This window comes from Scyliorhinus torazame, chromosome 17 (assembly GCF_047496885.1).
Source record: "Scyliorhinus torazame isolate Kashiwa2021f chromosome 17, sScyTor2.1, whole genome shotgun sequence".
In the NCBI taxonomy this organism is placed as follows: domain Eukaryota; kingdom Metazoa; phylum Chordata; class Chondrichthyes; order Carcharhiniformes; family Scyliorhinidae; genus Scyliorhinus; species Scyliorhinus torazame.
The window spans coordinates 115,467,772-115,970,313 of NC_092723.1; the positions used below are offsets into that span (position 1 = coordinate 115,467,772).

At 47.1% G+C, this 502,542-nt stretch overlaps 2 protein-coding genes, 2 long non-coding RNA genes and 1 other non-coding gene across 5 annotated transcripts; 3 read left to right on the forward strand and 2 right to left on the reverse strand.

Annotated features, from left to right (window-relative positions):
* Window positions 1-87,630: 87,630 nt before the first annotated feature.
* On the reverse strand, window positions 87,631-90,116 carry LOC140393567 (uncharacterized). The gene is made up of 2 exons (XR_011935667.1): window positions 89,590-90,116; window positions 87,631-87,959 (listed from the first exon to the last, which is right to left on the reverse strand). It is a non-coding gene; the product is annotated as an uncharacterized lncRNA (long non-coding RNA).
* A 41,252-nt stretch (window positions 90,117-131,368) lies between these two features.
* On the forward strand, window positions 131,369-165,913 carry fscn1a (fascin actin-bundling protein 1a). Its single transcript, XM_072480927.1, is given in 7 exon segments — window positions 131,369-131,575; window positions 131,578-131,846; window positions 131,848-132,379; window positions 154,432-154,588; window positions 157,791-157,912; window positions 162,644-162,811; window positions 163,481-165,913. Coding segments are annotated over 7 exon segments (1,467 nt in total). The 5' UTR covers window positions 131,369-131,559; the 3' UTR covers window positions 163,684-165,913.
* Window positions 165,914-226,020: 60,107 nt separating this feature from the next.
* rnf216 (ring finger protein 216) lies at window positions 226,021-453,596 on the reverse strand. Its single transcript, XM_072480929.1, has 16 exons — window positions 453,489-453,596; window positions 449,200-449,324; window positions 442,756-443,388; window positions 434,194-434,270; window positions 431,710-431,800; window positions 431,168-431,332; window positions 422,332-422,446; window positions 421,299-421,438; window positions 410,376-410,426; window positions 407,888-408,025; window positions 406,523-406,671; window positions 401,177-401,255; window positions 304,413-304,510; window positions 288,652-288,874; window positions 247,088-247,157; window positions 226,021-226,721 (listed from the first exon to the last, which is right to left on the reverse strand). The coding sequence occupies exons 1-16, from the start codon at window positions 453,553-453,555 to the stop codon at window positions 226,246-226,248; spliced, it is 2,697 nt and encodes an 898-aa protein (XP_072337030.1). The 5' UTR covers window positions 453,556-453,596; the 3' UTR covers window positions 226,021-226,245.
* Window positions 328,847-328,927, forward strand: trnas-uga (transfer RNA serine (anticodon UGA)). Its single transcript has one exon. It is a non-coding gene; the product is annotated as a tRNA-Ser (tRNA).
* Window positions 453,597-477,576: 23,980 nt separating the features above from the next.
* On the forward strand, window positions 477,577-487,176 carry LOC140393568 (uncharacterized). Its single transcript, XR_011935668.1, has 2 exons — window positions 477,577-478,061; window positions 486,636-487,176. It is a non-coding gene; the product is annotated as an uncharacterized lncRNA (long non-coding RNA).
* Window positions 487,177-502,542: the final 15,366 nt, after the last annotated feature.

Here is a 502,542-nt window from a genome sequence, read left to right on the forward strand (position 1 = left end):
TTAGCACTTGTCCCCACAAACAGGGACAAGGTGGAATACCACTGACGGAGTGGGGGTCTCTCAGGCGGTCAGAGGCCCCTGGGTGTTTATCTGGGTAGGGTGGCACCTTGGCACTGCTAGGGTGCCCAGATATCACTGGCAGGGTGCAGGACTGGTAGTGCCCAGTTGACATTTTGCCCATGCTGGGGATGAGGCCTAGGGGTGTCCTGTCCGTATGCAATGGAGTGCAGCCTCCGCAGGATCTTCCCTGCTGAGGCTGCCTGATACTCTGGCAGTGCCACCAGGGCACCTGGGCACTGCCAGCCTGGCACTGCCAGGGTGCCCAAGTGTTACTGCCAAGGTGTTAGGCTGGCGATGCCCAGGTGGCATTTTGCCCATGCCCGGGATTGGGCCTGGGGGTGCCCTGCCCATATGAAGTGGGGTGCAGGGGACTCGAGGACCCCCAACAGGTGAGTGGGGGGGGGGGGCAGAGATCGTGTTGGGGAGTGAAGAGATCGGAGCATCTTTTTTAAAGTGGCATCCCGATCTCTTCCTGTACTGACGTTCAGGACTCCTCAGTGCAGGAAATGCGACTGAGTGCGGCCTCAACGAGGCCTTCCCTGGTCAGGCCCGAAAAAAGAGGCCGATAGATAGTGGTGCCTTTCCTGGCGCTAGAACGGACTCAGTGTTTGTTTTTTTGGTTAGATCGTGCCCTGTGATTTGTTTGCATAACTATTAGAATGTTTAATTTTTTTCCGTAGTGTTTTGAAAGATTTTGCATATGTTGAACAGTTTCACTTTATCAGTTGTGGAGAACTGCGACTGTTTCCTTATTTCTTGTTATTTTTGGCATCCTATTTTCCTGTCAGTGTTGGCTGCGGAATAGGAAAGAGACTGGGACAAAATCAATTTGAACATGATAGAACCTGAGTTTCCCCACCTTGTGAAGTCTCAATCATTTTATCCATCAGAGTTCTCAGAAAATCGAAAGTTGGCTTTCATCTCAGCCTCTCTGATCCATGCTACCTCCACTCCTGTCAAGAGCTTGTTGAGGTCACTGTTTCCAGATCAAAGTAGTTCAGTGCCTTGCACTCTACCTTTGGGAATTGGGGAAGGTTAACCCTTTGAAGTCGGAGTTCTTCCAGCAAAGCAGTGATATCAACAAGTAACAGCTTGCAGTGTGCCACTTTGCGTTTTCACCTGCTCTGGAATGGTAGCATTGTACAGGATGTAGCAGCTAATCACTGCCTAATCATCTCAAAAACCTTTTAGTTCATGTCACTGCTGAAATTCCGAGTTGCAAGTTCTGTTTCAAATACGGAGGCAATCTAGCATTGGCAAAGGATCGGTGTAGGTCAAGGCATCTTAGTGATTGGCCTTACTATCCTGTAATAGAAACTATTCAGCCCATCTAAATTCATTCAACAGCCCCTTGTATTAACATAGCACCTTTTGAGGTTGTAAAACACCTCCAGGTACTTCACAGAAACAATGGGTGTGATTCTCCCGATTGTGCTCCTGCCAACGGGAAAACCAGAGAGATTCCCACTAGCACAAGGAGCAAACCCAACGTGTGATTCAATGGAACTTCGAACTTCTTTTCCCCAGGGTTTTCCATGCCATTCAATGGCACATCGGGGTTCTTGCTGAACCTGAGAGGGGCAGGACACAATCTCTCTGACAGGTCCCTCTCCTCTGAGATCGGAGCTCCATTTTTAAAGGGTGCCCTAATCTCAGAATGCTGCTGCAGCTGTTATATTACTTGTTTGTAATATGTTATTACTTTTTGCTTCATTTCCAGAATGATCTGATGGTTATATGTCAAAGAAACTACCAATCTTCAATTCAAAGCAAAATAGGTTGAGTGAATAACGAATTAAATACTTCTGTAAGAGTTTGTTCACTCTTACAGAACTATCACTGGTGTTAAAGTAAATCAGAAGAAGTATTAACTATGTTTAACTACAGATATTAACTATGCTATATCTCTCTCTAACTGCTGTCCTGGTTCAAAGAGACCCAAGATCTTTAGAGTTCACTTATTTATACATAATAATAACCTTTTATTGTCACAAGTATGAAGTTACTGTGAAAAGTCGCCACATTCTGTCGCCTGTTCGGGTAAGCTGGTACGGGAATTGAACCCGCGCTGTGGGCATTGTCTTGCCTCACAAACCAGCTGTCTAGCCCACTGAGCTAAACCAGCCTCTCTAGTGCAGCCATCTAGTGGTTGTCTTACACTATAATATAGTTGTTAACACTTTATATACCAGCAGATATACATATCACTACAGCAGCCACCCCTCAGATCGCTGGCAAGGGCCCACCCCCTGATGGCCCCGCCAACCTGGCGGTTTGCAATCAAGAGGGGTGACAAGGGGGTGAGTACCCACCTTACAATTGCCTGCAGGGTGCTGAGGGGTGTACTTCATGGCAGGTGGGGGTCGGGGGGGTTTGTGCTGGGCTGGAGGGGCTCAGCTCAGGGGTCTTTCCTGTGATTGGACAATTTGGCTGGTCTCCAGCTTTTAACCCCTTTTAAAGTCTGTCAGTATCTCAAAACTAACATTCTCTGACAATAAAGTGAAAGTCTTCACATCTGCAGACTTAAACCCTTTAAACTGTCTGTCAGCAGTTCAAGTTCAAAGATCTGTGAGATGAAAGCAAAAGTATTACCTTTAATGTGGTTGAAGCCTTTGAAGTGATTTTACCAATCGCTTTAAATCAATGCCCCTAGTCACTGCTCTCTCTGTTAAAGTAAACAGGTCCTTCCCATCCACTCTATCCAGATGCCTCACAATTTTGTACATTTCAATCAAATCTCCCCTCTGTTCTGAGGAGTCCAACCCCAGCCTATCCAATCTTTCCTCATAGCTGCAATTTTCCAGTCCTCTCTACCCTCCCTAATGTAATTACACCCTTTCTGTAATGAAGGGACCAGAATTGCACACAGTACTCAAATTGTGGCCTAACTAATAGTTAATATAGTTCCAGCACAGGAAGGCCTTCTTAATCAATGCATCCTGCTACCTTCAGGATCTGTGGACATTTACTCCAAGCTCTCTCACTTTCACTACATCTCTCAGTATCCTCTCATTTATTTGTCCTTTGCCTTTTTTGACCTCCTCAAATGCATCACTTCACACTTCTCTGGGTTGAATTCCATTGATGACTTTTCTGCCCACCGCACCAGTCCACTGATATCTTCCTGCTGTCTGCCGCTATCTAATACACAGCGAATTTTTGTGCCATTTGCCAACGTTTTGATCATGCCCCCTACATTTACGTCACAAATCATTAAAATTTCCACTAAAATCAGAGGGACGAGTATGGAGCCCTGTAGAACCCCACTGGAAACAGCCATCCAGTTGCAAAAACACCCATCAACAATTACCCTTTGTTTTCTGCCACTAAGCCAGTTTGTGTGAGCTCATGTGTGCTCATTAAAAGGTCAGCCTGCCAGAATTAAGTTCTCCCTCCAAATTAATTTCTCACTGGCAGGAAACTTAGATGGTTCACATATACGACTGCATAAGGTTGACTTCTCCCATGACTTTGAAATGAGTAGTCGTTGCTTTAGCCATATTGGGGCCTGTTCACAAATGTCAGCCTCAGGGCGACATGGTAGCGCAGTGGTTAGCACTGCTGCATCACAGCACCAACGACCCGGGTTTGACCCTGGCCCCGGGGTCACTGTCTGTGTGGAGTTTGCACATTCTCCCCGTGTCTGCGTGGGCCTCACCCTCACAACCCAAAGATGTGCAGGGTAGGTGGATTGCCCCTTTAATTGGAAGAAAAAAAAATGTCAGCCTCTGGGTTGAGATCAGATGTTGGCAGGCCAAGGTGCACAAAGGCTGGACAAAGGAGCCAATACCAGTGGGGGTGAACAGAAGAATGGAGTGGAGGCTGGGTATGGGAGGCAAGACTATTGGGATGGATGGGTGGGGGTGTTGCTCATGGAAATGGACAAAATAGGGTGGCCCAGATAATGGTAGGGATCAGGATGGGAATGGGGATGGTTATGGGTAAGCTCACAGGGAAGAGAAGGCAGGTGGAGGGTGATGGTTATACGTGCAAAACTAATGGATTGAGGTTGAAGGGGGTCAGAGGTGGGTCAAAGGTGATGGGGAATGTTTTTGGGGAGGGTAGAAAGTGATCGAGCGAGGCTAAAATGTGACACATCATTGTTGTATTCCTTTTTTAAAATAGATTTGGAGTACCAATTCAATTTTCTTTCCAATTATGGGGCAATTTAGCGTGGCCAATTCACCTAGCCTGCACATCTTTGGGTTGTGGGGGTGAGACCCACGCAGACACGGGGAGAATGTGCAAACTCCACACGGACTGTGACCCGGGGCCGGGATCGAATCCAGGTCCTCAGCGCTGTGAGGCAGCAGTGCTAACCACTGCTCCGCCCCAAGTTCATCTAGCCAAGTCAATGACAGAAGCCCAACAATGGGTTTCTATAGCTGTCGGGAAAGGATAGATCAGCTATGGTTCTCAGTGCTGATTATTATTATACTGAAAGATATATCAGCGTGATATCAGGTAAACGCGTGATTGAGTCTTCAATCAAATACCCTGATACCACTCACTGCCTAGACTCAGACTAAAGGGTTAATGACAGGGCAGCAAAGAATTGCCAATGATCATGAACTTTACACCAGTCTGTATTAGATGAAATGTAAGAGTTGTTTGGTTAAAATCGGGCCCAAGATCAGATGCAATACCTGTTCTTGTCAGCTTGGATTCAGTTTGTCTCATTTGTGGAGACCAAATTTTAATTTTAATTGTTTTTTCAAGCAAGCAGTGACAGGGTTTAAGGGCTTTCTCTGTCCACCCTGTGCATTGGCTTTTTAACTTTAAAATGGAGTAAAAATATATTTTAAAAAAGATTTATTGTAGGATGGGAGGGGGAAGAGACCTTTTTTTAAAGGAGTCGGATTTTCACAAACAAACATTTGGAAAACCTTTTTTCATTGCAATATGTATATATGTGATAAATTTGATTGGGACCTGATACAATTGTCATAAAAACAAGGTGTGCCTTTTGTTTCTTGGCCCACCACAAACATTGAAGAATAAAGGTTTGCAAAAGATAAGCCAGGATTCCCCCCCACCCCCAGGCGGGTTTTCCGATGGTGGATGCAGCTTGCCAGTGGCCATCAGCAGGGGCTTCCAGTCCCTCCAAAATCAATGGCCAATGCTGCTAGGTTTGTAGATGATAGAAAGATATTTAGAGGAACATGTAATGTTGAGGAAGCGGGCAGGTTGCAGAAGGACTTGGACAGGCTAGGAGCGCGGGAAGAGAAGTGGCAGATGAAACAATGTTGAAAAATGTGAGGTTGTGCATTTTGGCAGGAAGAATAGAAGCTTAGGGCATGATCCTCCAGCCACGCTGCGCCGGAAAATCAGCGACCATGGCACAACGTGGCCGGTGAAAGCCAGGAGACTCTGCTCCCGGGATATACCCGGCTAGCAATGCCTCGCGTGATTCAACACAATCTCTCAAGACGTTGCAAGGGGAATCCAATGGGCAGGATCGGTTTTTGCCAAAACTGCATATTAGAGCAAGGCAGTAAGCCTTACTCTAATGTACAGATTCCCAAGGTACCTGAGGCTATGGGATTCAATCCCTTTGTCTTGGGGACCTCAGGTGAGCACCGTTTGGTACTGGTCCCCACCAGATGGAACGGCAGATGTGGGTGTCTCCAAGGGCAGGTTGGGCCCTGGCACTGCTGGTGCCATCTGGGTGCCAGCCTGGCACTGCCAAGGTGCCCAGGTGGCACTGTCAAGTTGGCACTGCCAAGCTGGCATTTTTTGCACATGCGCGATTGGGGCAGGGTTGCCCGGTGTGGGTGTTTGGGGGTGCGTGGGGAGCCGGTGGACATCCAGGTTAGAGGCCGTGCATGTGCACGGCGGAGGCCTTCAGCGGCCCCACTGGGCTCCATGGCGGACTCAGACTGCCGGAGTTGGACCTTAAACATAGTGCCCCCAATTAGCCACGCGCCAGAACCGGACCGCCCACCCAGAAATTGCCCGGGCCCGTATAATGCCCCCCCCCGCCCTCCAATCGACACGCCGCCGAGTCCGCAGCTGCCACGCTAGCATCCCGACCGGCAGGACCATGTTAGATCCATCCTGTTGGGACTTCGGCCTGTCGGGGATGGAGAATGGCGGGACAGGCCTCCAGCAATGGCCGCATAGGCTTTAGCAGTAGTGATAGTTTAGTTTGTAGTATTTGTGCATGATTATATTTAACTGTGTGTGTAAATAAATATGCATTTGACTTTGAACTAACTAACTGGTGTATCGAGTCTTTGATCAGTATTCGGTTTGAACCTTGTGGCGGTATTGAAAGATACCTGGCGACTCTAGAGCAAAACGTAATTAGAATTAAGGAAGGCGACCATATTGGCCGCCATCTTCAGAGCCAAATAAAGGTTAACACAAATTAGCAACAGGGGTGAAACCCACGCAAACACGGGGAGAATGTGAAAACTCCACACGGTCAGTGACCCAGAGCCGGGATCGAAACTGGGACCTCGGCAGCGTGAGGCAACAGGGCTAACCCACTGCGCCACCGTGCTGCCCCGGGAAAGTGGAGCTGAGGATTTTATCAGAATCATCATGATCATTGAATGGCAGAGCAGACTCAATGGGCCGAATGGCCTTCTTCTGCTCCTCCGTCTTATGGTCTTTCTGCATATAGAAGTAACTCAACTTCTCTTTATAGGCACACTAAGAATTATCCAAACAAAATCCCTCTGTTTTGTTCTGGTTCACCCAAATCTGTGCCTCCAATGCAGGAACGTTGGGCTGGCTTCTCCGCACTCCGACGTTGAAATCACGGCCGGCGCCGTTTCCCCGATTCTCTGGGCCCCGAAAAGCAGCGCCGCGTATCCTATGGGCCGTTTCTCAATCATTCCTATCGATTTCCTCCAATAAAGGGGTGGGTGCCCTGATGGCTGGGCGTGTCCTAGGTGGCCTTTGGCCTGCTTTGTTCTGGTCTCCTCTGGCACCGGGGTGTCTGCCTTAATATCGTTTACTTAAATGTTACTCTTTTGTCCCCGGAGAAGGCCCGTTAGTATGCTAATGGGTTTGTAGTTTTGGTCTTGTCTGGGAGCTGCGGCTCTAATCAACAGACTAACCCTGAAACTGCTTGTTTTCTCAGTGTTGTCCATTTTCCCTGCAATCAAAATGTCCATTTTGTAATCGGGAAGCGGCCATCCCAGATGGCTACACCCCCACAACCGAAAGATGTGCAGGGTAGGTGGATTGAACACGCTAAATTGCCTCTTAATTGGAAAAAACGAATTGGCCACTCTAAATTTTTTTTTTAAACTCCACTTTCCCAACTTTTCTCTATAATCCTTAATTCTCTTACTGATTAAAAATGCGTCTATCTCAGCCTTGAACATACTTTCTTTTTAAATTTAGAAGAGCCAATTATTTTTCTTTTTCCAATGAAGGGGCAATTTAGCGTGACCAATCCACCTAATCAACACATTTTTGGGTTGTGGGGGTGAAACCCATGTAGATACGGGGAGAATATGCAAACTCCACACGGACAGTGACCCAGAGCCAGGATCGAACCTGGGACCTCGGCGCCATGAGGCAGCAGTGCTATCCACTGCACCACCGTGCTGCCCTCCCTTGAACATACTTAATGACCCAGCCTCCACAGGAAGAATACCACAGATTCACTACCCTCTGAGAGAGGAAATTCCTCCACATCTCTGTCTTAAATGGGTGACCCCTTACACTCATATTATGCCCTCTGGTCATAGACTCTCCCACAAGGGGAAACAACCTCTCAGCATCTACCCTGTCAAGAAACCTGAGAATCCAATGGGCATGATCAAACAGCCTCGTCGCGCCGACCTTGGTGACATGACAAGGCCATTAAATCTCACCAGAGGCCTCTTGAGACATTTGCGATGCTCTGAACTCTGAACGCCTCACGCGATCCAGTTTACATATTTATGTGAGCCATTAGGTTCATTTACATATGTTGCCGCCCGATTCTCCTGATACCCTGGAGCGAGCACCCGCATGACTTCTCCATGGTTTAGCATTGGTCCACACAAATGTGGACCAGGTGTAACGGCACCTGAGGGGGTCTTCCAGGCCATCTGAGGCCCCGCGGGGGGTGATCAGGGTCTGGGCAGGGTGTAGCCTGGCTCTCCCGCTGCCACCCAGGTACTGCCGGGGTGTGTGGGTGGCACTGTCAGTGTCATTGCCATGGTGTCAAGCTGGCAGTGCCATGATGCCCACATTGCCCATGTCAGGGATTCGGCCCCTGCCCTTAAGACGTGGGATATGGGGGGCTCGAGCACCCTCTATAAGCTAAATTGGGGCAGTGGGTGGGGCTGGATCCAGAGGCCACGGTGTGGTGTTTGAAGGAGGTTGAGAGTTCTGGGCAGCATTTAAAAATGGTGCTCTGATCTCTTCCTGCACTGACATGCTGAGCTCGAACGACCGCTACACATGCCCAAAACGGGACTCTGGTTTTTGCAAGTTAAATTGTGCTCTATATGTCTCAATAAGGCCGCCTCTTGTTCTTCTAAACTCCAGTGAGTACAGGCCCAATGTCCTTGACCTCTCCTCAGAAGAAAATCCCCCACACACGGGATTAACCGAGTGAACTTTCTCTGGACTGCCATCTTTTATCACATGAACACCATTCCAGGTGAGTTTCACTGTTTTGCCAGTGAAAAATCTAGCAATACCCAATGACAACTTCTGATTGGCATGAACATACTGTAACAGCAGAATCAATGCCACCTGGCAGATGCACTCTGCAATGATCCACTGCCAAAGCTAAACAACCAGTTTTACATCTGTTTCAATTATATATCTGTCTGCAGTGAGCCCCTTGAGCCCAGCTGGTGTCCCATTATTCCAGGATTGGACGGAATGTTCCTGTTTAAAATTTTTAAAATAATATTTCATTCATTTTTTCCAATTAAGGGGCAATTTAGCATGGCCAATGCACCTACCCTGCACATCTTTGGGTTGTGGGGGCGAAACCCACGCAAACATGGGAAGAATGTGCAAACTCCACGCAGACAGTGACCCAGATGCTAACCATTGCACCACCATGCTGCCCAGAATGTTCCTGTTTCTGATCCCTTGCCGGGATATCAGGCGAGAAGAGGATTCCCAAAATCGAATATCGTGCCATAACTCGCTATCTGGGACCAAGTATGAAGAATGTTCACTCGCTTCCACATATGAAGGATGTCCACGCCCTGTCTGGGGCCGTGCTTGAAGAAAACCCAGAGTGTATCTGAAGACCATGAAATCATCTCCCAACATATGTCAATGTGGGCAGGAGAGAACATTGGAGGAGGGGGTTGGGTTCTGTTTGCTGGTGTCTATGCTCCAAGCGTTCAGCTGTGGATCCTTTTTAATGGTAGGCCACCTTTCAAACCGAGTGTGGGGCACATAAAAGAGTTGGTTGATTTAAAATACTCTGACATTTTTCTTTAAATACCAAATGGTAGAAATGTTAGTAAACAAATAATAAATACTAGCTGACAGGACGGCACAACATCTCAGGACCCAGGATAGCTTTAGGGTCAATGCAGATGATAATAAAATTGGTGGGTTGGGAAATAGTGAGGTGAATAGCCTTTGATTATAGGAGGGTATAGACAAGCTGGTCAAGGGCTGATCAATGGCAAATGGAATTCAGTCTGGCTAAGTGTGAGGTGATGCACTTAGGAAGGACAAACAAGGCAAGGGAATAATACATGATGAAAGGCAGGACCCTGGGAGGATCAGAGGGATCTTGGTGTGCATGTAGACTGGTCCCTTAAGGTAGTAAGGCAGGTAGATACAGTGGTTAAGAAGACACATGGTATACTTGCCTATATTAACCAAGGCATAGAGTTTAAGAGCAGGGATGTTATGCTGGAACTGTATAAAAGATTGGTTAGGCCACAAGTTCTGGAATCCACATTACAGTACTAATGTGATCACGCTGGAAAGGGTGAAGAGATTTTCCCCTTGGTGAAAAGATCAATGGCTAGAGAGCATAGATTTAAGGTAAGGGTCAGGAGGTTCAGAGGGGATCTGAGGAGAAACGTTTTCACCCAGAGGGTGGTGGGAATTTGGAACTCGCTGCCTGAAAGAGGTGGATGCAGAGACCCTCAGAACACTTGAGAAGTATTTAGATCTGCAGTTGCGATGCCAAGGCCTATGGGCCAAGTGCTCAGAAATGGTATTAAAATAGTTAGGGCGTTGCTTTTGACTGGTGCAGATGTGATGGGCTGAGGGGTCTTTTCTATGTTTTAAAATTATAACTTACTCACTCAGTAGAAAGTACTGGGATGGACAGAAGTTGAGAGACAGGCTAGTCCCTGAGCGAGACACGCAGCCTCCAGCTTCCACAAGCTGATTCCCGAAGTGGAGTATGCATACTGTTGGGAGCATCGCTGATGTCTCTTAACTGTGTAATGGCAGATTTTCACCTTTCTGTAGTCTAGAGGTTGCTGGTAGTCAGGCTTACCTGTCACCACTCACCTTCCCGCTACTTGCTCTTCCAATCACAGATTGCTTCTCTTTCCCTGCTTGCTACTTAAAGGCTTACTATTGAGATGCAGGAAGGTGAATAGTAGCGCACAAGCCTAAGAACCTAGTGTGGTGATGGTTCAAGGAAACAGCTGCTGGCCAAAGCACTGTCCGAGTGGGAGAGGCAGCTGCTTAGCCCGCAGACTGTTAGGCGAACATGGTCTGCCTGGCTGAGGCCATCACCCTACTGGAGCCATCTCACAAAGGAAGTACTATGGTAGGAAGTTTGGGAAGAGGAGGGGGCGAATGAGTGAGTGCGTGAGTGAATGATTTGAGGTGGTTTGGGAGAAGGACTGTTGTGAGAGTGAGGGGAGGGGGTTTGGGAAAATTGGCTACTAAATGAGTGAGTGGGGAGAGGGGCTTTGGGAAGGGGGCTGCTGTATGACTGTGAGTTGGAGCACGGCGTTTAAAAGGGGGGACTGATGGATGCTAAGTTAAACATAATTAATATAGATAAATGTTTATCGTAATGTGTAAATATAATGATTTACAAATTGTGTTGGCATTAAAGGGGTAGTGTTGCTAACTTTTGGTTGGCTCTTAATTCGCAATGTGCTCTGTTTGTTTAACCTTTGCTCTAGAGTCGCCAGGTATCTTTATGATACCGCCACGAGGTTCAAATTCAAGTAATGATCAATAACTCAACACACCAATTAGTAAGATTCAAATCAAAACACATTTATTATACACAGTAAATCACTACTCATGCATAAACTCTACTTTCTAGGCTATTCCTATCACTAAAAGGCCTATACTTAGCTTCGGACTGGCCCACCAGGTCAGGGGAACAAATGGCCTTTTGTTCAGGTCCTGAGTCTGCAGGATTCAAAAGCTGGTATGGACTGGTAGCTAGGAGCGCCTATCTCGTAGCGAGCGTTGGCTTGAGACTTACTTGGTTGGCGGCAGCTAGGCAGTTCACTGTCAAGGGTTGGTTCAAGTTGCTGAGTGACCCTGTCAAAGAAGGACGATTTGAACTTGGGGGCTTTACATTATAGTCCCCAGGGGCTTTCCGCCCTTCAGGGCGGACCCCGTACCTGGTTCCAAGTGATTGGACTGCGTTCCGATCACTTGGATCGATTTCTCCAATGCTGGAGCGGCTCCCTGATCGTTGGGCGGTCCCTAAATGTCCGTTGGCCTTTCTTTGTCTTGGCTCCTGCTGGCGCTGAGGAGTCGGGCTTGGCTTTATTCACCTTAACTGTTGCCATTGTGCCTGGGAATCGCACATTACTATGCAGATGGCTGCTGGTTTCAGTGCTGTCTGGTTCCTTACAGGTTTCAATACACATGATTTCTGTATTTGCTAGTCTTTGCCTGTGTTGGCTGAATTTCCCTTCAGCCTTTGCGGTTCTCCATATTAAGTCAGGAAGTGGCCAACTCAGGTGGCTACAGTAGTTAAAAAATAACTCTGTCTACAATGGTGTACAAAGTTGGTAAATCTGAATAGAGGGTCATCACCAAGAAACAAAAGCTTGGGAACTACTGACTTAAAAGAACAGGACTTGTGTCATGCCTTGAACAATTTCAGGATGGGTTCATCACCCAAATGTCACAATGGGACAGTCCCCAGACATGAGCAACAGATTGGGATGGAAATGTAGAGCTAGTAAACTTTCCAGGATTTCAGACAGGAGCTTTCATGGAACGAGAGAGTAGTACAGAACAGAACAGAAGGAGGCCATTTTGACTCTTTTTTTTGTGAAGAGCAATCCAGTTAGTCCTCTGCCACAAGCTTTCCCCTTTTCCCTGCGTTTTTTTTCTCTTTCAGGTATTTATCCCATTCCCTTTTGAAGGATAATAATGAATCGTTGTCCATTGCCCTATCTAACCCATACCTAACCACTCATTGTATTTTTTAAAAACGCCATCCCCTGTCAGGCAAGGAGGGTCTTGCGATCATAGGGGACCTGTCCAGGGGGAGGAGCGTAATTTCCCCCGATTATTTTTGTGGGATTATTCCAGAGGAACGCACCTGCAATAATACAAACGTACCTTGGCTCAGTGCCTTCTCATTCACCAACACAAGCAATTGGGGTCTGCACAGTGCATACTCTGACCCTTACTGGTCTAAAATGCTGGTTGTCAGGCACATCGGCAGCATTGAAGGAGTGCTGAGGCCACTTGCCCTATTTTATGGCAACTTTGGCCTTTAAGCATCAGGAAATAAACGTTCAACTTGGCCCCAATCTCAACAAAATATACATTTGTGCGTGTCTGTACAAATGTTCCAAAGAGGGGTTAAGAGGTGTGGCTGGGAAACAGTGCTGAAGTAATAATTAGTGCTGGGTTTAATTACAGCTATTTGTTTTTACAAAAGGTGTGTCTTCCGAGCATCTGACAGCTTCACCCTCCTTGGCCAATCCTCTCTCCTGTCATTTCTGAGATCATCTCTGTATCCTGACCTGATGCTGACCTCTCTATACTCTACATTGTGAATGTATCCTGTGATATGGCTTTGCCATAATCTAACTAACATTTGCGTTTTTTGTGAATTCAAGGTAAAATTGAAGATAATTGGTTTAAGAACCAGTGGTGACATGAGTGAAAACAATTTGTGTTGTGAGTTATGATCAGGAAGGCATTGCCTGAAATAGTGATGGAAGCAGATTTAATAATAACTTTCCAAAGGATATTGGATAACCACTTGAAGGGGATAAACTTGCAGGGAAATTGAGGAAGGACAAAGGTGGGGAACTAAATTGGACATTTCGAGCTGCCCAGCTGCCCGGCTCGCAACACCTCGCGAGATACAACACGATCTCGCGAGACATTGCGATGTAAATCCCGCCCATTGTGGATGGATCACTTTCTGGCAAATCTGCACATTAGAGTGAGACAGCTAGTTTCACTCTAATGTGCAGAGTTCCAAGGTAATTGAGGCTTTGGGATTCACCCCCTCCTCTTGGCACTGCCAAGGTGCCCAGGTGACACTGACAGTTGGCATTGGCACTGCCAGGGTGCCAAGCTGGCATTATTTACACACGTTCGGGCTGGGGTTTCCTACGTGGATGTTGTAGGGGTGCGGGGACACTCCCATAGTGCAGTTGGGTGGGTGGGGGGGTCAGGGGTTGCTTCTGCGGCCTTGGAGACCAATCTCTCGCTACACATTGTATAAAATGGGGCTATGTGCGGCCTCAGCTCCGCATTTCCCACTGAAGCTCTTTATACAACACGAGTCGCGTTGTGTAACCATGTGCTTCTTGGTGCAGCGAGCACTGGGAAACACGAAGCTATGGCACTTTGTTCCCAATTAGTTGAATCAAGCCCCTCTTTTCAAGATCAGCATGATTGGGCGAACAGCCTCCTTCTGTGCTGTAGGGCAGAATGTTCGCATTTTTTTTTTAAAGTGTCAGTCCCGGTGAGAAAACCGGGGAAAATCCCACCGGCACTGACTGTGGGGAAACTCACTGTATATTCAGCCTCTTTAACAGAATTTATTTCTCTGATTTGCTCGCCCCAGGAAAAGGTAATCTCTGCAATCAGTGGGAGGCTCTTTTTAAACACCTCCCCAGCACTTGTTCCGAGTCCAATCGGAGGGGTGCTTGTCAGGAAGACAGCACCACGATTCGCGGAGGGACCTCTGAGCAAACTCCTGGATGGTGTTGAGCAGAGGGCTGACATCCTCTGCCCTCAATTAGACAGTGGTCCAGCAAACAAGGTTACCAATCTCGCCTGGGAGGCAGTGACCGTGATAGTGAGTGTCAGCTCGCTCCATAAGAGAACGGGGCTACAGTGCCAGGAGAAGATGACTGACCTCCGTGCAGCCTCCTCGTGTCTCCCTCTGCATCCCTTCACACACACAGCACACCTCCACGGTGACCTCTCACCCAGTCACTCTCACTGTGTCCCAACACTTCTGATGCCACTCTTTTTCTAAACCCCTCCCCACCCCCATGGTCCCCCCAGTAGATAATCTGCTCCTCACATCCCCGCTCTCACTCACATCTCACACATTTCTTTTTAAAATTTAGGGTACCCTAATTTATTTTTTCCATTTAAGGGTCAATTTAGTGTGGCCAATCCACCTACCCTGAACATCTTTGGGTTGTGGGGGCGAAACCCACGCAAACACGGGGAGAATGTGCAAACTCCACACGGACAGCGATCCAGAGCTGGCATCAAACCTGGGACCTCAGCGCCGTGAGGCAGCAGTGCTAACCACTGCGCCACCGTGCTGCCCTCTCACTTCCCACACATGCCAGACTACATCACGATCTGACCTGGCAGGTCTCCCACCCACACTCTCCCCATCTGTCTCACTGCAGGACAAACCTGAGCACAACCGGCGTGAGTGGGCACAGACTGCCGGAGTCATGCCTGAGCTGAGAACCCGAATGCTTGAGCTGGATGGCGAGGAGCAGGACCAGACCTGTTCAGAGGCCGAGGTGAGGACAGCTGACAAAAGTGAGAACTTTCACACATGTCGCCACAGTGCAATCCTAGCCTGAGTTAACTTTCTCCCATCAGTCTGCCTCAGTGATGTACTAATGTCGTCTCCCTTCCCTTGCAGGTCAATCAGTCGACCAGCCCGGACCATCCTCGCTCCCTCTGGAAACCACAGACCTGAGCAGTTCCGAGGGAGATATCTCAGAGACAAGCATTGAAGAGGCACTACGGCTGTCACTCTCCACCAGCACAGATACTCACATCTCGGTGGGAATAACTAGTAGGCAACCTTCTGGGTCACCCACGGGTAAGAACCTCGCCGATGAAGATCACAGCAGGCGGAGGAAGGAACACCCCAGGAATTCGGCACTCAGAGAGATGCCGGAGTTCAGGACTCTACTGAGATCCAGGCCGATAACTATATCTGGGTCCGGTCATCCCAGAGCTATAAAGGCAGCATCGTGAGCATCAGGAAAGGATGGCACAGTCCTTCTCGGACTGCAAGACTGACTGGAGGAGTCCCATTCTCTTCTGTCCCTGGGAATCCACTTAACACACCATTTTCTGTGAGTGACACATCTCCAACCCTGAAGATCAAGCAGGGCAACACAGCAATACCCATGCTGCCCGAAAGGACCGGGCCCCGCAGGGGACTCCCACCAAGGTCATCTCAGGCAACATGGCATGGAAGTCAGCAGGCCACCTCATCCTCAGTTCTGGATCCTGGAGATATACCTAGATGTAGCGGGTGGGAGAAAGAGTAAGAAACTTTAGCACCTAGTGGGCACGGGTGAACCGAGGAACTAGTAGAGAAGTCACCATTTTAATAGCGCACTTGAATTAAAAATCACCCCATTCAGCAGCAGTCTGCATTCAGCTCTTTGCCAGGCAGGAGTCAGACATGTCCCAGATGATTAACAGAGCATTGCTCTGTCCTCACTGAAAGTCATCATCATTCTCCTGCAGCACATTCTCCCCAGTCTGCGTAGGTCTCACTCCACAACCTAAAAAGGTGTGCAGGGTAGATGGATTGGCCACGCTAAATTACCCCTTATTTGGGAAAAAAAGAATTGGGTACTCAAAAAAACCCCATTCTCCTGCAGCATCAATCGCCACCATCCCGATGACCTCCTGCAGGCACCACAGTAGTGAGAAAAAGTGAGACCCCATGTGGGGAGAGATCTTCACACCCTAGCCTGGGTCACTTAATCCGCAGCCCATGAGGATATTTTAAATTTAGTGACAACTCGGGCAGCACGGTGGCGCAGTGGTAGCACTGCAGCCTCACGGCGCCGAGGTCCCAGGTTCGATCCCGGTTCTGGGTCACTGTCCGTGTGGAGTTTGCACATTCTCCCCATGTATGCGTGGGTTTCGCCCCACAACCCAAAGATGTGCAGGGTAGGTGGATTGTCCACGCTAAATTGCCCCTTAATTGGAAAAAATGAATTGGGTGCTCTAAATTTTTATTTTTAAAAATTTAATGACAACTCAAGAATACAAAGGAATTGGCAACATGCAACAAAAACAGTCACGAAAATCAGTAATATGCTAAAAGCATATTCACCAGCTCCCAAGCCAGCACACACACACAACCACCCCCGTCCCTAACAGGAGCCCCACATTGACAGAGAGGCGCCCAATGAGCAGCACAGACCACGGGACAAGGACACACCGATACGGGGACTGAAGTGCCTCGACCCTTGAAAGCCTCAGCAAACTGCGTGACTCCCCAATGGGGCAGTTAGGGGCATTCAATGGAACTGTGTTCTGGTCCAATGTGGTTACCCAGTGTGGTAGTCAGTATTAGAGGTACTCTGTAATGCCGGAAGACCATTGGGTAGAAGGTACTCTGTTCTCATTGGTTAAGCCTCTCTGCTGGCTCCGCCCAGCAAGGCAGGGTATAAGAGCCCGTGTCACCCCAGCAGCTGGCTTCTGTACCTGTGCTGCTGGAGGAAACATCTAGTGTAATAAAGCCTTCAATTGTCTCCAATCTCGCTTCTGGAGTTATTGATCGAGCATCACTCAGGTTACCCAGTCAGGCGGTGGCTGATGACACCGGTGCAGTGGCCACAAACACCCGCTGAGACTCGCTACAATGAGACTCATGCATCATGCAGCACTGGTTGAACAGACAATTTGACTGCTCAAGACGCGGTTCCGGTGTTTGGAATGGTCAGGGGTGTCCTCCAATACAGCCTCAGAAGGTGTCGCGCATCGTAGTGGTCTGCTGTGCTCTGCACAGCCTGGTACTGCAGCGGGGAGAGCAACAGGAGATAGAGGAGCACCACATCTCCTCAGATGAGGAAGATGTCGAGGAAGGCAGCGAGGCGAAACCCACAAAGGATGAGGAGGAGGAAGGACCTTGAGTGATGACCAGGGCCCGCATAGGGCGCAGGGCTAGGAATTCCCTCATAGCCTCTCGGTTAGGTGATGACAAAGACTAATATTAATAATAATCGCTTATTGTCACAAGTAGGCTTCAATGAAGTTACTGTGAAAAGCCCCTAGTCGCCACATTCCAGCACCTGTTCGGGGAGACCGGTACGGGAATTGAACCCGCGCGCCTGGTCTTGTTCCACATTACAAGCTAGCTATTTAGTCCAGGTTCTTGTCTTTCTCCAGCTATTGCATGTCGGCACCCGATCAACATTCAGTGAGGGCTGAAATCCCGGTGGGGGGGCTCGCTAATAAACTGTTAATGTATTCAAATTAGGTTCTCATCACTCCACTGGCGAGGGAACTGGAAAATCGGAAAACGCGATCTCGCTGGTGAGAATTACATTTCCCGATTCTTGCCGTATTTTGCGCTCACATCGCCTTTCTCGCTGAAGGTTAATGTGGGCTGAAAATCACCCCTGTGGACTTGAACAATATGGCTGACAACTGGCTGAATCAAAGAACAAAGAACAAAGAACAAAGAAAAGTACAGCGCAGGAACAGGCCCTTCGGCCCTCCAAGCCCGTGCCGACCGTGCTGCCCGACTAAACTACAATCTTCTACACTTCCTGGGTCCATATCCCTCTATTCCCATCCTATTCATGTATTTGTCAAGATGCCCCTTAAATGTCACTATCGTCCCTGCTTCCACCACCTCCTCCGGCAGCAAGTTCCAGGCTCCCACTACCCTCTGTGTAAAAAACTTGCCTCGTACATGTCCTCTAAATCTTGCCCCTCGCACCTTAAACCTATGCCCCCTAGTAATTGACCCCTCTACCCTGGGGAAAAGCCTCTGACTATCCACTCTGTCTATGCCCCTCATAATTTTGTAGACCTCTATCAGGTCGCCCCTCAACCTCCGTCGTTCCATTGAGAACAAACCGAGTTTATTCAACTGCTCCTCATAGCTAATGCCCTCCATACCAGGCAACATTCTGGTAAATCTCTTCTGCACCCTCTCTAAAGCCTCCACATCCTTCTGGTAGTGTGGCGACCAGAATTGAACACTATACTCCAAGTGTGGCCTAACTAAGATCTCTATACAGCTGCAACATGACTTGCCAATTCTTATACTCAATGCCCCGGCCAATGAAGGCAAGCATGCCGTATGCCTTCTTGACTACCTTCTCCACCTGTGTTGCCCCTTTCAGTGACCTGTGGACCTGTACACCTTGATCTCTCTGACTTTCAATACTCCTGAGTGTTCTACCATTCACTGTATATTCCCTACCTGCAATAGACCTTCCAAAATGCATTACCTCGCATTTGTCCGGATTAAACTCCATCTGCCATCTCTCCGCCCAAGTCTCCAAACAATCTAAATCCTGCTGTATCCTCTGACAGTCCTCATCGCTATCCGCAATTCCACCAACCTTTGTGTCGTCTGCAAACTTACTAATCAGACCAGTTACATTTTCCTCCAAATCATTTATATATACTACAAACAGCAAAGGTCCCAGCACTGATCCCTGCGGAACACCACTAGTCACAGCCCTCCAATTAGAAAAGGATCCTTCCATTGCTACTCTCTGCCTTCTATGACCTAGCCAGTTCTGTATCCACCTTGCCAGCTCACCCCTGATCCCGTGTGAATTCACCTTTTGTACTAGTCTACCATGAGGGACCTTGTCAAAAGCCTTACTGAATTCCATATAGATAACATCCACTGCCCTACCTGCATCAATCATCTTTGTGACCTCTTCGAAAAACTCTATCAAGTTAGTGTGACATGACCTCCCCTTCACAAAACCATGCTGCCTCTCACTAATAGATCCATTTGCTTCCAAATGGGAGTAGATCCTGTCTCGAAGAATTCTCTCCAGTAATTCCCCTACCACTGACGTAAGGCTCACCGGCCTGTAGTTCCCTGGATTATCCTTGCTACCCTTCTTAAACAGAGGAACAACATTGGCTATTCTCCAGTCCACCGGGACATCACCTGAAGACAGTGAGTATCCAAAGATTTCTGTCAAGGCCACAGCAATTTCCTCTCTAGCCTCCTTCAGTATTCTGGGGTAGATCCCATCAGGCCCTGGGGACTTATCTACCTTAATATTTTTCAAGACGCCCAACACCTCGTCTTTTTGGATCTCAATGTGACCCAGGCTATCTACACACCCTTCTTCAGACTCAACATCTACCAATTCCTTCTCTTTGGTGAATACTGATGCAAAGTATTCATTTAGTACCTCGCCCATTTCCTCTGGCTCCACACATAGATTCCCTTGCCTATCCTTCAGTGGGCCAACCCTTTCCCTGGCTACCCTCTTGCTTTTTATGTACGTGTAAAAAGCCCTGGGGATTTTCCTTAACCCTATTTGCCAATGACTTTTTGTGACCCCTTCTAGTCCTCCTGACTCCTTGCTTCAGTTCCTTCCTACTTTCCTTATATTCCACACAGGCTTTGTCTGTTCCCAGCCTTCTAGCCCTGACAAATGCCTCCTTTTTCTTTTTGACGAGGCCTACAATATCTCTCGTTATCCAAGGATCCCAAAAATTGCCTTATTTATCCTTCTTCCTCACAGGAACATGCCGGTCCTGAATTCCTTTCAACTGACACTTGAAAGCCTCCCACATGTCAGATGTTGATTTACCCTCAAACATCCGCCCCCAATCTAGGTTATTCAGTTCCCAATATTATAATATTGTTATAATTAGCCTTCCCCCAATTTAGCACATTCAGCCTAGGACCACTCTTATCCTTGTCCACCAGCACTTTAAAACTTACTGAATTGTGGTCACTGTTCCCGAAATGCTCCCCTACTGAAACTTCTATAACCTGGCAGGGCTCATTCCCCAATACCAGGTCCAGTACAGCCCCTTCCCTAGTTGGACTGTCTACATATTGTTTTAAGAAGCCCTCCTGGATGTTCCTTACAAACTCTGCCCCGTCTAAGCCCCTGGCACTAAGTGAGTCCCAGTCAATATTGGGGAAGTTGAAGTCTCCCATCACAACAACCCTGTTGTTTTTACTCTTTTCCAAAATCTGTCTACCTATCTGCTCCTCTATCTCCCACTGGCTGTTGGGAGGCCTGTAGTAAACCCCCAACATTGTGACTGCACCCTTCTTATTCCTGATCTCTACCCATAAAGCCTCACTTCCCTCTGAGGTGTCCTCCCATAGTACAGCTGTGATATTCTCCCTAACCAGTAGCTCAACTCTGCCACCCCTTTTACATCCCCCTCTATCCCACCTGAAACATCTAAATCCTGGAACGTTTAGCTGCCAATCCTGCCCTTGCCTCAACCAGGTCTCTGTAATGGCAACGACATCATAGTTCCAAGTACTAATCCAAGCTCTAAGTTCATCTGCCTTACCCGTAATACTTCTTGCACTAAAACATATGCACTTCAGGCCACCAGACCCGCTGTGTTCAGCAACTTCACCCTGTCTGCTCTGCCTCAGATCCATACTGGCCCTGTTCCCTTGTTCTCCCTCAATGCTCTCACCTTTTGACCTATTGCTCCCATGCCCACCCCCCTGCCATACTAGTTTAAACCTTCCCGTGTGACACTAGCAAACCTCGCGGCCAGGATATTTATGCCTCTCCAGTTTAGATGCAACCCGTCCTTATATAGGTTACACCTGCCCCGGAAGAGGTCCCAGTGGTCCAGATAACGGAAACCCTCCCTCCTACACCAGCTGTTTAGCCACATGTTTAGCTGCTCTCTCTTCCTATTTCTAGTCTCACTGGCACGTGGCACAGGGAGTAATCCCGAGATTACAACCCTAGAGGTCCTGTCTTTTAACTTTCTGCCTAGCTCCCTGAACTCCTGCTGCAGAACCTCATCCCCCTTCCTGCCTATGTCGTTAGTACGAATATGTACAACAACCTCTGCCTGCTTGCCCTCCCCCTTCAGGATGCCCTCTACCTGTTCGGAGACATCCTGGACCCTGGAACCAGGGAGGCAACATACCATCCTGGAGTCTCTTTCACGTCCGCAGAAGCGCCTATCTGTGCCCCTGACTATAGAGTCCCCTATGACTATTGCTCTTCTGCGCTTTGACCCTCCCTTCTGAACATCAGAGCCAGCCGTGGCGCCACTGCTCTGGCTGCTGCTGTTTTCCCCTGATAGGGTATCCCCCCCCAACAGTATCCAATGGGGTATACCTGTTCGAGAGGGGGACAACCACAGGGGATTCCTGCACTGACTGCCTGCCCTTTCTGGTGGTCACCCATTTCTCTGCCTGCACCTTGGGTGTGACCACATTTATATAACTGCTATCTATGACGCTTTCTGCCACCTGCATGCACCTAAGTGCATCTAACTGCCGCTCGAACCGAACCATGTGGTCTGTGAGGAGCTCCAGTTGGGTGCACTTTCTGCAGATGAAGCCATCCGGGACGCTGGAAGCCTCCCGTACCTGCCACATCTCACATAAAGCACATAAAAATCATATAAAGCACTGCAGCTTGCTCTGATCTGCCAAAACTGTTCGCTTTTCAAGGGTCACCCTGCAAAGCAAAGATAGCTGTCTTTTTCTTCTATTACAACTGATCATCCCAAATCCGTTTGTTCCGTCTCCTCCACCCTGTTACAAATGTGACAAGCACATGTACAGATTTTAATTCATTACACTCCTGTGAAGCACCTTGGGACATTTTATTGCTTTAAAAGTGTTATAAAATTATAAGTTGTTGCTGCCGTAGAGGTAATTCCGTAACCTGGAAAGAGAGAACTTAAATACGTACACTACCTTTTGATCTCAGGAATTTCCCCAGTGATGCACGATCAATTAAACTCAAAGACGAGGTTGTAACATAACTGAAGGCTTTAATAGACTAGATCTGTTCCCCAGCAGCTTCGGTACAGAACGAGGGCTGCTGGGACGTCACCGGTTCTTATACCCCGCCTGTCAGGGTGGAGCTACACACCAAACAGCCAATGGTAAACTCCTAGGTTTACCCAATGGTCTACAGCCTCTCGGGTACTGCAATACCTGATAATACCACACCCAGGTTCCTTGCAGCCTAAGAGTTCTTTTTCAGTGAAGTAATTGTTACTTTGTCAGCAAATTTGACAACCAGTGTGCACACAAGAGTCAACAAAAAAGCAGAGATAAGTGAGCAGAGGTTTTGATTTAGTAATTTTGATTGAGGGATAAATATTGGCCAGGGCACTGGGAAATCTCCCTTGTTCTTCTTTGAATAGTGCCTTGAGATCTTCACACCATTGAGCAAGCAGTCGAGGCCTCATTTTAATGAGCCAGACACCTGGAGACAGGCCCTTTCAAAATGGAGCTCCATTTCATTGGTATGTCTACTGATTCCATCTTGAGGTCATTGCCACTCCTTTAAACCCAGGTGAAGGCATGGAAAATTGTCTTGACAAAGCACGAAAACAAGCTTTTCCATGGACTTTCCGTTATTTATATTACAGAGCAAGAAGCGAAATAAGATCCAGCGGGGTCTTTAGGGCAAGCTGGGAAAACTCACACTTCCCTTTGTTGCTGGCAGTGACCTGGCGTTAACCCAGCTTGTGTGTTCTCAAAACTACAGTGAGCTAGAAGTTCAAAATGGACCTTCACAGTATTGCAATGAGCATTATGCACACTGGACAATTTTAGACAGCTGCCATAGAGAGATGTGTTCTCACAGCTATCTGCAAGCACAGACATCAACCACGGAGACTGACCCAGAAACCTGTTTATTTTAGTCTTTTGTATATTCCAGCTAGCGTAGCTTATAAAAAATTAAATTCTCTTGTGCCACTTGTCTTCTATTGGCTTTTAGCTTTGGAATCAACATACATATTGTCCTTTTGGGGTTTATAATGATTTCATTCATCTTTTCATTTAAATATGATGCTTGTAGAGGTGAAGGAGCTACAGTTATGTCAGGTTAACTGACCCTTAAGGTCAAACATGTTGGTGTAGGTCTCCTGTGCTTTAAGGAGATATAAGTAATAAAATAATTGAAACAGTCTGATTTCAACACAAAAAAATAGAACTAACTAACTGATTTAATTTGAGCTGGGACACATGTAAATGACGAAGATTTTGTTCAAAGTGTCTCCCTATTGCAGTGAATTTTTGTATCTGAAGAGCACAATGGTTTCAGCCAGCTGCAACCTTCCATTGCCTGAGGTCACTCACGTGAATCTGAATGACCTTGTGTGCATTATGCAGAAACCTCTTAATTACCCCTCTCTTCATCACCCCCTCCCCACTCCCCACCCCTACACCGCATCCCCACTCCTTCAGCCTGCTCTTCCTGATGTGCATTTCTGAAAGGGACAAATTGGCTGAATTCTTCCCCCCTCTATCTAACCTTGAGGAAAGGTATGGCTGTATTCTCAGTGTTTTCACTTTACAGCAGAAAGATTCCCTTTTCCTGCCTGGTTACGTGCAGCGGGTTGGTGATACATTTGCAAGTGACCTAAACAGATTGGGAATGCATCAGATTCCCAGTCAATCACTCCGTTTAAATCCAGCACCGACAGACATCCTGCCGCAAGGAACTTCACAAAGAATTTTCACAAAGGCTGACAAAGAGTACAAAAAGTACTTTGAGGATCAGGATGTCAAACCTCCTCACTTAAGATGTTCTTGAAATGAAAGAAAAGGCAGACTGTGCATTCAACCCCCACCCTCAGAGGGAGAAAAATAACCCTAGGGGCAAACCACATACAAAATTAACAATGGTCTGTCAGGTTAACAGCTTTCTCCTCCCTCCCCCTCCCCCACTCTCCCATGGCAGTGAGTCATATTACCAAGTAGTGTGTTGGACACTGACAACTCTCACCAGGGGAAGAGCAGGTCCAGATGCAACAGCTCACAAAGCAGCGTTTTTCAATTTTATATCGCAGGAGTGTTGTGAAGACCAGTTACGTTAGAATGTGGAACTGGCCACCACAGGGGCAGCTTGATAAATGCACGAGAGAGAAAGTGATAGAAATATATACTGATGGGGTGAGGTGAAGGAGGCCGGGAGTAAGTCTGCGTGTAGCATAAACACCAGAACAGGCCAGCTACTGTGCGGTGAACTGCGTAAAATCAGTAGAAAATAAAGTCAGACATTTAGGGCGGGATTCTCCGGACGGCGATGCCAGAATCGCGTTCGAGCAGTGAAACCCCGTTTGCGCCAAAATTGGGGGCAGCACCCCTTTTGCAATGCTTCACCCCCTCAAGAACTCCGTCGGGACGGCCTCAGGGCGTCACCTGAGGCACTCCCCCGATGCTCCGACAGCATGGAATACGTATCCTTTTTTTTGTGAACCCGGCGTGGCGTCTACGGACTGAGTCCAGCGCCGCCACAGTTGGGGGGGGGGGAGCCATTCCACGGGCAGGATGGGCTTTGGCAGGGCCTGGGGGCACTGGTAGGGGGTGGCAAGAGGGGTTACTGGGGGACAGAATGTGGCAGGCCGGGTCCACGCACAGCTGGCACCATGTTGCAAGGCGTGGCCACTGCAGGCCACCGCCGTGCACATGCGCGGCCACGGACCTGGCAATTCTCTGGCCGTACCTGCAGGTAAAACCGAGGCCTTGACACTGATTGGCTGCTTGTCCCCCACCAGACGCAGGATCGGTGCAGCTTTTGCGCCTTTTTTCTGGTGTAAAATGCCGCTGCTCCCACACCCTTAATGCTTCAAACTCCATCCATAATCAATATAAACTATTTCCATCCCCATGGAATGAGAGAACTTTTACCAAACACTGTTGCTGAGCATGAACTTTGGGTGACACAAAGAACATAGAACAGATACCTGGCAAATCAAAGTTTTCCCATGATACAGATCCAGGAAAAACATACATAATCCTAGTCCAGAAATAACATTTCCCTAAATTCTTTATGTTTTGTTATCCGATACAGTCTATAGTTTGAGATCTTGTGATAGAATAATCTTCCAACAAATTGACTCAAAAAGTGATGTGTTGATATTTTATGCACCCCATTTTGCTGTTGAACAAAGGCTGCACATTGGAATGAATGTGCGTCCATCCAAATCTTTATTGAATCCCACAACTGCCCTCACCGAAGCGTGAGCCCGAACAAATCATCACACAGGCACCGAGATATCTCTGAAGAACTACCCTCCCCCTCCCAGTTCATGACACACAAAAGAATTGCTTTGCAGCCAATTCAAAGGCAGGAACTTTACTCTCTTGCTAACGATATTTAAATTTTTTAATACGCCTCATCAGTGTTTTTCAGAGGGATGTCACCACCTGATTTCCTTAACAATCCAACCGATTGGACTTCCCGAATAGAAGGCTCTTGCAATTCAAAACTTTAACCATATGGCTCAGTTCTCTCTTTGATCTCCTCTCACTGATTATCTTCCCCTTCACTGGGAGGCAGTAGTTTATGTGAGGGATACCAGTACCCATTCAATCCTTTGCCTGCCCCCACCCCCTCCATTTCACCGCCCTACTTTATTTGAGAGCCTAAAAAGCAAACACAAGGCCCCTGAAACAGCAGAGGATGTTTACTTTCGCTCTTTATTGTCAACAGGAGGTGAAGCTCCTGCAAAGAAATTTCCCAGCAAACTGCAATTTATTCAGCCCACTCAGTTTGTGTTCCATTTATACAGTGGAGCCTAGGGCGGCACGGTTAGCACTACTGCCTCACGGCGCCGAGGACTCGGTTTGATCCCGGCCTCCCAGCACTGTCCCTATGGAGTTTGCACATTCTCGGTTTCAGAGATTTAAGCCCTGATGCCGGGACTGAATCGGTGGTGTTCCACAACCACGGGATCGGTGCCGGTCCTGTGCAATTCAGGATCCGTTAATGAGCTACCACTAGTGCCGCATGGAACTAGAGCAATTGCAATAAAAAACGGTGTCCGATTCACCGAGGTCGGGATTGGCACTTGAGAGGCTGACAAGCTGCAGCTGCATATACGCACTCCACTCCCCACACACACTCATTCCAGCCAACAAGGTGGCAGCCCGAAGGGCAACAGGTTCGCAGATGTGGAGTTCGAGACACCTGCAGGATGTGGCGGAGGAGAAGAGAGGTACACTGTTCCCTGGGGTGGGAAGGAGACTGCCACCTGTACACCGTCCCTGGGAGCAGGACACTGCCAGGACAGGACACTGCCAGGACAGGTGTAGTAAGAAGTTGCACAACTTCCTCAGGGAGGCCGGGGTGAGTAATCAACACAGTGTCCCTGGTACCAACCCCCCTTCCACACACCTGTAACCCCCCCTCTCCACCTGGTGGGTGACTGAACTCCACCCGCTGGCCGGCTGCTCGTACATGCCAGCACCCATTCTGCCCATCATGGCTGGGTGCCCTGTTCACAAAGGTTACCAGCTGCCCATCCCCTCTGCTGTCCACGTTCAACTGCCTAACACTGTGCATTTTCTGCCTCCCCTCACCGCCCCCCCACCCCCCACCACTCCCCTCCACAGGAGAAGGTGGCACATCACCGCAGGGAGAGGGTGAAGACGGGAAGGGGCCTGCCGGACCTGCGGCCCCTCACCGTCGCGGAGCGGCAGGCACTGGATTTGGTTAGTGAGCGGGGAGAGGGCAGTCACTGAGGTGGAAGACGGCATCGAGGAACTAACTGAGGCCCCGTTGAGTTGCGGTGTCCCTATGGCACATGTGCCAGGCCAGAAGCCCCACCCCACCCCCACACGACCCCACCTACCCCACCTCACACACCACTCCTAATCACTTGGGGACGAGGCGGCTTTTCTGATGTCCCCCGCCATGGCCACAACGCCAGGACACATCCGGCGAGAAGGCGGCAACGGGCAGCAACTGTGCTAACCACTATGCTACCGTGCCGCCCACGTGTGATGGAATGGGCAACTTGCATGCAGGGGATCGCCCCGGTGGATGGTGGAAAGTGCTATGGTGGGCAGGAGTCAGACATTGCAAAGTGGGTCCCACTATCCTGCATCCCATGGATTAAACCAGCTGTTACTGTTAATCCAGGGCCCGCACCCCCGTAGTGAGGCAGGTAGGAATCACGGAGGGGGTTGCAGGTACAGTGGGGGGGGGGGGCGGATGTTCATGCTGCCATTGGCCAGGCCTGCTAGTCGGTGAACCTGGAGGTGATTAGAGTGCCCCCTGCGTGCCGGCCTTGCCCTGCCCATCCTGGCTTTTGCCCGCATCCTCCGCGTCAGACGAGGCCTGGCGTTCGTCCCCTTCATCCAGCATGTCGACCCCTGCCACGTAATGTTGTGGAGGAGGCAGCAGGCCACCACGATGTGGGAGGCTCTCCTAGCACTATACTAGAGGGCCACTCCAGAGCAGTCCAGGCACCTGAATTGCATTTGGAGGATGCCGATGGACCGCTCAATCACTTTTATTTTTCATTTTTAAAATAAATTTAAGAGTACCCAATTCATTTTTTCTAATTAAGGGGCAACTTGGTGTGGCCCTGGGACACTATGGGTGTGGAGTTTGCACATTCTTTTTTAAAAAAAATATTTTATTGAAAATTTTTGGTCAACCAACACAGTACATTGTGCATCCTTTACACAATATTATAACAACACAAATAACAATGACCTATTTTATAAACAAAAAATGAATAAATAATAAATAATAAAAATGAAAACTAACCCTAATTGGCAACTGCCTTATCACAAGTAACACTCTCCAAAAATATAATTTAACAGTCCAATATATAATTATCTGTAGCAACGACCTATACATATTATACAGTATATATTAACAACCCTGAGAGTCCTTCTGGTTCCTCCTCCCCCCCCCTCCCCCCCCCCAACGATCCTGGGCTGCTGCTGCTGCCTTCTTTTTTCCATTCCATCTATCTTTCTGCGAGGTATTCGACGAACGGTTGCCACCGCCTGGTGAACCCTTGAGCCGACCCCCTTAGAACGAACTTAATCCGCTCTAGCTTTATAAACCCTGCCATGTCATTTATCCAGGTCTCCACCCCCGGGGGCTTGGCTTCTTTCCACATTAGCAATATCCTGCGCCGGGCTACTAGGGACGCAAAGGCCAAAACATTGGCCTCTCTCGCCTCCTGCACTCCCAGCTCTTGTGCAACCCCAAATATAGCCAACCCCCAGCTTGGTTCGACCCGGACCCCCACTACTTTTGAAAGCACCTTTGTCACCCCCATCCAAAACCCCTGTAGTGCCGGGCATGACCAAAACATATGGGTATGATTCGCTGGGCTTCTCGAGCACCTCGCACACCTATCCTCCACCCCAAAAAATTTACTGAGCCGTGCTCCAGTCATATATGCCCTGTGTAATACCTTAAACTGAATCAGGCTTAGCCTGGCACACGAGGACGACGAGTTTACCCTGCTTAGGGCATCTGCCCACAGCCCCTCCTCGATCTCCTCCCCCAGCTCTTCTTCCCATTTCCCTTTTAGTTCATCTACCATAGTCTCCCCTTCGTCCCTCATTTCCCTATATATATCTGACACCTTACCACCCCCCACCCATGTCTTTGAGATCACTCTGTCCTGCACCTCTTGTGTCGGCAAAAGCCCTCAGTTGCATATACCTGAATGCATTCCCTTGGGGCAACCCATATTTCTCGGTCAGCGCTCCCAGACTCGCGAACTTCCCATCCACAAACAGATCTTTCAGTTGCGTTATTCCTGCTCTTTGCCACATTCCATATCCCCCATCCATTCCCCCCGGGGCAAACCTATGGTTGTTTCTTATCGGGGACCCCCCCAAGGCTCCAGTCTTTCCCCTATGCCGTCTCCACTGTCCCCAAATCTTCAGTGTAGCCACCACCACCGGGCTTGTGGTGTGGTTCCTCGGTGAGAACGGCAATGGGGCTGTCACCATAGCCTGTAGGCTAGTCCCCCTACAGGACGCCCTCTCTAATCTCTTCCACGCCGCTCCCTCCTCCTCTCCCATCCACTTACTCACCATTGAAATATTAGCGGCCCAATAATACTCACTTAGGCTCGGTAGTGCCAGCCCCCCCCTATCCCTGCTACGCTGTAAGAATCCCTTCCTCACTCTCGGGGTCTTCCCGGCCCACACAAAACCCATGATGCTCTTTTCAATCCTTTTTAAAAAAGCCTTCGTGATCACCACCGGGAGGCACTGAAACACAAAGAGGAATCTCGGGAGGACCACCATCTTAACCGCCTGCACCCTCCCTGCCAGTGACAGGGATACCATATCCCATCTCTTGAAATCCTCCTCCATTTGTTCCACCAACCGCGTTAAATTTAACCTATGCAATGTGCCCCAATTCTTGGCTATCTGGATCCCCAGGTAACGAAAGTCCTTTGTTACCTTCCTCAACGGTAGGTCCTCTATTTCTCTACTCTGCTCCCCTGGATGCACCACAAACAACTCACTTTTCCCCGTGTTCAATTTATACCCTGAAAAATCCCCAAACTCCCCAAGTATCCACATTATTTCTGGCATCCCCTCCGCCGGGTCTGCCACATATAGTAACAAATCGTCCGCATACAAAGATACCCGGTGTTCTTCTCCTCCTCTAAGTACTCCCCTCCACTTCTTGGAACCCCTCAACGCTATCGCCAGGGGCTCAATCGCCAGTGCAAACAATAATGGGGACAGAGGGCATCCCTGCCTTGTCCCTCTATGGAGCCGAAAATATGCAGATCCCCGACCATTCGTGACCACGCTCGCCATCGGGGCCCTATACAACAGCTGCACCCATCTAACATACCCCTCTATAAAACCAAATCTCCTCAACACCTCCCACAAATAATCCCACTCCACTCTATCAAATGCTTTCTCGGCATCCATCGCCACTACTATCTCCGTTTCCCCCTCTGGTGGGGGCATCATCATTACCCCTAACAGCCTCCGTATATTCGTGTTCAGCTGTCTCCCCTTCACAAACCCAGTTTGGTCCTCGTGGACCACCCCCGGGACACATTCCTCTATTCTCATTGCCATTACCTTGGCCAGGATCTTGGCAGCTACATTTAGGAGGGAAATAGGTCTATAGGACCCGCATTGTAGCGGGTCCTTTTCCTTCTTTAAGAGAAGCGATATCGTTGCTTCAGACATAGTCGGGGGCAGTTGTCCCCTTTCCTTTGCCTCATTAAAGGTCCTCGTCAATACCGGGGCGAGCAAGTCCACATATTTTCTATAGAATTCGACTGGGAATCCATCCGGTCCCGGGGCCTTTCCCGCCTGCATGCTCCTAATTCCTTTCACCACTTCTTCTACCTCGATCTGTGCTCCCAGTCCCACCCTTTCCTGCTCTTCCACCTTGGGAAATTCCAGCCGATCCAAGAAGCCCATCATTCTCTCCCTCCCATCCGGGGGTTGAGCTTCATATAATTTTTTATAAAATGTCTTGAACACTCCATTCACTCTCTCCGCTCCCCGCTCCATCTCTCCTTCCTCATCCCTCACTCCCCCTATTTCCCTCGCTGCTCCCCTTTTCCTCAATTGGTGTGCCAGCAACCTGCTCGCCTTCTCCCCATATTCATACTGTACACCCTGTGCCTTCCTCCATTGTGCCTCTGCAGTGCCCGTAGTCAGCAAGTCAAATTCTACATGTAGCCTTTGCCTTTCCCTGTACAATCCCTCCTCCGGTGCTTCCGCATATTGTCTGTCCACCCTCAAAGGTTCTTGCAGCAACCGCTCCCGTTCCTTACTCTCCTGCTTCCCTTTATGTGCCCTTATTGATATCAGCTCCCCTCTAACCACCGCCTTCAGCGCCTCCCAGACCACTCCCACCTGGACCTCCCCATTATCATTGAGTTCCAAGTACTTTTCATCTGCCATTAGTCCCATGTCCATTCTCCAGGGTGAGCGCCCTCCTGTTTCCTCCCCTATCTCCAAGCCTACCCAGTGTGGAGCGTGATCCGAAATGGCTATAGCCGTATACTCCGTTCCCCTCACCTTCAGGATCAACACCCTTCCCAGCACAAAAAAGTCTATTCGCGAGTAGACTTTATGGACATAGGAGAAAAACGAGAACTCCTTACTCCTAGGTCTGCTAAATCTCCACGGGTCTACACCTCCCATCTGCTCCATAAAATCTTTAAGTACCTTGGCTGCTGCCGGCCTCCTTCCAGTCCTGGACTTCGACCTATCCAGCCCTGGTTCCAACACCGTATTAAAATCTCCCCCATTATCAGCTTCCCATCTCTAGGTCCGGAATGCGTCCTAGCATCCGCCTCATAAAATTGGCATCATCCCAGTTCGGGGCATATACGTTTACCAAAACCACCGTCTCCCCCTGTAGTTTGCCACTCACCATCACGTATCTGCCCCCGTTATCCGCCACTATAGTCTTTGCCTCGAACATTACCCGTTTCCCCACTAATATAGCCACCCCCCTGTTTTTGGCATCTAGCCCCGAATGGAACACCTGCCCCACCCATCCTTTGCGTAGCCTAACCTGGTCTATCAGTTTCAGGTGCGTTTCCTGTAACATAACCACATCTGCCTTTATTTCTTAAGGTGTGCGAGTACCCGTGCCCTCTTTATCGGCCCGTTCAGCCCTCTCACGTTCCACGTGATCAGCCGGGTTGGGGGGCTTCCTACCCCCCCCCCTTGTCGATTAGCCATCCCCTTTTTCCAGCTCCTCACCCGGTTCACACGCAGCTGTATCTCCCCCAGGCGGTGCCCCCCCGCCCATCCCCTCCCATACCAGCTCCCCCCTCTCCCCAGCAGCAGCAACCCAGTAATTCCCCCCTCCTACCCCCCCCCCCGCTAGATCCCCCGCTAGCGTAATTACTCCCCCCATGTTGCTCCCAGAAGTCAGCAAACTCTGGCCGACCTCGGCTTCCCCCCGTGACCTCGGCTCGCACCGTGCGACGCCCCCTCCTTCCTGCTTCTCTATTCCCGCCATGATTATCATAGCGCGGGAACCAAGCCCGCGCTTCTCCCTTGGCCCCGCCCCCAATGGTCAACGCCCCATCTCCTCCACCTCCCCTCCTCCCCCATCACCACCTGTGGAAGAGAGAAAAGTTACCACATCGCAGGATTAGTACATAAAACTCCTCTTTCCCCCCTTTTTAACCCCCCTCTTCGCCCCCCACATTCGCCCCACCACTTTGTTCAAACGTTCTTTTTAATAACCCGCTCATTCCAGTTTTTCTTCCACAATAAAAGTCCACGCTTCATCCGCCGTCTCAAAGTAGTGGTGCCTCCCTCGATATGTGACCCACAGTCTTGCCGGTTGCAGCATTCCAAATTTTATCTTCTTTTTATGAAGCACCGCCTTGGCCCGATTAAAGCTCGCCCTCCTTCTCGCCACCTCCGCACTCCAGTCTTGATAAACGCGGATCACCGCGTTCTCCCATTTACTGCTCCGAGTTTTCTTTGCCCATCTAAGGACCATTTCTCTATCCTTAAAACGGAGGAATCTCACCACTATGGCTCTGGGAATTTCTCCTGCTCTCGGTCCTCGCGCCATCACTCGGTATGCTCCCTCCACCTCCAACGGACCCGCCGGGGCCTCCGCTCCCATTAACGAGTGCAGCATCGTGCTCACATATGCCCCGACGTCCGCTCCCTCCGCACCTTCAGGAAGACCAAGAATCCTCAGGTTGTTCCTCCTTGCGTTGTTCTCCAGTGCCTCCAACCTTTCCACACATCGTTTCTGATGTGCCTCATGCATCTCCGTCTTCACCACCAGGCCCTGTATGTCGTCCTCATTCTCGGCTGCCTTTGCCTTCACGACCCGAAGCTCCCGCTCCTGGGTCTTTTGTTCCTCCTTTAGCCCTTCGATCGCCTGTAGTATCGGGGCCAACAGCTCTTTCTTCATTTCCTTTTTGAGCTCTTCCACACAGCATTTCAAGAACTCTTGTTGTTCAGGGCCCCATGTTAAACTGCCACCTTCCGACGCCATCTTGGTTTTTGCTTGCCTTCCTTGCCGCTATTCTAAAGGATCCACTACAATCCGGCCACTTTCTCCTCCTTTTTTCATCCGTATCCAGGGGGGATTCCCTTCTGGTTTACCGCACAGTGTTTTTAGCCGTCAAAATTGCCGTTGGGGCTCCTATCAAGAGCCCAAAAGTCCGTTTCACCGGGAGCTGCCGAAACGTGCGACTCAGCTGGTCATCGCCGCACCCGGAAGTCAGTTTGCACATTCTCCCGGTGTTTGCGTGGGTTTCATCCCCACAACCCAAAGATGTGCAGGGTAGGTGGATTGGCCACGCTAATTTGCCCCTTAAATGGGAATAGAAAAATTCATTTAAAAATACAAAAAGCAGAACCAGCATGGCTTCATGAAGGGGAAATCATACCGGACAAATTTAATAGAATTCTTTGAGGCTAGGATGGCTCGGTGGCACAGTAGTTAGCACTGCTGCCTCACAGCACTGAGGACCCGGATTTGATCCCAGCCCCAGGTCACTGTCCGTGTGGAGTTTGCACATTCTTCCCGTGTCTGCGTGGTCTCACCCCCACAATCCAAAGATGTGCAGGGTAGGTGGATTGGCCACGCTAAATTGCCCCTTAATTGGAAAAAAAGAATTGGGTACTCCAAATTAAGAAAAAAAGATTTCTTTGAGGTGGAAATGAGCAGGATAGATGAAGGGAAACAGTAGATGTAATCTACTTAGATTTCCAAAAAGCGTTTGTTAAGGTATCACCCAAAAGACTACTTAATAAGATAAGAGCCCATGGTGTTGTGGGCAGTACATCAGCCTGGATAGAGGACTGGTTAACTGATAGAAGGCAGGAATTGGGATAAGAGGGGCGCTTTAAGGCTGGCAACCTGCAACTAGTGGAGTGCCACAGGAATCCGTGCTGGGGCCACAATTATTTACAATATGTATTAATGACTTGGACGAAGGAAGCAAATGTACTATTGGCAAGTTTGCGAATGACACAAAAATAGGTGGGAATTGGTGAGGATAACACAAAGAGTCTACAGAGGAATATCGGCAGGTTAAGTGAGTGGGTAAAATCTTGGCAGATAGAATATAATGTCGGAAAATGTGAAGTTGAACTTTGGCAGGAAGAATAAAATAGCTGAACATTATTTAAACGGAGAAAGACTGCAGCACACAGGGGTTTGGGAGCCCTCATGCATAAATCATAAAAAGCTAGCATGCAAGTTTAGCAGGTAATTGGGAAGACAAATAGAATGTTGGCCTTTCGTTCAAAGGGAATGGATCATGAAAATAGGGAAGTCTTGCTAAAACTATACAAGGCACCAGTTAGACCACACCTGGAATATTGTGAACAGTTCTGGGCCCCTTATCAAAGGAAAGATATACTGGATTTGGAGGCAGTCCAGAGATGGAGGGATTTTCTTCTGAGGAGAGGTTGAGTAGGTTGGGCCTGTACTCATTGGAGTTTAGAAGAATGAGAGGCGACCTTATTGAGACAAATAGGGTGGGATTCTTCAGAAACCGGCGGGGCGGGCATCTCAGGCGGGAAGGAGTGGCGTGAACCACTCCGGCGTTCGGTCGCCCCGAAGGTGCGAAATCCTCTGCACCTTCAGGGGCTAGGCCGGCGGCGGAGTGGTTTGCGCCGCGTCGGCTGCCGCCGAAGGGGCTTGGAGCCACGGCAACCGGCGCCAAAGGGCCTCTGCTGGCCAGCGCGTGTTCACGCATGCGCGGGAGCGCCAGCGTGTGCTGGCGTCATCCCAGCGCATGCGCGGGGGGGGTTCATCTCCGCTCCGACCATCAGCCAGCGCGGAGGAATAGACTGCCCCCATGGCACAGGCCCGCCCGTGGATCAGTGGGTTCCTATTGCGGGCCAGACCACCATGGGAGCACCCCCCAGGGCCAGATCCCCCTGCGTCCCCCGAGGACCCGGAGGCCGCCCGCGGAGCCAGGTCCCGCTGGCAAATACCTGTCGTAACATACGCCAGTGGGACCAGTCGAACATGGGTGGCCACTCGGCCCATTGTGGGCAGGAGAATCGTCGGGGGGGGACGCTACCAGCGGCCGCCGACCGGCACGGCGCGATTCCTGCCCCAGCCAAATCCCCGGCGCCGGAAAATTCGGCAGCCAGCAGGGGTGGGATTCACGCCCCCCCCCCCAACCCTTCCATCCCCCCGCGGCGATTCTCCGACCCGGCGGGGGATCGGAGAATCACGCCCATAGGATACTCAGGGAGGTTGACAGGGTAGATGCTGAGAGGTTGTTTCCTCTTGTGGGAGAGCCTAGGACCAGAGGGCATAATCTCAGAGTCAGGGGTCACCCATTTAAGACAGAGATGAGGAGGCATTTCTTCTCTCAGGTGGTGGTGAATCTGTGGAATTCTTTACTGCAGAGAGCTGTAGAGGCTGGGTCATTAGGTATTTTCAAGCTTGAGATAGACAGATTTTTAATCAGTAGGGGAATCATAGGTTATGGGGATAAGGCGGGAAAGTGGAGTTGAGGATTATCACCTTAGATCAGCCACGATCTCATTGAATAGCGGAGCAGACTCCATCTACCGAATGGCCTACCTCTGCTCCTACATCATATTGCCGTGACCTGTTTTTTATTTAACGAATTGTATGGCAATATTAGTCACAATAGTATCTTATTCTGTTAATGTAACCCTAGAAGGTTCTTGGTTCTGGTGTTACATTCCAATTTCAGCAGATAATCAAAGCCACACAACGATGCAATACCGAGGGGGTGCTGTCCTGCCTGAGTTGCAATTCTTCAGAGGAAACAAGAAATTAAGGACCACATACCTGTTCTGATTATTCAGATGGGCATTACATTGCAGTGGCATCACTCAAAGAAAAGCACTGAGTTCTCCCTTACCAGTGTTCCTCACCCAACTTACACCATTTAAACACAGATCAACTGATCACTCAAGTCCTTGCCCTGGTGGATTCCTGTGTTGCACAAAACAGCTGCTGTCTTAACTGACACAACTTAAAAAAGTTGGTATCAGTAAAAGTGACCATGAAGAAAGAAAAGAAAGACTTGCATTTTTATAGAGGCTTTCATTACGTCCGGGTATCCCAATCCATTTTACAGCAAATGAAGTACTTTGAAGTCTAGCCACTATTGCAATGCAGGAAACACAGCAGGCAAATTTCACATAGAGCTCCCACAAACAATAATAAAATAAATGTCCATATCATCTGTTTTTGTGATGTTGCTTGGCCTATGAATATTGCAAAAGGCACTAGGGAAGTCCCTGCTTTTATTCAGGTAGTCTCATGGGATCCTTTATGCCCACCTGAGAGGACATATGGGCCCTCAGTTTAATAGCTTGTCTGAAAAACAACACCATCGACAATGCTCCTTCAGTATTGCATGGAAGCATCAGCCTGCATATTGTTTGGATACTCTCAGGAGTGCGACTTGAACTCATGATCTTCTGAGTTAAATGTAGCCAGATTGTCATTAAAACACAGAGATTGGAGGAGACTCCATGGAGGTGTGAAAACGGAGGCTGGGACCCGGTTATGGGATCTCTGACCAGATTCCCGGTGTGTGTTAAGGGCACAGGCTGGTGCAGGATGTGAGCCCACACCCTTCACTCCTGACTTAGCAGCTGCATAGCTTGGGAAGGCATGTCCTAGTCCTCCACGTTTTTCATGGATTCAGATCAACTTTCAAAAGACCCATGGTTCACAGTACTTCACAATTGTTGTGACTCATAGTCTGTATGAGGGATCCCTTCGAAAGGTCTTATCCATGCCTCATGCCAAGCTATGCCCTGCACTCAACCCCCATGGTCCCTTACACCCTCTATGTAAGTTATGCCCCCCACAAATTCCCTCTGGCCCCTCATACTCTCCATGCTCTCCAACACCCCCATGACCCCGCATGCTCTCCATGCCAACCTACGGTACTACCATGCCCATCCACCCACTATACACCCTGTACAGAACCAATGAACCCCAGAGTAAGAATGCATAATGAGGCTTTGCTGAAAGCCCAGTCATCCATTAGACTGTTGAAACATCTATGCCCCAGAGAAAACATTGCTTGATTCACAGCTCTGGCTCTCTGATCTATGGGTTGGAATTCTCTGTCCCGCCCGCAGTGCACCCCCACCTGCAGGTTTCCCAGAGCCATGGGGTGCCTTCAATCGGAAATCCCATTGACAAGCGGTGGGAGTAGAGAATCTCACCACCAGCGAATGGCGCACTGCCATGAAACATGTGACTGGGGGAACCGGAGAATCCCGTCTGTTTTTTTTTCTAAATTTAGAGTAGCCGATTATTTTTATTTTTCCAATTAAGGGGCAATTTAGCATGGTCAATCCATCTAACCAGCACCTCTTTCGGTTGTGGGATGAAACCCATGCAGACATGGGGAGAATGTGAAAACTTCACACGGACAGAGACCCAAGGCCAGGATTCAAACCCGGGTCCTCAGCGCCGCAGTCCCAGTGCTAACCACTGCGAATCCCGTCCATGTTGTCAATTGCAAAATGTTTATTTGCACAAGATAAAGATATTTCAAGTGCTTGCAATTTCTGCTGTTGATGCTTTAAAGGATTTGGATGATTGACACTTGTATAGGGCTGTAGCGAGAAGTGTTTTTTTAAAGAAATAGGAAGGTATTTTTTAAAGCTTTTTCACCTATCTTATTGTTCTGGTCAGAAGCATTTTGGACAAACTCTGAATCACAAATTGCGCTGCTTACAGGTTATTTTCCCTGATTTTCAGTTTGGAAAGATTTGCATGCACATTAGAACCTCTCTCACCAATGTTTTGAAGCATTTTAGGTGACAATGAGTTGCTTAGAAATGCAGATATTGTTGCTCTTATTAGCCTTAATTTATTACCTCTAATTCTGTCACCTTTGCTCACGAGTCGCCAGGTATCTTTCTGATACCGCCACGTGGTTCAAGCTCAAGTTATGATTAATAATGCAACACACCGCTTAGTAAGAATTAAATCAACGGTCATTTATTATATACAGCAATTAATACTTATACAATAATGCTACTTCTAGACTAATACCTATAACTAACAGGCCAATACTTAACTTTAGGAATGGCCCACCAGGTCAGGGAAACGAATGGTTCATCGAATTGGGTCTGGCCTGCGGGATTCAAAAGGCTGATACAGGTCGATGGCTAGGAGTCTCTATCGGGTAGTGATCACTGGAGTCAAACTTACAGTTTCTGGTCGATGTTCTTGCGAAGGTTGCGAGCAGGAAGAGAAGGGTTGATCTGAACTTGGCCCCTTACTCTAATAGTTCCCAGGGGCTTCCCGCCTCTCGGGGCGGACCTTGACCCTGGTTCCAAGTGATTGGACTTGGTCCTAATCACTCGGTTCGATATGCTCCAATAATGGGGCATTCCTTGATTGGGGGGGGAGGGGGGGGGTGGTGGTGGTTGCCCACCTTTCTTTGTGTTAGCCTCTCTTGGTGCCGAGAGGTCTGGAGTAGCTTTACAAATGCTAATGTATAGCAATTGTTCCTGGGGATGGCTGTTCACTATGCAGATGGCTGGATTGTTGTGATGTTAATGGCTGCATGATTTGATCAGTCTGGCTTCCCCCAGAGGCGAATACACTGTTTTCCCTGCAGCCTTCCGTTTGAGTCCTGTTGGCTGATTTTCCCATCAGCCTCTGCCGTTCGCCATTTTGGATCGAGGTTTGATCAATTTAATCGGGACGCAGCCATTTTACGTGGCTACAATATTTCTTCAGAAAAATCATCTTGGATGAAAGCCCAGAGATCCATTGGATTGTTGATGCAGTTGCATCCGGGGGAAACATTTCTGACTGACAGCCCTTGCTCTCTGACCTCTTCCGTGAATTGCACAGCTAAGTGATCACCTCTCAACTGTCCTGTGAAGTAACCTCGCAGGCACTCGATTTTAACACCGTTCATGAAGATGGCCTGCCGCCATATTCTCAGGGCAACTGGGAATGGGCAATAAATGCCAGCATTGTCAGCGACTTCCTGAAGATGAATTTTTAAAGAACTATCTGCATTTCTAAGCAATTCATTGTCGACAAAATGTTTTGGAACATTGGTGCGAGAAATCCTAAAATGCATGCAAATCTTTCCATAATGCAAACCAGGGAACACAACCTGCATGCAGTGAAATTTCTGATTCCGAGTTTATCAAAAATGCCCCTGATCTTTCCTGTCACAGTCTGAACCCTGAGATTATACTCTGGATTTATCCTTCATCCCCATCCGCCCAATGTTCTCTTTATTATTCAACAGACACAGTTTAGTCTCCTCATTATGCAACCTGTGATTAATAGCTGCACACACTCCCCTTGGCATTCAGCGTTACATATTAATCTTTTGCTACTCAGTGGCAGAAATATAGGAGTGCTACTTGTTGAATAATGTATAAATCTTATTAATGGGCAGCTTGATTTATTCATTATTCATTCATATCAGAACCTGAGATTACTCCTTATTGGTCTTTCATATTCAGCAAGTATACTCTCAAAGGACTTAAAAATAATGGAGGATTTTGTCTCTGATCAAGATGATATTTTCATTTTAATCTAGGCTGGCAGCTCTTCTTCCACTTCGTAAATGCAGCATGTATCTGGGAAATGTCATTGCTGACTATGTGTGCAGCAAGAATCTAAAAGGGGCAAGGTGCAATGAGGCATGTTTGGCAGATGCAAGTTTTGAATTGAGCGAAGCATGTGGAATGATGTTCCCCCACCCCGTTGTAGCCACCTGGGTTGGCCACTTCCCGACTTAAAATGGAGAACCGCAAAGGCTGAAGGGAAATTCAGCCAGCACAGGCAAAGACTAGCAGAAGCAGACATCCAAGCGGTGAAAACGCACCAGAACCCCACGTGGGTTAACGAAGGCAGGAACAGCCCCCCACAAAAGCCACAGGAGTGTTACAACTGTGGACAGTTAGGACACTTTGCACGAGAATGCAATGCCCCACGAAAGCCACAGAGAGCCCAGCAGGCAGGCACTCTGAATAAGAATAGCTCAGAGCCCATACACAGTGTGAACACCCGTTCAGACCAGACGGACCTGAACGGAACGGACTGACGGTGTTCGGGCTCCCCCAGTTGGGTCTGCGACACCCTTTGGGATAGGTCCGGCCGACCAGTATTTGCAGCAAAGATACGGGGACAGCCCATCGAATTTCTCTGGGACACAGGAGGGTCCCGCACCACAATCAATTCCTCCACCATATTCCAGAAAGACACGTGGCCCACTACAGCCACCATCACCCTCAGCGGCTTCACAGGCCACTCACAGCAGGGACACATCACAGCCCCTGTACCCATTCAGATTGGCAATATGATGACAAAGCACCCCATAGTTTTAGTCGATTTACCCCAGACAGCAGAACACATTTTGGGAATTGACTTTATGAACTCCCACCACCTTTCATTTTATCCGGTAAACCAATGTGTTTGGAGAATGGCAAAATCCGCAAAAGCCCCCGCAACGCTCACAATAGGTGAATACGCAAACAAGATTAGCGCAGTCGATGAATTTTGGTTTGACCCGACCACAATTAGCACAGACAAGCAGGTTAGGGCAGTTCTGCAGAAGCACAGGACAGCATTCGCGACCCACAAACACGACTGTGGCCGGATGACTGGTTCCGTTCAAATAACAGGACCTGACCCTAGACCCCAAAAGCAAAACAGATTTCCCCAAGAGGCAGAGGGAGAAATCGCAAAAGTGATCGACAGCTTATTAGAGCAGAGCATACTCAGATCAGTAGCCTCCACTAATAATGCCCCGATTTGGCCAGTGAGAAAGCCCGATGGATCATGGCGACTGACCATCGATTACCGGGAACTCAACAAAGTCACCCCCGCAGCAGCCCCCACGGTAGCCACAAGTCCCGAGACCATGCTCAAACAGGGACTCAACTCACAATACTTTACGGTTTTGGACATCAGTAATGGATTCTGGTCCATTCCATTGGTGAAAGCATGCCAGTACAAATTTGCCTTCACTTTTAAAAATCAGCAGTACACGTGGACATGCCTTCCACAAGGATTCCACAACTTCCCCTCCATTTTCCACCGACAGCTGCCAAATGGATTATCAAAATTTTCTCACCCCGAATATCTGGTCCAGTATGTGGATGACCTATTACTGCAGACAGACACCAAGGCAGAGCACATCGAGCTTCTGGCCGAACTCCTGGAACTCCTACAGAAGATTGATTGTAAAGTAAACCCCAAAAAGGCCCAGTTTTTGGAAAACAAAGTGATATATTTGGGTACGATTATCACGCATGGTAAACGCGAGATCGAGCACAAAAGAATTGACTCGATTGCCAAATTGCCCCTTCCCCAGAATGTTTCAGCCCTCCCGTCATTTTTAGGAGTGGTTGGCTGCTGCCGAAACCATATTGACGGTTTCGCCAGCACGGCAGCACCCCTCGCCGAACTCCTAAAGAAAGGAGTGCCTTGGGAATGGCTTCCGCAGCATACCGATGCTGTGGATGCTTTGAAAAGAGCCCTCATTGCAGCCCCCACACTACAGGTTCCAGACCTGCTTTCCCCCTATGCTATAGAGATAGCTAGCACAGTGATGCACAATCAATTTTTATTAAAGATGAGGCAGTAACATAACTGAAGGCTTTAATAGCCTAGAACTGTTCCCCAGCAGCTTTGGTACAGAATGAGGGCTGCTGGGATGGCACCGGTTCTTATACCCCGCCTGTCAGGGTGGAGCTACATACCAAACAGCCAATGTTACACTCCTAGGTTTACCCAATGGTCTACAGCCTCTCGGGTACTGCAATATCTGATAATACCACATTCACCCCCTGTAAAAAAAGAGTCCGGCGGGGGTGGTGGCCAGTGGTTACAATTGCATTTAACATGGTATGATCAGATATGGAGGTACCGTGATACCTCCTTACAGGGTTGTCGAGAATATTTACAAGCGTGGGAGATATATTCAGTCAGTGTTCATTTACAGTTACAGTGAAGCAATCAGTCGGTCGGGTGGCCTGGTCATCCTCCTGGGTCGTCTGAGCCTCGGTGGTGATTCTGGTGGGGGTCCGGGCGTCTGCGACTCCTGGCGCGTGGCTTCGGCCCCCATGGCAGCTTCGTCACCCCCTAGACGGTGCTGGTGGGGCAAACGGTTGACACAAGAGGGGGGCGCCTATAGGGGGCGTCGGTGGGTGGGAGGGCCTAGGCAGGAGCGGCGGGAGGACTGACCCTCCTGTGAGGTGCTGTGGGGGGGGGGGTAATGGTTCGGGTGCGCGTGGGGTTCCGTCGGGCGCCAAGTCCCGAAGGGAATCTGTATCTTGCCGGCCGTCAGGGAACGCCACATAGGCGTACTGGGTGTTAGCGTGCAGCAGGTGGACCCTCTCGACCAATGGGTCTGACTTGTGCGCCCGCACGTGCCTCCGGAGCAGGATGGGTCCGGGTGTCGCTAGCCAGGTTGGGAGCGAGGTCCCCGAGGAGGACTTCCTGGGGAAGACAAGGAGACGTCATGAGGTGTCTGGTTGGCAGTTGTACAGAGCAGTGACCGGATGGCATGGAGGGCCTCCGGGAGGACTTCTTGCCAGCGGGAGACTGGGAGATTCCTGGATCGTAGGGCCAGTAGAACGGTCTTCCAGACCGTTCCATTCTCCCTCTCCACCTGACCATTTCCCCGGGGGTTGTAACCGGTCGTCCTGCTTGAGGCAATGCCCCTGTTGAGCAGGAATTGACGCAGTTCGTCGCTCATAAAGGGGGACCCCCTATCACTGTGAATGTATGCGGGGAAACCGAACAGTGTAAAAATACCCTGGAGGGCCTTGATGCCGGTGGTTGCGGTCATGTCTGGGCAGGGGATGGCGAATGGAACCGGGAGTACTCGTCAATCACGTTCAGGAAGTACGTGTTGCGGTCGGTGGAGGGGAGGGGGCCTTTGAAGTCCATGCTGAGGCGCTCAAAGGGACGAGAAGCCTTTATCAGGTGCATCCTCCCTGGCCGGTTGAAGTGCGGTTTGCACTCCGCACAGATTTGGCAGTCCCTGGTGGCTGTCCTGACCTCCTCGATGGAGTAGGGCAGGTTGCGGGTCTTAATGAAGTGGAAAAAACGAGTGACCCCCGGGTGGCAGAGGTCCTCGTGGAGGGCTCGGAGGCGGTCCACTTGTGCAGTGGCACAAGTGCCGTGGGACAGGGCATCAGGAGGCTCGTTTAGCTTCCCGGGACGATACAAGATCACGTAGTTGTAGGTGGAGAGTTCTATCCTCCACCGCAAGATCTTGTCGTTTTTTATCTTGCCCCGCTGTGCATTATCGAACATGAACGCCACCGACCGTTGGTCAGCGAGGAGAGTGAATCTCCTGCCGGCCAGGTAATGCTCCAGTGTTGCACAGCTTCTACTATGGTTTGGGCCTCTTTTTCGACCGAGGAATGGCGAATTTCGGAAGCATGGAGGGTACGGGAGAAGAAAGCCACAGGCCTGCCCGTTTGGTTGAGGGTGGCGATCAGAGCTACGTCGGACGCATCGCTCTCGACCTGGAAGGGGAGGGATTCGTCGATGGCACGCATCGTGGCCTTTGCAATGTCTGCTTTGATGCGGCTGAAGGCCTGGCGGGCCTCCGTCGACAGGGGGAAGGTTGTGGACTGTATTAGGGGTCGGGCTTTGTCTGCGTAGTTAGGGAACCACTGGGCGTAATAACTGAAAAACCCGAGGCAGCGCTTCAGGGCCTTGGGGCAGTGAGGGAGGGGGAACTCCATAAGTGGGCGCATGCGTTCAGGGTCGGGCCTATAACTCCATTTCGCACTACGTAGCATAGAATGGCTAGACGGTCAGTGCTAAATATGCATTTATCCTTATTGTACGTTAGGTTAAGAATCTTTGCGGTCTGGAGGAATTTTCGGAGGTTGGTGTCGTGGTCCTGCTGGTCGTGGCCGCAGATGGTGACGTTATCAAGATACGGGAACGTTGCGCGTAAGCCGTACCGGTCAACCATTCGGTCCATCTCGCGTTGGAAGACCGAGACCCTGTTTGTGACACCAAAGGCAACCCTTAAAAAATGATAGAGCCTCCCATCTGCTTCGAAGGCAGTGTATTTGCGGTCACTAGTACGGAGGGGTAGCTGATGGTAGGCGGACTTTAGATCCACCGTGGAGAAGACCTTATATTGCGCGATCCTGTTTACCAGGTAGGATATGCGGGGGAGAGGGTACGCATCCAGCTGCGTGAACCTGTTGATGGTCTGACTGTAGTCAATGACCATCCTATGTTTCTCCCCGGTCTTTACCACCACTACTTGAGCTCTCCAGGGACTGTTGCTAGCTTCAATGACCCCTTCCCTCAGTAGCCTTTGGACCTCTGACCTGATGAAGGTCCGGTCCTGGCCACTGTACCATCTGCACCTGGTGGCGACGGGTTTGCAATCCGGGGTGAGGTTCGCAAACAGGGAAGGCGGGTCGACCTTAAGGGTCGCGAGGCCGCAGACAGTAAGGGGTGTATAGGGCCGCCGAATTTGAAGGTCAGGCTTTGCAAGTTACATTGGAAGTCCAACCCCAGGAGTGTAGCCGCGCAGAGGTGCGGCAGGACATAAAGGCGGAACTTGTTGAATTTCCTGCCTTGGACAGTGAGGTTTGCTAGACAGAACCCCTTTATCTCCACCGAGTGTGACCCGGAGGCCAGGGAGATCCTTTGGTTTATAGGGTGGGTAACAAGTGAACAGCGCCTTATCGTGTCGGGGTGTATAAAGCTTTCCGTGCACCCCAGCGGCGGGGGTGGACAAAATGGCGGCGCCCATCCGTCCAGCATGGTGTCCGAGGGGCAAGATGGCCGCACCCGTGGGTCGCATGTGTCCCCAGGATAGGGGGGTGGTGGTGACTGCTGGCTGCCTCGGGCCCAAAGGGAAGGTTGCCGCGGCGGTCCGGAGTCGCTGGAGACCGTGTTGATCACCACCATTATAATGTGTATTCAGTTGCGCGCAAACGCGAACCCCTGACCCCAATCACCCCGGCCGTTAATGATTCACTTCCCCATAGCACCCAGAGCCCAGTAACAGGCAACACCACACCATCATGGTGCGATAAGCTCATAACATGGTACTCCCTTTCCTACGTAGTCGAATCCCTATTAGTGTTGCCGATACTCTGCAGCATCGTGCAGACTATCCACATGAGAAAATGGAGAAGGAGAGCCTACCGCGCTCGCACCCCGGTATACAGAATAAAATCCCCTATGTTCAGTTGTCCCCAGGACCCCGAACCCCTCGATCTATAATAAAGGGCATTCATTTGCGTTCTTCTGTAAATAAAGAAACGGAAAGATTGTACAACCCTGTGCTTGACTGCCAAGCTAGGAAAAATGTAAATGCTGCTATTATTTTGTATTGTTTAGGAAGTTAATATGACTGAATGTTTAGTGAGTGTAGTTTATTGAGGACAGTTAGAGGTACCGTTTTTTAAATTTTGTAATGCATGTCCCTGTCTGACATAGCGCCACTTAGAAATTGTTAGTTAAAATTTTTCTTGCATAGTTATGGTCAGTGTAGAGGCCATGGAAGAGTGCTCGCTGGGTCAGGGAATGAAGACAACGCAGTTATGTGAACCTTCACACTTCGCGTTAGGGATCACAAGGAAGGCGTGTAGCCACCTGGGTTGGCCACTTCCCGACTTAAAATGGAGAACCGCAAAGGCTGAAGGGAAATTCAGCCAGCACAGGCAAAGACTAGCAAATACAGAAATCATGTGTATTGAAACCTGTAAGGAACCAGACAGCACTGAAACCAGCAGCCATCTGCATAGTAATGTAGCAGCCATCTACATAGTAACGAGCAATTCCAAGGCACAATTGCAACAGTTAAGGTGAATAAAGCCAATCCAGACTCCTCAGCGCCAGCAGGAGCCAAGACAAAGGAAGGCCAACGGACATTTAGGGACCGCCCAGCGATCAGGAAACAACTCCAGTATTGGAGAAATCGATCCAAGTGGAACGCAGTCCAATCACTTGGAACCAGGTACCGGTTCCGCCCCGAGGGGCGGGAAGCCCATGGGGACTATAAAATAAAGCCCCCAAGTTCAAATCGTCCTTCTTGACAGGGTCACTCAGCAACGTGAAGCAACCCCTGAGAGTGAACTGTCCAGCGGCCGCCAACCAAGTAAGTCTCCAGTCAACGCTCGCTCCGAGATAGGTGCTCCTAGCTACCAGTCCATACCAGCTTTTGAATCCTGCAGACTCAGGACCTGAACAAAAGGCCACTTGTTCCCCTGACCTGGTGGCCAGTCCGAAGCTAAGTATAGGCCTGTTAGTGATCGGAATAGTCTAGAAAGTAGAGTTTATGCATGAGTAGTGATTTACTGTGTATAATAAATGTGTTTTGATTTGAATCTTACTAATCGGTGTGTTGAGTTATTGATCATTACTTGAACTTGAACCTCGTGGCGGTATCATAAAGATACCTGGCGACTCTAGAGCAAAGGTTAAACAAACAGAGCACATTACGAATTAAGAGCCAACCAAAAGTTAGCAACACCGTCCCCACCGTCCCTCCAGGATAATGCTATTTTCAGCCCCATTTTTGATCATTTCCTGAATTGAATACAGCACCAGCTCCAGTGAGTCAATGGGTGAAATTCAATGTAAAAGTTTCGAAGTTCATTTGTGGCAGGATATTCAGGGAGATTCCCGCCGGCTCTGCTGCCGAGTTCCCCACCGCTATCAAACGACACTCAGGGCTCGATTCAGCTATTTGGGAACCAAGTCCCATAGCGAGTGTGTTTATCCGCGTGTTTCCTGGTGCTCGCAGCACTGAGAAACACAAGGCTATACAACATGACTCGTGTTGTATATGTGGCCTCAGCGGGGTGGGGGGGGGGGGCGGCCAAGCCACACATATCCCCGTTTTGTACACTGGGGACACATTGACCTCCAGGACCCCCACCCGCCATCCTCCCAATCTTCCAGGGGCCCTTACTTACCTGCTATGTACCCCTCCCCTGACCCTTCAAACCCCCCTCCACCCTCCTTTCATGAGCATGGTCCCCCTTGAGCCCTGACCCTTGGCAATGCATCCCTGGCACCGAGGCACCCTCGCACTGCCACCCTGGCAGTGCTCCTGGAAGCCTGGCAGTGCCACCTGGGCACTTTACCAGTGCCAGGGTGGCAGTGCCAAGGTGTCAGCTGGGCAGTGCCAAGGCGCCCGCATTCCAGAGGAGGGCCAGGGTCCAACTCTGCCCTGTCCCTGGCCGCACAAGGGTCTCCGATGTCCCAGGAAACTCCCCAGGGGCCATTCCGTCTGGTCCACGTTTGAGTGGGCCAGTGCTGAACGGCGCCTGTCTGCAGCCTTGCTGGGGAGCCTGGTAAATCCCGGGATGCTTATTTAGGATCACACCATTTGATCACACCCCTTCCTGACCTGATTCCGATGTCCCGCGGGACGTGTGTAGTCCTGCGAGGAGTGAAGGCTGCGGGGAAGCACACGACAGGCCTCTCCCAGTATCTACTGGCTTTGTTGCGTGAGAGCTGTCGTGCACACACTCTGGGAAGAATGCACACAAGTGCATGATCTACATGTGGTGGTCGCACACGAGCTGGATATTGAAGGAGTGGAACTCCTTCCTGTTAATGTAGAGCACTCTCAGCTGGCCTGGTGAACGTAAGGCGACATGTGTGCGGCCTAGCAGCCCCTAGCCCTGGGCATCCTGGCGATGCCGGGGAATCCTGCTGCCCAGACATCATTTTGGGCTTGGTCCATGCCAATGTTTTCATAGTTTTCTGCCCGGGCAAACAGAGCATCCGTGTCCTGTCGGAAGCACCTGTGGATTGTAGCCTGCGAGATGCCACACAGGTCCCCGCTTAAGCCATGGAAGGATCCCGAGGGCTAAAAGGGTGCCTTCCAGTATTCACTGGACCATGTCCATGGTGGTCTGCTGTGTCCTTAACAACCTGGCAATCAGAAGTGTGCAACCCTTGCCCCCAGGCCTCTACCAAGCACCTCAAGAGAAGGAAGGAAGGAAGCATCCTGGACATCATCACTCTGGAAGGGCTGTCCATGTGCATCTCATCATACTCCAGTTCCCCTGAAAAAAAACCCAGGTCACCATTGCTCCACAATTCCTCATCTTTTCATTCCTCTATTACGAACCACCACCGACATACCTCCCCCGCCCCAAGCCGGACTCCTGAAATAAAAGACATCACAAACGATACAATACTACCAATGATATAGACAATGCTGAACTATTCACCCTTGTGCTTTCACTCAATGTCTGTCTTGAAGGTGTCTCTTCCTGGCTTCCTTCCCTTACACAGTGCTATCCCAATGATATTGTAGAATGGCAGGTGGAAGGCTGCTGAATTTCAGTGGGGGAGACTGCAGATAACCTTGCAGGACGCCCTCTAACATTTCTGGGCCTTAAAGGCCCAGCCTCAGACTTAGCAGCACAAACCTGCATGATACAAAACCGGGTTTGCATTGCAACAAGCATCCATCTTATAACCTCCACCTGAGCTTGCGCAGAGAGTGAGAAAGCACAAAGAGGTGGTTTGGTTAGTAGGAGTGGCATTTGAAGATGCATTCACTAACCTTGACTACTCATATGAGGTCTTTGAACTTTTCCCGGCACCTATCCAGGTCCTCAGGCCCAGGATTCAGGCATTGACATTTGTAGCTATCTGCCCCCATGCATGTTGGAGGGCGTACTGGCCTCCTGCAGAAAGAGGGCCTCTCTTTTTCCACCACCTGCACCAATGTCTCCTGAACTGCACCTGAGAATTTAGGAACCCTCCCTCTGGCCTGCTGCAGCATTAGTCCAGTTTTCTCCTCCCCAAACACTCTTTCCCATTAACTTCCAACAACCTGCTGCAGCCAGAATACACCCTCCCTTTAAGAGGTGCAGGCTTGCTTTTTTGGTGTCAGCATCGCATGAACCTGGGCCTCCTGCTGAGTTTAGTGTGAGGCTATACACCACAATCAAGGAGGCGAACTGTCTGCATCACTTTCATCAGGTGTGGGAGATCACAATCCCCTTAGGTGTCAGTCATGGATCAGAGAATAGCACCCCCACATCTAAGTCAAAAGGCTATGAGTTCAAGTCTCAATCTTGGACTTGAGTATAAAAATCAAGGCTGACACTCCAATATACCACTGAGGGAGTGCTACATTTCCGGAGGTACTGACTTTCAGATGAGGTGTTAAACTCAGGCCCCATATACTCTTTCAGGTGAATGTAAAAGATCCCATGGTATTATTTTGAAAAAGAGGTGTTCCCTCAATCTCCATCACTGAAACACATCATATGCTCATCCTCAGATTATTGTTTGCGGAATCATGGTGTGCACAAATTGGGTGGCATGTTTCCTCCATTAACAGGGAAGACACCTCAAAAGTTACATCACTGGCTCTGAAGCATGTTTTTAAAATTATACATTTAGAGTACCCAATTCTTTTTTTCCCAATTAAGGGGCAATTTGTGTGGCCAATTCACCTATCCTGCACATCTTTGGGTTGTGGAGGGTGTGACCCATACAAACACGGGAGAATGTGTAAACTCCACATGGACAGTGACCTGGGGCCAGGATCGAACCCGGGTCCTGTGCGCCCTGAGGCAGCAGTGCTAACCACTGCACCAACATGCCGCCCTGGCTGTGAAGCATTTTGGGACATGATGAGATTGTGGCACGTCTATACATCTATATCATATATATTGTGATAATATAGAATAATAATATATATAAAATGAAAGGCTTCCTCTTTTCCTTGCCACCACTGGGATGAATTTTTAGCCCAATATTTGCAGTCACCTTGGAATCATGAGTTAACAAAACATTATTCAGGATATTACCTTCCCAGCAGTAGAAAGCGAGCTGGCTATCTGGCAGCTTTAATGTTGTACAGTATCTGGTGCCCTTTTGGACGTGTCCCAACAAAGCAATTTCTCCCATGTGCTTCTGTACTGCCATCAACCACCAAGGTCAGATGCATTAGACATCCAGTTATGCTGCAGTTACCTCCAGCAGTTAGAGAAGCTAAAAAAAACCTTGATTGTTTTTCAGTAAATTCCTTTGTGCCCAGTACCTCAATTGTTTTTGGAAAACTTTTCTAGAACAACTCTACCTCTTAGGTTTTGCTGTTCCTTTCTTCAAAAGCCTCTTAAGAACTTGTCACTCTTGCCATCAAGATGGCACGGTAGCATAGTGGTTAGCACTGTTGCTTCACAGCTCCAGGGTCCCAGGTTCGATTCCCGGCTTGGGTCATTGTCTGTGCGGAGTCTGCACATTCGCCATATGACTGCATGGGTTTCCTCCAGGTGCTCCGGTTTCCTCCCACAGTCCAAAGATGTGCAGGTTATATGGATTGGCCATGCTAAATTGCCCTTAGTGTCCAAAAAGGTTAGGTGGAGTTGCTAGGTTATGGCGATGGGGTGGAGGTGTGGGCTTAAGTGGGGAGCTCTTCCCAGGGGCCGGTACAGACTCGATGGGCCGGATGGCTTCCTTATGCACTGTAAATTCTATGATTCTCCACCTTTAAGTTCCCGTGTCTTCCTTGTAAAGATCCCTGAGGCTTTCCCTGTGCACCAGAATCACTAAAACAAAGCACGTTGAGTTTGGACTCTCTGTAATTTCTCCAAGACATAACATCATCAGCACTTAATCTCCTGTGCAGCAGAAGGCCATTTGTGACCAGAAGGTTATCGGTTCAGTCTTGGGCCAATTCATCAGTGTGTGCAGCAGCGAGGAGCCACCTTGACGTCCACTGTGCTTGGTGGGAGTAGGGGAGGAGGAGGGAAATCAGTTCTCTACTGCTGATCACCGTTCTTTAAGCCTGTGAGTGTACGTGAGCAGTACACCACAACACAATCAAGTTTCCTGATGTCTCCCCATTGGGGCCCAGCTGCCTGGGCTCACAGTGAAGAAGGGACACTTTGGGGCAGGGATGCAGACCCCTGTCATCATACCCCAGCACTGGCACCTTCAGGAAAGCAGGGAAGGGAGAGACTTAAAAATGTTCCAAAAAGAGAAGTAAGCAGATGGGAACAAGCGATGGAAAAGAATGATCTTGCCTTTTAATATCATCTTTCATTTTTTTAAAAATAAACTTAAAGTGCCCAATTTTGGTTCAAATTAAGGGACAATTTAGCGTGGCCAATCCACCTACCCTGCACATTTTTGGGTTGTGAGATCCATGCAGACACGGGGAGAATGTGCAAACCCCACACAGTCAGTGATCCGGGGCCAGGATCGAACCCGGGTCCTCGGTGCTGTGAGGCACCCGTGCTAACCATTGTGTCCCCGTGCTGCCCCAAAAGCAACTTTCATGACCTCACAAGCTACCAAAGAGCTTCACAGCCAATGACACGCTTTTGAAGTAATAGGTATAATGTAGGAAGTGTGGCAGCCAATGTGTGCACAGCAAGATCCCAAAACCAGAAAACTGATAGTAATTAGGTAATTTTCTTTTACATTGTTCGCTAAGGAATAAATATTAACCAGGACACTGGAGCGATATCCCTTGCTCTTCTTCAAAATAGTGCCGTGGGATATTGTATGTTCATCTGAGGGAGCAGACAGGCCTCGGTTTATTAATTCTTTCATAGGTGGGTCCTCCAGCAATGTGGTACTACACAGGGTAAGTCCTCTCCCAAGCCAATATCCCCAGTATCGAGGCACTGGTCACACTCGACCAGCTGTATTGGGTGGGCCACATTGCCCACACGCCTGACACAAGACTCCCGAAACAAGTGCTCTACTTCGGGTTCCGCAATAGCAAGCATCATTAGCTGGGCAGAGGAAACGCTACAAGGAAACTCTGAAAGACTCTGTCAGTAAATGCGACATCCCCATCGAGAAGTGGGAATCACTTGCCTCACAACACACAAACTGGAGAAGGAGCACACCGCTGAACCCACCTCCCTGGAGTGGAAGCAAGTCATCCTGGATGCTGAGGGACTGTCCATGAAGACTACACTGGGACTGTGTATGTGCTCATGTCTCTGGAATGGGAATCCATGACATTATGCCGAGTGACAAAATTACACCAACTGAGGCACAGCTGACTCGGCTAATGTCAATGTCAATTCTTGTAGCCGTGTCTCTTCTCTGGAGAGACTGATAGTGGACACACGCCTCAAAGTTAAATTTAACTGCTTTGGTCAGGACATCTGTCAAATCAGCAATGGCAGACAGCCAGAAATAAATTGATGTCTGTAATGTAATTGATTTCTGGACTGTGTGTCCTTTTGGGATGTGGGGAATAATACTTCTAACATGACTTATCCCAGTCCTTTCCTCCGATTGCAGAATAACCACCTCCATCCTTCAATGCTGACATCAGGGGCAGGGGTTTCCTGGGACCTCGGTGCCGTGAGGCAGCAGGGCTAACCCACTGCGCCACCATCCTGCCCTTAAATAACCTTCATTGTCACAAGTAGCCTGAACACTGCAATGAAGTTACTGTGAAAAGCCCCTGGTCGCCACATTCCGGCACCTGTTCGGGTACACAGAGGGAGAATTCAGAATTCTCAGCTGGTACGGGAATTGAACCCGCGCTGCTGGCCTCGTTCTGCATCACAAACCAGTTGTCTAGCCCACTGAGCTAAAGCAGCAGGACTGGGGCAGGAGTTTCCTGAACATTTTTGAACTCGACGTCAGGGTGGAGTGTCAGAAGCCCACATTGTCCGGGATTTTGTAAACAGCATGCCAGTCCCGATTGCCGCACCATGGTTCTCACTTTATTCATGCATTATCATCATTTGTTGAAACTAGCTTTGTCAGAGAGACAATGTATGGTATGCTTCATGATTAATGCATTGATGGTTACAGCAGAGTTAGGGACATTTCCTTGATTATGGAAGAAGCAGTGAGCGGAATCTTCCGTTCTCAGCGGGTGTCTCGCTCACTGCCTGAAGTAGTGGGGAGGCACCTGTGTTGAGTAGGAAGGGCCACCGTATCTTCTGCCCATCTGGCAGTTAAGTGGACAGCTGTGGGTTTTCTACAGACAGGGGAGCCCGGAAGACGACTTTTTGCCCGTCAAGACCTGCTGGCCAATTAAAGGCCAACAGTTTTTTGCATTCAGCAGCGCCCCAGAGGAGGCCATTGCTGCGTCGTCTGGAGTCCCAGGAATGAAATGAAATGAAAAATCACTTATTGTCACAAGTAGGCTTCAATGAAGTTACTGTGAAAAGCCCCCAGTCGCCACATTCCGGCGCCTGTTCGGGGAGGATGGTACGGGAATTGAACCGTGCTGCTGGCCTGCCTTGGTCTGCTTTAAAAGCCAGCGATTTAGCCCAGTGTGCTAAACCAGCCCCGGAACGACCTTGGAAAAAGGTAAGTGCTATTGGAGGAGAGGAGTTATACTGTGCAGGGGTTAAAGGGAGAGGGGTCCAAGGGTGTCTGCAACAAGGACAGGAGGGGTGGCTGCGCAGCCAACGCCCCGCCCCATGTCCTCGATCATGCTCATATTAGTGCAGATTGGGTGACCCACCTTTGCCCAGCCAACATGCAGTAAACAGCTGTACCAGTCATGCAGGCCGTATGTAGGCAAGCCAGCCTGGATTTGGGAAAATTGTAGCAGAGGCGGGAAAAGACCCTTGAGTGCTCACTTAAGAGCCTCAGTTGTCAGTGGGGTGGGAAAGTCAACTATGTGCCAAGAACTTACTTTAAGTGAAGCGGGAAGGAGTCGGGTATTGGTCTCAAAGCTAACCCACCAAATTCTCAAGCCCACCTGCCTCCTTCCTCACCTTGTGCAGGGGCAGAGGATGCCAGCTGGTGTCTGTGTTTTTACGTTCATTCTTTATTGAACATTCATGTTAGTGCACCATGTTTAAGCCACCATTGTGAGGGACATGTCTGAACTTGCAGGAACTGGCCCTCCCTTCTCAACATTGTTAAGGGATGCATTGTCTGAGAGAAATCTTGCAGCAGTAATTAAAATATTGTGGATGAACTCAAAGCCCTGCCAGGACTCTGCCAGCTGACATGGGCACACACTTGGACAGTACCGACACCTGACTATCTCCACATGCAATACCCTAACCTGGCCCTCACTAAACCTAGGACACCATGTCCTTCCCACTTCACTCCCGCATGCCCCGATCCTCCCTCAACCCTTTACTGGATCCCTCTTCCACTCCTCCATGTGCCCACCTGTGGTAAACCACTGTAGTATATAATATGTGTATTGGGGTAAACCACTGCCCGATGGCTCCGCCTGCCCTCAGGCTCGGTATAAAGGGGGCTGGTCTCCACCTCTGACCCAGTCCGGGATCAGAGACCAGGAGGCTTTCTGTTTAGTTTATTAAAGTCTCAGTTACGTTCACTACTCGTCTTGTGTTCATTGATGGCACATCAATTTAATAAACTAAACTTCTAAGATGAATTCATCGCTCAAGGCTGATCGCCTGGAGCTGGACCCACAGGCAGCCGACGCCACTGCAACATTCGAGCACTGGCTAAGCTGCTTCGAAGCGTACCTCGGATCCTCCACCGAAGACTTCACCGACCTCCAAAAGCAGCAGATACTCAACGCACGGGTGAGCCCGCAAGTTTTCCTTCTCATCAGGGACGCCCCTCGTATACGGAGGCGATAATGCTGCTGAAGGGACAATATGTAAAGTCTGTAAACGAGGTGTATGCTAGGCACCTTCTTGCCACGATGCGACAACGCCCTGGGGAATCACTAGCCGAATTCCTGCGTGCCTTGCGGGTACTCGGCCGGAACTGTGCTTGCCAGGTGGTATCGGCTACCCAACTCACGGAGCTGCTGATCAGGGACACCTATGTCGCAGGCATGAAATCGAACTACATCCGCCAGCGATTACTAGAAGGGGATACACTCGGCCTCCCAGAGACAGTGCAGCTCTCAAACTCGCTGGAGGTGGCCTTCCAGAACATGGAGGCCTACACCTCCGACCACGCGGCACCCTCGTGGACCTCGTGGGCACCGCCATCATCTGACTCGAGTGCGGTGCAAGCCTGTCCCGTGCAGCAGCCCGCCAACGTCGGAAGCCTGAAATGCTACTTTTGCAGCCAGGGTAAGCATCCTAGACAACGATGCCCTGCACGGATCGCGGCTTGTAACAGGTGTGGGAGGAAGGGCCACTTTGCGAAATGCCTGCCAGGCCTGATCTTTCCCTAAAACTCCTAGACCCAGCAGCGCTGCCTGCTGCCTGACGGGGCCGTCCCCAACTGCCACGCCACCAGCCTTGTGCGACCTGTGGGCGCCGCCATCTTTGATTTCACCCGCCATGCACGAACCATGGGGGCCCCCATCTTTGACGCCATCTTGTACTCCACCCGCCACGCACGACCCATGGGGGCCGCCACCTTTGACGCTATCTCCGATGCCACCTGCCACGCATGACCCATGGGGGCTGCCATTTTGGAACCACTCCGCAGCCTCCAAGGACCCCTGCTCACCCGGTCGTACGCTGGCCGCCGCTACCTCCGAACCGGCCTACCCATCACCTCCCGAAGCTCGCCTCCATCACGCTCGCCCAGTCTCAGCCTCATCACCTCACAAAATCTACGATGACCGTCTGGATCAACGGGCACGAGACGGCCTGCCTTTTCGACTCCGGGAGCACAGGCAGCTTCATACACCCAGATACGGTAAGGCGCTGCTCCCTCCCAATTTTACCCGCGACCCAGAAAATCTCCCTGGCTTCCGGATCCCATGCAGTAGAAAACCGGGGATACTGTATCGCGACCCTTACTGTACAAGTTGTAGAGCACACTAACTTTAAGCTCTACGTCATTCCCCATCCCTGCGCTGCCCTATTACTGGGGCTCGACTTCCAGTGCCACCTCCAAAGCCTTACTTTAAAGTTTGGTGGACCCCTGCCCCCTCTCACCATCTGTAACCTCGCAACTCTTAAGGTTGCCCCACCCTCGCTCTTCGCTAACGTCAACCCGGACTGTAAGCCCGTCGCTACTAGGAGCAGACGGTACAGTGCCCGGGACAGGGCCTTTATCAGGTCGGAGGTCCAGCGACTCCTACGAGAGGGGATCATTGAGGCTAGTACCAGCCCCTGGAGAGCCCAAGTGGTGGTCGTCAAGACTGGGGAGAAGCACCGGATGGTCATTGACTACAGTCAGACCATCAACCAGTACACGCAGCTCGATGGGTATCCCCTCCCCCGCATATCTGACATGGTCAACCAGATTGCGCAGTATCGAGTCTTCTCCATTGTTGACTTGAAGTCCGCGTACCACCAACTCCCTATCCGCCCGGAGGACCGCCAATACACTGCCTTCGAGGCAGATAGACGTCTCTACCACTTGCTCAGGGATCCCTTCGGCATCACCAATGGGGTCTCGGTCTTCCAACAAGAAATGGACCGAATGGTTGACCAGTACATGCTGCGGGCCACGTACCCGTACTTAGATAATGATACCATCTGAGGCCATGACCAGCAGGACCATGACGAAAACCTCCGGCACTTTCTCCACACCGCTAAACTCCTGAACCTCACCTACAATAAGGAAAAATGCATTTTCCGCAAAACCCGCCTTGCCATTCTTGGCTACATTGTGGAAAACGGAGTCCAAGGGCCCGACCCCGACCACATGCGCCCCCTCCTGGAACTCCCCCTCCCCCACTGCTCCAAGGCCCTGAAGAGATGCCTGGGGTTCTTCTCTTACTATGCCCAGTGGGTCTCCAATTATGCAGACAAGGCCCGTCCACTTATTAAATCCACCATTTTTCCCCTGACGGCTGAGGCCCACCTGGCCTTGAATCGCATCAAGGCAGACATTGCCAAAGCCGCGATGCACGCTGTGGACGAGTCCATTCTTTTCAGGTGGAGAGCGATGCTTCGGACTTTGCTCTGGCCGCTACCCTCAACCAGGCGGGCAGGCCCGTGGCTTTCTTCTCCCGTACCCTCCATGCCTCCGAAATTCGACACTCCTCTGTTGAAAAGGAAGCCCAAGCCATTGTGGAAGCTGTGCGACATTGGAGGCATTACCTGGCCGGCCGGCGATTCACTCTCCTCACTGACCAATGGTCGGTGGCCTTCATGTTCAATAACACACAGCGGGGCAAGATCAAGAATGACAAGATTCTGAGGTGGAGGATCGAGCTCTCCACCTACAACTACGAGATCTTGTATCGACCGGGGAAGCTCAATGAGCCCCCAGACGCCCTATCCCGCGGTACATGTGCCAGCGCACAAGTAGACCGACTTCAGGCCATCCACAATGACCTCTGTCACCCGGGGGTCACCCGTTTTCTTCACTTTATCAAGGCTCGCAACCTGCCTTACTCCATCGAGGAGGTCAGGACCGTGACCAGGGACTGCCAGGTCTGCGCGGAGTGCAAACTGCACTTCTATTGGCCCGACAGAACGCATCTGGTAAAGGCCTCCCGCCACTTTGAGCGCCTCAGCATCGACTTCAAAGGGCCCCTCCCCATCACTGTCCGTAACGTGTACTTTCTCAACATTGTTGACGAATGCTCAAGATTCCCCTTTGCCATTCCATGCCCTGACATGACCTCTGCCACCATCATCAAGGCCCTGCACGGTCTTTTCACCTTGTTCTGGTTCCCCATCTACATCCATAGCGATCCAGGATCCTCCTTCATGAGCGATGAGTTGCGTCAGTTCCTGCTTAGCAAGGGCATCGCCTCCAGCAGGACGACCAGCTACAACCCCCGGGGAAACGGACAGGTGGAGAGGGAGAATGCGACGGTCTGGAAGGCCGTCCTCCTGGCCCTAGGGTCTAGAAGTCTCCCAGTCTCCCGCTGGCAGTAGGTCCTCTCCGATGCGCTCCGCTCCATCTGGTCGCTCCTGTGCACTGCCACCAACGAGACCCCCCACGACCGTATGTTTGCCTTCCCCGGGAAGTCCCAGGGCCCGTCCTCCTCCGGAAGCATGCGAGGAGTCATAAAGCAGATCCCTCATCGAGAAGGTCCTGCTCCTCCATGCCAATCCACAATATGCCTACGTTGCACATCATGACGGGTGACAGGACACAGTCTCCCTCTGGGATTTGGCCTGCAGGTTCCCCAGCGACCATCACCATCACCCCCAACCCTACACCATCTCCCTCCACCACTACCCAGCTACTTCAAGATCTGGCACCTGCAGGCCCACCGGCGACCATCACTACCACCCCCGCCCACATACCGCCCCCTCTCCACCGACTCAACTACTGGGTGAAGAAGAGGACAACACGCTCCCGGATGCGCAGGTCTCGACACCGGTGCCCACACCACAGCCGGGACTGAGGCGATCATGGCGGAAGGTCAAGGCCCTCGACAGACTTGATCTTTAAGCCCACTTCATCCCCATTGGACTCTTTTTTTTTAACAGGGGGTGAATGTGGTAAACCACTGTAGTATATAATATGTGTATTGTGGTAAACTGCTACTGTGTTACATGTAATGTGGTAAATCACTGCCTGATGGCTCCGCCTCCCTTCGGGCTCGGTATAAAGGGGCTGGTCTACGCCTCTGACCCAGTTCGGGAACAGAGGCCAGCAGGCTTTCTGTTTAGTTTATTAAAGCCTCAGTTACGTTCACTACTTGTCTTGTGTTCATTGATGGCACATCAGCAACCCCATTCCACAAACTCTCCTCACCACTGACTCACACTTGATAGTCTCGAGCCTCCATGAAATCTGCCAATCTCCTGCTCCTCGCCCTAGGGGCTTTTCACTGTAACTTCATTGAAGCCTACTTGTGACAATAAGCGATTATTATTATTGTGCCATTGCTAAACAAAGGCAAACCGCTGACTTTACACAGAACAGCACAAAGACAATTGGTGTGTGCCACCTTTAAGGGTTGTGAATTGGGTGCTACAAGATTCTCGTCTGCCGCTAACTTTATCTTCAGGATAGGGCGTATTTTTTAGAAGTATTACAATAATAAATATTCATGGCATGAAATGTAATACTTTTTTAAAAACTTTTTCCAATTAAGGGGTAATTTAGCGTGGCCAATCCACCTACCCTGCACATCTTTGGATTGCGGGGGTGAGACCTACGCAGACACAGGGAGAATGTGCAAACTCCACACGGACAGAGACCCGGGATCGAACCTGGGTTCTCGGCGCCGTGAGGCAGCTGCTACTGCGCCGCTGTGCCGCCCCACTGAAAACATATTTCAAGGAAGAACGTGGCAAAGGCTGACACAATGCCCAAACATGCCAAAAACATGCTGCTGCCCTTATCTCTGTATGTCAACCTGTCATCAGCAAATCAAAATGTCACATCCTGCTGAATTAAGTCACCCCGCACCCCTCTCTTCCTTCTCTTGTGGCCGACAGAAAATAGCTCCCAGTGTGTGGGAAACCTTGCTCGTTGTGATTTTTCCCAGAGTAGCCAATTAACGGCCAGAGGGTGAGCTTCCAGTTCAATTAAGGGTGGGCTCTCAAAGTTGGAGGGCCGGGGCAGCATGGTGGCGCAGTGGATTAGCCTTGCACCCTCACGGCGCCGAGGTCCCAGGTTCGATCCCGGCTCTGGGTCACTGTCCGTGTGGAGTTTGCACATTCTCCCCGTGTTTGCGTGGGTTTCGCCCCCACAACCCAAAGATGTAGATTGGCCACGCTAAATTGCCCCTTAACTGGAAAAAATGAATTGGGTACTCTAAATTTTTTTTTTTTTAATAAAAATAAAACAGTTGAAAGGCCAACCCAGAGGCCTTCCATTTTGAAAGGATCAGGAGACTGTTTTGGAAGGTACGTAAGAGAGAGAGCGATTCATTAGTAGGGTGTTGAATGAATATTTCACATCTGTCTTCACCCAAGAGAATGAGAAGGTAGATATGCATCTCAGGGAGAGACTGTGAGGTTCTTGAGCAAATTGTCATAGGGACCGTAAGGGTTTGGAAGTGTTGGCAGGTATAAAAGTGGGCAAATCTCCAGGGCCAGATGAATTGTGTCCCAGGATGCTGTGGGAGGCGAGGGAGCAGATTGCAGGGGCTCTGACCCAAATTTTTAATTCCTCTCTGACCATGGGGAAGGTGCCAGAGGACTGGTGAATAGCTAATGTGGTCCCACTATTTAAGAAATGTTGTAGAGATAAACCAGGGAACTACAGACAATTGAGTCTCATATCGGTGGTAGGGAAACTACTGGAGAAAATTCTGAAGAAGAGAATCTATCTCCACTTGGAGAGGCAAGGTTTGATCAGGAATAGACAGCATGGCTTTGTCAGAGAGAGGTCATGGCCTGGATTCTCACTGTTGGGGACAAAGTCCCCATGCCCGTCGGGAAACGGGCGAGAATCACTCCGGACTTTATCCTCGAAAGTCCTGGATGAATCTCCATTTTCCAGGGGGCTAGCAGGGTCCTGGCGTGCGTCCTGCAGCTCTGTCCAGGCCGCGCAGCCGCACACGTGCATGGCGGCCACAAGCGGATCCGCGCATGCACGCGGCGGCCCACTTCAGCGTGGGTGCTGCCGACGTGGCTGAGCCACACAGCGGCCTGCACAGAGTAAGGTAGGTCCCCCCCCAGATCGCGATGGCCCACCAATCGGTGGCCCCCGATCGCAGGCCTGGCCACCGCTGAGGCCCCCCCCCGAATCAGATTTCCCCCACCCCTCACCAGGACCGCCACTGCGGCCACAGGTCTGAGCTCCTGCCGGGTGGTACCAGATGTAAACCACGCCGGCGGGAATTCGGTCGGTCGCCACCCACGGAGAATCACCGCGGGGGCCTATTTCAGTGGCCCCCGACCGGCGCCACGGCAACCGCACGGGCGCGATTGGTGCCGATTCTCCGGTCGCCGAAGAATCGGCGGCCTGGCGTCGGAGCGGCTTGGCGGGAATTTTCCATGCCCCAGGCGATTCTCTGACCCGGCGTGGGCTCAGAGAATCCTGGCCCATGTCTATCAAATTTGCTTGAATCTGTTGAGCATGTGACCAGGTAGTGACCAGATGAGGGGAGTGCAGTTGATGTAGTTTACATAGCTTTCAACAAAGCCTTTGACAAGGTCCCAAATGGGATACTTATAAAGAAGGCAAATGCACGTGGGATACTGGGTAACTTCATGAGGTAGATTCAAAATTGGCTTAGCTGTAGGAGGCAGAGGGTGATGACAGATGGCAGCTTTAGTGACTGGAAGCCAGTGACCAGTGGCATACCACAGGAATCTGTGCAGGGTCACCTATTGTTTGACATTTATATAAATGACATAGATGACTTTGTGGGGGGTAGGATCAGTAAAGTTGCGGATGACACAAAGATTGGCCGGGTGGTTCACAGTGAGGTTGAGTGTCTTGGTTTACAGGAAGATATAAACGGGATGGTCAAATGGGCAGAAAAGTGGCAGATGGAATTTAACCCTGAAAAGTGTGAAATGATACACTTTGGAAGGAGTAATTTGACAAGGAAGTATTCAATGAATGGCCTGACACTGGGAGGATCTGTGGTACAAAGAGGCCTTGACGTGTTTGTCCATGGATCTCTGAAGGCAGAAGGGCAGGTTAATAGGGTGGTGAAAAAGGCTTATGGGACACTTGTCTTTATCAATCGAGGCAAAAGCAGAGAGGTCATGTTGGAGTTGTATTGAACTTTGGTGAGGCCACAGCAGGAGTACTGTGTGAAATTCTGGGCGCCACATGATAGGAAGGATGTGATTGCACGGGAGGGGGTGCAGAGGAGATTCACCCGGATGTTGCCTGGGATGGAACATTTAAGTTATGAAGAGAGTTGGATAAGCTTGGGTTGTTTTCACTTGAGCAGAGAAGACTGAGCGGTGACCTGATTGAGGTGTACAAGATTATGAGAGGCATGGACAGGATGAATAGGGAGCAGCTACTCCCCTTAGTATTTTCTTCTTTTTAAAAAAATTTAGAGTATCCAATTATTTTTTTTCCAATTAAGGGGCAATTTAGCGTGGCCAATCCACCTACCCTACACATCTTTGGGTTGTGGGGGCGAAACCCATGCAGACACGGGGAGAATGTGCAAACTCCACACGGACAGTGACCCAGAGCCGGGATTGAACCTGGGACCTCGGCGCCGTGAGGTAGCATTACTAACCCACTGCGCCACCATGCTGCCCGAATACCCTTAGTTGAAGGGTCAGGTACGAATGGACACAAGCTCAAGGTAAGGGGCAGGAGGTTTAAGAGGGATTTCAGAAAAAACCTTTTTACCCAGAGAGTGGTGACGGTCTGGAATGCAAGGCCTGGGATGATGTTAGAGGCAGGTTGCCTCACATCCTTTAAAAAGTACATGGGTGAGCACTTGGCACGTCTTAACACTCAAGGCTATGGGCCAAGTGCAGGTAAATGGATTAGGTAGGCAGGTCAGGTGTTTTTCGTGCGTCGGTGCAGACTCAATGGGACGAACTCGAGGGCGGCACGGTAGCACAGTGGGTAGCACTGTTGCTTCGCAGCACCAGGGAGCCGGGTTCAATTCCCAGCTTGGGTCACTGTCTGTGCGGAGTTCATCCCGTGCCTGCGTGCGTTTCCTCCGGGTGCTCCAGTTTCCTGCCACAAGTCCTGAAAGACGTGCTTGTTAAGTGAATTGGACATTCTGAATTCTCCCTCTGTGTACCCGAACAGGCGCCGGAGTGTGGTGACTCGTGGCTTTTCACAGTAACTTCATTGCAGTGTTAATGTAAGCCTACTTGTGAAAAGAAAGATTATTATTATTAGAAGGGGCTCTTCTGCACTGTGATTCTGTAATTCTGAAAATGGGGGTGACAACTTTCCAACTTTAAAAAAATTTAAAAAGCCAGGGCACCACTGTGGGGAGAGAGGGGTGAGCGTGGGGTGGTTCTACAGGGCAGTCTGTGAAATTAAATGAAAATCGCTTATTGTCACAAGTAGGCTTCAAATGAAGTTACTGTGAAAAGCCCCTAGTCGCCACATTCCGGCGCCTGTTCGGGGAGGCTGTTATGGGAATCGAACCGTGCTGCTGGCCTGCCTTGGTCTGCTTTCAAAGCCAGCAATTTAGCCCTGTGCAAAACATGCTGTTTTACCTAAAAGTACCTCCATCCCAATGTGCTATGGGAGGCCGTCTCCAGGTGGTAAACTGCAGTTTACTGGGAAATCTCAGACAAAATCTGTTAATTAGCCTAAATAGGCCTTTAATCACTCAGATTAACTTCCCTCCACATGCTGGATAATCCTGCCTCTGGGAGGAATGGCATCTGGAACCAACATGCCGACCAGCAGCATCAAATGACCGCGCCATCCCTGCTCCATGTTCAGGGTGAAAATCCTGCCACAGGTCTCAGGTAATCATTGGGTCTTGGAAAATCATTAACTAAGTGAGTTGCACGATGTAGGAGAGGAGTAAATATTGCATGACAACTGTTATGACTCTTTAAACAAATGTGTCCAATTAAAGGGCAATTTAGCATGGCCAATCCACCTTTCCTGCACATCTTTGGGTTGTGGAGGCAAAACCCACGCAGACACGGGGAGAATGGGCAAACTCCACACGGACAGTGACCCAGAGCCGGATCGAACCTGGGTCCCCGGCGACATGAGGCAGCAGTGCTGACCACTGCGCCACAGTGCTGCCCCAACTGTATGGCTCTTAATAACATTCTCCATCTCCAAAAAAAGAGTAATCTTACAACCATGCATGCATGAACATGTAGCTTGAACAGCAGGCTCTCCAGGGGCGCTCAGTCACACAACTCTCACAGGAAAGCAAAACAAAATCCTACTAAAGGTTTAGTGTGGAGGTTACTCATTATGTTTATGTTCTCTAAATATTGTTCTATACTGGGAACATGTTAAAATAGATTTTTGTTTGAGAAGAAATCATCATTTTAAAAAAGATTTAGAGTACCCAATTCCTTTTTTCCAATTAAGGGGCAATTTAGCGTGGCCAATCCACCTACCCTGCACATCTTTGGGTTGTGGGGGTGAAACCCACGCAAACACGGGGAGAATGTGCAAACTCCACACAGACAGTGACCCAGAGCCGGGATCGAACCTGGGATCTCAGTGCCGTGAGGCAGCAGTGCTGCCAGAAGAAATCATCTCTGACCATAGAATGGTACAACACAGAAGAAGGCCATTCAGTCCAACATGTCAGTGCTGGCTCTTGGAAAGAGCTCTGTCCAATTAGTCCCACTGCCGTGCTCTTATCCCATTAGCCAGCAACCTCTTTCCTTTATCCAATAACCTTTTAAAAGTTTCGGTAATCTGCCATCACCACCGTTTCAGGAGGTGCATTCCAGATCATAAGAACAGGCTGTGGACAATCTCCTCATCGCCTGTCTGATTCTTTTGCCAATCACTTAAAAATGGAACACTTGAGTCATTCTACCAGTGGAAACAGTTTTCACTCACTCTATCAAACCCCTTGTAATTTTGAACACCTCCATCCAATAACCTCCTCTGCTCTAAGGAAAACACTCCCAGCTTCTCTAGTCTCTCCGCATGATTGACATCCTACACATCTGGTTCCATTCCAGTAAATCTGTTCTGTGCCCTCCCCAAGGCTTTGACCTACTCCCTAAAGTGTGGTGCCCAGAATTGAACACAGTAAGTACTCCAGTAGAAGTCGAACTCATGATTTTGTAAAGGTTTAACATGATTCTTTGCTTTCATACTCTGTCTCTATTTATTAAGCCACATATCCCTTTTTAATAATGGTCTTATCAACCTGGCACAACGTGCACTGTCATTTTTTAAGCTAAATTTTTATTTCCGATTTCTTCAGGCAGCACTTGGAGAGAAGAAAAAAAAAACTTGTATTTCTTGTGTCTTTCACAATCTCAGGATGTCCCCAAGTGCTGCACGGTTCATTAATTAACTTTGTTTTACTTTTTTTTAAGTGTAGTCATCGGTCGAAGGCAGGAAAATTCAACCGGCAGTCAACAAGGTCCTGTAAACAGCACTGAAATAATTGGTCATGTGTTTGTCGAGGTGTAAATAATGGCCAGGATGCTGGGAGATAATCTCCTGTTTTTTTAAAAGAAAATATTTTATTGAGGCATTTATAATTTTAACAATTTTAAACACCAAATTTCAGCAAAAACAAAAACACAACAATGTAACCAGCAAACCCCCTGGGCACAAACCCCAGCCAACATGGCTTACACAAACAATGTCACCTTCCCCAATGTGATGAACGGTTACTGCCTTATCATCATGTAAGGTGATGTCCCCTTTAAGACCAGGCTTGGAACCCTGGGGACTCCGCCTCTGGCTCCGCCCATCTGGGAGCCATACATAAAGGCCTGCCTCATGGTCTGTATAGCAGTCAGCTCTCGTCCAAATCTGTAGCATAGTTATTAGCCTAATAAAGCCTTCTTTACAGTTTAATCTCTAAGCTTCGTTATTGAGGGTACCTCACCCAACCACCCCTCCGTTGGTTCTCCTATCCTTTCGTGTCTCTCCCCTGACTCCCCTTTCTCCCCCATTCCCCCTCCACCCCCTGCTGACAGCTTAATTTTCCTCGAAGAATCCGATGAATGGCTGCCACCTCCAAGCAAACCCCTGCAACGAACCCCTCCAGGTGAATTAAATTCTTTTGAGACTGAGAAACCCCGCCATGTCGCTAACCCACACCCCCGACTTCGGGGGGATCTGTGTCCCTCCACCCTCGTAAGATCCGTCTCCGGGCCACAGGGAGGCAAAGGCCAGGACTTCGGCCTCACTCACCTGCTGGGTTCCCGGGTCTTCCGACACATCGAAGATCGCCACCTCTGGATCGGAACCACCCTCACTTTTAAGACCTCTGACATGTCAGCGCAGTGGTTAGCACTCCTGCCTCACGGCGCCGAGGTCCCAGGTTCCATCCTGGCTCTGGGTCACTGTCCGTGTGGAGTTTGCACATTATCCCCGTGTTTGCGTGGGTTTCGCCCCCACAACAGGGTAGGGGGATTGGCCATGCTAAATTGCCCCTTAATTGGAAAAAATGAATTGGGTACACTAAATTTATGTATAAAAAAAGAAAACCCCTGCCAGAAACCCCTCAGCCTTGGACACGCCCAAAACATATGGACATGGTTCACAGGAACCCCCGCACACCGCCAACACCTATCCTCCACCTCTTCAAAGAACCTGCTCATCCGGGCCACAGTCATGTGTGCCCTGTGGACCACTTAATCAGGCTGAGCCTGGCGCACGACGAGGACACATTAACTCTCCTCAGGGCCTCCTCCCATATCCCGGCCTCAATCTCCCCACCCAGCTCTTCTTCCCACTTTCTCTTCACCTCTCCTATTGCGGCTCCCTCCCACGCCATCAGCTCCTTATAGATCTCTGAGACCTTCCCCTCTCCTACTCCTATTCTCGACACCACCTTATCCTGTAGCCTCTGGAGCGACAGGTGCAGGAAGGTCGAAATCTGCCTCCGCACAAAATCCCTCACCTGCAGATACCGGAACCTATTCCCCTCTGGCAACTCAACCTCCTCCTCCAGCTCCTCCAAGCTCGGGAAACCCTCATCAATAAAGACAACATCAAATCTTTTGATTCCTGCCCGCTGCCACCTCCGAAACCCCCAGTCCAGTCCCCCCGGAGCTAACCGGTAGTTATCACATATCGATGCCCACACCGACCCCCCCCTCTAACCCCCTGTGCTGCCTCCACTGTCCCCACGCCCTTAGGGCTGCCACTACCACCGGGCTTGTGGAGAACCGAGCCGACGAGAACGGCAGAGGTACCGTTAACAATGCCCCCAAACCCATGTCCTTACATGAGGCAGCCTCCACCCGTTCCCAAACCGACCCCTCCCCTACTACCCACTTGCTGACCATCGCAATATTCGCCACCCAATAATAGTGAATAAAGTTCGGGAGGGTCACTAAGCCACCCCTCGTGCCCCCCCTCCCCTCCCACCGCCCCCCCCCCCCCCCCCGCCCCCCCTCACCAGCAGCACCTTTTTCACCCGCGGGGGTTTTACCCGCCCAAACTAATCCCGAGATCTCTCCATTCATCTTTTTGAAGAATGCCTTGGGAATAAAAATTGGGAGGCTCTGGAAAACAAACAGATACTTTGGGGACCATCATTTTTACTGGCTGTATCCGCCCCACCACAACGGGAGCGCGTCCCACCCCCGAAGGTGCCCCCTCATCTGTACTACCAACCGACCCAAATTCAGTTTATGTAGCTGCTCCCACTCCCACAGCACCTGGATAAACACTGCAGTCTGGACAGATTTTGCCTCTTTTTCACCCCCCCCCTTCCCCCCCCTCCCCATCACCCCCCCCCCCCCCCCCCACACCCCTGCGACAAATAGCTCCTCAAACACGGTCACAAACATGGCCCACCTTTTCTCAAACACCCCTACTGAACCCCTTAACTCATACTTTGGGGGCGATTCTCCGAGCCCTGCGCCGGACCGGAGAATCGCCGCAACCGCGCCACGACGCCCCGATGCCGGCACGCGATTCTCCGAGGTGCGGAGAATTAGCGCCATTTGCGCCGGCACGGTTGACGCGGCACCGGCCGCAGACCGCTGGAATCGGCGGGGCCGCCGATTCTCCGGCCCGGATGGGCCGAGCGGCCGCGCGGATACGACAGAGTCCCGCCGGCGCCGTTCATCCCTGGTCGCTGCCAGCGGGAACTCTGCGCGAACAGCCGGGGGGGGGGGGGGGGTGGCCTGTGGGGGTGGGAGGGGGCTCCGTCCTCGGGGGGGGCCTCCGATGGGGTCTAGCCCGCAATCGGGGCCCACCAGTCGGTGGGCCGGCCTCGCCCCCACCGGGCCTACTTTCCTGCGCGGTCGGCCCCTGAACACCGATGCCATGTTGAGTCGGGGCCGGCGTGCTGAAGAAGTCCCCTGCGCATGCGCAGGTTGGCGCGGCGCCCATTTGGCACCGGGAAGGGAGGCTGGCGTGAACCGCTCCAGCGCCGTGCTGGCCCCCTATGGGGGCCAGAATCGGTCAGCCCTGTGCCCATTTCGCGCAGTCATGAAATGCGACGGCGTTCACAATGGCGCGAACACTTGAGCTCCATTTGGGAGAATCGCCCCCTTTATCTCTCTAACCACAGGAAGTCGTACAGGTCACCCAACCATGCTGCTACCCCCGGTGGCGATGCCAACCGCCACTCCAGAAAATTTCCCGCCGTGCAATCAGAGAGGTGAAGGCCGCAACATCGGCCTTCCTCCTCTCCATGAGCTCCGGCTTCTCTGAAACCCCAAATATCGCCACCAAAGGGTCCGGGTCCACTCCCTCCTTCACTATCCTGGCTAAGACCGCGAACACTCCCGCCCAGAATCTTCCCAATTTTTCACAAGCCCAAAACATGTGCGCATGATTCGCTGGCCCCCGCCCACTCCTCTCACACTCATCTGCTACCCCCTGAAAGAACCCACTCATTCTCGCCCGAGTCATATACACCCGATGCACCACCTTAAACTGTATCCGGCTCATCCTTGGAGAAAAGGTGGTCCCGTTTACCCTACGCAGTGCCTCACTCCAAACTCCCCAATTGACCTCTATTCCCAACTCCGCTTCCTATTTCTCCTTGATCTTCACCACCCACTCGCCTCCCTGCTCCCGCAGCCACTTATATATATATCCCCAATTCTTCCTCCCCCTTCCACATCTGGAAGCAGCAGTCGCTCCAGCAGGGTGACGGCACCCACTTATTGACCAAAATTGCCACCCACCTCATTTTAAAACCCAACCCTGAATGAAACACTTGCCCAACCCATCCCTTCCTCAGCCTCATCTGGTCCCCCACCTTCAGGTGCTCATCTTGTAGCATGGCCACATCCACCTTCAATCGCTTTAAGTGCGCAAACACACGGGTCCTCTTGATTGGTCCATTCAATCCTCGCACGTTCCACGTGACCAGTCTGGTCGGGGGGCATTCTGCCACCCCCCCTTCGCCGATCAATCGTAGCCTCTCTTGGGCCAGCCTCCGGCCCGTGTCCCTCACCTCCCCAGGCCCACCCTCAGGCGCCCACCATCATCGATCTTCCTCCCCTTACACTTTAAATACCCTTCCCCTGTCAGCAGTACGTTCCCCCCCCCACCCCCAGAGTACCCAGCAACAAACACTGCCCCATCCCCCACTGACCTTCCACTCACCTCCCCATTGCGCTTCCGTGAGCTAGCTCGCCCAGCTAGCCTGGCAGCCCCCGACCATGGCGCCTAGCATCTTACCCCCCCCCCCCCCCGCCGCAGATTCCCCTCTCCCTCGCTCGAATATTAGCGCAAATAAACCAAAAACAACCCTTCCCTAAGCCCAAACAAAGAGACCAACCCCCCCCCATCCCTTAACAAAGGACAAAGAATAAACCTGAAGCTGAAAAAGAAAGAAATGGCCCCAAACATAAGTTAACCGCAACAGCACAGTATCTCCACCAAAGTCCAAAGTCCACCTTCTCCTGCCAGTCCATTGTCTTTGACAAATTCTGCCGCCTCATCCGCCGAGCCAAAGTACAAATCCCAGCCTTCATAGGTCACCCACAGACGTGCCAGGTACAGTAGCCCAAACATCCCCTCCTTATTTTAGAGAGCTGCTTTGACCTTGTTGAAACTCGCCCTACTCTTGGCCAACTCTGCACCCAGGTCCTGGTACACTCGAATTTCACTGCCCTCCCAGGTGTAGCGCCTCGTCTGCCTGGCCCACCTCGTAATTCGCAGCTTGTCCAGGAACCAGTGTAGCCGCACCACCATCGCCCTCGGCAGCTCGTTCCCTTGGGGCCTCCTCATTAGTGCCCTGTGCGCTCGATCCACCTCCAATAGCCGTGCAACGCACCCTCGCTGAGCAGCTTTTCCAGCATCCTCCCCACATACACGCCAGCATCGGCTCCTTCACTCCCCTAGGCAGACCCACGATTCTTATATTCTGCGGCGTGACCGATTCTCTAGTCAGTCCACGACCTTCTCCTAAAGCCGCTTCTGCTGGTCCCGCATCAGCCACATCTCCGCTGCCATTGACACAAACTGCTCCTCGTGTTCCCCCACCACCTCCTCCATCTTCTGGATTGCCTGACCCTGGGCCGCCAGTTTCGTTTCCACACGATCGATCACCGCCCTGATCGAATCCACCGCCCGCGCCAGGTCCTCCAGACTCTACTTCCGTTCTGGGTGAACCTCTCATTTAAGAAGCTCACCAGTTGTTCCACCAACCACTGAGCCAGCAGGGCCGCTCCCTGCCCCTCCACCATCTCCACGTTTGTCACTGGCGCCGCACCAGTTCCAGCTGACTGATTCCCTCTTTTTCGACTGGTTCTGGCCCTCAGCTCCATACACCAGAGAGTCAATCTCTTCCCCTCACTCTCCTGCACCTATATTCCGCCTCACATCCACCTGTTAACCGGGGAAAAGGTCTGAATAAAAACGCCACAAGCGGGAGCCACCAAATGTGAGACCACTCACTCCATGGTCGCCTCCGGAAGTCTCCTGAGGACCCAGGTTCGATCCTGGTCCCGGGTCACTGTCCGCGTGGAGTTTGTACATTCTCTCTCTGTCTCCATGGTTCTCATCCCTACAACCCAAAGATGTGTTGGGTAGGTAAATTGCCCCTTAATGGGAAAAAAGTAGAATTGGGCACTTTAAATTAAAAGAAAGTGACAATGTTTACATGTGTCATGGTACTTGGATTTGGCAGCACAAAGGCGCAGTGGCTAGCACTGCTGCCTCAGCGCGCCGAGGTCCCAGGTTCGATCCCAGCTCTGCGTCACTGTCCGTGTGGAGTTTGCACATTCTCACCATGTTTGCTTGGGTTTCGCCCCCACAGCCCAAAGATGTGCAAAGTAGGTGGATTGGCCGCGTTAAATTGCCCCTTAATTGGAAAAAAGTTGGGTACTCTAAAAAAAATGTTTTAATGGTACTTGGATTCATTTATAAGAGAAAAATCTGCACCCATTGGCATTGTAAGATAAATACTCAAAGTTCCAAACCTCACATCACTCGATGGCTATTAAGGACCTTTGTAAATAGGACAGAATGATATAAGTCAAGGGTGATGAATTCACTCACCAATCATTGTATGCTTGTTTGACCTTCTAAAAATAGTTATTCTGCTGGTTAGAGCTTGAGTTGTTTGAACTGTGTCCAGGGCCAATGTGAATACCCAAAAAGCAAGACAAAACGATCAAACCTCCAGGAATACATCCACAGAGGGTTGGCACCCATGTGGAGTGGGAATTTGATCATTAGCAACTCCGTATCCTTTTGTTCTCTTTCACCTTTTCACTTTTAAGAGTGTTAAGACATTAAACTTCAGGATATAGACAAAATCTAAGCCTACATATTTAAACAGGCCTGGGAGAAGATTAGTTCATGAATACAAACACTTTGCCTTGCTTTTCGGTGTAGATGTAGGGAACTACTCCCTCCCCATTTTTGTGGAGGTGAGACCCACGCAGATACTGTCATAATATACACCAGTATATCATGGTGCAGACACACACTGATGGACACACAGTGGGACCAATCAACACACACAACACCGCAGCCAATCACCAGTGAGAGCACACACACTATAAACACAGGGGGCATCAGAGTTCCCGCTCATTCAAGTAGCTAGCTAGGAGGACAGAGCTTACAGCCTGCAACACAGACATTCACCATGTGCTGAGTGCATCAACTGGTTAGGACAAGGCAAAGGTCTTTAGTTAAAGCTGGTATCGTATTTACCCACAGTTCAAGTATGTTTAAATAGTTAACCTTTTAATAAAATAGTGTTGCACTACTTCAAGTGTTGGTGGCCTGTATGTGATCCAGAACACCCAACACATCAGATACGAGGAGAATGTGCAAACTCCACATGGACAGTGACCCGGGGCTGGGATCGAACCCGGGTCCTCAGCGTCGTGAGGCAGCAGCGCTAACCACTGCACCTTCATATTACCCCTAATTACTCCCTCCCTAACAGCACAGTGGATGTACCTACACCACAGGAGCTGCAGTGGTTCAAGAAGGCAGCTCACCACCACCTTCCAAGGGGCAATTTGGATGGGCCGTACATTTGCAGGCCAAGCCAGCGACACCCACATCCTGTTACAGGATTTTAACAAACATGCTAGCTGGGGGATGGGTGCGCTTGCCACTTGCAGTTTAAAATTGCAGTGGGTCAGATCAAGGGAAGGAGAGATGTGGATAGGCTCCCGCTCTTTGATTCAACTGCCCCCCTCCCCCACTGGTTTCCACAGTGTGTGTTCGTGTTTGATATTTTACAATTTGTGACAGTCTTATCGCCAAAAAGCATATGAATGAATGCACTGTTTCAACGCATTACAATCTGCAATCCAATTCAATGCCTAGACTTGAAGAATGGGAGAATTCCAGTGCATGCATTTTCTCAGGCAAAAAAGCAGAACAGAAAAGCGTACTTGACTTCACAAGCATTTAATGAGGCTGTACCCTTACATGGGCCCAGCTCACTGCCCTGACCCTAATTAAAGATGACACTGAATTAGATAAACGTTCTCATCAATGTGACAGGTCTGAATATGCGACAAAAATATCGATACAGAGTTGAGGATGGGCAAGCCAACGGCAAAACCAATTGACCCCTGCTCAATCTTTTGGCCTCGATACACAAACTGTTGAACTGAGGCAAAATGTTCATAGGTGGACTGGCCATTTAATAATCATCTTTATTAGTGTCACAAGTAGCATTGCAATGAAGTTACTGTGAAAATCCCCCAGTCCCCATATTCCGGCGCCTGTTCAGGTACACCGAGGGAGAATTCAGAATGGCCACTTCACCTGACAAGCACGTCTTTCAGGACTTGTGGGAGGAAACCGGAGCACCCGGAGGAAACCCACACAAATACAGAGAGAACACTCAGACTCCGCACAGACAGTGACCCAAGCCCGGAATCAAACCTGGGACCCTAGAGCTGTGAAGCAACAGTGCTGCCCTCGATGCTGCCGTGATACTGGATCCCAATCAACGGATAAAGGATTCCCCACTTTTTCCCACAAGAATACCAAAGAATCGGATAAGTTCCGCATGAAAGGTGTTTAAACTAGATAAGAGCAAATAGGATGGGGAGCAACAATTTAGCTTATATAGTGGATTGGTTAAAGAACAAAAAGCAGAGAGTAGGAATAAACAGATGATTTTCAGGTTGGCAGGCTGTTACCCCTGGGCTCCCAGCCTCCAGGGACCTCAGTTATTTACAATCTACATTGATGGCTTAGATGAAGGGACTGGGTGTAGTGCATCAAAGATTGTTGATGAAACAAAGCTTGGTGGGAAAGTAAGTAGGATGCAAAAAGGCTGCAAAGGGATATTGACAGGTTAAGTGATTGGAGAAGGAGGGTGGCATATTGGCGTATTTCACGTAGGTAGGAAAAATAAAAAAATCAGAATATTTTTTAAATGGTGAAAAACCCGGGCCGCACGGCACGCAGTGGTTAGCACCGATGCCTCATGGCGCCGAGGACCCAGGTTCAATCCCGGCCCCGGGACACTGTCCGTGTGGAGTTTGCACATCCTCCCCGTGTCTCACACCCACAACCCAAAAGATGTGCAGGGTAGGTGGATTGGCCACGCTAAATTGCCCCTTAATTGGAAAAAGAAGAATTGGGTGCTGTAAATTTAAATGTTGGCCATGAAAGGGATTTGGAGTTCTTTATGCACAAAACACACAGGCGGAATTTACCGGCTCTTCACGCCGACGTGATATTCCGGTGCTAATTGCCTTCCCTTGGGTTTCATAGTGATGAGAGGAAATCCCACTGACAACGGCAGGACCAGAGAATCCCGCTGGCGTGCTGCCTCTGCCGCCGAAATACACACAGCGGGGTTGGTCAGTAAATCCCCGCCCACAGAGTTGGCATGCTGGCACAGCAAGCAATTAGGGAGGTAAATGGCACATTGACTCTTGTTACAAGAGATTTGGCAATACATGGAATTTTCTTTTTAATTCATTCACGGCGGCAGGATTCTCTCAGCCTAGGGCCGGCCGGAGAATCCCCGCGATAGGCCCGAATCGCGCCACGCCACCCCGACGCCGGCACGCGATTCTCCGCAGAGCAGGATGGGCCGAGCGGCCGTTGGAAAAAAGCCAAGTCCCGGCGGCGGAGTCCACACCTGCTCTCAGCCGGTGGGAACTCAGCGTCGAAGGGTCGGGCGGCGGCCTGTCGGGGGATGGGGGGGGGGGCGCGGGGGGAGGTCCGATGTAGCCTGGCCCGCGATCGGGGCCCACCGATCAGCGGGCCGGCCTCTCTTGCTGGTGGCCTCCTTTCAACCCCACCGGCCCCCGTAGTTCTGCGCCATGTTGCGTTAGGGGCTGTCGCTTTGAAAGAAGCCACTGCGCATGTGCGCGTTGGCACCGGTGCCACTGCGCATGCGCGGACCCCGCGGCGCCCAGTTACCGCCGTGTTGGCCCCCTGTAGGGGCCAGAATTGCTGATCCTGAGGCCGTGTTGATGCCGGCGAGAAACGCGACGGCGTTTCCGACGGCGCCAACACTTAACCTCAGGATCAGAGACCCCGCCCGGGATGTGGGTGTCGCTGACTGGGCACACATGTATTATCCATCCCTGAGGGCATTTAAAAGTCAACCACATTGCTGTGGTTCTGGAGTCACCATGTAGACCAGACCAGGCAAGGACGACAGATTTCCTTCCCTAAAGGACCTAAAGTGAACCAGGTGGATTTTAACGCCAATCAACAATGATCATCATTAAACTTTTAATTTCAGATTTTTATTGATTCAAATTTCACCATGGTGTGATTCAAACTCAGGTTCCCAGCGCATTACCCTCGATCTCCAGATTACTAGTCCAGTGACAGTACCGCTACACCACCACCTTGCCTGCAATTGTGGAGTATTGTGCTCAGTTTTGGTCGCTCTATGTAAAGCAGGATATACTTTATTGATTCATTCAAGGGATGTGGGTGTCGCTGGCTGGGACAACATTTTTAATTACCCTTGAGAGGGTGGTGGTGAGCTGCCTTCTTGAGTCACTGCATTGCATGTGGTATAGGTACACCCACAGTGCTGGTAGGGAGGGAGTTCAGGATTTTGACCCAGTGACAGTGAAGGAATGATGATGTGTTTCCAAGTCAGAATGGTGAGTGCCTTGGAGGGAACCTCTAGATGGTGGTGTTCTCAGGTCTTGACTTCTAGATGGTAGTGGTCGTGGATTTGGAAGGTGCTGTCTAAGGAGCCTTAGTGAGTTCCTATAGTGCATCTTGTAAATGGTACACACGGCTGCCATTGCTCATTGGTGGTGGAGGGAGTGAGTGTTTGTGGATGGAGTGAATCTATAAGTAGGGTGCTCTTTCCAAGGCTGGTGCAGACTCGATTTGGCGAAAGGCCTCTCCTTCTGCATTGTAAATTCTATGATTCTATGATAACATGGGGTCAAGTTGGATAAGGAATTCTTCATTTAGGACTCAGTAAGGAGAAATTTCTTCACTTAAAGGGTTGTGAATCTTTGGAATTGTCTACCCCAGAGATTGCTCAATCATCGGGAATATTCAAGGCTGAGATTGGGAGGATTTTGGACTCTAAGCAAATCAAGGGATATGGGAATCAGGCAGGAAAGTGGAGTTGTGGTTGAAGATCAGCAATGCTATTAAATGGCGTAGCAGACTTGAGGGGCTTACTCAATGTCCTTTCTCTTATGTTTTTATGTTCTAATCCTGTCACCTTTTTGGAGGAGCCAGTCTACCCCTAGAAATGGCCATTTACCAGAGGTGAGGTTGGAACTTCCCATTCTGTTGGGTTGTGAGGATAGAGGACACTGTTCGGTCTAACTTCTACTTGAAACATACTGGCTGCTTGTTGCACTGTGTGGTCCCTTTAAAGATTGTCACTAGGTTGGGCATGCGTACATCTTAAAGGGAACACTGATAGGAAGATATTATGCTTAAACTCTGGAATTCCCTCCCGAAACCTCTCCACTTCTCTCCCCTCTTTCCAGACATTCCTTAAAATCTACATCTTCGCTCCAAGCCTTTGGTCACCTGTGCTGATATCTCCTTAGTGGCCTCAGTAACAACTTTTATCTGATATGCTGTTGTGAAAGCATCTTGGGATATTTTACAATGTGTTTGGAGTTATGTAAGTGCACATGAAGCTGATGTGGGCAGGCTGTGCAATGGGGAAAAACTGAGGAGAAAGACAGTGCAGTTTTATAATCCCTCTATCATTGAATGCTCTCTGCAGCTTGCAAGTTTTAGATTAGTACCAGTTTTAACTGATAAAAATCCACTTTATCTGGAAAAAATGATCCCTTTTTATCAGATGAGTAAATATCTGGTGGTGAATGGGCTTAAAAGGCCTTGTGACCACAGGATGCCTTAACCATTGATGTCAGAGCTCTGCTGTGACTAGAAACCCCAGGGAAATTAACCTAAAACTCAAAGGAAGCATTGAAAAAAAAGTTACAATTGATTAGTAATTTTAATGATTTAATTACAAATCTGAAACTGACCAAAATTCACGGCGCCGAGGACCCCGGTTCGGTCCCGGCCCCGGATCACTGTCCGTGTGGAGTTTGTACATTCTCCCCGTGTCTACGAGGGTTTCGCCCCCACAACCCAAAGCTGTGCAGGATAGGTGGATTGGGCACGCTAAATTGCCCTTTAATTTGAACATTTAAAATAAAAATCCCAGTTCACTGAAAATGACCAAAAGAATCATCCAGACTCAAAATGTTAGCTCCCTTCTCTCTCCACAGATGCTGAATTTGTCCAGTATTTTCTGTTTTTGCTGTGATAGAATACACTGAGGTTTTTTTTTAACCATCAAGTACATGATAGCAAACAAAATTCAGAAGCAAACTTGAAAATGTTCACGCAACAATTTCTGGAGCTAGGGTGGATGGTTGAAAGGAGCAACATGTGTGGGAAGAACTGAAATTTGAGGATTCAGGAAACTGAACTCCCACAGACGTACGCTGTTTGGTCATTTTTGGAAATCCTGATACTTTCGGAGCGTTGAGCCTATGTGATGGGTGCTTGTATTGTAATCTAACATGAATGAGGGAAATGCGGCCTACAACATATTTCTCTCATCCATGTCCATGCCACTGTTATTTTATAAATTTAGAGTACCCAATTATTTTTTTCCAATTAAGGGGCAATTTAGCGTGGCCAATCCACCTAACCTGCACATCTTTTGGGTTGTGGGGGAGAAATCCACGCAGACACGGGGAGAATGTGCAAACTCTACACGGACAGTGACCCAGAGGTCCATGCCACTGTTGGACAGCAGGGAATTCTTGGCATTCAGCTTTAATAGGGCCATGAGAAATCTGTGCATTCAAAGGCCAATTCCAGGGATGTAATCAATGGCCACATTGCCAAAACCGGCTTGATTAGGAACAAGGCAGTATAAATGTTTTTGTTCATCCCACCCGATTCCATCAGCACTGAGACAAATTATGAAGGCTGGTCTAGCTCAGTGGGCTAGACAGCTGGGGCAGGATTCTCCCTTTTGGGGACTAAGTCCCCATGCCCGCCGGAAAATGGGCTAGAATCACTCCAGACTTTTTCCTAGAAAGTCCGGGGTGATTCTCCGTTCTCCATGGGGCTAGCACAGCCCCAGCATGCGTCCCACAGCTCTGGCTACCGGTGGGGCCTGCTGCCCAGGCTGCGCATGCGCGTGACTTCCGCAAGCAGGTCTGCGAATGCGCGCAGCTTCCCACTTCGGCACGGGTGACGCTGACATGGTGAATGGAGATGATGGGTCACGCGGAGGAAGGTAGGTTCTCCTCCGATCGCGATGGCCCGCCGATCGGTGGCCACCGATCGCGGGCCACCCACCGCTGAGGCTCCCCCCCCCCCCAGAGTCCGGTTTCCCCCCGCTCCCCCCAGGACCACCACCATGGCCGCGAGTCCGAGCTCCTGCCGAGTGGTATCAGATTAGAACCACGCCGGCGGGACTCATCGGAGTTCGGCCCATCGAGCCGCCACGAAGGGATTTTTCAGTGGCCACCGACCGACGCCGCGTGGACCGCGCTGCACGGCTGGCGGGCAATTCTCCGGTGTGCAGAGAATCGCATCCCGGCGTCGGAGCGGCATGGTGGGATTCTCGCGCCGCCCCTGCGATTCTCCGACCCGGTGCGGGCTCGGAGAATCCCGGCCCTGGTTTGTGATGCAGAACAAGGCCAGTATCGGGGGTTCAATTCCCGTACCAGCTGAGAATTCAGAAATCCGAACAGGCACCGGGATGTGGCGACTAGGGGCTTTTCACAGTAACTTATTGCAGTGTTAATGTAAGCCTTCTTGTGACAATAAAAATAAAGTGTTAGAGCACAAAGCAGCACTGGTCTCTGAGAGAACATAGTGGTATTGTCACTGGACTAGTAATCCAGAGACCCAGGGTATTGGGGTTCAAATCTCACCATGGCCGATGGTGAATATAAATTCAATTAAAATCTGGAACTAAAAGTCTAATGATGACCATGAAACCATTGTCAATTGTCATAAAAACCAATCTGGTTTACTGATGCCCTTCAGGGAAGGAGATGTGCCGTGCTTACCTGGTCTGGCCTACATGTGACTGCAGACCCACAGCAATGTGGTTGACTCTTAAATTCCCTCTGAAATGACTGAGCAAACCACTCACTTCAAGGGCAATTAGAGTTGGGCAGTATATGGCGGCCAGTCAGTGATGCCCACATCCCGGGAAAGAATTCTTAAAAGGCCACATTCCAGACTCCAAAATGTTTTAAATAGCTTCATTCTGAGTTTTCCAACATAGTCAAGAACTCCAGGTGTGGATGGCAAGGAATTTTCAGTGCTGTTCTTTTTAAGAAAAGAAAAACTTGCATTAATATAGCGCCATTATAAATGCAATGATGTGTACTCCAGTGTAGCAGTCTAGCTTTTGTGTTCAAGCCTCCAGAATGCTGCACTGATCGTCGACTAGTTCCAGGCCTTCAATTCATCAGAAAGCCTCAATCCCCCAGTCCATGCCACTCTCAAGTTACTCACAATCTGACCACATATAGCCACTTCTATCCTCAGAGCTGTCAACCATTCCAACCAGTTCACATACTCATCCAAGCCACTATGCCCATTGCAGTAGAGCACAGTCTCTGGACTATTGAAGTAATAAGTGCCTTATTGTCCTTCCATGAATGCTGAATGAATAATAGTGAAGTTTAGGCAATTGATGAAATCAGCCATTGGTCATTGGTGATTACGTAACACTATGTAACGGGCCTGAGAATTTGTGCAAACTCTTGCACCCTGCAGTACGCTGTTGGATGTGTGGGACAGACTCCACTGCGCCTCTGGTGAAGTAATGCAGATGGAGTGGCAGCAACTCAAAGAAATGTCCCTGCTATAGTCAATACTATTTCTTGCACAATTGTGTTATTTATCTTCTCTCCATCCCTTATAGCGAATTCCCCAGGGATTCCCCATGTCAGCCACTGCAACTCACCGAATGAGCTGCGGAAACCCAGAATAACAACCACCTGCATTTATGTAGCATCTTTGATAGAGGGAAATGTACAAGTTACTTCCCAAAAAGTAATCAGACGGTAATCAATGCTATACTAAAGAGCACTTAATTAAGACCAAAGGTTCGATCAAAATGGTGGGTTTCAGACAGGGTCTTAAAGAGGAGAGGTTTCGGAGGAGAATTTGTGAGCTTAGGGTTTAGATAGCTGAAGGTACGGCCACCAAAAGTGGGTTGAAGAAAGTAGAGGATGCACAAGAGGTCAGACTGAAAGGAACACAGAGTTCACAGCAAGTTGTAAAGCTGGAGAAGATTACAGAGATGGAGGAGGCAAGACCATGTGACTGCAGGCCCACATGAAGGAATTTCTTTCTTTATTTTATAAATTTAGAGTACCCAATTAATTTTTTCCAATTAAAGGGCAATTTAGCGTGGTCAATCCACCTACCCTGCACATCTTTGGGTTGTGGGGGCGAAACCCACACAAACACGGGGAGAATGTGCAAACTCCACACGGACAGGGACCCAGAGCCAGGATCGAACCTGGGACCTCAGTGCCGTGAGGCAGCAGGGCGAACCCACTGCACCACCGTGCTGCTCCACCATGAAGGAATTTAAACGCAATGGTGAGAACTTTATATTATGTGTGAAGGGAACACAAACTGATTTTTATTATTCATTGACTTGGAAAATATTGCCAAAATGTTTGATTTTAAACAGGTAAGAGAACTGTGAGGCTAGGAGACAAGTTTCCAAAAAGAATTTTAACTATTGGTCTGTGAACTTCAGTGGAAAGAGGATCGGGCATGGTGAAAAATGGGCTTCTGATTCATTACAAGCCTGCTTTGGGCTGTTGACATGGATGTATTCTACCCCCAGAGAGTCATGCAGTGCAGACGAAGGCCATTCAGCCTGGTGTGCCGGTACCAGCTCTTTTAGAAGAGCTATCCAATTGGCCCCACTCCCCTGCACCTTCCCCATAGCCCGACACATTTTCCATTGTAATTCCTATAAAACTCCCTTTGGAAAATTACTTTTGACCCTGCTTTCACCATCCTTCCAGGCAGTGCATTTCAGATCATAACTAATCAGAGTAAAAGCAAAGTTCTCCTCGTGATCCTCCCTGCTCTCCCCATAACCCTGCTCCCCCACAACACCACTTTAGTCTTTTTGCCAATTTTTTGAAATTGGAATCCTCTGATCGGAATTCTCTGTCAGTGGAATCAGCTTCTCCTTACTTACTTCAGAAAACCCCTTACGATTTTGAACAACACTATTAAATCTGCCTTTAACCTCTCTGTTCTAAGGAGAACAACTTCAGTTGCTCTAGTTTGCCCACATCACTGTCTTTCACCCCTGCTACTTATTACAATCACTGGAGACACAAAGGAGCCAAACAGAAAGGTTTATTCAACAAGTAAGTGCAAACCGCCGGGAGTACGTCTCGTCCCAGCCGGGTCTATCCGAAGATGCTGATTCCCATCCTGGCCAGCTGTTATCGTTGGTTTTATCGAGCCCCGCTGTTAGGCCTCCGCCCCTCAGCGGGGGAGCACGAGCTGTGTGGAGAGATAAATTGGGTCGTCCCCAGGGGTCCCGGAGGGGTTATTGCACTACCATTCCCGGTGAATCTCCTTTGCACTCTCCCGAAGGCCTTGATATCTTTCCAAATTGGACAAAGCAGCTGGGGACTACTTTACTGAGAGCCGGATATGACTGCCAGATCAGAAGTGGCAATCTGAGCCAGCTAGGATGGCTGAGTGCATGAGCCTGGGGCACAGCTGTATAAACTGTTAACACTCATCTTGTTTTCTTTCTTTCCAAGATCAAAACAAGTTTCATGTGTGGTATGAGGTGATTTTGCAAGTTGTCACAAACCAAAACATGATAAATATTAAGGGCAGAATTTGGTGTCAGGCAGGCACAGTGAATCTGGAGGGAGCCACAACGTCTGAGACCCTCCGGCACAAAATTATTTATTTATTTCTTCTATAAATTTAGATTACCCAATTATCTTTTTCCAATTAAGGGGCAATTTAGCGTGGCCAATCCACCTACCCTGCACATCTTTGGGTTGTGGGGGTGAAACCCACGCAAATACGGAGAGAATGTGCAAACTCCAAACAGACAGTGACCCAGGGCCGGGATTCGAAACCGGGTCCTCAGTGCTATAGGCAGCAGTACTAACCACTGTGCCACCATGCTGCCCAGTTCCGGCACAAAATTATGTTGCAATTCCTCCAATGATGGGTTAATGGCAGCTATCCCGCTGGCAGCTGGTGCAAACATCATTTGCATGTCATAAATGCTCATTAATACAGCTGCCCACTGGTGTCTCATATTTCCAGTCTTGCATCATGCCAGCAGGAAATTATGTTGATGTTAAATTGGATTGATAAAGGCAGGCATGCACAAGATGGCCCTCAGTTCCCCCGATACTTCAAGGTGAATGCAGTACTCCCACAGTGCTGTGCTGCTTCTGATGCGCTAAACAGCACTCTGCCAGGGCAGACCAGTTCCTGCCTCCATCTCCACGCCAAACTGGTCTCCATGGACAACACTGTGTTGCTGGACACTCCTCTGTCAATTTAGTAATGCGCCTGGCATTAGGGAGTACAGAGGACTCTTTCCCCGCCAATGCCACTCACCAGTGTCTATCTGGACAGCACCGTGCTGCTGGACCCATTCTTCAACCGTAATAAAAGTCCGAACATGGACCAGGGGTGGAGTGTGAGGGGATGGGGTTGGGGGTCTCTGGTGGCCTGACAAAGACAAGGGGGGCAAACTGGAAGGAGGGCTGTGCAAGGAATGGGGGTGAGGCAAAGGGTGAATGTTCACAATGGCAGACAGAGGGGCAAGGAGATGGGTGAAGAAGGCAGAGGGGAGACTGAGGGGGGAGGGGGAAGCTGGACCCGACATGGCTGCATGAAAAGCTCACAAAAAAGGGAGTCAAAGTGCTACCACATCATTTACTGGACGGGGATGCACAAAGGCTCCTGATGCAGTGGATAGAGGTCCAAGTGGAATATGGGCACCTCGTAAGTGATGGGGTCGGGCAGGGAGGATGGTTGAATCAAGGAACAGATTTCTTCTTGAGGTTGCTAGCCTTTTTCTTCTTGGTTGCTAATGTCCTGCACGGTCTGGTGAAGACAGGTGGGCTGGAGAAAGTGATATGAGTGACCTGGGCTGGTATTTAAATATGGCCTTCGAACCTGCCAGCTTAGGGCAGGCGAGCTGGCCAGGAGGCGGCAGAGTAGTGCTGGGAGGCGGCAGCATAGTGGTATTGTCACTGGACTTGTAATCCAGAGACCCAGAGTAATGCTCTGGGGTCCCGGGTTCGAAACCCATCATGGCAAATGGTGAAATTTGAATTCATTAAAAATCTGGCATTAACCACTTGTTTGCATTGACGATTGAGCCTTTGCCGTTTGCGCTGAGGGGCTCGGGATTTTGGAGGGGGTTAGTGGAACAGGGTTTGCAGTATAAGGTGTCTCTGTACACAGATAACTTACTGCTGTATATCATGGACCCAGACCCGTCAGCGATGGGATTGCTAGGGAAATTTGGGGTGTTTTCGGGGTATGAATTGAATTTAGGGAGAGTGAGTGCCTTCGGGCGGAGGGTGGGAGTGGAGGGGTTACCATTTAGCATGACAACAACTCCTCATTTTAGGTGCTTGGGGGTGTAGGTAGCGCGGGACTGGGCGGGATTCCGTAAGCTAAAATTCACGATTCTGGTAGGGAAGGTGAAGGAGAATCTGGGGAGATGGGATAATCTCCCTTTGTTGTTAGCTGGCCGGGCACTGGCAGACAAAACAAATATTTTGCCACTGTTTCAGTTCTTGTTCCAGTGACTATTGGTCGTTTTGCCAAAGGCATTTTTTCAAGGGGTGGATAAGCTCATCTCGTCATTTGTGTGAGCAGGGAAGGTGGCGAGGATAAGAAACGCAGTGCTTCAAAGGGGGTGGCAGTCAGGGGGCTTGGCTCTATTGAATCTGTTACATTAAAAAAAAAATTTAGAGTACTCAATTCATTTTTTCCAATTAAGGGGCAATTTAGTGTGGCCTATCCACCTAGCCTGCACATCTTTGGGTTGTGGGGACGAAACTCATGCAAACACGGGGAGAATGTGCAAACTCCACATGGACAGTGACCCAGAGCCGGGATCGAACCTGGGACCTCGGCGCGTGAGGCCGCAGTGCTAACCCACTGCACCGCCGTGCTGCCCTTTGAATCTGTTACACTAATACTGGGCGGTGAATGTGAAGAAAATGTGGGGCTGGAGGAAGGAGTCAGAAGCTTTGTGGGTGCGGATGGAGGCGGGGTCCTGTAAGGGGTCAGGGCTGCAGGCCGCTAGCCTCAGGGAGATATTCTGGGAATCCAGTAGTGGTAACCACACTGAGGACCTGTGGGCAATTTCGACAGCACTTCGAGTTGAGGACATCATCGAGGGTGATGCCGATAAGAGGAAATCATGGGTTTGAGCCGGGCAGGATGGATGGGAGGTTCCGGGGATTGGAGTAGAAAGGGGTGAAAGAGATGAAGGATTTGTTTCTGGATGGGAGATTCGCTACTCTGGAGGGGTTGGGGGTTGAAGTGTGGCCTGCAGCATGAGGAAGGTTTTAGATATATGCAGGTGCAGAATTTCACAAGAAAAACCTTTCCGCATTTCCCGGTGCCACCGCCCTCCTCGCTGCTGGAAGAGGTGCTGTCAGTGTGGGGGGGGAGGGGGATTGGAGAGTGCGGTCGTCTCAGCGATCTATGGTAGAATTATGGAGAAGGACCAGGAGTCTATGGAAGGGGTTAAGGCCAACTGGAAGGAACAGTTGGGAATGGGGCTGGAGGAAGGATTATGGTGCAAAGTGCTGCAAAGGGTCGATGCCTTGACTTCGTGTGTTAATGATGGCGTATAGGGCGCACTTAACAAAGGCAAGAATGGGCCGGCTGTTTGAGGGGATAGAGGATATTTGTGAGCGGTGAGGGAGGGGCCCAGTCAACCAGGTCCATATTTCTGGTCCTGCCCGAAGTTGGTGAGATATTTGGGCCGATTTGTAGCACCATGTCTGAGGTTCTGCATATGGAATTGAAACCGGATCCCCTTGAGGCTAGATTTGGGGTGTTGGACCTGCCGGAGTTGCCGTCGGGAGCGGGGGCAGATGTCTTAGCCTTTGCCTTGCTGATTGCTCGTCGGTGGATCCTGTTGGGTGGAGGTCAGCTTACCCCCTAGTGCCTCTGTGTTGTTGGGGGACCTTTTGGAGTTTTTGGCCCTGGAAAAGGTCAACTTTGCCCTGAGAGGGGCAGACGAGGGGTTCCACCAGAGATGGGAGTTGTTAATTTTGCACTTTTGAGACCTGGTTGCTGCCAAGCGGTGGGGGAACATTGGGTACTGTTTGCGTTAAAATGTTAAAAATGTACTTTCGAGGCCCTATAATTGGAATGAGTACACTTTAAATCCTTTAACGAGGATCCATTGGAGGACAAGTCTGGTGCCAGCAGCCGCGGTAATTCCAGCTCCAATAGCGTATATTAAAGCTGCTGCAGTTAAAAAGCTCGTTGTTGGATCTTGGGATTGAGCTGGCAGTCCGCCACGAGGCGAGCTACCGCCTGACCCTGCCCCTGCCTCTCGGTGCTGCCTTGATGCTCTTAGCTGAGTGTCCTGGGGATCCAAAGCGTTTACTTTGAAAATATTAGAGTGTTCAAAGCAGGCCGGTCGCCTGAATACTCCAGCTAGGAATAATGGAATAGGACCCCGGTTCTATTTTGATTTTCGGAACTGAGGCCATGATTAAGAGGGACGGCCGGGGGCAATCGTATTGTGCCGCTAGAGGTGAAATTCTTGGACCGGCACAAGGCGAACAAAAGCAAAATCATTTGCCAAGAATGTTTTCATTAATCAAGAACAAAAGTCAGATACCGTCGTAGTTCTGACCATAAATGATGCCGAATAGCAGTCCGGCGGCGTTATTCTCATGACCCGTCGAGCAGCTTCCGGAAAAGGAAAACAAAAATATTTTTTAAAAATAAATAAAGTGTTAGGGCAGCACGGTGGCGCAGTGGATTAGGCTTGCTGCCTCACGGTGCCGAGGTCCCAGGTTCGATCCCGGCTCTGGGTTACTGTCCGTGTGGAGTTTGCACATTCTCCCCGTGTTTGTGTGGGTTTCGCCCCCACAACCCAAAGATGTGCACGGTAGGTAGATTGCTAACCCACTGTGCCACCATGCTGCCCTACTAAGGGCAATTTATCATGGCCAATCCACGTAACCTGCACGTCTTTGGACTGTGGGAAGAAACCGGAGCACCCGAAGGAAACCCACGCAGACATGGGGAGAATGTGCAGACTCCACACAGATGTGCAGATAAACTTGCCAAGAAAATTGAGGAAGCCTAAAAATCTGAGAACAGCTGCGGGGTCGGAGAATCCCCGGGGTGGGCACGAGAATAGCGCCACTCCTCCCCGACGCCGGGTTGCCGGATCACCGATTCTCCAGCGCCAATTTTTGTGCGCCCGCGGGATCGCCGCCGCGCCGGTCGGGGGCCGTTGAAAGGGGGCCCCCCTTTCGGGGGGCCGTTGAATCCAGGGGCGATTCGACGGGCCGAGTCCCGCCGGCGTGGGTCACGTATGGTCCCACACTCTGGGACCTGGAAGTTCTGTCTGCGGGGGCCGTCCTGGAGGGGGGGTGGGTGGAGCCGACTCCAGGGGGGGGGGCCCCAAGGTGGCCTGGCCCGCGATCGGGGCCTACCGATCGGCGGGAGGGCTCGTTCCGTGGGGCCTTATGTTCCTCCGCTCCGGGCCCCTATAGGGATCCGCCATATTGCCCGGGGGCCAGCGCGGAGACAGGAACCTACGCGCATGCGCGAACTCGCGCCGGCCGTGCTACGCCGGCTGGAGCTGCGGAGACTACTCCGGCGTCAACCTAGCCCCCTAGGAAGGGACCTGATAATCACCGGAGTGGTTGGCATCACTTTTCATGCTGGCATTGGAGAATCCCACGGGTTTGGAGAATTCCGGCCCATATATCCCAAGAACTTCAGTGAAGACTGTGCAAGGTACACTTCGCTTGATTTAGTTTGAGTCCAAACTTGGTGGTGCGTTCGAATACTTGTTCGAAACGTTTAATGTGTCCTTCCCTGGTTGTGGACCAAATGATGATGTTGTCAATGTACACCCTCACACCTTCAATTCCTTCTGTCATTTGCTCCTTGATCATGTGGAATATCTCAGCTGCTGATATGATACCAAACGGCATACAGTTCAGGCCATGGACATGTCCCCTGAGCTGTGTCCCATTCCCTGAGTGTTCGAATGTTGACTGCTGCGTGTGTGGTGTTGCCTCCCAGTGTTCAGGCATTACAATCTGATTGGAATGCTAGGCAACGAGTCGCACATGCTACATGGCCCGCCCACCTACGGGAATCCACTATGGTTGTGTGAAGTGTTCACTTAACCATGATTGCCAATTTCCTATTAGCTGCATGGCCACAGGCCTTGGCAGTCGATGGGGGTTATGGGTAGCCGGTGAGGCAGGCGGACAGGGGCAATGATTGCCCCGGAACAGGTACACACGATCCAGGGGTTGGCATGGTGGTGCTACGCACAGTTGCCCCCTCAGGACCTCCCCCCCACCCTCCCATGATGGCCTACCCTTGGGGACGGTCCCCCACCCCCAGCAGCGGGACCCCCACCCATTGTCGAGTACTGGGGTAGCAGGCCCAGCGCCCCCGGGCTCTTTGCCTGTGAGCAAAGATGGCTACTCACCTCCTCGGCTGCCCACAGAAGCCCTTCCGCCAGGTTCACATTTTTAAAAAGGAGTACTAATCAGTGCCACCGTGACCACTTGCTGGGGAGGCCGTTGAATGATGGGAGGCCTTTGGATATGGGGAGGCTCTCGTTAATTGTATGGAAATCGGGCTCAAATGGTAATAATTGGTTTCTCGCCACACCACGGCGAGATCCCGATTTTGCCTACGCGAGCAGGCCGGTTGCATCGCAAACTGTTTGGCACCTGGCACGGTTCTCGTTTTCGGTCTCTCCCCCTATTCACCGGCCTCGTTTCACTCGAGCGACAGTGTAACGAGCCTATTGTCTCAGTCGGGTTTTTCTTTCCAGTGTTCCTTTGGCTCTGTTTCTTCATTTGCTCCATAATTTACATTCCATTACTCAGCCTCGCTTTGAAGGTTAATTATTGGGTTGTAAAGTCTTTGCAAATTTTAGCCGAACTGTAATTCTCTCCAAAGGACTTTACATTTAGTTGAAGTTGTTTGCTGTAATTTAAAGATGGGGCAGTGTTCAACAGTTAGCCAATTCATAGCGAAATTTTAAAACACACAAAAAGAGTGATTATTTTTCCAACCTTCGTCTTTAGCTGAACCAGGAAACACATTTTGACATTTAGTGTATGCCCAGCTCATGCTTACAGGGGCATTTCCAATAGCAGGAAAGGCCTACAGATCCTCAGACTGTTGGTAGAATGGCGGCAAAACGCAGGCATAAAAGGCTTAATGAAATTTAGACGGGCTGCAGAATTCCCAGGTCTCCAGAAGCATTCTGGCAGCAAACTTCCATTGAGGTCTGGGGCAGGCTCAACACCTGTCTGCTCCAAACGTTCTCAAAGGATGTGGACTGACAGGAGGACACATCTTCCCTGGCGTGATGCAAGATTGAAATGCCTGATGAGAAAACGGAGAGCAGCGTTTTAGAACATAGAACATAGAAAAATACAGCACAGAACAGGCCCTTCGGCCCACGATGTTGTGCCGAAACTTTGTCCTAGATTAATCATAGATTATCATTGAATCTACAGTGCAGAAGGAGGCCACCTGGCCCACCGAGTCCGCACGGCCCCCGGAAAGAGCACCCCACCCAAAGCCAGCACCTCCACCCAACACTAAGGGCAATTTTGGACACTGAGGGCAATTTATCATGGCCAATCCACCTAACCTGCACATCTTTGGACTGTGGGAGGAAACCGGAGCACCCGGAGGAAACCCACGCAGACACGGGGAGGATGTGCAGATTCCGCACAGACAGTGACCCAAGCCGGAATCGAACCTGGGACCCTGGAGCTGTGAAGCAAGTGTGCTATCCACAATGCTACCGTGCTGCCCTTAAGAACAAATAAATCTACACTATATCATTTTACCGTAATCCATGTACCTATCCAATAGCTGCTTGAAGGTCCCTAATGTTTCCAACTCAACTACTTCCACAGGCAGTGCATTCCATGCCCCCAATACTCTCTGGGTAAAGAACCTACCTCTGACATCCCCCCTATATCTTCCCCCATTCACCTTAAATTTATGTCCCCTTGTAATAGTTTGTTCCACCCGGGGAAAAAGTTTTAAATGAGCATTCATGAGATGCAAAAGAATGCAAATTGCATTCACACCTCCAGCCAGCGGGATGACCGACGCACCATTAACCTGCCATTCGGAGAATTGTAATGGCATTTTGCGCCGGCATGCTTCCGACTTTTTGGCTCCCGTTACATTCTCCGCTGGCCACAAACACTGTCATGGGCAGAATATGGAAAACGCCACTGTAAGTGTGCTACAGGCCAAGATGTCTGAAGAAACTTCACATTTGACAAGACTACATGGGGGATAGTGGGTGGGGTGGGGTGGGGGGGAGGGGGGGTGGAGAGAAAAAAGTGGGCTGGACTGCTATTGAGGGGGATTTTGCACCTTTTTTCAGTGGGTTGAGAATCGAAGAGGGAATACCAAATGGCTTTTACGCCGGTGGGATTTTCCTGCCCAACTGACCCCGCCCTGCCAGTGACGTAATAGGGTTGCTGCCATGCAATGATGAGAACCCCATTCGAGTTCATTTAAATATAATTAGTGAGCTTCCCCCACGTGCAAAACTTCCCGCCCCCGGCAGTGTGACTTCAAGCTGCTGAGATTCCTGACCGGATCTTACAAATGGGGAACTGGCAAACAAAACGTGCCAGGGACGCACAGATAAGTTAAGCCCCTGGGGAAACTTAACTGTGCATTATGGGACAGACCTCTAGGATTTGTTTTGCCTAAGTGTGAAGAAATGTGGCAGGAAAAGCCAGCTGTGGAGCGACGGGCTACACCCCACCTTTCCCACCTGAGTTGGCGCTTATTCCAAAAATGAGAAAATGCCCCCCCCCCCCCCATTGTAGTTGAGCCGCCCGTGAACTGAGCTGCCAGTGCAAGTGAATCTACACCCGAAATTTTGGACAATATCGACTTTGAGGTATTGAACAACAGTTCAATTTCAACCTTCCAGTTGAGAAAATAATAAAACAGATCCAGTGGTGGATTTATACCCCACCTGCTTTTTCTCTCCATTAGAATCAGCATTCCATCTGGTCCCATGGGATTTCCACCTGGCACGTTCAGATAAAATTACCTCCAACAGTTCATACCGGTGCCAAAGAAGAACCAGGCAACGTGCCTCAACGAGTACCATCCGGTGGCCTTGACATCTATCATTATGAAGTGTTTTAAGAGATTGGTTATGAGACACATCAACTCCATTTATCCAGACTGACTTGATCCACTGCAATTTGCATACGCCACAACCGGTCCACAGCAGATGCTATTTCTCTGGCCCTACACTCATCCCTGGAGCATCTCAACAACAAGAGCTCCTACATCAGACTCCTATTCCTTGACTACAGTTCCGTCTTCAACACCATAATCCCAGCCAAGCTCATATCCAAATTCCAAAACCTAGGACTTGACTCCTCCCTCGACTTCCTGACACTTAGACCATAATCAGTAAGAAAAAACAATAACACCTCCCCCACGACAGTCCCTAATATTGGGGCCCCGACAGGCTGCGTACTTAGCCACCTACTGTACTCCTTATACACACACAACTGTGTGGCAAAACCCGGCTCCAACTCCATCTGCAAGTTTTCTGATGACACGACTGTAGTGGGTCGGATCTCGAACAACAATGAGTCAGAATACTGGAGGGAGATAGAGAACCTAGTGGAGTGGTGTAAGGAGAACAATCTATCCCTCAATGCCAGCAAAACTAAGTTGCTGGTCATTGACTTCAGGAAGCAAGGTATTGCACACACCCCCGTCACCTGGTGCCAAGGTGGAGATGAATGACAGCTTCAAATTCCTAGGTGTGCACATCTCCAACAATCTGTCCTGGTCCACCCACGTCGACTCTACCACCAAGAATTCACAACAGCGCCTATACTTCCTCAGGAAACTAAGGAAATTCGGCATGTCCACATTGACTCTTACCAATCTTTGCAGATGCACTTTAGCAAGCATCCTATCTGGCTGCATCACAGCCTGGTATGGCAACTGCTCGGCCCAAGACCGTAAGAAACTACAGAGAGTCGTGAACACAGCCCAGTCCATCAAGCGAACCTGCCTCCCATTCATTGATTTTGCCTACGCTTCCTGCTGCCTTGGGAAAGCGGGCAGCATAATCAAGGACCCCTCCCACCTGAGTTATTCTCTCTTCCAACCTCTACCATCGGGCAGAATATACAAAATTCTAAGAATGCGCACTAACAGATTCAAAAACAGCTTCTTCCCCGCTGTTATCAGACTCCTGAATGACCCTCTTATGGGCTGAACTGATCTCTCTACGCATCTTCTCTACTGTTATAGCACTGTACTCCGTATGCTCACCCAATGCCTGTGCCTATGTATTTACATTGTGTATTTATCATATGTCCGATGTTTTTCATTTATGGAAAGATCTGCCTGGACTGTTTACAGGACAATACTTTTCATTGTATCTCGGTACACGTGACAATAAATCTAAATCTAAATCCTATATTCGAACTGCACTAGGAATACATTGCAATGTAGCAAATGGTTCGTGCTTAAAGAAGAGTATATGCCATTGCGGAAGAGGAGCAGTTGAAAGGTCATGGCATGGGAGTTGAAATGGTCGTTGCAAGAAGAAATGTGGGGGGCGATTCTCCAAAATGGAGACTAAGTGTTCACGCCGTCGTGTTTCACGATGGCGCGAAAAGGGCGTGGGGACGACCGATTCTGTCCCCCACAGGGGGCCAGCACGGCACTGGAGCGGTTCACGCCGCTCCAGCCTCCCTCCCCGACGCCAAATGGGCGCCGTGCCAACCCACGCTTGCGCAGTTGGGCCGCGCCAACCCGTGCTTGCGCGGCAGACTTCTTCAACGCTCCGGCCCCGACGCAACATGGTGCAGGGGTTCTGGGGCCAGAAGCGGAACAAAGTAGGCCCCGGGGGGGGAGAGGCCGGCCCACCGATCAGTGAGCCCCGATCGCGTGCCAGACCCCATCGGAGCCCCCCCCCTCCCCCCCCCCCCGGGTGAAGGAGCGCTTCTTTCCGCCCCCCGACCTTTCGCGCAGAGTTCCCGCCAGCAGCGACCGGGGTGAACGGCGCTGGCGGGACTCTGCCGTTTCTGCACGGCCGCTCAGCCCATTCGGGCCGGCGAATCACGCGCCGGCGTCGGGGCGGCGTGGTTGCTGCGATTCTCCGGCCCGGTGTGGGGCTCGGAGAATCGCGCCCGTGATTTGCAAGGCTCTGACTGAATAATTCTTCCCTTGTAAGAAACTATTCATCAGCAGTGCTGTTGGCGTGGAAACCATTCCCTTTTGGGTCTTCTCTCAACACTTCTGAATTGTCCTTCCAATTAGCAGATCCATGGCCGGCCCTTGTGGCCAGACAGGAACCTTACTTTAACAGTGAATGGAATGTCGCCACCCTCAGAACTAACATCGCCCTCTTTTAAATCCTGATTTTAATGATCCTGCAATTCTGGCAGGGCTCTCCAACTCGCCTGCTTAACTTTGGTGACAGATGGATGGAATTCCTGGGATATGGCTGATCATTCAGTATCTGGCAGCCATTCTGGCCTCCCACTGAAGTTACCATAAGACCATAAGACATAGGAGCGGAAGTAAGGCCATTCGGCCCTTCGGGTCCACTCCACCATTCAATCATGGCTGATTTCAACTCCATTTCCCCACTCTCTCTCCATAGCCCTTAATTCCTCGAGAAATCAAGAATTTATCAACTTCTGTCTTAAAGACACTCAACGTCCCCGCCTCCACCGCCCTCTGTGGCAATGAATTCCACAGACCCACCACTCTCTGGCTGAAGAAATTTTTCCTCATCTCTGTTCTAAAGTGACTCCCTTTTATTCTAAGGCTGTGCCCCCGGGTCCTAGTCTCCCCTGCTAATGGAAACAACTTCCCTACGTCCACCCTATTCTAAGCCATTCATTATGTTGTAAGTTTCTATTAGATCTCCCCTCAACTTCCTAAACTCCAATGAATATAATCCCAGGATCCTCAGACGTTCATCGTATGTTAGGCCTACCATTCCTGGGATCATCCGTGTGAATCTCCGCTGGACCCGCTCCAGTGCCAGTATGTCCTTCCTGAGGTGTGGGGCCCATAATTGCTCACAGTATTCTAACTAATGCTTTATAAAGCTTCAGAAGTACATCCCTGCTTTTATATTCCAAGCCTCTTGAGCTGAATGACAACATTGCATTTGCTTTCTTAATTACGGACTCAACCTGCAAGTTTACCTTTAGAGAATCCTGGACTAGGACTCCCAAGTCCCTTTGCACTTCAGCATTATGAATTTTGTCACCGTTTAGAAAATAGTCCATGCCTCTATTCTTTTTTCCAAAGTGCAAGACCTCGCACTTGCCCACGTTGAATTTCATCAGCCATTTCTTGGACCACTCTCCGAAACTGTCTAAATCTTTCTGGAGCCTCCCCACCTCCTCCATACTATCTGCCCCTCCACCTATCTTTGTATCATCGGCAAACTTAGCCAGAATGCCCCCAGTCCCGTCATCTAGATCGTTAATATATAAAGAGAACAGCTGTGGCCCCAACACTGAACCCTGCGGGACACCACTCGTCACCGGTTGCCATTCCGAAAAAGAACCTTTTATCCCAACTCTCTGCCTTCTGCCTGACAGCCAATCGTCAATCCATGTTAGTACCTTGCCTCGAATACCATGGGCCCTTATTTTACTCAGCAGTCTCCCATGAGGCACCTTATCAAAGGCCTTTTGGAAGTCAAGATAGATAACATCCATTGGCTCTCCTTGGTCTAACCTATTTGTTATCTCTTCAAAGAACTCTAACAGGTTTGTCAGGCATGACCTCCCCTTACTAAATCCATGCTGACTTGTCCTAATCCGACCCTGCACTTCCAAGAATTTAGAAATCTCATCCCTAACAATGGATTCTAGAATCTTGCCAACAACCAAGGTTAGGCTAATTGGCCTATAATTTTCCATCTTTTTCCTTGTTCCCTTCTTGAACAGGGGGGTTACAACAGCAATTTTCCAATCCTCTGGGACTTTCCCTAACTCCAGTGACTTTTGAAAGATCATAACTAACGCCTCCACTATTTCTTCAGCTATCTCCTTTAGAACTCTAGGATGTAGCCCATCTGGGCCCGGAGATTTATCAATTTTTAGACCTCTTAGTTTCTCTAGCACTTTCTCGTTTGTGATGGCTACCATATTCAACTCTGCCCCCTGACTCTCCTGAATTGTTGGGATATTACTCATGTCTTCTACTGTGAAGACTGACGCAAAGTACTTATTTAGTTCCTCAGCTATTTCCTTGTCTTCCATTACTAGATTACCAGCGTCATTTTGGAGTGGCCCAATGTCTACTTTTGCCTCCCGTTTGTTATTAATGTATTTAAAGAAACTTTTACTATCATTCCTAATGTTACTGGCTGGCCTACCTTCATAATTGATCCTCTCTTTCCTTATTTCTCTCTTTGTTATCCTCTGTTTGTTTTTGTAGCCTTCCCAATCTTCTGACTTCCCACGACTCTTTGCCACATTATAGGCTTTCTCTTTTGCTTTGATGCATTCCCTAACTTCCTTTGTCAGCCATGGCTGCCTAATCCCCCCTCTGATAACCTTTATTTTCTTTGGGATGAACCTCTGTACTGTGTCCTCAATTACTCCCAAAAACTCCTGCCATTGCTGTTCTACTGTCTTTCCCACCAGGCTCTGCTCCCAGTCGATTTTCGTCAGTTCCTCCCTCATGCCCCTGTGGTTACCTTTATTTAACTGTAACACCTTTACATCTGATTCTACCTTCTTTCTTTCAAATTGGAGATTGAATTCTACCATATTATGGTCACTGCCTCCGAAGTGTTCCCTTACTTTAAGATCTTTAATCAAGTCTGGCTCATAACATAACACTAAGTCCAGAATGGCCTGTTCCCTCGTGGGCTCCATCACAAGCTGTTCCAAAAAGCCCTCCTATAAACATTCAATGAATTCCCTTTCCTTGGGTCCACTGGCAGCATTATTTACCCAGTCCACCTGCATATTGAAGTCCCCCATGATCACTGTGACCTTGCCTTTCTGACATGCACTTTCTATTTCGTGGTGCATTTTGTGCCCCTGGTCCTGACCACTGTTAGGAGGCCTGTACATAACTCCCATTATGGTTTTTTTGCCTTTGTGGTTCCTCAACTCTACCGATACAGACTCCACATCATCTGACCCTCTGTCGTTTAGTGCTATTGATTTAATTTCATTCCTAATTAACAAGGCAACCCCGCCCCCTCTGCCCACCTCTCTGTCTTTTCGATAGGTTGTGAATCCCTGGATGTTTAAATGCCAGTCCTGAACCCCCTGCAACCACGTCTCTGTGATGCCTACCACATCATACCTGCCAGTCACAATCTGGGCCACAAGCTCATCTACCTTGTTCCGTACACTGCGCGCATTCAAATATAGCACCTTTAATTCTCTGTTGACCGTCCCTTTTTGTTTTCTTAGTGTGGTGGACCTTGGTTTACTGAGCCTTTCCATACACTGTGTCATATTTTGTGGGATGGGGACTATCGTAACCTCTCCTGAGTTCTGTCTTTTCGTGCTTTTTTGTATTCCTAAGCAGCTACGCTTCCCACTGATTACTTCACCACTTGGTTCCCTGACTTTCCCTTCCCCCCCAATCTCTAGTTTAAAGTCCTATTGACCACCCTATTTACTCTTTTCGCCAGAACACTGGTCCCAGCTCGGTTCAGGTGGAGACCATCCCAACGGTATAGGGCCTCCCTGTCCCAAAACTGATGCCAGTGTCCCATGAAAAGGAACCACTCTTTCCCACACCACTCTTTCAGCCACGTGTTAACTTACCTTATTCTTGCCTCCCTATACCAATTTGCACGTGGCTCGGGCAGTAATCCGGAGATTATGACCCTTGAGGACCTGTTTTTTAATTTGAATCCTAGCTCTTTATAATCTCTAAACAAGTCCTCTTTTCTAGACTTGCCTATGTTGTTGGTACCGACATGGACCACAACAACTGGATCCTCCCCCTCCCTCTCCAATATCCTTTCAAGCCGGTTAGAGATGTCCCGCACCCTAGCACCGGGCAGGCAACATACCATGTGGGACTCTTTACCCTGCTTACAAAGGATACTATCTATCCCCCTGATAATAGAATCCCCTACAACTACAACTTGCCTATTTACTCCCTCCCCTTGAATGGCCTGCTGAACCATGGTGCCTTGGTCAGCTGACTCATCCTTCCTGCAGCCCTGTTCGCCATCCACACAGGGAGCAAGTGCCTCATACCTGTTGGACAGGGTCAAGGGCTGAGGCTCCTGAGTTCCTGACTGCTGGTTCCCTTTACCTGCCTGACTTGCAGTCACACCCTGCTGTCCCTGGCCACTGGCAAGATTTAAACTACTTACTCTGACAGGTGTGACTGCCTCCTGAAACACAGTGTCCAGGTAAGTCTCCCCCTCCCGGATGTGCCTCAGTGTTTGAAGCTCAGACTCCAGCTCATCAACTCTGAGCCGGAGCTCTTCGAGCAGCCAACACTTACTGCAGATGTGGTTGCTGCAGCTCGCAATGGGATCTGCCAGCTCCCACATCAAGCAGCTCAAGCACATCACCTGACCAGCCATCACTAATTAATTAATTAGTTTAATTTAAGTTTACGAGTTTAGCTGTGTTTTTTTTTTTAATTTTGGGCAGAGTTGCTATCAACCAATCAGATCACAGCTTCCCTCTGACGTCACTTTTGAAGAAAAAAAACTGGAAAACAGGAAGCTACCGTTAGGTTTTTATACTCACAGAGACTGCTCCTCCTCCTCCGAACGGCTCCCGACATTAGGCCCGAAGAAAGAGAGAGAACAAAACAGTCGGGAAAAAGTACCTTCTCCCACTCTTCACCGAATTACCTCACTGCACCAAATTACCAAATTCTCACTCTGTCTGTGTCTCACTCACTCAGGCTGTGTCTCCTTGACCAGCGCAATGCTACAGTGGAAGAGTGTGAAAAACTCCAATGCCCACGATAGGTTGCTCCAAAGGAAAAGCACCAAGCTGTCTGAAAATATATTGCGGGCTTTTGAGTTATTTGCAGCAAAGAAGCAATGTTCACAATGTAATCAGATTAAATTCGCAATACAGTAAGCAACTTTCGGCAGCACGTTAAGTGTTTTCTGAGCCCATCATTGCTAAAGTTTCTGAAATTCATCCTACGTGATAAGCCTGGGATATCCTGGGACGTTTAGTGTAAGCAGAGGTGCTATGTGTTATTCCAAATAAATTCACCCAAATGTTCTTTACAGCAAAATATTGACTCTGGGCTAAAGAAGGAGCTATTCGGACAGGTGACCAAAAGTGTGGCCAAAAAGGCAGTTTCGAAGGACCGAGGAAGATGGCAAAGGTGAGGGAGGGAAGTTCTAATGGCACAGGCCTTTTTTCTGTTATATTTCTAACCCTTTCCAGTAGCCATAAAATATCATCAACCTGAAACATTCATTCAGCTTCTCTCTGCACTGTTCCTGCCGCTTGGTCTACTCAGTATTTCCAACATTTTTGGTTTTAAATTATGTTACAGCCTTTGATGATGGAGTGGAAGGCGAATGCGGCCAGGAGTGGTGGGGTGGGGGGGCGGCTGTAGATGTACAAGAGGCAGGAATCGGAGAAAGGAAGAGTTTCGTCGGGTTGTACAGCTGGAAAACATTACAGATATGCATGATGCCATAAAGGAATACAAACACCTGCGGGGCTGAGGACCTGGGTTCGAATCCCAGCCCTGGGTCACTGTCCGTGTGGAGTTTGTACATTCTCCCCATGTCTGCATGGGTTTCACCCGCACAACCCAAAGATGTGCAGGTTAGGTGGATTGGCCACGCTAAATTACCCCTTAATTGGAAAAAATTAAATTTGGGTACTCTTAAAAAAAAAATTTTAAGTAAAAAAAATAAAGGAATACAAACACAAGGGTGAGAATTTTAAGCAACCATTGGGGAGCCACAATATACTTTTAACTTAGAACCTTTTTCCCTGGAGCATAGGGGTGATCTTATAGAGGTCTATAAAATAATGAGGGGCATAGATAAGGTAGATAGTCAACATCTTTTCCCAAAGGTAGGGGAGTCTAAAACTAGAGGGCATAGGTTTAAGGTGAGAGGGGAGAGATTCAGAAGGGCCCAGAGGGGCAATTTCTTCACTCAGAGGGTAGTGAGTGTCTGGAATGTGCTGCCAGAGGTAGTAGTAGAGGCGGGTACAATTGTGTCTTTTAAAAAGCATTTAGATAGTTACATGGGTAAGATGGGTATAGAGGGTTATGGGCCAAGTGCGGGCAACTGGGACTAGCTTAATGGTAAAAACTGGGCGGCATGAGCTGGTTGGGCCGAAGGGCCTGTTTCCATGCTGTAAACTTCTATGATTCTATGATTCTAACCCTAGATTTCCTACAGTGCAGAAGGAGGCCATTCGGCCCATCGAGTCTGCACCAACCCTCTGAAAGGGCACCCAACCTAGGCCCATTCCCCTATCCCTGTAACCCCACCTAACCTACACCTCTTTTACACTAATAGGCTATATAGCATGACCAATCCACCTAACCTGCACATCTTTGGACTTTGGGAGGAAACCGGAGCACCCGGAGGAAACCCACACAGACACAGGAAGAACGTGCAAACTCCACACAGTCACCTAAGGCCGGAATTGAACCTGGGTCCCTGGAGCTGTGAGGCAGCAGTGCTAACCACTCTGCCAGCGTGCCACCCCTATCAACCTGTAAAATCCTTCCAAAATGCCGCCACTCCATGCGTGATACGGAGTAGCGACCTTCAATCTACAAGACCCTGACGACAGGCTAGCGACGTGTTCCAGGAAAAACGAGCTAAGAAAAGTTGAAAGTCTGCTTCACTGCACTGGGTAGAGAATCAACAGTCTCATATTAAGAGAAATCCCTCTCAGTATCTCTTCAAGGATGGGGAGCGACAAAGAAGGACATGAAATGATAGCCTTGAGCACTGGTATTTGTGATCTGGAGACACATAGAACACTGTAGCATTTATTTTAAGCACTTTATAAAACAGCAGTCAGACAGAAGATAAATCCCAGTCATAACATTAAGTACAACTGTAGTAAGTTGAAACAACTGTTTATTTTCACATTTTAGGACTAAGGTATTATGTTCCGAGAATTTTACTCTGTGACATTAGGTAATTAACTAATGATTAATAATAAGTTGCAGAACAAAATGCTACAAGGTAATTTTAGGTCACTGAAGTATACCCTAGCTATAAAATCATCAGCATAACAGGTGATTTAAAAGAGAGAAAACACTGGACATAGTGCATAGTATTCTCACAGGAAATTCTCATATTTAATTTCAACATTGATGTGATCCCAGAGAATGGCAGGAAAGCAGCAAATTCTGCAAGCATGTTTTCAGGATGTCCACACAAAGCAGGCAAATAAGAGGGTGAAGAGAGTCAAATTTGATCTAGAGAAAAAAGAAAAGATCATAAACAGTGCAGAAGGAGGCAATTCGGCCCATCGAGTCTGCACCAGACCTTGGAAAGAGCACCTACTTAAGCCCACTCCTCCACCCTTTCCCCATAACCTAGTAACCCCACCTAACCCTTTGGACACTAAGGGACAATTTAGCATGGCCAATCCACCAAACCTGCACATCTTTGAACTGTGGGAGGAAGCTGGAGCACCCGGAGGAAACCCACGCAGACACGGAGAGAAAGTGCAAACAGACAGTCACCTGAGTCCGGAAATGAACCCGGGTCCCTGGAGCTGTGAGGTAGCAGTGCTAACCACTGTGCCGCCCGTGGTAGATTTATTTTATTTTATTTTTTAAATTTAGAGTAGCCAATTATTTTTCTTTTCCACTTAAGGGGCAATTTAGCGTGGCCAATCCACCGAACCAGCACATCTTTGGGTTATGGGGGTGAAACCCACGCAGACATGGGGAGAATGTGCAAACTCCACATGGACAGTGACCCAGGGCCAGGATTCGAACCAGAGTCCTCAGCACCGCAATCCCAGTGCTAACCACTGCACCAAAGCTGCCCCCCCACCCCGTGGGAGATTTATGAGGAGAAGCAATGTTCATCTCCAAGGTCAGTGGTAACCTACTGAAACAAAATTGTTGACAGCCTCTGCAAAAGCTGTTGTTATCTGTGAAATATATTTCAGTCCATGTGTAGGTATTTAGAGTGAAGTTACCTGGCAGGACCCAGTCACTGGTTTAAAATTGCCGAAGCAAGAAACTGAGTCTGTTACCAAGTATTAGTGCAACATTCCAACCTCCATTCCATGGATTTCAGAGTGGGGATGGTTCAAAGTAAGTTTACAGAGAATATAGTGATGCTGTCTGGCATTCTAAAGCACACCCTGGAAACCACCGTTGCAGTATGTTTGGATGGGGACATGGGAAAAAGGATTAGAGGACACTGCCGCTGTTACTGCCACTTGTAGTGCGAGTTTGATGATAGACATTACAGAGAGAGGGTTCTTGCAGCAGACAGCACGGCTACATCCTGGATTCAGGTTGTCAGGTGATGTGCTGACCACTCACTCTCCCTGCACCCATACCCAAAACACGTAAGTAACAAAGGTTTCCCAATTGGGAAACTCATTGTCCCAGTGTCACCGACATACTGAAACAAAATGGCATAATGCTTCTTGACCAACTGTGTGAAAACTGTTGGGGGTGGTTGGGCGGGGAGGGAGGGAGGAGGGGGGGGGGAGGGGGGGGGGGCGCAGGTGGTACCAAAGGGGGGGGGGGGGGAAATCACAACTGAGCTCACAACATTGCTACAAATCTTACATTAAATGCACACCTGAACTGCAACCATGCCCAACTATTTTATCCAGACAGGTTTGTGGTGAAGCATTGTGCCAATGAGAATGCCACACAGAAACACTTCATGGAGGGCTAACTGGCATAATCAGGGTCTAATCGAACACAATTAATTACAACTGATTCCAACTGAGGCCCATTTCTTGCACCAGTCCAAAACCTGACCAGAAACCCAAAGGAAGTGCTAAATCGGGTGCTTACTGATCTGAAGGTCTATTTTAGTGAGCTGTACACACAAACCGTTGTATGGGTTTACTATTCCAACTGTCAATCTGCCCAGCTCCACTTCCGCTCTGAACTCACATATAGTTCGACCTTAACAAAGCTTATGACGTTATGAACTTTCCACACAAGGAGTAGGTTGATTTGATCTTAGTTTCAGATTAGTTCGGCACAACATCGTGGGCCGAAGGGCCTGTACTGTGCTGTACAGTTCTATATTCTATGTTCTAAGTGTCCCTTGTTACCTGTATATGCACAACAAACTCCAGCTTTGGTCTCCAGAGCATTTTCAACTCACTGGTTCCATGTCAGCAGTTTTGCATGCAATCTGAAATGCAATTGCTGGAAAGACAGCAAAATAACAGGAAACAAATGATTAAGAATGCACATCAATCAGAGCAATTGCTCAATCACTAACATTTACATGTGCTGCTAACCATAAGAATCTTCTGCATTATTCTTGTGTTGGTTATATTGAGGCCTGACTGTGTCATGTTGTGAATCATAGAATTTACAGTGCAGAAGGAGGCCATTCGGCCCATCGAGTCTGCACCAGCTCTTCAAAAGAGCACCCTACCCTATCCCCATAACCAAGTAACCCCACCCAACACTAAGGGCAATTTTGGACACTAAGGGCAAATTAGCATGGCCAATCCACCTAACCTGCACATCTTTGGACTGTAGGTAATACTAATAAGGAAGTGAAGTGTGAGTCATGGACTAGTTGGTTTTAATAGCAGCAGTAGGTAGGAAATGCACAAGTGTTTTACAAGACGCTATTGAGATACTTTCAAAAACCGTAGAGCCCATAAGGACGGTCAACATAATCTAAGACTCTGCTGGAATTCTTTGACAAACAGCAGACAAAGTATATCAATGACTTGGATTTTCAAAATAGCTCCTTTCTTGCATGAATGAATTGAAAACAAATTAATAATGCTCCATACTGAAATGGATGAAGATCTCTCCACTTAAAGCCTCTGCCATTAATTAGCTGCTAATGAATAAATATGATTTGGAGATGCCGGCGTTGGACTGGGGTGAGCACAGTAAGAAGTCTTACAACACCAGGTTACAGTCCAACAGGTTTGTTTCGATGTCACTAGCTTTCGGAGTGCTGCTCCTTCCTCAGGTGAATGAAGAGGTATGTTCCAGAAACATATATATAGACAGATTAAAAGATGCCAGACAATGCTTGGAATGCGAGCATTAGCAGGTGATTAAATCTTTACAGATCCAGAGATGGGGAAACCCCAGGTTAAAGAGGTGTGAATTGTATCAAGCCAGGACAGTTGGTAGGATTTCGCAGGCCAGATGGTGGGGGATGAATGTAATGCGACATGAATCCCAGTTCCCGGTTGAGGCCGCACTCATGTGTGTGGAACTTGGCTATAAGCTTCTGCTCAGCGATTCTGCGTTGTTGCGCGTCCGCCTTGGAGAACGCTTACCCGGAGATCAGAGGCTGAATGCCCTTGACTGCTGAAGTGTTCCCCGACTGGAAGGAAACATTCCTGCCTGGTGATTGTTGCGCGATGTCCGTTCATTCATTGTCGCAGCATCTGCATGGTCTCGCTAATGTACCACGCTTCGGGACATCCTTTCCTGCAGCGTATGAGGTAGACAACGTTGGCCGAGTCGCACGAGTATGTACCGCGTACCTGGTGGGTGGTGTTCTCACGTGTAATGGTGGTATCCATATTGATGATATGGCACGTCTTGCAGAGATTGCCATGGCAGGGTTGTGTGGTGTCGTGGTCACTGTTCTGAAGGCTGAGTAGTTTGCTGCAAACAATGGTTTGTTTGAGGTTGCGCGGTTGTTTGAAGGCAAGTAGTGGGGGTGTGGGGATGACCTTGGCAAGTTCCGCACACATGAGTGCGGCCTCAACCGGGACCTGGGATTCATGTCGCATTACATTCATCCCTCACCATCTGGCCTGCGAAATCCTTGCCAACTGTCCTGGCTTGACACAATTCACACCTCTTTAACCTGAGGTTACCCCATCTCTGGATTTGTAAGGATTGAATAAATATGACTAATGCAAGCACCAATCCAGATCAACATCTCGCCAGCACTGAGCAACTGACTGGATTCATTATTAATCATGTTCATAACAACTCTCATTACTCTTTTAATGCACTCTGCAATGTGGGCACTGAGCCAATCCCAGGTGCTCCATTTTTGATGGGATAGCAGATAAGAGATAATAGTTTCCAGTTTACATATTTTTAGAGATGTCCATGGAACTAATAGCTAAGCTCTTCCCCCCAGAACCCCTTCCAACCACCTTGTCCAGTTTTCTCTACTACCTCATACTGGCTACGGTTTAGCTCAGTTGGCTAGACAGCTGGTTTTGTGATGCAAAGCGAGGCCAGCAGTGCGGGTTATTCATGAAGGCCCCGCCTTACAAGTTTGGGAGAACTGATAACGGCACCTCTTCCGTTCTCACCGGCCCGATACTCCACAAGCCCGGTGGTGGTGGCGGCTCTGAGAATCTGGGAGCAGTGGAGGAGATATAAGAGAGTGGAGGGAGCAGTGGTTTGGACCCCGATTTATAATAACCATCGGTTTGTACCGGGTAGGCTGGATGGTGGGTTCCGATGATAGCAAAGGGCAGGAATTAGGAGGATGGGGGATCTATTTATTGACGGGAGCTTCCCAAGCTTGAAAGCCTTGGAGGATAAATTTGAATTGCCAGCAGGGAATGGGTTTAGGTATCTGCAGGTACGAGACTTCTTGAGAAGGCAGGTTCCGGCCTTCCCACTGCTGCCGTCACGGGGGATACAGGACAGAGTGATCTCCAGTACCTGGGTGGGAGAGGGGAAGGTATCAGATATCTACCAGGAACTTTTGGAATCGGAGGAAACTCCGGTGGAGGAGCTCAAGGGCAAGTGGGAAGACGAGCTAGGGGGAGAGATAGAGGCGGGTCTGTGGGTGGATATCCTAAGCAGGGTTAATACATCCTCATCATGTGCCAGGCTTAGCCTGATACAGTTCAAGGTAGTCCACCGGGCACACATGACGGTGGCCTGGACGAGCAAGTTTTTCGGGGTAGAGGACAGGTGTGTGAGGTACGCGGGAAGCCCAGCAAATCATGTCCACATATTTTGGGCTTGCCCGAAGCTTAGAGGGTTTGGGCAGGGTTTCGCTAAGGCAATGTCCAACGTACTCAACACAGGTGTTGCCGAGTCCAGAGGTGGCGATCCTTGGAGTGTCGGAAGAGCCTGGGAGTACAGGGGGCGAAAGAGGCCGACGTACTGGCCTTTGCCTCCCCGATAGCCCGGATCGGATCTTATTAATGTGGAGGGACTCAAAGCCCCCGGGTGCAGAGACCGGGGTTAGTGACATGGCTGGGTTTCTCAGTCTCGAGAAAATAAAGTTCGCCTTAAGAGGGTCAATGATAGGGTTCTCCCGGAGGTGACTTTCGTCGACTTTCTCGGGGAAAATTAAAATGTCAGCAGGAGCAGAATGCCAAAGGGCAGGGGGGGCGAGTGCAGACTTGTTTTATGGTTGGGGTGTGTGAAGATTGTGATGTGGTGGAAATGTTTATTGTACCATGTTTATGTCATCTCATTGCTATTATTATAAAAATTGCAAATACCCTCATAAAAATTTTTTTTTTTTCAAATGAAGGCCGTGCCTTCTCAACCTTTCCCTCGTCTGAGGTGTGGTGATCCTCAGTTTAAATCGCCACCAGTCAGCTCTCCCCCTCAAAGGGAAAAGCAGCCTATGGTCACCTGGGACTATGGTGACTTTACCTTTGTAATACTGGCTACAATTCTATTGGTACTGGCAGCTCTCCAGTGTCTGTTGGTCATGTGGTGCCTCATCTTATGTGAATCTAGATACTGACTTCTGGTAGGTTATTGAATCAGTGGGAGCATCACAGTTAAACTCAATTCTCCCTTTTCCAACGGGGATCTCTAAATAGCATTCAGGAATGGAAATTCTGACTGATTTCTCAATACCTCAGATCAGAGGTGCTAACATTAATTGTAGTCATTTAAAAAAAAAAATTTAGAGTACCCAATTCATTTTTTCCAAATAAGGGGCAATTAAACGTGGTCAATCCACTGAGCCTGCACATCTTTGGGTTGTGGGGGCGAAACCCACGCAAACATGGGGAGAATGTGCAAACTCCACATGGACAGTGATCCAGAGCTGGCATGAAACCTGGGACCTCGGTGCCGTGAGGCAGCAGTGCTACTCACTGCGCCACAGTATTGCCCCCAGATGCCACCCTTCTGATGGGAGAGCACAAGACTCATCCAGTGAGGAGAGCCACAGTAGACCCCATGGGAGACACAGGATAGGGACCACAGAGTCTCTCGCTAACAATGGTTGCAGCAGCCACATACTCTGTTGACAAGGATGGGTGGCGAGGATAGAAGCCACCTACATAACAGGCCGGGTGCCAGTCAACGATCGGGATAGTGAGGCAGTGAGGACTACCTTATCTCGAAGGGGACAGAGGGCGGCATAGCAGGACAACTCAGGGTGACCATGTAACCTGGTGGCAGGTAGCATCCTAATCAGACTGTGATGCCCAGACACTGTGCCTGAACACTGTGGGAGGCAATACCACGGGTGCAGCAGCCAACTTCCAAACACCCAGGGGCTGGGCCCCAGCACCGGGACATTTTGGCGACCAGAGATTGGGTGTGTGCAGCGGGGATGGGAGCAGCCCCCGGTCCAGGTAACGCTTTGTGCAGGTGTCTGGAGTACAGGGTGTGAGGCCCAGTGAGCAGGGCTGGGGGTGAATGGGCAGGGTGGGCTGGATAGCAGGGAATGTACGGGGGCGTGGGGGAGCAATGGGGCAGGATGGCACCACTGCTTGTCAGTCTCTCACCCTCTCCAATTCCTGACAGATATTACACAGAATGGATGTTATCTTAGACGCCACGGAAGTTCCTCTCATGGTGCTGCTGACCGGATGGCCAGACGCTGGGGGAGGTGGCAGCAGCAGCATTGACAGAAGCTCGAGGCGGCGGCCCATGCAGGGCCCCGTTCCTCATAGGGGTCAAGGTCTCTGATGCCTGGACACCTGATGCCCATCTGTGCCCTCTCCCATCTGCTGTGGGCCAACTACTCCTGCGGCGACACAGAGGGGGCATTGTGAGCCGCATACGTCGTTCATCAGAATGTAGAGTTTGGTGGGGGTGGGGGGAGATGGGACTTTTGAGGGGAGAATGGGGGGGGGGGGGAGTATGTGGGGTGCAATAGGGAGTAGTGGGGGGTGGGGATAGTGGGGAGTATGGGGGAAATGAGGAGTATGGCGGGCAGCGTAGGGGGCACTGTTGGACATGGGTAGGCTGGGGCACGGAACCCTGCTGGGCGAGGGCTGGTGCCAGGGGCATGCTTGTGGGGACGGGGGGCCGGGGGAGATCGTTAACCTTTTTAAAAACATTTTTTTTCCAATTAAGGGCAATTTATTGTGGCCAATCCATCTACCCTGCACATCTTTGGGTTGTGTGGGTGACACCCACGCAGACACGGGAAGAATGTGCAAACTCCACACGGACAGTGACCCAGGGCCAGGAACAAACCTGGGTCTTCGATGCTGTGAGGCAGCAGTGCTAACCACTGCACCACCACGCCACCCATGTCATTGACCTTCATACAGAAGTGGCTGCCAGTCCTCCTGGTGATGCTCCCAGAGATGACAATCACTGCCATTTCCTCCCAGGCGGCACGACCCTCGGTGGAACAGGGCATCCTGTCTGGCCTCAACCTGTCCACATTGGCATCCCTGAAACGTGGGGCTGGTCTTCTCGGTAGCATGGCAGCGGGCTGTGTGGGGTTGACTGACATGGAACGGTGCAAGTGCTGCTCTCCCTTGTTAGCGGGGAGCTGTCGCGTGCGTCCCGCCGAATCTGCCAGCAGGACCATCATTTGCGATGTGAAGTCGGTGGGACCTCGTTAAGTAATCCAAGTTTCATAGCAGTGATGGCCTCGCCATCGAGTGCCGAGAAGCTTGTGACAGGTCCGGCTCGCTACCACACTTAGAAACATTTCCATTAAATCGCGGTGTAGCCATCTGGGATGGCCACTTCGAGAATTCAAAATGGACACTCACAAAGAATGTAGGGCAATGTGGACAATGCTAGACAACAAGCAGGCACAGTGCCTGAATGTATATTTGGGAAGCAGTTACCAGACGGAATCAAAACTCTGGGTCGATTAGTATATTGATGGCCCATCTCTGAGAAACAAAGGACTAACACTCAGGTAGTTGATACTGTTACAGACATCCCGGCGCCAGAAAGACACAAACAAAGCAAGGCCAACGGCCACCTAAAACACGCCCAGCCATCAGGGCACCCATCCCTTTTATTGGTTAAGATCGATAACAATGATCGAGAAGCTGGGACCAAGTTTCAGGCCCGCCTAAAAGCGCGCAAAGCCCCTCCAAGTAGAAGAAGGAACCCCCACGAGAGATTCGCTCTCTTGGATTTGGCTCTCAGGCAGAGAGACCCATCCACCAGCTGCACCAGAAGCAAGTACGTCCAAGGTCAACGCTCGCTACCAGACAGACGACCTTAGCTGTTCTCCTGTATCTCTTCGAACCCAACAGCCTCAGATCCGAACAACGGCCATTGTTCCTCTGACTAAGTGGGCACCTGAAGTTAAGTATAGGCATTAGCGTTAGAGATAGTTTAGTTTGTAGTACTGTTGTGCATGAGTAGATCTTACTGTGTGTGTAAATAAATAGTATTGACTTTGAACTAACTAACTGGTGTATTGGTTCTTTGATCGGTATTCGGGTTGAACCTTGTGGCGGTATCAAGAGATACCTGGCGACTCTGAAAGTAGAAACATAATTAGGATTAAGAAAGGCGACCATGTTGACCGCCATATTTATAACCAGATAAACAGAGCAACAACGCCCTCTGTGTCTCTCTCCCCCCCCCCCCACAGAGACCTGGCCACTGCTGCCGCTGTTGATGCATGGCGGCGTGAACACCAGGGCCAGCCCAACAGACCCTGCACAACAGGAGCCTGCCCCAGAACAACAGGGACCAGCAGGTGAGGCTCAAGTGCCAGCTGTCCTGAAGGCCGCGGAGGAGGTGCGAAGGAGGTGCCACATCAGACCACATGTATACCATTGATGCCTCAACTTCAAGGAGCTGCCAGACCACGTGTGCCACCACCAACTCCGGCTCAGGAGGGAAACCCTACACCACCTGACTCCGCGGAGGTATGGAGGAGGACACCTGCTTCCGGTGGCCAATAAGCCAACACCCAAGCAGTAACCAGGTCTCCCTGAACATTCACCCTCTGGCTCATTCTAAAGCTCGAGCGGGGACATGTGTGGGATCTTACAGTTGTCTGCACACAGGTGCATCCGTACTGTTACAGGTGCCCTATGTGCCCTACGTGTCCGGGCATTTACATACATTCAACCTGGACCAGGTCCTCCAGGATGCCCAGTCAGCAGGATTTGCCATCATTGCTGGCATGCACCAGGTCTAGGAGGTGATCCTAGGACGGCACACATGTCGCCCTCCAAGCACCGGTTAGAGATCGGGGTGCCCTTCATCAAAAGAAGAAGGTGTTATCAGCAGCTGCACATCACGCACATCTGCACCCGATACCCAAGCAGCGAACATGACGCATATTTCCTGGCACACTCTGAGGTTCCCGGCACCTTCTTTTAAAAAAAACTTCAGAGTGGCCAATTATTTGTTTCCAATTAAGGGGCAGTTTTTATTTTTTTTTAAATTTAGAGTACCCAATTCATTTTTTTTTCCAATTAAGAGGCAATTTAGTGTGGCCAATCCACCTACCTTGCACATCTTTGGGTTGTGGGGGTGAGACCCATACAGACACGGGGAGAATATGTAAAACTCCACACGGACAGTCACCCGGGGCCGGGATCGAACCCAGGTCCTCAGCAGTATGAGGCAGCAGTACTCGCCATTGCACCACCGTACCACCCTTCCTGGCATCTTTTTTTAAATTTAAAATTTAAAAATATATAAATTTAGAATACCCAATTCATTTTTTCCAATAAAGGGGCAATTTAGCGTGGCCAATCGACATAGCCTTGGTTTGGGGGGCGAAACCCACGCAAACACGGGGAGAATGTGCAAACTCCACATGGAGAGTGACCCAGAGCCGGGATCGGACCTGGGACCTTGGCGCCGTGAGGCAGCAGGGCTAACCCACTGCGCCACCGTACTGCTCTCTTCCTGGCATCTTTGAGGCACACCCTTGGGTGAAGTGTTTGCTAGTGGGCAACAAGGCTTACTTGCTGAGGTCATGACTAATTACGCCTCAGTGGATCCCCAGACCAAGACGGAGAACCGTTATAACAACGCTCACGCAGTAACCAGGGGCATCATCGAGCGGTGCATCGGCTTCTGAAGATGTGCTTCCGATGCCTGGACCACTCTGGTGGGGCACTCCTATATAGCCTCCAGAGAGTCTCGAGAATCGTGTATGCCTTCTGCGTACTTCATAACATCGCACAGCAGAGGGGTGACATACTGGAGGAGGAGGAAGAACGGCAGGTCTATTTAAAAAAAATTAATATATTTTATTCAAATTTTTTCCGGTCAGGCAAAACAATACAAAGGTTTACCTTTTTACAACAATAAAACAATATATATAACCGTGACCATTTTAACAAGTAAATAAATAATATATAAACTAAATGGCAACTGCCATAACAAAAATAATAACTCTCCAGAGATAAAATCATACAATCCAATATACATAACCAAGTACAAATATCTATACAAAAACACCCCTGAGGACCTGCCCTCCCCCCCCCCCCGTCCCCCCCCGTCCCCCCTGGGTTGCTGCTGTTGCCTTCCCATTTCCTTTATCGTTCTGCGAGGTAGTCAATGAACGGTTGCCACCGCCTGGTGAACCCTTGAGCCGAACCCCTTAGTGCGAACTTTATCCGTTCTAGTTTTATAAACCCTGCCATGTCATTTATCCAGGTCTCCACGCCCGGGGGTTTGGCTTCCTTCCACATAAGCAATATCCTTCACCAGGCTACTAGGGATGCAAAGGCCAAGACATCAGCCTCTTTCGCCTCCGCACACCCGGCTCTTCTGCAACCCCAAATATAGCCAACCCCCAGCCTGGCTCGACCCGGACCCCCACCACCTTCGAAAGCACCTTTGCCACCCCCACCCAGAACCTCTGCAGTGCCGGGCATGACCAAAACATGTGGGTGTGGTTTGCTGGGCTTCTCGAGCATCTCCCACACCTATCCTCTACCCCGAACAATTTACTGAGCCTTGCTCCGGTCATATGCGCCCTGTTCAAAACCTTGAATTGTATCAGGCTTAGCCTGGCGCACGAGGACGACGAGTTTACCCTACATAGGGTATCAGCCCACAGCCCCTCCTCAATCTCTTCCCCCAGCTCTTCTTCCCATTTCCCCTTCAGCTCATCCACCATGATCTCCCCCTCGTCCCTCATATATCCGTATATCTGTATATATCCGACACCCTACCATCCCCCACCCATGTCGCTGAGATCACTCTGTCTTGAATCTCCTGTGTCGGGAGCTGCGAGAATTCCCTCACCTGTTGCCTTGCAAATGCCCTCAGTTGCATGTACCGAAATGCATTCCCTTGGGGCAACCCATATTTTTCCGTCAGCACTCCCAGACTCGCAAACGTCCCGTCTACGAACAGATCTCTCAGTTGCACAACCCCAGCTCTCTGCCATGCTCCAAATCCCCCATCCATTCTCCCCGGGACAAGCCTATGATTATTTCTTATCGGGGACCGCACCGAGGCTCCTGTCCTTACCCTATGTCGTCCCCACTGCCCCCAAATTTTTAGCGTTGCCACCACCACTGGACTTGTGGTGTATTTCTTCGGGGAGAACGGCAACGGCGCCGTCACCAGTGCTTGTAAGCTGGTTCCTTTGCAGGACGCCATCTCCAATCTCTTCCACGCCGCTCCCTCCCCTTCTCCCATCCACTTACACACCATTGAGATATTGGCGGCCCAGTAGTATTCACTTAGGCTCGGTAGTGCCAGCCCCTCCCCCTATCCCTGCTACGCTGCAAGAACCCCCGCCTCACTCTCGGAGTCTTCCCGGCCCACACAAAACTCATGACACTTTTCTCAATTTTCTTGAAAAAAGCCTTCGTGACCATCACCGGAAGGCACTGAAACACAAAAAGGAATCTCGAGAGGACTACCATTTTGACCGCCTGCACCCTACCCACCAGTGACAGGGGCACCATGTCCCATCTCTTAAAATCCTCCTCCATTTGTTCCACCAATCTTGTTAAATTAAGCCTATGTAAGGTTCCCCAACTCCTGGCTATCTGAATCTCTAAGTACCTGAAATCTCTTATTACTTTCCTCAGCGGTAAATCATCTATTCCCCTGCTCTGCTCCCCCGGATGCACCACAACAACTCACTCTTCCCCATATTCAATTTGTACCCCGAAAATTCCCCAAACTCCCTGAGTGTCTGCATTATTTCAGGCATCCCCTCCACTGGGTCTGCAACACACAGCAATAAATCATCTGCATACAAAGATACCCGGTGTTCTTCTCCTCCCCTGAGTACTCCCCTCCACTTCCTGGAGCCCCTCAGTGCTATGGCCAGGGGCTCAATCGCCAATGCAAACAGTAACGGAGACAGGGGAAACCCCTGCCTCGTCCCTCTATGAAGACGGAAGTAGTCAGACCTCTGCCTGTTCGTGATCACACTCGCCACCGGGGCCCAGTACAGCAGCTGTACCCATCCAATAAACACTTCTCCAAAACCAAATCTCCTCAGCACCTCCCACAGATAATCCCACTCCACTCTGTCGAATGCTCTCTCGGCGTCCATTGCCACCACTATCTCCGCCTCCCCCTCTGGTGGGGGCATCATCATTACCCCTAGCAACCTCCGTATGTTCGTGTTCAGCTGTCTCCCCTTAACGAACCCAGTTTGATCCTCGTGGACCACCCCCAGGACACAGTCCTGTATCCTCATCGCCATCACCTTGGCCAGGAGCTTAGCATCTACATTTAAAAGGGAAATGGGCCTGTAGGACCCACACTGCAGCGGGTCTTTATCCTTCTTCAAAAGGAGCGATATCGTCGCCTCCGACATAGTCGGGGGCAACTGCCCCCTTTCCCTGGCCTCATTAAAGATTCTCGTCAAAAGCGGGGCCAGTAGGTCCATATATTTCCTATAAAATTCCACCGGGAATCCGTCCGGTCCCGGGGCCTTCCCCGCTTGCATGCTCCCAATCCCTTTTACCATCTCCTCCATCTCAATCTGTGCTCCCAGTCCCGCCCTCTCCTGCTCCTCCACCTTCGGGAATTCCAGCTGATCCAGGAAACACCTCATTCCCTCCTTCCCTTCCGGGGGCTGAGCCTTATATAACCTCTCATAGAATGCCTTGAACACCCCGCTCACTCTCTCCGCTCCCCGTTCCACCTCTCCCTCCTCATCTCTCACCCCACCTATCTCCCTCGCTGCTCCCCTCTTCCTCAATTGGTGGGCCAGTAGCCGACTCGCCTTCTCTCCATACTCATATTGTACACCCTGTGCCCTCCTCCACTGTGCCTCTGCCTTACCCGTGGTCAGCAGGTCAAACTCCACATGTAACCTTTGTCTTTCCCTGTACAGTCCCTCCTCCGGTGCCTCTGCATATTGCCTGTCCACCCTCAAAAGTTCTTTCAACAATCGCTCCCTTTCTTTACCCTCTTGCTTCCCTTTATGTGCCCTTATGGATATCAGTTCCCCTCTGACCACCGCCTTCAACGCCTCCCAGACCACTCCCACCTGAACCTCCCCATTGTCATTAAGCTCCAAGTACCTTTCAATACACACCCTCACCCTTAAACATACCCCCTCATCCGCCAATAAACCCATATCCATTCTCCAGAGTGGGTGCTGTTCTTTTTCCTCTCCTACCTCCAGGTCTACCCAATTTGGAGCGTGGTCCGAAATGGCAATGGCGGTATATTCCGTCCCTGTCACCTTCGGAATCAGTGCCCTTCCCAGCACAAAAAAGTCTATCCGTGAGTATACTTTGTGAACATGGGAGAAAAATGAAAACTCCTTACTCCTAGGCCTACTAAATCTCCAGGGGTCTACCCCTCCCATCTGCTCCATGAAGTCCTTGAGCACCCTGGCCGCTGCCGGCCTCCTCCCGGTCCTGGACCTCGACTGGTCCAGCCCTGGATCAAGCACCGTATTGAAGTCTCCCCCCATTACCAACTTTCCCGCCTCCAGGTCCGGGATACGTCCCAACATACGCCTCATAAAATTTGCATCATCCCAGTTCGGGGCGTATACGTTCACCAGAACCACTGCCACTCACCATCACATATCTACCCCCACTATCCGCCACTATGGTCTTTGCCTCAAACAGTACCCGTTTCCCCACTAAGATAGCCACCCCCCTATTCTTCGCATCTAAACCCGAATGAAACACCTGTCCCACCCATCATTTACGTAGTCTGACCTGGTCTATCAGTTTCAGATGCGTCTCCTGCAACATAACCACATCTGCTTTTAATTTCTTTAGGTGTGCGAGTACCCGTGCCCTTTTAACCGGCCCATTCAGCCCTCTCACATTCCACGTGATCAGCCGGGTTGGGGGGCTCTTTACCCCCCCCCCCCCTTGTCGATTAGCCATCCCCTTTTTTAACCCAGCTCCTCACCCGGTTCCCACGTACCCGTATATCCCCCCAACGGTGCCCTCCCGCCTCGACCACCCCATCCCATAACAGCTCCCCCTTCTCCTTAGCAGCAGCAACCCAGTTAACCCCACCGCCCCGCCGCTAGATCCCCCTCTAGCGTAGTTGCACCCCCCATGTTGCTCCCAGAGGTCAGCAAACCCTGGCTGACCTCGGCTTCCCCCCTTATCCTCGGCTCCCACTGTGCGAGGCCCCCTCCTTCCTGTGTCTCTGTTCCCGCCATAATTACCATAGCGCGGGAACAAAGCCCGCGTTTCCCAGTCGGCCCCGCCCCTAATGGCCGGCGCCCACAGTTCCTCATGCTTCCCCCCCCCCCCCCCCCCCCCCAACATGGGGAAGAGAGAAAAGTTACAGGATCACAAAATTAACAAATTGAAAAATCATCCCCCCCCCCCCCGTCCCCTGTAATCACACCACCACTTTGTCCCAAAAGCTCTTTCTCTCGCCAGACTATTCCAGCTTCTCGTCCACAATGAATGTCCACGCCTCTTCTGCCGTCTCAAAGTAGTGGTGCTTCCCTTGGTGTGTGACCCACAATCTCGCCGGTTGCAACATTCCAAACTGGACCTTCTTTTTGTGAAGCACCGCCTTAGCCCGATTTAAACTTGCCCTCCTTCTCGCCACCTCCGCACTCCAATCTTGGTATACGCGGATCACCGCGTTCTCCCACTTACAGCTCCGAGTTTTCTTCGCCCATCTGAGAACCGTCTCTCTGTCATTGTAGCGGAGAAACCTCACCACTATAGCTCGAGGTATTTCTCCAGCCTTTGGTCTTCGCGCCAGAACTTGATAAGCTCCCTCCACCTCCAAAGGGCCCGTCGGGGCCTCCGATCCCATTAGCGAGTGAAGCATCTGGAAGGCAGTCCTGCTGAACCTGCGGTCTAAAAATCTCCCGGTCTCCCGCTGGCAGGAGGTCCTCCCCGACGCTCCCCACTCCATTCGATCGCTCCTCTGCACCGCCACTAATGAGACCCCTCACAAACGTGTGTTTGCCTTCCCCAGGAAGTCCACCTCCGGGGTCTCGCTGCCAACATGGCTGACAGTTCCTCCAGAAGCATGTACGGAGCCATAAATCGGACCCCTTGGTCGAGAAAGTCCACCTCCTTCATGCAAACCCGCAGTACACCTACGTGGCACACCCCGACGGGCGCTAAGACACAGTCTCCCTCCCGGACCTGGCACCCGCTGAGTCCCCGCTCATGACCCCCGACATGACACCGCACCCCCCTCCCCCCCCCCCCCCCCCCCCATTGTTGCCTCATTCACCCCTGCGCCACCCACCCTCCCTCCAGCGAACCTCACCGCAGCCCCCGCCCCAGCGGGATCCGTCCTCCCACTGGATTCACTCAGGGGTGACGAAGACGAGGACAACACGCTCCCAGAGTCGCAGGTGACCATGCCGGCGCCCACATCACCACCAGGACTGAGAGCTTGGTCAAAGCAGCGCATTTTAAGGATTGATTTAAAGGAGCAGAAAGAAGTGGAGAGGTTTGGGGTGGGAATTTCAGAGTGTAGCGTCTGTAGTGCTGAAGGCAGGGTCAGCAATGGTGGAGCTATGGAAATTGGGATTGTTCATGAATTGAAGGAGTTGGTGCAGTGATCGCAGAGGATTGTAGGGCTGAAGGAGATTACAGAGAGATGGAGAGGTAACAGGTATTGAGGGATTTGAACACAATGGGCTAGATTTTCACGAAGTCAGGGATATTGGGCTGAGACCCGCTACGGAGATTCTAGACCCCATTCCTGGATTTTCTGATTATGAATATTTCCTATTAAGCGCGCAGGCTGGTTTGGGTCCTGAGCCTGTACCCTGGCTCCATTGCAGGGATAGGCATTTCCTAGCTTGTACAATCTTCATGGAGTCATCGTTCACGGCATCTCAGAGCTGTGTGAACCATAATCTATATGAGCAGTCCCTATGAAAGGTAAGTTGAACAGATCCTCCTCAAGCTCCCATGCCAAGGGATGCACCCTACCTATCCCCTTTGGTTGGACATGGCTCATGAAGCTGGTCACTTTGGCTACCTGCTTCTGTTCCACAGACCAATGTGCTCGCTGGAGAAGGAATAGTGCCTGCAGGCATTTGAGACTTTCTTGACCAGTGAACACCTCAGGGTGTGTAATGAGCATTGATAATAACATTAACATTTAAGTTTATAAATGTTCTTTTCTATGACTTAGTTTCTTAAATATCATGTCCCTCTAACTAAAATAAGGGCGCTTCTGTTTGATAACAATGAGGCAATCCAGTGTCTCATGATTGGAACTATGATGTTGTTGCTATTACAGAGACTTGATTGAGGGAAGAACAGGATTGGCAGCTAAATGTTCCAGGATTTAGATGCTTCAGGCGGGATAGAGGGGAGTGTAAAAGGGGTGGGGGAGTTGCATTACTGGTTAAGGAGAATATCACAGCTATACTACTGGAGGACACATCGGAATACTCATGCAGTGAGGCAATATGCGTACAGCTCAGGAATAAGAAGGGTGCAATCATAATGTTGGGGGTTTACTACAGGCCTCCCAACAGCCATCGGGAGGTTAGAGGAGCAAATATGTAGACAGCTTTTGGAAAGATGTAAAAGCCACAGAATTGTTGTGGTGGATGATTTTAACTTCCCCTATATTGACTGGGACTCACTTAGTGCTAGGGGCTTGGATGGGGAAGAATTTGTAAGGAGCAGCCAGGAGGGTTTCTTGAAACAATATGTAAATAGTTCAACGAGGGAAGGTGCCCTATTGGACCTGGTATTGGGGAATGAGTCCGGCCAGGTGGTTGAAGTTTCAGTAGGGAAGCATTTCGGGAACAGTGACCATAATTCTGTAAGTTTTAAGGTACTTGTGGATAAGAGTAGTCCCCGGGTGAAGGTGCTAAATTAAGGCAAGGTTAATCTTAACAATATTGGGCAGGAACTGAAGAATTTAGATTGGGGGCGGCTGTCCGAGGGTAAATCAACATCTTTTTTAAAAAAATAATATTTATTGAGGTTTTCATAAAATATCAACAACAAAATGAAAAAGGAACCCAATAGAATTAAATACAGAACAAAGTAAAACAACCCCCGTGCCCCCTTCCCCCCTGTACATAAATAATAAATTAACACCCTGACTTAACACAAAGCAAACATAGCAAATATATACACCCCCTCAGATCCCCAGGGTAAATAAACAAAAATAAAATAGACCCCCCCCCCCCCCCCCCGGCCCCAGGTTGCTGCTGCTGACCATTGTCTACCGTTCTGCCAGGAAGTCCAAGAACGGTTGCCACTGCCTGAAGAACCCTTGTACCGATCCCCTTAAGGCGAATTTCACCCTCTCCAATTTAATAAACCCCACCATATCGTTGATCCAGGATTCCACGCTTGGGGGCCTCGCACCTTTCCACTGGAGAAGACTCCTTCGCCGGGCTACCAAGGACGCAAAGGCCAGAATACCAGCCTCTTTCGCCTCCTGCAACCACAAATATTGCGAGCCCCCAGCCCGGTTTGACCCTGGATCCTACCACCCCCGACACCGTCCTCGCTACGCCCTTCCAAAATTCCTCCAGCGCTGGGCATGCCCAGAACATATGGGTGTGATTTGCTGGGCTCCCTGAGCACCTAACACACCTGTCCTCACTCCCAAAGAACCGGCTCATCCTTGTCCCTGTCATGTGTGCCCTGTGCAGCACCTTAAACTGTATGAGGCTGAGCCTCGCACACGAAGAGGAAGAGTTCACCCTCCCAAGGGCATCTGCCCATGTCCCCTCCTTGATCTCCTCTCCCAACTCCTTCTCCCACATACCTTTCAACTCCACCACCGAGGCCTCCTCCTCCTCCTGCATCACCTGGTCAGTTGCCGAGATCTTCCCCTCTCCAACCCCCCCCCCCCCCCCCCCCCCCCCCCCGAGAGCACCCTGTCCTGTACTGTGCGTGGCAGCAGCCGCAGGAATTCCACCACCTGCCGCCTGACAAACGCCCTTACCTGTAAGTACCTGAAGGTGTTCCCCGGGGGGGGAGCCCATACTTCTCCTCCAGCTCACCCAGGCTCGCGAACTTCCCATCCACAAACAGGTCCCCCAACCTTCTTATCCCTGCCCTGTGCCACCCCGAAAACCCTCCGTCTATTTTCCCTGGGACAAACCGGTGGTTCCTCCGTATTGGGATCCACGCTGAGGTCCCCACTTCCCCCCTGTGCCGCCTCCACTGCCCCCAGGGCTACTGGTGTACCTCATTGGAGGGAGCAGCAGCGGCGCCGTTGCAAGCGCCTCCAGACTCGTACCCTCACAAGACGCCGTCTCCACCCTCTTCCATGCAGCCCCCTCCCCCTCCATCACCCACTTGCTCACCATCGCCACATTGGCGGCCCAGTAGTAGCCATAGAGGTTGGGCAGTGCCAGCCCCCCCACCCCTACTCCGCTCCAGGAACACCCTTCTCAGCCTCGGAGTCCCTCGCGCCCACGTTATGCTCCTGATGACCCGCCTAAAGAAGACCTTCGGGATAAGAATGGGGATGCACTGGAACAGGAACAAAAACCTTGGGAGCACCGTCATCTTAACTGACTGCACCCTACCCGCCAGGGACAGCGGCAATGCGTCCCACCTCTTGAACTCCTCCTCCATTTGCTCCACTAGCCTTGTGAAATTAAGTCTATGGAGGGCCCCCCAGCTCATGGCCACCTGGACCCCCAAATATCTGAAGCTCCACTCCGCTCTTTTTAGTGGGAGCTCGCCAATCCCCCTCTCCTGGTCCCCTGGGTGAACCACGAACAACTCGCTCTTCCCCATGTTGAGCTTGTACCCTGAGAAATCCCCAAACTCCCTGAGGATCCTCATTACCTCTGGCATTCCCCCCACCGGGTCCGTCACATATAGGAGCAAGTCGTCCGCATAGAGCGACACCCTATGCTCCTCCCCACCCCGCACCAACCCCCTCCAGTTCCTCGACTCCCTCAGTGCCATAGCCAGGGATTCAATCGCCAGTCCAAGGAGCAGGGGGGACAGGGGACACCCCTGCCACGTTGCTCGATGCAACCGAAAGTACTCAGACCTCCTCTTGTTCGTGGCCACACTCGCCATCGGGACCTCGTACAACAGCTTAACCCACCTGACAAACCCCTCCCAAAACCCGAACCTCTTCAGCACCTCCCACAAGTACCCCCACTCTACCCTATCGAAGGCCTTCTCAGCGTCCATCGCCACCACTATCTCCGCCTCCCCCTCCCTCGCCGGCATCATAATAACGTTCAGGAGCCTCCGCACATTCGCGTTCAACTGCCTCCCCTTCACGAACCCCGTCTGTTCCTCGTGGAATATCTGCGGCACACAATCCTCAATCCTCGTGGCTAAGACCTTCGCCAGCACCTTGGCATCTACGTTTAACAACAAAATCAGTCTGTAAGACCCACACTGCAGGGGATCCTTGTCCCACTTCAGGATCAAGGAGATCAGTGCCCGGGACATCGTCGGGGACAAAGCCCCCCCTCCCTTGCCTCATTGAAGGTCCTAACTAGCAACAGGCCCATCAGGTCCACATATATTTTGTAGAATTCGACCGGGAAACCGTCCGGCCCCGGTGCCTACCCCGCCTGCATGCTCCCTATCCCTTTGGCCAGCTCCTCCAGCCCAATCGGGGCCCCCAATCCCCCCACCAGTCCCTCCTCCACCTTCGGAAACCTCAATTGGTCCAGAAAGCAGCCCATCCCTCCCTCCTCCAGTGGGGGCTCGGACCGATACAGTTATTCATAAAAGTCCCTGAAGACCCCATTGATGCCAACCCCATTCCGCACCACACTCCCTCCCCTGTCCTTAATTCCCCTGATCTCCCTAGCTGTGTCCCGCTTCCGAAGCTGATGCGCCAGCATCCGACTTGCCTTTTCCCATACTCATAAATCGCCCCCTGGGCCTTCCTCCACTGTGACTCCGCCTTCCTGGTGGTCAACAGGTCGAATTCGGCCGGGAGGCTACGCCTCTCCCTCAACAGTCCCTCCTCCGGCACCTCCGCATACCTCCTGTCTACCCTCACCTTCTCCCCCGCCAGCCTCTCCCTCTCCCTCTGCTCTCTCCGCTCCTTGTGGGCCCTAATGGAGATCAGCTCTCCCCTAACCACCGCCTTCAGCGCATCCCATACCATCCCCACTCAGACCTCTTCGTTATCGTTGGCCTCCAGGTATCTCTCTATGCTTCCTCGGACGCGCTCACTCACTTCCTCGTCCGCCAACAGCCCCACCTCCAAGCGCCACAATGGGCGCTGGTCCCTCTCCTCCCCCAGCTCTAGGTCTACCCAATGCGGGGCGTGATCTGAAATGGGTATCGCCGAGTACTCGGTATCCTCTTCTCTCGCTATCAACGCCCGAATCATAATAAAAAAGTCGATTCGGGAATAAGCCTTATGAACGTGCGAGAAGAATGAAAATTCTCTAGCCCCCGGCCTTGCAAATCTCCAAGGGTCCACCCCTCCCATCTGGTCCATAAATCCCCTCAGCACTCTAGCCGCCGCCGGCTTCCTACCCGTCCTAGACCTGGAGCAATCCAGTGCAGGATCCAACACAGTGTTAAAGTCTCCCCCCATTATCAGGCCCCCCACTTCCAAGTCCAGGATCCGACCCAACATGCGACGCATAAAACCCGCATCGTCCCAGTTCGGGGTATACACATTGACCAGTACCACCCTCTCTCCCTGCAGCTTACCACGAACCATTACGTACCTACCGCCATTGTCTGCCACAATGCTCGACGCCTCGAACGACACCCTCTTTCCCACCAATATCGCCACCCCCCCGATTTTTGGCATCCAGCCCTGAATGAAACACCTGACCTACCCACCCCTTCCTCAAACTTACTTGGTCTGCCACCTTCAGGTGTGTCTCCTGGAGCATGACCACATCCGCCTTCAGCCCCTTCAGGTGCGCGAACACCCGGGCCCGCTTGACCAGCCCGTTCAGTCCCCTTACATTCCAGGTTATCAGCCGGATCAGGGGGCTACCCGCCCCCCTCCCCCACCGACTAGCCATAACCCCTCCTCGGCCAGCCACGCGCCCGCACCCCACGCCCGGCCCATTCCCCACGGCAGCAGACCCCCGTCCCAACCCCCTCTACTCGCTCCAGCTCCCCCTTGACCATACCAGCAGCAACCCGGTTTCCCTCCCCCCCCCCCCCAACTAGGACCCCTCCTAGCTGCTTTGCTCCCCCCATTGCACTCCCACAAGTCAGCTGACGCCTGCTGCCCCCGGCCACTCTCGCCTCTCCTTCGACTCCTCCCATTGTGGGACATACCCTCCTCCTCCATTACCCATCAGCAGACTCTCCGCCTCCCCCTTCCATCCTAAGCGCGGGAAACAACCCTCGCTTCCCCGCCCCGGCACCGCCCCCTCCAGCCTTCAGCGCGGGAAAAAGCTCACGCTTTCCACCTGCCCAGCCCTGCCACCTCTGTCGCCGCTCATTTTACAGGCCCAGTCCCCTCACCCCCACCTCGGAATCACCCTCCCCGCGGGGCCCCATCCCCCCTACCGGCCATCCACCCCTACTCCATTTACTTACCCCCCTCCAAGAGCCCACCCGACAGACCCAACCAAAACAGTGCCCAACTCACCCTAACCACCCACACTGAACCAAAAAGAAACAAGAGCAAAGAACCCCTCCTCAAAATGTAACACAGCAACCACAATCCCCGACTATCCCCGCGCCCGACCCCCCCATTCCGACCCTCAGTTTGTGTCCAACTTCTCGGCCTGAACAAAGGCCCACGCCTCCTCCGGGGACTCAAAATAATGGTGCCGGTCCTTGTAGGTGACCCACAGTCGCGCCGGCTGCAGCATGCCAAACTTCACCCCCTTCCTGTGCAGCACCGCCTTCACCCGGTTGTACCCGGCCCTCTTCTTCGCCACCTCCGCGCTCCAGTCCTGATATATTCGAACCTCCGCGTTCTCCCACCTGCTGGTCCTCTTTTTCTTGGCCCACCTGAGCACGCACTCCCGATCAGCGAACCGATGAAACCACACCAGCACCGCCCACGGCGGCTCGTTAGCCTTGGGCCTCCTCGCCAGCACTCAATGGGCCACTTCCAGCTCCAGGGGCCCCTGGAAGGACCCCGCTCCCATCAGCGAGTTCAACATGGTGACCACAGAGGCCCCCACATCCGACACCTCCAGCCCCTCCGGGAGGCCCAGGATCCGCAAATTCTTCCGCCTCGGCCGATTCTCCATCTCCTCGAACCGTTCCTGCCATTTCTTGTGGAGCGCCTCGTGCGCCTCCACCTTTACCGCAAGGCCTAAGATCTCGTCCTCATTGTCGGAGATCTTTTGTCGGACCTCGTGGATCGCCACCCCCTGGGCCGTCTGGGTCTCCAGCAGCTTGTCGATAGAAGCCTTCGTCGGCTCCAGCAGGTCCGCTTTGATCTCCCTGAAGCAGCGCTGGATACCCTCCTGCTGCTCCTGCGCCCACTGCATCCATGCTGCCTGGTCCCCGCCCGCCGCCATCTTGCTCTTCTTCCCTCGCACTTCCTTTGGGTTCACCACCACTTTTTTAGTCGCCCCGCTCCTGGTCCAAGCCATACACTGTCGGGGGAATATTGCAATCTTCTTCCCACACTGGGAAATGTCGAAGAAATGCCGTTGGGGCCCTGAAAAGAGCCCAAAGGTCCGTTCCAAGCGGGAGCTGCCGAATGTGCGACTTAGCTCCACATAGCCGCAACCGGAAGTCAGTAAATCAACATCTAACATGAGGGAGTCTTTCAAACGTCAGTTGATTAGAATTCAGGACCGGCATGTCTTGTGAGGATGAAGGATAAGTATGGCAAGTTTCAGGAACCTTGGATAACAAGGGATATTTGAGCCGAGTCAGAAAGAAAAAGGAAGCATTTGTAAGGTCTAGAAGACTGAGATCAGATAAAGCCCATGAAGAATATAAGGAAAGAAGGAAACAAACTTAAACAAGGAGTCAGGAGGGCTAAACGGGATCATGAAAAATCCTTGGTTAATAGGATTAAGGAGAATCCCAAGGCATTTTATACATATATAAAGAGCAAGAGGGTAGCCAGGTAAAGAGTTGGTCCACTGAAGGACAGAGGAGGGAATCTATGCGTGGAGCCAGAGGAAATGTGCGAGGAACTAAATGAGTAATTTGCATCAGTATTCGCCAAAGAAAAGGACTTGGTGGATGATGAGTCCAGGAAGGGTGTGTAGGTAGTCTGGGTCATGTCAATATCAAAAAGGAGGTGTTGGGCATCTTACAAAGCACCAAGGTAGATAAGACCCCAGGGAATGATGGGATCTATCCCAGAATACTGAGGGAGGCAAGGGAGGAAATTGCTGGGGCCTTGACAGAAATCTTTGTATCCTCATTGGCTCATGTGAGGTCCCAGTGGACTGGAGAATAGCCAATGTTGTTCCTTTGTTTTAGAAGGGTATCAGGGATAATCCAGGAAATTATAGGCTGTTGAGCTTTACGTCAGTGGTCGGGAAATTATTGGAGAGGATTCTTAGGGACAGGGTTTATTCACATTTGGAAACAAATGAACTTATTAGCGAGAGGCAGCATGGTTTTGTGAAGGGGAGGTCATGTCTCACTAACTTGATTGAGTTTTTTGAGGAAGTGACGAAGATGATTCTTGAAGGAACAGCAGTGGATGTTGTCTACATGGACTTCAGTAACGTTTTTGACAAGGCCCCTCATGCAGACTGGTATAAAAGGGAAGTCACATGGGATCAGAGGTGAGCTGGCAAGAGGGATACAGAACTGGCTCGGTCATGGAAGACAGAGGGTAGCAGTGGAAGGGTGTTTTTCTGAATGGAAGGCTGTGACTAGTGGTGTTCCACAGGGATCAGTGCTGGAACCTTTGTTGTTCATAGTATATATAAATGATTTGGAAGAAAATGTAGCTGGTTTGATTAGTAAGTTTGCGGACGACACAAAGGTTGTGATGAGGATTGTCAAAGGATACAGCAGGATATAGATCATTTGGAGACTTGGGTGGCAAAATGGCAAATGGAGTTTAATCCAGATAAATGTGAGGTACTGCGTTTTGGAAGGTGGGAATTATACGTAAATGGCAGAACCCTTACGAATAGTCATAGAATTTACAGTGCAGAAGGAGGCCATTCGGCCCATCGAGTCTGCACCGGCTCTTGGAAAGAGCACCCTACCCAAGCCCACACCACCCTATCCCCATAACCCAGCAACCCCACTCAACCAACACTAAGGGCAATTTTGGACACTAAGGGCAATTTAGCATGGCCAATCCACCTAACCTGCACATCTTTGGACTGTGGGAGGAAACCGGAGCACCCGGAGGAAACCCACGCACACACGGGGAGAACGTGCAGACTCCGCACAGACAGTGACCCAGCCGGGAATCGAACCTGGGACCCTGGAGCTGTGAAGCAATTGCGCTAACCACTATGCTACCGTGCTGCCCTTTTGACAGGTAGAGAGATCTGGGCATACAGGTCCGCAGATCACTGAAAGTGGCAACGCAGGTTGAGGGACGACCTGGTATGGACAGAGTGGATGGTCAGACACTTTTTCCCAGGGTGGAAACGTCAATTAGTAGGGAACATGGGTTTAAGGTGCGAAGGGCAAAGTTTAGAGATGTACGAGGCACGGTTTTTACACAGAGGGTGCTGATTGCCTGGAACGGAGGTGTGGAAGCAGGTACGATAGCGACGTTTAAGGGGCATCTTGACAAATACATGAATAGGATGGGAATAGAGGAATATGGACCCCAGATTGCAGAAGGTTTTTGTTTAGACAGGCATCATGGTCGGTGCAGGCTTGGAGGGCCAAAGGACCGGTTCCTGTGCTGTACTGCTGTTTGTATTCAAGATAGGGTAGACTGGAGAGAAAAAACTATTCCCGCTGGTTGGGGAATCTATGACTGCGAGGCATGGTCTAAAAATGAATAATAATAATAATCTTTATTGCCACAAGTAGGCTTACATTAATACTGAAATGAAGTTACTGTGAAAAGCCCCTAGTCGCCACGTTCCGGTACCTGTTGGGATATACAGAGGGAGAATTCAGAATTTCCAAGTTACCTAGAAATAGCATGTCTTTCAGGACTTATGGGAGGAAACCGGAATACATGGAGGAAACCCACACAGACACGGAGAGAACGTGCAGACTCCGCAGAGACATTGACCCAAGCCGGGAATCGGAACTGGGACCCTGGCGCTGTGAAGCAACAGTACTTTTAAAAAATATATATATTTATTCAAATTTTCCAACAAATTTTCAACAAACACGCCCCCCCCAACAAGAAAAAAAGAAACAAAAACACAACAATCAGAAATTATATATTGGATTTCCCCCATATACAATAACCCCCCATATAACATTTTAAAAGCACAAAGAGGGAAAAAAAAAACCTTCACCCAAACGCCACCCCAAAAGAAACCCCCGCTCCCCACCCACCCCTGGGCTGCTGCTGCTGCTGACCTCCTCCTAACGCTCCGCGAGATAGTCTAGGAACGGTTGCCACCGCCTGGAGAACCTTTGCACAGACCCTCGCAAGGCAAACTTTATCCTCTCCAGCTTGATGAACCCTGCCATGTCATTGATCCAAGCTTCCACACTAAGGGGCTTCACATCTTTCCATAGTAGCAAAATCCTCCGCTGGGCTACCAGGGACGCAAAGGCCAGGATACCGGCCTCTTTCGCCTCCTGCACTCCCGGCTCGTCCGATACCCCAAATAATGCCAATCCCAGCTCGGCTTGACCCGGGTGTTCACCACCTTGGAAATAATCCTCGCAAAACCCCTCCAAAACCCATCCAGCGCCGGGCACGACCAGAACATATGGACGTGATTTGCCGGGCTCCCCGAGCACCTCCCACATATGTTCTCCACCCCAAAGAACCTACTCAACCTCGCTCCTGTCATAGGCGCTCTGTGAGTAACTTTGAACTGTATTAGGCTGAGCCTGGCGCAAGAGGAGGAAGAATTAACCCTACTCAGGGCATCAGCCCACAGACCCTCATCTATCTCTTCCCCAAGCTCCTCCTCCTACTTGCCCTTTAGCTCCTCCACCGAGGCCTCCTCCTTTTCCTTCAGCTCCTGGTAAATCGCCAAAACATTGCTTTCTCCAACCCATACACCCAAAATCACCCTGTCCTGAATACCACGTGCCGGAAGCAGCGGGAATTCCCTCACCTGCCACTTCACAAACGCGCTCACTTGCATGTACCTGAAAGCGTTTCCCGGGGGTAGCCCAAACTTCTCCTCCAGCGCCCCTAGGCTCGCAAATGTCCCATCGATGAACAGGTCCACCATTCTTCTAATCCCTGCCCAATGCCAGCTCCGAAACCCCCCATCCATCCTTCCTGGGACAAACCGATGGTTCTCCTGAATCGGGGACCAAACCGAGGCTCCCACCTCGCCCCTGTGTCGCCTCCAGATCTTCAGCGTCGTCTCGACCACAGGACTCGTGGTGTACCTTGTCGGCGAGAGAGGCAGCGGTGCCGTCACCAGCGCCCTCAGGCTCGTGCCCACACAGGACGCCATCTCTAGCCTCTTTCACGCCGCCCCCTCTCCCTCCATTATCCACTTATGGATCATCGCCACATTGGCAGCCCAATAATAGCCACACAAATTCAGCAGCGCCAGCCCCCCCCCCCTGTCCCTGCTACGCTCCAGAAACACTCTCTTCACCCTCGGGGTCTTATTCGCCCACACAAATCCCATGATGCTCCTGCTTACCCGTTTGAAAAAGGCCTTGGGGATCAAAATGTGAAGGCACTGGAACACAAAGAGGAACCTCGGGAGGACCGTCATTTTGACCGACTGCACCCTACCCGCCAGGGAGAGTGGCAGCATAGCCCATCTTTTAAAATCCTCCTCCATCTGCTCTACCAACTGCGTCAAATTGAGCTTGTGCAGGGCCCCCCACATCCTAGCTACTTGGATCCCTAGGTACCGAAAGCTCCTTTCCACCCTCTTCAGCAGTAGCTCGTCTATCCCCTTTCCCTGTTCCCCTGATTGCACCACAAAGAGCTCACTCTTCCCTACATTGAGTTTATACCCCGAAAAGTCCCCAAACTCCCTAAGGATCCGCATGACCTCCGCCATCCCCTCCACTGGATCTGCAACATACAACAACAGGTCATCGGCATACAACGACACCCGGTGTTCCTCCCCCCCCCGGACCAATCCCCTCCATGTCCTGGACTCCCTCAGTGCTATGGCCAGCAGCTCAATTGCCAGTGCAAACAACAAGGTGTATAAGGGGCACCCCTGCCTCATCCCCCGGTACAGACGAGAGTACTCCGACCTCCGCCGGTTCGTAGCCACACTCGCCACCGGGGCTCTAAATAGCAGCCTGACCCATCTGATGAACCCCTCCCCGAACCCAAACCTCTGCAACACTTTCCAAACGTACTCCCACTCCACCCGATCAAAGGCATTCTCCGCGTCCATAGCTGCCACTACCTCCACTTCCCCCTCCACCGAGGGCATCATAATCACATTGCGGAGCCTCCGCACATTTGTATTTAGCTGCCTACCCTTCACAAATCCCGTCTGGGCCTCATGAATCACCCTCGGGACACAGTCCTCAATTCTCGTAGCCAGCACCTTCACCAGCAACTTAGCGTCAACATTGAGGAGCGAGAGATCGGTCGAGACCCACATTGCAATGGACCCTTGTCCCGCTTCAGGATCAAAGAAATCAGCACCCTAGACATTGTTGGAGGCAAGGTCCTCCCTCCCTCGCCTTATTAAAAGTCCTCACTAGCAACGGGCCCAGCAGGTTCACGTATTTCTTGTAGAATTCAACCGGGAACCCATCTGGCCCCGGGGCCTTCCCTGCCTGCATGCTCCCCAATCCTTTAACCAGCTCCTCCAGCCTAATCGGCACCCCTAAACCAGCCACCTCCTCCTCCTCCACCCTCAGGAACCTCAGCTGATCCAGGAATCGTCGCATCCCCTCCTCCCCCGCTTGGGCTCAGACCTGTACAGATCCCCATAGGAGTCCCTAAATACCTCGTTTATTCTCATCGCACTCCGCACCGTATTCCCCCCTCTATCCTTTACTCCACCAATCTCCCTCGCTGCCTCCCTCTTAGGAAGCTGATGTGCCAGCATCCGACTCGCCTTCTCCCCATACTCATACGCCGCCACCTGCTCTTTCCTCCACTGTGCCTCTGGTTTCCCCCGTGGTCAACAGGTCGAATTCTGTCTGGAGGTTCCGTCGCTCCCTAAGTAGCCCCTCCTCGGGGGTTCTGCATACCTCCTGTCCGCCCTTAAAATCTCCCCCACCAACCTCTCCCTCTCCCTCCCCTCTCTCTTCTCCCTGTGGGCCCTAATGGAGATTAGCTCTCCCCTGACCACCACCTTCAACGCCTCCCAAACTACCCCCATCTGCACCTCCCCGTTGTCGTTGGCCTCCAAGTATCTTTCAATACACCCCCGCACCCGCCTGCACACCTCCTCATCCGCCAACAGTCCCACATCGAGGCACCACAGCGGGCGCTGGTCCCTCTCCTCCCCCAACTCCAGCTCCACCCAATGCGGGGCGTGGTCCGAGATGGCTATGGCCGTATATTCCGTTTCCTCCACTTTTGGGATTAGCGCCCTACTCAAAATGAAAAAGTCTATTCGGGAGTAGGCTCTATGGATGTGGGAAAAGAAGGAAAATTCCCTGGCCTGCGGCCTGGCAAACCTCCATGGATCCACTCCCCCCATCTGGTCCATAAACCCCCTGAGCACCTTGGCCGCAGCTGGCCTCTTACACCCGTCCTGGACCTAGAACGGTCACCATGCATTTCATAAATCCGGCCTCATGCCAATTCGGGGCATATACGTTAACCAGTACCACCCGCACCCCCTGCAACCTACCACTCACCATCACATATCGACCTCCATTATCCACTACAATATTCAGTGCCTCGAACGACATCAACTTCCCCACCAGTATTGCAACCCCTCTGTTCTTCGCATCCAGCCCTGAATGAAAGACCTGCCCTACCATCCCTTTCTCAGCCAAACCTGATCTGCCACCTTCAGATGTGTCTCCTGGAGCATAATAACGTCTGCCTTCAGTCCCTTTAAGTGTGCGACACCCGGGCCCTCTTGACCGGCCCGTTCAGGCCCCTCACATTCCAAGTTATCAGCCGGATCGGGGGGCTACTCCCCCCCCTACTCCCCCCCCTACCCCCCCCCCCCCCCCCCCCCCCCGGCCGACTAGCCATCTCCTTTTCTAGGCCAGCCACGTGCCCGCACCTCCCGCACCCTCCAGTCCCCCAGGCAGCAGACTCCCGCCCCAACTACCTCTCCTACTTCCAGCTCCCCTTTGGCCAATGCAGCAGCAACCCAGTTCCCTCCCCTCCCCCCCCGCTAGGTCCTCATCTAGCCATTTTGCTCCCCCCAATCACCCCCATAAGTCAGCTGACTCCTGCTGACCCCGGCCTCTCCCGCCATTCCATCGACCCCCCAGTGTGAGAATCCCCCCCACCCCTTGGCAGTCAGTGTGCGCTCCTCTCCAGCACCGCCCTTCCCCCCCATCACCGCCCCCATCCTTCCCTAACGCGCGAGAAATGCCCGCACTTTCCTGAGCCGGCCCTGCCCCCTCTGGCGCAGCTCCTTTTTGCGGCCTTACCCCAACTCCCCATCCCCGGGCCTCCGGGCCTCCACCCCCCCTCTTCCTCTGAGGGGCCCTGCCCCTCCAACACCGACGCCCACATTCTCCCACATCAAATCCATTCACCCATCTCCACCCAGCACCAAAACAAAAAGAACATTCCCCAAACACAGTAAACATCCCCCCACGACAAACCCTCATTTTGAGTCCAACTTTTCAGTCTGGATAAAGTTCCATGCCTCATCAGGCGTTTCAAAATAGTGGTGCCGATCTTGGAATGTGACCCACAATCGCGCTGGCTGCAGCATCCCGAACTTCACCCCCTTCCGATGGAGCACCGCCTTAGCCCGGTTAAAACCAGCCCTCTTCTTAGCCACCTCCGCACGCCAGTCCTGGTAGATTCGGATTTTCCGTATTCTCCCACCTGCTGCTCCGCTCTTTTTTTGGCCCAGCTCAGGACACACTCTCTGTCCATAAGGCGGTGGAACCTCACCACTACAGCCCTTGGCGGTTCATTGGCTTTGGGTCTCCTTGCCAGGACCCGATGAGCCCCATCCAGCTCCAGGGGCCTCGGGAAAGCTCCCGCGACAATCAGCGAATTGAGCATCGTGCTCATATTTGCCCTGGCATCGGGCCCCTCCACTCCTCCAGGGAGACCCAGAATCCGAAGATTCTTCCTCCTCGACCTATTCTCCAAGTCCTAAAATTTTTCCGCCCACCTCTTGTGCAGCGCCTCGTGCGCCTCCACCTTCAGGCCCAAGCTCTCGTCCTCGTTCTCCGAGGCTTTTTGCCACACCTCCCGGATCGCCGCCCCTTGGGCCTTCTGGGTCTCCACAAGCTTCTCAATCGTCGCCGTCATTGGCACCAGCATTTCTGTCCTCAGCTCCTCGAAGCAGCGTTTAAGAAACTCCTGCTGCTCCTGCGACCACTGCGCCCACGCTGCTTGGTTTCCATCTTGCTTTTCCTCCCTCGCATTTTTCGTTGCACCAGGATCACTTTTTTAACCGCTCCACTCCTGGTCCAATCCATATATTGTCGGGGGGACCTTGCTGTCACCTTCCCACACTGGAAGCCGTCGAACAATTGCCGTTGGGCCCCCCCTGAAGAGCCCAAAAGTCTGTTCCCGGCAGGAGCTGCCGAATGTGCGACCTACCTAGGCCACAACCGGAACCCCCGTGAAGCAACATTACTAACCACTGTGCTACCATGCCGCCCAGGTAGGAACTTAAATTCAGTTCCAATGTAAAATTCTGAAACAGCAAAGGATGGCAGAAGTTTGGAACTCCCTTCTGCAAACAGCAATTGATCAGCTGTAAATAATTTTAAATCTGATTGATTGATTTTTGTTCGGCAAAGGTATTCAGGGATAAGGGGCAAAAGCCCAAGGTATATGGAGTCATACAAGGGCGGCATGGTGGCACAGTGGTTAGCACTGCTGCTTTACAGCACCAGGGACACGGGTTCGATTCCGGCCTTGAGTGACTGTGTGGAATATGCACTTTCTAAATTTTCTTTTTTTTTTTTAAAGAGTACCCAAATACTTTTTTTTCCAATTAAGGGGAAATTTAGCGTGGTCAATGCTGCACATCTTTAGGTTGTGGTGCTGAGACCCATGCAGACATCGGGAGAGTTTGCATTTTCTCCCCTTGTATGCGTGGGCTTCCTCAAGTGCTCTGGTTTCCTCCCAGTCAAAAGAGGTCCAGGTTAGCTGGATTGGCTATGCTAAATTTTCCCTTGATGAGGTTAGGTTACTGGATAGGGCAGGGTGGATGGGTGAGTGGATATGGTTAGGGTGCTCTTTTGGAGGATTGGTGCAGATCCAGTGGGCCGAATGGCCCCCTTCTGCACTGTAGGAATTCTATGAGTTTGATCAGCCACGATCTCACGTTAGGTGGATTGGCCACGCTAAATTGCCCCTTAGTGTCCAAAGATGTGCAGGCTAGATGGTGTCATGGGGATAGGACAGGCCTAAGTAGGGAGCTCCTTCAGAGAGGCGCTGCAGGCTTGATGGAACGAATGGCCTCCTTCTGCACTGTAGGGATTTTTATGGAATGTCGGAACAGGATTGACCATGCTTAGTTGGTCTTAGTATCCAAAAAGGTTAGGTGGGATTACTGGGTTAAAGGGATACGGTGGAGGTGTGGATCTTGTTGGGCGCTCTTTCTAAGGGCTGGCGCAGACTCGCTGGGCCGACTGGCCTCCTTCTGCACAGTAAATTCTATGATTTCTAGGATCAAGGGGTTAAATGGTCAATTCCTTATTCAATGATCCGATGTTCATTCCTTGGAGAGAAAAAAAGCGACTGTGAAAATACAGCTGATGTTATTTGTCCATCGGTCACACATAGTGAAGAGCTGTCAAGCTTGTGTGGATTTTAGATTTTTTAAAAACCAGGATAAAACCATCAACGACAAGAAAAAGCATAGCAGTAGTCAGGAGTGAGTAGTGAGTGAGTAGAAAGCAGCCTGGCTCAGCCTCTGCTGAAAGGCGGTGCTAACTCTCCTGACGTCAGACCCTGTATAAAATATACCGCGGTGGCTGAGCTTCAGCCTTGCTGGAGGAGGCTGAGCTCATACACACGTACTGGGGGTCTCCAGTCAAACAAAGGGGCTCGATACAAACCGTGCAACAACAAAAATAAATTCCACAAGGACACAACACAAAATCAAGCTCAGATTCAAGGGAGGGGTTGACGAAGCAGTGGAGAGCCTGCAGCCATGCCAGCTAACGACCCAGCAACAGTCTGCAGATCCAGTTTGGACTCATCAACTGCGGGAAGAAGTATCTGACGGCCGAAGCCTTTGGCTTCAAGATCAACGCCTCGGCGGCCACCATGAAGAAGAAGCAGATTTGGACGCTGGAGCAGAATGGCGAAGACTCCAATGTGGTCTTCTTCAAGAGCCACCTGGGCCGGTACCTGGCCGCCGACAAGGATGGCAAGGTGTGGTGTGAGAGTGAGCAGCCGGCCGCAGACTGCAGGTTCCTCATCGTTGCCCACGACGACGGGCCGCTGGTCTCTGCAGTCCGAGCCCCACAAGCGCTACTTTGGCGGCACCGAGGACCGGCTGACCTGCTTCGCCCAGACCATCTCGGTGGCCGAGAAGTGGAGTGTCCACATCGCCATGCACCCGCAGGCCAACCTCTTCAGTGTGACCAGGAAGCGGTACGCTCACCTGAGCGCCAAGGACGAGCTGGCCATCGACCGGGACACTCCCTGGGGAGTGGATTCCCTCATCACCCTGGTCTTCCAGGATCAGAAATACAGTCTGCAGTGCAGCGACAACCGCTTCCTCCGCAATGACGGGCTGCTGGTGGAGAAACCCGAGAGGGGTACCGGCTACACCCTGGAGTTCAGGTCGGGCAAGGTGGCTTTCAGGGACTGTGAAGGCAAATACCTGGCACCCTCCGGCCCCACTGGCACCATGAAGGCTGGCAAAAGCACCAAGGTGGGCAAGGATGAACTCTTTGTCCTGGAGCAAAGCCATCCACAGGTGGTCCTCAAGGCTGCAAATGGCAGGCATGTTTCTATCCGGCAAGGTAAGGGTTAATGATCGATCATAAGCTCCCCCCCGCCCCCCAATTAGCCACGCTTTCCCTTATCTATTCCAATATCCATTAACCATCCCTATTGTGAAAAAGGAACACATTGCAAAAAAACTTCTGCATTCTTATTTCCCCCCCCCCAAAAAATGGACGTGTGGTCACCTTTTCCATTGATTTGATTCCCTCATTAATTTGCTGGAGAATTAATTTGTCAGGCATGAGAAGAATTTCTCCAACATGGCTTCTATTTTAATTCCATTGTTTCCTGGAGGATTTTTTTTCTGTGGGGGCGGGGGGGGGGGGGGGGGCGGGGGGGGGGGGGGAGGCGCGCCCCTAGATAAATACCTCACAGATCCATCAATCCTTTCCTATCTCTCTGGTAACGGTATATAATTACTTTGGGCGGTAAGTCAAAGGTTAACGAGCAGGACCAAGTTTCATTCTGTGGCCCTTCCAATTCGCAAATGCTCTTTGATTAACACGAGATCCGTGTGGGCAGCAATATAACTGGGAGGAATGGAGAGGCATCATGAATGCAACAGATTTCCAGAATGTCCTTTATGGGAAATAGGGGGAATGTTTCTTTTTCGACCTGGGACTCTAGAAAATAAGTTTTTTTTTTTTTTTTTTTTTGTGTTGCCTCTCATTGTCTGCAATAACTGTTTTGCACAGCTGTTCACAGTTCCTTCGTTTACAGGAATAGTATAATCGTTCCATTGTGCAATGAACAATCCAAACATTTCCTTACAGTCCTCTGCCAGCAACGCTGATCACTCCTCTCCCAGCCAACACTCAGGTTTGAAGTGGGGAATTGGTGTATGCAACAGAGGATGTATCCAACCATTATCCTTTAATCAATCCGGCTGCTGCAAAAATAAACCTCTTCTGGATGCAGTTGCTAATGAAATTTAGCCGTGAGGTGTTTTCCCCCCCCTCCCCTTAAAGCTGAAAATGAGTTGTTGAAAATCCTCGTCTAGCGCTTTATTTTATGAATAGCTTCCTTTATCTCAATGAGGCGTTAAATAACAAAACTGGCTTCAGACACAACAAAGGAAATGTTCTTTAGTCTACTGAGAGCGTTTTCAGATGCTCAACAAAATGGGGTTCCAGCGGGAGGCGAGTCGGAGCTGCTGGTTTAATGCAGACTCGACCGATCAGGTCTTGAAACGAGCTGCTGTTATGGAATGAAATACATATATTTAAAATCCTTTAGCCCTGCAAAAATGCTTCAACGTGACCTCACCCGTGACTGCAGAACAAAACCAGATGTGTGTTATTTGAGCTCTTAAAGGGAGGACTTTGCTGCAACCTTGGGGTCTGCCGACAGAAATATAATTTGGGCGCCTCGTCTGCCACAGAGGCAGAAAGCAATGTGCAACACTTCACTACTGCACCCAGACTGCGTAGCATTAAAATTAACCCTTTTTTGTGTGGTCGCTATGCAAGTCGGTATCCCTATTTTTAAAAAGTAGGTTTTAATTTTATTCGTGTGACCACTTGAGGATCATCCTGGTCTCATGGAGGATTGTTGCAACTTCATTTTTCTTGTCGTTTTGCACTAATGTATTTTTTGAAGAATCCGGAGGACCACAAGTGTTTTAGTGATTGGAATAATAGGTAATAATTAACACTGAGGGCCAATTTCTCATTTTGGGCTCTAGCAAGTGTCAAAGTGTGATTGCTGGTGCTTTAATTCAAATTGCAGAACCTGCATTTTATCCAGCACATTTTTAATATGGTGAAATGTTCCAACATGTTTCACCTCGGACGTTATCAAACTAAACTGCAGGCGACGAGACCAGTGACAAAATTTGGGCAGAGGTAGGTTTTAAGAAGCATTTTAAGGGTGAGAGGAGGAAGAGGTGATTTTGATTTGATTTATTATTGTCACATGTATTGGTATACAGTGAAAAGTATTGTTTCTTGCATGCTGTGCAATGCATACTGTACATAAGGAAGGAGAGACTGCAGAATTTAATGTTACAGTTATAGCAAGGTGTAGAGAAAAGATCAACTTAATACGAGGTAGGTCATTCAAAAGTAGAGAAGAAGCTGTTCTTGAGTCGATGTGGTATAAGGGGAGAATTCCAGAGTTTTGAGCCCAAGCAACTGGTTGCCAATGATGGAATGATGAAAATGGGAGATATGTGAAAGATGAGAATGGGAGGAAACTGGAGATCAGGCTTGTAGGGCTGGTGGAGGTCAGAGATGGGAGAGGGGTGAGTCTGGGGGGGGATTTGAAAACAATACCATCTATTACTTCTTAAGAAGGACATTGAATCTACACCTGTTCCATGTGCTGGTCTGCTTGTCACTACACAGTGACCCTGTCACTTAATAGATTGAATTGATCTGTCAGTAGAACATCCCCCAGCTTGCACTGTGTTCAGTATATTTGCTTCATTTTAGCAAACAAAACGAAATGAGTTCCTTGGAGAGAAATTACTAATGTTGCACCCAGTGCAGAATTTGGGCGTCTGGTAGGCCTGAATTTGTGCATTTTTCATTTTCCTCATCCTCCCTTTTTTTTCTTGGACTAAAATGGGATGATTTTTGTGTACCAGTGAAGAAGCCCACAGCTGCTCTCTCCTACTCTTATTCCCAGCTGTCACTTGTCCATTGTAATTGTCCCCTCCCTTCACGTGCTTTTGCTAATTGCCTTTTGCAAAACATTTTTGTAAGTGGGAGGGGAAAAGAGTTGCACACTCCATGTCTGAGCATTTTTAAAGAAAATATCTCCCATTGGTTCTCAAGTAGTGAAGTAAAGGAAAGCTATTTAGCTGGATTGGAGCCCAAAATACTTATTCACTGCACGTGTAGAATTGGGGTTTGGCCAATTTGGATTGTTTGGCCTACAAAACATTTTTGTGTGTCTATATAAATTTGGACAAAACCTCTAATAGATGCTGTCCAACAGGTGTGTGTCAATGTTCTTCTTGTTAACTTTGCTGATATTTGGGAATTGTAGTAACCTCTCATGCATCCTCCACCTTTTATTGGGTTACATTGGGGAAAAGTGTAAAGAGCTGATGCACTGAATTATCTGTTTCATTATGGAGCTTGACCATGGCACACTGGCTGCAGCATATTCTAGTGATAGGAAAAGCTGCAGCAACGCACCAAGTCTTTTGACAGCACTTTCTAAACTCCTGACCTCCACCTGGAAGGATAAGGGAGGGGAGCATGGAACGCCATTGCCTCTGAAATTCTCAGCCGACGCTGAAGTGAGCATGTATTGCTTTTCATTCACTGTTGCTGTGTCACAATCGTGGAACACTATCCAACAGCACCATAGGAGCACCTTTCACCGTGCGGACTACTGCTGTGATTCAGAAGGGCACCCCTACCATCACCTTGTCAAGGGCAATTGAGGATGGGCAATAAATGCTGACGATTCAATCTTGGGGTATGAACATTAATACTTAAAATGTTACCTGTGATTTGGCAGAAGCAAATGGGAAATTAATGTTGGTGTCCTGGGACTCAACATGCGGTGGTCGCTGCTGCTGGAAGTGCATGTATGTCTGGGGAGGGCAAGATAAAATTTGACTACAATACTTTACATAGCTGAATAACCTGCCTAGATGTTTGCATGAACAGTAAATGACTTCGTCAAGGTACTGACGAGTGCGAAGCACTGATGGCACTGTATGCAGTCAGGAAACATTTATCTTGCCAAAAAAAAAATCAGAATTTTGGGGTATTATATGACTACCTGTCTCAATTTAATACCAAATGGGTCCAATGTGTTTCCCTGCCCGTTCAGCCTTGGGGACTGTCAGCCTGCATATAGGTGTTGGGAGGGGGAGCAGCACAAAGCCAAGGCCAGGTCTGCGAATGCTTAGTGGAACTTGGAGGAGCACGTCTTCCAGCTACACACATCTATTTTTAATGGTTTTAAAAAAGAATCTGCTCCCTGGACTCCAATGCACATGGGTGGAGTGTTTGTTCCAAGTCCACCCATGTGTCCCTCAGGATTGCAGTCAGAGCCCTAATAATGTCACGAAGGCTCCAATTTTCATGGTGAAAGAGGCAGACTGGTTGTTTCTGGCAGGTGTGTTGGAAAGTTGCAGTTGGCCAATTTGTCAAGATTAATGGGGCAGCGAGGTTACTAACCCTATTTGTAAGCCCTCGCCCAAGTCCAAAATCCATTCAGGTTTGAGAGATAAATGAGTTCTAGATTTTGTACAATTCCAAGTTTGCTTAGCTAATTTGGTTTAAAATCACCTGACTTGATCCATTATTTGATTTTTTTTTTCATATTGGTGGAGTATGCAGACAGTAAGTGTATGTGCCCACTGCTGATCCTCTTCCTCCAGGTACCATGCCCAGAGGGTGTTTGCAAACCATGGCCTCCCATTGATTACATTTGGCAAAATACTGCCGCGGTTTGCCTTTGTCTTCTGTTGGATGGCTGACCAGGAGACTCTCCCGCTCTTCACCTGTCATCGGGCATTTTGGAAGGATTTACAGGCTGATGGAGACCCATTGCTAATACTAAACTTTATTGCCTATTCATAAAAAGTAATTTGCTTGATGGCACCACAAATCCAATGAACTACCAACTAGCTTCGAGCCCCACATTGAGGCTTATAAATAGCAGCAAATTGAATTTAATCTATCATCCATAAATGTAATGGATATGATTTAGTTCAGGCTGACTACAACAATAGATATTTTTTGGCAGGAAGTAATATGTGCCTGGCAGAAAATGTAAAGTATTTGTTTCAGGAGAAGAATCTTTTTTTTTTTTTTTTTTAGACCCAGGTCTGCCATTCAATAAGGTTCTTATTGTAACCTCCCCCTACCGTGATAACCTTTCACCCCTTGCTTATCAAGAAGCTATCTCCCTTTGCTTGAAAAATATTCAAAGACTCTGCTTCCATTGCCTTTTGAAGAAGGAAGTTCAAGACTCACTACCCTCAGGAAAAAAAATTCTCATCTGTCTTAAATGGGTGACTCTTTATTTTTAAACAGAGACCCCCTACTTTTAGATTTTCCCACAAGAGGAAACATTTTCTCCACATCCACCCTGTCAAGACTCCTCAGGATTTTATATGTTTCTTTTCTTTAAAATTAACGTATCCAATTTCCCCCCCCCCCCCCCCCCCCCCCCAAATTTAGGGACAATTTAGTGTGGCCAATTCACCTATCCTGTGCATCTTTGGTTTGTGGGTGAGACTTGCGTAAGCGCAGGGAGACTATGCAAACTCCACATGGACAGTGACTCGGGGCTGGGATCGAATCCAGGTCCTCAATGACTGGGCAGCAGTGCTCACCACTGCACCATGATGCCGTCCACTGGATTTTACCTTTTTTTCAATCAATTCGCCTCTTACTCTTCTAAGCTCCAACAGATGCACCCCAGTTTGTTCACCCTTTCCTCATAAGAGAACCCGCCCACTCTTGATACTGGTCCAGTAAACCCCTCTGAACCGTGAAACCAATACTGTGTACACTTCAGATGTGGCTTCACAAATGCCCTGTACAACTGAAGCATAAACTCATGACTTTTGTATTCCATTCTCCTTGCAATCAACAATAACATTCTATTAACTTTCTTTATTACCTGCACACTAGCCTTTGCACTAGGGCACCCAGATCCCTCAGCACCTCCTTGAGTTGTGCAACCTCTCGCCATTGAAATAGTATGCTTTATTATTCTTCCTGCAATACAGAACAATTTCACATTTTCCCACATTAATGCAATTTGCTAGATCTTTGCCCTTAACGTATCTGTTTCTTTGCAACCTAATTATGTCCTCTTAATACCTTACTTTCTCATCCATCTTTGTGTCATAAGCAGATTTAGCAACCGTACCTTTGGTCCCTTCATCCAAATCATTAATATAAATTGTGAAAAGCTGAGGCTCCAGCACTGATCCCTGTGACACACCACTCGTCAACATCCTGCCAACCTGAAAAAGACCCCCATTTCTGCCTACTCTCTGGCTTGCTAACAGGAAACCATCTTCTACACATGCAAATGTTACCCCCTACACAGGGCAGCACGTTGGCGCAGTGGATAGCACTGCTGCCTCACGCCACCGAGGTCCCAGGTTCGATCCAGGCTCTGGGTCACTGTCCGTGTGGAGTTTGCACATTCTCCCGTGTTTGCGTGGGTTTCGCCCCACAACCCAAAGATGTGCAGGATAGGTGGATTGGCCACGTTAAATTGCCCCTTAATTGGTAAAAAAAAAAAAAATTGGGTAGTCCAAATTTTTAAAAAAATGTTACCCCCTACACATTTGAGGATTTTTTGGCAATAACCTTTTGTCGCCTTCTGTAAATCAGTACAGTATATTCACAGATTCCTTTTATCCAAAAGTAATGCGACTCCTTCAAAGAACTCCAGTAAATTGGCTAAACATTTCACAAAACTGAATGCCTTGAATTTAGGTACCCTGCTATAACATCTTTATAATAACATCTGTCACAGTGACTATGTTGATGCCAACCTAAGTGGCCAATAGGTTCTTGTTTTCTGCATCCCTTCCTTTTTGAATAAAGGAATTACATTCATTATTTTCCAATCTAACTAGCCTTCCCCTAGGTAATTTTGGCAAATTAAACCAATGTATCGGCTATCTCATTGGCCACTTTTGAGACCCTAGGATGATGTCCATCCAGACCTAGGCACTTGCCAGTCACAGGTCCAACATTTACTTAGTGCCACTTCCCTGGTGATTTTAATTTTCCTGATTCCCTCCATGCCTTCCATTTCCCGATTTCCTCCCAACCTTCCATTCCCACCCTTCCATTTCCTGATTTTACAGCTATTTCTAGGCTGTTACTTGTATCCTCGAGTGCCAAATACCTGTTTCAATTTATCTGCCATCTCCTTATTTTTCCATTATTAATTTCCCAGACTTGCTTACCTCAGGATCCAGAATGCTTTGCAGTACCTGGAAAAGGATCACTTCAGTTTGAACCTCGAACAATTATTTCTGGAAGGTTGAGTGCCAGCCATTTCCAACTGAAAATGTCATAACCAGGCAAAAGGATAGTCAAAATTTGGTTTCAAGACTGAAAGCAATGGATTTTGCTTGTGTGGATATTGAAGAATGTGGAGATGGCATCCTGAGCTGCCATTTTATTAGATCATGGCTGAACCAAATTGAGGGGTTGAAGGTCTCGCTCTAGTCCCACCAATGTCCTCCATGTCCTATTGGTGGTCGGGTCGTGGTTTTGTGCTGGTGTACATATCGGAACTCAATCAGAATTCCTATTCTCTGGAATTTTTCCTGGGAGTGGGAATTGAGTTAATCCACAAGTAGGGGTTTCAGTGGACCCCACTTGAGCAGTGCAAATGATTAAATACATTTGTATGTAATGATGTGGCATAAAATTTGTAAAAATAAGTCATGAGGGTATTATATCTGGCGTGGGGGGAGGGGGAAGAAAGGTATGAGAAATGTGGAATGGTGTCACTCGGTCTTGTGCTGTACTCCATTGAAATTTTCCAGTTAACTGTTTTACATTTGTGGTTTTCCTTTGTAGGATCAATCAAATGTAATTTCTACCAAGTCTACAAGGAGCAGTCTAAAAGTGGTTATAGCATCATAGAAGTGTAGAAGGGGGCCTTTTGGCCCATCAAGTCTGCACTGCCTCTCGAAAGAGCACTTTCTAGGCCCTATCCCCCACCTAACGTTTGGGTACGAAGGGGCAATTTATCATGGCCAACCCACCTAACCTGCACATCTTAGGACTGTGGGAGGAAACCGGAGCACCCGGAGGAAACCCACGCAGACACAATGTGCAAGCTCCACACAGTCACCCGAGGTTGGAATCGAACATGGGTCCCTGGTGTTGTGAGGTAACAGTGCTAACCACTGTGCCCCACCCACCCCCCAATGTTTGATGTGATCCAATTCTCGAAAGTGCATAATAAGTAACGCCCATGAATTGTAGAAACCCTCCATCCTTCCCCTCAGTTCAAATTTAACCTTTTCAAGCGTCATGAATTCCAGCAGGTCCCCCCCCCCCCCCCCCCCCCCCCCCCCCCCCCCCCCCGCCAGGGCACAGGGTGGAGAGGTTGATCTCCACCCTAACAGGATCCACCTTTTGACGATCAACGAGGTGAAGGCTACAACATCTGCCTCCGCGCCCGTTTCCAACCCCGGCTGGTCCGACACCCCGAATATGGCCTCCCGAGGGCCCGGGTCCAGTTTCACGTGCGCCACTTTAGAGATTACCCTAAATACCTACCAGTGATCCTCTAGCTTTGGACAGGACCAAAACATATGAACGTGGTTTGCAGGGCCTCCCCCACAACATTCACACACATCTACCCCCTCAAAGAGCCAGCTCCTCCTCGCCTTTGTAAGGTGCGCTCGATACACCACCTTCAGCTGTATCAGCCCCGACCTCCAGCTGTATCAGCCCCGACCTCGCACATGAGGTGGAGGCGTTCACCCTCCGGAGCACCTCCCACCATAACACCACCTCCATACCCTCTCCCAACTCTTCCTCCCACTTTGCCTTGATCCCTTCTAGCGGCGCCTTCTCCTTCTCCAAAATAGTCCCGTAAACTGCCAATACTAACCCCTTCTCCAGTCCCCCTGTCGTCAGCAGCACCTCCAGCAATGTGGAAGCCGGCTCTACTGGGAAGCTCTGAACCTCCTTTCTGGCAAAGTCTCGAACCTGCATGTATCTAAATGTTTCTCCCTGCTCCAGCCCATACTTCGTTCCCAGTTCCTTCAATTCCGCAAACCAAACCCAAGAAACAAATCTTTTAATGTCCTAATTCCTTTCTCTTCCGATCTCCGAAAATTTCCATCCCACTTCTCTGGCTCAAATCTATGGTTCCCCAGGCAGCACGGTGGCGCAGTGGGTTAGCACTGCGGCCTCAGCACCGAGGTCCCAGGTTCAATCCCGGCTCTGGGTCACTGTCCTGTGGGGTTTGCACATTCTCCCCGTGTTTGCGTGGGTTTCGCCCCCACAACCCAAAAAGATGTGCAAGCTAGGTGGATTGGCCACGCTAAATTGCCCCTTAATTGTTGGAAAAAAATGAATTGGGTACTCTAAATTTATATTTTTAAAAATCTATGGTTCTCCCGAATCAGCATTTCCCTTGACCCTGCCCCCAACCAGAAGTGCTGTCGAAACTGCCGCCAAATTCTCAACGAAGCTATTGCTACTGGACTCCGAGTATTTTCTCGGGCTCCTTTACTGGGCCCCCTCTTGCCATCAGGTGTGCTCGAAAAATTGTGTCCCACCAATCAGGTGGTTCCTCCAAGCAGGTCTTTACTGAGCCAGGTTTTCGCAGGCATTGCCATCCATCTATGTTGCATTTCAGGGTGTCTTTGAAGGGCTTCCTTTGTCCTCCTCTTGTTCAGAGGCCTTCTTTGAGCTGGGCGAAGAAGATTTGCTTTGGGAGTCAGGACTCTAACAAACTAAGCGGAGTCCGTTTCGGATGCTTATGGCCTCTATGCTGGTGCTCTTGGTTCCTTCAAGGATGCTGATGTTAGTACACCTGTGCTCCTGGCTGGTGCGGAGAATCTGTGTTGATGGTACCTCTCCAGGGCTTTGCGGTGGCATCTGTACATAGTCCCAAGTTTCTGAGCCGTATAGGAGTTGGAAGGATGACTGCCTTGTACACGAGGATCTTGGTGTCAGCATGAATGTTGCAGTCGTCAAAGACTCGCCTTGGGTGCCCAAAGGAGGCGCTCGTGAACTGGATACAATGTTGGATCTCTGCATCGATGTTCGCCTTAGCTGAGAGGTGGCTCCCCAGGTAGGGGAAGTGTTCCACGTTTGGTAGGGTTTCCCCATTGATCTTGATGGAGGGAGTGACCGATCTTGCCCTGGGATGGGTTGGTAAATGACTTGAACCACCTTGAGGTGAGGCTGAGACGGATTCTTCGATATGCTTCAATAAAGGTGTCCAGCATAGCTTGGCAATTCTCTTCTGAGAGGTGGAGATGGCGATGTCACCCGCGTACTGGTGTTCCACATGATTTGTCAGTGTCGATTTCTTCTGGATTTCAACTTATGAAAGTCTTCTGTCTGTCCTGTAGACTATGTACACTCCACTGGGAGGTTTGTTCTTGACCAGGTGAAGGATGGTGGCGATGACCCATCCCTGCTTGACTCCAGTCTTGATCTCAAAGGTTTCTATCTTATTTCTGTTGATGAGGTCACCGATATCTTGTCATAGAGGAGCCAGGGGATGTTGATGAATTTCTTTTGGACAGCTAGGGTCTTCCATACCACTTCTGGGTTGACTGAGTCACAAGCCTTGGTCAGATTTAGGTGGAAGTTGCTCCTGGCATTTTTCTCAAAAGTGGAAATCATGTCTGCTGACTGGCTTTCAAGAAGGATTTCTTTTAGACTCTGGGAGAAGGCAGCTAGCAAGGATTCATGCGATGATCTTCCCGTTGATGGCGAACAGGGAGATTCCTCGGTAGTTCCCACTGTCTGCTTTTGTCTCCTTTCTTGAAGCTGGTTGCAATAACTGCATCCCTGAGGTCAATGAGAATTTCTTCCCTATCCCAGATTATCAGGAACAGCTGCTGGAGATGACTGGTGATCTCTTCCCAAGTTTGAAAATCTCCAATGAGACAGCACAGTGCGCAGTGATTAGCACTGCTGCCGTATGGTGCCGAGAACCCAGGTTTGATCCCGGCTCTGGATCACTGTCGGTGTGGAGTTTGCACATTCTCCCCATGTCTGCGTGGGTCTCACCCCCACAATCCAAAGATGTGCAGGGTAGATGGATTGGCCGTGCTAAATTGCCCCTTAATTGGAAAAAATGATTTGGGTATTCTAAATTTAAAAGAAAAAGAAGAAAATCTCCATTGGAATTCCATCTACTCCTGTGGCTTTTCCATTCTTTGGTTTTAACAGTACACTTCTAAAAGTAAGCTGACTTTCCCTGGCTGCATGAATCATATGCTACAAAATGACACCTGCTTTAAAGCTCCCTAGAAAGATGTAGCTACATTTGCCTTGTCTCTTAATTTACTTAAAGGGGCAATGAATGTAGTGTAGCTGTTAATCTATACCATCAATATCCCACAATTAGATGATTGATTAGTTTTTTTTTTTCTTTTTGGTGACAATTAACTAAACGTAATGCAACCCAGAACACATTATTCCTCGTTGAATAATATGGCAGGATCTTTAACTTTCACCTGAGGAAGCCTCCAATTAATATCTTCCTAACATTTGCATCTCCTGCCACACAGAATTTCCTCTGCACCAGACTGAAATGTTAATTTGGACTATGTGCTTCATGGGGCCCGAGCTTTTAACCGCTGCCATTATGAAAGAGTACTGTACCTGTTGCAGGTTTTCTCTCCCGATGCACAGTTTCCTAGCCAAAACCAGTCGGGAGACTTTAAAGTTACCTCTGTTCTTGAATTGGACAAAGAGGTGTGTCCTATCTTCCATACAGCAGCTACTCTCTGAGAAGGGAGGAACCCAGCTTTTGGTTCTCACCCAAATATTTAGCACTCACTCCCCCAACCTTTGTCAACTCATCAGATATAGACTTTCCATTTGTGGTGTTGCACCAAGTTATTGTACCTCTTTTGATCCTTAACTTATACTTTACAGCTAACAGTTGTTGCTCAAAGTTTTACACCCACAGTGCAAATGCATCCTCAATTCAGCTGAGAAATGTATTTGTGGTTTGTGTTATGCCATACCTTGGCCTCGAAGATCTTGTACTGAAGGGTATCTAGGTTAATGCATTGTTTAGCTTGTCTGAAGTTTCAGCATGAAGTAACCCCTATTTAGTCTTATCTATAAAAGCAATTGTTCAGACCTTTTGCGATGTGCTGGTTTGTAAGTACTGTAATGTATTTTGAATGTCAGAATAAAAATTGCATGTACATACTCATCCAGCTCCATTTTCAATAATTTGTGAATCCACAATAGTGCTGGCAACTTATTCCAGACACTAATTTTTTGATTAACTGTATTGTCTAGTACCTGAAAGTAGTTCTATGCTTTGGCCCAATTGAACAACCTAGTTGTGATTGCGTTTGACCTTTCAGCCCATATTTAAAAAAAAAAAAAATTAAAACCCAAGGGGCGGGATTCTCCGACTCCCCGCCGGGCCGGAGAATTGCCGGAGGGTGGCGTGAATCCCGCCCCGGCGCCTACTGCCAGATAATCGGCAGGGGCAGGAATCGTGTCGTTCCGGTCGGGGCCGTTGGCAGTGCCCCCCCCCCCCCGGCGATTCTCCGCTCCATGATGGGCCGACTGGCTGCCCGTTTCCGGTCAGTCCTGCCGGTGTAAATCAAACCAGGTCCTTATCGGAGGGACCTGGCTCTGCAGGTGGCCTGCGGAGTCCTCGGGGAGGGGTGGGTATCTGGCCCTGGGGGGTGCCCCCACGGTGGCCTGGCCCGCATTCGGGGCCCACCGATCTGCGGGCAGGCCTGTGCTGTGGGGGCACTCTTTCCCTCCGCGCCGGACGCTGTAACGGTCCGCCATGGCCGGTGCGGAGAAGAACACCCCTGTGCACGCGCTGGGATCACGACAGAACGCGCATGTGCCAACTTGCGCCGGCCGGCGCCGCCACCGTCCTAGACCCTGAAGGTGCAGAGGATTCAGCATTCCGGGCGGCCCAACGCCAGAGTGGTTCACGCCACTCCTCGGCGCCAGTATGGCCCGCCCCGCCAGATAGCGGAGAATCCCGGCCAAGGTCTTTGAACCTGTCCTAGAAACTAACACCTCCCTTTTAACTAGGTATCAGTCTAATCATCATCGATAATAAAAGCAAATTACTGCGGATGCTGGAATCTGAAACAAAACAACAGAAAATATTGAACGATCTCAGCAGATCTGACCGCATCTGTGGAGAGAAAAGGGAGCTAATGTCTCGAGTCTGGATGACTTTGTCAAAGCTAGAGAGAACTGGAAATAGGGTCAGATTTATACTGTTGTGGAGGTGCCGTTCAGTGGGGCTGGATCCAGGGCCAGAGATAGGTGGAGATTGACCAAGATGTCGTGGACAGAAAGGCGAAGGAACGTAAATGGGGGTGATCAAGGCTAAGAAGGGTATTGATAGTGGCACATTAAAAGATCAGAATGTGTTAATGTCAGAACAACGGTTAGCAGCGTGTCAACAGGCAACAAGGAACAGTTGGCCCAAGTGGAGTGGGGAGGAGGGGGACAGTGGTGAGGGAAAAACAGATCTAATGGAAGAAATTAAAATGAATTGATATAAATAAAAATTGGGTGAAGGTGAAGGAGAGAGTTCACAGTCTGAAGTTGTTGAACACAATGTTAAGTTTGGAAGGCAATGTGGTTTTGTCCCTTGGGCTTCACTGGAGAATTGCAGCAAGCCAAGGACAGAAATGTGGACATGAGAGCAGGACGGTGTGTTTAAATGGAAAGTGTCAGGAAGGTCTGGGTCCTGCTTGCGGACAGACCAAAGATGTTGTGCAAAGCGGTCACCCAGTGTGTTTAGTCTCTCCAATGAAGAGTAGACCGCATTGGGAGCAGCAAATACAATAGACTAGATTGAAGGAGGTGCACATGAAACGCTGCCTCACTTGAAAAAAATGTTTAAACCCTGGGATGATGAGCAGAGGGGAGGTAAAGGGGCAGATGTGGCACCTCCTGCAATTGCATGGGACCGTGCCGGAGGAAGAGGGTGAGGTGTTGGGAGTGATGGAGGAATGGACTAGGATTTCCCAGAAGGAACAATAGGGAATGCTGATAGGGGAGGGGAGATGTGTTTGGTGGTGGCATCATGCTCGAGTTGGCGGAACTGGCTGAGGATGATTCTTTGAATTTGGAGGATGATGGGGTGAAAAGTGAGGACCAGGGGGACCCTCTTCTGGTTTTGGGAGTTAGGGGAAGGTGTAAGAGCAGAGGTGCGGGAGATGGATCAGACATGTTTGAGAGCCCTGTCAACTAGAGTGGGTGGGAAACCACAATTGAGGAAGAATGAAGACCTGGCAGCAATTTTGGAAAGTAGCATCATCGAAACAGGTGTGACGGAGGTGATAAACTGGGAGATTGGGATGGAGTCCTTGCGGGATGTGGGGTGTGAAGAGCTGTAGTTGAGGGTAACTGTTGGAGGGGACGGTGCGGTAGCACAGTGGTTAGCACTGCTGCCTCATGGCGCTGAGGACCCGGGTTCGATCCAGGCCCCCGTCACTGTCTGTGTGGAGTTTGCACATTCTCCCTGTGTCTGCATGGATCAAGGGCAGCACGGTGGTGCAGTGGGTTAGCACTGTGGCCTCAAGGCGCCGAGGTCCCAGGTTCGATCCCGGCTCTGGGTCACTGTCCGTGTGGAGTTTGCACATTCTCAGTGTTTGCGTGGGTTTCGCCCCCACAACCCAAAAATGTGCAGGGTAGGTGGATTGGCCATGCTAAATTGCCCCTTAATTGGAACAAATGATTGGGCACTCTAAATTTATAAAAAAGTGTCTGCATGGATCTCACCCCCACAACCCAAAGATGTGCAGGTTAGGTGAATTGGTCATGCTAAATTGCCCCTTAATTCGAAAAAATAATTGGGTAATTTAATTTTGTTTTAATAAAAAGAGTTAGCTGTGGGAGTTGGTGTGCTTGTAATGAATACTAGTGGACAGTCTATCCCCAGAAATTAAAGAGGTCAAGGAAGAAAAATGTCTTGAGATGGACCATGTGAAGGTGATAAGAGGGTTGGAAATTGGAAGCTAAATTAATACGTTTTTCCAGATCCAAATGGAACATGTGCGGCAATCTAATTATCCTGCTTTGAAACATTTTTCTTGTTCTATAATCACTGACCACGAGGGGACCAAAACTAGTCATACTACTCTCTACATGTGGCCTCACTTGAGGTTTATTAAGAAGATGGTATTTCTTGTATTCGGTTGTCCTGAATTTTCAATTCCTGATTTGCTTTCCTGATGGCCTTTCAGCACTGCTCATGGATCTTCAATGAATGATGCACTATGAACCACAACAGTCCTTTTGCTCAGCAGCTGGGGACAAAAGATGCTCCCTGTCTGGTGTGTTCATGCATGGGATTGCATCATGAATAAATCTGTATCCTTTCAACCTGAAGGAAGCAGTACAAGTCATCTAGACACCACATAATGTGCATTCAAATATCTTTTCAGCAGCTTAATGATCAAATTCCCCAAGTGGACAAAGACTGATTTTACTGAAATCAGATGCTGGAGATCTGCTGTGTGTTCGGGATGCCCTCTTGATCTAAATTGGCTTTTTTTTTATTAGTGGGAGACCTGGTCCAACAAGTACAGTTTTTCTTGACACTTATTTTTTGATATGTTTTGGTGCTGTCTCACGCATACACACTTGAGATGCATGCCACCTTATTCAAAGTATGGACAGCAGCCTGATTATATTTTTCCTTTGACCAGCAAATCTATTTGCTTGATTTTTGTTTCATCTTTGCTTTCATTGTGCTCTTTTTTTTTTTTTAGTCAATCCACTGGCCAACTGAAGGCCTATTCATACGTGGATGTGAATGTTCTTTGTACATCAAAGCCTATTTGTATTTCAGCTGCCAGTGAACTCTTCCTGAGAGCGGAAAGGAACACGTTGGTTATGCTGTAGTATTGAATTTATGTCTTGTGTAAATTTTTCTCGTGTTACAATATGCATGTGTTAGGTGATTTTCTTGTGCTCTGAGGTCATCGGGTGCACTTTGCGTTCAACACTCTCTACCCCTACCCCAGTGGATGATATCCAAGAGTTGCGTTGCAACTCTCATGACCTGACTTTTGACCTTTCGTTGTCATGACAACCATTTCCTGGCTTGAAGTACATTATCATAGCAACTGGGCTGAGTAACTGTAACTGACTTCCATACTGGCAATTGAGGGGAGGGGGAGGAGGCAGTGGAACTGGAACTGATTCAATGGGAAGTTAATGCCATTTGAGTCCGTGATGGGCTGTGCAACAGCATCTGTTTGTAATAGGTAAACCATCAGTAATGGCAGTTTCAAAAGAAAATTGATGTACAAGTTGAAAGGAACACTGAAATCCACTCTCCAAGTAGAAACACGAGTTCCTAGGCAATCATCTAGAATTGTGTATATTTTTCCCAACTTGTCCGGTGTTTTTTCTGCTGTGAGTCACTGGTTTGAGAGAATTGATTTGAGTCCCATTTTTGAATCTACAGCAAAAGATCAATTTATTTAAAAATGCGATACTTTTCGGCAATACCGGCTAACCGGTATGATTGTCCATCTATGTTACTCGCCATGAGTCCTGTGAGTCCTTGCATGGTGAGCCTGATCCTAGAGCCGTGTCTCTCACCACACACTTGGCAGGTGCTTCCAGAAGGCGGGATTGGTCCTTGGATTCGTGATCACTGGAATTCCTTTCTCGGGTTCTTTTTCCAGACCTCCTTTGCCATCAGGTGTTCTTGACGAATTGTCCCTTCAATCAGGATGTTCCTCCTAGTAGGTCCCTTCCAAGCACGGATCTCCCAGGCGTTCACGCCTGTGTTGCATTTCTTTTTTTAAAATAAATTTGGAGTACCCAATTCATTTTTTCCAATTAAGGGGCAATTTAGCATGGCCAGTCCACCTAGCTTGCACATTTTTGTGTTGTGGGGGTGAAACCTATGCAAACACTGGGAGAATGTGCAAACTCCACATGGACAATGACCCAGAGCCGGGATCGAACCTGGGACCTCGGTGCCATGAGGCCGCAGTGCTAAACCACTGCGCCACCGTGCTGCCCAGTCTGTGTTGCATTTCTTGAAGTAAACCTTCAGGGTGTCTTTGAAGCATTTCCTTTGTCTTTGTCCTCCTTGTTCAGGAGCCTTCCTGGAGCTGGGTGAAGAAGATTTGCTTTGGCAATCGGGACTTTGGCTGGCCCAGTGGAGTTGGTTTTGGATGATCATGGCCTCGATGCTGGTTCTCTCGGCTCCTTCAAGGACACTGATGTTAGTACACTTGTCCTCCCAGCTGATATGGAGAATCTGTCTTCGTGTTGATGATGTTCAGGGTCTTGAGGTGGTGTCTGCGTAGTTCAGGTTTAGTTTCTGAGCCATGTAGAAGAGCTGGGAGAACGACTTCCTTGTACACGAGGATCTTGGTATCAGCACGGATGTAATGGTCATTGAAGACTCGCGTCCTTGGGTGTCTGAAGGCGACGCTGATGGATTGGACATATTGGATCTCTGCATCAATGTCTGCCTTAGATGAAAGGTGGCTACCCAGGTTGGGGAATGGTTCCACGTTTGGTAGGGTTTCTCTGTTGATCTTGATGGAAGGAGAGACCGGACCTGCCCTGGGGTGGGTTGGTAAAGCACTTGAGTCTTGTTGAGGCTGAAACCAATTCTTTGCTTTGCTTCCACGAAGGCATCAAGCATAGCTTGGAGATTCTCTTCTGAGAGTGGAGATGGCGATGTCATCTGCAGACTGAAGTTCCATGAGTGATGTCAGTGTAATTATCTTTTGGATTACAGCCATTGAAAAGTTTTCCATCCATCCTGTAGACTATGTCCACTCCACTTGGCAGCTTGCTTTTGACAAGGTGAAGGACGTTGGCGATTAAGATGGGGAAAACGGTGGGGGCGATGACACTTCCCTGCATGACTCCAGTCTTAGACCTCAAAAGGTTTCTATCTTATTTTTTATTTTATTTTTAATTTTTAGAGTGCCCAATTAATTTTTTCCAATTAAGGGGCAATTTAACACGGCCAATCCGCCCACCCTGCACATCTTTGGGTTGTAAGGGCGAAACCCACGCAAACACTGGGAGAATGTGCAAACTCCACACGGGGCAGTGACCCAGAGCTGGGATCGAACCTGGGACCGCTGTGCCACCTTGCTGCCCTGTTTCGATCTTATTTTACTTAGAATTCAAAAATGTTTTGAAATTTATTTTTTGTGGTTCATTCAATCACTTTCATCCTGTAGGCCCTGTATTGTTTAGAAATATTCACTGCCTGTAGACTTTGAACAACAGCGACTGAAATGGTTTGCTCTTACGGCTATGCCCTTTTTTTAGTTTTACCCAGATGTTTTGCCGCTATAATATTGCTGCACCTTGAGGCACATTGGGCAGAATGAGAAGTACACCTGTAAAGCACTTGGAAACATGTGAGGATCACCGTATATACATGCAGATTTGTTCTCGGTTGTCTCACCAAACCTTGAGGCACTGCAGTTAAATGCACTATTAACCGCAGGCCATCATCTTTTACCATTAAAAGAAATACATGGCAGCACCGTGGTACAGTGGTTAGCACTGCTGCCCCATGGTGCCAAGGTCCCAGGTTCGATCCTGGCTCTGGGTCACTTTCCATGTGGAGTTTGCTCATTCTCCGCGTGTTTGTGTGGGTTTTGCCCCCACAACCCAAAGATGTGCAAGTTAGGTGGATTGGCCACACTAAATTGCCCCTTAATTGGAAAAAATGAATTGGGCATTCTAAATTTATTTTTAAAAAAGGATTGAGGGAATAATGCTGGCCATCTGAATGCTCCCTCCTCCTTGGTTGCAAAATTTAATGTTCAGCTAAACTAGTGAAACTGGTGGACGATGTGTCCTCCAAAAGGATGGAGCAATGATGCATCAAGCCAGGTTACATGTCAAAGTTCTTGTGTGGTTCTGAAAGCTCGTCACATTCTAGCTTTGGGCTTCAGTGTTGTTAAATAGAGCCTAGCAGCTTTAATAGTAATGCTGCTCTTTGCTAACACACTAACCACAATGCTCTGGGTAGGCAGTCCCAAAATTAAAACTGAGACTAACTGAGAAATAGCAACCTGCCATTTTACACAAGACCTGGGTGGGGGAGAAGTGGGCGACTCCGAGACGAGCTTTATGGGTGGGTTTAAATTTTTTTTAAAGTTTGCTTTGTAGACCCAGGAAAAGCTGGAGTGCTCCTGGGTTCTTTACATACAATTTGTACTTAACTATGGGCAATAACTGCTGCCCTGTCAGCAACACTCTTTTGTACTGGCTGGGCTACAATCTCCTCACTACTTGCCATGGCTCATATTATAAAGCAAATTTCTTTGAACTGACCCAAGTTGTGAGTGGCCTGTTTATTTTGAAGCGCGGTACTTTTTCCAGGTTAATTTGTGGCTGTGAACATGGGCATTTTTCAAGGGAATATTGTTCCCAAGATTGGTTAGAATCCCTATAGTGCAGAAGGAGGCCATTCGGTCCATCAACACCCTACCTAGGCCCAATCCCTCACCCTATTCCTGCAATCTCACCCTAAGGGGCAATTTAGCATGGCCAATCCACCTGACCTGCACCGCTTTGGACTGTGGCAGGTAACCAGAGAACCTGCAAGAAACCCATGCAGACATTGGGAAAAGGTGCAAACTTCAAACAGACAGTCACCCAAGGTTGAAATTGAACTTGGGTCCCTGTCACTGTGAGGCAACAGTGCTAACCACAATGCTGCTGGTTAAATTGACGAGATGAATCACAGACCAAGAAAGTTACATTCAAAAGTTGAACCATGTGGATTTAGTAGGTGTAAATCAAAGTTGCGATGATGTAGCGACCCGGGGAAGATGTGCTACAAAGTAATTTTGCATCGAAGTTTATGGGATCATTGATGAAGGCTGTTCTGTTTGTGTGACTACTGGTGCTCATCCAGTTCAGGAGGAAAGGCCATCTTGAACAAGGCACTAATGTCCGTAACTCTCGCACAACAACTTTCCGACAATGAGATGCGATGGACTGGGGGGGAAATTGGAAAAACTAAATAATTCAAAAGCACTAGCCTTCACCTTTTGCACTTCCACACAATGTTGGCGTTAGTATAAATAGTTTATTGGCTGATGCCCAAAATAAGTACTTGCCTGTTTTTAAACACTATTCTAATTGTACTTGACTCTAAAGCTACTAGTATAGCTGCTTTCTCTGAAGAGTGCTCCACTGAGGGTGGCACAGTGGTTAGCACAGCTGCCTCATGGCACCGAGGACATGGGTTTGATTCCATGTGGAGGATGCACATTCTCCTCGTGTCTGCATGGGTCTCACCCCCACAACCCAAAAAGATGTGCAGGGTAGGTGGATTGACCACACTAAATTGCCCTTTAATTGGGGAAGAAAAGAATTGGGTATTCTCAATTTATTTTAAAAAAGAGTGCTCCACCCAAATCTCATTTCAACTGTTCTTCAAAATTACTGTAGCCATTTTAAAATTTCCTTCCAAATTCATTGGATGTGGGAGAGTTGGAGCAGACGGAAGAAAATAATTTTGAAGTGGCCTATCCTGGCTGCCACTGAATATTTTTGGAAATTTTATTTTCAAGAGCAAGGCATAACTTTAAAATTTTTAAGTGGCAGAATGGTGAGTTTTTTTTCAGTTCTCACAAATTTCTTGCAATTTTTCTAAATATTTTCAAAGCTATGCTAAATGCTATGCCATTCTTTCTTCCTCCTCCTTTCTACCCCCCCACCCCAGTATTATTAAACTGGTAGATTCCAACTGGCTGATCTGCCCTATAATCTGGTTTTGTGGCAAGAGAGGAATGTTTTATCAATGGAATTCAAGAAGCTACTGGCCAATCCTCCCTGGCTTCCAGTTAACTCTCTGAATTTTATTTCTGTATTTTTCCACAGCTAACCATTCATCCATGGGCCTATCCTCTCGGTAACCACACTGATCTCCTCTAACATGGTGCTGTGATTGAGCTGATGAATCATTTCTCTTCCTACTCTACATTCAAAAGTGTAAACGTGTGTTACATCTTTTGTCTTCTAAAGCACTAATCTTTTGGGGGCACTCGATGTTAAATGAAATGTTGAGTTGTCTTGCTGGCTAATGTCATCCTTTTTCTGCACTACAAAGAAGTGACTTGTTTCTTAATGTTAGGGGAGAAGATTAGAACTTTGCATCCTCCAAAAAAAGGCTGATTCTATTTTTGGTCTTTGATTAAATGTATTATTGTTAGTCCAAACATATATTACATGGGACTGAACGATTTGTTGCCCTTAGAATTGCTATCATTTGTCTGTCCAAATCTTCTATTTTAGTACCACTATTTTGGTTTTGTGGTTACATTCTTCTTTATTTAAAAAAAATTGATCTTTGGCCCTTTTATTATTCGAAGGCGTGAGGGTAAAAATTTATATTCTTGACAACCATTTTCTCTGTTCAATTAACTATCTTGATCTTGAGCCTAGTGGATTCAGATTCTTTGAAATAGAAATTTGTCTCAAGGTGCTAAATAACACGGTGGATAGGATAGCACCCAGGGCACATTTCTACCTCCTTTTTTTTTGTGTTCCCAATGTTAATTGAGTGCTTTTCATTCCCTCCCCCCCCCCCCCCAATTAAGGGGCAATTTAGCATGGCCAATCCACCTACCCTGCACATTTTTGGGTTATGGGGGACGAAACCCACTCAGACACGGGGAGAATGTGCAAACTACACGTGGACAGTGATCCTGGGGTCCTCGGTGCCGTGAGACAGCAGTGCTATTCAGTACTTTTCGTATTGAACCTGACGTTTGCTTTGCCCAAAGGCAGGTCCATAGAATCCCTGCAGTACAGAAGGAAGCCACTTGGCCCACCGAACCTTTGAAAAAGTACCTAGGCCCACTACCCCGCCTACCTTGGTAACCCTGCACATTGATCATGGCCAACCCACCTAAGCTGACTGGGAGGAAACCAGAGCACCTGGAAGAAACCCACGCAGATGTGGGAGAATATGCAAACTCCAGAGACAGTCGTCCAAGGCTGAATTGAACCTGGGTCCCAGGCACTGTGTCCGCAGTGCTAACCACTGTGCCAGGTGCTGCCCTTAGCTTGTTGTCTGCTGATGCTTCATCCTTGGCCATTACTGTGGCAGTTTTTTGACAGTGGTTGTTTGCTATTGTCTTCCGTTCTCCAGGTATCCAGTCTTCCTCGGCTTGAATGAGAATCTCGACCTCACTGTTGGCATTATTCTGAAATACTTATCAGCCAACTGAGCTAACCAGCCCCAATTGTAGGGGTTGTTTTACTCCATGTTGGGAGATGGTTGTGTGTGTATCTGGTTTCAGTCTGACTACTGTAAAACCGGTTTGATTTGATCTGTTTGCTTGGAGGTGGAGAGTGATTCCTATCAGTTTTGACCCTCCCTTGAACCCTGATATACAATTTGTTCTTGAAAGGTATGGACCTGTCTGCAAACCAGGATGAAGAAAGTGACCAGGAAACTTTCCAATTAGAAATCAACAAAGAAACCAAAAAGTGTGCTTTCCGAACCTGCACTGGAAAATACTGGACGCTGACATCTAATGGAGGAGTGCAGTCTACTGCCTCGACAAAGTAAGTGGATACAAATACAGTAATAAGCCTCGAGCTGCAGGGCTTATAATTCAGCAGAAACCCAGTATGCAGTCACCAACTGTCCATTGAGTCACATTCAATGACATTTTGCTTAATTTATGAATCCACAAACATTTAGTACTTGGGCCTCAAAACATACATCCAGCTTTACTATGAAAAGCTGTCTCTTGGACCACTTTCTGTGCTTGTCTTTGATCAAAATCATGAGCTCTAAATGTTTAAATCTGGGTGGAAATTTTTTAAAAAGTATTTCTAAATGTAAATATAAGTTGTGCGCTATTTGAGAAGACTTGTAGTCGAGTTACTTGTGATTTTGCTACAACCTTTCTATATCCTGACCAACAGTCAAGCACCTTCGTTTGAAGTACTTCCTCCCTTTTTAAGTCTGCATGATATTGAAGAAATAAAATGTGGTGGGAACATAATCTTCTATTGAACCACAGTAATGAGCAGATATGCTCCAGTTTCATTTGGAAATGAATATGGTTGAGTTTATAATGATCCGGTTATAAGAATTTGATAACTACCGATTTTGTTTAAGTCCTGGTGGGGAAAGGTTTAGAACTTGCACAATATAAAATTAGTTTAAATCTTCTTGATAATCTTAAAATCGTTTTAAAATCGGGCCTAAACTGGAATTTTCGAAACTGCCAAGACTTTAACTTTGACTAGCAATATCAACTCTGACTTCAAATCCTGTAAATTAAGATTGGCTTTTTCCTCCCTAATGCAGCTGGTATCTGTAGTAGATTATGTAGCGTAGATTGAGGCATTTAAAACAACCCCATTTTCTGTGCTAAAAAGCATGCTTTCTATGCAAGTCGACCCTCCATCTTTCAGCTATGAAAGTAGTCAATCTCAATTTCTCACCCTGGAATTGCATATTTTATTTGGCTAATGCAAAGTTGGCACATGGGACCAAGCAGGTGATACAGGCTGTGTTGCAAAGTTGATGCACAGGACCTTAAGACACGACCATGTAGAGAAGACCATGTGTGGCATGGTGAGTGCCAAACAGAAATGGGTCCTTCAGCAAAACTAATGATGTTCGTAGCTACTTTCAAGCTACAAGTTGTAACATTTGCTCATTCTAAGTAACTGCTGCAATGTGAGAATGCTGGGCGAGATTCTTCGACCCCCGCCGGGGATATTCGGCGGGGGCGGGAATCGCGCCGCGCCGGTTGGCAGGCCCCCCTGCGCGATTCTCCGGGCTGGATGGACCGAAGTCCCGCCGCTAAAATGCCTGTCCCGCCGGCGTAGATTAAACCACCTACCTTACCGGCGGGACAAGGCGACGCGGGCGGGCTCCGGGGTCCTGGGGGGGGGGGCGTGGGGCAATCTGGCCCCGGGGGGTGCCCCCACGGTGGCCTGGCCTGCGATCGGGGCTCACCGATCTGCGGGCGGGCCTGTGCCGTGGGGGCACTCTTTTCCTTCCGCCTTTGCCACGGTCTCCACCATGGCGGAGGCGGAAGAGACTCCCTCCACTGCGCATGCCCGGGAATGCCAGCCGCTGACGCTCCCGCGCATGCGCCGCCCGGAGATGTCATTTCCGCGCCAGCTGGCGGGGCACCAAAGGCCTTTTCCGCCAGCTGGCGGGGCGGAAATTCATCCGGCGCCGACCTAGCCCCTTAAGGTTGGGGCTCGGCCCCCAAAGATGCGGAGAGTTCCGCACCTTTGGGGCGGCGGATGCCCGACTGATTTGCGCCGTTTTGGGCGCCAGCCGGCGGACATCGCGCCGTTTCCGGAGAATTTCGCCCGCTGTGTTAATGGTGTGCCGCCGGCCCGATCTTGAGAAGCATGTATCAGAATGGTTACATTGACATGTAGTGGGCCAATTCAAACATCAGGTTTAGCAAAGATTTCAGAGCAATAGCTTGGATGGTGTAACTGTTTCATAGAATAAAATGTTTTAGCGTTGCAGCAGAACCAGATTGCTCAGTGATTACCGTAAGATCTCCAGTGGAATTTTCTCAAGCGTTGTCTCCAGCAGGAAAAGTGGAGGGCATCCTGCCGTCTGCCTTATCTGCTTTTCCTGCAGTGTATTCAAACACCTAGAAGGAAAGTGGAAAGGGAGAGTCCCACAAAATGCTGGTGGGGCAAACTCTGAATGACTCTGCCCTACCAGCAACCTTGGCTGCTGATCAAATAAAACTTTTTTTTTTTAAAAAGGAGCCCCACAACCCCGACACTGCCAGGGCATAACGCCTCTCTCTTGACAGCTTTTAAAAAAAATTTTTTTTTTAAGTACAGTACCCAATTATTTTTTTCTCCAATTAAGGGTCAATTTAGCGTGGCCAATCCACCTACCCTGCACATCTTTGGGTTGTGGGGATGAAACCCACGCAGACACTGGGAGAATGTGCAAACTCTACATGGACAGTAATCCAGGGCCAGAATTCGAACCCAGGTCCTCGGCGCCGCAGTCCCAGTGCTAACCACCGCCACATGCCGCCCTTAACAGTTTTAAAACACTTTGTACAATTGTCCATTCAATAAATCATGCCACATTAATATGAATTACAAATGTTATTTTGTCTGTTTCAAAATGGTGGCCACTATACCAGCAGTGTACATTTTATACTTGGTCTTGAGGTCAGCCCGCAGTTTTTGGAAAGATCTTTGAAGCTTCAGTGTGTGTGTGTGTCTGCCCCCTAAATTTGGCATTGTAGTTGTTTATGCATCTTCAAACTCAATTGAAAATAAGGCAAGGATTAAAATTCCAAAAGCTTGGTCTCCAACAGTGTGTGTGGCTGTTCCTTTTGTTTAGAATGGGCTGAATCAGGTAGACTGAGGCAAAGGTCTACCACTGGCTGGTTATGGGTTAAGTTTAAAATGTTTAGGAGCAGCACAGTGGTTAGCCCTGCTGCCTCACAGCACTGAGGTCCCAGGTTCGATCCTGGCTCTGGGTCACTGTCTGTGTGGAGTTTGCACATTCTCCCCGTGTTTGCGTGGGTTTTTGCCCCCCCAATCCAAAGATGTGTAGGTTGGGTGGATTGGCCACGCTAAATTGCCCCTTAATTGGAAAAAGTTAATTGGGTACTCTGAATTTATTGTTTAAAAAAGTTTAGACACTTAATTTAATTTTTAAATGAGGACTTTGATCTCTGCAAAGCATCAAAACAAATGAAATTCAGTGTATTTTTGTTTCAAGCTACAAGAAATTTTTCATTTTATTTCACAGAAATGGCAACTGCTACTTTGAAATTGAATGGCGTGGGCAGAGGATTGTTCTGAAGGCTGCCAATGGAAAATATGTGGCAGCTAAAAGGAATGGGCAGCTGTGTGCTAGCGTAGAAACACCAGGTAAGTCCAGGCTTCCAAAGTAGGTAGGCATTTCTGTTGCTTCTAACTTCTTTACACCTTCCCTCCTTGCACCCAGCATTGGATGTGTTTGCAAACTGTCCTAAATGAGGCAGTGTTTACGTGGTGCCATGGAGAGATGGACATTGGTGTGCAGTCCATAGTCTCCTTGCTTTATGGGTTTACCTATTTAAGGAGAAATGGAGGAAACTTTGCCTTTTTACACACCTTGTTTTTCCACTGCTGATTTATTGACCTGTTGCTAACTTCTGCTCAGTTGCTTTAGTGTCTCACTGAACTTTGCTTCTCCAGCCCAGCAACTTTTATCTTTGATTCTTGATTTCCTTTTCTACTCTTGCATTTAATCTCGTACACTTGTTTTGTTTTTGTTTTTTGCACCAATTCATTTTCCAAGAGAAATCAAACAATGATTGTTTCTTTTCCCCCTGTCCCCTGCCCCCCACCACCAACACTACCCCCTAACTGTGGCATATTGTGCTAGGAGGTTGCCCTGGTTTCATTCTGAAGCTTTCCACATAGGACCTTTATTCCAGTAAATTCTGGAATGGTTTAAAATTGCTAATATTATTGACCCATCTTGGCCTGTACGCAATCAAAAAATAATTGTCTGACTGCACCACAAAAGATAAATTTACACTTACTAGTACTGTTAAAAGTACAACATCACCAACCTCCACCCCCACGCCCCCTACCGCCTCTCCCTTACCTCTACTGGAAATCATTTAACTGGAAAGGGGATCAGAGGTTATGGGGAGAAGACCGGAGAATGGGGATGAGAAAAATAATAGCCATGATTGAATGGCGGAGCAGACTCGATGGGCCGAGAGGCCTAATTCTGCTTCTATGTCCTATGGTATAATACATTTCTTCCTCCTTTCTTCTAATTCTTATAAAGTTATCAAGTCTGCCATTCTCCGATCTAACCTGCCTTCCTGGGGTCATCAATAACGTTTAAATTCTTTCTATCGCTCCAAACGTTGTCTCATCATAAGGTCACACATGATGTTCTGATTCAAATGAATGCTGCCCCTATGTTCTAGCATTGCCTGTTCAAGCTTGCTGTAAAGGCCGTTTCTACTGCACTACTATGTCGACCATCCAAATGTTCTTCTCCTTAACCTGACAAGTGCATAGCATAAGAAGAATGAACTCCTGAGGAAGTTTAAAATTAGTTGGGCTCCATTATTGTCAGAACTCCAAATATAACCGTTTGCTTTTAGCTGCTTGTCTTTTCTTTTGTAAAGCATTACAGAGTTACATAAAAACTCTTGCTCAAAATAGTGGCACGCAATTGAATTCATTCATTCTTAAAAATCAGAATAAACACAAGCTGTGTTGTTCTCATTATGTGGAGATGCCGGCGTTGGACTGGGGTGAGCACAGTACGAAGTCTTACAACACCAGGTTAAAGTCCAACAGGTTTGTTTCGATGTCACTAGCTTTCGGAGCGCTGCTCCTTCCTCAGGTGAATGAAGAGGTCTGTTCCAGAAACACATATATAGACAAATTCAAAGATGCCAAACAATGCTAGGAATGCGACCATTAGCAGGTGATTAAATCTTTACAGATCCAGAGATGGGGTAACCCCAGGTTAAAGAGGTGTGAATTACATCAAGCCAGGACAGTTGGTAGGATTTCGCAGGCCAGATGGTGGGGGATGAATGTAATGCAACATGAATCCCAGGTCCCGGTTGAGGCCGCACTCATGTGTGCGGAACTTGGCTATAAGTTTCTGCTCGGCGATTCTGCGTTGTCGCGGGTCCTGAAGGCCGCCTTGGAGAACGCTTACCCGGAGATCAGAGACTGAATGCCCTTGACTGCTGAAGTGTTCCCCGACTGGAAGGGAACATTCCTGCCTGGTGATTGTTGCGCGATGTCCGTTCATTCGTTGTCGTAGCGTCTGCATGGTCTCGCCAATGTACCACGCTTCGGGACATCCTTTCCTGCAGCGTATGAGGTAGACAACGTTGGCCGAGTCGCACGAGTATGTACCGCGTACCTGGTGGGTGGTGTTCTCACGTGTAATAGTGGTATCCATGTCGATGATCTGGCACGTCTTGCAGAGATTGCCATGACCGGGTTGTGTGGTGTCATGGTCACTGTTCTGAAGACTGGGTAGTTTGCTGCAAACAATGGTTCGTTTGAGGTTGCGCGGTTGTTTGAAGGCAAGTAGTGCGGGTGTGGGGATGACCTTGGCAAGATGTTCATCGTCATCAATGACGTGTTGAAGGCTGTGAAGAAGATGACGTAGTTTCTCCGCTCCGGGGAGGTACTGGACGACGAAGGGTATTCTGTCGGTTGTGTCCCATGTTTGTCTTCTGAGGAGGTTGGTGCGGTTTTTCGCTGTGGCGCGTTGGAACTGTCAATCGATGAGTCGAGCGCCATATCCCGTTCGTACGAGGGCATCTTTCAACGTCTGTAGATGTCTGTTACGCTCCTCCTCGTCTGAGCAGATCCTGTGTATACGGAGCGCTTGGCCATAGGGGATGGCTTCTTTAATGTGTTTAGGGTGGAAGCTGGAGAAGTGGAGCATCATGAGGTTATCCGTGGGTTTGCGGTAAAGCGAGTGCTGAGGTGACCGTCCTTGATGGAGACGAGTGTGTCCAAGAATGCAACTGATTTTGGAGAGTAGTCCATGGTGAGTCTGATGGTTGGATGGAACTTATTAATGTCATCGTGTAGTCGTTTCAGTGATTCTTCGCCGTGGGTCCAAAGGAAAAAAATGTCATCAATGTATCTGGTGTATAACGTCGGTTGAAGGTCCTGTGCGGTGAGTAGGTCCTGTTCAAACTTGTGCATGAAGATGTTGGCGTTTGGGGTGCGAATTTGGTCCCCATGGCTGTTCCGTGCGTCTGGATGAAGAACTTGTTGTCGAAGGTGAAGACGTTGTGATCCAGAATGAAGCGGATGAGTTGCAGAATTGCGTCTGGAGATTGGCAGTTGTCGGTGTTGAGTACGGAGGCTGTTGCAGCAATGCCGTCGTCATGGGGGATGCTGGTGTAGAGTGCCGAGATGTCCATTGTGACGAGGAATGTTCCTGGTTCAACTGGTCCATGGTGACGATGAACATCTTGCCAAGTTTATCCCCACACCCCCACTACTTGCCTTCAAACAACCGCGCAACCTCAAACAAACCAATGTTTGCAGCAAACTACCCAGTCTTCAGAAGAGTGACCACGACACCACACAACCCTGTCATGGCAATCTCTGCAAGACGTGCCAGATCATCGACATGGATACCACTATTACACGTGAGAACACCACCCACCAGGTACGCGGTACATACTCGTGCGACTCGGCCAACGTTGTCTACCTCATACGCTGCAGGAAAGGATGTCCCGAAGCGTGGTACATTGGCGAGACCATGCAGACGCTACGACAACGAATGAACGGACATCACGCAACAATCACCAGGCAGGGATGGTCCCTTCCAGTCGGGGAACACTTCAGCAGTCAAGGGCATTCAGCCTCTGATCTCCGGGTAAGCGTTCTCCAAGGCGGCCTTCAGGACCCGCGACAACGCAGAATCGCCGAGCAGAAACTTATAGCCAAGTTCCGCACACATGAGTGCGGCCTCAACCGGGACCTGGAATTCATGTCGCATTACATTCATCCCCCACCATCTGGCCTGCGAAATCCTACCAACTGTCCTGGCTTGATACAATTCACACCTCTTTAACCTGGGGTTACCCCATCTCTGGATCTGTAAAGATTTAATCACCTGCTAATGGTCGCATTCCTAGCATTGTTTGGCATCTTTGAATTTGTCTATATATGTGTTTCTGGAACAGACCTCTTCATTCACCTGAGGAAGGAGCAGCGCTCCGAAAGCTAGTGACATCAAAACAAACCTGTTGGACTTTAACCTGGTGTTGTAAGACTTCGTATTGTTCTCATTAGCCAGCAGATTTTTACGAGCATGTTCCTTTCCTGACCCAGAAGTTATGAAGTCTCTTTCTAACCTTCCATGAATTGGTGATTGGTGTTCCATTATATTTGTTGCTAAAGTAGGAAGCTGTTAGTTGTTTGGTCCTTTTGCAAATCACAAAGCAGTATAGGGTTATGAAATTCTTGGGTTTAATATTGGCAAAGAGAGATTGTTACAGATAAACCAATGTTTCTGTATTGACAAGGAGTGTTGTAACTCCCCAGGGAATTTGATGTTTTTCACTTGCCTCCACATCTTTGTAAATCAAGACAGTTGATCATATTTGACCAGGATAGCAGAGGGGCTACTTTTCATCGAGCAATTCCTACTAATTTGCGCACTGGTACTAGGTGCCATTTGCTGGCAACAAGTAACTTATTATTTTTTTTAAATGATACGATGGCTATGACAGGTTTTTTGCATCTGCCAAACTTACTTTTCTTCTCGAGTCATATGTTTATCCTGAATAACTGTTTTAGTTAAAATACTTTCTCCAGTGCAGATGAACTGGAAGTTTGTTTCCTCAACCTTCTGGTGGAGACTTCCATATCATTTTGAAGTGATTCTATAATTCTGCGTAACTGAATCCAGTTAGATTATTCCATCCCCTGATTGTTCTAAACTACAGGACTAAGATTCCTTATTGTTTTCTCTTCCACATGTTTCTTTCCCTGAATATGTTGACTCCTTACGGGGGTGCTTTTCCAAAAGGGTAGATGCTCTCTGATACCTTTTCACTGAAGTGACCACCCTGAAATATTCACCTGTTCCTCTTTTTGTTCCAGCGGAGACTGAAGAATTCTTAATGAAACTCATTAACAGGCCTATTATAGCCCTTCGGGGAGAGCATGGCTTTATTGGGTGCCGGAAGGTAACTGGAACCTTGGACGCAAACAGATCCTCATATGATGTCTTCCAGCTAGAGCTTAATGATGGTGCTTACAGACTGAAAGGTAAATGATCCGGTTGGTGCGTGTTCCTGCAGAATATGGCTCCTTGAATACTGGGATATCACTCTGTTTTTTATGTTTAAGTCTGGATAGTATATGTAGGTGGACTTTGCCACGAAGGGCATCACAGGTGACTCCACTCCTGTTCTTCGTTGACAGCCACACTTGTGCACGTTACGGCGGCACAGGGACCAGTTGTACACTATCTCCTCGTTCTCCTTCCTCACAAAGGTGGTAGGTCAGACCTGTGCCAAATCAGGCTGTGCTTTAGCTAGTGGGTATCAGAGGTGTGAGGGAAACAAATTGAAGCTATTTTGAACCTGTTTACTATTCAGTCACCTGAGCTACCTTTTCAACTTAAACCAGTTCACTGATATTCCCTGAGTGTAGAAATGAAACACTTGTCTTCCTGCTGTTTACCTGGATTAGTTATTTTTTATTAATATTAAGCGCCAAGGGCTAAACCTAAAGCTCAAATATAGCATGTGATTGCTACCCACAACGTGCTACAATAATTACAGAATCTTTGAATCAGGAGATGGATGCAGGTGTGAGACTAACTGAGACTAACTTGAATGGTGTATACGTTTTGTATATTCAATTTAGCTTTGATACAATTTGCTCTTCTGAGTCAGGACTGGTTCTCATGATGTCTTTGTATTTCCTTTACAGATTCTACTGGGAAATACTGGATGGTTGGAAGTGACTCCTCTGTCACCAGCAGCAGTGATCAACCTGTGGATTTCCTGTTTGAATTCTGTGATTACAACAAAGTTGCAATTAAAATCGATGGGAAATATTTGAAGGGGGATCATGCTGGTGTGCTGAAGGCATCTGCTGATGGCATTGACTCCTCAACTCTCTGGGAGTATTAAATGCACTTTATATATAAATGTGGCTTTCCGGCGTTATTTTTTATTTTTTTTGCAGTAGTCCTACCATGGGTTGCAATGCCTGCCTGCATTTCACAACATATCGCAACAATTTTTTAAGCAGATTTTCTATATTCATCATGACAGTAGTTGCTATTGAAGGATGTGATATCTCTAGGTCTGTGTAGGCTGTCTAATTCAATTCTACCACGTGACATTCCCATTAGCATTCCTTTTTTTTGTGTGTTGGTGTATTTTTTTGGGATATCTAACTTTGGCATGGCCAAAGTTTTATAGTTACGACCTGCTTCATGTGCCACTGGCCATGGATTGCAGCTGCTGCACTAACTGCTGCTTTGATATTGCCAGCCATGTTCACAAGTGCTTTGGTCTTGCCGGGCTGGGAGTTTGATGGCCACTTGCCTCCCCTTGTGAAGGGAGAGAGGGTGCAACTGATGAGGGGGGAAGCTCTTTGTGCTGACTCAATACTGGATCTCAATGGCCACTGTGAAAGCCCATCCTCTTCAATAAGGCAGTTTAGTTCATGAGGACTTGAGCACAAACTGTACACTCATCCTCTCCAGGGATTGAGCAATTTTCCTGCCTGTGGCATGTAAAGCTAACTGCATTCTTACAGGGAACAATTCAACCCAGTCACCAGAACTCCTTAGTTTCCGTTGTAACTGAAGATGATGCTGTCTGAGTTATATCCATTGGTTCTAGGTATCTTCAGAAAAAGAACAAAAGCTGGCACAAGAGAATGGTATAGGGATCTGTAGAACATTTTAATAATGTTATCTCCCCAAATAACTATGGATGTGGAATGACCAAAGCTGGCCTTGTGTGTACATTCCTATTGTTTATCCAATCTGTAGTTCAGCAAGTTGCTTTCATTATGCGGTGATGTTCTCTGGAAAGTGCATTCCATGTGTATGTGACTTTCTATCTCACTGGAAGCACAAGACTAGTGCCTCCAGTAACTGATTTTTATTTCAGCCATATGTTTGTTCTTTAAAAGTTGGAAGAGACACCCATCAAATAAGTTCCATATATTCCTCAACAGTTAATGCCTCACAATCGCAAATCAAATGTTTCTTAGCTGCTCAGATTGGGCAAAACACTGGACACAGCCATCTAGCCTATAACTGGAGGTGGTGATGTGGTCTTGTTAGCTCATCCCCAATGATCTAATGGCTACTGGATTTTTTTTTTTTTTTGTAATGGGGTTATTTCTGGAATGTTTAAAGCCTTAACTCTCCTAGAACTGGAAAATCGGGAGCCCTGCCTCGTCTTAACTAAATTATGATGTGCCAATATAGCAGACTAAACTGGAAATCCTAACAATCCAAATCAGGTGGATCCTCTGGAAAAACTGGAGCAGTCATTTGAAAAATGCCCATCTTTGGTCAGAATTACTTTCTTGGCGAACTGATCTGAGATGGATCCAAGATCTGACCAAGTTCATTTTGAATTATCAAATCAATTGTAATCCAGTTCTGGATCATACATATTGGTTTATTTAAAAAAAAAAAAAAAAAGAATTGGAACTTTTAAGGCAGGTTTTTAAAAAAAAAAAGAAGCTTCATGGTACTGAGTGAAAAATGGACAGGCATTTAGTTATAAACTACTACTTTTAGTGGTCCATGGTAGGATCTCAATACAGTTCTGCAATCACTGAGCAATGTACTTTATGGAAAATGCATGTGGTCTTGTAACTTGTTGTGGAGGAAAATAATTGCCAAAACCCACATCTTATTCATGTGGAACCTCTTGAGTATTGTCCTAGGAGCAGATTCAATTGGGATGAGGAAACTTCTGAGGCTAACATTCGCCTTCCAGTGTATGGTAGCCTTATCTAAAATTTACTGAATTTTAGTGCATGGTCCAAAAAGTAATGAGATTTATTTTTTTTAAGTGTTGGTTACACCATGCTGTGCAGACAATTCAGGAATTGCTTGATCCAAAATTCTGCTTCTGTGTCAAGACACCTTCAGATGTTCTAAAAGGTCAGGAAAACGTTCCGCCCTCATTTATCAGGACAATGAAAATGGTGCCAGCTTAAAGGTTTCACCTCTCAAATGTTGAATCATTCCACCCAAATGTATCTTGTAGAAGTAACACTGTATTCCACTTTATTTTGAACTTCTCTCTTTTTGTACATGCCATTTGTGTAACTTGAGGAATGTCATGTCAAATAAAACAAATGTTGCATATGCCAAAAAAAAATCCACAACTGTGTTCATCACCAGTGAGTGATTTCTGAATTGTCAGTTTAATCCTTTTGCCAAGGAGCAACAGAATTTTACAGCGCAGAAACTGGTCAATTGGCAGTTGAACATGAACATGAGGAATTTTTCGAGTCGGTCAGACTAAATTAGTCCGTGAGTCGCTCGGCTGACAAAATGTCCTTCTGAAAACGAGTGTAGAGTGCTCTTTCAGCCGGTTGGTGCAGATCTGATGGGCCGAACGGTGACCTGCACTGTAGGGACTCTGGAAATTGAATAAATATTTGGCTGGGCTGGGAAGAAAAGTCCTTGTATCCATGTCAAAAGGGTTTGCAGTCGACTAACAGAATTGCTCTTCAAAAGAGCTGGCACAAAGGGCAGCACGGTGGCGCAGTGAGCAACACTGCTGTCTCACAGCACCTAGGTCCCAGGTTCGATCCCGGCCCTGGGTCACTTGTGCATGTGGAGTTTGCACACTCTCTCCATGTTTGCGTGGGTTTCGCCCCCATAACCCAAAGATGTGCAGATTAGGTGGATTGACCATGCTAAATTGCCCCTGAATTGGAAAAAATGAATTGGGTACTCCAAAAGCAAAGCTGGCACAGATTCAGTGGGCAGAATGGCCTCCTATGCTGCACTATTCTTTGCCTGTGGGTTAATATTAGGCTTATGGATATATATATATATAATAACTAATGTAAGTGGCAATATCAATTGCAAGATTCATGGAAATACTCTTAATATGTTAATTGTTTTACTCATGCTCTCATTCAAACCTGTTGGTCCTCTAGTTTATTGTTCAGCCTTCACTAAAATTAGACTGGATGAAAACCATTGCACTGCAGACTCAATAGTCCACCTGAAACAGCCCACTACAGTCAAAACATGATGAGATCGTATTCCATGAAAGGAATTTACTTTTCTATCTTTTTCAATTATTTTCCATAACCTACATGAAGGTGTATTAATCCGGGTGTTCAGATAATCATTGAAATCTACAGCACAGAAAAGGCCCTTTGGCCCATTGTGTCTGCACCAGTCGAAAATAACCACCTTATTCTAATCCCATTTTCCAGCACTTGGCCCTTGTATGTCTTGGCACCACAAGTGCACCTTTAAATGCTTATGAATAGAGCCAATTAACATCACTGGAGATCAATCTACTGGAATGTTAGACCTGGAGCCAGAGTCCGACTGGGATTCTAGCTTTGCAAAAGAAGTACCACTTCCTGTTGTGTACAAGAGACTTCACAGCAATGAATTCCTCTGAGTAATATGGTCAAGTTGTACAGCAGAATATTGGATTTCACTATCGAGATAAAGGGAAGCTTGTTTAGCAAGGTAAAGGTTATGGGTGCCATTCTTCTGTGACCTCAACTGCAGAAGCATTCAGTGTAAATGTGTCCATAAATTTAGCTCTGCGGTTCTGGAGCTGGTCACCCATACAAGATGGGGGTGTATCTTGGCTTCACTGAGATGTGTTACTTGCACATACCAGCTCTACCCACAATATCAATACTTTGCATTTCTATGGCACCCTTAATACAAGAAAATGTTCCAAAGTATTTCACGCCAACATTATCATTGAATAACATTCAACACCATGCCACCTAAGCAAATATTAGGACAGGTTGGTCCACAAGGTGGATGGAGCATCTTAAAGGGAAGAGAGTGACAAGAGAAGGAATGATAGATCTGAGGACCCAGGCAGCTGAAGACACGGTTGCCAGGGGTGAAGCAATGAAACTTAGGTGTGCAGGAGCCCAGAATTGAAGAACCGCAGTTTTTGGAGAATTGGCGGAGGTGACAGAGACATAGATGAATTTGAAAACAAGGATGAGTGTTTTAAACCAATAATGCATTATCACACCTGGCAGTTCCAGAGTCGATTGAACTTGTGGCTTAATTAGTAGCACTTACTCTATTGCCTCTAAACGAGGTCTGTTTGTATCTTACATCACAGTTAATGTCTGTACTTCTTTGGAAACTGTACGGAGACCATATACTATTACATTTCCAAATTGTGGGCCCCTCATGTGTGAGAAAGAACAACAACAAAAAAAACCTGTGACTGGTTTTCAGGCATCTAATTTCCTCTTTTTGTTTATACAGTAAATCTATCCTCTCAACACAAAGACAGGAATGTGCAAGTTATTAAACTACACTTGAAAAACTGTTCCTTACAGAGTGCCAACCTACAATACTGGGAGCCCTGTCTGTCGCTCCTTTGTTCTGTGTTTCAGAGTCGTGTCCACAGTAAAGCTAACCAGTCAATCAGCTAATCGTTTGAAAACTTGTTTGCTTTTTTGTCTAATCTAGCATGTATCACCACATGTAATCAAGGTTTATAAGGATTACACTGGTCCAAAAATGTGCAGAGTAGGTGGATTGGCCACACTAAATTGCTGCTTAATTCGAAAAGATAATTGGGTAACCTAAATTTTAAAAAAATTACATCCCCCCCCCCCCCTGCCCCAAGCGCGTTCAAGATGCGTGAAGAGGAAGGATAGTTTAGAGATAGGCAGGGCAGCATGGTGGCGCAGTGGTTAGCACTGCTGCCTCATGGCGACAAGGTACCAGCTTCAACCCCGGCTCTGGGTCACTGTCCATGTGGAGTTTGCACATTCTGCCCGTGTCTGCGTGGGTTTCGCTCCCACAACCCAAAGATGCACAGGGCAGGTGGACTGGCCACGCTAAATTGCCCCTTAATTGGGAAAAAATGAATTGGGTATTCTAAATGTATTTAAAAAAAGAGGCAGTGGTTTATGAGTCTCAAAGGGACTGGGTGTCGATTTCCAGGACTTGAGATGATGATACCTGATTTGCACAGACCAGGGTGTATCACATTAAGACATCTAGTTCAGTCGGGTTCAGTCACATCTGGCATCAGGGCAGCTCAAATTCTGCACCTTTTATGGAGCATAGGAATAAGTTTGACATTAAACGTCGACACCAAAGCCATTAATTTCCATGAGGGATAACCCCCATCATTTTGTGAATCATCTGCAAGACAATGTGGAAAATTCCTACAGGAATTCTGCACGGTGGGTGCCTCCGTGCCGTTCCCATCTGTGATGATTAGGTTTTATTTTTCTTCAAATGTTTGCAGCATTGTGCTGCTCCGCAACAGTCACGGAGCCTTCAGGTCTCTGGAATTCTCTTCCAAAAACCCTCTGGCCTGACGCATCTCCAGCCTCTTCGACCCTCTGTTCATTCAACGACAACAGCAACTTGCATTTAAATAGTGTTTTTAACACTAAAATATTCCAAGGTGCTCCACTGGAGCATTCGCAATCAGAAATTTGACATCCCACAATAGGAGATATTCGAGCAGATGGCCAAAAGCAGGGTCAATGAGGTAGGAAAAGAGATGGAGGTGGCTCAGTGCTTAACACATTTTGCCTATGAGTCAGAAGGTTGTGCTTCAAATCTTAAACATTAGCATTGACTGACAGCCGGGTGCAGAGCTGAGGGGGTGCCTCATTGAAGGAGGAAGCACTGTCTGCCCTCTGAGGGGAACATAACCTCTCATGGCACTATCCAAAGAATAGTAGGGGAGATCACTCCAGTCCAGCGGCAAATATCTAACCCTTAACAGAATTTTTTTTAATGATCTCATTCATAACAATCTTCTCTTAGGGGCATTTTGCTACATTCTAGATGCTATATAAATGCAGTTTCTTTTGGTTATTAAAATGTTTTCAGAATCATAATGTGGATATTCTGTTTCTACCACACATGGTATGAAACTAGAACTATACTGGCAGGATTAGGATGGGGGAGGGGCAGTGACTTTATGCTAAAATCCTGCGTCCCACCCATGATCACAGTCCCCGACTTTCAGACCCTTTTGGTAAAATTCCTATTTGTCAAATTATGGGGTGGCTTCTCTCGGAGCAACAATTTTCAATGAAATAAATTGCTGTGGATAAACTGGTTCGTTTTGGGTTTGTCATAATCTAAAGAAGATGACTGAGGCAGTGAGGTTGAATGGCACAGACGTGGCATTTATCTGCAGTAGCTGTTTCCTTGGTAACATGATGAAAGAATGCAGCTTGTGCAGGGAGCTCGCTTTTCTGCTCCTCCAATTCATGTGGGTGGGATCCTGTGAGGATGGATCAGATTTTATATGGAGCCCAATGTAACGTAGCACTGACAAATTTGTTGCTTTTTCTGTCTCTGTCAGTGAACTGCAACGGCCGGTGACATGTTCCCCAGTGTCCAGGTATATCACATGAGAACCGTCCAATAATTATAACGTTTCAAGATTCTGTGGTCTCCTTGTGTAATCTCTCTCGCCGCCCTACATCAATTGCAAAGGGATTAGATCTGAGTCAGAGGTTGCGGGTTCCAGAGACTTTTTAATATATGGGGATGTGGGAGAGGAGTTGCTAAGTTATGATTGATTGCCCATGCCCTTGAGTTGCTTCAGAGGGCAATTAACCACATTGCTGTGGTTGGAGTCACATTTCATTAAATGGGTTTCATGGTCATCATTGAGATTTTTATTGAATGCAAATTCCATGATCTGCCATGGTGGGATTCGAAGCCAGGCCCTCCGTTCATTACACTGGGTCTCTGGATTAATAGTCCAATGTCAATACCACTGTGCCGCCGCCTCCCTTCTGTGGATGGCAAAACCAGAAAATACTGGACAATCACAGCAGGTCTGACAGCATCTGTGGAGAGAGAGAAGGGACCTAACGTTTCGAGTCTGGATGACTCTTTGTCAAAGCTGGAGAGAGCTGCAATTGGGGTCAGATTTATACTGTTGTGGGGGGTATGGAACAGTGGGTCTGGATGGGCCAACGATAAATGGAGATTGACAAAGATGTTCTGGACAGAAAGACAAAAGGTATGGAAATGATTAAAGCTTAGTGGCACATGAAGAGATTAGAATGTGTGAATATGTGCCACTATCGGCACCTTTTTAAGTGATGCAGTTGGAGGAACAAATTCCAGCGGAATAACCTGGCATTCTTAGTCTAAAGGTTTTCCACAAAAGTTAACAGCTTATGATCGGTATAGACTGTAGTCTCTCTGTACCCATTTCAGACAGATATCTCAAAGGCTTAAATCTTCCAGTCCAGCCCGCCCACAGGAATCATCGCGGGAAGGACGGATACTTTGACAGACCAGCAAAAAGTCCATTGACCACTACGGCGCTGAGGACCCGGGTTCGAAGTCCGGCCCTGGGTCACTGTCCGTGTGAAGTTTGCACATTCTCCCCGTGTCTGCGTAGGTTTCACCCCCACAACCCAAAGATATGCAGATTAGGTGGATTGGCCATGCTAAATTGCTCTTTAATTGGAAAAAAATAATAATTGGATATTGCAGGTTAGGTGGATTGCCTATCCTAAATTGCCCCTTAGTGTGTCCAAAGGATGTGCAGGTTAGGTGGAGTTATAGGATTAGCCATGATGTGGAGATGCCGGCGTTGGACTGGGGTGAGCACAATACAAAGTCTTACAACACCAGGTTAAAGTCCAACAGGTGTGTTTCGATGTCACTAGCTTTCGGAGCGCTGCTCCTTCCTCAGGTGAATGAAGAGGTATGTTCCAGAAACACATATATAGGCAAATTCAAAGATGCCAAACAATGCTTGGAATGCGACCATTAGCAGGTGATTAAATCTTTACAGACCCAGAGATGGGGTAACCCCAGGTTAAAGGGGTGTGAATTGCATCAAGCCCGGACAGTTGGTAGGATTTCGCAGGCCAGATGGTGGGGGATGAATGTAATGCGACATGAATCCCAGGTCCCGGTTGAGGCCGCACTCATGTGTGCAGAACTTGGCTATAAGTTTCTGCTCGGCGATTCTGCGTTGTCGCGCGTCCTGAAGGCCGCCTTGGAGAACGCTTACCCCGAGATCAGAGGCTGAATGCCCTTGACTGCTGAAGTGTTCCCCGACTGGAAGGGAACATTCCTGCCTGTTGATTGTTGCGCGATGTCCATTCATTCGTTGTCGCAGCGTCTGCATGGTCTCGCCAATGTACCACGCTTCGGGACATCCTTTCCTGCAGCGTATGAGGTAGACAACGTTGGCCGAGTCGCACGAGTACGTACCGCGTACCTGGTGGGTGGTGTTCTCACGTGTAATAGTGGTATCCATGTCGATGATCTGGCACGTCTTGTAGAGATTGCCATGGCAGGGTTGTGTGGTGTCGTGGTCACTGTTCTGAAGACTGGGTAGTGTGCTGCAAACAATGGTTTGTTTGAGGTTGCGCGGTTGTTTGAAGGCAAGTAGTGGGGATGTGGGGATGACCTTGGCAAGATGTTCATCGTCATCAATGACGTGTTGAAGGCTGTGAAGAAGATGACGTAGTTTCTCCACTCCGGGGAAGTACTGGATGACGAAGGGTATTCTGTCGGTTGTGTCCCATGTTTGTCTTCTGAGGAGGGAGGTGCGGTTTTTCGCTGTGGCGCGTTGGAACTGTCGATCGATGAGTCGAGTGCCATATCCTGTTCGTACGAGGGCATCTTTCAACGTCTGTAGATTTCTGTTACGCTCCTCCTCGTCAGGGCAGATCCTGTGTATGTCCATAGGGGATGGCTTCTTTAATGTGTTTAGGTTGGAAGCTGGAGAAGTGGAGCATCGTGAGGTTATCCGTGGGTTTGCGGTAAAGCAAAGTGCTAAGGTGACCGTCCTTGATGGAGACGAGTGTGTCCAAGAATGCAACTGATTTTGGAGAGTAGTCCATGGTGAGTCTGATGGTTGGATGGAACTTATTAATGTCATTGTGTAGTCGTTTCAGTGATTCTTCGCCGTGGGTCCAAAGAAAAAAAATGTCATCGATGTACTGGTGTATAACGTCGGTTGAAGGTCCTGTGCGGTGAGTAGGTCCTGTTCAAACTTGTGCATGAAGATGTTGGCGTATTGGGGTGCGAATCTGGTCCCCATGGCTGTTCCGTGCGTCTGGATGAAGAACTTATTGTCGAAGCTGAAGACATTGTGATCCAGAATGAAGCGGATGAGTTGCAGAATTGCGTCTGGAATTGGCAGTTGTCGGTGTTGAGTACTGAGGCTGTCTGTTACAACGTCTTCACCTGCGACAACAAGTTCTTCATCCAGACGCACAACCGCGCAACCTCAAACAAACCATTGTTTGCAGCACACTACCCAGTCTTCAGAACAGTGACCACGACACCACACAACCCTGCCATGGCAATCTCTACAAGACGTGCCAGATCATCGACATGGATACCACTATTACATGTGAGAACACCACCCACCAGGTACGCGGTACATACTCGTGTGACTTGGCCAACGTTGTCTACCTCATACGCTGCAGGAAAGGATGTCCCGAAGCGTGGTATATTGGCGAGACCATGCAGACACTGCGACAACGAATGAACGGACATCACGCAACAATCACCAGGCAGGAATGTTCCCTTCCAGTCGGGGAACACTTCAGCAGTCAAGGGCATTCAGCCTCTGATCTCGGGGTAAGCGTTCTCCAAGGCGGCCTTCAGGACGTGCGACAACGCAGAATCGCCGAGCAGAAACTTATAGCCAAGTTCCGCACACATGAGTGCGGCCTCAACCGGGACCTGGGATTCATGTCGCATTACATTCATCCCCCACCATCTGGCCTGCGAAATCCTACCAACTGTCCTGGCTTGACACAATTCACACCTCTTTAACCTGGGGTTACCCCATCTCTGGATCTGTAAAGATTTAATCACCTGCTAATGGTCGCATTCCAAGCATTGTTTGGCATCTTTGAATTTGTCTATATATATGTTTCTGGAACCCACCTCTTCATTCACCTGAGGAAGGAGCAGCGCTCCGAAAGCTAGTGACATCGAAACAAACCTGTTGGACTTTAACCTGGTGTTGTAAGACTTCGTATTGTAGGATTAGGGCAGGGGAGTGGGCCTAGATAGAGTGCTCATTCATGGGCCAAATATTCCTGCACTGTAGGGATTCTATGGTTCTGTAGTTTGAAGTGTTTGAGGGCTAGTAATAAACTGAGGGTTTCCTTCTCTACTGTGCAGTACTATTTCTGATTCATGTTGAGATTTTTTAGAGGTGTACCCAATTGATCTCCCTATTCCAGATGTGTCCTCCTGTAAGAGAACTGCCCCTACCTGCGCTACCACTCCCATCAATGGCCACTTCAAATATTTGGTTAAAGTCCAGGCTGCAAGCACAGGCTCGTCTATTATAATGGCTTGAAAGCTGACTGACATTTCTCAGTTAGTGCTACCTGTTGTATTGCGAGGCAATGTTAAAACACAACTGAGATGTTTGCGTGGGTTTCGCCCCCACAACCCAAAGATGTGCAGGCTAGGTGGATTGGCCATGCTAAATTGCCCGTTAATTGGAAAAAATGAATTGGGTACTCTAAATTTATTTTTAAAAACACAACTGAGATTTATTGAACGAAGAAGGACTATACACATGCCTTGCTTCCATAACTCCTGAGCTAACTCTGACACAACAGCTAGATCAACACCTAAACACCTACAGCGGGATTCTCCCACCCCCCGCCGGGTCAGAGAATCCCCAGGGGGCGGCACAAATCCTGCTCTGGCACCCCGACGACGGCTGCCATATTCTCCGGCACCAGTTTTCGGGCCCCGCTTGCAATTCTCCGGGCCCCAAAGGGCCGAGCGGCTGTCCGTTTTTGGCCAGTCCCGCCAGCGTGGGTTACATATGGTCCCACACGGCGGGACCTGGCAGGTCAGTCGGCTGGGGCGATCCTCGGGGGGGGGGGGGGGGGGGGGCGCGAGGGGATCCGACCCCAGGGGGGGGCCCCATGGTGGCCTGGCCCGCGATCGGGGCCCACTGATCTGCGGGCGGGCCAGTGCCATGGGGGCACTCCTTCCTTCTGTGGGGGTACGCCCTGCGCATGCGCCAGAATACGCTAGCTGGTCTGCGCATGCGCGGAACCACGCCGATGGTTCCGCGTATGCGCGAGATCACGTCGGCCCTTCGGCGCATGCGCGAACTCGCACAGTCCCTTCGGCGCCGGCTTTCACGGCGCCAGCCCCTCCGGCGTCACCTAGCCCCTGGAAGTGCGGAGAATTCCACATTTTCGGGGGTTGTTGACGCTGGAGTGGTTCGCGCCGGTTTTCCCGCCGGCATAGTGACTTAGTCCCCGGAAAGGAGAATCCCACCCCTAATGTTCACGCGCTCTGTCCCCATAGGATCAGGGCCCATCACGTGGCTCACGGAAAATTGCCCTTTGAAGGAGACTCTATCGTCAGCGCAAACAGGAGAGAAGACATAGGGCACCCCTGCCTTGTTCCCCTATACAACTGGAGGTATTCCGAGTTCAGATCGTTCATACGGCCACTCACCTTGTGCTCCCTATAAAGCAACTTAACCCTCGACGCAAAATTGGGCCCTACCCCAAACCATTCCAACAACGCAAACAATTAACTCCACTCCACCATATCCGCATCCAGCGCCACAATAGCCTCCTTCTCCCCCCTTTCCCACAGGGAGAGCACCATGTTTAACAAATGCCACACATTCGAGGACAACCCTTTACAAACCCTGTCTGGTCCTCACCACCCACCTCCAATCTGAGCGCCAGCACTCCTCCAATCTTGGCATCCCCATTTAGAAGGGATATTGGCCGGTACGACCTGCACTCTACCGGGTCCTTATCTTTGTTCAATAGAAGTGAAATGGATGCCTGCCTCATTGTCTCCCGGCGAGCTGCCTTTGCCAACGCATTTCAAACATTTCCATCAACAACGGTACCAGCCAGTCTGCAAACATTTTATAAAAGCCACCCAGAACCCATCTGGCCCCAATGCCTTGCCTGTCTGTGTTATATTATGTGATCATAATATGTCGTTCCTCTTTGCTTTACTTCCAGAATGGTCTGATGGTTAGATTTCAATGAAACTACCAATCTTCAATTCAAAGCAAAATAGATTTAATGACTAACGAATTAAATACTAATGAGTTTGCCCACTCTTACAGAACTATAACTGATGATAAAGTAAATCAGAATAAGTATGAACCATATTTAACTACACGTGCTAACTATGCTAGATCTCGCTAACAGTCTGCTGTTTAGTCACTCCTGGTTCGAAGAGACCCAAGATCCTCTGAGTTCAGTTTATATACCTGAATCCAGTGCTGCCATCTAGTGGTTGTGTAACACTAGGATGCAGTTGTTAACCCTCTACATACACGCAGATATACAGATCACTACAGTCTGCAATTTCCCTGTGGAAATCCAAACCTCCTCAATCCTCAGTGGCTCCTCCAAGCCTTCCCTGTCCTCCTGCTCCACCATAGGTCACTCCAATCCCTCCAGAAACCCCACAATATCAAACTCATCCCCCAGGGGCTCTGACCTGTACTGCCCTTGATAAAACTCCCCAAACGCCCTATTGACCTTCTCCAGAGCAGATTTTACATAATATGATTTTTAAATGCCATGAGAATTGTAAGATGCTGCAATCCCAGACAGGCTGGAAAGGCAACATGAAGACCTATACTTTTCATTATCCTTGACTGAATGATGAATAGGCCTTTATTCAAGATTTCTCAATTACAAATGACAGACAGTTATGTTAACTAATTATTGTTCAGCACCTAGGCTAACTCAAGATGGGAGATATAGCTTAAGAGAAGCCATTGTCTTAAAGTTCAGACAATGTGTGTAATTAGCTAAAGACCAATGGGCAAATTCTTAATTCATTATTGACAAATTATAGACCAGGGTGGCACGGTTAGCAGTGGTTAGCACTGCTGCCTCACGGCGCCAAGGACCCGGGGTCGATCTGGCCCCGGGACATTGTCTGTGTGGAGTTTGCACATTCTCCCTGTGTCAGCATGAGCCCCACCCCCACAATCCAAACATGTTCGGGTAGTTAATTGGCCACGCTAAATTGTCCCTTGACTGGGAAAAAAAGAATTGGGTACTCTAAATTTAGGTGAACTAAGGTGGGCTTTCAACATCTTCAAGGTATAAAAAAAAGGGGGCTCGAGAGCCATAAGGGGGTGTTGTTTTAATATGTTATCCATGTTTTCGGAGCCTTCACTTCACAGCCTGGTCTGAGAAGGGTGCTTACTGTTAATTACTGCTAATGTACACTTTACTTATTATCTTTTTTGACTTGTTACCTTTTTAATGGTTAACAAACTTTCTAAATTCACTGTTTAAAGTGTTCTTTCTTGTCATGTGGTTGAGTCTGTAGAACCTGATGTGATTTACAGTAGGGGAGTTGTGGCAAACAAGTGAACTCTACCATAAATCTTAGCTGTTCCATCAATGACATAAGTGTAGTCAAACATTAGGTTTTAAGGAACAAGAGAGATGGAGAGTATTAGGTCCTAAGCTTAGCGTCCAGGCAGCTGAAGGCTGGGCTCCAGTGATGGAACAATTAAAATCAGCGATGCTCAAGAGATCGAAAGTGGAGGAGCCCAGATACCTGGGAGGGGAGTGCAGTGGGAGGTATTGCTGAGATAGACAAGGGTGTGGCCACGAAAGGAGTTTAAAATCACGGCAGTATCACCTAAATTCCACAGAACATGGAATTGCAGCCTACCTCAGAAGTCTTTCTGCCAAAAATGCAATAAGCTTGATTAATGATCAACTTTATAGTGGAGACAATGGGTGAATGGCTGAAGGATATGTCATAATATACACCAGTATATCATGGTGCAGACACATACACTGATGGACACACAGTGGGACCAATCAACACACACAACACCGCAGCCAATCACCAGTTAGAGCACACGCACTATAAAGACAGGGGGCATCAGAGTTCCCGCTCATTCGAGCTGCAGCTTCCCAGTAGGACAGAGCTCACAGCCTGCAGCACAGACATTCACCATGTGCTGAGTGCATCGACTGGTTAGGACAAGGCAAAGGTCTTTAGTTAAAGCTAGTATCGTGTTAGCCCACAGTGAGAGTATGTTAAATTGTTAATGACTCAATAAATTAGTGTTGCACTATTTCAAGTGTTGGTGACCTGTATGTGTTCCATGGATCCAGAGCGCCCAACAAAACATGATACCAGGAGTTGAGGGATATTAGCACTTCTTAGACCTACCTGCAAGTGATCTGCCTTCCGCCAGCATTCCGTCATCCTGCAACATGGACAACATCTGCCCGCCGCCGCCGCTCCGCATCGCCGGCAACCTAGGGGCCAACTGGAAGATATTCAAACAGCGCTTCCAGCTCTTCTTATGCCTTCTTATGGCAGAAGTGGTATCGTGACAAAAAACAGGGTGTCCCCGAAGCAAAGACACCAGCCACTGTCGGTATACAGCATCGATCCAGACAATGAGTGGTGTGCCACCCTGACGGTCAACTGGTCCCAAATACGATTCCGCCTGGACACTGGTGCCTCCGCCAATCTCCTTGCGCAGTCTGACTTCCAAAGCCTTCGTGTCAAACCAGCCATCCTTCAATCAGCCTGCCAGCTATTGGATTACAATGGCAATGCCATTGATGCCAGCGGCTCGTGCCAACTTGAAGTGATGCACAGGTCACGCAAAGCCATCCTTCCTTTTGAAATCGTGGGCTCCTCGAAAGCCTCCCTGCTTGGCACGCAGGCATGCAAGCTGTTGAACCTACTTCAGAGAGTTCACTCTCTCTCTCCTGATGACACGTCTGCCTTTCACGACACCGACTTCAGGGCGCAACTCGACACCATCATCAACCAGTACCACGGTGCCTTCAAAGGCATGGGCACGCTCCCGTACACCTACAAGATCTTATTGAAACAGAATGCCATGCCTGTGGTGCACACACCTCGCAGGGTCCCAGCACCCCTCAAGGACCGCCTCAAGCAGCAGCTGCAGGACCTCCAGAACCAAGGAGTGATTTCCAAAGTCACGGAACCGACCGACTGGGTCAGTTCCATGGTATGTGTAAAAAAGCCTTCTGGCGAATTGAGAATTTGCATTGATCCCAAGGATTTAAATCGCAATATCATGAGGGAGCATTATCCAATTCCCAAGCGCGAAGAGCTCACATGCGAGGTGGCTCGCGCCAAGCTCTTCACCAAACTCGACGCCTCAAAAGGATTCTGGCAAATCCAGCTTGACAAATCCAGCAGGAAACTGTGTACATTCAATACCACCTTTGGCAGATATTGTTACAACAGGATGCCGTTTGAGATCATATCTGCATCAGAAGTGTTCCATAGGATTATGGAACAAATGATGGAAGACATTAAAGGTGTTCGCGTCTATGTCAACGACATAATCATTTGGTCCACCACCCCGCAGGAGCATGTCAGTCGCCTCCAGCGCATATTCAAACATATACGTGAGCAGGGCCTTCGCCTCAACAGGGCCAAATGCTCTTTTGGTCAGACGGAACTCAAGTTCCTCGGGGACCACATCTCCCAGTTGGGTGTGCGGCCGGATGCGGACAAGTGGCTGCTATCACAGCCATGAAAACTGCGGAGGACAAGAAGGCAGTCCTCCGATTTCTGGGCATGGTCAACTTTTTAGGGAAGTTCATCCCTAACCTCGCCTCTCATACCACGGCTCTCAGGAACCTGGTCAGGAAGACGACAGACTTCCAATGGCTCCCTGCCCATGAGCGCAAATGGAGAGAACTCAAAATCAAACTCACCATGGCCCTGGTCTTAGCTTTCTTTGATCCAGCAAAAGAGACCAAAATTTCATCCGATGCCAGCCAATCCGGCATTGGGGCAGTGCTCCTGCAACACGATGAGGCCTCATCATGGTCCCCCATTGCATATGTGTCACGCGCCATGACCCCCACGGAGCAGCGCTACGCGCAGATAGAAAAGGAGTGCCTGGGCCTTCTGACCGTTGTGAGTAAGTTTCACGATTATGTGTACGGACTTCCTCAATTCACTCTCGAGACCGACCATCGCCCGTTGGTCAATATAATACAGAAAGACTTGAACGACATGACGCCTCGCCTCCAGCGTATTCTTCTCAAGCTCCGGCGATATGACTTCCAGCTGGTATACACCCCAGGCAAGGACCTCATCATTGCTGACGCTCTCTCCAGGGCAGTCAACACTCCATGTGACCCAGCGGGATTCATCTGCCAGGTTGACGCCCATGTGGCCTTCGTGGCCTCTAATCTACCTGCCACGGATGAAGGCTTCGTCCAAATTCGCCGCGAGATGGCGGCTGACCCTTTGCTGCAGCGTGTCATGCGCCACCTAACGGACGGGTGGCTCAAGGGCCAATGGCCTCAGTTCTATAATGTCAGAGATGATCTGGCGGTAGTACACGGGGTTCTTCTAAAACAGGACCGCATTGTCATCCCGCATAGCATGTGCCAGCTCATCCTGGAACAGCTACACGAGGGCCATCTTGGCGTGGAAAAGTGCCGCTGACTGGCCCGCGAGGCAGTGTACTGGCCCGGCATTAATGAGGACATAGCCAACACAGTGCTCAACTGCCCCACTTGTCAGCGCTTCCAGCCGGCCCCACCACGTGAGACCCTGCAGCCCCATGAGTTGGTCACATCACCATGGACCAAGGAGGGCATCGACCTGTTCCACGCGCTGCGTAGAGACTATGTCCTGATCGTGGACTACTTTTCAAATTACCCAGAGGTGATACGGTTGCACGATATCACATCGTCTGCAGTCACCCGTGCCTGTAAGGACACCTTTGCTCGACACGGCATCCTGCTCACGGTTGTGTCGGACAATGGCCCCTGCTTCGCAAGCCAGGAATGGTCCAACTTTGCCAGGAGGTACAACTTTGTGCATGTGACATCCAGTCCCCTGTACCCCCAATCTAACGGCAAAGCGGAGAAGGGAGTACTTATAGTCAAACGGCTCCTCTGCAAGGCTGCTGATGCTGGGTCCGATTTCTACCTCGCCTTGCTGGCCTATCGCTCCGCCCCACTGTCCACTGGCCTGTCGCCAGCCCAATTGCTCATGGGTCGTACCCTGAGGACGGCGGATGCAGCTGTCTCGTGCACAGCACAAGGCGGCTCCTGACTCCCGTGCAGCTGATCTCCCTGCTCTGGCTCTGATGACAACGTCCGCATCCATCTTCCGGATGATGGTCTGCAACCGCTGTTGTCCTTCGGCAGGTGGCCCCCCGCTCGTTCCTGGTTCGTCTACCGGATGGCTCCATTCTACGCCGCAATAGACGTGCCCTTCGTCTCGTTACGCACTCGCTACGTGATCCTCCACTGTCGCCTCGCCCTCCTGCTGACCCGGCCATGAACTATGCAGAGATCCCGGTCACTCTGCATTCTCCTCACTCTGACGCAGACCCGCCTGCTCCTCAGCCGGCGGCTCCCGACCCACCTTTGAGGCGGTCAACCAGAATTTGTCGCCCACCTCAGAGACTTAATTTGTGAACTTTGTGGACTTATAGACTTTCTGAATTGTTCTGTTCTTCCGCTTGATCGTTTACATGGTTTGTATATAGTGTTCATCACATTATTCTTGTTGCATACTGTTTTTCTGCACCAGGCACCTTCCCATGTAAATAGCTTATTTCTCATGTACATAGTCCTGTAAATATGTCTTTCGCACACACGTAGTTAGGGACATTCTCACCATGCACTATTTATTGCCACACATGTACATTCTTTTATAAAAGGGGGGATGTCATAATATACACCAGTATATCATGGTGCAGACACACACGCTGATGGACACACAGTGGGACCAATCAACACACACAACACCGCAGCCAATCACCAGTTAGAGCACATGCACTATAAAGACAGGGGGCATCAGAGTTCCCGCTCATTCGAGCTGCAGCTTCCCAGTAGGACAGAGCTCACAGCCTGCAGCACAGACATTCACCATGTGCTGAGTGCGTCGACTGGTTAGGACAAGGCAAAGGTCTTTAGTTAAAGCTAGTATCGTGTTAACCCACAGTGAGAGTATGTTAAACTGTTAATGACTCAATAAAATAGTGTTGCACTATTTCAAGTGTTGGTGACCTGTATGTGTTCCACGGATCCAGAGCGCCCAACACAGCAGGAGAGGGAACCTTTTTCTCTCTCAGCAGCTGATACAGAGGCATTTACACTTATTAAAGGTTCCCCATCCAGCACTGTTCGCTCAACCCGCTATTTGAAAGGATTTGTGTGATAGGCCAAACTAATTTAGACATCCAGAGCTGCCAAGTGTAAACAGCATTCACAAACTCTTTCTCTTCTTACTAAAGAGATTGTTGATCCTGATACAATGGAGTTTATAATAAGAAGGTTTGACTTCCAAATCAGTACATTTGCAAATACCCTAAAATCTTCCCAGTCCTAAAACCCGTGACCCCTCTAATCCTGGCCTCTTACACATCCACGATTTTCATTGTTCCGCCATTCGTGACTTTGCCTTCCCTTCACAAGGCCCCTAAACACTGGAATTCCCCTCCTATAGCTCTGGAAAGAATGAAAGGTTGCACATTTCCATAGGGCTGTTTACAACTTCAGAACTTCCTACAGTTGTTTACAGACAATTAAGTATGTTTATGGTACATTCACTTATGTGATGTTTTAATGCCAGACACAGAACAGCCAATTTGCATACACAACATTCCAACAAACGGCAATGTGGTACTGAACAGGTGAGCTGTTTTCTATCATAATAATCTTTATTAGTGTCACAAGTGGGCTTACATTAACACTTGTTATGGGCCAGGGTTTAGAGAACCCCAAAGTGTATCATGGAGTTCACCTGACCCACAACTTTTACTAGATTGTGGTATGGGGAGCGCACGGCCCACTCTACAGGTGTGGTACAGCAGAACTGGAAAAATATTTTTTAAACCAAAATAATATTTATTTTATGAACTCAAGTTAACCTTTTTAAAACATACAGTGAACATCTCAGCAACCATTAATTCAAATACAACCCCCAAAGAATACAACACTAAGTAATCCTTTAAGCTTTCATTTTAACATCCATAAGACATAAAAAACCTTTTACCAGAAGCACATCAGGTTAAAGTCATTACTGTTATTAGTTTTAAATCACCAGGATCGATTTACAGTCTTTAGATTACAGAGAGAGATTCATACACCTTCTGGCTGTGACTGCAGCTATCCAGCTCTGAAAACTAAACTAAAACACACCTTGCAGCAAACAGTCTAAAGCGAAAGTAAAAAGCTGACAGACAGCCCAGCTCCACCCACTCTCTGACATCACTGCAGTAATAAACACCCATTTCTTAAAGGTACTCTCACTACAGATATTTATGTACACACCCATTTATAAACACCCATTTATTAAAGGTACTCTCAACATGACACACTGCAATGAGGTTACTGTGAAAATCCCCTAGTTGCCACACTCTGGCGCCTGTTTGGGTACACTGAGGGAGAATTCAGAATGTCCAATTCACGTAACAGTACATTTTCTGGGACTTGTGGGAGGAAACCAGAGCACCTGGTGGAAACCCTGCAGACACAGGGAGAACGTGCAGACTCCGCACAGACAGTGACCCAAGCCGTGAATCGAACCTGGGACCCTGGAGCTGTGAAGCAACAGTGCTAACCAATGTGCTACCATGCCACCCTCGTGGTGATGATTGAGGGATAAATATTAACCCACACACTGAGGATAACCTGGTTGTTTTTTTTTCACCCAATGGGCCAGACAGGGCCTTGTTTTCGTGTCTCATCTGAAAAACACCTTGAACAGTGCAGGGCCCCCTCGGCACTGTACTGGAAATCTCTGTGCTCGTCACTGGAGTGAGGCTTTCCCCAACCACATGCTCAAACAGACGGGTGAGAGCAGTATCACTTGAACCACTGATGGCATTATCCCTCTCCTTTCCTTTAAAGCCACTACGTAAAACCTGAAATAAAAACAGAAAATGCTGGAAATACTCAGCGGGACCTGCAGCATTGGAGGCAAGAGTTTAGATTTCCTGCCTCTTTGTCCTGTATCCTTCTGTGCTTCAGTGTCAAATCGCGTTTGATCACTTTCCTGACGGTTTGGGATGCTCTAATTCATTAAAAGTGTTATATAGCCTCACGGCACCGATGTCCCAGGTTCGATCCAGACTCTGGGTCACTGTCCGTGTGGAGTTTGCACATTCTCCCCGTGTTTGCTTGGGTTTTAACCCCACAACCCAAAGATGTGCAGGGTAGTGGATTGGCCACACTAAATTACCCCTTAATTGGAAAAAATTAATTGAGTACTCTAAACTTTTTTAAAAAGTGTTATATCGATGGCACCAGGAAGCAGTGGCAGAGTGGTATTGTCACTGGGCTATAGTAATCCAGTGACCCAGGGCAATGCTCTGGGGACCTGGGTTCAATTCCCACCAAGTCAGAGGGTGAAATTTCAATTCAATAAAAATCTGGATTGATGTCCATGACGACATTGTTGTTAAAAACCCATCTCTAAGGGGCGGTGCAGTGGTTAGCACTGCTGCCTCACGGCGCCAAAGACCTGGGTTCGATCCCGGCCCCAGGTCAATGTCTGTGTGGAGTTTGCACATTCTCCCCATGTCTGCGAGGGTCTCATCCCCACAACCCAAAGATGTGCATCATATGTAGATTGGCCGCACTAAATTGCCCCTAATTGGAACAAAATGAATTGGGTACTCTAAATTTATTTTTTAGAACCACCTCGTTCCTTAAGGTCCCTTCAGAGAAGGAAATCTGCAGTCCTCACTTGGTCTGGCCTACATGTGACTCTAGATCCACAGCGATGTGGTTAACTCTTAATTGCCCTTTGAAATAGCCTAGCAAGTCACTGATGTCAAGGGAAATTAGGGATGGGCAATAAATGTTGGATCAGCCAGTGACACCCACATCTCACGAATAAATAACGAAAAAAAGTAACCTGTTTTTGTACCTCCAATCTTTTAATGGTGTCTATCTCTTTCTTGCTTTGCCTCCCTGACTGTCTTTATGTTTGTTTCCCTCCATATGCCTACCTCTGAGCTCTAATTAAGATGTATTTTTCTCGTTAAATGCTCTCACCTCCCTCACTTTAGCTTCCTACTCAATCAGTCACATTGGATCACTTGCGCAAATCTGTCATGTTGCTTGGTTACCTGCGGAGCCAATGAGAAAAAAAGAGATACACAGCCAATGAAAACAGCTTGAGGTAGGAGGTGCCAGAATTTATCTTTGAAGGATAAAGAAATAAAAGAAGTTGGGCTGTGGCAGACAGGATAGAAAAAGGAGAGGGGAATAAGGAAATAAGGAGTTTGCACGTTCTCCCCATGTACGAGTGGGTTTCCTCTGGGTGCTCCAGTTTCCTCCCACAGTCCAAAGATGTGCAGGTTAGGTGGGTTTTGTAGTGATCTCTGTATATGTATATACATGAAGGGTTAATGTGTAGTCAGTATAATCAGAAGATCACTAGAGGGCAACACTAACAGGGAGTATAAATACAAGCTCAACCTGTTTTCCCGCTCTCTTCGGGTGTGTTGTGATTAGAGAACAGAAGTGTATAGTTCGCTCAGTGTGCAAAGTATAATATTCATAGTTAATCTAATTCTATCTGGTTTAAATTAACTACTAATAAAAATATTGAAGAACCAAACTCACAAGTTAATTGATTAGTTACTCAATAAATTATGTATTATCACTGGACGACTTCGAGCATTCATCATCAAAGTTAAGTACACCTTGGCATAAATAAATGAGTAACACATATTACTCCAAGTAATATAACATGGTACGAGGAAACTAGCTTTAAGAAAGATTACTAGTAAGATTAGGCAAGAAAAAGAGAAAAATTCAACTGTGGAAGACTTTGCAGCAATCAGATCCTCGCAAACCAATCCACTCGATGGACCACGTTCAAGCTCCACGGCAGCTGAAAACTACCGGTAATTTAAATTCAAATTGGGGCAGCACGGTGGCGCAGTGGGTTAACCCTGCTGCTTCCCGGCCCTGGGTCATTGTCCGTGTGGAGTTTGCATATTCTCCCCGTGTTTTCGTGGGTTTTGCCCCCACAACCCAAAGATGTGCAGGCTAGGTGGATTGGCCATGCTAAATTGGCCCTTAATTGGAAAAAATTAAGTGGGAAGTCTAAATTTATAAAAAGAAAAAAAGAAGAAAAAAAATTTAAATTCAAACTGGAAACTCTTTAAGCAGCAGTTCCAACTTTATTTGGAAGCACATGATTTAAATATTGCCTCTGAAGGCAGAAGAATAACACTGCTACTGTCAATGGTAGGTCAGCAAGCCAGAGAGATATATAATTTGTTTATATTTTCTGGAGGGGAGGGAAAATGCAAATTTAGTGAGATAATCGCGACCTTTTTAAAATAAATTTAGAATACCCAATTCATTTTTTCCAATTAATGGACAATTTAGCGTGGCCAATCCACCCAGCGTGCACATTTTTGAGTTGTGGGGGCGAAACCCACGCACTTAACACAGAGTTGACCACCACAGCACAAACTGTCATCTTATGGATCAGAAAGCTGTCACATTGTTATTAAAGGAAACCTCCCATGGAATTTTATTATATGTATGAGATATTGATGTTTTGACAGATTTCACTGCCAGCTCTGCTCAATGTGGGGTTATCCCAGCTTCAAGCACTGAGTTACATTTCATTGATGATGTACAGTCTAAACAGACAATATATTGTCTAAAAGCAGAAAGTCAAATTAAAGCTCAGCACATCTTCATTTAATAACTTGCCCAAAAGATCCAAACACAGAAAGACGCAAGACATCCAGGTCAGGACTGGAGTGATCAACTGTCATATACTACCGATCCTCTGAATTGCCAACGCTGATTCATGACACCAAATTATAAATATATATTGTCATGCGAGAGTGCCTTTAAGAACTGGATGTTTAAGCAATGTACCTTTAAGAAAACAGTGATGTCATAGAGTGGGTGGAGCTCAGCTCAGGTCAGCCATTTTGCAGTTTTTGCAGTTTGGTTTTGCAGTTTGAAAAGTGCCTGGCTGGTTTTGCTGAGAGCAGTTTAAAAGTAGAAAGCCAGTTTGAGACAGCAGCTTGAGGAGTTCTGATTTGCTGTGATCTGCTTAGAAGGGAGAAAACCAGGTTTGAGAAAGCAGCGTGGGTGTGTCTGTGGGTTTCCAGAGAGCTGCATGAAGAAAGCAAGGTGCTGGAGCTGAAGTCACCCAAGCTAATATATCTCTGCCATTCTACAGAATCTACATATATATATCCTTTATTATTTAATTATTATTATTTAAATGATAAAATATTAAAACATGCTGCTGTGCAGAGAGACCTGGGTGTGCTAGTGCATGAGTCGCAAAAAGTTGGTTTTCAGGTGCAACAGGTGATTAAGAAGGCAAATGGAATTTTGTCCTTCATTGCTAGAGGGATGGAGTTTAAGACTAGGGAGGTTCTGCTGCAATTGTATAAGGTGTTAGTGAGGCCACACCTGGAGTATTGTGTTCAGTTTTGGTCTCCTTACTTGAGAAATGACGTACTGGCACTGGAGGGTGTGCAGAGGATATTCACTAGGTTAATCCCAGAGCTGAAGGGGTTGGATTACGAGGAGAGGTTGAGTAAACTGGGACTGTACTCGTTGGAATTTAGAAGGATGAGGGGGGATCTTATAGAAACATATAAGATTATGAAGGGAATAGATAAGATAGATGCGGGCAGGTTGTTTCCACTGGCGGGTGAAAGCAGAACTAGGGGGCATAGCCTCAAAATAAGGGGAAGTAGATTTAGGACTGAGTTTAGGAGGAACTTCTTCACCCAAAGGGTTGTGAATCTATGGAATTCCTTGCCCAGTGAAGCAGTAGAGGCTCCTTCATTCAATGTTTTTAAGATAAAGATAGATAGTTTTTTGAAGAATAAAGGGATTAAGGGTTATGGTGTTCGGGCCAGAAAGTGGAGCTGAGTCCACAAAAGATCAGCCATGATCTCATTGAATGGTGGAGATGGCTCGAGGGGTCAGATGGCCTACTCCTGCTCCTAGTTCTTATGTTCTTATGTTCTTTAACCTGATGTGATACTGTTTAAAGGTGTTAAGACTCTTGGAAGTTTGAAGGAATAGTTTAAGGAGTTATTTACTGTTGCAATATTTTCTGAGTTATATTTGAAGTAAGGGGTGATAAGAGATCCAATGTTTATTTAAGATGTTGAGTTGAGTTCATGGAATAAACAGTGTTTTGTGTTTAAAAACCCATGTGTCCATAATTGTAATTCCACTCCTAGGGAACAAGCCATGTGCTAGGAAAAGCAACAAATCCATTAAAGGGAGAGGTTGGTTGAACTCCATGATACATTTTGGGGTTCTGAAAACGCCTCGCCCATAACAATTGGGTGCTCGAGGGGGATAAAAGTCTATCTATTGGATTGGCTTTTGTGAAGTTAAAGACAGTGAAGGATTGTTGCATTACCGGTGTGGTATTTTAGTTTAAGTGGGGAGAGTGTTGTCAACAATGGCTCTTTCAGAGCCTCAGAAGTTTTTGGGGGTGGAGAATGTCCCACGTAGTACTTTACGGGCAGAAACGAAACGCAGGCTGTTAGATTTGGCAAGAATATTGCAGTTAACATTCCCTGACAAAATGCGAAATGATGAGGTAATTATGGCAGTGGTTAAGCATTTAAAGTTGCCTGAGATAGAGTTTGACTCATTGGAAATGGCAAAAATTCAGTTGCAAATTAAACAAATGGAACATGAGAAAGAATTAAAGTGGCTGGCATATGAGAGTGAGAAAGAGGAAAAAGAAAGATAAAGAGAGGGAGTTTGAACTTCAGAAAATGGCCATGAAACATGACAATCAGTTAAAATTGGCAGACGTAAAGGGACACGTACAGTTGGAGGGGATGGATGAGGATAATGAGACAGAGCGTCATAGCCGAAGACGTGGTGAGGATCTATTTAAATATGTCCAAGCATTGCCAAAGTTTGACGAGTAGGAGGTAGAAGCCTTTTTCATTTCATTTGAGAAGGTAGCTAAACAAATGAAATGGCCACAGGACATGTGGGTGTTATTGATTCAAACAAAGCTGGTAGGTAGGGCTAGTGAAGTGTTTGCATCACTACCAGAGGAGGTATCTGGAACGTATGGGGAGGTGAAGAAATCCATCTTAAGTGCATATGAGCTAGTGCCTGAAGCTTACAGACAAAGGTTTCGAAATTTAAGGAAAGAATTTGGTCAAACATACATGGAGTTTGAAAGGCTCAAACAGAGTAATTTTGATAGGTGGATAAGGGCTTTGAAAATAGACCAAACGTATGAAGCTCTCAGAGAAATTTTACTTTTGGAGGAGTTTAAAAATTCAATTCCTGATGTAGTGAGAACTCATGTGGAAGAACAGAGGGTTAAATCTGCGAGATTAGCAGCAGAAATGGCAGATGATTATGAATTAGTTCATAAATCAAAGATTGGTTTCCGACATCAGTTTCAGCCGGTGAGGGATAGAAACTGGGGACATGAGAAATACTCAAGTGGTAAATGTGAAGGTGATCAGATGGGAGACAATAAAGAGATTGTACCTAAGATTAAAAAAGAAATCCAGAAGAGTGGAAAAGAAATGAATAGTTTCAGATGTTTTCACTGCAATAAACTAAGTCATGTAAAGTCACAGTGTTGGTGGTTGACGAAAAGCACTGGGAAGGCTGATGTGGTAAAACAGGATAAGACAGTGGGTTTTGTTAGAGTGGTAAAGGAAAGCCCAAGGGAAGCGAAGGAGGTGCAAATGATTGTACAGCCTCTTCAAGAAGTAATTGTTAAGAAGGTGCCAGATGTCTTTAAAGAATTTACTTGTGTGGGTAAAGTTTACTCATGTGTATCAGGAGGAGCAGGTAAAGAAGTTACAATTTTAAGAGATACAGGGGCTAGTCAATCTTTAATGGTAAGAGATGAGGAATTATGTAGTTTGGGAAGAATGTTGCCAGAAAAGGTGGTGATATGTGGAATTCAGGGTGAGAGGAGTAGCGTTATATAAGGTAAGGTTGGAAAGTCCTTACCTTAGAGGAAGAGTGGTGAAGTGGTAGTAGGAGTAATAGATAAACTATCTTGTCCAGGAATACAGTTTATCTTGGGTAATGATTTAGCTGGATCGCAGGTGGGAGTGATGCCTACTGTGGGTGATAAGCCACTGGAAAATCAGACAACTGAGGTGTTGAAGGACGAATATCCTGGGATTTTTCCGGATTGTGTAGTAACAAGGTCGCAAAGTCACAGGTTAAGACAAGAGGAGAAATCAAAGAGTGAAGATGACGTTGAAGAGCAATTATCAGAAACGATTTTTGATCAGATGGTTGAAAACGAACAAGAACAGGTGGAGGATAAGGAGAATATTTTTAGTTCAGGAAAATTGCCGGAGTTACAACAGAAAGATGTAGAAATAAAACAAATATATCAGAAAGCATATACGGAAGAGGAATCTGAGAGTATACCAGAGTGTTATTACCGTAAAAATGATGTCTTGATGGGAAAATGGAGATCTGTAAATATGCAGGAGGATGAAAAGTGGGCAGAAGTTCATCAAGTACTATTGCCGGTAGGGTATAGAAAGGAGGTGTTGCGAGTTGCACATGAGGTACCAGTGGGAGGTCATTTGGGAATAAGGAAAACTCAAGCTAAAATCCAGAAACATTTTTATTGGCCTGGATTACATAAACATGTAGTTAAATTTTGTCAATCATGTCACACATGTCAAGTGATAGAGAAACTTCAAGCAGTGATAAAACCAGCACCCTTAATACCCATTCCAGCATTTGAGGAACCTTTTACAAGGGTCCTAATTGATTGTGTAGGACCGCTTCCTAAAACAAAAAGTGGGAATCAATATCTTTTGACTGTAATGGATGTGTCGACTAGGTTTCCAGAGGCCATTCCAGTACGTAATATTACAGCTAAAAGGATTGTGGAGGAGTTACTTCAATTCTTTACTAGTTATGGACTACCCACAGAAATTCAATCGGATCAAGGATCAAATTTTACTTCAAAGTTATTCAAAGAAGTTATGGCTAGCTTAGGAATAAAACAATTTAAATCAACTGTGTACCATCCAGAATCGCAGGGAGCGTTAGAAAGGTGGCATCAGACATTAAAGACAATGTTGAGGGCGTATTGTCAAGATTATCCAGAGGATTGGGATAAAGGAATCCCATTCGTATTGTTTTAAATTAGGGATGTACCTAATGAGTCTACCAAATTGTGATGAAACGGGTAGCGGACAAGAGATCCAAAGTTCGTAGTTTTGCCAGTGGGGATAAAGTTTTAGTGTTGTTACCAGTGGTAGGGGAGCCTTTAAAAGCTAGGTTTTGTGGACCGTATCAGATTGAAAGGAAATTAAGTGAGGTGAATTATGCGGTAAAAACACCAGATAGAAGGAAGACTCGCCGAGTGTGTCATGTGAATATGCTTAAAAGGTACTTTGAAAGGGAAGGAGAGTTAAAGGAGGTTTTAATGATTCTAACTCAAAGTGACGAACCAAATCCAGATGACTGTGAATTTGACATATCTCAAATTAAATTGGAAAATTAGGATGTTCTTAAAAATTGGGATGAATTGTTAAGTTACCTTCCAGAGGGACTTCCGGGTGCGGCGATGACCAGCTGAGTCGCACGTTTCGGCAGCTCCCTGTGAAACGGACTTTTGGGCTCTTGATAGGAGCCCCAACGGCAATTTTAACGGCTGAAAACACCGTGCGGTAAACCAGAAGGGTGTTCCCCCTGGACACGGATGGAAAAAGGAGAGGAAAGTGGCCGGATTGCAGCGGATCCTTTGGAACAACGGCAAGGAAGGCAAGCAGAAACCAAGATGGCGTCGGAAGGTGGCAGTTTCATATGGGGCCCTGAACAACAAGAGTTTTTGAAACGCTGCGTGGAGGAGATAAAAAAGGAAATGAAGAAAGAGTTGTTGGCCCCGATATTACAGGCGATTGAAGGGCTGAAAGAGGAACAAAAGACCCAGGAGCAGGAGCTTCGGGTCGTGAAGGCGAAAGCAGCAGAGAATGAAAACGACATACAGGGCCTGGTGGTGAAGTCGGAGATACAGGAGGCACACCAGAAACGATCTGTGGAGAGGTTGGAGGCACTGGAAAATAACGCAAGGAGGAACAACTTGAGGATTCTTGGCCTTCCTGAAGGTGTGGAGGGGGCGGACGTCGGGGCATATGTGAGCACGATGCTGCACTCGTTAATGGGAGTGGAGGCCCCGACGGGTCCGTTGGAGGTGGAGGGAGCATACCGAGTTATGGTGCGAGGACCGAGAGCAGGAGAAGCTCCCAGAGCCATAGTGGTGAGATTTCTCCGTTTTAAGGATAGAGAAATGGTCCTTAGATGGGCGAAGAAAACTCGGTGTAGTAAATGGGAGAACGCGGTGATCCGCGTCTATCAAGATTGGAGTGCGGAGGTGGCGAGAAGGAGGGCGAGCTTTAATCGGGCCAAAGCGGTACTTCACAAAAAAAAGATAAAGTTTGGAATGCTGCAACCGGCAAGACTGTGGGTCACATATCAAGGGAGGCACCACTACTTTGAGACGGCGGATGAAGCGTGGACTTTTATTGTAGAAGAAAAATTGGAATGATTGGACTACGAAAATGAACGTTTGGACAAAGTGGTGGGACGAGTGGGGGGGGGGGGGCGAAGAGGGATTGTATGATTAATCCTGCGGTATGGTAACTTTTCTTTCTCCCACAGGTGGTGATGGGGGGAGGTGGGGAGGGAGAGGAGATGGGGCGTTGGCCATGGGAGGCGGGGCCGAGGGAGAGGCGCGGGCTTGGTTCCCGCGCTATGATAATTATGGCGGGAATAGAGAAGCAGGAAGGAGGGGGCGCCGCACGGGGCGAGCCGTGATCACGGGGGGAAGCCGAGGTCAGCCAGAGTTTGCTGACTTCTGGGAGCAACATGGGGGGAGTAATTACACTAGCGGGGGTCTAGCGGGGGGGGGGGGAGGGGGGAATTACTGGGTTGCTGCTGCTGGGGAAAGGGGGGAGTGGGTGCGGGAAAGGATGGGCGGGGGGGCACCGTCTGGGAGAAATACAGCCGCGTGGGAACTGGGCGAGAAGCTGGAAAAAGATGATGGCTAACCGGCAAGGGGGGGGGGGGGGGTGGGAAGCCCCCTAACTCGGCTGATCACGTGGAACGTGAGGGGGCTTAACGGGCCGATAAAGAGGGCACGAGTACTCGCACACCTTAAGAAACTTAAAGCAGATGTGGTCATGTTACAGGAAACGCACCTGAAACTGATAGATCAGGTTAGGTTGCGCAAAGGATGGGTAGGGCAGGTGTTCCATTCGGGGCTGGATGCGAAAAACAGGGGGGTGGCTATATTAGTGGGGAAGCGGGTAATGTTCGAGGCAAAGACTATAGTGGCGGATAACGGGGGCAGATACGTGATGGTGAGTGGCAAATTACAGGGAGAGATGGTGGTGTTGGTAAACGTGTATGCCCCGAATTGGGACGATGCCAATTTTATGAGGCGAATGCTAGGACGCATCCCAGACCTAGAGACCGGAAAGCTGATAATGGGGGGAGACTTTAACACGGTGTTGGAACCAAGGCTGGATAGGTCGAAGTCCAGGACTGGTAGGAGGCCGGCAGCAGCCAAGGTGCTTAAGGATTTTATGGAGCAGATGGGAGGGGTGGACCCGTGGAGATTCAGTAGACCTAGGAGTAAGGAGTTCTCGTTTTTCTCCTATGTCCATAAAGTCTATTCACGCATAGACTTTTTTGTGTTGGGTAGGGCATTGATCCCGAGGGTGAGGGGAACGGAATATACGGCTATAGCCATTTCGGATCATGCCCCACACTGGGTAGACTTGGAGATAGGGGAGGAAACAAGAGGGCGTCCACCCTGGAGAATGGATATGGGACTAATGGCGGATGAGGGGGTGTGCTTAAGGGTGAGGGGATGCATTGAAAAGTACTTGGAACTCAATGACAATGGGGAGGTTCAGGTGGGAGTGGTCTGGGAGGCGTTGAAGGCGGTGGTTAGGGGGGAGCTGATATCAATAAGGACACATAAAGGGAAGCAGGAGAGTAAGGAACGGGAGCGGTTGTTGCAAGAACTTTTGAGGGTGGACAGACAGTATGCGGAAGCACCGGAGGAGGGACTGTATAGGGAAAGGCAAAGGCTGCATGTGGAATTTGACTTGCTGACCACAGGCACTGCAGAGGCACAATGGAGGAAGGCGCAGGGTGTACAGTATGAATATGGAGAGAAGGCGAGCAGATTGCTGGCACACCAATTGAGGAAAAGGGGAGCAGCGAGGGAAATAGGGGGGGTGAGAGACGAAGATGGAGAGACGGAGCGGGGAGCGGAGAGAGTGAATGAAGTGTTTAAGACATTTTATAAAAAATTGTATGAAGCTCAACCCCCGGATGGGAGGGAGAGAATGATGGAGTTTTTGGATCGGCTGGAAATTCCCAAGGTGGAAGAGCAGGAAAGGATGGGATTGGGAGCACAGATCACGGTAGAAGAAGTGGTGAAAGGAATTAGGAACATGCAGACGGGAAAGGCCCCGGGACCGGACGGATTCCCAGTTGAATTTTACAGAAAATATTTGGACTTGCTCGCCCCGCTACTGACGAGGACCTTCAACGAGGCAAAGGAAAGGGGACAACTGCCCCCGACTATGTCAGAAGCAACGATATCGCTTCTTTTAAAGAAGGAAAAGGATCCGCTACAATGCGGGTCCTACAGACCAATCTCCCTCCTCAATGTAGATGCCAAGGTCTTGGCCAAGGTAATGGCAATGAGAATAGAGGAATGTGTCCCGGGGGTGGTTCATGAGGACCAAACTGGGTTTGTGAAGGGGAGACAGCTGAACACGAACATACGGAGGTTGTTAGGGGTAATGATGATGGCCCCACCAGAGGGTGAAACGGAGATAGTAGTGGCGATGGATGCCGAGAAAGCATTTGATAGAGTGGAGTGGGATTATCTGTGGGAGGTGTTGAGGAGGTTTGGGTTCGGAGAGGGGTGTGTTAGATGGGTGCAGCTGTTGTATAGGGCCCCAGTGGCGAGTGTGGTCACGAATGGACGGGGATCGGCATATTTTCGGCTCCATAGAGGGACAAGGCAGGGATGTCCTCTGTCCCCATTACTGTTTGCACTGGCGATTGAGCCCCTGGCGATAGCGCTGAGAGGTTCCAAGGGATGGAGGGGAATACTTAGGGGAGGAGAAGAACACCGGGTATCTTTATATGCGGATGATCTGCTACTATATGTGGCGGATCCAGCGGAGGGGATGCTAGAAATAATGCGGATACTTGGGGAGTTTGGGGATTTTTCAGGGTATAAATTGAACATGGGAAAGAGTGAGCTGTTTGTGGTGCATCCAGGGGAGCAGAGTAGAGAAATAGAAGACCTACCGTTGAGGAAGGTAACAAGAGACTTTCGTTACCTGGGGATCCAGATAGCTAAGAATTGGGGCACATTGCACAGGCTAAATTTGACGCGGTTGGTGGAACAGATGGAGGAAGATTTCAAGAGATGGGACATGGTAGCATTGTCAATGGCAGGGAGGGTGCAGGCAGTTAAGATGGTGGTCCTCCCGAGATTCCTTTTTGTGTTTCAGTGTCTCCCGGTGGTGATCACGAAGGCTTTTTTCAAAAGGATAGAAAAGAGTATTATGGGTTTTGTTTGGGCCGGGAAGACTCCGAGAGTGAGGAAGGGATTCTTACAGCGTAGTAGGGATAGGGGGGGGCTGGCACTACCGAGCCTAAGTGAGTATTATTGGGCCGCTAATATTTCAATGGTGAGTAAGTGGATGGGAGAGGAGGAAGGAGCGGCGTGGAAGAGATTAGAGAGGGCGTCCTGTAGGGGGACCAGCCTGCAGGCTATGGTGACAGCCCCATTGCCGTTCTCACCAAGGAACTATACCACGAGTCCGGTGGTGGGTGGTGGTAGCTACACTGAAGATTTGGGGACAGTGGAGACGACATAGGGGAAAGACCGGAGCACTGGGGGGGTCCCCGATAAGAAACAACCATAGGTTTGCCCCGGGGGGAATGGATGGGGGATATGGAATGTGGCAAAGAGCAGGTATAACGCAATTGAAAGATCTATTTGTGGATGGGAAGTTTGCGAGTCTGGGAGCGCTGACCGAGAAATATGGGTTGCCCCAAGGGAATGCATTCAGGTACATGCAATTGAGGGCTTTTGCGAGGCAGCAGGTGAGGGAATTCCCGCAGCTCCCGACACAAGAGGTGCAGGACAGAGTCATCTCAAAGAAATGGGTGGGGGACGGTAAGGTGTCGGATATATATAGGGAAATGAGAGACGAAGGGGAGACTATGATGGACGAACTAAAAGGGAAATGGGAAGAAGAGCTAGGGGAGGAGATTGAGGAGGGGATGTGGGCAGATGCCCTAAACAGGGTAAACTCGTCGTCCTCGTGCGCCAGGCTAAGCCTGATTCAGTTTAAGGTATTACACAGGGCACATATGACTGGAACACGGCTCAGTAAATTTTTTGGGGTGGAGGATAGGTGTGCGAGGTGCTCGAGAAGCCCAGCGAATCATACCCATATGTTTTGGTCATGCCCGGCACTACAGGGGTTTTGGATGGGGGTGACAAAGGTGCTTTCGAAAGTAGTAGGAGTCCGGGTCGAACCAAGCTGGGGGTTGGCTATATTTGGGGTTGCACAAGAGCCGGGAGTGCAGGAGGCGAAAGAGGCCGATGTTTTGGCCTTTGCGTCCCTAGTAGCCCGGCGCAGAATATTGCTAATGTGGAAAGAAGCCAAGCCCCCGGGGGTGGAGACCTGGATAAATGATATGGCGGGGTTCATAAAGTTAGAGCGGATTAAGTTCGTCCTAAGGGGGTCGGCTCAAGGGTTTACTAGGCGGTGGCAACCGTTCGTCGAATATCTTGCGGAAAGATAGATAGGGGAGAACAAAGAAGGCAGCAGCAGCAGCCCAGGACTTGGGGGGTGGGGGGTGGGGGGGGTGTGTGGCCTGAGACAAGGCAGTTGCCAATTAGGGCTAGTTTTTATTTTTTGTTATTTAATATTTATTTATTTGTTGTTGTTTTCTTTTGTTCTTGTTTAAATAAAAAAGGTCATTATTATCTGTATTGTTATAATGTTGTGTAAAGGATGCACAATGTACTGTGTTGGTTGACCAAAAATTTTCAATAAAATATTATTTTAAAAAAAAAGTTACCTTCCAGAGGAAAAACGAACTGACCTGAAAGAGTTATTGATATCACATGGGCAAGTTTGTAGAGATAAATTGGGAAGTACTAAAATGGCTATACATGATGTAGATGTGGGAAATGCTGTTCCTATCAAATAACATCCATTTGAAATCCTTTGAAATTGGCACAGGTTAACAGAGAGATTGAGAGTATGCTGAAGAATGGCATAATTGAAGTGGTTTGCAGCCAATGGAGGTCACCCATAGTGATGGTACCTAAACCAGACAGTAGTGGACTCGCCAACACCAAGGGTATTCACATGCTCATTTGGATAGACATATGGACGTTAAGGGAATGGTGTAGATGGGCTGTAGAGTGGTTTCACAGGTCGGCGCAACATCGAGGGCAGAAGGGCCTGTACTGCACTGTAATGTTCTATGTTCTATGTTCAGACGGTACCCAACGGTTGTGTGTAGACTATCGAAAGGTGAATGCAGTTACAAGAACGGACTCTTTTCCTGTCCCACCATTGAAGGATTCATGGAGAAAGTGGGACAATCTGCTTTTATTTCCAACTTCCGGACATGGAAAGAACATTTAAAACATCGTATGGAGTTCTTCGATCGACTTCAGGAGGCGGGTTTGGTGATGAACCTAGCCGAAAGTGAATTTGGAGAAGCCCGAATCACTTTCCTTGAGTATTTTCCGATACACTCAAGACGAAGGGAGGCAATGCGATCTCTTAACGTGAATGAATTTGACCGAACAGCTGTGCAAAGGTTTTGTGGCGTGATCACTCCACTGATGGAATTGCTAAAGAAACCTAAAAAATTTCAATGGACAGCGGACTTTCAACAGGCATTTGACTGCCTGAAAGCTGTGATCTCCAATGCTCCTGTACTGGAGAATTGCAAGGGACTCTGTGGTCAGATTGAACTAAAGTATCCGATTCTAAAGAGAAATGCCGAGGAGTAGAGGAATGGATGGATCGTGCAGAGACTTTGTTCAAAGAGACTGTCAATCAAGAAGGATTTTGGTTGGAGGAAGAAGAACAAAGAAAAATGGACTATATTATTATACCTGTTTGTGTGTGTTGTTTTCTTTAAATGAAAATGTATATTTACTGTGTGCATTTCTTATTGGATGGTTCAAAAGTGAAAAATGAAACCATCTTGAATTTGATGGTTTATTTTTTTTCTTGGGGGGGGGGGGGAGAACTGGACGTTTGAGCAATGTACCTTTAAGAAAACAGTGATGTCATAGAGTGGGTGGAGCTCAGCTCAGGTCAGCCATTTTGCAGTTTCTGCAGTTTGGTTTTGCAGTTTGAAAAGTGCCTGGCTGGTTTTGCTGAGAGCAGTTTAAAAGTAGAAAGCCAGTTTGAGACAGCAGCTTGAGGAGTTCTGGTTTGCTGTGATCTGCTTTGAAGGGAGAAAGCCAGGTTTGAGAAAGCAGCGTGGGTGTGTCTGTGGGTTTCCAGAGAGCTGCATGAAGAAAGCAAGGTGCTGGAGCTGAAGTCACCCAAGCTAATATATCTCTGCCATTCTACAAAAAAAATATATATCCTTTAACCTGATGTGATACTGTTTAAAGGCGTTAAGTCTCTTGGAAGTTTGAAGGAACAGTTTAAGGAGTTATTTACTGTTACAATATTTTCTGAGTTATCTTTGAAGTAAGGGGTGTTAAGAAATGTTTATTTAAGATATTGGGTTGAGTTCATGGAATAAACAGTGTTTTGTGTTTTGAAACCCACGTGTCCATAATTGTAATTCCACTCCTAGGGAACAAGCCGTGTGCTCGGAAAAGCAACAAATCCATTAAAGGGAGAGGTTGGTTGAACACCATGATACATTTTGGTGTTCTGAAAGGCCTCGCCCATAACAATATGTGCAGAATTAATTTTTAACTTTTTTTCAAAATAAATTTAGAGTACCCAATTCAATTTTTCCAATTATGGGGCAATTTAGCGTGGCCAATCCACCTACTCTGCACATCTTTGGGTTGTGGGGGCGAAACCCCCGCAAACACAGGGAGAATGTGCAAACTCCACATGGACAGTGACCCAGAGCCGCGATCGAACCTGGGACCGAGGTGCTGTGAGGCAGCAGCACTAACCACTGCGCCACCATGCTGCCCTTAGGTTCAGAATTCATAACCATCATCACATCTGTATGGTGTTCTTTGAGGATAGAGGAAGACAGAAAATAGGTACCTACATATAGGAGCAAAGAGGAATGAAAGGAGAGAGACATCCCATAGTGACAGGAAGAGATAATGGAAACAGGGCATTGGAGGGATACAAGATAGCCAGGAGGGAACTGAAGAAAGGGATTAGGAGAGCTAAGAGAGGGCATGAACAATCTTTGGCGGGTAGGATCAAGGAAAACCCCAAGGCCTTTTACACATATGTGAGAAATATGAGAATGACTAGAGCGAGGGTAGGTCCAATCAAGGACAGTAGCGGGAGATTGTGTATTGAGTCTGAAGAGATAGGAGAGGTCTTGAATGAGTACTTTTCTTCTGTATTTACAAATGAGAGGGGCGATATTGTTGGAGAGGACAGTGTGAAACAGATTGGTAAGCTCGAGGAAATACTTGTTAGGAAGGAAGATGTGTTGGGCATTTTGAAAAACTTGAGGATAGACAAGTCCCCCGGGCCTGACGGGATATATTCAAGGATTCTATGGGAAGCAAGAGATGAAATTGCAGAGCCGTTGGCAATTATCTTTTCATCCTCACTGTCAACAGGGGTGGTACCAGGGGATTGGAGAGTGGCGAATGTCGTGCCCCTGTTCAAAAAAGGAACTAGGGATAACCCTGGGAACTACAGGCCAGTTAGTCTTACTTCGGTGGTAGGCAAAGTAATGGAAAGGGTACTGAAGGATAGGATTTCTGAGCATCTGGAAAGACACTGCTTGATTAGGGATAGTCAGCACGGATTTGTGAGGGGTAGGTCTTGCCTAACAAATCTTATTGAATTCTTTGAGGAGGTGACCAAGCATGTGGATGAAGGTAAAGCAGTGGATGTAGTGTACATGGATTTTAGTAAGGCATTTGATAAAGTTCCCCATGGTAGGCTTATGCAGAAAGTAAGGAGGCATGGGATAGTGGGAAATTTGGCCAGTTGGATAACAAACTGGCTAACCGATAGAAGTCAGAGAGTGGTGGTGGATGGCAAATATTCAGCCTGGATCCCAGTTACCAGTGGCGTACCGCAGGGATCAGTTCTGGGTCCTCTGCTGTTTGTGATTTTCATTAATGACTTGGATGAGGGAGTTGAAGGGTGGGTCAGTAAATTTGCAGACGATACAAAGATTGGTGGAGTTGTGGATAGTAAGGAGGGCTGTTGTCGGCTGCAAAGAGACATAGATAGGATGCAGAGCTGGGCTGAGAAGTGGCAGATGGAGTTTAACCCTGAAAAGTGTGAGGTTGTCCATTTTGGAAGGACAAATATGAATGCGGAATACAGGGTTAACGGTAGAGTTCTTGGCAATGTGGAGGAGCAGAGAGATCTTGGGGTCTATGTTCATACATCTTTGAAAGTTGCCACTCAAGTGGATAGAGCTGTGAAGAAGGCCTATGGTGTGCTCGCGTTCATTAACAGAGGGATTGAATTTAAGAGCCGTGAGGTGATGATGCAGCTGTACAAAACTTTGGTAAGGCCACATTTGGAGTACTGTGTACAGTTCTGGTCGCCTCATTTTAGGAAGGATGTGGAAGCTCTGGAAAAGGTGCAAAGAAGATTTACCAGGATGTTGCCTGGAATGGAGAGTAGGTCTTACGAGGAAAGGTTGAGGGTGCTAGGCCTTTTCTCATTAGAGCGGAGAAGGATGAGGGGCGACTTGATAGAGGTTTATAAGATGATCAGGGGAATAGATAGAGTAGACAGTCAGAGACTTTTTCCCCGGGTGAAACACACCATTACAAGGGGACATAAATTTAAGGTGAAAGGTGGAAGATATAGGAGGGATATCAGAGGTAGGTTCTTTACCCAGAGAGTAGTGGGGGCATGGAATGCACTGCCTGTGGAAGTAGTTGAGTCGGAAACATTAGGGACCTTCAAGCAGCTATTGGATAGGTACATGGATTACGGTAAAATGATATAGTGTAGATTTATTTGTTCTTAAGGGCAGCACGGTAGCATTGTGCATAGCACAATTGCTTCACAGCTCCATGGTCCCAGGTTCGATTCCGGATTGGGTCATTGTCTGTGCGGAGTCTGCACGTCCTCCCCGTGTCTGCGTGGGTTTCCTCCGGGTGCTCCGGTTTCCTCCCACAGTCCAAAGATGTGCGGGTTAGGTGAATTGGCCAATGATAAATTGCCCTTAATGTCCAAATTGCCCTTGGTGTTGGGTGGAGGTGTTGAGTTTGGGTAGGGTGCTCTTTTCAAGAGCCGGTGCAGACTCAAAGGGCCGAATGGCCTCCTTCTGCACTGTAAATTCAATGATAATCTATGATTAATCTAGGACAAAGGTTCGGCACAACATCGTGGGCCGAAGGGCCTGTTCTGTGCTGTATTTTCTATGTTCTATGTTCTATGTAAACCTCGCCTCACCCCTTTGTGATTCAGTGATTATATTCACCGAGACATCAACTACACTGTGATAAATGTAGATGCATTCTATCTTTGTAAAACAGGGAATTGTTTTTCAGGATCACCTTTGGCCTCCGTGATTCCCTGTGTTAAAACATCACGCTCCATTGCTGGGCCAAGCTTCAGAGAATAAATGAAACAAAAGTATTCCCTGATAGACAGTCTGCAACTGGCCTCTGCTCCATTGTCTTTGGTCTTTGCCTTCAATCTCAAAAGCAGTTTATGGCTGTGGTGTGGTTAGAAGTAAGTTGCTCATTTTTTGTCAATGTTTTGCTTACATTCAGAGGCTTTATGAATACTTTTTGTTTAAAATTTAGAGTGCACAATTCATTTTTTCCAATTAAAGGGCAATTTTAGTGTGACCAATTCACCTACCCTGCACATCTTTTGGGTTGTGGGGGCAAAACCCAAGCAGACACGGGAAGAATAAGCAAACTCCACACGGACAGTGACCCAGAGCCAGGATCGAACCTGGGACCTCGGCGCCATGAGGCAACAGGGCTAACCCACTGCGCCACCGTACTGCCCAGGCTTTCTGAATGCTGATGTAAGAGCCACACACAGAGACTTATATCCCAGAGGAAATTGCAGAATTTTCTTGGGACATGCAAGAAAACCCAAGGGGGCTTAGAAAAGAAAATGGGAGATTGACTGGGAATTCAGGATCTTGTCAATGCTCAAGGCGTAATTAACCCTGATTAGTACGGTAAGAGATTCAATGAGGTTTTTATATTTAATGAGCTAGCACAATGTCATCATTACTTTGCTGCAATTATCAGAACAGCTGCTCTTACTTAACCTTTGAACTCTCCGATGCGATTAAAAACTAGGGCTGCACATAAGTTACAATATAGAATCAAGAGATCACAGGGCATTGGATTAAGATTTGTAACTTCCCCAACAGTCAACTCTGCACTGTCAGACTGTATTCAGCACTTCAGTTTACATCATGTTTAAAATAAAACAATTAAACGCAGATAACTCATTATGAAATCTTAATTCTTCAAAGAGAACTGCTTTTAATTTTGGCGGATGTTTTTGAACAATATACAAGTTAAAGAAAAAGAATGTTATGGAGCATGACACCGAAAGGGCGGTATGTGTTTAAAAGTCCATCGTGATTTACTGCAGATGTAAATGTGACCTCCCAGTAAGCGGAGTGAAACTTGTAACCACAGTCTGATACTTCACATTTTTTCCGAGTTATACAGCTTTGGGACAAATGTGCCGTCGCTCCTGAATCCAACCAGTATATAAAGTGCACAACAGTAAATCAACTAACTTTGGATTGAGCCTTTTGAGAGCTTCATCCCTTTAGTTTCTCCCAAGGCTGCAGTAATGAAAGAAGACTCAAAGAATCCCTACAGTGCTGAAGGAAGCCATTCGGCCCATCGAGTCCAGCCCTCCAAAAGAGCACCCTAACTAGACCCACTCCCCTGTCCTACTCCCATAATCCCATCTAACCTGCACATCTTTGGACTGAAGGAGGAGACCCGAGCACGTGGAAGAACCCCACGCAGCCAGGGTAGAATGTGTAAACTCCACACAGTCACCCAAGGCTGGAATTGAATCCGGGTCTCTGGCGCTGTGAGGCAACAGTGCTAACCACTGTGCCACCCCGATAAATGTTGCAATTTATGCCTTTACCTTCAAACAAATTGATTCAGCACAAACCTGGTGAGAGGACTTGGGTTGATAGAAACATGGGTAGCTGGATCATTCAGCTCCTCACACCTACTCTACCAATTAGATTGTGGTTGATATGTATCTTCACTCCATTTACCCACATTGGGTCTATAACCCGCCATATCCTTGCCAAACAAACCTCCGACAATCTCAGCGATGAAAGTTTCAGTGGACTTTCCGCTCAGCCTCAACAGCTTGTCAAAGAGAGATTTCCAGATATCCATTACTCTCTGCGTGAAGAAATATTTCCTGACATTACTTCTGTGTGGCCAGCCCTCATTTTGAATTTATTCCTCTATGTTCTGGACTCCTACACACCAAAGGAAACCGTCCCTCTCTAACAATTCTGCCAAGTCCTTTAATCATTGTAAACATCTCAATTGGATCACCACTTAATCTTCTGTACCCAGGGGAATGCAAGCCTAGTCTATGCAACTTGGCTTCATAATTTAACCCTCTTAGCCCCGCTATCATTCTTGCGAATCTGTCCCGCAAACCCGCCACGGCCAAGATATGTTTCTTGAGGTGCTGTGCCCTGCAGGGGTAAGTGGAAACATATTCAATATTAACTTTCAAAAGGAAATTGGATCTATAGCTGAAAAGTATAGCATTTGCAGGACCATTGGGAAAGAGCTGGTGAGTAGGACTAATTGGATAGTTCTTTCAAAAAACCAGTTGCAGCACGATGGGCAGAATGGTCTCATTCTGGGCTGTATCCTATGTTAATAAATATAGTTCCTCCCAAGTTCAAAAGTAAAATGACTTCTGAAATGTAAATTTTGTGATTTTGGTTGAGTAGTTCGTACTCTATTGGGAGAGCTGGAAACTGCGTCAAACACTTATACGCTCTGCTGTAGTTGGATTGGGAAGCTGAAAGCTGAAAGCTTATAAAGTGTTCCTTGGTAAAGAAAGTTAATTCAGCAGTAACCCATTACTCATCAGGGAACGGCTTACACGGGCTTGTTTCGATTGATAGACTATGTTTGTATTCCACAAAACAAAAGAGGTTGAAATATTTTAATTGGCTCTTGATGCATGCTTTTTAAAACCTCCCTCTTCGACCAAACTTTTAGTTACCTATCTCAATGATTTTTTATTTTATTCTCTCATGGGATGTCAGCTTTGCTGGCCCCGTTGGCCACCCCTAATTGCGCTTCTGTTTAAAAAAAATTTTAGAGTACCCAATTCATTTTTCCCAATTAAGGGGCGATTTGGCGTGGCCAATCCACCTACCCTGCACATCTTTAAAAAAATTTTTTTCGAGTACCCAATTCATTTTTTTACAATTAAGGGGCAATTTAGCGTGGCCAATCCACCTACCTGCACATTTTTGGGTTGTGGGAGCGAAACTCAGGCAAGAATGGGGAGAATGTACAAACTCCATACGGACAGTGACCCAGAGCCTGTATCGAACCTGGGACCTTGGTGCTGTGAGGCAGCTGTGCTAACCCTAATTGCTCTTCTTGAACCACTGCAGTCCATGTGGTGTAGGAACACCCAGCATGGGGTTTTCAACCCTTTAGGATTGGCCCGGAATCCTGTTGAATTGCAGATCGATTTCTAGGACACTATTCTGTGCAACCTTGGAGAAAAATCATCAGGACATTAAAAATGATTGGTTTTGTTTGTCATTTTCTTTGAATATTTCTCTTTAGCAGGTATAAAAAAATAGAAAATTGGAAAATAGTCTGTACGGCAGTTAGTCAAGCATCATCCAATTGGATGACGAGTCTTTTTACTTTCCAGTTGGCCTAGGAAGGCCGTGCCTCACAAGGATGGATTTGTTGGCCGACTAATGGTATGTGGCAAGTCATGTGATTAAATCTCCAGGAATACATAAGAACATAAGAACTAGAAGCAGGAGTCGGCCATCTGGCCCCTCGAGCCTGCTTTACCATTCAATGAGATCATGGCTGATCTTTTGTGGACTCAGCTCCACTTTCCGGCCCAAACACCATAACCCTTAATCCCTTTATTCTTCAAAAGACTATCTATCTTTATCTTAAAAACATTGAATGAAGGAGCCTCTACTGCTTCACTGGGCAAGGATTTCCATAGATTCACAACCCTTTGGGTGAAGAAGTTCCTCCTAAACTCAGTCCTAAATCTACTTCCCCTTATTTTGAGGCTATGCCCCCTAGTTCTGCTTTCACCTGCCAGTGGAAACAACCTGCCCGCATCTATCCTATCTATTCCCTTCATAATTTTATATGTTTGTATAAGATCCCCCCTCATCCTTCTAAATTCCAACGAGTACAGTCCCAGTCTACTCAACCTCTCCTCATAATCCAACCCCTTCAGCTCTGGGATTAACCTAGTGAATCTCCTCTGCACACCCTCCAGTGCCAGTACGTCCTTTCTCAAGTAAGGAGATCAAAACTGAACACAATACTCCAGGCGTGGCCTCACTAACACCTTATACAATTGCAGCATAACCTCCCTAGTCTTAAACTCCATCCCTCTAGCAATGAAGGACAAAATTCCATTTGCCTAATTAATCACCTGTTGCACCTGTAAACCAACTTTTTGTGACTCATGCACTAGCACCCCCAGGTCTCTCTGCACAGCAGCATGTTTTAATATTTTATCATTTAAATAATAATCCCTTTTGCTGTTATTCCTACCAAAATGGATAACCTCACATTTGTCAACATTGTATTCCATCTGCCAGACCCTAGCCCATTCACTTAGCCTATCCAAATCCCTCAGCGAGACTTCCAGTATCCTCTGCACTTTTTGCTTTACCACTCATCTTAGAGTCGACTGCAAACTTGGACACATTGCCCTTGGTCCCCAACTCCAAATCATCTATGTAAATTGTGAACAATTGTGGGCCCAACACTGATCCCTGAGGGACACCACTAGCTACTGATTGCCAACCAGAGAAACACCCATTAATCCCCACTCTTTGCTTTCTATTAATTAACCAATCATCTATCAATGCTACTACTTTCCCCTTAATGCCATGCATCTTTATCTTATGCAGCAACCTTTTGTGTGGCACCTTGTCAAAGACTTTCTGGAAATCCAGATATACCACATCCATTGGCTCCCCGTTATCTACCGCACTGGTAATGTCCTGAAAAAATTCCACTAAATTTGTTAGGCACGGCCTGCCCTTTATGAACCCATGCTGCGTCTGCCCAATGGGACAATTTCCATCCAGATGCCTTGCTATTTCTTCCTTGATAATAGATTCCAGCATCTTCCCTACTACCGAAGTTAAGCTTACTGGCCTATAATTACCCGCTTTCTGCCTCCCTCCTTTTTTAAACAGTGGTGTCACGTTTGCTAATTTCCAATCCGCTGGGACCACCCCAGAGTCTAGTGAATTTTGGTAAATTATCACTAGTGCATTTGCAATTTCCCTAGCCATCTCTTTTAGCACTCTGGGATGCATTCCATCAGGGCCAGGAGACGTGTCTACCTTTAGCCCCATTAGCTTGCCCATCACTACCTCCTTAGTGATAAAAATCCTCTCAAGGTCCTCACCTGTCATAGCCTAATTTCCATCAGTCACTGGCATGTTATTTGTGTCTTCCACTGTGAAGACCAACCCAAAAAACCTGTTCAGTTCCTCAGCCATTTCCTCATCTCCCATTATTAAATCTCCCTTCTCATCCTCTAAAGGACCAATATTTACCTTAGCCACTCTTTTTTATTTTATATATTTGTGGAAACTTTTACTATCTGTTTTTATATTCTGAGCAAGTTTACTCTCATAATCTATCTTACTCTTCTTTATCGCTTTTTTAGTAGCTTTCTGTTGCCCCCTAAAGATTTCCCAGTCCTCTAGTCTCCCACTAATCTTTGCTACTTTGTATGCTTTTTCCTTCAATTTGATACTCTTCCTTATTTCCTTAGATATCCACGGTCGATTTTCCCTCTTTCGACCATCCTTCCTTTTTGTTGGTATAAACCTTTGCTGAGCACTGTGAAAAATCGCTTGGAAGGTTCTCCACTGTTCCTCAACTGTTTCACCATAAAGTATTTGCTCCCAGTCTACCTTAGCTAGTTCTTCTCTCAGCCCATTGTAATCTCCTTTGTTTAAGCACAAAACACTAGTGTTTGATTTTACCTTCTCACATGTAACCATAGTTGTCAACGCTAACACTCAGAGTGCTGTGAGGAGTTCCAGGTCTTGGACCCAGCAATAGTGAAGGAACGCCAATAAAGTTCCAAGTCAGGATAGTGTGTGGCTTGGAGGGAAGGATGTGCTGGCCGTGGAAAGGGTCCAGAGGAGGTTCACAAGAATGATCCCTGGAATGAACAGCTTGTCGTATGATGAACGGGTGAGAACTCTGGGTCTGTACTCGTTGCCAGTTTAGAAGGATGAGGGGGTTTCTTATTGAAATTTACAGGGTACTGCGAGGCATAGATGGAGTGGACGTGGAGAGAATATTTCCACTAGTAGGAAAAACTAGAACCAGAGGGCACAATCTCAGACTAAAAGGACAATCCTTCAAAACAGAGATGAGGAGGTATTTCTTCAGCCAGAGGGTGGTGAATCTGTGGGACTCTTTGCCACAAAAGGCTGTGGAGGCCAAATCACTGAGTGTCTCTAAGGCACAGATAGCTAGGTTCTTGATTAATAAGGGGATCAAGGGTTATGGGGAAAAGGCAGGAGAATGGGGATGAGAAAAATATCAGCCATGATTGAATGGTAGAGCAGACTCGATGGGCTGAGTGGCCTAATTTTGCTCCTATGGCGTATGATCTTATGGTTTAATGTGGCTCAGGATCAAATTTTGTTTGATAACACTCCTGTGAAGCACCTTGGGACATTATACTTTCTAAAGGTGCTATATAAATGCAAATTTTGTTGGAGATACTGAACTAAAGTAAATGCAATAACATTTTCAGCAAAAGTGGGGAAATGTCATATGATAAAATATCTTGCAATCAAATGTCACATGATCAATCATTAAAAAAAAAATTTAGAATACCCTATTCATTTTTTCTAATTAAGGGGCAATTTAGCATGGCCAATCCACCTAGCCTGCACATCTTTGGGTTGTGGGGGCGAAACCTATGCAAACATGGGGAAAATGTGCAAACTCCACATGGACAGTGACCCAGAGCCGGGATCGAACCTGGGACCTCGGCGCCGCGAGGCTGTAGGGCTAACCACATGATCAATCACACCATGAGCACATGCCATGTGATCAGTCCTCGACAAATACATCCAACCTATGTCGACACTCTATATTTAAGCCACACGCTATGACCAAATGTACACTTGTGATATATTTGGAAATTGAGTTGCTTTTCAAGGATTCTTGAATTCCCTGCTCCATCTCCACTCCCTGGTGCCTTGACGTTTTTATAGTGGTTCATGTTACATCTTCACAACTTCTGCAATAGATTGACCCCAAACTGCTGAAACTTGAGCTTTGCAATGGATCCTGTGATTTTCGACCTTCTTCTGCTCTGACTCGACAGCTGCCCTGACTCAACTTTGCTTTACTGCTTGGACAAGGTCTGGGCACAAGATGTCTAGTCCCAAGCATTCTCAAGCGAATAAGTCATGTCTTCTTTCCATTGGAGTATATCATTCATAAACACAAAGGCCCTTTCCCAGATTCAGCTTGATCCCGCTGATTCTCTACATAATGAACAGGATGAGAATTTAATCGGGTGGGATTCTCCTGTCCCACAGCCGTGTGTTTTTCAGCGGCCGCCATTCCCTGACAGCAGGATTCTTTCTTCCCATCGCTTGCCAATAGGATTTCCCATTGAAGCCACCCCACACCCACGGGAAACCCAAGGGCGGCTTGCACTGCCAGTGAGAAAAGAGAATCTCAATGCCCAGAGAATTCCGGCCAATATCCTTTATTCTTCTTTTTAAAAGCACACTGACATTTGGAAATCAATGGTGGATATTTTGAAAGGGGCAATGATAGAAGGAAAGACCTTGAATTTATGTACAACCTCATCATTTCTCTCTGACTTCCAATCTGTTGTTTCAAAGCCCAGTGACTGTTGTCGTGTGGGGAACTGTGACAACCATTTTGTACGTTCACAGTGCCATAGACAACAATAATCCTGAGACCAGCAGCTGATCACCTTTTGGTGATGTTGGTTCCATATTTGGCAGAACACACTCAATAGTTTGGACAGTGAGATCTTTAGCGCCCCTCATCTGAATGTTGGAACAGACAAGACTGAGCCTCAACAGCTCAATCAATGTTAGTGTCACTGGAGAGTAAGGTCCCGATCTAACTATGGATGGCATGGTTAGCACTGCTGCCTCAGAGGACAGCACGGTGGCGCAGTGGTAGCACTGCAGTCTCACGGCGCCGAGGTCCCAGGTTCGATCCCGGCTCTGGGTCACTGTCTGTGTGGAGTTTGCACATTCTCCCCGTGTTTGAGTGGGTTTCGCCCCCACAACCCAAAGATGTGCAAGGTAGGTGGATTGAACACGCTAAATTGCCCTTTAATTGGAAAAAATGAATTGGGTGCTCTAAATTTATAGAAAGAGAAAAAAAAAAAGCACTGCTGCCTCACAGCACCAGGGATCCGGGTTCAATTCTGGCCTTAGGTGACTGTCTGTGGAGTTTGCACATTATCACCATGTCTGTGTGAGTTTCCTCCGGGTGCTCCAGTTTCCTCCCACAGTCCAAAGATGAGCAGGTTAGGTGGGGTTACGAGGATAGGGCAGGGGAGTAGGCCTAGGAAGGGTGCTCTTTAAGAGGATTGGTGCAGACTCAATGGACCAAATGACGTCCTTCTGTATTGTTGGGATTCTATGATAAAGACAAGTTATGCAAAGCTCCTCTGTCAGGTTATCTTACACTACTTTGAGTTTGTAATAAGTGTAAGATATTGCCAATCAAACTCCGATGCACCTACATGTGCTCAGGAAAGATGTGAAATTTAAGTGTAGATAATTTTTTAAACGTCAGGGTAACAGAGGCTCCCACCTGCACTGTCCTCACATACCTTTCTCACAGATCTCAGGGTGTTCAAGGGTGATACAGACAGGACATTATACTTGCAGCGTGCCAGCTGTAGTTTGCACCAAGCAGGTACCTGCTCTCGGATCAGTAATTGGAATTACTGCAGCCTTCGACTGCCTGTGTTTGGACTGGATAGAGTCCAGTTTTGGAGTGGCATTTCCAAATATTTCTGAGATGGGCAGTTTGCTAAAATGGAAGTCCAGTTTTTCATTATTATGTCTGTGCTTTACTTATAAAATTCTCTTGAATTCCACACCCTTTAGAACATTGCAAAGAGTATTAACTGCTGTTCTTTCAGGGGATTGGTGCAGCTTCGATGGGCCGAATGGCCTCCTTAAGCACTGTAGGCGTTCTATGGATATGAATTCTGTGAAGAGCACAGTTGCGACAAGGAGTCCCAGCAGCTCTATTTGTAAATCTAAGATCTTACACTGAAATCGCCATCCCACATACAGTAGCAGCATTTTGCTTAAGTTTTTTATTTTTAAAAATAAATTTAGAGTACCCAATTCATTTTTTCCAATTAAGGAGCAATTTAGTGTGGCCAATCCACCTACCCTGCACATCTTTGGGTTGTGGGGGCGAAACCCACGCAAACACAAGGAGAATGTGTAAACTCCACTCGGACAGTGACCCAGAGCCGGGATCGAACCTGGGACCTCAGCGCCGTGAGGCAGCAGTGCTAACTACTGCGCCACCGTACTGCCCCATTTTGCATAAGTTTAATGAATTTCAGGAAGGACAAACCAGCACTACCACTGATTCAGTTACTAGATAACTGTGCCAGATTCTAGGCAGTGAGAGCTAGACCGAGTGGAGCCTATTACAATGGGATCTCATTAACTGTTAGATGGCCTTCAATTTCCTTACCTCGTCAACTGTTCTCTATTTATCAGTTACACGCTTTGACAATTCATTCGGAGGAAGTCACACCTAATTGCAGGAAAACAGAAACAAATGGGGAGTTCATCTTTGCCAGACACTTTAAGCGTTAACAAGTTAAAGAAGTGTCTGAAATGGGTTCTTTAACCGGAGGGCTGGTTTTGTCTGTGTTGACATCTTCTTGGTAGAGTTGAGGTGAGCACTAGGAACGGCTGCCCTGAGGTTTGTTAAACAGCAGATTGCCACTTAAAATGCCTGCTGGTGCCCATTATAGGGGCTGATTGGCATTTTGGTGACTGACACTTCAATTACCCCCCTCTGCCAACAGCAACTAACTGTTTGAGGGTAAACACAGCATTGATGTCAAGCTCTGCCAAAAGGGATATTGTACGAAGTCTTACAACACCAGGTTAAAGTCCAACAGGTTTGTTTCGATGTCACTAGCTTTCGGAACGCTGCTCCTTCCTCAGGTGAAGGAGGCTCCTTCCTTCACCTGAGGAAGGAGCTGCGCTCCGAAAGCTAGTGACATCGAAACAAACCTGTTGGACTTTAACCTGGTGTTGTAAGACTTCGTACTGTGCTCACCCCAGTCCAACGCCGGCATCTCCACAAAAGGGATATTGATCACTTAAAGGGGTACTCCACTTCATCGTCGTTGCTGCTGGAGTTGTGAAGAGGGCCTCAAAACACATCGGAAGACTTTATGAGGCACTTTATCAAAACATCAGCAACATTCAAGCAACATTTATTATGAATATAGCACATTACTAGGATTCTCTCCCCCCCCCCCCTTTGGCCTGGATGAGGAATCTCAGGGGGACGCAGAGCCAAGTAGCGCAGAACCAGCTGCTGCAAGAAGAAGGCACCGCTGTGTGAGGAGCGAGAGGTGGTGTCCTCCTCGCCATTGCAGGTACATCCTGCGTCCTCGGTACCTCCTCCGCCAGTTCAATATCCAAGACCCTGTGAACCTGTTACCTTGAACCCTGAGCCATCCTGCGACATGCCACTGTGCCATCCTGCGACATGCCACTGTGCCATCCTGCGACATGCCACTGTGCCATCCTGCGACATGCCACTGTGCCATCCTGCGACATGCCACTGTGCCATCCTGTGACATGCCACTGTGCCATCCTGCGACATGCCACTGTGCCATCCTGCGACATGCCACTGTGCCATCCTGCGACATGCCACTGTGCCATCCTGCGACATGCCACTGTGCCAGCCAGAGTACTTCACCCCACCACTGGAAATGGTGTCAGAGGCTCCACAAAAAATGTGACCAATCAGCACTTGCCTGATAAACCTGCAGATCAGAAACTTCAGACACATTTGTACCAAAATCCAGACTTTCAAACAGGTTAATCTTGTTAGCGCTACAGCCATTTTGCATTTCTTTTCATACTTTGGCCAAGATTAATTCCCCCAATTCTTTGAATAAAGAAATAGCAGGTTAAAACTAGACAGGGTGGGGTGGCGTGGTGGCACAGTGTTTAGCACTGTTGACTCACGGCACCGAGGACCCGGGTTCAATCCCAGCCCCGGGTCACTGTCCGTGTGGAATTTGCACATTCTCCCCGTGTCTGCGTGGGTTTCACCCCACAACCCAAAGATGTGGGTGGATTGGCCACGCTATATTAGCCCTTAATTGGAATTTTTAAAAAAACTAGACGGGGTTGAACCAGTGAGTTTCAACTGTTTCAGGCATATTTATAATGCACTGAACCCGAAGGAAAAAGCTATAGTGTAAGATCGTGAGCAGAGAAAAACACAGCATATTTTCAAACAAGACTGCAAACTGCGCTGTTACTTGTTGTTTGGATACTGTGCGTGTGATTGGTTGTGTTGATTGTTACAATAACTAGGGATAGCACGGTGGTGCAGTGGTTAGCATTGCTGCCTCACGGCGCTGAGGTCCCAGGTTCGATCTCGGCTCTGGGTCACTGTCTGTGTGAAGTTTGCACATTCTCCTCGTGTCTGCATGGATTTTGCCCCCACAACCCAAAGATGTGCAGGTTAGATGGATTGGCCACGCTAAATTGCCCCTTAATTGGAAAAATGAATTAGGTACTCTAAATTTATTTTTTAATATTGCTACAATCAAGATGTATCATGACCTAATTGGGATTTCTGATAGGATAACTAGGAGCCAAGCACATCCAGCATGAAGGAAATCTGACAACACAATACTGCATGCGGCACTGACATAACTCACCAGCTCCTTGGCTGACTCTGATAGTGTTGCATACTTAGAGATCAGAATCCCAAATTAATTCCTAGCTTTTAATGGATTTCTGAATCTTTACTAATCAGAAGTGAACTCTAGAACTAGGGCTCACTGTTCAGGAGTAAAGGGTTGTCCATTTAAGGCACAGATGAGCAAAAATATTTTCTCTCAGGGTCATAAGTCTCTGGAACTTTGTTTCTCAAAAGGCAGTGGAAGCAGAATGTTTGAATATTTTTTAAGGCAGATAGGTTTTGGATAAGCAAATGTGTGGGGGTGGTTGAAAAGTTATCAGGGGCAGGCAAGAATGTGGGATTGAGGTTACAATCAGTTCAGCCATGTTTTTATTGAATGGCTGGACAGGCTTGAAGGGCCGAGTGGCCTACTCCTGCTCCTAATTTGTAAGCTTGTATTAAAATAATTATGGAATGAGATCAGTCAGTAGCACTAAAACTTGATTATGTCTGCACCAATGCTGAGAGAGGTTTTATTAAAATTATAGAGGCTAAAATAGGCAGTTTGGAAAGGAGATGGAGTTGAGGGTAAAAGTGGAATTTTCCTGTTATGGCAATACTAAACTGGGGAAATTTCTAGCTGATTTGCCATCAGCAGGTTCGACAGCACAGTGCAAGTTTTGGAGTTAAGGGCTATCGGAGAGAATTAAAGTTGGATTAAGTTAGTTTGATTTACTGGTAGCGCTCTCAATTCTGAGTCAGAATATTGTGGATAGAGTTCCAGTCCTGAACCCATCCATACCATAGACTGACATTTAAATACAGTATTGAGGGAGTGCAATGCCTGCTGGATGATGCATTAAACATGTTTTGCCTCTTCAGGCTGATGTAAATGACCTCATGACTCAGTTAATAATAATAATCTTTATTATTGTAAATAGGCTTACATTAACACTGCAATGAAGTTACTGTGAAAAGCCCCTAGTCGCCACACTCCGGCGCCTGTTCGGGTGCGTGGAGGGAGAATCAGAATGTCCTAATTGCCTAACAGCACGTCTTTCGGAACTTGTGGGAGGAAACCAGAGCACCCGGAGGAAACCCACACAGACATGGAGAGAAAGTGCAGAATCCGAACAGTGACCCAAACCGGGATCGAACCAGGAACCCTGGCGCTGTGAAGCAACAGTGCTAACCACTGTGCTACCATATAGCAAATCGGAAGTTCCTCCAGTGTCCTGGCCAGCATTCGTCCCTCAACCAACATCATCAAACTGTACCTTTAAGAAATTGGTGTTTATAAATGGGTGTGCATATAAATATCTGTAGTGAGAGTACCTTTAAGAAATGGGTGTTTACTACTGCAGTGATGTCAGAGAGTGGGTGGAGCTGGGCTGTCTGTCAGCTTTTTACTTTCGTTTTAGACTGTTTGCTGCAAGGTGTGTTTTAGTTTAGTTTTCAGAGCTGGATAGCTGCAGTCACAGCCAGAAGGTGTATGAATCTCTCTCTGTAATCTAAAGACTGTAAATCGATCCTGGTGAATTAAAACTAATAACAGTAATGACTTTAACCTGATGTGCTTCTGGTAAAAGGTGTTTTATGTCTTATGGATGTTAAAATGAAAGCTTAAAGGATTACTTAGTGTCGTATTCTTTGGGGGTTGTATTTGAATTGATGGTTGCTAAGATGTTCACTGTATGTTTTAAAAAGGTTAACTTGAGTTCATAGAATAAACATTGTTTTGCTTTAAAAAATACTTTTCCATTTCTGCTGTACCACACCTGTAGAGTGGGCCGTGTGCTCCCCATACCACAATCTCGTAAACGTTGTGGGTCAGGTGAACTCCATGATATACTTTGGGGTTCTCTAAACCCTGGCCCATAACAGTAACTTGTAAAAAGAAAATTAGCATTCACAATTTTCTGCAAAGAACAAATTTCTCCACCTCGAAACAGTAAGATTGGCTGACATGCAATGCTACGGAAATGTGAAATGTGAACGCCAGTCTTTCTTTCTTTAAATTTGAAGCTGATTCTTGAAGATTTCACATCCATGTTTTCAAGGAGAAACATGTAGTTGAGGAATGGAAATGGTAGAAGAATGAATCTTCGGGTTCATCAAACTGACTGCACTCAGGAGAAACCATTCCACACCATCCCAATGCTATATCCAGGTGAGCAGAAATGAAGCCATGAAAGGGCATCATCACTCCTGGAAGATAGGGGCAGCACGGTGGCGCAGTGGTTAGCATTGCTGCCTCATGGCGCCGAGGTCACAAATTCGATCCCGGCTCTGGGATACTGTCCATGTGGAGTTTGCACATTCTCTTTTTTTCAAAATTTAGAGTACCCAATTCATTTTTTCCAATTAAGGGGCAATTTAGCATGTTCAATCCATCTATCTTGCACATCTTTGTGTTGTGGGGGCGAAACCCACGCATGGACATTGACCTGGGGCCAGGATCGAACCCGGGTCCTCGGTGCCATGAGGCTGCAGTGCTAACCACTACACCACCGTGCCGCCCTATAGAATTTTTAATACTGAGAGAAGAAATTGAATTCACAGAGTAGCTTTTAAACCTCAACCTGTCCCTAAGTTCTTTACACCTACTGAAGTAAATGTAGTAAACACAGTTTGCAGCCAACACCCACAAACAAAAAATGAGATAATAATAAAATAATTTGTTTCTCTCATCTTACTTGAAGGGTACATTCTGGCTCAGGCACCAGAGGAAACTCTCTCATGAGCAGCACCATATGATCTTTCACATTAGCAAGACGGACAACTGGGCCTTGATTTAAAAAAATATATAAATTTAGAGTACCCAATTCATTTTTCCAATTAAGGGGCAATTTATCGAGGCCAATCCACCTACCCTGCATATCTTTGGGTTGTGGGGGGCAAACACGGGGAGAATGTGCAAACTCCACACGGACAGTGACCCAGAGCCGGGATGGAACCTGGGACCTCAGCGCCGTGAGGCAGCAATGCTAGACAGTGCGCCAGCGTGCTGCCCCGACTGGGCCTTGATAACACCTCATCTGAAAGACAGCATCTATGACAATGTTGCACTTCCTCTGCATAGTAATGGATCGTCAGCCTTGGTTTTATGGTCAAGTCACCAGAGTGGGAACCTCCTGACTCAGAGGCAAGTCCAAACTGGGTGTCCTGTTATCATCATTGTGGGTCTTGGAGGGGTTATCCATGATCTGGACTTACAAATGCTGCTGGAGGCAGGGCTGTTGGTAAACTCGACCTTATCTTATACCTCCTTCTGCACTGTAAATTCTATGATCCTATTATGTACAGTAAAGGCTTAGCAGGAGGCTCCACATGGAACTATCCCACCACGTGCTCTGTTGTCATGTGATCTTTTGCCATGGATGATGTAGACCATATGTTTACTTATTTAAAAAGGTGACACTGTCAACTAACTGAGAGGAAACATACATGGCAACAGCAATAGCAACAATTTGTAGAAAAACTTTTAATGAGTTAGACCCACTCACTTCCCAAAGCTCTTCTCAAACAAACTTTGAAACAATTAGCCACAAAGAAATTTTAAGACAGGTAACCTGAACTTTGAATTGATTTAAATTTATTTTCCCGTGTACCGAGGTACAGTGAAAAGTATTGTTCTGCGTAGTCCAGGCAGATCGTTCCATGCATGAAAAACATAGGACATACAATAAAATACACAATGTAAATACATGGACATTGGGTGAACCATACGGAGTGTAGCACTACTCAGAAGAGAAGATGCGCAGAGAGATCAGTTTAATCCAGAAGAGGTTCATTCGGGAGTTTGGTAACAGTGGGAAGAAGCTGTTTTTGAATCTGTTAGTGTGTGTTCTCAGACTTTTGTATTTCCTGCCCAATGGAAGAGGTTGGAAGAGAGAATAACCTGGGTGGGAGGGATTGAGGACTCTGAGTCTGTACTCGTTGGAGTTTTTAAAAATAAATTTAGAGTACCCAATTATTATTTTTTTCCAATTAAGGGGCAATTTAGCGTGGCCAATCCACCTAACCTGCACATCTTTTGGGTTGTGGGGGTGAAACCCATGCAGACACGGGGAGAATGTGCAAACTCCACATGGACAGTGACCCAGGGCCGGGATTCGAACCCGGGTCCTCAGCGGCGTCGTCCCACTGCTATCCACTGCGCCACCGTGCTGCCCTCTCGTTGGAGTTTAGAAGGATGAAGGGGGATCTTATTGAAACTTATAGGATACTGAAAGGCCTTGATAAATTGGACGGGAGAGGATGTTTCCACTAGTAGGAAAAACTAGAACAAGAGGGCACAACCTCAGACTGAAGGTACTATCCTTTAAAACAGAGGTAAGGAGGAATTTCTTCAGCCAGAGGGTGGTGAATCTGTGGAACTCTTTGCCTCAGAAGGCTGTGGAAGCCATATCACTGAGTGTCTTTAAGTCAGTGAGAGGCTCTTGATTAATAAGAGGATCAGGGGTTATGGGGAGAAGGGGGATGAGAAATACATCAGCCATGATTGAATGGCGGAGCAGACTTGATGGGCTGAGTTGGCCTAATACTGCTCCTATGTCTTATGGTCTTTGATTATGCTGCCCGCATTCCCAAGGCAACAGGAGGTGTAGACAAAGTCAATAATGGGGGGCGGGTGCGCGTGAAGGACTGGGCTGTGCTCACGACTCTCTGTAGTTTCTTATGGTCTTGGGCCAAGCAGTTGCCATACCAGGCTGCGATGCAGCCAGATAGGATGCATCTGTAAAAGTTGAGAAAGAGAAAGCGAGAGGTGAGAGCGAGAGAGAGAGAGAGAGATCTTAGGGCCGAGGCTACTGGATGCGACCCATCAATGGTGGGGCAAAGGAAACTGGGGATGTACAAGAAGTGAAAATTGGAGAAGTGCAGAAATCTCAGTGTCATTGGTCTGACGGAGGTTACAGAGAGTAGGAGAGGGGAGGCGTTGGAGGGACTTGAAAACTAAGAATTTGAAAATCAAGGTGTTGTCAGACTAGGAGCTGATGTGTGTCACCAAGCATGGGTATTTTCTACAGGATGACAGGTGACTGAAGAGGGTATTGTAAAATAACACTGATACGCTGATCTGAAAGGGGTGGGAGGGGGGTGGTGAAATGCAGAAGATAATTGACAAAACAGTGACAAAGTGAAACATCTTGTAATTTCTCATTTCTGCTTGGCTTCAGGATGAATACAAGGACTATTTAGAATTAGGTCTTGTCATCAATTATCTACAAAATACATCTCTTTAATGGCGATATAACTTCCAATTGCTGGCACTGGTGCTCAGCAGGGAAACAGGTCTTAATAACAATTCACTCTCCAGTGACAACTTACGCAGAGCAGAGTTGAGCTCTAATGAAATTAGTATTTAATTTTCATTTATGCGACCTGTGTAAATCTGGATTTAATTCCCAATGCTGGGGACAGTTCTGAATATTAAATAACAATCAAATAGATAATTAAAGCAACTTTAAATTGATTAATTTAGTGTATTATCTTCCATTTCCTCCCTGTTGAGCTCCTCCTGTACCTTTTCAGCGATTTGTCTGTTATTTTAAAAAAAAATATTAGAGTACCCAATTCATTTTTTCCAATTAAGGGGCAATTTAGCGTGTTCAATCCACCTACCTTGCACATCGTTGGGTTGTGGGGGCGAAACCCACCCAAACACGGGGAGAATGTGCAAACTCCACACGGACAGTGACTCAGAGCCGGGATCGAACCTGGGACCTCGGCGCCGTGAGGCTGCAGTGCTAACCACTGCGCCACCCTGATTTGTCTGCTGTAACACCTTTTGATTACCTCAGTGGAATGGATTTGACTGCAAAGCACGTTGGAATCCCAAGGTCACTAAAGGTGCTATATAAAATGCAAGTCCTTTTCTTTTTGTTTATTAGGCAACTTGTAGGTCATTGAACCCATTACTTTGACTGGAGAAACTCTTGTTCTTTGCTCCCCTTTGATTGAATCCAAGAAGTAAATCTATCTTCTTTTTGCTGAAGCTGCGATCTCTGTCTCCCTCCAGCATTTCCCCTTGTAATGCCTGGTGAAGGCATGTCATATTCATAACTTTAAATTCGGACTGCACTCAGTATATGCTTTAAACAAGACTGTTAAGATGGCCACCGAGGGCCAGGTGACTTTGGCAATTTCTACACAACGTCAATTTTTTAGAAAGCTCTTATTTGAATGCCGACGGGTAGAGTGCTGCCCCTTGAATAGACTCACCAAGATTAATACTTCCTGTGGAATGTACACACAGGCTATTGTTTGTGGATTTACAAAAAACACACGTCCAGACTCCATGTTTCTGGATTTAAGCCTGAATAATGAGAGCTGGGCAGAACCTAATTAATCCTGAGCAAGTCTGAAGAACTCATCCATTGCCCCATTGTGTAGCCATGGTTTCAGACTTTCAGATCATTCTGAATTTCATGGACAATAGAAGTTGATCATGTGAACAAAACTATCTTCAGGTAAGTAATTGTATTTATTTCTAGACCCAGAAACAAATGCAGCAAGACTACACCAACACCAGCTGCAACACATCAGAGTAGAAACAAAACAGTAGATCATCGCCTCTTTATGTTGTAAAATAAAGTTAGAGTATCCAATTCTCTTGTTTCAATTAAGGGACAATTCAGTGTGGCCTATCCACCTACGCTGCACATCTTTTGGGTTGTGAGACACACGTGGACACGGGGAGAATGTACAAACTCCACATGGACAGTGACCCAGGTCCAGGATCAAACCTGGATCCTCAGGGGCAGCACGGTGGCGCAGTGGGTTAGCCCTGCTGCCTCACGGTGCTGAGGTCCCAGGTTCGATCCCGGATCTGGGTCACTGTCCGTGTGGAGTTTGCACATTCTCCCCATGTTTGCGTGGGTTTCCTCCCCACAACCCAAAGATGTGCAGGATAGCCGGATTCCCCACGCTAAATTGACCCTTAATTGGAAAAAAATAATTGGGTACTCTAAATTTATTTTTTAAAAACTGGGTCCTCAGTGCCGTGAGACAGCAGTCCTAACCACTGCGCCACCATGCTGCCCCCCCCCTACCATCACCTCGTTAAACCTGGAGACTGTTACATCAAAAGAATAACCCAGTCTGATTCATGTTCCAAGTCTACCTGAAATGAAACCAGTTCACTTGCTAAGAAGAAACTACAAGCAGCAAAGTTTCTACCTGCTCAACGTGTATCTCTGCAAGGGAATCTTATAATAATCCTGGAGGTACGAATATGGTTATGAAATCTACCTAAACTACCCCTTTGGGGGCAGCACGGTGGCGCACTGGTTAGCCTGCTGTCTCACGGCACCGAAGTCCCAGGTTCGATCCCGGCTCTGGGTCACTGTCTGTGTGGAGTTTGCATGTTTGTGTGGGTTTTGCACCCACAACCCAAAGATGTGCAGGGTAGGTGGATTGGCTATGCTAAATTGCCCCTTAATTGGAAAAAAATGAATTAGGCACGCTAAATTTATAAAAAAAAGACTATCCCTTGGGAGTGAAAACACCACCTTCATCAGGCCCGTAATGACTATGAGTCAAACAGGTGAACAACCAACTATTCTTTTGTTCACACTTGCAGTGCATTATTCTCTTGAACTGTACCTATCTTCCGTGTGAGTGCCATAACATTAGACTTTTGGAATGAATGCATGAATAAATAATCCTTTATACTTAAACCCACAAATGCTTGCTACTGTTATTTAAATTGACCACATATTCTGGGGGCTAAGAAACACACACTTCCTCTCCATAACTGCACTGCTAACAGACTATAAAGGAGAGAAGGGTTTGAGTTTTCTCCTAATTTTGCCTGTAAGAATCTTGTCTTCAGGGTTCATTTCCAATTTTTAAAATTTCTTCTATAACCTATTGTCAGTTTGAATGTACCTTTTTGGAACATTTGCATATAAGTTTGGTCTAAAAAGCGAGAATGCAACCAGTCTGTAACACAGTATATAAAATGTTATCGTGATTTAGCACTAAGATGTGGAATAAAGAGATTGGATTCAATACCGAACAATGTGTAGCTCTGTATCATGTGTGTTTACAAACTTCTGATGTAAAGCTGTCAAATTGGATTAATTTTATTACCAATTTCCGGTTCATATCTCAGAAACTAAATTCTCTATGCCTCAATTGCTCCGTTTTATAGTCAGTGTAGAATATTGGGTTGTGTGGTATAATACACAAGACTCAGAATACAAACATATAGGTCCAGTTCCCTGCATCTACTGCAATGGAATGAGAGCTCACCCAAAACAATGCTGCAATGGCATGGTATTGTCACTAGACTAGTATAGTAATACAGCGTAATTGCCCTGGGAAGGGGTTTGAATCCCGCCACGGCAAACGTTGAAATTTGAATTCCATAAAAGGCCGTGAAACCATTGTCAATTGTTGTAAAGGCCCATTGACTTCACCAATGTCCTTAAGGCAAGAAAATCTGCTGTCTTTACCTGGTCTGCCCTACATGTGATTCCAGATCTACAGAAATGTGGCTCACTCTGAAATGCGGCTAACTCTGAAATGTTACCTGAAGAGCAAGTAGGGATGGGCACTAAATGCTGGCTCAGCCGGGAATGCTCACATCCTATGAAAAAATATTTTTTCAAAATTCTAACCTGCATCAAATCCCAATCGCCTATCACCCCTGTCCCTGCTGAGCTAACTTGGCTGATGATCCACTATCTGCTGGCTCCACGGTCGTACTGGACTAAGGAAACCAATGTGGAGGGATGTGACTGCTGGAATCAGTGCTCATACTCCTGTTCAGCAGCAGCACCAAATGTGAAAGCAACTAGTAGAGTGATCTCACCAGTAAGAACATCTATAGGTGCAGAAGCAGATTAATTTGCACTCTGTGGTTGAACAAGCTTGTTTAAAAAGACCTCAAATGACAAAATCAAACCATTTATTTGATATAACAGCGAGGAGCCATAATCTAATATTGGGCTTTCAATGAAGGAAATAAACCACTTGCTCTTTACTCATGCACTTTATCATGGCGCCTGAACCATTCGATTACATCATTGCTGCATGAAGATGGATCTAATGGAAGCAGAGAAAATAAAGGAAATACAGGGAAAAGAATGGAAAAATATAACTGCAAACACTTAAAAATTTTTTTTTTTTTTTTTTTTTTTTTTTTTAAAGCGTACCCAATTCATTTTTTCCAATTAAGGGGCAATTTAGCATGGCCAATCCACCTAACCTGCACATCTTTGGGTTACGTGGGTGAAACCCACGCAGACATGGGGAGAATGTGAAAACTCCACACGGACAGTGACCCAGGGCTGGGATTCGAACCCGGGTCCTCAGCGCCGCAGTCCCAGTGCTAACCACTGCCCCACATCAATCTGCTATGTTAATTCCTCCTGAGATGGGTGAATGTAACCAGACTGAGCATATAGTCAGGCCAAGGGTAGAGCTCTTGGAAAGTGCCAAGAAAGTAGTGAGGCAATTTTTACTGTTTAACATTTAAAGTATTCCACTTGAATCAGTGCCATTCATCGTAAGGCACTAATTTCAGGGGCAAGATTTGGTTTTATAGGTGGCAGAAATTCCCTGGTACTTGAAACAGCGGGTTTCAGCTATAATGGCATTGGACAAATCATAGCTAATCTTGATTTTACTGAATGTCTATATGCACACACTAATTATTTATATGGCAGCTTTAATGTAATTAACAAGGCGCTTCACAGATAATCAAAGACACCAAGGCATATAACGGGATTAGGTCAGATTATCAAAGGTTTGGTCAAACAGGTAGGCCATGAACTGTGACCATGGGATAGTAATCAAGAGTGCAAATTTTGAATAATATGCTTTACCTTAACCGAGAAGCATTTAAGCGGATTATACTCCTACTATCACCGCAGCCAGGATAAGTGATTCAGCAGAGACAGGGGAGATTCATTTGACTCATTGGGATAACTGGTCAAGCTTTTTAAGAATCTCATTCAGTGTGTTTTGCTGAGAATCCCAGAGCGAAGCCACCAAATCCTAATTCCACAACACTAAAACGGAAGGTTGGATGTTAATAATTACCAGGGGCAATTAGGGATGGGCAATAAATGCCTCATCAGTGACACCCACATCCCATGTAAAAAGTAAGCAAGAATCTGCTGATTTTTGCAGATTTCAAAATGTTATACTTTTAAAAGATAATATTGCATGTAGCGAACCAGATAATTTTTAGTGAAGTGATTTTTTATTACAATGTAAAAAAAAAAAAATCCCTTTTTTTAGGTTTCAAGATTCTCGTGGATAAACCTGCGTCAGCATTTTCAGCTTCAAGATGCTGACAGTCATAATATAAACCACATCATCCACCCTAATAATAAAAGAACAGCAAGTCAGAGGGGGTCCAGGACTCCATCATAGAATCCCTATTGTGCAGGAGGCCATTCGGCCCCGACCTGGGCCCACTCCCCTGCCCTATCCCTGTAACTCCACCTAACCTTTAGACACTAAGGGTCAATTTAGCATGACCAATCCACCTAACCTGCACATCTTTGGACTGTGGGAGGAAACCGGAGCACCTGGAGGAAACCCACACATACACGGGAAGAATGTGTAAACTCCATCCAGCCACCCTAAGGTCAGAATTGAATCGGGGTCCCTAGCGCTGTGAGGCAGCAGTGCTAACCACTGTGCTGCTATCATGAAAGACCTCCATCTCAATCATACACTTCTTTCCCATGAGAAATTATTAAATTTTTTTTTTTTTTTTAAAGTACCCAATTAATGTTTTTCAATTAAGGGGCAATTTAGCATAGCCAATCCACCTACCTTGCACATCTTTGGGTTGTGGGGGCAAAACCACACAAACACGGGGAGAATGTGCAAACTCCAATGAGAAATTATTTTGACTTTTAGTAATGGCTGCTGTGAAATAACTCTAGCTTACTGAAGATCAGAACGTTTTATAATGGAAAGCCGGAAAACCTGCATGACAACTCTGCACCAATGAACCCTCAGAGTTGTGAATTTAGGACAGAAGTGTGGATCTGGGATTTTGCAGTGACTCAGGTACGTTTACTGTATGATGTGGTACTAATCATAGGAGGGATCCAAGCTTGATCCTGCTACAAAATTGTACCCAATTTCAGTGGTTTCGGGAACACTATCGAGCTGGGTGATGAGTGGAGGAAAAATGAACATGGGTTCTCTCTCCTGTTCATTAATGAATGCAGGGAGGTGCACATTTGTAAATACTGGGCAAGAGGAATATATTTGACTGCCATGACTTCCTACTCCATCCTGTTCCAATGATGCATTGAACAGAGAACCTGCCGCTCCTCTCAGACACTAGAAATCCCATGGGATTATGAAAAGAGAAGGCTTAACCATGAAATTCTAGGGAATTCAACCTTAATTTGTACAATGTCTCCTTGTAAGTTAACCATTGGAGACCATGTATAATTCTGGTAAATCTATGCAAAAGCTGCAAAAACCAATATCAGCTCTTGAGGTGCTCAGTATTCCAGGTTTGCTCTAACCAGGGATTTAGATTGGCAAAGCATGACATCTACCCGCTGTATTTTTCTGATGTTTGTTGAGCATCAATTAGTCAGGGTTCACCAATGTATACGAGGAACAGAGGAATTAGGAACATAGGAATTAGGAGCAGAAAAAGGCAATTCAGCCCTTCGAACCTGCTCCGCCATTCAATCAGATCATGGCTGGTCTCTTCCTGGTCTCAAATCCACCTCCACACCTGTTGCCTGTTGTCACTTTAACCCATTTTTAAATCAAAAATATAACTATCTCTTTCTTGAAAACCATTTAATGACTCAGATTCCACCGCACTATGGGGCAGTGAGTTCCACAAATTTACCACCCTCTGCGAGAAGTAGTTCCTCCTCATCTCAGTGACCTCTTGTTCTAGATTGCCCTACAAGGGGGAACATTTGGTCTACATTTACTTTATCAATCCCATTTTGTATTTTAAACACCTCAATCAGATCCCCTCTATCCTTCTAAACTCCAGCGACTATAAACCCAAATGGTGACATAAACCTTACCCATTGTGGCCTTCTGAAAACGACTATCCCAGCACAAAGTGGAGATGGGATCTTTCTGCTTTGTATGGATCTTAGAGAAGCTGTACTTACCCACTGAGCCATCAAGAGAGGTCACACTATTCAATTTTGTATACATCCAATTGTAGGATTTATGGAAGCGATGCTTTAGACACATGTTTGCAGGGAGCTTTCCAAAATTCATTCATGGGATAGGAGCTTCACTTGTAAGGTTTGTGTTTGTTGCCCATCCTATTTGCCCTAGAGAGGACTTTCTGGATCAGTGGACCATTTCAGAGGACAGTTAAGGGTCAACCACATTGCTGTGGGCCTGGAGCCACACATAGGTCGGACTGGATTCACAACTGAACCAAAGGGCTTTCTTTTGTGAATCTGGTGGTTTGACAGTCACCATTATTGCAGCCAGCTTTCCATTCTAGCTTAATTAATAAAATGTAAACTCCACCAGCTACCACGGTGGTATTTAAACTCATTTCTGCGGAGAATAGTTGGGACTTTTGGAGTATTAATGTAGCAACATTGCCGTTATGTTCTCTTTGAATGATTGTTTTCGGACATGCTGTATGTGTAATTCAGGTGAATGTGAGATTTGCATCCTCTCCAGCTTCCAGTAACAGCCCTGCCTGAGCTGTTACAGACAGTAGCTATAAATAGCCATACCACCAGTCTCAATGTAGACATTGGTTTGTTGCTCTTCCACTTTGCCAAGTACCAGGTACTAAGCTCTCATTAGGAACTGCTTCAGTGAGTAGCACATGATCAAAAAACTCTTTGCTGGGGAATTGGAAGTAAACAGCAGGCCTTGGAATCAAATTGAGGACCATTCGTTTGTAAAGAAAACATTTTATTCTTTGTTAATATTTATCCAAGTAAAATTTTGTTCTTTTAAAAAAAAACAAAATCTTTGCCGTTTGCAAGTGGAAAAAAAAAGTGTGGTTTATTTGATCAGTATTTACAGTAAATCTATCTGTGGCCTTTCATTTAACATTCACCAAACAACAAACACCAAAGGTCTCTTTGGCTCAAAATAAAGTCTACAGGGACAATGCTGGTCATCGAAGGTTATGCTGCTCTGGTCTCGGTACAAAGTTGAACATCATATGTTCCTGTGGTGGCTGGTAAACTGGCGGCACATTTGGGTGTCCATGGGGACCGTCATGGTGATGGTGCGGTGGATGATGATGGTGCGGAGGCTCAGGAGGAGGATGATGATGGTGGCGGTGATGATAATGATGTTGATGGCGATGGCGGCGGTGGTAGGGCTGTGGACCAAAGTGCATGGGGTACTCGTGCTCAAAATTAATGTGCTGTAAAGCATCAAAGTTGAAATGAAAATACGGAGGAGGGGGAAAGGGGACCTGCAGATGAGGGGGCACAGGTGGGATTTGGGGGAATTCAGGAATCATTGGCGCTGGTCGAGGAAGGTCATTGCGGTTGAAATTCACTCCAGGATGACCTCCTTCTTCAATTCTTGCATTCTTGGGAGGAGGATCCTCTGGAGGAGGCCCAATTCTTTTCGCAGCTTGCTCTAAAGTAAGTAGATCAAAGTAGAAAGTTGTTACTGCATTAAAAAGCGGGCATTCACAAGCAACAAACGCACTGTCAGAGTTCGCGTTTTCACGCGAGACATTATCTCAGGTTTAGTATCTCCTGCAATCTAAAGTGCATCTGGTTATGTCCATCATCTAGATAAACAGTACAGTGATCCAGACATTGCATTAAAGAAAGAGTGAGCTTGCATTCATATGCACCTTTCATGACCTCAAGACAACCCAAAGTGCTTTGTGGTGACTGAGTGCCTGCAAAGATATTTTGAAGGGAGAAGGGGAAGTTGTGCTTCATCTAGGAACCAATGTCACAGGAGGGAAAGAGGGTGAGGTACTGCAGTCGGTTTCAGGAGCTAGGAAGGAAGCAGGGCCTCAAATACCATAATCTCGGAGTTATTCGCAGTGTCACGCGGGTGAATGTATGAATAGTGGAATAAGTTAATGTGTAGTTGGAGAAATGGTGCAGAAGGACAAGCTTCAGATTCCTCAGGCATTAGAAGCATTTATGGCGTAGAAGGAATCTGTTCAAGATGAACAGCCCTCCACAGAGCAGGGTCATGACAGAAGAGAAACAAGGTGAGCAGAGAGGCAAATAATACTGGAGAAAAGAACAGTTCAGAATCTGACGGGGGAAAATGTAAGGCAGGTTAAGATGAGCTTGGATTGTGTATGTGTAAATACATGAAGCATGGTAAATAAAGTTGAATTGCAGGCAGAAGTGGCCACAGGGAATTGATATCGTGGCAACAACAGAGATCTGGCTCAAATAGCGAGAGGATTGGGAACTTAATATTCCTGGCTATAAGATATTCAGGAAAGATATGGAAGGGGAAAAAAAAAAAAGAGATGAGTGGCAATATTAGTCAAAATAATGTTATTGGATTGAAAAGGAATGATCCAATTGATGGACCAAAGGCTATTAGAATTATGTAATAGAAGAACTATTCTGCTATTGGCTATCCAGTAACACAAGGCAATTGGAGCATATTTACAGGCAAGTTATGGAAAGGTGCAAAAGGTTCAGAGGGGTGAGAATGGTGAACTATCTTAACATAAAATAGGATAGTAACAGTGACAAACAGGCAAAAGATCTTTATCAGTGCATTGCTAGCACAGCGAGGAAGGAGCTAGTTCTGAGAAATGAAGTGTTCAAGTGGACCAGGAAAGAATGTGCAAACTCCACAAAAAGAATTGGGTACTTTAAATTAAAAAAAAAAAAAATCACACACCCTCAAGAGAATAAATTCCGCATCTTTGTCTTCAATGGGAGATACCCTATTCTGAAACCTCATCCCCTTTCCAATAAGATCATTATTCCATTTGCCTTCCTAATTACTCAATGTACCTGCATGGTAAACCTTTTGTGATCCACATACAAGGACATCCAGATCCCTTGGTAGCACAACATTCTGGTGTCTCTCTCCAGTTAAATAACATCTTGCTTTTATATTCTTCCTACCAGAATCACAGACAGAATCACAGAATCATACAGTGCAGGAGAGTCCCTTCGGCCCATCGAGTCTGCACCGATGTATGAAGGGCCCTGACCTGCCCACCTAACCCCACTTGCCAGCACTTGGCCCATAGCCTTGAATTATATGATGTGCCAAGCACTCATCCAGGTACTTTTTAAAGGATGTGAGGCACCCCGCCTCTACCACCCATGGCAGTGCATTCCAGACCGTCACCACTCTGGGTAAAAATATTTTTCCTCAAATCCCCTCTCCCTCACTTTGAACTTGTGCCCCCTCATAACTGACCCTTCAACTAAGGGGAACAGCTGCTCCCTATTCACCCTGTTCATTTCCCTCATAATCTTGTACACCTCAATCAGGTCAGCTGCTCCAGAGAAAACAACCCAAGCCTATCCAACTCTCCTTATAACTCAAAAGTTCCATCCCAGGCAACATTCTGGTGAATCGCCTCTGCACCCCCTCCATTGCAATCACATCCTTCCTCCAGTGTGGCGACTGGAATGGCACACAGTACTCCAGCTGTGGCCTCACCAAAGTTCTATACAACTCCATCATGACCTCCTATATGCCTTTTTCACCACCTTATTAACCTGACCTTGTCTACCAAAGTGACCAAACTCAATTTGTCTAAAATTATACTCCATCAGGGGGTGGCAAGTTGGCGCAGTGGCTAGCACTGTTGCCTCACGGTGCCGAGGACCCGGGTTCACTCCCGGCCCCGGGTCATTCTCCGTGTGGAGTTTGCACATTCTCCCGGTGTCTGCTTGGGTCCCACCCCCACGACTCAAAGATGTGCAGGGTAGGTGAATTGGCCACGGTAAATTGCCCCTTTTTAAAAATAAATATATTTATTCAAATTTTCAACGATTTTCAACAAAACACTCCAACCAGAAATACAAAAAAAGAATAAAGCACAAAACAAGCAAAAATTATACATGAGATTTCCAACAAACTACAATAACCCCCATTTAACAAACAAACACGCCAGTAAGGAAAAACACCCCACTCTAACCCAAACAAAACAGAGAAACCAAATGCCCGCCCCCCCCCCCCCCCCCCCCCCCCCGGTTGCTGCTGTTGACCTCCACCTAACATTCCGCGAGAAAGTCTAGGAACGGTTGCCACCGCATGGAGAACCCCTGCACAGACCCAAGGCAAACTTTATCCTTTCCAGCTTGATGAACCCTGCCATATCGTTAATCCAAGCTTCCATGCTTGGGGGCTTCGCATTTCTCCACATTAGTAGGATCCTTCGCCGGGCTACCAGGGACGTAAAGGCCAGAACACCGGCCTCTTTCGGCTCCTGCACTCCCGGCTCGTCCGATACCCCAAATAATGCTATCCCCCAGCTCGGCTTGACCCGGGTGTTCACCACTTTGGACATAGTCCTCGCAAAGCCCCTCCAGAACCCCTCCAGCGTCGGGCATGTCCCGAACATGTGGGCGTGATTTGCTGGGCTCCCTGAGCACCTCACACACCTGTCCTCCACCCCAAAAAACCTACTCAACCTCGCCCCTGTCATATGCGCCCTATGGACAACTTTGAATTGTATTAGGCTGAGCCTGGCGCAGGAGGAGGAAGAATTAACCCTACTCAGGGCATCAGCCCACAGATCTTCATCCAGCTCCTCCCCCAGCTCATCTTCCCACTTACCCTTTAACTCCTCCACCGAGGCCTCCTCTGCCTCCTGCAGCTCCTGATAGATCGCCGAGACCTTGCCTTCTCCAACCCATAGACCCGAAATCACCCTGTCCTGAATCCTTCATGCTGGGAGCAGTGGAAACTCCCTCACATGCCGTCTCACAAACGCCCTCACTTGCATGTACCTAAAAGCATTCCCGTGAGGTAACCCAAATTTCTCCTCTAGCGCCCCTAGGCTCGCAAAAGTCCCATCGATGAATAGGTTCCCCATTCTTTTAATCCCAGCCCGATGCCTGCTCAGAAACCCCCCATCCATCCTACCCGGAACTAACCTGTGGTTCTCTCGTATCGGGGACCAGACCGAGGCCCCCACCTCGCCCCTATGCCGCCTCCACTGCCCCCAGATCTTCAGAGTCGCCGGCACCACCGGACTCGTGGCATACCTTGTCGGCGGAAGTGGCAACGGTGCCATCACCAGCGCTCCCAGACTCGTACCCACACAAGACGCCACCGCTAGCCTCTTCCACGCCACTCCGCTAAATTGCCTCTTAATTGGAAAAATAATTGGGTACTGTAAATATATTTAAAAGAAATTGCCCTTGATCAGCTCCGACATTTCCGATACCCCAAATATCCCTTCATCGGGATTGGTCCGGCCTCTGCCCCCACATTCTGGACAGCACGGTAGCACATTGGTTTGCACTGTTGTTTCACAGCTCCACGGTCCCAGGTTTGATTCCCAGCTTGGGTCACTGTCTGTGCGGAATCTGCATGTTCTCCCCGTGTCTGCGGTGGTTTTCCTCCAGGTGCTCCGGTTTCCTCCCACAGTCCAAAGATGTGCAGGTTAGGTGGATTGGCCATGCTAAATTGCCCTTTGTCTCCAAAATTGCCCGTAGTGTTGGGTGGAGTTGTGGGCTTGGGTAGGGTGTTCTTTCCAAGCGCTGGTGCAGACTCGATGGGGCGAATGGCCTCCTTCTGCACTGTAAATTCTATGACCTATGAACTCAAACGTCACCATCTCGAGTGTTTAAAAACTCCAATAGATCCCTCCGCCAGGGCACAGGGTGGAGAAGCTAACCTCCACCCCAACAGGATCTGCCTTCGGGCAATCAGCGAGACGAAGGTTAAAACATCTGCCTTCCCACCCGCTTCTAACCCCGGCCGATCCAATACCCCGAATACGGCCTCCAGAGGACCCGGCTCAAACCTCACATGTACCACCTTCGAAATTACCCTGAACACCTCCCCTCCAACTTTGGACAGGACCAAAACATATGAACATGCTTTGCAGCTCCCCCCCCACCTCAACGTTCACAAATATCCTCTACCCCCTCAGAGTCAGCTCATTCTCGCCTTTGTGAGGTGCGCCCTTTACACCACCTTCAGCTGTATCAGCCCCAACTTTGCACACAAAGTTGAGGCATTCACCCTGCGGAGCACTTCACACCACAACCCCATCTCCATGCCGTCTCCAAACTCTTCCTCCCAGTTTGTCCTAATCCCCTCCAGCAGTGCCTTCTCTTCTCCCAGAATCACCCCATAAATCACTAACACCATCCCTTTCTCCATTCCCCCTGCAGTTAGCACCTCCTCCAACAGTGTGGGGGCCGGCGCCACCGGAAAGCTCTGTATCTCCTTCTTAGCGAAATCTTGGACCTGCATATACCTAAACATTTTCCCCTGCCCCAACCCATATTTCGCCCCCAGTTCCTCCAATCCTGCAAACCAGCCCCCTAGAAACAAATCTTTTAATGCCCTGACTCCCTTCTCCTTCCATCTCCGAAAACTCCCATCCCACTTCCCTGGCTCAAATCTGTGATTCCCCCGAATCACCATTTCCCTTGACCCCGTCCCCAGCCTAAAGTTCTGGCGCAACTGCCTCCAGATTTTCAATGTCGCTATTACTACCGGACTCCGAGTATTTCCCCAGGGCCATTGGGAGAGGCGCTGTTGCCAACGCTCTCAGCTCCGACCCCCTGCACAGACTCTCCTCCACTCTAGCTCACTGAGAGTCCCCGCCCTCTAATCCAGCTCCTAACCTTCTCCGCATTCGCCGCCCAGTAGTAATACACTAAGTTTGGGAGATCCAAACCCCCCGACTGCCGTCCTCTCTGCAACAGCACCTTCCTAATCCTAGTCCACCTTCCTCCACCCCCTCATATAAACGAGGCAATCATCTTTTCAACCTCCTTGAAAAATGCTGTTGGCCGGAAGATCACCAGGCACTGAAAAATAAACAAGAATCGCGGCAACACATTCATTTTAATTTCCTGTACCTGACCTGCCAGCAACAGAGGGAGACCATCCCACCTTGTCGGGTCCGCTTTCACCCTCCCCACCAGACTAGTAATGTCATACCTGCGGAGCCTCCCCCCCCCCCATAATCCAGTGCCACCTGTACCCCCAGATATCTACAGTGAGTCCTTGCCCTACGGAATGGTAGCCCTCCCACCCCTGGCCGAGACACCACAAAATATTCACATTTATCTAAATTTAGTTTATATCCCGAGAAAGACGCAAACACTCGAAGCAGCTTCATTATGATTCCCATCGTTACATACAAAAGTAAGTCGTCCGCTACAAAGATAGCCTATTCTCCACCCCCCCCGCGCACTATCCCTTTCCACACCTCCGATCACCTCAACGCGATAGCCAACGGCTGAATCACAAGCGTGACTACAGGGGGGACATGGGACATCCCTGCCTGGTCCCACGATGCAGAGCAAAATATCCCGAATTCATGGTATTCGTGCGGACACTCGCCCTCGACTCCCTATGCAGCAGCCTTACCCAATCTGCAAATCGTGGTCCAATCCCAAACCGCTCCGGAACTGCCATCAAATACCCCCACTCTACTCTGTCAAATGCCTTCTCGGCGTCCGACGCCACAGCCACCTCGGTCTCCCTCCCCTCCACTGGCGCCATAATCACATTCAATACCCACCTAATGTTCGAAAAGAGCTGACTCACCTTCACAAACCCCATCTCATCTTCCCCAATCAGCGTCGGGAGGCACACCTCCAACCTACCCACCAATACCTTCGCCAACACCTTTGCGTCCACATTCAAAAGTGATATGGGCCTATACGACCCACATTCTGTCGGATCCTTATCCTTCTTGCGCAACAGGGAGATCGATGCCTGCCCCAAAGTCTTTGGCAACACCCCCGTCTCTATCACCTTCTCAAACATCCCCACCAGCAGCGGCGCCAACTTATCTTTGAATTTCTTGTAATACTCCACTGGAAACCCATCTGGTCCTGTTACCCGTACCTGACTGCATCCTCCCAATCACATCTTTTATCTCCTGCTCCGCTATCGCCCCTCCAATATGGCCCTGTCCCCCTCCCCCAACCTCGGGTATTCCAAACCATTCAGGATTTCTTGCATTTCCCGATCCTCCCCAGGTGGCTCCGACCCATACAATCTCGGAAAAGTCCTCAAACACCCTATTAATCTGATCTACAGCCACCACCAACTTCCTTGTCCTATCCCACACCTGAACAATAATAAAGATTATTATAGAATCTACAAGGCAGAAGGAGGCCATTCGGCCCATCGAGTCTGCACTGGCCCTTGGAAAGAGCACCCTACTTAAGCCCATGCCATCACCCTAATCCCGTAACCCAGTAACCCCACCTAACCTTTTTGGATACCAAGGGCAATTTATTGTGGACAATCCACCGAACTTGCACATCTTTGGACTGTGGGAGGAAACCGGAGCACCCGGATCAAACCCACGCAGACACTGAGAGAACGTGCAGACTCTGCACAGACAGTGACCCAAGCCGGGAATCGAACCTGGGACCCTGGTGCTGTGAAGCAACTGTGCTAACCACTATGTTACCGTGCTGCCCCCTTATCCTTTTTTAAAATAAATTTAGAGTACCCTATTAGAATCATAGAAGTTTACAGCATGGAAACAGGCCCTTCGGCCCAACCAGTCCATGCCGCCCAGTTTTTACCATTAAGCTAGTCCCAGTTGCCCACACTTGGCCCATAACCCTCTATACCCATCTTACCCATGTAACTATCTAAATGCTTTTTAAAAGACACAATTGTACCCGCCTCTGCTACTACCTCTGGCAGCCCATTCCAGACACTCACTACCCTCTGAGTGAAGAAATTGCCCCTCTGGGCCCTTCTGAATCTCTCCCCTCTCACCTTAAACCTATGCCCTCTAGTTTTAGACTCCCCTGCCTTTGGGAAAAGATGTTGACTATCTACATTATCTATGCCCCTCATTATTTTATAGACCTCTATAAGATCACCCCTAAGCCTCCTACGCTCCAGGGAAAAAAAGTCCCAGTCTATCCAGCCTCTCAAACCATCAAGTCCCGGTAACATCCTAGTAAATCTTTTCTGCACTCTTTCTAGTTTAATAATATCCTTTCTATAATAGGGTGACCAGAACTGCACACAGTATTCCAAGTGTGGCCGTACCAATGTCTTGTACAACTTCAACAAGACGTCCCAACTCCTGTATTCAATGTTCTGACCAATGAAACCAAGCATGCCGAATGCCTTCTTCACCACCCTGTCCACCTGCGACTCCACCTTCAAGGAGCTATGAACCTGTACTCCTAGATCTCTTTGTTCTATAACTCTCCCCAACGCCATACCATTAACTGAGTAGGTCCTGCCCTGATTCGATCTGTCAAAATGCATCACCTCACATTTATCGAAATTAAATCCCATCTGCCATTCGTCGGCCCACTGGCCTAATTGATCAAGATCCCGTTGCAATCCTAGATAACCTTCTTCACTATCCACTGTGCCACCAATCTTGGTGTCATCTGCAAACTTACTAACCATGCCTCCTAAATTCTCATCCAAATCATTAATATAAATCAGCACCGATCCCTGAGGCACACCACTGGTCACAGGCCTCCAGTTTGAAAAACAACCCTCTACAACCACCCTCTGTCTTCTGTCGTCCAGCCAATTTTGAATCCAATTGGCAACCTCACCCTGGATCCCGTGAGCTTTAACCTTCTGCAACAACCTACCATGCGGTACCCTGTCAAAGGCTTTGCTAAAGTCCATGTAGACAACGTCTACTGCACTGCCCTCATCTACCTTCTTGGTCACCCCCTCAAAAAACTCAATCAAATGTGTGAGACATGATTTTCCACGCACAAGCCATGCTGACTGCCCCGAATCAGTCCTTGCCTCTCTAAATGCTTGTAGATCCTGTCTCTCAGAATACCTTCTAGCAACTTACCTACTACAGACGTTAGGCTCACCGGTCTGTAGTTCCCAGGCTTTTCCCTGCTGCCCTTCTTAAACAAGGGCACAACATTCGCTACTCTCCAATCTTCAGGCACCTCACCTGTGGCTGCCGATGATTCAAATATCTCTGTTAGGGGACCCACAATTTCCTCCCTAGCCTCCCACAACATCCTGGGATACATTTCATCAGGTCCCGGGGATTTATCTACCTTGATGCGCTTTAAGACTTCCAGCACCTCCTCCTCTGTAATATGCACACTTCTCAAGACATCACTATTTATTTCCCTTAGTTTTCGAACATCCATGCCTTTCTCCACCGTGAATACCGATGAGAAATATTCATTCAGGATCTCACCCAACTCTTGTGGCTCTGCACATAGATGTCCTTGTTGATCCTTAATAGGCCCTACTCTGTCCCTAGGTACTCTTTTTCCCTTTCCAATTATTTTTCTTTTTCAATTAAGGGGAAATTTAGTGTGGCCAATCCACCTAATCTGCACATCTTTGGGTTGTGGGGATGAAACCCACGCAGACACGGGGAGAATGTGCAAACTCCACACGGATAGTGACCCAGGGCCAGGATTCGAACCCGGATCCTCAGCGCCGCAGTCCCAGTTCTAACCCCCGCCCCCTTATCTTTAACAGTGTCCCAAACACCCCCTCCTCTCAGTATCTCTCCAACTTCTCACAGCCCCAGAATATATGCACATGGTTTGCTGGTCCTCACCCACACTTCTCACACTCGTCTACCACCCCCTGGAAGAACCCACTCATCCTCGCTCGAGTCATGTGCACAGTGTACCACCTTAAACTGAATCAAACCCATCCTTGTACACGAGGAGGTCGTATTCACCCTGCGCATCACCTCACTCTACACTCCCCAACCCATCTCCCCCCAACCTCCCCCCCCACCCCCAAACCCCACCTCCCACTTCTCCTTAATCCTCACAACCAGCACTCCCCCCTTGCTCCCCAGTATATGTCCCCAATCCTACACTCTCCTTCCACGTCCGGGTGCAGCAACAGCTCCAATAAGGTATATTTTGGCAGCTTGGGAAACCCTCTTCATACCTTCCGGGCAAAGTCCCTCACTTGCAAATACCTTCCCTTCGGAAGCTCTACCCTCCCCCACAACTCTTCTAGACTTATGTCCTGCTACTACTTCCTTAATAACTCCAGCACGTTATCATTGACAGATGTCGGGCTAACTGCAGAGTTCAAGAAGGCAGCTCACCAGTTCCTTCTCAAGGCAATTAAGGATAGGCAATAAATGCTGATCTAACCAGCGATACCCACATCCCATGAATACATTTTTAAAACAGGTCCATAATTTCTTGCTCTCAGCCACCCTCCTTTCTTGAATGTGGGTATTAAATTTGCGGTTTTCCAATCTTATGGGACCTTTCCAGACCTAGGGATTTTGTAAAAGTTTAGCCACTATCACTGCAAACACATTCTTTTAGACTCTCGGAAATAGGCCATCAGGTCCAGGGGACTTGGCAAGCTTTAGTTCCATTAGTTTTACTATTATTTTTTCTCTAGTGACATTGATTGTTTAAAAAAAAAAAATTAAGACACGGGGTACTCGGCGATCACAATCTGGGACCATGCTCCACACTGGGTTGACCTGCAGTAACCAGCATCCGCACTGGAGGTTAGATGTGGGACTTTTGACTGACGAAGGGGTGTGCGAGCGGCTGAGGAAATGTATTCAGAACTACCTGCAGGTCAACGACACAGGGGAAATTTCAGCAGCGGTGGTCTGGGAAGCACTGAAGGCGGTGGTCAGAGGGGAGCTGATCTCGATACGGGCCCAAAGGGAGAAGGTGGACAGGGCAGAGACGGACCGACTGGTTAAGGAGATACTACAGATCGATAGGTGGTATGTGGAGACCCCAGAGGCAGGGCTTTTAAGGGAATGGCAGAGGTTACAGGCGGAGTTCGGCTTGTTAACCACAGGGAGAGCGGTGGAGCAGCTGAGAAAGATGAGGGGGGCGATCTATGAGTATGGAGAGAAGGTCAGCAGAATGCTTGCACAGCAGCTTAGAAAGAAGGAGGCAGCCAGGGAGATAGGGAAAGTAAATGACGGAGATGGGAGCCTGGTTGGAGATTCAGCAGGGGTGAATAAGGCAATTAGGGATTTCTACAGTAGACTGTGTAGGTCGGAACTCCCTACGGTGGTGGAGGGGATGAGGCACTTCTTGGTGGGTGGGCTGAATTTCCCAAAGGTGGACGGGGAGCTGGTAGAAGGGCTGGGGGCCTCAATCGGGTTGGAAGAGGTAGTGGAGGGTCTGAAGGCCATGCAGGCGGGTAAAGCCCCAGGGCCGGACGGGTACCGTGGAGTTTTATAAAAGGTTCTCTGGGATATTGGGGCCGGTGTTGATGAGGATGTTCAATGAGGCAAGGGAAAGAGGGGTGCTACCCCCGACGATGTCACAGGCCACGATTTAGCTGATTCTGAAGCGGGACAAGAACCCGGAGCTGTGTGGGTCCTACAGGCCAATATCCCTGTTGAATGTGGACGCCAAACCGCTGGCCAAAATTTTGTCCTCCAGGATTGAGGATTGTGTTCCGGACGTTATTGGGGAGGACCAGACGGGGTTTGTTAAGGGTAAGCAGTTGGTGACCAATGTAAGAAGGTTGTTAAATGTGATCATGATGCCCTCGGAAGGTAGGGAGGTGGAGGTAGTGATCTCAATGGATGCAGAAAAGGCTTTTGATCGGGTAGAATGGGATTATCTGTGGGAAGTACTGGGACGGTTCGGATGTGGGCGGGGCTTTAATGACTGGGTCAGGTTACTGTATCAGGCTCCTGTGGCAAATGTACAGACGAATAGGACAACATCAGACTATTTTAGACTGCACCGGGGGACGAGTCAGGGATGCCCCCTCTCCCCAATTGCTCTGAGAGTCTCAAGGGGCAGGAAGGGGCTGATCCGGGGGGGGGGGGGGGTGTTTCGGGGTACAAGGGAAAAGTGAGATGTTTGCGGTCCAGGCGAGGGGACAGGAGAGGCGATTGGGGGGAGCTGCCGTTTAGATTAGTAGGGGGAAGCTTTAGGTACCTTGGCATTCAAGTGGCGCGGGAATGGGACCGGCTGCATAAATTAAATCTGGCCCAGCTAGTAGACCAAATGAAGGATGATTTTTGGAGATGGGACGCACCCCCGTTGTCATTAGCTGGGAGGGTGCAGACGGTGAAGATGACGGTCCTCCAGAGATTCCTGTTTGTGTTTCAACGTCTCCCCACATTTATTCCGCGGTTCTTTTTTAAACGGGTCAACAAGGTTATCTCTGGCTTTGTTTGGACGGGCAAGAACCCGCGGGTAAGGAAGGTAATGCTTGAGTGGAGTCGGGGAGAGGGCGGGCTGGCGCTGCCAAATTTTAGTAACTATTACTGGGTGGCGAATATAGCCATGATCAGGAAGTGGTGGGGGAGGGGGGGGGGCATGGAGGCGGCTTCATGCAAGGGCACCAGTTTGGGGGCGTTGGTAACTGCGCCTCTGCCGTTCCCGCCGGCACGGTACTCCACCAGTCCAGTGGTGGTGGTGGCCCTGAGAGTCTGGGGGCAATGGAGGAGACATGTGGGAGCAGAGGGAGCATCGGTCTGGTCCCCAATCTGTAATAATCACCGGTTTGCCCCGGGGATGGGGGGTTCCGGATATGGTGGAGAGCAGGGATTGAGAGGATGGGGGATATGGTTATAGAGGGGTGCTTGCCGAGCATGTGGGTGCTGGAGGAGAAGTTTGGGTTGGCGAGGGGAAACAAATTCAGGTATCTGCAGGTGCGGGACTTCCTATGTAAACAGGTGCCAACCTTCCCGCTCCTACCGCTAAGGGGGATTCAGGACAGGGTAGTTTTCAGAGAGTGGGTAGGAGAAGGGAGCGTCTCTGACATTTACAAGGAACTTATGGGGTCAGAGGAGACGCAGACCGAGGAGCTGAAGCGCAAGTGGGAGGAGGAGCTGGGAGGAGAGATAGAGGATGGTCTATGGCCGGACGCGTTTAGTAGAGTCAACACGTCCACAACATGTGCCAGGCTCAGCCTGATACAATTCAAGGTCGTTCATTGGGCTCACATGACAGTGGCCCGGATGAGCAGATTCTTTGGGGTGGAAGACAGGTGCGCAAGATGTGCGGGAGGACCAGCGAACCATGTCCACATGTTCTGGACATGTCCGAAGCTTAGAGGATTTTGGCAGGTGTTTGCAGATGTCATGTCCACGGTGTTAAAAACAAGGGTGGCGCTGAGTCCAGAGGTGGCGATTTTCAGAGTGTCGGAAGACCCGGGAATCCAGAAGGAGAAAGAGGCAGACGTTCTGGCCTTTGCTTCCCTGGTAGCCCAGAGACGGGTACTATTAGCTTGGAGGGACTCAAAGCCCCCGAAGTTGGAGACCTGGCTATCGGACATGGCTAGCTTTCTCTGCTTGGAGAAAATCAAGTTCGCCTTGAGAGGGTCACTGTTAGGGTTCGCCCGGAGGTGGCAACCGTTCGTCGACTTATTTGCGGAAAATTAATTGTCAGCAGAAGGGGGGGGGGGGGGCAGGGGTTAGTTTAGCTTAGAGTAGGGGGTTAATGTACATTGTTTATTGTGTTGTTGTTATAATACCAAAAAATACCTCAATAAAATGTTCGTTAAAAAAAAAAATTAGAGTACCCAATTCATTTTTTCCAGTTAAGGGGCAATTTAGATTAACCAATCCACCTACCCTGCACATCTTTGGGTTGTGGGGCGAAACCCATGCAAACACGGGGAGAATGTGCAAACTCCACGGGCAATTACCCAGAGCCGGGATCGAACCTGGGACCTTGGTGCCGTGAGGCAGCATTGCTAACCACTGTGCCACCGTGCTGCCCGTGATATTAATTGTTTTAAGTTCCGCCCTCTCTTTTAATTTTCTACTCTTCTTGAAATGCTTTTATTGTCTTCCATCATTAAGACAGATACAAAATACTTGTTCAAAATCCCAACCATTTCCTTGTTCCATTAGTCTTATAAAACATTGGTTAAGCCTCAGCTCAAGTATTGTGCTCAATTCTTGGCACCATGCTTTAGGGATGACATTGAGCACTTGGAACAGGCGCAGAAGGGATTTGCTCGATTAGCATCAGGGAAGAGGATCTTCAATTATGTGGAGAGACTGAGCATCTGGGATTGTTCTCCTATGGGCAGAGAAGGTTAAGAGGAGATTTGATAGAGGTGTGCAAACACAGGAATGGTTAATTGCGTTAATGCTTCCATTTGCAGAAAGATCATTGATCAGAGAAAGCAGCTATATAAATTTTTTTTAAAAAGAGTTGCCAATTATTTTGTTGGATCGAACCTGGGTCCTCAGTGCCGTGAGGTAGCAATGCTAACCACTGTACCACCCAGAGAAAGCAGATTTAAGGTGATTGACAAAAGAACCTGAGGTGACGGGAGAATTTAAAAAAAAAACACAGCAAGTTATGATGATCTGGAATGACTGCCTGAAAGGATGGTGTAAGTAGATTCAATGATAACTGAAGGGGGGGTTCAATGATGATACCTCTTGAAACTGAATGGTTAGCATGCCACTAGAGTAGTTTAACATAAGTTACTTTATTAAAGATTGAGATGAATTATAGGACTGAGTAATCATTATTAACCATTAAACCATGTATTTTTAGGACATAGCAGTAATAAGTAATCAAATGGGATTTAGGATAGCTAACTTGGCTGGAAGGACATCACTTCTGATATCTTGTCTTTGTGAAACAAATGCAGGAAGCTGGTTTTGCTGCCCTGCTTTTCACAGACAATGACTGCACAGCAAATTACTAGTGAGCATAGCTGTCAGGATGAGGATCAATCATGCGATAACTTGCAATTCTATTGGGTGAAGTTTAAACACTGCTTGCAATTCTATTGGATAAGTTTAACGTAGCAGCTTCAGGGATTGAATTGCGTCCAACTGGGGTGGGCTATTGATTTTTGAACGTTGTATAAGTACTGTGTTCTGGGTCTTTGTTTGGCAGGTATCCAGTTTGTTCTCAGTGTACACGTAACAATCTTGATTAAATAGCCATCTTGTCCAGGTTGTCGTGTTTTTTCCTCTCTGTACTGAGCTGAGCCACAGGGAATAACCCCACTTGGAAGCTGACTCAATACACAGATCTTGAAACCGCTCCTACATCAATAACCTTTAAAAGAAGCAAAACATTTATAGGACTATGGCAAAATAAAAGGCAATTGGGACTAATTAGATAGCTCTTTCAGAGAGCTGGCAGACAGGATAGACCGAATGACCTCCTTCTGTTCTACAGGATTCCATGAGTCTAATTATTTTTGAAATATTGCACATACTGAAGTACAGTTGCATTATAGAAAACATGACTGCCAATTAGACTTCCTTAATCGCCATGTTGTGGTCAGATGACGTGGTTTTAGGTTTTGGTCGAGGGATAAATATTGGCCAGGGCACGAGAAGTCCCCTGCTCTTAGAACATAGAACATGGAACAGTGCAGCAAAGTACTGGCCCTTCGGCCCACGATGTTGTGCCGACCATTTATCCTAATCTAAGATCAACCTAACCTACACCTTTTCAATTTACTGCTGTCCATGTGCCTGTCCAAGAGTCACTTAAATGTCCCTAATGACTCTGATTCCACTACCTCTGCTGGCAGTGCATTCCACACACCCACCACTCTCTGTGTAAAGAACCTACCTCTGACATCTCCCCGATACCTTCCTCCAATCACCTTAAAACTATGTCCCCTCGTGACAGCCATTTCCGCCCTGGGGAAAAGTCTCTGGCTATCACTCTATTCATGCCTCTCATCACCGTGTACACCTCTATCAAGTCACCTCTCTTCCTTCTTTGCTCCAGTGAGAACAGCCCTAGCTCCCTCAACCTTTCTTCATAAGACATGCTCTCCAGTTCAGGCAGCATCCTGGTAAATCTCTGCACCCTCTCCAAAGCAACCACATCCTTCCTATAATGAAGCAATCAGAATTGGACACAATATTCCAAGTGTGGTTGAACCAGGGTTTTAGAAAGCTGCAGCAAAACCTCGTGGCTCTTAAACGCAATCCCCCTGTTAATGAAAGCCAACACACCATACGCCTTCTTAACAACCCTATCAACCTGGGTGGCAACTTTGAGGGATCCATGTACGTGGACTCCAAGATCCCTCTGTTTCTCCACACTTCCAAGAATCCTGCCTTTAACCCTGTATTCAGCATTCAAATTCGACCTTCCAAAATGAATCAATTTTATGCCAAGGAACCTTTACGGTCTACCTGAGTGAGTAGATGGGGCCTTGGTTTAGTGTCTCATCTGAAAGATGGTACCTGTGACAGTGTAGCACTTCTCAGTACTGCATTGAAGTGTCAGTTTCGATTACGTGCTCAGATTCCTGGAGTGGGGCTTGAATGCACAATCTTGGACTTGGAAGTGAGACTAAACTCTTTTTCTTTACAGATGAACTAAATAGGTTAAGATGCAGGGTTTTAACCAGTAATAAACACAAAGTGCTGGAAAACTCAACAGGTCTGGCAGTATCTGTACTGAGAAAAACAGAGTGAACGTGGAGTCCATATGACTGGTCTTCAGAACTGAAGAGAGGTAGAAATGTGATAATTTTATGCTGTTCAAAAAGGCAGACGGAGGATCAGGTGGAGCAAAAGGGAAGGCCATGGATAGATTATCGGGCGGGGGATTAAATAACAAAGATGTCCTGGAACAAAAGGGAACAGAAATGGTAGGAGTAAAAAAACAAAGCAGGGGCAGCATGTTGCGCAGTGGTTAGCACTGTGACTGCAGGGCTGAGGACCCGGGTTCGAATCCTGGTCCTGGGTCACTGTGTGGAGTTTGCACATTCTCCCCATGTCTGCGTGGGTTTCAGGCCCACAACCCAAAGATGTGCAGGTTAGGTGGATTGGCCCCCACTAAACTGCCCCTTAATTGGAAAAAATAATAATTAGGTACTCTAAATTTATGTAAAAAACAAAGCATTGGTAGTAGGTGTTGAATAAAGGTAATCTCTCAAGGCAAATATATGAAAACAAGGTACAAACTGACACTTGGTTGGAGTGGGGTGGTGGGGGGGGGAAAGAGAGGCGATAGGGGAAAAAACAAAAGTTCAAAAAGGAGGACAGCGTTCAGGGTCTGAGGTTGTTGAACTCTGAAGGCTGTAAAGTGCCCAATGGAAAAAGTAGGTGCTGTTCCTTCAGTTTCTTTTGAGCCTCACTGGAACATTGCAGCAGGCCGAGGGGAGAAATGTGAACCCGAGAGCAAGATGGTGAACTGAAATGGCAACCGGAAGGTTGGGGTCATGCTTGCAGACTGAGAGAAGGTGTTCCACAAAGTGGTTACCCAGTCTGATGTTAGAAGGAGATCGTATTGTGAACAAATACAGTATACTATATCGAAAGAAGTACAAGTAAATTGCTGGGGTCGAGGACAGCGAGGAGGAAGGAGGTCAAGGGCAGGTGTTGCACCTCCTGCAATGACATGGAATGATGCCGAGGGAAGGGGATGAGATGTTGGAGCAGGTAAGAGGAGTGAACCATGACAGTGAACAGTCCCTTTGGGAAGCTGACAGCAGAGAGATGCGGAAGATGGTGTTGGCATCATGCTGGCGTTGGCAGAAATGGCAGAGGCTGTTGGGGTGGAAAGTGCGGACAAGGAGAACCCTAGTGTGGTTCTCGGGAGAAGGAGAAGGGGGTGAGTGCAGAAGTGAGGGAAAAGGATCGGACATGATCGAGGGTGATGTTAACCACAGTGGGAGGGTTGGGGAGGCGAACATTGATGGAGGAAAGAGAAAGATATATCAGAAGCAATATTGTGGAGGGTAGCATCATCAGAACAGATGTGACAGAGATGGAAAAACCTGGGAGAATGGAATGGAATCCTTACTGGAAGCAGGGTGCGAGGAGGTGCAGTCGAGGTAGCTGTGGGATTCGGAGGACTTGTGTTGAATATTAATAGACAGTCAAACCCCAGAAGTGGAGATAGAGAAGCTGAGGAGGGCAAAGGAAATTTTGGAGGTGGACCACATGAAGGTGAGATAAGGTGGAACAGTAATTAACAGTAAATAACTGAACACCAAATATAAATTTACCCACACTCCCTAGTATAAAACAACAAATATGCAACTCACTCTCCCTCTTATCAAGGTTCTTAAAACAGAAGCCCACAAACCAACTTTACTGTTTCTGGCTGGTTTAGGTCTTTAAACACAAAGATTACTGGCCACCCGCTGTGCAATTATCACATATTCAGCCAGCATCAGTCTGCTTCTCCAAGATAAAAGTTCTTGCCTTTTAATTATTCAGTAAAAATGGTTCGCACTCTTGTAGAGTGGCACAGTGGTTAGCACTGCTGCCTCAAAACGCCAGAGGATCGACTTCAATTCTGACCTCGGGTGACTGTGTGGAGTTTGTACATTCCCCAGTGTCTGCGTGGGTTTCCTCTGGGTGCTCCGGTTTCCTCCCACAATCGAAAGATGTATGGGTTAGGTGGATCGGCCATGAAAAACTGCTCCCAAGTGTCCAAAGATTAGCTGGGGTAGGGGGTTACAGAGATAGGCAGGAAATTGGTGCGCTTTCAGAGGGTCGCTGCAGACTCGACGGGCCAAATGACCTCCTCCTGTACTGTAGGGATTCTATGATTCTAAGAGAACTCCAGCTAGTCATGGTATGCCCCTCCCTCCCACGCTCACTGCCCAAATTGAGGATCTAGCCCAGGATGTATTACCAGGGAGCCGGCTTCCTTCCTATCACCAGCCCTTTCATTTGGTGTAAATGGAATTTGTGCAAAAAATGTTGCAACTGATTCCTGTAAGACAGTGACCCGTAAGGCGGCATGGTGATGCAGTGGTCAGCACTGCTGCCTCACGGCGCCGAGGACCCGGGTTCTATCCTGGCCCCAGGTCACTGTCCATGTGGAGTTTATATAGTCCACATGGATTTCACCCACACAACCCAAAGATGTGCAGGATAGGTGGATTGGCCATGCAAAACTGGCCCTTAATTGGAAAAAAAAAGAATTGGGCACTTTAACTTTATAAAAATTTCAAAAAAGATAGTGGCCCATAACGCCCACAGAATGCCACTCTTACCAGACTTACCCACCAAGGGATTCTGAAGCCCACAATCGCCCAACTTTCCACACTCAGGCTGGGCTGCACCAACATGGAGTTACTCGGGTGCAGAAACTTAAGTCACTTCTCCTTTTTGGGGGAGGTTAAAAGGGATCATTTATCCGGGGTGGGAGAGTGATCTGAGTCAGACACGTTGGTTAGGGAGGGGGTCAGTTAGTTTGGGAGGGTGTTGCTGGCTAGGCCAGCATTTACTGCCCATCCTAGTTGCCCTTCAGAAGGTTGTGAGCTGCCTTTTGAACCATTGCACTCCCCAAGGTGTACGTACATTCATAGTGCTGTTAGGGAGGGAATTTCAGGATGTTGAAGGAATGGCTGACATACTTTCAAGTCAGGGTGGTGAGTGACTTGGAGGGGAACCTCCAGGTGGTGTTCCCAGGTATCTGCTGCCCTGGTCTTTCTCGATGTTGGTGGTCGTGGGTTTGGAAGGTGCTGCATAAGGAACTTTGGCGAGTTCCTGCAATGCATCTTGTAGGCGGTACACACGGCTGCTAATGTTGGTCAGTAGTGGAGGGAGAGAGTGTTTGTGGAAGGAGGAACAATCAAGCGGATTGCTTTGTCCTGGTTGATGTCAAGCATCTTGAGTGATGTTGGAGCTGCACTCACCCATAATTCATTTATTTTTTAAATTTAGAGTACCTGATTCTATTTTTTTTTGTTGAAATAAGGGGCAATTTGGAGTGGCCAATTCACTGACCCTGCACATCTTTGGGATGTGGGGGTGAGACCCACGCAAACACAGGGAGTGTGTGCAAACTCCTCATGGACAGTGACCTGGGGCCGGGATTGAACCCGCGTCCTCAGCACTGTGATGCACTCATCCAGACAACTGGAGAATATCTCATTACACTCCTGACTTCCATTGAATCGCTACAGTTCAGAAGGAGGCCATTCGGCCTGTTGGGTCTTCACTGACCCTGCAAAAGAGCATTCAATTTGGATTGCTAATACAGCCGATGTGATCATGCAAAGTGAGCTCACTTGTTAAAGATACAACTTTTAGGGTAAAGTGTGCCACTTCTTTACTTGACATGAAGCTGTTAAAAACACAACTTTTTTTTTTAGCCCTACATTTTCTTCAGATTCCCTGGATGCAGTCGTCTTGTTTAAAGGGATTTTGTTGAAATGGTATATTGATGGAAAGGTTAAATCTGTTGAAACTTTAAGGAAGGGTATGGTGATTAACTTAACTATAATTTGGAGAGTTTATCAGCAATCATGAAACCGGTGGCATTTCATGTTCAGATACTTTGCTTGGTCAGTAAATCAAAAGTCTCTGTTTCTCAAAAGCCAGACAACCTGAGAGAGACTGGTCCCGAAGGAGGGCTAACCTCAAACTGTAGAACCCCTTACAATGCAGGAGGTGGCCATTCGGCCCATTGGGTCTGCATCCGCCTTCTGAAAGAGCGCCCCACCTAGGCCCAATCCCCCACCCTATCCCTGTAACTTCAATAGGGGCAATTTAGCATGGTCAATCCACCTAACATGCACACCTTTGGACTGTGGGAGGAAACCGGAGCACCCGGAGGAAACCTACACAGACACAGGAAGAATGTCTAAACTCCACACAAACAGTCACCCAAGGCCAGAATTGAACCCAGGTCTCTGGCGCTGTGAGGCAGCAGTGGTAACCATTGTGCCCCCATATACGCTTCAAACATCTACAAATCTGCTGTATTGCTACTGTAATATAAAATTTAACCAAGAATAAATACAATCCCCCAAAAAACAGCATGAGGGGAAAAGAATAAACGGTTATGCTGATGGTGAGAAATGGGAGGGTGCTTGTGTGGGGCATGAGCAATCGCAGCAGTTGGATCAAGTGGTCTGTTTCAGCTAGAAAATTTCTGGAAATGTAACTATTTAATCAGGTGACTTACCTCCAATTCTTTTCTTTTGTTCATTTTCAGCTTCATTTTGAATCTCTCTGATGAGTCTCTCGTCATCTTCCTGTCAGAAAATTGAGGTCATTATTGATGGTGACAGTATCAAGACATTGATAACACATTCAAGATTATTGGAGCAATTTCCCGGATTGAATAGACAAACAATGAGGAGATGAGCCAGCCAGGCCAAAGGTCAAAATACCTGCCACGGGGGCGGCACGTGGCACAGTGCTTAGCATTGCTGCCTACGGCGCTGAGGACCCGGGTTCGAATCCCGGACCTGGGCCACTGTCCGTGTGGAGTTTGCACATTCTCCCCGTTTCTGCGTGGGTTTCACCCCCACAACCCAATGATGTGCAGGCTAGGTGGATTGGCCACGCTAAATTGCCCCTTAATTGGAAAAAAATTAATTGGGTACTCTACATTTAAAAAAAAAAAAATACCTGCCAGCTCAAAACTTCACATCGGTTTTTCTCAGAGCTACAGTGCTAGTTTCTGTCACTTACAATGCTAAAGGCGTCATTGTGGGTACAACCAGCCAGCTAGCACCAGGAGACTGTGAATTTCTCAGACATCACAACCGGTTCTCACTGGAAGGGGTCAGCTAAAACAGATGCCTTGAGATTTGCAGTAAATTAGATGGAAAGATAAGATCGATGGAAAAGAAGAATAACTTTGCACTTATACAGAGCACTGCACCAGATCTGGATGCCCCAAAGAATGTTACTATGAAGTACTTTTGAAATACAATCACTATTACAATATAGGGAACAGGACAGCAAATTTGTACACAACAGGATCCATAAATAGCAAATGATCAGAGGTGTGTCTCATTGTCATAGGTGCCAGCTTTCAGATGAGATGTTAGACCAATGCCTGGTCTACTATTTTAAGGTCGAACAAAAGATCCGATGGCAGACAGAAGAACAGCAGGGGAGCTCTCCCAGTCTCCTGTGCAACATTTATCCTCCAACCAGGTACAAAAAATGGATTATCTCGCTGCTGTTAGTTGGAACTTGTCATGCACAAATTGGCTGTCTTGTTTCCCTGCATTATAATAATGACTCCACTTCTAAAGTACTTCATTGGGTGTAAAGCACTTTGTGCTTTCTTGAGGTGCCAATAAATGCAAAAGTGCTTTTTCGTTGACTTATGGAATCAGAGAATATTACAATATCATCTCATAATGGAACAGATTGTAAAATAAGAGCATAAAAATACAACCTAGCTCTGTGGAAATATTTCATAAAAGAATGTTTCTGTTTCACTATTAAATCCTGTTAAATATATAGCACTTATCAGCTGCATGTTTATTTCCCTTAAAGTGGAAATGGCACAATCTTGATAACGTTGGATGGCCTCCAAAATGTACAGCCAGTTAAACACAAGATATTGATATGAAACAAGAAGTGTCTGAGAATGCCAACTGTGTTTAATAATATTCCTGGCATTTTTAAAGACATGTTATCCCAGGGAAAGTAAAAGAAAATGTGTTGTGCAGGAAACTGTACTTAAAAAAATAATAATTTAGAGTACCCAATTATTTTTCCAATTAAAGGGGAATTTAGGGTGGCCAATTCACCGACCCTGCACATTTGTTTTTGGGGTGTGGGGGCGAGACACGGGGAGAATGTGAAAACTCCACACGGACAGTGACCCGGGGCCAAGCTCAAACCCGGGTCCTTGGCGCCGTGAGGCAGCAGTGCTTTTTAAAAACATCTATTTTATTACAAACATGTATCAAAACAGGCTACAACAAATAAACACCCCGGGGAACATATTTCCCAGTAATCAACTATACAGTCTGTACAATTCACCCCCTACCCCCCCATGACGAACAGCTCCTCAAACACGGTCACAAATATCCCCCACCTTTTCTCAAACCCTCTGCAGAGCCCTTTAACTCATACTTTATCTTCTTCAACCGCAGGAAGTTGTACAGGTCAGCCAACCAAGCCGCTACCCCCAGTGGCGATGCCGATCGCCACCCCAGTAAAATCTGCCGCCGTGCAATCAGGAGGCGAAGGCCACGACATCGGCCTTCTTCCTTTCCATAAGCACCAGCTTCTCTGAAGCCCCAAATATCGCCACCAAAGGGTCCGGGTGCAACTCCTCCTCCACTATCCTATTTTTAAAGAGGTTTCACAGAGCCTTAAATCAGACAGTGTGTGACCCCGGGCCACATTGGGTGATATGAGTGAAGGGGGCAGAGAGAGGGGCGGTCGGAGCGAGGGAGGGGCGGTCGGAGCGAGGGAGGGGCGGTCGGAGCGAGGGAGGGGCGGTCGGAGCGAGGGAGGGGCGGTCGGAGCGAGGGAGGGGCGGTCGGAGCGAGGGAGGGGCGGTCGGAGCGAGGGAGGGGCGGTCGGAGCGAGGGAGAGGCGGTCGGAGCGAGGGAGGGGCGGTCGGAGCGAGGGAGGGGCGGTCGGAGCGAGGGAGAGGCGGTCGGAGCGAGGGAGAGGCGGTCGGAGCGAGGGAGAGGCGGTCGGAGCGAGGGAGAGGCGGTCGGAGCGAGGGAGAGGCGGTCGGAGCGAGGGAGAGGCGGTCGGAGCGAGGGAGAGGCGGTCGGAGCGAGGGAGAGGCGGTCGGAGCGAGGGAGAGGCGGTCGGAGCGAGGGAGAGGCGGTCGGAGCGAGGGAGAGGCGGTCGGAGCGAGGGAGAGGCGGTCGGGGAGAGGGAGAGGCGGTCGGGGAGAGGGAGAGGCGGTCGGGGAGAGGGAGAGGCGGTCGGGGAGAGGGAGAGGCGGTCGGGGAGAGGGAGAGGCGGTCGGAGCGAGGGAGAGGCGGTCGGAGCGAGGGAGAGGCGGTCGGAGCGAGGGAGAGGCGGTCGGAGCGAGGGAGAGGCGGTCGGAGCGAGGGAGAGGCGGTCGGAGCGAGGGAGAGGCGGTCGGAGCGAGGGAGAGGCGGTCGGAGCGAGGGAGAGGCGGTCGGAGCGAGGGAGAGGCGGTCGGAGCGAGGGAGAGGCGGTCGGAGCGAGGGAGAGGCGGTCGGAGCGAGGGAGAGGCGGTCGGAGCGAGGGAGAGGCGGTCGGAGCGAGGGAGAGGCGGTCGGAGCGAGGGAGAGGCGGTCGGAGCGAGGGAGAGGCGGTCGGAGCGAGGGAGAGGCGGTCGGAGCGAGGGAGAGGCGGTCGGAGCGAGGGAGAGGCGGTCGGAGCGAGGGAGAGGCGGTCGGAGCGAGGGAGAGGCGGTCGGAGCGAGGGAGAGGCGGTCGGAGCGAGGGAGAGGCGGTCGGAGCGAGGGAGAGGCGGTCGGAGCGAGGGAGAGGCGGTCGGAGCGAGGGAGAGGCGGTCGGAGCGAGGGAGAGGCGGTCGGAGCGAGGGAGAGGCGGTCGGAGCGAGGGAGAGGCGGTCGGAGCGAGGGAGAGGCGGTCGGAGCGAGGGAGAGGCGGTCGGAGCGAGGGAGAGGCGGTCGGAGCGAGGGAGAGGCGGTCGGAGCGAGGGAGAGGCGGTCGGAGCGAGGGAGAGGCGGTCGGAGCGAGGGAGAGGCGGTCGGAGCGAGGGAGAGGCGGTCGGAGCGAGGGAGAGGCGGTCGGAGCGAGGGAGAGGCGGTCGGGGAGAGGGAGAGGCGGGGAGAGGGAGAGGCGGGGAGGGAGAGGCGGGGCATCCTCCACTATCCTGGCTCAGACCGCGAACACTCCCGCCCAAAATCTTCCCAATTCTTCACAACCCCAAAACATGTGCACGTGATTCGCTGTCCCCCTCCCACATCTCTCACACTCATCTGCTACCCACTGAAAGAACCCACTCATTCTCGCCTGAATCATATGCACCCTGTGCACCACCTTAAACTGTATCAGGCTCAACCTTGCACAAGGGGAGGTCCTGTTTGCCCTACGCAGTGCCTCACTCCATGCTCCCCAATTGATCTCCACTCCCTACTCCCCATCCCATTTCTCCTTGATCTTTATCTCCCGCTCGCCTCCCTGCTCCCCCAGCCACTTGTCTACATCCCCAGTTCTTCCCTCCCCGTCCACATCCGGAAGCAGCAGTCGCTCCAGCAGGTGTATCCCAGCAACCTAGGGAACCCCCTCCAGACCTTTCGCGCAAAGTCCCTAACCTGCAGATACCTGAACACACACCCTCTCTGCAGCTCTACCCTGTTCCTCCAGACTGGTGAACCCTTCCTCCAAATGCAGATCCCTCACCTTGACCAGCCTCAAGTGAGGCAGCAGTGCTAACCACTTCCCCACCGTGCTGCTCAGAAAATTGTACTTTTCGCGATCTTGGAATCAACGGTCATCATTCTCTTTGGTACCATCGTTCTTTTTCACAGAAGTAGCAGCCAGGACACCATTTATTTTTCTGTCAATGGTCATTGATCTGTTGGTTCTGAGGGTCTGAGGAAGTCCAGATAAAACGGAGTTCGCACTGTGACAGGATTGGGTAAATCTGGCATGTTTTTCAAAATAAATTTAGATTTGCACATTCTCTCCGTGTTTGCGTGGGTTTCGCCCCCACAACCCAAAGATGTGCAAGGTAGGCAGATTGAACACGCTAAATTGCCCCTTAATTGGAAAAAAATGAATTGGGTACACTAAATTTATAAAAACATAAATAAATTTAGAGTACCCAATTATTTTTTTCCAATTAAGGGGCATTTTAGCGTGGCCAATCCACTTAACCTGCACATCTTCAGGCTGTGGGGTTGAGACTCACGCAGATACGGGGAGAATGTGCAAACTCCACACGGACAGTGACCCGGGGCCAGGATCATACCAGTGTCCTCAGCGCCATAGGCAGCAGTGCCACCCCAAATTTGGCATGTTTACTTTGTGGCTGAGGTAGTTACATGTGAACCCTGAGGACGTGGGTAATCCAAAATCTAGAACAGAAAACACTGGAAATACTCCGGTCACGCAGCATCTATGGATAGGATAGAGTGTGCTTCAGGTCAATGATTTTACGTAATTCTGATGAAAGGTCATTCACCTGAACATGCATCTCCTTCTCTCCTCACAGATTTTGACTAACCTACTGAGTGTCATTTTCAGTTTGTAGTCCAAAATTAGTATGCATATTCTGACTTTATTTTAATTGGGAAAAAAATCTGCAGAACGCACCCTCGAATAATGCACCATTTCCCTTCAATGGATTACCATGAGTCGACTGCTTTTGTTCAGTAATGATTAGTGCTCTAAAAAAAAAGAGACCATTCAGAGGACTCGGGAGTTACTAATTCCTAACTGTTTCCACTATTTAAACAGTCAACAGTTAATAAGGTGAATTATAGCTACAAGGAAATTTGTCAGCTCAATTTGTAATTTTGTGACAGGTACAACAATTGACAAACTGGTAGCTTGAGAACAGAGGAAATTAATGGTGAAATTCTGTGCCACAGAACCACTATAGTAAAAGAAACATTTGCTGCTGAAAGATATATTTAACAGGAAGAAAAACCAAAGAAAACTTAGAAAATCCAGTAAGGAGAAAGAGGAGGGAGAGAGATATGGACTAAATCTTTTTTATAAATTTAGAGTACCAAATTCATTTTCCCAATTAAGGGGCAATTTAGCGTGGCCAATCCACCTACCCTGCACATCTTTGGATTGTGGGGGCGAAACCCACGCAAACACGGGGGGAATGAGCAAACTCCACACGGACAGTGACCCAGTGCCAGGATCGAACCTGGGACCTCGGTGCCGTGAGGCAGCAGGGCTAACCCTCTGTGCCACCGTGCTGCCCTGATATGGACTAAATCAAGGAATATATTTAAACAGGAAAAATAACTTCACTGGTGCAAAGACGGGCATTGATGCACAAGAGGTATGTTACAAAAAATTGAATGTTCCAAGCAAATGTGGACTTGTTAGAAATGTTAGCTGGATCCTTGCAGCAGTTGACTGTTGGAATTCTGGTTTGCATTGCCAGTTAACACCCAGCTCTATCGCTCCACCTCCTCTTTCAACACCTCTACTGACTGAGTTATCAGACGGCTTGCCTGAACATTCAGCCTTGGATGAGTCACAATTTCCAGTCAAACAGTGGAAAGAGCAAAGCTACCATCTTCAGGCATTGTCACAAACTACCTTGGCACTGATTCTGTCCGCCATCCCCAGCAGCCACCTGTTGCAGGTTGAACCAGCCTGTTCGCAAGCTAATCTGACCCTTAGACGAGCTTTTAAACCCATACCTCTTTACCACATGTGCCCCCTTATTGAACTTGCAACGCAGAAACAGATTTTCAGGTCCAACTAGCCTAGAGTAGTGCTTTTGTGTCCCACATGAGCCTCCTCGCACCTGACCAGCCGCCCTCAGCACCTACTCCTACCCTTGCCTAAGGCTATTCACTGTTGAAAATGTCGCCCAGGATAGAGGCCATTTCATCACTCATCTGATTTCTCTCCTCTCTCTTGATATGCTGTGGTAAAATTCTGCTGCTCCCTCCTGCTTTTTCAGAAGGAGATGTCTGAAGGACGAGAGGAGCAGAATAATGACTCAATAATTCAAACAGAACCTCCTGTTACTATTGCTGGGGAGACACCTACTAAATGTTAGGACAAAAGATAACATTAATATGCAACAGTCAATCATGAGCCCCAGCATACTAAGAAGCAGAGGCTGATAATACTCCCTTTAAATTTTCCTTTCCATCACAGTGGTTGCACCGTGTCTCTGCATGTAGGGAATTACAGGGCACAACTTTAAGGCACACGAATGTGCAAAATGTTTGCTAAGGGAAGAAACGGAAACTAAGAAATCGACTTGTTTTTGAAGCATTGTTATTGAAACTGAAATCAGCTCTTGAGTAGCAGGTTTGTGGAGGTGACAAGGCCATTACTGTCGCAGCAGCTCACTGTCGTGTGAACAGGACATTTGGGTGCAGACGTCCATGTCAACAGCACCAGATTGCAATCAGGCAGCAAATGTTGCAGCTGCCCCCAGCCAGTGTTTCAGACATTATGTGTTGACACTTTTAAGAGCTGATGATCACTTCCTCAGAGATGGGATACTGGGACATTAAAACAGTGCACACCACTTCATGGATTATCTACTCCAATAGGGAATTCAGAAAAAAAACATTTACCCAGAGAATAGCGAGAATGTCGAATGCGCTACCACAGGATATGGTTGAAGTGAACAGTATATAGAAGTATTTAAGGGGAGGATAGACAAGCATATCAGAGAGATCGGAGATTTAGGCTCGGGTAGTGCATAAACACCAGCATGGACTGGTTGGGCCAAATGGCCTGTTACTGTGCTCCATTTAACTTGAGGATATAATTATCAGCACAGTTAGCCCCAGGACAATACACTCAATCAAACTTGCCACTGTCCTTGAGTTGACATATTTAAAACAAATGCCTCGACTAACATTACTGGGATTGCACTTTCAAAATTAGCAATTTACTTCCATTTTCACACAACTATTGTTGGAAAGTTTAATTTTGATAATTAATCACAATTAGTTTGTAATTTAGTTATGGCCTTAGTCAAATCAAGGTATGTCAACCTAATATAAATTTCAACTGAAGTCTGATCACATGACTTTGTCTGAGCATCACACTCACAATTGACAAGGGAGAAAAAACATATGGCCCTTCAGTCAGTGATGCAAGACGTCAAGGTTGAACAATTACTGGTGTGGAACCATCCACCTCCCTAGCAATTAAATTATCAGCTGTGTTCTCTAAATTAAACGACCCATTGTACAAAGAAAAACAAGTGTTAAAACATTCAGCCTTGTGCACTAAATTAGTGCAGGTCAACTTACAATGTTTAAAATAAATCACTTTCTTTCACAATATGTAACCATTTTTGACTTTGTAAATTTAAAAATAAGTTATGCAATTAGCTTTCGTAACTCTATACTTTTTAAATTTTAATACATTAGTGGAGTGTTGTTTTATATTTAGTACACCAATCACTTTCAAGCATTGACTGACATGTATTTTTGACAAGACTTTTGGTGGGATTTTCAATGCCCCGCTGCGCCATGTTTTGTGGTAACTGCTGTCAATGGAATTTCCCATTGTTTGCATCTCCCCTGCTGGGAACCCACCTTCGGCAAGACAAGATTATGGCAGCGCGGTGGCTAGCTCTGCTGCCTCTCAGCACCAGGAACCCGGGTTCAATTCCGGTCTCGGTGACAGTCTGTGTGGTGTTTGCACTTTCTCCCAGTGTCTGCGTGGGTTCCTTCTGGGTGCTCTGGTTTCCTCCCAGTCTAAAGATGTGCAGGTTAGGTGGATTGGCTATGCTAAATTGCCTTTTAGTGTCCAAAAAGATGTTTGGGTGAAGTACTCTTTCAGAGAGTCAATGCTGACTCGACAGGCCGAATGGTTTCCGCCTGCACTGTAGGGATTCTATGATCCCGCTGGCGGGAACTGGAAAATTCCAGCCTTGGTGTATTTTCTGTAACTTAAAGTTTTGTAAAACTATTTTTTTTTTTTATTTTTTTAATTGACTTATACCAAGCATTGACAGATACAACAAAACATACTGTTATGACAAAGCAGTTCTCTCAGCTTTAACACATTGAGAAGTACCTGTTTTAATGAAGCTCTACAGGACATACTGTTACCTATAAATCAATTAGAGACCTGGACTGATTAATCTATGTTCCCTGATGTCACAGTACTGTCTTATCTCAAATAAAGCAGACATCAAAATCATTCACACTTATTATGTTCTACACATACCCCTTTTACTTATAGGTACCAGGGCAGCACGGTGGCCCAGTGGTTAGCACTGCTGCCTCAGTGTGCCGAGGACCTGTATTCAATCCCAGCCCCGGGTCACTGTGTGGAGTTTGCACATTCTCCCCATATCTGCATGGGTCTCACCATCACAACCCAAAACAATGTGCAGGGTAGGTGGATTGTCCATGCTAAATTGTAAAAAAAAATAATTGGGTACATTTATATTTTTAAAAAATTCAGTACTACCCACTTTGTAATCTTCTTCATTGGTTATACGCAAAGTTATATGCAACTTTTCCCACCCCATCCTTTGTTTTAAAACTAAAGTAACTGTGATCACAATGAGAAAGACATCACCCAGTAAAATAGCCTCTACAGTCACTGATGGGGATCTCATTTAATACCAATTAAACAAAGTCTGAGACAATGAGCTCAAGATATCAATCCTGGGCCATGATGGCATATTTTTCCTCTCCTGTACAAATGGGCAAGGAAAATATCATTAAACGTTCTTTTATCTTAGCAAGAAGTCATACGAATAACAGAAACAAACTTCAATGAGGGGAGTGGGTCCCACAAGCAATTGATACCTTAGAGGGCTTCAGGGGACAATGAGAAATTAAATTAACAGATGATCATCTCCCCCAGGAAACCAATCGCAGATTGATCAAAAAACCCTTAAGCCAATTAGAAAATAGCCTTGCATCATGTACGTCAATCAGATAATTATGTGGGTTGTGGCTTGGAAAGTTAGTGAGCAGCAACTTTCACTGAGCAAGTCGCAAAGCAAGTTTGAAACTGAAGAGCAAGGATTACAGGAAGAGAACAGGGTCTGAATGTCAACCTGCACCCAAGACTGAACCAGAAAGCAAGTGCTACAGCATGCTAATCAAGTCCTGCCCTGCTTCTGATCATCTACAATTTATTAAATTTATTAAAATTTAACTGAGCTTGGTGCTGTTTCCAGTTGTCCATGTGTCAAATGAACACATTTAGAAATTAAGTTCAAATCGTAGCTAGAACCTAACACTGTATCCAACAAAAATAAAAGTTATAAATGGCTAAAGTTAAAAAAAAATGGAATGGACATGGCGTCGCTGGCTGGGCCAACATTTATTGCCCATTCCTAATTGCCCTTGAGGGAACATTAAAAGTCAACTTTCTGCAGTCACATGTAGGCCAGATCAGGTAAGGAAGGTAGGTTTCCTTCCCTAAATGACATTAGTGAACCAGATGGGTAAAATGCCCTTGGGTTGTGGATGATGTGGCAAAGATTAATTTTAATGCTCATGTTGAATTGCGCAGTGGTAGTGGACCCTCTCCTTGAAGTACTGCTGCTCCAGTGATGGTGGTACTCCCACAGTATTGTTTGGAAAGGGTTTTCAGAATACTTACTGTCCAAGTGACAAGATGGTAATGTCTGTCCAAATCGGGATGGCAAGGCGGCACGGTGGTTAGCACTGCTGCCTCACAGCACTGAGGACCTGGGTTTGATCCCAGCCCTGGGTGGGTCACTGTCCGTGTGGATTTTGCACATTCTCACCATGTCTGCGTGGGTCCCACCCCCACAACCGAAAGATGTGCTGGGTAGATTGCCCCTTAATTGGAAATAAAATGAATTGGGTACTTCAAATTAAAAAACAAAATCAGGATGGCAAATACTCATGAGGAGGTGATCATACAAAATTAGGTTTTATATTTTTTTTCCAAATTAAGGGGCAAGTTAGCGTGACCAATCCACCTACCCGACTCATCTTTGGTTATGGGTGAGACCTACACAGACACGGGATGTGAAAATGCCACATGGACAGTGACCTGGAGCCGGGAGCGAACCCAGGTCCATGGCGCCGTGAGGCAGCATGCTAACCACTGCACCACCATACCACCCTATCATATGTAATCATTTAAAAAAATAAAATAAAGTTAGAGTACTCAATTCATCTTTTTCTAATTAAGGGGCAATTTAGCGTGCACATTTTTGGATTGAGAGGGTGAAACCCACGCAAACATGGAATGTGCAAATTCCACACCGACAGTGACCCAGAGCCGGGATCGAACCTGGGATCTTGGCGCCGTGAGGCCACAGTGCTAACCCACTGCGCCACCATGCTCCCCCTATGTAATCATAACAATGAAACTACAGCTATGAACTATGACTGCCAGAGGATACACGTTCTGGATTATACCGAAATGCTGGGAGAAACTCAGCAGGACAGGCACCATCTGTGGAGAGAGAATCATAGTTAACGTTTCAAGTCCTGTATTGGAGTCCAGACGGTAACTGTTTCTCTCTCCACAGATGCTGCCAGACCTGCTGAGTTTTTCCAGCACGGCTTTCATTTCAGATCTCCAGCATGCGCAATATTTTTGCTTTTATTTCAGGAATGTACCAGCGAGTGCATTAAAAAAAAGTTCCACACGTGGTAAAAACAAAAAACTTTGAACTTCTAAATCAGTGGAGTGAGATGCAGTTGAGTGATAGCCTTGTAACAAACTTGCTTCCTCCCAAATTACTTAATTAAATCAGGTCACATTTATAATTCTAGAAGTTAAATTAAATCCTGGACTGCAGAAACATTACAGGGTTATTTAGGAGCTTTTTACATTACTGACCTGTGAAGAATATAAACTCGAAATAAAAATATTGGGCCTTTGAACAGAAGCCAGCACTTGGATTGCAACTTTCCGAAATGTTCCACAGTTAAATACTCTTCTAAGCTGAAATTAGAGTCAGTTCAATGAGAAACTGGAATACTGAAGATTAAAGGCTGCTGATCACTTGGGGTGCATTGATATTGGGTACCAGGCATCCAAAATATGTCAAAAGTTGCAGACTATCAACCTCTATGCACACACTGAATACATTATTAAAAGTGCTACTCAGATTAATGAATGATGTGCTACCTTTGATGGTAAATAAGGTTTGGAACAAATTTATTTTGAGGTCTCACAAGCGGTGTAATTTGGGTAGTGCCCAAGGCCTACAGGCTTTTTTGGTTCAACTTAGATGGAGAAGTAACCATTATAGATTCTGCTTCAGATGTGGTGGCACAATAATTGGTGATACTTTTTCCAAAAGGATTTTTGTCGTATTATTATACATCTTATTTAAATCCATTGCTGATGTCATCAGTAAATACGGTGACATCATTAGTTATTACCTGTGCATATTCGTATTTAACTGTTGTTAATTTCAATTCTACACTTACTGTTATTTCGATGTTTAGCTAGTTGCTCAGTTTTTGAGTCCATACTGTTTTTTAAAATTTGTTATTTTTATATATTAAAGAAGATTGACTCCCACCACATCTTTTCGATTACCGTTTTGTGGCCAAGTTACCACAGGACTATTGCAAAACTGTTCTTAAGAGCATCTGATAGAGAATATATTCTTGAATTCACCTCTTGTCCTACAGATGCCAGGGTTTTTTTGCAGTGTAGTTTTCAGTGGCGAAGGAGCCCATCTGACACACTGGCTGGGATTTTCCTATCCCGTCTGCCAGGGGACGGGAAATTCCTGCCCAAAGTCAACAGACCTTTGGCTGGTCTGTCAGGTTTTCGGTCTTGTCTGCGACAATTCCCGCTGCAGGCAGGACTGGAAAATCTGCCCACTATTTCTGGGCCAGCTCTTTGTGAAAACAACCCAAAACACTGGCAGTGTTCTCTCCCCATCTTCTTGTATCTTCTGCTTCAAATGTTCAAGCAGTTTATGCTCCCTGACCACTCACTCAGCTGGAACCAAACCATTCAAAAAAACTGGCACTCTTTTCAACCTGTATCTAAGCTCCAGGCACCACATCCAATTTGTCACATCTGCCTGCCTCACAGCTCCTCCCGCCCTGAAACCTTTTGTGACAAAAGTATATCCGTGGAAGATTTAGTCTGGCATTGAACTTTTTTTTATAGCTCAGTCATGACACCTAAAGGTGTGGAATCCAAGTTTATTCACAGAAATCAATACCTTATTGCAACAATCAGGCAGTTTGCATGAGGAAGGAGCCATGCCACTCCATTCAAATAAAAATATGCTGTGTGATTTGTTCAAGTCTATATTTGATTGGCAGCTTTTTGAATTTAAGATTATTTAAAATCTACTTGGCCCAAGTTACTCTTATATCAGGGTATCAGCAGCCTATAGTTTTAAAATTAGGAATTTTATCTGGAATCTTTGAAGGCGGTCGGACTGAAACTTACAAGAGAATAGGAGAAACTAGACAACGTGCACAGTAAGGAAGGGACTTTAAAAGGAATTAAATAATTTCGTTATAGTTTTAGCAATACAGATGCAAACCATTTATTATAGACTGCTGAACAAACAGCTAACAAACTGCAAGTTACTGCAAATACCATATATCATGGCGTACAAGTTGATCTTTGGGGCTTCAAGAACTCTTACAAAATTGGGAGTCAACCTGTACGCAGAGCGTAAAATGTGAACCATCAATTTTAGTGTAGGTGGTTGCTATTTAGAAATGTTAAAAAAACAAACACTGGCAATTCAATGAAATAACTACATGGAGAGTCTGCAAAGGAGTTAATCAAGTTTATCCCGAGTCGCTTTGGATGTGGCAAAATTGTCAGGATCCCACTCTGGATCAGATTTGGAGCTTTTGCTTTCAGAATCATCAATAACAAATCATCTTCTCCATCTACTAATATTCTGCTTTTTTTGAACCTGATGACAATTTTGCATTAACAGCATTCATGATTTGATTTTTCTTTTAAAATAATTTGATTCAACATTTTCAATTTTATACATAACAAGAGTAATAACAAACAACCCAAAACCTTGCCACCCCCACCCCCAAGTCTCCCAAACAAAAAGACCCCCAACAAAAAAAGCCCCCCTCCCAAGTAACCAATGGTGACTTGCTCTTTAAAGTACAGAATAAATGTCTACCATCCGGTAGAACCCCTCAATTGCCTCCACTCATGGAGCACTTGACTTCCTCGAGGTATAAAAACTCCATAAGATCCCCCAGCCATACTGAGACACTGGGTGGAGAGGCTGATCTCCACCCCATCAGCACCCACCTTCGAGCAATCAGCGAGGCAAAGGCCAGAACATCCACCCCTCCCCGCTGCAGCTCCAGCAGATCTGCCACCCCAAATATGGCCCCCATAGGACAGGGCTGCAGTTCAATTTGCAGAATTGCCGACATGGTGCTAAAGAAGGAGACCCAGAACCTCTCAAGTTTCGGACACAACCAGAACATGTGCACATGGTTAGTCGGACCCCGCATTCCATTATCTGATGAAACCACATGAAACATCAAGTGAGGCAACATGCACATTTCCACTCTTGTGAAGGATATTTTCTCCATCAACCATCCACATATTCCAATTAGCATAAGCATATTTGAATGGCTTGTTAGAGGCACATCCAAATTCATGGACTTTTCATTCCTGTTGTCAATGTGACTTAATAGTTTTGTGTTTCTGACACTGTTTGATGAATTGCTAGAAACTGGCAATTTTGGCACTGAAGCCTTTTGGTAGTCTCGGAGTGATCTTGGTCTTCTGCCGTAACATTAGACATTTTCATTATTAAGAGGCTACACAAACTAGATATTGCTCTATATAAATACTGTATTGCATTTCTGGTGACCGTGTAATGATTCTGATAACTTTTGAGGACCCATTCCAATACATGCTTCTCAAGATCAGGCCAGTGGCTGGTCCTGTTCTCATTGTGCACTTGGTCTTAGGCATCTTCTTCATGGCAGATTCCTCTTTCTTCCACTCTCTCACCGTTTTTTAAAGGAACATTAAATTCCCACACTTATTAGGTGAGTTAGCAGATGTTATGACTTTTAGCTTGAAACCGGCTTCGTATTTCATTCTTTCTGCAGGACCCATTTTAATTGTCAGGTGGGGTATGCTCATTTTGTTCAAACGCGGTTGAGTTTCTTAAACTCCTAATCATCATCTTGGCAACATGGTCTATATCGCCTGATTGAATGGGAGTATAACTCTAAACAAATATTTTTCAGCTGATAAACGGAGATTCCTAATGCGAGTATAGACTTAAACATAGGCCTAGCTGAAAAAACTTACACGGTGAGTGTAGGCCTAAAACATGCATTTTGGCACCGAAAAAAGTGGGTTGTCCTATCTGCTGGGCCTATTTCTACACTGCGATCTATGTTACATCATCCTTCTGCTAAAAATGGATGCCTTTCTGTGTTTGGCACTTGATATGTGCTGATGGTATTCCGCCACCTTTTAGAGGTTTTATGCCTGAAGAAAAGAATGATAAAATTAAAGGATTTAATGCTCCTAAACCTTTTCATGTATGGGGCGAAACTTGAAGGCTGGAATCATGAAGATGTAAAGAAATAACTATCCATTAGCACAATTCCTTGTACATGTGCTGTGTGTGAAGTTGGACAGGAGTCCATTCAGATTTCCCCCGCCCCCAAGTGTCTGCATGCCAGACCTCTCCAGCTCTGGGGCTTTGCTCCTTCCTTAATTGGGTACACTATATGAGAGGTAGCTGCACATAATGGTTGTAAAAGGAATACAGTCGAATTATGAGCATAAAAACTGGGATTTTGGTGAGAATGCAGAAATTTCTGTTAAATATTGGATGAATTTTGAATTTAACTTGGAACTTAATAAACATTATCTGAGTGGCCCAACAAAGAGTGCAGTGTAAGCAGCCAGTGGTATTCAGAATTTGCTGAGAGTGGAAATTTAGTCTTGGCGAAAAGGAGCTGATACGTTTTTCAAAATTCTTTCATAGGACATGGGTGTCACAGGCAATGCTGGCAGTTGTTGCCCATCCTTAATTGCCCTTTAACGGAGTGGTTTGCGTGGCCATTTCAGAGGGCAGTTAAAAATCAACCGACATTGCGTGGGTCTGGATCATATGTAGGCCAGGCCAGGCAAGGATGGCAGATTTCATTCCCTAAAGGACATTTAGTGAACCAGGTGGATTTTTACAACATTCAATTATAGTTTCATGGTCACCAATACGGAGACTCGCTTTCAATTCCAGATTTATTAATTATTTGAATTTAAATTCCACTAGCAGTCATGGTGGGATTTGAATTTGAGTTCCCAGAACATTAGGCTGGGCACCTCAACTACTAGTCCAGTGACATTTTTGCCTGCAGTACTTGTAGTAGTTCGTGTAAGCTAAAGGCAGTAAGTATTTAAAATCTTTTGCCCAGTATTCTAGAGCTTGGTGCAAATTAGTAAAAGAAAAAGATATACAAACTGCTAAATGGATATAAATAATCTAAACTAAGATACGACAAAGTAGATTGTCTGCACTACAGTTTGTGGGTGTTTGTGGACAGTAGGACTGTCCCCAATGAACATATCTGCAGCAGATGCCTCCATGTCAAATCTCTGCAGCAATTATTAATTGTAAAACTGAGTGATAGATTTTTGTTAACCAAATGTATGAAGGGGTATGGGGCAAAGGCAGGTACATGGTTTGAGGTCTGAGAACAGCCATGATCTCACTGGATGTCAGAAGGACTAAATGACCAACTCCTGTTCTGAGTGGAGTTCAAAGTGTGATATAATGTTAAAACTTTCAGGTTTGTGTGGATCAATTACCAGGTTATATTCTCCATTTATGAAGGGAAGCATTAGGGAGTTGTGCAGTTCATTCAGAGTATTTATATTTGACACAAATTAGTAGCTTCGATTTTTGACTGGGTCTGCCCAATTTACACACATAAATTAGAAAAGACCAACTGAAAAACTGGGTAACAAAATCTGGCATTACATTACATTCCTCCTTTTGAAGTGCAGGGGCATAAGATCATGGGCAGTACAATGCATTTCAGAAAAAGCACAGGGTTGGTTGATTGAAATATGTAAATGAGCTCCCCTGCATGCAATTCACCAAGATTAATGTGTAGGATTGCCATTCATAATTACATCTGTGTCAAGTGGATGTGCTGCGTTGCTAGGTAATGGTACAGTTGCATTGAGAAAGTACTTTTGAAAATCTATGTTCCAAGGATGATTTATTGACAGTTTCTTGCTTTTGGGCACTTGGTTTCTCATGAGTTCTTATGCCAGTTGCACATTTTTTTATTATTACAGTTAACAATTAAGTTTCTCGATCTGATCTTTGTAAAGGATGTGGGGACAGGTTATTGCCTTTAGTGTGTGTGTGTGTGTGTGTGTGTGTGTGTGTGTGTGTGAGGGGGGGGGGGGGGAGGTGGAGAGAGAGAGAGAGAGAGAGAGAGAGAGAGAGAGAGAGGAGGAGAGAGAGAGAGAGAGAGAGAGAGAGAGAGAGTAACCCCAAGGATCCAGGTTAATGTCCTGGGGACATGGGTTCAAATCCCACATGGCAGATAGTGGAATTTAAAATAGTTAACAAATCTGGAATGAAAACAGGGCAATGGCAAACTGTCAGTGATTGTTGTAAAAATAAATACACATGATTCTTTAATAAAAAACACTGTGCTCATCACCAGTATTCTCATTTACATAACTACAGTGTACATTACTTTAGAGAGAACTGGCATTTGTAATGGTGCAAATTAGTAAAAGAAAAAGATATACAAACTGCTAAATGTTTTACAATTAATAATTGCTGCAGAGATTTGACATGGAGGCATCTGCTGCAGATATGTTCATTGGGGACAGTCCTACTGTCCACAAACACCCACAAACTGTAGTCCAGACAAATGATCCCAATGAAAGCAAAAGCAATAAGCTGAATGGCATGAAGACACAAGAATGCTTGGCTAACTTATTCTGGGCGCACCTTTTAAATGCACTAATCATGGTACGTCAGAATCTCTGCAAGCAGCACATTAGAGAATCCCTACTGTGCAGGATACCATTCGGGCCATCGAGTCTGCACTGGCCCTCGGAAGGAGCACCCTGCACTTCGGCCCACGCCTCCACCCTATCCACACAACCAAGTAACCCCAACTAACCTTTTGGACATGAAGGGACAATTTAGCATAGCCAATCTACCAACCCTGCACATCTTTGGTCTGTGGGAGGAAACTGGAGCACACGGAGGAAACCCAAGCAGACAAGGGGAGAAAGTGCAAATGCCATACAGTCACCCGACCCCGGAAATGAAGCCGGATCCCTGGAGCTGTGAGGCAGCAGTTCTAACCACTGTAAAGAACCAATGGATAACGGTCTTCACAGGGCCTGGTTAAGTAGACAGCTAGATACAGATATGTGCCACCTGTTACTAAACTTACAGCCATCACGGAACGAGGATACCTCATAATAGTACTGTCCAGTTCAGGCTGAAACCTACTACCATCTCTTTCCAGGCATGCTACACTGATGAACTATGATGATTGTGGTATCACAGCTGCCCTCTTGTGTAGCAACCTCAACGAGTATCACATTTCCTTCAGCAGCCATATGGGAAGTCAGCTGATGGATATTTAAATGAATCTCACACCTTCATTTTGCATTTCTTTCACTTCATTTTTTTTGCCTTCAGCAAGGCTGAAGGACACTGCACCAAGACTAACATTAGATTGAGCCTTACTTCGTCATACAAAGATTAATGTCCCCAGACTTGACAGATTTTCATATACCTCATGTGAAATTTACCCAAAATGTTATCTTCCACCATCATCAGCCACTGTGATCATTGCAGGTGTATAAATCCAAGCCAGAGGACAGCATGGTGGCGCAGTGGTTAGCACTGCTGCCTCATGGCACCGAGATTCCAGGTTCAATCCCGGCTCTGGGTCACTGTCCGTGTGGGGTTTGCACAATCTCCCCGTGTTTGCGTGGGTTTCGCCCCCACAACCCAAAGACGTGCAGAGTAGGGGGATTGGCCACGCTAAATTGCCCCTCAATTGGAAAAAATGAATTGGGCAATCTAAATTTAAATAAATCCGAGCCTGGAGCTATGCAAAAAAACAATAACTCATTGTGGAGCAAAGGTGGGTATAACACACTTCACTTTGATCTGGTGTAACCTTCACTTCAGACTGAAAAATCTATCTGAAAGCTGCCCCTGCAAACTAATAAAGTTGTAGAAATTATTCAGGAGGCGGACAAAAACATAATAGGAACAAACTTGCAGATGTATAGGGAAATAGAATTTGTTTGTCGGTGTTTTAGCCTACAAAGCGTTTTTGACTCTTTTAATATGAGGTGCTTTAGACCATAAAACATAGGAGCAGAATTAGGACACTTATGCAATTGAGTCGGCTCCGCCATTCCACCATGGCTGACATGTTTCTTATCCCCATTCTCCTGCCTTCTCCCCATAATCCCTGATGTCCTTATTAATCGAGAACCTATCTATCTCTGTCTCAAAGACGTTCAGTGACTTGGCCTCCAAAGCCTCTGTGGCAATGAGTTCCACAGGTTCACCACCCTCTGACTGAAGAAATTCCTCCTCATTTCTGTTTTAAAGGATCGCCCCTTCAGTCCGAGGCTGTGCCCTCGGGTTCTAGTTTCTCTTGCTAGTGGTCATATCCTCTCCTCTATCGAGGGCTCTCAGTATTCTGTAAGTTTCAATGAGATCCCCCTCATCCTTCTAAACCTCATCGAGTACAGACTCAGAGTCTTCAACCGCTCCACATATAACAAGTCCTTAATTCCGGGGCTCATTCTTGTGAACCTCCTCTGGACCCTCTCCATGGCCAGCGCATTCTTCCTTAGTATGGGGCGCAAAACTGCTCACAATATTCCAAATGGGATCTGACCAGACCCGCACACAGCCTCAACAGTATATCACTGCTCTTGTATTCTAGCCTTCCAGACATGAATGCTAACATTGCATTTGTCTTCCTAACTGTCAACCGAAGAGAATCCTGAACATGACTCTTAAGTCCCTTTCCGAAGCCTTTTCCCATTTAGAAAATAGTCTATGCCTCTATTCCTCCTACAAAAGTGCATAACCTCACACTTTTCCACATTGTATTCCATCGGCCACTTCTTTGCCCACTCTCCTAGCCTGTCTAGGTCCTTCTGCAGCTTCCCTGCTTCCTCAACACAACCTGTCTCTCTACATATCTTTTTACCATTTGCAAACTTAGTAACAATGCCCTCAGTTCCTTCTTACAAAATAATGTATATTGTGAATAGCTGTGGTCGAGTGTCAAGATGGCGCAGTGGTTAGCACTGCTAAATCACGGCATCGAGGACCCGGGTTCGATCCTGGCCCCAGGTCACTGTCCGTGTGGAGTTTGCACATTCTCCCCGTGTCCGAGTAGGTCTCACCGCCATAACCCAAACATATGCAGGATAGGTGGAATGGCTACGAATTGGAAAAGAAATGACTTGGGTACTTTAAATTTTAAAAAAAAAAGTGAATAGCTGTGGTCTCAACACTGACCCTTGAAGACCACTAGTCACTGGCTGCCATCCTGAAAAGAGCCCCTTTATCCCACTCTGCCGTCTGCCAGTCAACCAATTCTCTATCCATGTTAATACCTTGCCCCTAACACCATGGGCTCTTATCGAATTTAGCAGTTCCTGTATGGCATTGTGTCAAAGGTCTACTGGAAATCCAAATAGATCATGTCCACTGGTTTTCCTTTGTCTAACTTCCTCGTTACCTCCTCAAAGAAATCTAACAGATTTGTCAGGCATGACCTCCCCCCTTGAAGAACCCATGCTGACTCAGTCCTATTTTACCATACACTTCTAAGTACTCCGCAATCACATCCATAATAATAGATTCTAAAATCTTACCAACAACCGAAGTCAGGCTAACCAGTCGATAATTTCCTGTCTTCTGCCTCCCTCCCTTCTTAAACAGGGGTGTTATTTTAGCCATTTTCCAATCCTCTGGGACTCTCCTTGCCTCCAGTGATTCCTGAAAGATCACCACCAATGCCTCCACAATCTCCTCAGCTATTTCTTTCAGAACCCTAGGGTGAAGTCCATCTGGTCCAGGTGATTTATCCACCTTCAGACCTTTCAGTTTCTCCAGCACCTTCACCTTAGTGATGGCCACTTCACTCACCTCTGCCCCTAGATTCTCCTGAAGTTCTGGTATGCCACTGGTGTCTTCCACTGTGAAGACTGATGCAACGTATCTATTCAGTTCCTCTGCCAATTTTTGTTTCCTATTACTACTTCTCCGTCCTCATTTTCCAGCGGCCCAATGTCTATTTTTGCCTCTCTTACCTTTTATATATTGAAAAAAACTCTTGCAATCTTGTTATATATTACTAGCTATGTTGCACTCATATTTCATCTTCTCCCTATAATGCTTTTTTAGTTTTCCTCTGCCTGCTTTTAAAGGCTTTTCAATCCTCTGGCTTCCCACGAACGCTCGTCACTTTGTATGCTTGTTCCTTTGCTTTTATGCTTCCCTCGTCAGGCATGGTTGTCCTGCCCTCCCCTTAGCATGTTTCCTCCTCTTTTGGATGCATTTCTGTTGTATCTCCTGAACAACCCCCAAAACTCCTGCATTTGCTGTTCAACTGTCGTCCCTGCTTGGCTCCCCTTCCAATCAACTCTGGCCAGCTCCTCCCTCATGTTTTTATTTACCTTATTTACATGTAATACTATTACATCTGATTCCAGCTTCTCCCTCTCAAACTGCAGGGTGAATTCTATCATTTTGTGGTCACTGCCCCCGAAGGGTTCCTTCACCTTATGTTCTGGTCTGCCTCACAACACATCACTGAATACAGAATTGCTTGTTCTCTAGTAGGGTCTACCACAGGCTGCTCCAAAAAAAAAACCCAACATGTAGACATTCCACAATGCCTTTTCTTGGGATTCGCTACCAACCTGATTTTCCCAGTGCACCTGCATATTGAAGTCCCCCATGATTAATCCAATATTGCAGTTCTTATCTCCTGATTTATTTTCTGCCCCACATCCTGATTATAGCTAGGGGCCTGGATGTAACACCTATCAGGGTCTTATTTAATTTGTGATTCCACACAGATTCTACGCCTTCTGACCTTATACTGCCTCTCGCTATCGATTTAAGTTCATTTTTTACTAACAATGCAACTCCGCCCCCCTCTGCCCATCCTTTCAATAGGACACACTTCCTTGCATATTAAATCCCAGCCCTGAACCCCTTGCAGCCACGTCTGTGATGCCCACAGCATTGTACCTGCAATTTCACTTTTTTGAATATGTTGGGTTAATGCCCATTATTTGGCAAATTTTTACAAGAATAAAGCACTGTGCAAATTGGAAATCTGAAATAAAAAGAGGAAATTCTGGGAATACTCTGCAGAACATTGATTTGACAAGCATGACCATGATTTTCTGGTTGCCTGTCATTTTAATTCTGGGGCTGGTTTAGCACAGGGCTAAATCGCTGGCTTTTAAAGCAGACCAAGGCAGGCCTGCAGCATGGTTCAATTCCTGTACCAGCCTCCCCAAACAGGTGCCGGAATGTGGCGACTAGGGGCTTTCCACAGTAACTTCATTTGAAGCCTACTTGCGACAATAAGCGATTTTCAATTTCATTTTCATTTCATTAATTCTCCTTGCCACTCCCACTGGCTTTCTATACTGTTCCAATGAAGCTCAGTGTAAACTGCATAAACAACACCATTTCTCGAATAGTCACTTTTAATAGCCTTTTGGATTCAACATAAAAGAATTCAAAAATTTCAAATGGTTAACCCTGCCTTTCTTTTTCTTTTGATTGGTGATTGTTGTCAGCGATTCTGCCTTTTCATTTCTGGCTGTTACATATTTTTTTTTAAATGTACCCCATTGCTATCTTTTTGCCTTTTACCCTTCCAAAGGCTTTGCCTTTTATTCTTTCATCCTCTCCCCACTTTCCCTGCGCGACTTTAAAACGGTTATATCGCAAAACGCTCTCAGTTCCCTTGAAGGGTCACCAACCTGAAAAGTTAATGGTTTCTTGCTCCACAGATGCCCGTCAGATCTGCTGAACATTTCCAGCATTTCCTTTTATTTGACATGTTTGTATCTCAATAAGCAAAATGGGAATTTGAGAGTTGTTTGCATACCCCCGAATAACTTCACTGGGCCAGTCTTTGAGAGCTGATGAAAACTGACAAATGTGGCGAGCAGGTTGCAGCCACGAGTCTCCTCCAAAATGAATTTGTTGTCATGATAGTCAAAGACACCTGACTGAAACAACAAAAATGTTTCATCGATAGCAACACAAACATAATAAATAACATACGGTTATGCAGAGGAGTCTCTCCCTCTCTTGTGAGGAATGATCAACAAAAGGTTGGGAGAAACACTTGATCTTCTGCTGCAGGATTTAACTGTTTCAGGGCAGATTTTAGGCAAATTACCCAGACAAGCAAAACAATTAGAATGATAAACCTGCATTAATTGACGGCACTGTGAGATCATGGGACACGAGTCACTCTTGCACCTGGGAACCTTAAATTGGAATTAAATTTTCTTTTTAAAAAGTGGCTATTACACAAGCTCCCAAGGCAGCTGCCTAATGGTATACGCTCTAAATGACTAGTAATTCCACATATGACACCACTGTGCATTATAACTGCTGATGTTTATTTAAAGGTGGCCTTTTGGGACATTTCTATTTACTTCAAGTTAGTAGGGCTATTCAGCATTCAGCACAACTGCGCAAGGCTATGCAACGTGTCCTCTTGTTCAAAATTAGGAGTTTCCATTCCATTACTGAAATCTTCCATTTTTGCTTGTTCGTTGGATGGAGCCAGTCCCAGTCCTGTACCTCACTCAAGAGACCAAACTTCATACTTCAGTGTTCGCAATGGATGTGACCAGGAGTCTCATTCACGGACCATAACAGCCAGTCACTGCAATTCAGTAACCCAACTGGTGCACACTGCGAGCCTACATAAGATTGGTGAACATGGCACAGATCCATGATCAAATGCAAGGTCTACACAGGCTGTACTGTAGCACCTTGATGACTACCTGAACAAAGATGCGTTATTATAACACAGACCAGTGATTCAAATTGAAACCTCCCAGTCTGTAAAGCTCAGCTACTTGCTGCTCAAACAACTGAGCCATCTCTTGAAATGGATGAGCGAGTGGGCATATGGGCAGGACGGTAACATAGTGGTTAGCACAGTTGCTTCACAGCGGCAGGGTCCCAGATTCGATTCCCGCTTGGGTCACTGTCTGTGTGGAGTCTGCACGTTCTCCCCGTGACTGCATGGGTTTCCTCCGGGTGCTCTGGTTTCTTCCCACAAGTCCCAAAAGATGTGTTCTTAGGTTATTTGGACATTCTGAAGTATTGAGTGCAGTTTTAGTGTCCTTATCTGAGGAAGGATGTTCTTGCTATGGAGGGAGTGCAGCAAAGGTTTACCAAGCTGATTCCTGGGATGGCGGGACTGTCATATGAAGAGAAACTAAGTTGGTTAGGATTATATTCTTGGAGTTCAGAAGAGTGAGGGGGTATCTCATAGAAACTTCTAAAATTCTAACAGGATTAGACCGGGTAGATTCAGAAAGAATGTTCCCAATGGTGGGGGAGTCCAGAACTAGGTATCATAGTTTGAGGATAAGATAACCCTTTTAGAACTGAGGTGAGGAGAAATTTCTTCACCCAGAGAGTGGTGAATCTGTGGAATTTACTATCACAAAATGTAGCTGAGGCCAAAACATTAGTGTAATTTCAAGAAGGAATTAGATATAGGTCTTGGGGCGAAAGGGATATGGGGGTGGGGGTGGGGGAAAGAGGAGGTGGGATCAGCGTATGAAACTTGATGGTCAGCCATGATCATAATGAATGGCGGAGCAGGCTTAGGGCTCCTCCTGCTTGTATTTTCTATGTATGTTTCCATGGATTAATTGGTTATGGAAATTTCCTAGCTTATACAGTAGCACCATATTAAAGTTGATTGGATAGCCCCAGCATAAGTTGCTTAAAAATAATTGCCACGGAAGAGACAAAGACATGTTAAGAAAAATGTTTTAAACTATAACCTGCAGAGAAATCCTTGTACACGTCAGCTTTAAAAAAAAAATTATTTACAAAGTAGTGCAAAGCTATATCAAAGTGTTACTTTCCCAGGAAAATGTGCTTCCGCAAGAGTGACATTATTCAAAATCTACTGCACAAATACACCCTGATGTTTATAGAAGAAAATAGGATTTAAAGAGAAAAGGGGGTCACAGGCACAATATTCTAACAAGACCTACTGTCCAGACTCATTGGCTCACTCAGATATGATTTCAAATTTCTCTTGCAGCATTTGACCCCAAATGGTCTTAAAGGAGCACCTGCCAAAATGTGTAAGCTTTGATTTATCTTGCTGTTTTGAGCTTCTGAATTTGGAACCTGTTCAAAAAGGCAATAGTCAATTACTAGAGCTCCTGCCTTCACCATTCCCAAATGAATGCAGATTCCATACATCAGCTCATGAGGAAGGCACCGATGTTGACTACCCAACAGTAGACTGGCAAAATGCCAAGTCACCTGCAGCGAGTGCCATTAGCAACCTGGGGCTGATGTGGCATTATCTTCATTGGGTTGTGTGTCAAAGTGAGTGAACGCTTTCAACAAAAAGATTAACACAAATTGGCCAAGAGCACGCAAGACACCAACTAGCAATAATGAGCACTGCTGACTGTAAATGTGTGTTTTAATAGTTGTGCATAGCACATTTACAGACAGCGCCAGATTTAATTCTGGTCAGTTTTTTTTTTCTGGTCAGCTTTAAATACTGACAATAATCTGTTCACAACAAATGCCAAAATACTGCCATGGAAAAATCAAAGCTGTAGTTTGCTCAGAAACCTGTCAACAAAGATTAGAGGACAATGCAGAAGGATCTGGAACACCAACATAGATTGCGATTAGTTAATTAATGCTGTCAGTCTAAACATTTTGCACTTAAGGCTTTAGAACTGAAAGAATAAAAAATCAGAAAATATATCCCAGGAAACATGGCGATAAAGTAGCTATTGCAATAGCAGCAGTTGATGCTTCACATGGAGCATAATCACTCACATAGGCCTGTTGGGATGAATGACCTGCTTCTGTTCTTTAATTTGAAGTCAATCTATACACACAAGCCTATTTTCTAGCTTTAATTAAGTGTGGCACAAGAGAAAGCCTGGGAAGTATTAACAAAATATCAGAGGGCAAAATACACACTGGAAAATTCAAATGAACGGTTTCCAATTTTCCCTCAGAAGTATAGATATATGTCTCCGATGGTAAATACTGCTGTCAATTTTCTTGTTCTTCCTGAGCTACAAAGAGCCAAATTAGCCTAACAAAAATGATTATGAATGGAAATTATGTAGATTTGGGTAAGATCAGTTTAAATATTTCTCAATGATCCTGGTAAAGGGAGGACTAAATTATGTGGGGAAGTAAGGTGCACTGAGGACCTGGAGTTTATTCAATCAAGGATTTTAAAATGCTTAGCAAAGGAATGAAGATAGGAATATATATTTCTAAAAGTAAAGTACAGTACAAAGCACATCAAAAATAAGCATTGCGGGACTTCTGGTGACATCAAGTAAGAGCAAGACGCATGAAAAGTGGCTCCCGGCAGGGTCTTTGTTATTGATCACTTTTGCCCGGTTTTTCGGGGGGCTTTGGTGTCCAAGCTAGGGCTGTAGAGTGGGTGGACTCTTTCCCAACAGTGGTATGTCAAAGTCGTTAACTAAAAAAAGCTAATACTAAGGCGACTCAGGAGGGCAGCCCATCGAAGGAAGGTGGAGGAGAAAAGATGGCTGCCACAGCCATTACACTAGACATGTTGGCCGTTGTAATGGCGCAGGAGCTGGAGAAATTCGGCAAACAGATGGGCAGGAAGTTTGAGCGGTAGGGTCTGGAGATTAAACAATCCTTTGAAGCCACTGTCGAGGAAGCTTTGGGCCCGATCCTCTGGTGAGAACCTCGAACATGGTGCGAGCACAAGGTGAGACGTTGAAGGGGGTGGAGGAAGAGGAGGCCTTGTCGTGGCATGAGGACCGGTTTGCCTCACTAGACGCAGAGTTGCTGCTCGTGGCAGATAGCAATAAAGGCCTGAAATCAAAGATGGAGGATCTGGAGAACAGATCACAGTGGCTAAACCTCAGATTGGTGGGGCTGCCGGAGGGGGTAGAGGACACAAAGCTGACCCAGTATTTTGCCGTGGTGTTCTCCCGATTGGTGGGAGGGGATGAAGTGTTTGCTCCTCCGGAGCAGTATAGAGCGCATCAGGTGCTTAGGTAAAAGCCAAGGCCGAATGACCTCCGTGGGCGGTGATAATCCGCTTCCACAGTTGGCAAAGGATGGAGAGGGTCTTGGAGTGGGCAATGAAGATTCAGAATATCGTCTGGGGCTGGAACACGGTGCAGATATACCAAGGCATTGGGATTGAGCTGGCGAAGAGGCGTGTGGCCTTCAAGAGAGCGAAGGCAATGTTTAATAATAAGGGCATGCAATTTGGTGTGGCATACCCGGCACGACTGCGGGTCACAATGGACTCAAATGACTACTCGTTGACACACCGGAGCAGGCAGAGACCTTCATTAGGGAGAAGTTGGGACCACTGTGAAGCAGAATATGTGGGCGTATGAAGGAGGGATGTTTGTAATTTGTACCAATGCTGAGTGTTCTGTTGTTATTTTTGCTCTGTTGGGGGGGGGGGGGGGGAATAAAAAAGAGGATTGTTATGTTTCACTTGGGGAGAAGAGGGAATTGTTGATTTGGCGGGGACTTGGGCACAGTGGTGGGAGAAGGGATGTGTTGGCTGTTGCCTGTGGGGATATTGGAGGGAGACCCTGGGTAGTGCCACCATGCTGGCGTGACAGCAAGGGGTGACTAGCAAACGGGAGTGGTGGTGGTGGAGGAGGCTCCAATCTGTTGGGCGGGGCACAATAGGTCTAGCTGTTTATTTATGGGGTGGAGGATGGGGGAGGATGTGGCGGCAGGCAGTTTGTGGATCTAGAAGGGGATTGGGGGAAAGGTGTACTAACAGTGACCAGGGGATTTTCTTTGTCTCACCCTAAGGGTGGGGCCGGTGGCCATCTTAAGTGGGCCTGGGACCCAGAAATTGTGGTAGGAATTTTGCACCAAGGAGCAGATGGCGGACTCGAAGGGCAGGGGTGAGATGTTGATCATCTGGAATGTGTGGGGCCTGGTGGGGCCATTGAAGAGGGCAAGGGTTTTTCCCATTTGAAGGATTTGGGGGCCGATATGGTGTTCCTGCATGATACTCACCTGCGGGTGCGGGACCAGATCAGGTTGCGGAAGGCGTGGGTCGGCCTGGTCTTTCACTCTGGGTTTGACAGCAGGGCATGGGAAGGGGGAGTGATTTGGTTATCAGGAGGGTTCGTTAGGAGGGTTCATTTTCAGGCAGAGACAGTGGAGGCTGATCAGGGGAGGTTGCTATGTGATTGTTACAGGCACGCTGGGGTGCGGGGAAAGAGGACCGTGGGGCTGATGAATGTGTATGCCCCAAATTGGAACAATGTCACATTTATGAGACGGTCGTTGGCTGCTATTCAGGAATTAGATACACAGCAAATGATTTTAGGAGGAGATTTTAATTGTGTTTTGGATCCAAAGTTGGACCGCTCGCGGCCTAGATCGCTGGTTTCTGCCCCGGAAAAAGTCAATGAGGTGTTTTGGGTATTTTATGAGGGGCTCTATAGGTCGGATCAGCCAGAGGACGAGCAGGGGATGGAGGAGGTCTTGGAGAGATTTGAGTTTCCTCTGGTGGGGGGGGGGACGAGTTGCGGGAAGAATTGGAGGCGCTGATGGGGTTGGAGGAGGTCCGCAGAGCACATGGCAAAGATGCAGATCGGGAAGGTGTTGGATCGGATGGGTTCCCAGTAGAATTGTTTAAGAAATTTGCAGATTTGCTAGCCCCTTTGGTGCAGGGGATGTTTAACGACTCATTGGCACGGGGATCTCTCCTGGAGTCGTTAGTGCAAACGCTCATCTCCCGCCTTCTGCAGAAGGACTAGGACGCCACAGGGTGTGGGTCGTAGCGCCCAGTTTCTTTACTTAAAATGGATGCAATACCTTTGGCCAAGGTCTTGGTATTGAGGTTGGAATTTTTGCCTCCTGGAGGTAGTGGGAGAAGACCAGACGGGATTTGAGCAGGGTAAAAAGTTGTCAGGTAGTGTGTGGCCGTTACTGAACATAGTTCTCACACTGGCATTGAGGCCAGACTCGGAAGTAATTGTGTCACTGGACGCAGAAAAGGCGATCGACAGTCAGATGCTCTTTCCTAGGTTAGGAGAACCAAGTAGGGAACATAGGTTTAAAGTGCATGGTGAAAAGTTTAGAACAGATGTACGAGGCAAGTTTTTTTTACACCAAGGGTGGTAAATATATGGAACGCGCTGCCTGGGGCGGTGGTGGGAGCAGGTACGATAGCGGCATTTAAGGGGCATCTAGACAAATATATGAATAGGGTGGGAATGGAAGGATACGGACTCCGTAAGTGCATACCGTTTTAGTTTAGGCAGGTACCATGGTTGGCGCAGGCTTGGAGGGCCAAAGGGCCTGTTCTAGTGCTGTATTGTTCTTTGAATGGAGCTACCCGTTCACCATGCTAGAGAAGTTTGTGATTGGTCTGGGGTTTGTGTCATGGGTTAAGCTATTACATGATGCACTGTCTGCGAGTGTGTGGATGTCCTATGTCCCCTCTTCTGTTCACGCTGGTGATTGAACCATTGGAAATCGCTTTGAGGGCCTCGGATAAGTGTGGAGGGATTGGGGGGGGGGGGGAAGAAAGAGAGCAAGAGAAGAGTAGAGCATAGGGTGTCCCTGTACGGGGATGATTTGTTGCTATATGCAAGGAATCCTGGGCCAGCTATGGAGACACTGGCAGGACACTGGAATGGCACATATATCTTCAGCTTCATATGTAGAGAATGCAATTAGCAATGCACAGCAGACTGTTGGAGTATGGTGCGCTTTGCTCCAGAGTAGTTGAGGGGGAAGTGGATAAATATTTGAAACAATGGGATGGACAATATTATCGGGAAAAGGGCAAGAGTTTGTTTCGGATTGTTCTAATAAAAAGCTGCCAAAGATATAACGGGTTGCATGGCCTCTTTCTGTGCCTGTAAACATCTCCGCTCTCTAATCATGAAGAGCAGTCACCTCTGCAAGAAATAAAGATGAGCTTTTTGTTTGTAAATTGCAATAATCCTGAAATGGACTCCAAGAATATCAGACAAAAGTCAGTGCCAGTTTCCTTTTGGATGCCAAGGCATTCATTTAACGTGCCAAGCTCTTGTGAAAGCAAAAGGTGTAAAAGTAGCAGAAACCACCAGCCAACTCAACCACAAACAAGGGCAGGGTTATATTTCACATAGGAAAATTTTAAACTGTATTTCATGAGAAACTCTCTCATATGCCCTCAATTAGATCCCTCTCGAGCAATATGTTAGCACATAATCAGTATAAGAAGCTTTTTCATGCAAGAATTGAGTAAGGTCAGCTACTGCCAAACAATAAGACCAGTCATGCAAACCCCATTATGTTTTCAATGATCTAAAGATTGAGTTTATCATTTAAAATGTATTAAACCATCTCTGGGAGGAACAATTACTTGAAATGCCAAAATTGGCGAGCTGAATTCTCTATCCCCCTTGTATATGTCAGACTTAGCGTAAAATGTATAGAAATGTAACTTCCCATTGAGAGTGGGGACATTGAAGTGCCCCCAGAACAGTAAAATATCCCCAGCCTGATTGCCAGTTTTCACAGGCAGGGTTTTGTGTGGGTGCTTGCCTCAATGTGCAGTTTTCTAATGTGTCTTTATATCAAATCTGCTTTTCTTGGTGAATAACACGTATATATTTTGTTACCTGTACTACTCGTACATTAATTGGGCTACGTTATTGTCAGCTGCAAGATCATTCCAGCAGAAACAAAGGATCCGCTGCAGCCAGAATTGGGCTCCTCAGTCTCACCAAGCCTGATGATGATCATCCCTGATTTCGAGGGACCGCCGATGATTATCTTAGTTTACATTAGTTTGGCTACATTTATGTTAGCTACAAGGTCATTACAGCAGAAAACAAAGGATCCACTGTACAGAATAGTCAATGTGATTTCTTCACAAACTGACAAATACTTAAGTATTAACAGTGCTGTACTGTTCTATGTTCTATGTGCCCCACTCAACAAACCACCCACCTCACTCCATCTCCTATTGATCCCCTCTTTTCCGCCTATATTGTCTCTGGGCCTGATTATTCTATTGCTTCCTTGGTCAGCCTTCTCAATACTTGTAACAATACTTTGAACAAATACTTGTAACAAATACTTTTTGTCGATCACCCTTTTCTTTGCTGATCCACTATGGCCCCTGACCGTCCAGGAGCTCAAAGTCTCAATGTTGTATTTAAATACTCCTGTGGCCTCTATCTCAGCTCCATAATACCTTGGACCACCGACCTCCGCACCCTGGGTTGCCTTTTTCTATGGATGCACTCATGTGGAGATGCCGGCGTTGGACTGGGGTGGGCACTCATTTGATGAAGGAGCTGCGTTCTGAAAGCTAGTGATTCCAAATAAACCTGTTGGACTTTAACCTGGTGTTGTAACACTTCTATCTATGTAAGCAAGCTGTCCTTGCTGCAAAATAGTAGAAAAAAGTCTTGACTGCCATAACAAAACCTTGGGGTCAAGCTTTTGTTACACACAAGAACCCAGGTGATTTTTTGACAAAACACCAAATTACCATCGAGTTTATAGTGAACAATCATCGCAATTACATAGAATGAGGGGGTTCCCCACGAGCAATGGTGGTACGCTTTCACGGGTACCTGGACAAGGAACGGGTGCTGCAATGGGCAAAGAGCACACAAAGCTGTACTTGGGACAATACCACCCTGCGTGTTTACCAAGATTTGAGCGCTGAGGTGGCTAGGAGGAGGGGAGGCTACAGGCAGGTGAAGGAGATACTGTATAAAAACAAGGTGAAATTCGGGCTGCTTTTTCCGACGTGACTGTGGGTTACGTATGAGGGTCAGCACCACTATTTCGAGGAACCCGGAGAGGCTATGGACTTCGTTAAGAAGCAGGGGCTGGCCCTGAGCTGAGGACGCTTGGACTCATGTCAGAACTTTTAAGTATATGTAGTGTCTCTCCCGTTTTGAAAAGTGCCTGCATGTTTGGGTCCGTTTTTGTCATTTCTTTTTTCGACCTTTTTAGGGTATTGGAAGATGGTAGAGATGTGTTTTATTTGCGTGCTTTTTGCGTGGTTTACTTGAATGTTTTCTTTTTGGGCTCTTTGATTAGTTGGTGTTTGGCTGGGGGGAAAATAATAAAGAAAACTGTTAAAAGGGTTGGGTTAAAATGGATGCTTCAGGGGAACTTTGTGCAATCTTTTTCTGGGTCTGTATGGGAAGGACTGAGAGTGCCTGTTATTTCTTATCTCTTTTTTTCTTGTTTAACTTGAATTGTGCTATTGTGGGGGTTGTTTATGACTTGTATAGAGTGTTTGCTTAAGTAGGGCTGATCTGGGGAAATGGTATGGATGGGTCGGGGTGACTGGGAACAATGGGTGGGAGACGGGCTGGCGCCGAGGCTGGGAGCCCCAGGCTAGCTGAGTGCAGCTAGTCAACAGTAGCAGAGGTGGCGGGTGTGCATATAGTTAGATTAGAGCAGAGGTTAGGTGATAGGATGGTATTACAAGGGGGGGGGGGGTCGTTCTGCTGACGGGGATGGAAATTGGGCATGGCAACAGTGAGGAGGTCATGGGTGGAGCCGGTCAGGAGGCGGGCCAGATGAAGCGCGACACATGGCTGGGGGGCTGGCCAAGGAAAGAGGATGGCTGATCGGCAAGGGGGGGGGGGGGGCGAAGTGCTCCCCAACCAGGCTGATCACCTGGAATGCTAGAGGGTTAAACGGGCCAGTGAAGAGGGCGCGTGTGTTTGCGCATCTGCGGGTTCTGAAGGCGGACGTAGTCTTGCTGATGGAGACGCACCTGAAAGTGACAGACCAGGTTAGGTTAAGAAAGGGCTGGGATAGTCAGGTCTTTCATTCGGGGCTTGATTCCAAGACGAGGGGGGTTGCGATCCTGATTAATAAAAGGGTACAATTTGAGGCAGAGGGCACAGTCGTGGATGGGGGTGGCAGGTTCGTTATGGTGAGGGGTAAGCTCGAAGTGGTGAGAGTACTCCTGGTCAGTGTGTATGCTCCTAATTGGGACGATGTGGATTTTATTAGGAGGATGCTAGGGAAGATCCCCGACTTGGACTCGCGTAAGCTGATCATGGGTGGGGACTTTAATACAGTCCTGGACCCGAGCCTGGACCGGTCATGTTCAAGAACGGGCAGGTTGCCAGCGATGGCAAAGGAACGGAGAGGGTTCATGGAGCAAACGGAGGGGAGCAGATCCGTGGAGATTTAGCCAGCCGACGGCGAGGGAGTTCTCGTACTACTCCCACGTCCACAAGGTGTATTCCTGAATTGATGGACTGGGGGCCCTGGTCAGGATCGAAGAGGTATCGGGGGGCCTGAAGGTCATGCAGTCGGGTAAAGCCCCGGGGTCGGACGGGTATGGAGCTTTACAAAAAATTTGCCAAGATAGTGGGGCCGGTGCTGGTCAGGGTCTTTAACGAGGCAAGAAACAGAGGGAGTTTACCCCCGACGATGTCGCAGGCCACCATCTCGCTCATTCTGAAACGGGATAAGGACCCGGAAGCTTGTGGGTCATACAGGCCAATCTCTTTGATCGACGTAAATGCCAAGTGACTGGCCAAGATTTTGGCGACCGACTTCCGGGTGCGGCGATGACCAGCTAAGTCGCACGTTTCAGCAGCTCCCGTTGGAACGGACTTTTGGGCTCTTGATAGGAACCCCAACGGCTATTTAAACGGCCAAAAACACTGCGGTAAACCAGAAGGGAATCCCCCCGGACACGCATGGAAAAGGGAGAGGATAGCGGCCGGATTGCGGAGGATCCTCTGGAGCAGCGGCAAGGAAGGGAGCCTCAAAGCAAGATGGCGTCGGAAGGTGGCCATTTGTTATGGGGCCCGGAGCAACAAGAGTTCCTACGGCGCTGTGTAGAAGAGCTGAAGAAGGAGCTGTTGGCCCCGATATTACAGGCGATTGAAGGGCTAAAGGAGGAGCAGAGGACCCAAGAGCTGGAGCTTCGGATCGTGAAGGCAAAGACTGCTGAAAACGAAGATGAAATACAGGGCCTGGTGGTTAAGGCAGGAACGCACGAGGCACAGCACAAAAGGTGTGTGGAGAGGTTGGAAGTACTGGAGAATAATTTGAGGAGGAAGAATTTAAGAATCCTGGGTCTTCCCGAAGGCGCAGAAGGGGCGGACGTCGGGACATATGTGAGCACGATGCTTCACTCGTTAATGGGATCGGAGGCCCCGAACGGCCCTTTGGAGGTGGAGGGAGCTTATCGAGTTCTGGCGCGAAGACCAAAGGCTGGAGAAATACCTCGAGCTATAGTCGTGAGGTTTCTCCGCTACAATGACAGAGAGACGGTCCTCAGATGGGCGAAGAAAACTCAGAGCTGTAGGTGGGAGAACGCGGTGATCCGCGTATACCAGGATTGGAGTGCGGAGGTGGCGAGAAGGAGGGCAAGTTTCAATCGGGCTAAGGCGGTGCTTCACAAAAAGGTGGTCCAGTTTGGAATGTTGCAACCGGCGAGATTGTGGGTCACACACCAAGGGGAGCACCACTACTTTGAGACGGCAGAAGAGGCGTGGACATTCATTGTGGACGAGAAGCTGGAATAGTCTGGCGAGAGAAAGAGCTTTTGGGACAAAGTGGTGGGGTGATTATGTGGGGCGAGGAAGGGGAAGGGGGGGGGAGATGATTTTTCAATTTGTTAATTTTGTGATCCTGTAACTTTTCTCTCTCCCCCATGTTTGGGGGGGGGGGGGGGGGTGGTGAGGAACTGTGGGCGCCGGCCATTAGGGGCGGGGCCGAGTGGGAAACGTGGGCTTTGTTCCCGTGCTATGGTAATTATGGCGGGAACAGGGACGCAGGAAGGAGGGGGCCTCGCACAGTGGGGGCCGAGGACAAGGGGGGAAGCCGAGGTCAGCCAGAGTTCGCTGACTTCTGGGAGCAACATGGGGGGGTGCAACTACGCTAGAGGGGGATCTAGCGGAGGGGGGGGGTTAACTGGGTTGCGGCTGCTAAGGAGAAGGGGGAGCTGTTATGGGATGGGGTGGTCGAGGCGGGAGGGCACTGTCGGGGGGGATATACGGGTACGTGGGAACCGGGTGAGGAGCTGGGTTAAAAAAGGGGATGGCTAGTCGACAAGGGGGGGGTAAAGAGTCCCCCAACCCGGCTGATCACGTGGAACGTGAGAGGGCTGAACGGGCCGATTAAAAGGGCACGGGTACTCGCACATCTAAAGAAATTAAAGGCAGATGTGGTTATGTTGCAGGAGACGCATCTGAAACTGATAGACCAGGTCAGACTACGTAAAGGATGGGTGGGGCAGGTGTTTCATTCGGGTTTAGATGCAAAGAACAGGGGGGTGGCTATCTTAGTGGGGAAACGGGTACTGTTTGAGGCAAAGACCATAGCGGCGGATAGTGGGGGTAGATATGTGATGGTGAGTGGCAGATTGCAAGGGGAGGCGGTGGTTCTGGTGAACGTATACACCCCGAACTGGGATGATGCAAATTTTATGAGGCGTATGTTGGGACGTATCCACGGATCTGGAGGCGGGAAAGTTGGTAATGGGCGGAGACTTCAATACGGTGCTTGATCCAGGGCTGGACCGGTCGAGGTCCTGGACCGGGAGGAGGCCGGCAGCGGCCAGGGTGCTCAAGGACTTCATGGAGCAGATGGGAGGGGTAGACCCCTGGAGATTTAGTAGGCCTAGGAGTAAGGAGTTCTCATTTTTCTCCCATGTTCACAAAGTATACTCACGGATAGACTTTTTTGTCTTGGGAAGGGCACTGATTCCGAAGGTGATAGGGACGGAGTATACGGCCATAGCCATTTCGGACCACGCTCCACATTGGGTAGACCTGGAGGTAGGAGAGGAAAAAGAACAGCACCCACTCTGGAGAATGGATGTGGGTTTATTGGCGGATGAGGGGGTATGTTTAAGGGTGAGGGGGTGTATCGAAAGGTACTTGGAGCTTAATGACAATGGAGAGGTTCAGGTGGGAGTGGTCTGGGAGGCGTTGAAGGCGGTGGTCAGAGGGGAACTGATATCCATAAGGGCACATAAAGGGAAGCAAGAGGGTAAAGAAAGGGAGCGATTGTTGAAAGAACTTTTGAGGGTGGACAGGCAATATGCGGGGGCACCGGAGGAGGGACTGTACAGGGAAAGACAAAGGCTACATGTGGAATTTGACTTGCTGACCACGGGCAAGGCAGAGGCACAGTGGAGGAGGGCACAGGGTGTACAGTATGAGTATGGAGAAAAGGCGAGTCGGCTATGGCCCACCAATTGAGGACGAGGGGAGCAGCGAGGGAGATAGGTGGGGTGAGAGATGAGGAGGGAGAGATGGAACGGGGAGCGGAGAGAGTGAACGGGGTGTTCAAGGCATTTTATGAGAGGTTATATCAGGCTCAGCCTCCGGAAGGGAAGGAGGGAATGATGTGTTTCCTGGATCAGCTGGAATTCCCGAAGGTGGAGGAGCAGGAGAGGGCGGGACTGGGAGCACAGATTGAGATGGAGGAGGTGGTAAAAGGGATTGGGAGTATGCAGGCGGGGAAGGCCCCGGGACCGGACGGATTCCCGGTGGAATTTTATAGGAAATGCCTCCACCAGAGGGGGAGGCGGAGATAGTGGTGGCGATGGACGCCGAGAAGGCATTCGACAGAGTGGAGTGGGATTATCTGTGGGAGGTGCTGAGGAGATTTGGTTTTGGTGAAGGGTTTATTGGATGGGTACAGCTGCTGTATAGGGCCCCGGTGGCGAGTGTGGTCACGAACAGGCAGAGGTCTGACTACTTCCGTCTTCATAGAGGGGTGAGGCAGAGGTGTCCCCCGTCTCTGTTACTGTTTGCATTGGCGATTGAGCCCCTGGCCATAGCACTGAGGGGCTCCAGGAAGTGGAGGGGAGTACTCAGGGGAGGAGAAGAACACCGGGTATCTTTGTATGCAGATGATTTATTGCTGTATGTTGCGGACCCAGTGGAGGGGATGCCTGAGATAATGCAGACACTCAGGGAGTTTGGGGAATTTCCGGGGTACAAATTGAATATGGGGAAGAGTGAGTTGTTTGTGGTGCATCCGGGGGAGCAGAGCAGGGGAATAGATGATTTACCGCTGAGGAATTTCTCATTTTCGAGATTTCCGGTACTTAGGGATTCAGATAGCCAGGAGTTGGGGAATCTTACATAGGCTTAATTTAACAAGACTGGTGGAACAGATGGAGGAGGATTTTAAGAGATGGGACATGGTGCCCCTGTCACTGGTGGGTAGGGTGCAGGTGGTCAAAATGGTAGTCCTCCCGATATTCCTTTTTGTGTTTCAGTGCCTTCCGAGAGTGAGGAGGGGGTTCTTGCAGCGTAGCAGGGATAGGGGGGGGGGGGGGGGGGGGGGGGGGCTGGCACTACCAAGCCTAAGTGAATACTACTGGGCCAATATCTCAATGGTGTGTAAGTGGATGGGAGAAGGGGAGGGAGCGGCGTGGAAGAGATTGGAGATGGCGTCCTGCAAAGGAACCAGCCTACAAGCACTGGTGACGGCGCCGTTGCCGTTCTCCCCGAAGAAATACACCACAAGTCCAGTGGTGGTGGCAACGCTAAAAATTTGGGGGCAGTGGAGATGACATAGGGGAAGGACAGGAGCCTCGGTGCGGTCCCCGATAAGAAATAATCATAGGTTTGTCCAGGGGAGAATAGATGGGGGATTTGGAGCATGGCAGAGAGCTGGGGTTGTGCAACTGAGAGATCTGTTCGTCGACGGGACGTTTGCGAGTCTGGGAGCGCTGACGGAAAAATATGGGTTGCCCCAAGGGAATGCATTTTGGTACATGCAACTGAGGGCTTTTGCGAGGCAACAGGTGAGGGAATTCCCGCAGCTCCCGATGCAGGAGATTCAAGACAGAGTGATCTCAGGGACATGGGTGGGGGATGGTAGGGTGTCGGATATATACAGGGAAATGAGGGACGAGGGGGAGATCATGGTGGATGAGCTGAAGGGGAAATGGGAAGAAGAGCTGGGGGAAGAGATTGAGGAGGGGCTGTGGGCTGATGCCCTACGTAGGGTAAACTAGTCGTCCTCGTGCGCCAGGCTAAGCCTGATACAATTCAAGGTTTTGCACAGGGCGCATATGACCGGAGCAAGGCTCAGTAAATTGTTCGGGGTAGAGGATAGGTGTGGGAGATGCTCGAGAAGCCCAGCAAACCACACCCACATGTTTTGGTCATGCCCGGCACTGCAGGGGTTCTGGGTGGGGGTGGCAAAGGTGCTTTCGAAGGTGGTGGGGGTCCGGGTTCGGCCAGGCTGGGGGTTGGCTATATTCGGGGTTGCAGAAGAGCCGGGAGTGCAGGAGGCGAAAGAGGCCGATGCCTTGGCCTTTGCGTCCCTAGTAGCCCGGCGAAGGATATTGCCTATGTGGAAGGAAGCCAAACCCCCGGGCGTGGAGACCTGGATAAATGACATGGCAGGGTTTATAAAACTAGAACGGATAAAGTTCGCACTAAGGGGTTCGGCTCAAGGGTTCACCAGGCGGTGGCAACCGTTCATTGACTACCTCGCAGAACGATAAAGGAAATGGGAAGGTAACAGCAGCAACCCAGGGGGGAGGGCTCAGGCGGGTCCTCAGGGGTGTTGTTGTGTAGATATTTGTACTAGGTTATGTATATTGGATTGTTTGATTTTATTTTTGGAGAGTTATTATTTTTGTTATGGCAGTTGCCATTTAGTTTATATATTATTTATTTATTAAAACGGCCACTGTTATTTATATTGTTTTATTGTTGTAAAAAGGAAAACCTTTGTATTGTTTTGTTTGGCCGAAAAATTTGAATAAAATATATTTTTAAAAAAAGATTCTGGCGACCAGAATTGAGGACTGTGTCCCGGATGTAGTTGGGGAGGACCAAACCGGGTTTGTAAAGGGGAGGCAGCTGGTGGCCAACCTAAGAAGGCTGCTCAACGTGATTATGATGCCCCCGGAGAGTAGGGAGGTAGCCATGGATGCTGAAAAGACTTTTGACCGGGTCGAGTGGGATTATCTGTAGGAGGTACTAGGATGGTTCGGGTTCATCGACTAGGTTAGGCTATTGTATCAGGTCCCAGAGGCGAGTGTAAGGACGAACAGGACGAGATCGGACTACTTTAGACTGCACCGTGGGACAAGACAGGGCTGCCCTCTCTCCCCACTGCTGTTTACGATGGCCATAGAGCCGCTGGCAATTGCACTGGGAGCTTTTAGGGGGGGGGAGGGGGGGCGGAGAGGAGGAGGAGGAGAGAGGGTTATACGCAGACGGTCTGCTGTTATATGTATCGGAGCAGGGTGGGGACGGACGGTATTACGGCAACCCTGAGGGAATTTGGCCAGTTCTCTGGATACAAACTGAACATGGCAAAGAGCGAGTTGTTTGTAATTCAGGCGAGGGGGCAGGAGATTAGGCTGAAGGGGTTGCCATTCAGGCTAGTGGAGGAGAGTTTCCGATATTTGGGGATTCAGGTGGCACGGGACTGGGGCAAGTTGCATAAGCTCAACCTGTCCCGACTGGTGGAACAGGTGAGGGAGGTGGTCCGGAGGTGGGATGCGCTCCCGTTGTCATTGGCGGGGAGGGTGCAGGCTGTTAAGATGACGATTCTCCCGCGGTTCTTGTTTGTTTTTCAGTGTCTCCCCATCTTTATCCCGCGGTCCTTCTTTAACAGGCTGAATAAAATTATTCTGGGATTTGTGCGGGCAGTCCCCGCGGGTGAAGAGGGTGATGCTTGAAAGGAACAGAGGAGAAGGGGGGCTGGCATTGCCGAACTTCAGCAACTATTACTGGGCGGCGAACATAGCGATGATAAGGAAATGGATGATGGGTGCGGGGTTGGTTTGGGAGCGGATGAAGGCTGCTTCGTGCAGGGGCACTAGCTTAGCAGCCCTGGTCACGGGGCCTCTGCCGCTTCCGCCGACACGGTACTCAACCAGCCCGATAGTAGTGGCGGTTCTTCGGATCTGGGGTCAGTGGAGGAGGCATGCAGGGGAGGTAAGAGCGTCGGTGTGGACCCCAATCTGTGGCAACCACCGATTTGCCCCAGGGAACATGGACGGGGGGGTATCGACTGTGGAGGAGGGCGGGGATTGTGAGGATGAGGGATCTGTTCTGGAAGGGAGCTTTCCAAGCATGAGGGCGCTGGAGGAGAAGTTTGGGCTGGCGAGAGGGAACAATTTTAGATACTTACAGGTGCGGGATTTTGTACGCAGACTGGTGCCGTCCTTCCTACGTCTCCTGCCGAAGGGGAGGCAGGACAGGGCAGTTTCTAGGGGAGAGGTGGGAGAGGGTAGAGTCTCGGACGTCTATAAGGAGTTAATGGAAGCTGAGGATACGCAGATCGGGGACCTGAAGCTTAAGTGGGAAGAGGAGCTCGGGCGGGGTAGATGGAGGACGGTGTCTGGGCAGAAGCCCTGAGCAGAGTAAACATGACCGCAACATGCGCCAGGCTCAGCCTGATCCAGTTTAAGGTTGTGCACCGGGCCCACATGACGGTGGCCCGGATGAGCAAATTCTTCGGGCTGGAGGGCAAGTGTGCTAGATGCGCCGGAGGGCCGGCTAACCATGTACACATGTTCTGGTCGTGCCCTAAACTCAGGGGGTATTGGCTGGGATTTGCAGATGCCATGCCCCGGGTATTGAAAACTGGGGTGGTAATGAGCCCTGAGGTGACAATCTTTGTGGTTTCGGAGGATCCGCGAGACCAGGAAGAGAGAGAGGCCGACGTTCTGGCCTTTGCTTCCCTGGTAGCCCGGCAACGAATACGGTTTGCATGGAGGGACTCAAAGCCCCAGAGGGCTGTGGTATGGCTATCGGACATGGTGAGCTTTCTTGGACTAGAGAAAGTCAAGTTCGCCTTGAGAGGTTCGCCCGACGGTGGCAGCCATTTATTGACTTCTTCGCAGAGGAGTAAGCGTCAGCAGAGGAGGGGGAGGGGCTAGGGTTGAGTAGAGTAGAGTAGGGGGATATTGAGGCAGGTCTGTGCGTGAACTGAGCGGTGGTTTGCACTATGTTTAGTTTGTGTCTTGACTTTTTTTTTGTACTGTACAATGTCACTTTTTCTATATGCCTAAAATACCTCAATAAAATTGTTTGTTTTAAAAAAAAACGAAAGCACTGAAGTCAACGTGAGGGGGTAGCTGCCCAGATCTCCCAGAAGACAACATGGTAGCTGGTCAGATTTCCCAGAAGACAGTGTGTACAAGGCCAGACCCAGAGAACCAGTTGCTGTCAGCCTCAGAGAGTATCCCAAGAGCCAGATGGCACTGCGTGGTAAAATTATTAGAATTCTATAGAAATATGGAAATCTATAAGGACTGTGGCCGAGCAGAAAATGGAATGTTAGTTAAGAGCTTTTGGAACAGTTTTAAAACAGTTAGCTGTGTGACGCCATTCTTGTGTTGCAGTGTAATCTTTAATTAAAAAATAATAAATGTTTACTCTAATATAAAATCAGCAAATTTGGTCAGAGGCACCATTTCCTGATTTCAGGACACCTCCTCATAATATACAAATTTCAAAAAAACATTTTGGCAGTGATTTTAAGTTTCCCTTTGGGATTTGGGCAGCTTGCCAGTTACCATTAGCCGTGCCTTACACATCCATTCCCCGTAACGAGAATGGCATCACATTAATTAACATAGCTAATTGAACTTATACTTTGAAATTATTTTCTCACAGGCACTTAAGTTAATTTTAAGCAATTCCACCAGAACATGATTTTAGAACGCGCTGTCAGTGTCTTGATGGATTGTCATTGCAATTAAACGTATATTGAATTTTTTCCATGTGAACTATTTTCTGTAACCCTTTCAATACAACTGGTATTTTCTCTTTCTGTACAATTGGTTCATCTCTGGAGAAGCTAAAAACAAGGCTTGTTTGTCAGTGATACATTAGAATTTTGCATTGAAATTAGCAATATTGTTTGAAATGCACAACACCGTACCTTAGGATCTGTCCATAATGAACACCTCTTGCATAAACGACAAGGCGCTCCTGGTGACCGTGGGTGTTGGCAGAAGTGGTCGTATCCATTTATTGGAGCCCGGCAGAGGTAGCAAATCTGTGCTCCACAACGACAGGACATCCTATTGCACCCTTCTGATTTTATGAGGCCCATTGTACATTTGTGACATTTCCTGATCGCTGCTGCTGTCATTTTCTCCTCACTGCAACACAAGATCACAATGGGTGAAAAATATAGATTTGCAAATTTTTTAATTTTAATAAACAATTTTATTGAGGTATTTTGGCATAGAAAACAATGACATTGTATAATACTGCACAAAAAACCCCGCAAATAACGCATAGTACAAACCACAACTCCTCGCAAGGACCTAAACCACTCCCCACTCTACTCTATCCTAGCAACCCCCCCACCCCTGCTGACGGTTAATTCTCCACGAAGAAGTCAATGAATGGCTGCCACCTCCGGGCGAATCTCGATAGTGGAGCTTGTAGCCACCTGGGTTGCTCACTTCCCGACTTAAAATGGAGAACCGCAAAGACTAAAGGGAAATTCAGCCAACACAGGCAAAAACGAGCAAGTGCAGAAATCGTGTGTATTGGAACTTGCAAAAATCAGACAACACTGAAACCAGCAGCCATCTGCATAGTAATGAGCAATTCCCAGGCACAATTGATACACTTCAGGTGAATAAGGCCAAGCCAGACTCCTCGGCGCCAGTAGGAGCCAAGACAAAGGAAGGCCAACGGACATTTAGGGATCGCACAGCGATCAGGGAACAACTCCAGTATTGGAGAAATCGATCCAAGTGATCGGAATGCAGTCCAATCACTTGGAACCAGGTACGGGGTCCGCCCCAAAGGGACTATAAAGTAAAGCCCCCAAGTTCAAATCGGTCTTCTCACTCAACAACGCGAATCAACTCGAGAGTGAACTGCCCAGCTGCCGCACCAACCAAGTGAGTCTCCAGTCAACGCTCGCTACGAGATAGGCGCTCCTAGCTACAGGTCCACACCAGCTTTTGAATCCTGCAGACTCAGGACCTGAACGAAAGGTCATTTGTTCCCCTGACCTGGTGGGCCAATTCCAAAGCCAAGTATAAGCCTTATAGTGATAGAGAATAGTCTAGAAAGTAGAGTTTATGCATGAGTAGTGATTTACTGTGTACAATAAATGTTTTTTCATTTGAATCTTACTAATTGGTGTGTTGAGTTATTGATCAGTATTTGAACTTGAACCTCGTGGCGGTATCATAAAAATACCTGGCGACTCTAGAGCAAAGGTTATAAAACAGAGCCAATTGAATCAACCAAAAGTTAGCAACCACCTCTCAAGGCGAACTTAACTTTCTCTAGACCGAGAAAGCTCACCATGTCCGATAACCATACTTCGGTCTTCGGGGGCCTCGAGTCCCTCCATGCCAACAGTATTCGTCACCGGGCTACCAGGGAAGCAAAGGCCAAGACTTTGGCCTCCTTCTCCTCCTGGACTCCCGGGTCCTCCGACACCCCAAAGATTGCCACCTCAGGACTCATTACCACCCCAGTTTTCAAAACCCGGGACATGATGTCCGCGAATCCCTGCCAGTACCCCGAGTACCTGCCTCACCCGACTGAAGGCCCACCCTAATAGAATGAAACTGGAAGACGTCCATCTGAAACAAAGACTTTTATCCTTTTACACTTCATACTATTTTTTCTTTCCATCCCTCTTTCCCCTCTGTCTTGTGTGTGCCTATAGAGGTTGGGGCGAGTTAAAGAGGGGTGTTAGGAATTAGATAATAGTTAAACAGTTGTTCTGCTGCCTATTTAATTATAGTTGTTATTAATTAAAATTATGTTTACATTTTCAAACTTGGTGACTGTAGTTATTGGGCAGCCAAAGACCAAAGACCAAATTTTCTGGGAATTAATAGTTAATTTCAATTGTGTGCGACTCCAGGTCAAGAATTATAGCCCAGGATGCCATGACAACTTGACTAACTGAAGGGTTTTGAGGTGACTGGAGGTCATGCAAGATTCTACAGAACTGCAAGACCTTCTATCAAGTCCAATGTTATGCTGACAATGCACTTCACATTCTGGTTACCATATTATTTTCTTAATGGGCTGGGATGTTAAGTGAACAAGATTCTCAAATAGACATTCAAACCAAAAGACATAATCCTTAATTTGTGATCAATTAAAGTGATGTCAGTAGCGGCAGCACTTTGATCTCAGCAACCTTAATCTAGGGAGGCTGACTGGAGTACATGGGTCTCACCAGTGAAGAAGGACCACTTGCATGAGACATGAGCTAGCTGCCAGCGTCTATGGAATTATTCCTCAGGTACAGTCAGTGATTCAAATGAAAAAGTGGGGAAAAGGGAGAAGATTAAAACTGACTGCAACCCTGATTTGCAAGTTGAAAAATTACTATGACACATTGTAAATTTATTTTTCATGTGTATTTCCACAAAAAGACAAAGTCTTTCACGTTTTTGAACAAATATCCTGTTGTGGAAATCACCATGCTGTGGTAATTGTGTATTTTTAGAGTGAACTAGGAAAGTTCAATTAAATTAGTCTAGATAAAGTCCCTAAATAACAAGCAATTGAGTAATGCATTTCTATTTTCATTCTGGGGTTGCACTACACCAGTCTGGAATTGTGCTGAGAAACATTTTCATTTTTTCCAATAAAGATTTTCCTAGCTGTGAGATTGCCAAGACTATGCTAAGGATACATTTTATTGGTGTGCTTTCTCTAGAATCCTTCCAGTTCAGAGGAGGCCATTCGGCCCATCGTGTCTCCACCGTTCCTCTGAAAGAACACCCTACCTACGCCCTATCCCAGTCACCCTACATCTTTGGACACTAAGGAGCAATCTTGCATGGCCAATCCACCCAAGCTGCACATCTTTGAAATGTGGGGAGCAAACAGGATATCAACAGTCACAGGGAGAACGTGCAAACTCCACACAGTCACCCTAGGCGGGAATTGAACCTGGGTCCCTGGCGCTGAGGCAGCAGTGCTACCGTGTCGCTTTGAGATGCCATTGCCCTAGTACTTGTTCTGTGAAGAGCAACTGTTTAGATCCGTCCACAATTTCTCATTGGTGCATTCATGAGTGGAATCGTTTTCTTACAACAAAGGTTTAAATGATTCAATTTTGTTGCATGATGTGAAGGCTATATATCTATGATGGAAAATGTTAACCGGTTTGTATAAAAGCCATTGCGAGGGTCATCCTTTCTACACAACGTACGTCTCTCATTGACACACACTGCATCTTCTGGTTGTGGCTCTTCCTGCTTCTATGTAGCAGGATGCATAGCTGGCCTAAAAGGAAACCGCACCTGACGGACACAGAGTTTAGTCTTTAGCGTCCCCAGGAAAACGGCAAATGCATTCGCCATTTCCTAAATTCCTATCGCATCTGCGCAGCTAGGAAACAATATTTTCAGATGGCCGTGAACAATTCTAAACTAAGTAACAATGAATTTCCTACCTCAGTAAGTCTTTAGTGCCTGAACATAAAGTACAAGTTTGCAATGCTAACATGTACTGCAGTTCAATTTAGCGCACTCATAATATGTAAATGGTAAATATTAAGCTTCAATTTTAAAAATAAGGCTATAGAGCTACTTTTGATAAGTGTCAACTCAGCATTCTGCTCTTTCTTTCCTGCCCCACAAAGTCAAGACTTGCTTTGTGATATTTGCCTTCACCACACCATCTTTAACTCACACTGGGCTAAATCGCTGGCTTTGAAAGCAGACCAAGGCAGGCCAGCAGCACGGTTCAATTCCCGTAACAGCCTCCCCGAACAGGAGCTGGAATGTGGCGAATAGAGGCTTTTCACAGTAACTTCATTGAAGCCTACTTGTGACAATAAGCGATTTTCATTTCATTTCAACTGCTCTTTGGCCTGATAGTGCAAACGTGTGTTCCCCTGAAATTCCAAACTCCAGTTGGGCTTCTTCAATTTGTCTCAAGCAGACAAGTTTAAAAAAAAAATTGTAATTCTCATTGGCATGCGACTGTGTAATTAACAGCTCCCTCCCCACCTTCAGAGAAGTAGTTGAGAATTTTGCACCTTTTCCTTATTGCTCTGCACTGAGTAAGCTGATCAAAGGCAGATACTTCGGATTCTGATCTGGGAAACGCAAGGACATTGGATGCGGGCTGGAGGAGATGAGGGGAAGGTATTTTTGTGGTATTCTCCTCTGATAGTTTTATCCTGTTGTTCATCGTAGAAAGTCATGATCAAGATTAAAGCACGGACAAGGTACCGAAGGGCTGTTCTTGTGAACATGTCTCCATATGAAATATCAGGAGAGAAGGGGGATTAAAAACAGAGGAAATTTTACTTTGCTAACTTTGTTACCTTTTTTTAAAATATAAATTTCGAGCACCCAATACATTTTTTTCAAATTAAGGGGCCATTTAGCCTGCCCAATCCATTTACCCTGCACAACTTTGGGTTGTGGGGGTGAAACCCACGCAAACATGGGGAGAATGTGGAAACTCCACACGGACAGTGACCCAGAGCCGAGATCGAACCTGGGACCTCGGCGCTGTGAGGCAGCAGTGCTAACCACTGCATCACCATAGTGCCCCAGCTGGTGTTACCGTTGATAGTTATGAGGCAACGTTTCATAAATAGGAGAGATGGGATTTTCACAGTAACTTCATTGCAGTGCTAATGTAAGCCTACTTGTGACACTAATAAAGATTATTATTATTACGTGGGGACAAAGTGGAAATTTTCAACAGAAAAAATGGTTTCCTGAAATAATCAACCCCTCTGGGATCGACGTCCAGCACAAATAGGAAATGTCGAGTAGGTCAGTGGGCACTCTTGATGAATTGTTTTTCAGACTTGTATTTTTTTTAAACCTCGCCTATGAATTATACCGACAAATGAATTTTGCACATGCATCATCAAAATTGGGCTCCAATAGTGCTTAATTATATCACATCACATATTTATTCCACTGTCTCAGTTGCAATGCTGCTTGTCCAACATCCACTCCTGACAGAACCAAAATATCCTCCAACTGAATAGAGGCAGAAGACATCGCCTGTGCGCCTGCTAGAAACATGGTCCCTTTCCAACAGTGTACTTTCCCCACCTTGGCCACACTCTCAGGCTGAACCAGAACTTCTCACAGCTCAGTGCATTGACCAAGCTGAGCCTCTGACTCCATCACAAAGACCATTCACTTCTACTCTGTATAATTACCCTGCCGACCCAGTTTGCTGCTGAAACTGACATTTATTCTTTGTTAATTTGGCTGGCCAGCCATTTCCTAGATTCCACTAAGTTGACTTCATCGAAAACTTTGCTGTCCATATCTTAACTCACACCAAGTCCCAGTCGATCATCACTCCTGCACTTGGTGAATGACACTGGCGCCTGGTCCCCCGACAGCTCACATGCTTGTTTAAATCCCTTTATAGTCTCACCCTACCAACCCTCAGAACTCTGCATCCGCCCTATCCTGGGACCTTGCATAACCGCCACTTCCATCGCCTCACCACTGATGTCCATTTTGCTCCAAAGCTCTGGAAATCCCATCGTTAACCTTTTAGCCTTTTAAGATGCTCCTTAAAACTTACCTCAATCTATTGACCACCTGTGCCAATGTCTCCTTCTTACGCTCAGTGTTTAATTTAAGTTTGATTACACACCTGTGAACCACCTTGGGACATTTTATTTCATTAAAAAGTGCTATTGAAATATGTTTGTTGTTGTTCGACAGCAGGGTCTGCAGATTTTTGCTATTTCTGAAATTCTGAGTCACAGATTTTACAGCCCATCGTGTCCGTGTCAGGCATCAAGCATCTTTCTAGAACTTGGCCCATTGCCTTGTATTCTGTGGCATTTCAAGTGCTCACCTAAATTCTTCTCAAATGTTATGAGGGTTCCCGCCTCTACCACCCTTTCAGGCAGCTGGGTGAAAACGTTTTCCTCAAATCTCCTGCCCCGTACTGTAAATTTATGCCCCTGGTTATTGACCCCGCTGCTAAGGGAAAAGGTTTCTTCCTATCCATTGATGTGACGGTCTAAACTATGAAGTGTGCTAACAATACAATAGGAGGAAGGAAACAATGGTTCATTTGTTATGGGCCAGGGTTTAGAGAACACCAAAGTATCACGGAGTTCACCTGACCCACAACTTTTAGTAGATTTCGGTTATGGGGAGCACAAGGGCCCACTCTACAGGTGTGATGCAACAGAGATCTAAAGCACTTTTAAAACAAAACAATGTTTATTCTATGAATCCAGTTAACATTTTATAAACACACAGTAAAAATCTTAGCAACTATCAACTCAAATACTCCCCCCAAAGAATACAGTACTCTATAAGTAACCCTTTGCGTAGGTGAAGGAGACACGGCCTGAGTGAGTGAGACACAGCCAGAGTGGGAATTGGAACTTGGTAATTTGGGCAGTGTGGTAATTCAGCACAGAGTGGGAGGAGGTGCTGTTTCCCTTTTTGTTGTTTCCTTCGTTTGGCTTTGTAACTGGTAATCAGCAGGGAGAGATCCAGAGTGCATTCCGGGAAGCAGAGAGAAAACCAGGGAGCACCCTGAGAAGGTAGGTGATATAAAACCTTACCCCCAGGTTCTAGCGGCCTTCATTTATGGGAGCGAGAGAGAGAGAGAGCCGGGGGGCAGCTTGGGAACAGGTAAGTGATAGATATTCTGAGTGATCCAACTGGGGAGGGGAGGGGGGGGGGGGGGCAGAAAGGTGACGTCACAGGAAAGCTGTGACCTGATTGGCTGATAGGGAATGTGCACTAAATTAAAAAATTGTTAAACTAATTAAACATAATGAATTAATTAATCATAATTTAGAGGGGTATCTAAGCCAGAGATCGGAGAGTACTGTATTTAGCTTTTACATTTATAATAGAAATCTAGTGCTAGGAAACATATAGTTAACGTTAATTTTAAAAAAATTGTTTTTAAATTTAATTTACTAATTACTTAACGCAATGTCAATTAGAGGGCTGCAGTGCTCTGACTGAGAGATGTGGCAGGTCCGGGAGGCTTCCAGCGTCCCGGATGGCTTCCTCTGCAGAAAGTTCACCCAACTGGAGTTCCTCACAGACCGTATGGTTCGGTTGGAGCAGCAGTTGGATGCTCTTAGGAGCATGCAGGTGGCGGAAAGCGTCATAGATAGCAGGTATATAAATGTAGTCACACCCAAGGTGCAGGCAGAGAAATGGGTGACCACCAGAAAGGGCAGGCAGTCAGTGCAGGAATCCCCTGTGGTTGTCCCCCTCTCGAACAGGTATACCCCTTTGGTTACTGTCGGGGGGGATAGCCTATCAGGGGAAAACAGCAGCAGCCAGAGCAGTGGCACCACGGCTGGCTCTGATGTTCAGAAGGGAGGGTCAAAGCGCAGAAGGGCAGTAGTAATAGGGGACTCTATAGTCAGGGGCACAGATAGGCGCTTCTGTGGACGTGAAAGAGACTCCAGGATGGTATGTTGCCTCCCTGGTGCCAGGGTCCAGGATGTCTCAGAACGGGTAGCGGGCATCCTGAAGGTGGAAGGCAAACAGGAAGAGGTTGTGGTACATATTGGTACTAACGACATAGGCAGGAAGGGGGATGAGGTCCTGCAGAGAGAGTTCAGGGAGCTAGGCAGAAAGTTTTTTTGTTTTTTTAAATAAATGATTTTTATTGGATTTTTGCAGAGTATATTTTGTCGTTATGTACACAGGATATGATATATCTATAAATATGTAAGTAGGCATCCGTTTGTGCCGACGAGGCAATTCCGGAGAGCAATCCTCGAGTGGGCCTGGTGGCGGTGTTGCCCCTCGCTTCTCCCGATCGGATTTCACCGCCGTTGTCTTCTCGTGCACGCTGCCGCTTCAGCCGGCCCCCCCGTCCTCCACCTGTATTCTCCTTTTTCTCTGTTCCTGTGGATGTCAGGTTGGTTAACGTTTCCCTACGCCCCCCACCACCCCCACATACACAAAAAAAAACTCCCTGGCTCTCCTCTATTGTTCCCAGTCTCTTCTCTCTCTCCCCCCCCTCCCGCGGTTCGCCTTTCCTTTCCTCCTCCTCCTAGTCTCCCCCCCTCCCACCCCCCTCTCCCTGCGGTTCGCCTTTCCTTCCTCTTAGACTGAGTTGTTCCCCCCCTCTTCCGTTCTATCTCCCCCTCTCATGCTTTGGCTGCGCTACGCAGAAAGTTAAAAGACAGGACCTCAAGGGTTATAATCTCGGGATTACTCCCTTTGCTACGTGCCAGTGAGGCTAGAAATAGGAAGATAGAGCAGCTAAACACGTGGCTGAACAGCTGGTGTAGGAGGGTGGGTTTCAGTTATCTGGACCACTGGGAGCTCTTCCGGGGCAGGTGTGACCTGTATAAGGACGGGTTGCATCTAAAATGGAGAGGCATAAATAACCTGGCCGTGAGGTTTGCCAGTGTCACACGGGAGGGTTTAAACTGGTATGGCAGGGGGGTGGGCACTGGAGCAATAGGTCAGAAGGTGAAAAAATTGAGGGAGAACTAGGAAATAGGGCCACTATGGCTCTGAGGGAGAGCAGACAGGGAGATGTTGCTGAAAACAGCGGGACTGGTGGCCTGAAGTGCATATGTTTTAATGCAAGAAGTATAACAGGTAAGGCAGATGAACTTAGAGCTTGGATTAGTACTTGGAACTATGATGTTGTTGCCATTACAGAGACCTGGTTGAGGGAAGGACAGGATTGGCAGCTAAACATTCCAGGGTTTAGATGTTTCAGGCAGGATAGAGGGGGTGGTAAAAGGGGCGGAGGAGTTGCGCTACTGGTTAGGGAGAATATCACAGCTGTACTACGGGAGGACACCTCAGAGGGCAGCGAGACTATATGGGTAGAGATCAGGAATAAGAAAGGTGCAGTCACAATGTTGGGGGTTTACTACAGGCCACCCAACAGCCAGCGGGAGATGGAGGAGCAGATAGGTAGACAGATTTTGGAAAGGTGTAAAAGCAACAGGGTTGTTGTGATGGGAGACTTTAACTTCCCCAATATTGACTGGGACTCACTTAGTGCTCGGGGCTTTGACGGGGCAGAGTTTGTATGGAGCATCCAGGAGGGCTTCTTAAAACAATATGTAGATATTCCAACTAGGGAAGGGGCTGTACTGGACCTGGTATTGGGGAATGAGCCCGGCCAGGTGGTGGAAGTTTCAGTAGGGGAACAGTGACCACAATTCAGTAAGTTTTAAAGTCCTGGTGGACAAGGATAAGAGTGGTCCTCGGGTGAATGTGCTAAATTGGGGGGGAAGGCTAATTATAACAATATTAGGCGGGAACTGAAGAACATAGATTGGGGGCGGATGTTTGAGGGTAAATCAACATCTGACATGTGGGAGGCTTTCAAATGTCAGTTGAAAGGAATTCAGGACCGGCATGTTCCTGTGAGGAAGAAGGATAAATATGGCAAATTTCACGATCCTTGCATAACGATAGATATTGTAGGCCTCGTCAAAAAAAAAAAAAAGAGGCATTTGTCAGGGCTGGAAGGCTGGGAACAGACAAAGCCTGTGTGGAATACTAGGAAAGTAGGAAGGAACTTAAGCAAGGAGTCAGGAGAGCTAAAATGGGTCACGAAAAGTCATTGACAAATAGGATTAAGGAAAATCCTAAGGCTTTTTACACGTACATAAAAAGCAAGAGGGTAGCCAGGGAAAGGGTTGGCCCACTGAAGGATAGGCAAGGGAATCTATGTGTGGAGCCAGAGGAAATGGGCGAGGTACTAAATGAATACTTTGCATCAGTATTCACCAAAGAGAAAGAATTAGTGGATGTTGAGTCTGGCGAAAGGTGTGTAGATAGCCTGGGTCACTTTGAGATCCAAAAAGACGAGGTGTTGGGTGTCTGTAAAAATATTAAGGTGGATAAAGTCCCCAGGGCCTGATGGGATCTACCCAGAATACCGAAGGAGGCAAGAGAGGAAATTGCTGAGGCCTTGACAGAAATCTTTGGATCCTCACTGTCTTCAGGTGATGTGCTGGAGGATTGGAGAATAGCCAATGTTGTTCCTTTGTTTAAGAAGGGTAGCAAGAATAATCCAGGGAACTACAGGTGAGCCTTCCATCAGTGGTAGGGAAATTACTGGAGAGAATTCTTCGAGACAGGATCTACTCCCATTTGGAAGCATTTGGTTTTGTGAAAGGGAGGTCGTGTCTCACAAACTTGATAAGAGTTTTTCTTAAAAAATTTTTTTTTTTTTTAAATTCTCCTCTTTTTTCACATTTTCTCCCACATTTACATCCATCAACAATAAACAATAATCAGCAAGATATGTCAGTCCCCATAATAACAACAATCCCATCTACCCACCAACCCCCAAACCTCAGCCCGCATGTTTACAAAAACAAATGGCAAAAAGGAATCAGGGATTACCCGTAGTCACCCTTAATCTTACACAGCTCCCCACCCCCCCGCATGTCTCCAGCTCCTCCTGTCCACTGCCTCTTGTAAAACTCCTCCTCCCAACCTCGGTTCCTTCCCCCCAGCTTTCCACCCCAGCTAGACCACTAGGACCCTGTTTTGCCAGGCTCCGATGGTCGCAGCCCCTCCCCCCACCTCACTCCCGTTCACTGGCTGGCTTAAACCGGCCAGCATGGAGGCCCCCGCCCGGGTCCCTTTCCCACATGCCCAGCCCTAGGAAAGCCCAAAGATCCCCTTTTAGCACACAAACCCCACATATCCACCTACACCCCAAAGATCTCTCATTTCGAGTGAAAGTCCCATCCCTTCACTTGTCCAAATATATACCACATTGGCTCCTTTAATCTCTACACCCGCGCGCAGTGATACAAAAAAGAAGAAAATACAGTCATGAGGTTACATCGGCACATGGCCATTCCTCAATTTGTCAGTTCTGCCACAGTCCTTCTGCTTTCGCAAACTCCTCCGCTGCTTCCGCCGTTCCAAAATAAAAGTCCCTGAGCTGGTAAGTCACCCTCAGCTTCGCTGGATATACAATGCTGCACCGCACCTTGCTAATGTACAGTGCCCTCTTCACCCGGTTGAAGGCAGCCCGCCTCCTTGCCAGCTCCACCGTAAAGTCCTGGTATACACGTATACCAGCTCCAGCCCACTGCACCACCCGCTTCTGCTTGGCCCAGCTCAGTACCTTCTCCTTCACCCTGTACCTACGGAAGCACAGAGTCACTGCCCTTGGCGGCTCACTCGCCTTTGGTATAGGCTTCCACGACCGATGAGCCTGATCCAGTTCATATCGGGAGGGATCCTCCCCCTCCACCAATAATTTTGCCAGCATCGCGGCAAAGTACTCAGTCGGCTTCGGTCCTTCAACTCCTTCGGGCAGCCCCATGATCCTCAAATTCTGTCGCCTGGATCTGTTTTCCAGGTCTTCCATTTTTCCTCGCAGATCCTTGTTAGTATCCATCACCTTCCGCATCTCTTTCCCCATCAAGGCAAGTTGATCACCGTGCTGCAATAACGTCTCCTCCACTTCCTTCAGCGCCTCCCCTTGCTCTCGCACCTCCGCCACTGCGCTCGCCACCTCCGTCCTCACCGGGGAAACCGCCTCCTCCACCAGCACACTCAAAATCGCCCTCATCTCCTTCCTCACCGTCTCCATGCATTTCGCAATCTGCGCCAACTGCTTTTCAAATTCCGCAGCCATCACCGTAATTATTTCTTCAGCCGTAAGCAGTGCGGCCTTCCCTGGTGCTCCAGCCTCCATTTTTCCTGGTGACCTTTCCACTCCCCGACGGACCTCCAGCTGTTTTTTTTCCGGCCGTTTTCTTGCTCACTCTCGACATTTTTCTTTGTTCCTTTTTTCCTCCTGTGTCTTCACTGTGCCTCCTCCGTGCCTTCTACCTTCTTCTGCTGCCTCCGCGGACCCTGGGACCGGGCTTAAAGCCCCGAAAATGCCGTTGCTGACCGGGAGCCCGCCATTGTGCGGCCACCTCCCGCCCGCCGTCACCGGAAGCCCCTTGATAGAGTTTTTCGAGGAGGTCACAAAGATGATTGATGCAGGTAGGGAAGTGGATGTTGTCTCTATGGACTTCAGTAAGGCCTTTGACAAGGTCCCTCATGGCAGACTGGTACAAAAGGTGAAGTCACATGGGATCAGAGGTGAGCTGGCAAGATGGACACAGAAATGGCTAGGTCACAGAAGGCAGGGAGTAGCAATGGAAGGGTGCTTTTCTGATTGGAGGGTTGTGACTAGTGGTGTTCCACAGGGATCAGTGCTGGGACCTTTGCTGTTCGCAGTATATAAATGCTTTGGAGGAAAATGTAACTGGTCTGATAGTAAGTTTGCGGACGACACAAAGGTTGGTGGAATTGCGGATAGCGATGAGGACTGTCAGAGGATACAGCAGGATTTAGATCGTTTGGAGACTTGGGCGGCGAAATGGCAGATGGAGTTTAATTCGGACAAATGTGAGGTGATGCATTTACAGGTAGGGAATATACAGTGAATGGTAGAACCCTCAAGAGTATTGACAGTCAGAGCGATCTTGGTGTACAAGTCCACAGATCACTGAAAGGGGCAACACAGGTGGAGAAGGTAGTCAAGAAGGCATACGGCATGCTAGCCTTCATTGGCCGGGGCATTGAGTATAAAAATTGACAAGTCATGTTGCAGCTGTATAGAACCTTAGTTAGGCCACAATTGGAGTATAGTGTTCAATTCTGGTCGTCACACTACCAGAAGGATGTGGAGGCTTTAGAGAGGGTGCAGAAGAGATTTACCAGGATGTTGCCTGGTATGGAGGGCATTAGCTATGGGGAGAGGTTGAATAAACTTGGTTTGTTCTCACTGGAACGAAGAAGGTTGAGGGGCGACCTGGTAGATGTCTATAAAATTATGAGGGGCATAGACAGAGTGGATAGTCAGAGACTTTTTCCCAGGGTAGAGGGGTCTCTTCCTTGGGCACATAGGTTTAAGGTGAGAGGGGCAAGGTTTAGAGGAGAAGTGCGAGGCAGGTTTTTTTTACACAGAGGGTAGTGGGTGCCTGGAACTCGCTGCCGGAGGAGGTGGTGGAAGCAAGGACAATAGTGACATTTAAGGGGCATCTTGACAAATACATGAATAGGATGGAAATAGAGGGATACGGACCCCGGAAGTGTAGAAGATTTTAGTTTAGGTGGGCAGCATGGTCGGCTCAGACTTGGAGAGCCGAAGGGCCTGTTCCTGTGCTGTACTTTTCTTTGTTCTTTGTTCTTAATCTTTCCTAGCAACATCCATATGTTAAACCCTTGTCAAAGAAAGACAGCAGGCTTAAATTCTCTGCAGAAACAAGTATTACTTTGAAATCCTCAAATGAACTGAACACATTCTGTAGCTTGTAGAGAGATATTATACAGCTGCTTGCTTTGCCTGCAGCTATCCAACTCTGAAAACAAAACTAAACACACTGTAGTTGCCAGCTCAAAAACGAAAGTAAAGCAGACAGACAGCCCAGCTCCACCCACACTCTTGACACTCTTGCAGCTATTTGATAAACACCCATTTCTTAAAGGTACATCCACTACAGTTATTTGATAAACACCCATTTCTTAAACGTACTCTCACAGGACACATTCTTTTTTTTAAAAAAAAATCCAATTAAGGGGCAATTTGGCATGGCCAATCCACCTACTCTGCACATCTTTGGGTTGTGCGGGTGAGACCCACGCAGACACGGGGAGAATGTGCAAACTCCACATGGACAGTGACCTGGGGCTGGGATCAAACTTGGGTCCTCGGTGCCGTGAGCAGTAGTGCTAACCACCACGACATCCACAATAGTTCATTCTTAACATTTTATCTTTGCTGCATTTTAGGCACAATTATCCCTCAAAATGACTAAGTCATTTTGGGCATGAAAATCGGTTGAATCATGCTGTTTGTTCGGCACAATCCTACCCCAATCCTCCAGCATTGGACATTTTCTTTGGAGGGGGGTGGGGGTCATGATTTTCACCAGCATGGAGAGGAGCTGGAACTAAACGCGCCAGCAGGTTGGGCCCCTCAGAGATCAGGGCGCCCTCACAGAATAACACTACAGAGCCACCGCTTCTTGCCAACATCAGGCCCTCCCTCCACACCCAATCGCCGGAATCAGAGCCACCCCTTCCCCCAAGTGAGTGACACCGCACTATGGGGTCACCAAATGCCCCAACCCTCGGGCTCCACCCAGTGAGAGTGTTAACCAGATTATATCTGCAGACGGTCTGTGAACATCGGGAACTGTTTGGCACCTGGCACAAATCTCACCCAAAGATTTTCCCTTCTTTCGTTAGAAGGTGACAAGGACCGATTTCTTGAACATGAGCACACATGGCAGGAACTTCATTGCCCCCTCTGCTTGCTTATGTTTATGTAAAGTATCACATGGCACTATTTTGAAGTGCAGCGGAGAGTTTGCTTGGTGAATATTTATCATTCAAACAATATAACTCAAAACCAAAAGATATTTCAGGCCATTATCACATTTCTCCTTATGTGATCTGTGCACAAATTGGTGGCTGTGTTATCTACAGTAATTGCAAGTCAAAAGTACTTTAGTGGCTAGAAAGTCCTTTGGGACATTGAGGTTGCAGTAGAAACCTAAATCTTTATAGACTACTTTAATCTGGAGCTCTGTGTATCCTGTATCTGAGAGATAGCTTCCGATATTGATGCTGTTAAATCAGTTTTGTATTGTCTGATATCAGATTGGTAAATATGTCAACAGGGAATAATGCTCAAATTAAGGTTAGCAGAATTGCTTCAAATTATTTGGAAATCCAATTGTTTATAATTAAACATACCAACTACCCAGTGTTTCGTAGTTGTCCATTCAGAATCAGGTATCACCCATAAGAAATGTCCCAAGGAAACATCAGAGGAACAGGAGGAGGCCAGTCAACTCCTTGAGCCTGTTCTGCCATTCAATAATATCATCGCTGATATGCAAGTCAACCCAATTTACCTGCCATTGACCCACATGATTCACTATTCTTAACATTAAAAATTTCAGTCTCGATAGTTTGTGATCTAGCAACCAGAGCCTTCTGGAGCAGACACTTCAGGTGTGGAAAGAATTTCAGTTCTGATTGGTCTAGCTCTAATTTTATTATTTGTTAAGAAATATAATTTCTTCATCTACCCGACTGAACCCTTTAATCTTTTTAAATATCTTGGTTATATCATCCCTTAATCTTCAGACCACTCCCTTCCTCCATCTTCCAAAAGGACAAAGCGCGGGGAAGGGGGCGGCCTCTGGTTCTCACCTCCTTCTGAAGAGCTGCTTTTGTTCAAGTCTATTTCTTCTCATTTCCCCTCTTGTCAAATCCATATTTCCTGTTACCCTCTCTCTCGCTCCTTTCTGCATCCTCTTTCTCACTCTGCTATCTCAGTTCGGTTTCCTTTTCTGAATTGGGCGCTCCCAATTTCAAAGAAAGACTCTCCGTCGGTCCAAAATTTATGTTTCAAAATGGAAAAGAAGAATTCACGAATGTCCTTTAGGGAAGGATTGTGCTGTCCTTACCTGGCCTGGCCTACATTTGACTCCAGATCCACAGCAATGTGGTTGACTCTCAAATACCCTCTGAAATGAAGGGCATTTAGGGATGGGCAATAAATGCTGGCCCAGCCAACGAGGTTCTGGTCCCATAAAATTATTTTTTACAAAGATCCTACCAATTCCCAGTTCTGTAATGCCATTGCACAAAAAAACAAGATATTCAATTAGGATGATGTCACCATAAAACCTTTTTTGGACTGGCCATATTGCCAACTACTTACAATGATGTTCGGAATTTGATTTCATCTTTCTCAACCACCTGATCACACGACAGTCCAGTATGATCCTTCCACAACACTTGACACTTCCTGCAACTTTCCTGGAGAGAGCAGAGGAAAAGGTTAATGAGAGACAATAAACTGCATTCACCAGAGTAAGAAAGAATAAAATAGAACACACTTCATAGAAGTATAGTGAGCTATTACAGTTTGAAATCTGCTATTCTGGGAATTCCTTTTCTCAGGGGCAGGAAGAATAGCTACAGATTAAAACCATCTTTTGTTAACACACAAGCATATACAAATAGATTGTAAAAGGAAGAAATTAAATTAGCATCTCAAAGCAAACTTGGAAATTTAGTGAACACACTTAGAATATCGGTAAGACATTTTAACAGTCATTATCCTGCTTAAAGTAATTTTATTTAATACCCCTAGTACAGGCTTGTCTAACCCTGCAGCCTGCGGCCCAGATTGTGGCCCCCACAAACACTGCCCAAAATATCAGCAAGACAGGGAACGATTCTGCAAAGTGGCTGCTCCTCCAATGACAGGCCATTCTTCTGCCGCGTTTGCTACTGAGAGGCTCATTATCCCTCTGGGGCCCACAGGGGAACAGATCACAGGTGCTACTGGAGCCTTGGAGGGAGTGGGGAGAGGTGAAGAGATTCTTTGCACGAGCGAATGAGCATGTCGCGAAGTGAGAGCACCTGGTTTACTCCCAGTCTCAGGATTCTCATTCACCCTCACACACCAACACATACACCCACTACCAGTCAGTGAGGGCGAGTATGCGAGTGAGCAAAGACTAGGAAACTCGGAGCGAGCCAGACACAAACACACACTAATGGCCATCTTTATTAATTACTCTTTTTTAGAAAATGATCAATTCAAGTTGTTTCTTTTGTTCATACCTCCATTAAAAAATATATGGGTAATGTCATGCCAAAACCTATCTTTCCGAAATTTTCTGATCAGCCCTTGAGTAAGCAAAAACGGAAATGCGCCTCCCCCATGCAAGAGGGTGGCCTGTACCACAGGTTTTGGTTGTCCACTGGTCCTTTGCTCAAGTAATCATTACTTATATACAGGTTTCAGCATGCTGCGCGCTTACAGGGGACATCACACCCACACTCCTACATTTATGTCCCACCTTGAATGTAGAAAAATGACGCAAGTTATTTCACGCAGGTCTGATCAAACAAAAAATATGCACCAAGCTAAGGTGGAGATACGAGGAAGGGCAACTTAAAGCCTGATCAAAGAGGTAAGTTTAAGGCGGGTGTTGGAGGACGTCTGGGAGGTGGAACAGGCCAAAATGGAGAAAGGCATAGGCACCACTTGTGGTGCAAGGTGAGGGAGGATTGGTCCAGAGGCTAGAGCAGGAGTGGTAGGTTTGGAATTGGGGTGTGCCTGAACCAGTCATACCCAATGCACCCACACAGCAATTGCTTTCACAATCTGAGATTAGCTAACTCAACACAGACTAGGGAACAAGACCTGTGATTATTATGGTCAATGTGTACTTACAAGACAGATTTGCTAGCACAGTGGTTAGCACTGTTGCTTCACATCACCAGGGCCCCAGGTTCGAGTTCCGGCTTGGGTCATTGTCTGTGCGGATTCTGCACGTTCTCCATGTCTGCATGGGTTTCCTCCGGGTGCTCCGGTTTCCTCCCACAAGTCCTGAAAGACGTACTATTAGGTAATTTGGACATTCTGAATTCTCCCTCAGTGTACCTGAACAGGCGTTGGAGTGTGGCGACTAGGGGATTTTCACAGTAACTTCATTGCAGTGGTAATGTAAGCCTACTTGTGACAACAATAAAGATTAATAAAACCCTTGCTGGCGACTACCTCTTTGATCAGGTGTTTGGTCATACATCTGAATATCTCCCATCTTCAGCTTGATGCCCATTTTTGCCGCATGATGATTCTAAGCACAGCGAACTGCAGCACCAATAAACTGGTTTTCTTCCACAGACAAAATTGTTTCAACTATTCAGTAAAAAAACTGACTTGTACTTTACCACAATGCAATTAACTTATTACTGCAAAGGGCAAGGTTAGTGAATTGGAAGAGAGGGAGACTGGTCAATACAAAATAAACAAATTGATTTCAGCTTCAAGTCATGCTCAGTAAATATTCAAACGCTGTTTCCTTAAAAGTACAGAAAGCATGTTTTAAAACCAGTAGTCTACTATTTGGCACATTTTTGTCCTTTTTATCTTTTTAAATAGGCATAATTCGGACTAGTTTCTGCTTCCCTTAAAAAGCAAGCCTCCAAGTAAGTGAATATGTCTGATGCCAGTGAATGGGGCTGAACAGTTGGAAATCTGGGACAATCTATATGCTTAAATGGGAAGCCAGTCTGCATGGATAGGAATACTATTTACATGGAGTGTGATTGCTGAATTTGGCGGCACAGAGAGATTTGGATGTCTTGGTACATAACTCACAGGAAGTTAATATGCAGGTACAGCAAGTGATTGGGAAGGCAAACAGAATGTTGGTTTTTATTGCAAGGGAAATTGAATTTAAAAGTAGGGAGGTTTTACTGAAGCTATATAGGGCCTTGATGAGACCACTTCTGGAGTACTCCGCACAGTTTTGGTCACCTTATTTCAAAAAGGATATAATTGTGTTAGAAGCAATTCAGAGAAGGGTCATTCAACTCATTCCTGGGATGAAGGGCTAATCTTATGACAAAAGGCTGAACAGCTGGGCCTATATCCAAACGATTTAGAAGAATGAGTGATTTAAAAAAATATATATATTTCCAATTAAGTGCAAGTTAGCGTGGCCAATCCACCTACTCTTTACATCTTTGGGTTGTGGGGCTGAGACCTATGCAGACATGGGGAGAATGTGCAAACTCCACAAGGACAGGGACCCGGGATCGAACCCTGGTCCTCGGCGGCATGAGGCAGCAGTGCTAACCACTGCGCCACTTAGCCGTCCAAAATGAGTGACGATCTCGTTGAAACATGCAAGATCCTGAGGGGACTTGATAGGGTAGATACTGAAAGGATGTTTCCTCTTGTGGAGAAACCAGAACTAGGGGATACAGTTTAAAAAAAAAAAACTGTCCATTTAAGATGGAGATGCAGAGAAATATCGTCAGTCTATGAATTCTCTTCTCTGGAAGGCAATGGTCACTGAATTTACTCTGGGTTGAGATAGATGGATTCTTGTTAGGCAAGGGGGTCAGGGAGTTATTGGTTGGGGGTGGGGGGGCAGAAAATATATTAGAGTTGAGGCCATAATCAGATCAGCCACAATCTCATCAAATGACAGAGCAGGCTCGGAGAGCCAAATGGCCGACTCCTGCTCCTCAGTTCCATGTTCCGACTGACCTATGAATGTGAAGCTGCAGTACTTTTAATGAATTTGCTTTAATGGACAGTTTTTGAAATTTATCGTAATTTTAGTGCCTTTCGGTTATACCAGAGAGGTATTTTCTGTATAGGATACTGGATATAATAAATTTAGATCATTAAATTCAAAATATTTACGGCATTCATGTTTGTTACCAGCTGCATCCGTTTGTCTGAGAATGATTTGGAGAACTTAAATTAAACCAGTCATGAATAACTATTGAATCTGTTCCTGATGGACATCTGTCACTCGCACCCCTGTTTATAGTGGGCATTCTCAGTCACTGGGCTCAGCACTATTGGATGTTCTATGCTTTATGTTGACCTCAAAAACATAACGCACAATGTATCAGCAAAACCTAGTGGGCGGGGGAGGGGAATGCGCCGAGGAAGAGAAAGACCTATTACATTGCAAACTGTAAAAATAATTTAAAGACCAATAAAAAATATTCCTGAGGCTTTGCATCTAAGCCAGTGAGCTATATTGTGCATCTAAGTCTGAGGAGACCTGCATAGGCCAATAAAGCAGTTGTGGTCTGCTGTACGGCTCACCAGGGATTCTTTAAGTAGATACATTGCAGCTCTCTATTTCAGGAATGCTCAGAGCACATAAACAAAACTTAGGTCTATTTAACTTTGCACTTCATTTGCATGGTTTTGTCCAGTTTGAGTTTGAACTGGAAGTTCAGAAAGGCTCTTCTTAACACAACTTATTGTTGGCTAAAAATCAGTGCTGAGAAATTGTTTACTACTGGAGACACATACAAATTAGTGGGAACTGCAATTGAAAGTTTTAACTATTACTTCAGTGGAGGTTCTGTGAATCTGGAGGTGGAATTTAATAATTCTCAGACTTCAACATGTAACTTCATCATTTCAATATGGAGGGATTTTTGATTGTTGCTCGGGAAGGGGGGGGGGGGGGGCACGGTTAACACTGCTGCCTCACAGCACTGAGGACCTGGGATTGATCCCGGCTCTGGGTTTTGCACATTCTCCCCGTGTCTGCGTGGGTTTCACCACCACAACCCAAAGGTGTGCAGGGTAGGTGGATTAGCCACGCTAAATTGCCCCCTAACGGGAAAACAAAATAATTGGGGACGCTAAATTTACAAAAAGAAAATTGCTGTCATTCAGGCAAGATGTTGAAACTGTCCAGGCGGATGGAAAAGATGCCATGGCACGATGTGAAGAGAAACGAGTTTTCTCAGCCAACAAGAAGTGCAGGACCAGAGATGATTAGCTGTTCAACCATTCAATTATATTTTGGCTGATCTGCATTTAACTTCATTTATCCGCCTTGTTTCTGCAACCCTTACTCCCCTTGCGTAATAAAAGTCTTGTCAATTTAAGTTCTGAAACTTTTAATTGACCTTGCCTCAGTCTTTTGGGGGCAGTGCTCCAGATTTTCACTCTTTTGTGTGAAGTACTTCCCGTCATGAGTCACAAATTGCCTCGCTTGAAATTTTAAAATTATGCGCCGCACCCCTCCCTTATTCTTGATCTGTTCACTAAGAAACAATAGCATTGCACCTTCATCCTGATTAACATTCATCCTCATTTGTTAAAACAGATTGAGTGGTCATTCATGTCATTTCCTGTTTATGGGAACCTTGTGTTTAACAACAAAGCAGCGACGATGCTTCAAAAGTAATTTGAAAGCTTTGGTAATTTGAAGATAAGCAAGGCATTATATAAATTTAAGTTATTTCTTGTGACCCACATGGCATCATGGGGTGCAGTAAAGTGGACAGTTCTGTTTCATATTATTGAGTGTTCAGAAAACCTACGATTCTCAGCACAGAAAGTGCCATAGCATGTATTGTTTGTCCAGTTAAACAGGAGGACAATGTTTTGCTTTATACCTCCCCTGAAAGACAGCAGCCTTTTACAGCATAGCAATGTGGAGATGAATACTTTGCTGTCTCATGCAGTGATATTCTTTAAAAAAATTTTTTTTTTTTTTTTTTTTTTAAAAAGAGTACCCAATAATTTATTTTTCCACTTAAGAGACAATTTAGCGTGGCCAATCCACCTAACCTGCACATCTTTGGGTTGTGGGGGTGAAACCACGCAGACACGGGGAGAATGTGCAAACTCCACACGGACAGTGACACAGGGCCAGGATTCGAACCCGGGTCCTCAGCCCCACAGTCCCAGTGCTAACCACTGCACCACAAGCCGCCCTATGAAATGATATTATGAAGCATATTTAAATCAATGCAAAAAAACTACACCCAGTTAAAATTGTGCAATGCCGTTCAGCTGGTCTCTTTGGACTTTGAGATATAAATCATGGGGGTAAATGTTTTGACTCGGGGGGGGGGGGGGGGGGGGGGGGGGTCCAGATGCCTTTCAGTGACAATTTCTGATCCTTTGTATTCCTATGTGATATTCTCTTATTCTCTACTTATTCTATATTTCACCACCCTACAGCAATTTATCAAGGGAAAATAAGTACTTAATTTGGCATTAATTAGCAGCCTTACTCAGAACAGCAGATGCCTGGTGTGAGAACTGAAAGAAATATCACACATATACAGTGTGGGGTGCTCTTCTGATGTGTGGGCCTCGCATGGGCACTCAGCCATATTATTGTCAGAGTAAAGGGAACTTTGCTGACTTGGCAGTGCCTAGTGCTGATTATGAAATGAAAAGAGATCCATTCCCTCAGATTCCCATCTTAATGAGGGACAGAAAAAAATTAAAACATATTTCTCAGTCTGTCCAGAGTTGATTAAGCCAAACAACAACGCATGACAACAAAGGGGATGGGACTGGTTAGGATCCATAAAGATTATAAATAACTCCAACTGTGTTTGCTGATTGTCTTTTTAGCCAAATTTTTAAACTCCATGTAAATAAATATTACTATGAGACCAATTGTGTCAACTAAATTCAGCTTTGGTTTCCTTTGTGTACTGGGCGGTAAAGTAACAAGCACAAAAGCCCCTGGTGATTACCCAGAAAAACCATGGTCCCAATGGGAAGATACTTCATGGATTTAATGCAACCATGATTCAGTAACTGATTACATGTGAATTTGCACTTAATAGGAACAGTTAATAGGAATTCTGTTATCTGGGTGAAGGGGTGGCAAAGTGCGATAGGTATGAGGTCAGAGATAAACTTTGATATTGCTATGTAAATAATGCAATGGTCGGTTATGTCCTCTACATTTGTCTCTGATATTAATTTGAATTTGCTGAAGGATCCAGTCGGCTGGTCTAGCTGGAATTAGACTCACTGGATCTTTGCCAAATGTTTCATCACTGAACTACAGGCTTTGTAGAACATCGAGTGTGGTAAATAGGGGCATGCACAATTACGTACATGTATGCTGCCCTCAAGCATAATCATTATGGGTTTTTATAATCCAAGTCAAAACCGTTGATATTCAAGAGCAGAGATTAACTTGGAATGATTTTGCTGTCGCCTTTTGTTGGGGTTTATTAGAGAGGGGGGAAAAAAAACTAACCAGGGTTGCCACTCCTAATCACAATCCTGTGAATGCTGCTGGAATAGTGCACACGGGATTAGGCTCCCTGGGGCAAACAGCCTGCCAGCACTTATTGTGAAAGCGTGCCAATGAATAATGGCCAACTGCTTGAGGGTTTAAAACAAAAGTATTTTTTTAGAAAAGGAAAATTTGAAAGGGGCTAAAATATCTCAACCAATAAAGTCCAAATCTTGATGAAGGATAATAATGAAGTCACATGTTCTTTGTATGAAGTGTATGCTTTCTTTTAAAAAAAATATAAATTTAGAGTACCTAGTTCATTTTTTTCCCAATTAAAAGGCATTTAGCTTGGCCAATCCACCTACCCTGCACATCTTTGGGTTGAGGGGGAGACCCATGCAGACACGGGGAGAATGTGCAAACTCCACACGGACAGTGGTCCAAGACCGGGTTAGAACCTGGGTCCTCGGTGCCGTGAGGCAGCAGTGCTAACCACTGCGCCACTCTGCTGCCCATGTGCATGCTTTCTGATAAAGATCCTCAAATAAACAATATCATACTAGCATATTAATATTTAACAAGTGAAAAACCAGACAGGCCCATCTTCTCTATGGTGTCAAATACGAACCACAGAATCTCTACAGTGCAAAACACGGCTATTTGGCTCATCAGGTCTGCACCGACCCATTGAAAGAGCACCCAACCCAGGCTCACTCCCCTTCCCTATCCTCGTAACCCCATCTAACCTGCACATCTTTGGGCACTATGGGGCAATTTAGCATGGCCAATCCACCTCACCTACACATCTTTGGACTTTGGGAGGAAACCGGAGCACCTGGAGGCAACCCACGTAACAGGGAGAGAAAGTACAAACTCTACATAGATAGTCACCCAAGGCCAGAATTGAACCTGGGGGAGGCAGCACGATGGCGGCCGTGGTTAGCATTGCTGCCTCATGGCACCGAGGTCTCAGGTTCGATCCCCGCTCTGGATCAATGTCCACGTGGAGGTTGTACATTCACCTTGTGTTTGCGTCGATTTTGCACCCAAAACCCAAAGATGCAGTGTAGATGGATTGGTCACACTAAATTGCCCCTTAATTAGCCAAAATAATTGGGTACTCTAAATTTAAAAAAAAAGAATTGAACCTGGGTCCCTGGTGCTAAGTGGCAGCAGTGCTAACCACTGTGTCACCGTGCCGCAAGAAGACTGATATTTCTGACCACTAAGGATTTGAGGTGAAACGTTTTTGAAATTTTTATATAATGCTTGCTTTTGGAAACTGGCATGATCTTCTGCCAGTGGAAAGGGACTGGAATCCCTTGTTTGAGGAAAACTATAACTCTTAGCTGGTATTGTTTTCCCCTTTTTCACCTGAATGTACAGATTCACAGCAGGCCCGTCCCCAAGGACACCAGTTGCCATTTAAAGGACAGTTGAAGGTTCGTTTAGCATACTTAATTTATTTGGGAGTAGAACAATTTTATTTTCAAATTTTGTAAACTCCACTCATGTAAAATTTTCACCGTAGCCATAAACAGCAACAATAAATTCTGCCCTCTCTGTGGTTGTAGCTTTTTACATTTTAAAATCAATTTGCCTGATCCCATCTTCCAAATGTAAACTTGGCTCAGCGTTGGCACTATCGCATTTGGGTCAGATGGTTGTGGGTTCAGGTCCCGTTCCATAATTTATTTTAAAAAGTTTTTTAAAAAAATTAAGACTACTCAATTATTTTTTTCTCCAATTAAGGGGTCATTTAGTATGGCCGATCCACCTAACCGGCACATCTTTGGGTTGTGGGGGTGAAACCCACACAGACATGGGGGGAATGTGCAAACTCCACACGGACAGTGACCCAGGGCCGGGATTCGCACCCGGGTCCTCAGCGCCGCAGTCCCAATGCTAACCGCTGCGCCACATGTCACCCGTCGGTCCACAAATTAAATACATAATCTAGCTCCATTGTTGACGGTGTCATCTTTTGAATGCGATGTTAAACCGAGGATCCTGTGACAATGAATTGAAGATCTTGAAGTTGTCGAGATCAACATTTACCCCTCATCCAAGACCTCTGATGTAGATGAACTGGTCATACATCTCAATATAATTGTGAAACTTTGCTGCATGCAAAGTGACATCTTGTTTGGCTACATTGTGTTTGCATTTCGTTGGGGCAGCAAGGTGGCGTGGCGCTGAGGACCCCCACAACCCAAATATGTGCAGGTTAAGTGGATTAGCCAAACTAAAATTGCCCCTTAATTGGGTAATCTAAATTTATGAGAAAAAAAGCATTTGCATTTCACAAGAATTATCCAGTGCTTTGGACATTGAGAATTTGAAGGTGCTTAAATTCATTTATTTCTTCCTTACCGTTAGGTTGCTATTTTCCCCTCTCTATCACTGAACCTGTAATTCCTTCTCCAGTACTTGCTGAGAATCCCTCTATTGCCTGATTTGTCACATTTCCTCATACTACCTCTTCCTATCAGAATGGCTGAACTTGTGTCTCTCAAACTATGCCAGCACGTCTGAACTTCTCTATTAAAATTATGAGGGGGAAGGGGTGGGTAGAGAGGAGGGGAAAGGAAAACAGAGAAAGAGAGGAGATACTGAGACTATTATTACAGCCAAAATAACTAAAACAGATTTAATAGAGGTTTTTAAAATCATGAAATGTTTTGATAGCATGAATAGGGAAAGACTGTATCCTCTGGATGAGCTCTTGCTAAGTTGGCATCAACGTACAATTGTCATGAAAAGTGATGAGGGGCAGGATAATGTTTTTCCACAGAATTTAATTCAGAAAAAAGGGATTTATACATTTGAAGATCAGATAAATCAAGCTATAGGGATAGATGACTAAAATGTTTTGACTTGCTTTAGCAAATGGCTTTTTTTCTCTCCATACCAATGTGACCATCAGCAAGCCATTCTGTGGTGTGACAGCACCACAACCAAATATGATTTGGCACTTATTCAACATCAACACATGCTAACAGGGGTTAGTGGACAGCAGCCTGGAGTAGGTGGATTTCTATATCCTGTCCATACTAGCTGAGGAGTAGAGGTTAATTGTAGAATTCTGTACCACTATTGCTGTCCTACTCAGCACAACCTGGGTCCTCCCTGGCCTCGCTAGTTTAGTTCCATTCTAACTGCCTGTAACTAAGTTACTGAACCATTTTCTACAAAGTGGCTTCACCCATTAGGTAACCCAATTAATTCAAACTGTTGGAAGAGGGACAATAAAGGCTTGTGAAATAATCATTTGAATAGCAGATCTCCTTGATCAGGCTGCTGGATTTAATATACATATTCTTCAGTAACCTGCTCCTTCCTGCATCAGTCCTGTGGTGCTAAACAGACAAATTGTACAACCTTTTAGTTTGCCTGGTCTTTCCTGCTATTCCATATTTTGAGCAAAATCACTAAAACAGCATGTAAACTAGATTATGCTGATAATGTTAAACCTGCTAAAAAGATTTTGCATTCACATTAATTAAAATCTGTAATACTTTGGGGGACATTGTGTAGTTAATTTAAAATAAATATGAGATCTAATAGATATCTGATGGTTCTTTCTTCTCCAACTCCAATGGAGCATCAGGAATTTGCGCATTATTTTACAGCTGCCACATCTTACTGGCACATCATGACATGCATTTCTGCAAAATTTATTACAAATCATCTAAGCAGCACTCAAAGTACGTACTTAGTGACACAGTTAGGAACCAGTGATTGCTTTCATTACCACTAAAGCTGTAACCGAAAGGATGCTATGTAAAGTACATTTCCATTAATGAATAATTCTGTTAAATGAATAAAGTCTTCAGCTAGGCCATTTGCTTAAGGATACAGTGACCACCTTGAAGAGAAATTCCTGGTTTGCTGAATTGTGCAAGCATTCAGTTTGAAAATAAACTCAATCATAATAATTAAAACCTGGAACTAAAAGGATCCAGTGCATGTCTTCTAAAAGCCGCTTGCAAAGCCACGCCTGCAAGTGCTTTTCAGTAGTGACTGAGCAAACCCTAGTGGTGAAAGATGGTTAACATTTCTGATACGCAATGTTTCAGCTCAACAACAGAGGCCGTTACCAACTCCAACATTGACATAAATGATCGCAATTTTTTTCAGTTGAACATTCAAATTGGACAAGATGGGTGGAAAGAGGGCATATTGTCTCTAATCTTTCAATGAGCACCTTTACTGAAATTAAGTGTCCAATGTGCACCACGGCAATGTTGCTGCCTGGTCATCCTGCCAGAAAGTGGTGCAGTTAAACAGAAAAATGAATTCTCCAGCTATAGCTTAAAGCCTTTACAGGTATTGCGAAATATTAATATTTATATGCTTAACAATTCATCTTAGAAAAACAATTAAACAAAACAGAAGCTTCTTCACTAAATACATTCGCTAACCTGTTTATCCAAGCTCACAAAATGCCAAAGCTCGTCATCTAAAGAGCACAACAATAAATAAAATCTAATTGTCTGGACATCCTTGCCTCCATTTTCACTCTCCTCAATGAATGAATAGAAACCATAAACAAGTCTACATTTTCACATTTTTTAAGCTATGCGTTTTATTTTCTTTCCTCTTATTCCAATTTTGTTCTCTCCTCATCTGAAAACACTGACATGGGGGCCCTCTGCCACCTTGCCCAAGTGCGATTGTTCAAGTGCCAGGCTACACAACCAGTCCTGTAAAACATTTCCACTGCATATGGTTTCACAGCTCAGCTCAATTCTGTCTTCATCAGGTGCCCACGTAAGGCATTTTCCAACAGAAGGGAGACAAAGAAGGCAGCACGGTAGCATTGTGGATAGCACAATTGCTTCACAGCTCCAGGGTCCCAGGTTCGATTCCCGGCTTGGGTCACTGTCTGTGCGGAGTCTGCACATCCTCCCTGTGTGTGGGGGGGTTTCCTCCGGGTGCTCCGGTTTCCTCCCACAGTCCAAAGATGTGCAGGTTAGGTCGATTGGCCATGCTATATTGCCCTTAGTGTTGGGTGGGGTTACTGGGTTGTGGGGATAGGGTGGAGGTGTGGACCTTGGGTAGGGTGCTCTTTCCAGGAGCCGGTGCAGACTCAATGGGCCGAATGGCCTCCTTCTGCACAGCAAATTCTATGATAATTCTATGAAAGAGCATTTTTAAAAATTCATTCAAGGGATGTGGCCAGCATTTATTGCCCATCCCCAATTGTCCTTCAGAAGGTGGCAGTGAGCTGCCTCCTTTAACTGCTGCAGTCCATGTGGTGCGGGTACACCCACAGTACTGTTCAGGAGGGGGTTCCAGGATTTTGACCGTGAATGACTGAACGGTGATAAATTTCCAAGTCAGGATGGTGTGGCTTCGTGGGGAACTTCCAGGTGGTGGTGCCCCCATTTGTCTGCTGCCCTTGTCCTTTCTGGTAATGGTCGTGGGTTTGGAAGGTGCTGTTGAAGGAGTGTTGGCGAGTTCCTGTATCTTGCAGATGGTACACACAGCTCCCACTGTGTGTCGGTGGTGGAGGGAGTGAATGTTTGTGGATGGGGTGCTTTTCAAGCGGGCTGCTTTGTCGCGGACGATGTCCCGCTTGAGTGCTTTTGAAATTGTACTCATCCAGGCAAGTGGAGAGTATTCCATCACACTCCTGACTTGTGCCTTGTAGATGATGGACAAGCTTTAGGGAGTCAGGAGATGTGATACTTGCCGCAGGATTTCTAGTCGCTGACATGATCTTGCAGCCAAAGTTTTTATATGGCTAGTCCAGTTCAGTTTCTGGCCAATGGTAACACACAGGATGGTCAATTTGGAAGAGAAACAGGCAGCACGGTGGCGCAGTGGGTTAGCCCTGATGCCTCACGGCGCCGAGGTCCCAGGTTCGATCCCGGCTCTGGGTCACTGTCCGTGTGGAGTTTGCACATTCTCCCCGTGTTTGTGTGGGTTTCGTCCCCACAACCCAAAGATGTGCAGGGTAGGTGTATTGGCCACGCTAAATTGCCCCTTAATTGGAAAAAAATGAATTGGGTACTCTAAATTTATTATTATTTTTTTTTAAATTGGAAGGGAACCGTAGATGATTTTACATCATGGATGTAACCATCCTGGACAGGTACCCGAACAAATCACATACCATCCTGATTTGGAAATATATTGCTGTTCCTTCGCCATCATTGGGTCAAACTGGAACTCCTTCCATCGGAACATAATGAGTGTACCTACACAAGGACTGCAGCAGCTCAGGACGGCGGCCCATTACAATGTCCTAAAGGGCAATTAGAGATGGGCTCTAAATGCTGGCCTTGCCAGTAACACGCTCATCCCAAGAACAAATAAAAAGTACTTGGTCACTTGTAAATCTCTGTGTCATGACCTTTTAACTGTCAGGCCAGTAACCATTCCGTTGGCATGTTCATTTTGAATTACAATGTAATATAACGTTACACCATGCAGTTATTTTGCTGTTGGCACCAGCCACACCAGTAAAATTCCACCTGGTCAATACCTGGTCAAGCTTTACATACATTAATACACTAAATAAATAACTTCGTAAACACACACAACTAGGGTACCAAATGGCAAAATATTGTGTTGTCCTTGAAAACTTTAAAAAAAATTAAATTTAGAGTACCCAATTCATTATTTCCAATTAAGGGGCAAGTTAGCATGTTCAATCCACCTACCCTGCACATCTTTGGGTTGTGGGGCGAAACCCACGCAAACACTGGGAGAATGTGCAAACTCCACATGGACAGTGACCCAGAGCCGGGATCGAACCTGGGACCTCGCCGCTGTGAGACTGCAGTGCTACCACTGCGCCACCGTGCTGCCCTTTGTCCTTGTAAACTATAGAGCCTGTGTTCAAACCCAGTCTTGCCAGATGAGACAAAGGGCTCCTTACAGTAACTACCAACGCCTCAGTCCCAGTCATTGCATTTGCAGCAATAACGAAATAGAGTTATGCTTTACTAAGCAGGTTGAAAGGTCCAGAGTTGCATTAGGACAGCAGCTTTTAAGAAATTTAAATCCACACCGTAAGAACTCCCCCTCATGATGCAAGGTGAAGAAAAGTCCACATTTAAATAAAACAGTGTCCAGGAAGTGTATCACGTGACCTGCAGTCAGGCAAACATCCTATTTCAAAGAATAGCAGCGAGTTAACAGACTTCAATAAAAATGCTAAAAACAAGTAATCAAGTCCAAATCAGTGACTGGCTTTGGATTGAGACACCCGTCAAAAATTTAAAAGTCAATTCTAGTTGTTGCAGAGGTTAAGATGTTTCTAACAGTCAAAACTGATATTTGCCACGTTAAGTAAGAAGGCAGCTAGCACAATCAACGAGCTAAGCCAGTATGGCAGCTGGGGAAAGACTGAATGTACTTTATATACAGGTGCTAAAAATAACCCACAGTATCAGCATGAGGCAGCTCCAGCCTCAGGCATGAGTTCTGTGACCTTTCACTGAGCGTTGGAACCACAATGAGTTACAGCACCAAAATTTCAAAATTTTGAAAAAATAATTTGGATTTCATATTCAGCCAGTCTGGCAAAAAAACTTGCCAGCTGATTTTATTATTAAGGAAAGGACATTACCATATGCTGTGTTGACTTAGCACCGTGTATCTGTGTGATTTGTTTTAGCTGTCTTGTGTTTTGAAACATCGTTATTTACCCAATCTCAGTCATAAAGGGAATACAAAGTTACAAACATCCATATAAGGACATGAATGCAGCAACAGGTATTAATCATAGCTAGCGAGAGACTAAGACAAAGGTGTAGTCTCGGTTGGGCACATATATTCAGGACATGGATGAGAATGCACATCAGGGACCGCCACCTAAATCTCCTTTACGATCCTCATGCAAACCAACCTTTTCGAACAAGTTCTATGCATTTAGCTGTCAAAAGTTGTAGCACATGGCCATCAAATACCTTTAACAGCTATTCCGTTACCAGCATAAATATTGCAGATAACAAAAATCTTATATTATCTCGGGATTTGTTTGGGCAGGTAAAACTCCGCAGGTGAAAAAGGTGCTGCTGGAGGGGGTGCTGGCTCTTCGAATTTTATCAATTACTATTGGGCGGCGAGTATGGAGATGGTCGGGTTGGTATGGGAGGGGGTGAAGGCGGCATCATGTAAGGACACAAGTTTGGAGGCATTATTAACGGTACCTCTGCCGTTCACACCGGCTCGGTACTCCACAAGCCTGGTAGTAGTGGCAGCCCGAAGGGTGTTGGTACAGTGGAAGTAGCACATGGGGTTAGAGGGGGCGTCGGTGTAGGCACCGATATGTGATAACCACCAGTTCGCCCGGGGTGGGGGGATCGGGGATCGGAGGCGGCAGCGGGTAGGGTTCGAGAGTTTTGGGTATCTCTTTATTGATGAGGGTTTTCCGAGCCTGGAGGAGCTGAAGGAGGAGTTTGAGTTGCCAGGGGAGAATGGGTTCCGGTATCTCCAGGTGAGGGATTTTGTGCAGAGGCAGGTTTCGACCTTCCCATACCTGCCGCCCCAGGGGCTACAGGATAAGGCGGTGTTGAGAACAGGAGTAGGAGAGGGGAAGGAGGTGGAGGGAGCCCCAATAGGAGAGGTGACGAGAAAATGGGAAGAGCAGCTGGGTGGGGAGCTGGAGGCTGGGATATGGGAGGAGGCCCGGAGGAGACTTTAAAAAAAAAAAAAAAATGTTTTAAAAAAAAATTCTCCTTTTTCACATTTTCTCCCACATTTACATCCATCAACAATAAATAATCAGCAAGATGTCAGTCCCCATAATAACAACGATCCCATCTACCCACCAACCCCCGAACCTCAACCCGCATGTTTACATAAACAAATGACAAAAAGGAATCAGGGATTACCCGTAGTCACCTTTAATCTTACACAGCTCTCTCCCCTCCCCCCCCCCCCCCCCCCCCCCCCCCACCGCAGGTCTCCAGCTCCTCCCATCCACTGCCTCTTGTAAAACTCCTCCTCCCAACCTCGGTTCCTTCCCCCCAACTTGCCAACCCAGCTAGACCACTCTGACTCTGTTCTGCCAGGCTCCGACGACCGCAGCCCCTCCCCCCGCCTCACTCCTGTTCACTGGCCGGCTTAAAACGGCCAGCGTGGAGGCCCCCGCCCGGGTCCCTTTCCCACTTGCCCGGCCCTAGGAAAGCCCAAAGATCCCCTTTTAGCACACAAACCCCGCATATCCACCTACACCCCAAAGAACTCTCATTTCGAGTGAAAGTCCCGTCCCTTCCCTTGTCCAAATATATACCACATTGGCTCCTTTAATCTCTACACCCGCACGCAGTGATACAAAAAAGAAAATACAGTCATGAGGTTACATCGGTACATGGCCATTCCTCAATTTGTCAGTTCTGCCACAGTCCTTCTGCTTTCGCAAACTCCTCCGCTGCTTCCGCTGTTCCAAAATAAAAGTCCCTGAGGTTGTAAGTCACCCTCAGCTTCGCTGGATATACAATGCTGCACCGCACCTTGCTAATGCACAGTGCCCTCTTCACCCGGTTGAAGGCAGCCCGCCTCCTTGCCAGCTCCACCGTAAAGTCCTGGTATACACATATACCAGCTCCAGCCCACTGCACCACCCGCTTCTGCTTGGTCCAGCTCAGGACCTTCTCCTTCACCCTGTACCTACGGAAGCACAGAGTCACTGCCCTTGGCGGCTCACTCGCCTTTGGTACAGGCCTCCACGACCGATGAGCCCGATCCAGTTCATATCGGGAGGGATCCTCCCCCTCCCCCAATAGTTTTGCCAGCATCGCGGCAAAATACTCAGTCGGCTTCGGTCCTTCAACTCCTTCGGGCAGCCCCACAATCCTCAAATTCTGTCGCCTGGATCTGTTTTCCAGCTCTTCCATTTTTCCTCGCAGATCCTTGTTAGTATCCATCACCTTCCGCATCTCTTTCCCCATCGAGGCAAGTTGATCACCGTGCTGCAATAACGTCTCCTCCACTTCATTCAGCACCTCCCCTTGCTCTCGCACCTCCGCCACTGCGCTCGCCACCTCCGTCCTCACCGGGGAAACCGCCTCCTCCACCAGCATACTCAAAACCTCCCTCATCTCCTTCCTCACCGTCTCCATGTATTTCGCAATCTGCGCCAACTGCTTTTCAAATTCCGCAGCCATCACCGTAGTTATTTCTTCAGCCATAAGCAGTGCGGCCTTCCCTGGTGCTCCAGCCTCCATTTTTCCTGGTGACCCCGCGGTGACCTTTCCACTCCCGGACGGACCTCCAGCTGTTTTTTTTCCGGCCGTTTTCTTGCTCACCCTCGACATTTTTCTTTGTTCTTTTTTTTCCTCCTGTGTCTTCACTGTGCCTCCTCCGTGCCTTCTCCCTGCTTCTGCTGCCTCCGCGGACCCTGGGACCGGGCTTAAAGCCACGAAAAAGCCGTTGCCGAACGGAAGCCCTCCATTGTGCGGCCGCCTCCCGCCCGCCGTCACCGGAAGTCCGGCCCTGAGGAGAGTTAATGCATCCTCGTCGTGTGCCAGGATCAGCCTGATACCGTTTAAGGTGGTCCACAGGGCACACATGACTGTGGCCCGGATGAGAAGGTTCTTTGAGGTGAAGGATAGGTATGGACCTGTGCGGGGATCCTGCAAACCATATCCATATGTTTTGGTTAATGTCCAAGACTGAGGGGTTTCTGGCAGGGATTTCCTTTTAAAAAATAAATAAATATATTTATTAAAGTTTTTAACACAATTTTTCTCCCTTACAAACAATACCCCCCTTCCCCCCCCGTAACAAAAAAAAAGAAACGAGAAATCGCGCGGAGCAAGATATATACATGGCAAAATAGTATATTTACATAGCTTTGTACACTGGCTCTCTCCCGTATGTGCCAGTTTCCCCGACTCTTCATGTTATCTCTTGCTCATCCACCCCCCCAGGCAGCTCCCCCCCCCCCCCCAACCAGGTTGCTGCTTCTGCTGACCGACCCTCCTCTAACGCTCCGCGGGATAGTCTAGGAACGGTTGCCACCGCCTGTAGAACCCCTGCGCAGACCCTCTCAAGGCGAACTTAATCCTCTCCAACTTTATGAACCCAGCCATATCGTTTATCCAGGCCTCCACGCTGGGGGGCTTCGCCTCCGTCCACATTAGCAAGATCCTTCGCCGGGCTACTAGGGACGCAAAGGCCAGAATACCGGCTTCTTTCGCCTCCTGCACTCCCGGTTCGTCCACTACTCCGAATATTGCTAGCCCCCAGCTTGGCTTGACCCGGAATTTCACCACCTGAGATATTGCTCCCGCCACTCCAGTGCCGGGAATGACCAAAACATATGGACATGGTTCGCCGGGCTCCCTGAGCACCTTCCACATCTGTCCTCTACCCCAAAGAACCTGCCCAACCTCGCCCCCGTCAGGTGAGCTCTGTGAACCACCTTAAATTGTATCAGGCTGAGCCTGGCACACGAGGAGGAATTAACCCTACCTAGGGTATCCGCCCACATACCTTCCTCGATCTCCTCCCCCAGCTCCTCCTCCCATTTACCCTTCAACTCTTCTACCAGCGCTTCCCCTTCTTGTTCATCTCCTGGTGTATTTCCGACACCTTGCCCTCCCCGACCCATGCGCCCGAGATCACCCTGTCTTGAATTTCTTGTGCCGGGAGCAACGGGAATTCCCTCACCTGTCGCCTCACAAAAGCCCTCACCTGCATATATCTAAAGGCATTTCCCGGGGGTAACTCAAACCTCTCCTCCAGTGCCCCTAGGCTCGCAAACGTTCCGTCAATGAACAGGTCCCCCATTCTTCTGTGGCAGGGATTTCCTGACGTCATGTCAGGGGTCTTACAAGTGAGGGTGATGGCAGTCCAGAGGTGGTGATCTTGGAGCCCACGGGGGTGAGAGAGGTTGACGTCCTGGCCATTGCCTCCCTGGTGGCCCGGAGACGGATCTTACTAGGATAGAAATCTCAGTTCATTTCTTAATTGCATGTGTCCAGAGCATAAAATTAGCCATACTCTAGCTTAAATTTTATGTACTGTCTTTGATGTAGTGAAAATACCCAAAGTGTTTCCCAATTGGGCACCAGAATTTTTCCAAATTAACATAAGTGTGTGCTCACTCCAAAAGGCCTTAGGAAAGCTGTGCAGGAAGCAGAATAATGTTGTGCATTCTTCACAGGCAATGGAGAAAATATTGTTCCCCGAGGCTGGGATTGTTCAGGCAGTGTTAATGAAAGTTTTCTTCTGTCCCGAGACCTGGCACAGTACAGATACAATGGGCCAAACTGCCTCTTTCTATAATCCTGTTTTGTCTTTAAGTAGAAGCTCATGTCCCATTTTGCCAGACAAATTACTAAGAAAATGGAAGGGCGGCATGGTGACGCAATAGTTAGCTCACGGCGCGGAGGACCCGGGTTCAATGGCCGTGTAGAGTTTACACATTCTCTGTGTCTGCGTGGGTCTCATCCCACAACCCAAAGGTGTGCAGGGTAGGTGGATTGGCCACAATACTTTGTCCGTTAATTGGAAAAGTAAAAAAAAAAAAGGAAAATGGAAAAGAAAGAGCACGTGCACATGCTCTTGCATGGGACATTGTTGCCAATGAGTTTCTTTTGTAGTCAAATTGAGAGTAGATAGATTCCATTAAAACCCTCCGAAAGTAGCTCGAGCAAAGCGGGACACAGTTTTGAGTTGCTTTTTGCTACCGCTGTTTTTCTTCCTTTTTAATGAAACTACCTCACATTACAACAGCGGAATTCTGCAACAGAGAAACAATCTTCATGACCAGAGTGCCATTTAAAAGCCTCTCTATGCCAATAAATCAGACACTCAGCAGTTAAAGACTCTTGTCCAAACTCTAACAAAACTAAATTTTCATTCATTTGAAAAAGCTACCACTGATGTCTTATTGGGCCAGAAATTCCATTATAAACTTTGCATTTGAAAATTGAGATAATTCAACAAAGTTGGCCTTCATCTTTTTGATTTGTACTCAGTAGACTGGATTACAATTCTGCATCACAAAGGGCCAGAATGCTAGCTGCAGGATTGCTCGTGACAAGATTTATGCCACAATTAAGGGACATCCTGGTGGGAAGAAAAGAGGTTCCACATGAAGAAAGGTGGCTTTTCAGTGGGGGGGGAGGGGGGGGTTGTTTGTCCCATTCTCTGCCTCCATCACAGCACTGAATAGAGTACTAGGGAAATGATTCAAGGAACCAAGATTAGCAATAGTCCACACTTTCAAAGTGCCATATGCTGTTCAACTAGTTTGAAAAACATGCTATTTAAAATTTTGGCAAGAAAAATAATACAGAACATACTTGTTTTATTGAAGAGAATGTAAATGCTTACAAAAGCAATTGCTGCCTTTTGCACTGGCTTTATGCCACTATCCCTGCTCACGAGTCCTGTGTAACCAGCTGCGACCACAAAGTAAACTTGCCATTACAGCAGGTGGGGTAGACGGGTGGAATTGCAATAGACAACACAAGACGACATAAGTCTTTATGGGCACGAGCCAAAACAGACAAAATCAACCTTGAAAGCAGCTTATGACCTCCCTCTGGATGTGGGAAGAAGGTCTTATCCCCAGTCTTTCTTCCCCACATTGAAAACAAAACACTGCTGTGCATGTGAATGCAGGACTGTCTGAGACAGTGCATTGTCTTCTCACACACTCATTATTTTCAGGGGGAGAGGCCAATGCGAGTGGCAGAATTTAGTTACTGTATGCCAACCCAAAAGACAGAGAGCTTTTCAGTACTAATTCTATTCCATGCTTATTAGTTTAAAAATGGCGAACAAACAAGTCTCTGCAGCTTTACTTCAGCTGGAAACCAGATGAAACAGTGTGCTAAACGCGATTTGCCAGTCAAGATACATTCTCACACGTTCCTCATGTACATATATTTTGCACAATGTTCACACAGATGTGAAATGTTATTAAGTAAAGTGCAGCAATGCAAATCTAAATATAGGATTACAGCTCTCCACAGGGACTACTCTGAAATCTCTCTCCGAAGGCTTGCAGCAATGAAGGGCCGACAAAAACAAATTACATAGACAGCAACTGCCGATGAAATATATGTCATGAGTTGCAATGCAACACAAGTCACATCAACCATTGTTAGAGCTTGCACTTTAAGAGGGGGTGTTTCCTAACCCCAGGACAGTATTCAATATCAATATTAGAACAGTAAAAAGTATACAGGTTTACACTGGCTCTGTGTTGTTGGTTCTAGCTGTACAAGACAGGTAGGGCACTGAGAAAAACCTTGTTATGTTGAGTTAGCTTTAGTCGCTGTTACACCTGACATTGGATTCCCTGTCCCAATTGTATTCAACAGCCTGCATGAGCATGTTAATGTCAAATATACAGGAACAAATTTGGCTGCGATTCCTACTGTGGTTGAAGTGTGTTGCCACTTGCAGTCAAAGAGCACCCCCCCCCACCCCCGGTATGTTCTACTTCCAGGGGACAGCAGGGGCATCAATAAGAAGTACGGTTGTGACAACCAATTCCCGGGGGCTCAAACACAGGCTGCTGCCCCCATTCCTGTACAGAGGTCCATTTGAATGATTGTATAAAGGTCCATCAATCCTCAATATTTCCATTTGTATACGCATTTTGTCGATTCCCGTTTTTCTTTCTTCTTTATTTTTATTATTGTGTTTTATCCATAACAAATGTCACTGTAAATAATTATAAAACCAATAAAAACATTTTTAAAATAAAAGTGCACACACGAGCAGTGGCCACAGAGCGTCTGGCTCCACTTGAAATTTACAGCACAGTCAAAGCCTTGATTCGAGCAGAAAAATTACTTGTTTGCAAAAGTAACTTGAGTGCACGTGTCAAGTCCCACGTGCCCACCCAAAAATACCAATTGACCAAAGGAATATTTCCGAGAATAGTTTTCCTTTGAAATGATCTGCTATTTCTGATCTATATACTATACTGTGGAGGGCCCTTCCATTACTACTCTCCCTTGACATCTCCCTGCTTTTGTTCATTCTTTCTACCCAGACAAAACAATCCTGAGAATTTTAGTGAAATAGAAATACAAAACCAATAAAAAAGAAAACTTCACACATATTTCCAAGGATTACACATATGAATGGAATGTGAAATCAGCCTCCGTTAATGCCATCCAGTAAATAGAACAAAATGGTTGGTGAAATAAACTAACATCACTGCAGTTTAGGAAATGGGAAGCAGAATGCTGGATGATTTCAAGTGGAGAATAGATTAGCCAGGAAAGTATTGAAATAGTCAGATCAGGAGGTGACAAGAGACATTCAAAGATGTGCAGGTTAGGTGATTTAGCCATGATCAATGCACGGGGTTACGGAGATAGGGCAGGGCAGTGGGCCTCAGTAGTGTGTTCTTTTGGAGGGGCGATGAAGACTCGATGGGCCAAATGGCCTCCTTTTGCACTGCAGGAATTCTATGAAGCAGAGATGAGGGTTTCAACATCAGAGGGACTGAGGTGGGGACAGAGACAGTTGATGGTGGAAAGGATATGGGATTAAAAGTTCATCTCAGGATCAAATCAGGCATGTGGGCTGGGAACAGTAAATTCAGCGTGATATTAATATATAGGTTAATCATTGTTAATTGAATGCGAAATTCAGGAGTATGTGAGAGGCATACTTTTTACTTTTAAAATACATTAGATCCTGGACAGAGAGAGAGAGAGAGAGAGAGAGAGAGAGAGAGAGAGTTACAAAGTTACAGGAAGAGCAATCACCACAGATACTGGAATTTATTTATTTTTAAAATAAATTTAGAGTACCCAATTATTTTTTTCCAATCAAGGGCAATTTAATGTGGCCAATCCACCTACCGTGTACATCTTTGGGTTGTGGGGGTGAAACCCACAGACACAGGGAGAATGTGTAAACTCCACACGTACAGTGACCTGGGGCTGGGACTGAACATGGGTTCTCGGTGCTGAGGCAGCAGTGCTAACCACTGCATCACCGTGCCACCCTCAAATACTGGAATTTAAACAAAGACAAAAGTCAAATGGATTACAGACAATTTTCCAAGATACTGTTTGTTGTCGCTATTCCAAAAAAAGCACAAGTCAATCTTTCTTCACGACAGAGAACCTCAACAGCACCATCTTGCCTGCTAAAATGTCATTCAATCATCCTGTAAATTACAAAGATCTACAATCAGCTAAACTCAGTACTCGGGAGAAATGGGCAGAATCCTGTGTGGTGCTCCAACGCTGGCTGTTGTCTATTCCATACATTATTTTAGACTGAAGCTTGCAGCGTTGGACCTTTACAAAACAACAATGCATGAATGATGGAGAAACACCGTACTTAACTTTTTCAAAAATGCTTGTGAAAATTTCTATTTTTATTCTGAGCACAGTAAAATTCAACTTTACACACTGCTTCATGGGATACAATGTTTACTCATCAAGTCCAATCTGTTTCCACCCATTTCACAAATAAAATAGTTCAGGTAGTATTGAACAACGTCACATAATTTATATGAAATGGATAAAACGGGTTTAGTCCTTCATGATATTCTGTATAGGTATAGGGCATTCCATCAAAACATGCACCTTGTTTTGTAGTTGTACGAAGCTTATTCTGCCTTCTATTCACTCTGATGCCAGACAAAACTTGCATTAACATTGTCACAAATCATGGTGAGCAAAGCATGTGTACTGGAAGGTTGTAATGCAGTACTGAGGAAACCTAATTCACACTGCGTTCATTCACTTGGTAAAGTCAAAGGATTATTCGGTTAACCCAAAACGTTTAAAACTAAATGTTCACATTAATAAAGTATCATAATTCGGACTCAGCATCGAGTTTGTACACAGATTTAATTTGCCTTTGTCGAATTGCTATTTTAAAAAAAAACCTTTGGGCTAATTTTCTCTAGCTGCACTCTTCCCTTGAAGGCATCAATACCTCGTAGAGTATGGTGCCACTGGCAACGCGCGTTCTCTCAATGCTGTTTAAGTTATCATCATTTATATACAAGGCTGGATAGCAAGCATCACTGACCTATCATAACTCACATCCAATTTAAGAGATGGGTCTGGATAGCAAATTAAGAGCGGGAACCCAGGACACCTTTTTTTCTTCCTGATCCAAGGACAAGGAGATTAACTGCAGCCCCCTCATGAACCCAGGACAGAATGAGGACTGAACCTGGAACCTTTCTTACCCAGCTCAAAGTGAATAAATATATTGAACCAGATGCTTAATTTTACACATTATCGGGTAGTATGGTGGTGCATTGGATAGCACTGTTGCCTCACTGCGCCGAGGATCCAGGTTCGATCCCGGCTCTGGGTCACTGTCCGTGTGGAGTTTGCACATTCTCCCCGTGTTTGTATGTTTGCGTGGGTTTCACCCCCACAACCCAAAGATGTGCAGGGTAGGTGGATTGGCCACGCTAAATTGCCCCTTAATTGGAAAAAATGAATTGGGTAATCTAAATTTATTTATTTTTTAAAACTTTAACATTACGATTCTGTTATGCATGCCTCTACGGGTGCATGCTGGATTGATGTGATATATTCATTTATATAAATATATTTATGCTTGCACACACACACAGCTAATCTAGAAGGCTTTAGGTCACAAGTACAATGCCAGTTTATTATGCTGAATGCTAGCTACGATGGCCGAGTGGTTAAGGCATTGGACTTGAAATCCAATGGGATTCCTCGCGCAAGTTTGAGCCCTGCTGGCAGCGACTGTGATTCATAATGCTTGCGCGGCTCCCTAAAGAAGCTGCAGACTGGAAAATTAATCGGAATTATGATGAATGCTGGGGACATGTCTGCTTCTCTAATGTTTGGCGTGATTTTTTACATTATTTTGCACTGTAGGGCTGGTGCATTGTAACACACTGGGATCACATTAGGAGTTTTTTTGCAATGTGTGGTGAATTCCTCCTTGATTCAATGTGCTTGTCTGACAGTTCAGGGTTAGTGCCAACAAAAAAAGAAGAAAACATGCACACGGCAGAGGAAAGGGAGGAGAAAAATAAACTAGAGCAACTTTGGGGGCTGAGAGCTGGAGAAACTGAGCTCAGCCTTCAGTAAAGATGCAGAGGAGCCAATATAATGCAATCATCTGTTTTTTGGGTGGAAAAACAATATGTGCATTTTTGACCATTATATAGCGCAAAGACTGGGGATAAGACCTTCAGATCTGACCTCCTTACCCATTCCACATGCCAAAAGAGGCAAGCCCTGCAGAATTATTGATAATTCATGTACTCAATGAAGAAAATAACATCCTCTCTTCCATTTGACTTTTTATTACTTTTTCAGTGTAATCATCTATGTTGAAGTAGATTAGTACATCCCAATTGAGCTCCAACAATTCTGCTCCGAAGTAATCTGGAATCTATAAGAAGCTGCTGGGTTGCTTTACTGCACAGAAATTAATAACTAAAAATGGCAAAAGTCTGTCAGATTCATCAAAGGTTAGCACTCAAAGAGTTAAAAATATTTCATTTTCTGCTGGCTAACATTTCAGCACAAATGCACACTGCCAGTGACAGCTGGTGTTCTCTGATTGGATACAGTTAATGTGCGGGGTCATGTGGCAGTGGGAGCTCAGCTGAGGAGCAAAGGTCAAACTTCCAGCTCCTGCTCCTCATAGAACCAAATAACTATAAACATGTGGAGGGTTGCTATAACAAACATTACAGCCAATAACACAAGACTGCTGGTAACCTCATTTATTGTACTCAAAGGCTACACTGATTATTGGATGAAAACCAGTACTGGCAGAAACTGCTTTTAATTCATATCATACCGAGCAAACTATCTGTATTTCTTCAGTAAAACAATGGTGATAGTATTACTTTAATATCCTACTTCACCTCTCAATAAGCCTTAAATGAGATATAAAACCTCTAATTACTTAATTTTGCTGATTGCTATTTTGTACTATAAAGTCAGTCACACGTGAACTTTAACAATTAGCGTCAGGAGACCATTTGTAACAGAAAAGCTATCAGCTAAAACAGTACTCCCGAACTTTTCCCTCACCTAACATCCACCCACGCTTTCCAGCAACATCCACCCACGCTTTCCAGCAGTGATCACTGAACAGCAATGTGTGAGAATCTCGGCTGAGGCTGGGGCTGCCAGCACTTCCAGGGTTTCCCAGGAATTAAAGAATAATCGTTAGAACTCTGCTTCAGGCAATTAGGGGAAAAAATAAATCAGCGGAGCATTAAAACAAAGGGGATTGGAATACAAGAATAAAGAAATCTTGCTACAATTGTACAGGGCTTTAGTGAGACCACACCTGGAATCATGTGCGAGATTTTGGTATACATGTCCAAGGAAAGATATACTTATCTTGGAGGCAGAAAGGTTCACTAGTTTGGTCCCTGGGATGAGAGGGTTGTCCTATGATGAGAGGCCGAGTAAATTGGGTCTATATTCCCTGGAGTTTAGAAGAATGAGAGGCAATCTCATTGAAACAAACAAGGATCTGAAGGGAAACAGAAAATGCTGGAAAAACCAAGCAGGTCTGGCATCATCTGTAGTGAGAAAATTTAGAGTATCCAATTCTTTTTTTCCACAATTAAGGGGCAAATAAATTCACCTACCCTGTACATCTTTTTCGGTTGTGGAGGTGAGACCCACGCAGACACGGGAGAATGTGCAACTCCACAGGGACAGTGACCCAGGGCTGGGATTGAACCCAGATCGAATGCGCCGTGAAGCAGCAGTGCTAACCGTTGCACCACCGCGCCAAGTGAGAAACAGAGTTAACGATTCAAATCCATAGGATTCTTATTCAGAGGTTTCTCACTTCACTGATGCTGCCAGACCTGTTGAATCTTCCCAACATTCTCTGCTTTTATTTCTGTTTTGCAGCATCTGCAGTATTTTATTTTAAGGTTATCAAGGGGCTTGACAGGATAGTGCTACAAATGCCTGGTCAGATCCCAATGACGGCTAAATACTGGTTCAGAATCACAACCTTTTAAGGGCAGCATGGTGGCGCAATGGATAGCACTGCTGCCTCAGGGCGCTGAGGTCCCAGGTTCGATCCCAGCTCTGGGTCACTGTCCGTGTGGCGTTTGCACATTCTCCCCGTGTTTGCGAGGGTTTCACCCCCACAAACCAAAAAAAAGTGCAGGGTAGGTGGATTTGCCACGCTAAATTGTCCCTTATTGGAAAACAAATTTAATTGAGCACTCAAATTTAAAAAAAAAGAACCACAGCGTTTAAATTTTTTTTAAGTCTGTGCAGAAAAATCAATTCGCTCCAGGAATGATTACATAAGAAATAAGGCGTGGTTACTTTTACAAACAAACCGTTATTATAACAAGACAAACACTATTTAAACTTCGAACCTAACAAGAACAGCTTACATACATCTGTTCGCCTAACACACAATTTCCTATTAAACAGCACGTAAAATTAACAGACAGCTCTCAACTCCACTTATGCAGGCAGGTAAAAATGATACTTGCATTTACAGAACATATTCCTGCTGTTCAAACCCCTTTCCAAAAGCCCATCTCTGTGGCAGCTTTCACAAACTCTCCTGGTGGCTTTCCAAATCCTTCTGCCTCCACCTGCTCAAATTAGGATTCTTTTATCTCTCCAAGGTCCGTCCAGCCCCCCAAAGATGGTTCTGTCCCAGCATGTCCAGACTTGAACTCCTCGCTATTTGGTCTTTTAGACAAAAGAACTGGGCTATGCTATGAATATCCAATTAACCTCCAATGTACAGACAAAAGATGCCATCAGACTCTGTAAAGGGCTAATGGCTGGCAGATCAGAGTGTCCCGGAGAACAATGGACCTAGAGTGAAACACCTCAGCTGAACAGGGGTATCCTGCTTATTCCCATTAACGAGTTCAAATCTGAATGGGACAATGCAACTCAGGCCAGGTGTAGGCGTATACCTCAGACTCCATGCTGACAGTTTTACCCTCAGTCTGTTAACCCCTAAACTGTCAACTACATCTTCGATCTCATTTCCGGATCCAATTTCCTGATATCTCCCTACAATAACAATAGACACAGGAGTTTCCATTGCTTGGGAATCTAGAACACAGGGGCAGAGTCTCAGGATAAGGGGTTGATCATTTAAGAAATTAAATGAAAATCGCTTATTGTCACAAGTAGGCTTCAAATGAAGTTATTGTGAAAAGCCCCTAGTCGCCACATTTCGGTGCCTGTTCGGGGAGGCTGGCACGGGAATTGAACCGTGCTGCTGGCCTGCCTTGGTCTGCTTTAAAAGCCAGCGATTTAGCCCTGTGTTGAGGAGAGATTTCTTCACTCAAAAGGTTGTGAATCTTTGAACTTCTCTACCCCAGTGGGTTGTAGATGCTCCATCGTTGAATACATTTAAGGCTAGAGTAGTCACAATTTTGGTCTCTCGGAAATGAAGGGATCTGTAGCAGCCGGAGAATGGGGAGATGAAGCCAAGATAAGTCATGATCATATTGATTGTCGCAGCAGGCTTGTTGGGCAGTACAGACTGCTGTTCTTTTATTCAATGTTCTTGTGTGCTTTCATTCATTTTCTTTGAATATTTTATTTTCTTAGTTATAAACTAAATGCTGCTCATGGGAAAAGGATTGTTTGATTGATGGTCAAGTGTTATCCAATAGGATAACTCGATTGTGATCCCTATCACAACTGGATGGTAATGTGACACAACAGGAGGATGGGTCTCCTCTGGTCGATCAGAATTTGCAACCCTAATGGAGGGGGACGCTGGAGGTCCATTGCAGCATCAAAACCATTGGGGCAGCTGCCGCCAAGGCGCAATGGGGAAAGACCACAGTGTAAGGTCTTACCAGCAAATGTACACCGAGGGGCGGGTAACAGTGTAAACCCCCCTCGGTCTGGGTCATTAACACTCCAATGTATAAAAGAAACATGACAATGTAAATGTTTAAGAAGGAATTGTAACGTAAAGAGCGATATGTGTGTAAGGTTATCAAAATTGAATGGAAGTCAAGGGCATGTGTAACTGATGGAAATGTACAGTCAAGACAATGCAAAATGTTCTGCAATGTTAATGTAGATTTTATAAATAAAGTGTATTTTTTGAAAAAAAAAATCAAAACCTTGTCCTCACTGCGATCAACTAAGCACAGAGAATCAATCCAAGCCAGTGTGCAGAGCTTCATACTGCAGCAGGTTCATCCTCAAAGTAACACACTTATTGTGGAGTGTTCGCCGCTGGGGGAACCGGGAACAGTGGTCAGTCAGACTCCGTTTGGAAAGTTTATTTTCATTGAGAACTCTTGAATTCCAGCGAAGCTAGCCATAGAACGACAAACATGCTAACAAACATTTATTTTGATTTGCAATTCATATATGAACAGCATTTGAGAAAAATCAGCCGTGAGCTGCTCAACATGGAAGTACCAGAGCGTATCATTTTATAAAGTACACATCTGAACAAGAAAAGGAAACAGAAGAGTACGCTTGCAATTAACAAGGCTTTTTTTGTTGTTGATCCTATACTATTCACCATTCTCTGACTACATGGGTAGGCAGATCATTTACTCCTATATATCTACTTAATTAAGCCACTGGGAAGCGAAGCACACCAGCCGATCATGATTCCTCAGACTTTCTACCTCTCACCGGCCCCAAACTCCCCACTTTCCTGTGGGAAAGGACCCATCCTTATCCCAGCTGTGATAACTGCTGAGGAATGATGGGCAAGAATTCAAATTGAACCACATGCTCCAATACTTTGGACAAATGCTAACAATTACTTCATGGCAAACACATTTTATGAAATTCTGCTAACAGGCTTGAAAATAAAGCAAAATACTGCTGTATTTCTCACGGTTATCTATTGTATTCAGCGTCATACGGCAACACCTTGAGGTAATCTTAGTGGATTGGGAAATCATGGTGCCTTCCAATAAGCAGCCGTATAACTAATCGGTTGTTGAGGTATTTCCTATTCCTGACCAATCAGATGAATCACAAACACTGTACACTGCTATCAATACTATTACTCGGTTACATGCCGTCAGTCATAAACAACAATTTATCCTGGTCAGTAATGTAGCTTTTATGCAATCTGCACCATACGAACACCCATGCTGTGAATAATGTTCCAGGTTTAAAAAAAATTCATTTACAGAATCTGGGAGTCTCTGGTTATGGCCAGCATTTATTGCCCATCCCTAGTTGCCCTTCAGAAGGTGGTGGCGGTGCATTGCCTTATTGAACCGCTGCTGTCCATGAGGTGCAGGCACACCCACTGTGCTGTTAGGGATGGGGTTTCAGGATTTTGATCCAGTAACAGTGAAGGAAAGAATATATTTCCAAGTCAGGGTGGTGAGTGACCTGGAGGGGAACCTCCAGGTGGTGGGATTCCCAGGTACCTGCTGCTCTTGTCCTCTAAATGGTAGTGATCGCGGGTTTGGAAGTTGCTGTCGAAGGAGCCTTGGCTAATGGTCTTTTGTTCGAACTGATAATTTCTCGGAGATTTCTCTCCATAGCTGCTGCCTGATTTGCTGAGCATTTCCAGCATTTTCTACTTCAGATTTCTTGCATCCCAGTATTTGCATTTTATATGGCAATTATATGACCACAAGAAAATATCTGACAAACACTACTGGACTTCCTCAAATTTTGAATGCAAGAATTTGTTTTGCATCCAAAAAGGAGCCCTTTACTCATTTGAAGAAGAAAAAAAATCCTACAAATGATTGTTGGATCTCTGTCCTACAATGGGAAGCCAGCGGGATGACAGACAATGCCAGGCAGGGAATGTGCATGTTGGCAGGAAGGCATTCAGAGCCGGCTCAAACCGCCCAGCTTCCATGACGGACACAGGCCACTGGCATTACCCAACCCAAGCAGCATGAGATTTTTTTTTATTTTGAAAAAAATTCCAATTAAGGGGCAATTTAGCGTGGCCAATCCACCTACCCTACACATCTATGGGTTGCGGGGGTGAGACCCATGCAGACACGGGGAGAATGTTCGAACTGCACATGGACAGTGACCTGGGGCCGGGATCCGAACCCAGATCCTCAGCGCCATGAGGCAGCAGTGCGAACCACTGCGCCACCATGCCGCCCGGAAGCAGCGTGAGATTAAAGGTTCAACTTTTATTTTGAGAACGATTAATTTTTAGTATTGATGCTTCTTGATACTGGAGTATCATTTTTAACTGTCTTGAACTGATATGTGCCCATTAGCTGTGGGCTGAATAGGGACTGGATTTGAATCAAGCTTATTTTTAAATCAAACAGCACCAGGAGGAGTGTGTTTTTTATTCCCTTTGATTTGAAACATCTGCATGTCCAAAGCCAACCTAGACTTGAGGTGTGCTGTAAACAGCATACCCGATGCACAATCAGACAAGAAATCAGACTGTTCGGCAGTATTTCTTTAAAATAGGTGAGGCAGATTTAGTGCTGATCAAAACTAGCTGATTGGTATGCCTTCTGGTTTAAAATGACTGATGGTCGCAACTTACATTGCTTTCTTAATCTAAGATAATGGCTACAGCATTTTACATTCTTCCCCGTGCTGCACCCTTTCAAGCCATGTTACATATATCAATTCAATACTGCTGGAGCTGAGTCATGCACTTCCTCCCTTCCACCGCAGCTCTCTCCCACCCCCCCCCCCCTCCCCCCCCACCCCCCCCAACAGCTTCAGCTCTCAGCCACTCCTCTCCTCCCATGCTTTCTCCAACCGAGTCATACCCTCAGTAAAGCAGTATTAGGCCATATAAGGAAGAAATTATTTGCTGCAATTTTGGACGGGGTGGAGTCCTGATTTTGTAACTAAAAGGCTTTTTCATTGTGCGGATCTCTGCACCGCCCTTCGCAATAGAAAAATCATGGCTCCTGTCCGTTTCTGCTACTGTTTAAGTTATGCAGCATAAATATATTGTCAATTCATAAAGGACCCATAGTGTTAAAATGGCAAAAATCAAGTGGCTATAGGTATCTGCCAATTATCGTTTATTAATATTTCCATGAACGCTGGTAATACTCGTCAAAAATTGAGCACACTCAAAGTTTAAAACGATGGAAATATCCTAGTGCTCACAAGTTAGTATGCATAAGAAAATTGTTATAATATTTAGATTACTTCAGGATTGTGTGTTTAGGTACAACTGATATCAGCAAATGCTGAGCACTCTCTAACAATTCTATTTGCCACCTCACTATCAATAAAGATATTTCTGAAGATTGTGCTTCTGAGATAGCCTGCAGAATTGAGTCATTGATAGTTAAAATAGATGCGGCACAATTGTTACTGTTTGCCGATGACTGGGTCCTTGTGTCACACTGTCACATTGGAAGCATGGCCTTCAAATAATCATGGGCTGTTTCCCAAAAGCAAGTTGACGAAAATGTGCTAGCCATCAGCACAAGGAAGACAGAGAAACTCCACCAACTGTATCCAGTGGTTAGTGTTGTTGCTTCACAGCTCCAGGGTCCCAGGTTCGATTCCCGGCTTGGGTCACTGTCTGTGCGGAGTCTGCACATTCTCCATGTCTGCGTGGGTTACCTCCCACAAGTCCCGAAAGGTGTGCTGTTAGGTAATTTGGACATTCTGAATTCTCCCTGTGTACCCGAACAGGCGCTGTAATGTGGTGCCTAGGGGGTTTTCCACAGAAACTTCATTGCAGTCTTAATGTAAGCCTACTTGTGACAATAAAGATTATTTATTATTTTATTTATCTCTGATATTTCTGGTTGTGGATTTCAGTTCTCTCAAGCTGAAGAGGTTGCTATCTGTCTGAATTGGATGTCTATTCCAACAGCATTTCTATCTTCATTACCAGAAACAGAAACCCCCCAGAAGTTCTCACTTCCTTGGTATGTAGTGACACTAGGCACTCCCAATCATTGACTATTCATTAAAAACTGCAGAAAGGAGAACTGAAATTTGCCTTGCTTCATTACAGGAATGGCTCGACTGAGTACAGAGTTGACCTAAAGACAGTGATGTGAACCCTGTTCACTAAAGTACAAGATGGAAAATGCAAAACTTGCAACCAATGTGGGTGAGAAGTTAAAATAAAGATCAACCGTGGTTGCACTGCTGCCTCACGGCGCCGAGGTCCCAGGTTCGATCCGGCTCTGGGTTACTGTCCGTGTGGAGTTTGCACATTCTCCCCGTGTTTGCGCGGGTTTCTCCCCCACAACCCAAAGATGTGCAGGCTCGGTCGATTGGCCACACTAAATTGCCCGAATTGGAAAAATGTTTTGGGTACTCTAAATTTAAAAAAAAAGATACAGATCAACCGTGTTCCAACTGAATGGTGGAACAGGCAGGCCCGAGGCACTGAATGGCCTAATTAATTCCTGACTGCCAACGAGATTAAGAAACTATTTTTCTTTACTCACTTATGACTTTCATTGAATATATCAATGTTTTAGTGTTTCTCTTCAAGTGTGAAAATACAGCGGAAGTCAAAAATTAAAATCCCCCCCGCACCCCAGGGCAGCACGGTGGCGCAGTGGGTTAGCCCTGCTGCCTCACAGCGCCGAGGTCCCAGGTACGATCCCGGCTCTGGGTCACTGTCCGTGTGGCGTTTGCACATTCTCCCCGTGTTTCCGTGGGTTTCCCCCCCACAACCCAAAGATGTGCAGGGTAGGTGAACTGGCCACGCTAAATTGCCCCTTAATTGGGGGGGGGGGGGGGGGGAATGAATTGGGTACTCTAAATTAAAATCCCTTGGATAATTCTGGTTGAAATCATCAAGTACAATTGGTAACACTGTTTTTACTTTCTATTCTAAGAATGCTGCAGACTTCACACAAAAATGGAAGACTTTCTTCTTTCAGTTCTACAATGAGCTAAGAATTTCAAGGAAATTATTTAAATTTGACTGCAACTTTATGGAATCTTGGCGAGTGATCAGCAATTTCAGTTTTTAAAATCCTCTCCAACATCACCAGACAGGGAGTCATTTTCATTTTTTTTAAAAAGTACTTTACCGATCACTTAACTCACCTCAATGTTCAGAGATCTAAACTGCTCTCACTGACAACACATTTATACCAAACATGAGAGGATTGAAGATTGACCTTGTTCACTGCCAACACTCAACTGCATTCCAGGTAGATGACAAAGTAATGCACCTTTGGATAGCTGGGTTAATGTTATAGCCTCCTCACTGACCTTCATTTACCATTAGGGCATATCTCCCCTAATCTCTGCTGTACCGATCTGAACTCTAGTCTATTCAAACACACATTTTGGCTGCCACTCCTGACCCAAATCAGTGACTTCCAATTCCTTTCATTTTCTCATAGAACCTTTTTGACATTCTCACCTTCACTTTGTCACCATCTTCCATTTATCTGTTCTCAGATACTTTGATCCACCTCATTTCTGCCTCAACCTATCACTACTCTTCTCCAAACCTTGCCGCATCTCTCAAACTCCACTTTATTTCCCTCTATTCAGGTTTCTGACCTCTCCAGCACCTAGTTAAAGTCACAAATATCATTCACTGCGGCTGCTACTAAAGTGCTCTCTACACCTTTGCAAAGGTCAACTGCACCATCCTCTTTCAAAGTTGCTTCTCCACTGTCCAGCTTGGTGAAACTTTCCTTGCTTGGTTGTACCAGTGATTTTCAAAGTGGGGATCACGACCCAGAATGGGTCGCCAAAAGGATCGCCAAATATTGTCTGACCATATTTACCGTTTTCTCTCTAGGTAAATTCTCACTGCATCAGAGTAGAAGCTGGTTCCATGGACTTCCTTGCCTCTCTGGGTCAGAGTGTAGTTGGACAGTTTACAGTCAGAGACCTGTAAAATTCTCTTTGGATGGCATATCCTGCTACGGTGTTCAGCGTCAGGATCTGTATTATTTCTTGAGTTCAGTGTGTCACTTACAAACCCTGTGCGTCTTTTATCATTCTCTCAATTAAGCTGCACATACCGTCTCCTCCAGCCCGACAAGCCCCTATGTCTACTCCTTCCACTTCCGAATTGTCTCTCCACACCTGGGCTCTTGTCCTTCAAGGGAGCTTCTTTTTTTCATCCCATCCCCGCCGCTATCCACCCTCTCTTTCCAGGTACTCATCCCCAAGCATCTGTCTCTGACGTGTTGCTACATGGACTTCATCAGCTGAATCGGTTCCTCTACAGCAAGGATTTTTGCACCTCCCTTTATCGGGGCTTGAATTGTTCGCCAAAGATGACATTAGCTGGTGACTAAACTACACCCATGTATACAGGAGTCCATAAAATGTTGCAGGTGTATGGAATGGAATGTGTCTGCACATTTTGCATATTGGTCAGCTGAGCTGTGCCCAACATTATTTTTTTTTTTGCATGCTTTCAGTTTAGTACATAATTACCCGGGAAACGTTAACTGACAGGCATCCACTGATATTCTGTCTGACTGTGTTTATCGTTCAACAGTTAGAGCTCCTGTTTCTGAAGTTGAGAGTTTGATTTCCTATCCGAGGTTGTGTTAGGTTTTGAACGTGTGAACTGTGCAATATTGAGCCTGTTTAATCTTTCCAGCGCTTGCACGCAATTTTCCAAATGCTAACAATGGGTGTGAAGAAACAAAATAATCAAATAATCCAGAGTTACACCCTTTAGCAAGGTGTCAGGGTGGCGCTGTCATTTAAGGTGAAACAGCAGCTCAATTTACAAATTTAAATTCCATACAGAATTGCCAACAATGAGTGACTTTTTAAAAAGCAATTATGGAGAATGTGGCATGGGTCGCGATAGTCGGCCATTCTGTAAACATGGGTTGCTTGAAAAAAAGTTTGAAAAACACTGGGTTATACTATTATTTATCTGAATGAAGGAAGAGCATCTCTTGCAATATATATGACCCCAACTCCCACTATCAGTTCTAAAGATGTATCCTTGCCCCCTTACTCTTCCTCATTTACATCCTGTTCCCTGGTGACATCACTTCTATATCCGTGTTGACAACATTCATCTCCAAATCTCCGTCAGCTTTCAAATCTCCCAATGCTTGTCCATAATCTCCCAATGCTTGTCCAACATCCAGTCTTGTATAACATCCAGATTCTTCCAGCTGAAGCCAGGGAAGATTGAAATCCAACCGTGTCGTTTTTCCAGCCCTTTCTCGGTCGCCATCTCCTGCTATTTCAGACTCCCCAGCCACCTGCATATCATCTACTTCTGCTTCTACCGCAACCCATTTTCCAACATTTACTTCTGAATAGAGAAAAGGGAATAGAGCCTATTTACACAGAGGAAATAATCCACTTACAACCAAACCGCCATTTTTTTGTAACTACAGTCCCAGCCACACATGAAACCTTCAAAAGGTAATGGATAGCATTAATGTGCTGAGAATCCTTTCGGCACATGGTACAAATTGTAGAATTTGAATTTGTTAATATGATTGCTTTATCTACAGTGATCCTATCTTTCATTTATATATCAGCTGCATTGGGGATCATATCTCCTTTGCAGTCTCATTTCAAAACCAGTGAATCTAACAGTTGCAACATAGCAAGGACACTGCAATTCTAAAATCGAGTTATCACCAGGCCTCCTATCAATTTATTTAGCAGATAATAAGTGGACAAACAAGAACTGCAGGAGGGACAAAAGAAGTGTGTGTTTTTACAGATATTTCTAATTTCTGTAGTTTGAGCATATCCAAATTTGACATTAAACACTACAGGCTCAAGCATTGTGGAACTAAAACGCAGTCTGCGATGGGTTACCTGATCTCAGTTGGAGCAACAGAGTGGTTCAGTTAGAATCAGCATCTTTTGGTCGAGAAGGTGGGGGAAAAAAAAAAAATCACAATGTTCCTCACTGCCCAGTGATGGTGAAACATGTGCCAATGGGATGTTTCACAATGATATGATTGAGCTTGGTTGTGATGTCCCTACGAGTCAACCAAAGTTTATTGTCTCATCACATATCAAGAGCAGAGATAGGTATTGACAAGTACCCAAGGAACTCACTCTAGGATGAGGCAACACCACCTGAAGAGGAATGGGTAATCCAATGCCCATTACAATGCGTATTTTTTAAGAATGATCTGGAGTCTGACCAGCGATGAAAGGTTATAAAATGATGCATCTCATTCTATCTATATTGGGATATAGGCCAAATTAAAAGTTACTTTGGAGTGTTGATAGCATTCTGGATCATAGTGCATCATACGCAATGATTTCAATCTTCCCCGTCTTCAGCTGGGCAGCATGGTAGCAGTGGTTAGCACAGTTGCTTCACAGTTCCAGGGTCCCATGTTCGATTCTCGGCTTGGATCAATGTCGGTGTGGAGTAGGCACGGTCTCCCCATGTGTCCGTGGGTTTCCTCCGAGTGCTCCGGTTTCCTCCCACAGTCTAAAGATGTGCAGGTTAGGTGGATTGGCCATTCTAAATTGCCCTTACTGTCCAAAAAGGTTAGGTGGGGTTACTGGGTTAAGGGGGGAGGGAGGAGGCATGGGGCTTAGGTGGGGTGCTCTTTCCAAGGGCTGGTGCAGACACGATGGGCTAAATTGCCTCCTTCTGTACTGTAAATTCTATGATACTACCAGCCTGTGTAGGTCTTACAACCACAACTCATTTGTGTAGTATCAAAGTAATCTTGCGGGGACAACATTTTAAATTCAAACCAAATATCTCAGACAAAATACAAATTAACTAAATATTAGCAACATGCAGACATAATAACATACCAACCTGTGACACTACAAAAGTTATCATTCAATGTTTCTCAGAGCCAGCATAAATCAGCAAGAGCAACTAAACTGACCCATCACTTCATCCATTTTCCCTCACATCCCGAGTAACTATATTGTTTCCTCATGTGTGTACAGCTAATAATTTAGATTTGTTCCAGGTTATAAATTGAGGAAAAGACAATCTATTCTGATTCTTCCCATGAGGATTATTCCATGCTTCTCTAGAACATATGAAACTCTGGAAATCTCCTCCATACAAGAAAGCCAAAGTTGCTCTTTTACTTGAAAGCTCCCAACACCTCAGGCGATATGACTCAAAGAAAAGGAAAGTATCATGACATATCTAATTGTGGTTGCCTTGGATTAACAGTACTCGGATACTCTGCGGTTGATGGATGCCTCAGGATACAAATGCAGATTCAGGGATTATGCTCTTTCAAGCACATGGCTTGCGAGAGAAGAGTTACCTCTTTTGGGCAAGTGCCCACTGCCAAGGATCAGAGTCAATAAATTGGAGAGAGATGACAAAAAAGTCTACAAACTAGCCTGTCAAATGATACAACTGTGCTGCCTCCTTTAAATCTGCTGTCATCACCTCGCTCATTAAAAAAAACAACCCTTGACCCCAGCGTCCTTGCAACCTACCGCCCCATTTCCAAATTTCCTTTCCTCACCAAAGTCCTTGAAAGTGTTGTCACCTCCTAAACCCGTGCCCATCTTTCCCTGAACTTCTGTTCCTGCTACAGTACGCCTCTTATCAAAGTAACAAATGACATCCTATGTGACTGCAAAAGGCCAATTATCTCTCCTTATTCTTCTAGACCTGTTTGTAGCTTTCAACATGGTTGACCACATGGTCCTCCTCTGACGCCTCTCCAAAATCATCCGTCTGGCTGGGGCTGCCTTCATCTGGTTCCATTCTTATTTATCTACTCACTGCCAGAGAGTCACCATTAATGGCTTATCTTGTCATTCTCCCAAAGTTACCACTGATGTCTTCCCAAGGAATAATCCTTGGACCTCGGGTTATTTTCAAATGAACAGGGGTACAAGACAGGGTTGCCCATTGTCTCCGCCTTTGTTTGCCTTAGCTGGCCATTGCATTTAGGTTGTTTACCAGATGATGGAGGGGGATAGAGTGTGGAAGGATGGAGTATAGGGTGTCCTTTTGTGCTATATATAATAGACCTTCAGTCCAATGTGGCAGAGATAATGGAGCTCCTCAGGAAGGTTGGCTCCTTTTTGGGGTACAAGCTAAATCTGGACAAGAACATAGAACATTACAGCGCAATACAGGCCCTTCGGCCCTCGATGTTGCGCCGACCTGTGAAACCACTCTAAAGCCATAAGACCATAAGACATAGGAGCGGAAGTAAGGCCATTTGGCCCATCGAGTCCACTCCACCATTCAATCATGGCTGATTTCAACTCCATTTACCCGCTCTCTCTCCATAGCCCTTAATTCCTCGAGAAATCAAGAATTTATCAACTTCTGCCTTAAAGACACTCAACGTCCCGGCCTCCACCGCCCTCAGTGGCAATGAATTCCACAGACCCACCACTCTCTGGCTGAAGAAATTTCTCCTCATCTCTGTTCTAAAGTGACTCTCTTTTATTCTAAGGCTGTGCCCCCAGGTCCTAGTCTCCCCTGCTAATGGAAACAACTTCCCTACGTCCACCCTATCTAAGCCATTCATTATCTTGTAAGTTTCTATTAGATCTCCCCTCAACCTCCTAAACTCCAATGAATATAATCCCAGGAGCCCATCTACACTATTCCCTTATCGTCCATATGTCTATCCAATGACCATTTGAATACCCTTAGTGTTGGCGGGTCCACTACTGTTGCAGGCAGGGCATTCCACACCCTTACTACTCTCCGAGTAAAGAACCTACCTCTGACATCTGTCCTACATCTATCTCCCCTCAATTTAAAGCTATGTCTCCTCGTGCTAGACATCACCATCCGAGGAAAAAGGCTCTCACTGTCCACCCTATCCAATCCTCTGATCATCTTGTATGCCTCAATTAAGTCACCTCTTAACCTTCTTCTCTCTAATGAAAACAGCCTCAAGTCCCTCAGCCTTTCCTCATAAGATCTTCCCTCCATACCAGGCAACATTCTGGTAAATCTCCTCTGCACCCTTTCCAATGCTTCCACATCCTTCCTATGATGCGGCGACCAGAATTGCACGCAATACTCCAAATGCGGCCGCACCAGAATTTTGTACAGCTGCAACATGACCTCATGGCTCCGAAACTCAATCCCTCTACCAATAAAAGCTAACATACCGTACGCCTTCTTAACAACCCTCTCAACCGGTGTGGCAACTTTCAGGGATCTATATACATGGACACCGAGATCTCTCTGCTCATCCACACTGCCAAGAATCTTACCATTAGCCCAGTATTCTATCTTCCTATTATTCCTTCCAAAATGAATCACCTCACACTTTTCTGCATTAAACTCCATTTTCCACCTCTCAGCCCAGCGCTGCAGCTTATCTATGTCCCTCTGTAACTTGTAACATCCTTTCGCACTATCCACAACTCCACCAACTTTAGTGTCATCTGCAAATTTACTCACCCATCCTTCTACGCCCTCCTCCAGGTCATTTATAAAAATGACAAACAGCAGTGGCCCCAAAACAGATCCTTGTGGTACACCACTAGTAACTGGACTCCAGTCTGAACACTTCCCATCAACCACCACCCTTTGTCTTCTTCCAGCTAGCCAATTTCTGATCCAAACTGCTAAATCTCCCTGAATCCCATGCTTCTGTATTTTCTGCAGTAGCCTACCGTGGGGAACCTTATCAAACGCTTTACTGAAATCCATATACGCCACATCAACTGCTTTACCCTCAGCCACCTGTTTGGTCACCTTCTCAAAGAACTCAATAAGGTTTGCGAGGCACGACCTACCCTTCACGAAACCGTGTTGACTATGTCTAATCAGGTTATTCCTTTCCAGATGATTATACACCCTATCTCTTATAAACCTTTCCAAGATTTTGCCCAAACAGAAGTAAGGCTCACTGGTCTATAGTTACCGGAGTTGTCTCTACTCCCCTTCTTGAACAAGGGGACATTTGCTATCCTCCAGTCTTCTGGCACTATTCCTGTTGACAAAGATGACTTAAAGATCAAAGCCAAAGGCTCAGCAATCTCCTCCCTAGCTTCCCAGAGGATCCTAGGATAAATCCCATCCGGCCCAGGGGACTTATCTATTTTCACCCTTTCCAGAATTGTTAACACCTCCTCCTTATGAACCTCAAGCCCTTCTAGTCTAGTAGCCGGAATCTCAGTATTCTCCTCGACAACATTGTCTTTTTCCTGTGTGAATACTGACGAAAAATATTCATTTAGCACCTCTCCTATCTCCTCGGACTCCAAGCACAACTACTGACCTTGACTGGTCCTACTCTTACCCCAGTCATTCTTTTATTCCTGACATATCTACAGAAAGCTTTAGGGTTATCCTTGAGAGTGATTTTTTATTCTGGAGAACCCCCTGGGGAGGGCAGTTGATCTCAGGAGGCTGTGGTTTCACCCAGCCAAGGCTAGCCTCGGGTATCTGGGTGACTGGGCCATTACCTAATCTGTTGTTATTACTGGGTGGTAAATATTGAGGAGGTGCGGGGGTGGTTGAAGGATTCGGAGGCAGGGGTAGTTCAACGATTTGGACTGAGTTAGGGGAGGGTAAGACTTTAGATGTCTATAGGCGGATGTTGGCGACTGAGCCCGCATCATTGGAGGAAGTAAAGAGGAACTGAGAGAGTGAGCTGGGTTTGGTGTGAAGGAGTGTGTGGAGTGAGGCTCTTTACAAGGTCAAATTCACCTCCTCATGTGCGAGGTTAAGCCTGATCCAGTTCAAGGTGGTGCACTGGGCATACCTGACCAGGGCACGCATATGAGTGGGTTCTTCTCGGGGGTGGAGGATAATTGTGAGCGGTGCTCGGGGGTGCCGCCGAACCATACGCTCATGTTTTATTCTTGGCCCAAGCTCGTTAGTTTCTGGTCTTCCTTTTTGATACAATGAAAGGGATTTTGGGTGTTCAGTTGGAGCCATGCTCGTATGTTGCCATGTTTGGAGTATCGGACTCGCCGGTGCTGCAGATGGGGACGAGGGCAGGTGTCCTAGCCTTCGCCTCGCTAAGAGCACGGATGCACATTATACTTGGGTGGAAGTCTCCGTTGCCGCCTAAGGCCTCGATTTGGTGGGGCACCTGATGGGGTTTTTGCACCCGGAGGTCAAGCATACATACCATGAGGGGGTCGGTGGAAGGGTTCTATTCGATGTGGCAGTCTTTCATCTCCTTTTTCAGAGAATTGGTTACCGTCAATTGTCGGGGGAAGGGGTTGGCTTCTTTATGGAAGGATTGGGGGGGGGGGGGGGGGAGAAAGAACTGGGTGGGTGCACTTTGGGAACAATATGGAGATGGGATTTGCCGTATTGTTGTTGTTGGTTATAATGACAATCTTGGTTGAATAAAAATATATATATTTTAAAATCGTTGTTCTGGTAGCTCCAGACTGGACTATTCCAACATACCTCTGGTGGACCTCACACTTTTTACCCTCTGTAAAATGTGGTCATCCAAATCTCTGCTACACATGTCCTAAAACACACCAACTGCCATCCATCCACTATCCCTATTTTTGCTGGGCTAGACTTGCTCCTGATTAAACAATGCCTCAATTTTAAAATTATTCTCCTCGTTTCAAATGCCTTCAAGGAGTGGCGTCCAATCTCTGTAATCTTTTCCAACTTTACAACAACACCCCCCCCCCCCCCCCCACTAGATATCTTCACTCCTCTAATTCCAGTCACAAGCATTCCCCATTTTAACTACTCCAACCTTCGCGGCCGTGCCTTCAGGAGCCTCTGCCACAACTATGGGATTGCCTTCCAAAACCCCTCTACCTTTTCCAGTAGGGAGTCCCCTTTTCTCAAGCTGTTTGTGATTCAGACCTGTTAACTTCCCCACTTCCCCCACTATTTGATGCTCATTTCCTGTTCAGCTAACAAACAATACCCCGCCACAAAGTGAGGAAATGTTCAATTATCCCACATAACCTATCCACATTATAAGTGTGGCTAAGTTTACAACATGAAGGGCAGCATGGTGGCGCAGTGGGTTAGCCCACTATATTATTAAGTGTACAGTTGTGCCACGAGATCAATGAACACTTCAGATACATGATGTGTTCATTCTTTCAAATAGATTTACTTGCACTATTTCAATTATTCCTAAAGGCTCATTTAAATTGCGAGACCAATTCCAGGGCAGCCCACCATAAAATAGGATGTGTAAAAACAGTGACATTTGTATTATTTAAAACTATCTTTCACTGAAGTGATATTTGTGAATGGTGAAAATGAGAACTTTTAAAAAAAAGTTTCTAGGGGCGGCACGGTGGCGCAGTGGTCAGCACTGCTGCTTCACGGCGCCAAGGTCCCAGGTTTGATTCCGGCTCTGGGTCACTGTCCGTGTGGAGTTTGCACATTCTCCCCGTGTTTGCATGGGTTTCGCCCCCACAATCCAACGATGTGCAGGTTAGGTGGATTGGCCACGCTAAATTGCCCCTTAATTGGAAAAAATGCATTGGGTACTCTAAATTTATTTTAAAAAAAGTTTACAACATGCCTGGTTTGAAGTTTCCAAATTTGGCAAAAACCAATATCAAAAGTGGCACACCTAAATAGTATGGCACACAAGCCAAGCATACTAAACACAATGCATTAGTGCCATTCCAATGCAGGATGGCTTGAGTCACAGTGGTCCTCAGTTTGGTAATTAGTCCCTATAATGCACTGCATGCATTGTCAATCTGTAGTTCTACAACATCTGACAGACAAACTTGCATGTGTCGTAAAACCTGTGTTTTAAAAAGACAGTGTGTCAACGAACAAGAAGAGCACACCAGTATCTGGTGCAAACACATCCCATCCTAGATTGGCATCACAAACAATATCAGTGATGACCCAGGATCTTTACTGCTATGCAACTGAATGCCTTGCCAACTGAGGTTTTTTTTAAATCCAGGCAATCCTACAGTGTAATACTAATAAGAAATGTATGGAAGCACAGGGTCACCATTGCAGCAAAAAACCTGGCACCACACACATTAATTGTCTGACCATCGGCTGCTGTGTCAATTTAAAAGCAAAATAATAATACGATTTTAATACGCAAGGTGGGCAACAGCTTCAATAGCTTATCCTTTTTAACTGTGGCATTTAAAATCTAACTTTCATTGATCTGCCAAATAATCAGAAGCTGGCTGCTGATGCGTCAGCACTCTTCCCGACATCATATGGATGCAGTTTCCATGACGATGTCGCCCAGCTGATTGAACAATCACACTTGCGGCATGAAGAGCCAGCGGGGTGGAATACACTTTTTGAAAAAAAGAGCCCAAGAACTCACATGTACAGCTCATTTTAATCCACAATCAAATCAGAATTTAGAAATTATGAAAGCAAATATGGAGAGGGTTTGGCTGGGGAGGAGTCAATTAAAGTGCTTAACTTGCATATTGCACCATCACCCAATTGTCATTCTGGGCATGTAGAGACGTCAGAAGCAGAACTCATCATGCCTTATCTAGATCTTAAATGGCACACCATGCGAAAAAAAAACCCAGCTTTAATCAGAAGAAACAAAAGCTAAAATGCTCAGAATGCATATGCAAATCGGAAGACACCCTACTGAAGCACAGGCTTACATTTTAATCCTATTGTACACCACGCGGTTAGCTCCTTGACATGCTTAGATAACAGATATAAAATTATAACAGCACTGTGTTTGTGTGTCTATTTTATATATATATATATATATATATAAAAAAGGTAATGTTTGAAAAGACCATCAAATAGAAGTAGAAAAGTTCTAATTATATTTTCACCAATTTCAAGGATATTAACTTGAACCATGTCAGGGCTATCCAGATATTTTCTTGAGCAATGGTTCCTTCACAACCCAATTTTTATTTTACATAAAAATATTTTTGCAGACCTATTTCTCCAAAGAATTAAAAACATTTTGAAGACAGAAAACCCATCTTTCCCAATTCCTGGCTTAATACAATGATTACCATCTATTTGCTGTTAATAACAATGGCAGCTGTGCAGTGGTGATGCCATGCAGTTTACATACAGATACAGCAGATGCACCCTTACCCAAGACTGAAACCTCAGAAGAGTTTAATCGAGATTTATCGTAAATGTTGCACAATAGCTCAAACTGAAAGTAGGATACTGATCACACATTAATCACAGTAACATTCAGAACAATGACGTCACAATGTTAAGCCTGCACACTGTTGTCACACAGTCTGATTAGCAAACACATTTCATTTCATTACTTTAAGCAAATCAGAAGCTAGCAAGCTATCAGATCAAACACAATTTCTGAACAAGTCAAGCCATCTTGGTTTGTTATATGTCAAATTTACTTTGACAACGAGTTAAATCACTGCACCATTACTGGGTTGATTAAGGTTAGATTTGAAGTGAACTATTGTAACTTCAAAATCATGTTGCGTCTAGTTTCTTTATATTTATTTAAAGACATTGCACAACCATCTTCAGCTGCTTCATCTGTGACCTTCCCTCCGTAATAAGGTGAGAAGTGAGGATGTTCGTTCGCTGATAATTGCACAATGTTCAGTATCATTTGCGACGACTCAGATTCTGAAGCAGTCCGTGTCGAGTCTACACTGCCGCTCCGAAAGAGCATGCTACCCAGGCCCACTTCCCCGTCCACCACGCCTTATTCCAATAACCAAGCCTGCACATCCCTGGCCACGAACGGGCAATTTGGCATTGGCCAATCCACCTAACCTGCACATCTTTGGTCTGTGGGAGGAAATCTGAGCACCCAGTGGAAACCAACGCAGACAAGGGGAGAACCTGCAAACTCCACACAGACACCCAAGGCCAGAATTGAATAGGGTCCCTGGTGCTGTGAGGCACAACAATCAGTTAATGTTGTCTATTCGAGCACAGCAGCTTTGTAGCAGAGATGTGGGTGTGACTCCAAGCCGTTCACTGTGCCAAAGTCGCCCTCTAATGGCTGCTCTTACACAAGCACAAAGCATGCAAAGCACTGCATGAGAAGCTCTTTTTAAAAATTATTTTTATAAATTTAGAGTATTCAATCATTTTTTCCCCCAATAAAGGGCAATTTAGCATGACAAATCCACAGACTCTGCACATCTTTGGGATGTGGGGGCGAAACCCATGCAAACACGGGGAGAATGTGCAAACTCCCCATGGACAGTGACCCAGAGCCGGGATCAAACCTGGGACCTTGGCGCCGTGAGGTAGCAGTGCTAACCACTGCGCCACCGTGCCGCCCCTAGAAACTTTAAAAAAAAAAATGTTTTTTAAATAAAACTTCTAATTTTCACCATTCACAAATATCACTTCAGTGAAAGATAGTTTTAAATAATACAAATGTCACTGTTTTTACACATCCTATTTTATGGTGGGCTGCCCTGGAATTGGTCTCGCAATTTAAATGAGCCTTTAGGAAAAATTGAAATAGTGCAAGTAAATCTATTTGAAAGAATGAACACATCATGTATCTGAAGTGTTCATTGATCTCGTGGCACAACTGTACACTTAATAATATATGAACATAAAGTGGGCATTTGCAATACATCAAGGCTTTGAAATTCAGTTCTTCCAGATGTGAACCCGGACAGCAAGTGCTGGTGGGTCCAAACACAGCTGAGCCTAATTCTCCAAACCACTTAAATGTCCACTTCCAAACATGGGAGTCTAAATAGTAATCAGGAGCAGGCAATTCTGATCAATCTATCCCCTTTGCTAGCCCAGGAAGCCACATGCTCCCTCATCAGCATCGAGGAAGTCAGTGAATTTACAGAGACTAAAACAGAACTGGCATCTTCATGGTCTGATATGGTTCAGTTTCACACCATGCAGTACATTTTCTTAAAATGTTACTGGTGGAGTTTTGGGAGGCCACTTTTATATGCTCTCATTATAAAGGGGCTAGTTTAGCACAGTGGGCTAAATCGCTGACTTGTAATGCAGAACACAGCCAGCAGCACGGGTTCAATTCCCGTACCAGCCTCCCCGAACAGGCGCTGGAATGTGGCGACTAGGGACTTTTCACAGTAACTTCATTGAAGCCTACTTGTGACAATAAGTGATTATTATTATTATATTGTATTCACACCAAGAGAGAGTGAGACATATTGGATGTGATGTTTATTCACTAAGCCAACAAACTCAGTGAATAAAAATAAATATCCAATGTTTGAGTCCAGAGGTGGCATACTTGGTTTGGTGGTGCCATTCACGACCGAGTCAGAAACATGGCCTAAGCCCCATTCTTCAGTTGAGATGTTAGACCAAAGCTTCAACTACTCTCAGGTGAATGTGAAAATTGCTAAAGTTGCTGTAGCACTATTGTTAATGCAACAGGGTAGCTTCCCCCCAGTGCTTTCAATAATATGTATCCATCAATTAACAATAATGAAAGCAAATTATCTGGTCATCGTCACAATGCTGTTTGTCAAGCCATACATTGTGCAAATTGTCTGCTGCATTTCCTATTTTATAATAGTGACTCTTCAAAAAAAACCTCCACTGGCTATACAGGGGTTTGAAGTAGCGAACGGTGCCATTTAAATCCAATTTAAAACAAATGCATAAGCAATACAAAAGACAGCCAGCACAGTGTATATATAGTCTTTGTGATACTGTTAACATTAAAATACAATAAACAATTCTAATCTTTTCTTCTTGACAGTTGGTAATGAATTTCCCCAAGTGAGATTTTCTCATCTTTAGAGATATCAGGTAAAACTGAACCTGGTTTTATGCTGGCCAAATATAGGGTGAAAAAGTCTATTCCCAAAATGTTATCAATTGTCTGAAAAAAGAGTCTGTCAATTATTTGATTTATAAGTGGACATGGGCTTTTAAAGTCTTTGTACAATAAAATTAATTCCAATCTTTACTTCATCCTGTTTAAGCATCATCAAACTGCAATGCATTGCAGAATTCCACCTCTGCAACTATTCATCTTGAAGAAAGACATGCATTTGTGTCTAATTGAAGTTCAAAATCAGAAGTATTTTTCTTTGAAACAATGTTTCACAGACATGTTCTGAATTAAGATCCAGGTGATGGAGAAGATGGGGAATTTAAACAAACTCCTCTTTGCCCCACTATCCAAGGGTACTGCCGTACCTGCACATGTGTTTGGAGCTGGCTGATGTGTTTGGAGCTGGCTGAGGAGAAATAAATCAGAGGAATAGTGTCACTGCTCGACAGATGACCAATCTTTTTTCATTCATTCATGGGATGTTGGTGAGGCCAGAATTTATTGTCCCATTCTGAATTCCCCTTGAGAAGATGTTGGTGAGCTGCCTTCTTGAACTGCTGCAGTATATGGGGTAGAAGGAACACCCAGTTCTTCTAGGAAAGCAGTTCCAGAATTTTGACCCAACAACTATGGAGGAGCAGCACTGTAATTCCAAATCAGGATGGTGTGCGACTTGAGAGGTAGTGGTGTTCCCATGCATCTGCTGCCTCTGTCCTTCTAAGTAGTAGAGGTCAGGAGCTTGGAGCGTTTCACAGTACAGAATCATGCCATGCGGTCCAATAGATCTATGCCAGTGTTAATGTTCCACACAAGCTTTTCGTTCTCCACATAACTTCATCTCACCTGATCAAAATAGCCTTTTATCCTCTTCTCCTTAATTTACTTACCTAGTTCTTACCTAGTTTTGTCATACATGTAAATCACCTCAACAACTCCACTGGTTTGATACCCTAACCGCTCCGAGCAAGAAGTTTCCCTTATTGCATTTATTTGTGACCATCTTATATTTTTGCCCCCTGGCTTTGTGCTCGCACTCCCACAAATAGAGATATCAATATATTTAACTGACTACGTGCTGAGGGACACACTCAAGCTTGGGGCTGCGGCCACCAAGGCGCAATGGAGAAATGCCAGTGTGTAAGGTCTTCCAGCCAATGTACACCAAGGAGCTGGTAATCATGTAAAACTCCTTGGACTGTGTGCTTAATCCCAACCATACATAACGGTATTGAAGCACCGCAAAGTGCAACATGACCGATGTAGATAGATTTAAAAGAATTGCACTCCCTGTAATTAAAATATTGAAATGTATGTAATGTTCTCATTACTGAATTGAAGCATCTCCGAGTGCATCTTGATTTCTGGAGAAAATGTGAATATCATTGCATTTTCAGTTCTGAGACAATTTGAAATGTTTTTGGGATGTTTCTTTCAGAGATTTTATGAATAAAGTATATTTTTGCTAAAAAAAAATATAAATTCCAAGTAGTTAATTAAATGAATCACCATTGAGGAGGGAAATAAGAAAACGGACAGGCGGCAGGTTAGAAATGAGAAGAAACCCCACTGATCTATGAGTTTGTCTTCTCTGAAAAAAACAATTGGGCCTTCAATGTCAGGGAAAATTCAAGAACTATGGAAAAATATCCAAAAAATCCTGGGTATACTTGTGTCAACTTTTGCCATTGCAAGATCGTTTTGTAAAACATCCTTTCAATAATAAAAGAGAAATAAACCTCAGCTGAGTCTATTTAAATCAAATCAATGTATGAAATCATCAATAATGTGGAAACTAATTATGTCGAACAGTGTGAACTATTCCATGGATTCCAGGAAGCATATCTGTTCAATTTTTAGAGCTCGTAAGTATGGTTAAAGGGAACGTTGAGTTCATCTTGTAGCGCGTGTTCAATGCCATAAACAAAATCTTGAATGAGGGGAAAATGTGGCATTCTTGACTCAAATTGTCCTCATATGTGCAATCTGGGGTGATACTTGGAAGATTCTAAGAAAATCCTTGTTCTATTGGGTGCACAGTTTTACAAAAAATGCTACTCTGAGCCCACATTAGCTTAACAATGCTGTAACAGCTTGCCAGACTGAACAAATACTGCAGGAAGTCTCGAGCCTCCTGGGTAATAAAGCATTCAGGGCACGTGTTTAAATCAGACTTGTCTCTCTTCCTGAGGTGAGGCACTGCAGTGGAAAGTGCCGAGGGGAAAAAAAAGTGTTACCATGGCACAGCTGTAGGACGCCTGCAAAAGAAACCACATCCACCTCGCAGCAACTGTCTGGCCTTATTTCACTGAATACACAAGAGGGCTGGATCCGGGCTGGAGGATCGGAGATGGAATGTCAGGGGGAACTAAAGAAAAAGCTTTCAAAAATTCTCTTCGGGGAATAAATCATGCTTGCAGCTGATTTTGCAGAATCTGCTTTAAACTGTTTTGATTTCATAGATTATCATAGAATTTACAGTGCAGAAGGAGGCCATTCAGCCCATCGAGTCTGCACCGGCTCTTGGAAAGAGCACCCTACCCAAGGTCAACATCTCCACCCTATCCTCATAACCCAGTAACCCCACCAAACACGAAGGGCAATTTTGGACACTAAGGGCAATTTAGCATGGCCAATCCACCTAACCTGCACATCTTTGGACTGTGGGAGGAAACTGGAGCACGCGGAGGAAACCCACGCACACACAGGGAGGATGTGCAGACTCCGCACAGACAGTGACCCAAGCCGGAATCGAACCTGGGACCCTGGAGCTGTGAAGCAATTGTGCTATCCACAATGCTACCGATTTACTTTTTAATAACTGCTGCTCTGGTCTTACCTGCATTTTCTTCAAACAAACTGGTGATGACTTCACCACAACCCAAAGGCAAGTTGGTTGGAAGATTCTCTCAATTTAGATTGGTTTTCCCATCAATACACCCTGTTTGCACCAGATGTAAGGCGATGGTCTTAACTGAATCCAAGGAATTTAATTTTTACAATATGCCTTTGTACATAGCAAAGTTGACATGCATTATGGTGGTGAATTACTGATTACTGTAGTTTTGGAAGGGACGAGATTGGAGCTGGGATGCCAGACAAGATAATTTGATTCTGGCTGTGGCCAAAAAGTAGCAGCAAGATAATTTACGAGGAAATCAAACGAGCCTAGTTTTCAGCATTTAGACAGGCATCTTTCTTCAACAAACTGCAGGAGGCATCTATGGGATAGGTATCAGAGAAGCAATAGATTTAAAAGCATAGCGAAGTAAAGGGCAAATTAAAAGGAATTTTCTGGTATCGGCCAATGGGACAGTCGGAATCCAAATGGGCAACTTCAGCACAAGGCATTCGATGGAGGGTTGACCCAAATCTGCATGGTGAGATTACCTGGTTGCGGTAATGCTATAATTTCCGCTATTTAGGTGGAGGATGGATAAATGAGGAAGACAACTTTTTCTCTTAAAAATTAGCAACTCAATCAAGTGCTTTGTGAAGTAACCAATTCTTATCCAATATATTTCTCTCAATTTTTTTCAGCATCAGCGATAGACATGCATAATGCTTCTGGGCACTACACTTTATAAACATAGAACATATAGTGCAGAAGGAGGCCATTCGGCCCATCGAGTCTGCACCGACCCACTTAAGTCCTTACTTCCACCCTATCCCAGGAACCCAATAATCCCTCCTAACCTTTTTGGACACTAAGGACAATTTATCATGGCCAATCCACCTAAGCTGCACATCACCCGGAGGAAACCCACGCAGACACGGGGAGAACGTGCAGACTCCGCACAGACAGTGACCCAGCGGGGAATGGAGGCATTAGAGGAAGTGCGGAAAAGATTCACGAGAATGGGATGGTAAACTTCCGTAATGCAGACAAGTTGGACAAGCTGCGACTGTTCATCTTAAAAGGAGATGGAGAGGATATTTGATCGAAATATTCAAAATTGTGGGGGTTCAGGACAGAGAATGCTCCCGTTGGTGGAAGGATAGAGAACCAGAGGACATCAATTTACAGTGATTGGTAAAATAAGTAATGACACCACAACGCAAAATTTCTTTATACAGTGAGTTGTTAGGATTTGGAATGTATTGCCTGAAAACGTGGTGGAGGTAGGTTCAATTGAGGCTTTCAAAAGGGAATTGGATTATCTGGAAAATTTGCAGGACTACAGGGAAATAGTGGCAATAGATGGGTTGCTCTTGCAGTGAGCTGGCACAAATGTGATGGGTCAAATGGCCTTTTCTGAGCTGTAACCATTCTATGATAGGGTCTTGGTGAAATCGCACCTGGAATATTGTACACAGCTTTGGCTGTCAATGTACTATTGATCCTTGTGTATGACAATCACCTTAAGGGAGTTGTTAGTTAAACATGTGACAGTGATTATCCTATAAATACAGACAGCTGGAACACTATCTGTGAGAGCTTCTTGTGGGGTAGTAGCTCTGAGAAAGTGTCTTACAATAAACCAGCTTGAATCTAAAAGGCCAAACTGGATTGATTTTTCCACTGTAGTTCTTAACAGTAACAGTGAGTAACACTACATCCTCATCCAAAGATACATATACCTGGAAGTGCAACCAAGGTTTACACGACTGTTTCTGGGATGGGAGATAATCCTGTAATAAGAAAATCTAGGTCTAGTCTTTTGGAGTTTAGAAGAATGAGAGATGATCAAATTGAAAATATAATATTCTTCAAGACTTGACAGGATAATTGTGGGGAGGACTGTTCCCCTGGATAGGGAGTCTAGAACTAGGGTCAATCTCAGAATAAGAGACTGCCTTTTATGGACCGAGATGTGGAAAGATTTCTTCACTCTCAGGCAGGCAAATCATTGGAAATCACTTTTTGTGCGATCCGTGGATATTCAGTCGTTGAATATATTCAAGACTGACAGTGATGGACTTTTGGATACAATCAGAATCAAGTGATATCAATATAGTGTGGAAAGGTAAAGTTGAGGGGAAGATGGTCACCCATGATCTTACTAAATGGCAAAGCAAGTTATTTCTTATGATGAAAAGTGATGGTTGTGGATAACAGAAGAAAGGATCAAGTTTACTTTCTGGTCCTCCAGTTGAACAGCCAGCTGATACTCATTGTCCAAGCTCATGTCTGAAGATTAGATACTTGGGTGAAGTACAAGATTAGGGACTGCTCTTGGAATTAAGTCAGCAATTCCAAAAATTTGGATGAGGGAGTTTAAATAAAAGGGTCTCCTCATATTAACACTATTTGCAACAAACATTCAACAGTAACTTTGGGCAGGCTTTTTTTTGTTGTTGCCATGGTTGGGGAGGAAGCAACTTGTGAACCCAGTAGCCTCACAACTGGATGGGAGGTCGTCGGTCTGATTTTTGTACCTTTTACACAGAATCTTCCATTGGCTTAAAGCAAGTGGAGTGTTTTTTAAAAAATTCACAGGATGCGGACATCACTGGTTAGGCCAGCATTTATTGCCCATCCCTAGTTGCCCTTCAGAAGGTGGCGGTGAGTTGCCTTCTTGAACCGCTGCAGTCCTTAAGGTGCAGGTACATCACTGTGCAGTTAGGGAGGGAGTTCCAGGATTTTGACCCAGCTAAGGTGAATGAATGGCGATATATTTCCAAGTCAGGGTGGTGAGTGACTTGGAGGGGAACCTCCAGGTGGTGAAGTTCCCAGGTATCTGCTATCCTGGTCCTTCTAGATAGTAGTGGTCGTGGGTTTGGAAGGTGCTGTTTAAGGAACCTTGGTAAGTTACTGCAGTGTATCTTGTAGATGGTACACACAGCTGCCACTGTTCGTCAGTGGTGGAGGGTTTGAATGTTTATGGAAGGGTGAGCAATCAAGCGGTCTGCTTTGTCCTGGATGGTGTCGAGCTTCTTGTTGTTGGAGCTGCACTCATCTAGGCTTGTGGAGAATATTCCATTGCACTCCTGACTTCTCTCTTGTAGGAAATGGTCATTGCCTGGCACGTGTGTGGCGTGAATATAACTTGCCAATTGCCAGCACAAGCTTTAAATATTGCAATCTTGAAAATGTAGAGTTTGGTGGATGAGATTTCAGCCTCTGGATTCTATATATTTATAAACATCTATTTTCATTGAGAAATGGTGCACATTTTTCTTTGAGGAACCTTACTCAGAAGTAATGTTATCAAATAAAATTTTCAGACTGCATCAAAACATCAGATTTGACTGATTCACACACTCTTTTTGGTTAATAAAGTAACATTCAGCTTGCTTCAAGATAACCAGACTCTGATTTGCATTATTAGCTTCTTCATGACAAAATCTGTACCTTCATTGTTTAAATGCGTTTATTACTTTGTAACACATCAATTTATCATTTTTCACCAGAAGTTGAAAACAGAAACTTCAGGTAGTGCTGCTCATTCCTACAACTGTACCAAAATAATCTTATGAATAAAATATGTTTAGAAATGCAGATCTATAATGTGTAAAGTATTTTTTTTTCTTTTTTCCAATTAAGGAGCAATTTAGCATGGCAAATCCAACTACCCTGCACAGCTATGTGAAAAATATCTCAACTCTTCTTCCTTGTGGCATCTAATTGTCTCTTTGTCTAAGAGTACAATTCGAGCATTAGCTCTCAGACTCAGTATTGTTCAAACTGCCTTGTTTATATGGCAGGACAGTTTTCCAGGGTACATTCTGGAAGGTGTGTCTACTTCCAGGTTGTACTCCTGAGAAACATCTTCAGTGCTTAAGTACCCCAAGTCACTCCCAAGACACCAACCACCACTTACCCATCAATGGTAGAGATCAATGAGAAATATAATCAAGTGTGTTCAGAAGCCTAAAACCAAATTTTCACTTTTTTGATTTTTTAAATTAACCTTCCATAGATCACTGCTCTTGTTGGGCACTATTCCATTAGTGTTGCTATTTTCTGGCAGCTCACCCAATTGACCATACTTCATGTGTTAGTCTCGATGAAGAACAATGTGATTCCACCATGGAGGGCAACACAACCAAATCCAGTTCGACAACAATATCTACTTGTATAAATATTCAACCAGTAGGTCCTTGAACAGCAATCAAGAGCAGGAACCTCTTTTTATTTTCGCGTTCGCCCCATCAATACCTTGCTCGAGATCAATGAACTCAGCACAACCCTGGGATTGAACCAGGATTCTTCCCATCCATGGGTCAACACCAATCACTGAACCACAGTCACTGGGGGTTCATTGACATTTTAATGACAACAATTGCAAACAAAGTCATCAGGGACTTTGTTTTAGCCTATTGGGGTACTCAGATGAACTGAAGTCTCGCTCTCTCATGTCAGTGGGCTGTGTCATCATCCCATTGCAAATGACTACCTACAGACTAAATAAGAAAATGCTTTTATGATCTCGATGCTCCTTCCATTCTGCATCCGATTTTGTTTGTTCCACCGCCATTGCTTTCAGTTGTCTTGGCTGTAAACTCTGAAATTCCCTCCCTCCATCTCTTTACCACTCTCTCCTTTTATTAGTCCATTGACAAAGTTTTTGGGTAACTTCCCCGACTTCTACTTCTATGGCTTGGTGACAAAAATGTCAAAATGTTCTTATATCATCATTTTTAGTATATTCCTTGAGACAGTTGGAGTTAAATATGCTCTATAAATGTAAGTAGTTTTTGCTTAATCTGATGATTCTTTTCAAGTGCACTTTGCTTCCACAGATGCTAGGTGTGCTGGCTTAACTTATTACACTCTTGTGATGTTCGAGAACCACAAACCTCTTAGTTAATTGTAATGGTTCTGTATAGTCTGCATTCCTTTTTCCACCTCAGCCAGGTAATTACAGCCCTAAACTCTTCAAGCTGACAATCTAAATTAGGGCAGTTCCCAGAAGGGCCACTTAGCAGGTTACCACGTGGAACCAGTGTTTCACCACATCCTGTTGTACATGCACCAATTGCCAATAATCATCCTCTGAGGCGGTTGTGGACAAGCCTATAGACAAGACTTTGCCCTTTTCAGGAGAGAGGGAGCAGAAGAGGAATGAGGTGACAAAATGGCCTGAAGAAATGAAACCAAATGCAAAATTTACCTTCAAAATCTAATTTTCCAATGCAAGTAGAAGATAGAAGAGACATATGCAAAATGTATCAAATTGCAGAAAATATAACCATTCTAGTAATTGATCGGAGTTGCAAATTATTATCCTCAACAGGTTAAATATCTGCATGAATTTGTATACCACTTCCTGTGGTCAATGGGCTGCTCATTACTTTTGCCATATAAAGCTTTCTTTGTCTGCTTAAGGAGAGGAAGGATATGAGTTAAACAAAATAACAAAGTAAAAAGCCTAGCTTACTTAGCATGAGTAAATGAGAAAGAATTCAATGTGCACAAAAGGCTTTACGGTTTCAGGATTACATTCCAAATTTGCAGAGATATGACTACCAGCATTTTTTGAATGTTCCATGAATAATACATTTTTGCATTGAATTTTCCGTATTAGTTTGCAGAATAGCAACACTGAAAAAGGTACGAGTTAGAAAAAGATATTTATTTAAAGGAAAGTAAATTCATTCTACAAAGTGTTGAATATTCACCAGTGCAATATTATCTTCTTGTCAGGTTTCTCTGCCCTTTGGCTCAGATCAAGTGTAGGATCAAGCATGAGATCAGGTGCAATGCCTGTTCTTGTCAGCTTGGATCTAGTAGGTCCCACTTGTGGGGACCATGAATTAGATTCAATTTTTTCTTTTTAAAAAAAATTTTAAGCACCCAATTTTGTTTTCCAATTAAGGGGCGATTTAGTGATGCCAATCCACCTACCCTGCACACCTTTGGGTTGTGGGGGTGAGACCCACACAGACATGGGGAGAATGTGCAAACTCCACACGGACTGTGACCCAGGCCCAGGATCGAACCCGGGGCCTCAGTGCCGCGAGGCAGCAGTGCTAACCACTGCATTACCGTGCCGCCCCAGAATTGGATTCAATTAGAATTTGCTTTGAAACAAGGAGATGGATTAAGAGCTTGCATTGTCCACTCTGCGAATTGGCTTTGTAGCTCTGATTTAAAAATCTTCCTGTCCTGTTTGGCTAGAAGTTTCTTTTTTCACAAAAATCCTCAGCATTCAATGCTTTTAATAATTTCCATCCACTTCAAGAGACCGAAGACCATTTTGTTTTCCTGACAGCTGTGTAAAATTTCCCAGAGTACTCTTGAAGTAATTTATCCTTATTCACAAATCTAATCATTGAACACCAAAACAAAGGCATATTTTTAAGCTACGTTCAAAAGATTTGAAGTTGCAACAATAGCATGTACTCCAGAAGAAATTGCACAGTTTCAGGGTCATAATTTTTTGCAAAGAATTTGCTTGGAATCTGCACAACCTAAAATTCTTCAAAAATTGCTATTGTGGGTCCAGGTAGTCAGCCGAATGAAATCAGTTTTTGTTCTGCTGAAACAAAACCTCTTTGTGGTGCCTCTGAAAATTCAGGTGACAGCTAGGGATGCAGTTACAATAGTGTAGGAACACAGAAAGAAATAAAAACACCATGACATAGCAGAAGATTGAAGATAGCTTTACAATTACCCAAAGAAGTTGAGTCAACTACTACTGAAAGCTTCTTGGCAGGAAAAGGCCCCTTTAACCCACAAGTGGACTGATAGTATTATGAAGCCATGAAAATGATACTCCATTGACTTCCTGATCATACCATTCATACTAAGGAACACAATTAACAGAAAGAGAACCCCAATTTCTGATTCTGATTCAAATGTGGAGCTGTAAAATCTCCCAAGACTGCAGCAGACAAAAAGGAGGCACAAAAACACTCATCACTCTGAAGTGCACTTGTCAAGAGTCCATGGTGTTAAGGGCAAGATTCTGGCATGAATAGAGGATTGGCTGACTAGCAGAAGGCAGAGAGTCGGGATAAAGGGGTCTTTTTCAGGATGGCAGCCGGTGACTAGTGGTGTGCCTCAGAGGTCTGTGCTGGGACCACAACTTTTCACAATATACATGAATGACCTGGAAGAACGAACTGAAGGCACTGTTGCTAAGTTTACAGATGATACAAAGATCTCTAGAGGGACAAGAAGTATTGAGGAATCAGGGGGGGCTGCAGAAGAACGTGGACAGGCTAGGATAGTGGGTAAAGAAGTGACAGATGGAATACAATGTGGAAATGTGTGAGGTTATGCACTTTGGGAGGAGGAACGGAGGCATACACTATTTTCTAAATAGGGAAATGCTTTGGAAATCAGAAGCACAAAGGGACTTGGGAGTCCTTGTTCACGATTCTCTTAAGGTTAACATGCAGATTCAGTTGGCAGTTGGGAAGGCAAATGCAATGTTAGCATTCATGTCTGGAAGGCTAGAATACAAGAGCAGGGATTGTGAGCAGTTTTGGGCCCTATATCAAAGGAAGGATGCGCTGGCCTTGGAGAGGGTCCAGAGGAGGTTCACAAGAATGAGCCCCAGATTGAAGGACTTGTCATATGTGGAGCGTTTGAGTACTCGATGGGATTTAAAAGGATGAGGGGGGGGGGGGGGGGGGGAATGTCATTGAAACTTACAGAATACTGAGACGCCGAGACATAGAGGATGTTTCCACTAGTAGGAGAAGCTAGAACCCGAGGGCACAGCCTCAGACTGAAGGGGTGATCCTTTAAAACAGAGATGAGGAGGAATTTCTTCAGTCAGAGGGTGGTGAATCAATGGAACTCATAGCCACAGAGGCTTTGGAGGCCAAGTTACTGAATGTCTTTGAGACAGAGATAGATAGGTTCTTGATTAATAAGGGGATCAGGGGTTATGGGGAGAAGGCAGGAGAACGGGGATGAGAAAAATATCAGCCATGATCGAATGGCGGAGCAGACTCAATGGGCCGAGTGGCCTAATTCTGCTCCTATGTCTTATGATCTTAATAATACACAAATGTGGAATAGCACTGTACTGGCCACAAATCAAACACTTTAATTATAAACATTAGCTGATTTATGTCATATTTAAACAGCATTAAGCTTACTTGATACTGCTCTATTTGCCTTGATAAATAAAATAGTTCATAATAAATGAGCAACAGAGAAGTGCAATTGATCACTGCAAAGTGCAATACGTCGAGCGAGGAACTGGGGAGAACAGTTGACTGCTGCTTGCTTAAAGCAAAATGCTTCTTACAAATTGCTGAAAGGCCTTTTATATTTGCTGTTCAATTTGGATTCCAGGAAACCTTGAGTAAACTACTAATACTTAAGTTTACAGGAAGAGCTGGGTATAACTGGGTCTGCAAGGCTGCCACTGGTCTACAGAAACAAGAGGTAAGAGCATAACTGCTCGATCACGCACTTAATATATGGAATCCAAACTAAAATACCAATGTAAAAGTAGCTGAAAAAACGTTGGATTACAAGTCTAAGTGAAGCACTGATGGACTTCATAATCAGGTGACCCTCCCTGGAGTTTGCTGGAAACTGATAATGTTTGAAAGCTTCTTCAAACAAATGGTGTTAACAGGGTATTCCACCTCAAAATTCCTGTAATTAGTCTGGTAAGGAGCATCAGAAAAGACGATACCAATGAGAAATGAGAGAGACATAATTTAAACATCTCATGAAATTTAACGTATGACTATGTGCACAGAAAATGAAAAGCAGACAGGTACATGTCTTCAGAACACTTTATTCTGTATGGCCTTACATTAGAAAGGAACAATTAAAAAAAAAAGTTTAGAGTACCAAATTATTTTATTTTTCCAATTAAGCGGCAATTTAGCATGGCCAATCCACCTAACCTGCACATCTTTGGGTTGTGGGGGTGAAACCCACGCAGACATGCGGAGAATGTGCAAACTCCACAAGGACAGTGACCCAGGGTCGGGATTCGAACCCGGGTCCTCAGCGCCGTAGTCCCAGTGCTAACCACTGCATCACATGCCGCCCTAGAAAAGAACAATTGACTGCAATAATGCGTATCTGTCGGTTGCATTCCTTAGCGCACATACATACACATATTATAATATGAGAGCGAGTGAGAGAATGTTGCATTGATACAGCACCTTTCATATCCCAAGGCATATCCATAACTGATTAAGCACTTTTGCAGTGTATTCATTACTGCAATGCAGGAAACATGGCTGCCAATTTTCACACCATGAGATAATGACCAGATTACCTGCTTAAGTGATGCTAGTTGAGAGATTTTTTATTGGTCAGTACAGCAGGGAAAACCCCCCTGTTCTTCATCAAAATACGACTGTATGATCGGTTACATCCACCAGAGCAGGCTAGTCTTCAGATTATCACTTCATCTGAAACCTGAAGTTTCTGGGACTGACTGCATCACAGACCCTTTAAAATGTGGGAGTAAGATAATGCTATTGGGATTCGGGAGCCATCTGCACCTTTGCACTCAGTGAAGCTCTGTACAAAATCGAGCCCACTGCACACTTAGAAGTCACTCCTTCATGCAAAAACAAAGTTGTGCTCAGACTTTGCTTTGCCAAAACTGGCTGGAAACAAAAGAACTGTATGATTTTGAAAGACTGCGGTAATATTTTAGTTCAACAGTATGCTTGAATTAAAGGATGGAGATAGTCATCCATTGTAGGGCCCCCAACAATAATATTTTCTTTTGTACACTGAAATAAAACCACGGTTCAAATCACAAACTATCATAGTGGTCTTCACTCACAGAGCCCAAGTTAAAGAGTAAATACAAATTTTGCTACACAAACGGAAATGTCTTTATTCAGTAACTAACACCAGCATAAATTCATTCAGCCAATCAACTTCTAAACAGCAGTTAAAAGCCTTAAATGGACTAAAATCCATTGCGAGAGTGACCTCTGTTGGTAACCTCAAGAAAGCCATACCCACATGAACAGTAGCAGTTAGCTGGAGAAAAACGTGCTTATTCTTTTCAACTGGTAGTAAAACCAGAGCAAGTTAACCTACAGCGAAGATTTTCAAACTAGGGTCACAAAAATCCTGTAGGATTCACGAAACGATCCTATGAAGTTCCTAAAGTCATTTGTTTTCCTTCGGTCTCCTCTCAGGGATTTCTGTAGTTGCTGACAATTATTTGTATTGTAATATGAAATTGGACTCCCATCTTCCTCAAGTTAAAATGCCAGGTTTCTGGGAGTGTGCCAATATTTTCATGCCCTCTTACACAATAGAAGCAGAAAATCGCTGTTTAAATGAAGCACTGGCAACCGCAGACAAGCACCTTTCATCTCTTGTAATGAAAGTCAACTGATCTTTAATCTAAGATTCCAAGCTTAACGTCACCCACTAACAACACTTCATTATGAAGGCCAGGAATTTCCTGAGGTGATCCCAGTATACTGCTGTCACGTCTGCTGCAATTAAATGGGAGCAGTTCCAAGGAAGTTACTGCACTCTATACTACCTAATAAAAATTAAAGGTGTACACAGGAGCTCCTCCAAAAGGTGCAGTGCGTAAAATGAATTTGACATACAAGACATGAAACGCTAACCCACCTGTCTTTCAGATACTGACTGACCCAGTTGTGAATAATAGCATTTTCAATTTTTACTTTGGATTTTCCATAGCTACAAATACTGAGCGCTACCATTTCAATTTCCTGTAAATAGACCAGGAAAAGTGTCATACTTGGTTTGCTAACATTCCCGTGAAACATTTTGGGATGTTTTACTTTTGTGAAAGATGCTTTATAAATGCAAGTTGATCTTGTTGCTGGCTAAGATTATAATTCATCTCGTCTTCCAGACCCCCCTTTCATCCTACTCTGACGCTAGAGCAGTAGGAGGAGAAATGGGAACTAATTTGAGATATTAACTAAATGTGATTTTACCAGCAGGAGTAAATTATTTTTGTCACTCAGGGAAACAATATTGGGGTGCAAATTTAACTCATTATAAATTACAAATTTGAAGTAATTACAAAATCTTCAGTTTTTCAACTCTCCTTCTCCTGAAGGTGACTCATGCTGTAATAAAATTTGATTCAGGATTGTCTGTAGGGCGAGTATGCTTAGGTAGAGTGGTCACTAAATCTGTAAACCCAGCTGCTAAGGCAACAGAGTGTCAACTTCATCACAGCCAGCCTGTGCGAGCCCACAACCCAAGGTTACAAACCCTCCAAGGTTGCGGAGGAGTCTCCGGAACTCAAGATTAATCCCATGGATACTGCTGTAAGCAACCCAGGACAAAAATCAAATTGCCATTGGTATTTGAATCTGTGCTATCCTATGTTGACATTGAAAACTCTGCTCAAATCTTCAAAAATGTTATGACTAAAATTCTACTTTGCTTTTCTTCTCCAACAACCTTAAAATGTATTAATATTTTTTAAATTTAGAGAAGGAATTGGGAGAAGACATGGCTTTCTGCTTAAATGCCTGTGTTATCTCTGGAGAATTTAGCATTGGACAGAATTCAAATTTTTTTTGAAGCAGTTTTAGAGTTCAAAACTATGGAAGCCAAGCTTTTCTCCTAATTTGGGATGCTGTTCTGCTTCATTGCAACACGTTGCTGCTCTGCAAACATATTAACAGTACACAATATGAAAAGTGCCTGCAGCGTATCAAACAAAAGTGATAACTTCCTTTTTAACTTCCCTGTCAAAAGCTTTCTGCTAAGCAATTTTTCTTTGGAAAGAGATATGTTGTGTTGTATCAGAAATAGATCATAAAAAATGGAACATGCAAGAATCTGCTTCCTCATTAAAGAGGAAGTGTGCGTTGCTCTGCAACTGCCCTGATAAGACCATTTCCTCTTGCTCGTACGATTTGACCATGCAGGTTGTCTCAGCTGTAACTCTGACCAAATTAGGCAACAATTCTAGATGCAAACTCCAAAGCCCATTTAACCCTTTCATAAGATGCATTCGCTATATTAGCGTGAACTTGTGTTTTCACACAGTGTTCCTCTGGAAGTCAGAGGTGAGCATTTCAACTTAGAAGGCGCAATAAGGTTTTCTGTGGACCACGCCAAATGCCTCATACTCTGCGCAAGTTATTGTACTTCGGCAGATTGATAAAATACATTTATTTTTGCATCAAAATTAAGAATACTTGACAATTACAGCCCTGGTGGTTCAAGTTAGTCATGGGTGTGCGTGTGTGTGTGTGTGTGTGTGGGGAGTGTGTGTGTGTGGGGCGTGTGTACGCACGCGCGATGGAAAAGGAGAGGATGGGTCTGGCAAGTTGGCTTCAGGAGTTTGGGAGGACAAAATTAAATGAAAGCTCCCACTCTTAATACTTTTGTAACAATTGCAGCTGATAAGTGAAAGTCGGAGTCATTGGTTGAGGTAGAATCAGGCTCAGCTGTGATCCCTTTCACAGCTTGCTGATACTTCATGAAGACTGGCCAAATAGGGAAGTTTCAGTACTGTTACTCGGCACTCATGTAACCTACTCTAGCAAAGGGGTTAAGAGGAAGATGCAAAATAACTAGTTAAAAGGAACTGCAACATTGCAAACAAGTGTTGAGCAGAACACAAAAGGAAACCCATCCTGTCATGTGAATTTCTGGTACCGACAACTTCAATCAAAAGCTTTGCACTCAAAATTTGCTGGCATTCTGCACATCCATTCATTCATAGCAAACACGATGAATCACTTTCCTTGAAACAGTGAAGCAACATTCCAGCTGCTTTATACTTCTGATGGAATCCTGAACAGCAGATAGTCGTTAGAAAATGCAACTTGCTCACTGATAAATGAATGCATGCAGATTAAACAGCTGTAAAGTTTAATCATTTTGTAACTAAATCAAAATTCAGTGGTGGATTTCACAATCAAATTTAACTTCTGGGCCATTGTAGTGCTCAACACCATCTGCACTGGAATTAGATAGATAATGACATTATTCACCCCCTCCCACCGAGACAATTCTACTTTGGTTGCTACACCATTCAGAATCCCATTCAGCTCCTAAACCTCTCAAGAATCTACAGACCCGTCAACACAATATCGAGCTATTTTAAAAATTATCCCAAGAGAAGCTACACGAGCTAAAACTTTCATCAATGGTGAGTCAGTCAATAGCCAGTTTAAAAAAATAAATTTAGAGTATCCAAACGGCAATTTAGCATGGTCGATCCACCTACCCTGCACATCTTTTGGGTTGTGGGGTGAGCCCCATGCAGACACAGGGAGAATGTGCAAACTCTACAGAGACAGTGACCCAGGGCCGTGATCGAACCTGGGACCTCGGCGCTGTGAGGCAGCAGTGCTAACCACTGCACTACCATGCCACCCAATCAATAGCCAGTTGATCATCCCAAATGGCCATACAATATGGGAATTCAATCACGTCCAATGTTCCCCTTATCAGCTGCACCAATATAATTCTCCATTAGCTAGAGCTAATTCAGAATACTACATTATGTGTTCACATCTCCACATCTCTATTGTCCGAGTCTTTGTGAAGTAACTCTGGTTTCCCATCTCCTGGACAAATGATTACTTCATCCTCAACTTCAAATCTCTTTGTCATATTGCCCCTCCCGATATCGACAATTCCTTCCATGTGCAACCACCGCTCCTTCCACTCCAGCTTATATCTTATTGCCTCTCTCTCTATTTCACTATTATCTTCCCCTCAGCCCTCATTCTCTAGCCTCTGTATCACTGCCGTGGCACTTTCTTCCCCCCCCTTCCAAAGCTTAACGCCCTTTTCCCGGGGGACAGTGCTTTTTAAAAATATATTTAGAGTACCCAATTCATTTTTTTCAATTAAGGGGCAATTTAGAATAGCCAATCCATCTACCCTGCACATCTTTGGGTTGTGGGGCAAATTCCCATGCAAACACAGGGAGAATGTGCAAACCACACATGGACAGTGACCCAGAGCCAGGATCAAACCTGGGACCTCGGTGCCATGAGGCAGCAGTGCTAACCACTGCACCACCATGCTACCCTCCAGACAGTGCTTTTGTCCCTTCATGACCTTCTTCCCATTTCTTTTTTAAAATAAATTTAGAGTATCCAATTCATTTTTTCCAATTAGTGGGCAATTTAGCACGGCCAATCCACCTACCCTGCACATTTTTGGGTTATGGGGGTGAAACCCACGCAAACACGGGGAAAATGTGCCAACTCCACACGGACAGTGACCCAGAGCCGGGATCGAACCTGGGACCTCGGCGCCGAGAGGCAGCAATGCTATCCACTGCGCCATCGTGCTGCCCATCTTCTTTCATTTCTCCCTTTAAGTCCACTAGCTAATCATCCTACCCTGATGTTTCTTTTTATGCAATCAGTTCTACAGAAATGAAAGGAAGGAACTGCTATTTCCTAACCCATGCACTTTTGTTAAAGCCCACTTTACTTGCAATTTGCTCAAAACTGCAACTAAACACGTGTTTTGTCATGTGCTTTGAGATATTTTAACAGTGCTAGGAAAATACAAACTGTTATACTGGCACTTTTGCATATGCTATTGTTCAATTTATAAATTGTGCTTTAAGAATTAAGTTTGTAGAAACAGGTCAAGTGGAGTTGAAATTCATATCCTATGTTAAAAAAACCAGGAAGGATCGATGTAAAGTACTTCCATGTGAATTCCTACAATCAGACTGTTCATTCTCAGCACCTACAAATTAACATCAGTATAAACACAAGTGCATGCTTATAAGAGCATTTTATTTCAACTGACATATGACATAATTTAAGGACTATATTTTCACAATACTTGTCACCGGAAATAATGTTTTAGACGCCATAGTTTAGAAAATGTGTTTCATTCCTAAACCTTGATGCTTACTATTTAACCACGCATGCATTAACAAATGCTGATAACATCTCTTCTGTCTTCCTGTGGTGGTGTGTTCGAACTAGTGATGTCCTTTTATGGTAGCTGTCTGAATTAAGCATCAAGGAAACAGCGAAGGTACAGCTTGTGAAGCAACAATACAGCACGCTGAGACTCAAAGCCTCCACTATCCCTTTACTTGACAAATGCACTCAACGTTGTAAACGAGTCTGCAAATTACACATATGTGGTTGTGGAGGAGGCAGGGGCCTTCAGAGCCAACCTCAAACTTGTCCTATAAGCAAGCATATACAAATGCACATGCAGTCAATTATTAAACACATGGACTGGACCTCGGACAACATTTCCTCTCCTTTACCTGGCACGGCAAAGAAAATTGTCCCCGACAAGCATGGACTGAAACAGCCTTTGGTCAAGATGCACTTCAACCACTTGAGTGCAAAATGTATACTGACAGATCAGCACAGCTTTCAGATAGAACATTAAACCAAGGTCCTGCCTGCCTCCTCAGATGGACATAGATTGTTGGCACATTGTGAAGAGCAGTAGGGGTACTCTCCCTGCTTCAACTGGCCAATATTTCCACCTCAAACACCGTCAAAACAGATTATTTGATCAGTCTTATTTTTGTTTGTGGGACTTTGTGTGTGCAAACTTAATGCCATATTTCCTTCTATGACAACAGTAAAACTGCATTTCAAATGTACATCAGAGGCTGTAAAGCCCTTTCAAATGTGAATGCTTTCTTACCCAATTCATTTTTCCAATTAAGGGGCAATTTAGCATGGTCAATCCATCTGTCATGCACATCTTTGGGTTGTGATGGCAAAACTCACGTAAACATGGGGAGAATGTGCAAATTCCACACGGACAGTGACCCAGAGCCAGGATCGAACCTGGGACCTCGGCGCCGTGAGACAGCAGTGCTAACCACTGCGCCACCATGCTGCCATAAATGCTTTCTTTCAACTGCAGATCACACGAGGGATCATCTTGACCTGAACAACTGACGACCACACCACACTTATGTACTGTCTGGGCATTATAAAACCAATGCACAAAATTACAAGTTAATTTGGATTCCAATCTTGAGATGTGGATGTAGCTGGCAAGGTCATCATTCATTTCACATTCCTAGCAATCCTCGAGAGGGTGGTGTTGGTGAGCCACCTTCTTGAACCGCTGTCGTTCATGTGGTGAAGGTGCTCCCACAAAGCTGTTTGACCCAGCGATGAAGGAGCAACAGACATGTTATGTCAAAGTCAGGGAGTTATGTGATTTGAAGAACAAAGTGGAGATGATGGTGTTTCCGTGTGCGGTTGCCGCTTCAACAGGGTAACCAGGGGTTTAGAAGGTGCTGTCAAACGAGACTTGGCCTGATGCTGCAATACATTCTGTGGATAATTCACACAGCAGCTAGTGTGCCAGTCAGTTGTAGAAGCAAAGTGATGGATGTGGTGCCAATCAAGTGAACTGCTTTGTCTCGAATGGTGCCAAGCTTCAGGGGTGACTGAACAATCAATACTAAAATCCTCGAACTTGTCATGTTGCACTAATCACCCATTTAAAACTAAATTAGATATGACCTAGACACATTTTATAAGTTAATAATTCTATAGCAGTAATGTTCAAGCTTAATGGATGACATGGCATCATGAAGTTTCAGGGGTCGCAAAGAGTTTAAATTCATGCCCCCAGTAATTTCAGATATTTCAAGTTGCTGATACCAATAGATTTTGGAGTTCTGATAACGGATTTAGGAGAGCATACAATGAACAGCACATCAAAACCATTCAGCCAAGAAAATAACCAACCTACAAAAAAGCACACAACAACAACTTCTACTTATCTATTGGCTTTGATGTAGTTAAACATCCAAAGGTGCTTCACAGTGGCAGAGTCACAAGATCTGACATTGCACCACATAAGGAAATTAGGCAGATCACCAAAAGGTTGTTGGTTGTAAGGGACAGCGCAAAAGGCAAAGAGAGAAACAGAGAAGTTTAGGGAGGGCATTTCAGAACTTCGGACCAAGGCAGACGATGGCATTATCACAGAATCAGAATCACAGAATAGTAGTCAGAAGAGGCCCTTTGGCCCATTGAGTCTGCATCGCTGCATGAAACACACCTAACCTGCCTACCCAATCCCATTTGTCAGCACTTGTCCTAGCCTTGAATGTTATGTGCCGCCAAGTGTTCATCCCGGTGCTTTTTAAAGGATGTGAGGCAACCTGCCTCTACCATCCTTCCAGGCAGTGCATTCCAGACGGTCACCACCCTCTGGGTAAAAACGTTTTAATCAAACCCCCACTAAACCACCTCCCCTTACCTTGAACTTGTGTCCCCTCATAACTGACCCTTCAATTAAGGCTCCCTATCGACCCTGTCCATGCCCCTCATAATAGATCAGATCACCCCTCAGTCTTCTCTGCTCCAGCGAAAAGAACCCAAGCCTTTCCAACCTCTCTTCGTAACTTAAATGTTCCACCCCAGGCAACATCCTGGTGAATCGCCTCTGCACCTCCTCCAATGCAATCACATCCTTCCTCGAATGTGGCGAGCAGAATTGCACATAGTATTCCAGCTGTGGCCTTACCAAAGTTCTATAAAACTCCAATTTGACCTACCAGCATTGCTGCCAATGGTGGAGCAAAAACAATTCAGCCAAAAGAGGAGTTCAGAAATGAGGGTTGTAGGGCTGGAGAAGCTTATAGAGATAGGGAGAGGATGAAAACTGGAGAAAGGTGTCATTGCTTTGAGATCTAAATCGTCAATGCCAGGCATACGTGTGACCTGAGACTTGCTATTTGATGCTGTGCCTCATCTGGAAGTGGATCCATTTTCCTGCACGAATATCTTTCACCTTCAGAAGCACACATTCCATCAATTAATTAAATTGGTTCTTAAAACGGAATGAAAAATGTGCTTTTCATGTATTCAGCATTTTTCCATAAGTAAATTGCAGGAATATTGCATCCAGCTCCCGCAAACCAAATATTTACTCACTGGCCATTTTTAATCTCAGTCCTCTGATCCAAGCAAAATCCTCCTAACACTTGTTAGGAACAAACTACTGCTTATCTCGATTAAGCTACAGCACAATGTACTTACGCTTACATTTCTTTGGATTGCCTTTAATACAAGCAATAGGTTCACTGTGATATTCTTGACCAATCTAGCATTAATCTAGTACCAGCATTGCTTTGAGTAATCAAAGCCAAATAATGGATTATTGCACACTATAATATGTCTATTCCAGATTTTGTTCACTAATCTAGCCTCCTTTTTCTTTGAAGGGGGTGACTCACGAAAACTTTAGCATTGCTGGACAAAAAAAAGACCATGGTCTAGCTCACCTTCCACTTTCCCCTGTACCTTTGGACTTGTATCCTCATGCTAGGGTAGAACTCCAAAAGTGCCAGCAACCCGTTAAAATCTCAAACAAGAGAATGCTTCATGTTGAGATCCAAAAGCAAGGGTCGGCAGCCAAAAGATCACAGACAATCCCAATACTATTTTTACCACTCCATATAGGGGCCGGTTTAGCTCAGTTGGCTAGACAGCTGGTTCATGATGCAGAGTGCTGGTTCAATTCCCATACTGGCTGAGGTTATTCATGAAGGCCTTGCCTTCTCAACCTTGCGGCTTGCCTGAGATGTGGTGATTCTCAGCTTATATCACCACCACTCAGCTCTCTCTTCAAAGGGAAGCAGCCTATGGTCACCTGGGACTATGGCGATTTTACATTCTTAGATATTCAGTTGAGCAATTCACTGGGATGGTAAACCCGCAAGCAGAGCTACTTCACCTATGGGGACTGGGTGGTGACCCACGTCCACCTTTCCAGCTGCATCTCATCCAAGGCCATGAGCGTCATGAATCCTTTGTGATCGACATTTTTGAGCGCATCACCTCCTAGACCTCACACCTCATTCACTACAACAAGCGGGGCACCTTCTTGGCCAGGGAGATGCAGAACGTTGTCCGCCTCATGCTGCTGGGGGATCTGGCTAAATACACCGTCGCTGGGGGCATGATAAAAGTGCTCACCAAGTACACCAACTCCATTTAGGTCGACCATAATGGAAGATTAAAAATATATAGAAGCTACAGCTGGGCTAATTTCCATTCCAAAAACCAACAAAAACATATTTGGCACCCTATGTCTACCGAGCTGAAGTCAACAATCTTGATGCATTAAATATCAAGTCTGGAATTTCCTTATTTGGTCTGCATTTACCCACTGACCCACAAATCTCCACTTTTCTTTAAACATGATAAACTTGGGGCGGCACGGTGGCGCAGTGGTTAGCACTGCTGCCTCACGGCTCTGAGGACCCGGGTTCGATACCGGCCCTGCGTCACTGTCCATGTGGAGTTTGTACATTCTTCCTGTGTCTGTGTGGGTTTTGCCCCCACAACTCAAAAGATGTGCTGGGTAGGTGGATTGGCCACACTAAATTGCCCTTTAATTGGAAAAAAATAAATTGGGTACTTTAAATTTATTTTTAAAAACATGATAAACTAAAACATAACAAAATGTTTCAGAGTCATGTGAATCAGTTAAAATCCAAATCTTGATCCATGGGCTTTGCTGAATTCCCTATCACACACAGGGAAAAAGTGCAGCTGTCTTGGCCTTCCGCATCTCGGGAGGAGTATCTCCCCAAGCCCGACAACCCAGTGATATCTTTGTGCTCCTTGCATTCTGGATCCTTCTGGTTTCCACCACAGTATACTCCCAATCAGTGAAGCTCACCTGCATTACTGTTTGGACTTGTCAAGCAGATAAATGTAATTTTTGACCATGTGCAAAAAAAGGATCTTGCTGTGACATACTAAAATGTTACTTTTCAGTTAAAATTTGCTTTCACAAAGTTAAATGCTCTGAACACAAGGGCTGGGTAATGTACACATGAACCAGATTGATTTGTAGAATGCAGTTTCATGGAAAATATTTAGCCCATCCATAAACCATCCTTCCAGTTTCATTGTCAGATTTGTTTAAATGGCAGCCCGACTGCCGAACCCCCAGGAAAGGGGGAGGGTTAGTGGTCAAGCTGCTGACTTCCTGCCCAGCTTGGAGAACAAAAGAGTTAAATTCTGCTGCAAGAGTCACAGATCAGGACCAGTTTCTTTTCCTTCAGATATAGTCAACCAGATTCTGAGGCAAATGGTCTGAAAGAGTGACTATTTAGCCCATTTACAGGAATAGTGTAGCATTGTTCACTTTCGAAACGATGAGCCGGTTTGTTGAACTGAAGTGCAATTTACTGTAAATGTTACTTTGTAGATTCATTTAGGAACTGTGATATAAACCAGCATGGTGATTCACATTTGGCCATATTTCATTAAATTCAAAGTTCACTTTAGACATGGGCATGTGGAAGAACTTACAGATTACAGTCTCCAGTTCCTATCGCAGAGCTTTCATTGCTATGATCTCAGGTCACCCTACCATATGTCTAGGTATTGGACACTGAAGATTAATTCCTGACCATGAGACACAGAATCCGCTATGGGACAGACTAATCTTGCCTGGACACTTTGGAGCTCACTGAAAAGTGAGTGTTAATATGGTGACTCGAGCAGTCAATTTGGAACCAAGAAACATGAACGCTGATGGTAATGTTTCTAGAAATGGAGTTTTACTCGAAAGGGTTTAATAAATTAAAATAGAATAAAATAGGAGGAATTATTTCTCCAGTTAAACAGGATTAGTGGTGATGCTTCTGATCTAAATTACATGAGTATTAATACCATCTTAAAAACAAACATTAAAAGCACCCAACATTGCAATTCCTACAAAATGAAACAATGAAATATATAAAGCTACACCAATGAATCAAAATATCAATTGTTTCCTCCATTTGAGACTTTTCTTAGTTAATTATCAATTCCTTGTTAAAATAAAAGATTTCAGCATCACACCAGCTCCTAACAAGATAACATTTTATAGTATAAACAAGATTTAAAAGTCACACTGCAGTTGAAATACTTACCAACTATGCTAAGAATATGTATTTCTGTGGATCTGTTCGGTCAATGTCTACAGTCCTTTGTCTAGTTTAGATTGTCACAATTCTAGAACAAGGGTGATTATGAAGACAAGGTTGGGATACAAGTGAAGGGAAAGTTTTTTTTCTGAAACATATTCAAAATTATTTATTCCGTGTTGGCACTCATCATGTAAAGCAATCATAAAATTGATTCTGTACAGCTTTCTACATATGCAATTGGTTAATGTCCTGGCTACACACTATGCTATGAGGAAGTGAAAATGATGGGAGACTGAAAAGGACTACTCACAACTTTATTGCTTTCTTAAAAGGAAATAATGGCGATTGGAGCTGCAGCCTGCTCCAGAAACATAGCACACGTTTTAAGAAAACATCCACCAGGGTGGGAGTTAAAACGTGCAAAGGCTCTGTGTCTTGCAGCATTGGGCAGCTCATTAGAAGCAGGGTTAGTGCTACTTGACAGAACTTTATTTTATCATTTGTACATTACATTTTATACAGCAGCACACATGCACCACAAGGACATTTCTTTTTACACTGCATATCTGGAAATGAGATTTGACAAGATCTCACAGTGGGCATGGCATTTAACGAGCAGGTTCACAGCAGGCAGCTTGCCAGAATTCAACTAATGGAGCTTACAAAACTGCACAGTGTTTTTTAAAAAAGTAATAAGGTCTTGCAGAGCATGTAAAAACACCGCACTGCCAGCACTCATCCTCTCATCAGGCGGTGAAGGCATGGAATAGTCACAACCTGCTGAGTCATTCCACCGGACCTCATTTATCTTTTTCTGGTTCGGCCTCCTCATTTTCCCCAATTCTGGGCTGCAGCGCTCACAAAAGTCTCCTCGCTAAATGTCGTAGATGACTGTGGCACTCATTCCAAAAGGAGACATGGTGTCGTGGAAGACAGTGCATATATTCACAGAGAAGCATAAATAATGGAGTCAAATTATTGTTGTAACTCAAATGTCTGTTTTCCCTATCACAGTGTCCGCACCCATTTATTTTTGCATGTACCTTTTGTGATGGAATTAAATCTGAGTTACATAGGGACCTCGTTCAAATGCAAAGTTGCCACTGTGCCAGCTTTCCGTCACTACCTCCATACTGACACTTGGTTAAGTATTTTCAGGTTAAAGGGAAGAGTTTGCAAGTGGAGAGATGAGCAGCTGAAAACACTTTTAGCTCTCTGATCCTAAGAAACATTTCTATCTCTCTCTTCCCCACCCCCCACCCCCCTCCCTCGTCTGCGAGCTTAATCCTGTCCTCATCCAGTGTCCACGCATGCAAATGGGGCGATCTAATTGAGGTATACAAGATGCTAAAAGGTACGGATAAAGTAGACGTGGAGCTAATGCTTCCTCCTGTGGAGCATTTTAAAATGAGAAGTCATAATCTTAGAATAAAAGGTAGCAAATTTAAAACCGATTTGGAGAAAAATTACTTCTCACAAAGGGTTGTGAATCTGTGGAATTCACTACCCCAGAGGGCGATGGATACAGGGACAGGGAGTAGATTTGAGGGGTTAGACAGATTTTTAATTGGTAATTAATGGGTTGAAGGGTTATGGAGAATGGGCAGGACGGTGGGGTTGAGGCTAGGGTGGGATTAGCCATGATCACATTGGGGCTGTTGGGTTCGGGAGGCTAAATTGCCTATTCCTGCTCCTAGGTCATGTGTTCTCATGAGGAGATGCTCTGGCTGATTTCGCAATCCAGCTCTTGGTCCGTAACATTGTAGGTAGCAGATGAGGAACATATCAGCCTTGATAGAATGGTGGAGCAGACTCAATGGGCCGAATGGCCTAATTCTGCTCCTATATCTTATGAACTTCTAAATGGGCAGCACGGTGGCACAGTAGTTAGCATTGCTGCCTCATGGAGCCGAGGTCTCAGGTTCGTTCCCGACTCTGGGTCACTGTCCTTGTGGAGTTTGCACATTCTCCCAGTGTTTGCGTGGGTTTCGCCCCCACAACCCAAAGATGTGCAGGGTAGGTGGATTGGCCACGCTTAATTGGAAAAAATTAATTGACTACACTAAATTTATAATTTTTTTTAAAAAATGAACTTCTATATGTTTGAGTCGGGTTTCTAGATAATTATTTGAAGTGGGAAGGCGAGCCAATTTCCCCCTGCCTATCTCGGGAGCACAAAGGCCAATGGAAGCAGTTTCACAAATATCAACCAAGAGTTTAGTGCAGGGTCACATCTGACCTTTAGCTCAACATTTTGTTTGACACAAAGAACTATGTAAACAAAATCAAATGAACAAATTAAAGGGACAGTGCCTGAAAGGGAAACTGCCTGAAACGAAAAACAAACCACAAATGAAACTTATAATGGGTCAATAAGGCACCCCAGACCCTGCAGTGCCCAATGGGCATGGAAGATCTCAAAGGTGCCTGTGGACACTGCATGCTCCCCCCTCCAGGGACACCCTGCCACGATCGCAGTCGCGGAAGAGGGGCAGACAATCGGTTCGGATAAACGCCTCGATCGCCTGCTGCCTGGACCTGTTGATGACAAGCTTTGCTAGGCCAAAGAGCAGGTTCACGAGCAGGTCCCCTTCCCTATCCGCCCTGGGTGCCTGTATATCAGGAGTGTGGGATTGAAGTGCAAACAAAGTTCAACAAAAGATTTTTTTAAATGACTAAACAGGGAGTGCAGTCTGCAGCAACCTATATAAACGTGGTCCATGGACCTCACAAAAAGGCAGGTACACTGGGAGTCCGTGAACCAGTGTAATCTACGGTAGTATGGTACTGCTGCATGCAATATAGTTCAGTTATTCACTGTTTTAACGAGTTCAATCAACTAAAGAGGCCAACTGAGCACTTCAATGGATGGTTCTTTTCAATAATGCAAAATAATTCCCAAGCCTCGTCGCTGTGCAGATAGAACATAGGAGTGAATCACATGATCTGCATCAACGGATTGCAGTGAAACATCAAGTATCCACCTGGAGAAAAATACATCATTTGTCCCATCCATGTTGCAAAACTGGAAACTTTGGTCAGACATAAAAATATCTATTATTACAGGTGGTCGAAAACAAAACAAATCATTGGACACAACTTCAATTTTGACTTAGGTTCCATGTTCCTTCAAACGTTTTCACATATGAAGGCACCCCTTAACTATTATGTCCGCCTCCCTATTATGCTGCGTGTCAAAATTTAGATAAAAAAGCAAGTCCAATTTAATTATGTGTTTTGGCCCTGCTGTCCAAACAGTACAAAGACAGACCCATCTTCACTATAGAGCAGTTATCACAAATTTGCAACAGCCACTCACACATCTCTACATATGTAGGGGTCATTAGAGAACAAGGAGGGTGAGAAATACAAACAGATTTTCCTCTTCCCCATTCTCAGTCAATCCTTGTACCTGAACAATTGTCCAAGCAGAGATTAACTTCAGGGAAACAAAAACTTAATCCACACACTTTCAATAGGAGGCACAAAACCAGAGCACTTGGAGGAAACCCACGCAGACACGGGGAGAACGTGCAGGCTCCGCAGACAGTGACCCAAGCCGGGAATCAAACCTGGGACCCAGGAGCTGGGCAGCAACTGTGCTAACCACTAAGCTTCCGTGCCGACAGGCAACAATTTCTGAGCTCCTGTCACTATACTACAGGGAAGCGTGCACTTTTATAAAAGGTCCTTTCAGAATCAATAGACCTTTCTTAATTTTGTAAATCTTAATGTGACCTAGGTTAGTGTGATCGCTTCCCTGACTGGGAATCGAACACACAGGCAGCAGAAATACTGAATGCGAACCATTAGGCCACCAGGGAACAATAGGGCCATGTGCCCCAAGTTCATCCATCCTCAGCTGCTTCATCAATGCCCTTCCTTCCATAAGATCAGAAGTGGGGATGTCGTTGATGACTGAACAATGTTCAGCAGCATTCGCAATTTCATGGATACTAAAGTAGCCCATGTCCATATCATAGAATTTTTTTCATTAAATTTACAGTGCAGAAGGAGGCCATTCGGCCCATTGTGTCTGCACTGGCTCTTGGAAAGAGCACCCTACCCAAGGTCCACACCTCCACCCATAACCCAGTAACCCCACCCAACACTAAGGGCAATTTTGGACACTAAGGGCAATTTATCATGGCCAATCCACCTAACCTGCACATCTTTGGACTGTGGGAGGAAACCGGAGCACCCGGAGGAAAACCACGCACACACGGGGAGGATGTGCAGACTCTGCACAGACAGTGACCCAAGCCGGAATCGAACCTGGGACCCTGGAGCTGTGAAGCAATTGTGCTATCCACAATGCTACCGTGCTGCCCTAAACACGAGGAAAATGTGTAAACGCGACACGGACAGTGACCCAGAGCCAGGATCGAACCTGGGACATCGGCGCCGTAAGGCAGCAGTGCTAACCACTGTGCTGCCCTATTATTATTAAGTCAAGATAATTCATCATGTAGAGTTGTCTTTCACATTGCTCTTGAATAAAAAGACGTGCGCTAAAGGCATCTTTAAAATAAGATTCTGCTCTTTAAAATGAGTAGGACCATCCTAAGGATTACACAAGTGCGACTTAGAACAAAGAAAAAAGAAAAGTACAGCACAGGAACATGCGCTTCGGCCCTCCAAGCCTGTGCCGATCATGATGTCCGAACTAAAAAAAAACTTCGGCCCTGAAAAGAATAAAGAAAAGTACAGCACAGGAACAGGCCTTTCGGCCCTCCAAATCTGTGCCGATCATGATGCCCCATCTAAAAACAAAACCTTCTGCCCTCCAAGCCTATGCGAATCATGATGCCCAAACGAAAAATAAAAACTTTCTGCCCTGAAAAGAAAACTACAGTAATCTGCAACAATAACCTTCCTAAATATGGGTTAAAAAACAATAATGTAATGGGAAGATTTTGCAATAGCTTAGGCAAGTGCTGAAATATACTGCAGATGAGCAATATTATTATTTCTATCCCCTTTACAGATATGAGCCTCCCTTTCTGGATATCAGGGTTTTATGTTGGTATTTGGAAATAAAGACTAGTATTTTCAGCAAGATTTATCAGTTATAAAGGCTGGTCGCTGATCTGGGATTCTTCGTTCTACATTTTACTATAAGAGAATTCCCACTCTGATTAACAAGACGCTTGGACGATCTTCTGTTCTGCAACTTTAAATGCAGATGTGGTAATGAGCAACTTGTAAGTTGTTTGTGCCCTTGCTGCAGCAGTGAAGCAGCCCTAATCAAAGTCACAAATGCCTCTGTGACTATGACCAGAGTGCACTGTCCCACCTTGCTCCCTCTGCAGCCTCTGACCTGGTTGACCATACCATCTGTCTTGACCCCAGCACCGTCAATGCCTTGACAGTCGGTTTGTCCAATCTTAGATGTGGTGCGATTGCTGCGGTTTAACATGCAAAAAGAAAATAAATTGTGTTCAGTCCCTGTCAAAACTCTATCTCAATGCCATTTTTAATGCATTTGGGCACACTTGAACTGTAGAAGATTGCTTGTACCCTTGGTGTCCTGTTCCATGACAGTCTGGCTTTCCATTACCTAATCCCCGTCATCGATACTGGCCCACCTCAGCCAATTTACTGAAACCATCATCCTCTAGATTTGACTTTTTCAGTGGCCTTCTGACCGGTCTCCCATCCTTCTTCTTTATTGTAAATTTCAGCTGAGTCAAAACTCTGCTGCCTGAATAATATGACCCACCAAATTTTGCTCTCCCATCAACCCTGTCCTTACCAACTTCCAATGTTCCTGGTACCTTAATGTTCAAGTATAAGATTTCCATCATGTTTTAAATTCCTTTATGGCCACATCTCTGCAAAATCCCATCCCAATCTTAAACTCTTCCCCCACTGAACACTCAATTTCTGTGACAAGTTGTGCAACCCACAAATCCTGTTATATGCCAATGTGCTTTCATCTACATCAGCCCCACATGTTGGAAGTCCCTTCTCCATCGTCCACTCCTCCTTAAACCCCACTTCTTTGACTAAGCTCCTGGTCATCACTCCCAATATCTCCTTCATTAGCTGAATTCGGATTCATTCATTTTCATCTTGCATGTCTGTTAAGTATTTTGTGACTCGTTTCCTACATTGAATGCCAAGATGTTGTATTACAATCGAGAGTCATCAATGGACAGAGGGGTGCTTTTCCAAATAAAACCGCATTTCTGCAAAGGCTTACATTTTTTGGAATCGTACAAGCTGGTTTGAATCAGCGACTTGCCATGACATCCTGATAGATCTCTTAAGTTGGTTCTGAATTTGCATGTTTGCCTCGTGGAGTTATTTATCTTAACCAATTCCTATTCAATTCCCAGATCTGTACTGATTTTCTCTCTCCCGCCCCTAAACTGGCATAGAGCAGGAGCAATTTTCTTTTTAAAATGGAGTCCACTGCATAGCATTAAGTCATGTTTCTAGTGTAACACGCGCCTACCATGAGGTGGTTTCACATTCAAAGTTCTCAGATACCATTACATGTGTACAGTTCAAAAGCATCATCTACATGATCCACCCTTCGTCTCATTCTCTGTCATTATTCATAATTTATAACAAAGAAGTATTCCAAGGAACTTCACAGCTGAATTAGAATGGAAATGAAGAATGTGCCACGAAGAAAGAAATTAGGGGATTTGCAGAAATATCAGAAGAGATAGATTTCAGTAATAGTTTTAAAGTGCAGAGAGAAGCAACAGATTGCTACTCAAAAATTGCTGGCTTCATTGAAATGGCATTCTATCAAGCTCAAACAATGAGTTAACAGTGCCAAAAGACAAGAACCTGATTTTTCAATGTACTGCAGTGAAGAGATAGAGATTTATCTTAATATAAAGAAAAGAGGCTTAGAATTGAAAAAATTGGGAAGTCATGCTAAACTTTTTTTAAAAAAAATAAACAATTTTAATGAGGTATTTTTGGCATTACAAACAGCAACAGTATAAAAAAAAATGTACAAAGAACAAAAAACATAGTGCAATCACCGATTCCCGTCCCACCAAGGCCCTCCTAATTGACCCCCTATTCTACACTACCCTAACCCCCCTCCCTTCCCACCCCCCGCCCTACTGACGATTAATTCTCCGCCAAGGCGATGAATGGTTGCCACCTCCGGGCGAACCCTAACAGTGACCCTCTCAAGGCGAACTTAATCTTCTCTAGTCCGAGAAAGCTCACCATGTCAGTCAGCCAGGCCTCCGACTTCGGGGGCTTTGACTCCCTCCAAGCTAGCAGTATCCGTCTCCGGGCTACCAGGGAAGCAAAGGCCAGAACGTCTGCCTCTTTCTCCTCCTGGATTCCCGGATCTTCCAACATCCCGAAAATCGCCACCTCTGGACTCATCGCCATCCTTGTTTTCAATACTCTGGACATGACGTCCGCAAACCCCTGCCAATATCCCCAAAGTTTTGGACACACCCAGAACATGTGGACATGGTTCGCTGTTCCTCCCGCACATTTTACACACCTGTCCTCCACCCCAAAGAATCTACTCATCCGGGCTACTGTCATGTGGGCCCGGTGGACCACCTTGAATTGGATCAAGCTGAGCCTGGCGCATGTTGCGGTCGCGTTGACTCAGCTCAACGCGTCCGCCCATAAGCCATCCTCCATCTCACCACCAAGCTCCTCCTCCCACTTACGCTTCAGCTCCACGGTCTGTGTCTCCTCCACCCCCATGAGTTCTTTGTAGATGTCCGAGATGCTCCCCTCCCCCACCCATCCCCTAGACACTACCCTATCCTGGATCCCCCTTAGTGGTAGGAGTGGGAAGAATGATAGCTGCCTGCGTAGAAAGTCCTGCACCTGTAAATATCTAAATTTGTTCCCCCATGCCAACCCAAACTTCTCCTCCAGCACCCTCAAGCTAGGGAAGCTCCCCTCTAAAAACAGGTCCCCCATCCTTTCAATTCCCACCCTTCGCCATACTCGGAACCCCCCATCCAAGCTCCCCGGGGCAAACAGGTGATTGTCACATATTGGGGACCAGACCGATGCTCTCACTGCTCCAACATACCTCCTCCACTGACCCCAGATCCTCAAGGCCGCCACCACCACGGGGCTGGTGGAATATCTCGCCGGCGGGAACGGCAGAGATGACGTTATCAACGCCCCCAGACTGGTGCCCCCACATGAAGCTGCCTCCATCCACTCCCAAACCGACCCCGCCCCCACCACCCGCTTCCTTATCATGGCTATGTTAGCCACCCAGTAATAATTACTGAAACTCGGTAGCGCAAGCCCACCCTCCCCCTGATTCCGCTCGAGCATCACCTTCTTCACTCGCGGGGACTTACCCGCCCACACAAAGCCCAGGATGATTTTATTAACCCTCTTAAAAAAGGACCGCGGGATGAAAATTGGGAGACACTGAAATACGAATAAAAATCTCGGTAGGACCATCATTTTGACCATCTGCACTCTCCCCGCCAACGACAGCAGGAGCGCATCCCATGTCCGAAACTCACCCCTCATCTGTTCAACCAACTGGGCCAAGTTCAACTTGTTCAACCGGCCCCAGTCGCGCGCCACTTGTATCCCTAAGTACCTGAAACTGTCCCCTACTAACCTAAATGGCAGCTCCCTCAGCTGACCCTCCTGACCCCTCGACTGGCATACAAACATCTCACTCTTTGTCATATTCAGTTTATACCCTGAAAACCAGCCAAATTCCCCCAAAATCACCATAATTTCTCCCATCCCTGCCCCTGGATCTGATATGAATAAGAGCAGGTCGTCCGCGTACAGTGAAACCCTATGTTCCACCGCCCCACCGCCCCCCCCCCCCAACCCCCGAACCAGCCCCTTGAAGCTCAGAGCAATTGCCAGCGGCTCTATAGCTAACGCAAGCAGCAGTGGGAAGAGGGGGCACCCCTGTCTTGTCCCCTGGTACAGTCTAAAATGGTCCGAGGTCGTCCTATTTGTCCTTACACTAGCCTCCGGGGCCTGGTACAACAGCCTGACCCAGTCGATAAACCCAAATCGTCCCAGCACCTCCCATAGATAGTCCCACTCCACCCGGTCAAACGGCTTTTCCGCATCCATTGCCACAACTACCTCAACCTCCCTACTCCCCGGGGGCATTGTAATCACATTGAGCAGCCTTCTTATATTGGCCACCACCTGCCTGCCCTTGACAAACCCGGTTTGGTCCTCCATAATCACATCCGGCACACAATCTTCAATCCTGGAGGCCAGAATTTTGGCCAGCAACTTGGTGTCCACATTAAGCAGTGAGATCGGCCTATATGACCAGCATAGCTCCGGGTTCTTGTCCCACTTGAATATCAACAAAATAGTGGCCTGTGAGGTCGTCGGGGGCAGCACCCCTCTGTCCCTTGCCTCATTGAAAACCTTGACCAGCAACGGCCCTAAAATCCCTGAGAACTTCTTATAGACCCATCCGGCCCCGGGGCCTTACCCGACTGCATTGCCTTCAAGCCCTCAACTATTTCTTCAGCCCTAATCGGGGCCCCCAGCCCATCTACCAGCTCCCTATCCACCCTTAGGAAGGTCAGTCCGTCCAAAAAGCGTCTCATCTCCTCCGGCCCCATGGGGGGTTCCGAGCAATAGAGCCTACTGTAAAAGTCCCTGAACACCCTGTTTAGCCCAGCCGAGTCCCCGACCCAGTTCCCATCCCCATCAACCACCCTTTCTATTTCCCTGGCTGCCTCCCTCTTCCTAAGCTGCTGTGCCAGCATTCTGCTGGCCTTCTCCCCAAGTTCGTAAAATGCACCCCTCGCCTTCCTAAGCTGCTCCACTGCCTTACCTGTGGACAGCACCCCAAACTCAGCCTGCAGCCTCCAACGTTCCCTTAAGAGCTCCACCCCCAGGGTCAACGCATACCTCCTGTCTATCTGTAAGATCTCCTTAACCAGTCGGTCCGCTTCTGCCCTATCCGTCCTGTTCCTATGAGCCCGGATCGAAATCAGCTCTCCTCTCACCACTGCCTTCAGCGCCTCCCAGACCACCGTTGCTGTGACTTCCCCCGTGTCATTAACCTGCAGGCAATTCTGCATGCACTTCTTCAGCCTCTTGCACACCGCCTCGTCCGGCAACAAGCCCACGTCCAACCTCCATTGCGGGCGCTGGAAGCTCTCCTCACTAACCTGCAGTTCCACCCAGCGTGGGGCATGATCCGAAATTGTGAGGGCTGGGTATCCCGATTCCACCATCCCCGCCAGTAAATCCCTGCTCAAAATGAAAAAGTCAATCCGGGAATAAACCTTGTGAACATGCGAATAAAAAAGTCATGCTAAACTTGCTGCAAACCTTGATTCGGCCACACCAAGAGTACTGTGTGCAGTTCTAATTGTCATATTATAAAACGTATTTGAGGCATTGGAGAGGGTGTAGAGAATATTTATAAGGATGATACCAGAAATGCTTGGGTATACATATCAGGAAAGGATGGGGCTTCCCTCTCAAAAAAGGCAGAGGGTGGCCCAATAGAGGGCTTCAAAATTATGAAATTTGTGATAGAGTGGATACAGAGAAAATGTTTCCCCTTGTGCGAAAGAGCATAACTGGAGGCCATCATTACAAGATAGTCACCAAGAAATCCAATAGGGAATTCAGAAGAAACTTCTTCATCCAAAGAGTGCTGAGATGTGGAACATGCTATCACATGGAGTGGTTCAAGTCAACGGTATAGTAGGGCAGCACGGCGGTGCAGTGGTTAGCCCTGCTGCCTCACGGCGCCGAGGTCCCAGGTTCGATCCCGGCTCTGGGTCACTGTCCGTGTAGAGTTTGCACATTCTCCCCGTGTTTGCGTGGGTTTCGCCCCCACAACCCAAAGATGTGCAGGGTAGGTGGATTGGCCATGCTAAATTGCCCCTTAATTGGACAAAATGAATTGGGCACTCTTTAAAAAAAAATGTTTAAAAAGATAACGGTATAGTTGCATTTAAGGGAAAGCAAGTCAAGCACGAGGGAGATGGTTACACTGGTAGAAATTAGATCGGAAAAGATGGGAGGAGGCTAGAGTGGAGCATGAACACTGGCATGGGCTATTTGGGCCAAATGGGCAGTTTCTGCACAGTATATCTTATGCAATCCTGTGAAATCAGGGAGAAATACATCTAATTTAACTACCGAGGGGAAGATGCTGCAAATGCACAATGGAATTAATCAGGCTTGTGACTGACCAGTATTTATACTGATGCGGGCTTCAGCTTGGAACAACTTAAACTTGAAATCAGTGGATTTGGCATGAGCAAACAAGAGTGACTTGTTTTGTTGAGACTCTGTTTGTTAAGATTAAGGACACAACCATATTTGGAACAGCTAGCAACAAAGTCAAAGAAAAATAATTGACTGCAATAGGAAAAGGAAAAATATTCATTCACGTGCAACTTTCATGATCTCAGGAGTCCCAAAGCACTACAAGCCAAATTAATTACTTCGGAAGTGTAGTCACTCTTGTGACGTAGACAAGTGCAGCAACCATTTTGAGCACAGCAATGTCCCAGAAACATCAATGAGATGAAAGACAAGTTAAATCTGCTTTGGTGATGTGACTTGAGGAATGATTATCGGCCAAGCCGTTGGAACATATCATTCCTCCTTGATATTCACATAAAGACCACTCGGGCCCCAGTTTAAAGTCTGATACTAATGACAGAATCTCGGACAATGCAGTATTGCCTTGGTACTGCACTGAAATCTGAGCCTAGATTGTGTGATGTTCCTGCAGAAGGGTTTGAATCAATGACTTGTAACTCAGAATTGATAGTGCTACTACAGATAAGTCAGCAGAGGGCTCGGCTCATGGTCTGCCGAAATGGGTTCCAATCCCACCATGGCAACTGGTGGAATTTAAATGCAACCAATTAATAAATCTAATTAACAAATCTGGAATTGTAAGCTAGACTCAGTAATGGTGACCGCGAAACTATCAATTGTCAGGTTCAACTGAAGTCCTTTATTAAAGGTTATCCTGCTACCCTTACCCAGTTCGACCACCCCGTGCCTCCAAGGCCTACAGTAATTTGGTGACGCTCAACTGCCTCCGAAATGGAACAGCAAACCTTTTAGTCGTGACAATTGAGGACTGGCAAAATATTCTGGCCTTGCCAGTGACATCCACATCCCATGAAACAATAAAAACAATTTAAAGACAAAAATGAAAATGGCAGCTTTGTTGATAATGGATTCTACCTAATTTATTTATATAATCTCAAGGGATTTCCTAATCAGAGGTAAAAGCTGTCAGTTGAAATTATTTAACATTTTCTCTGATTTGAAAGAACGGACCATAGTCCCAAATGTGCAAAAGCATCAAAACTGCCTTCAGTTGCATTTACCCTCGCCATCTCCAGTCCTATTTTAGTCAGTATCTACCCAGTTTTGAAAATGCAGTTAAGTTGAAACAGCATTTATTGCTTTTGATGGTGTTCTTTTCCGGAGTTTTTGAACTGGCATCCCCAAGGTCAATAGCATGTTATTCCTGCTGTATATTAATAAGCTGCACCTATCCTGTTCTTCCTTATTACTTCACGTGCAGGTTAAATCAGGAAAAAAACATACTGTGATATCAATTCCTGTGATTTATTGAGTGATTGATGATTTAATAGAGACATTCAAAAGCATGAAGAATTTTGATGGAGTAAATAAAGAGCGAGTGTTTCCAATGGTAGAGGATCTGCAACCAGCAGTCACAGATTTAAAGTAATTGGTGAAAGACTCAGATGAGAAGAAAAATGATCTTATGCTGGAGTTAATTATGGTTTGAAAGCACAACTTGAATGAGTGGTGAAGCAGATTCAGAAGTAATTTTCAAAAGTAACTTAAAGTCGAGTGAATTGCAAGGGAATGGAACAAATTGGATAGCTCTTTCAAAGAGCTGGTACAAGCAAAATGGCCTCCTGCTGCAGAGGATTCCATAATCCTATCCATGCACAATTGCACTCAGCAAGAAGAACAGAAGGTCCCAGCTGTCGATTTCTCAACATTGCCCAATGTTCCTCCGTAATTTTCCCAATCCCATCACAGGAAGCTGGGTTGAGATTTGCACTCCAGTGTTTCTTTCACCCTTTTCTCAACACAAAAGGACAGCTGAAAATGACAAAGCTTCAATACAATGCACGTTTGAAGTTAGTTAGCTGGATAGGAATGATTTGGAACCAAGAGGCTCAGAAGCGACGGTTGAAATAAATACTTTTTCCAGCCTTGGCCGAGATCTCTTCGTCCACCACCCTTCAGCTATGACAAAATTCTCCATCTGCAAACCAAGTTCAGAATGGACAATCCACCAAATTAACACCGGCTGATTCAATTAACCTTGGAATCACAAGCTCATATGAACATAGAGGGTAAGGAAAAGCAGATCAGCATCTTCAGACTTGTCAGGGCTAAATTGCACCTGTGTCCAACAGTTAGGTGGTGGTTACAGGTATAGTGTGAGAGTGTGGGCCAAATGACAGTCTTCTGCACTATAGGGATTTTATAACATAATTTCCCTTAGCAATAATTGGGGGATTGGAATTAAAGTAATTTGTAGAAACATTAGCGGGGAGCTGAAGAGAAATTCTTTCACCCAGAGGGCGATGTGGGTCTGGAACTCAAAACCCTCATTGCATTGTTACAATCTTAGCCTTAGCCACACATCTGCCAACAATTGCTACTGCGCTTCCCCAGGCCCAATCTCCCTCGCTGTACCAGGCAGCTACCCCTCTTAGGCCTTTCTGAGGCCCAGCTCTCCGCTACACCAAGCAAATGCTGCTCCTGCGCTTCTTTGAACCCCAGCTCTTAGCAACTCAGAGCAGCCAAGGACTTTTCAAGCCCCAGTCCCTCAGAAGCACAGGGTTAATGGCAGAACCTCAGGTCTCCTCTCAGTCTGCACCAGACTGACCTGTCATGTGGGCTTGTTTTTGCACTGTAAAACTCCAACCCATGGTTGTTGTTTTTGCACCCTCGCCAAATAAGTTGTCCTGGCCCCCTTTGCCACTCTCCGCTTGTGCCATAATTCCCCTGATTGCCAGGAATTCTAGTCCTGAAAACATACAGATTTCTTCACAGCATTTAAAAAGTATTTGGTCACCCTTTGAAGGGCTGCAACAGACAGGGATAAGCCGCGTTGGGAAATACGATTCGGCTGGATAGTGGTTTTGACTGTCAAAGACAAGATTGTCTCCTGCGACATATAGAATCAATGAAATCTATGAAAGATAAAGCTGGTTTAAAAGTCAACAAATCCGTACAACCAAATTCTGTTAATGATCACATTAATAAATTAATTCACCTTTTTTCCTACACACCAACCTGCTGTGCATTTCAAATATTTTCTGTATTTGAAACTTTATAACAGAGGGCCAGAAAACAGCAACGTTGACACCAGCGATGGGCTTAATGGAAATATCCTCTAAGATTTTAATGGAGACATAATCTCCTTAAAAGATTGATTAAAACCTCTGCTAAAATGGCTTATTTGCTGTTATCACTTACAGTAGTTTGTAGCACAATTATCCGTTGTGTCATTTATAAAGCAAGATTTATCTGTGCATGGTAAGCAAAATTCATTGGACATGGTGACCAGCAGAAAAATTAAAATGCACAAATGTGTGTTTGTGAAAATAGGTTGAGGGATTGCTTGTTTCAAGCTGGATCTTCCTAACTGCCTTCAGTTCCTTATTGGTAACTAATCTCAATCCTCACATCTCCCACTGCCCTCTAAAACAGACATGAGCATGTTCCCTTTCCCAGTTATTCCATAGGATCTCCGCCACCCAAGTCAGAGGGCGAAACAATTTTTGAAGTTGCAGCGCCTAAACCAGGTGCCAGTGATGGGAAACACCTGGCTAAACGCGCCCGACTTAGGACTCTTTCATTAAATCTGTTAAATCGCACCCATAATCTTTACAAATAGCAGGTGCTGTGCTCTGATGGAAATGACCTGTTCCATACCACGTACTACAATTTGAGCTTACATATGATCAACATAAAAGTCAGTTTCTGCAGCATGACGGTGCCTCAGATGAAATGAAGCTTGATCTCAGATGTGAAATATCAGCAATAGCACTGAGCTGCTGACCATGAGAATATGGGAACTAAATACCAGACATTAGCTCCAGAAAAGTCCTCACCAAAACACGTTTATTTTAGCTCCGGCTAAAATTGAGCACATTTACTGGGAGTAAGATTATAGAGGAGCAAGACTAGAACAGAGGATTAGATAGAAACACAAGTGCTGTATTTACCAGTTTGAGATCACTGTAAAGTCATTTCAAAATTCTTCACAGTGTCCATTTATCAGAATTGCTGTTCAAAAAAATACATATTTAGAGATGTTTCAGTGTCCATGGAATTTCCCAGCATGGAGCTGATTAGTGAAATGACAATAACCAAAATAATCAGCAATACTGATTAAATGTTATTACCAGTCTTTGCTGCCCCTGGAGTCTGACTTGCCGAACAAAAAGGTCCAACAGCAGAAGATGGCCAACATACCAGGCTGAGTGCTCCCCTGTCCAGGTTTAAATATGAAAAGCCAATTCTGACACAAGGCACACAACCAGAGTTTGAAAAGCAAAACTTAAGTTTTGAATGGCTCATTCAATAAGGAGGATGAGTTGCAAACTTAAATACAACGTTGCACAAGCTTGGAGGTGTTTGGTCAGCTAATCTGGATCAATCCACGGATAAAAGACTGGGGGGGTGGGGGGACTAGGCAAATCACCTCGCCTGCACTCTAGTGCTTTAATATTAAAACCAGCTTGTGCCATCACTTCTTCACAAAGATAATCACTCTCAGATAATTACAGGAAAAATTGTAAACTGCAGCATTAGGCAACACTTTTGGAGCTCACTCTTATTTGAAAAAGTAAGATTTTGATGATCCGAAATTGTGCAAATCCTCAGCTCCAGCATTGTACTCTGTGGTGGTAGAACTTTAAATATGACAACCCTGATATAACTTTATAAATTAAGGAAGCTTCATCATTACTTGCCATATTTTTTTTACAACTCTGTCACTTTATAAACGCAGTGACAGCAGCATTGAAATAAAGCCTGGAATTATTTTATGCCAGGGAACATCCTGAACATTTTTTTTAAAATTTAGAGTACCCAATTATTTTTTTTCCAATTAATGGGCAATTTAGCATGTTTAATCCACCTACCCTGCACATCTTTGGGTTGTGGGGGTGAGACCCACGCAGACACGGGGAGAATGCAAACTTCACAAGGACTGTGGACCCGGGGCCAGGATCGGACCTGGGTCCTCTGCACTGTGAGGCAGCAGTGCTAACCACAGTGCCACGGTGCCGCTCCCATCCTGAACATTCTAACAAACATAACCGCATTTAATGCAACCATGTGACACGGTAGCACAGTGGTTAGCACAGTTGCCTCACAGCTTCAGGGTCCCAGGTTAGATTCCGGCTTGGGACACTGTCTGTGTGGAATCTGCACGTTCTCCTCGTGTCTGCATGGGTTTCCCCCGGGTGCCTCTCACAGTCTAAAGACGTGTAGGTTAGGTGGATTGGCCATACTACATTGCCTTTAGTGTCCAAAGGGGTTGGGTGGGGTTGCTGGGTTACAGGTATGGGGCGGAGGTGTGGACTGAAGTGGGGTGCTCTTTCCAAGGGCTGGTTCAGACAAAATGGGCCGAATGGCCTCCAGCTGCACTGTAAATTCTATGAACCAGCGGGCATGCCACCGTTTAAAAAAAAAAGAACAGTCCTAAATATTTTCAGGGACATGCACTGAATAAACATGCCTGTAAACTATTAGCTCATTTTTGCACTTTTCTGCTTAAAGCTTAACGCCAACACTTTTGATCACACTGTGCTAATTTTAATTTCATAATCTCATTACATCTCGTAACAACTGACGTGTAAGACATTGCCCTGACAAGTCTGTAAAAATATATTCCTTAAAGAACAGGAAGCAACTGTCTTCAATATTTAAAAACAAAACCCTGCACTTCAGTTTCCGTTTGGCGCACTCATTCCACAGATTCCAAGATTTAACTTTCACTTGGCACATTTATCTAGGTCAACATAACTTCCCCTTCAATGGTTTCCATGGCTACTGCCTTATAAATTAGATGTTTGGATGTAGGCCAGGAATTAACTTTTGAGTGACTGTTTTTCCTGTTAGATGGAGTACTGCTAGCATCTATAGGAGGCCCCTAAAGGTTTTAAATCTTTCTTTAACTTCAGTCTGCGTATCAAGTAACAAGATATGCCTGCTAACATATTTGCACAAAAACAATTACATATCCAACACTAAAGGATGCTCTATTCCCAGCAGGGAACATTTCTGCAGAAATGTGGGTCGCAGGGGAAGATAAAAATCACAGCATTCTTCCACACTGTTTTAGAAGGCAAGTTCTAGGATGCAACTAAGTAATATGGAATCACAAAACTCATTCCTAATTGTCTCTGAATAATCTGAACAGCAATTCATCACAAGTCTAGTCTCCTCTTCCTTTAATTCTGCCCACAGAAAATAGATCTTCAACTGATTGATCCTCAAACGATTTCCCAACAGCTTGATTAAAGAGAAACTTATTGCGAGATTGATGCACAAGGATTGATATTTCACTACTCTTTAGTGCAATTTATGCATAGCTCACAGCTATAGAGAAAAATTGAAAAGATGCTCTCAAAATCGCAGTACCTATTGTTCGGCCATACATAAAACAGAATCCACTTTTTATATAATCACCACGTTACATCTGTTTCACGATGTGTTCGAAGTTAAACACTTGATAATTTCTCCAAAAGCGATGATTGCTTTCATAAAGGTGCAAGTGTACTATTTTGAGCACAAGTGACAAAGAGCACATTTAGGCAGAATTCAGAGTGGATTTCAGAAAATGTTAATCCTCCTGTATTATCAATCTTATTCCCAACCCCTAGAACCAGATAGTCAGGGGATTTTGCAGCTCTGGAGCCTTGTAATCCATGCACAGTCCAACAGCACCATCTAGTGGAATTCCATGAGACTTTGTCGGAACTGAAATAGCAAATGCTTGTTTGAAAAACCACAAAATAGTTGCTTATGAATGGTGCAGAACAAATCATATAAAGCAGGTTATCCAGACTAGTTCCACCCCAAACAGGAAGCTATCTTCCACTGTGTTTCCAGTATTGTGTGTTAATGTCACAAATCTTTTAATCCAATATCCCCATGTGCTGTGGAGTGTCATCTAATTGTTTCTCCTGCCTGTTGAGTTCCATATCTCACTTAGACTTGTTGAATGTTCTTGGATAGGAAGGAGTAACTAAGTGTAGCTGAACAAAGGTCAGGTTTCCTTTACCTGGGGCAGCATGTTGGTGCAGTGGCTTAGCAGTGCCCCCTCACGGCACCAACATGCTGCCCCAGAGGCCCATCCCGGCCCCAGGTAACTGTCCATGTGGAGCATGCACATTCTACCCGTGACTGCGTGGATCTCACCACCACAACCCACACAACCCAAAGCTGTACAGGGTAGGTGGATTGGCCACGTTAAATTGCCCCTTAATTGGAAAAAAAAATCCTTTACCCACAGAGATGTCACTACTGTCATGTGAGGGTACCTTTAAGATATGGATGTTTAAGCAATGTACCCTTCAGGAAACAGTGGTGTCAGAGAGTGGGTGGAGCTGAGCAGTTCAGCCTTTTTGAAGTTTCAGTTTGGAGGAAAAGAGCTTGGGGAGTGTCTGTGTTTGCAGTGAGCTGGATTTGCTGTGGTCTCTGCCATGAAAGACTATCTCTGGATCATTTGGGTGATTTAAACTCATAACAGTAAAGCCTTTAACCTGATGTGATTCTATTTAAAGGTGTTAAGTCTCTTGGAAGTTTGAAGGAACATTTTGAGGGATTATTTACTGTTGTAATATTTACGGAGTTATCTTTGAAGTAAGGGGTGTTAAGAGATCCAATGTTCATTTAAGATGTTAAGTTGAGTTCATGGAATAAACATTGTTTTGTGTTTAAAAACCCACGTGTCCATAATTGTAATCCCACACCTAGGGAACAAGCTGTGTGCTCGGAAAAGCAACAAATACATTAAAGGGGGAGGTTGGTTGAACTCCATGATATATTTTGGGGTTCTGAAAACGCCTCGCCCATAACAATTGGGGGCTTGAGGGGGATAAAAGCCGATCTATTGGATTGGCTTTTGTGAACTTAAGGACAGTGAAGGATTGTTGCTTTTCCGGTGTGGTATTTTAGTTTAAGTGGGGAGAGTGGTGTGAACAATGGCTCTTTCAGAGGCTCAGAAGTTTTTGGGGGTGGAGACTGTCACACGCAGTACTTTATGGACAGCGACGAAAAGCAGACTGTTGGGTCTGGCAAAAACATCGCAGTTAACATTATCTGACAAAATGCGAAAAGATGAGGTAATTATGGCAGTGGTTAAGCATTTAAAGTTGCCTGAGATAGAGTTTGACTCATGGGAAATGGCAAAAATTCAGTTGCAAATTAAACAAATGGAACATGAGAAAGAATTAAAGCGGCTTGAATACAAAAGAGAGAGAGCGGAAAAAGAAAGAGAAAGAGATAGAGAGGTAAAATAAAAGGAGAGAGAAGAAACAAAAAAGAGATAGAGAGGAAAGGGAAAAAGAGAGTTTGGACTTCTGAAAATGGCCCTGAAACATGAAAATCAGTTAAAATTGGCAGACGCAAAGGGACACGTGTAGTTGGAGGAGATGGATGAGGATAAGGAGACTGAGCGCCGTAGTGAAGACGTGGTGGGGATCTATTTAAATATGTCCAAGCATTGCCAAGGTTTGACGCGAAGGAGGTAGATGCCTTTTTCATTTCATTTGAGAAGGTAGCTAAACAAATGCAATGGCCACAGGACATGTGGGCATTACTGATTCAAACAAAGCTGGTAGGTAGAGCTAGTGAAGTATTTGCATCACTATCGGAGGAGGTATCTGGAACGTATGAGGAGGTGAAGAAATCCATCTTAAGTGCATATGAGCTAGTGTCTGAAACTTACAGACAAAGGTTTAGAAATTTAAGGAAAAAATTTGGTCAAACATACATGGAGTTTGAAAGGCTCAAACAGAGTAATTTTGATAGGTGGATAAGGGCTTTGAAAATAGACCAAACGTATGAAGCTCTCAGAGAAATTATACATTTGGAGGAGTTTAAAAATTCAATTCCTGATGTAGTGAGAACTCATGTGGAAGAACAGAGGGTTAAAACTACGAGATTAGCAGCGGAAATGGCAGATGATTATGAATTAGTTCAGAAATCAAAGATTGGTTTCCGACATCAGTTTCAGCCAGTGAGGGATAGAAACTGGGGACATGAGAAATACTCAAGTGGTAAAGGTAAAGGTGATCTGATGGGAGACAATAAAGAGAGTGTACCTCAGATTAAAAAAGAAATCCAGGAGGGCGGAAAATAAATGAAAAGTTTCAGATGTTTGCACTGTAATAAACTGGGCCATGTAAAGTCAGTGTTGGTGGTTGAAGGAAAGCACTGGGAAGGCTGATGTGGTAAAACAGGATAAGACAGTGGTGTTTGTTAGAGTGGTAAAGGAAAGCCCAAGGGAAGCGAAGGAGGTGCAAACGATTGTATAGCCTGTTCAAGAAGTAATTGTTAAGAAGGTGCCAGATGCCTTTAAAGAATTTACTTGTGTGGGTAAAGTTTACTCATGTGTATCAGGAGGAGCAGGTAAAGAAGTTACAATTTTAAGAGATACAGGGGCTAGTCAATCTTTAATGGTAAGAGATGAGGAATTATGTAGTTTGGGAAGAACGTTGCCAGAAAAGGTGGTGATACGTGGAATTCAGGGTGAGAGGAGTAGTGTTATATAAGGTAAGGTTGGAAAGTCCTTACCTTAGAGGAAGAGTGGTGAAGTGGTAGTAGGAGTAATAGATAAACTATCTTGTCCAGGAATACAGTTTATCTTGGGTAATGATATAGCTGGATTGCAGGTGGGAGTGATGCCTACTATGGTTGATAAGCCAGTGGAAAATCAGACAACTGAAGGGTTGAAGGACGAATATCCTGGGATTTTTCCGGATTGTGTAGTAACAAGGTCGCAAAGTCACAGGTTAAGACAAAGAACAAAGAAAAGTACAGCACAGGAACAGACCCTTCTGCCCTCCAAGCCAGTGCCGACCATGCTGCCCGACTAAACTACAATCTTCTACACTTCCTGGGTCCGTATCCCTCTATTCCCATCCTAAAAGACAAGAGGAGAAATCAAAGAGTGAAGATGAAGTTGAAGTGCAATTATCAGAAACAATTTTTGATCAGTTGGTTGAAAAACAACAAGAACAGGTGGAGGATGAGGTGGATATTTTTAGTTCAGGAAAATTGGCGGAGTTACAACAGAAAGATGGAGAAATAAAACGGATATATCAGAAAGCATATACGGAAGAGGATTCTGAGAGTATACCAGAGTGCTATTACCGTAAAAATGATGTCTTGATGAGAAAATGGAGACCTGTACATATGCAGGCGGATGAAAAGTGGTCACAAGTTCATCAAGTAGTATTGCCGGTAGGGTTTAGAAAGGAGGTGTTGCGAGTTGCACACGAGGTACCAGTGGGAGGTCATTTGGGAATAAGGAAAACTCAAGCTAAAACCCAGAAACATTTTTATTGGCCTGGACTACATAAAGATGTAGTTAAATTTTGTCAATCATGTCACACATGTCAAGTGATAGGGAAACCTCAAGCAATGTTAAAAACAGCGCCCTTAATATGCATTCCAGCATTTGAGGAACCTTTTACGAGGGTCATACTTGATTGTGTAGGACCGCTTCCTAAAACAAAAAGTGGGAATCAATATCATTTGACTATAATGGATGCGTCTACTCGGTTTCCAGAGGCGATTCCAGTATGTAATATTATAGCTAAAAGGATTGTGGAGGAGTTACTTAAATTCTTTACTAGATATGGGCTACCCACAGAAATTCAATCGGATGAAGGATCAAATTTTACTTCAAAGTTATTCAAAGAAGTTATGGATAGCTTAGGAATAAAACAATTTAAATCAACTGCGTATCATCCAGAATCGCAGGGAATGTTAGAAAGGTGGCATCAGACATTAAAGACAATGTTGAGGGCGTATTGTCAAGATTATCCAGAGGATTGGGATAAAGGAACTCCATTCGTATTGTTTGCAATTAGGGATGCACCTAATGAGTCTACCAAATTTAGTCCTTTTGAACTAATTTTTGGTCATGAGGTAAGAGGACCACTTAAATTGATTAAGGAAAAATTGGTGGATGAGAAATCGTAAATTAGACTATTGGATTACGTGTCAAATTTTAGGGAACGATTAAATAGAGCAGGTGAATTGGCTAGACAACATTTGAAAGTTGCACAAAATGTGATGAAGCGGGTAGCGGATAAAAAATCCAAAGTTCGTAGTTTTGCCAGTGGGGATAAAATTTTAGTGTTGTTACCAGTGGTAGGTGAGCCTTTAAAAGCTAGGTTTTGTGGACCGTATCAGATTGAAAGGAAATTAAGTGAGGTGAATTATGTGGTAAAAACACCAGATAGAAGGAAGACTCACCGAGTGTGTCATGTGAATATGCTTAAAAAGTACTTTGAAAGGGAAGGAGAGAAAAAGGAGGTTTTAATGATTCTAACTCAAAGTGACGAACCAAATCCAGATGACTGTGAATTTGACATACCTCAAATTAAAGTGGAAAATGAGGATGTTCTTAAAAATTGGGATGAATTGTTAAGTTACCTTCCAGAGGAAAAACAAACTGACCTGAAAGAGTTATTGATATCACATGGGCAAGTTTGTAGAGATAAATTAGGAAGTACTAAAATGGCTATACATAATGTAGATGTGGGAAATGCTGTTCCTATCAAACAACATCCATATAGACTTAATCCTTTAAAATTGGCACAGGTTAACAGAGAGATTGAGAGTATGCTGAAGAATGGCATCATTGAAGTGGGTTGCAGCCAATGGAGCTCACCCATAGTGACGGTACCCAATGGTTGTGTGTAGACTATCGACAGGTAAATGCAGTTACAAGAACGGACTCTTATCCTATCCCACATTTGAAGGATTGCATTGAGAAAGTGGGACCATCTGCTCTTATTTACCACTTCCGGACATGGAAAGAACATTTAAAACATCGTATTGAGTTCTTCGATCGACTTCAGGAGGCGGGTTTGGTGATGAACCTAGCCGAAAGTGAATTTGGGGAAGCCCGAATCACTTTCCTTGCGGAGTTTCCGATACCCTCAAGACGAAGGGAAATAATGCGATTTCTTAGCAAGAGTGGATTTGATTGAACATTTGTGCAAAAGTTGAGGCGTGAGTACTCCACTGATGGACTTGCTAAAGAAATGTCAAAAATTTCAAGGGACAGCAGACTTTTAACAGGCATTTGACTGCCTGAAAGCTGTGATCACCAATGCTTCTGTATTGGAGAATTGCAAGGGGCTCTGTGGTCAGATTGAACTAAAGTATCTGATTCTAAAGAGAAATGCCGAGGAGTAGATGAATGGATGGATCGTGCAGAGACTTTGTTCAAAGAGACTGTCAATCGAGAAGGATTCTGTTGGAGGAAGAAGAACAAAGAAAAATGGACTATATTATTATACCTGTTTGCGTGTGTTGTTTTTTTAAAAAAAACGGAAAGGTATATTTACTGTGTACATTTCTTAGTGGATGGTGCAAAAGTGAAAAATGAAACCATCTTGAAGTTGATGGTTTATTTATTTTTCTTGGGGGGAGGTGTCATGTGAGAGTACCTTTAAGACATGGATGTTTAAGCAATGTACCTTTAAGAAAACAGTGATGTCAGAGAGTGGGTGGTGCTGAGCAGTTCAGCCTTTTTGACGTTTCAGTTTGGAGGAAAAGAGCTTGGGGAGTGTGTTTGCAGTGAGCTGGATCTGCTGTGGTCTTTGCCATGAAAGACTATCTCTGGATCATTTGGGTGATTTAAACTCACAATAGTAAAGCCTTTAACTTGATGTGATTCTGTTTAAAGGTATTAAGTCTCTTGGAAGTTTGAAGGAACATTTTGAGGGATTATTTACAGTTGTAATATTTTCAGAGTTATCTTTGAAGTAAGGGGTGTTAAGAGATCCAATGTTTATTTAAGATGTTAAATTGAGTTCATGGAATAAACATTGTTTTTGTTTAAAAACCCACGTGTCCATAATTGTAATCCCACACCTAGGAAACAAGCCGTGTGCTCGGAAAAGCAACAAATACATTAAAGGTTGGTTGAACTCCATGATACATTTTGGGGTTCTGAAAACGCCTCGCCCATAACACTACAAAGTGCTTTTACACATCTATCAGCAGTACACAATGTAGGACACAAAGTGCCTTCAGAGGTGAAATACAAAGTAGCATACAGAAAATATGAATTTACATGGAACGTATCTCACCAAAACCTGGCAAGCTCAATTTATCAAACTTTAAATAACTCAAACGTCACAGTCTGATCTCAGGTTCAAACTTGCACCATTCATATATCCTAATTTAATTTTAAATTTATATTACCCAGTTCCAACTGCCACAGTTCAACCAGGATCTGAATCCAACACAAATTATTAGCTGGGGGAAGAAACGTTCCTGGAATTGCACAGTTATTATTACATTTGAAGTCCCATTCTGCTTCAATACAACTTTCTGCTGGTCAAATTACGACTTTTAGTCACAGCACGTAAACACAGTCCTAATTTTATTTCTCAGAATAAAATGAGACATCCCAATATAGATACAACCGTTACCTGTTACCATGTACTTACTGTATTGTTCCCAATCACCTGTTTATTTCACCTCTAACTTGCATCTGCCCTGTCTTCCTGGCAACAGATTAATCGTCAAATACAGATACCTGAGCCTATCTTAATGCAAATCGTCCAACTGCAGTTTTAAGCTACGTACAGATTTGTTCACTGGACAATGAGGTGGCGCATCCTTTTCTCAGTTACTGAATATCTGTTTTAGCACAGTGGGCTAAACAGCTGGCTTGTAATGCAGAACAAGGCCAGCAGCGCGGGTTCCACTCCCGGACTGGCCTCCCCGAACAGGCACCGAAATGTGGTGACTAGGGGCTTTCCACAGTAACTTCATTGAAGTCTACTTGTGACAACAAGCGATTATTATATCGCACTCTCCTTTACTGATATCATTTCACAAACATCTTATATTATTCATTCACACAACACTGTGCTGATCATTTGACTATGATGTACTGCTTAGTTGAAGAAATATCAACCACTGCAGTTAAAGCACAATACGCATTTAAGTTACCATTAAAGATATGATTTTATTTCTGGTTTTATCATGACTGAAGAACTGATTAATTCTAGAAAACGGTATATTCACAGTCAACAGAATCACTGGTAGTGATGCAGTACTGATCAACAACTACTTTAATTATAGCTTTTAGTTAAGTTATGCAGTACATCAGAAGCAAAATTAGATCACTGTCATTTACGCATTTTCCCAGGCTAGGCATTAGGGAAATCTGCAGCAAAATACAATAATCCTTGAAAAAGAGGAAGGCATATACAATCGATTGCATTTTACAGACGTTATTTTTGAATTTAAAAAAATTGTTGTATCTTAATGGTGATTTTCAACATCGATACCACCATTACACATGACCACATTTGGATACTTCTCTGTACATTCACAATACGCTGTGTGGTGCCAAGCTATGTATGACTAACGCCAGATTAACAGCCTTCAAACAACCACATTTCATAGTGGCATGCTCCCAATAACACAGTTTCTTTTAAATAAGAAAGCAGGTTCTTACCTTCCGACAGCGAGGGTTGGGGCAGCTGAACATATTGATATCTTTGTCCAGCAGTGCTGGGAAGTTGCAGAATGGGCACCTGGAGGAGCGAAGCGACATAAAACAGCAATTTAAACAATACAGTGCATGTAAATACTCCTCATATATGTGCATTTAATTATCTGGTCTGCAAAGGTTTGAAAAAAAATAAATTGAGTACACCCAATTCATTTTTCCAATTTATGGGCAATTTAGCGTGGTCAATCCATCTATCCTGCACATCTTTGGGTTGTGGGGGCGAAACCCACACAAACACGGGAGAATGTGCAAACTCCACACGGACAGTGACCCAAAGCCAGGATCGAACCTGGGACCTCGGTGCCATGAGGCAGCAGTGCTAACCACTGCACCACCGTGCTGCCCCTAGTCTGCAAAGGAAATGTCTAACATAGCATTAAGCCAGACAGGTCCCAGATTCAATTCCTGATTTGTTCTGTTAGCTGATCTTCGACAGGACAGCAGTTAGGGCAATTAAATGTTTGCAGTAGCACACTAGAAAGAATCAGCCTAAGTTCAAGGAACCAGGATGTAAAGTGGTTTGGATTGAGATGAGAAATGATAATGGCAAGAAGTCACTTGTGGGAGTGGTGTACAGGCCCCCAAATTGTAATTATATGGGGCAGCGTATAAGAGAAGAAATAATGGGAGCTTGTCAGAAGGTACAACAATACAATTTGGGCAGCACGGTAGCACAAGTGATTAGCACTGTGGCTTCACAGCGCCAGGGTCCCAGGTTCGATTCCCCGCTGGGTCACTGTCTGTGCGGAGTTTGCACGTTCTCCCCGTGTCCGCGTGGGTTTCCTCCGGGTGCTCCGGTTTCCTCCCACAGTCCAAAGACGTGCAGGTTAGGTGGATTGGCCATGCTAAATTACCCGTAGTGTCCATAAGGGTTGGGAGGGGTTATTGGGTTGCGGGGATAAGGTGGAAGTGAGGGATTAATGTGGGTCGGTGCAGACTCGATGGGCCGAATGGCCTCCTTCTGCACTGTATGTTCTATGTAATCTATGTAATAATCACGGGGGTTTTAAAACTAAGCTCACACTGCAAAAATCAGATGTGTCACGACAGCCTGAACTCGTGTGCGGTCAATTCCACTATCACTTGACCCGGAGTTGCAACACGGGTGAAATTAAATTTTATTTTAAATAACTGAGGTCCTTAGTTGAGCCCAATAAATAAATAATAATAAATAATCTTTATTATTGTCACAAGTAGGCTTATATTAACACTGCAATGAAGTTATTGTGAAAATCCCCTGGTTGCCACATTCTGGTGCCTGTTCGGGTACACCAAGGGAGAAATTCGATACTTGTGGGAGGAAACTGGAGCACCCGGAAGAAACCCACGCAGACATGGGGAGAACGTGCAGACTCCGCACAGACAGTGACCCAAATCGGGAGTCGAACATGGGACCCTGGCGCTGTGAAGCAACAGTGTTAAACACTAAAGTCACCATGTTTGTAACTTGAAACACAAGTAACCTTTTATTATGCACAGTATTAAGTAAACAGATAGAAAAATGTAACAGATCATCTACGACCTCTTTCCCAACCTGCCAAACTCCCTACACATAGACAAACAACATACGGTGGTGGTGGTATGCTGACTTCCAGTCAATGTCTTTCTTGAGTTTATGCTTTCATTTTGGTACTACTTCTTTCTAGGCTTGAGATGGTTTCTCTAACAAGGCTGTCCACTTTCTCTGCAGACTGAGCATCATTTCAGGTTCACAGCAAAGGATGGTCAGGCATTGGTCTCTCAGAAAGCATCACGCAGGAACCAATCATTGACCATTGTCAGACAGACATTGTCAGACCATTGCCAACCCACCTGTTGCCAGTTAAGCAATCGAATTGATGTCTCTGGCTTCTCCCTTCCAAAGTAAAGAACCTGGGAACACAGTGTCCTGGCAAGCAGGCTGTTTTAAGGGAGTCTTCTGCTTAAAGGCACATCCAATTACAGGTCCGCGGATTAAAAATAATTAAAGAAAAAAAATGGGATCTAAGGAAATAACAAGAGGGACTCTTACAGATGGGCAACGGTAGCATAGATAAGGAGTTCACAGAATGTTTTTAAGATAGTTTCTTAGCCAATCAGAAAGCAGGCTGTACTAGACCGGGTACTGTGCAACGACAAAGGGTTATTTAAAAGAATGTTTCAGAATACACATAACAGGTACATTCGAATGAGAAAGAAAAATTCCAAGGGGAGGACCCTCCATCCGTGGTAAACTAAAAGGGTTAAACAGAATAAGCTTAAAGAAAAAGCATGTAATAATGCAAAGGCTGGTGGTCAGAAGATTGAACAGAATATAAAAGAACAACAAAGGATGCCAAAAGAATTAACCGGAGGGAAAAATTATAGTATGATAGAAAGTTAGTGTAAAGACAAATAGTAAGAATTTCTATAGATGTTTAAATAAGTTAACAAAAGTGATCATTGGTCCTATAGAGAGCAAATTTAGCGAATTAATAATGGATACTAAGGCGACGGCAGATGTATTGAACAACAATTTTGCTTCAGTCTTCACTGGATACAAGCAACATCCTAGAAATGGCTGTAAATCATGAAATAGAAGTGAGGAACGCAGGAAAATTACTGTCACCAGGGAAGTGGTATTGAGTAAATTGTTGGAGCTGTGGGCTGCCAAATCCCAGAGTCCTGATGGACTTCACCCCAAGATCTTAAAAGAAGTGGCTAGTGAGATATTAATGCACTAGTTTTAATTTTCCAAACCTCCCTACATTTGGGGCAAGCTCTATTAGATTTGAAAATAGCAAATAGAACTCCCTTATTCAAAAGGGGAGGGAGACTTAAAGCAGAATATTACATGCCACTTAGCTTAACATTTGTCATAGGGAAAATGTTAGAAGCTATTATTAAAGGTGTTATATCAGGGCACTTATAAAAATTCAAGGCAATCAGTTTTGAGAAAAGGGAAATCATGTTTAACCAATTTATTGGAGTTCTTTGATGGAGTCACATGCGATGTGGATAATGGGGATCCGGAGGGTGTATTGCATTTGGACTTCCAGAAGGCATTTGATAAGGTGCCTCATCAAAGGTTATTGTGGAAAATAAAAGCTCATGCGTAGAGGGTAATCTATTGACAAGAATAGAAGAGTGGCTAGCTAACAGGAAACAGAATTGTCATAAAAGGTATTTTTCTGGTTGACCGGGTGCAACGAGTGGTGTGCCCCAAAGTTCTGTGCTGGGGCCTCACCTTTTTACAATTTATACAAATGACGAGGATGAATATATACTGGTGGACAATGTCACTGACAGCCAGTTCATCCAATAAAATGGAAGCTGACCAACAGGTAATATTAGGAACACACTGATGCATGAAAAAATATAAAGTACAATTTATATAAAGTTGTAAATAGAGGCAACCCAGTCGCTCATGTGACTGAATATTCAAGTTCAGGTCCACAGTATTTGAGACTCAACTCTGTTTTGGCAGAACAAGCTTTGTGAGCTCTCAGTCAGACCACCAGATGGAGTAGCACATTGAAGCAATGCACTGCACTTTGCCGTAGAGATTGACAACAAGCCCAACAAACACTCTTATTCATGGTCTCCCACTTGTGCATCATAAAATGCGTCAGTCAAAACCAAGGGACAAAAGTAAAATACTTCAAAAGGGAAAAGCTAAGATATTAAATTGTGACGACCAAGACGTTCACTCAAAGAAATAGGAACATAGGAACAGGACTAGACCATTCAGCTCCTCAAGCCTGTCCTGCCATTGGCTGATCTGAGACCTAACTCCATAAACCTGCCTTGGGCCCACATCCCTTAATATCTATCTGTCTCAGATTTAAAATTAACTGATTTAACTTCAACTGCTTATTTGTGCGAGACAGTTCCAACTCGCTTACCACCCTTTGAGTGAAGAAGTTCTTCCTTACATCTCTCCTGAATAGTCTTCTTTTTTTTTTTTAATTTAGAGTACCTAATCATTTTTGTTCCAATTAAGGGACAATTTAGCGTGGCCAATCCACCTAACCAGCACATCTTTGGGTTGTGGGGGTGAAACCCACACAGACACGTGCAAATATGTAAACTCCACATGGACAGTGATCCAGGGCCGGGATTCGAACCAGGGTCCTCAGCGCCGCTCCCCTGAATGGTCTAGTCCTAATTTCTAAGACTATGCCTAGTTTGAGAATCTCCAACAAGTGGAAATAGCTTTTCTTTATCTATCCTGTCTTTCCCTGTTAATACTTTGGTTCAGATCAGGGCAGAATGTTCCCTCGAGCCTGTCGTAACATTCAATTAAGATCATGGCTGATCTTCTACCTCAACTCCACTTGTACACCTTATCCCCGTATTCCTTGATTATCTCGTGTCCAGAAATCTATTGATCCAAGTCTACAGTAACTCAACAAGGGAGCATCCATAGTTCTCCGAGGTAGAGAATTCCCAGGATCCACAATCTTGAGTGAATTTCTCAGGAGGTCAGGGTCAGATCCTTCTGAAGGAGTGGAGACCAAAACTGTACACCCCACTCCATGTGCGGTGTCACCAAAGCTCCACATAAATGTAGCAAAACCGCCTTACTCCACTCCTACTCGAGGAAAAAGTAAATTTTGCACTTTATGCAGCGTCTTAATGTACCAAAGCATTTTACAAACACAGTATTTAAAGTGAGTCATTATTGTCAGGTCAGCAAATGTGACAGTAAATTTGCATGATAAGTTCTACAAACAGCATTCCAGAGACTAGCATTCCACAATCTAGGCTAGCATTCCAGTGCAATGCTGAAGGAGTTCTGCACTGCTAAAGGTGTCCTCTTTCAGATGAGTCATTAAACCAGGGTCCCATCTGCTCTCCCAGATAGATGCAAAAAATTCCATGGCCCCATTTAAAGAGCAGGGAAGTCAATCTAGATATTCCGGCCAATATTTATCTCAACCAATATCACTAAATTCAGGTTGTCTGGTTGTGATCACGTTGGTATTCGTGGGACCTTTCTGTGCACAAACTGGTTTCTGTGTTTCTTAATCTGCAACAATGGCTACATTTTACAAGAACATCACTGCGATAAAGCAGTGTTGGACATAGAGGTTGTAAATGGTGTTACATAAATGAACAGCTTTTTTTCTTATGCCTTCAATAAAGTGAAAGCTAGCACTGTGCCGGTAAGGTACATTTTCAGATATAAAAACTGTTCAGTATAGTTACAGACAGTCATTAGTTCCAGGACACAACTCGCAACTGTGCCTAATGAGCATGATGCTAGTTCAACACTGGTCGAGATCTGTTTAATGAAGTGTAGAAGACAATGTGTGTTCAGATACCAACCGTACTAGTTCATCAGCACAGGCTGTAGCAATCGCCTCCTCTGCTTGACGTTCATAGTATTTGCATAGTATGTTCTCTGGCAATACCTTTTCCAGTTCACCATTGAGGAATGTGCAGCTACAGCAACTATCCATACAGCTCAACTGGGACTGTAAACAAAGGAAAACCAGACATAATGACATTGTAAAACACATCTAAGTCCATTGTTCGGCTACCATATGTTCAATACCAACCATTTTTGGTTATGAAAATTTGCATTTACTTGTCAACACCAATTAGACACAGAATCGAGTTGCAAAAGATCATAAATTATAATAATGTTATCTTCATTCGTAGTGCGAACCTTGTGCTACACAGAATGCCACCAAATACCACAATCCAGAAGACTATTCACTGCTTAGATCCCAATTCAGCAATATTTTCTCTCAATCTATTCTCACTTCTCCTTTATCCCTCAAAAATATTCTGCCCGACTTCATCCCTCATTCTTCACAGCACACTCCATCTCAGATTCATAACCTGGCTTGGTCTTGGCGCTCTATTTAAGGAAACTATCCTGATGAACTTCATACTGTTTTGTCAATACTACCACTTTGTGTGGAATTTCTCTGCTTCTATCCAGTCAGCACTGGCTGGGCCAAATTCTAGTATCTCAACCAACTGGCTATTGTTCACGTTTGTGTCTGGATAGTAAATACCAATTGGCACTTGAAACATTCCCTTTGCTCACCCAAATTCTAGACTAGCCAAACATTTAAACTTTGATTGTGGTTAGTGATCAGGAGTATTAGCTTGTTGTCTTTTCCTTTCTCAAACCAGGGGAGTATGGAGGAAGATGAAGTTTAGCACCCCTTCTATTGCATTCCAGCCTTTCAAATACTTTGTCATTTTTAATCTGTTCATCATTGCAATCACTGCCCTTGTGCTTCTCTCGGTTTTCAATGTACTATGCTTACATAATACTCATACAAGCCACGTTCCTTTATTGTCAAAACAGAGCTGGTGTTAGTTGTTGTGGCATAGGATCACATCCTTAATTAATTAAAAAGAGAGAATTAACCCACAGTTTGGCCTTCTGCAATATATACCGTACTTCAATTGTTAATCATACAAATGCAATACAATGGTGAGGAATTGTTTCGCACAGAATAAATCAACAGATAGCATAATTGCTTGTACCTGTTATGCAATTAACAACAAATCCTGGGACAGTTTGTACAATGAAACAGCTGGAATCAGGTAATGTCACCGAAATGTATAATATTTCAGAGATTAAGCTCTTTTTACTCCAGGTGTACACTTTGGTCTTAGGAACCTACATCTCTGGTCTTTTCAAAGGGCATTTCTTTTAAATTGAGTCTTTACCTTGCCAGCTCCGAACACAGCCTCCTGTGCATATCTCACAAGGCATTCTTTACAGAAGAGGTGACCATCACTACATTGTGTCAACTCCTCAAAGGCAAATTCTCCATAACAACAGCCACATTCAATCAGCTGTCCATCCTGTAAGCAGCAAGAATTGAATTTATTGCAGATAATTTTCAATAAATAGTATCCTTTTGACAATTTGACATTTTTTTTGTATTGTTAAACAAGTCCAAGTAATTTGAATTAAGCATCTGGAACAGAGCAGTGCCAGTGGATTTTCTAAGCATATTTTGAAAAATCTTGCCATTTATATTCAAACCATCTCAAATTCTAAATAGAGGGCAATGGCAAAGGATGTCAATTAAACAAAACAATGCTTTGTCTGATTTGCTGTCTTTGCACGGACTACATCACTCACTCTGGTTTGTGGTTAATCATACCCACGGCACAATTCTTTCAATGTACACAATCTCCATGACCTTCATGGACAAAATTACGAAAGCACTTTCATAGAGTTTAGAATCTCCATGGACTCCTTGGAAGTTGTATTAAAGATTGAACTAAAAGCAGGCATATTTGAATGAGATAGAATTACAACAATCAGTTTGAATTTGGATATTAAAATGTAGTAGTGTGACCATGATTTAAGTAGAAAAAAAGTGAAGCAATAAAACGCATCCAATTTTGTTCTGAAGAGGCTGCTTTATCTATTGATGCTGGGGACTTAAGGGGTGCAGAGATATCTGCACTATTAAAGCGATAATTGGCAAAGGTGACAGTCGGATAATTCTGAGTATCAGCTCAGAACAGAAAAGCTGCCAAACTATAGCTCTCCTCAAAGAATAATATTTCAATATTTACACCTCAAAGAATTGTCTTACAAGGAACACAGATTTTTTAAAATATGTTTTTAAGTGCCTCGGGCTAGAAATTCTGGAACATCCATTTTTTATTTGTTTTTTAAAATAAATTTAAAGTACCCAATTTTTTTTTTTCCAATAAGGGGCAATTTGGCATGGCCAATCCACCTACCCTGCACATCTTTGGATTGTGGGGGTGAGACCCACGCTGACACGGGGAGAATGTGCAAACTCCACACAGACAGTGAGGGCCAGGATCGAACCCGGGTCCTCGGTGCTGTGAGGCAGCAGTGCTAACCACTGCGCCACCATGCCACCCTAGAAATTCTGGAACATCCATATGAATATAGAAAGTTTAAGCTTCAGGCCTCAACACAATGAAGACAGTGCTGTAGGAGGAATGGAAAAGATTTTAAAATTTCTCCATGGCTAGCACAGCAACACACAAGTCCATAATGGTTGCGGTGGGAAATGTTGACTTGGAGGGGTTGAAGAGGGGGCTAATGTGGAGTATTTGTGGATCATGCACAAGTGCTTTTTGCCCACCATTTTGGAGTCTTCGGTGTCCCACTTGGCACATGAAAAAACTGGTTTCTATGCTATCCAATTTCTGGATCCTTAAATTTATATTACAAATACTTGATTTCACGGTTTCCCAATGAAATCAGGTGACATAATTCAAACATGCCTGCAATATTCTTAATCAATCAGACATATTATGCATATCATTCAGAAAGCTTTTCAAGGTAAAGGTAAATGTTATTTTAACAGGAAATTGAAAATCTACAAGGTACAAAATTTTGAAAACAAAAAAAAAGGGCCTCAAATGACACAAGCTTCATCAGCATCTGGAAAGACAAAAGACAGCTTCACATTTTGGTACAAACCTTTTATCACAAATAGGCTACAAATTCTGCACTTCCGGGGTCCGTATCCTAGCACAGTGGGCTAAACAGCTGGCTTGTAATGCAGAGCAAGGCAGCAGTGCGGGTTCAATTCCCATACCGGCCTCCCCGAACAGGCGCCAGAATGTGGCAATTAGGGCCTTTTCACAGTAACTTCACTGATGCCTACTTGTGACAATAAGCGATTATTATTGGGCTGGTTTAGCACAGTAGGCTAAACAGCTGGCTTGTAATGCAGAACAAGGCCAGCAGCGCGGGTTCATTTCCAGTCCCGGCCTCCCCGAACAGGCGCCGGAATGTGGCGACTCGGGACATTTCACAGTAACTTCATTGAAGTCTACTTGTGACAATAAACATTTATTATTAGAAGGGGAAGAACAGAATTTACATAGAAGAGAAGAAATAAGAGCATGGGTAGGCTAAAATTCAACATGTTAGCATTTAATTACAGCATTAAGATACAATCCTATGCTTGAGTGGTTCTTAACATGCCTCCTTTCAACTAGAATCCAAAGGGCAGAACAATTCACATCTGTTAAAAATCTGACAGCTGAGGAGATGCATGTGCTCCAAGATGCATAGATGGAACATTTAGATTGTTCTCAGCAAGGCCAATTTTGAAAGAAAACAAGGTAACTTATAAAAGATTTATCAAGTTGGGTGCCACACCAAAATTGGAAATTACAAAGTAATGTGCTGAGTTTGAAGTGCTGTGCTTACCTTTTGATATTGTTCTTCATTCATTTGCATAGCAAATTGGAAATCTGCATACTGCAACAGAAAAAGAATTATAAATATGACTCCAAGAGTGAATTACGAACCATCCAACCTTTTAATTCTCTTTGCCTGTTGTTCTTCCCCCACTTGACAATCTCCATTCAAGGCTCCATTTTGAGGTATGGTGGCAGAGATAACAAATACCCTCCAGCATCTGAACAATTTATTCACATGTAAATTTGGACAGTCAACACAGGAGCAGCATATCACAGCAAATCCTGTCATATGGGCAATGGAGGTCACAGATAGTAATCTGGAACGGAGTTCCCAGCCCTTTCCTAAACTTGAGACATTGAGGCTCGCTGTAGCAGCCACACCCTGCCCAGATGAAGATCAACGAATAGGTAAATCCAGACTATGGCTCAGTTACCCGGTGCCCAAACTGGTTCAGGCGTCAGGGAGCTTGCAGATTAAATATAGTTTCCCTTTATTTTCTCTCTAGTGTTCGGTTTTAAAATTATTGACTCCTCACAAATTCAAGAGTTGGTTACTGAACGATGCATTTCAAATGGACATTTTATATTCTATTTGTTCTAAATAATAATAATAATCTTTATTGTCACAATGGTTTTTGCACAGAAGCAGTCCATGTCAACCCATCAAGTTCATGCCAACTCAGCTAGCCCCACTCCCCTTCCTTCCCTGTCGCCATGCAAAACGTTTCGATTCAGATAATTAAACAATTCCCTTTTTAAAGGCACAATTAAATCTGCCTCCACTACACTCTCATCCAATGTATTCTAGATTGCAACCACTTGTGCGAGGAAGCTTTTCCTCTTGCCACCTTTGGTTCTTCTGCCATTCACATTAAACCTGTGTCTCGATCTTTGCACCAATGGGAACAATTTTTCTGTACCAGCTCTGCCTGGATCACTGTCACATCTTCTCTCAACCGTCTCTACTCCAAGGCCTTACTTTCTCCAACCTATCTATGTAACTGAAGTCCCTCACCCCATGAAGCATTCTCTTAAATCTGCTCTGCACCATCCCTGAAGCCCAGTACCTATAACTGGACACAATACTCCAGTTGAGGCCAAATATGTACACGGTGCCTATAATCCAAAACACAACTATTCACCACTGTTTCCTGTCACTTTTTTAAAAAACATTTTTATTGAGGTATTTTAGGCATATAGAAAAAGTGACATTGTACAATACAAAAAAATGAAGTCAACACACAAATTAAACATAATGCAAACCACGGCTCTGTTCACGCAAGGACATGCCTCAATACCCCCCTACTCTACTCTACCCTAGCACCCCCCAGCCCCCGCTCCCCCCGCTCCCTGCTGACGCTTACTCCTCTGCGAAGTCAATAAATGTCTGCCACCTTCGGGCGAACCCCAATAGCGAATCTCTCAAGGCAAACTTAAAAAAAAAAAAATTTAGTGCACCAATTAATTTTTTTCCAAATTAAGAGGCAATTTAGCGTTTTCAATCCACCTAGCCTGCACATCTTTGGGTCGTGGGGGTAAAACCCACACACACACAGGGAGAATGTGCAAACTCCACACGGCCAGTGATCCAGAGCCAGTATCGAACCTGGGACCTCGGCACCGTGAGGCAGCAGGGCTAACCCACTGCGCCACCGTGCTGCCATCTCAAGGCGAACTTGACTTTCTCTAGGCCAAGAAAGCTCGCCATGTCCGATGGCCATACCTCAGCCCTCAGGGGCGTTGAGTCCCTCCATGCTGACAGTATTCATCGCCGGGTTACCAGGGAAGCAAAGGCCAGCACGTCGGCCTCTCTCTCTCTTCCTGGACTACCGGGTCCTCCGAAACCCCAAAGATTGCCACCTCAGGCTCATTACCACCCCAGTTTTCAATACCCGGGACATGAGATCCGCGAGTCCCTGCCAGTACCCCGAGTTTAGGGCACGACCAGAACACGTGTACATGGTCAGCCGGCCCTTGGGCACATCGAGCACACTTGTCCTCCAGCCCAAAGCATCTGCTCATCCGGGCCACCGTTAGGTGAACCCGGTGCACGACCTTAAACTGGATCAGGCTGAGCCTGGCGCATGTTGCAGTTGTGTTTACTCTGCTCAGGATGTCTGCCCAGATACCATAAGACATAGGAGCGGAAGCAAGGCCATTCGGCCCATCGAGTCCACGCCACCATTCAACCATGGCTGATTTCAACTCTATTTTCCCGCTCTCTCTCCATAGCCCTTAATTCCTCGAGAAATCAAGAATTTATCAACTTCTGTCTTAAAGACACTCAACGTCCCGGCCTCCACCGCCCTCTGTGGCAATGAATTCCACAAACCCACCACTCTCTGGCTGAAGAAATTTCTCCTCATCTCTGTTCTAAAGTGACTCCCTTTTATTCTAAGGCTGCGCCCCCGGGTCCTAGTCTCCCCTGCTAACGGAAACAACTTCCCTAAGTCCACCCTATCTCAGCCAGTCATTATCTTGTAAGTTTCTATTAGATCTCCCCTCAACCTCCTAAACTCCAATGAATATAATCCCAGGATCCTCAGACATTCATCGTATGTTAGGCCTACCATTCCTGGGATCATCCGTGTGAATCTCCGCTGGACCCGCTCCAGTGCCAGTATGTCCTTCCTGAGGTGTGGGGCCCAAAATTGCTCACAGTATTCTAAATGGGGCCAAACTAGTGCTTTATAAAGCTTCAGAAGTACATCCCTGCTTTTATGTTCCAAGCCTCTTGAGATAAATGACAACATTGCATTTGCTTTCTTAATTACGGACTCAACCTGCAAGTTTACCTTTAGAGAATCCTGGACTAGGACTCCCAAGTCCCTTTGCACTTCAGCATTATGAATTTTGTCACCGTTTAGAAAATAGTCGCCTCTATTCTTTTTTCCAAAGTGCAAGACCTCGCACTTGCCCACGTTGAATTTCATGAGCCATTTTTTGGACCACTCTCCTAAACTGTCTAAATCTTTCTGCAGCCTCCCCACCTCCTCAATACTACCTGCCCCTCCACCTATCTTTGTATCATCGGCAAACTTAGCCAGAATGCCCCCAGTCCCGTCATCTAGATCGTTAATATATAACGAGAACAGCTGTGGCCCCAACACTGAACCATGCGGGACACCACTCGTCACCGGTTGCCATTCCGAAAAAGAACCTTTTATCCCAACTCTCTGCCTTCTGCCTGACAGCCAATCGTCAATCCATGTTAGTACCTTGCCTCGAATACCATGGGCCCTTATTTTACTCAGCAGTCTCCCTTAAGGCACCTGATCAAAGGCCTTTTGGAAGTCAAGACAGATAACATCCATTGGCTCTCCTTGGTCTAACCTATTTGTTATATCTTCAAAGAACTCTAACAGGTTTGTCAGGCATGACCTCCCCTTACTAAATCCATGCCGACTTGTCCTAATCCGATCCTGCACTTCCAAGAATTTAGAAATCTCATCCTTAACGATGGATTCTAGAATCTTGCCAAAAACCGAGGTTAGGCTAATTGGCCTATAATTTTCCATCTTTTTTCTTGTTCCCTTCTGGAACAGGGGGGTTACAACAGCGATTTTCCAATCCTCTGGGACTTTCCCTGACTCCAGTGACTTTTGAAAGATCATAACTAACGCCTCTACTATTTCTTCAGCTATCTCCTTTAGAACTCTAGGATGTAGCCCATCTGGGCCCGGAGATACCATCCTCCATCTCCCCCCCGAGCTCCTCTTCCCACTTATGCTTCAGGTCCTCGGTCTGCGTATCCTCAGCTCCCATTAGTTCCTTGTAGAAGTCTGAGACTCTACCCTCCCCCAACTCTCCCCTAGAAACTACCCTGTCCTGCCTCCCTCTCGGTGGGAGACGTGGGAAGGACGACACCAGTCTGCGTACAAAATCCCGCACCTGCAAGTATCTAAATTTGTTCCCCCTCGCCAGTCCAAACTTCTCCTCCAGCGCACTCATGCTTGGAAAGCTCCCTTCCAGAACAGATCCCTCATCCTCACAATCCCCGCCCTCCTCCACAGTCGATACCCCCCCGTCCATGTTCCCTGGGGCAAATCGGTGGTTGCCACAGATTGGGGTCCACACCGACGCTCTTACCTCCCCTGCATGCCTCCTCCACTGACCCCAGATCCGAAGAACCGCCACCACTATCGGGCTGGTGGAGTACTGTGCCGGCGGAAGCGGCAGACGCGCCGTGACCAGGGCTGCTAAGCTAGTGCCCCTGCACGAAGCAGCCTCCATCCGCTCCCAAACTGACCCCTCACCCACCATCCATTTCCTTATCATCGCTATATTGGCCGCCCAGTAATAGTTGCTGAAGTTCGGCAACGCCAGCCCCCCTTCTCCTCTGTTCCTTTCAAGCATCACCCTCTTCACCCGCAGGGACTTCCCCGCCCATACAAATCCCAGAATAATTTTATTCAGCCTCTTAAAGAAGGACCGCGGGATAAAGATGGGAAGACACTGAAAAACAAACAAGAACAGCGGGAGAATTGTCATCTTAACAGTCTGCACCCTCCCAGCCAATGACAGCGGGAGCGCATCCCACCTCCGGACCTCCTCCCTCACTCGTTCCACCAGCCGGGACATGTTGAGCTTATGCAACTTGCCCCAGTCCCGTGCTACCTGAATCCCCAAATATCGGAAACTCTCCCCCAATAGCCTGAACGGCAACTCCTTCAGCCTACTCTCCTGCTCCCTCGGCTAAATTACAAACAACTCACTCTTAGCCATGTTCGGTTTGTATCCGGAGAACCGGCCAAATTCCCTCACGGTTGCCATGATACCATCCATCCCCACCATTGGGTCCTCTACATATAACAGCAGATTGTCTGCGTATAACGAGACTCTATGTTCCACCCCCCCCCCCCCCCCCCCCCCCCCGACCAGCCCTTTCCAGCCCCTAGAAACTCTCAGTGCAATTGCCAGCGGCTCTATGACCATCGCAAACAGCAGTGGGGAGAGAGGGCAGCCCTGTCTTGTCCCACGGTGCAGTCTAAAGTAGTCCGATCTCGTCCTGTTCGTCCTTACACTCGCCTCCGGGACCTGATATAATAGCCTAACCCAGTCGATGAACCCCGCCCCGAACCCTAACCGTCCTAGTACCTCCCACAGATAATCCCACTCGACCCAGTCAAAAGCCTTTTCAGCATCCATGGCTACCACTATCCCTACCTCCCTAGGCATCATAATCACGATAAGCAGCCTTCTTAGGTTGGCCACCAGCTGCCTCCCCTTTACAAACCCTGTTTGGTCCTCCCCAACTACATCCGGTACACCGTCCTCAATTTGAGTCGCCAAGATCTTGGCCAGTAACTTGGCGTCTCCGTTGATCAAAGAGATCGGCCTGTATGACCCACAAACCTCTGGGTCCTTATCCAGTTTAAGAATAAGCGAGATGGTGGGCTGCGACATCTTCGCGGGTAAACTCCCTCTGTCTCTTGCCTCGTTAAAGACCCTGACCAGCCCCACTATCCCAGAAAATTTTTTGTAAAACTCCACCGGATACCCATCCGGCCCTGGGGCTTTACCCGACTGCATGACCTTCAGGCCCCCCAAAACCTCTTCGATCCTGACCAGGGGCCCCAGTCCATCCACCAACCACCTCCCCACTCTTGGGAAGGAATCGCCTCATTTCTAACCCCCCCCCCCCCCCCCCCCCCCCCCCCCCGGTCTCCCGGGGGGTTCCGAAGTGTACAGCTTCCTATAAAAGTCCCTAAAGACCTTGTTCAGCCCTGCCAGGTCACCCACTAGATTACCCTCCCATCCACTACCCTCCCTATTTCGCTAGGCGCTTCTCTCTTCCTTAGTTGTTGCGCAAGCATTCTACTGGCCTTCTCCCCATGCTCATAAATCGCACCTTTTATCTTTCTAAGCTGCTCTACAGCCTTGCCTGTAGTCAGCACCCCGAACTCGGCCTGCAGCCTCTGTCGTTTTCTGAGTAACTCTGGCCTCGGGGATTCCGCGTAACTCCTGTCCATCTGTAGAATTTCCTTAATCAGTCGGTCCGTCTCTGCCGTCTGTCCTGTCCCTGTACGCCCGGATTGAAATCAGCTCCCCTCTCAGAGCACCGCTGCCGAGACTTCTCCAGTGTCGTTCACCTACAGGTAATATTGCATGCATTTCCTCAGCCTCTCACACACTGCCTCGTCCGCGAGTAATCCAACTTCCAGCCTCAATGGTCGGCGCTGAAAGCTGTCTTACAAAACTGCAGGTCTACCCAGTGCGGAGCATAGTCCGATATGGCAATTGCCGAATATTCTGCCCCACCATTCCGGCCAGCAGGTCCCTTCTCACAACAAAATAGTCAATTCGGGAATACACCTTGTTGACGTGGGAGTAGTACAAGAACTCCCTCGCTGTCGGCCGGCTAAATCTCCACGGATCTGTTCCCCCCGTTTGCTCTCGGTTCCTTTGCCATCGCTGGCAACCTGCCCGTTTTTGAACACTACCGATCCAGGCTCGGGTCCAGGACTGTATTAAAGTCCCCGCCCATGATCAGCTTACGTGAGTCCAAGTCGGGGATCTTCCCCAGCATCCTCCTAATAAAATCCACATCATCCCAATTAGGGGCATACACACTGGCCAGGACTACTCTCACCCCTTCGAGCTTACCCCTCACCACAACAAACCTGCCACCCCCATCCACGACTGTGCCCTCTGCCTCAAATTGTACCCTTTTATTAATCAGGATCGCAGCCCCCCTCACCTTAGAATCAAGCCCCGAAAGAAAGACCTGATTGACCCAGCCCTTCCTTAACCAAACCTGGTCTGCCACTTTCAGGTGTGTCTCCTGCAGCAAGACTATGTCCGCCTTCAGAACCCGCAGATGCGCAAACACACGCGCCCTCTTCACTGGCCCGTTTAACCCTCTAGCATTCCAGGTGATCAGCCTGGTTGGGGGGCACTTCAGCCACCCCTCTTTGCCGATCAGCCATCCCCTTTCCTTGGCCAATCCCCCAGCCATGTGTCGCGCTTCATCTGGCCCGCCTCCTGACAGCTCCACCCATGACCCCCTCACTGTTGCCATGCCCAGTTTCCATCCCCATCAGAACAACCCCCCCCCCCCCCCCCAGCAACACCATCCTATCACCTAACCCCTGCTCTAATCTAACTATATGCACATCCCCCACCTCGGCTTCCGTTGACTAGCCCCACTCAGCTAGCCTGGGGCTCCCAGCCTCGGCGCCAGTGCGTCTCCCACCCATTGTTCCCAGTCACCCCTCCCCCGACCCACCCATACCACTTCTCCAGATCAGCCCTACTTAAGCAAACACTCTAGACAAGTCCTAAACAACCCACAACCCCCACAATAGCACAATTCAAGTTAAACAAGAAAAAAAAAATGAGGTAAGAAATAACAGGCAGGCTCAGTCCTTCCCATACATACCCAGAAAAAGATTGCACAAAGTTCCCCTGAAGCATCCATTTTAACCCAACCCTTGTAATTGTTTTCTTTATTATTTTCCCCCCAGCCAAACTCCAACTAATCAAAGAGCCCAAAAAGGAAACATTCAGGTAAACCACGCAAAAAGCACGCAAATAAAACACATCTCTACCACCTTCCAATACCCTAAAAAGGTCGAAAAAAGAAATGACAAAAACGGACCCAAACATGCAGGCACTTTTCAAAACGGGAGAGACACTACATATACTTAAAAGTTCTGACATGAGTCCAAGCGTCCTCAGCTCAGGGCCAGCCCCTGCTTCTTAACGAAGTCCATAGCCTCTCCGGGTTCCTCGAAATAGTGGTGCTGACCCTCATACGTAACCCACAGTCACGCCGGAAAAAGCAGCCCGAATTTCACCTTGTTTTTATACAGTATCTCCTTCACCTGCCTGTAGCCTCCCCTCCTCCTGGCCACCTCAGCGCTCAAATCTTGATAAACACGCAGGGTGGTATTGTCCCAAGTACAGCTTCGGGTGCTCTTTGCCCATTGCCGCACTCGTTCCTTGTCCAGGTACCTGTGAAAGCGTACCACCATTGCTCGTGGGGGACCCCCTCGTCGCGGCTGCCTCACCTGCACTGTCCACCACCGGCGGGCGCGGGAACACCTCGTTCCCCAGCAACTTCTGAAACATACCCTCCACATATGCAGCAGCGTCTAGCCCCTCTGCCTCCTCCGGGAGGCCCACGATTCTCAAGTTCTGCCGACGAGATCTGTTGTCCAAGTCCTCCGGCCTTTCCAGAAGCACTTTTTGCTGGTCCCTCAACCTCCGAATCTCCACATCCGCCACCGTTTGAAAGTCAGCCTGCTCCTCCACCGACTTCTTCAACTGCTGGAGCTTCCAGCCTGATCATCCAGCCTTTTTTCCATCCGGTCAATCTACTTCTGTAGCGGCTTTAAGTTGTCACGCTTCAGAGCCAAAAAGCCCTCCTGCATAGTCTGCAGCAGCTGCTCCATTGTGGGCTGGGCTGTCGACACCTTGCTCTGCACACCAGCCATGCTGGTCTCTCTCACAGCCTCCACTGTGCCCTTACTCGACCACTTCTTCTGCTGTTTATGGTCGCTCCGGCTTCTTAGGTCCATACAATTCTGTATGGGTCCTGTGCCTGAGTACTATTGCTCTCCAGTTCCGCGCTCAAAAGCGCAAAACGGTCGGGGGGGGGGGGAAAGGTCCAAAAGTCCGACCGAAACAGGAGCTACAAAATGTGCGACCTACTCCCTCATAGCCGCCACCGGAAGTCCTGTTTCCTGTCACTTGACCAATTTTGTAGCCGTGGTGCCATTTTATTCCATGGTCTTTAACATTGCTGTCACACCTATTCTGTGACACTTTACTAAACAACAACCCTTGCTGCTATAAAAAAAAACCATCAAGGCGATTAAATACAATTTGCTTCCAACAATCTGGGCTGATTTTCCTTAATTAATCTAGGCTCGTATAACTGACTGCTAACGTTAACCGAGATTATAGTTTCGAAAAGTTTTCCAACCAAGATTAAACTGACTCGCCTGTCGTTGCTGGGTTTATCCTTACACCTTTTTAAATTTCCTTTGCATGCATTCTATCAATCTTGGTGCCATATCAATTTTATGCACAGCCTATTTCTTTCTCTTAATTCTTAGCTGATCCAGTATCTCAACTACATCCCTTTGCACTGTGACTCAGGCAGCATCTTCTTCCCTAGTGAAGGCAGATGCAAAGTGATGATTTAGCATGTAGGCCATGCCCTCTGTCTTTATGTGTAGCTTCTCTTTTTGGTCCCTGATTAGCCTATTTCCTCTTCACTATCCTTTTACTATTTAAATGTTTGTCGAAGACTTTAGCTTGTTATCTGCCACTCGTTTCTCGTTGATCTCTCATTTCTTTTTCATTCCCTCTCAGAACGTTCTATATTATGCTGATTCTCACTTGTATTAATAACCTGATACCCATCATAAGTCTATTTTTTCTGTTTCATCTCACTATCTCATTCGTCATCCAGGGAGCTCGGTCTTTCTTCGTCCTATAAAATAATCTTTTATTGTCACAAGTAGGCATACATTAACACGGCAATGAAGTCACTGTGAAAATCCCCTGGTCGCCACATTCCGGCACCTGTTCAGGTACCTGTTCAGGTACACAGAGGGAGAATTCAGAATGTTCAAATTACCTAAACAGCATGTCTTTTGGGACTTGTGGGAGGGAACCGGAGCACTCGAGAAAACCCACGCAGACACAGGGAGAATGTGCAGACTCCACACAGATAGGGCGTGGGAATTTCCCAAGCCGGGAATCGAACCTGGGAGTCTGGAGCTGTGAAGCATCAGTGCTACGCACTGTGGAACTGTACCGCCCACCCCCAATGTTCCCCTCCTGGGAATGTACAACAAAGGTACCCGAACCTGTGCTTTAAAGGCAGCCAATTTCTCCATTGCAGTTTTGCCCGCAAATATTCAATTCCACTTTACCCACTTAAATTGGCCCGCCCCCAATTAACTATTTTTATTCTGGATTGTTCCTTGTGCTTTTCCAAATAAGTTAATCTAAACCTTATGATACCATGATCACTGTACATGTTCCCAACTGACACCTGAGCCACCTCATCTTCCATAGAACCACAGAATCCCTGCAATGCAAAAGGCAGCCATTTGGCCCATTGAGTCTGCACTGACCCTCTGAAAGAGTACTCCAAGACCACCCACCCACCCTATCCCCCTACCTTGCACACCTTTGAACACTAAAGGGCAATTTTATCATGGCTAATCCACCTAATCTACACAGCTTTGGACTGTGGGAGGAAATCGGAGCACCCGGAGGAAACCCACGCAGACACAGGTAGAAAGTAAAAACTCCTCCCAAGGCCGGAATTCAAACCTGGTCCCTGGCACTGTGAGGCAGCAGTGCTAACCAATGTGCCGCCTAGAACTAGGTCCAGCAATGCCTCCTTCCTCAGTGGGCTGGAAATATATTGGTCAAGAAAATTCTCCTGAAGCCAGTTCAGGAACTCTTGTACCTCTCAGTTTTTCACACTATTACCATCCCAGTCTATATTAATATAACTAAAGACCACATTATCACTACTCCATCATTCCTGCACATCTCTGCAAATTCCTGACAAATGTGCTCTTCTATACTTCTCTGTACTAGTTGGTAGCGTATAGAACATACTCAGTGTGATGACACCTCTATTGTTTCTCAACTCTAATCCACTCTCTCCAATCCTGCAACATTCTCCTTATTCAGTACTGGCCTATTTATCCTCAATCTTTCCTGAACATCTTGTATCCAGGTGAAGCGTCTTGTTCATCTGAGATGATCAGAAATGTTCCTCTCATCACCAATAACAAAAGGCAGGCCAAAGCCTTTCATCTAGGTAGAAGACACTGAAGGAAACAGAATTCCGCCCACAAAATATTTAAATCTGATCACTTGAGATAAACCGTCAAGGCCTGGGAATTTCCATTGGTATAATCTCCCAAGCTCACATTCTCCTTCTAAACATGTCATTCACCTCTTCCATCTCTTTCATCTTCTGATGGAAGAACTCCAGTTCTTGTCGCACTAGTGGATGAAGGCCATCCTGGTCATACGATCTCCAGTGTCGTCTTTTGTTTTCTAGAAAGCGCATCTGTCTCTCTATTTTAAAGGCACCTGAGAAAAATGCAATACACAGCTAGAATAAGAAGTTCCCAAGTTTAAACCTCCAGCAGTGCAAAAATGAAGGACATATTTTTGGTTCTATTTCTTACAGACAGGCAAAATTTTACATTTAAATGGTTTCAAATGAATGAGGCATACAAAGCAAATGTTTAAGATCATACTGAAACACTTAACTTCAGTGAAGGTACAATCTCATGGCGTAATCAGAGATATTACGGCAACACTATCTGGTTTTCATTATAATGGTGTTCTTAGAAGACTTTAAACTGTTTCCAATGAGTGGGATTAAAACAAAGTCCACAGCAGCACGAAGGTTGCCAAGCACAATAAAAGGACACATTTCCATATGTTAGCAGGCAGCTTTACCCAGACTGCTGGGCAGCTTCATCCAGACTGTTAACAAAGTGTTACCTTGGTTTTTCAACACAAGAGTCATTATGACAAACCCCGCAAGGAAGAGAAAAGATGTAAATAATCTGTGGTTATTCAAGCTGTTCAATGTCACTGCCAACGTTCCATTCTGAACAACCTTAAGAACAGGCTATATGTGAATATTATTATTTTTTGGACATGTACTGGGAGATGTGAATGCTTTAATACACATAAACATGCAACACATTCAGAATATTCGGTGTAATACATGGTGCATATTAACACCCATCCACAGTACTTGGCATGCTTGCGGCAAGGCGAGACAGATTGTTTTTCCGAATTACTCAAAGAAACTACAAATGGAATTGGAGCCTATCCCATTCACTTAACTGTAACAACGAGCACTTAAAAATTATGGCTAAATTAGATGTTACTATTTCAAGGAACATTAATCCAAACTGTCAGGACCTATAGCATGGGTGTTCCAGACAGTAGCAGCTTTCATTCCATACCTTGTTCAAATTTGAAACTTATTGAATTAGATGAGCTCATTTCTTTCCGTCTGCTCTTTTTCTGACTGGATTGTGGCGAGTTTTCCTGCCACTGCTTAATTGCATCTGATAAGGCCTACAAAACAAGCAGCAGGAACACAATAAAACAGCAGTCACAGTATACAGGTCATAGAACAAAAACAGTTGGTCTTCAGATTTGTCATTTGTAAATTAAAAAGTTAATAAACAAATTAAAGCGGAAAAGCAGGCACCCTGAAGCTCCTTACGCTATGGTTTTCGAGTATCTAATTATTTTTTCCAATTAAGAGGCAATTTAGCATGGCCAATCCACCTACCCTGCATATTTTTGGGTTTCGTAAAATAATTTCATAAAATTTATAGTGCAGAATGAGCCATTCAGCCTATCGAGTCTGCACCAGCCCTTGGAAAGTGCAACCCTACTTAAACCCATGCCTCTACCCGATCCCCGTAACCCCACCTTCCCTTTTTTTGGACACTAAGGGGCAATTTAGCATGGCCAATCCACATATCCTGCACATCTTTGGACTGTGGGAGGAAACTGGAGCACCCGGAGGAAACCCACGCAAACACAGGGAGAACGTGCAAGTTCCACACGTAGTGACCCGGGGTCGGGCTCGAACCTGTGACCTCGGCGCAGTGATGCAGCAGTGCTAACCACTGCGCCACCGTGCCGCCCCCACCGCTATGGTTAACTAGTTAAGTGCAATTTCATTTCTAAATGGAAGGAATTCATATGAGGCTTTTACCCTGCCATGGCTATTGCTGTTTCTGCATTAATGCCTTCAAAATGTTAAAACTAAGTTTACTTAATGTGCTCCTCAAATTACAAATAGTAGCATTTATCTTGTTGCCAATCACCAAAAGTATTGTTGGGAGCAACAACGATTAGTTTTGTAGTCTATTCAAATGAAAGTAAAAACTTTTTTAAAAAAACGAAGTTACATTCACAGAGATTAATGCATTATGTGAAACTGGAAGGCTGTGGCATGTCAATCATTTTGTTCGAGTGACCTCTGCTTGCTTTTATGTAGGCATTAAGAGTATTACTTGTGTAAATCAACTAGCAGAAGGATCCCAGGCTAAGAACCAAGAACATACAGTCACATGAATTATCTTCCCAGCTACAGTGAACTCAAGGTGCAAACATACCGCTTCCATCATTTAGAGAGGCTAGAACAAGTTAGGGAACAAATTTTGGGTCCAACACTACTGACACTTACTCTTCTTTCACAGTTGTCTTTTTTAAAATAAATTTAGAGTACCCAATTCTTTTTTTCCTAATTAAGGGGCAATTTAGGGTGGCTATTCCACCTAACCTGCACATCTTTTTGGGTTGTGGGGGTGAGACCCACACAGACACGGGGAGAATGTGCAAACTCCACACGAACAGTGACCCAGGGTCGGATTGATCCGGGATCCTCAGCGCTGTGAGGCAGTAGTGCCTACCACTGAACCACCATGCTGCCCCTTTCACAATTCAGTCTTCACTTCAACCTCTCGATTGTACTATTGAGAGATTAAAGGACACAATCGATATCTAGCAACAAGAATGGAGTGCTGCAACCGTTTGATGTTGCAAAACATTGCATTTTTCCGACTTCCGGGTGCGGTTATGCAGAGCTAGGTCGCATATTCGGTAGCTCCCACTTGGAACGGACTTTTGGGCTCTTTTACAGGGCCCCCACGGCATTTGTTTGACATTTCCCGGTGTGGCAAGAAGACTGCAACACTCCCCTGACAGTGTCCCCCAGGAATGTTATGTCTTTTGGCTACCAAACCCGGCAGAAACAGTAAAAGATTTGGCTGCAACAGGATAAACAGGGCCCCTTCCAGCATGCAAGCGGGGGAAGGGCAAGCTTAAAGCTGCAAACTGACCTGAGGACCTTTATCAAAAGCCTGAGGACCTTTATCAAAAGTGAATTCTAACAGCAGAGGGAACAACTGTGAAAAGATCTCACCAAGGCCACTGAAGAAGCGGGGACGAGGCTTCCGGTCGCGGCCATGGAGGAGTAGGTCACGCATTCGGCAGCTCCCGTCTGGAATGGACACTTAGACCTTTTTCAGGAGTTTCCACAGACATTTTGGGGCAGATTGGTGAAGCGAACACTGCCAAAAGGATTCCCTCTCGAGACTTTTGGGCTCTTTTCAGGGCCCCCAAGGGCACTTTTTCGACTTTCCCGGTGTGGGAAGGTGTTAATAATAGTTCCCCGTCAGTATATGGCTTTAACTAGGAGCGGGGTGACAAAAAGGTGGTGGTGGACCAGAAGAAGGGAGGGAAGAAGGACAAAATGGCGGCGGGCGGAGACCAGGCAGCGTGGAGGCAGTGGGCGGAGGAGCAACAGGAGGGTATCCAGCGCTGCCTCAAGAGAGATTAAAAAGGACCTGCTAGAGCCGATGAAGGCTTCTATTGATAAGCTGGGAGACACAGACGGCCCAGGGGGTGGCGATCCGAGAGGCTCAACAAAAGATCTCTGACAATGGGGACGAGATCTTAGTCCTGGCGGTAAAGGTGGAGGCGCACGAGGCACTCCACAAGAAATGGCAGGAGCGGTTCGAGGAGATGGAGAATCGGTCGAGGCGGAAGAATCTGCGGATTCTGGGCCTCCCGGAGGGGCTGGAGGGGCCGGACGTGGGGGCCTATGTGGTCACCATGTTAAACTCGCTGATGGGAGCGGGGTCCTTCCAGGGGCCCCTGGAGCTGGAAGGGGCCCATAGAGTGTTGGCGAGGAGGCCCAAGGCTAATGAGCCTCCGCGGGCGGTGCTGGTGCGGTTCCATCGGTTCGTCGATCGGGAGTGTGTGCTCAGGTGGGCCAAGGAGAGGAGCAGCAGGTGGGAGAACGCGGAGGTCCGGATATATCAGGACTGGAGTGCGGAGGTGGCGAAGAGGAGGGCCGGGTACAATCGAGCGAAGGCGGTGCTGCACAGGAAGGGGGTGAAGTTTGGCATGTTGCAGATGGCGCGATTGCGGGTTACCTACAAGGACCGGCACCATTATTTTGAGTCTCCGGAGGAGGCGTGGGCCTTTGTTCAGGCCGAGAAGCTGGACACAGACTGAGGGTCGGGATGGGCGATTGGGGACTGCGGTGGATATGTTATGCCTATTTTTGGTTCGGGGAGGGGGGGGCCTTTGCATTGTTTTGGGTTTCTTTTTCTTTGTGTTTTTCTCTTTCGGGTTGGGGAGGGTGGATGGGGCGGGTTGGGCACTGTTTTGGTTGGTGGCGGGGCCCAGTAGGTGGAGAGCACGGGATTTTTTTTCCCGCGCCAAAGACTGGGGGGGGGGGGGGGGGGGGGGGGAAGAGCGAGGATTGTTTCCCGCGCTTAGAACGGGGGAGAGCCTGTGAATGGGGAGCGAGAGAGGAGGGTGTGCCACACAATGGGAGGAGTCGAAGGGGAGGCGGGAGTGGCCGAGGTCAGCAGGAGTCAGCTGACTTGCGGAAGTGCAATGGGGGGAGTAAACCAGCTAGGATGGGTCCTAGCCGGGGGGGGGGGGGGGAATCGAGTTGCTGCTGCTAAGATCAAGGAGGAGCTGGAGCGAGTAGGGTGGGTCGAGACAGGGGTATGCCGCTGTGGGGAACGGGCCGGTGTGGGGTGCAGGCGCGTGGCTGGCCGAGGAGGGGGTCATGGCTAGTTGGCGGGGGAGGGGGGCGGGTAGCCCCCTGATCCGGCTGATAACCTAGAATGTAAGGGGACTGAAGGGGCCGGTTAAGCGGGCCCGCGTGTTCGCGCACCTGAAGGGGCTCAAGGCGGGTGTGGTTATGCTCCAGGAGACACACCTGAAGGTGGCAGACCAGGTAAGATTGAGGAAAGGGTGGGTAGGTCAGGTGTTTCAATCGGGGCCAGATGCCAAAAATCGAGGGGTGGCGATCTTGATGGGAAAGAAGGTGTTATTCGAGGCGTCGAGCATTGTGGCAGATAATGGCGGTAGGTACATAATGGTAAGTGGGAAGTTGCAGGGAGAGAGGGTGGTACTGGTCAATGTGTATGCTCCGAACTGGGACGATGCGGGTTTTATGCGGCGTATGTTGGGTCGGATCCTAGACTTGGAAGTGGGGGGCCTGATAATGGGGGGAAAACTTTAACACGGTGTTGGATCCTGCACTGAATCGCTCCAGGTCTAGGACGGGTAGGAAGCCGGCAGCGGCTAGAGTGTTGAGGGGATTTATGGACCAAATGGGAGGGGTGGACCCTTGGAGATTTGCAAGGCCGGGGGCTAGGGAATTTTCATTCTTCTCACATGTCCATAAGGCTTATTCTCGAATCGACTTTTTCATTTTGAGTAGGGCGCTGATAGCGAGAGTAGAGGATACCGAGTATTCGGCAATAGCCATTTCGGACCACGCCCCGCATTGGGTGGACTTGGAGATGGGGGAGGAGAGGGACCAGTGCCCGCTGTGGCGCTTGGAGGTGGGGCTGTTGGCGGACGAGGAGGTGAGCGAGCGGGTCCGAGGAAGCATAGAGAGGTACTTGGAGACCAACGACAACGGGGAGGTCCGAGTGGGGATGGTATGGGAGGCACTGAAGGCGGTGGTGAGGGGAGAGCTGATCTCCATCAGGGCCCAAAAGGAGCGGAGGGAGCGGGGGGAGAGGGAGAGGCTGGTGGGGGAGATGGTGAGGGTAGACAGGAGGTATGCGGGAGAACCTGAGGAAGGATTGTTGAGGAAGAGGCGCAGCCTCCAGGCCGAATTCGACCTGGTGACCACCAGGAAGGCGGAGGTGCAGTGGAGGAAGGCCCAGGGGGCGGTCTATGAGTATGGGGAAAAGGCAAGCCGGTGGCTGGCACATCAGCTTCGGAAGCGGGACGCAGCTAGGGCGATCGGGGGAGTTAAGGACAGGGGAGGGAGCGTGGTGCGGAGTGGGGTTGGCATCAATGGGGTCTTCAGGGACTTCTACGAGGAATTGTACCGATCCGAGCCCCCACGGGAGGAGGGAGGGATGGGCCGTTTCCTGGATCAATTGAGGTTTCCAAAGGCGGAAGAGGGACTGGTGGCGGGACTGGGGGCCCCGATTGGGCCGGAGGAGCTGATCAAAGGGATAGAAAGCATGCAGGCGGGGAAGGCACCGGGGCCAGACGGTTTCCCGGTCGAGTTCTATAAAAAATATATGGACGTGTTGGGCCCGCTGTTAGTTAGGACCTTTAATGAGGCAAGGGAGGGGGGGGCTTTACCCCAGACGATGTCCCGGGCACTGATCTCCTTGATCCTGAAGCGGGACAAGGATCCCCTGCAATGTGGGTCTTACAGACCCATTTCCTTGCTAAATGTAGATGCCAAGGCGCTGGCGAAGGTCTTAGCCACGAGGATTGAGGATTGTGTGCCGCAGATCATCCATGAAGACCAGACGGGGTTTGTGAAGGGGAGACAGTTGAACGCGAATGTGCGGAGGCTTTTGAACGTTATCATGATGCCGGCGAGGGAGGGGGAGGCGGAGATAGTGGTGGCGATGGACGCTGAGAAGGCCTTCGATAGGGTAGAGTGGGGGTACCTGTGGGAGGTGCTGAAGAGGTTCGGGTTTGGGGATGGGTTTGTCAGGTGGGTTAGGCTGTTGTATGAGGTCCCGATGGCGAGTGTGGCCACAAATAGGAGGAGGTCCGAGTACTTTCGGTTGCACCGAGGGACGAGACAGGGGTGTCCCCTGTCCCCCCTGCTCTTCGCACTGGCGATTGAACCCCTGGCTATGGCACTGAGTCGAGGAACTGGAGGGGGCTGGTGCGGGGTGGAGAGGAGCATAGGGTGTCGCTTTATGCGGACGACCTGCTGCTGTATGTGTCGGACCCGGTGGGAGGAATGGCAGAGGTAATGAGGATGCTCAGGGAATTCGGGGACTTTTCGGGGTGCAAGCTCAATATGGGGAAGAGCGAGCTGTTTGTAGTTCAGCCAGGGGACCAGGAGAGGGGGATTGGCGAGCTCCCACTAAAAAGGGTGGAGAGGAGTTTCAGATATTTGGGGGTCCAGGTGGCCATGAGCTGGGGGGCCCTCCATAGACTTAATTTCACGAGGCTGGTGGAGCAAATGGAGGAGGAGTTCAAGAGGTGGGACGCGTTGCCGCTGTCCCTGGCGGGTAGGGTGCAGTCAACCAAAATGACGGTGCTCCCAAGGTTTTTGTTCCTGTTCCAGTGCCTCCCCGTGTTTATCCCGAAGGCTTTTTTCAGGCGGGTTAACAGGAGTATAATGGGGTTTGTGTGGGCGCGAGGGGCTCCGAGGGTGAGAAGGGTGTTCCGGGAGCGGAGTAGAGATAGGGGGGGGCTGGCGCTGCCCAACCTCTGTGGGTACTACTGGGCCGCCAATGCGACAATGGTGCGCAAGTGGGTGATGGAGGGGGAGGGGGCTGCATGGAAGAGGCTGGAGACGGCGTCCTGTGTGGGTACGAGTCTGGGGGCGCTGGCAATGGCGCCGCTGCCGCTCCCTCTAAGGAGGTATACCACGAGCCCGGTGGTGGTGGCGGCCCTCAAAATTTGGGGGCAGTGGAAGTGGCATATGGGGGAAGTTAGGGCCTCGGCGTGGACCCCATTACGGGGGAACCACCGGTTCGCCCCAGGAAGAACAGGTGGAGGGTTTTCGGGGTGGCACAGGGCAGGCATACGAAGGTTGGGGGACCTGTTTGTGGACGGGAAGTTCGCGAGCTTGGGTGAGCTGGAGGAGAAGTACGGGCTCCCCCCGGGGAACACCTTCAGGTACTTACAGGTAAGGGCGTTTGCCAGACGGCAGGTGGTGGAATTCCCACGGCTACTGCCACACACAGTACAGGACAGGGTGCTCTCGGGGGGGGGGGGGGGGAAAGGTCTCGGAAACTTACCAGGTGATGCAGGAGGAGGAGGAGGCCTCGGTGGAGGAGTTGAAAGGTAAGTGGGAGGAGGAGTTGGGAGAGGAGATCGAAGAGGGGACGTGGGCAGATGCCCTAGGGAGGGTGAACTCTTCCTCTTCATGCGCGAGGCTCAGCCTCATACTGTTTAAGGTGCTGCACAGGGCACACATGACCGGGACAAGGATGAGCAGGTTCTTTGGGGGTGAGGACAGGTGTGTTAGGTCCTCAGGGAGCCCAGCAAATCACACCCATATGTTCTGGGCATACCCAGCGCTGGAGGAATTTTGGAAGGGCGTAGCGAGGACGGTGTCGAGGGTGGTAGGATACAGGGTCAAACCGGGCTGGGGGCTCGCAATATTTGGGGTGGCGGAGGAGCCGGGAGTGCAGGAGGCGAAAGAGGCCGGAATACTGGCCTTTGCGTCCCTGGTCACCCGGCGAAGGATTCTCCTTCAGTGGAAAGATACGAGGCCCCCAAGCATGGAATCCTGGATCAGCGATATGGCAGGGTTCATTAAATTGGAGAGGGTGAAATTCGCGTTGAGAGGGTCGGTACAAGGGTTCTTTAGGCGGTGGCAACCGTTCTTAGACTTTCTGGCAGAACGATAGACATTGGTCAATGGCAGCAGCAGCTCGGGGGGTGGGGGTTTACTTTATTTTTGTTTATGTTATTTACACTGGAAGGGTCTGAGGGGGTGTATACACCTGTTGTCTTAAGTCGGGGTGTTAATGTAAATTTATTATTTAGGTACGGGGGGGGGGGGGGCCCGTACCTAAAGCAGGGGGGTTGGGGGGTTGCTTTTTAGATTGTGTTTTGTACTTAACCCTGTTGGGTTCTTTTTTCTTTCTCATTTTGTTATTGATATTTTATGAAAAACTCTAATAAAATTTTTTTTTAAAAAAAAAAAACATTGCATTTTTCCTCACTCAATTTTGTTGCTTGCTCTCCACTTCCAGAAGTGTTAACAATTTGCACACCCATCGTGCCTTCATGTAATAAAACGTCTCAAGATATTTCATAAGAGCCAGTGAACAAAAATTGATATTGAGCCAGATAAACATACACGATGACAGGTGAACAAAAAATTGAAGAAGTGGATTTTAAGAAGTGGTTTAAAGGAGAGAAGTAGGTTGGCAGCGAGGTCAAGGAAGGGATTTACATGTTTACAGCATAGGCTACTGAAGACATGGTTGCTGTGGTGCAGATGTTTTTCCGGCACAGACCACTGGATAATAATAAAGAGCAGGAAACAAAGCCCAATGTTTTCTTAACCCAGCCCAAGACAATGAAACCGATCGTACTTCTTCTCTGTCGACCCAGCTGGGATCAATACTCAAGAGTACAGATCTAGAGATATTGTTCCTGAAACCTTGGTCTGCAAGGCCCATCTACGAACTGGATTAGCACACGCCCATGACAGAAGCTCAAAACCAGCCAAACTTCCCAGCAGCATGCATCAAAATTAATTCTTCATGGTCTTTTGTCTGCCATTATTTCACCTGTTTTAGGTGATAGTCGGGCAACACCCAACTAACAAGAGTGGAAATGGGTAGTCCACTCCATTTTCACATGTCTTGTGCACACACCATGTGCTTGAGTGACTTGTACACCATGAAACTTTAAAAATTAATAAAACATGAATCATTTTTCTGCTGTGTATTTTCCTAATGCATTAAATAAACCAATTTGGCAGATAAAATCAACTTCAACAAGTTGTTATCATGAACCTCCAACTGCGTACCTAACGTCATCATTTCTGATCATTGGCTTTAGAATACTTAGCAGAAACTTTCCAACAACCGAACTTCATCTGCTTCACACATTGATATCGGACCAGGTAAATTGCAGGACACGACGGTGTAAATTATAAGTGTTTGCGTATCTGTAATACTGTCATCTGAATGTCAGGAGTTGATCCTTTACTTGCAAATGTATTGAAGAAATAATCAACAAATAAAATAAATAAACTTAAAAGGAGAAAATAAAAACCAGGAAAAAGCACCTGGCAGTACAAACCTTGCGGGTGATTGCATAGTGTCCCTTGAGCTCGTGTAAAGCCCATTTGATGTCTTGACTGTTTAACATTTTGAAATCTGCCATGAGGAGGTCAGAAGTCTGAAGAAAACATTGCTGGTTTACAGGAGCAAGCTTTGAAAAGTCAAAAAAATCCAGTTTGGGTTTCTGTTCAATAGAAAACATACACATGCACAAATTCATTAGTGCATAAGAATTGTTCAGAAAAGTATCTTGTAACTCGAGGAAAACTGGCACAAACACACTAATGGTATTTAGAATTTTGGAATTACTTTCTTCCTCGCCACTCAAAACCATTAATAGTGGTATGCAATTCTAAACTGCAATAGCTTTCCTTAACCTGACACATTCTCTCCCGGCTATTCCCATAATCAGAACAGTTTAGGCTAGGCACTCTGTGTCAAATCCCTCTATACCGTGGCAGGAGATAAACTTGCTGTAGAGCACAAGTTAAACCCAATTTCCCTCAAGCATTTACAATAAAAGAACATTCCATATGGAATGGCAGGAATAAACCAAGTTACCTCTTCATTACTTTCCAGCAAACTGCTGCTGTGTGTGAAAATTAAATTTTTCTTCGGATAATCAGGATTTTCCAGGAGGTGGTTGCACAAGCTGAAAACAAGGGCGGAATACATGTTAGTACAAAATTTTATTCTTATTAACTCCCAAGCAGCCTCCTATCCATGTTGAACAGTGGCACAGAATCATCCATCAGTACTCTTTGCTTAGTCACTGTATATGAGAAGCAAGGGGAGGGGCCAAAATATATTCATGATAAATATATGTCAGATATTTTCTTTCACGACAGAACTTAAAATCCTTCCCTCAACAACTCACTTCACCAACCCTCCAACTTATAGGAAAATGCAATGGTAGTCTATAAAAATAATTCCCCTGAAATCCCTGTGCTCAGCAGGAAGGGGCTTCCCCTGGGATTGCCAGAACAGCTCTGACGAGCGTGGCACTCCTGCTATGCTATTTTGCTGCACTCTTGCAGTTGAGGAAAATGTTATGGCGCTGAAAATACCTGGAACCCCCATTGCTCTCCAACTTGAGGCAGAAGGGCAACGAAAAACACAATAAGTTCCAGGTACATCATTCCTATTTTTTGGTTACAGATGTGAGTCTCTTAAAACATGTTCTGACTCCATTGTGGCATTGAAAGGGATTGTTCTCTGAAAATAAATTACACATAAAAGTTTTTTCTGAACTGCAATTGGACCCCGAAACAGAAGAAGCATCAGAGCCCATGATTTCTCTACCGGGCCCTCATCCTATGATTCTGTCATGCACTTCTTAGTAAATAGCATTGGTTAAAGCTTGGGTGAAAAAGGGAACTACCTGTATAAAACATCAAGAAAAGGGATATTTTTGAAAAGCTAATACTGGAGTACTGCATTAAATTCTGGGCACTGCACTTTAAGCAGGGTGTCAAGACCTTACGAAAATTGAAGAGATTTGTTAGAATGGAACCAGAGATTAAAGGCTTCAGTTATATCAAGAGACTGAAAAAGCTGGGGTTGTTCTCCTTTGAGCAGAAAAGGTTAAGAGGAGATTTGATAGTGATGTTCAAAATCGTGAAGGATTCTGATAAAATAGATAAGGAAAAGCAGTTCACAGTCACAGCAGAGGTTGCAACCAGAGGACATTCAGGTGGCAGGCAAAAGAACAAGTGACAACATGAGGATTTGTTTTTTCTTCTTAAGCAGCATGTTGTTGTGATCTGGGATGCATTTCCTCAAGTGGTGACTGAAGCATATTCTTTCAAATTTGCTGATGACACCACCGTAGTGGTACGGATTTCAAACAATGACGAGACAGAGTACAGGAATGAGATAGAGAATCTGGTGAACTGGTGCAACGACAATAAGCTCTCCCTCAACGTAAACAAAACGAAGGAGATTGTCATCGACTTCAGGAAGCCTAGAGGAGAACACGCCCCTGTCTACATCAATGGGAACGAAGTAGAAAGGGTCGACAGCTTCAAGTTTTTAGGTGCCCAGATCACCAACAGCCTGTCCTGGTCCCCCCATGCCAACAGTATAGTTAAGAAAGCCCACCAACGCCTCTACTTTCTCAGAAGACTAAGGAAATTCGGCATGTCAGCTACGACTCTCACCAACTTTTACAGAAGCATCATTGAAAGCATTCTTTCTGGTTGTATCACAGCCTGATATTGAGCCTCCTGTGCCCAAGACCGCAGGGAACTACAAAAGGTCATGAATGTAGCCCTGTCCATTACGCAAACCAGCCTCCCATCCATTGACTCTATAATTCCCGCTGTCTCAGAAAGGCAGCCAGCATAATTAAGGACCCCACCGCACCCCGGACATACTCTCTTCCACCTTCTTCCGTCAGGAAAAAGATACAAAAGTTTGAGGTCACGTACCAACCGACTCAAGAACAGCTTCTTCCCTGCTGCCATCAGACTTTTGAATGGACCTACCTCGTATTAAGTTTATCTTTTCTCTACACCCTAGCTATGACTGTAACATTACATTCTGTAGTCTCTCCTTCCTTCCCTACGTACGGTATGTGTTGTCTGCATAGCATGCAAGAAACAATACTTTTCACTGTATACTAATACATGTGACAATAATAAATCAAATCAAAAGGGAATTAGATAGGTAAATACTTGAAGGGGAAAAAATTGCAGGGTTATGATGGAAGAGTCAGGAAGTGAGACTAATTGTCTAGCTCCTACAAACAAGCGGTACATGAGCAATGTGCCAAATAGCCTCCTTCTGCACTGTATTACTCTAGGATTGCAAGAATTCAATCTCATCAGATATAGTCCTAATCAGTGTTTTGAGAAAACTCTTTCAGAGGTGACATTGTTTGGGAGAACCAACAACAGAAATGTCACACAGAGCGATAGAACGTTCATGAAATGTTTTAAATTATTGGTTATACTTTTGGGACCCCACTAACCACCATTTTCCATTGGTCACAAAGCCACATCACATTTTCTGTTCATTTCCAGATAATTGCAACAATATACTTACACATTTAAATCCCAGATTTCATTTGTCGTAATCAGCTCTTCAACAAACTGTTCTTCTATATCAGGAAACAGATTTACCTGTAAGAAAAGTCAAGCTAAATTAAAATTGCATGTTAGATAAACAAAATCTGGGTTAGCTGATTACTTACGTGAAGAAATTACCATCCACAAAACTAAACTGAATTTTTATTGCTCATTTGAACCAAACAGATGCAACGCTCTGTAATTCCAATGCCATGGAAATTCAAATTCTTGATGAAGATTATTCTCATAAAGTTAGGAGGGGGGGCAGACATTTTTTCATCACTAGTCACCCCTTGTAGCTTCTAAGATGGTCTATTTATTATGGACCACAGGCAGGATTTAATTAGATATTTTTACAGTCCCTTTGCTACAATAAACCCTACAATATATATTACGATCCCAGACCAAACCCCAACAGTCGTAGTTAATCTCTCCCTAAAGTTTGACATACAGTCTAACAACATAGTCTCTGAAAGCTGATTCACCAACTTCTCTTTGATCAATTTAAATGGTCCTTTTAGCTCCTGACCAAAAATCAGTTTGAATGGACGGAATTTGGCTGATTCATTAGGTGCATCCCTAATTGCAATTAGTGCAAATGAAACTCCTTTATCCCAATGCTCTGGATAATCCTGACTATACATCTTCAACGTGGTCTTTAAAATTTGATGCCACCTTCCTAACACCCCTTGTGATTCTGGATGATACGCAGTTGAATTAAATTGCTTTATTCCTAAACTACCCACAACTTCCTTGAATAACTTTGACATAAAATTGGATCCCCTTTTGATTTAATTTCTTTTGGTAGTTCAGCTCGAGTAAAAACATTTGGTTAACTCCTCTACAACCCTCTGAGCTATAATTTCTTAATGGAATGGCCTCCGGAAATCTAGTGGACACATCCATTATGGTCAACAGATACAGATTCCCACTTTTTGTTTTAGGCAGGATCTCACACAATCAGTTAGGACCCTAGTTAAAAAGTTTCTCAAATACTGTAATGAGTATTACCGGTGCTGGTTTGAATACTGCTCGAGGTTTTCCTATTCCCTGACATCTACGGCAAAATTCAACTACATCCTTATGCAATCCATGGCAATAAAATTTGTTTTGTATTTTTGCTCAAGTTTTCCTTGCTCCCAAACGACCCCCTACTGGAACCTCATGCACTACCCCCAAAACCTCCAGTCTATAACCCACCGGTAATACCACTTAAATGAACCTCTGCACTTTCTCACCTGCTTGAATATGTAATGGTCTCCATTTTCTCATTAATACATTAATAATGAAGTAATACTATGGTATACTCTGATTATATTTCCATATATGCTTTCTGATACAGCGGCTTTATCTCTGAATCTTCCTGCTGTCATTAAACCAATTTTCTTGAACTAAAGATATCCGCTACCTCCACCATCTGCTCTTGTTCTTTATCGACCATCTGATCAAACATGGTTTTTGACAACTGAACATCGGCCTCCCTATCGGTACTCCTAGGACTCCTTGATGCCACAATCAGTCAAATGCTACCTTTCCTGACAAGGGCAGTCACTTTCACCTCAGAATTCAGTTTGTTGTCCATGTTTGAATTAAGGCTGTACGGAGGTCAGGAGCAGAGTGGCTCTGGCGGATCCCAAACTGAGCATCAGTGATCAGGTTACTGTTGAGTTAATGCTGCTTGAGGGCACTGTTGACAACACCTTCCATCAATTTGCTAAAGATCGAGAGTAGAGCAATGGGGTCATAGTTGGCCAGATTGGATTTATCCAGCTTTTTGTGGACAGGACATAACAGGGGAATTTTCCGCATTTTCAGGTAGATGGAAATGTTGTAGCTGCACTGGAACAGCTTGGCTAGAGGCACAACTAGTTCTGGAGCATAGATTGTTTGTGCTCTCGCTGGAATATTGTCACGGCCCACAGCCTTTTCAGTATCCAGTGCCTTTGGATGAGATTGGATTTTGTTTATTGTCACGTGTACCAAGGTCCAGTGAAAAGTATTTTTCTGCAAGCAGTTGAACAGATCATTAAGTACATGAAAAGAATAGAAAATACATAATAGGGCAACACAAGGTACACAATGTAACTACATAAACACTGGCATCGGGTGAAGCTTACAGGGGTGTAGTGTTAATGAGGTCAGTCCATAAGAGGGTCGGTTAGGAGTCTGGTAACAGCGGGGAAGCAGCTGTTTTTGAATCTGTTCATGCGTGTGCGTGTTCTCAGACTTTTGTATCTCCTGCCCGGTGGAAGAAGTTGGAAGACTGAGTAAGCCGGGTGGGAGGGGTCTTTGATTATGCTGCTCACAGTAACAGGGCTTTTCACAGTAACTTCATTTGAAGCCTACTTGTGACAACAGAGAACAACAAAGAACAAAGAAATGTACAGCACAGGAACAGGCCCTTCGGCCCTCCAAGCCCGTGCCGACCATACTGCCCGACTAAACTACAATCTTCTACACTTCCTGGGTCCGTATCCTTCTATTCCCATCCTATTCATATATTTGTCAAGATGCCCCTTAAATGTCCCTATCGTCCCTGCCTCCACTACCTCCTCCGGTAGTGAGTTCCAGGCACCCACTACCCTCTGCGTAAAAAACTTGCCTCGTACATCTACTCTAAACTTTGCCCCTCTCACCTTAAACCTATGCCCCCTAGTAATTGACCCCTCTACCCTGGGGAAAAGCCTCTGACTATCCACTCTGTCTATGCCCCTCATAATTTTGTATACCTCTATCAGGTCGCCCCTCAACCTCCTTCGTTCCAGTGAGAACAAACCGAGTTTATTCAATCGCTCCTCATAGCTTATGCCCTCCATACCAGGCAACATTCTGGTAAATCTCTTCTGCACCCTCTCTAAAGCCTCCACATCCTTCTGGTAGTGTGGCGACCAGAATTGAACACTATACTCCAAGTGTGGCCTAACTAAGGTTCTATACAGCTGCAACATGACTTGCCAATTCTTATACTCAATGCCCCGGCCAATGAAGGCAAGCATGCCGTATGCCTTCTTGACTACCTTCTCCACCTGTGTAGCCCCTTTCAGTGATCTGTGGACCTGTACTCCTAGATCTCTTTGACTTTCAATACTCTTGAGGGTTCTACCATTCACTGTATATTCCCTACCTGCATTAGCCCTTCCAAAATGCATTACCTCACATTTGTCCAGGTTAAACTCCATCTGCCATCTCTCCGCCCAAGTCTCCAGACAATCTAAATCCTGCTGTATCCTCAGACAGTCCTCATCGCTATCCGCAATTCCACCAACCTTTGTGTCGTCTGCAAACTTACTAATCAGACCAGTTACATTTTCCTCCAAATCATTTATATATACTACAAAGAGCAAAGGTCCCAGCACTGATCCCTGTGGAACACCACTGGTCACAGCCCTCCAATTAGAAAAGCATCCCTCCATTGCTACCCTCTGCCTTCTATGGCCTAGCCAGTTCTGTATCCACCTTGCCAGTTCACCCCTGATCCCGTGTGACTTCACCTTTTGTACTAGTCTACCATGAGGGACCTTGTCAAAGGCCTTACTGAAGTCCATATAGACAACATCTACTGCCCTACCTGCATCAATCATCTTAGTGACCTCCTCGAAATACTCGATCAAGTTAGTGAGACACGACCTCCCCTTCACAAAACCGTGCTGCCTCTCACTAATACGTCCATTTGCTTCCAAATGGGAGTAGATCCTGTCTCGAAGAATTCTCTCCAGTAATTTCCCTACCACTGAAGTAAGGCTCACCGGCCTGTAGTTCCCGGGATTATCCCTGCCACCCTTCTTAAACAGAGGAACAACATTGGCTATTCTCCAGTCCTCCGGGACATCCCCTGAAGACAGCGAGGATCCAAAGATTTCTGTCAAGGCCTCAGCAATTTCCTCTCCAGCCTCCTTCAGTATTCTGGGGTAGATCCCATCCGGCCCTGGGGACTTATCTACCTTAATATTTTTTAAGACACCCAACACCTCGTCTTTTTGGATCACAATGTGACCCAGGCTATCTACACCCCCTTCTCCAGACTCAACATCTACCAATTCCTTCTCTTTGGTGAATACTGATGCAAAGTATTCATTTAGTACCTCGCCCATTTCCTCTGGCTCCACACATAGATTCCCTTGCCTATCCTTCAGTGGGCCAACCCTTTCCCTGGCTACCCTCTTGCTTTTTATGTAAGTGTAAAAAGCCTTGGGATTTTCCTTAACCCTATTTGCCAATGACTTTTCATGACCCCTTCTAGCCCTCCTGACTCCCTGCTTAAGTGATTTTCATTTTCATATTGTGGAGGTGGTGGTGTTGTTTATTCTTAGTGATTGTGGTCTGTGGGTCAGAAAGTCGAGGATCCAGTTGCAGATTGAGAAGCCAAGTCCGAGGTTTTGGAGCTTTGATATGACCTTGGCTGGGATTATGGTGTTGAAGGCGGAGCTGTGGTCAATAAATAGGAGTGTGATATAGGAGTCCTTGTTATCGAGATGCTCTAGGGATGTGTGTAGGGCCAGGGAGATGGCGTCTGCTGTGGACTGGATGCGGCGAAATGCGAATTGCAGTGGATCAAGGCATTCTGGGAGTATGGAGAGCCATTTTGTGAAATCACATGGAGTGAATGGAATTTGCTGAAGGTTGGCAAGTGATGCTGGGGACTTCAGGGGGAAGCCGAGATGGACAATCCGCCCGGCATTTCTGGGATTGTTACAAAGGGCTCCTCCATTATTGAAAATGGGGATATTTGCAGAACATCCTCCTCCTTTTAGTCTAATCGTCCACCGCCATTCAAGACTGGATGTGCCAGGACTGCTGAGCTGAGGTCTGATTTGCTAGTTGTGGGATTGCTTAGCTTTCTCTCTATCTCACATGTTGTATATGCTGTTTGACTTGCAGGTAATCCTGTGTTGTAGCTTCACCAGGTTGACAACTCATTTTTATCTGTGCCAGGTGCTTCTCCAGATATGCCCTCCTGCACGCTTCATTGAACCAGGGCTGATACCCTGCTTGATGTTAACGGTAGCGTAGGGGATATGCTGGGCCACAAGGTTACAGATGAGGTTTTCCACTGTCAGTGTGGAGTCTGCACATTCCCCCCCATGTCTGCATGGGTCTCAGCTCCACAACCAAAAGGGCAAGTGGATTGGCCCCTTAATTGGAATTTTATTTTTTGAAAAAACAGATGAGGTTTTCTGCTGCTGATGCCACTGCCCCTCATAAATGCCCAATTTGAGTTGCTGGAGCTCATTGAAATCTATCCTACCTATTTAGCACGGTGACAGTGCCACATAACAGGATGGAGAGTATTCTCAATGTGAAGACAGGACTTTATCTCCACAAAAACTGTGCAGTCGTTATTCCTGCCAACACTGTCATGGACAGACGCATTTTAACAGGTAGATTCTGGAGGATAAGGTTAAATAGTTTTTTCCCTCGTTACTTTTGTCACCATCTGCCGCAGAGCCAGTCCAGCAGCTATGTCTTTTCAGGCTCAGCCAGCTCGGTCAGTAGTGGTGCTACCGACTAACTCTCGCTGACAGACATTGACATCCCTGGCCCAGACTACATTGTGTTCTTGCCATCCACACTGCTCCCTCCAAGAGCTGTTCAACATGGGAGGAGTACCAGTGAGGTGATGGTAGGTGGTTACCAGTAGGAGGTTTGCTTACCCATGGTTGACCCAATGCCATGAGATTTCATGGAGGCCGGAGTCAATGTTGATGACTCTCAGGGAAACTCCTTCCTGACCACTGTGCTGCCACCTCTGGCTGGTTTGTACTGATGGGATAAGACATGCCCAGAAATGGCGATGGTGGTGTCTGGGACATTGTCTATAAGGATTAATTCCATGAGTAAGACCATGTCAGGCTGTTGCTCAACTAGTCTGCGGGAACACTCTCCCAATTTTGACACAAGACCCCCCTATGTCACGAAGGAGAACTTGACTTGGTGGAAAGGGCTGGGTTTCCCGCAGGCATTTTCAGTGCCTAGGTTGATATGGGTGGCATGGTAGCACAGTGGTTAGCATTATTGCTTCACAGTGCCACGGTCCCAAGTTCAATTCCCGGCTTGGGTCACTGTTTGTGAAGAGTCTGCACGTTCTCTCCGTTGTTGTGTTATGCTTCTTCATGTAGCATAAGCTGCTTCCTTGATGTATACTCTGACAAAGGAAGGTTCAGACTTGGAGATAGGTTTAACACATTTATTGAACAGTTAACAATTCTCCTACTTGAGTTCGACTCTCCTGCTAATCTTGCTATAGTAACTCAGTCTAACTAACCAGTCTGCTCTAATCCATGCGGCGGGTGTGATGCTTCAGATCTTCCCCTGGGTCTCCTGTGGGAAGAGAAAGAGCATGTGTGCCCTGTCTTTTTATATGGGTTGCCCCCTGGTGGTTGTGTCACCTCTGGGTGTCTTGACTGCCCATTGGTTGTGTCCTATCTTACTGACCTATTGGTTGAATGTCTGTGTGTCATGATGTCTCTGGTGCTCCCTCGAGTGTTTATTTAGTCTTAATGTATTTACATTAACCCCTTGTGTATTTACAGTGATGCATATCACCATACCGTGTCTACGTGGGTTTCCTCCGGGTGCTCCAGTTTCCTCCCACAAGTCCCAAAAGATGTGCTGAGAGGTAATTTGGACAGTCTGAATTCTCCCTCAGTGTACCCAAACAGGCGCTGGAATGTGGCGACTAGGGGCTTTCCACGGTAAATTCATTGCAGTGTTAATGTAAGCCTACTTGTGACAATAAAGATTATTATTGGGTGTTCTGTCTAGTTTCATTCCTCTTAGACTTCGTAGCAATTTGATGTTACTCAGTGGGTGTGAGGCCATTTTAATGGGAATTTAAGAGTCAACCACATTGCTATGGCTTTGGAGTCAGATGTAGGCCAGACTAAGTAAGGACAGATTTTCATCCCTAAAGGATATTAGTGAACTAGATGAATTTTTACAACAATCGACAATGACTTTGTGGTGACCATTTGACGAGTTTTAAATTCCAGATTTAATGTCTACCAGCTGCTGTGGTGGAACTAGCCTGGGCCCCTAGATTACTGGTCCAGTGACATTGCCATTATGCCACCACCTCCCCCAATATATATTTTGAAGTTCATCCACTGTAAATAAATAAAATCATGCATGAACAAGAGAAAAAGAGAACATCTACCATTAACACAAATACCAAGAGTACTAAAACTTGAGAAAATATAAATATTTTAAATGTCTGTTTTGACCAAAATATTGGCAAGCAATATTTTATGAAATATTAACCTTTTGGTTCCGTGCTGCTTAACTGGATTCCCCAAAGTTATCAGTGTTGAGGATATAAAAATAGGTATTACGGTAACAGCAGGATTCAGTTGACAGTTTATTTTAAGGGGTTCCAGCTCCACATCAGTATTTCAGCTCATAATTGAGGTCAACACTTCAGTGGAAGGAGTGCCACACTGTCAAATGTAAACCTTCAGATCAGATGGAAGCAATATGGATAAGATTAAATGAATGGGCAAAACAATGGAAAACTTATTTCAAAGTATTGAAACGCGAGTTCATCCTCTTTGGACCTAAAAAGGATCGGATAGGGTACTTCAAAATGGTGGGAAGCTAGAATGGTGGGAAACAATGGAGGTACAAAGAGACTTGGGGGTCCAGGTATACTTTAGCTTTACAAAGCCCCGTTTGACCATATCTGGAATACGGAAAACAGTTCTGGGCAGCAGTGGCCTTGGAGGCAGTGCAGTGCAGATTTACGAGAACGAAACCTAGACTCCAAGGGTTAAGCTATGAGAAGAGATTGAACAAGCTTGGGCTGCATTCCCAGGAATTTAGATTTTAAGGGGTGACTTGATCGAAGTTTAAGATAGTGAAGGGAACAGTTCAAGCAGACTGGAGGAATACGGCATAGGCACGATGGGCTAAATGGCCTCTTTGTTTCATAAATTTTATTGTTCATGGTTGGGGCATCAGTCCCCAGGGTGGGGGCCTCAACTCCATTATTGATCAAAAATCTTCGGCTCCGTTAAACAATGGTCCAGCCTCCATTGCCCTATGTGGAAGACAGTTCCAAGGACTAATGACCCTTCAAGGAGAAATTCTTCCTCATCTCAGTTTAAAAATAAGGGGTCACCCACTCAAGACAGGTTCTCCTAGTTCCAGATTTCCTCACGAGTGAAAATATCCGCTTTGCATCCACCCTTTCAAGGTCCCAAAAGATCTTGTATGTTTCAATAAGATCACCTCTCATTCTTCAAAATTCAAATGAGTGCAGGCCCAAACTGCTCAAGCGTTCCTCATAAAACAACCCTTTCACCCAGGAATCAACCTTGCGAACCTTCTCTGAACTGCTTCCCAGCAAGTATATTCTTCCAATTTTAAGTAAACAAAACTGTACACAGTACTCCAAGTGCAGTCTCACCCATGCCCTGTACAGTTGTATCTGCTGCATACAGTGGAAACATGTTAGGAATTGTGCAATAAGCTGGTCTGTCAAACACTGAAACAAGGTATACTAACTGATTGAACAGAGACACAATGTATGAAGATAAATACTCACCGCTTCTTTCACAAGTGACTTTAAAATCTCTTTGCCTTCACCAGAAGCTTCCTCAAGATTTTCCAAGCCTAATAGTATATCATCTATTACATCCTCCCCTTGGTTCGCCTGCCCAACTTGATCATCAACTTGTTGAATCTCTTCTCTTACAGCCTCTTGCAAAATGTCTGGTTGAGGTAACACAGCGTTTTGCTCCCTCACAAACTTCACAGATGCTACAGATGCTTCTTTCTGTGTTGCTTCCATCACTTCTGCGACTGGAAAAAGTGGAATGGCCAGCAGTTCAATTTCATCGGCTTGGGCATCTGGAGCTTGCATGTCCTGATTGGGACCAAGAGCTACTCCAGGGTCCACCTGATTTTGTTCTTCATTCCTTTGTGCAATGTGATGCTGTTCACCTCGGGCAATATCCTGATTTCTGGTGGCTATTCGAGGATGACTTTGGTCAGGTTCTGCCTTTTCCTCTACCATATTTGACATAAGTCGATGTTGAGCCACCAAGATAGACCTCCGCTCCTCCTGAAAGTTTCCTTTACCTCCATGGTTTTCCCTCAGTATTTCCTCTTGCTGCACGTTTCGCCATCCAGATGCAGGTCGGATAATGATAGGAGGTCGAATTTGTCTAATTGGGGTCTGGAAGAGAAGTGACAGAAAACAGATAGTGAAAAATTAAGTCTGAAAAAAATGAATAGTCCAATTCCTAATCTATAAAAAGGCATTAAATGTCCTTGAGGATACTCTCATTGCACCACTGAAAAGTCAGCAGAGTTGCGGTGCAAATCCTGTCTACGCAGTTAAACAGGGTTCCCACTGAATTGCTGCCAAAGATGATGGGTGGGAGGGACTTCTGGACCATACACACCTCCTCTTCTTTCAACCCAAGAAATGTGAGCCAGATGCAAACTTGTATCAGACATCGAAAGTTATTTCACTTCATTTAAAAAAAAAATATATATATATATATATATTAAAGTTTTTTTAACACAATTTTTCTCCCTTACAAACAATAACCCCCCCCTCCTCGTAACAAAAGAAAAACGAGAAATCGCGCAGAGCAAGATATATACATTGCAAAATGATATATTTACACAGCTTTGTACACTGGCCCTCACCCGTACGTGCCAGTTTCCCCAGCCCTTCATGTTATCTCTTGCTCATCCACCCTCCCAGGCAGTCCCCCCTCCCAGGACGTTCCTCCCCCCCCCCCCCCCCCCCAAGGTTGCTGCTGCTGACCGACCTTCCTCTAACGCTCCGCGAGATAGTCGAGGAACGGTTGCCACCACCTGCAGAACCCCTGCGCAGACCCTCTCAAGGCGAACTTAATCCTCTCCAACTTTATGAACCCAGCCATATCATTTATCCAGGCCTCCAGGCTGGGGGGCTTCGCTTCCTTCCACATTAGCAAGATCCTTCGCCGGGCTACTAGGGACGCAAAGGCCAGAATGCCGGCCTCTTTCGCCTCCTGCACTCCCGGTTCGTCCACTACTCCAAATATTGCTACCCCCCAGCTTGGCTTGACCCGGACTTTCACCACCTGAGATATTGCTCCCGCCACTCCTCTCCAGAACCCCTCCAGTGCCGGGCATGACCAAAACATATGGACATGGTTCGCCGGGCTCCCTGAGCACCTTCCACATCTGTCCTCCACCCCAAAGAACCTACTCAACCTCGCCCCCGTCAAGTGCGCTCTGTGGACCACCTTAAATTGTATCAGACTGAGCCTGGCACACGAGGAGGAGGAATTAACCCTACCTAGGGCATCAGCCCACAGACCTTCCTCGATCGCCTCCCCCAGCTCCTCCTCCCATTTACCCTTCAACTCTTCTACCAGCACTTCCCCCTCTTCTTTCAACTCCTGGTGTATTTCCGACACCTTGCCCTCCCCGACCCATACACCCGAGATCACCCAATCTTGAACTTCTTGTGCCGAGAGAAACGGGAATTCCCTCACCTATCGCCTCACAAAAGCCCTCACCTGCATATATCTAAAGGCATTTCCCAGGGGTAACTCGAACTTCTCCTCCAATGCCCCTAGGCTCGCAAACGTCCCGTCGATGAACAGGTCCCCCATTCTTCCAATCCCCGCCCGATGCCAGCTCTGGAACCCCCGTCCATCTTCCCCGGGACAAACCGGTGGTTACCCCTGATCGGGGACCACACCGATGCTCCCATTGCACCCCGGTGCTGTCTCCACTGGCCCCAGATCCTGAGCATTGCCGCCACCACCGGGCTCGTGGTATACTTTGTCGGCGAGAGCGGCAGCGATGCCGTCACCAACGCCCCCAGGCTCGTTCCTTTACAGGACGCCATCTCCATCCTCTTCCATGCCGCCCCCTCTCCCTCCATAACCCACTTGCGGATCATCGCCACATTTGCTGCCCAGTAGTAGCTCCCCAGGTTTGGCAGCGCCAACCCTCCTCGGTCCCTACTGCATTCCAGGAACCCTCTCCTTACTCTCGGGGTCTTATTCGCCCACACAAACACCATAATACTCCTGCCTACTCTCTTAAAAAAGGCCTTAGTGATCACGATGGGAAGGCACTGAAACACAAACAGAAACCTCGGAAGGACCACCATTTTGACCGACTGCACTCTACCCGCCAGCGAGAGCGGTAGCATGTCCCATCTTTTGAAATCCTCCTCCATTTGCTCCACCAACCTCGTCAGATTCAGTTTATGTGGGGTCCCCCAACTCCTGGCTATCTGGATCCCCAGACACCTAAAGCTCCCCTCCGCCCTCCTCAGCGGTAGGTCCCCTATCCCTCTTTCTTGGTCCCCTGCCTGTAATACAAAGAGCTCACTCTTCCCTACATTGAGCTTATAGCCCAAAAACTCCCCAAACTCCCTTAGAGTCTGCATGACCTCCACCATCCCCTCCATTGGATCCGCCACGTACAGCAACAGGTCATCCGAATATAGCGACACCCGATGCTCTTCTTCCCCTCGGAACCCCCCCCTCCATTTATTAGACTCCCTCAATGACATGGCCAATGGTTCGATCGCCAATGCGAACAACAGGGGGGACAGGCGGCACCCCTGCCTCGTCCCTCAGTACAGTCGAAAGTACTCTGACCTCCGCCGGTTCGTCACTACACTCACCAGCGGGGCTCTGTAAAGGAGCTTAACCCAATTGATAAACCCTACCCCGAACCCAAACCTACGCAGCACCTCCCAGAGGTACTCCCACTCTACTCGGTCAAAGGCCTCCTCTACGACCATAGCTGCCACTATCTCCGCCTCTCCCTCCTCCGATGGCATCATTATCACGTTTAAGAGCCGCCGCACATTGGTGTTTAGTTGCCTGCCCTTTAAGAATCCCATCTGGTCCTCGTGGATCACCACTGGGACACAGTCCTCAATCCTCGTGTCCAGCACTTTTGCCAGCAACTTTGCATCCACATTGAGGAGCGAGATCGGCCTGTACGATCCACATTGCAGTGGGTCCTTGTCCCGCTTTAGGATCAAAGAAATTGTCGCTTCCGACATTGTCGGGGGCAGGGTCCCCTACTCTCTTGCCTCATTAAAGGTCCTCACCAGTAGCGGGGCCAACAGGTCTGTGTACTTCCTGTAGAACTCCACCGGGAATCTGTCCGGTCCCGGGGCCTTCCCCGCCTGCATGCTCCCCAAACCCTTGCTCAGCTCCTCCAACCCAATTGGTGCCCCCAAACCAGCCACCTCTTGCACCTCCACCCTCGGGAATCTCAGCTGATCTAGGAATCGTCTCATCCCCTCTTCCCCCGCTGGGGGCTGGGGTCTGTACATCTCTTCATAAAAGGCCTTAAATACCTTGTTTATTTTCGTCCGTGGTAGCGGGAGCTGCCGAATCGTGCGGCTTAGCTCCGCATAGCCGCAACCGGAAGTCGAGAGGGAATCCTTTTGGCAGTGTTCGCTTCACCAGTCTGCCCCCAAAGGTCTATGGAAACTCCTGAAAAAGGTCTGAGAGTCGGTTCCAGACGGGAGCTGCCGAATGCGCGACCTACTCCTCCATGGCCGCCACCGGAAGCCTCGTCCCCGCTTCTTCAATGGCCTTGGTAGATCTTTTCACACTTGTTCCCTCTGCTGCTAGAATTCACCTTTGATAGAGGCCGTCAAGTCACATTGCAGCTTTAAGCTTGCCCTTCCCCCGCCTGCATGCTGGAAGAGGCTTTTGTCTATTCCTGCAGCTCAAGCCAAATCTTTTACCGTTTCTGCCGGGTCTGGTAACCAAAAGACATAACATTCCTGGGGGACACTGTCAGGGGAATGCTGCAGTCTTCTTCCCACACCGGGAAATGTCAAACAAATGCCGTGGGGGCCCTGTAAAAGAGCCCAAAAGTCCGTTCCAAGTGGGAGCTACCGAATATGCGACCTAGCTCTGCATAGCCGCACCCGGAAGTCTCAGTTATTTCACTTCATGATGAATAGACAGCTGCCACTATCCGCATTTACATATTTTATTGCATTCGTTTTGAGGATTTTCCTCAGATGTAACGGCCCATCTAGTTGAGCACCATCTGCAAATCTGATGCCTTAATGGTGGGTTTGTACTTTTGCCAGGCAAAAAAGGTCTAGCACTATTGTTTCAAAATTGATCACAAGCTGAACAAATTCCACATGGGAGCTCATAGTGGAGATGAAATATGTGTGTACAAATAGCAATTTAAACTGTAAATTCGAACTTAAACAGCTTCAATATATCAAATGGCTCAAGGAACAGAAACAAAACACAAAATAAACTCTGTAGTTCGCAATTAATGACAATTTTGTTTGAATTAACAAATTAGATTATTCAATTTGTGCAACTGAATTGCATTATTTTAGGCGCACTGCATATTTCACCATATTGTCTGCTTTGACATCCCCTTTGCCATTTAATAGTTTATATATGATTGAGATTGGATTATGGGTGCTCTGAATCAGAAGGCAAATTGTTCATTAGACAACCATAATATTATTATAAAAAACAGGAATAAACAACATCTGAGGTAACAAAGAACAAGAATAGGCCATAGAGCTCTTCCATTCAATTAGATCAGCAACAAAACTCCACTTACTTGCTTTTGAACCATAATCCATGATACCCTTGTTAAACAAAAATCTATCAATCTCAATCTTGAAATTTTAACTGACTCAGCAATCAATCAGAGCTTTTTAGAAAAGAGTTCCATTTTCTACAGTACAGTGGAAAGAAGTGCTTCCTGATTTCATTGCTGAATGCCTTGGTTCTGATTTTTAGATTTTGCCCCCTTGTTCTGAATTCACACTGGAGAAAATGGATTCTTCTTAAATGTAGGAAGCATTGAACATTCTAAAATGTTATCACTGAAATATCGATCTTACAAACTGGATTAAAGTGAACTAAAGAATGAGAAAGTTCCTTTAAATAAATTTAAGAGTACCCAATTATTTATTTCTAATTAAGGGGCAATTTAGCTTGGCCAATCCACCTACCATTCACATCTTTGGGTTGTGGGGGCGGAACCGAAGTAAGCACGGGGAGAATGTGCAAACTCCACACGGACAGTGAACCAGAGCCGGGATCGAACCTGGGACCTCAGCGCCGTAAGGCAGCAACCACCGTGCTGCCCTAAGAATGAAAAAGTTTAAAGATTACACTATTCTGCTTTTTTGTACAGTATTTTGCTTCTTACATCATAAATTTTTGCCTTTGTGTGTAATTGGGGCATTAGCTATAAAATATTTAATAAAATATAAATATTACATTTCTATTTGATATCAGATGATTTTGATTATCTGGTTATTTTGGGAATTTGCTGTGTGCAATTCAGCTGTCACGTTTCTTACAACAGTGATAACACTTCAAAAATACTTTATCGGCTTTGAGTACTCGGGGATATTCTGAGATCACGAAAGTTGCTTTTTAAATGCAAGTCCATTTTGTTTTCTTAATAGGACGATGATGGGAACAAATTCAAGAGTTGCTGTGCATAACAGCCATTCCAGGTGAAAGATTGCGGTGTGTGCGAATTTAAGAAAAATTGTCCAAACCCTTTGGGAGAATGCAGTTACAGTATATATACGTGTTTCATAAGTGCACAAGGACTGCTTTTCTGCGAACCAATTCCATTTTGTTGAACATAAACGGTAATTCAGACTGAATGGGGTTAATCACCTGACATCAAATGACTAATCCAATACGGATGCATTGGTAAAGGCTTTATTCATTTACAATAGTTTGTGTAACTGTAGCACATACAAACAGAAGCATTAACATGTTTCAAAAGTAAAAGGTACAAAAATACATTCCTAACGAATGAGGCATTATTTTCTGCCATTCTCCAAAAGTGCACCCACTGACATTTCCCTTGCTGCGATCAATTGCTTAGTCTCCTCAACTGACATTGCAACTCTCAAAAGACCCATTCCTTACCACCTTCACAATGCTTCGAATGCACATCTTTGAAAATCAGTTTCCCGATATAGAAAGAGAGCAAAACATAATACCTCAATGAGTACAACATCTTGATCCTCGGTCAGTCGATTCTCAATGGCCACAACTGGTGGATCATCATCTGAGTCAGAGTCATCGGTGATGGTGATGACTGGAGTATTGCGAGAGTCTCTCCATACTGGAACAGAAATTGAAGAATTAAGACTTGGCTGCAAAAAAAGGTTTACAACATTTATTGACATTTTTCTCTACCTCTCATTAAGTGCTGCCTACAGGTAGCAAATTATATAGGTCAGGGGCCATAGCAGCTTGATGAAGAACACAGAAGACTGGAGCAGTTAGAAAAAGTGGGGAGTACAGCAGAGATGGAGTGAAACATGATGCGAGGGTAAAGTGCAAATGGAGTAGGGAACACTTCTTCAGGCTGACGCTGGGGCAAGTGGTTTTTCCACAACCGAGGACTAGGGCAGAGGCTTGAGCGGGCAAAGAGTTGGTTCTGCTTAAAAAAAAAAAACAGGGTAGCATGGTGGTGCAGTGGTTAGCACTGCTGCCTCACGGTGCCGATATCTCAGGTTCAATCCTGGCTCTGGGTCAATGTCTGTGTGGAGTTTGCACATTCTCCCCATGTTTGCGTGGGTTTCGCCCCCTCAACCCAAAGATGTGCAGAGTAGGTGGATTGGTCACGTTAAATTGCCCCTTAATTGGAAAAAATTAATTGGATACTTTTTTTTTTTTTTTTTTTTTTTAAAACATGCTTGCACAATTGCTTTTTACTATGGATACAAATATTACATAGAACATACAGTGCAGAAGGAGGCCACTCGGCCCATCGAGTCTGCACCAACCCACTTAAGCCCTCATTTCCACCCTATCACCGTAATCCAATAACCCCTCCTATCCTTTTTTGGGCACGAAGGGCAATTTAGCGTGGCAAATCCACCTAACATACACGTCTTTGGACTGTGGGAGGAAACCGGAGCACCCGGAGGAAACCCACGCAGACACGAGGAGAATGTGCAGAATCCGCACAGACAGTGACCCAGTGGGGAATCGAACTTGGGGTCCTGGTGCTGTGAAGTTACAGTGCTAGCCACTATGCTACCATGCTGCCCATTAGTTGCAGTGCTTCTTCTTTCAAAATAAAAAAGTTCACATTTTAGTTTGTTTTAATGGTTAACGACAATAAAAAGCACAACAATTTAATTGTGACTGTTCCGAATTTTACTGTCTGCCTTTTTCCCTTAATAGGGTGGATTTAAGGCCAAGTAACACACCCTAGCTTACTTTATGAATGACAGGTCTACATACCAATTACAGAAATAACTATCATATTCATCTCGCCCTCTCCACACCAAGATCTACCATTCGTCAGGACCTGCACCTTGTCGACCACATCCAGGGCAGTGCAACAACCCCTAACACTAGAAAAATCAGACCAGCCTTAACCAGAGAGACTCCACCACCAAAGAGAAGAATAGTCAAGACCCCCCACAAAGATAAGGGAAATCCACCAGAACCCATTGAACCAAACCAGTGTTTATAACAGTACGTTGCTCACCCAGGTTAAAAGAATCCCCGAGGGTGAAACGCCCAAGTTAGCCTAGGAACTTAGCCACAGAGCAGCACCATGTGCCATTGTAAAGAGGATACTCTGGGACAAGGCAGAACTATCTCAACAGAGACAAAGACACTGCCTCCCCATGGAAGACCCAACCACAATGAGGAGGACACTCAGGAAATCACTATGTAGTACCCCTTGGAAGGCACCTAATTCCATCAAGCCTACCCCAAACTGAAGGGCTCCAACAATGTAGAGGCATAGCATAGAGACTCTCACTTCAACAATTCGAACAAGGATTAACTAATCCCAGCCCAGCTTGCACCCGTACTCATTTCTTCCTACTCTACTAGCTCTAAAAAACGTCAACCCGAGAAAGAATCAGAAGGAACCCAGTCCTCTCCAGCATACGTGATCTGCCCGAGCCTTCGAAGGAGATGAGTGCGGATTCTCAAAATTCAAATTAATTTAAAAAGAGAAATTTAAACCCGACCCAGTTAGCTCTAGATGGGGTCTATCCTCAACCCTAAGTGAAGACTTAACTAATCCAACCATCCACCCATCACCCCTTCATGGCTCTACTCATCTTCATAATAAATGAGTGAAGGGGTGTCTAAAATGCACTCCCTTCTCATAACTGCAAGGATTACAGCACATTAAAAAAAAAAAGGAGCAAGACTGCACACAAGCCACATAACCGACTCAACGGGATTTTTGCTAACACAGGATAACAGCCTTGCTAGGAGAAAAGACAACAACAAGAAACCAACAGTATAATCATAATGGAGCAAATTTCAGAATTACTGGTGAACTGTAGGATAATAACCCAATCTATTTCTTTTTATAAATTTAGATTACCCAATTATTTTTTCCAATTAAGGGGCAATTTAGCATGGCCAATCCATCTACTCCGCACATTTTTGGGTTGTGGGGGCGAAACCCACGCAGACACGGGGAGAATGTGCAAACTCCACACGGACAGTGACCCAGAGCCGAGATCGAACCTGGGACCTCAGCGCCGTGCTAACCACTAGGCCACCGTGCTGCCCGAATAACCCAATCTATGTCGCTTGGGGAGGCTGAAGCTGTGACAGGATTGTTGACCAACCCTCCCAGTCTCAAAAATTCCAATTCCTTCGAACGAAGCATATTCATCTTGGCCATGCCGTCGTCCTGACACCCAGTCAACTAGGAACTTAGGCCCCTACCTGGGGAGGGAACAGGAAGGGGCCTCAACTGACCCCAGTCCTCAAAGACTGGATGCAATGTGCTCCGAGAACCTGATGCACCCAAGCCTCCAAAACAAGATTGCTAAAGTATGGCAGCCAATTTTCAAACTCAATTAGGAACTTGCCGCCCCACACCTCGCAAGAGACGGGTCTCAAACACCCCTTGTCTGGCCCCCCCACTTCACAAGTCGGTCAGGATAGATGACACACCATGGAGCAGGGTTTCCAATGAAGCGAAGGTGGGTCCCACAAGTGAAATTGCTCCATCAAATAGAAGGATTCTCTTCTGCACTCCCACCATTCTCTCAAGGTGCTTTGCAGTTCATCAAAGTGAACACCAAGGATCTGCACCACCGAGATTATCATCCAAAACATCATTCGCAGCGGCAGCCATAATCCCGATGCAAACAGCACAGCTGAGACGTGGGTCCGCTCACCAGCAAAACTGCCACTGCAATTTGGGCCACTCCCTAGCCACCTCTGACCGCCTGAATCAAATGAGCATTCGCGGTGATTCAACTCGGCTCCTCATCACCAAACTCCAACCCGGATCATCCAGGGACATAATACAAGACGCATATCCCAAAAAAAGATTTTGAAATGTGCATTAGGATAAAATAAAGGATTAAAAGATGGGCAGAGCCAGAGCTCGTGGAAGCGCAACCACTCCTGCGCTCATCACTTGACCCTCCCCCCCAAAAGGACATTTTAAAACAAACTATTTAACAATAGCGCCATTGTCATGCTTTCAGCTGAAAAGTAGAGCAACAAGTTTAAATATTAAAACAAAGAAGATGCAAGATTTGAAAGCCAATCATAAGGGACTGGCCTCCCAATTAGGGCCTCTAACTTCTTAATATTTTCATGGATATCCCATCAGCTGGGAGCCAAAGTGAAAAAACTGATTCCACTATGGAAATATTTCTTGAACCTTGGCTTCTAAGCACTCAACGTTATGTTGTTACTTTAATAATCTTCAGGGAAATATTTTGTCACTTAAATCTCCAAATGCAATCAATCATGTTACTAGAACACAAAATTTGCATGAATTCCAACATGATGGAGCTGCATATGTGATCTGTTTTACCTCAATCAATTCACACTTCTGGAGGTTAAGTGCTGATGCAAATAATCTTCGGTATGAATTTGGTAAATGCAATTGGGTATAATTTAAGTTGTGACGGTGTAACGGAAGCCTGGAACTGCCTGCCTAAAAAACTGCTCGGGCCAAGGGTCATTTTCAAAACCGATTAATAGATTTGTTAGGCAGGGATATGAAAAAGTTACAGAACTAAGGAAGGCAAATGGAAACAGATCAACCATGACCCAATTGAATGGAGAAGGGCGGAATGTTCATTGCTGAAATAGTCTCGACCAGAAATCGCACAAATACAACAAATGAAATGGTATCCACGCTACAGGAAAGTTCATTATAAATCATGTGAAAAATTGTGCAAAGGCAGCTCCTGTTTGCACATTACCTTTGCTATCATTCATTAACACAGGAAAACTAAGTAGTAAAACAGCAACATTGCTGCGATATTGCAGTACCTACCACTGTGGGAATCTCCCTGGTACATGGAAACGTTGATTACCTCCTCCTCCACTATTTGCTCAGCCATCGTCGCACAATGAACCAGAATGTAGCACTTCAAATGTTTCACATACCTGCAAAGCATTGCACATTTTAGCCACATGCACTATGATCAACAATGTGTTTTAGCATTATTTACACAAATTACTTAATTACAAAAATAGAAGGGAAACTGTGCCATTCAACTGGGCTGATGGATTTGGTTCACAAACATATTTTATGGTCTTTAACCAACAAAAATTTGGAACATTAAGACTTTGCTTTAAAAAATGGATGTTAAACTACAAATTTTTTACATATAGAAATATATTGGATGGGGTTTCACCCTGAGTGAGATGATAGTGCTCAATTAAGCATAGGTTATAGCAGGTGTGCCCAAATAGAGATTTAGTGATTCAGTATATAATTGGTATATCCACAAAGGCCTAACTCAGTCTGCAGGAGTTAACTGTGCATTAGGGTCTGAGTACAAGACTTCCTTTAACTGTAGATGTCTTCCACATAAACGAGTAACTAATTTTGGATGGTCGTCGTAATCTTCTTTTGCTGATGCACAAAGTTCTCAATTATCACAAACTTTGCAGGAGAAAATTAACTCACAGTAGCACAAAGAATGGGCCATCAGGGGAAGGAGAGGGTGCTACATCAGCAGTTCCATTGGCATTCAAGGTGTGTCTCATGCCACATTTATTTGGCACCCGGAATTCGCCACATCTAGTCAAACAAGCACCAGTGCTAAATTTGGCTCAGACCTTAGGCTGACCCAGACCTGCAATCACATGCTAACTTGCCAGCCAGTGTGGGCACAATTCCAATTTTTAACCTCCTCCTTCCGGTTTCTCCTATTTTACTTGGGGGTCACGATGCTGGTTTATCAACGTTCTCCATCTCTTCCCATCAGTCACCAATTCCCCATCTAATCCTGGGCGGAATTCTATGTTTTGGCATCGCTTGGGGGCTTCCTGACAGCGTGGGGCTGTCCCACAATGGGAAACCCCATTGACTGGCCGGCGTAACGGAGAATTCCGCCGGCAGTTCGAGGCAGTAAAGTGGCGTGGCGGGGCTGAAAATCCAGCTCCCGGTGTTTAAATTTCTCACAACCACATCTCGTCACCTGATCTTGGGTCTTCCCTTTCTTCACCTTCATGGCAGTCGCAGCTCCATCACTCTCCTCATCATGTCCACTCTCTCCACAATAATAAAATAATCTTTATTATTGTCACAAGCAGACTGACAGTAACACTGCAATGAAGTGGCTGTGAAAATCTCCTAGTCGCCACACTCCTGCACCTGATCGGGTACACAGAAGGAAAATTTGCAATGTCCAATTCACCTAACAAGCACGTCTTTGGGAAATCATATCATAGAATTTACAGTGCAGAAGGAGGCCATTCGGCCCATCGAGTCCGCACCGGCACTTACAAAGAGCACCCTACTCAAGCCCACATATCTACCCTATCCGATTAACCCAGTAACCCCCACTTAACCTTTTTGGACACGAAGAGCAATTTAGCATGGCCAACCCACACATCTTTGGACTGTGGGAGGAAACCACAGCACCCGGAGGAAACCCACGCAGACAAAGGGAGAACGTGCAGCACTCTGCACAGACAGCGACCCAGCCAGGAATCGAACCTGGGACCCTGGATCTGTGAAGCAATTGTGCTCACCACTGTGCTACCGTGCTGCCCTCTATAGAGAGAAACAGAGTTAACCTTTCAGATCAAATTCTATAGAGTTATGCAGAAGGATCATTTAGATACAAAACATTAACTCTGTTTTGCTCTCCACAGATGACGCCAGAGCTGCTGAATTTATCCAGCATTTTCTGTTTTTATTTCAGATTAACAGTATCCGCAGTATTTTGATTTTAGAATGAGACAGCAGTGTTGAGAACCGATCCTTCCAAGCCACTAGGTCCACAAAATTCAACAGGAGCAGTCCAGCAAATAAGAACTTGCGGGAGGAAACCGAGCATCTGGAGGAAACCCACGCAGATACGGGGACAATGTGCAGACTCTACACAGACAGTGACCCAAGCCGGGAATCGAACTTGGGTCCTTGCCGCTGTGAAGCAGCAGTACTAACCACTGTGCTAACGTGCCGCCAAAAGAAAATGACCATAGCATTTCAATCTCTTCTTGGCTACTTTCTTCAATGTTCCCATAATCGTCACTTCCCCCATGATGTACTGGTTTCTCATACAGTTTCTGATGCACATTCATCTCGGTATCTATTCGTGTTAGTACCCAGTTGTTGTTCCTCTCTTCTTGATGTTGCTCAAGTTTCTGCGTGATGTAACAAGACCGTCTTATGGATTCTTCCTTTCAGGAAATGGGAGGGGGAATCCGCAACCCCAAAGGATCTCTCTACAACTCCACAGTTTAGGAACCACTGTTACAGGAAGGGTAATCAGGATATAAGATGGATGACAGAGAATAATAAGGTATGGCCTTTGCCTGTTGATAATTAGATTTCCTGTGTTTTTCCATGGTACAGTCACTGCGTTACACCCACGACCCATCAGCTCCATGTAAGATATTGCTGCTTTCCCACGTTTCATCACTAGTTTGGAAAAATAAAATAATTTTTTATTACTGCCTTATGTTTTGTCATAGCTTCCGTCTCTAATGCATATTTATATCTGGCTCACATACTTGTGGTTAGGCATTCTAACATTATTTACAAATCCAGAAAATTCCAAAATGCAGAAATGCCCTGTTCCTAGCATTCTGGATGAGGGGTCACAATGCATACGCATTGCATTTCGCATGTCAATGCAACAATTCTGACAATTTGAGAAGCCATTCCGATACATGCTTTTCAAGATCAGGCCAGTGGCTGCTCCCTGGTCTGATGGCACATTTGGTCTTGGTCATCTTCTTCAGGCTGGATTCCTCTTCCTTCCAGTCTCACGCTAATTTTTCACTAATGTCAAATTCCCTTGCTGCAGCATAGTTATTGAATGAGTTGGCAAATGAAACAATGTTTAGCTTGAAACTGGCTTTGTACTTAATTCTTTCTGCAGGACCCATTTCTGTTCGTCGATCGCCATGCAGTCTGCTGTGTAGGCGCATCTTAAACTCCCGCAAACGAATCAGTCCAAAATGCCTGCCAGATCCCTTATACCAATTAATAAAGTGAGTATAACCCTAAAATACCTCTATAAGCTGATAAATGTGATAATTACTCAAAAGGTGCATTTTTTAACTGAAATATTTGGGGGTTCTATAGGTCAAGTTTAGGCATAAACATGCAATTGGGTGTGGAAAATGCTTATACGCTGGGTCAACTTAGAAGTCTCGATCTATGGTATACAGTCTCAGATCGTGAAATTGCCCCCACCACAAACGCATTGCAAAACCATTAGATGACAAGTTGTGACTTGCCTAAAGCCTGCAAATGAAAATGTTAATCAGCTGCCAGGTTTTGGTACTGGTTATACTGTAGGTCATTGTAGGTGAAAATACACGACACATATTTGCAACAAGAGAGAGAGAAAGTCCCACCCAGACACGGGGAGAATGTGCAAACTCCACACGGACAGTGGCCTGGGGCCGGGATGAAACCCGGGTCCTCGGCGCCATGAGGCAGCAGTACTTGCCACTGTGCCACCCTGAACGATAGTTTTTAAACAAAGAAATTCACTTGCCGGATGTGAGCACAATTGTAAGGCCAGCATTTAATGGCATTTCTAACTGTCCTGGAGAAGGTGGAAGCCTCCTTCCTGAACTGCTGCAGTCCATGTGATGTTGGTACACCCAACGCTGGCAGGCAAGAAGTTCCATGATTTTGAGCCAGTGGTGATGAAGGAACGGTGAAATTGCTATAGATGTCTTAGCAAGTTGCTGCAGTGTATCCTGTAGATGGTACACACTTCTGTCACTGTGTGTCAGTGTTGCAACGAGTGAACGTTTAAGGTAGTTAAAGGGACAATCAAGCGAGTCACCTTGCCCTGGTAGCCGTCAAGCTTAAAAAGTGTTGTTGGAGCTACACTCACCCAGGCAAGTGGGGAATATTCTATCAAGCACCTGACTTGCACCGTGTAAATTTCTGAAAGGCTTCTGGCGAGTACAGGGATATATTATTCACTGCAAAATACCCAACGTCTGGTCTGCTCTTTTGGCTGCAGTATATGTGTGGTTGGGCCAATGCAGTTAATGATGAGCCCCAGACGGTTGTTGGTGGGGTTGTCAAGAAGCATGCCATTGAATTCGAGAAATTCTCTCTTGTTGGAAATGGTCATTGCCTGGCACGTGTGGTGCGAATGTTACTCATCACTTGTCAGTCCAATTCTGAATATGTTCAGGTTCTGCCCATGTTTGGGCATGGACTGTTTCATTATCCGAGGAGTTGGATTGGAACTGAAAACTGCACAATCAACAAGCATCCTCATGCCCAATCTTATGATGGAAGGAAGGTAATCGATGAATTCAGTCAAAGATGATTGGACCCTAAACATCCCCCTCAGGAACTCCTGAAGCGAAGTCTCAAGCGCAAGGTGACTGGCCTCCAACAACCACCTTCTTTTCTATTAGGTATAGAATCATAGAATTTACAGTGCAGAAGGATGCCATTTGGCCCATCGAGTCTGCACCAGCTCTTTTTTGAAAGAGCACCCTACCCAAGCCCACACCCCCACCCCATCCCCATAACCCAGTAACCCCACCTAACACTAAGGGCACTTTTGGACACTAAGGGCAATTTAGCATGGCCAATCCACCTAACCTGCACATCTTTGGGCTATGGGAGGAAACCGGAGCACCCGGAGGAAACCCACGCACATACGGAGAGACCGTACAAACTCCGCACAGACGGTGACCCAAGCTGGAATCGAACCTGGGACCCTGGAGCTGTGAAGCAATTGTGCTAACCATCATGCTACCGTGTTGCCCCTTCATTGCAGCCAATGGAGGTTTCTCCAATTCCAATTGGCTACAATTTTATTAGGGCTTGTTGATGCCACATTGTCAAATGTTGTCAAAGAGGAATAATTCTCATCTCACCTCTCAAAATTTAGCTCAGGTTTGGAACCAAGTGGTCCTGAACAACAGACAGTGTTATTTACTGGCTAAATACCGCTTGTTAACACCGCTGATGGCAGCTTCCAACACTGATGATCAAGAGTAGACGAATGAGGCAGTAATTGATCATATTGCTTTTTATGAACAGGACATACTTGGGTAATTTTCTTCTTAAATTCCAATTAAGGAGCAATTTAGCATGCCAATCCATCTACCCTGCACATCTTTTGGGTTGTAGGGGCGAAAACCACACAGACAGTGACCTGGGGCCAGGGGTCAACCAGATCCTCGGCATCGTGAGGCAGCAGCAATAACCACTGCGCCACCATGCCCCGCCCACACATGGGTAATTTTCTACATGGCCAGATAGATGCCTTTGTTGCAACTGTATTGGAACAACTTGGCTAGGGTTGCACCTAGTTCTGAAGCACTTCTTCTCAACTATTGCCAGGATTCTTTCAGGGTCCTTAGTCATTGCAGTATCCAGTGCTTTCAGCCATTTATTCATGTCACATGGAGTGAATCGAAATAGCTGAAGACTGGTTTGGATGATGGCTATGGCACAGTAGTTAGCACTGCTGCCACACAGCACCAGAGACCCCAGTTCAATTCCAGCCTTGGGTGACTACTGTGTGGAGTTTGCACGTTTTCCCCGTATTTACGTGGGTTTCCTCCAGGTGCTCCAGCTTCCACCCACACACCAAAGATGTGCAGGTTAGGTGGATTTGCCATGTTAAATTCCCCTTCATGTGGGGTTACGGGGATAGGACAGAAAAGTGGGTCTGGGTAGGGTGCTCTTTCAGAAGACGGACTTGAAGACGGTGCGGACTTGAAGGGCCACATCCACAGATGCTGCCAGACCTGCTGAGTTTACTCAGCATTGTGCTTTCATGCCATTTCCACTGTTTAGCACACATTTGTCCTGTGTTCCAGCTTCACCAGATTTTTTGGCGTGCCTGGTGCTAATCCTAGCACCTACTTCTTGGTCCAGGTTTGGTCCCATGATTTGACAGTAACGGTAGAGTGGGAAATATGATGAGCCTCGAGTGTACAGATTGTGGTGGTATACAATTCTGCTGCTGATGACCCATAGCGCCTCATGGATTTCAGTTTCGAACCATAAAATCTCATCAGAATCTATTCCATTTAGCATGATATTAATGCGACACAAAGCAACATGGAGTGTCCTCAGGATGAAGGTCAGACTCTGTCTCTACAAATACTTGCCACTCTTACCAATACTATCATGGGTAGCTGCATCTGCGCAGGTAGATTGGTGTTGAGGAGGTCAAGTAAATATTTAGCTTGGGAGCGAATCACGTGGCACAGTGGTTAGCACTGCTACCTACGGCGCTGAGGACCCGGGTTCGAATCACGGCCTTGGGTCACTGTTCGTGTGGAGTTTGCATATTCTCCCCTTGTCTGCGTGGGTTTCACCCCCATAACCCAATGATGTGCAGGTTAGGTAGATCGGCCATGCTAAATTGCCCTTTAATTGGAAAAAAAAAATAATTGGGTACTCTAAATTTTTTTTTTTTTTTTTTTTAAAGTATTTTGCCTGGTGTTAATTCTCTCATCATCTGCCACACGCAAGCCCAGCAGCAACCTCCTTCGGGACTCAGCAAGTTCAGTCAGTCGTGATATGGCGGAGACACACTTTTTGAAGGACACTGGAGCCCTCCCCTCGGGGACATTGTGTCCTGGCCATCCTCTTGCTTCTTCAAAGTGGTGCCTAACGTGAAGGAATACAGATTACTCAGCTGAGGGAGGATATCATAGGTGGTAATCAGCAGGTGGTTTCCTTGCCTATGTTTGACCTACTAATGTCATGAGATTTCATGGAGTCTGGTGTCCATGTTGTGGACTCCCAGGGCAACTCTCTCCTGACTGTGTACAACTGTGCTGCCCTCCCAGGAGATTTCTCTTGCAGGCATTCTGTCCCCAGCAGCAGTTGACCTTTGGGGGTTTATCCTGGCAGTGGGACAGGACATTTTTAAAATATTCTTTTGTGGAATGTGGGCGTTGCTGACAACGATTGCAGTCATTGCCCACCCCTAATTTCCTTTGAACTGACTGGCTTGCTAGGCCATTTCAGAGTCAACCACATTGCTGTGGGTCTGGTGTTCACATGTTGGCCGGAGCAGGTAAGGACGGCAGATTTCCTTCCCCATATTGCACGATAATGATGGTGGCATCTGAGATATTGCATGTAAAGTATGGACTGCTTCTCCCAAATTAAAATAAATAAATTTAGAGTACCCTGGATGTCATTCCTATACTGTGTTGAAATCAAGGATCTTGTACTACTTTCATTATCTGACCACCACTAAAGTGTTTACTTCCTCCCAAACACCTGATGCTTTCAAAACCCAATCATCTTGCCTCTAATACTTAATTTAGCTCCAGATTATTTTTTGCAATTTCAACCTTGTAGGTGTTTATTTGGGGTTTATTGTGTGGGCCTTTCTCCTTCACATTGGTTTCTCAATTCAAACAAAACTCAATTTTAAGCCCAAACATGTTCTGTCTGAAAGCCTGCTAGCATTGAAGAGGCTGCAAGTACTACTGCCTCAGGTCTCAAATCTATAGAGGCTTCTCCAAAAACAGGAAGGGCAACTTTGATCAATGTTAGGTTAGTCAAGTTCCATGTCTAAGTGAATCCCTCAATCACAAGGAAGAAAAGCAAAAGATATGCAATCGGCCATTAGAATGCCCTAAATTTACAGCCCTGAAAACAAAGCAGGCCCAAGCTTTATTTATTTATTCATTCAAGGGATGTGGGTGTCATTAGCCAGGCCAGCATTTATTGCCCATCCGTAATTGCTCTTGAGGAGCTGGCTTCTTAAACCATTGCAGTTCCTAAGCTGTAGGTACAAGCTGTAGCTTTTAGGAAATTAGTTCAGGAGTTTGATGCAGTGACAGTGAAGGAGTGGAAATATAATTCCAAGTCAGGGAGGTGTGAGGCTTGGAGGGGAACTTGCAAGTGGTGTTGTTCCCATGCATGTTAACTTTGAACTTCTAGGTGGTAAAGGTTGGGAGTTTGAAAACAGTGCTGATAACAGAGCCTTGGTGAGGTACTGCAGTGCATCTTGTAGATCAAGGTTTTTCAAAGTGTGGGTCAAGGCTCTCAGGTGAGTGTCACAAGGGCCACGGAGCTGAGGGTCGTGGTGTTCCCATCGGCCGCTAACGCAATTTGTCCCACTGGCAGCATTCTGAAGCCTGCAGGGAAAACCCTGCCTAAAATTGGAATTCAGTCCCGATCTGACACTGGCCGTGCACTGCACTTAACTGGCACATTACAAGCGGAGAGCTGCCGACCTGGCTGTTCTTCCACGTGTATTTAAAATTCATTATAAACAAAATAATACAAAACAATTAACCCAAGTTTCAAAATCAAAGAACAAGACAAACAAGCAAAAGCACAAATTAACTTAACCCCACATAACTAAATTAAACCCCTTCACAGCAGATGGTGACAGCATTTCCAGCCTCTGACCTGCTCTTATAGCTATAATACCTATATGGCTAGTCCAGTTCTGTTTCTGCTAAATGGTAACTCCCAGAATGTTGATAATGGGGAATTCAGTGATAGTAATGCCATTCAATGTCACGAGGAGATGGTCAAGATGCTCCCTCGTTGGAGATGGTCATTGTCCAGCACATTGGCACAACTATTACTCATCACTTATCACGTCTTGCTTCACAGGGACCACAAACTACTTCAGTGTCTGAGAAGTCGCGAATGGTGCTGAGCATCGTGCAATCATCAGCGAGCATCCCCACTTCTGACCTTATGATGGAGTGAAGGTCATTGATGAAGCAGCTGAAGATGGTTGGGCCTAGGAAACTAGCCTGAGGAACTCCTGCAGTGATATCCAAGGACTGAGATAACCGACATCCAACAACCCCAATTACCACACTGAATGTGCTCAGGATGAATCCATCCAGTAGAGGGTTTCCCCCAATTTCCAGTGACTCAAGTTTTGCTGAGCTCCTCAATGCCAAACTCAGTCAAATGCTGCCTGATGTCAAGGGCAGTTATTGTCACCTCGGGGGTTCAACTCTTTTGTTCATCTTTGGGCCAAGGCTTTAATAATGAGGTCAGGAGCAGAGTGGCCTCAGCAGAACCCAAACTTAACTCCAGTTATTGCTAAACAAGTGTCAGTTCGTAGCACAGTTAATGATCCCTTCCATCACTTTACTGGTGATCGAGGATAGACTGATGGGGCAGTAACTGGCCAGGATGGATTGTCCTGCTTTTTGTGCACACAACATATTTGGGCAATTTCCCATATTGCTGGAAAGATGCCAGTATTGTAGCTCTACTGGAACAGCTTAGCTAGGGGCATAGCAAGTTCTGGAGAATAAGTCTTCAATACAATTGCAGGTATATTATCAGGGCCCATAGCCTTTGCAGTATCCAGTGCCTTCAGCTGTTTCTTGATATCACGTGGAGTGAATCGAATTGGCTGTAGAGTTACAGCTGTGATACAGGGGACCCCAGGAGGAGGTCAAGGTGGAACATCCACACGGCATTTCTGGCTGAAGATTGTAGCAAATGCTTTCACCTTATCTTTTGCACTGATGTGCAGGGTTTAGCTTTATTCAGGATGGGGATATTTGTGGAGTCTTCGCCTCCTATTAGTTGTTTAATTGTCCACCACCATTTAGGGTTGAATATGGCAAAACTGCAGAGTTTACATCCGATCAGTGTGTTGTGGGATTGCTTGGCTCTGTCCAACATGTACTGATTTGCATGCAAGTAGCCCGGTGTTGTAGCTTCATTACGTTGGCACCTCATGTTTAGGTATGCCTGGTCCCAGGGATACGAAAGTTGGGGGACCTGTTTGTGGACGGGAAGTTCGCGAGCTTGGGTGAGCTGGAGGAGAAGTATGGGCTTCCCCCGGGGAACACCTTCAGGTACTTACAGGTAAGGGCGTTTGCCAGACGGCAGGTGGTGGAATTCCCACGGCTACTGCCACACACAGTACAGGACAGGGTGCTCTCGGGGGGGTGGGTGGGGGTGGGGAAGATCTCGGAAACTTACCAGGTGATGCAGGAGGAGGAGGAGGCCTCAGTGGTGGAGTTGAAAGCTAAGTGGGAGGAGGAGTTGGGAGAGGAGATCGAAGAGGGGACGCTAGGGAGGGTGAACTCTTCCTCTTCGTCTGCGAGGCTCAGCCTCATACAGTTTAAGGTGCTGCACAGGGCACACATGACCGGGACAAGGATGAGCAGGTTCTTTGGGGGTGAGGACAGGTGTGTTCGGTGCTCAGGGAGCCCAGCAAATCACACCCATATGTTCTGGGCATGCCCAGCGCTGGAGGAATTTTGGAAGGGCGTAGCGAGGACGGTGTCAAGGGTGGTAGGAACCAGGGTCAAACCGGGCTGGGGGCTCGCAATATTTGGGGTGGCAGAGGAGCCAGGAGTGCAGGAGGCGAAAGAGGCTGGAACTCTGGCCTTTGCGTTCCTGGTAGCCCGGCGAAGGATTCTCCTTCAGTGGAAAGATACGAGGCCCCCAAGTGTGGAATCCTGGATCAGCGATATGGCAGGGTTCATTAAATTGGAGAGGGTGAAATTCGCCTTGAAGGGGTCGGTACAAGGGTTCTTTAGGCGGTGGCAACCGTTCTTAGACTTCCTGGCAGAACGATAGGCATTGGTCAATGGCAGCAGCAGCTCGGGGGGGGTTGGGTTTACTTTATTTTTGTTTGTTATTTACACTGGAAGGGTCGGAGGGGGTGTATACGCCTGTTGTCTTAAGTCAGGGTGTTAATGTTAATTTATTATTTAGGCACCGGGGGGGGGGGGGGGGGGGGTTTGGGGGGGTTGCTTTTTTAGATTGTGTTTTGTACTTAACCCTGTTGGGTTCTTTTTTCTTCTCATTTTATTATTGATATTTTATGAAAGCCTTTAATAAAAATTTTTTTTTTAAAAAAAAGGTATGCCTGGTCCCTCTCCTGACATGCCACCCTGCATTCTTCATTGAAACATGGACGAGGCCATTTAGCATTTCAAGCCTGCTCTGCCATTCATTGCGATCATGGTTGATCATCCAACTCAATAGCATAATGTTGTTTCCCCCCATTTCCTTTGATCCCCTTTGCCCCAAGTGCTATATCTAACCGCTTCTTGAAAACCTTTTGGCCTCAACTACTTGTTTCGGCACAGTGATTGGCACTGCTGCCTCACAGCTCCGGGGACCTTGGCTCAATTCCGACCTCTGGCGACGGTGTGCGGATTTTGCACTTTCTCCCCTTGTCTGCGTGGGTTTCCTCCGGGTGGCCTGGTTTCCTCCCACAGTCCAAAAATGTGCAAGTTAGGTGGATTGGCCATGCTAAATTGCCCCTCAAGTGTCAAAAAGGTTAGGTTGGGTTACTGGGTTATGGGGATAGGGTGCAGATGTGGGCTTAAGTAGGTAGCTCTTTCCAAGGCCCAGTGCAGATTCGATGGGCAGAATGGCTTTCCTCTGGGTCGTAAATTCTATGATTCTTCCTGTGGTAACTAATTCCATAGGCCAGTCTGTCTCTGGGTGAAGACATTTCTCCTCATCTCTGCCCTAAATTGTCTACCCCGTATCCTCAGACTGTGACCCCTGGTTCTGGACACCCCCACCATGCAGGGACATCCTTCCTACATCTACCCGTTTAGAATTTTATAGGTTTCTATGAGATCCCCCTCATTCTTCTGAACTCCAGCAAATATAATCTTAACCATTCATCTCTCCTCGTATGTCAGTCCCGCCATCCCAGGAATCAGTCCGGTAAACTTCGCTGCTCTCCCTCTAGAGCAAGAACCCTCAGATAAGGAGGCCAAAACTGTACACAATATTCCAGGTGTGGCCTCACTAAGGCCCTGCATAATTGCAGAAGAGACATCCCTGCTCCTAAATTCAAATTCTCTCGAAATGAAGGCCAGCATCGGTTGATGGTGGTTCAGTGACAATCAGCAGGGCCTGATGCCATAAGACCCCATGGGGCCTGAAGTCAATGTTGAAGCCTCCCAGGCTATCACTCCTATACTACTGGTTAGTCTGCTCTGCCGATGGGACAGGACATACCCCGGGATGGTGACAGTGGTGACAGAGACATTGTCTATCAGGTATGATTCCACGAGTATTCCTATTTCAGATTGTTATTTGACTAGTCTGTGGGACAGCTCTCCACAAGCCCCAGATTATCATAGAATTTACAGTGCAGAAGGAGGCCATTCGGCCCATCGAGTCTGCACCGGCTCTTGGAAAGAGCACCCTACCCAAGATCCACACCTCCACCCTATCCCCATAACCCAGTAACCCCATCCAACACTAAGGGAAATTTTGGACACTAAGGGCAATTTATCATGGCCAATCCACATAACCTGCACATCTTTGGACTGTGGGAGGAAACCGGAGCACCCGGAGGAAACCCACGCACACATGGGGAGGATGTGCAGACTCCGCACAGACAGTGACCCAAGCCAGAATCGAACCTGGGACCCTGGAGCTGTGAAGCAATTGGGCTATCCACAATGCTGCTGTTAGTTGAACATCTGCTGTTAGATGCAGCAGATGTTAGTGAGGTGGTCTTTGCAGGCTTGACAGGGCTGGGTGTGCCATTGTCATTTCCAGTGCCTCGATCAATGCCAGGTGGTCCATCCAGTTTCATTCTCTATTGACTAAATAGTCTGCTGCCGTGTTCCTGACAATGCTGCCACCCTCTGTAGACACGGATCAATGAATCTGATGACTGTTTGATAGAGCAGTGTTCCGCTGCTATTTTTGACAAAACAGCAGTCTCTCTCAGGCAAAGTGGAGCTGAAAGCACATCACATGACAACATCATGCAGTTTGTTCCAGTGTCCTTCACCAGGCACACCTATAGCTCTAAGGTTCGTGAGCAGGCTCTTAAACAAACCATGCCCACTCAAGTTATGCAGGTTTTGTCAAAAAACAAAGATGTGCAACGGTTCTGTTTATTAATTGCATCATGCATTGACCAAACTTGCTGTCCATGATGGGACTATTTCACTTTACTGATGAAGTAATCAAAGGGCAACTGGACCTATAACATCGAATTGCAGTACGAGGCCTATGTGACTAGGCTGTAAAAAAAGTCATAAAATCTGGAGTATTTTACCGTTCTGACTGACATTTAGTACCAGATGAGACAATTTATAATCCACACTAATGTTTCGTTCAGTTAACCTGTAGCCAATGCTTTTAACAAATCAAAAAATTACATTGTTTGGGAAACACTTTCGGTTGATTTGAGGACATAGTAAGTTGACATACAATTGCAAGCACCACCTTTCTATCAACTTTCTTTATCGTCCCTCTCAGCGTGCCACCTCATGCAGTTGTCTTCATTGCCAACAGTGAACTCCCTGCTTGACCATTATTCGCATGCAGTGTCATAGAAACAGAAGGAGCCCATTCAGCCCCTCAAATCTGTACCACCATTCAGCTGGGTCATGATGATATACATCTCAACCATCTTAAATGGTTCCATAACATTTAATACTCTTGTTTAACAAAAATCTGTCAATCTCAGTTTTGAAATGTTCAAGTAACCCCAGCCTTTTGAGGGACAGAATTCCAGATTTCCACTCCCCATAACGTAAAGAAGTGTTTTCTGACAGCAGCCCTTAGCAGCCAGCATTAATTGTAACCTTTACTCCAGTGTTCTGGTCTCACCCCACCAGTGGAAACAGTATCTGTCTAACCCTTTCATCCTTTATAACATCTCAATTAAATCGCCCCTTAATCTTCTTTATTCAAGAGAACATAAGCAGAGTTTATGCAACCTATTCTCATTTAACTTGTAGTCCAATGCACTATTTAAACAGCGGGTCATTACTGGCAGCTAAGTTCACCTCATTCAAACGTGCAGTTCCATCAAGGTTTGCCAGATAGGCCATCAGACTGCCAATCTGTTTCCACCTGCATGACCTGGGGCAATACAAATGGCTGCCACACCTCAAATGAGCAAATAGTCAAACTTTGAGCTCCCTAACTAAACCACAGAGTAAATGTACAATAAAATGCAGCTATCATTGGTATAAATCAGTGGGTTTCAAAGTATTCCCTCTTAATACATTGTTTTACAAGTGGAACGTTCTCAATTTCACTGCTCCATAGCATTTCATTGAAACAAGACATAACCAAAGCATGATAAATACAGTGAATTACAATTTAAACATGTTGAGCCAGAACAGCCAGGCATGACCACAGCACAACAGCAACTTGTCCTTTGTTTTTACAACCCCCGCCCCCCGAAGATTCACATGTTGATAATATGAAAAATGGACAAGTTTTGTGGCTAAAATACCCAGCTTCACAACACAAACATGGAACATGTAAGATTTGATGAAACTGTGTTTGTTTATTCACTAGATGAAAAACATTGAAACTTTTGCTTTGAGCCCTAAACTTGAAAAAAAAGTAAATGTTTAAGTCATGTCCAATCAAAAACTATTCCAAAACTTTAACTTAGTAATTTGTATTATATATAAAATTAAGCCACTAAGTGCTCAGCATTAGAGACATTACATGGATCGTCGTCTTTCAAGATTGTGCCATTACCAGAAGCATTCCTTGACAACCACTCATTTCCAAACTCTAAATTCCAATTTTCATCTTGAATATCAGAAAGGATGCACTCAAAATAAACAATGAATTGTTTCTTTTCCATATATTCCTTTCACATGTAAGGTATTCCGTCCAAAGACGCGGGCACGGGACTGGCCTAAGATAGGAGATGGCTAGTCGGCAAGGGGAGGGGGGGGGGGGGGGGGGGGGGTGTAGCCCCCCAATCCGGCTGATCACGTGGAATGTGAGAGGCCTAAATGGGCCTGTTAAGAGGGCCCGAGTGTTCACACACTTAAAGGGACTGAAGGCAGACGTGAAGGTGGCAGATCAGGTTAGGTTAAGGAAGGGATGGGGAGGACAGGTGTTCCATTCGGGGCTGGATGCGAAGAATAGAGGGGTGGCAATACTGGTGGGGAAGCGGGTGTCGTTTGAGGCCAAGAACATAGTAGCGGACAATGGAGGCCGATAAGTGATGGTGAGCAGTAGGTTGCAGGGGACGGGGGTAGTATTGGTAAATGTATACGCCCCGAACTGGGACAACGCTGGATTCATGAAACGGATGTTGGGGCGTATTCCGGACTTGGAGGTAGGGAGCTTGATAACGGGTGGGGATTTCAACACGGTGTTGGACCGGGCATTAGATTGTTCCAGATCTAGGATAGGGAAGAGGCCGGCTGCGGCCAAGGTGCTCAGGGGATTAAGATGGGGGGGGGGGTGAGAAAAAGAGGGGATGCGACGATTCTTGGACCAACTGAGGTTCGTGAGGGTGGAGGAGCAGGAGGTGGCTGGTTTGGGGGCGCCAATTGGGGTGGAGGAGCTGGTTAAAGGACTGGGGAGCATGCAGGCAGGGAAGGCCACGGGGCCGGATGGGTTCCCGGTAGAGTTCAATAGGAAGTATGTAGACCTGTTAGCCCCGTTGCTGGTAAGGACCTTCAATGAAGCAAGGGAGGGGGGGGACCCTGCCCCCAGCAATGTCGGAGGCGACGATCTCTTTGATCCTGAAGCGGGATAAGGACCCACTGCAATGTGGGTCATATAGGCCGATCTCGCTCCTCAACGTAGATGCTAAGTTGCTGGCATAAATGTTGGCTACAAGGATTGAGGACTGTGTCCCGGGGGTGATTCACGAGGACCAGACGGGATTCGCAAAGGGTAGGCAGCTAAATACCAATGTGCGAAAGCTCCTAAATGTGATAATGGTGCCATCGGTGGAGGGAGAGGCAGAGATAGTGGCAGCTATGGACGCGGAGAAGGCCTTTGACCGAGTAGAGTGGGAATATCTCTGGGAAGTGTTGCGGAGGTTTGGGTTTGGAGAGGGGTTCATCAGTTGGGTTAAACTCCTATATAGAGCCCCGGTGGCAAGTGTTATTTTCGGCTGTATCGAGGGACGAGGCAGGGGTGCCCCTTGTCCCCCTTGTTGTTTGCACTAGCAATTGAACCTTTGGCCATGGCATTAAGGGAGTCTGGGAAATGGAGGGGGGTGGTCCGAGGGGGAGAGGAGCATCGAGTGTCGCTGTATGCAGACGACCTGTTGCTGTATGTGGCGGACCCAGTGGAGGGGATGGTGGAGGTCATGTAGATCCTAAGGGAGTTTGGGGACTTCTCGGGCTATAAGCTCAATGTAGGGAAGAGCGAGCTCTTTGTGGTGCATCCCGGGGATCAGGGAAGAGGGATAGACGACCTACCGCTGAGGAGGGCGGATAGGAGCTTTCGATACTTGGGGATCCGGGTAGCTAGGAGCTGGGGGGCCCTGCACAAACTTAACTTGACGAGGCTGGTAGAGCAGATAGAGGACTTTAAACGGTGGGACATGTTGACACTCTCGCTCGCGGGCAGGGTACAGTCGATTAAAATGGTGGTCCTTCCGAGGTTTCTTTTTGTATTTCAATGCCTTCCAATTGTGATCACCAAGGCCTTTTTTAAGAGGGTAGGCAGGAGCATTATGGGTTTTGTGTGGGCGAATAAGACCCCGAGGGTAAGGAGGGGGTTTCTGGAGCGTAGTAGAGATGGAGGAGGGCTGGCATTGCCGAATCTGGGTGGCTACTACTGGGCAGTCAATGTGGCGATGATCCGTAAGTGGGTGATTGAGGGAGAGGGGGCGGCATGGAAGAGGTTGGAGATGGCGTCCTGCAAAGGAACGAGCCTGGGGGCGCTGGTGACGGCACCGCTGCCGCTCTCGCCGACAAGGTACACCACGAGCCCGGTGGTGGCGGCAACGCTAAAGATCTGGGGGCAGTGGAGACGGCACAGGGGTGCGATGGGAGCCTCGGTGTGTCCCCGATCAGAGACAACCATCGGTTTGTCCCGGGAAGGATGGACGGGGGGTTTCAGAGCTGGCAGATGGCAGGGATTAAAAGAATGGGGGACCTGTTCATTGATGGGACGTTTGCGAGCTTAGGGGCGCTGGAGGAGAAGTTTGGGCTACCCCCGGGAAACGCTTTCAGGTACATGCAAGTAAAGGCGTTTGTGAGGCGGCAGGTGAGGGAATTCCCGCTGCTCCCGGCACAGGGGATTCAAGACAGGGTGATTTCGGGCGTATGGGTCGGAGAGGGCAAGGTGTCGGCGATATACCAGGAGATGAAAGAAGAGGGGGAGGCTTTGGTAGAGGAGCTGAAGGGTAAATGGGAAGAGGAGCTGGGGGAGGAGACTGAGGAGGGGCTGTGGGCTGATGCCCTAAGTAGGGCTAATTCCTCTTCTTCGTGTGCCAGGCTTAGCCTGATACAATTTAAGGTGGTTCATAGAGCACACATGACGGGGGCGAGGCTGAGTAGATTCTTTGGGGTGGAGGACAGATGTGGGAGGTGCTCAGGAAGCCCGGCGAACCATGTCCATATGTTTTGGTCATGCCCGGCACTGGAGGGGAGTTGCAAGAACAGTATCTAAGGTGGTGAAAGTCCGGGTCAACCCAAGCTGGGGGCTAGCACTATTTGGAGTAGCGGACAAGCCAGGAGTGCAGGTGGCGAAAGAGGCCGGCATTTTGGCCTTTGCGTCCCTAGTAGCCCGGCGAAGGATCTTGTTAATGTGGAAAGTGGCGAAGCCCCCCAGCGTGGAAGCCTGGATAAATGATATGGCAGGGTTTATCAAGTTGGAGAGGATAAAGTTTGCCTTGAGAGGGTCTGCGCAGGGGTTCTACAGGCGGTGGCAACCGTTCCTAGACTATCTCGCGGAGCGTTAGATGAAGGTCGGACAGCAGCAGCAGCAACCCAGGGGGGGGGTTTCTGGGAGGCATTTGAGCAAGAAAATACATGAATGATCCGGAAAACTGATATGTACGGGAGGAATCCAATGTACAAAGTTCTGTATCATATTGACTTGCCTTATTTAAAGTAAAATGGTATTTGGTCGGAACGCATACTCAGTGACATTTGTTGGATTAAGTTAAGGTTGCCACAGAAATGTATTTTTGATTCCTAGGATGAAATTGGTTGTTATTTTCTTGAACTTGGTCTGAAAATTGAGATTGTTTCAGTCAAGTTAAACAGTTACAACAATGTTTTGTGCATTAAACAGCTACAACAATATTTTGTGCACGTTAAGTTAGTCTCAAGTCTTGGAAGTGGGGGGCCTGATAATGGGGGGGGAGACTTTAACACGGTGTTGGATCCGGCACTGGATCGCTCCAGATCTCGGACGGGTAGGAAGCCGGTGGCGGCTAGAGTGTTGAGGGGATTTATGAACCAAATGGGAGGGGTGGACCCTTGGAGATTTGCAAGGCCGGGGGCTAGGGAATTTTCATTCTTCTCTCATGTCCACAAGACTTATTCTTGAAATGACTTTTTCATTTTGAGTAGGGCGCTGATAGAGAGAGTAGAGGATACCGAGTATTCGGCAATAGCCATTTCGGACCACGCTCCGCATTGGGTGGACTTGGAGATGGGGGAGGAGAGGGACCAGCGCCCGCTGTGGCTCTTGGAGGTGGGGCTGTTGGCGGACGAGGAGGTGAACGAGCGGGTCCGAGGAAGTATAGAGAGGTACTTGGAGACCAACAACAACGGGAGGACCGAGTGGGGATGGTATGGGAGGCACTGAAGGCGGTGGTGAGGGGAGAGCTGATCTCCATTAGGGCCCACAAGGAGCGGAGGGACCGGGGGGAGAGGGAGAGGCTGGTGGGGGAGATGGTGAGGGTATACAGGAGGTATGCGGAAGAGCCTGAGGAAGGATTGTTGAGGAAGAGGCGCAGCCTCCAGGCTGAATTCGACCTGGTGACCACCAGGAAGGCGGAGGTGCAGTGGAGGAAGGCCCAGGGGGCAGCCTACGAGTATGGGGAAAAGGCAAGCCGGATGCTGGCGCATCAGCTTCGGAAGCGGGAAGCAGCTAGGGAGATCGGGGGAGTTAAGGACAGGGGTGGGAGCGTGGTGCGGAGTGGGGTTGGCATCAATGGGGTCTTCAGGAGCTTCAACGAGGAATTGTACCAATCCGAGCCCCCATTGGAGGAGAGGGAGGGATGGGCCGTTTCCTGGACCAATTGAGGTTTCCAAAAGGTGGAAGAGGGACTGGTGACGGATCTGGGGGCCCCGATTGGACTGGAGGAGCTGATCAAAGGGATAGGAAGCATGCAGGCGGGGAAGGCACCGGGGCTAGACGGTTTCCCAGTCGAGTTCTATAAAAAAATATATGGACCTGTTGGGCCCGCTGTTAGTTAGGACCTTTAATGAGGCAAGGGAGGGGGGGGCTTTATCCCCGACGATGTCCCGGGCACTGATCTCCTTGATCCTGAAGCAGGACATGGATCCCCTGCAATGTGGGTCTTACAGACCGATTTCCTTGCTAAATGTAGATGCCAAGGTGCTGGCGAATGTCTTAGCCACGAGGATCGAGGATTGTATGCCACAGATCATCCATGAAGACCAGACGGGCTTTGTGAAGGGGAGACAGTTGAACACGAATGTGCGGAGGCTGTTGAACGTTATCATGATGCCGGCGAGGGAGGGGGAGGCGGAGATAGTGGTGGCGATGGACGCTGAGAAGGCATTCGATAGGGTGGAGTGGGGGTACCTGTGGGAGGTGCTGAAGAGGTTCGGGTTTGGGGAGGGGTTTGTCAGGTGGGTTAGGCTGTTGTAGGAGATCCCGATGGCGAGTGTGGCCACAAATAGGAGGAGGTCCGAGTACTTTCGGTTGCACCGAGGGACGAAACAGGGGTGTCCCCTGTCCCCCCTGCTCTTCGCACTGGCGATTGAACCCCTGGCTATGGCACTGAGAGACTCGAGGAACTGGAGGGGGATGGTGCGGGGTGGGGAGGAGCATAAGGTGTCGCTTTATGCGGACGACCTGCTGCTGTATGTGGCGGACCCGGTGGGAGGAATGCTCGAGGTAATGAGGATCCTTAGGGAATTTGGGGACTTTTCGGGGTACAAGCTCAATATGGGGAAGAGCGAGCTGTTCGTAGTTCAGCTAGGGGACCAGGAGTGGGGGATTGGCGAGCTCCCACTAAAAAGGGCGGAGAGGCGCTTCAGATATTTGGGGGTCCAGGTGGCCAGGAGCTGGGGGGCCCTGCATAGGCTTAACTTTACAAGGCTGGTGGAGCAAATGGAGGAGGAGTTCACGAGGTGGGACGCGTTGCCGCTGTCCTTGGCAGGTATGGTGCAGTCAATCAAAATGATGGTGCTCCCAAGGTTTTTGTTCCTGTTCCAGTGCCTCCCCGTGTTTATCCCGAAGGATTTTTTCAGGCGGGTTAACAGGAGTATAATGGGGTTTGTGTGGGCGCGAGGTACTCAGAGGGTGAGAAGGGTGTTCCTGGAGCGGAGTAGAGATATTGGGGGGGGGGGGGGCTGGCGCTGCCCAACCTCTGTGGTTACAACTGGGCTGCCAATGCGACAATGGTGCGCAAGTGGGTGATGGAGGAGGAGGGGGCTGCGTGGAAGAGGCTGGAGACGGCGTCCTGTGTGGGTACGAGTCTGGGGGCGCTGGCAACGGCACTGCTGCCGCTCCCTCCAAGGAGGTATACCACGAGCCCGGTGGTGGTGGCGGCCCTCAAAAATTGGGGGCAGTGGAAGTGGCATGGGGGGGGGAAAGTTGGGGCCTCGGCATGGACCCCATTACAGGGGAACCACCGGTTCGCCCCAGGAAGAACAGGTGGAGGGTTTTCGGGGTGGCACACCTGTTTGTGAACGGGAAGTTCGTGAGCTTGGGTGAGCTGGAGGAGTAGTACGGGCTCCCCTCGGGGAACACCTTCAGGTACTTACAGGTAAGGGCATTTGCCAGACGGCAGGAGGTGGAATTCCCACGGCTACTGCTACTGCCACACACAGTACAGGACAGGGTGCTCTCGGGGGGGGGGGGGGGGGGGGGAGAGGAGACCGAAGAGAGGATGCCCTAGGGAGGGTGAACTCTTCCTCTTCGTGCTGCTAGGGAGGGAGTTCCAAGTTTTCGAACCAGCAACAAAAGATCATTGGTATCTTTCCAAATCAGGTTGATGCATGGCTTGGGAGGAAACTTGGAATAGTGGATTTTCTTGCAACTTTTGCCCTCTTCTTTGTCAACAGTGGAGGTGGCAGGCTTGTGAGGTGCTGGGAATTAAAGTGTAGTTGGAAATATATATTTTAACAAGACCTTATTTTCTCAAAATAATTGTGGGGTAGGAATTTGAGGCAAATCAGTTACTTCTGAGGAAAAATGAGACCAACACAAGTTCTGAAATATAGTAATGTAAATTTAAGATTCAAAATAAAGAAATAAGGTAAAATAATTTTACCACGGGTGACATTAATGCATCATACTGTAAATGGGTTTAAATCCTTTTCTAATTAATGGTCCTAGTTAACACAGCTGTGGAATGTCCATTAGATGCACTTTTGCTGAACTGCTTTGTCCCATCCTTGTGATGCTGCTTCTGCAAGTTGTGTGGGCAAGATGCTGCCCCAGGGGCACAAGAAAATTTACCAATATTTCTTGCTATATAAATGAATGTCAATTAATAACTAGGTTCAGATTGCTCAAACTGCTTTCAAGAAGACCACAGCGATGGCTTTTATCTCATCAGTTGGGATCCTCAGGTACAGGGACAAAGTGAAAGGGGGTCATGCTGGCATAGTGAGAGAAGGCTCGAGAGGATATAAATACTGGCACTCTCCGCTAATTTGAGACAAGTAATCCAGGGACCCAGGTAATGCTTAGGGCACCCAGGTTCGAATCCCCAGGAAGACGCTGAAATTTGAATTCAATAAAAACTGTAATAACAACCATGAAACCAGGGCAGCACGGCGGTGTAGCGGTTAGCACTCTCAGCGCCGAGGTCCCAGGTTCGATCCTGGCCCTCGGTCATTGTCCGTGTGCAGTTTGCACATTCTCCCTGTTTTTGCGTGGGTTTCGCCCCCACAACCCAAAAGATGTGCAGGGTAGGTGGATTGGTCACACTAAATTGGAAAAATGAATTGGGTACTCTAAATTTATTTTAAATAAACAACAACCATGAAACCATTGTAGATTGTTGTAAAAAAAATGATCAAGTTCACTAATGTTCTTTAGGGAAGGAAATATGCCACTCTGAAATGTCACTGGTCTTTTCATAGTCTTGTTTTAGTAGATTATTGGGAAAATAAATGTTGAAAGGTCTATGTTGGAATCTCAACTTCTCTGACAATGTTCACTGAAGTATTCAGTGTACAACGTCCAGCAATCACAGTGAAGCCAATGTCATTATACCAAGACCTTGAAACTAAACAAACTGTTAATAAACAAGTACCTAATACTTCCATAAAAAATTGTTATTTGCTATTTTAATGGACTCATCGAACGGCTAGCAGTAAATAGGTTAAATTAGCTGAGAAAGGCACTTTGCATCAATGCTTCTAATGCTGATCACATGGCCCAATTCCAAAGTCTAAATCTGTCCTAAGATTGGATGGAATAGTCAGCAGATGTAAACAAGCATTAAGATGTATCTTGTGGAACACAGTAACTTGATACTGGCACATGGACAATTAAATTATCTGTCACAGGAATGATTCTCTGTGGAAGATGGAGTAAGATTCAAATTCAGAGTTACCAGAGTCATATCAATTGACATGCCACAACCAGAGATAATGAAGCCAATGGCGCACAGCCAATGCCAGCCTCACGTGCCTCGGAGTCACAACACAAATTAATTAACAAATAATTCTGATGAAAATTTCCGAAATCTTTGGCCCTTGGCTGCCCAATAATTGCAGTCACCAGGTTTAACACAATTACTGGTTATTTCTAACAAGATTAATGGTGAAATATGTAGATACAGCTAGTTAAATATTAATAAGTACCTAACTTACTGTAACTTTACTCCCCCCAACCTCCACACACATACACAAAGACAATCAAGCAAGGGGGGGGCGGGAATGTAAATAGTTTTTGCTTTTGATGCGTCCTTGCACGCTTTCGCCAGTCAACTTGGGAATCACAGTCCTCGTTTTGCAACCTATGCACACTCTCTGGTGAGACAGAGTCTCTGTTTCATTCAACTTTGCTGTCAGTTTGTGGCCTGCTTTCAGGCCCTGTGTTCAGGGATCCAACACCCACAGGCTGAAGATTGGAAGGAGAGAGTTAGCTGTATCTTTTTTAAAGAGGTTTAGCAGCTGCTTTCCGGAGAGGATATTTTACCTCCGCTGCCAGAATCAAAAGTAAAACTAAAATGGAACACCGTGGCTCTGAGAAACATTCCAAAGGGATAATATCCAATCACCACCTGATTCTGGGCAAAGCACAACCTTCTGGGCTCATTCATTGGCCACCAGCCAAATCAATCAAACCGAGTCCCAGCCAATCTCGGTCATTGGTACCGGTCCACAATTAAAATCATGACAGCCTTCTAGATCCTTCCATTTGAATTAAAGGCACAGGCCATGCTCTCTTCTGCTTGAATTAAAATGGCAGGCTGCCTTAAAGAAATCATCCATGAATCAAAAATGTTACAGCAAAAGTAAAAGAAAAGAGCGTAACAAGGGAATTAACAAGATGGAACAGGAGGACCCTTACAATGCGTAAACAATCATTCAGAGAATATAGCAAACTTTACTCTGTTCAATACGACTCCAGTAGAGTTAAGAGAGAGAAAAGCAGTTTTGGGTTTGGGAGCATTGGTGGTTAATGGAAAGTAACAAAGACAGAATGGCAACTTATAAAAAAGCTGTCACGATTGACATATTAGCTATTGGAAGGAAAGAGGCAACAACCGGTAGGAGTCCCACTTCAGATGACATCTCAATACCAATTGATACCAACAGTTCACCCATGCATCAGTACAAGTACTCCAATTGCAAAATCCTTGAACATGTTGTTACCTCCTAAATTCCTGTCCACCTTTCCCACAATCTATTTCAATTTCAGATTTACAGCCCTGTCACAGCTCAGGAATGATCCTGATCAAAGTCACAAATGAAAGCTGTGACTATGACAATGATGCATCATCCTCTCATGACCTATCTGCAGCCTTTGACATAGCCAAACCAAATATCTCCCACCCTTATTTATCCAATTGTCACCAGAGCATCTCCAGCAACAGCTTTTCTTCCTGTCTTGATAGGTACCTTTGGGATCCCCAATGGTCTCTCCTCGGTCTCCTTTTCTCCCCTTTACAGATATGCAGCCTCCTTCCATGTATACGTTGATGGCACCCAGTTCTAGGTCTTCAGCATCCTCCAGTGTCTGACATGGTCTTGCAATTTTCTCACGGTAAACAGTGAATCCTATGCCATTGCCTTCAACCCCATCACTAATTTACATTCTCTTTGACACTAATTCCACCCTCCTCCCTAGCCATCAACTCGGGCTAAAAGAGACTGCTCAAAACCTCCTTAACTGTCCTATTTCACAATTATCCAGCCCACTTTTTCTGACCGCTCTCTTTGGTTAGTAACTATTTAGCTTTGATTGCACTCCTATGTACACTCCTAAGCACTAGCTTAGGACATTTCCCAATAGTTCCCCTGTCCTCCATTATTGCCGCTGGTGGTTGCAGTAGGAATGACGAACAAGCAGGTTTGTGGCAAATTATTTGATTGCATGTTGTAATCTGAGAACAGTATGAGGTGGCTAACAAGAGTGGCAGTGTGAATAAGTACAAGGACAATTATGCAGTTATAGAGAAGTTGCAAATTTAGCATCATTCAGCTCCAATGTCTGGGCCACTGCCCAAATACAGGGTTTTTCTCTTCATTTGCAAACATTAACCATCAGCATTTGGCAAAGGGAGAAAATTTACATCAGATGAACAGTGATAATCAAAATTCTAGATTGCAGAAATGCAAGTCAAACAAATTTGCCCAAAAGTAACCTCACCAGCACAGGCCTATGAGGTAATAATTTTGCTACTTAAAATGCACACATGCCTCTACAAGTCGAATAGCATGACATCAGAGATTATTTCAGAATTTATATTTTAATGTAACTTATTAGAAATATATAGGAAACTACCAGATATTCCAAGCACTCACTTCCTTCAAGCAGAAAAGCTGACTTTTTTTATGTGAAGAAAAGCTGATATAACACAGGACTATTCAAACCCACGGTCTTTCTGGGGTAATTAAGTTGCTAATAAATTAGCTTTAGGCAAAATTGCTTTCACTGGCTTATCGCATGGGATCTGGGGTAGCCAGCAGCATCACCAAGTGAACACACTTGGTTGGCTGAAACCAGTTGGAAAGAATCAGGAACCAGTGCTATCAGCATACATTGTTGGTTTAGCTGCAGACCAGGGAGCTCTGTGGGCTCTGTGTAAGTAACGCTTACATGAATACTCATTAATTTACCCCCATTACAAGCTGCCAATGCTGATCTTGGTGCTCAGATTTAACTATCAGTGAGCAGAGTTGATAATACACCTTTAGACCTACAGATTTCAAACCTGAAGAAACTAAAAAATTAGGAATAAAAGTAGCCGTAAGTATTTCACCAAAATTTCCCAGGCCAGAACATCAGGATTGCCATACTGCACTTTGGATGGCCCAGTTTTACCAAGGATATGAAAACAAAATCACAATATTTTCCTGGGATATGCAGATCTTTGAGGCATTTAGAACTTACTGAATGCATTTTTGAACCACACAGACTACGAGGGTCTTTGATCTGTGCTGATTTCCCCAGCGCATAACTCTTGAGTGGTTGAGAACCGTATCATTCAAAATTCCTGCCCCCAACCACCATCCATTGAGACCTATGGAAGTGTGCTAAATATGGTCACTGATGAGGACAGAATGGTTCCCATAGTTGAATAGTCTGCCAATAATCCCTGCCAGGGTTTTCAGCAAAGGGATCAAGTTGGAAAGAAAAACAAAACATTTTACCACAGAAATTTCCAACTGCTAGGTAAATGCATCTCCTGGTACAGTATTGAACTAATTGGACTATCAAGGTCCCCGGTTTGATCCTTCATTGGTTCTGAAGTAACTTATTTCAGTTACGACAGCAATGAGACAACCTTAGCCCCAAGTGCACTTGGCCTGTCGAGGGAGAAATCCAGCCAACAGTAACATTCTAGGTAATTTCCCGGTAAATCCTTCTGGAAAGCATGGTTGGCATTGGTCACGGATCAAATAGACAGTGACATCTTCCAATGTAAGTGTAGAAAATTGTACGTTATTTAAAGTACTAGAAAGGTGCATAAAGAGCCATGCCCCAACTTAACAACTGCAGCAAGGGAAAACTCGATTTTCATACGCCCACCTACACCAGTATAGGCAAGCTGTTCAGGTGCCTATTTTGTCCTTGCAACGATCTACAACTTGGGATTTTGTAATCCTGTTCAATGTGTTATATAAACACAAGGCGCTTCACACACCGAGCTACAGACATATTAGGACAGATGGCTGGACTTCCGGGTGCGGCGATGACCAGCTGAGTCGCACGTTTCGGCAGCTCCCTGTGAAACGGACTTTTGGGCTCTTGATAGGAGCCCCAACGGCAATTTTGACGGCTAAAAACACTGTGCGGTAAACCAGAAGGGAATCCCCCCTGGATACGGATGGAAAAAGGAGAGGGAAGTGGCCAGATTGCAGTGGATCCTTTAGAACAGCGGCAAGGAAGGCAAGCAAAAACCAAGATGGCGTCGGAAGGTGGCAGTTTAACATGGGGCCCTGAACAACAAGAGTTCTTGAAATGCTGTGTGGAAGAGATCAAAAAGGAAATGAAGAAAGAGCTGTTGGCCCCGATACTACAGGCGATCGAAGGGCTAAAGGAGGAACAAAAGACCCAGGAGCGGGAGCTTCGGGTCGTGAAGGCAAAGGCAGCCGAGAATGAGGACGATATACAGGGCCTGGTGGTGAAGACGGAGACGCAGGAGGCACATCAGAAACGATGTGTGGAAAGGTTGGAGGCACTGGAAAACAACGCAAGGAGGAACAACCTGAGGATTCTTGGTCTTCCTGAAGGTGTGGAGGGAGCGGACGTCGGGGCATATGTGAGCACGATGCTGCACTCGTTAATGGGAGCGGAGGCCCCGGCAGGTCCGTTGGAGGTGGAGGGAGCATACCGAGTGATGGCGCGAGGACCGAGAGCAGGAGAAATTCCCAGAGCCATAGTGGTGAGATTCCTCCGTTTTAAGGATAGAGAAATGGTCCTTAGATGGGCGAAGAAAACTCGGAGCAGTAAATGGGAGAACGCGGTGATCCGCGTTTATCAAGACTGGAGTGCGGAGGTGGCGAGAAGGAGGGCGAGCTTTAATCGGGCCAAGGCGGTGCTTCATAAAAAGAAGATAAAATTTGGAATGCTGCAACCGGCAAGACTGTGGGTCACATATCGAGAGAGGCACCACTACTTTGAGACGGCGGATGAAGCGTGGACTTTTATTGTGGAAGAAAAACTGGAATGAGCGGGTTATTAAAAAGAACGTTCGAACAAAGTGGCGGGGCGAATGTGGGGGGCAAAGAGGGGTTTTATGTACTAATCCTGCGATGTGGTAACTTTTCTCTCTCCCACAGGTGGTGATGGGGGGAGGAGGGGAGGTGGAGGAGATGGGGCGTTGGCCATTGGGGGCGGGGCCAAGGGAGAAGCGCGGGCTTGGTTCCCGCGCTATGATAATCATGGCGGAAATAGAGAAGCAGGAAGGAGGGGGCGTCGCACGGTGCGAGCCGAGGTCACGGGGGGAAGCCGAGGTCAGCCAGTTTGCTGACTTCTGGGAGCAACATGGGGGGAGTAATTACGCTAGCGGGGGAGTAATTACGCTAGCGGGGGGTCTAGCGGGGGGGTGGGAGGGGGAATTACTGGGTTGCTGCTGCTGGGGAGAGGGGGGAGCTGGTATGGGAGAGGATGGGCGGGGGGGCACCGCCTGGGGGAGATACAGCTGCGTGGGAACCGGGTGAGGAGCTGGAAAAAGGTGATGGCTAATCGACAAGGGGGGGGTAGGAAGCCCCCCAACTCGGCTGATCACGTGGAACGTGAGAGGGCTGAACGGGCCGATAAAGAGGGCACGGGTACTCGCACACCTTAAGAAACTTAAGGCAGATGTGGTTATGTTACAGGAAACGCACCTGAAACTGATAGACCAGGTTAGGCTACGCAAAGGATGGGTGGAGCAGGTGTTCCATTCGGGGCTAGATGCGAAAAACAGGGGAGTAGCTATATTAGTGGGGAAGCGGGTAATGTTCGAGGCAAAGACTATAGTGGCGGATAACGGGGGCAGATACGTGATGGTGAGTGGCAAACTACAGGGGGAGACGGTGGTTTTGGTAAACGTATATGCCCCGAACTGGGATGATGCCAATTTTATGAGGCGGATGCTAGGACGCATTCCGGTCCTAGAGATGGGAAAGCTGATAATGGGGGGAGATTTTAATACGGTGTTGGAACCAGGGCTGGATAGGTCGAAGTCCAGGACTGGAAGGAGGCCGGCAGCAGCCAAGGTGCTTAAAGATTTTATGGAGCAGATGGGAGGTGTAGACCCGTGGAGATTTAGCAGACCTAGGAGTAAGGAGTTCTCGTTTTTCTCCTATGTCCATAAAGTCTACTCGCGAATAGACTTTTTTGTGCTGGGTAGGGCATTGATCCCGAAGGTGAGGGGAACGGAGTATACGGCTATAGCCATTTCGGATCACGCTCCACACTGGGTGGACTTGGAGATAGGGGAGGAAACAGGAGGGCGCCCACCCTGGAGAATGGACATGGGACTAATGGCAGATGAGGGGATGTGTCTAAGGGTGAGGGGGTGCATTGAAAAGTACTTGGAACTCAATGATAATGGGGAGGTCCAGGTGGGAGTGGTCTGGGAGGCGTTGAAGGCGGTGGTTAGAGGGGAGCTGATATCAATAAGGGCACATAAAGGGAAGCAGGAGAGTAAGGAACGGGAGCGGTTGCTGCACGAACTTTTGAGGGTGGACAGACAATATGCGGAAGCACCGGAGGAGGGACTGTACAGGGAAAGGCAAAGGCTACATGTAGAATTTGACTTGCTGACTACAGGCACTGCAGAGGCACAATGGAGGAAGGCACAGGGTGTACAGTACGAATATGGGGAGAAGGCGAGCAGGTTGCTGGCACACCAATTGAGGAAAAGGGGAGCAGCGAGGGAAATAGGGGGAGTGAGGGACGAGGAAGGAGAGATGGAGCGGGGAGCGGAGAGAGTGAATGGAGTGTTCAAGACATTTTATAAAAAATTATATGAAGCTCAACCCCCGGATGGGAGGGAGAGAATGATGGGCTTCTTGGATCGGCTGGAATTTCCCAAGGTGGAAGAGCAGGAAAGGGTGGGACTGGGAGCACAGATCGAGGTAGAAGAAGTGGTGAAAGGAATTAGGAGCATGCAGGCGGGAAAGGCCCCGGGACCGGATGGATTCCCAGTCGAATTCTATAGAAAATATGTGGACTTGCTCGCCCCGGTACTGACGAGGACCTTTAATGAGGCAAAGGAAAGAGGACAACTGCCCCCGACTATGTCTGAAGCAACGATATCGCTTCTCTTAAAGAAGGAAAAGGACCCGCTACAATGCGGGTCCTATAGACCTATTTCCCTCCTAAATGTAGATGCCAAGGTCCTGGCCAAGGTAATGGCAATGAGAATAGAGGAATGTGTCCCGGGGGTGGTCCACGAGGACCAAACTGGGTTTGTGAAGGGGAGACAGCTGAACACGAATATACGGAGGTTGTTAGGGGTAATGATGATGGCCCCACCAGAGGGAGAAACGGAGATAGTAGTGGCGATGGATGCCGAGAAAGCATTTGATAGAGTGGAGTGGGATTATTTGTGGGAGGTGTTGAGGAGATTTGGTTTTGGAGAGGGGTATGTTAGATGGGTGCAGCTGTTGTATAGGGCCCCAGTGGCGAGCGTGGTCACGAATGGACGGGGATCTGCATATTTTCGGCTCCATAGAGGGACAAGGCAGGGATGCCCTCTGTCCCCATTATTGTTTGCACTGGCGATTGAGCCCCTGGCGATAGCGTTGAGGGGTTCCAAGAAGTGGAGGGGAGTACTTAGAGGAGGAGAAGAACACCGGGTATCTTTGTATGCGGACGATTTGCTACTATACGTGGCAGACCCGGCAGAGGGGATGCCAGAAATAATGCGGATACTTGGGGAGTTTGGGGATTTTTCAGGGTATTAATTGAACATGGGGAAAAGTGAGTTGTTTGTGGTGCATCCAGGGGAGCAGAGTAGAGAAATAGAGGACCTACCGTTGAGGAAGGTAACAGGGCACTTTCGTTACCTGGGGATCCAGATAGCCAAGAATTGGGGCACATTGCATAGGTTAAATTTAACGCGGTTGGTGGAACAAATGGAGGAGGATTTTAAGAGATGGGATATGGTATCCCTGTCACTGGCAGGGAGGGTGCAGGCGGTTAAGATGGTGGTCCTCCCGAGATTCCTCTTTGTGTTTCAGTGCCTCCCGGTGGTGATCACGAAGGCTTTTTTTAAAAGGATTGAAAAGAGCATCATGGGTTTTGTGTGGGCCGGGAAGACCCCGAGGGTGAGGAAGGGATTCTTACAGCGTAGCAGGGATAGGGGGGGGCTGGCACTACCGACCCTAAGTGAGTATTATTGGGCCGCTAATATTTCAATGGTGAGTAAGTGGATGGGAGAGGAGGAGGGAGCGGCGTGGAAGAGATTGGAGAGGGCGTCCTGTAGGGGGACTAGCCTACAGGCTATGGTGACAGCCCCATTGCCGTTCTCACCGAGGAACTACACCACAAGCCCGGTGGTGGTGGCTACACTGAAGATTTGGGGACAGTGGAGACGGCATAGGGGAAAGACTGGAGCCTTGGGGGGGTCCCCGATAAGAAACAATCATAGGTTTGCCCCGGGGGGAATGGATGGGGGATATGGAATATTGCAAAGAGCAGGAATAACGCAACTGAAAGATCTGTTTGTAGATGGGAAGTTCGCGAGTCTGGGAGAACTGACCGAGAAATATGGGTTGCCCCAAGGGAATGCATTCAGGTATATGCAACTGAGGGCTTTTGCGAGGCAACAGGTGAGGGAATTCCCGCAGCTCCCGACACAAGAGGTGCAGGACAGAGTGATCTCAAAGACATGGGTGGGGGATGGTAAGGTGTCAGATATATATAGGGAAATGAGGGACGAAGGGGAGACTATGGTAGATGAACTAAAAGGGAAATGGGAAGAAGAGCTGGGGGAGGAGATCGAGGAGGGGCTGTGGGCAGATGCCCTAAGCAGGGTAAACTCGTCGTCCTCGTGTGCCAGGCTAAGCCTGATTCAGTTTAAGGTATTACACAGGGCACATATGACTGGAGCACGGCTCAGTAAATTTTTTGGGGTGGAGGATAGGTGTGCGAGGTGCTCGAGAAGCCCAGCGAATCATACCCATATGTTTTGGTCATGCCCGGCACTACAGGGGTTTTGGATGGGGGTGACAAAGGTGCTTTCAAAAGTAGTAGGAGTCCGGGTCGAACCAAGCTGGGGGTTGGCTATATTTGGGGTTGCACAAGAGCCGGGAGTGCAGGAGGCGAGAGAGGCCGATGTTTTGGCCTTTGCATCCCTAGTAGCCCGGCGCAGGATATTGCTAATGTGGAAAGAAGCCAAGCCCCCGGGGGTGGAGACCTGGATAAATGACATGGCGGGGTTTATAAAGCTAGAGCGGATTAAGTTCGTCCTAAGGGGGTCGGCTCAAGGGTTCACCAGGCGGTGGCAACCGTTCGTCGAATACCTCGCAGAAAGATAGACGGAATGGGAAAAAGAAGGCAGCAGCAGCAGCCCAGGATCGGGGGGGGGGGGGGAGAGAGGAGGAACCAGAAGGACTCTCAGGGTTGTTAATATATACTGTATAGTATGTATAGGTCGTTGCTACAGATAATTATATATTGGACTGTTAAATTATATTTTTGGAGAGTGTTACTTGTGACAAGGCAGTTGCCAATTAGGGCTAGTTTTCATTTTTGTTATTTATTATTTATTCATTTTTTGTTTATAAAATAGGTCATTGTTATTTGTGTTGTTATAATATTATGTAAAGGATGCACAATGTACTGTGTTGGTTGACCAAAAATTTTCAATAAAATATTTAATAAAAAAAAGGACAGATGGCTAAAAGTTTTGTCAAAGCAGTAGGTTTTAAGCAGCATCTGAAAGGAGGAAAAGGTTAGGGACTTTCAGACAGGGAATCCCAGAACTTAAAGCCTTGGCATCTGAAGGCTTGGCAACGAATGTGGAGAAATTACAATCGGGGATACCAAGATGTCAGAATTAGAGCAAGGACCTATCAGAGGGTTGTGGCGCTGGTGGTTGGAGATAGTGGGTGGCAAGGTCACAAAGGGATTCAAAAATAAGGATGTGAATTTTAAATTGAGGTTGAGAAAATAATTTCTGTGAATCTTTCTATTAATTACCTCGACTAAACAAATCCACAGATCTCAAAATAAAATATATAACTGACTTAGGGATGCCGTTTACTGGCTAAATTTCCTGATGTATGCTCTTGGTTTGAATTGATATTTTGGGCAGGGCTTGGGTTGGGAATGAGCAGCGCACTGCAGAGATAAATGATAGAATTTAACTTTAAAACCCTTTCCCACCATCATCGTGCATGCTCAAAATAAATTGCACTTCCAAGGCAAAAAATATATATTGTTTTACCATGGCTATTGCAATCCAATCTTATAGCAAAAGACTTCACAACCTTTCGGTCAGGAATGAGAAGAGATAGGTAGAGTGGGCCCACATTCTCTGGAATTCAGAACAATGAGAGGGCTTGATTGATAGGTTAAGATACTGAGACAGTCTGTGGCTCGGGAGTTGAGAAATAGGGGTCATAGTCTAATACAAATTGGCCATTTACTATTTCCCATAACAAATTTCATGAAATTTATCACGGATTGGCTTAAGAAGCTGAATTTCCTCTGCTAGGGGAAATCCAGAATGAGAGAGAGCATGAATTTAAACTAGGCAATTTGGGAACAAAATCCACATGGTACACAAAAAGCAGATCATACAGCAACAGCCTGCATCCCTCCCATGTTTGTAACAAATAACAATGTTTACTGATTTTTTTTGGTATCATTACATTTCTTTTGTAAAGTTTTACATAAAACTATTCTGTTGCAACAAATGCTAACTTAGTATACTGACTGTACTATATTTTTTTAATAGTCAGAGGTTTGTTTCTCCCTCAGCTAATTTCAATGGTTGGCCGACTGTGTTTTGCGAACTTGGATCACAGATCATTTGGCACTTTTAGCCTCTGTGTCTTGAAGAAGAAATATGAAATGAACACGTCAACATTCTCTCGGAAGGCTTCCTGGTACTGATTATTCGCAGTTTAAGTTTATGAGGGATTTTGTAAACATCTTCACGTTATTTGAGGTATGCAACAGAATACTACCAATTCCAACTGCACAAGAGGCTACAGGTTCAGACGAATAAGCTTAGGACTGATGGTGTAAACGACTACTTTGGTCAAGTTGATCAACAGCTAGAACAGATCACCAGGAACAGTGGCTAAATAAAGCAAGAAACACTGGATTAATTTCAGCAGCTGAGCACTTAACTAGCAGGGGGTTGAGCTGCTATTCTGGAAGGGCGAGATCAAATGGAATGAAGCTCTACAAAACCTATCTGGTGATTATGTGATGAGTCTGTGTTCAGACAAGCAACTTGTCTGCACCAATGATTTACTGTGCAGCAAACTCGTTCAAAATACAAAGCAGAACTCGCTTGCTGTGCCAATACAATTTTCTTATGCACAGTATACACACTTTTAGTAATTTTAACATCTTGTGCTCATTTCAAACACATCTTGATTCAGATCACAGATCTGCAGTGCTACACTTAATACAAGTCCCACCAAGATATTCAAGCTTCAACATTTTACTGATTTCTCTTTCTCCTCTCCCTTTATGTTTAAGGGGTAGGTGTATTTAACATATCAATACTAATCCATAATACCTTCAATCAGTGCTCTTTAGCACATTACTAAAACTCCTAATTCATCACCTCAAATTATTCTGTTATACCTCTCCTCCCACCAATGAAAGATCCATAATCATTCGTAAGTCTCAGACATCAGGAGAGTAAGTCGTTATTCTGCAAACTGCACAAAGCAATTGGACAGCAGTCTGGTCCTGTATTTCCTTATTGTTCACAAGATAACTCAGTGTACGGTAAAATGTGATAAATTAACAAAATAAAATTAAGTACATATTGTCCAGGTAGCTCCATTTGGTCTTTCTTATGAGAGGTGAGCCCAGGATCCCATTTCCCTCAATTTCTTCACAGTTGGGAAAAGATTAAGTAGGAAAAGCAATGTCACCAAAACCATAATGTTCACTATATAAACAATGGAATTTGCACACAAATCCAATGTACGTATCCCTATACAGCATAAAACCACTCTGGGAGAAAAATATCTTAGTCACCCATGACCTCCTCCACGGTCTCTCCTGTTCCTCCTCCCATGCTTTAATTCATTGCACAGGTGAAGAGAAAGCACAAGAGAGTTAGCTTAGTCAGTGTCTGCCCTCTTAAGTAGAAATCTTCTCCGACCTCCTGAAGGTGTACTTGAACTTCTCCAAATGTTTTTAAAAATAAATTTAGAGTACGCAATTCTTTTTTTCCAATTAAGGGCAATTTACTGTGGCCAAGTCACCTACTCTGTATGTACATCTTTGGGTTGTGGTGGCGAGACCCACGCAGACACGGGGAGAATGTGAAAACTCCACACGGACAGTGACCTGGGTCCTTGGTGCCGTGAGGCAGCAGTACTAACCACTGGGCCACCGTTTCGCTCCAAACCTCTCCAAATGTAAGAACGATATGAAGTCACCCAACCAAGCCGAGGCACTGGGCGGAGTAGAAGACTCCACTTAAGGAGAACTCGCCTCCAGGTTTTTAATGAGGCAAAGGCGAGGATATACGCCTTCATCCCTGTCTGCAGCCCTGGCGAGTCCGATACCCCAAAAATGGCCACCAGCGGACATGGATCCAGATGGACATTATAGATCTCTGAAATGGTGTTGCAGAAAGAGACCCAACAGCTTACTAACTTTGTACAAGACCAGAACATAGGAGTGTGGTTAGCCGGTCCCTCAAAACAACACTCAGACCTGTCCCCCACCCCAGAGAAAAATCCACTCATCCTCACCCTGGTCAGATGAGCCCTGTGCATCACCTTGAACTGGATCAGACTAAGCGGAGCACAAGGGGACATCGAGTTGACCCTGTGAAGAGCTTCATTCCATACCTCATCATCTAGAATAAGGACCATTTCACCTTCACCTCATTCAACAAGATATATATATTTTTCAATGTCTCTCTGTGTCTCAAGTCCTGTTTTGTCAAAGTTAATCAGTTCATTTATTAGGATGGGTGGGTAAGACCCCAAGGATCCGTAGGGCCTTCCTTCAGAGAGAGAGGCCCCATTAACCAAACTAGTATAATTTAATTTATGATGCAAGGCCCAATCATGGGCCACCCGGATGAGGAAAGAGGGAAAAGCCTTGCTAGAAAAGTCACGAATCTGAAAGTATCTAAACAGATTGGAGCCAGGGAGTTGAAATTTCTCTGACTGCTCCTTCAAGCTGGCAAACCTTCCCTCCATGAAGAAGCCTCTCCCATGACCTAAACATTGATTCTAGACCCACTGGCAAAATGAGGTGATTATTGCAGATAGGGACCAGCAAAGACATGGAAATAAGTTTAAAATACTGTCTGAACTGCTTTGTGATTCTCAGGATAGACACCACTGCCAGATTAGAGGAAAATCTTGCTGGAGAAAATGGCAACAATGCACCAAGGCTACAACCCTCACTTTTGCCTCCATAAAGGAACCTGGATCACTAAAACACTCTCGTGCCATCTCAATATTGGCTGCCCAATAGTAAAATAATAAATTGGGTAAAGCCAAATCTCCTGATTGCCTCTCTCTGAAGGAAGGCCCTACGGATCCTTGGGATCTTACCCACCCACCCTAATAAATGAACTTATTAATTTTGACAAAAAAGGACTTGGGGCACAGAGACATTGAAAAAAATAAAAATATCGGGGGCACATTCATCTTAATAGTCTGGATCCTGCCTGCCAAGGACAGAGGGAGGTTATCCCACTTCTGTAAGTCAGATTTGACCCCATTAACCAAACTAGTATAATTTAATTTATGATGCAAGGCCCAATCATGGGCCACCCGGATTCCCAGATAACAATAGCTGGATCTGGCAAGACAGAAAGTTAATATCCCCGGGGGGATAACCAGGAAGTATTCACTCTTATCCAGATTCAACTTATACCCAGAGAAGGATCCAAAACTCCCAAGCAGCTTCGTTATCTCACCCAAAGAGAATACGGGGTTTGAAAAAAAAAAAGCAGGTCATCTGCGTTCAAGGCCACCCTATGCTCTACCCCTACCCAATTAATCCCCCGAAGATCCAAGCTCTATGGCAAGCGGTTCTATTGCCAGAGCAAACAAAAGCGGAGACAATGGACATCCCTGCCTCGTGCTCCTATTCAGCAGAATGTAGTTCACATTCAAACCATTTGTGTGAACACTAGCAGTGGGGGTCCGATGCAATAAACAAATCCAGGATATAAACTTTTGCCCAAATCCAAACCTCCCAAGAATCTCAAAAGAGATATCACCACTCCACCCAATCAAACGCCTTTTCAGCGTGTAGGGAAATAATCACCTCAGGTTCAGGCACCAAAGAGGGGGAAGAGAACAACATTTAACAGACAACATATATTGGCCGACAATTTCCGACCCTTGATGAAGCCTGCCTGGTCTCCGAGATTACCTCTGGAAGGCAGGGCTCCAACCGCAGTGCCAGCACTTTTGCAAGTAACTTAGTGTCCGCATTTTAAAGTGAAATAGGTCGAGATGATCCACATTATGTTGGGTCCTTTACTTTCTTAAGGAAAAGTGAAATAGGTCGATATGAACCACATTATGTTGGGTCCTTGTCTTTCTTAACGATCAGGGAAATCGAGGCCTGCGCAAGTGTAACAGGCAATGAACCCTGAGACAAGGAATTGTTGAACATATCTAAAATTAAAGGGATGAACTGTTCTGCAAACTTCTTATAAAAATCAATTGGAAAACCATCACAGTCAGGGGTTTTACCCATCTGCATCAACCCAATGTATTTCCTCATTTCATCTGGGCCCAAAAAGGATTTCAACTCTTCCAGCCTCTTCCCCTCCGCCATTGGGATGGATATCCCATCCAAAAAGTCCACCATCAGCCAGGGGCTCTGATCTATAGAGATCCCGATAAAACATTTCAAAAGCCACATTGACCCGAGGTGGGTGGAAACCAGGCTGCCACTGAGTCCCGCATCTGCACAATCTCTCGGGAAGCCGTCTGCCGCCTCAGCCAGTGAGCTAAAAGGCGACTGGCCTTCTCCCAGTGTTCATAAAATACACCCTTCGAACGTCGCAGCTGGCCCATCGCCTTTCATTGAATTTAATATATTTCCTAAAGGCAGTGGTCACATGTTCACAAAATCTCTTGTCCACTAATAATGCCGTATCCAATGTCCATGACTGACGTTGGAAGTAACCAACTCTAGTGCCAAATCAACAAAATGTGGTGCATTGTCTGAAATCTCTATCGCCAAGTAACCTGCCCCCTCCACCAAAGGGAGGAGAGACCAATCCACCACAAAAAGTCTATATGCGAGCGTACCTGGTGGACATGGGAAGAAAAGGAAAAATCTTCATCACCCGGATGCAAACAAAATGCTACAGATCTGCCCCCCAATCTGTTCCATGAAAACCAGCAACGCCTTGCCCACCGCTGATGGAGTCAGAGATTTGGGCCTGCACTGAACCATCTGGGAGTCCAGAACACCATTGTGCCACCGTGCCAACCCTAGGATCAGCCATTTATGAATGAGAAGCAATTCCTTTACTCAGAGGATTGTGGAAATTTCTACCTCAGATGGCTGGGCATACTCACTCGTTGCTTATATTCAAGGCTGACATCAATAGATTTTTGGTCTCAAGGGAAATCAAAGGATATTGTGACAAAGCAGTAAAGCGATGTCCAATATCAGCTGAGGTCTAATTGAATGACGGAGCAAGCTAAAGGGGCCAAATGGCCTGACCCTGATCTTATTCCGCAACTCTTTCCCTTTAAGCACACAAACATAAAACACTGGATGGGAGTTAAAGTAGGGGTAATTAACATATTAATACAAATGCATAATACCTTCAACCAGTGATCTTTCGTGCAGACTAAACACTCTTGTATTCAGCACCCCAAATTATTCTATTCTACTCCCACCAATGAAAGATCTGTAACCATGAGTATATCATCCTTGCCAGGCAAAAAGACTACAATTGTACTGAGGGTCATTCATCACATTGATGTGGAGGCAGTAAGATAATTTCCCACGTCCGTTATTGTATTGGAATTCTGGTAAAGGATATAAAAATGGCCGGTGTTCACTTTCCCTGATTTGTTTTTACTGGACTATTTTCCATTATTTCCAAATGATTCCACCGAAGTCTGAAAATTGATAAACCAACCAAACAATTTTTTTTTCGAATTTGCAGTTTCTGCAAAAGAATTCCACTTAAAATGGCCGACATGAGCCGGAGCTAAAATTCCCGATGTCGGGTGTTTGAACAATGGCAATCAATCCTTTACTTTTGAACCCAGGGACATAAATTTGGATGCATTTTATTTCCAAATTTCCTGCAACACCCACACAGTATGCATTCCGATTCCACTAACGCAACTCAGGATAGACAAGCTGTGGTTTCTGAGCATACTTTGCAGTTCAGCAGACAATGCACAGCTAATTGCCAGTTTGATTTTCTCTGTCGTTTTCTAGCATTAACTTTTTTCCACTTACGATTAACACAAATCTCACTTTCAGCAACTTTTTATCATAGGGAAAAGCAGATTTTGGATTCCCACTTTACTTAAACCCAGTACGAAAACATTAATACTGCCCTTTATTTCAAAAAAAAGTTCAGCCGCAGGGTTGGTCTCCACATTATCCAATGTGGAGCGCAGAATCAAAAAAGAATTGCAAAGGATCTCGCTGTAGTGAAGCTAATTGAGACACAGCTACTTAATTAGGACACAATTAAGTTCTGTGTCAGGATTAATATGCACTGTATGTGATAAATCTGCCTGTGCAGCTAAGATGTATGGACTTTCAGAGGGAGTGGCTTTTTGTACATTGTTTTGTTTTCATTAATCGTCGCTCCAAAAAAAGCAATAAGTCACAGTTTACAAATGTAACATACAGTTCAGTGCACCTCAAAGGAGACCTGGGCACACCAAGAGCCGATGGGGGACTGCTTTCAAAACTAACCATTCGTTGTAGTTTTGCAAGCAAAAGCAGTAAACAATTTGAGATCCCGCATACAGCAAATGAATCAAACAGGATAATCTATTTTTGCTGGTGCTGCTTTAAGGAGAAATGCTGGCCACGACACTGGAAGACTTGGCAAAGAAACCTTATAACCTGATCATTGGAGAAACCCTTCATATTTCTCTTGGGATGGACACAGAAGATAAAGTGAAAGCCAACAGAGCCAATAGCACCTTGACATTATCCAGGATTAGACCAACGCCCAGCATTGCCTCGGGTTTAGCAAGCACCTGCCAGAATTGGGGAAAGTAAGAACAAGTTTCATATCATCTGTCGGTTTCCGAGCCAAGACTGACACTACAACGAGTTCATAAAAATTCAAGTACAGGGGATGCCCATGATGTGCAACGGCCGGAACAATGATTCAGAGAGGAGGAATGGCCTTAACAGTCGACCAGAGACTAAAGAGCAGTGAATACCAGGATACAGGGCTCAGGAAGATTCCAATGGGAGGAAAATAATCACTGGCACAGAGCACACCGACGCCTCTCATCAAAGTGACGTTAATATTTAGGCCATGACAGTGAATGTCAGGAGAAAGAGAGGGGTGACTTTCTTCCCAGTTCGGACGAAGATTATTGATCTGAAACGTTAACTGATTCTCTCTCCACTGAAGCTGTCTAAACTGCTGAGTATTTCCAATATTTTCTGCTTTTATACCCAACCTTTTCAGACACTTTCTACATACGACCTCTGGATGATTTTCTCCTTCCGAACCCAAAATCCACAACTAAATGTGGCAACCTTACTGCCTCTGAACAAGTTAAGAATTAAATCTACAAACCGTATGTCTGTATATTTCATCAGGGCAGTACGGTGTTTTTGTCAAGGCTTGATTTTAAAACTATTAGAAATTCTTCATGTGTGTTGCAGGACACAGTTCCAGTCTGGCTGTAAATTATGACTCAACAAACAGGTGGTAGTCACTTTTTACATTTTGAAAACATAGCCCTGTTAGTGGAGTATGTCGATCAGGTGCTTGATTAAAAAGGGAATCAGAGGTTATGAGGAGAAGGCAGGAGAATGGGGATGAGAAAATATCAGCCATGATGGAATGGCGGAGCAGACTCAATAGGCCAAGTGGCCTAATTCTGCTCCTATGTCTTATGGTCTTGATGTAAATCAAGCTGCGTGGTTCCAAGCACCTTTCATTTAAAACACAATTCAGAACAAAGTCAGCATACCCTGTGCCATAACTTGCTGTGCAATCAAAATTTCCTTGCAAAGAAAGAATGCACAATTAATTAGAAAAAAATGGGCCCATGAATTGTATATATTTTAGACATCTAAAAACAGATATACTCATTGGCAGCCTGGATCGTGTTCCATCCTTGGACAAATACAAACATGACTTCTGAGAGAGCAGGCCAGGTACAGCCTCTGAATTGTTTTGAGCATTAACGTCTTCTCTTGTGTTGGGAACTTGGATACATTACAGCATTCCTTTTGGAAGGTGGGGAGGCAGAACGAGGAATAAACATGAACAGATTGGTCCCACAAAACTACGTCAGCGGAACCAGGAATAGAAAGTAAAACGACAGACGGGTCATTTGTAGCAAAACATTTTTAGCCCCCTTAGATTACAGAGCAGCCTTTCCGAACACTGGTCACATTTTAAAGAACAGACAGTATCACACTCAGCGTGGTCAAATCAATCTAACAACATCAGAGTTCTTAATGTAAACAAAAATGAACGTGTTTCTCGGCATCCTGATGACTTACTGGCCATGATAGACATGGGGGGGGGGGGGAAAGAGAGAAGAGAGCCAGAAGGGGGCCACGGGGGGGGGGGGGCAGATGGGGGCCATTGGGGGGGGGTCAGAAGGGGGCCACGGGGGGGGGGGGGGCAGAAGGGGGCCACGGGGGGGGGGGCCAGAAGGGGGCCACGGGGGGGGGGGGCCCAGAAGAGGGACCACGGGGGGGGGGGGGGGCCAGAAGAGGGCCACGGGGGGGGGGGGGGGGGGGAGAGACCAGAAGGGGGCCACGGGGGGGGGGGGGGGAACCAGAAGGGGGCCACAGGGGGGGGGCAGAAGGGGGCCACGGGGGGGGGGCCAGAAGGGGGCCACGGGGAGGGGGGGGGGCAGAAGGGGGCCACGGGGGGGGGGGGGGGGGCAGAAGGGAGCCACGGGGGGGGGCACAGGGGGGGCCCAGAAGGGGGCCACAGGGGGGGGAGGGGCCCAGAAGGGAGCCACGGGGGGGGGGGGGGGAGAGGGGCACAGAAGGGGGCCAGAGGGGGGGCCATGGGGGGGTGGGGGGTGGCCAGAAGGGGGCCACGGGGGGGGGGGGCAGAAGGGGGCCACGGGGGGGGGGGGGCAATAGGGGGTCATGGGGGTTGGGGCCAGAAAGGGGTCACAGGGGGGGGGCGCAGAAGGGGGTCACAGGGGGGGGGCAGAAGGGGGTCACGGGGGGGCAGAAGGGGGGTCACGGGGGTGGCAGAAGGGGGAAATGGGCGGGGGAAGGGGCCACGGGGGGGCGAAGGGGGCCACGGTGGGGGGCAGAAGGGGGCCACAGGGGGGGGGGGCAGAAGGGGGCCACGGGAGGGGGGCAGGGAGGGGGCAGGGGACAGAAGGGTGCCATGGCGGGGGGGGGCAGAAGGGGGCCACAGGAGGGGGGGGCCAGAAGGGGGCCATGGGAGAGGGGGGGGCCAGAAGGGGGCAACGGGGGTGGGGGGGAGGCCAGAAGGGGGACACGGGGTGGGGGTGGGGCAGAAGGGGGTCCCAGGGGGGGGGGGGGCAGAAGGGGGTCCCGGGGGGGGGGGGGCAGAAGGGGGTCCCGGGGGGGGGGGGCAGAAGGGGGTCCCCGGGGGGGGGGGGGGCAGAAGGGGGTCCCGGGGGGGGGCAGAAGGGGGTCACGGGGGGTGAGAAGGGGGGCCACGGGGGGTGAGAAGGGGGCCACGGGGGGTGAGAAGGGGGCCACGGGGGGGGGGGGGTGAGAAGGGGGCCACGGGGGGGGGGGTGAGAAGGGGGCCACGGGGGGGGGGGGGGTGAGAAGGGGGCCACGGGGGGGGGGGTGAGAAGGGGGCCACGGGGGGAGGTGAGAAGGGGGCCACGGGGGGGGTGAGAAGGGGGCCACGGGGGGGGGGGTTAGAAGGGGGCCACGAGGCCACGGGGGGGGGGGGGTTAGAAGGGGGCCACGAGGCCACGGGGGGTGGTTAGAAGGGGGCCACGGAGGCGGGTTAGAAGGGGGGCCACGGGGCGTGGAAGGGGGGCGAGGGGGGTGGAAGGGGGGCGAGGGGGTGGAAGGGGGGCGAGGGGGTGGAAGGGGGGCGAGGGGGTGGAAGGGGGGGCGAGGGGGTGGAAGGGGGGCGAGGGGGGCGGAAGGGGGGCGAGGGGGGCGGAAGGGGGGCGAGGGGGGCGGAAGGGGGGGCGAGGGGGGCGGAAGGGGGGCGAGGGGGGCGGAAGGGGGGCGAGGGGGGCGAGGGGGGCGGAAGGGGGGCGGAAGGGGGGCGATGGGGGACGGAAGGGGGGCGATGGGGGTGGAAGGGGGGCGATGGGGGTGGAAGGGGGGCGATGGGGGTGGAAGGGGGGCGATGGGGTGGAAGGGGGGCGAGGGGGGCGGAAGGGGGGCGAGGGGGGCGGAAGGGGGGCGAGGGGGGCGGAAGGGGGGCGGAAGGGGGGCGAGGGGGGCGGAAGGGGGGCGAGGGGGCGGAAGGGGGGCGAGGGGGGCGGAAGGGGGGGCGATGGGGGCGGAAGGGGGGGCGATGGGGGCGGGAAGGGGGGGGCGATGGGGGCGGAAGGGGGGGCGATGGGGGCGGAAGGGGGGGCGATGGGGGGCGGAAGGGGGGGCGATGGGGGCGGAAGGGGGGGCGATGGGGGCGGAAGGGGGGGCGATGGGGGCGGAAGGGGGGGCGATGGGGGCGGAAGGGGGGGCGATGGGGGCGGAAGGGGGGGCGATGGGGGCGGAAGGGGGGGCGATGGGGGCGGAAGGGGGGGCGATGGGGGCGGAAGGGGGGCGATGGGGGCGGAAGGGGGGGCGATGGGGGCGGAAGGGGGGGCGATGGGGGCGGAAGGGGGGGCGATGGGGCGGAAGGGGGGGCGATGGGGGCGGAAGGGGGGGCGATGGGGGCGGAAGGGGGGGCGATGGGGGCGGAAGGGGGGGCGATGGGGGCGGAAGGGGGGGCGATGGGGGCGGAGGGGGGGCGATGGGGGCGGAAGGGGGGGCGATGGGGGCGGAAGGGGGGCGATGGGGGCGGAAGGGGGGGCGATGGGGGCGGAAGGGGGGGCGATGGGGGCGGAAGGGGGGCGATGGGGGCGGAAGGGGGGGGCGATGGGGGCGGAAGGGGGGGCGATGGGGGCGGAAGGGGGGGCGATGGGGGCGGAAGGGGGGGCGATGGGGGCGGAAGGGGGGGCGATGGGGGCGGAAGGGGGGGCGATGGGGGCGGAAGGGGGGGCGATGGGGGCGGAAGGGGGGGCGATGGGGGCGGAAGGGGGGGCGATGGGGGCGGAAGGGGGGGCGATGGGGGCGGAAGGGGGGGCGATGGGGGCGGAAGGGGGGGCGATGGGGGCGGAAGGGGGGGCGATGGGGGCGGAAGGGGGGGCGATGGGGGCGGAAGGGGGGGCGATGGGGCGGAAGGGGGGGCGATGGGGGCGGAAGGGGGGGCGATGGGGGCGGAAGGGGGGGCGATGGGGGCGGAAGGGGGGGCGATGGGGGCGGAAGGGGGGGCGATGGGGGCGGAAGGGGGGGGCGATGGGGGCGGAAGGGGGGGCGATGGGGGCGGAAGGGGGGGCGATGGGGGCGGAAGGGGGGGGCGATGGGGGCGGAAGGGGGGGCGATGGGGCGGAAGGGGGGGCGATGGGGGCGGAAGGGGGGGCGATGGGGGCGGAAGGGGGGGCGATGGGGGCGGAAGGGGGGGCGATGGGGGCGGAAGGGGGGGCGATGGGGGCGGAAGGGGGGGCGATGGGGGCGGAAGGGGGGGGCGATGGGGGCGGAAGGGGGGCGATGGGGGCGGAAGGGGGGCGATGGGGGCGGAAGGGGGGGGCGATGGGGGCGGAAGGGGGGGCGATGGGGGCGGAAGGGGGGGCGATGGGGCGGAAGGGGGGGCGATGGGGGCGGAAGGGGGGGCGATGGGGGCGGAAGGGGGGGCGATGGGGGCGGAAGGGGGGGCGATGGGGGCGGAAGGGGGGGCGATGGGGGCGGAAGGGGGGGCGATGGGGGCGGAAGGGGGGGCGATGGGGGCGGAAGGGGGGGGCGATGGGGGCGGAAGGGGGGGCGATGGGGGCGGAAGGGGGGGCGATGGGGGCGGAAGGGGGGGCGATGGGGGCGGAAGGGGGGCGATGGGGGCGGAAGGGGGGGCGATGGGGGCGGAAGGGGGGGGCGATGGGGGCGGAAGGGGGGGCGATGGGGGCGGAAGGGGGGGCGATGGGGGCGGAAGGGGGGGCGATGGGGGCGGAAGGGGGGGCGATGGGGGCGGAAGGGGGGAGCGATGGGGGCGGAAGGGGGGGCGATGGGGGCGGAAGGGGGGGCGATGGGGGCGGAAGGGGGGGCGATGGGGCGGAAGGGGGGGGCGATGGGGGCGGAAGGGGGGGCGATGGGGGCGGAAGGGGGGGGCGATGGGGGCGGAAGGGGGGGCGATGGGGGCGGAAGGGGGGGGCGATGGGGGCGGAAGGGGGGGCGATGGGGGCGGAAGGGGGGGCGATGGGGGCGGAAGGGGGGCGATGGGGGCGGAAGGGGGGGCGATGGGGGCGGAAGGGGGGGGCGATGGGGGCGGAAGGGGGGGCGATGGGGGCGGAAGGGGGGGGCGATGGGGGCGGAAGGGGGGGCGATGGGGGCGGAAGGGGGGGCGATGGGGGCGGAAGGGGGGGCGATGGGGGCGGAAGGGGGGGGCGATGGGGGCGGAAGGGGGGGGCGATGGGGGCGGAAGGGGGGGCGATGGGGGCGGAAGGGGGGGCGATGGGGGCGGAAGGGGGGGCGATGGGGGCGGAAGGGGGGGCGATGGGGGCGGAAGGGGGGGCGATGGGGGCGGAAGGGGGGGCGATGGGGGTGGAAGGGGGGGCGATGGGGGGTGGAAGGGGGGGCGATGGGGGTGGAAGGGGGGGCGATGGGGGTGGAAGGGGGGGCGATGGGGGTGGAAGGGGGGGGGGGGGGGCGATGGGGGTGGAAGGGGGGGCGATGGGGGGTGGAAGGGGGGGCGATGGGGGTGGAAGGGGGGGCGATGGGGTGGAAGGGGGGGCGATGGGGGGTGGAAGGGGGGGCGATGGGGTGGAAGGGGGGGCGATGGGGGTGGAAGGGGGGGCGATGGGGGTGGAAGGGGGGGCGATGGGGGGTGGAAGGGGGGGGCGATGGGGGTGGAAGGGGGGGCGATGGGGGTGGAAGGGGGGGCGATGGGGGTGGAAGGGGGGGCGATGGGGGTGGAAGGGGGGGCGATGGGGGTGGAAGGGGGGGCGATGGGGGTGGAAGGGGGGGGCGATGGGGGTGGAAGGGGGGGCGATGGGGGTGGAAGGGGGGGCGATGGGGGTGGAAGGGGGGCGATGGGGGTGGAAGGGGGGCGATGGGGGTGGAAGGGGGGGCGATGGGGGTGGAAGGGGGGGCGATGGGGGGTGGAAGGGGGGGCGATGGGGGTGGAAGGGGGGCGATGGGGGTGGAAGGGGGGGCGATGGGGGTGGAAGGGGGGCGATGGGGGTGGAAGGGGGGGGCGATGGGGGTGGAAGGGGGGGCGATGGGGGTGGAAGGGGGGGCGATGGGGGTGGAAGGGGGGGCGATGGGGGTGGAAGGGGGGGCGATGGGGGGTGGAAGGGGGGGCGATGGGGGTGGAAGGGGGGGCGATGGGGGTTGGAAGGGGGGGCGATGGGGTGGAAGGGGGGGCGATGGGGGTGGAAGGGGGGGCGATGGGGGTGGAAGGGGGGCGATGGGGGTGGAAGGGGGGGCGATGGGGGTGGAAGGGGGGCGATGGGGGTGGAAGGGGGGGCGATGGGGTGGAAGGGGGGGCGATGGGGGTGGAAGGGGGGGCGATGGGGGTGGAAGGGGGGGGCGATGGGGGTGGAAGGGGGGGCGATGGGGGTGGAAGGGGGGGCGATGGGGGTGGAAGGGGGGCGATGGGGGGTGGAAGGGGGGGCGATGGGGGTGGAAGGGGGGGCGATGGGGGTGGAAGGGGGGGCGATGGGGGTGGAAGGGGGGGGGCGATGGGGGTGGAAGGGGGGGCGATGGGGGTGGAAGGGGGGGCGATGGGGGTGGAAGGGGGGGCGATGGGGGTGGAAGGGGGGCGATGGGGTGGAAGGGGGGGCGATGGGGGTGGGAAGGGGGGGCGATGGGGGTGGAAGGGGGGGCGATGGGGGTGGAAGGGGGGGCGATGGGGGTGGAAGGGGGGGCGATGGGGGTGGAAGGCGGGGGGGCGATGGGGGTGAAGGGGGGGCGATGGGGGTGGAATGGAAGGGGGGGCGATGGGGGTGGAAGGGGGGGCGATGGGGGTGGAAGGGGGGGCGATGGGGGTGGAAGGGGGGGCGATGGGGTGGAAGGGGGGGCGATGGGGGTGGAAGGGGGGGCGATGGGGTGGAAGGGGGGGCGATGGGGGTGGAAGGGGGGCGATGGGGGTGGAAGGGGGGCGATGGGGGTGGAAGGGGGGGCGATGGGGGTGGAAGGGGGGGCGATGGGGTGGAAGGGGGGGCGATGGGGTGGAAGGGGGGGCGATGGGGGTGGAAGGGGGGGCGATGGGGGTGGAAGGGGGGGCGATGGGGGTGGAAGGGGGGCGATGGGGGTGGAAGGGGGGCGATGGGGGGTGGAAGGGGGGCGATGGGGGTGGAAGGGGGGGCGATGGGGGTGGAAGGGGGGGCGATGGGGGTGGAAGGGGGGGCGATGGGGGTGGAAGGGGGGGCGATGGGGGTGGAAGGGGGGGCGATGGGGGTGGAAGGGGGGGCGATGGGGGTGGAAGGGGGGGCGATGGGGGTGGAAGGGGGGGCGATGGGGGTGGAAGGGGGGGCGATGGGGGTGGAAGGGGGGGCGATGGGGGTGGAAGGGGGGGCGATGGGGTGGAAGGGGGGGGCGATGGGGGTGGAAGGGGGGGCGATGGGGGTGGAAGGGGGGGCGATGGGGTGGAAGGGGGGGCATGGTGGAGGGGGGATGGGGTGGGCGATGGGGGTGGAAGGGGGATGGAAGGGGGCGATGGGGGTGGAAGGGGGGGCGATGGGGGTGGAAGGGGGGCGATGGGGGTGGAAGGGGGGGCGATGGGGGTGGAAGGGGGGCGATGGGGGTGGAAGGGGGGGCGATGGGGGTGGAAGGGGGGGCGATGGGGGTGGAAGGGGGGCGATGGGGGTGGAAGGGGGGGCGATGGGGGTGGAAGGGGGGGCGATGGGGGTGGAAGGGGGGGCGATGGGGGTGGAAGGGGGGGCGATGGGGGGTGGAAGGGGGGGCGATGGGGGTGGAAGGGGGGGCGATGGGGGTGGAAGGGGGGGCGATGGGGTGGAAGGGGGGCGATGGGGGTGGAAGGGGGGCGATGGGGGTGGAAGGGGGGGCGATGGGGGTGGAAGGGGGGGCGATGGGGGTGGAAGGGGGGGCGATGGGGTGGAAGGGGGGCGATGGGGTGGAAGGGGGGCGATGGGGGTGGAAGGGGGGGCGATGGGGGTGGAAGGGGGGGCGATGGGGGTGGAAGGGGGGGCGATGGGGTGGAAGGGGGGGCGATGGGGGTGGAAGGGGGGGCGATGGGGGTGGAAGGGGGGCGATGGGGGTGGAAGGGGGGGCGATGGGGGTGGAAGGGGGGGCGATGGGGGTGGAAGGGGGGGCGATGGGGTGGAAGGGGGGGCGATGGGGGTGGAAGGGGGGGCGATGGGGGTGGAAGGGGGGGCGATGGGGGTGGAAGGGGGGGCGATGGGGGTGGAAGGGGGGGCGATGGGGGTGGAAGGGGGGGCGATGGGGGTGGAAGGGGGGGCGATGGGGGTGGAAGGGGGGGCGATGGGGGTGGAAGGGGGGGCGATGGGGGTGGAAGGGGGGCGATGGGGGTGGAAGGGGGGGCGATGGGGGTGGAAGGGGGGGCGATGGGGGTGAAGGGGGGGCGATGGGGGTGGAAGGGGGGGCGATGGGGGTGGAAGGGGGGGCGATGGGGGTGGAAGGGGGGCGATGGGGGTGGAAGGGGGGGCGATGGGGGTGGAAGGGGGGCGATGGGGGTGGAAGGGGGGCGATGGGGGTGGAAGGGGGGGCGATGGGGTGGAAGGGGGGGCGATGGGGGTGGAAGGGGGGGCGATGGGGGTGGAAGGGGGGGCGATGGGGGTGGAAGGGGGGGCGATGGGGGTGGAAGGGGGGGCGATGGGGGTGGAAGGGGGGGCGATGGGGGTGGAAGGGGGGGGCGATGGGGGTGGAAGGGGGGCGATGGGGGTGGAAGGGGGGGCGATGGGGGTGGAAGGGGGGGCGATGGGGGTGGAAGGGGGGGCGATGGGGGGTGGAAGGGGGGGCGATGGGGGTGGAAGGGGGGGCGATGGGGGTGGAAGGGGGGCGATGGGGGTGGAAGGGGGGCGAGTGGGGGTGGAAGGGGGGGCGATGGGGGTGGAAGGGGGGGCGATGGGGGTGGAAGGGGGGGCGATGGGGGTGGAAGGGGGGCGATGGGGGTGGAAGGGGGGGCGATGGGGGTGGAAGGGGGGGCGATGGGGGTGGAAGGGGGGCGATGGGGGTGAAGGGGGGGCGATGGGGGTGGAAGGGGGGGCGATGGGGGTGGAAGGGGGGGCGGATGGGGGGTGGAAGGGGGGGCGATGGGGCGTGGAAGGGGGGGCGATGGGGGTGG

What these genes read in the sequence shown, in the direction of transcription:
- rnf216 (XM_072480929.1), bottom strand. Translation starts at nt 453,555, where the DNA reads ATGGCTGAGCAAATAGTGGAGGAGGAGGTAATCAACGTTTCCATGTAC. An exon ending in GAAATCTGGGATTTAAATGT is followed by an intron (nt 431,801 to 434,193) that starts GTAAGTATATTG and finishes CCTTGTTTTCAG; the next exon opens with CTTGTGCAACCACCTCCTGG. An exon ending in TGTGCTGATGAACTAGTACG is followed by an intron (nt 401,256 to 406,522) that starts GTTGGTATCTGA and finishes TCGCTCCTCCAG; the next exon opens with GTGCCCATTCTGCAACTTCC.